The sequence below is a fragment of the Geotrypetes seraphini genome, chromosome 4 (genome assembly GCF_902459505.1).
Source record: "Geotrypetes seraphini chromosome 4, aGeoSer1.1, whole genome shotgun sequence".
Lineage (NCBI taxonomy): Eukaryota > Metazoa > Chordata > Amphibia > Gymnophiona > Dermophiidae > Geotrypetes > Geotrypetes seraphini.
In genome coordinates, this window is record NC_047087.1 from 278,886,984 (window position 1) to 279,446,131 (window position 559,148).

General features: G+C 42.9%; 5 protein-coding genes across 26 annotated transcripts; 3 read left to right on the forward strand and 2 right to left on the reverse strand.

Moving 5' to 3' along the window:
• Positions 1–5,336: 5,336 nt before the first annotated feature.
• Positions 5,337–63,708, forward strand: CPN1 (carboxypeptidase N subunit 1). Its single transcript, XM_033943411.1, has 9 exons — positions 5,337–5,751; positions 26,174–26,370; positions 29,475–29,630; positions 40,053–40,226; positions 48,937–49,048; positions 51,989–52,128; positions 56,200–56,299; positions 59,344–59,462; positions 61,571–63,708. Exons 1-9 carry the CDS (start codon positions 5,529–5,531, stop codon positions 61,700–61,702), a joined length of 1,353 nt encoding a protein of 450 aa, XP_033799302.1. The 5' UTR covers positions 5,337–5,528; the 3' UTR covers positions 61,703–63,708.
• A 27,408-nt stretch (positions 63,709–91,116) lies between these two features.
• DNMBP (dynamin binding protein) lies at positions 91,117–286,510 on the forward strand. 10 transcript variants are annotated; one of them, XM_033941301.1, is made up of 17 exons: positions 91,117–91,139; positions 151,107–151,263; positions 155,301–155,423; positions 158,140–160,197; positions 236,474–236,667; positions 240,921–241,020; positions 241,298–241,445; positions 242,884–242,901; positions 244,312–244,511; positions 244,981–245,111; positions 249,249–249,353; positions 249,703–249,831; positions 261,975–262,307; positions 263,012–263,191; positions 266,070–266,268; positions 266,849–267,402; positions 284,890–286,510. In XM_033941301.1, exons 2-17 carry the CDS (start codon positions 151,119–151,121, stop codon positions 285,073–285,075), a joined length of 4,803 nt encoding a protein of 1,600 aa, XP_033797192.1. In that variant the 5' UTR covers positions 91,117–91,139; positions 151,107–151,118; the 3' UTR covers positions 285,076–286,510. The 10 variants fall into 10 exon arrangements, with proteins under 10 accessions (XP_033797192.1, XP_033797189.1, XP_033797191.1 ...); XM_033941298.1 differs by lacking the exon at positions 91,117–91,139 and adding an exon at positions 91,165–91,362; XM_033941300.1 differs by lacking the exon at positions 91,117–91,139 and adding an exon at positions 91,419–91,505.
• Positions 286,511–289,974: 3,464 nt separating this feature from the next.
• ABCC2 (ATP binding cassette subfamily C member 2) lies at positions 289,975–423,827 on the reverse strand. Its single transcript, XM_033943489.1, has 32 exons — positions 423,632–423,827; positions 405,882–406,055; positions 399,490–399,636; positions 397,569–397,703; positions 396,458–396,580; positions 389,625–389,680; positions 386,984–387,215; positions 384,456–384,631; positions 381,385–381,562; positions 355,646–355,900; positions 352,650–352,715; positions 349,086–349,223; positions 346,009–346,155; positions 342,755–342,839; positions 338,639–338,705; positions 337,190–337,316; positions 333,256–333,432; positions 331,675–331,842; positions 324,418–324,604; positions 322,296–322,422; positions 322,000–322,135; positions 319,458–319,674; positions 314,253–314,407; positions 312,972–313,127; positions 307,500–307,699; positions 304,085–304,211; positions 302,942–303,043; positions 298,998–299,141; positions 296,830–296,988; positions 293,261–293,427; positions 292,962–293,156; positions 289,975–292,687 (listed from the first exon to the last, which is right to left on the reverse strand). The coding sequence occupies exons 1-32, from the start codon at positions 423,671–423,673 to the stop codon at positions 292,558–292,560; spliced, it is 4,695 nt and encodes a 1,564-aa protein (XP_033799380.1). The 5' UTR covers positions 423,674–423,827; the 3' UTR covers positions 289,975–292,557.
• Positions 423,828–431,386: 7,559 nt separating this feature from the next.
• CUTC (cutC copper transporter) lies at positions 431,387–472,819 on the reverse strand. Of its 6 annotated transcripts, none has more exons than XM_033943331.1 (10): positions 472,747–472,785; positions 463,557–463,631; positions 461,048–461,087; positions 448,225–448,284; positions 440,468–440,677; positions 439,463–439,498; positions 438,192–438,325; positions 437,769–437,796; positions 433,860–433,965; positions 431,387–433,000 (listed from the first exon to the last, which is right to left on the reverse strand). In XM_033943331.1, the coding sequence occupies exons 2-10, from the start codon at positions 463,569–463,571 to the stop codon at positions 432,889–432,891; spliced, it is 741 nt and encodes a 246-aa protein (XP_033799222.1). In that variant the 5' UTR covers positions 463,572–463,631; positions 472,747–472,785; the 3' UTR covers positions 431,387–432,888. The 6 variants fall into 6 exon arrangements, with proteins under 6 accessions (XP_033799222.1, XP_033799223.1, XP_033799221.1 ...); XM_033943332.1 differs by lacking the exon at positions 472,747–472,785 and adding an exon at positions 472,608–472,742; XM_033943330.1 differs by lacking the exon at positions 472,747–472,785 and adding an exon at positions 472,011–472,343.
• LOC117359891 (cytochrome c oxidase assembly protein COX15 homolog) lies at positions 472,501–545,531 on the forward strand. 8 transcript variants are annotated; one of them, XM_033943321.1, is made up of 10 exons: positions 472,501–472,626; positions 477,184–477,381; positions 477,841–478,043; positions 498,228–498,350; positions 514,567–514,753; positions 515,676–515,843; positions 519,068–519,149; positions 519,837–519,991; positions 531,347–531,460; positions 545,232–545,531. In XM_033943321.1, the coding sequence occupies exons 2-10, from the start codon at positions 477,376–477,378 to the stop codon at positions 545,361–545,363; spliced, it is 1,170 nt and encodes a 389-aa protein (XP_033799212.1). In that variant the 5' UTR covers positions 472,501–472,626; positions 477,184–477,375; the 3' UTR covers positions 545,364–545,531. The 8 variants fall into 8 exon arrangements, with proteins under 8 accessions (XP_033799212.1, XP_033799207.1, XP_033799209.1 ...); XM_033943316.1 differs by having other exon boundaries at positions 472,525–473,161; positions 477,229–477,381; XM_033943320.1 differs by lacking the exon at positions 472,501–472,626 and adding an exon at positions 473,024–473,161.
• The last annotated feature ends 13,617 nt before the right edge of the window (positions 545,532–559,148 follow it).

Consider the following 559,148-nt stretch of genomic DNA (forward strand, 5'->3'; position numbering starts at 1 on the left):
GCAAATCACTCAAAAGATTTAAGCATAGTTCCTAAGAAAACCAGAATTTTGGAACTTATTAAAAGCTGGGTTGCTTGCTTAGGGGTCCTTTTACTAAGCTGCACACTAACTGATGGAGCGTGAGCTAATCGATTGAACGTGCTCTAAATGCTAAGGCACCTATAGAATATAATGGGTGCCTTAGCGTTTAGCACGCTAATCTTTAGCATGTGCTAAATCGATTAGCGCGCCTTAGTAAAATGACCCCTTAGTGAAGTACAGCTGGTAGATTATATTTATTTGTTTAGTTAGTTAGTCTTATAGGCCATCCTCCTCAGGAGCCCAGAACGGCTTACAGCGATACATTCGCAATATTTTGGAGGCACATGATTAAGGGTACATTCACATTATACTGAAGGTTGGAGGAAGGGAAATAGAGGTAGAGCATTAAGGGTACATTCACAATACAGTGGGGAAGTGGCTGGGGGGTTTAGATATAGATCGGCACAAGTTATGGAGGTGTTTTAGATGTAATGGAGACATATAAGGGTGCATTCACAATGTACTGAAGGCATTTGGCTGGAGTATGTTTGCCATATATTCAAGTTAAGGATTTACAGTGACAGCGATACATTCACAGCTAATCTGGAGACATGAGGCTGGTGGGAGCTCGGGGTGTTGGAATTTCGGTACCCGTAGTGAACAATACCCCGCTATCAGCAATGAATCTTAGGTGATCGGTTCAGTTGCATGCTGTACTAAATACCAATGAATTTTCATCAGATATATTTCTTTTGTCATTTAAGATCTAGTTCATCCAAATCTGAGGCTTAAAACATTTGCAGCAGCATGTTAATCTTTGATTTGAATGAACAGAAATAACATCCTATGTTTAAAAGAAGGATATTAGTGATAGGTTGTATCCTGTTCATAGCACAATGGTATCCTGCTCAAGAGGAAGCAGGAAAGAAAAGGACCCTGAGCCACCAGGAAGCCTGGAGATGGATGAAATACTGGAGCTGTAGAGTCAAGGGAACCAGAATCATTCTGTTAGACAAGGTGTATTTTGTTTGGTTTAGAAGCGCCCACAGTGGCCTTTGTAAACGAATCTAAGATGGCATTGCATTAATGAGAGTTGATATAGAAATATGTGTGAAAGCAGAAATGTTGCCAAGTAATTCTGCCTATAATGTGTGCCTGGGAATTTTAGGGGGAGAGAGCAGTATCACAACATGAAGGGCATAATCAAAACTTTGAAACGTCCAAACACCAGCCTAAGTCGCACTTGGATGTCCTTATAGCAGGGACTTCCAAGTGCCAATGGATTTAGGGTGACTTTCTGGACATGCAGCAGCACTTCTAAATTGCTGTATGTCCAGAGCTCAAAGGGGTGTGTTGAGAGGTGTGTTATGGGCGGGAATAGGGCAGGCTTAAACCTAGATGTAATATAGCGATAATCGAAGCTTTCCTAAAGGGAACTTAGATAACAGTTAGACCTTTTTTTAGTCATGCCCCCAAACTGACCAAATGACCACTGGAGGGATTAAGGCATGATCCCCCTTTACTCCTCCAGTGATCACTGACCCACCACCACACCCTCTCGTTCTATTGTATATTTTGTTCATATATTTTGTTTGTACATGTCTTTGTTTTTAATTTATGTACGCCCCATTTTTTTTATTATTATATATCGCCTAGAATCCAGCATAGGCGATCAATCAAATTTTAAATAAAACTTGAAACTTGATTATGGGAGAGGAATTCCCATCAGCTGAGCCAGTTTTGGGGATTCTTGCCAACTCAGCTGATGGGGATTCCCCGTGCCAGGATCAGCTGAGCCATGGAGCCCTACAACCCTCCCCAACATTCCTGGACCCCCCATCACCCAACACCACCCAACATCATGGAACACCCCCTATCACCTGACACCATGGAACACCCCCCCCCCAACATCACCAGACACCCCTGACATCATGGAACACCCTCCCCACATCACCCAACATCATGGAACACCCCCCCAAATCACCCAACACCTACTGTACCTTCCACTGCAAAATCAGTAGGAGGAAAGCCCACTCCCTCCTGCCTACAGGGCCGTGTGCTGTGAATGACGGGCTTTCCCCTCCCAATGCATCTTGGGATCCAGTGGGAGGCGCCTAAGCCCTGATTGGCTCAAAATGGCGATTAGACAAGGTAGTTGGGTACATCTACAAAACTTGGTTCTGTGCATTTTTTATGGGTGCATTTTTATTTTTGAAAATGGTCAAAAAGATAGATGTCCTAAAGATCAAAGGTTATACCTAGGTCATTTTCAAAACTAAAAGATAGATGTCTAGCAGCTTTGAAAATGGACATTTTTTTCCTGAGTTTGTGGACGCCCTACCCAAAACCTCCAACCTCGGACTTATACGTCCTATTGAAAATTTCCCTCCAAGTATAGATAAAAAGAGGAGCCTTTGATTGCATCATTAGATTAGAGTGGGAACATCCAAGTAATAATAATAATAATTTATTCTTGTATACCGCCATACCAGGAAAGTTCAAGGCGGTTCACAAAAAGTAGAGCTAATACATACAATGCAGATAAAAATACAAGCAGATAAAAATATATCAGGTTACGCATTGGAATTGGCGTGGGGTTGTATAAGTTGTGGGAATTATATAAATTGGGAATGAATGAGTGCGGGGGTGGGGGGTGTAGCTTAGGTAAAGGAGTGGGCCGTGGGGGGGCAATAGCTGGGGCAGGGGCTCAGGCTGTTAGATGAATTTGTCAAATAAGTTGGGTTTTCGCTACATCAGTGCGGTTTACAAAAATTAAGAAAGGATAAGATCAAATTAACAGAACAGTCTATGCAAAACAAAAAAAAGTGTATGAGAAAGAGTAGACAGGTGAAAGAGGGGAAGGTGTGGTAGAAACGTATAACAGGAAAGATGGTACACATCAACTGAATTATTTATTTTAAACATTTATATTCTGCTTAAACACTAACGCGGATTGTAGTAAAAATAATGAATGTTCACATATCAAAATCAAACATATAACAAAAACCTATAAACATGCTGCAGAATCTGTCAATGCTTTAAGTATCATAAAACAAATAGGCGAGCGATCTGCAAAATCTGTAAGATCCAGTCTGAACAAAAACATAGCAGATTACCATGACAAAAATAGAAACAATATTCATTAAAATTCTCCTATTGGACCCACATGGCCATGTTTCGCCCCCCTTCGGGCTGCATCAGGGGCTGAATTACGCTGTAAAATAAATAAATACAAGCCCTATTACTATGGATAACAAACCCACAATGGATCTACCTAAAATGCCAATTATAAACCATTACATATTTTATACATTGCTGACAATTAGACTGAACAAAGGAAAAACTGCAGATACCAGTACAAGCTGCAGGCAATGTTTATTTCACTAAACAATTTGTTGCACACAATAAAACACCTCAGTTCGATAATGGGACCCATCACGGTCTGTGTTTTGATTAACACGCCTTCATCAGGGGTCCCTAAGTGATGTCAGAGGGAAAGGGGAGGCCAGTGTAAACAGCAGGTTGGAGATGCTGCTCATGCTGGTGACAAGCTAGAGCTATGGGGGAGTGGAAAGGGAAGGAGCAGGGGGTGGAGAGGATGAGAGGTTCGGTACCCCCACCCCGCTGCTCCTTACTACATCACTGGGAACTCCACTATTTACCCTTCTCCATTGAGAATATGGACCATTGAAACCAGTGGTCTCAAACTCAAACCTTTTACAGGGCCACCTTTGGGATTTGTAGGTACTTGGAGGGCCTCAGCAAAAAAGAGTTAATGTCTTATTAAAGAAATGACAATTTTGCATGAGGTAAAACTCTATAGTTTATAAATCTTTCCTTTTGGCTAAGTCTTAATAATAATATTGTAATTTATAGCTAAAGAAAGATATGATCAAGAAACTTTTTTATTTTACTTTTGTGATTATGATAAACATAACGAGGGCCTCAAAATAGTACCTGGTGGGCCGCATGTGGCCCCTGGGCCACGAGTTTGAGACTACTGATTTAAACCTACTCTCCCTTTTCTTTCAACCAGTTCTTAATCCATAATAGAACATTACTTCCTATCCCATGATTCTCTAATTTCCTCAGAAGTCTTTCATGAGGTACTTTGTCAAATGCTTTTTGAAAATTCAAATACTGTACACGACACTGGCCAGCTCACTTTTATCCACAGGTTTGGTTTGGTTTATTTATTTATGTCCCGCCCTTACCCAGGGCAGGTTACAAACTTACATAGAAAAAATGCAAAAATACATACAAGATCGACAATAAATACACCCACAAAACAGAGCAAAAGATACAATAGAATACCTAGGCGACTAGCACCTTACTGTCATCATCTCTTCCTCATTAACCACACAGTCTCATACCCTGTATTTCATCTGGCAAAAAAATGCCGTTTCAGTTGCCTTTTAAAGTTCTGTATATTCTGTCGCTGTTCCATTCCCTAGGCCCTATACCTATAATGTTCATTCACCCCCTTCAAAGAAATGCAGTAGATTGGTGAGGCAAGATTTCTCTTGACTAAATCCATGCTGGCTTTCTCTCATTAATCCATGCCTATGTACTGTATATGTTCTGTCATTTTGTTCTTTATAACAGTCTCTATCATTTTGCCTGGCACCGACATCAGACTCACCAGTCTATAATTTCCCAGGCCACCTCCGGAACCCTTTTTAAAAATCGGCATCATGTTGGCCACCCTCCAATCTTCACCCATGAGCTGTAGGTAACAGAAAGAACTTAGCTCTTTCTAAACAAATTATTGACAATATGCAACGTCATCTCAGTTCTAGTTTAAAATTGGTTAATCAAAGTCCAGGAAGCCCCAGCCTGCATATCTCCAGCCTGAGCACAACACATACACTGAGATGAACTTGGTCCTCGCTTCCCTTGTGGCTGTCCAGTATTTACTTTAAAAAAGGCAAACAGGCCCTCACTAATATTGCATTTACACTGCAAAGTCAAGAAAGAAGACAATAAAAAGAGGACAAGGCTAGTAAGAGTAAGAATCACTCCTAAACTTTCAGGTTTCTCTACAAACAAATTAGCTACACATTAAGCCGTTGTTGCTGAACTTGGAATGTACTGTCTGGCCAGAGAGTAGGCCAAATTAGTAATAGCCTTCTTACGTAAAACTTTCCTAGATTGAAGTGGTTACTGGACTGCCAGGAAGGGTCTGTTTACAGTCCAGTTAATAAATGAACTGAAGTATGTTCAAATTTGGGGGGGGGGACTGGATTCTGAAGGGGGAGGAGACAGGACTGTTTTCAGGTTATAAATCCTTTGGAGGGGGTAGACAGGGAGAAGGGGGCAGAAGAAAGCTTTCACAGCCCATTTCCAAACTCCAGCCCTTCAGGGGCTGCAGTGGGCTGGCACTCGGTTGTGAAACTGGAGCAAGCTATTCACAGTACAGGCTTCAGTTACCTTACAGGAAGGCAGACAAGGGCTCTGTGTTCCTCTGCATGTGAGCAGAAACCTTTTTTTAACTTCAGACTAGAAGGATGGTAGAGGGTCTGTGGTTTCTTATAAACTTCTTCTTTCTGTTTGAAGTGACAGCTTCTGTCAATTTTTACCACCATAACTATGAAGATTTGGTACGGGCTCTCTATAACGTGCAAAATGAATGTCCATACATCACTAGGATTTATAGTATCGGCCGAAGCACTCAAGGGAGACACCTCTATGTCTTGGAGTTCAGTGACAACCCTGGAATCCATGAACCCCGTAAGTATAAATTCTGGACCCATTGCTGGCACTGAATGTACACATCCACTAGATATGAAGTCGGCCTGCATTTCTTTCATGTTTCCCTTGAGGGGAAATGCTTTGGATATGAAAAGGTCATGAGGCATCTGAAAAGATGACATCCCAGTAATTTATTTAAAAAGCAAATATTCTAGCTGCTTTTAAGAATTCGGGTCTTTCTATGTTGTTAAAATAGGTGTACATATCAATATAGCCCAGGATAGATTACGAAGGTATGGAAAAAAAAGTCTGTGTATTGGATAAGGAGTTACTAAATCAGGGCTGCAGACGCCCAAACCAATCTCAGTGACTGGCATAAGTGCTGACATGTAGTTTATAGGCATGGATCTAAGCTGTTAGACTAATATTCTATAAACTAGTGTTAAAGCCAGTTACATTAACGGGTGCTAGAAAACAGCCCCCTTTCCCTCTCCCCCTCCAGTTCCTCCCTGACTGTCTCTCTGTGTCCCCCTTCTGTCTTCCCCCACCAAGCAAAGCTGTCTGCCTCCCAGTACACCCCTCCCCCAAAGCAGCCCCCTTTCCCTGTCCCCTCAGCCCCCTTTCCCTCTCCCCCTCCAGTTCCTCTCTGACTGTCTCTCCGTGGCTCCCCTTCTGTCTTCCCACCCCCCCAAGCAAAGTTTTCTGCCTCCCAGCACACCCCTCCCCCAAAGCAGGCCCCTTTCCCTCTCCCCTCCAGTTCCTCCCTGACTGTGTCTCCGTGGCCCCCCCTTCTGTCTTCCCTCTCCCAGCACACCCCTCCCCCAAAAGCAGTCCCTTTTCCCTCCCATCCTGCGGTGTGGCCGGTCCCTTAGTCCCTTGCCGCCCCCTTCCCGCGGTCCCGACAAACGTCCTTACTCCAGTAGGGGCCGCAGCACTCTAAACACGCTGCTTCGCGGCCTTCTACTGGCCTGATTTGCTCTGCCGTGTCGGGCAGAGCAAATCAGGGCAGTAGCAGGCCGCGAAGCAGCGTGTTTAGACTGCTGCGGCCCCTGCTGGAGTAAGGACGTTTGTCGAGACCGTGGGGCGGGAAGAGAAGAGGAGCGGCAGCAAGGGACTAAGGGAGCTGAAGGTAGGGTGGATGGGAGGCTGAACGGGAGTTCGGGTATGCCGAGGAGAGGAGCGAAGACGACGCCGACGACCTTTAGTTATGACCGAAATTAGTTTTTAAGTTGTAAGCCGCGGCAGCGGCTGCGGCTTAGAACTTAAAACTAACTTCGGTCAGAACATTACCTTGGGTTCCGCAATTGGGTCCTGTTTGGTCTGCCACTGCCTGGAGGAGCTGAAGAGCAGGGAGTACCGTGTACAGATTCTCTGCCAGCCAGAGAGAGAGATTTGCGCGCATGCGCACTCCTACCGGTGCCCTACAGCGCACGGAAAACAGAACACGCAGATGGAGTGCGCATGCGCGGCTAGCGTTTTATTATATTAGATGAAAGTAGGCTCTTACAATCCTTTATAGAATAGGCCTCTGCCAGGCTCCCAGTTGTATAATTACCAGTATCGTCCTGCTGTTTAAGATAAATTGTCCAATTGCTGTAAGAAGTCTGTGTCCATACGCTAAAGTCGTCCTGTTATTATTAGAAGTCTTTGATCATTCTATCTTATTACTGACCTATATTATGTACGAGTAAATTTGTAACCTGTTCTGGGCTCTTGTGGGAGGACAGACTAAACAACTGAATAAATAAATATAGTGACTTGTAAATGTTTTCACACCCATCTATGTTTTTTTACTTCCTGCAGTCTGAAAAATGTAATTCCAAATGATTTAAAATAGGAGTTTATTTCTACCTGAATAAATTCTTGTAAACCGTTCTGAGCTCCCCTGTGAGAACAGTATAGAAAATTGAATAAATAAATAAAATGTTCACGATTTCCATAATGAACACACATGCAGCCCTGTTACTCTGGTTAGCTGCAACCTATGTTCATGAGGCTTTTTTTCCCAGCAACAGGGGGAAGTTAGTTTTTCCAGCTCTTAGGCTTGTGAGAAATCATCTTGCCAAATCCTCAAGCAATGAAAATGCACACCACACACCAGGTTGAGGCTGTTCTGAGGGGAAAAATAGTTTACAGGGATACTTGAGGTACAGTGCTGACAAACCAGATTTTCAGAACCTGTAACCTTTAAACCCTTTCAGTTTTGTTGTTCAAGGTAGTAGCTATGAGCTCTTCCCAAATTCTCAGTTTAGAAAATGTGTGGATTGTGTGCTTAAGTATTTCCTCTCCTTTCTGGTCCACCCTCACCAAGTCCCTGGATCTCACCCCTCTGGAGCTCTTCTGGGCAGGTGGCTACTGGGCTTCCTGGCTGGCTAGGCTCACTCCTGCTGTGGTCTCCTGGAAGCTCTCCCTGGGCTCTGAGGAGTGCAATCCTCCTCCACTGCTCACTGCTAGAGAGCTTTCTTCCTTGCTGGACCCTGGTGCTGATAGTACTCCAGAGACCTTGTCCTTTGATGGATCTTCAAGAGGAACTTCCCTGTTGGGGTTCAGAATTATCAGCCCTCACCATGGTTCTGCAATCACAAGTAACAGGATTTCTCTAGAGCAGGGGTGAGCAACCATGGTCCTCATGAGCCAGATGGGTCTTCATCAAGTTTAGGATTTGATATACCGCTTATCAAGGTTATCTAAGTGGTTTTTACAATCAGGTACTCAAGCATTTTTTCCTCTCTGTCCCGGTGGGCTCACAATCTATCTAACGTACCTTCCAGGTTTCCACAATAAATATGCATGAGATCTATTTGCATACAATAGAAACAGCAATGTAAGTCAATCGCATGCATTTTCATTGAGGAAATCTTGAAAGCCTTACTGCATTGTGACCCTCAAGGACTATGATTGCCCACCTCTGCCCTAGAAGGCTACCTTTGCTCTTCTCAGTCCTAAGCAATAATAATGTCCCCCATAGGCCCTTTTCTTCTGCCCTTAGCTGCTCCCAAAGGCCTCATGCCTTCAGCAAAGTTTCCAAGGGCTGCTCTTCCTTCTTCAGGAGAGCTTCTAAAAGTACTTACCTACTAGCACTCAGATTTACCAGCTCTTTTAAGAGCTCTGTAGTCACTAGTAATAGGGTTTCCTCTCTAGGGAGCTATCTTCCATCTCAACAATAACCATCAGGGATGTCTCAGCTTAAGACATATTGTTCACCCATGGTGAGCACAGAATACAGATATAACTGTACTCTAAATTGAGCCTTACCCTGCTCTCTCTGGGAAGCCCACCTATTTCCCTCTCCCCTAAACTCATGGGGAGCAGTTTTTCACTTTCCCCATCCTGATCCAGCTCCTTTCCATTTTATAAGCCAGTTCCTACATGCTTTATTTCCTCCCATGAATTAATTCCCTCAACATGTATAAAATTGCTCCCATCTGCCTATTTGTCCCTCAGTGAATTATTTGCATAAGGTGCTGCCCCCTCCCTCTTTGCTTGCTCAGTCATATAACATCTATGAATTAGTTACATTTCTATTTCAAAACTGCTGTTTATCCAAATGACAATCAGAAACCTCTCTTATTTTCTGAATGCAATACAGACAGAGAAAACTTGTTTTTATACCCACTGCAACAAAGATTTCTTCCCTCCCCTATTTCTTGCCAGAAACCCACCCACAAAGAGGGTTTCATATGCAAATCTGTCTCATGCCCATTTACCCCTAATTCTATAAAAAGCAATGAAAATTGCACATGCAAATTTGGGTGTGTACCCAATTTGCATATGCATTTTAATTTAATTTATAACACTCAATTTATTGATACTAATTAGAATCTATTACAAGTTACACATGTAAGTTTAGAGTGGGATCTGTACCTATATTTTATGCATGAGTCAAAAAAGGGAGTGTAGAAATGGGTGGGTCATGGTTGGATCGGGGGCATTCCTTTAAGTTACACATGCAGATAGAATAAGGGCATCCACACCCTAAATTTGGGCACGGGTATTTGCACCATATTTTTCTTATATGGCCAAGCCTAAACTTAGGTGTGATTCTCAGGCATAAGTGTTATTCTGTAAACCGCATCTAACTTTAAGCATGATTGGGAGCATGGCTTGGAGACGCAACGGAATGGACGTGTAGTTGTGAAGCTCCCATCTCTAGGCATAGTTTTTGTGAATTTCTAGTTTAAAAAAGAAATAAACCTGATCATGGCTTTTACTAAGCAAACCAAGTTGGATACGGCTTTTAGTGCAGGAGGGAAGGCAAAATGACCGAAAGCCGTTCCACCTACACCATCCAAGATTCCCCTGCCTGCTGATGCTTTTGACACTGCAGAGTTAATGGAGGAATTGAGAAATATCAAGTTACTCCTGCAGGGTAACTCAGAAAAATTGGCAGTGGTGATAGAGGAAGTTTCTAACTTGGCCCAGAAGATTGAGATAGTAAATACTCATACGGAGCAGCTGGAAACACATGTGAAACCTGAAGTGGTTCAGTTACAATGCAAAAAAGATCATAAGGCTCTTCAGGACATGGAAAAATGGATGGAAGAATTTAAGAACAGATCGAGGAAGAATAATGTGAGGATACTGGGCTTATCAGAAGGGGTGGAAAGGAGTAATGTAATTACATTTCTGGTGGAATTTATATCAAAGATGCTCCCTCTTAACTTAACATTGCCGTTAGAAATCGAAAGGGCACATAGAATCCTGATGAGAAAGTCCAATGGTCAATCAGGCCCTAGGCCATTAATATTTCGTGCCCTTCGTTTCCAGCATACTATGGAAATTGTACGGCTGGTAAAGTAAAATAGAAGCTTGAAATATAAAGATTCAAAGATCTCATTCGTCCCAGACTTTGCGAGGGTAACAGCGAATCTGCGCAAACAATTCTTATCAATGAGACCACAACTGAAACTGCTTGGAGCAAAATATGGTCTTTTTCAGCCCTCGATATGAGGGTAACTTATAATAATAAATCTATTCAGTTTGACAACCATGCCAAATTAAAGGAATTTCTGTCTCAACAGGTGGAACCAATGAACTGAAGATCAATAGTAATATGGATATCAGGCAGTCAGTGTACCTGTCAGTTATAGCGGTTGTGGGGGCTAAAAAGAATCTGTATTCCTATAAGAACTACAAGTCAAGGGATTTCATTGGACAGCTGGAGGAATTCTTGGACAGGTTTTGTCAATTTGCTTTATGAGCCTTCATTAGGATTATTTTATTTTTGTTTTTGGAAGTAGCAATGGCAATCTTTGCTGTTTTGGTTTATTTTTTGACACTTTTGACATTTTTGTTTTCTAACTGTCACAGTGCTGGGACCACGAGGACATTTTGTTTTCTTCATTTGAATCTGCCTCGAGATTGGAGGAGGTTCGATCTTTGTCTTACTCCTGATGAATGAGTGGTGATATGTGTTGTTAGGTCCCTCCCCTTGGGATGTTGTGATCTTCAATCAGGAGGCACACTGGCATACTAGCTACATACATTCAGCATCAGAAGAGAGAGAAGAAGAATGTCCTCTCCGGCTATGCTTGCTTGAAATATCAATGTGTCAATTGACTTCCCTCTCACAAATGAGTTACAGGATGATTCAGTCCATCGAGACCAGCTAGGAAAAGAGACTAAACTGTTATAGGAGATGAAACAAGAGGATGGAAACATGCTCCCACACTTCCACAAGCAGAAGTATCACCGGAACATTAATGGAGAAGATTATTTGATAAGTACAGTCGGTAAAGCAAGGAGACAGTTCTTTAATTGCAATATGGAAAGTGTGGATTGGTCTGGCCTGTTATTAAACCTTGAAAATATCGGAGGAAGGGGTGCTAGGGAAGACTGAAAGAAAATGAAAAAGGAAAGCTGTATGGTCTTGAGTTGAATAGAAGTCTTTGAAGATAAATAGTTTGCTTTCTGTGAATATCATAACCACTTTAAAGTTTAAAGGTTTTTTTTCTTTTTTCTCAATTATTTAATCTATTTATCTATTTATCTTTGAAGGCCATTATTTAGCCATATTTAATATCTTTATATTTCTTAGTTGTTTGCTCTAAAGGTTCTGATATTAGATGTCATTGTTTTAATTTAATTGATATAGGATATGAGATATATAAAAAAAAGTTAATGAAGAGGAGTTACTTTGTCTCAACTTGGGGTAATACCCTGGGTGAGAAGCTTAAATATTAGTTCATTGTATTGGGTCTTTCTGAGTTATGAAGTTATGTTGGATGATTTTTAGGATCATTTTAAGTAATGCACTGGTCTGATCAATTTTCTCATACGATATTTCATTTAAAAAAAAATGAATTCAAGTTATATATTGTCTCAATTTCATGAAATTTCATAAGTATTATATTTCATAAGTATTATATTTCATAAGTATTATATTTATTCATGTATTATTATAATTCAACAGTAATTGTTCTATTTATTTATTTAGGCTTTCATTTAATTATTGAAATATATTGGGGTAGTTCAGTGTTTGGCTTTTATGAGGAAGTACCTATGTTGCCTGGAGGGAAGTTTTGACTACTAGTCTATATGTGTGCTTTCAAGCAATTGTGTTATTGGGGGGATTGAGTAGAGGGGGGAGAACGGGGGGTTTTATTAAGGGGTTTTGGATGTGTATTGATTTAATAGTTTAAATAATTTTTTTATTCTTATATACCGCCAAATACAGGAAAGTTCGAGGCGGTTCACAGTAAGAGGTGCTGGACAATCAGAATAGTTACAATGTAAAATCGTCGAGTACATGTAGGCTGAGTAAGGAGATAAAGGCTTTTAAGAGTTCTTAGGTTACAAATTGGTTAAAGAAGCTCATTTTTACTAGTTTTCTAAAACTTAGGTAGGATGAGGAGTGCATAATAATTTTACCTAGCCAATCGTTCAATTGACCTGCTTGGAAAGCAAGAGTTTTGTCCAGGTATCTTTTGTAACGGCAGGCCTTTATTGTTGGATGGGTAAACATGTGAATTCTACGTGGAGGCATAATGGAACAATCCAAGTTAAAGTGGAAGACCAAGTACAAAGGGGCTAAACCAAGAATTGATTTGAAACAAAGACAAGCAAACTTGAACAAAACTCTTGCTTCCCGGGGCAGCCAATGAAGTTTTTGGTAACAGGGAGTTATATGTTCCCATTTTTTAAAACCAAAAATCAATTGGACTGCTGAATTTTGAATAATTCGGAGTCTTTGAGTGGTTTTCTTGAAAGATTTCAAATAAATGATGTTACAATAGTCGAGCATACTTAAAATGGAAGATTGCACCAGTAAACGGAATGATGCTGCATCAAAATATTTTCTGATGGTTCTTAGTTTCTATAATGTCGAGAAGCCTTTTCTAACTAATAATTCCGTGTGTACATCTAGAATGAGGTAACGGTCCAGAGTCACGCCCAGAATTTTTATGGAATCGACAATAGGAAAGTCATGTCCATTCAAAGAAATTGATGAATCTTTGATTTTATCATTCGGACTAGCCAGAAAAAATTTGGTTTTTTCTGAGTTGTTTCAATTTTAATTCAGCCATCCATAAATCAATTTGCTTTAAAATAATTGCCAGGTGATTCTTCGTCTCAGTAGTCAGGTTTGTTAGGGGGAACACTAAAGTGATGTTAGGGATAAAGTTAGGGATACATGTATTTTGGTTTATTTTTCAGGCTCTCATTTTTAAAAAAATTTTACAATGAATTTAAAATTGTTTTCGTTAAATGTAAATGGTCTCAATAATCCCCATTAAGAGGAAAAAGACACTCAATTTTTTAAAACAGCAGGAAGCGGATATAAATTATATTCATGAAACTCACTTATCTGATATTGAATCGATGAAGTTGGAAGGGGGATGAGTTAAACATTCCCCCTCTTTTACTAAGCTGCGATAGTGTTTTTAGCACACTCAGAAAATTAGCGTATGCTAACTCCGTGCTACGTGGCTTAAACTAATGCCAGATCAATGCTGGTGTTAGCGTCTAGTATGCATGGCAATTCTGCGTGTGCTTAACACATGCTAAAACTGCTATCATAGCTTAGTAAAAGGAGTCCATTGTTTTTTCACTCCTGCGGTGGGAAAGAAGGCTGGGGTGGCTCTTTTAGTTCATAGGAAATGCCCAGCTGCATTTAATCTGATCTCTGCAGATCCTTCAGGAAGATGGATCCATGTAAACATAATCTTAGGAAAAGATAGCCTCACGCTTTTTAATATTTATGCCCCTAATTCAAATCAGTATGAATTTTTCAAAACTCTTCAGCAGTTGATTCTGCCACTGGCTACTTCTAATTTGGTAGTATCGGGGGACTTTAATGTTGTTATGGATCCGTTACTGGATAAACAATCTAGTAAACTATTAAAATCGTTGGGTTTAGACAATTTAGTACAGTGGTTCCCAAACCTGTCCTGGGGGACCCCCAGCCAGTCAGGTTTTCAAGATATCCCTAATGAATATGCATGAGAGAGATTTGCATACCTGACACTTCCATTATATGCAAATCTCTCTCATGCATATTCATTAGGGATATCTTGAAAACCTGACTGGCTGGGGGTTCCCCAGGACAGGTTTGGGAACCACTGATTTAGTACAATCCTGTGAATTGAAAGATATAAATCTTTATGGGCTTTGGGACTGTTAGCGCAGCCGCTAGTGCAGCTTTGTAAAAGAGGCCGTATGTTTTTGTATCAGATCAATTAGTTCAGCAGGTCACAAAAGCCAGCATAGACTCAATTATTTTATCAGATCATGTTGGGGTTTGGATTGAATTTAACTTTGCTGAACAAGAGGGTAGTAGACCTGTTTGGAGATTCAATAATACAATGCTTGCAGATTCAAACTTTCTTGCGGAATTTCAGTTAAAAAATGAATGAATATTTTCAACTCAATGCCTCTTTAGAAACATTGTGGGATGCTTTCAAAGCTACTATGAGAGGGCAAATTATTTCATATTCGGCACACATTAGGAAACAACTTAAAAGGGAATTTTCTACTTTGGAACAAAATATTAAGGATTTGGAGTCACAATTGGCCTTGAAATGGGAACAAAGTACTTTAAAGGCCCTCTTAAAAGCTAAATATAAATACAATGAGATTTCCTCTCAATTGGTTAGGAAAGATTTGTTTTCTCAACAGGCTTTGTATTATGGAAACTCGAATAAAGCGGGACGATTATTGGCTAATTACCTTAAAGCAAAAAAAGAAAAGTAAAGATTATGGCTATTAAAGATGAGAAGGTGAAACTCATTCTCAAATTGGAAATATTCTAAAACAATTTTTGAACTATTATAAAGCTTTATATTCTTCTGAGCTTTATTTAAATAAATAACTTGAGGGTTTAGAGCAGGGATCTCCAATCTTTGGCTTCCCTGGGCCGCATTGGCCGAAAAAAAATTTTCTGGGGCCGCACAAACACTAACACTAGCTGATGAGCCAAAAAAAGGTTAAGCAGGTCCCAAATTTGCAATCACTAATATAGAAGATGTACGTATCTAATAATAAACCTTCATTAAAGGGACACTGTGGAGAGGAACCCAAAAAAGCAGTAATACTTACCCTGACTGAGTGATCCTCCACATGCACCGCTGACAGTGGGAGCAGCCACAGGCTTCTGCATCCCCACTCTGATGAGCAGGGATGCACGCTCCTGGTTCTCTCATTCACTTCTATTACAGCTACGGTGAGCCTCTTCAGAGGTGAGCCTCATCAGAGCGGGGATGCTGAATCAGCTGTCAGCAGCGCACGTGGAAGATCGTTCAGTCAGGGTAAATATTACTGCTTTTTTGGGCCGCCCACTCTGAGCTTAGGCTACCTCAAAATGAACATCTCCTCTGCTGTAGCTAGTAGGGATCCCCAAGCCTCACCAACTGACAGCCACCTCCTCCCCCTCCAACTTCCCAAGTTCTGCAACTGGCAGCAATATTGCAGAGCTGCTGCCTTCCCTCCTCCCTGCCCCCTTTGGATTTCATGCATGCATGAAAGCAGGGGCAGCTTGAGGATATTGCCATTGGCTGCAAAGCTTGGAGATTTTGAGTTGCCAGACTGGAGGAAGATGTCTTCAGTTGGCAGGGCTTGGGAATCCCCACTAGCTCAAGTATTTATAAATTGCACTCAGGCAGGAAGAAACTTTGGTGCCCATCCACTAATTTTGGGCTTCAGTCCTTCCCCCAAATCAGCTGTATATGACTAAGCTACTGAATACAAAAATAATTGTGATTATATCCCAAAGCTAACATATCCCAAAGCTAACATATTCCAATTAATAAATTCAAAATAAAACCATTTTTTCTACCTTGTTGTCTGGATGTTTTGTTTTTCCATCATCTTGGTCCCAGTTTCTCTTTCTGTTTTTTCTCTATTTTCAACTAATTTTCTTTCCAGTGTCTGCTGTCCATTTTTTTTTCTCCTCTTCTCTCGTTCCATTTCCTTCTTATATCTGTCTCCAATGTATTGATTTTTCCCTTTCAACTTTCTTAACTTTTTCTTCTCTGCCTCTGTCTACTCAAATCTTGGCTTCTTTCTCACCCTTCTTCTTTTTAAATGTTCAGCTATCTCTCAATTCTCCATCTTCTCTGTCTCTAGCTCTCCCATTTTCCATCTCACTCCTTTCCCAGCCTCCTATTCCCTTCTATCTATTCCAACATCAAAGGGAACACTTCCAGGTCAGCCACAAGAGGTACATAGGATCCGCTGCTTGCGGCTTTAAGCAAACGCTGCAGCAAGACGGAGGAGGGAGCTTGCAGAGGAAAACACTGCATTATGAGCAGGGCCGCACAGAATGCTTCACGGGGCCGCATGCGGCCCGTGGGCTGCGGGTTGGACACCCCTGGTTTAGAGTTTTTAAAGTTAATTAAGGGGCCAAATATTCCTGAGCATATAAAGGTAAATCTTGAAGCGCCTATATCACTGGAAGAACTTAAAACAACGTTGAAGTCCCTTAGAGTTGGATCCGCTCCAGGTGGTGATGGTTTTACTGTAGTGTTTTACAAATCATTCCAAATTACATTATTACCCCATCTTTTAAATTTATATCAGGCTCAACTAATTAAAGGTTGCATTTCAGGTACTATGGCAGAATCTTTAACTATTGTTTTGCCAAAGCCAAATAAAGATCCCATGTTGGCTTCAAATTATAGGCCTATTTCTTTGATTAAAACTTCTGGCTAAATTATTGGCTTTTCGTTTAGCTAAGTCTTTCCCTTACATTATCGGTATGCACCAAATGGGTTTCGTTGCTCAAGGACATTCTTCAAATAACACTAGACTGGCTTTTCATATGTTAAATTTAACAAAAGCCCGGGAAGATCCGGCCTTCTATGTATCTTTGGATGCAAAGAAGGCTTTTGATCGCGTGGAATGGGCCTTTATGTATCAAGCAATGGATTGGTTTGGTATTGGTTCTGGATTTATACAAATGATTCAAACCTTGTATAGTTCTCCTTCTGCCAGATTATATATTAATAATACTTTTTCGGAAAGTTTTTGCCTGGAGAGGGGAGTTAGAAAAGGGTATCTATTATCTCCTTTGCTTTTTGATATTGTTCTGGAACCCTTGCTATTGGCTATTCAACAGGCAAAGGAGATTCAGGGTATTCCTTATGCAGGTCGGGAATATAAGGTCTCTGCTTATGCAGATGATATTTTGCTTCATTTGAGAAATCCTGGATCTACCATCCCGTATTTACCGGATTTGATTGACAGATTTGGTAAATTTTCTGGATACAAAATAAATTGGAGTAAATCGGAGGTTCTTCTGCTAAATGTACACTGTCCAAAAGGACTATTTGACTCATTCCCTTTTCTTTGGAAATACCGGTAAGAGGGTATAAAATATTTAGGTATTTGGATTAAAAAACGCTGGAAGATACGATGAGAATAAATGAAAAATCTCTATTGATGAAGGTCTCAGAAATGTATGAGCAATGGAACCCATTATATCTCTCTTGGTGGGGGAGAGTCCAAACGGTTAAAATGATGATTTTTGACTGTGGTTTGCTACCAAATGGGTATGTTGCCAGTTTATTTTCAGGGGTCCTTTTATAAGAAACTGAATAGTATTCTTACTAAGTTTATTTGGCTGGGTAAAACTGCTCGAATTGCTTTAGTATCTTTACAAAAACCAATTGCAGCGGAAGGGGTAAATTTTCCAAACTTTTATAGGTATCATCAGGCCTTTATATTGTGTCAGGGTATATACTGGATCCTTCCTGAGCTCATGGAAGTTCTCCCAGATTGGCTTTACTTAGAATGGCAACTCCTGTCTCCATTGAGATTATGCCACATTTTGAGTGTCAAGTTACCTAGGATTTATAAGGATAATAGAATTTTATTCGATACATGGTAGACATTGAAATTTATTAATAACTTAATACCTATTCTGATACATTTATCCACGTGTCAGTCCTTGTGGTTGAACTCCAAGATTCAAATTGGCGAGTCTAAGATCCTCTTTAAGCACTGGCTGCAGGCAGGCATACACACACTGGATGATGTGTTATCAGATGGAAGGATGCTTGACTTTTCATGACTGCAACAAACATTTGGTATTGCAAAGTTTCAAGTATATAAATGGTTGCAGTTGAAGCAGGCCATTCAGAGAGGTTCCCTGACTGGCGAAACTTAAAAACGCAGTATAGCTTGTTGGGTCTGTGCTTCCAGACAGACTTGCTGGGGCATCAGGCAGCCAAGTAGTATAAGATTAATATCTGAATTTTTGAATAAAAAAACCTAAAACTAATCTTAGAGACATTTGGAGCATTGAGACAAAGCAGCAGATTTCTGCTACTCAATGGCCACGAATTTTGACTTGGAGGATGAGATGTACAGCGTCAGCACCTATGAGACAAACTTGGTTTTTTTTTTGTTGCATAGAAGCTTTTGGACTCCTGTTAGATTACAAAAATTAGATAGTTCTAAGTCAAATAGATGCTGGCACTGTCACCTTGATATAGGGACACTGGATCATCTGCTCTTCTTTTGTCCCTTGATACTTAACTTTTGGCAATCCATTTGGGGTCAAATAAATAGCATACTGGACGTTCCATTGGTATTGACATATGATACGGTGCTGTTTGGCATGTTGTTGAGGGCCAAGAGTCAAATAACTTCATGTAATAATAGACTACTTTTCATTATGACGGGAGTTGCCATACAACTTATTATGAAAAACTGGAAAATTGGGACAGGTTAAATTATAGTTTTTGGTGGGAATCCTTATGCCAAACTTTTAAACTTGAACGTATGAATGCATTACAATTGGGACATTCTAGGAAATTCAAGGAGGTTTGGGAACCATTGACAAAATTTTGTAAAGAATGATTATTGGTTTTAGCCCTTTGTTTATACACGTCCAGGGTGGGTGGGTGGGAGGGGGAGGGGATATGCCTTTAATCTATTATTTGATCGCAATTTTGTTTGTCGTAATAATTTGTGTAACTCCAGATTGTCTTTATGTGGTATGAAAGGGGGTGGGGGGAAGGATTAAGTAATTATTATGCATATATCATGTGATGGAATTAAGTGCTGTTTATATTGGTGAACTGTTTGAACAATATGTTGCACTTGCTGCTAGTTTTAAAAATGAATAAAGATGTGGAAAAAAAAATAACTTTAAGCATGATCTATGGCAGTATTCCACAAACTATTTGCAGCCGTGGCACACTAAACTCGGGGCTGCGGCTGGAGGACTTCCAGAAATGCACAGATGTCGACGAGATGATGATGTCACCATCCGCGCATGCACGGAGACCCTCCAGACGGGATCCTGAGCCTGCAATTGCTACGCCAGTGTGATGGTGGTGGGCGTTGCAAGAGGAGAGGCGCCGGCGAGGAGAAGAGGCACTGGAGCCGGCTGACAGCCTACAGGACGTGCCTCTCACCCTGAGAGGTACATCCTGAAAGCAGTCAGCCAGCGCCCATTCTTCTCCTTCTCGCCGGTGTCCCGTGGCACACCCAGAATCTCACCACGGCACACAGTTTGCGATACACTGATCTATAGAATAGTGCTTTTTCCAGCACTGTTTTTTAGGCAATATACTGTATATATAATTTATCCCTTATTATAGAAATCCTGAGAAACAGACCGTTTTGTACTTCTCAAAGACCAGATTTAGAAACCCTTCAGTTAGGAAACAGAAGAGTAATCACTTAGTCACATCACACTTCAAAACCCCTGGTTTATCTGTGCTTTTACAATTCTGTTTCATTTTAGGTCACTGCTGAAAACCTAAAAACATTTAAAATTCCACTGCAAAGGTTTCTGTTTGATCAGTAAAAGTTCAAACAGCGGTTGCTTCATAAAAGGGGTTATTTCTGTCAATCTCAGTGACATTAAACTATGGATTTTCGCATTTAAAAGGGAGGGCATAAGATTTTATAGTTCACTGTTATGATATACTTTAACATGAGTCATCCAAATCGATCAGAAGCCAGCAGTGAGCAAGGTATTCAGGTTACAAATGGGACATTTAAAAATAAGGCTACTTCCAAATTAAGGTAAACTGTGCCTTAAGGTCAGTAAGATATGCATTGGCCCACAATAACATTTTTGAGACTGTAAGGCAAAAAACTCTTTGCTGAATCCTGTAATTACCATACTGAGGGTCAATAAATGAGATGGAGTCATCTATTTAAATGTTTGGAAAAGCCTATATTGCTGAAATATTATCTTGCTTACTCCTCAGATAATGTACTGTGTTTCAGATTTAGCTCACATCTTTCTTAGCAGTAGCTCAAGGTCACATTTAGATCCACTAGGTTTTCCTGTCCTCAGAGCGTTTATAATGTAATGGAATCTTTTACTAAAGGTTAGCACATGTTGTCTGCCACAGGACTCAGTTAATTCTTATGGGTTCTGTAGCAGATAGCATGCACTAGTCTTTAGTAAAAGACCCCCACCCTCACCCCCTAAATTTGTACCTGAAGAAATGGAGAATTTAAACTTGCCCAAGATCACAAGGAGCTGTAGTGGGATTTGAACTGTGGCTTCCCTAGTTCTCAATATGCTACTCTAATCATTAGCCTTCTCCTCGATAGGGGATGAGAATCTGGGGCAAGGAAATTCTTGTTCCAGTTTCTAAAAGTTTAAATTTGCTATAATTATAGATTTTTATTGTGCAGCAGGTCACCTGGAGAACCATCATGTGTGTGTGTGGGGGGGGGGGGGGGGAGTGGTGGAAGACAGCTCCTTACCTTTGTTTTGTGGGTCCTTGAGGGCAGAGGGAAGAGATATCCTTAACGTCTTAATTTGTGGACAGTCATTCTTCCATTGTCTTTCAGCCTTTCTCTCAAGACATCAACCACTCCAAAAATGCCTCTGTTCATTACAGCAGTGACAGGCATGATTAGCCAAATAGTGGTGATATTGAAATTGCTTGGTCCCGAGCAGTGACATCACTGGAGTAGATTCTGTGCCATTCACGGAGGAGAGTGTTTATGAGCAACTTGAAAAACTGAAGGTGGACAAAGCGATGGGACCAGACGGGATCCATCCCAGGATACTGAGGGAGCTCAGTGAGGTTCTGTCAGGTCCTATTAAAGACTTGTTCAACAAATCTCTGGAGACAGGAGTGGTTCCTGGGGATTGGAGGAGAGCGGATGTGGTTCCTATTCACAAAAGTGGTCACAGGGATGAAGCGAGAAACTACAGGCCAGTGAGCCTCACTTTGGTTGTTGTAAAAGTAATGGATGTGTTGCTGAAAGAAAGGATAGTGTACTTCCTTGAAACTAATGGGCAACATGGCTTTACAATAGGTAAATCGTGCCAAACGAACCTGATTGAATTTTTTGATTGGGTGATCAGAGAGCTGGATCAAGGACATAGGCTAGATGTAATTTACTTAGATTTCAGCAAAGCCTTTGATACGGTTCCTCATAGGAGGTTGTTGAACAAACTTGAAGGGCTGAAGTTAGGACCCAAAGTGGTGAACTGGGTTAGAAACTGGCTGTCGGACAGACGCCAGAGGGTGGTGGTTAATGGAAGTCACTCGGAGGAAGGAAAGGTGAGTAGTGGAGTCCCTCAGAGTTCAGTGCTGGGGCCGATACTGTTCTATATGTGTGTGAGTGACATTGCTGAAGAGTTAGAAGGAAAAGTGAGCTTTTTTGCAGATGAAACCAAGATTTGTAACAGAGTAGACACCGAAGAGGGAGTGGAAAGTATGAAAAAGTATCTGCAAAAGTTAGAGGAATGGTCTAATGCCTGGCAACTAAAATTCAATGCAAAGAAATGCAGAGTAATGCATTAGGGGACTAATAATAGGAAGGAAGCGTGTATGCTGGGAGGAGAGAAGCTGATATGCACGGACGGGGAGAGGGACCTTGGGATGATAGTGTCTGAAGATCTAAAGGCGAAAAAACAGTGTGACAAGGCAGTGGCTGCTGCCAGAAGGATGCTGGGCTGTATAAAAAGAGGCGTAGCCAGTAGAAGGAAGAAGGTGTTGATGCCCCTGTAGGGTCATTGGTGAGCCCCACTTGGAGTATTGTGTTCAGTTTTGGAGACCGTATCTGGCGAAGGATGTAAGAAGACTTGAAGCGGTCCAGAGGAGGGCGACGAAAATGATAGGAGGCTTGTGCCAGAAGACGTATGAGGAGAGACTGGAAGCCCTGAATATGTATACCCTAGAAGAAAGGAGGGACAGGGGAGATATGATTCAGACGTTCAAATACTTGAAGGGTATCAAAGTAGAACAAAATCTTTTCCATAGAAAAGAAAATGGTAAAACCAGAGGACATAATGTGAGGTTGAGGGGTGGTAGATTCAGGGGCAATGTTAGGAAATTCTACTTTACGGAGAGGGTAGTGGATGCCTGGAATGCGCTCCCGAGAGAGGTGGTGGAGAGTAAAACTGTGACTGAGTTCAAAGAAGCGTGGGATGAACACAGAGGATTTAGAATCAGAAAATAATATTAAATATTGAACTAAGGCCAGTACAGAGATTTCGGCAGTTGGAACCCAAGCACAGTACCGGGTAGAGCTTTGGATTCTTGCCCAGAAATAGCTAAGAAGAAAAAAATTTAAAAAATTTAAATTGAATCAGGTTGGGCAGACTGGATGGGCCATTCGGGTCTTTATCTGCCGTCATCTACTATGCTACTATGTTACTAGGGGGTCATGGTGTCCATGTTTGAACCCAGAGCTGTATGATCAAGAGCAACTGGACTTGCTTCTACTTCCGCTAGACTCCAGGAACCCTGGTAGGGCCAGAGATGAGGATCAGCAGTAAGAGGTATAGGACTGCTGGGAGGAGGGGTGGGTCAGGTGGCTGAATGCCATGCAGAGGAGGCATTTGGAGGCTGGTAGCTGACAGTGGGTATTGGGATGATCGTGTTGTAAGAAACTGGTGCTCGAGGATTATGGCAATATAGAGAGAAGGACCAGCAATTTGAAAAAATGTGCTAGCACCTTGATTTCCCCATGTGCAGTTAGACATGGGGAGCCATCAACATGCAGTCTGGACCTATTTTACAAGAAGTTCCATATTTGGCCAAGTCTCTTATAGAATACTGTGCAAATTCTCTACATTCCTTACCTGAAATGTAAATCCTTTCTAAATGTAAATATCCTTTCTAAAATAGGGTCTAACATACATAACACAGCCTTTTTAGCATTAAATGCTAGCTGCCAAATTCTAGATCATTCTTCCCAGCTTCATTAGATCTCTCCTTTTGATTTCTACAACTTCCAGGTTTATCTACCCTGTTTCAGATTTTAGTATGATCCATAAAAAGCCAAAACTTTCTCAAATGACAAAGAACGGGGCCAAGGATCAACCTTTGCTGCACACCACTGGTAGCACACCTCTTTCCTTGCTCAGAGTCAACTCATTTATCACTATCATTTGTTGCCTCCAACTTAACCAGTTTCTAATCCAGTTAGAAATTTTTGGACCTATACCAAGGGCACTCAGTTTATTTATCAGTTAATTGCTTATATGGAACTGTGTCAAAGATCTTCCTAAAATTCAGGATAGACCACTTTTAAGAGTTCTTCCCTGATCCAGCTCCCAGGTCACCCAGTCAAAGAAATTGATCAGATTCTTTATTTTTCAGAAGCATTGTATATCCCACATGTACACAGAGAGCAATATATCATATAAAAAATGTGCAAACAAAAGAAATCTTATAACCTAATATACGTATAAGTTACAGACTATGGAAATCACTATAAGTCATAGAGAGGATGAACAAAAAGAAAATATTTACTTGCCCAAGTAAGAAAAATACAAGCTAGACACAGAGGAATATATATTTATGACAGTGAATTTCCATGCAGTGAATATCCTTTATGCTGTGCCCACTCTAACACAGGAGAAGAAGGAGAAAGGGAGAACATATGTGAAGAGAGACACATTCTTATATCAGTCTTAGTGGGAGCAAGCAGAGGCATTCAGTTGAAAGATCCATATTGTCCTAAGGATGAAATGGCAAACAAAAGTTAGCAATGGATTGAGTCCCTGACACCATATAAGAACCCACACATTTCGAGGGAAATAAATCTCACCATTCATACACAGGCACACAGAGCATTCGCTTGGAAATTATTATCAGACTCCGCAGAGAGACAAAGTCCATGCAGGGGCCAACAGAAAATCCCCCTTGGGCCATTGGGTTCTCCTTTTATTCACTACTTTTCCTATTGGTCGCTATGGAGGAAGGCAATAATCTCTTCCTGTTCTTTTAGTGTCAGTCATAAAATAATAATAACAGTTTATATACCACAGGACCATGAAGTTCTATGCAGTTTACAATGATTAAAAATGCTACAAATTGAGTAGAATTAACAAAGTTAAAAACTAGTGACTAACAGCTCTAGAGATCAGTTATTGTGGGAAAGATTGTACAAATCAGCTACCTAAGTACTTCAGGAACAGATATGTTTTTAGCTGTCTCCTAAATTCCCCATAAGTATTAGTAAGCATAAGTAATTGTTCCAGATCTTTACCCCATAATGCTGCCTGATATGAGAAAAGATGTTGATGATGTCTTTTAAATTTACATCCTCTAACCGGTGGAGAAACAAAATTCAAGTGTGAGCTTCTCTTATGTCTATTGGTTGAGAACGAGGAAAGGTCAGTTATGTATTTAGGGGCTAAACCGAATAGTACCTTAAAGCAAAAACATCCAAACTTAAACTTCACACGTGCCTCCATCGGCAACCAATGCAGGAGTCGGTAGGAAGGAGTTATATGGTCGAACTTCTTCAACCCAAAAATCAGTCTGACTGCTGCATTTTACACCAGTTGTAATCGCTGCATATCCTTCTGGGAAATCGCCAGATAGGCGATATTACAGTAATCAAGTTGGCTCAAAATTCTAAATGATGAAGCATCAAAATATGCTCTAATGGACCAAAGCTTCCAGAGAGTTAGAAAAACCCTTTCTAACCAAAGAGTCCAGCTGGTCTTTCCTTTCAAGAGACAGGTGCCCTGCTAAAATCTGACAGTATTTCTGACAAGAATGAATATCCTTTCCGATTTTATTGGGGGTATAAATATGCATATAGTTTTCCAAGGCTAAGATATAATGGGTGCCCCCCCCCCCCCTGACATCCTAATCAAACCGTATTTTGCAATTCAGGACATATCTTCTAATATGCCCCTCTGAAAATTTCTAAACTGTATATTGTAATTTTTCGATGTATGTTTGTAATTCGCGTCCTTTCCCTAACAGGTCCTCTCGAAAATATCTTAGCGTACTGTACACTTTATACTTTCGCATTCTTAAAGTTGATGTACTCTGTATTTCCTCTAACTATCTGCATATTGTAACTCGCTGAATGTCCAGCTCTCTTGAATGTAAACCGCCCAGAAGTCGCAAGATTGTGGCAGTATAGAAAAATAAAGTTATTATTATTGGGGGCCATGCAGAAAATAAACCAGGTTTCTGCAGGTGTGAGGCATCAGGAAGTCCATAATTCTAAGGTCTAGGTCTCATAGCCTAATTTACTGCTATCCATGAGAAAAGATGCACATACTAGAACTGGGTTGTGGAAGAAAGCATCTCAGGTGTTATTTACTGCTTTACACCTAGGGAAAAATACACAGATACCATATGAACACAAAATAAACAGGCTGAAAGTGCAACCTTACAATTTGACACAATGGTATGATTCCCCTTCCTCCATTGGCAGATTCAGGTCTGTATAGAGGACTCAGTGGGAAGAGACTTAGTATGGCATCTCAGCAGATTGCCAGATGCATGGGGGAAAGGGGGATTTTGGGGGAGTATATGAGATCTTTGTGTTGTGAATGGTACTGTATGAAAACTGTGTATGTCTATGATGGCACATGTACAGATGTTTTTATCCATGATATTGTTTCAACCCCTGCCTTCCTCCTCTGGGATCACCTCTACAGCCTGCAGGTAAATATTCCTTAATTTCTATTGGCAAAATGTTATGTTAACCTGAGAAAATGACTAGCATCCTTAATGCGGTCTTTCATTCAGCATGTGAGTTTATCCAAGATGTTATTTTGTTTTCCCAGTTGAGCCTGAATTTAAATATGTTGGCAACATGCACGGCAATGAGGTCCTAGGTAGGGAGCTTCTTATCCAGCTCTCCGAGTTCCTGTGTGAGGAGTATCGCCTGAGAAATGATCGGATCACCAGACTAATCCACAGTACACGGATTCACATCCTACCTTCCATGAATCCAGATGGATATGAAGTAGCTGCAGAGCAGGTACCTGGGGATAACATGACACACAAAGGGCAATTTTTATAAAGGGGCCTACAGATAGGCGTCAAATTTATAGAATACATTCAATCATAAACCCATCACAAAAATATCAATCTTACTAAAGTTCCAAATAGTAAGTGACACGCATTTCAAAAAACAACATACGTTAAATAAGTTATCATCTTCCTGCATTTAGAGATCCTCTGCATTGGGCTGTATGAAAACATTTATCACATGTTGTTTTTTGAAATGATCACTTACTAATTGAAACTTTAGTAAGATTGATATTTTTGTGCTGGGTTTATGATTGAATGTTTGTTATTTGACCCTGCCCTGCAAGTGAAATTTACTCAGTTAAAATTAAAAATTTATAGAATAAGCACAGTAAATGAGGGCAGATAAAAGACCTGAATGGCCATTCAGTCTGCCCTGTAATCACAATTTCATGTACTTTATTTTCTGTCATTTTCTAGGAATACATATATTCAGCCTAGCCACTTCTGTGGATAGCAGTGTTGAACATATGCTGTAGCAGGCATTTGAATATTGACCCATTGAGTTCTAAGTTCTAAGGCCTTTTCTTCCCTGGGTAATGGGTGAAAGTGTTTTTTTCCTCTCTAGAAGTGTAAAGTACTGTATATTTTGTTTTAATTTTTATGTTTTAAGCTTGTTATGTATGTCCTCTTGTAACCCGCATAGATTTTGGGATATGTGAGATATAAATGTTATAAATAAATAACATAAGAACATAAGAAGCGCCATCTCCAGATCAAACCTTCGGTCCATCAAGTCCGGCGATCTGCACACATGGAGGCCCTGCCAGGTGTACACCTGGCATAATTTTTAGTCAAAATAACTCAAGGGGTATCACCCAAAGTGGCTCAAAAAGTATTCAACCTAATATATATAATCATACCACTTCTTAGGAACAGTGCATCCAAAATCACCTCATCTCAAGGTGTCTTATAAGAAATAAACTCAGGAAAAGGCCTCAGAATCGGAGCCTACGCACAGTCCTTATCACAGACTGAAACATCAGCGTAGTTTACTTAGCTCCTTAGCTCCAGTCATTGGCCGGAAAAATCTGAGAATATATATTTTAATATTTTAAATAATTTTTATATAAATATTTTTAAATAGTTTTTAATAAATAGTTTTAAATATTTTAAATAACTGGATCTTCTGATAATAGATGCAACTCTTCCTTAGTTTGAAAAAGCTAGCAACTAAGCGCTTATCTCAGTCTTATTTCATGTGCTTCATTACTGCCACAGCTTCGTATGCTTCATTATCTGCTGCCAGATTGTTGCCACTGCCGTTTCGTGGATATAACACTTATTCCACTGCAGTGGCACGGCAGTGGCAACAATCTGGCAGCAGATAATGAAGCATACGAAGCTGTGGCAGTAATGAAGCACATGAAATAAGACTGAGATAAGCGCTTAGTTGCTAGCTTTTTCAAACTAAGGAAGAGTTGCATCTATTATCAGAAGATCCAGTTATTTAAAATATTTAAAACTATTTATTAAAAACTATTTAAAAATATTTATATAAAAATTATTTAAAATATTAAAATATATATTCTCAGGTTTTTCCGGCCAATGACTGGAGCTAAGGAGCTAAGTAAATTACGCTGATGTTTCAGTCTGTGATAAGGACTGTGCGTAGGCTCCGATTCTGAGGCCTTTTCCTGAGTTTATTTCTTATAAGACACCTTGAGATGAGGTGATTTTGGATGCACTGTTCCTAAAAAGTGGTATGATTATATATATTAGGTTGAATAATTTTTAGTCACCCATATCCTTCTATGTCTCTCGTAAGGAGATGTGCATCTAGTTTGCTTTTGAATCCTAGGACGGTCAATTCCGCAAATACCTCCTCTGGGACAGCATTCCAGGTATCAACCACTCTCTGCATGAAGCAGAACTTCCTGATATTTGTCCTGAACTTGTCCCGCCTTAGCTTCATTCCGTGTCCTCTTGTCCGTGTCAAATTGGACAATGTAAATAATTTTTTCTGCTCTATTTTGTCGATTCCTTTCAGTATTTTGAAGATCTCGATCATATCCCCTCACAGTCTCCTTTTCTCAAGGGAGAACAATCCCAGTCTCTTAAGTTGATCCTCATATTCCAGTTTTTCCATCCCTTTTACTAGTTTCGTTGCTTGTCTCTGCACCCTCTCCAGCAGTTTGATATTCTTCTTTAGGTTGGGAGACCAATGTTGGACGCAGTATTCCAAGTGGGGTCTGACCATTGCTCTATAAAGCGGCATTATGACCCTCTCCGATCTACTCGTGATTCCCTTCTTTATTATGCCCAACATAAATACAATAAAGTCCATTAACCTTGTCCTCCTCCATCCCACGACTCCTTCCTCTGGCCTTTATCTGCCACCCGGAGGGTCTCAGGACTAAAGGATCTCCCATATGAGGAACGGCTGGATAAATTGCAGCTATACTCACTTGAGGAACACAGAGAGAGGGAAGACATGATCGAGACATTCAAATATCTCATGGGCCGTATCGAGGTGGAAGAGGATTTCTTCTTTTTCAAAGGTCCCACAGCAACAAGAGGGCATCCGTGGAAAATCAGGGGCGGGAAATTGCATGGTGACACCAGGAAATACTTCTTCATCGAAAGGGTGGTTGATCGCTGGAATAGTCTTCCACTACAGGTAATTGAGGCCAGCAGCGTGCCTGATTTTAAGACAAAATGGGATTGTCACGTGGGATCTCTTCACAGAGAAAGGTAGGGGAGGGTCATCGGTGTGGGCAGACTGGATGGGCCGTGGCCCTTATCTGCCATCAGTTTCTATGTTTCTATTAGTATATTTGACTGCTTTGGTTTCTGTGTTATAGATCTTCTTACCTCAATTTGCGTTCAAATCTCTTTATCTACCGTATCCTCTTCCTCTTGCTGTTTATAATCTTTCTCTCCTCCATTCCCCTCAATACCTCAAATTCTCATCTCTATCATGGATACCTCTACAATTGATGAAAAATATGACTGACATGAAATAAGATTCCAAAATATGAAATTGAATTACCACATAGCAATGGCAGCGTAATAGCTCCTTTGGGCTGTCACAGTCCTGTCTTCTCTTGGCAGGGTCCAGATGCAAATGGATTTCTCACTGGCAGGAACAACATTAACGAAGTTGATCTCAATCGTAATTTCCCAGATCTCAACACACAAATGTACTACTCTGAAAAGATTAATGGGCCCAATCATCATATGCCTCTGCCAGACAACTGGAAAAGCCAGGTAAGGAAGAAGAGAACATGAACGCTAGCACATCTAGAAACAAAACGATCTCTGGAGCTCCCTGCTAACTCTACACTTGAAACATCAGGATATATTAATTAAGCAAAACAATATATACAGTATGATAGTGTTATAATAGTTCCTAAACTGAATGGCGAGACAATTTGAGTAGCCATCTTGAGTACTGCAAGGGTCAAAGGTGAGAGGAGACAAGGGTTAGTTTCTGCCTGCAGAAGTGCTATTCAAAAGTGTGCTCATCCCCAAATTCTCAAATGTTGGGCACCCAATTTTATACTTAACGCACAATTTACAGTTATGCACCTAGCTTGATAGTTTATTGAGACACTAATTGGTGCAAACCGGCAGTTAGGTATGTAACTTAGTTGGAGTTCTATAAACTGGTTGCACAATTTCCAAAGTGCGCAACTTCAAGGGAGGTGTAGACCTGGGAGGGGCTTTGGCAGGTCAGGGGGCATACCTAGGAGTTATAAACGCAGGTTATAGACTATTATCAGTTGCGCACCTGTCTACTGTTAGGAATGCAAACCAAAAATCAGCTCTATCTTGATTAGTTGTTTTAAGACTCACAAACCATCCAACTCAAAAAATAACACTAGAGTCTTTATGAATCTTATAGACCTCAGTGGTACCACCTGTATGTATATAAGCTTTTAAACATACAGAATTCGGGCACCCGAAATCGTCATTGGTCTCAATACTTTAAATATTTTCATTAATTCATTATTTAGATAGTTTATAAACAGATATTCATATTTATCTATGTGATTATTTAAGGATATATTTTAAAGTATTTATTAAGATTATTTCGGGTGTTTATAACATTATTCATATATATTTGCAGGGGGAATTCCTTGATAAAGCCTTTATGGGCGAAACATAGGTCTATGTCGGAATGCCTACCCCCACTCGCATAGATAAAGATGAGTATCTATTTATAAACTATCTAAATAATGAATTAATGAAAATATTTAAAGTACTGAGACCAATGATGATTTCGGGTGCCCGAATTCTGTATGTTTAAAAGTTTATATACATACAGGTGGTACCGTTGAGGTCTATAAGATTCATAAAGATTCTAGTGTTATTTTTTGAGTTGCTGTTAGGACCATAGAGACGTGAATACCTACACCTCGGAGACCACTCCACCAGACCTCTTGCCTACCTCCACCATAAGGTAAGGAGCGAAAGATCCCCCGCTCCTCCCACTCCAAATTCTTTGAATGCACACAATTCCTACTTATAGTACAATCACTAGTACTAGGAATACTGGACTACTGTAACATTCTCTTCCTCCCATGTCCGGCATCTACGATAAGACAACTCCAAACAATCCAAAATACAGCCTTAAGACTTGTCTATTCAATGAAAAAATACGACCACATCACTGAAGCATACATCAACTCACACTGGCTCCCAATCCAAGAAAGAATCCAATTTAAATTTTACTGCATATTATTTAAAGCACTACACGGAGACAGCCCATCTTACCTGAATAATCGCCTCATCCAAGCAACCAGCACCAGACACAGAAAAACGCACTCCCCATTCATACCCCCCCCATCCAAAGAAGTGAAAAGAACAAAACTACATGACGGCCTACTAGCCACACAGGCTGCAAGACTGGATAACAAAATCTCCAACCTTCTGATGACCACCCCAGACTATAGGACGTTCAGAAAAGAAATAAAAACCACACTATTCAAGAAATTCCTAAAACAGAATTAACAACACGACCACCAAAAGCCCTCAAGATCTTCATATAACCTCTCTAGCTATCCTCTACAATTCATAGAATTCTATCTTTCTGTAACGCTATAATTCTTTATTCATTGTAACTCTGTCCTTAAACTAACCTTTTGTAATCCGCCTTGAACCGCAAGGTAATGGCGGAATAGAAATCCCTGATGTAATGTAATGTAATGTAATGTAATAAGTGCTCATGCCTAAAGTTATGCATGGAACTGATAACTTACACTAGTATTCCATAATGGCCGTTCCATTAGTGCATCATGTGCTTCATCCCAGTGCCTACATTTCAACACTATTTGGAACTTTGGATGGGCTCAGACTTTACATGGGTGGCCCCTTCCAAAATTCTTCCCTCCCCTTTGTCCTGCATCCTGTTTCTCCATCTCTGGATCTGGAAACTCCTCCATTCTCTGAATCCCCTCTTCCGAGATCTACCCCAAAACAATCTTTGATAATAACAGCAATTCATATCCACTGCCTGCACTGGCTCCTCAGGCTTCCCTCTGCTGCATCCTGCCAGAGAGAAAACAGGAAATTGCATCAGTGAGGGCTGGACGTGGCAGAGGGAACCTAGCAGGATCAGTGCTGGCAATGGATATGAATCGTTACTGCTACTGCTGATGGTTCTAAGGTAGAGAGAAGAAGAGAAGTTCAGAGAGGTCACAGGCAGGGGAGGCAGATGTTGGAAATGAAGGAGAAGGAGATAGGGGAATGAGGTCTCATTGGCCACCAGACAAAGTGGGCCTGTGTCATCCCAGGCCTACCTATAGCTACATTGTTGGTACCAAGGAGGGAAGGTATCCTCCCAATCCTGCCTTGGTGGTGTTGACCAAGACAGAGATGTGAAAAGATGACAATCCATCTGGGAAACTCACTGGTGTTGTAGAAATAGGAGCTGGTGTAGAACCAGGAGAATTGCATCAAGTTAATATCCTATTTTCTGGATCCTTAGGGAACTGAGGGTTTGCCTTCTCTATTCAGTCCTATGCAGTAGAACCTGTCAAAACGACATAGATTTGCTTGTCAAAACCAAATGTGATTTCCCTTGACTTTATTTAGTCAGACTGAGGGGCTCATTAGAGGTTTTTCCAGGCAATTACCACAACTTTTTTTCTCAGTACAATATAAGTGTTCATTACCATAGTGGACTCTTATGTTGCCAAGGAACCTATGGTTGAAAAATGGATTAATGAAGAAAATGCACTGGTTAAAGACAATGGTGCTGATATTCAGACCATGAGAGGCAGGCTGGCTAACTCCTATGGTTAGCGCTGAGCCTGGATAACCAATGCCAGGTCTTTTCCAGTGACTGGCATTACATATCTAGCTTATTTTTTGGCCATCTCAAACTTAGCCAGCTAGGTCAATTTTAAGCATTGGCCAGCTAAGATATAGCAGCAAAAGACAGACCTACTATTTGCATAGCTGGATTTTGCCGGCAGCGCTTAAAATTGGTTGCTATTGCACCAAATAGCTGGCTATGTTTTAGCCACTGACTGCTAGTATTCAGCGCCAATAGCTCCTACTGAACTTTAGCAGTTAGCCAGCCAAACACTATTTAACCAAGTTGCCGTTCCTGACCACTTAAATAGTGCTGAATGACAGCACAAATTTGAGAATTTGAAAAATGTTGTTAAAAAGAGGAATCATTGTTTTGTTAACTTTCCAAAGGTTCCTAAGCTATCACCAAAATAATTCTTATAAAAGTATTTTGTAAAAACTTTAAAGATTTCTTCTGAAATTATTTCACCTGTTTTATTAGCTTTATAGCCCCCTTGGAAAGGGCGATATACAGACTGATGAACAATAGGATGTTTCTCAAGTTTCTTCTGGCCTTTCTTGACAGTTCTTTTGAGATAGTGGAGTAAGCAACATTGCTGGTTACCCTTTTATTTGACTAGGACAGAGACATGAAGGGGCATTTTTGAAAGGACAACCAAATCAGAATAGAGACGTCCCATCGCACATGCATTTTCCAACAGGAAACGTATCAGAATTTTCTGTTCAAAAACATGTGATGGATGTCTGTGTTCTGAGGACGTCCAGCTAGAATGTGCACCATATCAATGATTTTTTTTTAAAAAAGGTTGTGTCAAGAATGTCAGTTTGGGATCATTCTTAGTGGAATGACCACATAGACATCCTTACAGAGCAGAGGGACAGTTTAGTGTTTAGTGCAGTAAACCGCTTTGAATTTTGATAAGGCGGTATATCAAATTTTTAAAAAAACCTGAAACCTGAAACTTTAAACCAAGGGACCCAGGTTCAAATCCCATTTTAACTCTTTTATTTTGTAATTGTGATCCCTCCAAGAACAGAAAAATACCTACTGTACTGAATGTACACCACTTATATAGCCTTAAAGTTTACAGTTGACATATACACTTCTCCCTCGGTATTCAAGTTTCAAGTTTATTATAAAATTTGATTAATCACTTATTCCAAATTCTAAGCGATGAACAAATCGATAAAATTATAAAGTTAGGGGAGACAAACATAACTAATAAAAAAGACTAAATCTACGAAACATAATAAAAACCAACTTTGCAAACATAATAAAACATAAGGAAAGAATAGGAAAGAAATACAATCTGATTAATAAAAAGAAAGACAATTAAGGTCAAAAACAATAGGAAGGGGAAGGACAAAAACTCTCAAAAGATATATAGATAAAATGAAACTCCTGAGCAATTCATTTAGTCATTAAATGCATCTTTAAAAAGAAAGCTTTTAAGTTTGCTCTTAAATTTTTCTATATTTTTTCCTCTCTTAAGTAAATTGGAAGGGAATTCCATGTTTGAGGAGCTGTAACGGAAAAGATGGATTGCCGTCGTGTGTTCATAATTTTAAGGGAGTGAATGATTAATAAATGTTGGTCATTCGACCTCAGTAATCTAGATGAAGTATAAGGAATCAGTACATTGTAAATAAAAGCTGGGGTTTTAGATATCAGAGATTTAAAGGTGAGCAAACTTAATTTGTACATTATACGATGTGCGACAGGAAGCCAGTGTGCTTTTTTAAGTAAAGGAGTCACATGATCAAATTTCTTGGCTTTCATAATAAGTTTAATTGAAGCATTCTGGATGATCTGCAAACGCCTGATTTCCCTTTGAGCCATTCCCTTAAATAGGGCATTACAGTAGTCGATTTTTGAGATAACCAAAGAATGAATTAATATATTCAGAGACTTTGGACATGAGAATTTTGATACTGAACGAATTTGTCGGAGTCTGTAAAAAGTTGATTTAACAACGTGACTAATATGGTCATGATAGGTTAATTTATCATCAAAGATAACCCCTAGAATCCTAATTCTATTTATCAACTTCTGGGTGATACATAAGAACATAAGAAGTTGCCTCCACTGGGTCAGACCAGCGGTCCGCTCCCGCGGCGGCCCATCAGGTCTGTGGCCTGTGAAGTGGTCTCTGACCACTTCTATAACCTACCTCAAGTTCTATTTGTACCCCTCTATCCCCTTATCCTCTAGGAACCTATCCAAACCCTCCTTGAACCCCTGTACAGAGTTCTGTCCTATCACATCCTCCGGAAGCGCGTTCCATGTGTCCACCACCCTCTGTGTAAAAAAGAACTTCCTAGTATTTGTTCTAAACCTATCCCCTTTCAATTTCTCCGAGTGACCCCTGGTGTTTGTGGCAGCCCTCAGTTTGAAGAATCTGTCCTTATTCACTTTCTCTATGCCCTTTAGGATTTTAAAGGTCTCTATCATGTCCCCTCTAAGTCTCCTCTTCTCCAGGGAGAATAGCCCCAGCATTTTTAACCTGTTAGCATATGAAAAATTTTCCATACCTTTTATCAGTTTAGTCGCCCTCCTCTGCACTCCCTCTAGTACCGCCATGTCCTTTTTGAGGTACGGCGACCAGTACTGAACACATTACTCCAGGTGCGGGCGCACCATTGCGCGATACAGTGGCATGATGACTTCCTTTGTCCTGGTTGTGATACCTTTTTTGATGATGCCCAGCATTCTGTTTGCTTTCTTTGAGGCTGTCGCACACTGCACCGATGGCTTCAGTGATGTGTCGACCATCACCCCCAGGTCCCTTTCAAGGTTACTCACCCCTAGCAGCGTTCCCCCCATTTTGTAACTGAACATCGGGTTTTTTTCCCTACATGCATGACCTTGCATTTCTGTACATTAAAACTCATTTGCCACTTTTTTGCCCAGTCTTCCAGTCTCGTTAGGTCCCTTTGCAGGTCTTCACAGTCTTCTGTGCTTCTAACCCTGCTGCAGAGTTTGGTGTCATCAGCAAATTTGATAACCTCACATTTTGTCCCCATCTCCAGATCATTAATAAATATATTGAACAGCAGAGGCCCCAGCACCGACCCCTGTGGAACTCCGCTCGTGACCCATTGCCAGTCTGAGTATTGGTCCTTTACTCCAACCCTCTGTTTCCTGCCTGCCAGCCAGTGTTTGATCCATCGGTGGATATCCCCTTGCACCCCGTGGTTCCACAGCTTTTTTAGTAACCGTTCGTGAGGTACCTTGTCGAAGGCTTTTTGGAAGTCAAGGTAAATGATGTCTATGGATTCCCCCTTATCCATCTGGCTGTTTATTCCCTCAAAGAAGTACAGCAAGTTCGTGAGGCATGACCTTCCTCGGCAGAAGCCATGCTGGCTCGCCTTTAGTTGCCCATTGTTTTCTATGTGTTCGCTGATTATGTCTTTTACCATTGCTTCCATCATCTTTCCCGGAACCGAGATCAGGCTCACAGGCCTGTAGTTTCCTGGGTCACCCCTTGATCCCTTCTTAAAGATGGGCGTGACATTTGCTATTTTCCAGTCCTCTGGGATCTCCCCAGTTTTTAGGGAGAGGTTACATATTTGGCGAAGTGTCTCTGCTATTTCGTTTCTCAGTTCTTTTAGTACCCTTGGGTGGATGCCGTCCGGGCCTGGTGATTTGTCGCTCTTCAGTCGGTCTATCTGTCTGAGGACATCCTCTTTGCTTACCTCTAGTTGTACCAACCTTTCGTCGTGTTCTCCGTTTAAGATCACCTCGGGTTCAGGGATATTGGATGTGTCCTCGCTGGTGAAGACTGACGAGAAGAATTTGTTCAACCTGTCAGCTATCTCTTTTTCTTCCTTTATCGCTCCTTTTCTGTCTCCGTCGTCCAGTGGTCCCACTTCCTCTCTGGCTGGTTGTTTCCCTTTCACATACCTGAAGAAGGGTTTGAAGTTTCTTGCTTCTCCCGCCAGCCTTTCCTCATATTCTCTCTTTGCTTTCCTGACCTCTCGATGGCATTCTTTCTGGTGTCTTTTGTGCTCTTCCTGGTTTTCCTTTGTTGGTTCCTTTTTCCATTTCTTGAAGGATGATTTCTTATCATTTATCGCCTTTTTAACTGTAGTTGTTATCCATGCTGGGTTTCTAGTTCGATTTTTTTTGCACCCTTTCCTAAACCTTGGGACGCACAGGTCTTGTGCCTCGAGCACTGTGCCTTTAAACAGTGTCCAGGCTTCCTTTACGGTCTTCACCTTCCCTGAGCTTTTGTTGAGTTTTTTTCCATTTTCCTCATATCCTTGTAGTTTCCTTTTCTGAAGTTGAGTGCTGTCGTTGTGGTTATTTTCACCTTTGATGTTCCCATGTTTAATTTGTACTGGATCATGTTGTGGTCGCTGTTTCCTAATGGTGCTTTTACTACCACTTCCTTTGCGGGTCCCTCTAGTCCGTTGAGGATTAGGTCTAGAGTGGCATCCCCCCGCGTTGGTTCCGTGACCAGCTGCTCCATGAAACAGTCCCTTATCACTTCTAGGAATTTAGTTTCTCTCGTGCAATTTGAGAGTCCAATGTCCCAGTCTATTCCCGAATAGTTGAAATCCCCCATAACCACCACCCTTCCACTTCTGCACATCTGCCTTAGTTCGGCCTCCAGGTCCAGGTCATTTGCTTCTGGCTGTCCTGGTGGGCAATAGTACAGACCCAATTTGATGTCAGCTCTTTCCCCTCCTGTCAGCTTAACCCATAGTGACTCCAGACTGTCTGCCCTTATTGTTGTTACTGTTCTGGATGAAGGAATGGAGTCTTTTATATATAGTGCTATTCCTCCCCCCTTCTTGTGTGCCCTGTCCCTCCTGTAGAGTTTGTACCCTGGCAGGGCCACATCCCATTGGTTGTTCTCTGACCACCATGTCTCTGTGATTCCTATTATGTCTAGATCCTTTTTTCTGGCTATAACTTCTAGCTCCCCCATTTTAGTTCTTAGGCTCCTAGCATTTGTATATAGGCAATTTAAGTCCCAGCTTGTTACCTTTTCTTTTGGATCTACTCTTGAATTGATGCTCCTGCTGGTCTCCTCACGGGCTGCCTCCTGTGGTGTGTCTCTGATTCTGCTATATAAAATGTAGTACAATGAGGTCATTAATATTAAAACGAGCAAGCACTCAGGGTGATGTATGAACTGAAGTGCCGGCCTTTAACACTCCGAAATTAATGGCAGGTCAGGAAGTGCCAGTAGTGTGTTAAAAACATGACTCAGGCGCTTGTGTTGAAGGTGCATCTCATGTGCATGCGTCAAAAGCTTAGGTTGCCCATTGCATGCGAGGTAGAAGTCCATCATATTTGGGGGAAGGGGGCTGCTGATGGCATGAGGGGAGCACTTGTCCCGCTGAAGCAGTGTAAAAAAAATGTTTTCATATTTGCTTATTTTGCTGATAGATCACCCCTCACCCCTCACGTGCGCTTATGATGCACTCCTATAAGGCACGCCTATTACTGACGCTCATGCGCATGTGTATATTCATGCTTCTTTTCATGGGCTAGTCTGTGCATGTGGCAGTTACTCACTCCAACAACTGATCGGATGGGATTTCTGCGGGCCTCTGCGAACCGGTTCATAGACAGTGGAGCGCAAGACGTCAGCGCGCTGACAATCCAGCGCCGACAAATTGGCAGAAGATAGAAGCGCGCGGGGGAAAAAGTAATTTTTAAAGAGCTCCGACGGGGGGTTTGGGGTGGCAACCCCCCCACACACACTTTATTGGTTAGTGTTCGCGCTGCTGTTGGAGGGGGGGTTCGGGGGGTTGGAAACCTCCATTATAGCGAAAACGGAACATTTTCTGATTTTTTTCGGGAAAAGTTCCGTTTTCTCTATAATGTGGGTGGTGAAAGCCCCCACACCCCCCCGCAACGGCAGCGCGAACACTAACCAATAAAGTGGGGGGGTTGCCACCCCAAACCCCCAGTTGGAGCTCTTTAAAAATTATTTTTTCCCCCACGCGCTTCTGTCTTCCGCCGAATTGTCGGCGCGCTGGCGTCTGGCGCGCGATTATCCCGTCACCTTGCGAACTTCATTTGCATGCAAGGTTCTTCAAGCATACACTCATCATTTTCAAAATCGGACAATGTATTTAAGGATTTCACCAGAGATTTTAGAGCATCGGGGCTTAACTCCCTAATCCCTTTTCCTGTCTGTCTTGAATAGATTGTAAGCTCTGTTAAGAAGGGACTGCCTCATGTAGGGTTAACAGATGTCCGGATTTCCCCCCCAGGGTCCGGACAGCTTTTCAAAACCCGTCACTTTGTCCGGATTTTGAAAAATCAAATTACCGCCAGGCAGGCAGCGGGAGGTGGGGCTGGGTTGGAGCTAGGGAAGGACTGGGGCAGAATAGGGCAGGGATGGGTGGAACCGGGTGGGCCTGGGGGGCGGGTCTAGGGGGGTCTGGATTTTCCAAACAGAAAATTGGGTAACCCTAGCCTCATATGTGTTTAGTGTTCATCTCTGCGTATGTCTAGTAGCACTATAGAAATAACAAGTAGTAGTAGTAGTGAATCGTGAAAAGGATTACACACACCTCTACTGCTAGCACGGATCTTGTGATCTTGAAGTTTCAAGTTTTATAAAAATTTGATTGAACGCTTATCACTATTTCTAAGCGATTTGCAAGTAAAATCAGGGATACAATCCTATAAATAATTAATGTCACATGTACAAAACAGAACAAGAATAACTAACCGAAACAAAAGGAAAGAGAGAGGAACTACAATTCATAACAGGACTGAAGACATGTAAGGTAACAACATTAGGATGGGGAGGGGGTGTGTGTGGAAAATGTGGGCTAAGTTTAAAATCATAATAACGATTTCTAATCAACTAACTTAGTCTCCAAAAATGTCTCTGAAGAGAAAACTCTTCAGTGAGCTTTTAAATCTTTCTAATGAGGATTCCTCGCATAGGTAGATAGGTAGTAAGTAGAGAATGACACGGTGACAAAATTCATCACCGTTCCCGTCCCCGCAGATAACCGCGGGAAACCATCTTCATGTCATTCTTTAAGGAAAGAGGGAAGAATCAGAGTATGAATGGCCACAACCACTGACCCTCAAGCTTTGCTTTGAAGAATGCTGATGTGTAGAAGGACTGAGGTTGAAATAGACACTAGAAAATGACATGGGATTATTTCCCGCGGTTATCCGCAGGGACGGGAACAGTGATGAATTTTGTCACCGTGTCATTCTCTAGTAGTAAGTTCCAGATTTGAGGGGCTGTAACTGAAAAGATGTCTTGAAATCATGGACCCTAGTCCAGTCATACCACCGATAGGTTGACAACTGACTTTCTGCTTTAAAACTTTTCAAAGTCAGTGCTGGCCTGCTCTGCTTTTCATGCTTGGATGATTACCTCCTCACAGGTAGAAGCTGAAACACTGGCTACAATTCAGTGGATGACCAGTTACAATTTTGTTCTCTCTGCAAACCTGCACGGGGGAGCTGTGGTAGCAAATTATCCCTATGATAAAGCTCGAACGAGAGGTGCCCGATACGCTTCCTACAGTGCCACACCGGATGACACGCTGTTCAAAAAGGTACATTTTTTTTCTCTGTTTCTATATTAAATGAAGCACAGAGGACTGCTTTCTTCTGAGGGAATACCATACATTGCACTGAATTGTATTTATGTTTAAATTTGTTTTTTATTATTGTCAACAAACCATCAACAAAAGGTACAAGTCATACATAGTGCAATACAGAAAAAAAACGTACCCGCCCCTTCCCACCCATCCCCCCACCCCCCCAAAGGGAACAGCCAATGTCGTACATGCCTGAATATATTCACTCCAACAGCCGAGCTTTCGCTACAGGAGACATAGTGGAACAAAAAGGTCTCCAACAACGGAGAAATAGCTCCCCTTTTTTGGAATGCATGTCCAGTACATCTTGTCTTTCATATCCCGCCCAATAAATCATCTGAGTCCGCCAATGTGATACAGTAGGAGTCTGAGGTGACAACCAGCATTGCAAAATGGTCTTTATGCCCACCAAGATCGCCCTTTGGACAAATGCCTTTACTCCAGGCCTAATTGGGTCCAGTGAAAATTTCAATGTGAAGAGGAAAGTCGACGTCTGTGTCCAGGAGCAATTCCATAGGGACTGTATGAGGAGCCCTATGCGCCGCCAGTAGGCTTGAATTCCAGGGCATAACCAGAACATGTGTCCAAGAGTCGCTCCGGCCGCCGCACATCTGGGGCATCTAGCTGAAGTGCTGACGCGAGCTTGGTAGGCTCTAATGGGCGCCATGTAAGCGCGAACCAGAAATTTATAGTACCGTTCCCGTTCAGTGGCTGCCACCAGGATACCTTTTCCCAATTTAAAGCTCCTCTGTAGCATGGATTCAGTGATTGTGGTTTGTAAGTCCAAGGACCAGGATTCGGCCAATGTTCTATAGTCAAGGTCCCCCGCCAACCCCTGCAGGTAGCGATGATAAACACTAAGCGGGGTGGGATCTTGCGTTGTTAAGCAGAGGGCTTCAGATAATGTGTCTTGAACAATGTCCAATAAGGCCGATCTGGGTAAGGAGTTCACATAGTACAATAGTTGTCCATATCTCAGCCAATCATTAGCCGTTAAAGTATGTGCATCTATCAATTGTTGGAACGAGTGTAGAGTTCCATCCGCGTTCAACACCTGAGACAGATAAAACACCCCTCCCTGGGCCCACCTAGAAGGGGCCCCTAGACCTATTCCAGGAGCAAAGGCAGCATTACCATGTATTGGCAAATAAGGTGTCACATCTGGTCTGATGTGCAGTTGTTTACACAGTTTTTTCCAGGTTTTCCTCAACGGGACTAGTAATAACTCCCCATAATGCTGTGTACGCACCGGTAATGTGGTAGTATGCAGTAAATAGCTGCAATGAAAGGGGGTAAATGCAAGGCATTCAATCTCTGCCGCTGAAAAGTGAGAGGTCCCACAGAGCCAATCGTTAATATGTCGGAGTTGGCATGCCATATTCATTCTCCCCAGATGTAATAGTCCAAGACCTCCCTGGGATGCAGGTAAGAAAAGTGTACGGAGGGGTATACGTGCACGTCTGCCACCCCACAAATACCCATTTAGTGATCTGTGAAGGATACAGAGGTGACGTTGTTGTAACAATAGGGGTATTGTCTGAAGCATATACAACCATTGGGGAATAATCATCATGTTGTATAAAGCTATTCGACCCACTAGGGACAAAGGGTAAGAGCGCCAGGCTCGTAGTCTTTGTCCCGTTTGCTGGAGCCGGGGGAGCACATTAAGTTTGTATAGTTGAGTTAGATCTTGCGGGATCCATATCCCCAGATAACGCAAGGACTCTGATGTCCATTCCAACTGAAAGGGCCCCTGCCAGGAGGTTCGGACTTCGTCTTGTAATGGCATGACTAGGGACTTCTGCTTGTTTAGGATTAGGCCGGAGAATATATGGAACTCGTCCAATAATTCAAGAGCTCTAGGCAGGGATTGTTGGGGGCACGCCAAGGTCAGCAAGATGTCATCAGCAAATGCTAATACACGCAATTGGGATGCTCCTTCCTTTAATCCAACTAAGATGTCGTCTCTTTGAATCGTTCTAAGGAGAGGTTCCAGGTATAGTATAAATAGTAATGGCGACAGAGGACAACCCTGGCGTGCCCCCCTGCCCACCTCAAAGGACGGTGTGAAGACTCCATTTACCAATATGGATGCCGTAGGTGTTGTGTACAGTGCTCGCAGAGCGGCTAAAAAGTGTCCGCCTATACCTACATATTCAAGAACTGAAAACAAATAGGGCCAGAGGACCTGATCGAATGCTTTGGCCGCGTCCAGGCTCACCAAAATGCCCCCAACGCGCGATTCCTGCGCCCTAGCCATTGCCAAAAGAGTACGGCGTACATTGAGGACAGAATGGCGACCCCGAACAAAGCCTACCTGTGCCGAGGATATGATGTGAGAGAGAAGCGGGGTCAGTCGGTTTGCCAATAATCGGGATAGGATTTTTATGTCCACATTGAGCAGGGATATAGGCCTATAGGAGTCAACCTCCTCCCTGGATTTATTCGGTTTAGGGATCAATGTTATGGTGGCCGAGTTAGCATAAGCCGGGAAAGTTCCAGTGTCTGACACCTCCTCGTAGTAAGACATCAGTGTCTCACAAAGCTGAGGTGACAGCATTTTATAGAATTCCGCCGAGAACCCGTCTGGGCCCGGGGCTGTGCAAGAACGCAAGGTCTTAATGGCTCTCTGGATCTCTTGGCCCTGCAGTGGTCTGTTCAGGGCTTCTCGTTGATGTTCGGTGAAGCGAGGCAGGCCGGCGTCAGTTAGGTAATCTAGAACATCGGGGCCTGAGTATGGTCCGGGAGTCGCATAAAATGTCGATAAGTGGTGATAGAACGTGTCCGCAATGTCCGTCGGTGAGGTGTGATAAGTAGTGGGACCATGTCTAATTTTTGGAATATATCTGGAGTCTTGCCAATTCTTTGTTAAAGAGGCAAGCATCCGGCCCGGTCTGTTTCCATATCTATGAAATTTATATTTACGGTAAATGATAGAGCGTTTAGTACGGTCATGTATTAATGTGTTGAGAGCTACTTGGGCTACATGGAGTTCGTCCCTCAGAGCATTGGTAGGAGAACTCAGAAACTCCGCCTTCAAGGCTGAGCATTTTCCTTCCAAGCTTATAATACTAGCTGCTATGCGTTTGTGTCTTGCCGCAATGTACGCAATGATGTGTCCCCTGAGGACCGATTTAGCGGTTTCCCAAAACAAACATGGTTCTGTACGATGTTGCGCGTTAGTCAGTAAGAAGTCTTCCCAGCGTGCTCGGAGGTAGGCCCCAAAGTCCGGGTCCTCATGAAGGTAGGATGGGAATCTCCACCGGCGGGTTCCTAGAGGTGGTTGTCCCCAACCCAAGTCTATCCAAATGGGACAGTGATCCGACACTTCCATTGGGCCTATAGTAGCTTCAGAGACTCGGACAAACCAAGACTCTGAGACCAGTACATAATCTATGCGTGAATATGAACCATGTACTCTCGATTGATGGGTATAGTCTCGCTCTGTTGGGTGAAGCAGTCTCCACGGGTCCACCAAACCTAGTGATTGGCAAAGAAAGGGAATACCCTTGTTTAAATTTGGCACCGTCGATGAATGGGAACCGGAACGATCTAAAGAAGTGTCCAGTACCTGGTTAAGGTCCCCAGCGATTATCAAGGGTAGTGAGGGGTCTTGCAAGCCCAGGGATACTAATTTATCAAAAAATATTTGAGAGTATGTATTTGGTCCATATACAATCAGCAGCCGGAAGTCTGTGCCCTGCATTGATATCTTTAAGAGTAAATATCTACCCTCAGGGTCCTCAGAAAGCTGCGTTACAGAGCAATGTAAGCCCTTACGTATCAGCAGACATATCCCGGCTCTTTTCCCCGAGGTAGAAGCCGAATAGACTGAACCCACCCAGCCCCTTTGCAATTTTTGATGTTCCTCCCGGGTCAATTTGGTCTCCTGAAGGCACGCCAGATCAGCCCTGTGGTGTTTTATCTGTCTCAAGAGCTTTGTACGCTTAATTGGTGATGAAATCCCCGACACATTCCATGACAGAATACGAAGAGAGTGATCACCCAGGGTCAAAACACCGACAGCTTGATCCATCCAGCTGCGAGTATTCGACACCCAGGCGCCCAGCCTCACCTAGGTGAACAATAGTGTCTCTGTAGCATCTGGTAAACAGGCAATAATGAGTATACCACTTCCCCAATAACATTTCAATAGGCTGTTCCCCACTCATCTGCTCCCTCCCCCCCTTACCCCCAGAATACCCAAGATCCATATCCCCGAAGGAATATGTGGAGGGTCCGAAAATGGCGCCTCGCAAGACCCCACCCCTACCCCCGCAAACAGTGAAACAGTTGTGCCCCCATCATGTCAAACTTTTATCTAGTCTGTATTAATCAACATTACGATTGCAGGAACCACCATCCGGTGCAGGAAGCATTGCCACTCCGTCCGTTCCTATGTCGGTTCTGTTGGTAGTTGCGCTGCCTTGTTTATAAAGTCTGCAGCTGCCGAGGCCTCGGTGAACACGTGCCAGGAGCCCGCATGATGAATCTTCAAGACCGCTGGGTAGATAAATTGAAAACGATGCTTGTTTTCCTCCAGCTTAGCACACAGTGGATAGAAGGCTTTTCTGCGTTCGGTGAGAGCTGCTGAGTAATCCTGGCTTATCCGGATTGCAGAGCCTCTGAACTTCACTGCGTCGCGTTTAGTGCGGTACTGTCGCAGGATCTCCAGTTTGTGTCTGTAGTTGAGGATTTTCACGATCACCACCCTGGGCCTGGAGTCCCTAGTCGGACGGGGACCGAGGCGGTGTGCTCTTTCCAGGCACAGTGGGCCCAGAGATGTTGTGTCTGGGAATTCCAGCTCCAACCAGCCCTCCAGCTCAGCAGTTAGTTGATTGTCTGGTATAGTTTCGGGCACACCCATAAAGCGCAGGTTCCCTCGGCGAGAACGGTTCTCTAGATCGTCTATTTTAGCAGCTTGTAAGTGAACCGTCTCTTGCAGGGCCGAGAGATCCATTTCATGTGAGTTCAGGGTGTCTTCCGCTGCCGACACCCGGTGCTCCAATTCAGTCGTTCTGGCCGTCGTGTCCGACATGAGCTGTTCTAGCCTGGTCATTTGTGTCGTTAGGGCTTCCATCTGGGGGCCCAGGACCTGCGCCACTGCCGCCTTCAATTCCTGCAGTGCCCCAGCCGAGAACTCCGTGACCGCCGTTCCGGATGCGGCCGCCATCTTGCCCGCCCCGGGACTCGCACGCTCTCTGTTTTTGTGCGCCGGTTTCTTGCGCGCCGCTTCCTGGGAACGGGTTAAATACCGTTCCATGCGGTCAGGCGCTTGTTGCCAGGCAGTCTTCGTTTTCGGCGATCCAAATGCCGGCGGTATGTGCGGGGGCAGAGACGGGGACTCGGAGCCGAGCGGGAACACGTCCTCACTCGCTCATGGCGTCAGCCCCTCCTGTGAATTGTATTTAATAGAATCCAATGAATTGTGGTCTAGATCAGTGTTCCACACAATAAGCTAAACAAAACCAGGAATATAACACCTGAACTCAAAAACAACGACAACATTTCTCTTGGTTCAGATATAAACAGTCGTATAACCAACCCAAAAAATATGTGCAAAAGTGTGCTCACTAGGAAAAAGGAGGTACGAGGGGATGCTGAAAAGTTCTCAGCTCAACCGAGAAGGGAATGACATGGAGCCATGAAACTTACAAGTTATGCCACATATTCACCCCTAGGTTCAACACACTTAGCACATCGTATCTGAAGTTTCTATAACCCTTCCCAAAAAAACATTCTGATATCTGGTCACTGAAATACTGCTCTGCTGCTGCAATCGCCTCCAAATCGCTTGAAAATTGTCGCCCTTTCAAACTCTTTTTAAGGTTTGGAAACAGAAAATAGTCAGATGGAGCAAGATCTAGTGAGTAGGGTTGATGGTAGTATTCTGCATTAACTGTTTGGCCCCTTGGAAGACAGTCAGTCATTGCAACACCTTCCCGATCCCAAAGCACGGTGGCCATGACCTTTCCTGCTGACTTGAATATCCTTGGCCTTGGAGAACCTGAGTGCTGCCATTGCATGGATTGTTGTTTTGTCTCAGGATCATAGTGGTGTAACCATATTTTATTAACAGTAACTAGTTCCAAAAAAATTGGCACCAGCTCACTGAAAATGCTGCAAAATCAATGTCGCTTGTCATCAGCATTCAAACATTTGGGTACCCACTTGGCTGACAGCTTCTACATACCCAGCTCCTCGTGGACACATAACATAAAATTTTATTTGTATACCGTTCAATATGGTTAACAAAAATTAACTAAAGACCATACATAACAGTGAGGATACAAATACAGTCTAGGAGCAAGACAAGATCAGCATCAGATAAATCATGGTAAATTAATAAATAGTAAGTATAACCTAAAACATTTCCTGGATATCTGTAGTGGCTCAACTCTATATGTCATGTCTATCTGTCCAAGTTAGATTGTAAGCTCTTCTGAGAAGGGACTTTCTATAAATGTCAAAATGTACAGCACTGCATACGCCTTTCAGCGCTATATAAGTGATAAGTAGTAGTAGTCTCAGCAATCGTTTTAGCCGATATTCGCCAATCTGCCAAAATCAGGTCAAGGACATGGTCAACAATATCAGGAGACACTGTTTGAGGTCTCCCAGACCTTGCTGCTTCTTCGGTCTTGAAATCTCCACGCTGAAAGTTTGCACACCACTTTTTCACTGTGGAGTATGATGGGCATTTGTCACTCAATGTTTATTTCATGGATGTCCTTTGGAGTTTTCTTCTACAGGAATAGGGACTTCATGACGGCCCAGAGTCCCACACTTGAAAATTCCACCCTTTTCGTTGACATCATTTAATCAATGATCTGGAACAATGTCAAAAGATAGCATTACAATTCTGCAAATTGGCACTTTGCAAAATAAAATAACACTCTTTTCAGCGAGAGTAGCAAAATAACACTCGGAAATTAGGATGTTGTTTGGGCTGAGAACTTTTCAGCACCCCATCGTATTGATGCCTCTTTATAAGACTCTAGTGCAGTGGTCTCAAACTCAAACCCTTTGCAGGGCCACATTTTGGATTTGTAGGTGCTTGGAGGGCCTCAGAAAAAAAAAATAGTTAATGTCTTATTAAAGAAATGACAATTTTGCATGAGGTCAAACTCTTTATAGTTTATAAATCTTTCCTTTTGGCTAAGTCTTAATAATAATATTGTAATTTATAGCTAAAGAGACATATGATCAAGAAACTGTTTTATTTTACTTTTGTGATTATGATAAACATACTGAGGGCCTCAAAATAGTACTTGGCGGGCCGCATGTGGCCCCCGGGCCGCATGTTTAAGACCACTGCTCTAGTGAGACCTCATTTGGAATATTGTGTACAATTTTGGAGACCACACCTTAAAAAAGATATAAACAGGATGGCGTCGGTCCAGAGGAAGGCTACTAAAATGGTCAGTGGTCTTTATCATAAGGCATATGAGAACAGACTTAAAGATCTCAATCTGTATACTTTGGAGGAAAGGCGAGAGAGGGGAGATGTGATAGAGATGTTTAAATACCTATGTGGCATAAATGCACATGAGTTGAGTCTCTTTCATTTGAAAGGAAGCTCTGGAATGAGAGGGCATAGGATGAAGTTAAGAGGTGAGAGGTTCAGGATAATCTAATGAAAGGGTGTAGAATAGTCGCCTGGTAGAGGTGGTGGAGACAAAACCTGAATTTGGGATCTCTTAGGGAGAGGAAGATATACTAGATGCTGTGGACAGGACATTTGGCCATGATCTGCCATCATGTTTTATGTTTCTCTCCTAGATCCATCTTTGACTTTGATCTTTTCCATTGTTTATTTTTCTGTATCTCTATCTGCTCAGACTTCACTCATTCTTACTTTTCAGTCTTCAATCTTCCTTTTTTGAAACTTCTGCAGTCCAGTGCAGCGTCCTGCCGCATCTTGTCTCCACAGCACTTCAGTGACTGCTTCCTTCTTATTTGAAGGCTCCTTTTATCAAGTTTTAAAAATACACGATACATAGAAACATAGAAAGATGACAGCAGAAAAGGGCTACAGCCCACCAAGTCTGCCCACTCTACTGACCCACCCCATCGCGTCTGAGTGCCTTACTAGGCCTCTGTAGGGATCCCATGTAGATATCCCATTTATTCTTAAAGTCAAGACGCTGGTGGCCTTGGTCACCTGCTCCGGAAGCTTGTTCCAGCGACCCACCACTCTTTCCGTGAAGAAATACTTCCTGGTGTCACCCTTAAATTTCCCTCCTCTGAGTTTGAGCGGATGCCCTCTTGTGGCCGAGGGTCCCCTGAGTAGGAAGATGTCATCTTCCATCCTCGACTGTGTCATCGACTGTGTCATCTTCCACCCTCGACTGTATATCTGGCCTGCATATTGGTCGAGGTGGAAGGCCCATCAATTGCTTTTATCGCCTTTGCTTTGAATCCTCATTGAATGAATAGAGTCTATTGTGTAGATCAGTGAAGCAAATGCATTCTGAACTATATATTTTAGGCTGCAGAACGTGAAAAAAAAAAATACAAAGGTGTGAAAATATTTGCAATACACTTTAAATTTCTAGATGTAGAAAACTTTGCTGTGTGATTTTGATATGAAGAAAGGAGAAAAACAGCTCTCACTAAAGCTGTGATGCTTAGAGCTCTAATGAGTACAACAATGTCTCTTCAGCTGGCCAGAACATATTCCTATGCCCACGGCTGGATGCACCAGGGCTGGACCTGTGGTGATTACTTTGAAGATGGAATCACTAATGGAGCGCACTGGTACTCTCTGTCCAAGGGTAAGGCTCTGAGAGCTCCACAATGCATGTTACTTTCCTATGCAACTGAATGAGTTTTCATCCTATTGGATTTTCTTGTGTCTGTTTTTGCTTTTGGCATTGTGCCCATGTCTCTTAAATATCCCCGAATCTTTTGGATAATCTGCAAGGCCCCTTTCCCTCAGATATCATGAGAAGATACTTAGAATAACTAGTGTGCTTTATGGGTTGGTTTGTTTTTTTTTAATCACAAACTTGTCAGTTGCAGAAAATATTCACAGAAACATAAGGCAGCAAAACCAGAGAATTGGCTCTCTTTTGTGTTCCAGATTATATAAGGACAAATCACAAAGCTACATATTTAAGTAAAAAGGGGGAATGTTGGACTTAATTCTTATTATGTTTTTCCTTTCTTATATTAAAGTTCCTGTAAACCGTGCCGGGCTCTATCTTTATGGAGAGGATGTGGTATATAAAGTTAAGGTTTAGTTTAGTTTAGTAATGAAAAGAAACTCCTCTTTCAAAGGGAAGAAGATATAGAATGAAGCAGCATGCAGTGAGCCAAAATGGAGACTTCTTTGCCTTGCAGAGAGGAGCAAGGAGCAGACTCACAAGGCTAGAGGGCAAAGAAAGGGACCAATAGGATCAGTGCCTGAAACTAGGGCAGAGTGCATGTCACTAAGAACACCAAAGCAAGCATCTACCAGGACTCAAGCAATTGGAGGGAGAGGGTCACATGCAGGGACTGGCCTATGAAAGCACAGATTGCAAAGGGCCCTTAAGCAGTGACAGCCAACCTAGGAAACACGCAGGAACTACAAATAAAAAAACCCAAATGGAATCATGCACACACAACTGTAGGGACAGAACACCTCCATTTGTATATCCCTAAATTTAAGGTATGTCTGCAAGACTTGTTCTCTCAGACAGGGCCGCCATCAGGGCAGTACTACCAGTCCTGCATTCAGGGGCCCGGAGCTGACAGGGGGCCCGGGCTCCCCCAAGGTCCTAGTGGCGTACCTGGGGGGGTGGGGGTCCACCCCAGGCGCACAGGAGAGAGCTGGACGGGGGACCCGCGTAGTTCAATACATCTTGAGCCGCGAGGCTCATCTTCTGTTCCTACCTGCCCTGCCGCTCACATGTAGCCGATCGGAAGTGTTCCCCGATGTCAGCGCTGATGTCGGAGGGAGAGCTTAAGCAAAGCCTGCCCTCCGACGTCAGCGATGACGTCGGAGAATACTTCCGGTCAGCTATTTGTACGTGGCAGGGCAGGCAGGAAACAGGAGACAAGCCTCTCGGCTCGAGCTCCGTTTTGCTGATAAAGTTGCAAAGATGAGCTGGGAGGTAAATGTGGAACACAAAAGGGGGAAGGGAGTGCATTTTGGACACAAGGCATAGACTTGGGAGAGAGGAAGGGAGGGAAAGAGATGCTGAGGTGGGGGATGGAATGGGTTTTTGGACACAGAAGGCATGGACTTAGGAGAGAGGAAGGGAAGGAAAGAGATGGTTGTGTACACGGGGAATAGAAGAAAGGAGAATTTTTGGTCATAGGGAGGGAGTGAGGTACAGATAGTGGCATACCAAGGTGGGGAAGGGTGGGGGGGCGGTCTGCCCCGCCCCGGGTTTACGTCCCAAGGGGGTGCACAGCTGGCCACCCTCCAGTGTTCTCCCTAGGCCGGCAAACTGCGGCTTTTTAGCCACTTGAGTGCCACCGCCGCCATCGGGAACAGGCCGGCGCCAAGTTCTCCCTGCTTTTCCCTGTGGGGCCGACCAACTCTCGCCACTCGCATCAATTCTGACATCGGAGAGGACGTTCTGGGCCAGCCAATTGCTGCCTTGCTGGCCTAGAACGTCTTCTCCGATGTTAGAATTGATGTCGGGTGGCGAGAGTTGGTCGGCCCCAAGGGGAAGAGAAGCAGGGCGAATTCGGCGCCGGCCTGTTCCCGATGGCGGCAGTGGCAGCCTATTCCCCAGTGGCGGTGGCAGCATTTTCCCAATGGTGGTGGCATAGGGGAGGGCAGGGAGAAAGAAAGAAAGGGGGGGACAGGAAACCAGAAAGAAAGAAAGGGGGCAGAGTGAAACAAAGAAAAATGGTGCACGGAGAGAGAGAAAAAGACAGACATACAGAACGAAAGAGGGTGTGGAGAGAGAAAGAAAGAAGGGGGCAGGGTGAGAGAGAGAGAGAAAAACAGACATACAGAAAGAAAGGGGGTATGGAGAGAGAGAAAAAGAAAGAAGGGGCAGGGTGAAACAAAGAAAAAGTTTGGGGAGGGAATGAGGTCTGGAGGAGAGGAAGCATACAGGAGGCTGAAAGAAGGGAAGAAATATTGGATGCACAGTCAGAAGAATAAAGTGCAACCAGAGACTGATGAAATTACCAAATGTAGGAAAAATGATTTTATTTTCAATTTAGTGATCAAAATGTGTCTGCTTTGAGAATTTATATATGCTGTCTTTATTTTGCACTATGGCCCCCTTTTACTAAACCGCAATAGCGTTTTTTAGCGCAGGGAGCCTATGAGCGTTGATTTATCCAAATGCCCACACAGACGTACTCCGCTTTTCTTAGAAGAGATCAGAATAGCAGTCTTGTGCATTTAATGGGAGTAAAATCAGCACTGGATCAATGCCTTCTTTTAAAAACATGAGGTGCATTTTTTTTAAATGTGTTTTTTAGTTGCTTGGTATTAGTTTGTGCCAGAATAAGTTATGCTTTAATTTTATCCTCTGAGCTGCATTGACTTTTATTGGAGCAGAGCCCTCTAGTTTTCTTTGTGCAAAGCTGTTTTCAGTACAAAGATCTAAAGCTTGAGATTCCTGTTTGGAACGTGACATTCATAGTCTTTAATTAGTCACAGCTTAAGAATTGCAAAGAAATTGCACATGTAAATATTGTGTTTTTAAATAGCCGCTATTTATAAAATGTCTCCTAATCAGACAATTATTCTGTTGTCATGGCAGGCATGCAAGATTTTAATTACCTTTACACCAACTGTTTTGAAATCACTCTGGAGCTGAGCTGTAACAAGTTTCCCCGCCAAGGGGACCTGGAACGAGAGTGGTATGGGAACCGCGATGCCCTCATTTCATATATAGAAGAGGTAACAAGTATAACTTTGCTTTCTTTTGCACCCATCACTCTGCACAAGTGACTCAGTGCAATCGCACTTGCATTGTCAGGACACATTTCAGTGGCTTGACATACAAAGTTTTCTAGCGTATACTTTTATGGCTCTGTAAAATTTTCAAAATTCAAGAACTTGTTTTTCAGAATGAATCTTCCATCTGATGAAGTGTCAAAATGTCCATGAAGGACCCACTGTTGAGGTCTGAAAGTTGGTGTAATAAAATATGGGCTAGCCTCAGTGATATAGCTAGGACTGAATAGCCCCCCCCCCACCTCCCCTCCCAATAACGTCATCTCTCCTAAAGTAGTGGGGACAGGGAAGGGGAGAAGAAGAGAAGGAAGAAGAATCCCTTAAAAGCTCTAGTAAACAAATTCTGCATTAAACAAACACATTTTAGACCTATATAAAGCAACCCATAAAGCACTGTGATAGAAAACCTATCACAGTAATAGAAATAGAAACTGAAGTGCAAGATATCAGTGTTGCACATTTCCCGTAGCTGACATATTTACAAGTAATAAATCCAGAAACAAAATTTTTTTTACTACATTTGTTGTCTCTCTTCCACTTTTCTCTGTTTTTTTCTTAACTCTCTTTCCATGGTCTCCTGTCCTTTTGACATTTCATCTCCATATCCACTATCCACTTTTCTTTTGTGTCCCTATCTATCCTGTCCAGTGTGTCACCTCTGTGTCCCTGTCTCTATCCTCCCCCCCATGATCAGCAACTGTCTGTTCAGTGTTCATAACCTCTCTTTATATTCAGCATCTCTCTTCTGTGTCCCTTTCCCTATAGTCCCACCATTTCCTCCTTCTGCTCTCTTCTTTTCCTCCTCCACCCTCACCTTTGGTCCAGCCTCTCTCTTGCTCTCCCTCTTTCCATTGGTCCAGCTTCCTCTTTACCCCAGTCCAGTTTCTTTCTACCCTTCTTCTCTCCACCACCTCTCAATTCCAGCATTTTTCTCCACCAGGCATCTCTATCTTTCATTCTCTCACTTTTTCCTTTTACTTCATGCCTTTCTCTTTTTCCCTTCCCTCTGATCACCCCCATAGCACTCACATTTCCCCTTCCTCTGCTTCATGTCAGTTAGTCTTTCTGTCTTCTAATTTCCCCCCTCAGTTCCAGCATCTTTCCCCCTCCCCAAACAGGTCCAGCATCTCTCTAACCCTCTCCTTCTTCCTTTCTCCCTGTGCAAGAATGTCATCTGCCTTCCTCCCTCACCACATTGGCCAAGCATCTCCCGCAGTTCTCAAAACACACACAGGTTGCTGGTAGAGGCAATGACTGAAATAGGCTGCCTCTACCCAGCCCTTCCTGGATCTTTCCTAGGGTTGCCATATATGTAAAGCCAAAAATGAGGACATGGCCTCTGATCCTGCCCATGCCCCACCCACAGTGCCCTGCCCTACCCCACACCACCCACAATTCCCTGCCCACCCCTGCATCCCACCAGTCTCACCCTTAAACCACCCCCCAGTGCAGCCTCTCTCTCTTTCTCTCCAGCCTCCCCAACTGGGCCGCCCCAGAGACAAGTATGACTCTCTGAGTCTCCCCTGTCCCCCATACCTCCTTTGGCGCTGCAATTTCAAAACTTCAAGCAGCCGGCAGCATCCGCAACATGATCCTGCTGCCATTGACCTGCCCTAGAAGCCTTCGCTATGCAGCACTTCCTGTTCCCATGTAGGAAGGATGCTGCAGAGCTCACTGGGGCGTGCTCCCCTCAGAACAGGAAGAAGTCCAGTCCTATCTGGATGGCGCAGAGAGTGAGTCTATTTCAATGCTTTCTCAGAGTGCAGCTTCCCTGATGAGTGATGCAGGATCCCAAATAAGATCTAATAGCCAGGAGGTGGTAGTAGTCCTGGATCAGGGAGATGACACCTGTTTAAGTCCACAGCATTACTGTAAATCATTACAGACTCCTTGCGAGAATTAAATCTAAAGCCCCCATCAACATTGAACACACAGTGTTCTGTCATGAGCAGTATGAAGTCTCAGCCCACATCCTTTTCCTGGCATCCTGAAAAAGGGCTGGCGGTCAGCTCCCTTAAGGTTCAAGTAGCAGGTCTCTCTTGTTTTAGGGCCTGTGTGAATAAGGTATTCCTGGCTTCTCATACAGATATAGCCCGGTTTTTGAAGGATGCACATTGGTTACACCCACCAATACAACAACAGACCTTTCCTTACTGCTTTTGAGGACAGAGTATTGCAGGCAAGCTTATTTGTCCCGCCCTAGATTCAAGGGGCTGCTTTGGTACATCCCATCCTTCCAGAATGGCACACCCATTGCACTAGAATGAAATATTAGGTTCTTACCTTGATAATCTTCTTTCATGTAAATAGGTGTGTCATTCTGGAACCCCACCCTGTCAGTCTTTCAATGAGCCTGTTTACTGTTTCAAACAAAAATGTCCGTTGTCAGAATGGGATTTTTCATGCCAGTCTGAATTTAGGAAAAGGAAGACGTGTAAGGACACAAAAAGTGCTGAGGTATGTAGAGCTCCATAAATATTTTTGCTGGTTGATATTCTGCTCTCATAATTTGTTGTTCTATGTAGTTTGTTATTAATAGTTTTCATATACTTGTTACAGAGCAGAACAGAACACATCTGTGTTTTCGGAGGTTTCCTTGTACCCTCTGTTCTTATATTTATCTTTATAGGGACAATTGCCTGCTTTGGTACAAACTGAAGGGGCCAGCACTATGCACTGGATAAAAAGGAAAAGCTGAAAACTATGATTGATACCTTCTGCACAGCTTTCAGGTTCAAACTGAATACCATCCAGAATGACACACCTATTTATAAGAAAGAAGGTTATTGAGGTAAGAACCTAATCTTTCTTTATGGGGCCCAATACTCAGTCAGCGGCAATCAGTGTTTTGCTAACCACGGCTGGCACTAAACCTGGAAATTCAGTGTCGGGCCATGTCCAGGCACCAGCATTGTATTTCCAGGTTTGCGGAGCCAGCTAATATACAGTTAAGTGCAATATTCAGTACTTATCCAGCTATGGATTACTGAATAAAGCTTAGGACTGACTTTTATGCGGTCCACTTATGTGATTAACCTGGCCAATTAAGTGCAGACTCCACTTTGGCTCACCTGGAACACCCTGTTTCTGGGGGAGCAATCTGTTTGCTCATATCTCTAATCTTCATACTATTCTACCTTAATCATAGAGGAAAAAGGAATAAAATGGTATATCGAAGCAGATGTAGGGTTACCAGACATCCGGATTTCCACGGATATGTCTTCCTTTTGAGGACATGTATGGGGATACGGATGGCTTTTCAAAACCCGGCACTTTGTCCGGGTTTTGAAAAGCTTCTGGCAGTGAGCAACGTCGGGACGGCATTCGTGCATACTCAGATGCAATGCAATGAGATCACGCACATGACATCAGTGTATGCATGGATGCTGTCCGACATCGCTCATTGCTCGTGCATGTCAAGGGGGCGGGGCATAGGGCAAGGATGGGGGCAGAATGGGGCATGGCCGGCTGGAACAGAGTGGGCTTGGGGGCAGGGCCATGGATCCGGAATTTCTATTTGGAAAATCTGTTAACCCTAAGCAGATGTAAGAAAACAAGTTTCTTTCTTCTCTCAGAGCATGAACAGTATGGCCTGCATACTACAATAACTTTATCACTGGGAAAAAATGAATGCGATGTACAATGAAATGAACACATGAAGCTATCTGTAGATTACACTGGTTTTCAGTGCTTCTGTGAACTCTGTTTGTCTGTATGCCATCCCTAGAGACTGCAATATTTTATCTATCAGAGCTTCAACTGCTCTCCTTACAGGGCCAAGTTGGAGATTTTGGTTACCAGCACCGTTTGCTGTCACCTGCCCTCCTAGCCAAAATACAGACCTAGCAGTCCATATTACAACTTGTTCTCCCCCTTTCAACAAATTCACAGTATCCACTGTAAATGGTCAGATGAATGTCTCAAGAAAATATTTAAATAAAAGTAGATAAAAGCCAAATACTGTAGGATCAGCCAGAGAAATTTGTTCCACTCTCGCACCCTCTCTCCTTCTAGGTTCACCAGGGAATCAAAGGAATGGTGCTGGATGAGAACAATAATGGAATACCAAATGCTGCCATCTCGGTCAATGGGATCAACCATGACATCACTTCTGGTGAGGTTTACTCTACTGGAATTCCTAATGAAGGATGGTTGTATCAAGCTGACAGCACACTATCTTTAGTTACTGGTACATTCTCTTGAAACAGAGAGAGATCCTAGTCACCCAATATTCAAAGCGATTAAAGCGGGCAAGAGAAGCTCCAGCCCACTTAGATTGCACCTGGTTCCAACCACTGATCTTTAGTGGCACTTAACAAGGCACTGCCACTGAATATTTGCTCTGACTGCCCATAAAAAATTGGTTAGGTCAGGGGCAGTAGAGGGGCCAGCACCCACATAATTATGTAAGGGGTTTCCTGAAGCACACCAAGCCCCTTTTCTGTCCCCTTCCTTCTCTTTCTCCTCCCCCAGATCACGACAGTGAGAACCCTCCTCTCCCCAGGAATATCTCCTGAATCCCTTAGTCTAGATCAGAGGAGTCAAAGTCCCTCCTTGAGGGCTGCAATCCAGTCGGGATTTCAGGATTTCCCCAATGAATATGCATGAGATCTATTAGCTTACAATGAAAGCAGTGCATGCAAATAGATCTCATGCATATTCATTGGGGAAATCCTGAAAACCCGACTGGATTGTGGCCCTCGAGGAGGGACTTTGACACACCTGGTCTAGATACTACAGCCCCAGCACACTGGGATTGTGGGTTCAAATCCTTATGACCCTGGGCAAGTCACTTAATCCCCCAGTGCCCCAGGTACATTAGAGTGTGAGCCCGCCAGGACAGATAGAGAAAAATGCTTGAGTACCTGAATAATTTGTAATCCGCATATAATTGTAGGATATGCGAAATATATATAATAAAATATAATTAATTAATTAATCTACTCCAGATCCACCAGAGAACTGAGGTAGGCTCATCTAGACTGGGGTGGGGGGAGAGGGGGGTGGTTGGGAGTTTAGAGAAATATTCCGGGGGTGAGGGGGGTTCTGACTGCTGTGGGCTAGAAGGAAGGGAAGGAGGGGTTTTGGGGGGAGGTGGGAGGGGGCTTGGAAGACTCCAGGAAACCTTTACACAGTTATTTTTATTTTATTAGGCTTGATATACCGCCACAGGATTGCATCAAAGTGTTTTACAAACAATAGGCACAGGAAAGGCCAATTCGATCAGAGAGAGAGGAGAAAAAAAAGGCACTGGTCTGTAAAGGTTTGTGCAAATAGCCAGATTTTCAGCATCTTTTTAAAATTTGATTATGAGGGCTCCATTTTTAATTCTATAGGGAGTGAGTCACGTATTATGCCTAATCGGATTGATAAGACTGTTAGGCAGTGTTTTGGACATTTTAGTTTTTTGATTATGCCCCCAAGTTGGCACTTGAACGTCCTAATCATCGGTATGTCCAAATACCCATAATCAAAACCCTTTTCCTGAACGTCTCTCCTGCAGTGCGTCCACAGTTCCGGGGGAGTGTTGGGAGGCGTGTTATGGGTGGGCTTTGGGCGGACTCAGACTTGGACATCTTCCAGACTTGGACATCTTTCCCAAAACATCATGGACAGAACTTTGACGCTTCTAAAACAGTTCTAGCTCTGAACGTCTAAGTGCCACAAAGTCACCCAATACTTAACGTCCAGCTCTGAACATTTTGCATCAGATTTAGATGTCCTATCGAAAATTCCCTTCTGTGGGAAGTTGAAATTGTGATTGAGAAGAACTAGTTATGTGCGTCTCAGCTGATATTTAGCTGGGGCCTGCATACTGTACACAGTATACTCAAATATAAATCCATCTGAATATATACCATGTAGGGATGGAGATCTGATAAGTTCTGATCCAGGGCATAAGAACACAGGCAGGGTCAACACACAGGCGGTTCTGAACGCAGGCCAGGTCGGCATACCGACCTAGGCCCTGTGTGCGGATCTAGGCCTGTGTGTGGATCTAGGCCTGTGTTTTGATGCCCTGGATCAGAACTTATCAGATCTCCATCCCTACAATACCAAGATATCATTCCTCCTCCCATGCCCTTTTTAGGGGAAAAATGGTAATTCGAATATAAACCCAGGGTTTATATTCCACCATTCCTCCCCTTCCATCTTTCCTTCTGTTCCCTGTGATGTCTGGTATTCTCCGCCCTCTCTTTCATCCCCATGATGTCCACATTCCTACCACCTCCCTCCTCCACTGCTGCTGTAACTGCCATCAAACCCTCTCCCCCGTCAAACCAGCAGAGTTCTACCTCTGTCAGCCTCTTCTCCACCCACAAACCAGCAGAGTTTTCCCATTGTCAGCCCCCGCCATCCACTGCTGCCGAACCAGCAGAGGTCCCCCCAGGCCAATCGTGCTGCTCAGGTGGTCTAATAGAGTGTTGGGGCTGGAGTGATTCCCACTTGCTTCTTCCCATGCTGTCTCTACGGTAAAAATGACTGCCTCGACTTCTAGCACTTTTTTCAGCATCATATATAGAATTTAGGGGCAAATTCTATAAGAAGTGGCCAAAAGTTAGGCGCGATTCAAGCACAATTGGGTGCTGTTTAGTGAATCACGCTGAGCGGCACCTATTTGGGAGGCGCCCATTAAATAGGCCAGCTCTAGGCTCAACTAAAAGTTAGGCGCCAATTCGAGCGCTTAAGCATGCTTAAGAGCAGTGATTCTGTAAGAAGGCGCCTAACATGTAGCCACACCCACACCTAACACGCATAAGCGCCTATTTTTTTGAAGGCCGCCTAAATTTTTAGAGGCGCCTTGTTACAGAATCACGCTTTCTTGATAGGCGCCTATGTTTCAATCAGTGCTGATTAAAAAGCTTAATTGAGCTTGTTCTTCAATTTAGATAGGCGCCTATCTAGTTGGAAGCCTCCGAAATAGGTGCCTATCTTTAGGCGCTGGTTACAGAATTTGGGCCTTAGTCTCCATCCCCATGAGCACCTATAGGTATATCCCATAAAACTGGATGCTATGTTTTCTGAATGCACAGGCACCATTTTATGGAATGAGTCCTAGTTACTAATAACTGAGGTTAATAAAATAAGACGTTTATAACTTTATCCCTTAGTCTATGAAAGAAGTTTAATTGTGAGATTTTCTTTTCTTTCACTTAGGTAAGATGGGGGATTATTTTCGGCTGTTGTTACCAGGTACCTACACTGTGAGTGCATCAGCGCCAGGACGCAAATCACAAACTGTGAAAGTGACGGTTGGCCCAGCAGAACCTCTGCAGGTTGGTCCTGATCAATTGTCATTTTGGCTTTAATGACATGTTGGCGTTAATGCTTGTTATTCCATATTCAAATGGACGAGAAGAGGATGAATGGAAGGCATTTCGGGGGGGGGGGGAAGCAATTTTTCAACAGCTTGCCAAGAGACGATGTCAGTGGGTGGAAATTGTACCTGATTTTTGTAGGGAAAATAAACATGCATCTTCCCTTTCAAAGTTGCCCAAGATATCTCTGCTGGAAAATAGCACAAGTAGATCTAAAAATGCAATTAATGTGTACAGTTTCCCATTCCCCATCCTAAACCCACCACTGGGGATGTTTCATCTTTGTGACTGAACATACACATGCTATGGAACCCCACAAAGCCTATTGGATTGAGTGACAAAAATTTTTCAGACCTTCAATTTACCCAGATCAATGAGTTTGAATATTTCTTCTCAATCAATTAATGTATTAATTTATTTTCTCCAGTGGTTTAATCTAAGGGAGAGATATTGGGAGCACTTTCAGAAATTTAAAAAGACACCGAAAACTACTCTGTTTAAAATAAATTGGAGAAAATATTTCTGCACTCATAAGTGTAATTAAACTATGGAATTGGTTGTCAGAAAATGTGTTAAAAGCAGTTAGTTTAGCAGGGTTAAAAAAAGAACATAAGAATAGCCTTACTGGGTCAGACCTATGGTCCATCTAGCCCAGCAGCCCGTCCTCACAGTATCCAATCCAGGTCACTAGCAGTGGTGTAGCTAGGGTGAGGGGTGCCTGGCGAGAAGCTTTTCAAAACCCGTTCAAAGTGTTGGGTTTTGAAAAGCTGTCTGAACCCAATCTGGACATCTGGTAACCCTAGCTTAGCCTATATTCTTTTTTTATTTTTTTTAATTGTCTTTATTAGCAACTGCAAAGGGACAAACAACCAGGATCAAAGTAAGCCAAACCTAAGCCATTATACTGTAGAATACTAATACAAAGTTGTATTTATTTACCACCAAGTTGTATATGTATTTACCAAAGTTTAGGTGCACCCACTTTTAACTGGCCAGTGGCTTGCGTAAGTGGGCGTGCCTGTGTGCCATGAAATTTGCACAATTGATCATGTCCTATAAGTTGTGTGCATTGCTCAGTGACACACACCCATGACATGTCTACACTCTGCCTATGTGTTCACCCCACCTTAAAGCTTCACACCAAGACCTTCTTTTACTAAGCTGCAGTAGAGGTTTTACCATGGCCCAGGGCTTTACATGCTCCCACGCTCATATGAATTCTCTGAGCATCGGAGCATGTAGCACTCCGGGCCGTGGTAGAAACCTCTATTGCGGCTTAGTAAAAGGGGGGAGGGGGTAAGAAATTTAGGTGCACAGTTCATCGAACAGTGCCTACTATTTTTATGTGAAATTGCCAATTACTGATACCACACATAAGCACCGCTATTGTACATACTAGGAACATTATTGATGCCTAATTTGGGGTGCCAGCTTTCAGAATTGCCTTTTAGGGGAGATATCAGTGAAGTGCCTACCTTTTTGGACAGGTTACTGATCCCTTATACTCCATCCAGAACTCTGCGGTCCTCTGACCAAAACCTTTTCTCAGTACCATCTCTATAAGTTATCGGCACGAGACGAGCAGAAATATTTTCAGTAGCTGCGCCTCAATTATGGAATTCTTTGCCTCGATATATTAGAGGAGAAGCCACTCTAGATAAGTTTAAATGTTTTTTGAAAATGTTTCTCTTTAAAGATGCTTTTGATAATTAAAATTCACCAATCAAACTTATTTTTGTAGGTCTTTTGCTTTTAAATATTTTTGCTTCTGCTTTTACCCCCTCCCTATTATGTGACCCTTCATTGTTATCTTTTTCTAAAAATTTGGGAGTTCCACCCCCTCTCCCATTGTTGTCTATAAGTCTGTCTATTTTTGTTAACGTATGTGTGAAATGTTCCTATTACTACTGTTTACTTTTTTATATTTGTAATTCGCGTTGAAACTATGTTATAAGCGTTTGCATCAAATTTTAATAAACATGAAATTTGAGAACACTAATGTCAACAGAAAGATGGGCTTCTGCCACCCAGGTAGTGAGATTATGCATTTTCGTTTTTCCTTCCAGGTGAATTTCCAGCTCCAGCCAGATAAAGCACTGAGCATACAGGAGGAAAAGACTCCTGTTAAGAACTTGAATAGCAAAGCCCATCTAAAGAAGATCATTCCAAGAGCAACTCGGGAGGAGCCCCAGAGATGAAAGCCTTATCGTAAAGTGGAGGATACTCACATCTTCAAATCTATGGACTGAGCAAGCCAGGGTGCAGCAGCCAGTTTCAAAATTCAAACCAATTCCACCAAATAAGAAATGAAAAGAAATTGCCTATTTGTAACTTATATCATATTTACCGTATTTTTCGCTGCATAAGACACACCTGACCATAAGACGCACCCTAGATTTAGATGAGGAAAACAAGAAAAAACATTCTGAACAAATTCTCCCTGCCAGGCTGTGCACCCAACCCCACACTCTTTGCAAGGCTCTGCACCCTGTCCCCCCTCCCTGCCCTGTACCCTCTCTGGTGGTTTAGTGGTAGGCCAGGACAGGGTACAGGGCAGGCCTAAGTGGTAGGCAGTCCCAGCCACTTGGTTTTTGTTGTTGTTGGGGGGGGTTAAAGAAATGTATATATTTTCCTAAAACTGCCCTCCGTCGGGGGGTGGGTGATGGCATAAAGCAAATCAAAGGATGCCAAAGTGAGTGTGTTTTTAGACGGCTCTTCTCAACAAGTAAACTGTACACAACGTGCGTCTCTTACACCCCCGGTACTCCCTCTGAGCCATCCTCCAGCAGGGTTCTCAGAGCACCAGACCATCCTCTAGTGAAGGAAAAAGCCATTGCACCGAACAGAAAAAGAAAAGTCCAGAGCCAAAATTCCATGCCGAACAGACAGTTCTGCGAGAGGCTCAGTGGATTCCCTGACAGGCAGCTGCCGCCTCTCGCTTGCATCCCTTTCCACTCCTATCTGGGGAGCGGGAAGAAGGGGGGGGGGGCATGGCGGTTCTTTTCAGCATGCCCGTTCGTAGCTTCACCGTGGGACTGCAATGAGGATGCATTGGACTTGCAAGGGAGTCGGGTCACCTGCAGCAGCCAACACAGTCAATCAGGAGGACAGCCCCACCTGGTGAGGCAATTAAACAGCCTTAGAGAGAGAGAGAGAGAGAGGCTGCACAGATCACTTGGACAGAGGAAAAGTAGGCAAGAAACCTATTCCTGTTCCCAGAGCTGGCCAACGGAGGACAGCCAATCAGGAGGATAGCCCTATGCTTCCCAGCGAGCGAGCACCACCCGAAAGCCACTGCGAGCCTTCCCGGATCAGCTCAGTCGCGCGGCTACAGCAGCTGACGGTACCGAGCGATTGGGCTGACCCGGGGAGGCTCACAGTGGCTCTCGGGTGGTGCACGCTCATAGGGAAGTGAGGTGGGATGGAGGGAAGGGTGAGATAGCTTGGCCTAAGTTTTTCAACTCAGTCGTGGAGGTCTGGGCAGCGGGAATAAGGGGGTGCACAGCACTTCTCAGCATGCCCGTTCACAACTTCCCCGCAGGATGCAACTTCCCTGCAGGATGCATTGGACTTGCAAGGGAGTTGAGTCACCTGAGGAGGCTTGCAGTGGCTTTCGGACAGCACGCACTCGCTGGGAAGCGTGTGTGGGGAAGTGAGGGGGGATGGAGGGAAGGGAAAGAGAAAGAGGCAGAACCGTTGTCTGGTATATATGCTCCATAAGATACACTGTTATTTCTACCCACTTTTGTGGGGAAAAAAAGTGTGTCTTATGGAGCGAAAAATACGGTAAGTATTGAAAGCAAAATATTGAGCTAATTTAGAAAGGAATGTTTATTTCAGTAATAAAATATCAGATGTCTTTTATATGTCTGTACTGTGCAGTAGCTTTGTTCTTACAGCTTCAGTAGCTGATTAGAGTCAAAGAGGAAAGACACACTTGAGAGGATGTAGAAGCAAGAGGGCCCTTTAAGTTGTGGTTTTATTGAATGCTTATAGTTTATAAATCTTTCCTTTTGGCTAAATCTTAATAATAATATTGTAATTTATAGCTCAAGAGACATATGATCAAGAAACTGTTTTATTTTACTTTTGTGATTATGATAAACATACCGATGGCCTCAAAATAGTACCAGGCGGGCCGCGAGTTTGAGACCACTGCTCTAACCTAGCCTGCTGATTCTGGATAAAAGCTAGAATGATGTAAGTCTGAAGCCAATTGTCTAAATCCCTCTGAAATATTCCTGGAATTACTCTAAAAATTCTGTATCTGTAATTACTACAGATCCTGTCAAGAACCTCATTAACCTCCCCTTACAAAACCATAGTGCGGTTTTTATTCCTGGCTGAGGGGTAACAGTTCAGGCGCTCATAGTGTCAGAGCTGTTATCACCATGGCTAGCTCTAAAAACCACGCTACAGTTTTGTAAAGGAAGGGGTTAACTGAATACTCTGAATATTTCCTAGTTTCAACTGTTGTGCCAACAGGTAGTTATTAAGGTGCATTACAGCAATAACGCACATTATTTGCCTCTTAATGCAGGTTTAAACTGAAATAACCTGTTATGTTACCATAAAGCAAGTTATTACAAGTTACCATGGAGACATAATGAGATGCTAAGCATGCAAAACACCTCATTATTATGTAAATTGAATAATGCAGCTTGACTTATAGTGCAACTACTAATAGCAAGACTTGGGGGTAATGGTGGACAGGTCAATGAAGCCGACGGCACAGTGCGCAGCGGCTGCTAAGAGAGCGAATAGAAAGCACAGTTACTTACCGTAACAGGTGTTATCCAGGGACAGCAGGCAGATATTCTTGACTGATGGGTGACGGCACCGACGGAGCCCCGGTACGGACACTTTTAGAGTGATTGCACTCTAAGAACTTGGAAAGTTCTAGAGACCGCACCGCGCATGCGCGAGTGCCTTCCCGCCCGACCCCGACGCGCGGTCCCTCAGTTAAGATAAGCCAGCTAAGAAGCCAACCCGGGGAGGTGGGTGGGACGCAAGAATATCTGCCTGCTGTCCCTGGATAACACCTGTTACGGTAAGTAACTGTGCTTTATCCCAGGACAAGCAGGCAGCATATTCTTGACTGATGGGTGACCTCCAAGCTAACAAAAAGAGGGATGGAGGGAAGGTTGGCCATTAGGAAAACAAATTTTGTAAAACAGATTGGCCGAAATGTCCATCCCGTCTGGAGAAAGCATCCAGACAGTAATGAGATGTAAAAGTATGGACTGAGGACCACGTAGCAGCTTTGCAGATTTCCTCAATGGGCGTGGAACGGAGGAAAGCTACAGATGCTGCCATAGCTCTAATTCTATGTGCCGTGACAGAACCTTCCAGTGTCAGTCCGGACTGAGCATAGCAGAATGAAATGCACGCAGCAAGCCAATTAGATAGCGTACGCTTAGAAACAGGACGTCCCAATTTATTCGGATCAAAGGACAGAAAAAGTTGGGGAGATGATCTGTGGGGCTTAGTGCGGTCTAAATAGTAAGCTAAAGCCCGCTTACAGTCCAAAGTATGAAGAGCCTGTTCCCCGGGATGGGAGTGAGGTTTAGGGAAAAAAACAGGTAGAACAATAGATTGGTTGAGATGGAACTCAGAAACAACCTTAGGGAGAAACTTTGGATGTGTACGTAGAACCACCTTGTCGTGATGAAAGACAGTGAAAGGTGGATCAGAAACTAGTGCATGGAGCTCACTGACCCTCCTGGCAGAGGTGAGAGCAATAAGAAAAAGTACCTTCCAAGTGAGAAACTTGAAAGAGGTAGTAGTCAAGGGTTCGAATGGAGGCTTCATCAAGGCGGAGAGAACCACGTTCAGATCCCAGATCACCGGAGGTGCTTTGAGAGGTGGTTTCAGATTGAAAAGACCTCGCATGAATCTGGAGACCAGGGGATGAGCTGAAAGGAGTTTCCCCTGGACCGGCTCATGAAAGGCCGTAATGGCACTGAGATGAACTCTGATGGAAGTAGACTTGAGACCAGAAGTAGACAGAGAAAGCAGATAATCCAATAGAGGTTCCACTGCAAGAGACTTGGGGTCATGATGATGTAGGAGACACCAAGAAGAAAACCTCGTCCACTTTTGATGGTAACATTGTAGAGTGGCTGGTTTCCTGGAGGCGTCCAGGATGGAGCGAACAGGCTGAGACAGCAAAAGATCAGTTGAAGTCAGCCCGAGAGATACCAAGCTGTCAGGTGTAGAGACTGCAGGTTGGGATGGAGGAGGGTTTCCTGATCCTGTGTAAGCAGAGATGGAAACAGTGGAAGTAGAAATGGATCCCTGGAACTGAGTTGAAGTAGAAGGGAGAACCAATGTTGTCTGGGCCACCGTGGAGCAATCAGGATCATGGTGGCCCGTTCCCTTTTTAGTTTGAACAAGGTCCGAAGCATGAGAGGCAGAGGAGGGAAAGCATAAAGGAACAGATTGGACCAATCCAGAAGAAATGCATCTGCTGCCAGACGGTGAGGAGAGTAAAGTCTGGAGCAGAATTGGGGCAACTGATGATTGTGAGGAGCTGCAAAAAGGTCCACCTGAGGAGTGCCCCATTGTGCAAAGATGGACTGTAGAGTCGATGGGTCGAGAGTCCATTCGTGGGGTTGGAGAACTCTGCTGAGCTTGTCCGCTAGGAAGTTCTGTTCTCCTTGAATATAAATCGCTTTCAGGAATAAGCGGCACGAGGATGCCCAAGACCAGATTCTCTGGGCTTCCTGGCATAAGAGGCGAGAGCCCGTTCCCCCTTGCTTGTTGATGTAGTACATGGCCACTTGGTTGTCTGTGCAAAGTAGAAGGACTTGAGGAAATAGAAGGTGTTGGAAGGCCTTGAGGGCATAGAACATTGCCCTGAGTTCCAGGAAATTGATGTGATGCTTCTTTTCCTGAGGAGTCCAAAGGCCCTGAGTTTGGAACTCGTTCAGATGGGCTCCCCATGCATAAGGGGAGGCGTCGGTGGTGATGACCAGATGATGAGGAGGCAGATGGAACAGAAGGCCCCTGGAGAGATTTGAGGATATCAACCACCATTGCAGAGACTGACGAAGAGACGATGTCACAGATATGTGTCGTGAGCAAGAGTCTGTCGCTTGAGACCACTGGAGAGCCAGGGTCCATTGGGGAGTGCGCAGGTGAAGCCGTGCCAGGGGTGTGACATGAACTGTGGAGGCCATGTGACCCAAGAGAATCATCATCTGCTTTGCCGAAATGGAGTGCTGGGAGAGCACCTGCTGACAGAGCGATTGGAGGTTGTGAAGACGGTTGTCCGGCAAGAAGGCTCTCATCTGGACCGTGTCCAGTACCGCTCCAATGAATTGAAGTCTCTGCGTAGGCAGAAGGTGAGACTTGGGTATATTGATTTCGAATCCCAGTAGTTGTAGAAAAAAGATGGTCTGGTTGGTGGCCAGAAGAACAGTCTGAGATGAAATGGCCTTGATTAACCAATCGTCCAGGTAGGGAAAAACCTGAAGGTGGTGGGAGCGTAGAAACGCTGCCACCACTACCAGACATTTTGTGAACACTCTTGGAGAGGAGGCAAGACCGAAGGGGAGCACTCTGTATTGGTAATGACAGTGATTTATCATGAAGCGAAGGTACTGTCTGGAGGCCGGATGAATTGGAATGTGAGTGTAGGCCTCTTTGAGATCGAGAGAGCATAGCCAGTCGTTGTGATCGAGGAGAGGATAAAGCGTAGCTAGAGATAGCATCTTGAATTTTTCTTTGACCAAACATTTGTTGAGATCTCGCAGATCTAGAATTGGTCTGAGGTCTCCTGTTTTCTTGGGGACTAGAAAATACCGGGAGTAGAATCCTTGCCCTCTTTGGTCCAGAGGAACTTCCTCTATGGCGTTCAGAAGCAGGAGGGACTGAACCTCCTGACAAAGGAGGGCAGATTGAGGAGTGTGCAAAGCAGACTCTTTTGGTAGACTTTGGCCCGGAAGGGTGTGAAAGTTGAGAGAGTAGCCGTGGCGGATGATGTTGAGGACCCACTGGTCCGAAGTGATAACTTCCCACCGGCTGAGAAAGAAAGACAGTCGTCCTCCTATCGGTTGAGGGAGGAGAGGAGATGGTTGAACGCTGGCTATGCCCTCGAGTATCAAGTCAAAAGGGCTGAGTCGATTTTTGTGGAGGAGGCTGCTTAGCTGGTTGTTGCTGCTGAGGCCTAGGTGTTTGCCGCTGCTGTTGACGCTGCCTCCTAGGTTGCTGAGTGGAAGGCTGCAAGGGGCGAGCCACAAAACGCCGCTGATAGGCCGTTTGCTGTCTGAATGGCCGAGAAGGTGGAGGTTTCTTCTTGGTCTTAAGAAGGGTATCCCAGCGGGTTTCATAAGCCGAGAGCTTCTGGGTCGTTGAGTCCATAGAATCTCCGAACAGCTCATCCCCTAAACATGGGGCATTAGCCAACCGGTCTTGATGATTAACATCAAGTTCAGAGACTCTGAGCCAAGCCAAACGGCGCATGGCTACAGATATGGCTGTTGCTCTAGAGGTAAGCTCAAAAGTGTCATATATAGACCTTACCATGAATTTCCTGAGCTGGAAAAGAGCTGAAGAGCACTGATGGAAAGCCTCACGATTCCCCACAGGAAGGTACTGCTCAAAGGAAGCCATGGTGGTAAGGAGATGCTTTAAATAAAACGAAAAATGAAAAGCATAGTTACCAGAACGATTAGCAAGCATCGCATTCTGGTAAAGTCGCTTACCGAATTTGTCCATGGCTTTACCCTCTCTGCCAGGAGGGACAGAGGCATAGACACTAGCTCCTAAGGACTTCTTGAGGGTGGATTCTACAAGAAGAGACTCATGAGAGAGCTGTGGTTTATCAAAACCAGGAATAGGGATTACTTTATAAAGGGAATCCAATTTGCGAGGGGCTCCCGGGATAGTAAGAGGAGTCTCCAGATTCTTGTAAAAGGTCTCCCTCAGGATGTCATGTAAAGGGAGTTTCAAGAATTCCTTTGGAGGCTGGTCAAAATCAAGAGCGTCCAAAAAAGCTTTGGACTTTTTAGACTCAGCCTCCAAAGGAATGGAAAGAGATTCACACATATCTCTTAAAAAAGAAGAGAAAGAGGTGGAATCAGGTTTGGAGGAAATATCCTGCAGAACAGGCTCGTCTTCCTCTGATGAACACTCCCCTTCTGACTGAAGAGGTTCTTCAGAGTCGCCCCACAGATCAGGGTCTCGAACATGGGGACCACGGTCCCGAGACTCAGGGGTGGATGGTTCTCGGTGTCGGGACTTCTGTACCGACTTACCCGACCTCACCGACGCGGTACCGGGCGATGTTATCGGTCGCACCGGAGCCGATGTCTGTACCGATTGGTGATGAGACCTAGGCTCCGGTGCGAGGACAGGCATCGATGCCGATGAGGTCAAGTGTACCGGTACCGAAGGAGTGGATGGTGACACTACGGACTGTTCCACGATCGGTACCGGTTGCTCAGTGGGGACCGATACCGGAGGGCTCGGTGTCAGGAGAGCTGGAAGGAGTTGTTTGAGCTGTTCCTTCAGCTGTACCTGCAAGATGGCCGCAATGCGATCATCAAGGGAGGGCACCGGTACCGCTTTTTTCTTCTGCGGTACCTGCGGTGCCGCTCGACGTCCCGGAGATGAGGAGCCCGATGTCGAGGGACTCACCTCAATAGGGGCGGAGCGCTTCCGCTGGCGCCTCACGGTCGGCAGGATTGGGCTCTCTGCAATGGAGACCGGAGGACGTTCCAGCGGGGAAGGCTTCTTAGCCGGCTTACCTGCATGCTGCGACGTCGACGCGGTATCGCGTGGCGTCGATGAGGTGGGTGCCGACGAAACAGGTACCGAGACCGGCGCCGAAGACGCGGGGTCGGACATGTCGGTGCCGAAAAGCAGTCTCTGCTGTATCTCTCGATTTTTGAGAGTCCGCTTTTTCAAAGTGGCACAGCGGGTGCAGGTAGAGGCCTGATGTTCCGGACCCAGACACTGAAGGCACCAGTTGTGCGGGTCTGTCAGGGAAATAGGCCGTGCACACCGCTGGCACTTCTTGAACCCGGGCTGGGGGGGCATGAACGTAAAAACGGCTTCTGCCAAATCGAAGGCCGAGGCCTCGATGATGGCAGTAGGCCCCGCCGGGTCAAATCAAGAAACTTGACAAAAACGAGAGAAAATGTTTTTTTTTTTTTTAATTAAAGAAAGAAAAAGGGAAGGGCAAAAAGAACCCGAAAAAGTTTACGCGAGCGGGAAGGCGAATGAAAAAAATATTTCAACAGCCGTTGAAAATGCGACTTCTTAGCTCCGCGGAAACTAAGAAACTAAGAAACTGAGGGACCCGCGCGTCGGGGTCGGGCGGGAAGGCACTCGCGCATGCGCGGTGCGGTCTCTAGAACTTTCCAAGTTCTTAGAGTGCAATCACTCTAAAAGTGTCCGTACCGGGGCTCCGTCGGTGCCGTCACCCATCAGTCAAGAATATCTGCCTGCTTGTCCTGGGATAATGCTAGGTATAATCAAGAAGGGTATTACAACCAGGACGAAAGAAGTTATCCTGCTGCTGTATCGGGCGATGGTGCGCCCACACCTGGAATACTGTGTCCAGTTTTGGTCACCATACCTTAAGAAGGATATGGCGTTACTCGAGAGAGTTCAGAGAAGAGCGACACGTCTGATAAAAGGGATGGAAAACCTTTCATACGCTGAGAGATTGGAGAAACTGGGTCTCTTTTCCCTGGAGAAGAGGAGACTTAGAGGGGATATGATAGAGACTTACAAGATCATGAAGGGCATAGAGAGAGTAGAGAGGGACAGATTCTTCAAACTTTCAAAAAATAAAAGAACAAGAGGGCACTCGGAAAAGTTGAAAGGGGACAGATTCAATACAAATGCCAGGAAGTTCTTCTTTACCCAACGTGTGGTGGACACTTGGAATGCGCTTCCAGAGGACGTTCTAGGGCAGAATACAGTACTGGGATTTAAGAGAGGATTGGACATTTTCCTGCTGGAAAAGGGAATAGAAGGGTATAAATAGAGGATTACTGCTCAGGTCCTGGACCTGTTGGGCCGCTGCGTGAGCGGACTGCTGGGCAAGATGGACCTCAAGTCTGACCCAGCAGAGGCATTGCTTATGTTCTTATTACTGCAAAAGGTCACTAGCACTATTTTCAATCGAGAACCAGCAGGGGCAAGAGTGACTGGGGATTGCTTTTACCCAGGAACCCCCTATCTCTTAAAACCATGCTGTCTCGGGTCCTGCTCTCCATTCAGTTCTCGAAATCTCACTATCTTCTGTTTAAGAAGCGTTTCCATTAGTTTACTCGCTACAGAGGTCAGACTAACTGGCTTGTGATTCCCAACCTCCTCCTTACTTCTCTTGTGTAAAGGGGCCACATCCAGCATTCTCCAATCCTCTGGGACCACTCCAGACTCTAAAGAAGCATTGAAAAGATGAGACAACGGAGCCACTAGAATCTCTTTGAGGGGAAGTTCTATAACTCCCCTCCCCCCCACACATTTTTATTAAGCTACACTGCTGAGCTGTTTTATTACTGTAAACCATTTAGGGCTCCTTTTACAAAGCCGTGCTAGGGCCTTAATGCACGGAATAGCGTGCGCTAAATTGCCGCACACGCTAGCTGCTACCGCCTCCATTGGAGCAGGTGGTAGATTTCTGGCTAGCGCGCGCTAATCCAATGCGTGCGTTAAAACCGCTAGCGTGGCTTTGTAAATGGAGCCCTTAGTTTATAAATTTTAAATAAATGCCAAGCTGCCCATAGGATTAGAATGAAGAGCTGGACATTTAGCTTGTACTGCTTGGCAAAACGGGAGAAGTTCCTTTATCTGACACACTTGACTTGACTCTTATCTCCCTCTTGTGGCCACCACATGTATAGAGCTTTTTCGTGATGACTATAAGTACCAGTAATATGGCTTCAAACTTAAGCAAGCATCCCAAACAGCTCAGTGTTGCAACTATTCTTGTTGCAGTCAGATTGACTAAGAGAACTCATGCTCTTACTGGTATCATTTCTCTTTCAAGGATTTGTTAGTTTGATAGAGTCTCTCTAAGATGGCAGAAATGTGTATCCACATTATATGGAGCCAAGGAGCAAGAATTAGAACAACTTTTCACTAATGGAAGCAGTTCAGATCAAGCATAGAATCCACACCAGACATGTTTTTTCCTTGTTCTCGCTGGATATCAAGTTTCAAGTTTATTTTAATTTGATGAGTCACTTAATTTAATTTTTACTAAGCGAGTTACAACATTGAAAATAAAATAACATTTATTTTAACATAACGTTTAAAAATTTTAAAACAATAGTTAAGACCAACAGACTTACAGACCAACCGAGACACTAGGTAAAAAAAGGGCAGAACTACAATTCAATATTTTTAGAGTGCAGGAGAGAACCATAAATGGAAAAACATTAGGGGGCGAGAGGTGGAAACCTGAAAGGAGGTAATGTAAAATTTTTGAATGAAATTTAAAGCTTAAAAGAATCTTTAAAAAGAAAACTTTTTAAGTTACTTTTAAAATGACTCAAATTCACAATAGCATACTCAGGAATCTACAGTATATATGAGCATGACTGCTTAAGTTGGTAGGTACACCATAAATTTTCTGCTGCCATATGAATCAAAATTATTTCAGTGAGAGGGATGATGTGCTTCTAAGTTCATATTCTGTGCATTAATTTTCTCACAATGATAGGCTTATGCCAGAATGAGCCTGTCCCAATTATTTTTTTTAATGTGAAAACATTTTAGATGCTTAAATATATATATATAGAGAGAGAGAGAGAGAGAGAGAGAGAGAGAGACTACAGACCTCAATTGCTCGCGGTTATTTGCCGTTAGAACTGGTCTTAGCAAGTAACCTATATGCGAGCTATCACTGGTCCAAGGTGTCTCTTTTTAATTTTTTATTATTATTTTAATGTTTTAAATATAAATTACTATTTATGTGAAATCTTAGGGCTCCTTTTACAAAGGTGCGTTAGTGCTTTAATGCACAGAATAGCGCGCACTGAATTGCCCCGCGCGCTAGACCTTAATGCCAGCATTGAGCTGGCATTAGTTCTAGAAGCATAGCGCGGGTTTAGCGTGCACTAAAATCCTGTGTGCGCTAAAAACGCTAGCGCGCCTTAGTAAAAGGAGCCCTTAATCTATAAATAAATCACCCCTGTGGGTACATTTAAAATTGCTTGTATAGTTTAATTCTTCATTTTTTCTCCTAATGGACCCATAATGACTTCTATGTGATACTTAGCTTGGGTTTTACTTTCTACCCAGCCGCATGAATGAAGTGCGACGGAAGATCTCCATTTCGCTCTTTGGTTATTTAAAGAGCTTCTTTAGGAAATGGGTATTATAAAGTTTCAAATGCTTTAATGCTGCCAGGGCATATTCTAGCCGTTAATGGAAGCCTTCTGAACCGCTCATTCTAGCATAAGCCTATCATTATTAGGATTGTTGGTGCATAACACTTGAATTGAATGGATTTATTAATTTTCTCACAGCCACATAATTGCAAGAAAAGTAATACAAAGGAAAAGGGGGAGGTAAGAAAGGACAATCAAAAAGACTAAGATGCCAGTCTTGCATCCCAGCTTTTATTTCCTAGCTTCTTTTAACAATTCCCAATGGCCAGTAGGAAAAAGGAGGTATTGATGCCCCTGTATAAGACTTTGGCGAGACCTCATTTAGAATAGTGTGTACAATTCTGGAGTTCGCACCTTCAAAAAGATATAAAAAGGATAGAGTCGGTCCAGAAGAAGGTTACTAAAATGGTATGTAGTCTTCATCATAAGGCATATGGGGACAGACTTAAAGATCTCAATCTGTATACTTTGGAGGAAATGCGGGAGAGGGCATAGGATGAAGTTAAGAGGTAATAGGCTCAGGAGTAATCTAAGGCAGTGCTTTTCAACCGCTGTTCCGCGGCACACTAGTGTGCCGCGAGATGTTGCCTGGTGTGCCGCAGGGCCACCATCAGGGCAGTACTACCAGTCCTGCATTCAGGGGCCCGGAGCTGACAGGGGGCCCGAGGCAGGGGCGCCAGTAGCTCGCCAAGGCAAAGTGAGTCGATCACCCAGGACTCACTTTGTCTTGGCGATCTAATCTATCGAGCCGATAAGTCTTCTTCTCCTCGACGTCAATTCTGCAGTCGGAGAGGAAGTTCGGGCCAGCCAATCGCTGCCTGGCTGGGCGGAACTTCCTCTCCGATTGCAGAATTTACGTCAGGGAGAGCATGCGTCGGCGTCGGCTTTGGGGCCTGTTATCCATTGGTGGGTCCTGTTCCCCGATGGCAGCAGCAGTGGCAGTGGCTTGGGGAACGGCAGGGAGAAAGAAAGAAAGGGGGCAGGCAGGGAAACAGAAGGAAAGAAGAGAAACAGAAAAAAAGAAAGAAAGGTCAGGGAGAGAGGAAGAAAAAGTTAGGGGAGGGAATGAGGTGTGGAGGAGAGAAAGCATACAGGCTGATAGAAGGGAAGAAAGATTGGATGCACAGTCAGAAGAAGAAAGTGCAACCAGAAATCACCAGACAAGGAAGGAAAAATGATTTTATTTTAAATTTAGCAAAGTGGAGGCAGTATTACCACAGTTTTCAAAGGAATTTGCCCAAATAACTTAATAGTTAACTGGGTAAATTCCCAGAGATGAAAACTTCCCTTCACTTACTATGCACAGTTCTGAATTTATATCTGCTGTCTATATTTTACAATATGGTCACCTTTTACTAAACCGCAATAGTGGTTTTTAGCGCAGGGAGCCTATGAGCGTCAAGAGCAGCGCTGGGCATTCAGCGCAGCTCCCTGCGCTAAAAACTGCTATTGTGGTTTAATAAAAAGGATGGAGGGTATATTTGTCTATTTTTGTATGCTATAAAAACCAAATACAGAGAGAGACTGAGAGCTGGTGACGAAGAGCTACGTGTGTGTCTTTCTTCGATTCCAGCCAGAATATCAGCTTTGTGTTCAGCCAAACAGGCCCAGGTTTCGCACTGAATAAAGTATTTTATAATTTTTCACTATTCTGTTTACTTAATATTTCATAATAAAGTAATTATAAAATACTTTCTTTGTGTTTATTTGATTCCTATTCAAGAGAATTACTTTATATATAGTCAATATAGGCACAGAGCTAAATTTTTTAACATTTTCTAATGGTGGTGTGCCTCGTGATTTTTTTCATGAAACAAGTGTGCCTTTGCCCAAAAAAGGTTGAAAAACACTGATCTAAGGAAATACTTTTTTACAGAAAGGGTGGTAGATGCATGGAACAGTCTACCAGATGAGGTGTTGGAGATAGAGACTGTGTCTGAATTCAAAAGGGCTGGGTTAGGCACGTGGGATCTCTCGGAGAGAGAACAAGAATGATTACTGTGGATGGGCAGACTAGATGGGCCATTTGGCCTTTATCTGCCATCATGTTCTATGTTTCTATAATACCTCCTGCCCAGTACAAAAAGACACCAAGATGTTGATCTCCCATTCTCATGACAGAATAAGCCTCCTCGGACCGCAACCTTCTTCCTCTCTTCCAACAAATCTCCCCTGTCCTTCATCTCCTTTAGGGTATATTTATTTAGGTTTTCCAGTCTCTTCTCATACATCTTTTGTTGCAAGCCCCATATTATTTTCGTTACCTTCCTCTTGAAGCAGTTCAGAGGAAGGTGACAAAAATGGTATGGGGTTTGAGGCAAAAGTCATATGAGGGTAGGGATTAGTGCTGCCCGATTCACGATTCGAATCGAATCGGTTCACCAATTCACTTCGGGTGAATCGATTCGAATCGATTCAAAACAAAAAAAAATTGGCTTCCCGATTCGGCTGACTCTCCCCCCTGGCCCCCTAAAGCAGGAGCGGCAGTGCTGCTCTTGCTGGCCGGCCGCTGCCACACTTGCTTTAGAGGGCGAGGGAGGAGGGTCAGTCGGGAAGTGCTGCTGTCGGCTTCCCCCCTGGTGTCCAGCTTCCCCCCCAGCCTCCCGCTTCCCCCCCCCCGGCTTCCCTGCACTGTTTACCTTCGAGGAGCAGCCTGCAGACAAGATTGTGGTGCTAGTGATCTTTGTACTGCTTCTGAGCTGTTTCCTCCGCTGCGATCCTGCCTCTGACATCAGAGGAGGGGCGGGACTGCAGCAGAGGAAACAGCTCCGAAGCAGTACAAAGATCACTAGCACCGCAATCTTGTCTGCAGGCAGCTCCTTGAAGGTAAACAGTGCGGGGAGGCCAGGGGGGAAGCCAGACACTAGTGGGAGGCCAGGGGGAACACGCAGGCCCTCCGGTGGGGGGGAGTGAGCAGTCCTTTGGGGTGGAGGGTGGTACAGGCCTTCAGGGGGGACAGGCAAGCAGGTCTTCAGGGGTGGGATGCAGGCGTTCAAGGGGGGGGAAAGGCCTTCAAGGGGGACAGGCCTTCAAGGGGGACAGGCAAGCCTTCAGGGATGGGATGCAGGCCTTTAAGGGGGAAACAAGCCTTCAAGAGGGGGGACAGGCCTTCAAGAGGGGGGACAGGCCTTCAAGGGAAAGGGACAGGCCTTCAGGGGTGGGATGCAGACCTTTAATAATAATAATAATAATAATAATTTTATTCTTATATACCGCCAAAGCCATGGAAATTCAAGGCGGTTTACAGCAAGAAGCGCTGGACAATCAGTGAAGAGGTTACAATCAAAGTCAACAATACAATCTTACATAATGAAAGAATTGGAAAACTATATAGTTCTTAGGGTTACTGGTTTGAATAAGCAGAGCAGTATAGAATCTTAGTTTACAAATCGATTGAAAAACTCGTTTTTACCAGTTTTCTAAAATTGAAGTAGGATGAGGAGAGCGTGATAACGTTACTAAGCCAATCGTTCCATTTGCCTGCCTGGAAGGCAAGAGTTCTGTCCAAGAATTTTTTGTAGTGGCAGGCTTTTATTGTCGGATAGGTGAACAGATGTATTCTTCGTGTGGGCCTAAAAGAACTTGCCAGATTAAAATGGGAAACTAGGTAAGTGGTGGCCAGACCAAATATTGATTTATAACACAGACAAGAGAACTTAAACAGGATTTGCGCCTCTAGGGGCAGTCAATGGAGTTTTTGATAGTAGGGGGGACAAGCCTTCAAGGGGGAAACAGGCCTTCAGGGATGGTAGCACAGGCCTTTAGGGGTGGGGTGCAGGCCTTCAGGGGGGGACCGACCTTCAGGGGAGGGGGGCCCCGTGTAGAAGTACACGGAGGGAGGGAGGAAAGGAGGGTTCAAAGAGACGTGTATATGCCAGAATTTGGGGGGGAAGAAATGGGTCTGAAAATAGAGGAGAGGGAGAGAGATGATGGACAATGGGATTTAGGGAGGGAAGGAACAGAAAGGGAGAGAAGTTGGACACAAGGGATGGTGTGGGGGGGGTAGAGATACTGGATAGGAGGGTAGTTGGGAAAAGAAAGGGAGAGATGGTAGACCCTGGGGCGGTGGGGAAGGAGGGAAAGATGCTGGATGAAAGGGTAGTTAAGAAAAGATGGATCTGTGGAGGGAGACAAAAAAAAGGAAAGATGCCAGACCTCCTGGGGAGGAAGGGAAACGGAAGGGGAGGACAGAGATGGCAGATGGATGGTTAGCATGGAGAAAAAAAAAGAAGGAGACCCTAGCAAGCAAGTTATAAGAAGACAATCAGAGCCTGGGACCAACAAAATTTGAATAATGTCCAGACAACAAAAGGTAGAAAAACTAATTTAATTTTCTGTTTTGTGATTACAATATGTCAGATTTGAAAAGTGTATCCTGCCAGAGCTGGTGTTAGACCGCAAACGTGAGCTAGGATTTAACAGGGAGAGGAAAAGTCTTTTTTGTTTGTTTATTTTGTTTACACCACAGCGCCAGTGTGGTTAGGAGAAGGCAAAGGGGGTGAAGAGGCTATAAAATAAACCCACCAGGGTTTTGAAAAAAAAGCACCCAATTGGGCAGGAAAATCTAATCGAAAAACCAGTTCAATAGGCTGAATCGAATCGAATCGAAATTTTTTCCCCTGAATCGGGCAGCACTAGTAGGGATACCTGGAATACCCTCCTGAGAGAGGTGGGAGAGACAAAAATGGTGACAGAATTCAAAACAGTGTGGGATGAACACAGAGGATCTCTAATTAGAAAATGGTATAAAACCAAAACTTAAATGGCCGCATGAGTTGATGTGTCGAATGGTGCTTAGATACTCCAGCTGTGAAGAACTATGGCCAGTGCAGGGCAGACACAGTCTGCTTGCCGCAAATGACAGGATGGATTTGGATAGGTGGAGTGAGGTTCAACAGTAGTTGGAACCTAAGGAGTGAGCTCAGGTAATAATAATAATTTATTTATATACTGCCAGACCAGAAATGGTTCTAGGCAGTTCACAAGTAAAGATGAACATGCAGCGAAAAATACAATTCATAGTAGAAATATATCAGATAGTAAAGCATAAAAATACAATAATTGTGTCTTGATGGGGTTGGAGGGGGCTTTAGACCTGCTTGGGGGGGGGATTCAAGAGGGAGTATATTAGTTTTGGGGGGGAGACACTGCTGTGGCTTCTGGGGTTAATGTGGACTCTGGCTTTAGAAGGTGCAGTAAATGCCCTGTGTGGTACAGTCAGGGCAAATGCTGGGTATGTTCCCTGAATGTAACACACATGCTTTGCTCTTGCCCTATGCTATCTTTTGCATTAAACACAGGGTAGGTGTGAACACTTATTGCTCATTCCTAAGAGCACCCCTTGATCGCCTGAAGTAGCAACAATATCTTCCTACATCCATCTTTTTTGGACAAGGATGTGCTTCCTCTTCTGAAATGAGGAATAAACATCTATGTTTTAAGCCTACCCAAGTCCCGTCCACAACACACCCAGACTTTCCTCCCTTATCAGATGCATGTTGTTCAGTTTTAGATGCTCATATCCTGGCTTTGTAAAGTCAGCATCTGGACAGCCATGCAAGTGTCAGTTTATAAATGCCTAAAACACGAATAGAGCTTCCAAAATAAGTATAACCTCAAAAATGTCTGTTGTAGTTTCTACTGCTGGGAGTCTCTCTTTCTGGGGCATCAGAACAAATGTAGATGGTCAGACTAGATGGGCCATTTGGCCTTTATCTTCCACCATGTGTCTGTTAATAGGGCTTGGCTGTAGACAGTGAGCCTAGTGGCTGGAAGCATGCAGATATGTGAGACAGTCTGGGTTTTCAGTATAATGGATTCTTGTGTGCCCCTCGTGTAATTGCACAGTGCTATCCAGAAAGTGAACCTATGTGTGGAGTGTTCTAGGTGCAGATTGATTATGGAGTAGAGATTGTTAAATTTGTGATGGTATTTCTAAAGGGCTTCAGGTTCTGAAGTCCAGATGATGAAAATGCAGACAATATATCTCAGGTAGCATAAAAACTTCTTGGAATAGGAGTTGAAGAAGGGTTGTTCTAGGTTAACCATGAACATATTGGCATACTATATGAGGACAAAGTGGCAGAGTTTTGTGGCTCTGTCAATTGTAGCTCAACAAATATATGTGGAACACTCAATGTTATGTATAATGTAATTAAAACAGAGGAAAAAGGACCTCAAAAAAACCCTAGATTATAGTCAATAAAGTTATAACCAATTGGGGTTAGGTTTTCATCACCGGTCCAAAACCCCTGTGTGATTATTAAAAATATTTTTTAATCTTTTTTTAAATGCAATATATAATATATAATAGTGTTTAAATATTGTGATTCAAAATTTCTCTAATCACTGAAGAGCAAGTTAAAGCCGGCAGCTTTATATTGAGGGTTTCTATGATATAAGATAAACCAAGCACTTATCTTGATGGCGCAATGGAGGCCCAACCGTTTTGCTCAACGGGCTTCTTCAGGGGTAACGATAAGACTTAACATAGTGCCGGTACAGACTTTGCTCAAAAGTTCTTAAAAAAGAGAAATAAAGAAAATAACATTATATCAATGTATTTATGACAAATAAGGTCATATTCATTTTAATAGCATGGAAATATTATGACTGCTAGTACAGCGTACTAATTTAATAGCAAAATATTCTGATGGTTATATGTTTTTTAAAAAGTGCTAAATAACTGAGGTCCTTTTTCCTCTGTTTTAATTACATTATACATAACATTGAGTGTTCCACATATATTTGTTGATCTAAGATCATTCTTGGACACTTAACTGAGTTTCCACTTATTTCTCAGTTTTCTGTGTCAATTGTAGCAACATCTGGGATAAGGTTCCTGATGTCCTGCAATCCATCTTCATGAGATATGTTGGTGTAAAAGGATTCAACATCCAGGTTAACATCATGATATTCTCTCAGAGATGAGTAATAGAATGGAGTTTCCTTAGGAAGTCAAGAGTGCCATCTAAATAGCTAGGTGTGCTTGTAGCACAGAGTCTGAAGATGAAGTCCATGTAACCAGATGATCCAACTGTGACGACGTTGATGCTGGAAACAACAGGGCATCCAGAGTTTCCTGGTTTGTGTATTTTGGGTAATAAATAGAATATACCTGGTCAAGGCGCCGCAGACCCAGAAGGTTTCAATCCCCTGAACAAAGCTGCCTACGGTGGAAATGGAGCCCTGTCTGAGTTTACTATTATCCAGACTAGATTACCCTCCAGTTGCATACCCCAAGGTCTCCTCTTCGCAGGTCTCCAAACATGTAGTCATGACCGATGTCTCCTGCTAGAAAAACTTTCAGTAGCACTTGTGGCAGCACAACTGTATACCTGTAGGTATGTCCACTCCTTGGGCTCTGCATTGATTGCACATGATGCAGCCCATGAGCACTCCATCTTTGACTGATATATCAATTGCAGCAGTCAGTTGGTGGGTCATAGCCAGATTTTCCAATATCCCTGTCAATCGGGCACAGCTCTCTCCACTTCTGCTCTCCATTTGTGATGGCTCGAACAAGGTGTGGTTCCAGTCTTGCTCGAGGTATAGTTCCGGTCCATGCTCCTTCCATTCTCACCAGAACTCTCCCCTTGCATTCCACTGATGTCATGACGCTCTTCTCCCGAACACCGAAATCTAAGGGGGCAACTCCACTGTCTCTTCTCCCTCCACTTCTCACCAGCAGGAACAGGTGCCATCTTAGTTTTGGTTTCTTCCTGCCCAAACTGTAACCCGCTGGTACTCACAGTTCCTAACGGTGGCCTTTTCCACGGCCTCTCCATGTCATTCATCTCCACTGCAGTCTTCTCCTCCTGGAATTCATCCTCCTTATGCCCCATGTTGGGTGCCATTTTTGTAGCCCTGGTCTCTTCTCGCCCGCAAACATGACATGCAGTGTGGGACTCTAGCCAGATCATCGGGTTGGGGGGGTGGTCACCTGCCCGACACCAGGACTCACAAAAAGAAGACTGCTTTTGTGTTTGCATTGATGATTACAGTCATTCATGGACTCATAGATCAATTCGAGCTTGGGCATAGGCTGGGGCCGGAAAGATCCGTAGGCTGGAGGATGGGCAACTCCAGGATTTCACTCATCCCACTCAAACTCTTCACAATCCGCTTGGATAAACGACAGCTCAGTCCGAGATATGAGTGAACCAAACTGGAACTTTATTTGAAGTTAATTCAGGAGCAGTCTTTAAACTTTACGCTCTTTCAGTGAAAGGCTCTGGTTCCATCAATAAATATCTCCATGTCACTTCCAATTCACCTTGGAGTCCAGTATTTACAGATTTTCCTCACAGGAGGCAGACACCTTGGTTCCATCAAAGATTTCACCCTGTCACTTTCAACTCCCTCGGTCTTGGGCTTTGGCAGAAGAAAAGAACAACCAAAAGCCAGGAACTTCTTCTTACACTCTCTTTTTTATAACCTTCCCCCTCCCCTCACGAAGACGACCCCTTACTCCTCCCCTTCAGTCTGTGCTACCCACAAACTGAAACCTCAGTGAACACCTGAAAAAATAATCCTTCAGCACTGCTTTTACAGCAGAGGCATTTTTCGGGGGGGGAGGGGGGGGCCCTCACATTAACAAACAGAATGCAACAGCACATTAGGTCATTTCCATGTTATTTCCATGCTTTACATATGCCGTTAATAAAAACTTTTTAATGCATCTGCTGGTTTTGACTGGTGGTTAGACTTTCATAAACCAGTGCTCATTAGCGTATGTACTGAGCCCGCACTTAAGTATAGCTCATAAATTATTACAAAAACTTCTCAGTTTGGCACAGAGTTGAGCAACAATATTAATCATATCTGCTGAGTACAAAGAAGCAGGCCTTGTTTCAGGTCAGGCCCAGGGCAATTAATGACTAACGTGACCATTTATTTTTTTCATCAAAATGGGACATCTATTAATATTCAGTCCCGCCCCCAACTCTGCCCTAGCCCCGCCCCAGCTCCACCCCCAATTTCTTCCATTCATTTTTCATGTACACATAATATCTTATTAAATCATAATGGTAACCATAAAACTTTTTAAAAACCACAAAGCATACTATACGCAGAGAAAATGTTAATTATCATTTATATTTGGGGGGTTTTCAAAAATATCAAGGCAGATGACTTTAAAATATGCAATGTCACCTCAGTAACTATAGAAAAATAGACAAATATAGTACAGATATAAATTCTCAAAACAGACACATTTTGATAACTAAATTGAAAATAAAATCATTTTTCCTACCTTTGCTGTCCGGTGATTTCATGAGTCTCTTGTTGCGTTTCCTTCTTACTGTGCATCCTTTCTTTCATTTTTTTCTTTCTGCACTCAGGCCCAACAGTTGTCCCTTTCTATTCCCTCCTTCCTTCCTTCCTATGTTCTCAGTGCCCTCAGTGCCTCCTTCCTATGTCCTTAGTGCCCCTTCCTGTGTCCTTAGTGCCCCCAGTGCCTCCTTCCTATGTCCTTAGTGCCCCTTCCTATATCCTTAGTGTCTTCGGTGCTTCCTTCCTATGTCCCCCTCACTGCCTTCCAGCCTTTGTCTCCACCCACTCCCCTATGCTCTGGCATCTCTCTTCTCCTTTCCTTCCTTCACACTCCACCCCATGGTCTGGCATCTCTATCTCCTCCACATCTTTCTCCTCTCTTTCCATCTCCCCCTCCCACTCCATTATCTGGCATCTCTTCTTCCTTTCTCTCCTTCCTTCCTCCTGGTCTAGCATCTGTCTCCTCCCCCTCCCTCCATATACCCTGACATCTTTCCCCCCTCAATGGTCTGGTAGCTCCTTTCCTTTCCCTTCCTCCCATGGTCTTGGCATCTCTTTCCTCTCTTCTCCCTTCCCTAGTCTTCTTTCTCCCCTCTCTCTCCCCAATTGGGTGCAGCAACAGCACTTCCCTTCTTCTATCCACTCCCCAATTGAGTGCAGCAGCAGCACTTCTCTTCCCCTATCCCCTCCCCAATTGGGTGCAGCAGCAGCAGCTTTTCTCTTCCCCCCTCGGGTGCAGCAGCTTTTCTCTTCCCCCCTTGGGTGCAGCAGCATTTCTCTTCCCGTCCCTCCCAACGGCAGAGTCGCAAGCTTCCCTCCATTGCTGACCTATCTTCCATAGGTCAGCGACGGAGGGAAGCTTATAACTTGCTGCTCTTCCTTGCTTCGGGCCTTCCTCGTTGCCGGGTCCTGCCTTCGCTGAAACAGAAAGTAGGCAGGAGTCGGACCCGGCAGCGAGTTGTAAGCTTTCCTCCGTGTCTCCCTTAGCTTCCCTCCGTCGCTGCCTGTAGTGAACTCCTGCTCCGAGGCTCGAATGTGTGCATGCTGGCTTCCCTTCTCTTCTCCTCCCCCCCCTGGGACGTAACTTCCGGTTTTGGAGGGAAGAGAAGGGAAGCCGGCACAGACACGTTAGAGCCCCAGAGCTGGAGTCAGCCTGGGAAGGAACAGCGACAGCAGAATTAGGGCGCAGAGAACATGGCGGCAAGCAGGCACAGAAAACACTGCGGGGGTTTGGCACTGGACCGACCGTCCCCTTGTCCCCGCGCACAGTTTCGGGACGCTGTCCCTGAAAACAGGACATTTCGGCGTCCTGAAGCGGTGGCTCGGGACAATGGGACGGTCGGTCCAATAACGGGACTGTCCCATTGAAAACGGGACGTATGGTCACCTTATTAATGACCCTGCGGTCACAATCAAAATAACTTAATACAATCATTCATTAGCTTTTGGGAGCCATCACCTTCCTCCTTGGATCTAAACAGAAAAGCAATTCAGAGCAAAAGAAGAAAGTGCAATGTAATGTTCCCTGACAATTTGTCCATAAGTATTGCCAAATATGAAAAGGAGGCAGTTTCTTCAGATGATCTTCCCTGGAAAAAGGGATGAAAAGTAGGCTACTACTAGATGTATTTAAAATGAGTCAGTGTGATCTGTGCCTTTTTACTCAGGCAGAATAAAAGCCATAAATATATTATCTGGCATAGGAGAACAGTAATGACTCATCTGCCCATGAGACAGGGGGAACCTGCCTGACTCCAGAACAGCTCACAGCTGGCTCAGAGCATAACTTCTTTCCTATTAATTGCAAACTGTAATCATATTAATCTACTGCAAGAAAGCATTGGGTTATTTGTACAATTCCGGATGCCCTATGAACCTTTTATTTATCTTGTGACAATATGTGATTACAGATACCTCTGGCCATTCTTCTGTGCTAAATTACTATACTGTCTATCAGCCCTGTAAAGAGGCTGGTCTGGGTTTAAATTCCAGCATGAGCACAGGGCGGAGCCTTCTTCCTGGCTCGCAACACTATCCTCCCTTGACAGAGATCCAGTTAAGGCTTGAAATATGGCCAGCTCAGCTGTTCATGCAGAGAAGTGGTAAAATACTCCAGCCTTTTACAGAGCTGTAAGCTAGCTCTGGACATCGCAGGCTTAAAGTACTGGGCTTTGGTCCTCAAGAGACACCCTCCTACGGGTCTGGAGACTAACCAAATACATATTCAACAGCACAGAAGCCAACTTTTCAAAATTCTTAGGGATGCTGAACACAACCGAAATTACAAAGACTAGGGGACACTCAATGAAGTTACAGGGAAATACTTTTAGTTAAGCTCTGGAACGCATTGCCAGAGGATGAGAGGATAGCGTAGAGAGGATAGCGTAGCTGGTTTTAAGAAAGGTTTGGACAAGTTCCTGGAGGAAAAGTCCATAGTCCGTTATTGAGAAAGACACTGGGGAAGCCACTGCTTGCCCTGGATCGGTACCATGGAATATTGCTACTCCTTGGGTTTTGACCAGGTACTAGTGACCTGGATTGGCCACCGTGAGAACGGGCTACTGGGCTTGATGGACCATTGGTCTGACCCAGTAAGGCTATTGTTACGTTCTTATGTACCTCTCCCTGGACACAGGGAGTTTGCTTAGTATCGGAGGTTGCTCAAGCCTCCACAGCACCAACAATTATGCCAAGCAGTTATAGTATATTTGCGTACATTTAGCCATGAACCCAGTTTATCGCACCTACTTGTGGTTTTCTGCAACTGGAGTTTTGAACCACTGAGGTAGTAGGATATTCTGTAGGGATGGGTAGCCCAAAAGTTTTAATTTTGCTTTGCTTTCTGTATCGTTCGAAGAATTGTTTGTTTTGGCTAGCCTTCATTTTCATTATGAGTACACACTCTTTTGGAACAGGGCATTCTCTTTTCTGATGGTTCCTGCATGCACTATCGGGGAAAAGAATGTGCTCTTTCTGACAGAGTGAGTCTTCTTTACAAAGAAGCAAATGAAAAAACTTGTTATATTTTGCTTGTTTTCATTTGTTAATGACATAAGGATATGCGATTGCCATTTCCAATCTCATTGTAAACAGCCCATCCCCTAATGTACTGAGGGTTGGATTCTCAAAAATCCGCATTAAAAAACGAAAAGGCACTGTCGCAGGCGTTCTTGCAGCGATTTCAAAAATGTGAGTCCTTCTCAAAAAAATCACGCGCGCAAATGAGGTCAGTGGACAGTAGCGAAGATTCGCTAACTTTAAATGCGTTGAGTCGCTGCCAATAGTGATCGGCACATGCGCAGGATACACAGGGACAGAGGCGGGAAAAACAACGTGACGCGTTAAGCACGTGCCTTGTTTGAGCATAATATATGCTTATGTCATATGCACGTGACACACGTGGCTGTAGCAGTTGGTCGCAAAAGCTGTTCGTGTCGCAAAAACATATAGGAACCCAGCGCGAGCAGTTCGTGTCGCAAAAACAGATAGAATCCCAGCGTTTCTGTGTGTAAGATATGAACCGCGAAGTGCAAAGATATGAACCACCATCCATATGGTAGCACAAAACACGAGTGGCTCACAAACATTAGCTTTTAACAAGTGCGCATAAAACATGCCTTTCTCTCCCAAAAACTACCATAATTCTGGTAAATCTTGTAATTTGGTTTTAATGTAGAATTTTATCATGAACCACAGCCAGAAACACATAAGACATGGGTATCATACACGCGCTCATGAAGCGTACTTTTACCATTCTCCTGGCCACTGTCAAAACACATGCCACAAGATGCACTTTTAACATAGCTGGCAGTGTACTGGCACCCCTGGACCAGTCACTGATTTTTGTCACCAAAAGCCGACACCACTCTTGGAGAATGGCTCGGTGATTTTTAAGCCCCCAAAAAGCCTTAACACCACGAATACCTTCCTTACCATCTCTCCGAATCTATCTGATCTACTATTTACCTTCACTGGAAATGACCAGAGATCTTCTTTTGTAACCCACCTTCTATAACTCTTTTGTAATCCGCCTTGAACCGCAAGGTAATGGCGGAATAGAAATCTCTAATGTAATGTAACGCAAGTGGTCGAGGCCACCAGTGTACTCGACTTTAAAAATAAATGGGACATCCACGTGGGATCCCTACGGGGGTCGAGCTAAGGAGCTGGGTCATTAGTACTCGGACTCGATGGGGTGGGACAGAAGAGTGGGCAGACTTGGTGGGCTGTAGCCCTTTTCTGCCGTCATCTTTCTATGTTTCTATGTTTCTATCTATGTTTCTATGTTTTCTATGTTTCTAATGTAATTATTGAAGAGCCCATTTTGCATGGCAGTGATGGAGATTGCTAGAAAACTCGCTAAAGATTGAGATAATCCGTTTTGATAATCCGCCGCTAAAATATGTGCAGGCTAAACCGTTGGAAAACAGTTTAGCGACCGCGTTAAAGTTTTGAGAATCACATGAAACATACAAAAATGCAAAGCCCTATGGTGGTCTGGACTCTAATTCTACCAAGCAATGAAACTGTAACTGAATGGGAATGGGAATGGCACTGAGATTATTATTGGATGACTGTCAAGACTGTGGCTTTGCGGCATTATCAGAGAACATGAGTTGAGCGTAGACTGTTGGGGGTCATATCCTCATTATTTATGGTCAAAGCTCCCTAGCCAGTGCCCCGGTATCTCTGATGTTAGTCTGCATTCCTTAATAAATCAAAATCATCACCAACAATAAAGCAAAGCTGACATGCTCAACAACCACACAGATTTCTGCAGGCACCACCGACAGTCCTGTTTAAGTAATTAAAGCCAGCTTTTTGTCTCCTACTGCCACAAAGTTAAATAGCTTCCATGAGACCTACACAGAAAAATAAAACAAAAACAGCAAACCAACAGCCAGGAGACACAGTGACTAAACCATAGCTACCAATTAGCAGCTGAAGAATAAAGAATACTGTCAAGCTTGTGAATGGTACTCAAAGTTGTGTTATCGCCCACTGTGAACTAGTGCTGCCCGATTCAGGAAAAAAAATTTCAATTCGATTCAGCCTATTGAATCGATTTTTCAATTCAATTTTCCTGCCCAATTGGGTGGATTTTTTCAAACATCTTGGTGGGTTTATTTTATAGCCTCTTTACCCCCTTTGCCCTCTCCTACCCACACTAGTCCTGTGGTGTGAACAAAATAAACAAACAAAAAATACTTTTCCACTCTCTGTTAAATCCTAGCTCACGTTTGTGGTCTAACACCAGCTCTGACAGGATACACATTTCAAATCTGACATATTGTAATCACAAAACAGAAAATAAAATTATTTTTACTACCTTTTGTTGCCTGGTCATTTTCTAATTATGTTGGTCCCAAGTTGGTCTGGTGGTCTTCTGATCAGGCTCTCCTTCTTTTTCCGAGCTAACCATCCATCTTCCATCTCTGTCCTCCTCTTCTGTTTCCCTTTCCTGCATCTTTCCTTTTGTTCATTTCCATCTCCCCGCAGCAGCAGCAATGGACCCCACCAACCACAGATACACCATCTCTCCTTTTCTCAACTACTCTTTCATCCAGCATCTCTCTTCTGTGTCCCTGTCCCTATTCTCCTCTCCAGTACTGTCCTCCTTGTGTCCCTGTTCCTATGCTCCCTCCATGCCCAGCATCTTATCTTTCCCCAGCTTCTTCTTTCTCTCTTCCTTACCTCCTGTATCCCCTTCCCCAGGTATAGGCTTTCTCCTACAATTTCTCCTGCACCCTGCCCACCTACTTTGGAGCAGTATCTGTCCCTCTTGTACCCTTCCCCTTGTGGTCTTGCATTTCTCTCTCCCTCTCTCCATTAGTCTAGCACCTCTCCTCTGCTTTCCTCCCCCTTTTTGGTTTGGTCTCTCTCTTCCCTTCACCCCAGGTCTGGCATCTCCCCTCCCCTCTCTTACTCCTTCCTCCTCCTCCCTCTGCACAGATTTGCCTCCCTGCCGTTAAGGCCTGCCCCCCCCCCTGCCATGAAGGCACTCTTCCTCCTCCTCCCCTGTAAGCCTGCATGTTCCCCCAGCTTCCCCGCTCTTACTTTAAGCAGCTAATACAGCAGTCTGCAGGATCGCTGGTGCTATAGTGATCCCTGCAGCTGCCCGTCGTCCTCAGCGGCATGTTCTCTCTGCCGCAAACCTGTCCCTGATGTCCACTCCCAATGTTTACTAAAGCTTCGGGGGAAGGGTTCAGGGAGTGGGTAAGGGGTCGGGGAGCATCTGATAGCAGGAGGGCGTTGGCATTCCTCCTGCCTTTTTATTTTTTTCAGAAGCGGAAAGGGTAGGGGTTGGTTGGGGGGTCGGTAGTGTGGGGGGTCCAGGACTGGATAGGGCATGTTGCAGGGGTATTTGTCCAGGCAGGAGGGAGTAGGCATCCCTCCAGACATTTTCACTGCCGTGGGGGTGGGGTTAATGGTGCCAGGGGTGGGGTTAACGGGTGGGGGGGCCTTGGGGAGGGCTGTCATCGGCAGTAGAGGGCCTTTTTTACTTTTTTTTTAATGGGACAGATATTTTGCATGTGTAACACTCGCAAAATATCTGTGCCATTGAAAAACAAAATGAAAAAAACCAGGCAGACCTGTTGGTTTTTTTCCAATAGTTAAAACCCCTGGCTTGTTTTGCATAGACAAGCGATGTTAGAGCATCAATCGCTTGGCTAGTTTGCATGGGGTTTTAGCTAATTTGCATGGCCGGATCAAAAAAATGGGCGATTGAAGGGAAAAACATGCGATGAGCCGTTTTGTGTATCGGGTTGGTACAAACGATCGGCGCTAAAGCTGCGAAAACAGGTTTAGCGACGATCTCTGACTTTAATGCACCTAACCCAAAGTTAGAACAACCTTTTCGCTGTCCTAACATCATGTGCTAACTTAGCCTGTTAATGGACCAAATATCACCACTAGCTGGCTAAGTTGTGGTTCTGCCCCTACTCCTCCCTCAGACTGCCACTAACCTAGCCAGTTAGGGTATGGCTGCTTAGCAGAGATATTCAGTGGCACTACCTGGTGACACTGAATACTGGTAATTGGAGATTTAAATAGCCATGGGCTAGATCTGGCACAATCCATATCTTCTGCCTATTATGAACTATAGATACAGAGACTTTTGACATCCTGCAGGTTTGTATAGTGAATTCCACAAAGACCTACCAGAAGCAGTGTAATTCAAACTTTGCAGTGACATCACTAGTTGCTAGGAAGGAGCACTGATCTTGTGACCTTACAGCACTTGACAAATTCTAGAAGGTAAGAGTTTCCCATGTGCCTAGTATTTTTTAATCAGGGGAGATCACTATTGGAAGGTATTGCTCAAGATGATATAACCTTGTAAAGATTTCAGATCCTTGTCTTTGATCCATCTCCCTGTTTCTGACTATTCATATGAAGGAAGAGCCCTCCAGCTTAAGGTCCTAGCCCAGTGGTTTCCAAACCTGGTCCTGGAGGCTCTTTAGCCAGCCAGGGTATCAGGATATCCACAATTAATATTTCTGAGAGATTTGCATGCAGTGAAGGCAGTGCATGCACATCTCTTTCATTAATATTCATTGTGGATTGTGTGGGGTTAGCAGATTTTCCAAATGGAAAATCCGGACCCCTAGACCCAATTCTATAAAAGATAGGTGCCTATCACATGCACTTAGATAGGGTTACCAGACATCTGGGAAAACTTGGACATGCCCTCTTTTTTAGAGGACTGTCCGGGTTCCTGGATGGACTTTCCAAAACCCAGCAGTTTGTCCGGGTTTTGGAAAGCCCTGAGCTCTGGCCACTTCTAGAGGGCCTTCAACAAGCATGCGCAGATGTGGCACACATCCGTGCATGCTGGAGGTCAGGAAAAAAAGAGATGCAATTTTGGGGGGCAGGATTGGAGGCAGAATAAGGCAGGGCTGGTGCCGGAACAGGGCAGGGCTATCCGTCCGGGTTTTTCCATCAATTATGGTAACCCTACACGTAGCAGCACCTAACGCCTCACGTTTCTATGGGCAGAGCATGACTTTGGCGCCACTAAGCACGATTCTCCAAAACCTTAGGTGCCTTAAATGTAAGCCTTTAAAATCCTCGCCTACATTTCAGGTGCCTAAGTTTTTACATAGCCACCACACGGCCAGCACCATTTTTCTAGAGATGGCCGATTTAAGCGCCATTTATAGAATCAGCTTCTAAGAGTCCAGTCTGATGTGTTCTGGAGTAGAGAATGACACAGGAACAAATTTTTCTCCTTCCCTGCGGGAACTCATTTTCCTGTCCCATCCCAGCTAGTTCTTTTCCTGTCCCTGCCCCATTCCTGCAAGCTCTGTCCTCATCTGCACTTTAAAATCATAAGTTTTGGAGGCTTGTGCAGTTAAGAAAGAGCTTACAGGAGTGGGGCAGAGGCAGGGACAGTGACAAACTTGTGTGGATGGGATGGGAAAATTGAGTTCTTGTGGGGACGGGGAAAAATTTGTCCCAGCGTCATTCTCTATTCTGGAGATCACAGTGCTAATGACCTTAAACTGACTGGGATTTTCTGGGAGAGCCAGCCACACTATCTAAAATCTATGCTGGCCCCCAGTCTGCCTCCAAATTTATGCAAGAAATTGCAGAATCAAGAGTGAACAGCAACAAAAAGAGGACCACTTATTCTTCAGCATCTGTGCCATTCTTGTAACTCCCAATACATTATTTAACACTTATGCTTTGGTGATTAAACCCCCCATCCCCACCTCACCCCCACACAGTTATGTAGCACTGTGTAGCAAGTCCTCAGAGTCTCGGCTTCAATAATTAGGCATCCCCTGATCTACCGGTACGTGGGTGTGGCAACCTCCACGTGCAGCGATCTAGCCATATGCCAAGTCGTCACATGCACGTGCCAGTAGATCAAATGGCCCTTGCACGTGTCAGTGGGAGCCTAGCTGCATCAGGGGTTCTGCTGAATTCATGAAGGGAACCTCGGACGCCCCCCCTCCCCCCCCCCCGGTACACGTAAATACCGCAGCTCCCTATTTCCCAACTGGTGAGATCTCCCTCCCGCAACAAACTCCAGGGCTTTCCTCCTCCAGCATCCCGCCTTCCTCTGATGCAAATTTCTTTCCATTCTCTCTCGTGCCTCCCTCCCTCTGACGCAACTTCCTGTTTCCAGCGAGGCGGGACGCGTCCGAGGCAGAGAGTTTGTGTCAGGGAGGGGGACGGGTCACCGAGAACAGGAAAGCTGCGGGATTGGTGGTGGGCGACCTCAGGTATTACTTTTGACGGTAGGGAGGGGGGTTTTCAGGGAGAGGCGCTGGAACGCGGACCGGGGAAGAGCAAAAAGAGGGAGAGGGCGAGGTGGCGGACCACGGGGAGGGGGAGACAAATCCTCCGGTCTCCGATTGCGCGTGAGGTGGGTTGCTTGGCGCGAGAGGGGGGGGGGCGAGGGCAGCCTTTTTTTTTTGAAAGCAGTGATACTGAAATTCTCTCGCGCTACATACAGCAGCGTTGACTGCAACGGATTCGTATATGAATTAAAGTCACGTTAATATTCTGCAGTGGACATGAATCCGAGGTTCTGCCGGTCGGTTGGACTCTGGGAATTCTTCTGGTTTACTTTCAGCCTTCAACGGTGCAACTAATCTGGTGACTTTCAAGGCAAAATTGTGTGATGCTGGGTCATCTGATCATTTGGATTTATGTTTTGTGCAAAATTTGGGAAGATGCGTGGAGGAGGGGCCCAGATTTAGTTGTCTTAATTATTGCAAAAAGTAATAATTAGCTATGCGGAAAACGAGGGTGTGAGCGTGAATAACTGAGTACTCGTGAAGGCTGATTTATGGAGCAAAACATATGATCATGTCACTCCTTTTTTACAGGAGTGGCATTAGCTACCAGTAACCACCAAAATTGCCTTTGAAGTTTTGACTTTTAATGCACATAGTTTATTATTCTGAGGTTTCTTTCGTCTTAGCTAGTTTTGCTAATTGCATATACCCCAGTGGGAACTCTTGTTCCAACAGCAGCTTTGGTGGCTCCTTCACATATAAAAGATTTCTACTTTGCACATTGGGAGCAATCCTGAAATCTGTGTGCTTGTATGGCAATGTACACTTCACCATGAAAGTTCCAACTGGGCACTTATGTACTGTTTTGTAATGGAAATCAAAAAGAACCCACTATATTCAACTCACCTAAGGTTAGCCCAGGGATGTTTCACACTTAATACCCTTGAATGGATTATACTTGTGACAGCTGAAGCCCAAGGGTTTATTCCCCTGTGCAAGCTGTGTGACTGAGGGCTTTCCTTTATCACAATCATTTATCTCTTTAGTGCATTGTTGGTTGAACTGTCTCTCTCCCTCACCCTTGATTTCGTTGGGGCAGGGGGGATCAGCTTTAGGTTTTTCTGTTTTGTAATGGTGCATGCAACTTGGAAATGCAAAAGGGAGGGAGTTACCCTGGGAAGTTATCCTAGTTCTGTGTCTATTGACTGTGTCAGTGGCTGCCTGAATGTTTAGTGTGTGAATACCAGGTTATGCTGGTATTTTATAAAGATGCCTATGGTAATTGGCTTCTACTGCATAGCCTCAGAGTATTTAATTGGAGGTGCCCATTTATAGAATTTTCTCCATTCTGTTCAATTGATCTATATAAGTAGAGAAAGATAGGATTACATAGGCTTATACAGTATAGCTTTACACTGGCTTGGTGGAGGCTCATGTCTAAACAATGTTGTCTACTGTTCAAAATATCATATGAATTGACTCAGTACATGAATAATCTAATATGTAGACTATTTGTTAGTCAACACTACAGTGTACGTGATGTATGCAATTTCCCAGTTCAAAGAGAATTGTATTCTAAAAGGTTATGTACTACTCTTTTCTCTTATAAGGCTGCTTCTGCATGGTCAACTTTGCCTATTTAATTGTGATCTATAATTAACTTGAATGGTTTTAAAAAAGCGCTTAAAACTTTTTTTTTTTTTTGCAAATTTAACCTTTATTGTTAACAACAGGATAATCTTTCTTTACCTTAGATTGATTTATTATATGTACAAGAGATCTACTAATCTAGCCTCTTTGTATGTTATCCACTATGAATTAAATTGCATTTGATTTTTAGTAAGCTAGATTAGGATCCTTTAATGAATTTTATTTTCTGATGTATTTTAAGTCTTCCGCTTTTACCCTCTCTGTTGTTTTTTCCTTATTCGTCTTATTTACTACTAGTGTTAAAGCCCGTTACATTAACGGGTGCTAGAAAGCAGCCCCCTTTCCCTCTCTCCCTCCAGTTCCTCCCTGACTATCTCTCTGTGGCCCCCTTCTGTCTCCCCTCCCCCAAGCAAAGCTGTCTGCCTCCCAACACACCCCTCCCCCCAAAGCAGCATCCTTTCCCTCTCGGCCTCCAGTTCCCCCCTGTCTCTCCGTGGCCCACCTTCTGTCTCCCCCCAAGCAAAACTGTCTGCCTCCATGGCCACCCTTCCCCCAAAGCAAGACTGTCTCTCCATGGCCACCCTTCTGTCTTCCCCCCAAGCAAAGCTGTGTGCCTCCCAGCACACCCCTCCCCCAAAGCAGCCCCCTTTCCCTCTCCCCCTCCAGTTCCTCCCTGACTGTCTCTCCGTGTCCCCCTTTCCGTCTTTCCCAACCAAGCAAAGCTGTCTTCCTCCCAGTACACCCCTCCCCAAAGCAGCCCCCTTTCCCTCTCCCCCTCCAGTTCCTCCCTGACTGTCTCCGTGGCCCTCCATCTGTCTTCCCCCCAAGCAAAGCTGTCTGTCTCCCAGCACACCACTCCCCCAAAGCAGCCCCATTTCCCTCTCCCCCTCCAGTTCCTCCCTGACTGTCTCTCCGTGGCCCCCCTTCTGTCTTCCCCCCAAGCAAAGCTGTCTGCCTTCCAGCACACCCCTCCCCCAAAGCAGCCCCCTAACCCTCTCCCTCTCCAGTTCATCCCTGACTGTGTCTCCGTGGCCCCCTTTCTTTCTTCCCCCCCAAGCAAAGCTGTCTGCCTCACAGCACACCCCTCCCCCAAAGCTGCCCCCATATCGGGTCCTGTTCTCACCATTTAAAGAAAATCAGTGGCTTGTCCCAGTAAGTGGCAGTTCATTTTCTACAGAACTACCTGTCGTCAAATGGTACCTGAAAGAAATATATTTCAACCCTCTGCTCCCTTAGTTCCTTGCCGCCCCCTTCCCACGGTCCTGACAAAAGTCCTTACTCCAGCAAGGGCCGCAGCACTCTAAATACGCTGCTTCGCGGCCTTCTACTGGCCTGATTTTCTCTGCCGTGTCGGGCAGAGCAAATCAGGGCAGTAGCAGGCCGCGAAGCAGCGTGTTTAGAGTGCTGCGGCCCCTGCTGGAGTAAGGACGTTTGTCGGGGCGGGAAGAGAAGAGGAGCGGCGGGAAGGGACTAAGGGAGCCGAAGGGAGGGTCGGATGGGAGGATGGATGGGGGTTCGGGTGTGCCGGGAAGAGGAGCGAAGAAGACGCCGACGACCAGCCAGAGAGATTCACGTGCATGCGCACTCCTACCTGAGGTGCCCTACATCTCACGGAAAACGGACGCACGCAGTGTAAGTGCGCATGCGCGGCTTACTGTTTTATTATATTAGATAAACAATTGTATTTCTTTCCCTTTTTTTTTCCCTTTTGTTTTGAATGTTTTTACTGGTTAGTCCAAATTCTTTATTCTGTCCCCCTGAAATTTGTAATTTTAATTTATGTACATCGTTTAGAATTTTGAATAAGCGATATCAGATTTTTAATAAACTTGATAAATGATTTAACTGTAACTGTAGTATTGCTGGCCCAGTGCTCTGGAATGTATTGCTCCTGAATCTTACCTTGCCAAATTTAAAATAGGTTGAAAGACTTAACTATTTGAAATTGAGTTGTCAGTGTTAATCAGTTCCAGACAGGATATTTACTGTCATGTGGTGGAACTTAACCAATCCCTCATTTTACAAAACCATGAAAGCGGTTTTTAGCACCGGCTGACGTTCTGAATGCTCTGCGCTGCTCCTGATACTCATAGGGCTCCTTTTACAAAGGTGCACTAGCATTTTTAGCGCATGCACCGGATTAGCGTGCGCTACCCGAAAAACTACGGCCTGTTCAAGAGGTGGTGGTGGCTAGCGCAGGTGTCATTTTAGCGCACGCTATTCCGCGCGTTAAGGCCCTAACGCACCTTTGTAAAAGGAGCCCATAGAGTTCCTGTGAACGTCGGGAGCAGTGCAGAGCATTCAGCATGCCGGCCTGCACTAAAAACCGCTTCTGCGGTTTTGTAAAAGGGGGGTAAGTTTGGTGGCGATTGGAGCTTTGTGACCTTTTTAAATGTCTTGGTTACTATATCATTTGATTGTTCTATGTTTGTCTTTAGTTTTATCTGTTTTTCTTTTCTTGTCTCTTGGTTTTGATTTTATTTTGTTTTGATGTTTCAAACTGTTATGTGATGGATAAACTTTAGAAACTGTTTAGATAATATATTTGATATGTGCTGTATTAAATCTGCATGAATCATGAAGTATGATTCTAATTAACAAAAGTTTTTTTGTGTATAATGATTGAAAAAGAGTAACGGTGGCTTTCCTGTAGTAAGTCTGATACTGAATCGCTCTCCAAATGGGGCAAGAGCCTGCTATATTGTTTCTAGGGCTGTATCAAATATTCATATTTGATTTGGCCCTGATATAATTTGGATGAATAATGATTTAAAATTGAACACTATACTAATTAAACAATGATACAATTTACAATTTATATGATCAACGTAATATAAATTAATAACTTTTAAAAACAGATAATATTTTCAAAGTCTTTTTTAAAAAGAAAGTTAAGTCTCTTATCTGTAGTGACAATTCATTCCATATTTTAGTTCCCTGAAAAGAGAAGGATTGCTCCAATTGCTTTTTAAATGAAACATTTTTCACAGAAAAAAATTTAGCTTTAACCTATGTATGCTTCATAATATTAACCAGCTATTGGGCAAATTCAGAATTATAGTCATTCCTTCAGAATTTAGACCATGGAATAATTTGTAAACCACGCAAAGCAAAGAGTGGATATGGCCTAATAAGATTGGTGGACACTATTTAGCAAATAAAAGTCCCTTACTCATCAAATAATTGACAATTCAAACTCAGTGACTTGACATGTACATGTTTTGGTCTTAACCGGCCTGCCTCAGAAGTCTACAAAACATAGGTGTTAAACAATTAATAAACAACAATGTAAACAATATATAAACATCCATATATCACAAAATTGACATTGTAGTACAACAAAAATGGAATAACCAAATGCACAATTGATGAACTATATGCTTCAAACATGTTATGCCCTTTTTTACGAGGGCCGTTTCTTAAATAATGCACACTATTTTTTAAATTTACATGTTTTATTTTATTTTTTTTCAAGTATTTCTTTACAATCCTTCAATATAATCTCCCTGCTTTGCAATGACCGAGTCCCAACGTCATGGGAAGCTTCATTATTCCATCCAAGACACCGTTTTTGTTCAGTTGCCGAATGACTCGGGTACCGGCAGAAAAAGCTCTTCCAGAGATGCGAAACAATGTCCATGCATAGGTTGTTTCAACTTTGGAAAAAGGTCGAAGTCTGGTGAACTCATGTCTGGACTGTAGGGAGCATGAGGTAACACCTCCCAGCTGAATTTATATAGTTTTTCAATGACGACATTTCATTGACGGGCGAGCATTGTCGTGAAGAATGAATGGCCCAGCCAAGAGCAACTGAGGTCGGGTTTTGTGCATTTTTCTGCGCATTTTTTTGCATAAAATCACAATAATACACTGCTCTGACACTTCTTCCACATGGAACTTTGTCTGTAATAATGATGCCTTCATGATCATAAGCAAAAATCATCATTTGTTTGACTTTTGATTGAGCTCGTCAAAATTTTTTGGGCCGTGGGGAAGATGGAGCTCTCCACTCGTCGTTGAAAAACTACACAAATACGGCTGGGAGGTGTTATTTCATGCTCCCTGCAGTCCAGACATGAGTCTACCAGACTTTGACCTTTTTCCAAAGTTGAAACAACCTATGCGTGGACATCATTTTGCATTTCTGGAAGAGCTTTTTTCCGCCGGTACCCGAGCCATTCGGCAACTGAACAAAAATGGTGTCTTGGATGGAATAATGAAGCTTCACGGACGTTGGGACTCAGTCATTGCAGAGCAGGGAGATTATATTGAAGGATTGTAATGAAATACTTGGAAAAAAAAATTTAAACATTTAAATTAAAAAAATAGACTTTTAAGGCATATGAGTCTTCCTTTTACCTTTTATATGATTAGTACAGTCTTATTTTGGTGTCAGTGCCATGCATTGATTTTTACCAGTTTTTGGATTGCTATTGTCAATTGCTAAATATATATTTTTGATACGTTTAGCTTGACTTTGCTGTTAGCATTTTGCATTTTTATTCATATATGTATATCTCCACGAGCCATAACTGATAGTTCACTTTGATACTATGGGCTCATTTTACAAAGCCGCGTTAGCGGTTTAATGCGCGTAATAACGCGCATTAAACAGCCAGCCGCGCTAGCCGCTACTGCCTCCTCTTGAGCAACGGTAGTTTTTTGGTTAGCACGTGATGAAAAGTCACGCGCACTGAAGTCGCTAACATGGCTTCGTTAAAGGAGCCCTATATGTTTTAGCCTACGATAGCTTTTATTTTAAGTTCATGGATTTGGTTCACTTATGTGATGCCAGGCTTGCATTTTATGTTTTGCAAAATTTGTGTCGTGGCACTATTCATTTTTAGCAGTTGCTGTTGTATATCTTGAACACCTTCTATGAATAATTATATATTTATATATATATATATTTATTTATTTTTTAATATCATTTTGCTATGAATACACAAATGTGGATTTTATTTGTGTTTGATACATTTTTAATGTTCATTTAGACATATAGTTCATCAATTGTGCATTTGGTTATTCCATTTTTGTTGTACTATAATGTTATTTTGTGATATATGAATGTTTATATATTGTTTACATTGTTGTTTATTAATTGTTTTACACCTATGTTTTGTAGACTTCTGAGGCAGGCTGGTTGAGGCCAAAACATGTACATGTCGAGTCATTGAGTTTGAATTGTCAATTATTTGATGAAAAAAGGACTTTTATATGATAGTGTTACCAGTCTTATTAGGACATATCCACTCTTTGCGACTTTGTATTTACCTCTCATAATTTGTAAACCAAACATGCAATTTTAACTGTATGCATAAGTGCAATGCATCTAAAAAAATTTTCCAAACACAAAATTGATCTTGCAGCTGTTTTCTGCATTAATTGAAGTCTTTTTTTCCCAGTCTGGCAGAGATTGTTCTGTACAGGAAATTACAATAATCAAATAATCTGAGGCTCTACTGTGCTAAAACTTACTGAAATAAACACATGGAGGGGCATAATCAAGAGAAACGTCTAAGTCCGATTTGGACGTAGAGCGCTAATCGTCCAAAGTCAGCAGCGGAAAATGTCCATTCTTGGAAAGTACGTCCAAAGTGTTTTGTTTTTAAAATCATCTATCTACGTCCAAGCGTTTGATCATCCAGACCGCCGCTACGTCTGTCTTTATACCACATTCTTGACCAAAATCTCATCAAAGTCTGAAACATCTAGAGCAGTGGTCTCAAACACACGGCCCGGGGGCCACATGCGGCCCGCCAGGTACTATTTTGAGGCCCTCAGTATGTTTATCACAATCACAAAAGTAAAATAAAACAGTTTCTTGATCACATGTCTCTTTAGTTATAAATGATAATATTATTATTGAAGACTTGGCCAAAAGGAAAGATTTATAAATTATGAAGAGTTTTACCTCATGCAAAATTGTCATTTCTTTAATAAGACATTAACTATTTTTTCTGCGGCCCTCCAAGTATCTACCAATCCAAAATTTGGCCCTGCAGAGGGTTTGAGTTTGAGACCACTGGTCTAGAGCATCTCACCAGAACTCCCTTATAGATTATGGTGAGCCCCCAAAACCTACTATACCCACCTATATGGCAGGTGGCACCTATATGGCAGTACAGTAGGGTTTGTTTGTTTTTTTTGTGGGCTCACATGTTCCACCATGAATGTAGTGGTTAGAGTGGCTCTACTAGGTTTTCTTATAGCAGGTGTTGATGTTCCGTTGGCATGTATGTACGTTTTTATTCTAAATTTGTGTGGATGTGATGGGGTCAGTGAACACAGGGTGTGTTTGTGGGGGGTCTTTACTTTGTCCCTGCAGTGGTTATCTGGTCACTTTGGTTACCTTTTGGGCAGTTATACGTGTCTTTACATCATCTAACTCACAACGTAAAAGTTCTGTCTAAGCAGTCTCGTCAAACTTTTGATTATCCCTGCAGCCAAACACGGAGCGGAGCGGGATCAGGCAGGAAGCGCAAAGGTCGTGCTTCTGCCTTATGCGCCGCTCTGCAGGGAGAAAGGCAGCCATCCAGCAGGAGACCATGCTGGACCACCACCAGTTAGAAAGAAGTCCTGGGGGGCTGCGGGCTTCCCAGCACCAGATGCATCTACGTGTAGAGGAGGAAAAACCAAGAAATAAAAATTCTGAACCAAATTTTTTTTCTTGGTTTTTTTCTCCTTTACATGTAGGTGCGTCTTAAGGTCAGGTGTGTCTTATAGACCGAAAAATACAGTAAGTACTAGATCATGATCAATCGATCTAAATCCTTACCCTATAGAGCCGCCTGATAGGACAGTAAATGTTGGTGATTTTTTTTAAGTTTACAGCCTTTTACAGGCGGAAAGATAAAGTTCAAATGCAAACGTCTCGTATGTTTATTAGTAGCAAGAGAAAAATGATCAGTTAAATATTTAGGGGCAAGTCCAAACAAAACCTTGTAACAGAAGCAGGCAAACTTAAACCACCTGCGCTTCTACCGTCAACCAGTGCAACTCATAGAAAAAAAGGTGTTATATGGTCATGCTACTACAGCCCAAAAATCAATCTGACTGCGGCATTTTGAATTATACTTAATCGCTACACATTTCTTTGAGAAACTGCCAGTAAACAATGTTTCAATAATCAAGTTGACTAAGAATCAGTGATTGCACCAAGAATCTGAACAATGAGGTATCAAAGTAAGCTCTAATAGAATGAAGCTTCCAGAGGGTAAAGAAACCCTTCCTAACCAAAGAGTCCACTTGATTCCTCATGGTCAAACTCTGGTCCAATATAACACCTAGTATCCCAATGGTGTGCAGAGTCTTATATTCCTTTTTCCTTTTGCGAAAAGTTGTATTTTCACGTTTGTTATTTCATATTGTTACTCTTGTTACTTACCGTATATACTCGAATATAAACCGGGATTTTGGTTTATATTCGGGCCAGCGCCCCCTTCCCAGAATTATTGCAGGCTGCTGTCAGGTTCTGCACCCTGTCTCCCCCTCCCTGCTCTCGTACCTCCTCTGTCGATCCCTGGTGGTCCAGAGGTGCAGTGGGCAGGAGCGAGCTATCCGCACTCCTGCCCCGCTGCTAACCCTGTCGGTAGTGGCTGCCATGAGATTGGGTTTCTTCAGCTGCTGAGTGGTACTGAGCAGGAATGCGCTTTGGCACTCCTGCTCAGCGCTGAGCAGCTTCTTGACTGCCTCTTGCGAATTCTCGTGAGATTTCGTGGAGCCAGTCAGGAAGCATGAGGAGGTATGAGGGCAGAGTAGGGAGGGGGGAACAGGGTGCAGAGCCTGGGGGGGCTGGGAGCAGAGTCTGACAGGGGTTGGGAAGGAAGGGGGTTGGGTGCAGAGCTGGGCAGGGCACTTGAATATTAAGCCGCCAGACTTATATTCGAGTCAACCAGTTTTTCTCCTTTTGGGGGGAAAATGGGGGATCTCGACTTATATTTGGATTGACTTATATTTGAGTATATATGGTAATATTTGTATGAGATTAGTTTATGTATTTCATGTGATTTATTCATGTAATGTAATTTATCCGCATTAATATGTTTTTATTTTTCAATGTTTAGACCTCTGATGCTGGTAGAGGCCAATACATGGGTCTGTATTGGATCAGTAAAGAGCTCCTTGAGTCTTCAGTGTGCTTCCTGTGGTTCATCCATTTGTTTTCTGACTGTACTCCTTGTATTTTCATGCCTCCTTAATTCTTAGCCTGCTGTTCTAACCACTAAATGATTTGTCTAGTCAGACATCTCTATTAAAACCAATGAGAGATAAAGATAAGCCTGACTGCATTCACTGTCAAAAAGAGACTAGGCCACCTGGGAGTGCCAAGATGCTTGAATATTTTAACTTAGCTTAGACTGGAGAAATGGAAATAAGAGATGCTTTGGAGAAATCCTCCTCCTTTGTGGCCCAGTTTGTTGACAGTGATGCGCTTGTTCCTGTGATACCAGCTTGCAGTCATTGCAGATATATGCTTGCGGGCCAGCTGCTGTGTACAGTTTCTTCCTGACCCATTATCCTTGCAAAGTGCTAGGTTTAAAATTCCTGTTGAACAGGTTGCTTGTTGCAGTTCCAGCTGTCATCGGGCTCTTCTACATTGCATCGTGTGTGATCTGCATTACTAGAAACATAGAAACATAGAAATTGAAGGCAGAAAAGGGCCATAGCCCATCGAGTCTGCCCATACCAATGACCCACTCCCTGATTCTTACTCCCCTATAGATCCCACATGAATATCCCATTTTCTCTTAAAATCTGACACGCTGTTGGCCTCAATCACCTGCTGAGGCAGCTCGTTCCAATGATCAACCACCCTTTCGGTGAAGAAGTACTTCCTAGCATCACCTTGAAATTTCCCTCCCCTGATTTTCAGCGAGTGTCCTCTGGTTACCGTGGGCCCTGTAAGACTGAAGATATCATCTATCACCTACTGAACAGGTTCTAATCAATCTAAATGAGCAGGGCCTATGAGGCACTTGCAGATTAATTTGGAAAGAGGAAACGGCATATCTGTTTGTTTTGGTATGATATATAAGCCTTCGCAGGCATTAGTACATAGGTTTTTTTTAATTGAAAATATTTTCATACTTACTATGAAAAGGGGAGATGCTGTTTATTCCGATGATGATGTTATGACATTGGGAATTCATTCAAAGGTGCGTGTCCCAGACTTCAAGAAAGCTAATTTTGTTAATATGGAGCAATAAAGGCAACTAATGTTTTTCTTAGGACGTGAAATAAAGATAGGTGAAGAAATAATTCAATATGAAGGTCCTTTTACTAAGGCGCACTAGCTGATTTAGCGCGTGCTAAATGCTAACGCGCACATTATATCCTATGGACGCGTTAGCATGCATTAGCATTTAGCGTGCACTAATTCGGCTAGCATGCCTTAGTAAAAGGACCCCATTGGTTTTCTAAAAAGCAGCTGAAAAGGTAACAGGAAAAAGATTTAGTGTATGGATACATTAGACTGTGAAAAGAGGAAGACAGGCAGTAGTATCTGGAAGGGCTGGTATTTTGTTTAGGGATGTGGTGATTGGAGACTGGCGTTAGGTGTGTGTGTTCTGTGTTTATATTATTGTTATTTGATGCTGAGTTGTGTGCTGTTTGTTGTAGAGCTGGAGTATGATTTTTGAGATTTTCAGTCAGGATAGTATGGGGTAAAAGGGTAGCTATAAGGGGTAGAAAATTGTTTTAGGAGTTAACAGTAGTTTATGGTGGGTATCGGAGATGTTTGATATACCTATAATCCAGTGATTTCCAAATCTGTCTTGGGGGATCCCCAGCCAGTCAAGTTTTTAGGGTATCCACAATGAATATGCATAAGATAAATTTACAAACAGTGTTTCCTTGGCATGTAAATAAATCTTGCATTTTCATTGGAGTCAGTATTCAAAGTGATTGATTAACTTCCCTTGTAGTTAACTTCTAATTTTCAGCGGCACTTCATTGGTTAGTGTGGTTGAAAATACCTGGTTAGTGCCAAATTGGAAACCGGCTATTTGGGGGGCATTCCATGGGCAAAGAAGGCACTTAGTTGGTTAAGTGCTGCTATTCAGCCATTAACCAGCCAGGTTAGCTGCCTAAATAGTATAAAAGTCAGTCCTGTCTTTATTCAGTAACTCATAGCTGGTTAAGTGCAGAATATTGCACTTAACTGGCTATGCATTGCCAGCTCCGGAAATAAAATGCCAGTGCTGGGCAAGGTCTGACATTGAATTTCCAGTTTCAACTGCAGCAGTGGTCAGCAAAATGCTTATCACTGCCAGCTGAATATTGGGCCCATTGTGGATATCCTGAAAATCTGACTGACTGGGAGTCACTGCTGTAATCATTGAATAGGGTGGGGTGAGATTGTGGGACAGGACTCATGTTCTGTCAAAGGGTCTAGTAGTACATTATCCCCCAAATTCTATTAATGGCATCCAAAGTTAGGCACACAGTTGGGTGTGTAGTTAGAGAATATGGTCAGTTATGTACTAAACTGATAAATAATTGGCTATAAGTACCGATAAGGACCTTAACAAGTGCTACCTGGCAAAAATTTGCAGCCTGGCTCTGATTCTATAAATGGCACCTAGATTGGCAGCACCTAACCGATTTTCATGTGGAACTTAACATTTTTTAAATTGGCCTAGTTGGTGTGATAATTGAAAACGCTGCTAAAAAGCCAATTAAAAAACATTTATAAAAAGATTAAAGTTCCACACAGAAATCGGCATGTGCCTACCGGTGCCTATACCAAGGCAGCTATAGGGAGGTAGACTGAGTTTGGGTATGGAAAGCATTAGGCTCCAGTATGCCAGGATTTTCTTGGCCTAGAATACTGGTACCTAACATGATTTAGACACCAGTAAATTAGAAACATAGAGTATGACGGCAGAAGAGGGCCGGCAGCCCAACAAGTCTGCCCACTCAAGAACCCTCCCTCCCTGGAATACCCATCCTTTATGCATAACTCTGTAGCGCCCCCCACCTGTTTGTCCCCCCTTTCTCTGCGCTCCTCGAGAGAATATAAGCGGAACAAACAAAAGGCGAACCTACCGGGCAGGAAGTCAAAGCACGACTCATCAATCACAGATCTCACCGTCGCCACACAAACGTCGTGACGACAGGGAGCAGGGAATGCAATTAAATAGCCGAGGCTAAATCAGAACCAGCTGGCACTACCATTCAATACGGAATCAGCCATTCTATTTCCCTATTCAGGCCGTTAGGCATAACCGTCTGCCAGGCAAAAATTAATCTCTGCTCATGATACGTGAGCAGGCGGGAGATGTCACCACCTGAAGGTAATGTAAATTGTTTAAGTACACAAACACAAAGATCGGATACTAGATCGTTGTGCTGAGCCCAATGATCTACCAATGTTCAATGTTGAGAAATGTAAAGTACTACATGTAGGAAGCAGAAACCCGAGGTACAGCTATACGATGGGAGGGATGTTATTGAAGGAGAGTACCCAAGAAAGGGACTTGGAAGTAATGGTGGACGTGACAATGAAACCAACGGCACAATGCGCAGCAGCCACTAAGAGAGAGAATTGGATGATTGGATGGATTTGCCATCTCAAGCTCACTTTCAGGGCACAGTAATTAGAGAATCTCCAGATTGGCTGCGCCATCCTTGCTGTGCAGATCTGATGAGGCTTTCAACGACTGCACTGTTGAGATTCCTGCTATCTCCGGATTTACTCACCTAGGGTCCGATCAACATGGACATTCGTCTTATTTTGGTATTATGACCTAGCTTTTGAGAAGTCATGGCTGATGTGTAAGGTTTATGCGAAGCAGGTTATTTCTTCTCTTCTCCAAGCGATACAGACGTCTTCACCTGTGGCTTATGCTTCCGTTTGGAGGCTTTTCCTTTCTTGGGTACTTCTCAACATTGACACCTTTCCAGAGTTCTATGATTTTTATTTTTTCCTTTTTGGCACAAGCGTATTGCCAAGGGCTTAGCATTCAATTCCCTTCAGCTTCAAGTGGTAATCTTAGCTTGTTACAAGGGTTAGGTATCTCACTCTTCGCTTACTTCTCAGCTTCATGTAGTTCAGTTCCTAAAAGGAATACAGTATATTCGTATATCTCTTAAGAAGCCCTGTCCAGAGTACAGTCTTAAGGTACTTCTTCGCAGTTTACAGAAGGCTTCATTTCAACCTTGTCTTTTGAGACTCTAAAAGGCTGTGATGTTGAACACGGTGTTTCTTGTCGCCATGGCTTCAGCTCGGCGGTTTTCTGAGTTGCAGGCCTTGTACGGCTGGGATTCTTATTTCTGATTTACAAATTCTGGGGTGTCACTTCGGACAGTACCACAATTTCTAAGGTGGCGTCATCCTTTCTTTTATGCCGCTCTCACTTTTCCTTCTTCCTGGGAGGAGGAATGGGGAGGCGAGTTTTTCATCACTGCATTTTTTTAAAAGTTCGTAGCATTCTCCGCAATCTGTAGGTTTCTAACGACTTTTAGTCATTTAGATCACCTCATTTTCAAGGGATGCGACAAACGTATGGCAGCGTCCAAAGCCTCCATCGCTCGAAGGGCCCAGGAGGATATTCTTTACACTTAATTGGCGGAAGAAGTTCATGACCATTCAGCCAGAGCAATGGTGGCTACTTGGACATAGTCCACAGGTTTTTTTCCTTGGAGGAGTTTTGTCATGCGGCTACTTGGTCTTCCAAGAATACTTTATCTCAGCATTACCGGTTGGATGTGGGGGCTTATGTGGAGGCAGCGTTTAGTGCTCCGGTTGTTGCGGAGGCGGCGTTTGCTTCCCACCCAGATTGAGGATTGCTTTGCTACATCCCATTGGTCTCTGGATTCATCTGCTGCTGTTGCTAAGGAAGGAAAAATTATGTTCTTACCTGTTAATTTTCTTTCCTTTAGATGCAGCAGATAAATCCAGAGCCACACCCTTTCTGGATATTAACTGTCGTTTTTTTCTTTTGCAACTTTCGAAGTCTGTTATTCTTGATAGTTGTATTCTGTATTATTACCTTTTGAAATTTGTTATGGGAAAGAAGTTTTTTTACATGCTAAGCATATTGATGGTTACGGATGCTTGGGCAAGGAGCAATACTGAAGATGCAGGAGGTGTGCCAGCCAATAGGACCATCTGTTAATCAGTTTCTCTTTCTCCACCTGCTGGTAGATGTGTGCTATCCCATTGGTCTCTGGATTCATCTGCTACATCTAAAGGAAAGAAAATTAATAGGTAAGATCATAATTTTTCCTTCTTTCTTTCTTTCTTTCTTCCTCCTGCATGCTTCCTCTCCTCCAGATCTCATTCCATTCCCCAACCAACATCTCTCTCTGTCCTTCCAGGAGTCCAACTTTTCTTCCTCTCTCATCCCCTAGATCATGTGCAGCATTTTTCACCACTGCCCACCAGCCTCATGCCCATTTCTCCTTCTATCACCCCTCTCCAATACCATGCCACATCTCTCCCTCCATCACTATGCCCAACATTCCCCCCTTGCATCCCCTTCAATCTATCCCTCTGTTCCCTCTCCACCACCATATCTAACATTTCTCCCTCTCATCCTTGTATTCTCCATGCATCTCTACCTCAAACCTTTCTATCTCTATGCCCAATTTTCCTCTTCCTTTCCCCATATGCACCATCTCTTTTCTTCTCACTCACACACTCAGGCCCAACAATTGTTTCTTTCTATTCCCTCCCTCCCTCCTATGTCCCAAGTTAGTGCCAAGTTCATACCACTTCCTTCATTCTGTGTCCTGAGTTTGTGTCACCCCCTTCCTCCCTCCTTAGCCCCCGAAGCCGACCCGCGCTGAAGCCTGCCTGACCCCCCACTGCTGCCACCCAACAGCTCCATTTAATCATCCCCCGCCGCCGCATCTCCGGGCAAGGAATGGCCAAGTGCATGCAGCAATTGCATGCTGCCACCTCACAAGCCTTCCCCCCGACATCAATTCTGATGTTGGAGAGAAGGTCTGGGCCAGCTGGAGCACTTTAGTGCACACATTGTCAAGCGATACAAGTTCCTAGTTGTCCCCTGAGGAAGGCAACACTGTTGCTGAAACTCGGATCCTACTTGGGACCAAATTTACATTGTATGTGAAGGACTTGTTTTTACATTTTGGACATTTTGTTATTAATAAAGCATATGTAACTGAAGGCTGGTTTAAGACATCTCCTGTGCCTCTTGTTGCGCTATTAGCACATGATCATAAAAACAAAAAAAAGAGCACTTGAGCCCTTATTGCTACCCATTTTGTAGGCAGTTATGGCATGTGTAGTAATCCTGCACTAATAGTTTGCACATGTTAATGGGGCTGCACTAACATTTTAGTACAGGAATGCTTACTCTCTGCCTCCTGATATGCCCCTCCCCCTAAACTTCCCCCCCCCAAATACTTTCTTTTTACTGCCTTGATTAGTGTGCATTAATGTGGCAGTTACCACAGGACGCCTGAGTGTGCCCAGCAGTTTGCCATTTTGAGCTTCATCAGGCATACATTAGCAAATAAAGGCTTAAAAGACATGCCTAAGATAACAAGAAACTACAGTGGAATTTAAACCTCTGCTTCCATACTTCCCAACCTCCTGCTCTAACCACTGGGTTCCTCCAATCTTCAAGGAAACCTGTATTGCATTGGGGGGAGGGGCGGTTGCTGGTGGTTTCATAGCTCAGTTAGAACTTGGCTATGGCATGATGTTAATCTCACTTGTGGGTGATGTCATCTACGGAACCCAGTACAGACACTGCCAAGTGCAGTATCATTTTAAATCAAAGGATGCTTCATGTAAGAAAGCTAAGAAACATAAGCATTCTTCTCCTTCTAGGTCTGGCATAACGTTTTCCAAGTCATCCACCTCCTCAACGCATAGTAAGCATCAATGTACTACGGATCACTCTCCATCATTACAGATCATGTCTCCTCTCGGGCGTGCCTTGACATCAAGGTCTCCCATGCCTAAATAACCAGCACCACAGACTTATTCCACATTGATGTCTCTTCTGGTGCAGACACAGACTCTCTCCAGGAGGAAATCTGGGCTATTCTCAGGCAAGAGTTTTCAGGCCTACCGCAGATTTGAAAGGCATCCATGTCTGCCTCAGTCCAGCCTGAGGATACATTGAGATGCAGATTGAATGAGGTCACATACCCCTGCTTGATATAGAGCATCAGGGTTGGCATACTGTAGACCCATTCAACACATGGGTTGTAATTGGCAGTTTTCTCCTGGGTCAGAGCATTGACCCTGCCTTGACGTTTCTCTTGATTAAAGTATTTTGACAAGTCTGACTCCGATATATCCAACCACTCAGATGAAAATCTGCCAAACTTGTGAGAAGAGTCATATGGCATCAGTTCTGTTCCTTTTCTATCTGAGAGGCGAAAGTCTCCACCATAGAACATATCTTTCACTGACTTTGTCAGACAGGTGGGTTATACTTTACCTATTAAAATGGAAATTGAGGAACAACCTCACTCTGAACTTTTTGAGCTTCTTGACTATAAATCTTCTTCTAATGATTGCCTAAAAGTACCTTTACATAGGGTCATGAGAGAGACCCTATTGAAGAACTTGGAAAACCCTCTGTGAGTCCAGGTAAGCTCCTGAAAAATATCCTAGTGCAATGTGTCTAGTAGTCCTGAATGCTAGGCTTTTGCATCTGAACCTGCAAGTTGCTTGCAGAGTGCTGCCAATCATTTTTGAACTCCATCTCCTTCCCAGGTAGCTGCTCCTGCCCCCTCTGTTTGTACAAAAGCAATCAAGCAGCACTGTAATGCTGGCTAAGATGGTGGGCAGTGGGGAGAAGGGTTATGGATTGAAGGCTGTATCAAAAAGGTGGGTTTTCAGTCTGCTTTTAAACAAGGTAATGGAAGAAGCATGGTGGACAAACTCAGGTAGTTTATTCCAGGTATACAGGGCAGCTAGATGAAAGGAACAAAGTCTGGAATTGGCACTGGAAGAGAAGTTGAGAGCAGCTGATCTGAGGAACGGAGTTCTCGGGGAGGGGGGGAATAAGGAGAGAGAGGAGAGATATTGGAAAGCAGCTGAATGAACACTTGTAGGTTAGTAATAGGAGTTCAAACCATATGCGAGGGCGGATAGGGAGCCAGTGAAGTGATTTAAAGAGAGAGGTAACATCAGTGTAGCGAGATAGCTAGAAGATGAGTCGTGCAGCAGAGTTTTGCACAAATTGTATGGGGGAGAGGCGGCACAGCGGGAGACCAGTTAGAAGTAGATTGCAGTAATCTAAGCATGAGGTTACTAGAGTATGCTCAGAGGAAGGGGTGAATTTTATTGGTGATGTAGAGATAGAAGCAACAGACCTTAGCAGTTAGTTGGATGTGCATAGAAAATGAGAGGTCAGAATTGAAGACAACTCCAACGATGCAAGCAGAGGAGACTGGAACAATGACAGTATTATTTACAGATACTGAGAACAGAGAGTGAGGAGTGGAAAGTTTAGGAGGAAAGATCAAAAGTTATAGTGACATAAAAAATGGCACCCAAGTATCTAAAAGAACTTGCAATGGATAGCGTCTTTCCAAATAAATAAATGGTAACTGAGGGGGGCGTTAATCCCTGATAAACCCAGCAGGCTACTACTCCACTAATACCCAGATCATTTAAAAGTTTGATTAAAACGCTTGGATCTACTGCATTAAATGCTGATTCAATATCTAATGCTGTAGTTATTCTATATTATAATTGCATTTATCATTGTGATATCTTTCTGTGAAATTTTGTTTTTTTGTGAAATGTATATTTAAATTTTTACAAAGTATCTGGTATAGCCATACTTGACCATAAGTCTTATTTTGTCGGCATCATGAATATCATATCTATTGAATATGAATGGTCTTCCATGCTGCCTTTCTATGGAATCTTTTGTATCTTGCTGTTGATTATTATATTTCTATTACTTGATTGTTTTAAAGTGATGCTAAATGTTCTGACATGGTATCATGTTAATCCTGTCTGTAGGATACAGTTTATCATTTCCAAGTTCATCTCATTGGTTGACATTATGCTTATATTTAGTCATTTTACTATTATTAAGCTGTTAACAAAGTTGTAAGCTTTATGTCAAGCTGTACCTCCTGTACATTCTTCCCTTGAGTGAATCTCTGTTCATAGAGGAATAAATAAATGATGTTCACAGGGTGAAGAGTTGTTTTTGTTTTCTCATGTGTGGGTGTATGGACAGATTGTTGTTTCTGTATTGTGCATATGCTGTAGAGCTGTTTATGCAGTCTCGGAACGAGTACTTGATTTTGTTATTTCACGTGGAACTGCTGCAAGTAGGGTGAAAGATGAAAGGGTTTGGGGTTGTATTCTGCACCTGGCAGAAACATAAGTGTGCCCTATTGCTCCAACCACATGAGCTTAGCTGCTAGAAAATCTGCTACAATACCAAGACTGTCGTGGAGGTCATGGGACCATTCACAGAGGTGTCAGGGAGAAGGACTCCATTATAGTGATTGTCTATTTTGGTTCATATAAAACGGGTGGTGTTGAACGTTAAGCTCAATAGAGTATGTTGTGAGCTGCACTTGCAAGTCTGCTTCTGCTTGTGCCGGCTTTACACATTCTTCCAGCATTCTTCCCTTCTCTGCATGTTGCAACAAGCCTGTGGTTGCCACGCAGTGTCAACTGATTGAGGATGAAGCTGGATTTTGAAATCAAGAAAACTGTGGTGGTTCATGTTTCAAAAAGAACACGTTCGCTTTCCTTGCTAGTACTGGTGAGGTGGGAGAGTTGCTGATTGATTTGTAGTGAATTCTAATCCCATAGAAGTGAGAGAAATGCAGTAAATTGAAGCTGTGTAGTCACTACACAGTTCACATTCACATTGTGTATACCAATGTATGGGGCACTTTAATCTTAACTAGGGTTATCAGATTTTCTGGAATGAAACTATGGACCCAAGGCCCCATCCCCCAGGCATGCCCAGTTTCACCTGGCCCCGTTCTGTCCAAGTCATGCCCCATTCCGCCCCGCCCCTCTGCCTATTCGCTTGTTAGGAGGGCATCTGCGCATGCGCTGCTGTGACACTTGTGACGTCACCGAGTTGCATCCACGCATGCGCAGATGCTGTCCAGATGTTGCCCCAGAGTAGCTTCTTTTGCCATTGCTATGCAGTGGCATGGGTATCGGGGGGAGGGGTCAGAGCAAAGAAGAGGTAGATGCTGGATGAGGGAACATATGAAAGAGGTGGGGACTGGAAAGAGAAAGGGCAGAGATTGGATGAAAAGATCAGAGAAGGAGGGCAGACGATGGATTGAGAGGAAAAGGAGGAGAACAGATGGAAGGAAAAGATACAAGAAAGGCAGGCGCTGGATGGAAGAGGGAGAGGAGGGCAAACGAATGGAAGGGGGAAGAGAAAAGGGGCAGACATTGGATGGAAGGGGGAAGGGAGTTCAGGTGGAAAAGAAACAAGATGTTGGTCTTGGGGAGGAGGGAATAAGGGGAGAAGCATAACATGAAGGATAGGGACATAGAGATGTGGTACTGGACATGGGGAAGGCGGATAGAGTCACAGAGGCATCTGCTGGACAGAGCAAGAATAAAGGTACAGAGATAGGAGATGCTCAAAAATGGCAGGAAGATAGAAGCAGGGTTACAGAGAGGAGTTGAATGACAAATACCAAACAGACAGTGAAGGCGCAGTAAGTAGCATAGTTTTAATTGTCAAGCACTTTTTACATTTTCTTAGGTTTTCATTTTGTCAGCTGTCTCAGGGTATCTCTTGCAGATATTTGCATCTTTGACAAAGAGGCAGACTTTCTTCTAGCCCCTTGGCAATATCAATGCTCTCTCCTAACTATTGGTTGTATGTTCATTTTGCAATTGCTAATAAAGACATATTAAAAAAACAACAAACTGGTCTGAGGAATATTCACTAAGATGCATCAGTATTAAACGTTGTCCTCTAAGTGAGTACCATTTACCACAAGTTTCTGTTTTTTTGCCACCCATCCAATTTGTAATCCAGTTCACCACCTTGGGACACCCTCCCAGGCTGCATAGTTTATTAATAAATCCTTTATGTGAGACAGTATTAAGCATATTACTCAGGGCTGGTTCAAGAGCCTTCCTCCCCTCTCCCCCATTACCCAGCATCTTCTCTTTCTTTCCCTCCACAAGGTGTTCCCTCCCTTCATCCTCCTCCTATCTATCTCTACCCATTACTGCTGCTGTTGCTACTACACCTAGCCTTGCAGCACTAAAGTAAAGTCTGGATGGCTGGTGCAGAGTCTTGAACACATGCCCATGCTTAAGGCCTGCTGTGTTACGTCTTTCCTGTTTCAGAGGAGCCTTTGACTGCTCTCTCACAGGGTGGTGTTGTCCTAACCAGATGTATAGTCCACTTAATGGTGCAGCTGGCCCTGGTCATACTGAAATCCAAATAAACCACATTCAGTATACCTCTTAATCCAGCTCTGTGGTTACTCAAATAAATCAATTTGATTGGTTTGACATAGTTTCCTTCTGATAAAATCATATAATCCTGCAGCCCCATTGATAGTTCTTTAGCAGAATTTATATTAATTTTGCAAATACCAAAGCCAGGCTAATCAGCTAAATTCCAACTTCCTTTCTGTTTTCTTGTTTTTGTGAAGATGGACCACATTTGCCTTTTCCAGTCCATCTCTAAAGATTCATTAAGCAGATCCTTCTGTAGACCTACTAGCATCTCTTTGAGGTCCCTTAATACCCTAGCCAGTCTGATTTGCAGGATAGCCACAATGAATATGCATGAGAGAGATTTGCAAGCCCTGTGTCCTTGGTGTGCAAATGTATCTCATGCATATTCATTGCAACTGGTTGGGAATGCCCCAAGGTCTGGGTTGAGAAACACCTTTTTAGGATGGCTCAGTGGTTTAATTGTTTGCTAGTTCTTCACAAAGGCTGTCCTCTATAAAGGTGGTTTCTGTGCCTCCGCTAGTTGAACTCTTGTTAACAACTGGTGGTGGTATTTTACTTCCTCCTTTATTAAACTCCCAAGCATTTAACATTTCTGCTTTTTCCTTATACTCCTGTCAATCATTTATTAGCTATTAATTGTCATTTGTATGAGAAGATGTTTCTTTATATACATCAGACTCCTTCATGTGATGATGCTGGATTAATAAATTTTGACATGCCTTAAAAATTATCTTTTTAGGGAATCCTTCGGAAGTTAGAAACTGGATGTTTATTCATTTGTATTACTAATCTTTGTGAACCGCATAGAACTTAATGGTATTTACAGTATGCAAGTGAGTTTTATATTATGTTTATGTTGCTTGACCCATGTAAGTGCAGAATTAAACATAAACATAAATTTAAAGTGAAGAAAGTCAGCACATGTGCAAGATTTGATCCAAAGGTGCTCAGCACAACGGGTGCAAGAACGTAGGTAATGGACACTTGGAGTGAGCCAAAGTTGAGGTCTGGTACGCCTGATAGAGCGAGGAACAGAGGGAGCAAGGGTGTCCAAAGCAGAGGAGAGAATAGAGTTGTATGACGAGACAGCCTCATGGACAGACTTAGATAACTTAGTGAAGGCAAGCAGAAGTGGAACAGTGGCTGAGAGCGTGAAAGGATCGAGGGCTTGAAGATTTCAAAACCTCTTGGAGGAGACTGGGTGTGGCGGAAGTGGAGGGTGAGTAATGGTGAAGGTTATCAGATGGTGATCACAGATGGGGAGCAGTGAGAGAAGTTAGAGAGAGAGCAGTTGGAGAAAAAGACAAAATCAAGGCAGTGGCCATCCCGGTAAGTGGGGGTTGTGGAGCAAAGCTGGAGGTCAAATGAGGAGGTTAAGGCAAGAAACTTAGCAGCATACTTGTCAGTGGGATCATCAGGGTGAAAGTTAAAATCCCCAAGAATGAGGGAGGGAGAAGATGAATCAAGAAAGCCCAAAAGCCAGGAGTCAAATTCAATGAGAAAGGAGGAAGGGGACTTTTGTGGGGAGGTGGGGGATGATAAATGAAGTTTAATAAAATTCTGAAAACTACATTATTTGTAGAAGCATTTCAATAAATGCTTTTTTTTCCAGAATTATGAACGTTTCTGTATTGATACGCTGTCGAGTGCTGTAAAATATGGCTGATATGAAGGACCTGTTATTTCTATAATATGTGTTGTATGTTTTTATTTTATATGATTGCCTTTTTGTAAAACTGCCTAGTTATAGGCAGTTAAGAAATCTGTTAAATAAATATATACATGTGTACATGTATGCACATTTATGCTAGCATTCTAAGTATATAACATACCCTCAAACGTTAGTACCTAATAGAGGCTGACCAAATTTTGGATTCAATTTTTGCTTCAGTGCTGAAGCTGGTCCGAACTTCAGATTTGGCCTTGTTTCGGTTTAGGCCAAAATGCTGATGCATTTTTAACTGAAACCAATACTGTGCTATGCAACCTGCAGCCCCCACTTTCTTCCATAGCCCCCAGGCTCTACTGCATTGTTGGTAGTCTAGTGTCTAGTCATGCAGGAGTGACTGTCGGGACCTCCTGCGGCAGACTCTTAAGAATGGGTCTTGGTAGCCATTTAGTCTGTGGAGTTGATATAGGCAGGAGTGACTGGAGATCAGACCTACCTGACCAACCACTAGACCACCAATGATGTGATAGGGGTGGGGATCTGGGTAGAGAGAAAAAGGCTTTTTCTATTGGGGTGAGGAGAAGGAGATGCTCCTTTTGGGATGGACGGAGGGGGGCTGCGCTTGTTTGGGGGCCTGGCCAGTTTTGGTTTAGGCCAAAACTGAGCAACAAAGTTTCAGCCAGATTTCAAATCTGACCAAAACTGAAATTTCATAGAATTGGCTTTCTCATGTTTCTGTTCACTAAAACTTTGACCGGTCAAGGTTGATGGTACAGAAAAATGATCTGGCCTTGTGGAATGAAAAAGGAGACTCGCATAGGGTTGGAAGATTATGCTATGCCTTGATCTGCAAAGAGATGCTTTTTTTTCCCCCTTGAAAACCAGGTGTAATTGACAGTGAGTTTATAATAGTGAGAGAATTAGCAGCCTGAGTATTCCTGCCAAAGAGCTGATGCAGAGCACAAGTTACGTGTTGTTCCCATGAAATGATTCTGACGTGATAAAGAAATGGACTCTGTCAGCAGAAAGAACTCTAGTGACTCTTCTGTTCTCCCCATGATGCATTTCTACGACTTGTTTACAAGGATGGAGACAGACAAATCTTTCAGCTTCTTTGGCATGTTTGAACAATTAATGTCCTGTTTCCGACCCACTGGTGCTCATGTGGGTTGACCTGTTCTACCTACAGTGCTTATTAGAGGGAGGGGAGGTTTACTCTCTGTGGTGTTGGGAATGAATTAATAATACAGTGTGGAGCAAGAAATATTATATTACATTACCATTTATATTCCACAAAAGCTCTAATGAGTTCATAGTGGATCACAATGAATTCAACTACTGGAAACAGACCCAGTTAAACATAGAACACTACCAAATTCCTTGAAATGCAATAAACACAAATTATAATCAATTTCAAGATAGAAATTTATTAAATAAAAATATTTTTTAAAGCTTCCTAAAAACCATATAATAAACCTCTGATCTAATTAAAAACAGTAGATCATTCCAGATTACTACTACTAATAACAAGATGCATTTCATTGCATAAGTGACCTAATTTGTTTTGGGAAGGGAAATTTAAGGTAAAACTGCTTCCTTAAGGCATATTCTGATCTATCTACTGATAAGGAGATTCCAGCAATACAATAGTCCTTGACCATATAAAATATTAAAAAACATCACAAAAAGCTTAAAATTTATTCTTGCGTGTATTGGCAACTAATGTAATTTAATAATATATGATGTAATTCTGTCATATTTAGAGATTGAAAAGATCACCCTAACTGTAGGTTTTGATTGCTGCTACATTATACAAAAAAAATAAAGAGCCCAATGTAAATAAATAAATAAAATAAAAGCTGGGTTCCAAAATTTATTCCCTATTTTCAGCCAAACATAGCAGCCTAAATTTTCAGCTGAAAATTCTTCTTAATTTAGGAGCTTAAAAATGAATGTGTATAAATTTAGTTTTTTGGCCTTAAATTTAGGCCTGGCATTCATAAGCTTAAATTATGAAACTTAGAGTGAAGTTCCTAACTTTTTTTCCAGGCCTTAAGTCCGCCCCTATTGCTCCCCATTTTTTAAGCTCCCATATTAAGAATTTACCCACCCTTTTACAAAGCCGTGTAAGGCATTTTTATCGCCGACCATGGCGGTATTAGCTCCAATGCTCATAAAATTCCTATGAGCCTAATGCGGTTTTATAAAGGGGGGTTTAGTGAAATTTTGAGCTTAAATGTAGCTCTCAAAATTAATTCTAGAACAATTTCAGAGAGGCAAATTTAAGAACATACCTCCTCATTTACAAAGCTGTGCTAGTGTTTTTAGTGCCAGCCAATGCGGTAACAGCTCCAACGTTCATAGAATTCCTATGAGCGCCTGAGCTTTTACCCCCATGACCGGTGCTAAAAACGCTAGAAAGGAGGGGGATAGTTCTTAAATTTAGATGCAAAATCCTTTGACTATTAGGCCCTAACTGTTCAGTAATGGAAAAATATCAAGAGGGATGGAAAGGAAAACAATTTCAAAGGAAAAAGGTAGTTTAATAAGAGAAATGAGGATGTGCCTACTAGAGTTTAACTAGGATCAGTTCCTTGGTGCTTATTTTTGTATTCCATTTTACTGTGCGAAGTTATAAAATTCGCAGATGACACAAAACTTTTCAGTAGGGTTAGGAATAAAGAGGACTGTGAAGATTTACAAAGGGACCTGAACAAACTGGGAGAGTGGGCAGATAAATGGCAGATGAAGTATAATGTAGAGAAATGTAAAGTCTTACATGTGGGAAACAGAAACCCTATGCACAGCTATACGATGGGGGGGAAGGGCAATGGGTGAAAGTATCCTAAAGAAGGATTTAGGGGTGCTGGTGGACAAAACAATGAAGCCGTCGGCACAGTGCGCAGCGGCCTCTAAGAAGGCAAATAGAATGCTAGGTATAATCAAGAAAGGTATTACAACCAGAACAGAAGACATTATCCTGTCGTTATATTGGGCAATGGTGCGCCCGCATCTGGAGTACTGCGTCCAATATTGGTCGCTGTATCTTAAGAAGGATATGGCGATACTCGAGAGGGTTCAGAGGAAAGCGACACGACTGATAAGAGTATGGAAAGCCTATCATATGCCGAAAGATTAGAGAAACTGGGCCTCTCTTCCTTGGAGAAGCGGAGGCTTAGAGGGGACATGATAGAGACTTACAAGATCATGAAGGGCATGGAGAAAGTGGAGGGGACAGATTTTTCAAACTCTCAAAACCTACAAGATTGAGAGGGCACTCGGAAAAATTGAGGGGTGACAGATTCAGAACCAATGCTAGGAAGTTCTTCTTCACTCAAAGGGTAGTGGACACCTGGAATGTGCTTCCAGAAAGTGTGATACGACAGAGTACGCTACTGGGTATCAAAAAGGGATTGGATGATTTCCTGAAGGAAAAGGGGATTGAAGGGTACAGATAGAGGATACTATGCAGGTCCTGGACCTGATGGGCCTCCGCGTGAGCGGACTGCTGGGCATGATGGACCTCGGGTCTGACCCAGTGGAGGCACTGCTTATGTTCTTATGGGCTAGAATGCACTAAAGTCTTTGATCGTCACGAATCCGGTTTGACTGGTTTAGTGACCGATCGTATTTGCCGACCTGATGCACAAAACAACTCACCGCATGGTTTTCCATGTGGTCATACATTCTCTGATTCTGGCATGCAAATGAGGTCATTAATATTAAAACCAGGCATCTTTCCCTGTATTGAACTTTAATACTGCACTGAGTTCTTTTTCAATGAGTGACATCCAGACAATGCTCTATATTTTTCTTTTTATTGCCTATGCCAAACAGTGATTTTGTTGTTTTAGTTCACTTCTTTCATTATTATTATTATTATTATTATTTTATTATTGTACTGATTATATTGTGGTGCTCTCTTCTGTACCAGATATTATGCATTAGTATTCATTGGTCTGCACCATATGTTTTGTATTGATTGTTGTGGTTTTATAAAACCTGATAAAACATTTTTGAACTGAAAAAAAAAAACAGGCAACTGATCAATGCCCTAAACTTGAATGTCAAAATTGGGTCGGAACCCAACAGGTCTAGTAATTGTGTTACCGACATTGACCCCCCCCTTCGCCATGCCACCCAACCGATCCCTCCCCTTCCTAGAAAAAATGAGCAGGAGGGATGCCCGCTGGCCCCCTAGAACCACTCCCACCTCCCCGAACCGCCCCATACCTTAAAAATAGATGACAGCAGAAGGGATGCCCAATCCCTCCTGTTCTCCAGGCCCACCATTCCAAAATGGCGGGCCTTCCCCTTCCTGGTGCATCCTGGGATGCACAGGGAGGGACCTAAAGCCCTGATAGGCTCAAATACCTAAGGACCCCCCCTCCTTAGAGCAGCTGTAGGCATCTGAGGCAATCAGGGCCTTGGGCTTCTCCCTCTGTATCAGTCAGTTCAGTTTGTCAAGCTGGGCACAGGTTGTGGCTGGTTCCCACTTGCTGGTCAAACTGTGTGACATGGCACAGTGATGTGCCTTGAAGAGATTCCAAGTGAAGGCACTAAGGTGCTGAAACAGAGGCTGTTGAGTTATTGAGTCTGATGTTTGTTTTCCCAGTTGAAACATCTCATTTGTCTCTATTTTTGTTGATTGAGTGAGAGGTTCTTTTACTAAGGCACGCTAGTGCGCCTTAGCACACGCTAAATGTTAACACATGCTAACGTGTCCATTATATCCTATGGATGCGTTAGCATTTAGTGTGCGCTAAGGCGCACTAGCACGCCTTAGTAAAAGGACCCCCGATTGTGATATTTCGTAGAGGTGTTTTTCAAATTATTTTTGTTTGTTTGCTTTGAGATTCCGGGTGTGCCATGAGAGATTCCACAATTTTACTTTATTTAAAAAATTCCCTTTATAAGTATACACTAGACTAGATGACGTGTAGATCGCATACACAAGAGTCTATCAATGAGCGTCTGTATGCATAAGGTCACAAAATATACTTCTCTCTCCAGTGAGGTTGGTTTAGTGTTGAAGTACGCACAAGACCGCAGGATTGATTTTGTACTGAAAAGGATTTTTGATTCTACGGCCTCAGGTTTGAAAGCAGCCATAGCGGCATCCTTTGTCGCTAGAGACTGTCACTCCAAGCTACACCATGATCCTGACACTATAGTGCTTCAGGATCTTTCCTTTCTGGTTTCTGGCATGGATTATATGGCTGATGCCCTGTAAGACCTCTTTAGAGTGGTGGGCAAGCTGTTAGCGTACTCTGTCTCTGCATGCCAGATGTGGATTCTGCATTAGAAACATAGAAACATAGAAATAGACGGCAGATAAGGGCCATGGCCCATCTAGTCTGCCCACCCCAATGACCCTTCCTTACCTTTCTCTGTGAATAGATCCCACGTGTCTATCCCATTTGGCCTTAAAATCAGGCACGCTGGTGGCCTCAATAACCTGAAGTGGAAGACTATTCCAGCGATCAACCACTCTTTCAGTGAAAAAGAATTTCCTGGTGTCCCCGTGCAGTTTACCGCCCCTGATTTTCCATGGATGCCCCCTTGTTGCCGCGGGACCCTTGAAAAAGAAGATATCTTCTTCCACCTCGATGCGGCCCGTGAGATACTTGAATGTCTCGATCATGTCACCCCTCTCTCTGCGTTCCTCGAGTGAGTACAGCTGCAACTTATCCAGCCGTTCCTCGTACGGGAGATCCTTGAGTCCCGAGACCATCCGGGTGGCCATTCTCTGGACCGACTCCAGTCTCAGCACATCCTTACGGTAATACGGCCTCCAGAATTGCACACAGTATTCCAGGTGGGGCCTCACCATGGATCCATACAATGGCATAATGACTTCAGGCTTACGGCTGACGAAACTCCTGCGTATGCAACCTATGATTTGCCTTGCCTTGGATGAAGCTTGCTCCACTTGTTGGCAGTCTTCATGTTCTCACTGACGATCACCCCTAAGTCTCGTTCTGCTTCAGTTCTTGTTAGGATCTCACCATTAAGGGTGTAAGTCTTGCATAGATTTTGGCTGCCCAGGTGCATGACTTTGCATTTTTTGGCATTGAAGCTGAGTTGCCAGGACCTAGACCAGCGCTCCAGTAGGAGTAGGTCATGCATCATGTTGTCGGACATTGAATTTATGTCTGTTGTGCTTTTGCCCACTACATTGCTTAGTTTGGCGTCATCGGCGAATAATGTTATTTTACCTCACAGCCCTTCTGCCAAGTCTCTTATAAAGATGTTGAATAGGATCGGGCCCAGGACCGAGCCCTGCGGCACTCCACTGATTACCTCCGTCATTTCGGAGGAGGTGCCGTTCACCACTACCCTCTGAAGCCTACCTCCAAGCCAGTTCCCAACCCATTTCATCAATGTGTCGCCCAATCCTATAGAACTCATCTTGCTCAGCAACCTGCGGTGTGATACGCTATCGAATGCTTTACTGAAGTCCAGGTAAACGATGTCCAGGGACTCCCCAACATCCAGCTTCCTCGTCACCCAGTCAAAGAAGCTGATCAGGTTGGATTGGCAGGATCTCCCCTTAGTAAATCCATGTTGACGGGGATCCCGTAGATTCTCCTCGTTCAGGATCGTATCCAATTGGCGTTTGATTAGAGTTTCCATTAGTTTGCACACTATTGATGTGAGACTCACCGGTCTGTAGTTTGCTGTCTCCATCTTGGAGCCTTTCTTGTGGAGTGGAATGACGTTAGCCGTCTTCCAGTCCAACGGGACGTTACCCGTACTAAGGGAGAGATTGAAGAGCGCGGATAGCGGTTCTGCCAAGACATCACACAACTCCCTGAGCACCCTGGGGTGTAGGTTGTCAGGCCCCATTGCTTTGTTAACCTTAAGCAAACCTTAACAGCTTGCAGTAGACACCGCTGGGTGTAAACTCGAAATTACTAAACGGGTCATCTGCGTCAACCCTTGTCTGTAGCTGAGGGCTGAGTCCTGGCGCTTCACGGGTGAAGACTGAGCAGAAGTATTCATTTAACAGTTGGGCTTTTTCCGAGTCCGCTTCTACATAGTCTCCGTCTGGTTTCCTAAGACGTACTATCCCGCCTGAGTTCTTATTTCTGTCACTGATATACCTGAAGAAGGATTTATCTCCTTTGTGGATGTTCTTCGCTAGAGACTCCTCCATGCGGAATTTGGCCTCCCTAACTGCTGTTTTGACGGCTTTTGACTTGGCCAGATAGACTTCCCTAGAGTCCTATTTCCCTGATTGTTTGTAAGAGATGAATGCTTTTTTCTTCTCCTTGATGAGGTCCGAAATCTCCGCAGAGAACCACTGTGGCTTATTGTTCCTTTGCCGTTTACTTACTGATTTAACATAGCGGTTTGTTGCTTCTTGTATGGTGGCTTTCAAAGTCGACCACATTTCTTCCATGTTATCGGTTTCTGCTTGGCTTTGTAGCGCCTGGTGAACGAAGTCTCCCATTTCTTTGAAGTTTGTGTCCTTGAATTTGAGGACCTTGGTCAGTGTGGTAGATTTAGTGAAACCTTTCCTGAGATTGAACCATACCATGTTGTGGTCACTGGAGGCCAATGTGTCGCCCACCGAGACCTCTGTGACACTTTCTCCATTGGTAAGTATCAGGTCCAGTATTTCCTGATCCCTTGTTGGTTCCAACACCAGTTGCCTGAGTCTTGCTCCCTTCATAGAGTTTAATAGCCTCCTGCTGCTGCCGGAAGCAGAGGAAAGCGTGTCCCAATCCACATCATTGGTCCAGTGATTCATCGTCCAAGGCAAACCTTAGTAAGCTGTCCTTTAAGTAGCAATTACTGTTCAGTAAGGGTCTGGACAACCTTATGACTAGTGTGCAGGACTGTAAACCTAAGTACTTGCTAGACCACAGGCCCCGGACCTCTAGGGGACAGGGGCGTTCTAATTTTCATTCATCCAGGCAATATCATCAATACTCTGGAGGTCCCTCAAGTCAGAGATCTTATCAGACAACCAAATCGCAGTTTGGTGGAGCTAGGCACCCATAATCTTCAAGAATCTACTCTATTTCCACCCCAAAGAAGCTGTTATGATGCTAGGCCCTTGTCCAACCCTTCGCAGATTGGAGGGAGGCTCTCAGCATTCCAGGAGGAGTGGATGGACATCACCACAGATCACTGGGTACTGGGCATTCTGCGAGACAGATACAAACTTGAGTTTTATCAACATCTTCCAGAATTTTTTGTAGACTCTCCAGTGGGAAGACCAGACAAAGTGGCCAAGGTCAGAGCCACTGTCCAGAGGTTGCTGGACATAGCAGCCATAGAGCCCATCCCAGAGTCTGACTTGGGCTCCAGCAAATACGCGATATGCAAATGCAAGCAGTGTCTCACTTCCGGCTCACCACACAGTTGTTTCCCACGTACTCACCTTTATAAGACCCCCAGGGACCCCTGAAGAAGACTTTTTGTCAAAACGCGGACCGTGTTGGGTCCTGTATCCCTAGTGGACTAGGTCCTTTAAGGCTCTTATGTGGATAATTTATTTTTATGTGGATGAAATTATTTTATGTGGATGATTTCAGTGTACCTTTGGAACTTTGACACTTTCAAATAAAGTCCATTTAGGAACATCATCACTCCACAGGGTTTTTTTTTGTTTTCTCTGGATTTTCTTCTTTGTGGATATTTTGGGGTCAATTCCTTTTGTTTTTTTCCCTGTTCCAGAGAGCCTTCTAATGTAGAGAGATGAAGACACCCGATTTTATTTTTTATTTAAAAAATTTCTTATCCCTTTAAATCAAAGCAGATTACAATAAAACATACAAATTCAACTATAACATACAGAACACACAGAGAAAGCATCCAAGAATTAATTAAACAGACTCTACATTATCAATTCCCTTTTTCTGTGAGATTTCATTAGATTTCTAAAAGTGTAATCTGGTTAGTAAAAAGGTGTATCTTTAACATCTTTTAAAAATTTGTTTTATCAACCACAGAATTGTAAAGTAAAACTTCAGCCAATAAATTCTCCATCCATGGACCTGTAGTTGAAATACCAGATATCCATGTTTTCATATAATGGACTTCACTCGCTCCCACTGTTTCCAGTTTCATCGCACCCTGGGATCGTAACGCACGGTCTGGTGTGTTATGATCCCAGATATCTGCAATATCTGAACCAAATAGTAGGGTGCGACCCTCGTCTTGGTCTCTCCTAACAATAGAGTTACAAAAATCAGGTCTGGTAATAATCAAACTTTGTACAATCGTTTGAAAATCCTGGCTAGGTAACATTGGTTTTATCTGCGTTAATAACTGTAGCTGAAAAAAAGTACTTTTAATCACCTGTAATATATATGTTCTTGCATCGTAAGGTGCGTATTCAGCATTATGCCTAGCAACCTCGTGTGTGTCAATATTAGCAATTTTATGACATCCATTTTTATTTCTCTGATCCGATGTTTGACCTGATGGCGTCAGCTGTTAACAAGAAAGCAGTTTGTTTCTTCAGCCACCATCACGATGCCAGAAGTGAAGGGTTGGATACCATGGTGCAGCCGTGGCCCCAGGAGGGTTTTTTCTATATCTTTCCTCCGTGGCCCATGATAGGCCATCTTCTGCAGAGAATAAAGATGCATCGGGGTCAGGTGATTCTCGTGGCGCCCGTGGTATGCTGACCTGGTTCGGCTGCAGCTGGAGCAGGGGCTCAAACTTCCCTGCCACCCTCGCATCCCTGCCTCATGCAGGGTCCCATTGCCCTCTAGGATCCGGACCACTTTGGTCTTACAGCCTGGTTCTTGTGCACACAGATTTAGTGCACAGAGGCTACTCGACAGGTGTGATAGCTACTATCTTTCACAGCAAGAAGTCAACTGTGGCAGTCTATGTGAAGGCTTGGAGGTGTTTCAGCACTTGGAGGAATGAAGATCCGAACTTAACGTCGATCCCACTTGTGCTCGCCTTTCTTCAAGGAGGCCTGGAAAAGGGACTTTCAGTCAGACTTTCCTGCTTCGATCCTTAGCCCCTGAGAGAGGCTCTCTGACCGCTCATTCGGATGTAGTTCGGTTTCTGAAGGACACATTACAGCTCCGCCCTCTGTTGCATCAGCCATTTCCAACTTGGAGTCTCAAACTAGTTTTCAGGTTGTTTGCTAGTTCTCCCTATGAACCGTTGAACTGGGCTTCTTTGATGGATTTTACTGTCAAGACGGTATTCTTGGTGGCCATTATGTCAGCCCACAGAGTTTCCGAACTTCAGGCTTTGTCCTGCAGAAATCTGTTTCTGCAGATTACAGATTCAAGTGTGATCCTGTGCACTGTCCCCTCCTTCCTTCTGAAGGTGGTCTCTAGTTTCCACATCAACTAGGAAGTGCGTTTGTCAGCCTTTGCACCCTCAGGTTCGAACAAACAAGACAAGGTATTGAAATTACTGGATGTGCGCAGACTTTTGATGAGATAGTTAGAGGTCACAAATGAGTTTTGTTTGTCCTATCATTTGTTCGTGCTGGTTGATGCAGCCTAGAAGGGCTGACCGGCTTCAAAATTCACCATTTCCAGATGGCTATTTCATCCGCCTACATCGGAGCCAGAAAGTGGCCTCCTCTTTCAGTAAAGACTCACTCTTGGGGCTTAATTGATTTAGCTAGATCCGCTACGAGGTCCCAAATTGCCTCAAGAGTTATCTCTTGGGGTTTCTTTTAATGTAAAAAGAGGTTCTTTAAGAGCAAAACTCTCACCAAGGACCTCGTAGCGGATCTAGCTAAATCAATTAAGCCCCAACTGTCTCAGCTGGAGCATAAGATTCATATCCAAGAAAATGAAATTAAGAATATTAAAGTTGACTTGCAAGATTTAAAAAACCTCAATACTGAACTCTTCCCAGGAAATGAAAGTTTCTAAACAAATTACTGAAACACTGGTGAGAGATAATATTAATTTAAGGAGAAAATTGAAGTCTCTAGAAAACTTTTCCCGTAATAGCAATCTTAGATTAATTAATTTTCCCAGGGTTGCGGCTGTAACTCCTAGAGACATGTTAAAATGTTACTTGAAGGAAGTCTTAGAAATCACTGAGGAACTACTCCCGCCATTCACTCGAGTGTATTACTTACCTATTAAAAGGGAAGAAAAATTAAAGGAATATGATCAACAACTGCTTAATATTTCTGCAGTCTTGGAGCTTTCGGATTGGGAAGTAGCAGTGCCAGCAACACTACTTCTTACAGTTGCCTTAGCATCTGATAAGAATTGGTTATTGAGACTTTTCTTTAAAAATAAACAGAAAGAGTGAGAGATTGTTGGACATAGAGGTTGATGAGAGGAAGGGAGAGAGATATATCGGAGGTTTAGGTGAGAAGGAGGGAGATGTTAGGTCTAGGAGCAGAATGAAGTGATGGAGAGATACCTGGCAATGGAAATGAGGGAAGAGAGTGGGAGTAATGCTGGAACATGGGGGAGAGTGCAGAAGGGAAGAGAGAGAGGGTCATGTCAGGCGAGAAGGGAATGAAGAGGGAGCAGATGCTGGGCTATAAGGGTGGAGGAAGGAAGATGCTGAGAATGGATGAGTAGATAGATATTACAGAGGGTAGAAATATATTAATGGGAGATACGTAGAAGATGAAAAGTAATGGAGGGCTGATTAAGGAATTAAATGGGGAATGGGAGAGAAGATGGAAATTTGATAGGTAGCTAAATGGTGAAAAAAGAAGAGAAGAAGGGCAAGAAAGAGGCAGAAAAGAGATTAAAAGGAATGATCAATATGTCAGAGGCAAATGTAGTGAGGGAATAGACAGGAGAGAGAAGAAAAGACACAAGATACAAATGTTTCCAGATCTGTCACGAGATACACAAAAACGTCGATGTGAATTTTTGTTGTTAAAGCCAGGAGTTATTGCTCTTGGAGCGACCTTTTCTCTTTGTCACCCATAAATGTGTGATATTGCATCAAATGCAAAAATATGTATTCTTTGATCCTAGCTAGAGAATGACACGGTGGCGGTTTACCCGCGGCCACCGCATTTTAGCCGTGGGTCACCCGCCGAAAACGGGGAAGAAAACTAGCAGTCGCTGCGGCAACGGGGACAAGGCCATTCATCGCCCGCGGGACGGTGAATGGTCTTGTCCCCGCAGTGAGGCATGAAGGATCGCGCGGTCCCCGCAGCTCACACCCGCCTGCCCAATCGATTCTAGTGTTTAGCCAGCTCTCTCCCTTCTCCTCACCTTAGTTTGTAGATTTTCTTTTTCGGCGACCCGCACGCTATCAGAGAGCCGCGCACCCGCTGCTGCTCAGTTTCGATCTTCTGCTCTGACGCAACCGGAAACAGGAAGTTGCAGCAGAGCAGAAGATTGAACACTGAGCAGCCGCGCGTGCAGGTCGCCGAAAAAGAAAACCTATAAACTAAGGTGAGGAGAAGGGAGAGAGCTGGCTAAACACTAGGATCGATTGGGCAGGCAGGTAGTGGCTGCGGGGACCGTGCGATCGCTAGTGTTCCCGGCTCAAATTGGAAGGAGGGAGTGAAAGGGAAAAGGATTCTGGGCCAAGGGGATGAAGTCGGAAAGAAAAACCCACAGCAGGAAAGAAAGGGAAGGACAGGCAGGTGAGCTAGATGCTAGAAGCAGGGGGGGGAAGAAAGAGGGAAAAAAGCTAGATGGGGTTGAAAAGAAGAGACACACTGGTATGGAAGAGGAAGATAGGGGAAATCTGGACACAGGAAGGTAACAGAAAGAGGGGAAATTATGTGCATGGGGCATAGGGACAGAGACATAAAGGGGACATGCCATGGGGATGGTATATGGACACAGGGGGGGCAATGACAGATACATAGGGGAGATATTAGAAATGGAGAAAATAGGAGCACAGAAGCGAGATGGTTTGTGGGGATGGGACAGGGACCGAGCTTGCTGGCTCCAGTGGCTTGCACAAATTACATTGTAACGTGCCATGAAAATAAGAGGAAGGAAGGTAGATAGGCCACGCGAGAGGAGCTGAAGGGTAGTAGAAAGGAACAGATGGTAAAGGAGGGAGGGAAGGGTGGTGGTGGAAAGGAATAGAACAGACATTGAAGGAGGGTGGAGAGGAAAAGACCCCCAAGGGAAATGTGGAAGACAGAGTGGGAAGAAGACAGATGCCAGACTATGCGGGAGCGGAGGGAAGAAGATGGGTGCTAGACCAATTGGGGGGGGGGGTTAAGGGAGAGGCACAGTAACAGTAAATGGAAGACGCAGAGAGAAGACACACAGTGGATGGAAGGAATTCAATGAGAAGATGTGGAAAGCAGAAACCAGACAACAAAGGTAGAAAAAAAAATTATATTTATTTATTTATTATTTGCTTTAGGATAAAATAGTATATTAGTTGTGTTGATAAAAATTTATAAACAAAGCCCTGCCAGCTGAACATCTCTTTCTCTAGTTCAGCAGCAGGAACTTTGATTTATAAGAAAGGAATAAGCTAAATATTACAGTACTAAGGCTTATATGGATGCAGCGGGGACGGTGACGGGGCGGTGAATGGGATGGCAGTGGCGGTGACGGGGCGGTGAAAGGGATGGCGGTGACGGTGATGGGGCGGTGAAGGGAACGGCGGTGACGGGGCGGTGCAGAGGATGGTGGGCCGGTGACGGGGCGGTGACGGGGACAGATTTTTTCCCCGTGTCATTCTCTAATCCTAGCCAACTCACAACCTTCTTGTCAATGGCTTCCCTGAAAAAAGGAGGGGAAATATGAGCACTTTTTGATTGTTTGATTTCCTTTCTCAGCCTATACAATCCTTAGTCTTTAGTTCTTTATTTTGTAATTTTATATTATACTTTCTCGCTGATTCTACATCTTGGTTTCTTTCTTTGAGGACTTGAGTTAAAGTTAAGCTATACATATACGTATTCTTTGTTAAGATAGCAAATAATAATCTGTTTTGTATTGTATTATGTATTATATTTTATTTTCTGCCTAACTATCTTTCTGTACAAGTGGATACTTGATATGTTATTGAAAAATGATAAATAAATAATAAAAAAAAAAAATAAGTAAAGACTCGCTATACACAAGGCAAATCTTTGGTGGTTTCCCCAGAAGAGATTTGTAGAGCTGCAATTTGGTCCTCCTTGCATACCTTTATGAAGTTTTACAGGATAGACGTGGCAGCCAAGCAGGATTGTGCTTTTGGTTCTTCAATTCTGGGACTAATCTGTTATGTCCCATTTGTCCAGGAATAGAGTTGGGTTGTATAAGAATGAAAGATTAGGTTCTTATCTTTGCTAATCTTCTTTCTTGAAAATCCACACTGTATTCCTGGAACCCGCCCTGGAAGTTGCTGATTCGCTTATTGTTTTCCTCAACAAGTACTGGTAAGTTGGACCTTTGGTTCTTTGACCAGCCTTTCTAAGATTAACATCTGATCGTATTGTTCACTTTGTCCTGGGGGTTTTAGCTAATGTGTCCCACTCTGTTAGTGCAAGTTGTATCTCTTTGTTGTTGTTCTGATTTTATGGTTTTTATGTTTCTGCAACCTGTTTTAATAGTTCATGATTGTTATGCAGATTTATGATATGAGCAGATTAGACTTGTTTCTCGGGGAGTATCCCCATACCCCTCCCCTTTCTGTGTCCTATACAGGCATGAATGTCTGCCTTTGTACTAAATGGAAGTTAGAGGGCAGGGGAGGATCAAAAATATGTACATGAAACCTCCTACAAGAGATCTCGTGAGATGGGATTGACTACCCACATGTCCAGGAATAGAGTGTGGATTTATAAGAAAGAAGATTAGCAAAGGTAAGAATATAATCTTTCGTTGCCATCCACATGTGGCTTTCTTGTTAGCATTTAATATAGAAATTATTTATCATAGCTGGGGGCTGTTCTTGCTCTGAGGGGTCACTAAAACGTTCTCAGCCCAAACAAGAAGAGAATGATGTGGAACCATGAAACTTATAAGTTATTTCACTTTTCTTGACACTTTTCGTTTCGTTTCATGGCTCCACATCATTCTCCTCTTGGTTGGGCTGAGAACTTTTCAGCGGCCCCTCGTACTACTATTAATCATTTCTATAGTGCCACTAGACGTACACAGCACTGTACATCAAAACACAGAAGAGACAGTCCCTGCTCAAAAGAGCTTACAAGGTAGTCAAAACTTCAAAGAGTTGTGGGCTCTACTTGGGGCTGTAGGACTCAAGCTTCACTATTGAATATAAAATATTTCCTTGTTAACCATTGGTACACATACAGCCCTTCCTTTCCCAGGACAAGTGAATAATAAGTGACTATTGTGGCGCTCATAATTAGAAACATGACAGCAGATAAAGGCCAAATGACCCATCTAGTCTGCCCATCCCCAGTAACTATGATCTTTTTCTCTCTTTGAGAGATCCCACGTGCCTATCCTAGTCCCTCTTGAATTCAGACACAGTCTCCGTTTCCACACCTCTTAACCTTAATATTTCAAGATGCTTACATGTGTTGCAGATTCAGCTGTAATAGAAACAATGTGCTCTTTTTTCAATAGATTCCTGCTTATTTCTGTTCCCTTTTTTCCCTCCACTTTTCCCATCTTGTCCTTTCTCCTGTTTGTTTCAGATCTTGACTCTGCCTTTCTCTCTGTCACTGCTCACTCAGTTATTTTTATAGCACTTTTGGTTATACACTTCACTGCGCAGTGGTAATAGGCATTCAGACACACTAGGACTCTGCGTTAAAGAATTTACAATATAAGACAATGAGAGATAACATGTTCAAGATCATAAAGAGAGGCCTTGGTAGAAGTGAGAATTAAACCCTGGCTTCGCTGGTTCTCTGCCCATCACTCTTCCCAGGCCATTTTCTCACCTCCAAGCTAACACCTTGGGTTCTGATCAGTGTAGTTATCTGGATCTTTGCCATATGGGTAACTCTCTTCATTTTCAGATAGTACGCTATTAACTTCTCCCCCCCCCCAAAAAAAAAAATCTCCTTCCACCAGTTGATATGCATTCCTTCAAACCCTGCATCTTACACTGACCATCCTCTCTGAAAGGTAACAGGATTCTTTTCCCGGGTATGCAAATGAGGTTGAGACAAAAAGTACCGTACTGCTCATGTATTTCAATTAAATGAGGCTTAACTCTGCTCCTCAGATGCTCCTTCCTATGATGAGACATACTGCGGCCAAATGTCTTGGAAAGAGCCCTTTTTTTTTAATGTTCATCATTTTTACTGCACAGACATGAACTGTGCTTGTGAAATGCTTTTGGTGCTTTGACATGTACTGAGCTGCAGAATGCTTGGATTCGTGACAAATTACACATACGGGGAAATGAAAGACTCCTTTTTCTGCTGTCCTGCTGTTGAGCTGTGAACGCCCAAAACGTCATCTTTCCCAGCTGGTGACTCGGAGGTCCAGGACGGCCAGGTCAGTTTATATAGTTGTAGCTTATTTCAAGATTATCTGCCCTAGCAGAGGACCCCTTCCTCGCCGCCATCAAGAATTTCTCTCTTAACAGTAATCTACTCAGGATGCTAGTATGAGATGTTTCCTTGTTTTTCTCAAGTTTGCCAGCAGTGATCTCCAAGTATAGATCATTCAGTGGAGTGTGATAGTTTTTGATGGCCGGAAAGCAGTAGTGATATTCCCAGTTGCCAGTCTGTAAATTGGTTTACCTTTCATTTTGTTCTTATTATAACTGTAGAGATGAACCAGTGCTGCTGGGGATATCGTCCTAATTTTCTTGATCTCTATATGGGATCTACAGCTGAAGGATTTGAAAATTACCATGTAGCTTGCCTTAGTTTGTACTGTGGTGTGACCCTTACAAGGGGATTAGCATGGGGGAAAGTTGTTGGAATTGAAGCAGAACCAATCGGAAGTGAGACAGCATGATGCTAATTGAAGAACTGAGAGTTCTTTTTAACTTCATGCAGTGTGCTTGCATTGGGAATGTTTGTAGAGGAAGAGATGGAAAAAGGAAAGACTGCAGGAGCTAATTGTAAGCAATGGGAAAACTCTCTGATCATGGGTAGAAAATATTTTATTTTGGGCTGTAAAACAAGCCAACATGACACAGACTCTTCCTATACATCATAATGGGGGATTTGAACAGCCTTAGTGACCAGACACACTTGTAAGATTACCGTAAGAAAAAGGATGCAAGTACAAAAAATAGACTTAAAGGATGGTGTGCCAGGGGAGTGAAGGCTTAAAAGCATCATTGTGATGCCCCAGACAGAAGGAGGGTTTGGAAGTATTTTAAGGGATCCCATTCTTCAAAATTCCTGAGTCCCATAACATACTAAATCTCTGGAATTGTTCAATTGGTAGCAATTTGTTTCTCATGTTAAAAAAAAAAAAAAAGTCTTCAGATTGGGGATAGTCTCTGCCCTACAGAAGTTTGCTTCTGTGACTAATTTTCACAGACTTCAGAGGGTTTTATTTTTTCAGTATTAGAGTTGTCCAGGTCAAATTGCTGTAGTCCTAGGTTTACCTGTCTGCATGCAGGAACTTGTAGAGCAGCATTTCTCAACCTCTTCAAGCCAAGTAGCCCCTAAGTCTAACAAATATCAATCGTGTACCCTGGCCCAAGCTCCACTCCAGACCCGCCCAAGATCTCTCCTCTTCTTCCTGCAGACTGGTATCTCACTCTCCCCTCCTTTCCTTCCATTCCCTGGTCTGGCATCTCTCTCTTCTTTCCTCCATGTTTCCTTGGTCTGACATCTCTCTCCTTCCTTTTCCTCCTTCCCACAGTCTGGCATCCCTTTCGCCCCCCCCCTTCCATTCCCTGGTCTGACATCTCTCTCCCCTCCAACCCCTCAAAGGTCTCTGCACCTCTCATCCCTCCTTTCCCCCCAACCCATGGCCAAGATTCTCACCTCTGTTCAGGCCCCGACTCTTTAATCTCCCTCCCAACACCATGATTCCTCCTCGGGTCTACCGAGGTACCTGGTGGACCAGCAAAGGTCTTTGTGCCAGGAGCACGACTTCCTTCTAAAATGCCTGCTGTGACCTCTTGCTGCAGCTCGCGGTACTACAGGAAATGCCATGAGCAGCTGTGAGAGGTCACGGCAGCTATTTTAGAAGGCAACTGCAAGGAGAAAGGAAGGAAAGGACTGCGCTCCTGCCACAAAGACTCCCGCTGGACCACCAGGTATCTAGGCAGGCCTGGGGTGTGGAATCATGAGGTTGGGAGGGAGATTAAAGGGTTGGGGCCTGGAGAGCAATTCCATCATGCAGCCTCGGGGCCTTTGCTAGGCCAGCTGTCTCTGAGGAAAGAGTAAGTTGCATCATCAGAGGCGAGCCGGCCTAGCAAAGGTCCCGAGGCTGCCTGATGGAATCGCTAAAGTAATACTAGCAGCAGCTGTGTGAAGTTAAAAACACAGTGAGCTGCTGTTGCTGCTAGTCCAGGAGGGAGAGAAGACTATGGTGGCAAAATATGCGATGGAAGAAGGAGGGGTGGGAGACTTACAGCGCCAAGCCGCGTACCCCTTGATGATAGTGAGACAAAGTCAAATTTTTTTAGTTTGAATATTAATCTGACTGCTATGTTTTGAATCAGCTATAATTTGTTCAGGAGAGTAGAGTTTAGACCCACATAGAGGGAGTTGCAATAATCCAGCTGGGATAGTATAAGCATTTGCATTAGTACAGCAAAGTGGCGCTTTTGAAAAAAGGACCTGATGAGTCTTAGTCTTCTCATATTGTAGAAGGTTTTCTTCCTTAGATTGGATACTTGAGATTCATATTATAGGGTGGAGTCAAGAATGACTCCTAGTACCTTGAGCTGGGCATAGTGTTAAGGGAGAAGAGGATGGATGAGAGGATTACTGGTGTTGGTTAGGGTGACTGAATAAGGGGCAGGAAGGGAAATGAGATAGGGGAGTATTAGATGAGGTAAATGAAAGGCATGGGAAAAGGAGAGTTGGGGGTTAAGGGGGAGAGAAGAGAAACTGTTGGGCATGGTATACTGGGGGTGATGCTGGATAGGGGTTAAAGAGTTGGGTCAAGGGTAGGCCACTGGGAACTTTGGCAAGGGTTATTGCAATAGAATGTAGAGAGTGAAAGCCAGATTGAAGTGGCTCAAGGATAGCTTGAGATGAAAGAAAGCCAAGACAGTGGAGGTGATTGGCATGTCCAAGCAGTAAAGTGTAAAAGAGAGGAGAGAGATAGGATAACAGTTGGAGGGGGTAGGTAGGTCCAGTGAAAGGATTTTGAGGAATGGTGTAATCACCCCATGTTTGAAGGCAACAGGAAAGTAGGAAGTGATTGAGGATATTTCAGATGAAAGTGATGACAGCAGGAGATAGAAGACCAAGTAAGTGTGTGGGAGTGGGATCAGAGGAGCAGATAGGTTACCAAGTTAGCTCCCCACCTGCATGTAGATTTCAAACTTATCTTAAATCAATATAAATGCCTTCACTCTACTTATCCTCATTATCTATTTTTTTCTGTAATCTGTTCATTTTGCAAGCCATTCTTATCTGTGTCCTTCTCCATTGCCAGCTCCTGATCCCGTGTTTTCCACATTTTTGAATCCTATGTGCTTCCTCAGGCCATGCAGTCTAAAAATCTATGCTTTGTTTTAAAAGCAGTCTCAAATCTTAAACTTTTCTCCATGGAGCAGGGACTTTCTCTAATACTAATATGCACAGTGCTGTGTTGTCTAATAGTTTAAGTACCTGCATATAATATATATACTGCTTTGGTTGTATCACAGAAAGGCAGTTTATTACATTACATTGGTGTCTTCTATCCCGCCAATACCTTTCAGTTTTAGACAGTTTACAAGAGTTGGCCTGGGCATTTCCAGGGAGAATACATGGCTAATAGATGTAGTATGGGTCGTGATCTGTGGAAGGTTGATCAGGTTTAGTTAGATCATTTGATAAATTTCTTGAATAGAAAGGTTTTAAGTTCTTTCCTGAATGTTTTCTAGTTGGGCGTTATAGTCAGCAGATTGGAGAGGTGGCGGTCTAGTTTCGCTGCTCTGGTGGCTAATAGTCCGTCGTATATTTTTTTGCTTTGTATACCTTTGATTGGGGGGTGGGTAAAGTGTGCATGAGCTCTCCTTGGTTTGGATGATTACACTTTATAGTTGTGGTAACTGCTGATTCTTCATAGACCTCAGGAAGGAAGTGTAGCTCTTAAAAGCTATTGACATATGTATTGAGTTAATCTAGTACAAAGGTGTCGCCTTCCATTTGTTTATTGACCCTTACTTTTGTATATTCAAATGGATGAACACAGTAACCATAATATTCTCTTTAGGAAAACAAAAAGCACATTTGGAGCATAAGAAAATTACCCCTGTTTGGAATAACAGTCTTGTATGTGTTTGCTACAGAGTAAATTATACACAGGACATGGCTAAGACTTTTTACTCCCTGTTAAGATCAGATAATAACATAACATAACATCATACTTACAAACTGCGTAACCGTAAGTTCAACACGATTAATAATAACATAACCTAGAAATCATTTAGCTTAATTTGACAGATACTTTGAAAAAAGATAAATTTTCAATTGAGTTCTAAAGTGTTTATAAGAACAAGCACTACGCAACAATGGTTGAAATTCCTTATCATAGAAAGCAGCCTGAAATGCTAATGTATGTTCCAAAGATTTCTTACTCTTACATCCTTGAACTGATGGAAAGTTAAACAATGCGTGTGATCCTCTTCTATGTTTCTAGGATACTATAAGAAATCTATCAGTCATATAGATTGGAGCAATACCACACACAACTTTGTAACAGAGACAATCTAACTTAAACAAAACGTGAGCCTCCAATGGAAGCCAATGCAACTTATGGTAGAAGGGAGTCACATGATCATATTTCTTTAGACCATAAATCAATTTTACTGCCGTGTTCTGAATTAGTCTAAGCCTAGCTATCTCTTTCTTGGTACATGTCAAGTAGACTATGTGCTTGTGCAGTTCTGTAAGTTTCTTGTTCATGTCCCAGGAGGACTGTCCAATCATCAGATAGGACTTGAGTAGTCACCTAAGTTAGCAGCAATCAAAGCTAAACAGTGAGGGGCATGGCTGTGGAGTCGGTAGATAAATCCTTCAACTCAGATTCCTCAGTTTCTGGTACCCACAACTCTGACTCCAGGTATCCAAAATTGTCTCCGACTCCACAGCCCTGGTAAGGGGAAGATTCTCTAATGTTTGCAGTAAAATCTGACGGGCTGCTATCATAACGATTTCAAAAAGGTGAGTTATTCTTTAAAAAAGGCACATGCAAATGAGGTTTATGGAGGTCGCTAAATTTGCATTGCTGATGATAGCAATCGGCATATGTGCAGAATACACCCACAAATTAAAAAAAGACCCCCAAATCGAAGATCGGCAGTAGGGATGCCCATTCCCTCCCGCAGCAGCCATCAAGCAACCCACTCAACACCCAGCAGTGAGACGGATGCTAACTCCTTCCCCCTGCTGCCATCTAGGAACACCCCCCCCAACAGCCCACTGTGCATCCAGAGAGGGGCCTAAGGCTTTGATTGGCCCAGACGCCTAAGGCCCCACTCATTTTAATTGTTTTCTATAATTTTTTATAATGTACACCGTCTAGACATGTATTTTTATAGACAGTATATCAAAAATAAAGAAACTTGAAACTTGATAGGAGGGACCTTAACTAACCTGGGCCAATCATAGGCTTAGGATCCTCCCTGCTGCATCCCAGGATGCATTGGGTGAGGAAGGCCCACCATTTTGAAGAAACAGGCCTGCTGGCCGGAGAGCGTAAGCATCCCTCTGGCCGGCCTTCATAAACAAAGAAGGGGAGGGTGGGGCGGGGGGTTGTCAGGGACATGATGGTGGCAGCGGAAGGGAGTGGGCAACTCTCTTGCTGCCAGGACAGAGTCGGAGTCTGTCAGGAAGTTCGGAAAACACCACAGTGAGCCCTTTTGAGAATTGACCAGTAGAATACTTCCACGCTAAAGCGGCTGGAACCAGTTTAGCGACCATCGTTAAAGATACAGTAGGTTTTGAGAATCTTCCCCTAAGTTCTGACAACCACATAGACTCAGAAAACAACAGGAGGTACTTTATACCAGCAGAAAGGGGTTTTTAAATAGCCCATTTACCAGATTATTCTAGGAAAGGTAATGTCAAATGTTCCTGATTTTGCTGAAGGCTTGATAAGGGCATCAAATGCTTTTGCACCAGACCTGAGATTTGTCAGTGTAGGACATGAGATCATAGAGGAGAAGGAGTAAAAGGGATCAAGGTCAATTTAAGTCCCAAAGCAATGTGATTGTCGTGAAAGACTGAGAAGGACTGGGACTGTTGGAAATTCATTGGTTGATTTTAATTTTTTTAAATTAGCATTTATTTATTGCCTTTTTGAAGGAATTCACTCAAGGCAGTGTACAGCAAGAATAAGTCTAACCAAAGCAATAGACAATAACAAAAGTAAAAATGTTCAAATAATACAAAGTATTACAATGTCAACACAATACACAATTAAAACATTTTAATGGCATAGGGTGTAAGCAGAAATACAGAGAGAAAATAAGGGGACTAATGCCTTTCACAAGGAGCATAGAGGCCACTAGCTACTGGTTTATACAAAACAGAGCGTTTCCACATATTTACAAGGGACTCATGACTGAAGCATTGAACATAATAATAATAATTTTATTCTTAAATACCGCCAAAGCCGTAATAGTTTGAGGCGGTTTACAATAAGAAGAGCTGGACAATCAGCGATGATAGGCACAATGAAAAGTCATCGAATACATGTAAGCAGAGTACTGAGAAGGCTTGAGAATTCTTGGTTACAAATCGGTTAGAGTATAAAGAGAAAGGGCTTTAAGAGTTCTTAGGTTACAAATTTGTTGTACAAGTTTGTTTTTACTAGTTTTCTAAAACTTAGATAGGATGAGGAGTGCATAATAATGTTACCCAGATGACCTGTTTGGAAAGCAAGTGTTCTGTCCAGGTATCTTTTATATCGGCAGGCTTTTATTGTTGGATGGATAAACATGTGAACTCTGTACAGCAATTTTAGTGTTACTGGGAAAAACTCTAGTGTTAGTGGGCCAGTTTTTTTAGGTAGAGCTAAATTACAAATCCTTTATGAACAGTCTGACTCTCATGTTTGCAAGTTTTTGATTGAGGTATTTACCTAAATAAAAGAGGGCTATAACTGGAAGCAAAATGACTGTCCAGATAACTCCTTATATATTCTTAAATGTCCAGATAACTCCTTTATGTAATCCGCCTTGAACCGCAAGGTAATGGCGGAATAGAAATCACTAATGTAATGTAATGACAAGACAGGGGAAAAGTGTTGTTTAGCCACAGGTTGCAGTTGCAGTTAGTTTAAACAGAAGTGGGTGTGTGGCGCAGAAAATAAAAATATACTGTGTTTTCTGTATCAAAACAATAAAGAACTGCTGACCTGCAAAGCCAAGGGAGCAAAATCATTTCACAATCCAGTATATTGTGCTCTGGGTCATCATTATGAGAACAGTGTAGAATAACATTCCATTGTGCTGTTTCAGGCAAGTATGGTTTCCTAGAAACTAACACTCAGGTGCCAGAGCCTGCAGGATAAAACCAGGGCATTTGATTTCACTGTTTAAATATTTCACTTTCTGGAGGTAGGCAAGACTGCAGGTAGCTTGTTATTAGACTCCCAAGAAGCACAGGTTTCATGATTTGTAATCTATCTTGGAAATGGAAGGAATCCACTTTCTGCTGCTCCTCTACTTTCTTGGAAATATTATTTACAGAAGGAAACTCCAGGCAAAATATATGATGTGGAGAAAATAGAAGGAGGGAAAAGGAGCGAAGGTAATGTGGCTATAACAGTAGGCTAAGAACAAGACAGAGAGAGGTTCAAATTCCACCTCTCCCACAGACACTTCTGACTTGGAGCAAGTCACTTGTACAAATTTTAAAACCTATATGGGTAGTGTGGGGAAGAGTGTGGCGCAGTGGTTAAAGCTACAGCCTCGACATCCTGAGGTTGTGGATTCAAACCCATACTGCGCCTTGTGACCCTGGGCAAGTTACCTAACCCCCCATTACCCCAGGTACAATAGATAGATTGTGAGCCCACCGGGACAGGCAGGAAAAAATGCTTGAGTACCTGAATAAATTCATGTAAACCGTTCTGAGCTCCCCTGGGAGAACAGTATAGAAAAAATGAATTAATAAATAAATAGCTACAAACTACTTTGCAGGGGCATAGCCATGGTGGATCTGGGAAGAACTGCACCCATCCATTTGCTTCTAGCCCACCAAAGTAGCAGCACACCATTAGTGTAGCTGGTGAGGACTCCCAAACCTGGCCAGCTGATGACATCAGCAGACTGCCAAAGTTGCAAACCCCTGTCAAAAACCTCAGCAGTCAGTGCTTTGAGCCGCTGACATTGGCACCCTGTGCATGTTCAATTCTCATGTATGTTGAGTTCTCCAAGGACAAGCAGGACATCATCACATGAGGGTGACGTCATCCATTGAACTCAGTGCAGACACTACCAAATGCACTGTCACTTTAAATCTTTAGGCAGTGCTTCATACCACACATGTGCCATTGCCTTTCCACCCACCATCAGCTCATGAGACCACCAGTTTTTCGTTTTCTGCAGAGGAGTCGTGTTTTCAGTTTTCTCTTCAGCACGTCAAATTTTTGCTGCCTTTTTTTGTGCCTCCCTCTACTTATTTTTCAGTAGTTTCCTCATAATTTCTTGTTACTATCATGTTCCAGTATTTTACCTAAGTTTGGTTCATTTTTATCAGTTTTCATTTTTGGGCCTTTGGGTCACTCTGAGCCCTTTTTTCCCAGGAGCATCAACCTTTTATGGCATCCTAGTTACTCCCCCAGGCCATTGAGCCCTTTGACTTAGTGTTGGCCATTTTCCCCTCCATGTCAAAGAGGGTACCAAGTGGCTTTAAGAAATATGTTCTTTTTTTTATTTTTTATAATTCTTTATTGATTTTTAAACAAGAACTGTGTTATATAAATAAAAGAACAGTATATTATTGCGTTCAGTCATAACACTAATATCTATATAGATAACAGAACTATCATTCAATAATTACATTATTTTGCATATAGTAATTACATAAGAACCAAGTAAATAATATAATATGAAACCAAGTTACCTAAAATATCATTATCAATATTTCCTCCCAACCCCCCAACCCCCCACCCTCCCTGGATGTGTAAAGATAAATAAACCAAGGAAAAAGTAAGACAAAATACAGTATTATATTTGTACAAATGTAGTCAATGGGCACCAAATTTTGTTGAATATTCCACTAAGTCCCCTACACTCTGCATTAATTCGTTCATATTTGTATACACACATTCACCCACCAGAAATTATAATTTATTCTATCATGATTCTTCCAATTACTTGTAATCAATTGAATGGTTATACCTGTAAGAATTAAAAATAGACGACTTTTATACTTATCTAAAGTGGGTTTAACATGTAAAATTGTTCCACAAATTATAGCCTCATATGTTAATGGAATATTTGAATCTAAAACTAGATTAATTTGTCCCCATATGGATTTCCAAAATATTAATATAAATGGACAAAAATACAACAGATGATCCAGAGTCCCTATGTCAATATGACAATGCCATCATCTATTAGACTTAGAACTATCTATTTTATGTAATCTAACTGGGGTCCAGAAAATATGTTCTTGCTGTTAATCGGATCATTTCAGGTTCTGATCTGCATAATTGGTGTGTCCCGTGTGTGGGTCCTGAACATTGGGACATTCACTGTCAGCTCCATCTCTGCATGCAAAAGAGGTCATTGAAAGCCTAAAAACTTTGGTTTGAAAAACGTTTCAGTACCACATCAACAAGGCAGGGGACTCGGAATCCAACCTCCTATAACTCAAGTATTGACATTGGCACCACTCTTCTACTTTCATATCTTCTTTTACCTCCACATCCTCCTCAGCCAGGTTCATTGAAACACTCTCCCTGTCCACTTGCTCTTCTCATACCATCTCCTCTTCCTCCTTAAGTAATTCAATATGACTCTTATCTTCCCTCGTACTTAATATCTTGTTTTCTTTGGGTCTTGGTTAAAGGAATCTTTTCTCAGAAGTGAGGAGTTTCAAAAGGGTTTTCTATCTCATTTCCAAAACCTGGGGTTGGAAATTACAGGTTGAGTGGATTTTCGGCGTTATCTTACAAATACTCTTAGGATTCTCCTTATCCTTTTCCTGCGGAGCTAGACCTTCCTCTTCACAATACAAACCAGCTCTTATCCTGCATGGAGGAGGAATTTTCAGACATTGCGTTCAGAAGACAGTAGGGGTTTATTTCTCAATGTGATTGAAAGTGAAAACTCCCACCAGTAGTTCTACAAAGGCTCCACAGCTTTGATCCTTTCTATACATGGAATTCAGAAATGGGCAGTATTTCATTAACATATGAATAGATGTATTTATGTGACATTCCTTGGTGTTTTGCTTTCTTATGGCATCTCTTGAAGGCAAGCCTGACTGACCTCATGCTTTCAGTGGGGGAAAAATGAATACTATAATTGTGTTTCTTACAGTAGAAAGTAGAGGATGTAGAATTTTCGGGGGGTTATTAGGTCACAAAATTATTTGGTATTGAGGTCAATGAACTCGATATTTCCTAATGGCTGGGATCTGGTATTATATGGTGTTGCAGGTGTTACCTAACACTAAGCAGTGCTTGCATGTGACATTTCGTGGAGCTATGAAAGGATGTTTGAATAGGTCTATTTTGATTTCTTAAGTTAAAGGCAGGGATTTGGCACCTTATGGCATGGTGTACACTCACTTCTTCCTTGTTTCAGAGACTCTAAAGACAACCTAACTTTTGTGTTATAAGACACAATGTCAGAATATTTAGCACTCTGGGTTGTGGTAGAAACCTCTACTGTGGCTTGGTAAAAGGAGGGGGGGGTGTAAGTTACTCCTGGAGGAATTTTGTACAGGAAGATTTTTTTAAAATTATTTGCGTAATATTTTGAAATTCTGCAAAAGTCTGTATACTTTGTAATTTTTTGTGTAGAATTTCTTCATTGTAAGGCCTGACTCCTTCCCCAAGCCTAAAATTCCTCTTGAAGAATCAAGTTGTTATGTTATATAAAGTGAATTTGAAGCAAAGGTCTAAATATGCTTAGCCCAGAGCTCTTTTATCAGCTCTTTATTAAAGTTATTCAAAGTTAGATTGGAGCAGGCCAAAGTAATTCAAAGTTAGATTGAAGAAGATTATAAGAAAAATTTAACATGTCCAAATATAGGTTGGAGTGCTGTCAAGATCATCATTGTAAAGTGAAAGCAGTTTGGCACCTCCAAAACTGCCTTGATGTGACTGCCCTTCCAAAGGGCTAGATTCACTAAGCCCACTGATCGTGTTTGTGATCGTGTACCGACCCGATTTTCTTCTGACCCGATTCACTAACCTCTGTGCCGATCATCCTCCGATCTGATCTACACGTGCAAATGAGGGGGAGTGGCATGCATAGTAGGAAGGACGCGATTCACAAAACAATTTCTGGAACACCAACTGGGCTGCCTGATCAAAAAACAAGTGACTGCTGAGGACCAGTTGCTTGTGCAAAAATCCTGCTCTCTGCCCCAATTCTGCTTCTCCCGTAGAGATCCCAAGGGTGGCCCAGCTCATGGAATGAGATTCAATGCCCCAACGGGTAGGACTGAAAACCTGTGTTTCTCCTGGTACACTTGCAGCTCCTTTCATTTGCAAAGCAATAAAACATAACGTTTCGGATTTGTACTGTGCCATCGCTAAGACTCGAACACGAGTCGATGGCACTTAACAACAACCCTGCTCTCTGCCCTAACTCGCCTCTTGACGCTCTTCTCTTTGCCCCGACTCGCCTCTTGCCACCCTGCTCTCTGCCCCTCCCCTCAGTGCGAGCCTGTGGTTTAAACCCGCGGGTTTAAATCGGGATAAAACCAAGGGCTCGCAAAGTAAAAAAGTTTTTTTTTTAAAAAAAGTGTTAAGCTCTGTAAGCACATGCAGACCATCTACAGGCAAAGAAGATGGTCTGCGCATGCGTCGGGATCACTCATCAGCGATCCCTGCGGTCGGTTGGGGGCGTGACTCTGATCGCCCTCATTTGCATGAGGATGCTTCGTGAATCAGCCCTCTGGCCACGGATCGGATTGGATTGGATATGTGGCCTTAGTGAATCTAGCCCAAAGTAAGTTAAGAAAACTGCTGAAGAAGGCTACTGTGAGGCCTAAGATTATTATTATAAAATAATTACAGAGGTCTCTGATGGAGACCGGAGAAAATGTTTATTGTTCTGCAGTTTTACGATTAGTCCACAAATGTAACCTGTATTGGAGAATGTTAAGATGAAAATTTGTATGAAATGCCATATCGCATTTGTAAAGAAACATGTTAAGAGGCCATATACAAATGTGGTAGACAGTTTTGTGATCTGATGAGACCAAAGTGGAACTTTCTAGTCTCGGTACTAAGCAATATATATATAGCATAAAATAAACACGTTACATCATCCAGCAAGCACAATCCATACTGTGTAAAGCATACTGGTTACTGCATAAGCATAGTGTGTGTTATTATATAGCAGTGGTCTCAAACTCAAACCCTTTGCAGGGCCATGTTTCGGATTTGTAGGTACTTGGAGGGCCTCAGAAAAAATAGTTAATGTCTTATTAAAGAAATGACAATTTTGCATGAAGTAAAAAACTCTTTATAGTTTATAAATCTTTCCTTTTGGCTAAGTCTTAATAATAATATTGTGATTTATAGCTAAAGAGACATATGATCAAGAAACTGTTTTATTTTACTTTTGTGATTATGATAAACATACCGAGGGCCTCAAAATAGGACCTGGTGGGCCACGAGTTTGAGACCACTGTTATATAGGTTGATAAAACAAACTCTTCCTTTAATGCTTTATGAACTGTAATTTTTATAAAGTAAAATGTGAAAGATGTACAAGAATATGAAGATTTTTACAGGGCATTATAGGTACAGATGCTGAATGTATAGTTTTTAGATTCTCATTACAGAGTTTGTGATACATCTTTGATGTCAGGGAAGAACCCATGAAGTTACATTTTAAGAATACAAATCCTTTTGAGTCTATAATTTAGAGTCTTCTGAAGGCTTTAAATGGAACAATTGTATATTCAAACTAGAGACTGCAGTGAAAGAAAAAACAGCTGGTAGCAAACCTGGCCAAATTTAGAAAGCATAGAAATAACAGGCTGGAAAATGTAAATCTTTTATGTCACAAAATTTCAAACAAGTTAAACTTATCTTTTCCTATATTTGGAAGCTGTAAATATTATATTACTGAATCCTAAGATTAGTTAAAAATTAAGAGCTTTATATGCCTTAAAAGGAAACCCAGTAATACTGATATAAAAAGACTATAACTTGTATCAGATTTATTAAATGGGGGAGGGGAACTGTGACTAGTAAAAGTTCCTTGATCCTAGAGTAATGGCAATTAGAAGACTGTGCACAAGCTGGAATAGCTCTAATGAAAATAAATTAACCTACTATTGCTTCAGTAGACAGAGGCAAAATTCACATTATTTCTTGGCTACTGCCAAACAGGAAAGGGTCCCTAGGAACAAACATCTCAGATGACCAGAAGCTTCCCATTACAATCGGTGTAATGATGCAAAAGAGAAAACTAATAGTATGCTTGGAACACAAAGATAGTTATCATAAGTCACTTGTAAGACCCTACTTTAAATACTTTGTTTTTCTCGGACAAGAAGATTGCAAGGCTTCTTAAGTGAGGTGTGGAGGGAGAAATATACTTTTTTAGTTTGTTGGCTGTCTTGATATACCACCTTTTATCAAAATGGAGACCCAACAAATTGTAAAAAAAAAAAAGGGGGGGGGGGGAGGAATGCAATCTTCCATAAATCATCCATCACAACTTCGTATCTCTTTCAACTAGGGTTACCATATGGCTCCAGAAAACGGAGGATGGATTGAGACATCGAGGTTTTACTTCCATTGAAAACCCATATGGTAACCCTACTTTCAACTCTGCAGAAAAGGACTTCAGTTGTGTGGACCAAAATGAGAAGGCTTTCTAGGATTTGGGAGTGATTTAATTTATATTTGATTTGATTTTATGAGTTTGCTGATAAATGTTATAAGTTAAATGACTTATGTTGTGTGTTTATGCTGTGTTATTGAGTAATTGTATTGGGGTTTGTTTTTTTTTAGTGCAATGTTGTAACCTGCAAAGAGTTCAGATATGCGGAATATAAATGTGTAAATAAATAAATAATGCAGTAGATCTGATTGTGTTTAATGAGGACATAAGAACATAAGAACATAAGAAGTTGCCTCCGCTGAGGCAGACCATAGGTCCATCCTGCCCAGCGGTCCGCTCCCGCGGCGGCCCATCAGGCCCATTGCCTGAGTAGTGGTCTATACCTATCTATACCCTTCAATCCCTTTTTCTTCTAGGAATCTATCCAAACTTTCTTTGAAACCATTTAATGTTTTCTTTTCTACAACAGCCTCTGGAAGCACGTTCCATGTATCCACCACCCTCTGAGTGAAAAAGAACTTCCTAGCGTTTGTTCTAAACCTGTCCCCTTTCAATTTCTCCGAGTGCCCCCTTGTACTTGTGGTGGTCCTTAATTTGAAAAATCTGTCCCTGTCTACTTTTTCTATGCCCTTGAGGATCTTGAAGGTTTCTATCATGTCTCCTCTAAGTCTCCGCTTTTCCAGTGAGAAAAGTCCCAACTGCTTCAACCTGTCGGTATATGGGAGATTTTCCATTCCCTTTATCAGTTTAGTTGCTCTTCTCTGTACTCCCTCAAGTACTGCCATGTCCTTCTTGAGGTACGGCGACCAGTACTGGACACAGTACTCCAGATGCGGCCGCACCATTGCACGATACAGCGGCATGATGACTTCCTTCGTCCTGGTCGTAATACCCTTCTTAATGATACCCAACATTCTGTTAGCTTTCTTTGAGGCTGTAGCACACTGCGCTGATGCCTTCAGTGTTGCGTCTACCATCACTCCCAGGTCTCTCTCCAGGTTACTGACCCCTAGCGGTGTTCCCCCCATTCTGTATGTGAACATCGGGTTCTTTTTCCCCACGTGCATGACCTTGCATTTCCCTATGTTGAAGCTCATTTGCCATTTTTCGGCCCACTTTTCCAGCTGCGTTAGATCCTTTTGGAGATTTTCGCAGTCTCCCCTGGTTTGAGCCCTGCTGTATAGTTTGGTGTCATCTGCAAATTTAATAACCTCACACTTGGTTCCCGCCTCTAGGTCGTTTATGTAGATATTGAACAGGAGCGGTCCCAGCACCGACCCCTGCGGAACTCCGCTCGTGACCCCTTTCCAGTCTGAGTACTGGCCCTTTACGCCAACCCTCTGTTCCCTGTTCGCCAGCCAGTTTTTGATCCATCGGTGGATCACCCCTTGTACCCCGTGGTTCCATATCTTCTTAAGCAGCCTTTCGTGTGGTACCTTGTCGAAGGCTTTTTGGAAGTCAAGGTAAATGATGTCTATAGATTCCCCTTTATCCACCTGGCTGTTTACCCCCTCGAAGAAGTGCAATAAGTTTGTGAGGCATGACCTACCCTTGCAGAAGCCATGCTGACTCGGTTTTAGCTGCTCATTGTTTTCGATGTGTTCACAGATGCTGTCCTTAATCAGTGCCTCCATCATCTTTCCTGGGACTGAGGTCAGGCTCACTGGCCTGTAGTTTCCTGGGTCTCCCCTTGAGCCCTTCTTGAAGATGGGCGTGACATTTGCTATTTTCCAGTCCTTCGGGATCTCTCCGGTTTTTAAGGATAGGCTGTATATTTGTCGAAGTGGCTCCGCTATTTCGTTTTTTAGTTCCTTGAGTACCCTTGGGTGAATGCCGTCCGGACCTGGAGATTTGTCACTCTTTAGTCTGTCTATCTGCTTGAGTACATCTTCTTGGCTTACCTCTAAATTGACCAGTTTTACATCTTGGTCTCCTTTTACGCTCTCTTCAGGTTCCGGGATGTTGGTTATATCTTCCCTCGTGAAAACTGACGTGAAGAACTCATTTAACCTGTCAGCTATTTCTTTCTCTTCCTTTACCACTCCCTTCCTGTCTCCATCATCCAATGGTCCCACTTCTTCTCTTGCCGGTTGCTTCCCCTTGACGTATCTGAAGAACGACTTGAAGTTTGTTGCTTCCTCTGCCAGTCTCTCTTCATATTCTCTTTTTGCTTTTCTAACCGGGGGGTGGCATGGTATGCTGATTTCCAGGTGCCTGAAATGTAGGTGAGAATTTTACAGGCCGACATTTCAGGTGTCTTTAGTTTTTGGAGAATCGCACTTAGCAGTGCCTAAACTAAACTAAAGCTTAACTTTGTATACCGAGTCATCATTCTGAGAAGGCTTGACTCGGTTTACAGCAATTAAACAGGGAATGATTTACAAATGATAAATAGAAGATAATAGCAAAATTTCAAAAGAATTAATTTTCAAAATGTTTTGCCTAAGTCATGCTCTGCCCATAGAAACACCCACTTAGGTGTTAGGCACTGATCGCCCAATTACATTTTTCCTCCAGTTAAGGATATTTTGCCAATTACACCCCCCCCTTTTTTCTTTTTCTTTTTTAACAAAGTCACATTAGACTTTTATATCGCCTTATTAGCTCTGATGTTTATAGTGAGTGTCGGCGCTAATACCTCCACGGCCAGCAATAAAAAAGCCTAACGTGGCTTCATAAAAGGGGGGGTAAGTTAGGCACTCTTTATATAATCAGCCCTTTAATCCCTCCATTGCCCCAGATAGCACAGTTAGATTGTGAACCTGCCAGGACAGATAGGGAAAGGAGTACCTGATTATTATTCAATGTACTCTAAACTGCTTTGAGTGAATTTCTCTTCATGAAAAGGCAGTTAATAAATCCAAATAGTAAGGTTGCATTAAGGACTGATGAAATTTAGATTCAGAAGTTAAAAGAGATTCAATTTTACATCCAGGAATTGTGATGGAATCGAGGAGGCTTATTGCATGTCTGTCAATATGAGGCTGAGAGGAAAGAAGTGGATGCCAGTGTAAGACTCACATCACTTGGGATGTTGAAGGATTCAGTTTCAGCCTATGTTGGGCTAACCAACAGGAGGGATCTAGGTGGTTCTAATCAATGAAAAAATAAATTAATGGACAATTTGAATACCATCTGCAAAAGATATAACTATTGAGGCCTAAGTTTTCAATGATAATGGCCATGTGCTCTGGAGGTTGTTTCTACAGCATGCCCAGCTGAATAAATATCATTCTATTACATCTGCTCAGGAGTCCATACGTATGGTGTTCAATCCATTCCTGCAAATTAGGATTTGCAGAAGTATGAATACTTACAGTTATCCTTGGACAAGCAAGCAGCATATTCTCACATATGGGTGATGTCATCCATGGAGCCCAGTACGGACAGTGGTAAAAGTGTATTGCAACTTTAAGGGCTTCTTTTACAAAGCCGCGCTTGGGCCTTAATGCGCGGAATAGCATGCGCTAAATTGCCGTGTGCGCTAGCCGCTACTGCCTCCTTTTGAGCAGGCGGTAGATTTTCGGCTAGCGTGCGCAAATCCAGTGCATGTGCTAAAACCGCTATCACAGCTTTGTAAAAGGAGCCCTAAGATTTTTAGAAAGTTCGAGACTGCTTGGATCGCGCATGCGCGAGTGCCTTTCCGCCCAACGCTGGCTCGCAAGGTTATCAGTTTTTCATTTTCTGCGGAGTGAAGAAGACGTATCTCAACTTCGTTCCCTCAAGTTTGCCTTCCTCCTTTTTTTAAAATTATTTTTATACTTCTTTGCTGTTTATTATTCTATTTTAAAAAATGGATTGATCACCAAACGTATGGACTCCTGAGAAGATTACGGCCCTGGCACCAACCCTGTGATCTAGGCTTAAAATAACATAATTTCCTCAGAAATAAAATGAAACTTTGGAGCAGAAAGGCAGATTTTTAAATTTTGATTGTTCTGTGAACTAAATAATTAGCATTTTTAATGTAGTAACAGTTTTACATTACATTAGTGATTTCTATTCCGCCAATACCTTATGGTTCAAGTTTTGTACCTGTTAAGTTAATTCTTTGAATGAAGGCATCAGTTTGATCAAGGAAAATTATTTATCTGGCGACTTCCTCATTTCCTTCCTCTCATTGAATACATTTCCTGTGCTGGTGATATTCTTTTGTGTAAAATGCTGCAGGAAGTTTGCTTTACTTTCTTAGGCCATCTCCAGTTAACAGTGTAAGGCAGAGAAAGGAATTTGGTATTAATGCCTTTCATACAAGTGCTTGCTAAAATACTTTTAGAACATATATACCGAAAGCACAGTCACTTCTGAGATGGGGGTATGGGTGGACTGTGATAATTGGTGCCCATAGCTAGGTGATGGGAAAATCTATGATAAACTAGAATTCTGAGAAGGGTACTCCCTGCAACGTACCCTTTGCAGAATATTAGCATAGCATGGATCTGACAGTTTTGGTGCAAGCATTTGCTCCTGCTGAAATCTGGTATAAACACTGATGCACAGTTAATGGTGGTTGGGTACATAAATATTCTATTTTATAACTTTGCACTTAAATTCCGGGAATAACCTGACTCGCCCATACCTCTCTCACCATGACCATGCCCCCTTTTGAGATGCATATCATAAAATTGACCAAATACACTGGGTTTTTAAAAAAATTTTATTGTTGGTAAATCATTTTGACTTGGTCATTTTAAAAGTAGCTCACAAGCCCAAAAATTGACCAAATACACTAGCCCACACTTTTTGGGCTTGTGAGCTACTTTTAAAATGACCAAGTCAAAATGATCTACCAACAATAAAAAATTTTTAAAAATCCACAAAGCACAATGAAAGGCATATAAAATGTTAATTATATCATTCATATTCTGGGGTTTTTTTTCCAAAGAGGTCAAGGCAGATAACTATGCAATGTCACCTCAGTAACAACCATACAAAAATAGACAAATATACCCCTTCCCTTTTTACTAAACCGCGATAGCAGTTTTTAGCACTGCTCTCGACACTCATAGGCTCCTGTGCTAAAAACCACTATTGTGGTTTAGTAAAAGGGAGCTATAGTGCAAAATATAGACAGCAGATATAAATTCTCAAAACGGACACATTTTGATCACTAAATTGAAAATAAAATTATTTTTCTTACCTTTGTTGTCTTGTGATTTCTTGAATCTCTGGTTGCACTTTCTTCTGACTGTGCATTCAATATTTCTTCCCTTCTTTCAGTCCCCTGTATGCTTCCTCTCCTCCAGACCTCATTCTCTCCCCCAACTTTTTCTTTCTTTCTCCCTACCCCCTTCTTTCTTTGTCTACCTGCCCTCCCCCAAGCCACTAGGTTTGCCGCCGCCATTGGGGAACAGGCCCCCAAGTCACCACCACCCCAAGCTCTCCCTGCAGAAGCGTCACGCTGACCAGCATTCCGCTCCTTGATGTCAATTCTGTCGTCAGAGAGGAAGTTCCAGACCAGCCAGGCAGCAATTGGCTGGCCCAGAACTTCCTCTCTGACGTCAGAATTGACATCAGGGAGAGGAATGCTGGTCGGTCCTGCTATAGCCCAGGCCAGTGGATGTTGGAGAGCAACCGCTCTTGCTTTTTTTTTTTTTAATGACCAATGATTAGGGTGATCCTGCTATAACAATAGCGTTGCTAAAAGTGACACAGGTCTTTTTTTTCTTCTCCACTGGTTTTTGCAGTTCGATTTATTTATATGAGTGGTGCCTTCCCCAGCGGAAGAGAACAAATCCTTTTGTATGTGAATGTGGTATAGTAAATCTACTCCGATCCTCAACTTATAGTGCATTAACGCTCACCCCATCACCGCTATAGAGTAGCTTACTTACGGACCCGGTGCAAACATGAGCATCATGTTATGTCTCAAACACAAAGACCCTTTATATTCAGTCCTTGGACTGGGGTGCCACTTGCTCAGATCTCCTCCCCGCAGCTGTGGATGCTGCAATGAGGCATTCGTTCTCCAAGGGCCCAAGTTACAGGAAGGGCGAGTCCTGCTACCGCAGCCAAGCTTCTTCTAGCACTGGAATACTATTCAAGTGACAGCCCTAAAAACCAGTTGCCATGTCCTCCTGCTTTTTCTCTAAGAGATCGGTTGGAGGGGCAGCCACTTCTTCCAGCATGCCCAGAAGCAGGAAGCTACAAGAAGTTCAAGTACTATGAGCAGCATAAGTACTTATAAAGGCTAATCATAGACCATAGAAATGCAGGGATCAGGTCCATTCCGCATAACTCATATATATAGACATGAAATCCATTACATATACTGCATGTACAGCAGAGGCACAGTCTGTTTACTAAAAGGAGAATTCTGTGAAGACATATTCATGTGTGTGGCCTATATATGTGTGTAGAATTCTTCTTGCAGAATTACACCACACATAGGAATCTGTAATGAAGCAGATTCTACCACTGAAATTTGTTCACATACATATGACATTTTGGAAATAGTTTTTTGGGAGACAGAATATGTTTGATACCAGGAATATATACAGTGGAGCTGCATCATAGCAAGATCAGGCTAGATTAAAAACAAACGGGAGGAAGATGCCTGCTCCCAACACTAGAAGTGGGACCCAAACTTGTATTTATGAGTGGCTTAAATAGCTCTGTCTTTGATCCTCTGTACCTTTAAGGTATAAGACGGGGTTGTGTGTCAAAGGATCAGGAGGTAAGAGGGAAAAAGCCAGTTTTTTGGATGGAGTATTCTCCCTATTTCCCCACTCACATCTCTTACATCATTTTCCCTTCAATTTTTAGAAGGGATGTTCCCCAAGTTTCAGATCTTGCAAGTTTCCAATGACAGCTCTGCCCAATATCATAGTAACTAAGTGGAGAAAGGTCATTGCTTGGAACATATTACTTGGCATGTGTGCGTTGTGGGTTTGGAGGGGTACATCAGTAGTAGAATAGGAAAATCAAAAGGTTCCTTACACGGAAACCTGTCTTTTTAAAGTGCAATGTGTTCAGCTGCTAGAAGTGCCATTTTTGATTATTTTTTTCCCTCTTTTATGTGTTTAGTGGTCTCAAGTGATGGAGGTTGGCTCAGTGGTACGAGCAATTTTTGATTTCTGTCCCAGTGTCTCCGAGGAGCTGCCTTTGTTTGTGGGGGATGTCATTGAGGTGCAGGCTGTAGTTGATGACTTTTGGCTCTTTGGGAACAAAGACGGTATTACAGGTAAGGAAGCCTATTAATGCCATCACTCATGGACAGAAGGCCTTGCTCATAGAATCTTGGCTTTTCTCTGCTGAATTCCCAGTATGTTTCCCTATGTGCCTGCTTCCTGCTTTATTCCTAGGTTTATTGAACTATTCCTTTAGGTCTTCCAACCCAGAAGACATTGGAAAGAATTATACAGATGGGGGTCAAGAATATCTGTGTCTGGGGCAAAATTAAGTGTCTGAAAATTTAATGAAATGGGATGAAACTTGGCATGAAGGAAGACCCAGTAAGAAACTTAGAAACATAGAAACAGATGGCAGATAAGGGCCATGGCCCATCTAGTCTACCCACCTCAATGACCCACCCTCTACCTTTCTCTGTGAATAGATCCCATGTGTCTATCCCATTTGGCCTTAAAATCAGGCACGCTGCTGGCCTCGACAATCTCTAGTGGAAGACTATTCCAGCGATCAACCACCCTTTCAGTGAAAAAGAACTTCCTAGTGTCCCCGTGCAGTTTTCTGCCCCTGATTTTCCACGGATGCCCCCTTGTTGCCGCGGGACCCTTGAAAAAGAAGATATCTTCTTCCACCTCGATGCGGCCCGTTAGATACTTGAATGTCTCAATCATGTCACCCCTCTCTCTGCGTTCCTCGAGTGAGTACAGCTGCAATTTATCCAGCCGTTCCTCGTACGGGAGTTCCTTGAGTCCCGAGACCATCCGGGTGGCCATTCTCTGGACTGACTCAAGTCTCAGCACATCCTTACGGTAATGGGGCCTCCAGAATTGCACACAGTACTCCAGGTGGGGTCTCACCATGGATCTATACAATGGCATAATGACTTCAGGCTTACGGCTGACAAAACTCCTGCGTATTCAACCTATGATTTGCCTTGCCTTGGATGAAGCTTGCTCCACTTGATTGGCAGTCTTCATGTTCTCACTGTTCTGCTTCAGTTCTTGTCAGGATCTCACTATTAAGGGTGTAAGTCTTGCATGGATTTTGGCTGCCCAGGTGCATGACTTTGCATTTTTTGGCATTGAAGCTGAGTTGCCAGGACCTAGACCAGTGTTCCAGTAGGAGTAGGTCGTGAGTCATGTTGTCGGGCATTGAATTTATGTCTGTTGTGCTTTTGCCCACTACGTTGCTTAGTTTGGCGTCATCGGCGAATAATGTTATTTTGCCTCGCAGCCCTTCAGTCAAGTCTCTTATAAAGATGTTGAATAGAATCGGGCCCAGGACTGAGCCCTGCGGCACTCCACTGATCACCTCCGTCGTTTCGGAGTGGGTGCCGTTCATCACCACCCTCTGAAGCCTACCTCCAAGCCAGTTCCCAACCCAATTCGTCAATGTGTTGCCTAATCCTATTGAACTCATCTTGCTCAGCAACCTGCGGTGTGGTACGCTATCTAATGCTTTACTGAAGTCCAGGTATACGATGTCCAGGGACTCCCCAACATCCAGCTTCCTCGTCACCCAGTCAAAGAAGCTTATCAGGTTGGATTGGCAGGATCTCCCCTTAGTAAATCCATGTTGACGGGGGTCCTGTAGATTCTCCTAGTTCAGGATCGTGTCCAATTGGCGTTTGATTTTAGAGTTTCCATTAGTTTGCACACTATTGATGTGAGACTCACCGGTCTGTAGTTTGCCGTCTCCATCTTGGAGCCTTTCTTGTGGAGTGGAATGACGTTAGCCGTCTTCCAGTCCAACAGGACGTTACCCGTACTAAGGGAGACACAATGAGGTTAAAAATGAGCCAAATTGGAGGACCACCCCCCAATAAAAAGTGTGTAAGAGTGCTTGAACACTTCACATTGAGGCAGCACAGAAGCTGCTTATATTAAGGCTGTCAGATTTCCTCTTAAAAAATAGACACCTGGCCCCACGCTGTTCTGCTTAAAGCCCAGCCCAGCCCCGTTCCACCCTCAGCCCTGCCATCTCCCCCCCCCCACACACCTTTAGTCTCCTTCCCCAAGTTTGGGACCACGTCTGGAGGGCCTCTCCGCTTGCACAGATATCAACGCGATGTCACGTGCATGATGTCATTGCATCGACATCTTCACATGTGAAGAGAGCCTCCAGATGTGGCACCGAGCTTGGGGACTACCAAAACTCAGAAAAACTGGTGGGGCAGAGCTTCCTAAGATGGCGGCTTGATGTCTGCATGGAGGCGCCATCGCAGTCTATTTGAAATTTTCATGTTTGCCTAAATAGTGAAGAGAAAATCGAAAATCCAGGTGTTCCCAGAGGAGCCTGTTGCTGTATCAACAGGACCAATGTATCTCTTTGTGGAATGGGGCTCCCGAACACAGAAACCAGAGGGTTCTACTTCGGCTAGAGATAGCGCGCAAACTGAGGTGCATGAATTCTCTTTTGAGGGTGCCACTCGGATAGAGGAGCGGAGCCCGCCGATTTGTCTTGTGGCATTGGAGGAGCTGTTGTCGGCTGGACCGGCCCGGGACGTTCTTTGTCGTCCCTGAACGGAGGCAAGAGGAGTCTTTTTTTTATCATCCTTACAATCGGCGGTGAGATCGGAACAAGCCCATGAGATTTCAGCAATCACTACTGCGGCAAAAGGTACTGTGGTTTCTATTGCGGGCCCCAAAACTGAGTTTGCCCCTTTACAGAGGCCTAAGGCCTTCAATATGGAGTCACTTTGGGAGGCAATTTCTAGTTTACAAATCTCGTTGGGAAATCAAATGGAGCAACTCCTCAAGGTGTGCTACAGTGCTCTCAGAAAATCTGGAACTTAAGACTAAAGTATTATGTTTGTAAAATAAATAGAATGACGTTGAAACCAGGATAAAGACTCTGGAAACACAAGCTTCGATTTGGGTTAAAGATAGTGAAAGTTTGCACTTTAAACAAGAAATGGTGGAAAACTCCATTAGGAGGTGTAATCTTCAGATTATTAACTTCCCAAAAATATTTTTGACAACTGCGTTAGCTATGTTTAAAAGATATTTGAATGAAATTCTGAAGGTAGCAGAGGCCTCATATCCACCTCTCTCTAAAATATATTATTTACCTAGACGAATTAAGTCTCAAAGTCCTAACCAGCAGAATTTATCTGCTGATAGTCTGGACTTATCTAATTTCCTGGAGAAGTCGGATATCGAGGCTCAGGCCTCCATAATGGCCTGACATCGAACAACTACCATCCATACAGACCTCAATACACTTTGTCCACTCTAAATTATTTTCAGTCATAAATATATTTAAGATTTGAAACAAGGCCTGAGCCTTTGCACTTGCAGTTATTTTTTTTTACAAAAAAAAAGTTCTTCCACAATGGCATTTCCATGTACAAAACATACATAATAAATCAAATGTGCATCCTTATTATCCGTGGTCTCATCCAACTGCAAGCCAAATTCCCGTTCTTTTAAGTTTTTCAATCAGTTGGTCATTAAGGTCTTCTGACATATGTTGAATTCTCCAATTGAGAGTATTATTAGATAAAGGTACATTTGAAAGTACTTTCCCCGCAGATTCGCCAATCATAATGTTCACCATATCTATAGCAGCAGGTAGAATCAGTTGTTCTTAATGCATTCAGCTTCATTTTTTTCAATCAAGTTCCTTATATTCAACTTAATGTATTTTATCTGTTCTATGTATTACTTCTTTCCCTGCCATGCCGGTATTTTCTGCATTATATTGTAAATGCTTTCTGTCTTTATCTGATTTTAAGTCCATTATTCTAATTTGTATTTTATCTGTATCCCATGTATTAGCTCACCTTGTTGTGAACCGCCTAGAACTTTTTCGATATGGCGGTATATAAGAATAAATTTTTATTTTTATTTTTAATTCTTTATTCATTTTTAAACTTTCATCAAGTGTACAAAAATTCATAATAAACACTATTAATTAGACCACTTGAACATCTTATCATTGTATCCTATAAATATAAATGCAACCCTCCCCCCACCCTTCCTCAAAGCCCATTATTCATTATAAGATCATAAACCCTGTGTTTGAGTCTGTCAGTGATGGCCCAAATGAGTTCTGTATACTGACTATCACTTCTGCTTTCTTTCTGTTCAGGGCAGTTTCCAAGCAGTTTTATAGAGCAATTGACAATTCCTAGTCTGAAGCATGGGGAAAAGCTCTTTGCTTGCATCAGTGATTTCACAACCTACGAGCCTGGAGGACTGTCCCTCCAACGAGGTAAGTGTCTGTTTTCATGTTATAAATGAGGTCTCACCAGAGTCTTATACAGGGGCATCAATACCTCCTTTTCCTACTGGTCATTCCTTTCCCTAAGCACCCAAGCATCCTTCTAGCTTTTGACATTGCTTCTTTAACCTGTTAGGCCATTTTAATATCATCATATATTATCACACCTAAGTTGCGCTCCTCTTTCATGCACAAAAGTTTTTCACTCCCTAAAACAGTGGTCTTTGCTAATTTTTAAACGAGAACCGTTTTGGGTCTAAAAGGACTGAAGGAGAGCTGGCGAATATCTTCTTACTTAGAGCCATGATATCAATAATGCTTCACGACAATCATGTCTATGATATGTACTATCTCCTTCTATCCATATATACTATCTCCTCCCTCTCTCTGCCCTTCCCCTTCATCCATGTATGCCATCTCCTCCCTCTTTCTTCTCCTCTATTCCCATATATCCATACACAACATTTCTTTCATCTCTATTCCCTTCCCCACCCCTGTACACCATCTCTTCCCTCTCTCCCCTTACCCTCCATCCCTGTGTACCATCTTCTCTCTCTCTTTCCCTCTCCCATTGTCACATCTGTCTTCCCCCCTTTTCCTTTCCTGTGGTCTGGGATCTTTCCCCACCCCTGTGCACCATCTCCTTCCTCTCTCCCCTTACCCTTCATTCCTGTGTACCATCTTCTCCCTCTATTTCCCTCTCCCATAGTCAACATCTGTCTTCCTTCCTTTTCCTTTCCTATAGTCTGGGATCTTTCTCCACCTCTGTGCACCATCTCCTCCCTCTCTCCCCTTACCCTCCATTCCTGTGTACCATCTTCTCCCTCTCCCTCTCCCATAGTCAATTTCTGTCGTCCACCCTTTTCCTTTCCTATGGTCTGGGATCTTTCTCCTCTCCTTCCCACAGTCTGCCACCCCTCCTTCCCTCCCCCGTTTGTGGTCGGGCATCTTTCGTTCCCTCTCTCTCTCCCTTCCTTCCCTGGTCTGGCATCTCTCTCTCTCTTTCCCTCCCCCTTCCCCATCCATTGGTGTGACATCGCGTTCCTTCCTTTCTCCCCTTTCTGTGGTCTGGTATCTTTCTTCCCTCCTTCCCTTTCATCCCCTTGTCTGGCATCTCTTTCTTCTTTTCTCCCTTTTTCTATGGTCTGACATCTTTATTTCCCTTTCATCCCCATCCCTGCAGTCCAGCATCTGTCTATTATACCCCACCCACACACACACTGGCAATCTGGTGCTTGCTTACCATTGTCGTTCCCAGCAGTGCTTCTCGTACTTTTTGAATCATCGACTGTGTGAGTGAAGTAAATACGCTGCCTTCGGTGGCCCGGAAGCTTTTCCTTTGCTACTGCTTCCTGCCTATGGAGGGAAGGGGCAACTTCCCCTGTCTGGGGGGAAGGGAAGTGTGGAGAGGGAGGTTGTGGGAGCTATGGGATCAAACGGGGAAAAAAGATGTAATTTTCATCCAAAATCAAGGCGGCCCAAAAATGGATTTTGGTTAGTTTTTGGTTTCGAATCCAAAACTGAAATTCAGTTAACCTCTAGAGCTGAGATTTGGACTTTTCACATGGAAGCACATAGCACTGATGCTCAAGCAACTGGTCAAGGACAGACATTTTATCAAATGTTATATGATCAACCAGGAAACATAGCTGCTGGTGAAGCTCAGTAGATTTGGAAGGCTGCATTACATTACATTAGTGATTTTTATTCCGCCATTACCTTGTGGTTCAAGGCGGATTACACAAGAGGTTATCTGGACATTTCCAGGAGAGTTACAAAGTAGAGCGGGTTACTTTGGGGGCTTTCTTGACATTGTTTCAGTGAAAGACAGAATAAACTATGTGTAAGACAGAATAAATTATGTTGCTACCCTGTTAAATATAGTAAAAATTTGAACTTGGAAAAGTGTATCTTAAAAGAGCTTTATGTGCCAGAATTATAAAGTGTTTCTAGTAATAGGGCTGTCCTAAGAAATTCTGCTGTACTGTTTTTAGATGAGCAATAAAACTTGCACACTTACTGCATTTAACCAGCAGATGTCCCTGTTTCTCCTTTTCCCGTTCAAGAAGTAGCCATAAATGTAGATTTTAGGTCCTGGAGCACACACTAAAGCAGATTGAATAAACAGACATTTATTACCGTGAGTTTGATATATGCTTCTGTATTTTTATGTTGGATTATGAAGAATCCAAAAAATGATTTTCAGCTTGCCCTCTTCAAATTCAGATTAGGAAACTTGATTAGGAAAATCCAACCAGCAGGTCCAGTGTACTAGCATATGTGTACAGATGTGGTACCTGCAGAAAGTGCATCTGAGGTTTCAAAATACCTATATAAACTTTTTCTCCCTGTCTATTTGCTTCTTTTTTGGCACAGTTAGAAGTACCAGTGCCATGAACAGGGTGGATATTTTTACTTGGCAGCGAGAGTAGGAAGGGATGGAATCTTTAGTAGGGGAAAAGATTTGAAACTTGCTCTCAAAGAGGTAAAAACAAAAGAGAAAAATAAGCAATAGCTATAATCACAGTAAAATAATATTTTAAAGTACAGAAACGGCGATAGACTTTCCCTGGTTCTGGTCAATGTTGTCTTTGGTGTCTTTCAGTATAATGTATCATAAAGTCACAGGGCTGGGAAAAGGGGTTGAGGCACCTATTAAATGATGCAATTGATGGCATTCATTAGTTTTTCCTTTCTCTTCATCTAGGAGATCTGGTGGTCCTGGAAGGGAATCTGGGATCCAGCTGGCTGCAAGGCAGAAGTTGCTGGGGATCAAAAGGGTTTTTCCCCACCTCATGTGTTCGGGAATTCTGTTTGTCATCCAGGAGTCGTCATCTTTCTCAGAACATGATCTTGGAGCTTCCCAACTATGCCCTGGGTCAGGCTAGAGCATTGATGGGACTCTCTGCGCAGCTGGAAGAAGAGTTGAACTTCAGGGAGGGGGATATTATCACTATTATTAGGGTTCCAGAACCTGGATGGTTTGAAGGAGAGTTACATGGTAAAAGGGGCATTTTTCCTGAAGGCTTTGTGGAACTTTTGACCCCTATGAGAGTGACAGATTGCACAATGGAACCTGAAAATTTTGATAATTATGGTACCAGTATGACCAATGTGCCTATTTTTCTCACTGAAGGAGAGAAAGAAGAGTTAAAAAGGGAAGAACAGGACAGAGAAGAAGATCCATCAAGAACATATGGAGTTGCTATCTACAAGTTTGAGGCCCTTGAGCCAACAGAACTTGATTTTGATGTTGGAGATAGGATACAAATTATCAGCACCTTGGAAGATGGTTGGCTGGAAGGAAAACTTCATGGTAAAAAAGGAATATTTCCTTATAGATTTGTGAAACTGGAGAGTTCTGTTCCAAGTATGGAGAAGACAACTGCAGAGCTACGGTTAAAGACAAATATCCAGAAAGACCTATCTAATTCAATGAAGGGCTCTTCTTTACAGACTAATACTCTCAAGAGTCCACAAAACTGGTCACATGATGCATTACATACTGGAGAAATAAATGGCAAACCTGTTTCCTGGGACTTGGATAACTCACAAAGACAATTGATAAGCCTAGAAACTGAACATATCATCTCTTTTTCCAAAGACACATCTTATTTCTTGAAGAATGAACATGCAGAGACAATAAATGGTATTTTACCACGACCTCAGCTACCTCCACGACCAAAGCAAAGTAAAGGATACTGTAATTCTAAAGAAATACAGCCAGACCTAAGAACAGTACAATCTGTTTCTTCTGATAGTATAGAACAGCTTGATGTTTTTCCTTCAATAGAAGGAAAAGGCAGAAATGGTGCTAATGGTGTACTGAAGCCATGGTCATTGAAGCCATCATCTTCTACAGTGAAAACTAAGGAGAATCATGACACTTTGTTGGAGGAATCTGGAGATCATCAGACCAGCAAGGGGATATTCTTCTGCCAGGACCTGGCCAATTGGGCAGAAGATCAAAAGAAATCAAAAGTGCGTTCTTCGAGCTTAAGTGGCTCACATGAAGGTCTAGGTACATGGCCTGGCAAAAGGACATCTGGATCAGATGGGTCAGCAGATAAATTGTATATGGAGATTCATGACTATTCTGTCATTGATCTTGATTCCAAGCTGTCTGAGCAGCTTGTTCAATTTGAGCAGAGTATCTCCAGTCCAAAGGTGGAACAGAGCAAGAAAATTTCAAGACATTTTTCTATCCTTGACTATAGCTCTGAAATGGATATTGTTCGAGGATCCCCTCTGTATACCATGTATCAGGAATTACCAGAAAGAAAAAAAATTTTGAGGCCGCCACCTCCTAGACCCAGTGCTAGAGCAAACACTCCTGTACGTTTGTCTGATAGTGGTAGTCAAAAATCTACATCTGTTCAGAATATGACTTTTACAGTTCGTCCTTCTAGGCCAGCTCCACTCCCTCCTCACCAAAGGAGGAGGAGCACATCTTCAAAACCTCAGCCAAAGCTGGCCTCTTCACATAGGCACTCTCCTATTCAGGGACCTTTGGATGAGGAAGCTCAGGCCACTACAGGAGAACTTGTGACCCAGCATAAAGATGAAATGCCTCAGTGGCCCTATTTATTCTTAAGAATAGAAGAGGTGGAACGAGACCTGGAGGTTTACTTCAAGACCCGAGAGGAGCTGAACTTAATGCTTGAAGAATCACAGGATGAGGTATCAAGAGCAGAGACCCTGGAGAATTTACAGTTCTGTGACTGTAGCATTGAAAGCATCAACATGGAGCTTCAGCAGCTGAGAGGTAAGAGAAAACTAACAGTAAGAGGATTTTGGTGGCAAATTTTAATTTTTAGTAACTGGTCTGTAAAATTGTTTAATTAGTTGCTTGAGAGCATAACAAGAAGCTGTTTTTATTATCATGTTTGCACGTTGATATATTTTTTTCTTTTTTCTGTTTGGTTGCTTTTAGGGTCTGGAGCTGATATTCAAATTATTAATAAATATTTTCTCATTTCCAAGGTACTTAATTCAAATCTGTGTATTTTTCAAAAGTAGGATTTGGATAACAGGTGCTGTCAATGGGAGCAGTGAAGCCCTTGAGACAACAGGCTAGCTGAGTCCAGGTTCAGAACACAAAAAGAAATCCCCTTGATATTCAAAACTATTTAACCAGCCAGGAACGGCTGGCTAGTTAAATAGTATATTGGTGCTTAACCATGCATATACAGTGGGAAATAGCCAGCTAGGCATGGATGTTCGGTACCTAACTGGACAGATTGAAAGCAATGGAAGTAAAACCTGGTTGTTTCAATCTATTATTTTTCTGGAGCCATATGGTAACCCTACTTGAGACCATTGTCCTCCTGGGACCTATTTTACTCTGGGCCTGGGATTAAACTTCTTCTCCTAGGCCCTGCTCTATAGTCTGGACTCCCCAACTATTTCCCTGTTAAAGCAGTCTGGAGCTGTTGCATCTGTTAAGAGGAATGTTAAAATAAATCTCTTGGAACTGTTTTATTCTGTCAGCAAATCCTCTGTCAAATGTACTGTATTTTTAATCATTGTTTGTATAAAGTATAAGCCTGGCAGTATCTGCAAGTGCCGGGCTCGATGGTGGCTTCCGTGGAAATGGTGTCCTGAGTGAGGGCTCATATGTGACCCTTCCAGTACTCGCTTCTGTCCAGATGTCACAGCAACATCACTCCCTGTAGATGAAACTCTCCTAGATTGCAGAGGTGAAACACAGCATGGGTTGGTGCTCCAAGTGGAGAACTTGGCGAGTGGCATGCCTCTCTGCTGTGGTCAGCTCCTCCAGGGCACGTGGTCTCCATTGGCGAGCAAATGGTCTATCAGTCAAATGGAACTGAGAACCATTAAGTTGGCCTTTTCTACAGTTGCAGTGATAAGCTGACTAAAGCCTAGAACTTGCATTGTTTCAAGAAACTGGGTCTGAGAATTGTTTAAGCCTGCGTAGCTTGCGAGGTTGAACTGCTTATCTAAACAACTTCTTTTAATTCTTGTTGAAGAGTTTTTAATGGATTCTCTGGAAGTAACCAATAAGATGAAGTGTCACTCAATTGACCTGTTTCTTGTCCGAGGTATATATTGTTGCACAGATTGAACAATCAATGTAACACCCTTGTCTGCTCGTAAAATCACTAGATTTTTATTATCCTGCAGTTCTAATAATGCCAAATGTTAAGCTCTAGAAATGTTAAATGTAGCTCTAGATGACTTAGTTTCTATATATTTTATTTATTTATTCACTTATTTAAGATCTTTAAGAAATGCATCCTGGAATGTAAAAATAACAGGATCCAAGGGTCCAGGCAGATACCAACGAGAACGAATATGCTTATTTGAAATATCCACACCACTGGGATTTCTAGCACAATAATGACATAATTGCAGTTTATGGATCAGCTGAAATATAGTGATTCTTGTCTTAAAGGCATCATAGTAGGACATCGATACAAAGTTTAAACCTAGTTACAACAAGATTACTTGAACATTTGACAAGGAGATTCCACTTAAGCTTATAACTGATGATCTCTTGTTGCTTGTGCTCTGGTTAAAGGTCCTCTGACTGTTGCTGAAAACCCAATTCTCCAGTTGGGTTGATTTCTTCCTCTGGAACGTTGATCTAATAACATTCTGTTCCGTTGAGTACTAGGAATAGTGGAATACACTATAGTCTGAGTTGTTTGAAGTGACTTCAAAAACATTTTTCTTCAATACAACTGATTTAGTTTCATTATTCGTCCATGGATATATGTGATTTGTTGAATAATCTAACTAATTTTGTTTGAAGTTTTTTAAATCTTGATTTTCCGAATCTCATCTCTAAATTGTTGAATTTTATTAGTAATTTCCATGTGATGTTTATTGTATTCGTTCAATGAATAGTTTTGTTGTAATTGATTCACTTTATCAATTTCTTGTTTAAGATCTTTCTTAACCTGTCCAGTAGTCTCAATAATCAAGAACATTAGATCTCTGCTACATCTGTCTCAACCTGTCCAGTAGTCCCAGTAATCAAGAACATTAGATCTCTGCTACATCTGTCTCAACCTGTCCAGTAGTCCCAGTAATCAAGAACATTAGATCTCTGCTACATCTATCTCAACCTGTCCAGTAGTCCCAGTAATCAAGAACATTAGATCTCTGCTACATCTATCTCAACCTGTCCAGTAGTCTCAATAATCAAGAACATTAGATCTCTGCTACATCTGTCTCAACCTGTCCAGTAGTCCCAGTAATCAAGAACATTAGATCTCTGCTACATCTATCTCAACCTGTCCAGTAGTCTCAATAATCAAGAACATTAGATCTCTGCTACATCTGTCTCAACCTGTCCAATAGTCCCAGTAATCAAGAATATTAGATCTCTGCTACATCTATCTATCTATCTATTTATTTATTTATTTATTTATTTAGCCCTTCCTCCCAAAGGAGCCCAGAATGGGTTATAAAGGTACATTCATGGTATATATGGCACAAAATTAAGTGAAAGACAAATGTGGCAGACATAGCTTAAAAGAAATTGCAGCATTCATAGAAATATTATATGACATAGCATAGTTTTAGAGCAGCATTCACTGTGCTAACAGAACATAACATAAAGGTACTAAAGCTTTAGTGTTGTAAGAGAGTACATGGTTGGTGATCGACAGTTAAGTTCCCATGAGTAGCATCACTCATTAAGGAGCTGGATTAGTGAAGAACAAGGTTTTTACGGCCTTCCTAAAATTCCATAGACTGTCTAGCGATCTAATGGATGTGGGGATGATGTGCCAAAATCTGGGTATAAACTATGAATAAGAGCGTTTGCGGGCTGTTTCAGTTATGAGTGAGCGGTCAGGTGGTAATGTGAACCGTCTCTCTGCTCGGGATCTCGGTGATCTGTTTGTGATGTAAATTTGTAGTTTTGATGTCGTGTAGTTCGGTATCAACTTGTGGAAGGTCATGAGCTTTAAAGGTGCAGCGTTTTTGGATAGGTAACCAATGCATGGATGTTAATGCTGGGGTGATGTGGTCTTGGAAGCTTAGGTTTTTCAGGAGTCAGATGGCTGCATTTTGCACACCTTGGAGGCGGAAAATGGTTTTTGCAGGTAAGCCCATTAGTAGTGCGTTGCAATAATCTAGGGGGGATAACACAAACACATGCAATAGTTGGGCAATCAGTTTCCATTTTGAGATAAAGGAAGCATTCCATTTTGAGATAAAGAGAGCATCAAACATAAACATTTTAGGCGCCTAATAAACAACGGTATCATATGGTTCTTCACATACTTCGTAAATGCATCCGTATGCAGTTCAGCTCTAGTTAACCTTTGATAAATCATTTCCAAAGATTGCCAAGAAGCCACAGATGGTATATCTGCATTTGAGTTTAACAAGGAAGTTCTCTGTAATAGTGAAGTCATCTGATCATCGGAATATCCAAACACATCAGATTCAAACTGAGCCATGCTAGCAAAGCCAGTTGACCACTTGTTCTAAATAAATCTGTTAAACACGGTCACAATTCCTTTAAACTGGCTGATCCCTATACATCTATTCACCACATTAAAACAGTAATATTCATTTCATAGAGACAATAGATTCTTTTTCACAGGCCTTCAGAAGCGGCACTCAAAACGAATGCATTCTCCGGTTGAGTATTAGCCGCTAGCTTCTTCATTGGCCAGGCAATAAGAAAGAAGTCAACCACGCCCTACTCCGGAAGAAACTGAAAACTCTACTCTTTGACAATTCTATAAGATCACCATACGCACCTGTTCTTTTGCTTAGTATGAATAGGCTCTTATCCTTTTCTCCTTTCCTTCCTCCCCTCCCCTCTGTACCCAAGCTACCCTTTTCCTTCTTCATGTCGCCTAGAGCCTGTTTAGGTTTGTGCAACACAAAAATATTAGATAATATTAGATATTTAATGTAATATAATAAAACGGTAAGCCGCGCATGCGCACTTCCTATGCGTGAGTCCGTTTTCCGTGAGCTGTATCTATGAACTGCGCATGCGCGGCTTATGGTCTGGCCTTCCCTGCTCTCCACCTGCGCAGTGGCGGCTGCCGGCCGCTAGCACCCCCTGCCCTCTCCGTCGCCTGGCTCCCTTGCTGGGGTTTTTTCGGTGTCAGCTCCTCTTACGTCCGGCCCTGTGTACTTACCCGCCAAACAATTTCTGCCGTTCCTTCCCTTCCTCCATCAGATACAGTTCAGCTCCGCCTATGTTAAAAGGAGCTGCTTTGAAATTGGAGTCCTACTGCCACCGTAACACGTTCCCTCTGCCGCGGTCCCATATGTCAGAGAAGGGGCGGGACCAAGGCAGAGGGGAAAGTGCTACGGCAGTGGCAGGCCTCCGATTTCGACGCGGCTCCTTTTAACATTGGTGGAGCTGCACTGCACCTGATGGAGGGAGGGAAGGAAAGGTGGTTGTGCGCTGTTGAGCCCCTCTTTGCCCTCAGACCCTCTCCTAACACTATGTGCGCATTGTGGATGCTCCCTCCTGTCTCACACCACTGGGGGGAGGTGCCTGTCTTCAGCTGCCGGGATGGAGGGAGGGAAGAAGAAAGAAGGGGCCCTGGCAAGCGAGTTATCAAAAGCCAACCATAGCCTGGGACCCCTACATGATATGAATAATGACCAGACAACAAAAGGTAAGAAACATAATTTTATTTTTGGTTTTGTGATTACAATATGTCAGATTTGAAATGTGTCTTGAGGGGAGGGGCTGCCGCTGAGAAGGGCTTTGGTGGGGGAGCCAGCCAGACCGCGAGTGTGGGGCCGTTGTAAGCGCGGATTGGTCAAGGAGCCGCCCGTAAACAGCTTTGCTCTGGGGGGAAGACAGAAGGGGCCATGGAGAGACAGGGAGCGGGTTAGGGGGGAGGGGTGTGCTGGGGGAGACAGAAGGGGCCATGGAGAGAAAGGGAAAGGGGGCTGCTTTGGGGGGAGGGGTGCTGGGGACAGACAACTTTGCTCTGGGGGGAAGACAGAAGAGGGCCATGGAGAGACATTTGGGGGGAGGGAGGTGGGTGCTGGGGGCAGACAGCTTTGCTCGGGGGGAGGGGGAGACAGAAGGATACAGACAGCGGCCAAGGAGAGAGAGATAAAGAAACACAGACAGACAGACACATCTATTCTAGCACCCGTTAATGTAACGGGCTATAAGACTAGTGCTTCAATATTTTGCTTTGAATAATTATTTCTTTTGATCACATTCATTTTTATAATAAAAAATATCACATGTTTCTTAAACTGCTGTTCAGACCTAAAGTCCAAAGAATCTAATCTAATATTTGTGTGTCGCGCACACCTAAACAGGCTCTAGGCAACTTGAGAAAAGGAAAGGACGAGGGTTAGGGTGGGAGGGAGGAGTGGAAGGGGGACAGGAAACATAAAACTTAGGCGAATTAAGTAAAGATCAGGTGCTTATGATGATTCTAGAAGAGTTAGTTGTCGAAGAGTGAAGTTTTCAGTTTCTTTCGGAATAGGTTGGTTTCCTTTCTTATAGTCACTGTGATGCCATTCCAGATTTTGACTCCGAGGAAGGTGAACATAGACTGGAAGATTTTTTTGTACTTGAGATTTTTTGTTGAGGGAAGGTTCAATTAGATCCTGTTGAGAATTCTGTTTGAGTTGGACCATGCATCAGTTAAGAGTTTGATGAGTGGGACTGCTGAGTTGCCATAGATAATGTGATGCATGATACTGGCTGTTTTGAATTTTATACGAGCTGTGATGGGTAGCCAGTGGAGTTGTTTGCGATAGGATGAGAACAGCATTGAATATTTGAACTACAAACTCTTGAGCTGAAAGGATTAAATGCAAAACTTGATTGGATGTCTCTTATATAATTGCTGCTATCAGTGGCTGCCAAGTTTTAGTGACATCAGCAAGTAATCATACTGAGCAGTATTTTAGAACACTGTGTAGCCATGTTTCAGAGCTTACAAACTTTGGAAGAAGCTATCAGAGAATGATTGTATAAGTGAAATTAATTATTGTTTTTGCTATTCACTATTGAGAATTTGAATTCTACATAGTAAAAGGATTTTTTATTTTTAGAAGACCAGTGCCCTCTCTCAGTTTGGTGCGAAACATGCATGTTGGTAGTAGGGTCTGGACACCAGTTTAAGATAAGATAATGTGATCAAAAGAAATAATTATTCAAAGCAAAATATTGAAGCATTAAATATCTGGCCAATACTCAATGGAAGAATGTATTTGCTTGAGTCCTGCTTCTGAGGGTCTTTGAAAACGAATTTATTGTCTCTATGAAATAAATATTACTGGCTTAATATGGTGAATAGATTTATTAGGGCTAATTTTATAACAGGGTGTTTTGCATATGATTGAGGTGTAGTAATTTTGTTTGCATATAGTTTCTATGTAGAACTCCGTAGCAGTGCCACTTATTCTGTTTTACTAGTAGTAGGTGTATTGGTGTTTTAGGGCCCTGTGTAGTGCTAACCATTCTTAGGTAGGGTTCATGATGTTTGAAGCTTAGAAATTTCTGCTATCTTTGTATTCTAGGTTTGCTTTGTGTGCTGAATTAGAGGTTTTGACTATTTTAGAGCAAGATGATGCAATCCAAGCAAAATTTAAATGGACTTCCCACTTCAAACAAGAGCATAAGAGTATAACCTTTTACATTTTACTTTTCTACATTTCTTTTATAGTAGAAAATCACAGATTGGTTAAGACCCATGATATCTTTAATTTTGCTATGATTTTAATAACAAATTGTATTATGATGTTGGGTTCTGTGTAACCCCATTTCTTTTTAATCTACATTGATCTTTAAACCGTTTTTTTTAACTTATGTATAACTAGTGTTTAAGCCCGTTACATTAACGGGTGCTAGAATATATGGCTGTCTGTCTTTCTTTCTTTATGTCTCTCTCCCTGCTCCTGTTTCTTTCTTCCTTTCTTTCTGTCTTTCTCCCTCCTGCAATTTTTTTCTCTCTCTCCCTGGCACCCTTTGCCTGTCTGACTTTATTTCTGTGTCTCTCTGGTCCCCTGTCTGTCTTTATTTCTGTCTGTCTCTCTCCCTAGCCTCCTTTGTCTGTCTGTATTTCTTTCTGTGTCTCCCCCCCTCCCCCCACTTTCCTTTGCAGAAGCAGCAGTGCTATTTCCCTTCCCCTCCAGATCCCTGTGAAGTAGTAGCAGCATTTCCCCCCACCCACCCCCCATTCCCTTCTCTCCCCCCCCCCCCACTTTCCTTTGCAGAAGCAGCAGCGGTATTTCTCTTTCCCTCCAGGTCCTTGCTGAAGCAGTAGCAGCATTTTCCCCCACCCCCCATTCCCTTCTCTCCCCCCCACTTTATTTTGCAGAAGCAGCTGTGATATTTCCCTTCCCCTCCAGATCTCTGAGAAGTAGTAGCAGCATTTCCCCCCACCCACCCCCCATTCCCTTCTCTCCCCCTCCCCACTTTCCTTTGCAGAAGCAGCAGTGCTATTTCCCTTCCCCTCCAGATCCCTGTGAAGTAGTAGCAGCATTTCCCCCCACCCACCCCCCCATTCCCATCTCTCCCCCCCCACTTTCCTTTGCAGAAGCAGCAGCGGTATTTCTCTTTCCCTCCAGGTCCTTGCTGAAGCAGTAGCAGCATTTCCCCCCACCCCCCATTCCCTTCTCTCCCCCCCCCACTTTATTTTGCAGAAGCAGCTGTGATATTTCCCTTCCCCTCCAGATCCCTGTGAAGTAGTAGCAGCATTTTCCCCCACCCACCCCCCATTCCCTTCTCTCCCCTACCACCACTTTCCTTTGCAGAAGCAGCAGCAGTTTTCCCTTCCCCTCCAGGTCCCTGCTGAGTATTAGAAACATTTTCCCCCACCCCCCATTCCCTTCTTACCTTGAGCTGCCCTGCTCCGTTCGGCCCCTCCCCCTTCCCTTCCCGTGTGCTGGCCTGCTGCGGCTGAAGGTTTTTTTCGGTGACTCCTCCTGTTAAAACTCCCCCCCCTCCCGCAACCGCTCCTGTTCAAAGCGGCCTGCTGAGGTTCGCGGCCGCTGTAACGAACCTCGCAGGCCGCTCTCCAACTCGGTAGCATGTTCCCTCTGACGCGATTGCGTCAGAGGGAACGTGCTACCATGTGGAGAGCGGCCTGCGAGGTTCGTTACAGCGGCCGCGAACCTCAGCAGGCCGCTTTGAACAGGAGCGGTAGCGGCTGTTGCAGGAGGATTGGGGGGGGGGAATTCGTGAGCGGCGGCAGGACCATGAGGCGGGATTGAGTTTTTCGGCTTCCCCTATCTGGGGAAACCGCCATGCCGAACTGAGCTGCGCGTGGGGCCGTAGTAAGCGCGGGGCATGCTGCAGTCTTGGCGGCCACGGACATACGAATCATGGAAGCACGCTGATAAGACTGCGCATGCGCCGCCTACGGTTTTATTATATAGATTTGTCAATCAAATAATAATTAAATGCCCTAAGTGGGCCCAGATAAGCTGACTGGGTGAATCAAATAACTTGTGCTTAATTTGTTAACATCTTTTGTTCTAAGAATTACTCTTTTACAAAGCTTCTCTTTGTTAGATGGGTGACTTTTTCAATCCCTGCTCCTCCCCATTTCGTGCCTCCCTGCTGATCAAGTGGGCACTCCCTACAGGACATTCCTATGGCTACCTCCTTCCTGGCAGCATTTCAAATAGTAGGAAAGGAAAGGAGACGGGATTTTATATGCTATGTTTCTGTAGTTATAAGCAAAGCAGTTTATATATTATATACAGGTACTTATTTTGTGACCAAGGAGGGTTAACGATGAAGTGACTGGCCAGAGTCACAAGGAGCTGCTGTGAGAATTGAACCCAGTTCCCTTGGTTGAGGCCACTGCACTAACCATTAGGCTGCTGAGGCATTTTTTTGTGTATGTGACTGGGCAGAGAAGGCAGGACTTAACTCAGAGCTTTACTTAATCTAGCTCCAAGGAAACGGCAGATAAGGAATCTTGGAGAGTCAGGTACAAGTGGGAGGGTTGTACAGAGCAGCCTGCTCTTACAGCAAACATTTATGCTGTTACTCATACTGGTCATCACTCTTTTTCATTCAGTACATTATCTCACTGGAAGGCAGTCAGAGGGAGTATCCGAAGAAGTTTGGTTTCAAATTGCTTAACACTTTGGGTGACTGTGTTCCAAGTTCAGACTCCTTTATCAACTTTGCTTGTCATTTCCTTTCGTTTTCTCCATATTGAGCTGCTGATAAATTTCACAATCGTTTCAGGCTATGTAAATATTTATATTTTTCTAATTGAAAATTTTTGGTTCACACAAATAAGAGGATCGCACAATGGAAATAAATAAATGACAACATATAGAACCATGAGATAAATGACTCTAAAGTGGAAATACAAAAAAGGAAAACAGTTACCCACTAAATATAAAACACTGGACAGTCAGACCAGAAGAAATATGCTATGTAATATGTGAAGGAATAACAATCCTATGATTATACTCTGCTTTCCTCATCCTACCCTCTTTCCTATGTAAACACATTGGAGCCTGTATACTGTATGTACTAAATATTTGTCCCATCTATAAAGAGGGAGTAAATTAAATAAGAAGTAGGTAAAGCAAGCAGAGTGTATGTGTTGGTTGGAAAGAATAATAAAATGAAACTAAGTATGATACTAAGTATGATACTAAATTAAGCAATCTAAATGTCAACAGATTTTAAAGAATGGATTTTACAGTTTAACCATAAGAGTGCCACTGTCTTAAGAAAGCCATGTAGCAGGGGTGCCCAAAAGGCCGATAGCAATTGACTGGTAGATCGCAAAGGCAATGCGAGTCGATCGCGTTCCTTCGCGTTCTACTTGCTTCCCAACTCAGAAGCTCTGAGCCGACCAACTTCCCCCACCCGACGTCAATTCTGACGTCGGAGAGGAAGTTCCAGGCCAGCCAATCGCTGCCTGGCGGGCCCGGAACTTCCTCTCCGACTTCAGAAATGAAGTCGGGGAGAGGAAATCAGGTCGGCCCAACGCCTCTGTGTGGGGAAGCAGGGAGAGCTTGGGACGGTGGTGGTTTGGAGGCCTGTTCCCCGATGGCGGTGGCAGTGGCTTGGGAGCAGGCAAGGAGACAGAAAGAGGGGTAGCAGGGAGACAGAAAGAAAGAAAGGGGGGACAGGAAGACAGCAAGAAAGGTGGCATGGAGAGAGAAAGACAGACAAAAAGAAAGGGGGGCAGGGAGACAGAAAGAAAGGAGAGGGAGCAGGGAGAGAGGAAGAAAAAGTTGGCGGAGGGAATGAGGTCTGGAAGCATGCAGCAGGCTGAAAGAAGGGAAGAAATATTGGATACACAGTCAGAAGAATAGAGTGCAACCAGAGACTCATGAAATCACCAGATAACAAAGGTAGTAAAAATCATTTTTTTTTCAATTTAGTGATCAAAATGTGTCCATTTTGAAAATTTATATCTGCTATCTATATTTTGCACTATGGCCCCCTTTTACTAAACAGCAATAGCGGTTTTTAGCGCAGGGAGCCTATGAGCATCGAGAGCAACGCAGGGCTTTCAGCGCAGCTCCCTGTGCTAAAAATTGCTATCGCGGTTTAGTAAAAATATATTTGTCTATTTTTGTATAGTTGTTCCTGAGGTGACATTGCATAAAGTCATCTGCCTTGACCTCTTTGAAAACCCGCGGAATATAAATGATAATTAACATTTTCACTGCGTACAGTGTGCTTTGGGTTTTTAAAAATTGCATTGTTGGTAGATCATTTTGACTTGGTCATTTTAAAAGTAGCTCGCAAGTCCAAAATGTGTGGGCACCCCTGCTATATAGTATAGTTTATTTAAAACTTGCTATACCATGCAAACTGATAGCAGAACGGAGCAGCTATAATTATAACATAAAAAATATAAAATAAAGAAAGGTACTCCAATTTTGGTAGGAAAGAAAACATAATCACATGAAGACAAGAGAAATGAAAGATAAAATGGGCACAGGGAGGAGATAGGAATAGACCACATATACACAGGAAATGGGCTGCAGGATCTTTCATCCAGAAATCTCAAAGTCAACCAGCACGACCTTTATTAACCAAGTTTTCAAGTCAGATTTAAAGCTCTTGAAGAATAAATTACTATGGATGGGGAGTGGAAGACTATTCCTGATTGGTTGTGACAGAAAATGGAAAGCAGAACCTCAGGTCAACTCAATTTGAGCATTTTTGGGGCTTGGTAGAATGAGACGTTTGTTGTTTAAGGACTGGAGAGCTTGACTAGAAGGTGAATTGATAAATTGGCAAATTAGTCAGGGACTGTGAGTTTAAATGCCTTGAATTTAAGAACCACAATTTTTTCTTTATATGTAGTCAGTGGTACTTTTTCAATAGGTGTGTAACATGGTCAAAACATTGAGGGCAGCAGAGAAGTTGGATGGTCATATGTTGAAGCGACTGCAGTTTCTTTAAGGAAGTAGGGGGAATACCAGCACACATTAGATGATATTACAATAGTCGAGTTGTGAAACAAAGAAAGATAAAATGAGGGTGTGGAAATTGTCACAATCAAAAAGTGAACGAATGGTACGCAGGTTAGGTTTGATATATTTGGAAGGAAGGAAAATGAGGAATCAAGAATAATTCTAGATAATGGAAGCTTAAACCGGAGTAATTAAGCTGTCAAAAAGTTTTATAACTGGAAGGGTAGGCTGGGGGAGGGGTTCTGTAAACCAGCAAATAATTGTTTTATCTTTATGACTAATTTATGATTTTTCAAGCAATGCTCAATAAAAGATTCAAGCAAGGTATCAGAGGTTTTAGGCAGGTGGGGGTTGCTGGGGTAAACAAGGAGAATGTCGTCTTCGTAGATATAGGTTAAAACAAATACACAACAAGAGTCTAGAGAGATGTCGGGTACAGCCAAACAGTTACATTTATTGAAACACAGAAAAATGCATAAATAAAAAAAATAAATAAATGAAAACATGAATAAAGTCCTAGGTCTTGAAAAAGACTATATATGATCCAATTTAGGAATCCTAAAGATGTCCCAACCAGGATCTGGGTTTCGGCAACTGATGTCGCCTTCCTCAGGGGACAATATGTATACAACTTGAAAACAATCAACAGAATCTGAGGCATATACGAGCCTTCACGCGGCAGATTCTGCTGATTGTTTTCAAGTTGTATACATATTGTCCTCTAAGGAAGGCGACTTCAGTTGCCGAAACCTGGATCCTGGTTGGGACTTCTTTAGGATTCTTAAATTGGATCATATATAGTCTTTTTAAAGACCTAGGACTTTATTCATGTTTATTTTTTATTTTATTTATGCATTTTTCTGTGTTTCAATAAATGTAACTGTTTGGCGGTACCCGACATCTCTCTAGCCTCTTTGTGTGGATTTGTTTGACATTTGAGGCTTGTTCTCTTCTTTTGTTGCCCTCCTAGGTATAGGTTGAGCCACCTGTGGATTGAAGTAAGTGTGGCCAAGAGACTTAAGAATAAATTAAAGAGAAGGAGAGAAAGACTTGAATCTTGGAGCACTCCACAGTGTTGTTTTTTTAATTTTTTTTTAGAAGTAGAGTTAGGGGTTACAACCTGGAAATAACACTGAGAGAAAGAAAATAAGTGAATCATTTAAGAACAGAACTTTAATAACAAGAGACGATAAGTGTGAAATAAGTAAAGTGTGGTCAACACAATCTAAAGCCACCAAAAAATCCAGAGAAACTGCATGTGCTAATACATAGACAAATGAGGAATATGAACTGATTACAAAGCTATGGTACACAGTCAAAAAGATCTAATGTGTTTTTCTGCTTGCCTCCTAGAGGGTGCCATTAGCTTAGGAAACTCAACGGGTAGCCGAGACTACAATCTCAACATGGAGGCAGCCAGGGATAAAGATGTAGGCAGAGAGAGCCAGAGATGAGAGCTTCCGACACTAATGTCCTCCTTGTGGCTGGGTCCTCAGGAACAAAGGGAGGTAGAGGGTCTAAAACACAGGAGAACTAGATAATACAGGACATCAAGCTTCAGGGACAAGACAGGACAGTGCTTTTTGGCCAGAACTTTACCTGTAAGTATGTACAAAGATGTATTGACTTGGAAATTGTATGTATGTGTGCTTCCTAGTCGTCTTAGACTTCAAACTTCTGATCTTAAGATTTTTTTATTCATTGATACTTTTTCATAGACATTTGATTTAAAATTTTTTGTAATGCAGAATATTCCAGTTGGAACACATAGACCAGCTTTTTGACTTTTTGTGTTATCCTTTTCATTTGCTTTTCTTTCATAAATTGTAGTTCTTCCCCTTTATCCATTTGTGTTGTGTGATGTTTTTATAAATTTTTATTTTTAATAATAATAATAACTTTATTTTTGTATACCGCAATACCACAAACAGTTCAGAGCGGTTTACAATGTAAGAGACTGTACATATAAAGCGAAGATACAATGTAAGGGAATGTACTATGCAGTTGAGAGCAAATTACAATGCAGGGACTTTACATATTTAGCATAGGTGTTAATACTGCGGAAAGGAAAGCAGAATTACAGTGCAGGAGTCTGTACATCTACAGCAGCGATATTTATACAGAGAGGTGCTTGAAGACACAGAGGATTGGCATATTGAACTGTTGTGGTGCTATTTGCATAAGGATGGCCCTGAAGAAGTAGCCTTTAGGCTACGAAACGATCATAGGCTGGCTTGTGACAGATAATGTTATATGCTTTTTTTTCTTTTTGTCTGGATTAAAAATGCATTTTTCCTCTGGATTTTTTTTTTTAATGAATCCTTTTGTATTACAGAGGGTGCTTGTTTATAGCAATGAAAGTTTTTTCTGCCTATGATGGATGGATGGTGGAGTGGATTTCCCCCCCCCCCCAATATAACTGAGGCTTTTTCTTTTGGTTTGCAATGATTGCAGCACCTCTCTGTTAGGATCTATGTTTGGTAGTTCTAAGTTTTTTTGAGGGAAATTGTTGATTGGTTTTGACTGAAAATATATTGCACCATATTTTTAAAAGATTCTATTTCAGGACACATTGGGCCTGATTCTCTAAAAGTGCGTCCTGATTTTAGGCAGCTGTAGGCGTCCTACAGCTGTCTAATCAGCCAATCGGGATGCACGTTTTTAAAAATAAAATGCTCCCCAGGCAGGCCTGAAGGCGCCTCCGGGAGCCTAGGGAGACCCGCAAGATGCCTAAGCTCGTCTAAGGGCCTTAGGCGGGCCTTAGGCTGAACCTAGGCGGCCCTACACGTCTCCCTAGTAGATGAGAAGCTTAAAAATGTAGGCTTTCATCTGATGTAACTGTGAAAATTAAAGAACAAAATAATAAAATTGGAGAAACAGCTGTAAAGGTTGAAAAGTTAGATCAGGCAGTAGGTAATTTACAAGCTAGTGCTGTTTCTAATATAAAGGATAGTATGATGTTACATGCTAAATTAGAAAAAATGGAAAATGCTATTAGAGTTAAGAATCTTCGCCTGTTAAATTTTCCAACCACACATTACCTTTCTTCAATGGAACTCTTGAGAATGTATTTGAGGGAGATATTACATTATAATAAAGTGGAGACCTTTGAGGTCGATAATTTATATTACATCTCAAGAGATTCCAAAGAAAAGGTAGAGGAAGGTGGAATGGATAGAATAGTATCACCTGAGAGTCTGAATGTATCACAGTTCTTGGAGTCATCTAAAGACATAATTGAGAAACGAGCAACTCTTCTCGTGACCTTTAAGACAGAGCTTGAGAAACAAGATATTTTGAAATTATATTTCCTGAAAAAGCAAGAGATGTTTTGTGGTCAACGGGTGATAATTTTTCCAGATGTCTCTAGACAAACCCAGTTTAAGAGGAAACAGTTCCTTCAGCTAAAGCCAAAGGTTTTGGCAGTCGGAGCTACTTTCTTTTTAAAATTTCCATGTAAATGCCTGATTTCATATGGAAATGATAAATATGTGTTTTTTGATCCAGCCCAGGTGGAAGATTTTATCAAAGAGAAACCTTTGTTGAAAGTTTAATTCCTAATATTTAGTTTATTTTTGGAGGATGATGTATAATATATATAATAGCCATTTGCCTGTTCCTAGATAGTAGATAGAAAGATTTGCTTTGATGTTTTATTTGTACTGGCGATCAGCTTTAATGTGGACTAGGATATGGTTGAATTAGTTTCCTTATATATTATGTTAATTCCCGTTAGGGAATTTACATTTGTACTTTTTGTGTTCATTCATGCATGTTTGTTACAAAGATATTGTAATGAATAATCTAATAAATAAAGAATTTAAAAAAAAAAAAAATGTAGGCTAGAAGCCTGGACCAATCAGGCCTTAGGCATAGCGGGTCCGCCCATCCCTACTAAGTCTAAGGTCTGATTGGCCAATGAGGCCTTAGATTAAGTGGGGATGGGTGGACCCGCTATGCCTAAGGCCTGAATGGTCCAGGCTTCTAGAGCCTGGGCCAATCAGGCCTTAGGCTTCGGCGGGATGGGCCGGGAAGGGGCGGGCCCGCCTCATTTCGACGAAGCGTGCCTGCTTGCTCGATGTGCAAGACCCATCTGTAAGAACAGGTTTGGTGGAGTGGTGGTTGTTAGCGCCGGGGGGGGGGGGGTGCGTCTTCGGGCAGGAGGGATTGGACACCCTCCTGCCAGCGACCGATATTGTCGGGGGGGGAGAGATCGATAATGTCGGGGGGGGGCGGTCGGTAGTGTCGGGAGGGTGCGTCTTCGGGCAGGAGGGATTGGGCACCCTCCTGCCAGCGACCGATATTGTCGGGGGGGAGATCGATAATGTCGGGGGGGGGGGGCGGTCGGTAGTGTCGGGAGGGTGCGTCTTAGGGCAGGAGGGATTGGGCACCCTCCTGCCAGCGACCGATATTGTCGGGGGGGGGGAGATCGGTAATGTCGGGGGGGGGGCGGTCGGTAGTGTCGGGGGTGGGGCGGTCGGTAGTGTCGGGAGGGTGTGTCTTCGGGCAGGAGGGATTGGGCACCCTTCTACCAGTGACCGATATTGGGGGGGGAGAGATCGGTAATGTCGAGGGGGGGCGGTCGGTAGTGTCGGGAGGGTGCGTCTTCGGGCAGGAGGGATTGGGCACCCTCCTGCCAGCGACCGATATTGTCGGGGGGGGGAGATCGGTAATGTCGGGGGGGGCGGCGGTCGGTAGTGTCGGGGGTGGGGCGGTCGGTAGTGTCGGGAGGGTGCGTCTTCGGGCAGGAGGGATTGGGCACCCTCCTCCCAGCGATCGGACAGGCCGCGGCCCGCTATACTTATAGCGACAGAGAGATCCCTTGCCGCGATAAGTATAGCGGTCGCGTCTACTTACAATGTAGACCAGCATTTTGCTGGCCTACATTTTTAAGCTTCTCATCTACTAGGGAGACGTGTAGGGCCGCCTAGGTTCAGCCTAAGGCCCGCCTAAGGCCCTTAGACGAGCTTAGGCATCTTGCGGGTCTCCCTAGGCTCCCGGAGGCGCCTTCAGGCCTGCCTGGGGAGCATTTTTTTTTAAAAAACGTGCATCCCGATTGGCTGATTAGACAGCTGTAGGACGCCTACAGCTGCCTAAAATCGGGACGCACTTTTAGAGAATCAGGCCCATTGTGCTAACAGGACAATTTTTTGACATGATGCGGACAGCCCAAATCCCTTTGTAATTTGCCACATATCTTAATATATCAACCAACTTACTGAACCTTATTCCAAAAGGACTTTTCCCAGTTTGTGCCTGTGGAAGTAATAGTTACTGAGTTAGTTAGGTGACATCGACTCATGTTCGAGTCCTAGTGACTTGATGTATTACAGATCTAAAAAGAGATCGGTTTTGTGCTAGTTCAGTAAGGTCCTCCAGCGTTATCCCCATGATTGTTTTCAACATGTCCAGCCATCAGATTGCAGGTCACCCTCTTCGCCTGGTTCCTTCGATCTAATCAAACATAATGTCCTCCTCCAATGATCTTTCCCTTCTGACATTGTGACCAAAATAAGACAGTCATAACTTCATCATTTGGGCTTCGAGTAACATAGTTACTGAGTAAGGGCTGAAAATCATAATTCATCAGTTGTAACCACATGAAATATATGCATTGTATATATCTAAGTTTGTTCATCTTTATCAAGTTAAAAATCAGATGTTTCTCATTAGCTTCCAGAGACAGTCTTGCTATGTAAGATAAACACAAAAAAGGTTGAATTAGCACAAGTTTGATACTTGTGAACAGTAGTGTCAGTCTGATTGTGTAAGACGGGAAATCCTTGTTTTCCAGAAGTAAGAATTCTCGATCCCAATATGGTGCCAAATATTGTATCTTCTTTTGCTTTGCTTTTCTTTGCACTGCTTTGCTTGATGTTTGTGGAATTTATTTCAAGTAGATCACTTATGTAACTGAAAATATTTTAGTTTGTGAAGCTAGGATGTTTTTCTGTTGTGCATCTCATTATTTCTGCACTGCTTTTATCCAGTTTTTCCACTGCCCCCGTCTAGGGCCAGATTAAAGGGTAGGACAAGACAGGTAGGCCCGTACCTCAGACCTGAAGAGTTCAGGGGGACCGGTGTGCTGCCGGCTCCGATGATGTCAGTGTACCTGCCTTCAAGCCCAACTCCAGACATCCAGGTACTGCCGCCTCCTGCCTTCTTCATTATTCAGTGCAGCTAAACTCCAGTGGCATACCAAGGGAGGGGCAGGGGCGGTCCGCCCCAGGCACAGTTCTTAAGAGGGTGCTCCCAGGGTTGGCATCATGGTCCGGGAACTTCACTGCTCTGCCAGTATCGGGCCTTCCTCTCTGCTGGGTCCTGCCTTCGTGGAAGCAGGAGGAAGGCCCAATGCCAGCAGAATAGCAAGTTAAGGCTGCTGACAGTGAGAGAATGAACAGGCTTCTTAGGGCCCGCTAGGACTTCCCTCTACCGCGTCACTGATAACATCACTATTGATGCGGCAGAGAGAAGCTCTAGTGGAACAGGCCGCAAAAAATCTCACAATGGGATGGGGGGGTCAGTTGGGTCTAAAGGTGCTGCACAGGGGGATAAGAGGGAGGGATGAAAAGCTACTGCACAGGAGGATAGGAGGGAAGGATAGAAAGTTGCTGCACATTTAGGGAGAGAGGAAAAAGTAAGAATTGTTGGACATGGGCTGGAGAAGAGGAAAGGAGATGCAACAAAGAGGTAGAAAGGGGTGAGAGGGAGAAATCCTGCATATGGTGGAGGGGAGAGATGTGCATGAAGAAGAGAGAAGGAGAAATACAGTATTGGACATAGGGTGGAGGGCAGGGAGAGATAGTGCATGGGAATAAAGAAAGAAATGTTACACATGATAATGGAGAATAGGAAGGGAGAGATGCTGCATGGAGGGGAATAGAGAGGTTTGACCCAGGGCACAAGGCAGGGAGAGAGAAAGAGAGAGATGGTAGACAGTGGGAAAGAAATAGAAATATTGGATATAGCAGTGGAAGGGAAGGTACAGAGATGGATGATAGATGGTGAGTATGGAGAAAGAAGAAAACATCAAATGACGGAAGACCCTGGTGAGCGAGTTAACAGAAGACAAACAGAAACCATAGCCTGAGACCAACATGATTTGAATAATAAAATGATCAGACAACAAAAGGTAGAAAAAATAATTGTATTTTCTATTTTGTGATTACAATATGTCAGATTTGAAATGTGTATCCTGTGTGTTAGACAGCAAGCATGAGCTAGGACCTAAAAGAGAGGAAAAGTCTTTTTTTGTTTATTTTGTTTACACCACAGCGCCAGGGTGGGGTTGGAGAGGTGGTAACCCTATGTAATGTTGTGAATTGTAACACTGTGAATGTTAAACTGTAACCTTTTCTGAGCCCTCTGGGGAGGACAGGATATAAAAATAAATAAAATTGCTAAAAATTTCCGCAAACATCTGAAAACCTGGCTTTTCTCAAAAAATGTAAGTCTCCCTTCAACTTAGGAATCAAGGAAACTCTTATATCTTGGCATCCCAAGTCCTCTAAATTTTCTTCACACTTCTACCTCTAACCCTCTGTTGTAGTTCCTTCCTATTTCTCCTACTGTAAACCTCGTCGAGCTCTACGAACGTGGAGATGATGCGGTATACAAACCTAAGGATTAGATTAGATTAAAAATATTTTTTTTTATAAGGGGGGCTTAAAAATTGATTGACCTTGGGTGCCACATATCCTAGGTCTGCCACTGCTGAACTCGTAGTCTTCAAAAGGCCACGGGCAGCAGTTCCTACATGCTGCCCACGGCTGACTCGGAAGCCTTTCCACTGATGTTGGGATTTTGCATCAGAGGGAAGGCTTCAGGTCAACCACGAGCAGCGTGTAAGACCTGCTGCCTGAGAGTTTTTGAAGATTGCGAGTTCGGCTGCACTGAATAATGAAGAAGGAAAGAAGAGGTGCTACTTGGATTAGAGAGTTGCGCGGGGACAGAAATCCCACCCGTCCCCACCCGTCCCCGCCAAAATCCCACCCATCCCCACCCGTCCCCGTGAGGAATCCCTCCGTCCCCACCCGTCCCCGTGAGGAATCCCTCCGTCCCCACCCGTCCCCGCGAGGAATCCCCTCCGTCCCCACCCGTCCCCGCGAGGAATCCCCTCCGTCCCCACCCGTCCCCGCGAGGAATCCCCTCCGTCACCATCCTTCCCTATAAACTTCAGAAATAGTTATTTTATTTAATTATGCTACTGAATTAAAGGCTCTGGTAGAGACCCATTTACAAATAAGCAAAGAGACTATTAATTTGGAAATATTAATTGGGAAGAATACATACTTTGTAAATGGGTTTCTACCAGAACCTCTAATGTAAATATAAAATATAAATACTCAGCTGATGAGAACCCACAAACTGTCAGCTGAGGACTTCCTTTGCAGTTGGCCTGCGGTCCCTTTTGCCAAGCTTGGCAGGCAGCAGTAGCGTCCCTGAGTCACAGATGCTGGCACCTCAGTGGCTCATGGATGCTGCCAGCGACTGCTGCGCTTGGTGGAGGGGAGTTCTGACCATCGCTAGAGGAGGTCCTCTGCTGGCGGTGCTTGGGGATCCCCACCAGTCACAGCAAGGGCCAACAAGTACTTCAACACTGTAGAAATAAAACCAGAAATGCATTTCCTTTTCTTTTGAACACAAAACAAAGATATCTGCCATATACATTTCCCAAGGCAGATGACTCTATGCAATGTCACCTCGGTAACAAAATACAAAAATAGACAAATACACCCCCTCCCTTTTTACTAAACCACAATAGTAGGTTTTAGCACAGGGAGTTAAGCTGAATGCCTCGCGCTGCTCTCAATGCTCATAGGTTCCCTGCGCTAAAAAACAATATTGCGGTTTAGTAAAAGGGAGCCATAGTGCAAAATATAGACAGCAGATATAAATTCTCAAAACAGACACATTTTGATCACTAAATTGAAAATAAAATCATTTTTCCTATCTTTGCTGTTTGGTGATTTCATGAGTCTCTGGTTGCACTTTCTTCTTCTGACTGTGCATCCAATCTTTCTTCCTTTCTTTCAGCCTCCTGTATGTTTCCTCTCCTCCAGACCTCATTCTCTCCCCCAACTTTTTCTTTCTGTCTCCCTGTTCCCCCTTCTTTCTGTCTCTCTGTCTGCCCCCTTTCTTTCTTTCTCCGTGCCCTCCCCCAAGCCACTCGGTTTGCTGCCACCGCCATCGGGGAATAGTCCCCAAGCCACCGCTGTCCCAAGCTTTCCCTGCAGAAGCGTCGCGCTGACCAGCATTCCGCTCCCTGACGTCAATTCTGACGTAGGAGAGGAAGTTCCGGGCCAACAAGGCATTTCTCCTCATTCCATCCAGCCTGAGCCCCATCTCTCCTTGATCCAGCATTTCCCTTCTGTGTCTGTCAGAATTACCATTCCACCTATTTTCCAGCATCACCCTTCTTTGTGTCCATCTCACCTATATCCGTATCTCACCACTTTTTCAGAATCTTCATTTGTCTCTGTCCTTGTCTTTACCCCATATTCACCATTTGCCCTTTCAATGTCTTTATCTCCCCCCCCCACACACACACTTTTTCAGCATTACTTCTATGTCTCTATTTCACCTCCTCTTCATGTCCCCTCTGTATCTCTATCCTTATTCAGAAGGTCCTGCTTACCCTTTCTCTTCTTTGTGTCACTATCTCCATTTTCAGCTTTCCCCCCTTTTCCTTTGTTACTGCACCCTGTAGCCAGAATCTTTCCACCCTCCCTCCACTCCGGCCCAGCCCAGTATGAAATATTTCCTTTTGTTTCCCTCCCCTCTCTCTTCTCCTCCCTCACCCACGAGTCCTGCATCTGGCCCTCTCCCTTCTACCTGCACCTGGCAACACCCCCCTGCTCCGCGGCTCTCTTCAGCAACTCGTCAGCAGCGGTGATCAAGACAAGCTGCCGACATCGAGGCCTTCCCTCTACGAGTCCCACCTTTGTGGAAAAAGGAAGTTGAAACAAGCGGGACTCGCAGAGGGTAGGCCCCGACGCCAGAAGCTGCTGCTGAGTTGCCGAAGAGAGCCGCGGAGCAGGGGATGTGGCCGGAAGCAGGTAGAAGGGAGAGGGAGATAGGAAGGCTGTAGAAGCTCCGGAGCATGACACCGAACCCGGCCAGGATGATTTCTTTTTCAGGCTGCTGCTGCCGCTGCCATCCCCCACCCGAAATGACAAAAAACAGCCTAATGCCCGCGTCGGGAAATAGCCATGCTGAGCAGTGAGCTCAGCACGTACACAGATGAAAGCCTTGCTTGCTGATTGGTCCGGCGGCACGGTGGGGCGGGGCCGCCGGACCAATCAGCAAGCAAGGCTTTCATCTGTGTACGTGCTGAGCTCACTGCTCAACATGGCTATTTCCTGACGCGACGCCAGACTTGTAAGCTTAAGCTGCATGCTTGCATCGCCAGAATTTAGGTAGGTTGTTTTCATCCCCGTGGGAGTCCCGTGGGCAAGGGGGCGTCCCCGTGGGAGTCCCGTGGGTCAGGGGGGCATCCCCGTGGGAGTCCCGTGGGCCAGGGGGCGTCCCCGTGGGAGTCCCGTGGGCCAGGGGGGGAACCCGCGGGATCCCCGCGGGACCCGCGGGATCCCCGCGATCCCCGTTCCCGTGCAGACCTCTAACTTGGATGTCTGGAGTAGAGAGCTGCACAGGAACGGGGACGACGGGAATCCCGCGGGCATCCAGCGGGTTCCCCCTTCGGGTCACGGGGATCCAGTGGGGACGCCCCCTAGGGTCGTGGGAATCCCATGGGGATGCCCCCTATGGTCGCGGGGATCCCGTGGGGACGCCTCCGAGGGTCGCGGGGTTCCTGCGGGGCTGGATGTACTCAGTCGCGCGGCTCTTCTTCTCCTTACCTGCTCTGCTTGCAGCACAGAGCCGAACGGAAGTCTTCCCGACATCAGCGCTGACATCGGGAAGACTTCCGTTCGGCTCTGTGCTGCAAGCAGAGCAGGTAAAGAGAAGGAGAGTAGCCTCGCGGCTTGAGTGGCTACCAAGGGAGGGGGGCGGTCCGCCCCAGGTGCCGCACAGCCGGCCAGGTCCCCTTACTTTTATGGCGCTTCCCCGACCGACTGACCGACCACAGCCCTGGTCCGACAAACCTCCCTACCCTGTAGCCGCGAATCTAAATTACCTTCTTACAGCAGCTGTAAGAAGGTAATTTAGATTCGCGGTTAAGGGCAGCGAGGTTTGTCGGACCGGGGCTGTTGTCGGCCGGTCGGTCAGTCGGGGAGCGCCACAAAAGTAAGGGGACCTGGCCGGCTGTGCTGCACCCGGGGCGGGGGAGTAGGACACTGAAAGCACTGGGGAAGACAGAGGGGGGAGAAGGACGCTGACAGGACATGGGGAAGACAGGGGGGGAGAAGGACGCTGAAAGCACATGGGGAAGACAAAGGGGTGGAGAAGGACGCTGAAAGGACATGGGAAAGACGGGGGGGGAGGGGAAAGGATGCTGAAAGGCCATGGGGAAGACAGAGAGGGAGAAGGACGCTGAAAGGCCATGGGGAAGACAGAGATGGAGAAGGACGCTGAAAGGACATGGGGAAGACAGAGGGGGAGAAGGACACTGAAAGCACATGTGGAAGACAAAGGGATGGAGAAGGACGCTGAAAGGCCGTGGGGAAGACGGGGGGGTGAAGGACACTGAAAGCACTTGTGGAAGACAGAGGGGGGGAGAAGGACGCTGACAGGACATGGGGAAGACAGGGGGGGAGAAGGACGCTGAAAGCACATGGGGAAGACAAAGGGGTGGAGAAGGACGCTGAAAGGACATGGGAAAGACGGGGGGTGGAGAAGGATGCTGAAAGGCCATGGGGAAGACAGAGAGGGAGAAGGACGCTGAAAGGCCATGGGGAAGACAGAGATGGAGAAGGACGCTGAAAGGACATGGGGAAGACAGAGGGGGGAGATGGACGCTGAAAGGAAATGGGGAAGAGAGAGTGGGGAGAAGACGCTGGCAGGGAAGAAGACAGATGCCAGACTATGGGGGGAGCGGAGGGAAGAAGATGGGTGCCAGACCAATTTAAATGGAAGATGCAGAAGGAAGAGAGACAGTGGATGGAAGGAATTGAATGAGAACATGAGGAAAGCAGAAACCAGGCAACAAAGGTAGGAAAATAATTCTATTTCTTTTTCTTTTTTTTTGCTTCAGGATAAAGTAGTATATTAGTTGTGTTGATAAAAATTTATAAACATTAGAGGCTTTGGTAGAAACCCATTTACAAAGTATGTATTCTTCCCAATTAATATTTCCAAATTAATAGTCTTTTTGCTTATTTGTAAATGGGTTTCTACCAGAGCCTTTAATTCAGTAGCATAATTAAATGAAATAACTATTTCTGAAGTTTATAGGGACGGGCTGGGACGGAGGGGATTCCTCACGGGGACGGGCGGGGACGGAGGGGATTCCTCGCGGGGACGGATGGGGACATGTGGGATTTCTGTCCCCGCGCAACTTTCTAGTCTGGAGTCGGGCCCAGAGGTGCCCTCTCACAGGAGGGAGGGCCATGGGATGCAGGGGTGGGGAAGGAGCAGGACTATGAAGGGGTTGGCGCCATAGAGGGACAGGGCCAGGGGGCCCGTGTGCTTGGGTGAGTAGGACCCACCGAAGAATTAATCCTGCCCCAGGAAACCCTCTCCCCCTTCCTTAGTCTGCTCCCTTTTTTTGCTCATCTCCATAGGGATTCTCCATCTTCTTTGTTTCTTTGCTGCTTGTGCTTCTGTGATCTCTCTTCTTTTACTCTCTCTTTCAAGTCTGTCTCTTGTTCCTTGTCTCTGTCTGTTTCTCTTGGTGTGTTTTGGCCCTGGAATCTCCCTACTGTGCCAAGAGGAATTTAAAAGGATCCACAGATTTCTCCAATGTAAGTCTACTATTGTGGGTTACTTCATCCATATGCTATACCTATATGGGCTAACTTTAAAATCTGAAATATCTATACGTGAAGAGTAGGGAGTAGAGAGAAGCCAGCATTTACCTGAGAACAAGGAATATTTACAGAAACCTAAACCTCCCCTGGCTAGAGAAATATGAGCTCTTGCAGGAATGTGGCACTTAGGGACTGCAGGTGCCTCTAGTGAATGGCGAGCTGGTTTTATCAGCTACAATCTGAGGAGTTGGTTTCAGCTTTATGCATTTTTCCTAAATGGTGTTCATTATATAAAACCTATTTAAATAATTCACTCTAGGCTAATTGCTTTAATACTTAACTTGCAGACTGCATTTTACCTTTCTAGATAAAACATAGTGATGTGACATGGATGATTAGAATGGCTGTGAATTTGATTTCTATTTGCACTCCTTGTGGTTTAGATACATAAATTATATGCTCTTGTCTAGTGGTGTACTTCTTAAAAACATTTACAGTAATTTGCTGATCTATGATTGCTCAATGATGAGTGCAGTGAGGAAAATGAAGTTACTTACCTGTAACGGAGGTTCTCCAGGACAGCAGGATCAGTCAGCCACCCTTGGTGACATCATCAGATTTGCTCTCCCAGAGCTCAAAGGAAGGCGTTTGTAGCTTCCTTCTGAGCATGTGCTAGCCCCCCATTCCCACCCCCTTTATAGGCCCATGCTGCAACCTCGTGGCCTCAGGCATCCCTACTGTCAGTAGTATCTAGCAGCAGCATCCTTATGGGGAGGGCGGGATAGTGTGGCTGACTGATCCTGCTGTTATGGAGAACCTCCGTTACAGGTAAGTAACTTCACTTTCTCCATGGACAAGCAGGATGAGTCAGCCACCCTTGGTGCTTCCCTAGCTGAAGAGCATGGAAGGGTGATTGGCTTCTTGCCTGGTGTGACCTTGGAGTCCCTTCCATGCACTGGCTTACTGCTGTGGCAGGATGAGGCTGCTGCAGTTCTTACTGCGTTTGTCCCGCCCCCCCCCCCCTTTTTTTAATTTAAAGAGCATCAGAAGGTTGTTGATATAAACAACTTATTGATTAATCAAACTCTTTTTTTTTTCCTGCAGTGCAGTCAAAGCAAAACCACATTGAACATTGGTGTGAACAAGGCATCTCAGCTGGATTGATTTTTGTGGGTTTTTTTGATCAAGGAAAACTTGCTAACCTACCTTCAGGGTCAGAGTAGTCTTTCTGAGGTAGTCTCTACTCAGGCAGACCCTTTGTTGAGGAGGGCCTGGCTGCTAATTTCCCATCTTTGGTGGGGGTTGGGAGGTATTTGTGCTGTCTGGAGGACCATGTCACCGCTTTGCAGATGTCCTCTACCATGGTGGAGTGGAGATTGGCCATTGTGGTTGACACGGCTCGGAGTTGGTGCACTGTGGCCCTGCCCGTTAGGCTAAGGTCCTCCTGTTTGTAGCAGAATGTGATGCAGTCTGATATTCAACTGGAGAGGGTGCATTTGCTGACTGGGGCTCTTGTGTTGTTGGGGTCCCAGGAGACAAAAAGTTGTGAGGACTTGCTCCAAGGTTGAGTGTGCTGCAGGTATATTTTCAGCACTCAGGTGCAGTCCAGGGTGTGGAGTTGCTGTTCCGATTCGTTGGCGTGTGGCTCTGGGTGGAAGGAAAGGAGCATGATTGTTTGATGTGGAAGGGGGAGACTAGGAAGAAATTTGGGATGAGTCCTGAGCAAGGCATGGTCGTGTTTGAATCACATGTAGGGAGGGTACAATACTAAAGCCTGCAGTTCGCTGATGCACATGGCTCACGTGATGGCAGAAAGGAAAAGGGTTTTCCAGATGATGAGCTTGGAGTCTGCCCTCTCCATGGGTTTGAATGGGTGCTCCATGAAGTGGCGGAGTACGATATTGAGATCCTAGGCTGGTGGTGGTGGATGCAGGTTGGGGGGGGGGGTAAAGGTTTTTAAGTCCCTTCATGAATCTGATCACCAGGGCGTGTGTCACGAGGGTCCCTATATCGATGTTTTCATGTAAGGCAGAGATGGCACTCAGATGTACTCTGATGGTGCTTGTCTTGAAGCCTTCGGTCGAGAGACATAGAAGGTACTGGAGCACAGGCGGGATTGGGCATGCAAAGGGGTTCAGCTGCACTGCTAAACACCATGTCTGGAACCATCTTCATTTGAGCGTGTACGATTTTCTGGTAGCTGGACGTCTAGCTGCTAGCAGTACATTTGTGACCTCTGTTGTCAGGTGAAGTAGAACTAGGGTCATCCTTTCAACATCCAGGCTGACAGGGTTAATGTTTGTAAGTCGGGGTGCAGCATGGTGCCCTGGTCCTTCATGATAAGGTATGGTCTGTGCAGGAGGTGCACCAGAGGCTGTACTTCCAGACGGTGGAGGAAGGGGAACCATGACTGTCTGGGCCAGTGCGGGGTGATGAGGATTATTGACGTCCCATCTTGCATGATCTTCCTTATTGTCTTGTGGATTAGAGACGTGGTGGAGTATGCATATATCATCTGGTGTCCCCAGTAGATCGTGAAAGCATTGGAGCACAGGCTGGACTAGGATGGTCATTTGGAGCAGAAGCGTGCGTACTTCATGTTGGACTCACTTGCAAACAGGTCTAAACCTGGGCTGGATTTCCTGTTTAGCATAGCAGGCCACTGCCTGGGAGGCATCTGCTCTGTGCAGAGTGCTGTTTACCCTACACCTCCTTCCTCCCATCAGCAGGAGAGAGCAACCCTTCCCATCTGTGTCTGCTGCCATTTGAAGTTGGAAGGTGCAGGTCCCCTTAGTCTAGCAGGAGTCACCGGCATCATGTGTTTAGACTTCAGATTGAGACCAACTGCAGATTGAGACCAACCATGGAGGCACAGGAAGATTAAAAGCACTGTTATCCTCCAGTCAATGGAAGAGAAGGGAGGATGGGTTTTTTTTTCCTTTGGGGTTAGGGTTGTGAGGCTGAGATTCAGGAAAGGTTAGGACAATGATCTTTCTATGATGGTGGGGGAGAAAGCATCAACAGGTACCTGAGATATCATTCTAACCTTGACTGATACTATTGAGCCAAGAAGGCGCCTATTTGAAGCTCGCTCTATAAAGGAAAATAGGCACCTAATTTCCTTTATAGAAAACTAATGTAACAGTGCAAATGTGTGCTTATATTTTAAGCATGACCACTATGCTGGCCATAGAGCTGATGTAAATGCCAGCACCTAGGTTGCTAAAAAAAAAAGTATGTAAATTATAGTGATGTTATAATTTATGTAACTGTGCATTCCTCTGTCCATGTGTACATTCACCTTCAATCTATGTGCCATTATCTTTAGGTACAGTTTATGCAATAGCATGTAGCCTGAGTATTGTCATTTATTTATTTACTAGGATTTATTTTCTGCCTTTTTGAAGGGCATTCACTCATGGTGGTGTACAGCAAGAATAATAGACAATTTACAGCAGTAAAAATATTCAAATAATACAAGGTATGTCATAGTGTGCTACATTACATTGTCAATGCAATAAGACATTTTAATAGACGGAATAGGGTGTAAGCAAAGATGGAGCATATAGATAGATAACATAAGAACATAAGAACATAAGAACATAAGCAGTGCCTCCGCCGGGTCAGACCATAGGTCCATCCTGCCCAGCAGTCCGCTCCCGCGGCGGCCCGAACAGGTCACGACCTGTCCAAATCACCAGAAGGGGCCCCCATGCCACCTTGGTTTCCTATTGAGTCCTATCTTCCCATCAAAGTCCTAGCCCTCCGGTCTTGCACATGCACGACCTGGTCGGGTTTCTATACTTATTTTCTGGTTAGCTTTCTCAGTATCCCACGATCCCTTTATCCCTCAGGAATCCGTCCAGTCTCTGTTTGAATCCTTGTACCGTACTCTGCCCAATCACGTCCTCCGGTAGCGCATTCCAAGTGTCCACGACCCTTTGGGTGAAAAAAAACTTCCTTGCATTCGTTTTGAACCTATCTCCCTTCAGTTTCTCTGAATGCCCCCTCGTACCTGTTGTCCCCTTCAGCCTGAAGAATCTGAGAATCTGAAGAATCTGAGAATAAGATAGAGTAACAGGAATAAGAAATTAAGGGTACTGATTTAAAGAAAGTTGCACATGAGGGTTAGAATAGTGCTTGAAAATTATCTTAGGGTAAGAGTGGATAAACATGTCCTGCTATAGTATGTGCAGCTGGTGTCACTTCTTGAGTGTGTGTGAGTAGCAATTTAATTACTTATTCCATTAAATGCTTGATTGAAGAGCCAAGCTTTCTCCTGCTTTCTGAAGTGTAGAGTATTGTGTTAAGCAAAACCATACAGGGAGAGCATTCCAGAATGTGAAAGCTACTCAGGAGAAAGCTGGCTGGAGGGTATCACATTGTGTGGTTAGGGCTATTCCTTAGGAGTACCTTAGTGACCTTGGAGGTGTGTAGAGAGAGATCTCTTCTTCAAGTGCTCTGGGCCATTTCTTTTGAGAGATCCTTGATGATCAGACATAGTTTTAAATTTAGCCTTGTATTGTACTGGTAGCCAGTGAAGTTTTGCATAAATGGTGTGATATGGTCACACAACTTACAACCTTTTATTAGTCTTCCTGCAGAATTCTGAATCAATTGAAGTTGAAGCCAGACCCTTTGTAGTCAGACCAGTGTAGAGTGCATTATAGTAATCCAGTTTTGATGTTGTCATGTTATGCACAACTGAGACAAGACAAGGGACAACGTAGTTGTCTCAAATGGTAGAAACAGCTTTTGAAGGATCAGAGTAAGTGTTGAATCTAGCTGTTCTTGGGTTCCTGACTTGTGATTTCCGAAAAGAGATTTTGTTATTAAGACCAACTTTACTTGGGTTCATTTATGTGTGTATATGTTGATATTCTGGCCATTTGTAAATTCTTTGAGCTTAAATTTTAGTTCACTCCTTTGATGGTATATATAAGGAAGCTGGTGCTCAGGGCAGAAGGAAAATGGTGCCCAGCACCCCCTCCTCCCTTGTACCTCTTAAACGCTCTCCACCAGCAGTAAGAAGGGTCTCCTACTTGTTGCTCACACCAGTTCAGTCCTTCCTTCTGACGTAACATCCTGATCTTGCCAACAGGAAGTTGCATCAGAGAGGGCTCAGGGCCAGCATGAGCAGTAGATAGGAGTCCCTGCTCAGTGTCAACGAAGAATAGAAGCATTTAAGGGGTACTGGAGGGGGTGTAGTGCAGTTAAGAGATTCCCATTGGCGGGAAGAGAGGAGAGATGCCAGAGTGCTGTGGCGACGCTGCCAAGATGACACCTGAGGTGCTCTGCTCCCTCCCCTTACTACAGCACTGCCCTCCATACAGGATTACCTCAAATATGGTTATAAAATCTATAAATAATGTTAGAAATAAGAGTAAAATAACATTACAAGGTACTACATTGTGGCTGTATCCTATTAAAAGCTGAGTTGGCTTGAAGCAAATTTAACTCTTCAGGTTCAAATATCGTATATTTCATGACACAGAAATTATTTAAAGATTTGATAACACACTACTCCAGTTTACACCATCACATTAGCTTGCTGCTTTCAACCACTTTTACATAGAAAAGTATATGCACATATAGGTGACTTTGAGTATGCAGAACGGTATTTTACATCCTTAAGCAGATGCTTACAAAATTACCTGGGGATATATGCACATGAAAGCAGGTGCTTAGAAAGCATACAGCCCAGTATTCAAATAGAATTATCCAGATTACTGCAGCCATTCCAGATGATTCCTTTAGCCCCTCCCTCTCCCTCAAAAAAATAGCTTAGTGGCCCAGCAGGCCCATGCCAGGCTTGGGCCAGGCCCAACTTGACTATTTAAAAAAATATATATATAAAAAAATACCCTGGTAGTTCAGTGGACCCTTTTCCTCCCCTCCTTCGAAAAGAATACCCTGGTGGCCCAGAAAAACTATCCACTCAACCTACCCTGAACCCTGGCCATGATGGGCCAGGACAAGCACGACCCTCTAGTTACCACTAGCCCTGACAGTGGAATCCCATCCTACCCCTACTCAACCACATATCTTGGATAGGAGGCAGGAGGAACACCTTCTTCCTCTTGCCTCTGGGTTTACCCACTTTGAAATGGCTGTGCCCCTCCCTTCCCAGTGCATCCTGGGATGCACTGGTTAGGCCTAAGTACTATATAACAAAAAACCCTCCATGTATGTTACCCCAGCGTGAACCAGGCAGGGATGGAGTTCTACCATTTTGAGGAGGGCAAGCCCAGAGACAGGAGGAAGAAGATATTCCTCCTGCCTCCTACCCAAGATATATAGTAGGGTGGGGGTGGGATTCCACTAGACCACCAGGACCAGTGGTAACTAGAGAGTTGGGGTCTAGCCCGTCATGGCTGGGGGTTGGGCTGGGTGGGTCCATTGGACCACCAGGATATTTTTTTGGGGTATAGGAGTCGGGATTGGGAGGGACCATTAGGGGTGGGGTTGGCATGGCATGGCACAGGAAGCCTGATCAGGGCAGAGTGGTTAAATTGGCGGGAGAGAAGGGGTACTGTTTGACACTGCCCTGGACCTGGTGTTATTTTTTATGGCACTAAACGTACCTGAGTTCAAAGAAGCATGGAATGAATACAGAGGATCTAGAATCAGAAAATAATATTAAATATTGAACTAAGGCCAGTACTGGGCAGACTTGCACGGTCTGTGTCTGTATATGGCCGTTTGGGGAGGATAGGCTGGAGAGGGCTTCAATGGCTGGGAGGGTTTAGATGGGCTGGAGTAGGTTTTAACAGATTTCGGCAGTTGGAACCCAAGCACAGTACAGGGTAAAGCTTTGGATTCTTGCCCAGAAATAGCTAAGAAGAAAAAATTAAAAAAATTTAAATTGAATCAGGTTGGGCAGACTGGATGGACCGTTCGGGTCTTTATCTGCCGTCATCTACTATGTTACCTGACAGTTTGGGTTTTTTTTAAAGCATTCTGTGGGATACTAAATGACCACATTTAAATGTGGTCTGTACTAATGGCTTCAGCACCTGCGCTGAAATCATTAGAACATTGGGAGACACACTCACACCAGCGCTAATCACCTTTAGCATCGGCTTTAGGTTTTGAGCATTGGCCCACCTGACAAGAGATCCTTGGCACTATCCAGCAAGTTACATAGAGAGTGTTTAAAATATTGTTACTTTCCAGATAACACTCAACACACTGTCCTACATATACCCTGATTTTTTATTTTTGCTGTCCTGACTTTATCCAATAAGCTATTTGTGTAACAGTCTGAATATTGTAGGTATCCAGAAAGTTTACAATGTAGTCCACTTAGCGAGAAAGCAGGCAGCGAAACTAGACCCCTCCATCAATAACCTGCTGACAGCAACAAGTGACTTCAAATCATTTTGAAAAGAAATCAAAACCCTACTTTTCAAAAAAATTTATCCAGTTATCTTAACTCTCCCCTTGTCCTTCCCCCTCCCTTCGTAAATTCCCCCTCAAATCGCTACTCTTCTTGCACTTTCTCCTCAAAGACTCAACTATGAAACCAGTCCCCTAAACTGTAATTTCCCTGTAATGTCCAATTCTCTTCTGATTTCTTCTCTTCTTGTAATTTCTCCTATGTTCGCCACCCATCTTGTAATTTTTCCTCTAAGACTCTTTTATGTAACCAGCCCCCTAGAGTGTAATTTTCCTGGAAATGTCCAGGTATCTTCTGATGTAATCCGCCTAGAACTGCAAGGTACAGGCGGAATAGAAGTCACTAATGTAATGTAATGTAATATACATTATATTCATCATGGCAGCGCTGAATATCTGTGAATTATCTAAATGCTGTGATTAAACACTGACTACAGAGTTTGACCATCAGGCTTATAATGTCCACTTTTATGCGATGTCTGTATAGGTATTCTGGAAGCAAAACACGAACATGATTGACACTTATACAGTTTATTAAAAATCTGATATACTGCCCATCATAGCCATCTGAGTGGTTTACAAAATTATTTTTAAAAATCAAGTATAGATGACAGCTTTGAAATTTTTTAAGCTGGGGAGCTTTGCTAGGAGATGGCAGAGATTTGAAATTTGGAAAAAATCTTATGTGTAACGAGGGATTACTGTTGTTGCTGTGAATGGGGGTGGGGATTTTCTTGTGGGAATGACATTCTGTCATGTTGTGTAACGGGATGAGTGCTTTGAAGGAGAACGATGCACTTATCCTTATTTTTGATGTTTCGTATGAAAGGGTATTGCTTGATGTTGCTGTTTTTAGTATCTTTAATAAAAGCTCTCACTTAAAAAAACAAAACCAAAGTATAGCTAGAAACAGCAATAGAGTAAAATGTCATAAAATAGATTGAAGAAGAAAATTAGAGATAAACAAGATTGATGTTCCCCTATCTGTCATCTCCGGGGTTAATACCACATATGCATGTGTTTTCCAGTACTGCTGCATCTTGTCTTCTCTCAACACATTTCCTGTTGGGCAGGATGTGGCAGCATGTAAAATCAGGCCTATACTGGAAGGCCCTATACTGGTACAGAGCACAGTACCTTTGGAGCAGCCCAGGGAAAGATAGGACAGTGATGATGGGGGAAGGGAAATACTGGCCCCAAGACTGAGATGGGAAAAGAAAGATGAGAGAATTCTTTCCTGCCACTTCCTGAATGCTGACACCATAGTCTAGGGCAGTCCAGTTGTAGTTGACCTCACCCTTAAGAGTTGCTGGTGCAACTGCCAGGCCAGAATGAAAAGCACAAAGCTTATACATTTTGTACTTGTAAGCCTACAATGAAAAATGTACAGAATAAGATAATTTTAGACTAATGTTGAACCACATCTACATGTGTCTGTATAAGCCTGACCCTTTGATTTGAGAGCAGAGGAGTAAATTGTCAAGAAAAGAGATGGAACTCTTCAGACAACATTGAGATTCAAAAATAAAATTCACCTCTTAAAAGTCATCTGTGTCTCAGAATTTGTTTTGGATCTTAATTTGCCACCCATCTTTTGATTTACACTTCAGCTCCAGTTACCAGCGCGCTAGCCGACGTAACACGCGTTAAATATTAGTGCAAACTAACGCATCTATAGAATATAATGGACGCATTAGCATTTGACACGCGCTAAATCGGCTAGCGCATCTTGGTAAAAGGACCCTTTAGTTATCTGATGATGGACCCTTGAAAGTGCATGGGATCTTATTTTGTAACCAATTGATGCATTACTTTGTCAACACATACAAGTGATTATGCCAGTAAAGTTTCCTGGGAGAGATGGCTTTCAGGTCCATTTGTCCTGGGCCTCACACAGAAAAGGGACTTCCATTTGGAAAAATCTTTGTTTAATATGCTTTTAACTGAATTCAAAATTAATTGCTCTATTGCACTTTTCTTTAATTTTAAACACATTGACACACTTTCTATAGTTTAAAAATCTGCCTCAAGTGCTTCTTTAGCTGTAGGTTTTGTGGGTTTTTTTTGTAAATGATGAGTTCCAGGACTTCAGGGTCTCCTAAATTGCACTGGCCTAGTGTTCTGTCATTCTCTGAAAAGTCATATAACTCAGTAAATTAAAATGGGGAAATTATAATGTTAAACCAGCACAAAACAGTGAATTTGGACTTTCTATGTATCTGGACTGAGAATTAGAATTTTTGTCTCCCATTTACCGAAAGTTATATTCTGGAAAGCAAATGATTCCAGTAGATTTCACAATTATCTATCATATTCTTAAGCAACTGTGTCTTCCGGCGAAGGGGTGTTGTTTAGTGTTTTTTTTTGCTTGTTTGCTTTGTTTCATATATTTTTTTTCTTTTATTTAGACAAAACTAAATGTCTCAGAAAGAATGAGTTTTCCTGAAACTTTAGAATTTCTCTCTTTAACAATGTATTTGAACTGGACTTCAGCTTCTGGGGCTGCCTCCTCAAAACATTTTAACATTACAAAGCTGATAAGCCTGTTTGGCCAGCAGGGAGACAGCCTTCCAATGCAAATAGAAAAGAAAGCATCCAATGGCACTTGGGCACTCCTCAAAACTCAGATCATATGACAGTAGTTACAAATTAACTCAAGAGCCAGGTAGAACCGTGGGAGAAGTAGTGCGTCTGTCTGCTGATTATCGATGAAGGTTGCAAGAGAGAGAGCAGTTGAGTTCTTGTAGAAACAATGAAAAAGGAGTGCCTGATGGTATTTAGGAAGAAACTTAAAGAGAAATCCAGCACAGGAGAGACAGAAGATTTTATAGTTCTAAGCTGTGATTTTAGCATTACACCTTTTAAGTGAAACGGGAACAAAGGAGTTGTGAATTTCCAAATGCTGGCATTTGGCTGATTTTTCTTCCTGGAAGTATGTGCACTGTGCAGTATGAGCGCTGTCAAACAGCAAAGAGCGGGTCAGCAATTCCAAAGAAGGATAACAAGGTGCTGAGTTGGGAATATGTGGACTGTGACAGTCTGGAGAAATGCTATATTCCTGAGGAAGCTGGTCAGTATAGAAACAATGGCTGGAGCCAAGATTCTAGAAATTACTCACAGACAGAAAGGCAGCCAGACAGTGACCACAGGAAACAATATCGAGGCTATAGGGACTGTCGGAAGGATAAGAGCCGATATGTGGATTACAAGAAATTTGATCGAGATTTTGAAGATTTTAGGAAAACTGAGAGACGGTTTGCTAATTGTGAAAACTTAGATGAGGAATATAGAAGTTACAAAAAGGATAAAAGTCAATATGTGGATCGCAGGAACATGAGTAAAGACTATGAAGACTTTAAAAAGACAAGTGCCCCATTTCTGGATGGAAGAAATATGGAGAATTACAGAAATGCTGAACATCGATACACTGACTGGAAAAATTTGACTGATGATATGTGGAATTGTGAGAGCACATATCAGTACATAAATGGTAGGAACTCTGCACATCTCCAGGAGGATTATCAAAAGATAAAAAGTTGGTGCAAAGATGAAATTTGGGATAAAGACTGTGAAGATAACAAAAATAATGGTTATCAGAATTATGAGGATTACAAAAAAGTCCGAAGTCGATATACAGACCATAGAGGGACATGGAAGGAAACAGAAGATCAGTGTTTTGGAGACGCTAGGAAAAAAGACAACTTTGTGAAGAACAAGAGTTTAGAAAAAGACTGTAAGGAATACAAGAAGATTGGGATTCAGGATTGTGGTTTTAGGAGCTTGGAACAAGATTATAGAAATTGTTGGAAAATTGAAGATCAGTATATTAATGGCAGGACTATAGATCAAGAGTATGGAGACTGTCCAAAAGTCAGAAGCCATGTGGATCACAGGAATGCAGATCATAACTATGGGGATTATAGGAAGTTTGATCAACTGGATGAGAATTACAAATGCAAAGACATAGAAGAGGAACGCTCTAGTTGCAAATATGTGACCAAATCTAATATGAAATGTGGTGGTTGTAGTGATCTTGAAACTAGAGATGGAGACTACAAGGAATTGGATTTTCATATTAAAGATCTGTTTACTGCTCGGGATCGAACTGGTCGCGTATTAGATTCTGAACACGCTGATGTTTATCAGCCTAGGAAATATTCAACAGCACGAAGCTTGGACTGGGAGTATGAAGACAGTGATAAGACTGACACTGATTCCTGGGAAAGAAACAGCTTCTACAGAAGTACAGCTCCCAGCACCTTAAGACATTCGGAATTTGTGCAGAACAGAAAGAAGAATCAAGGTAATTTATTTTACTTGTCTTAGAGGACTCTTTATCAGGTATTAGATCTTTCCTTGGATTAACAAGAGTTATCCAAAAATCATGGTAAACATGAACGTTGAAGACAACATGGGAAGCTTGTAATCATATGAAGAAATGGTTTAAATAGTCTGGGAAGTTTTGGGTCACTATTTTAAATTCTGTAGTCAGTGTTTCTGTTAAAGGCCAGTGATGGGGTTAAAAATAATGCCAGGTGATATCCAGATAATGAATATCTGGGTGCCACTGACCGCTAGCAATATCCAGGTAACTTGTGCAGAGAGTTATCTAGATAACTTAGGACAGCAATTTTTATATTCTAAATTATCTGGATAGTTTTATGGATAGTAACACTGTTCTCCTCTTCTTCAAAACCGCGCTAGTGGTTTTTAGCGTAGAGAGCCGTGCTGAATGGCCTGCGCTGCTCCCGACACTCATTGAGTTCCTTTGAGTGTCGAGAACAGCGCAGGCCATTCAGCGCGTCTCTCTGCGCTAAAACCCGCTAGCGCGGTTTCATAGAAGAGGGGGGGGATATATTGCCACTATCTGGATAATTTTCCACTCCATCTCAGTGCTGTTCAGATATCAGAGCAGTCTGAAATAATTTTCATCAGCATTATCTGAATGGTCCCAGTCAGTTTCACTTATCTAGGTAACAGATGCTGCTACTCAGATTAGTACTTTTGAATATCAGTTCAGGCATGAATAATGATATAATTCTTGGGAAATTCATAGAGAAAGGGAAGTTATCAATATGGGCTATTTTAGCACAGGTCCCATTTTGTGCAATGAGTCCTAGTTCTAGTAACTGAGGTTAACAGTAAAATAGCACAGCTTAATGGTAGTAGCTCCCCACCCACCCTCCCACCTCATGCTGCTTTAAATGAAGATATCAGAATCTATTAAGAAGTTAGATTTTTCTAGAACCAGTATGGCTTCTAGAATTCTGTGTTATAGTTTCTTCCCTTGGATGGACACACATCTACCCTTTTCTGTTTTTGTTGGGGTTTTTTTGTACAGTGGTGCCTCACACAACGAACTTAATTCGTTCCAGGAGCAAGTTTGTTATGCGAAAAGTTCGTTATGTGAAACGCGTTTTCCCATAACAATACATGTTAAAAAAAATAATTCGTTCTGCAGCATAAAATATGCTAAGATGACATAAAAAAAGATAAATTTGTCAAAATGGTGAAAATGGTGGTCTTGCTGAGGCCAAACTCTTTGACGAGGTCACACTGTTTTACCCCACATTCACTACTTCTAATTATTTCCCGTTTCATTTCAACAGAAATCACCTTCCTGCTTTTTTTAGAAGCCATGATATATAAAAAATATTGAGTTTATCTTAAAAGGACGACTGTATACAGTGAGAGAGGGCAGTTAAGCGCAGTGACTAACGACTGCCTGCAGTGCCTGCGCGGAAGGATGCAATACATCGGCAGCTCGGGCGACTTCGTTGTGTGAAACGAAGTTCGTTGTGTGAATCAAGACATGAAGTTCGTTGTGTGCAGCGTTCGTTGTGCGAGGCGTTCGTTATGCGAGGCACCACTGTATTTTCTTATATTCAAAAAGAACAGCAAGTACTAGAAAAATCTGTTCCCCCTCCCCTTCAAATGTTATTTTCTGTACATAAATTAAATTACTTTCCTGCTCAGGGGTAAATTATTTAGCATCTGCCATTGCTGTACAGTCCATCGGAATTAAATATGCCCTGTGGCAAATAGCATGTATTAACCATTAATGAATGATCCACCTAAGTTAGTTGTTTGTTCTTACAAGCATATAACTTAGTAAAGCTTCTGTAAACTTAGATAGTTTTCACCGTTAAGTAAAGGTGCCACTCAGTATGTCTGGAAGCATCCGCGAAGTTCTGTAGGTGCATGCTTTTAACCAGAGGTATAAACAACCAGGATCCAAAGAAATGATCTACACCAAAAGCAGGTACAAATGTTTGCATGAACTTTATACCCATGGTAGTTTTAAAATATCCAAGGCATACCCAAAGACTTTGTACCTAGATAGCCAGTTTAAAAGTCACTCACATTATACCATAGTAACGTATTGATAACTACAGAAACATTATTTGTATCCACACTGTAAAGACAAATTAGAGCTGCCAACACTGGAAGCTTGAAAACTTGTGGAAAGGGAGTGAGATCCTACATCAGTTTGTTTATTTTTCTCTCACTGAATCTCTACCATCCTGGCTAGGTGAGCTTACATGTTCCAAAACTTAATGCTGCATGCAGCTCTGAGCCACTAACACTGGTTGTCTGACCATCTAGCCTCCAAGTTCTCTATGGCCTTGCTGGTCAGTGCCCAGGTACCACAGATTTTCCTGTACTGACCACCTTGGTTTTTGGGGAGTTGTAACCTGTTGATCGCAACCTGGCTACCCGTGTTCTGCAATATTGCTTGGATGTGCATCTCCTCCCTGTGTTGTGCCCTTATCACTTCTCCCCTGCAGCTCTCAAAGGACTGATTGTATGAACTGATTTCAGTACTACAGCTTCCCAACCTTTTTCTGCCACTAGCACAGAATATGACAGATAGATAGATAGATTATTAAGCTTATCTAAAGCTGACCAGTTTCATCCTAGTGCCTAGAATCAATGGAGCCTAGTTGATCTTTGGCTACTCCTCACGTCACAATCAGAGACGTCCTCCCCCTAATTCTATAACAGGGTACCTAGAGTTAGGTGCCAATTGTGTGTGCATATTTATACAATACCAGCACATACACATTTAATATGTGAGCTATGTGCTTAGCAGTGTTCTAGAAGATAAATGCACAAAGGTGTTGGCGTATAAATGCAGGCAAGATATTCAGGTAGGCAGGGCCAGTATTTACATACTTAACTCACAGAATACTGTACATTAAGTGCTAAAGAGCCACATTTGGGCACTAACATCTACACCAACCATAGATCTGGCATAAGTAGGCACGTCTAAATGTAGATATGTTTATGCCAACTTAAGTTGGTATTCTATAATGGCAATTCTCACATTCTTGCCATCATAGAATAAGCGCACTACCTTCTTTTGGCACCTAAATTTGGTGCCTAGTTCTCGAATTGCCCCCTCTATGCTTATTCCATACCTTCTTGAATTCCATCACCACTTTGACTGGGAGACCATTCCATGTATCAAAATAGAGAATGACACAAGGATAAAATTTGTCCCCATCCTTGCAGTCTGTGTCTCCACGGGCTCTGCCTCCATCCCTGCAAGCTCTGTCCTTATCTGCTCAACCCTCGAACCCTTAGGATAAGAACATAAGAATTGCCATACTGGGATAGTAGTTACTTCTCTTATCTGTGGTGTTCCCACATCTAGGAGAATTGTTCTCTCTTGCATGTTTAATGTTATTGGTGTAAATATCCTACTGACCATTTGTAATATGTGAGCCATTTTTAGACCCCTGCTGAAGATTCAGCAGAACCGAAACACGGGCCGTGTTGGGTCCTGTCATAAACAATTGGGTCATTTTGCTCTCAAGTGGATGTAATCACCATAAACTTTTAATTTGAACTGACAATAAAACAACATCTCAAGAACATTGTTTTCCACAGCCTTCTTTTTTGTTTCAAGAACATAAGAATTGCCATACTGAGACAAACGGAAGGTCCATCAAGTCCAATATCCTGTTTTCAACAGTGGCCAATCCAGGTCCCAAGTACCTAGCTAGATTTTATATTTAAATTAGGGCTGCATATTTAACACATTTTTAATGCAATTAACTTGTTAAAATGATAATGTGCATTAATCTCCTTAAAAATACATGACTTGCTGATCAACTTGAACCCCCCTCCCCATGTCACTGCAAGTCTCGATTGATGCTTTCTCTATACCTCCCTCAACCCCCACCATGGCACTTTTAATTTTACCTTGCTGGTGCTGCCCAACAACAATTCAAAGAGGCCTGCTCTGGGGCCTTCCTTCAGCTATGTCCCGCCCTGAGTAAACAAGAAGTTGCATCATTAGTGTGGGATTTGGCTGATGGAAGGCCCCAGAATTAGCTTCTTTGAATCACTGTTGTGTAGCACTGGCAAGGTAAAATTGAAAGTGCTGTAGCGGGGGTTGAGGAAAGGAAAGGGAGAAAACCAAGGGAGGGAGGAATAACAACAAGTGATCTGTCTCGTTTGCACCGGCTCATGTCTAAGAGCGTAGGTGTTGCAGAAGGGTAGAGGCAGGTGCAAAACCAATACTGAGCAACCCCGGTGGCAGGGTGGAGTTGGACATGGCCGGGGTTGAGGGAAGGAAAGAGAGAACCGAGGGAGGAAGGAGAGGTGGCAATTGGGTTGTCTCATCTGCACCAGCTCAGGCCTAAGAGCTCAGATGCTGCAGAAGCATAGAAGCAAGATAAAGCCAATACCAAGTGGCCCCAGCGGCAGGGTGTAGTCGGATGAAGGTGGCTATGGACTTGGCGACTGTGCTGCAGGAAAAATCGCTGGTTTATGAATTCTTCAGAGAAATGACTGTGCAAATCATAGGAGCCAACTTTTGAAAATTATTGGGGGTGCTAAACCCTACAGAAATTACCTTTCTCTAGATATACTCAAGGAGTTTTTTTCAATATTGAGGGTGCTCAAGCACCCACAGAGCTGGTTCCTATGTTGTAAATTATGAACCCCCTTGGAAAATTATACCAGAAAATAATACTCTTAAACAGACCTATATTTAAACCATAAGACTCTTTGGCCTAAAACCTTTTCTTTATAAAGATGCCTTTGACTTATAAATTCAGATTTTGATATCGGCTACTATAAGCCTACCTGTACTCCCTTATGTTTTTTCCTTTCCCTACCTATTTTTTTTATTTTATGAAATGGTGTAACCCTCACTTTTCCTTTTGCCTTCTGTGAAGTTTCCTCTCTTATTTTAAAGAGTCTGTGTTAACTTTCCTTTATAAGTATATTTTTTAGCTATGATTTTATGTAAACCACTTAGGCTGTACAATAAGCGGTATATCAAGCTGTAATAAACTTGTCTAGGATGCATTTCTATGAAGACTGAAAGTTGTGTGTCCAAGATAAAACCTGCCAATGGCACCTGAAGTATGATTGTGCCCAAACAGAGAAAACTGTCTGCAGACTATGGAAATGAAAAGGAATTGTATGGAAAGCATTGTGTTCCATTTGTGAGACTGAGGTTTCCTGTTTGCATGAATTTTTTTATGGAGCATTATATAATAATTTGACCTGTTCAGTTTTTGCTATACATGTATTGATATTTTAGGGTCCCTCTGTAATATTTAGGGCACTGTATTTTCATAAGTAGGATCTTTGTTTTGGGCGTTAGTGTTGCTTTATGCTTACATATTCATCACGATTAATTGCTACCGCACAATGCAATTAAATTTTTTAATCTTTCTGCAGCCCTAATTTAAATCTTTTTATTAAAGTATTAAAAGGGACAATATTCTGTACAACTGTTGCTTGCAAATCACAAATAGAGTCTTTCATTTTGATCTGGTTTTGATACAGCCTTCCCAAAGATTTGGTTGCCTGTGTTTTTACATTATCTGGGAAGATAATTGAATTGTCTTTCAGACAGGGGCATAGAAGTGTAGTGGATGAACAGGAAAATAAGGTCTGTTAAATGTTGGAAATGCTCCTTGATGTCAGCAACAATGGATGAATGTTGCAGTAACAGTAAGATGCTTGAACAACTGAGCACGTAATAGAAGGATGTTGCAGATGGTAGGAGTCTGATCAGCAACTTCAGAAGCAGACAAGACGCAAATGATGTCATTTAACAATAGTTAATTTAAATCCAAAATCAGCATCTGCATTTTTAAAAAAATCATTGAATTCAGTTGCCAATTGTCTAAGACGTGTCAAGTTTTTAATATTGATACTAGCATTTTATAGATGCTGTTCCATCTCGTTGGAACAACCTGTTTAAGGCTAGTTTCCCCACATGCCCTCATGGGCTCTGTCCCCGTTCTGCAATAATAATAATAATAACAGTTTATATCGCAGGATCATGAAGTTCTATGTGGTTTACAATAATTAAAAGATGGTACAACTTGAGTGAAATAAACAGAGTTAAGAGCTAGTGATTAGCAGGTATAGATTAACAGTTATTTTGGAGTAAGAATTATACAGGTCAGCTGCCTAAATACTTCAGGAACAGATATGTTTTTAGGCGTTTCCTAAATTCTCCATACGTAGTAGGCGTAAGCAATTGATCTAGATCTTTACCCCATAGTGCTGCCTGATGTGAGAGAAGGTGTTGATGATGTCTTTTAAGTATACATCCTCTAACTGGAGGGGAAACAAAGTTCAAATGTGAGCTTCTCTTATATCTGTTGGCTGAGAAAGAGTAAAGGTCAGTTATATATTTAGGGGCTAGACCGAATAGTGCCTTAAAGCAAAAACTTAAACTTCACACGCGCCTCCATTGGCAGCCAATGCAGTAGTTGGTAGTAAGGTGTTACATGATTGGACTTCTTCAGTCCGAAGATCAGTTTAATCGCTGCATTTTGCACCAGTTGTAATTGTCGCATATTCTTTTGGGCAGTTGCCAAATAGGCGATATTACGGTAATCAAGTTGACTTAAAACGAGGGATTGTACCAGAATTCTAAAAGCTGACATGTCAAAATATGCTCTAATGCAGTGTTTTTCAACCTTTTTTAGGCAAAGGCACACTTGTTTCATGAAAAAAATCACGAGGCACACCACCATTAGAAAATGTTAAAAAATTTAACTCTGTGCCTATATTGACTATATATAAAGTAATTCACTTGAGTGCCACCGCCGCCATCGGGAACAGGCCGTCGCCAAGTTCTCCCTGCTTCTCTTCCCCGCGGGGCCGACCAACTCTCGCCACCCGTCGTCAATTCTAACGTCGGAGAGGACGTTCTAGGCCAGCCAGGCAGCGATTGGCAGCCCAGAACGTCCTCTCCGACGTCAGAATTGACGCGAGTGGCGAGAGTTGGCCGGCCCCACAGGGAAAAGCAGGGAGAACTTGGCGCCGGCCTGTTCCCGATGGCGGCGGTGGCACTCAAGTGGCTAAAGAGCCGCAGTTTGCCGGCCTAGGGACAACACTGGTGGGTGGCCAGCTGTGCACCCCCTTGGGACGTAAACCCGGGGTGGGGCAGACCGCCCCCCCTCCCACCCTGGTATTCCACTATCTGTACCTCACTCCCTCCCTATGACCAAAAATTCTCCTTTCTTCTATTCCCCGTGTACACAACCATCTCTTTCCCTCCCTTCCTCTCTCCAAAGTCCATGCCTTCTGTGTCCAAACACTCATTCCCTCCCCCACCTCAGCATCTCTTTCCCTCCCTTCCTCTCTCCCAAGTCCATTTCTTCTGTGTCCAAAAACGCATTCCCTCCCCCACCTCAGCATCTCTTTCCCTCCCTTCCTCTCTCCCAAGTCCATTTCTTCTGTGTCCAAAAACCCATTCCCTCCCCCACCTCAGCATCTCTTTCCCTCCCTTCCTCTCTCCCAAGTTCATGCCTTGTGTCCAAAACGCACTCCCTCCCCCCTTTTGTGTTCCGTGTTTGCCTCCCAGCCCATCTTTGCAACTTTCTCAGCAAAACGAAGCTCAAGCCGCGAGGCTTGTCTTCTGCTTCCTGCCTGCCCTGCCGCGCACAAATAGCCGAACGGAAGTATTCTCCGATGTCAGCGCTGACGTCGGAGGGCAGGCTTTGCTTAAGCCCTCCCTCCGACGTCAGCGCTGACATCGGGGAACGCTTGCGATCGGCTATATGTTAGCTGCAGGGCAGGCAGGAACAGAAGACGAGCCTCATGGCTCGAGATGTATTGAACTCCGCAGGTCCCCCGTCCAGCTCTCTCCTGTCCACGTGGGGCGGATCGCCCCTCTCCCTAGACTGTGGCCTAGGACCCTGGGGGAGCCCGGGGCCCCTGAATGCAGGACTGGTGGTACTGCCCTGATGGCGGCCCTGACCGTACGGCACAACAGCGGTTGAAAAACACTGCTCTAATGGACCGAAGCTTCCATAGAGTGAAAAAACTCTTTCTGATTAAGGAGTCAACCTGGTCTTTCATGGTTAGGCTCTGATCCAATGTTATACCCAATATCTTCATTGTAGATTGAATAGGGTAACTAAATTTATTGATGCAGAGTGATGTTTTGGTGTCAAGTGGGCGTGGGGAGGCTACGAAAAATTTTGTTTTTTCTGAGTTGAGTCTCAGTTTGAATTCAGTCATCCACTGCTCCACCAGATTTAGCAATAATGTGCCGATACCCATCTGTGTCATTTTCTATCCATCACCCTTTCTTGGGATTAATAGTTTCTTATGATGCTTCTGCATCTGCCTCCTTGAAACTTCACACCTTGTTTAGAACATTTTTAATTCTGATAAAGGCTTGCTTCTTGAGCGTATTTATACCACTCTATCATATCCACCCATCTCTTCTGCACTGTGAGTATGTGTGCTTTACAGTTTTAAATACCATCTCATATGGCTTTGGTAGCCTTTCTGTACCCTTAGACATCAGCATGTCGCTCCCTACCCCCACCATTGTGAACTGCACTTTTGGATTTCTGCATTCCACAACATTTTTAATTTATTTTTTGTAACAGATCTTAACTGCCAAGCACTTCTCCACTCTTCTAGCTTTCTTAGATCTCCTTTGTCTTTACTCCCTCAGGGGTGTGCCACTCTGTTAGAAATCTTAGTATCATCTAAAGCAGGGGTGCCCACACTTTTTGGGCTTGCGAGCTACTTTTAAAATGACCAAGTCAAAATGATCTACCGACAATAAAATTTTTAAAAAACACAATGCACACTGTACGCATAGAAAATGTGAATTATCATTCCTATTCCAGGGTTTTTCAAAGAGGTCAAAACAGATGACTCTATGCACTATCACCTCAGTAACAACCATACAAAAATAGACAAATAAAGCAACTCCAGACCATACAAAACACCGCCCTCAGACTGATCTACTCACTTAGAAAATATGATCACATAACAACCGCCTTCTTAGACTCCCACTGGCTACCCATACAAGCACGAATTCAATTCAAATTCCTCTGCCTATTATTCAAAGCAATACAAGGCTCTTCCCCATCCTACCTAAACAACCGCTTAAACCAGATCTCCACCACAAGACAAAGAAGAACCCCAAATCCTTTTGCCTTCCCTCCACTCAAAGGCACACAACGCAAGAAAATGTTTGACAACCTTCTGGCAACACAAGCAGCAAAACTCAACCACTCCATCTCCAACCTGCTGACAACATCGGACGACTTCAAAACATTCCGTAAAGAAATCAAAACCCTGCTTTTTAAAAAATTCATCCAAAAACCTTAAACCACTTCACCTACCTCCAGCTAAGTTCACCTACCTCCAGATAATTCACCTACCTCGACAGAACTCATCTACCATCAGTCATTCCTCCCCCAAGTATCACACCTAATCACCCTTCAAGTAAACAGACCATAAAAAGATTGTAATCTTGCCTACTCTAACTGTGTTCCATTTGCTAATATCACACTGCTAAGCACTGTTAGTTCTCTATCCAACCCATAAGTTCCCCAAGAAAAAAAAAAAAAAAAAAAAAAAATTTGTATCCTCACTGGAAAATGTCCAGTAAAATCCTCTGTAATGTGATCATCACTGGAAATGTCCAGTCAAATCTTTTGTAATCCGCCTTGAACTGCAAGGTATAGGCGGAATAGAAATCCGTAATGTAATGTAATGTAATGTAAATATAACCCCCTCCCTTTTTACTAAACCACGATAGCAGTTTTTAGAGCGCAGGGAGCTGTGCTGAATGCCCAGCGCTGCTCTCGATGCTCATAGGCTCCCTGCGCTAAAAAACTATATTGCGGTTTAGTAAAAGGGGACCTTAGTGTAAAATATAGACAGCAGATATAAATTCAGACACATTTTGATCACTAAATTTAAAATAAAATCATTTTTCCTACCTTGTCTGGTGATTTCATGAGTCTCTGGTTGCACTTTCTTCTTCTGACTGTGCATCCAATCTTTCTTCCCTTCTTTTAGCCTGTATGCTTCCCCTCCCCCAACTTTTCCTTCCTCTCTCCCTGTCCTTTCTTTCTCTCTGCCTCCCTTTCTTTTTTTTTCTGTTTCTCTTCTTTCCTTCTGTCTCCCTGCCTGCCCTTTTTCTTTCTTTCTCCCTGCCCTCCCCCAAGCCACTGCCATCGGGGACCAGGCCCCAAACCGCCACCAATAACAGGTCCGAAAGCCGACGCCGCCCCAAACTCCCCCTGCTTCGGCCGACCAGCATTCCTCTCCCCGACGTCAATTCTGCCGTCGGGGAGAGGAAGGTTGATCGGCCCAAGATAACGATGGACCTATTGGGGAAATGCTGCCGGGTCCTGCCTTCGCGGAAACAGAAAGTAGGCAGGACCCGGCAGCAAGAAGAGCAAATGCTTCACTAACCTGTCTCCCACCTTAGCCCATAGAGAACGCTTGCTTCAGGGCTCTCAACATGTGCGTGCCGGCTTCCCTTCCCCCCCCCCTCCTCCCCGGACATAACTTCCGGTTTCGGAGGGAAGAGAAGGGAAGCCGGCACGCACACGTTAGAGCCACGGAGCATAAGTTCGCTACGGGCTGAAATCTCCAAGCCGGTTTTTTTGGTTTTTTTTTTAATGTTCAGCAGCGGCGGCAGCAGCAGATGACAGCTGGGCAGACCGCCCAGCTAAAAGGCCCTAGAGAGAACACTGGAGAGGAAGGCTGATCGGCCCGGTAGATCAGGACGGCAACACGAGTCTATCACGGAGCCCGGGATGGGCTCCGCGATCGACTCGCGTTGCCTTCCTGAGCTACTGGTCGATCGCGATCAACGTGTTGGGCACCCCTGATCTAAAAACTTATCTCTAACACTTCTGCCACATCACTCCCAAGGAGATTAAACAGAACTAGCCCCAGAAGAAATCCCTGAGACACTCCATGACACTCCCTCCTTTCCTCTGAGCAAATCCTGTGTAGCTCTACCTTGTGTTGTCTTATTGGTCAACCAATTTCTAATTCAGCCTGACATCTTGGGATCCAGCCAAGTATACCACAAATGTGGTTTACGGTTTTAATTAACACTTTATGTTCTTTTTTTAATAAAGAGCAAAGCGATACATGCTTTTGATCTAATTGCATAGCTGGTGAAAGAGATTGTTTGATACAATCTCTCTCTGGTAAACAGTGCTGCCCTTGGTCATGGAACCAGCTGGATTTAAAATCCTTTGCTCTCTTCCATGAAGTATGTCTCTTTTCTTATAATAGGGGTAGGACTAACTTGTACTTTCCAAGCTCTTCTTGTTAACACTTTGATGGATAGAGAAAATGTCTGCTCTTCTCCAGACTCATGAGCTATTCCATTTTCTGATGAGATCTTTCAATTTACCAGCCAGAACCTCTCTGATCTCTCCTAATGTCCTAAGCTGCATCCCATCCTGCCTCAGGACTTCATCATGTTCTAGTCTGCTAGTTTCGTAAGTAATGTGGCATCTGTCTCTCTAGCATATGTACCCCTGCTAGCAATGAATGGTCCTTCTCTGATTTTTTCTTCAGTAAAGAGTGAAGAGAAGTATTTGTTTAGTATTTTCACTTTTTTTCTTTTCATTCTTCACAATCTGACTTTCCTGCTTTCACTGACATAGTAACTCTATTCGAGCTATCTTTTGGAGGGTTTGTTTTTTTGTGTGCCTTTTCATCCCGATTACTGTCCCTGCTTCTTTCAGGTCTACCAGATAGTTCTTTCTGGGTTTCTCATTTTAAGATCCTCCCTCCCCGGTCTCATGGTTTTCTGTCCAGTTTAGAGTTTTCTAATCTAATCTAATATTTGTGAGACATACAAACCTAAACAGGCTGTAGGCGTCTTGAAGAGGGAAAGGGTAGAATGGGCAAAGAGGGGAGAAGGAGAATAAAAGCCTAATTATGCTAAGCAAAAGAACAGGTGTGTAAGGTGATCTTGTAAAATTTAATTGTCAAAGAGTAGAGTTTTCAGTTTCTTCTGGAATTGTGCGTGGTTGGCTTCTGTTCTTATTGTCTCTGCAAGCTCATTCCAGATTTTGACTCCTAGGAAGGTGAACATGGATTAGAAAATTCTTCTGTACTTGAGTTTTCTGTTTCCATCTCTGTTCCAGTGAGACCAGCTCTGATAAGAACTGTTTAAAAGATTTTGGGATGTGCTGCTGTGGTTACCAAAGAGTGGGGTGGAGGGAGATTTGGTAAATAATGTTGTAATAAATATAAAAGGCCATGAAAATATGATCCTTATGGAAGTGATGATAGACAGGCTATAGCAAGGGGTGGGCAAACTTTTTGACTCATGGGCCACAATGGATTCTTCAATTTGACAGAGGGGCTGGACCGAGAGCAGATGGATGGAGTGTTTGTGTGAACTAATATAAATTAAATATAAATGTCATAACATAACATGATCATCTCTCCTTCACCCCAATTCTTCCTCTTTCCTTTCTCCCCCCCCACATGTGCAGCATCTTTTCTCCCCTTGTACCTTCCCTCTGCAGCATCTTTGTATCCCTCCATTCCTCTTATCTCCCTGTGCAGCAGAACCCTTGCCCAGCTTCTAACCTTCCCTCCCTTCCATCCCTCATGCATCAGAACCCTTGCCCAGCTTCCATCCTTCCCTCCCATCCCTTGTGCAACAGAACCCTTGAGCACCTGCCGTGCAGCCGAACCCCTGCTGACCCTCCATCCTTCCCTCCCATCTGAACCCCACCGACCGCAAGTCCTACATACATCCCTCCAGAACAGCGTTGGGCTGGCAGCATTCTAAACAGACTGCTCCGCAGCCTTCTCTCGTCAGGAACTTCCGTGTGCCGTGTTACTGATGACATCAGTGATGCAGCAGAGGGAATTCCCCGACGAGAGAAGGCCACGAAGCAGCCTGTTTAAAGTGCTGCCGGCCTGATGCTGCTCTGGAGGGAGATATGTAGGGCCCACTGTCGGCGGGGTTCAGATGGTTGGCAGGCAGGATTAAAAAACTAAATGGGCCGGATATGGTCCGCGAGCTGTAGTTTGCCCATGTCTGGGCTATAGAAATTTAGTATTTCAGAGCCACAGATTAACTTTTTCCACTACTGCTACTAGACATTTATGAGAACCACAGGGCATGCCTAGCACTATACAGACACAGAGAAGAAAGAGTCCCCGTTCCATGGAGCTTAGTCTCATACCCTGACTTGAGGAAGAAGGTTTTGCCTTTGAAAGCTTCATGAAGGTTGTTCAGGCATAAGGGGAAGGCAAATAGTTAGGATTTGGTAACAAAGGGCACAGGGAACAGCAGTGTGCTTGAGGAATGGCTTTCAGGAGGTGAAGCACAGAACAATCGGAGAGGGTAGGTAGTGGGGAGCTGCAAGGCCATAGCAATGATAAACCATGCAGCTGAGTTTTGAATACACTGAAATGCAAGGGAAGGCTCAGTGAGATTCTGTAATGCCAGGCTGGATGAGGGTTCTCATGGTGCACAAAGAAAGGTGGTGGTAGATTTTGGATGAGTATCTGGAAGAATTGTGCATTGGGAGAAAGAGTGGTGAACATTTTGTCCAGTATCAAATTGTGAGGTAGTCTGTGTGTGTGGAGAGTGAACTTTGTCGCTTACATGCCTCAGCTGGTGGAAAGGGAATGGTGGAACTGGTAGAACAGGCTCTGTGGCCCTCTGTTCTTCTGATTGGAGAAAAGGTAACTCATTCCCTGTCATCAGTCTTAGAAAAACAGAGAAACTTTTAGAAGTCTTGAATCTGCCCTCATATATGTAAGGAAACACTCAGCACAATGGCATTGATTTCTTTACATAACACCATTTATTCTTACAACATGCCATGGAACAATGAAATGATAGTATTGTGAGTAACATATATACATAGTTACTATAAGTCATCAAGAAACACCAAAATCAAAACATCATCGCTATACATAGTGCAGCTGAAGAGTAAATAGGGAAAAAATGCAGCCTAACTGGGAGCCTATATGGTACAAGTAAAGCGAAGGCCTGGTGGCCAGTCTGATACCAGTTTATGTGAAACGAAACTCCAGCTCAGTTCAACAGGCTCTCAGTGTAAACAGGATAAACATATTTCCAAAAATGTGTTGCTTTGATATATATATTTAGTTTGTTTCAGAATCTTGCCATTTTTATGTTTGTGTTAATTTAATTTCTTTCTTTGATCCTTGTAATTAATAATGCCATAACTATTTAGTTGAAGTGCGGTATATGCAATAAATATGAAACTTGAAACCACTTCCTTCCAGCGAATTGGAACCAGAGCTGAATCATTGAACCATTAACTTTTATTCACAATCACCTGGACATTTTTCTCCTATTTTAATAGGATTGTTCTCAGTGCCGGATTTAGACTTTGTGAGGCCCTAAGCTATATAAAGCTTAGAGGCCCTTGTTAATAAGTTAAACCAGTTAACCCCGTAAGTGCGCGAATGTCGCCGGGTTGATATCCGCACATGTGCAGAGGCCCTCCAGATGGGCCCTGAGTCGCCAGTAGGGGGTGCCAGCAGGGAAGAGGGCTGGAGAGAAGGAGAGGCTGGTGCTGACTGATTGCCTACAGCAGTTTTTCTCAACTACTTCAAGCTAAGTACCCCCTAAGTCTAACAAATATCAACTGAGTACCCCGACCACAAACCTCCCAAGCTCCGCCCTAGGCTCACCCTAGCTCTGCCCCAGATCCCACCCCCTTTACTAATTGTAATGCAATGTTTTCCATCCATTTTTCATATACTGTACACACAATATACACAGCAAATAAAAATTCTCAAAACTGACACATTTCAATCACTATATTGAAAATAAAATCATTTTCCCTACCTTTGTTGTCTGGTGACTTTATTTTTCTGTTCTTTTAACTATGTTTCCAATGCTGCCTTATCCATTGACTGTTTGTCTCTCCTTCTTCACTTTCTGCCTTGCATCCATCTTTGGCATTAACTTAACATTCAATTTTTCTGCTTTATTCTCAAAATCTACTTTTCCATGTCTTCCCTTCCCTTCCTATCTGTCTCTCCTTCCCGTTTCCATGGTCTGACATCTCTCTCCTCCCCCACCCCCCAGTAGTCCAACATCTCTCTCCTTTCCTCACAGTAGGCTGACATCTCTCTCCCTCCTCCAGGTGGTCCAACATCTCTCTCCTTCCTTTCCCCCCTTCCCAGTCTGGCATCTCTCTCCTCTCCTTCCCATAATGTGGCATCATTCTCTACTACTATTATTATTTCTATAGCGCTACCAGTCTCCCCCCCTTCCATTCCATGGTCTGGTATCTCTCCCTTTAGTTATCTTTCCTCCTTCCCAGTGTAACATTTCTCTCTCCCTTCCTCCTTTCTGCCCCTGCAGTCCATCTCCCTTCCCTTCCTCCTTTCTGGCCCCTCTCCCAGACCTACATTAGTCCCTCTTTTCCACCAGTTCAACATTTCTTTCTCTCTTCCTCCTGCATGCTGCTGCTCCTCCGGTCCTCCTCCTCCAACCAACTTCTCTCCATGAGTCCAACTTTTCACTCTACCCTCTCACCCTTCCCCCAAGTGGCATTTCTCCTTCCCTCCTTTTTGTCCTCCCCATCCATCTGTCCCTCTCCATGAGTCCAACACTTTCTGCCACCTGCACACTTTCTCTCTCCTTGTCTCTTCCCTCAAATGATATTCCTCCTTCCCACCCCCCGACCCATGCTCTCTCCCCATGCACCATTTATCCCTCTCCTCCACCCCATGTATCCCTCTCTCAACACTCTCACTCCTCCTGCAACAATTTTCTTTCCTTCCCTCCCCTAACCCTACTCACAACTAATATGATCTCTCCCCATGCACCATCTCACCCTCCCCTCCAGTGTACAGCACCTTTCCTTTCCCTCCCCTTCTGCCAGGTCCAACAGCAGCTCTTCTCCCTTCCCTTTACATCCCCCTTGTCCAGCAGCACCTCTCACTTCCCCCCATGTACAGCAGCACCTCTCTTCCTTTCCTTTTTCCACCTCCCCTGTCCAACAGTACGTCTCTTCTCTCTAGCAGCAGCTCACTGTGCTTTTAACTTCCCCATACAGCTTCCGCTAGCATTAGTTTAGACGCGGTTCCATCAGGCAGCCTCGGGGCCTTTGCTAGGCCAGCCTGCCTCTGATGAAAGAGGAAGTTGCATCATCAAAGCAGATCGGCCTAACAAAGGCCCTGAGGCTGCCTGACAAAACCACGTCTAAACTAATGCTAGCGGCAATTGTGTGGTGAAGTTCAACGCACACTGAGCTGCTGCTGCTGCTCCAGGGGTGGGGAGAGAAGACAAGGAAGGCAGGAGTCCCGGGAGCTACGCAATGGCAGCAGGAAGTCACTAGACATGCAGCGCTGGCCCTAAAGGATGTGCCTCTCACAGCGAGAGGCATGTCCTGTAGGCAAGTCAGCTGACCAGCACCTCTCTTCCTCCTCAGTGTGCTGCAGCACACTTGGAATCTCAGGAGGCACACTATGTGTGCCGCGGCATGCAGTTTGCAATACACGGAGTTAAAACTATTATCATATACCCTAGAAGCCATACTTGAATGGAATTTTTAAAATAATTTTAGCGTACATTGATAGATATAATACTGACAAAATTAGTAATTTGAATCACTTCTATTAATATAAGTAATAATTAACTTGTTTGCAAAATCAGAAAACTGATAAACCTGAAAACAGAAAATTTATGCTTATATTACCTAAATTCATTACATATGGAAACCATTTTAAAAGTACAGATGAAAATAATTCCACCTCTCAAACATTTAAATAAGTTTGATAAAAAAAAACCCACATAAAATGTTCAGAGCCTCCCCAAATTCTGAACTTTTGTGAGACCCCTGCAGACTGCGAGGCCCTAAGCTGTAGCTTATTTCGCTTATAGGTAAATCCCTTATACCAGAGTTCTCTTTTCATCTGTATACCTCTATTATATCCTACCTATCCACCAGGTGTTTAGATCTTTGCCTCTTCCTATATATTTATGAGGGCTGATTGAAAAATAATGAGACTGCCTCTGTTTTTCTTTCCAAGAAGTAGACGTGGCAACTCTGCTAGTTCTTGTGAAGCTTTTACATCAATGTTTCTGAGCCTGCAATTGGACTTCCGTAATCTTCAAGTTCAAGTTCAAGTTTGCCTTTATTTGATGAATCGCTTATCCAGATATCTAAGCGATGTACAGTTAAAATACCATCAGAGTGTGGTAATACATTTTAGGTTACAAGGTCACTTAAAAGACAGACATACATTTAATTTAATAAATTCACTTTTAGGACAAACAGGAGATTGACAAACAAGAAAGGGTGGGAAGGGAGGGAAGAAATTACAATCTTATTATTTGTTAGAGTTTAACATCGAAGGGTAAAAACAAATTAGGTAGTAATGGGGTTAAGTGAAAAAAGAAAGAAAAATACAGGAATCTAGAAGGACAATGTTTTATAGGTCAAAAGCGTCCTGGAATAAATATGTTTTCAAGTTTTTCTTAAATACTACATGGTCGGTTTCATTTTTAATAAAATTTGGGAGGGCATTCCATAGTGTGGGAGCTTTTACTGAAAATATGTCATTGCGTCTAGTACCTATGATTCTTAGTGATGGGACAGAAAGCAAATTAGATGAAGAAGATCTTAAGGAACGAGCAGGATTATGTGGGACAATCATTTTTGAGATAAATTGAGGTTCATTGGTGCTTAACGTTTTATAAACTAAAAATAATATTTTAAAGGTGATTCGATGGGTTATGGGCAGCCAGTGTAATTTAATTAGTAAAGGTGAAACGTGGTCAAATTTCTTTGCATTAAATATTAATTTAACTGCTGTATTCTGTATAATTTGGAGACGTCTATTTTCTTTTTGGGTTATGTTAATAAGAAGCGCGTTACAATAGTCCAGTTTGGAAATGATGAGAGAGTGAATTAAGATGTTGAGAGATTTAGTTTCCAAGAAAGTAGAAATCGAGCGTAGAAGCCGTAATCTGTAAAAACAGGTTTTAACTATTGCACTGATATGGTCATGAAAGGATAAATCAACATCGATTATAACACCGAGGATTTTCAATTTGGATCTTCATTGTTGGGTCACAGCGAAAGGAAGAACTTCGTACATTTTGACATGGCATATCAATTCTGTAAACAATTTATAAATTTGGTTTTTTTACCTGCAGGATTTGTTTGCTTCTTAACCAATACTAAACATTTATGTAGCATTACAAGGCGAGCACAATGCTCGCCAAACACTGAAGAGACAGTTCTGTTCTGTGGAGCTTACAAGAAAGAAAAACAAGCTATGATGATCTATCTTTTAACAGATTTATTTCTTGATTTTGCTGGAATTGAGTCCTAAAATAGTAAGTCCATATGTTTGTTCCTAGGCTCAGATTTAAAGCAGAAGAGCGTCCTGATAGTGGCATAGAGAAGGTTTGTTTTGGATAAGAGCAGTCAGCTTTCTCAATTAAGAAGAAGTAAGGCAGTGGTCTCAAACTCAAACCCTTTGCAGGGCCACATTTTGGATCTGTAGGTACTTGGAGGGCCTCAGATTAAATAGTTAATGTCTTATTAAAGAAGTGACAATTTTGCATGAGGTAAAACTATTTATAGTTTATAAATCTTTCCTTTTGGCTAAATCTTAATAATAATATTGCAATTTATAGCTAAAGAGAGATATGATCAAGAAACTGTTTTATTTTACTTTTGTGATTATGATAAACATACTGAGGGCCTCAAAATAGTACCTGGCGGGCCGCAGGTATCCCCCGGGCCACAAGTTTGAGACCACCGATGTAAGGGCAGGGGTGTGAAGTTTTGCTACTTCAGGAGAACACTCCTCAAATTAAAACATTCCTTTATTTAAATTAAGCCCTTATAGCCCAGAGCCAGAATTTAGGGTTCCCCCCCCCCCCCGGTTTTCTGTTCTTGTGGAGAGTGAGTTTGTTTTGTTTTTTTAAACAGAAAGTTTAACAGGTCTGCAGCGTTCTATGAGAAATCTTAGCACAATAAGGGTTATTACTTAGCTCTGTGTTTTTGAGAGCTTAAGAAATCAGACCTGTAAGAGCATGGAAGCAAAGGGGTAAGACTGGGCCCAGTTCAGTCTCCTTGTAACCTGTGGCATTAGAGTTACTTAATCCAAATGTGGGCCACTTGCATTCCCCTTGTTCCGCTCCCTTTAGCAGGTTCTAAACTGCTTTGCACTGTAGCCCCAATGCACAAAAGCTTTTTGTGGTAGTAAGATTCGTTAAAGCAGTCTGAGGGGAAGATTCTCAAAACTTAAATGTGCTTTTAACGTGCTTGCTAAACCTGTTCAGCGTGCATGTGTTTTAGTGGTGGATTATCAAAATGGCTTACCACGGTCTTTTTCAAATTTCCTAGCAGTCTCCGATTCTGCCATGCAAATGTAGTACAATGAGGTAATATTAAAATGAGCACTCCGAGCAATTCTCTATCACCAAGTGATTCTCTAACCTCGTTGTGCCAAATTTGCGGCTAAAATTTGCTGACGGGTCTGAGCTGTCGTAGCCTTACTTTCTGATCAGTGCCTGAGCGCTGATTGGCTCAGGCACTGAGAGTAAAGTAAGGTTTAACAGCTCAGACCCCTCTTTGCAAGTTTAAAAAAACAAACAAACCCCAAATTGAAGATTAGCAGGAGAGATACCCCCTCTGTCCCATTGCATTGCACAATCCCCCTACTCTACTAACCACCCCTCACCCTGCAGCGGGAGAGATGCCCATTTTCTCCCACTCTGTCGCACAATACTCCAACACCACTGCCCCCCACCCCGCAGCGGGAGAGATGATCACTCATTCCTACCACACAATCCCCTAACACTACCACCCAACCACCCCTCAGCAGGAGAGATGCCCACTCCCTCCCACTGTTGATCAACCCCCCCCTCCCCCCGACAACTCCCCCCATGCCCCGATGACCCCCATCCCTCCCTACCTTATTCATGAACTTCGGCCAGAAGGACTCCTACCTGCTATGGTTGGCAGTCCCACCACTTTTTCAAAAAAAATCTTTATTCAATTTTAATACTTTCATTAAGTGAATACAAGAAAAAAGATACATTTTACACTTTATACATCACTTAAAATCCTTAGAATATATAATAAGATCAACATGTTTCCCCATTAAAAATTATTATAGATATAGTTATTGATAAAGTATATTTAAAAATGGCTGGAAGGCTCCTTCCTGGTGTATCCTGGGGAAGGACCTAAGGCTCTGATTGGCCCAGGTACTTAAGGCTCTTCCTAGGAGGGGTTGGGCAACAGCAGGAGGGAGGAAGCATCCCTCCTGCTGCGGTGGGGGGGGGGCAGTAGTTGCGGGGGATTCTGTGATGCAGCAGGAGGGAGTGAGCGTCTCTCCCGTTGCGGAGGAGGGGTAGTAGTAATGTTGGGGGATGGTGCGACATGGCAGGAGGGAATGGACATTTCTCCCGCTACCAGGGGTGGGTCTTGGGAGGTTGTGTGAGCATGACGGGAGACAGTGGGTATTTATTTAAGTATTTATAGACCACTTATAGCCTAAGTTGTTTACATTCAGGTACTCAAGTATTTCTCCCTATCTATCCCAGTGGGCCTACAATCTGACTAATGTACCTGAGGCAATGGAGTGTAAGTGACTTGCCCAGGGTCACAAGGAGCAGGCTGAGCTTGAACCTGTAACCTCAGAGCGCTGAGGTTACAGCCCTAATCACTAGGCCACTGCTGCCGATTTTTGATTTGGTTTTTTTTATATGCGGGTGTATTCTGTGCAGCAACTCATCTCATGTAAATTTAGCAAGCCTACATGATCCTCAAGAACCTCAATTGCATGCGGAGTCTTTTGAGAATAACTCACCTTTTTTAAATCATTACAATAGTGACCTCAGTGGAAGCCTTATCGGATTTTACCATTAGGTTTTGAGAATCTTCCCCTTAGTCACGGGAAACTCTCCTGCCGATGAACAAAAGGGTTCTCCATGGTTGCTACTGTTCCTTGTAGTAGCTACCAAGAACTTTATGCAAATACATCGCAAGGAGCTCATTAGTATTTAAATGAGCTCTCCTTACAATGCACAAAAGGGCCCCCTCCCTCCCCCTTCCTTTTAGGATTGACATTTTCCAGCAGCTCTGGAGCTGCTGGTAGCTGTTGTGCTTTGGTCTGGCAGTGGAAACACCAATCAGCTGATTCGCAGCTTCCCCTGCTGGCAGGGGAAGCCTTGAATCAACTGGAAGGATTTGTTCCTAAGCCTCGCCATCGATCTCCCACCCTCGGTACCCTCCCCCCCCCCTTCCCGGTACCTTCTATTGAAGATCAACAGGAGGGATGCCTACTTTCTCCTACCTTTGAGCCCATCTTTTCAAAATGGTGGCCCTGCCTCTGCCCAGTGCATCCTGGAATGCACTGGGAGGGGCGGTCTAAGGCCTTGATCGGTTGCTTTGGTGAAACCCTTACAGTTAGCTGATTGGGGATTCCCCTGTAGCAATCAGCTGAACCAGCAGGGAGAAGCAACAGGAATTTTTTTTTTTTTTGCCTGACAGGAGGGATGGAGAGGGAGGAGCTGTGCTAGTGGTTGCTCTTCTGAGCAAGTGCCAGACACAGTTCCTCCCCCCCTTTTACCATGGCTGCTCGGCATGAATACTTTGCATATAATTTGCATGCTATTGTGTTGAGCATCACCCAGTAAAAACAAATTGCCCCCACCATGGTATCTTTACCATGGTGTTGGAGTGTTTGTGCATCGGGGCCTGAGTGTGCTGACCATGTGCCACACATTTGTGAGTAAATAGTGAGAGGGTATATGCATAGCTTGGCATCTGTAGAGCAGGTTCAAGCCAGAGCGTGGGGGAGGCAGGGATGGAAGCAATGCACACGCTTAGTGCCAAACAATTCATGATCAGTGGCTTCAGTTCATATTTGCTCTCTCTTGTGGTCAGCTCTTGAAATCTGTTTGACTTCTTTTCAGGAATGGTTAAGTTTTTTTTCCCTAAGTCATTGATGAGCACTTTTCTATGTAACAACAGCTCAGATTGTTTCAGAGGAGTTAAACTGTATCAGACACATTGATAACACAAGGTTTTTGTTTTTTTTGTGTGTGGGGGAGGGACTCCTATGATGTCAAATATTTAAGAGGTGACCGCAGTGAGACAACAAATCTGTGATCACCCGGTAAAAGTTTGCTGGGACATTGCCTTGGAGATTGAACCCTTCACCCTCACTCTGGGGCAGGGGTAGGGAACTCCGGTCCTCGAGAGCCGTATTCCAGTCGGGTTTTCAGGATTTCCCCAATGAATATGCATGAGATCTATTTGCATGCACTGCTTTCAATGCTTAGTCATTGGGGAAATCCTGAAAACCCGACTGGAATACGGCTCTCTAGGACCGGAGTTCCCTACCCCTGCTCTGGGGCCAGGAGTAGTCCACTCTGAGAACCAGCCTTTCTGCCTTGCTCTTGTGGCAGGTATTCATTCATTCAGTGCACTATTGGAGTTACCACTGGATTATGAGAAACAGGTTATCTGCTGGAGGAGAGTAATCTTAGACCAGGGGTGTCCAATGTCGGTCCTCGAGGGCCGCAATCCAGTCGGGTTTTCAGGATTTCCCCAATGAATATGCATGAGATCTATGTGCATGCACTGCTTTCAATGCATATTCATTGGGGAAATCCTGAAAACCCGACTGGATTGCGGCCCTCGAGGACCGACATTGGACACCCCTGCCTTAGACAGCTGGGGACATGGGCTTTTGTTCCTAGCTGTGGAAAATTTGTCGGGGGCTGCAAGGGAGGGGTAATGACTGGAGCTGAAGTACTCTTTGTTTTATGTGCTGGAATAATTCATAACTTTCATTTAAACAAGCTAAGGCAGGCTATGCTGTTATGAAAGATTAATTGTAATTTTTATAAATGCACAAGTTGTACTGTTATAAAATATACACTATAAACAAGTAATTGTACAAACCAGTTCAACCACTTTCCCTGTATGACTGTAGCCACTTTCCCTGTATGACTGTAGACAGGGTAGGTCAGATCTGTCTTTGTAGTCAAAATCCGTACGTCATTTTGAGAATATGTTTATAATTGGACATAGCACTGGGTATCCCGTAATGCCTTGGGAATGACCTTTCCTCTGCATACTGAAGGTCACACGTCACCAGTCTGGGATAAACGCAAAGACTGAAGTCAAAACCAGTGAGAACCTCTGCTTTTCTTCCCTTGCAACAAAAAAAAGACAATCGGCCATTCAGGACAGCTGCTTTCTGCTACAATCAAAGCTTTCTGGCGTGGCTTCATTAATCAACAACCATCTGTATTTCTCTCTAGTCCTTTTGGTGCAGCTCTTTTCATGTGATTCGAAAATGCTTTGGTTTTATATCGTTTCATAAAACTAAAATCGGTTTCCATTTCTGTTATGCGACATTTTCATTAATGAGTTTGGCTAGCTTTCAAGATGTGCTCAAGTACCAGAACTCCTAGCCACCACCTTTTTTTTCCGTAGAGATCAAAAGTCTGTAAACACAGAGCTCATGAAATTCACTCTTAAAGTTGGCTGAAGAAACTGAGCAAGCCAACCCACTTGCAAGGGTTGCCAACTTGCCACTCCTGCTGGCAAAGCTTTGAAAAAAAATCACCATCCTTGTAATAATGGCACTAAGCCAGGCCACCTAACCTAATTAGTATCCACCCACAAAACATTTGCTTTCCTTCCCAAAACTTTGGGGATGGAGTGAGATTAATTTTTTTTAATATCTACTGTTCACTCGCTTGTAAAGAAGTAAATCGTCAAATTGCCCAGCTCTCTGCAAACTCTGCCAGTAGTTTTTATTACAGGGTTTGGTACAATAAACAAAACAAAGCTATGAAGGTACGCTTGCTTTATTGCCAGAGGTAAGGTACCTGCACAGATCTGTATCTGCTTGGTGTAGTTGCTTTTTAGCAAGAAGTTTAGCACAGTTTTGATTATTCAAACCTAAACCTATCTGTGATGCTTCTGTTACGACCTAACCCTACCTTGGGAACTTCTAACATATTTAAATACAGTACTTCCAAGGTATAAATGCAGTGAAGACAGATCTATTACAAAGGATAGGAAGCTATAAAATGAAGCGTCATAGGATGAGGGCAAAAGGGACTAGACTAAGTAATTTATCTTATTGGGCAGACTGGATGGACCTTGCAGGTCTTTATCTGCAATCATTATCTATGTTACTATGTGTCACTATATTCTTCTAATTTCCATAAGACGGAATATGCATGTTTTGGAACAGTAATAATAATAACAATAATTTTATTTCTTATATACCGCCAAAACCGTAGTAGTTCGAGGTGATTTATAACAAAGAAGGGCTGGACAATCAGCGAATAAAGCTACAATCAGCGAAAGTAGATACAATTTAAATGGGTAAGCAGGGTACAGGTACAAAGTGTAGGTACAGGCAGCGAATAAAGGAACAATTTATAAAGGAAGCAGGATACAGGTACAGTATAAGGGGTCATATGTATAGGGGATCAGGAAACAGGGGTAGGGCTTAAGAGATCAACTGTGGACAGATGTGCAATAATCAAAAAGCTCATTTCCACAGGTAAAAACATTGTTTAATGCCCCTTCTATGAGTAATAATTGCTCTGAAGACAGGGGCAGACTTAGTCCCTGGACATTAAGGGCCTGATGCCCGATCGTGACCGATCCATGTCTGATCCGGGCAGGGCCGATCGATTCAGGAAGGAAGAATATTCAAATGGGGTCGATCAGAAGTACACCCCCATCCGAGGACACGGATCGTTAGGTAGCGATCCTCATGCATGCATAGACCATCTACTTTGCTTGTAGATGGTCTGCGCTAGAGAATGACACGGGGGAAAAATCTGTCCCCGTCCCCGGCCCACCATCCTCTGCACCGCTCCATCACCGCCATTCCCGTCACCGTCACCACCACTGCCATCCCATTCACCGCCCCGTCACCACCACTGCCATCCCATTCACCGCCCCGTCACCGTCCCCGCAGCATCCATATAAGCCTTAGTACTGTAATATTTAGCTTATTCCTTTCTTATAAATCAAAGTTCCTGCTGCTGAACTAGAGAAAGAGATGTTCAGCTGGCAGGGCTTTGTTTATAAATTTTTATCAACACAACTAATATACTACTTTATCCTAAAGCAAAAAATAAATAAATAAATAGAATTTTTTTTTCTACCTTTGTTGTCTGGTTTCTGCTTTCCACATCTTCTCATTCAATTCCTTCCATCCACTGTGTGTCTTCTCTCTGCGTCTTCCATTTGCTGTTACAGTGCCTCTCCCTTCACCCTCCCCCAATTGGTCTAGCACCCATCTTCTTCCCTCCGCTCCCCCATAGTCTGGCATCTGTCTTCTTCCCTTCCAGCATCTTCTCCCCACTCTGTCTTCCACATTTCCCTTCAGGGTCTGTTCCTCTCTACCCTCTTTCAATGTCTGTTCTATTCCTTTCCACCACCATCCTTCCCTCCCTCCTTTACAATCTGTTCCTTTCTACCACCCTTCAGCTCCTCTCACGTGGCCTATCTATCTACCTCCCTCCCTCTTATTTTCGTGGCACGTTACAATGTAATTTGTGCAAGCCGCTGGAGCCTGTGAGCTCTGTCCCTGTCCCATTCCCACAAACTATCTCGCTTCTGTGTTCCTATTTTCCCCATTTCTAATATCTCTCCTATGTATCTGCCATTGCCCCCCCTGTGTCCATATACCATCCCCATGGCATGTCCCCTTTATGTCTCTGTCCCTATGCCCCATGCACATAATTTCCACTCTTTCTGTTACCTTCCTCTGTCCAGATTTCCCCTATCTTCCTCTTCCATACCAGCGTGTCTCTTCTTTTCAATCCCTTTCCCTCTTTCCCCCCCCCCCCCCCCCCCCCCCCCTGCTTCCAGCATCTGGCTCACCTGCCTGTCTTCCCCTTTCTTTCCTGCTGTGGGTTTATTTCTTTCCCTCTTCATCCCCTTGGCCCAGAATATTTTTTCCTTTCACTCCCTCCTTCCTAGTATGACCCGGGAACAAACGCGATCTCATGGTCTAGCAGCCCCCACCTACCCGATCGCAGCGTTTAGCCAGCTCCCTCCCTCCACCTCACCTTACATTCTGAGTTTGCCGGCTTCCTTTTTCCCCAAGCCGCACGCGTTTAAAAAGACGCGTGGCTGCGCGAGTCCATCAAGCTTCTCTCCTGCAACTTCCTGTTTCCAGTTGCGTCAGAGGAGAAGCTTGATGGACTCGCACAGCTGCGCGTGCACGGCTTTTTGAATGCGTGCGGCTCAGGAAAATGGAAGCCGGCAAACTCAGAATTTAAGGTGAGGTAGAGGGAGGGAGCTAGCTAAACGCTACGGGCGGGCGGTGGCTGCGGGGACCGCGCGATCCTAAATGCCTCACTGCGGAGACAAGACCATTCACAGCTCCACGGGCGGTGAATGGCCTTGTCCCCGTCCCCGCAGCGACTGTTATGTTTCATTCCCCGTTCCAGCGGGTTACCCGCGGCTAAACGCGGCTAGCCGCGGGTAACCGCCACCGTGTCATTCTCTAGTCTGCGCACGCTTACCTGAACTGCCTGAGCGTGCGATGGGGTAGGGGGTGCCTGCGAGCAGAGCAGGGAGGGGCAGAATGAGTGGTAAAGAAACTACTGAAAACTGAAGTTTTAAGCCAATAACTGCAAAAATAAGTTTTGCCAGTTATTTAAAATTGTCTTCTGGTTGCTGTGCCTTCTGCTGCCCTGCTTCTGCCCTGTCAACCCCGATCTGCCTGTCCCGAACTCCTGCAGCCCGACCTCTCCTGCTGCCACGAATCTCCCACCCTTCCCTGTGTGTGCACAAAACCCCTCTCTTAAGAAGAGGGAACAGTAGTGTCCCGGCGAGTCCTATGCCCGTCGCTCGGTCTCTCTCAAGCCCCTCGTCCTGCTCCAGCACCGCCAAGATCTTAGGACTAGATTCCCCATAGTGCAAGCCTGTGGTTTTAACCCGTGGGCTTAAGCGGGTTAAAACCATGGGCTCCAAACGTCCTTTCTCTGAAACCTGCCTGTTTCACATTCCTTTTCCCTCTGCCCTAGAAAAAAAGAAAAAAAAGTTAAGTTAAAAATGGCCCAGGCAGACTTCTTGGGTCACCAAGCTGTGCAGTGGTATAAATTATTATCTGGCTATGTAAATAAGAAACCAAAAACTGGACTTAGAGATATTTGGAGCATTGAGATTAAGCATCAAATTAATGCATCTCAGTGGCCACATATTTGGTCCTGGAGGTTGAAGTGTACATTTTCTGCTTCTATGAGGCAAACATGGTTTTTCCTGTTGCATAGAGCACTCTGGACCCCTGTTCGTTTACAAAAATTTGGTTGCTCTAGGTCTAATAGATGTTGGCATTGTAACCTTGATGCTGGAACTTTAGATCACTTGTTGTCTTATTGTCCATTCATTAAAAATTTTTTGGATCTCTATTTGGGATCAAATAAATCATTTAATGGAAAATTATTTGGCATACTGATGAGAGCTAAGCCTCAAATATCTGCTAATAATAATAAGCTTTTGATGATATTGACAGGAGTTGCCATTCAACAAATAACATATAACTGGAAAGATTGTACAAGGTTGAATTATTGTTTCTGGTGGAATTCAGTATGCCATGTGTTTAAAATGGAAAGAGCGTTGGCAGTTCAAAAAGGTTACTATAATAAATTTAAGGACGTATGGGGGCCATTTTTTAAATTATTTTAATGAATAATTTACACTTTTCCCAACTTTAGTTCTTACATGTGGATCGGGGGGGGGGGGTGTGGATTTCTATTAATATAAATGAATGATAGATATTATATTCATGTGGTATATTTTTTGTTGTATATGGAAGTGGGAGGGGGTGGGGGTTATATCTTTTTGTTGTATGATATGGTAGATTTTCAAGTGATATTGTATTCTAATTGTTTGATATTTACTGTACACTTGTGAATTATAAAATGAATAAAGAATAAAAATAAAAATGGCCCCGGCTCGGACGGGCATGCGCAGACCATCTACAGATGGTCTGTGCATGCGCGAGGATACCACAACAGCGATCCGTGCAGTCAGATGGGGCATTCCTCCGATTGCCTCCATCTGCATATTTTCCCTTTCAGAATTCGTCGGACCTGCCCGGATCGGGCCCGTTGATGAATCTAGCCCTAACTAAGAACACTGCATCTTATCCAAAGTCTGTGCAGGCCATTACTATCACAGATAAAGTATTAATAGAGTGTGAACAGCTGGGGGAAGGGAAGAGGGTTTTGCAAAAAGAGAGTCTTGTCAATAAGGCAAAGAAAAGTGGAAGCTGCAGAAGGAACAAACAGGCAGGCTGAGAGGATGAAGTAGGGAGGCAGCTTAAAGAGTGTTCTGCTTTTCTGAGGAGCTCTTTAGCAATGTGCTTACTGTACTTAACAATGGGGCGCACCCAGATCTCCCCCCTCCCACCTCTAAATTCTGAGCCCTTTTCTCACATGCAAAGAAACTTCAGTGAAAGAGCTGGAGGGAAAATGCAGATGAAAATAGAGCAACCCGAACCTGGGAAAACTGAAATGAAACCTCTTTTGGCAAGGTTCATTTCCAGCTTTCATTCAGCAGCTGTTTTATATAGGATTTGTCACTTTTTGTCATTCTTTCCTCAGAAATGTAAAAATTGCCTTCCTACAGACCCAGAAGTGGGATATTATGCTACTTTTTGGATCCCTTCGTTTGTGTAGCTGGAAGATCTGAGCAGTGCCTCTAAGCAGAAGCTAGTTGAGATATTATGTTGTTCTGGGTTTCCGAGTTTAAAGGCCAGAGGATCTAGGAATCCCGATGAAATGTATCTGAAGAATGCTGAGAAAGAGAAAAGGGGGGAGGGGCAGTGGGCAGGCGGGAAGGAGGCAGGCACAATGTAAAACCTGGATTCAGTGCTATCAAACATCAAGTACAACCTGGGAGCAAACTGACCAGAGGAAAGCAAAGTGCAGCTACTGAACTTTGCATTAGACAAGACTGCAGGAGTTTACTGGTGACAGAATAAACCTCGAATGTTCCTGGTTAATGAGAAAGGGAGCCCTGGCCTGGCTGCCAGATGAGAAGAGGTGGGAGGCTTCATACCTGGAGTCTGAAGGTACACAGCTAAATAGCAATTAACTCACTTTCTCATCCAGGATCAACTTTCCAGCAGCCAAGTTCTCTGTTTTAAGATGCAGCCTTGATTTTGCTCTGGTTGCCCTATATGGCCCACTTTTCAGATTGGAATTTGAACTTTTAACCCTGTGTACTGTACTTTAAGTAGTCCTATTTGAAATTGGTGCTTCGTATATCAAAATGCAGCCAGTGAATGTTATAAAAATAAAAAAGTGGGGCTAGGGACTGGACCAGCCAATACTGTACTTATGAACAAACCCACACAATGTAGCTTCACAAATGTTGATTTCACACAGAGGACTATAATCGTATTTGTTGTGTTTAGGGCAGTGTTTTTCAACCTTTTTACACCTATGGACAGGCAGAAATAAAAGAATTATTCTGTGGACCGGCATTGATCCGTGGACCGGTGGTTGAAGAACACTGGGCTAAGATGTGGGCCAGTCCCTGCCCATCTCTACCCAATCTCCACCTCAGACCCCCGCCCCCATAATAGTACTAATTGCACCTTGCACGTCCTATGCCTCATCTGGAAGCCTTCCCTCTGACGTTGCAATGTCAGAGAGAAGGCTTCTGGTTCAGGCGCAAGATGCCCGTAGGAGCCACTGCCTGTGGCTTTGTGCACTGAATCAGTTAGGAAGAGGGAGCTGGCTTGAAGATAACGCCGCATCGATCGCACCGTGGACTGGCAGTTGAAGAACACTGTTTTGGGCCTGATGCAGGTGCTGGCCCTGTGGACCGGCAGGAAATTTCTGTGGACCGGCACTGGTCCATGGACCGGTGGTTGAAGAACACTGGTTTAGGGCACACTGTATTAGCCAGCCAATAACAGTACAGTGGTACCTCGGTTTACGAGTGTTTTGCAAGACGAGCAAAACATTTGTAAAATCGGTGCCTCGGAAACCGAGTATGGCTCTATTTACGAGCACCCCCCCCCCTGCAATCCGGCACACTCCTCCTGCGATCCGGCACCCCCCCTGCCTCGAACCGGCACCCCCCGCCACGATCCGACCCCCCTGACACGATTGGGCACCCTCCCGCCACGATCCGACCCCCCCCCCCCGACACGATTGGGCACCCCCCACCACGATCCGACCCCCCCCCCCCCGACACAATTGGGCACCCCCCCGCCGCTTCTTACCCTCATCTGGGCACTCTTGAAAATCGGCCTCCTTGTCTGCTGGGCCTTGAGCATCTGAGCATGCTCAAGGCCCAGCAGACGAGGAGGCCGATTTTCAAGAGTGCCCAGATGAGGGTAAGAAGCGGCGGGGGGGGTGCCCAATTGTGTCGGGGGGGGATGTTGGATCGTGTCGGGGGGGTCGGATCGTGGCGGGGGGGTGCCCAATCATGTCGGGGGGGGGTTGGATCTTGGCGGGGGGGGGTGCCGGTTCGAGGAAGGGGGGGTGCCTGATCGCAGGGGGGGCCTTCGAGGGGAGCAATGCCGGTTCTCGGGGGGGGGGGGGAACGCATCAAAGCGAGTTTCCATTATTTCCTATGGGGAAACTCGCTTTGATAAACGAGCATTTTGGATTACGAGCATGCTCCTGGAACGGATTATGCTCGTAATCCAAGGTACCACTGTATATCATAAAAACAAGAGTTATTGGACCGTTACCAAATAAAAGATCCTGTTTGAAACATTTGTTACCTTTTATTAAGCTTCTATCATCTGTCTCTGCCCAAGAGTGATTTCAAAGACCAGGACTGACTCTCCTGCTCCTTAGCAATATGGAGTCAGCTAGAGACAATAATAACAGGCCACAGATTAAAATCCAGGCCCCTTTATTCAGCTGATGGTGATCAGCATTGTGCTGACTGCCACTGATACTGTCCTCGGAAATTCAGTGCTGGGCCATGTCCAGCTTCTGGAACTAAAATTCCAGGTATATGGAGCCGGCAAAACCAGTTAAAATATTCAACATTTAACCAGCAGTAGTGAACTGTGTAAAGAAAAGACTGACTTTTATGCGGTCCTATTTAGGCAGTGTTACCTTAGCTGGTAAAGTGCTGACTCTGCCCCCAGAACACCCCCAAATTAGCCAGTTTCAGATTGGGCGCTAACAGGACACTTTCAGTGGCACTATCTGGTTAAGTGCCACTGAATATGCCTAGTTAACCCCATACAGCCGATTTAGATGGCCAGGAGACTCTCTTGGATTTATTTTTTTTTTAATATTGAGCCCTCTTATTCCAGGGAAAAAGCAGAAACAGAGATAACTTGGGGGTGTCGAGGGTGGAGTCAGAGAGTGTCGGGTAGAGTTGGGGAGTGTTTTGTGGGGTTCGGGGGATAATGGGGGCCAGCGGCAAGAGGGAGTGGGCATCCCTCCTGCTGGAGAATTGGGCACACCTCCTGCCATGGACATTCAGGGGGGACTTTGGGGGTTCTGGCAGTAGAGTGGGCATCCCTCCTGTTGGGGTGGCAGCAGGAGGAATTGGGCACTCCTCCTGCCACGGACATTCAAGGGGGGGGGGGGACTTCAGGGATTCTGGCAGGAGGGAATAGGCATCTCTCCTTCCGGCCGACTTCACGGGGGGGGGGGGGGGGCTCAGCAGCCATGTCTATTTGAAATGTAGACCAGCATTTTGCTGGCCTACATGTCAGGCGCCTATCACAGCCCTAGAGAGATGCTTAAGGCCACCTAAGTTCACCTAAGGCCACTTCCGGATGAACCCACGCCTAGCCTTGGGCGAGCTTAAGCAACCCTACTTATCTCCCTAAGTTTGTGAAAACGCCTACAGTGTAGGTGACCTGCCTCGGGATGTTTTTTAAAAAATCATGTGTCCCGATTGGTTGGTTAGACAGCGGTAGGATGTTTACTGCCGCCTATAGTCTGGATGCCGTTTATAGAATTTGGCCCTTAGTATACATTTCTTTATTTAATTCATTTTATAATAGTAGTATCTGTACAGAAATGAAAACAATTCAGAATATTTAAATTGTCTAAAAAATGATTAGTTTTGCTGCTGTAGGCAAAAACAAGACCAAGAAATCTGATACTTTAGGACATTGTCTCTCAAACCCTTTTAGCGCTGGCACACTACAGAGAGCAAATTTTTTTCGAGCAAATTTTTTTCGTGGCACACTAAACGGAGCAAATGTTTTACACGGCACATTATAATTGAAATTATAAAATTACAAAAAAAAAATTTAAAAAATTTAAATTTGAGAGTTATTTAAAGTTCTTTAACCTATGCATGGGTAATTGTAACAACGTTAAAACTAAAGTTTGCTAATCAATTCAGCTGATGTGTTTGTTCTTGAGTGGAGGAGTGTGTGGCGCAGTAGTTAGAACTACAGCCTTAGCAACCTGAGGTTGTGGGTTCAAATCCCTCACTTTCTCCTTGTGACCCTGGGCAAGTCACTTAATCCCCTCATTGCCCCAGGTACACTACATAGAGTTTGAGCCCACCAGGACAGATAGGGAAATATGATAAAGTACCTGAATGCAAACCACTTAGGATATAAGTGGTATATAAAATGATTAAATTAAATAAATAAATTAACTCAAGCGTGGCTTGATAGTTGACAAACAAACTTGCATTTCATCATCCACCATCTCCAGTTGTTCTCTTTTTTTTTTTAGATTTCTGTCAACTGATAATCCAAGTTCGCAAAGATAAGAAGATCCAAACAGTTACAAAGCCTTGATTGCTTTGTTACTCGAGTTAGGATAACTACTGCATTAAAAATGAAATATGCGACATACATGTCATCTATTCTACTGTATACTTATGAAGGGAATTTAAAGCAACATTCTGGAATATCTCGTGGCATATCTGAAATCTCTTTGGGGCACACCACTGTGCTGTAGCACACAGTTTGAGAGACACTGCATTAGGATATAAAGGGATCTGAGACTGAAAGAGGAAGTTAAACAGGCTGATATTTTCAGGAGCTGCTTGAAGGGGGAGCAGTTCCTAGAGAGAGAGCAAAAGATAGATCAAAGTTGAAGTAGGGACTAGCTCAGGTAGGTGTGTGCCTGGAGTGCTGAATGACACGGTGACAAAATTCATCACAGTTCCCGTCCCCGCTGATAACAGCGGGAAACCATCTTCATGTCATTCTTTAAGGAGAGAGGGAAGAATCAGAGTATGAATGGCCACAACCACTGACCTGCAAGCTTTGCTTTGAAGAATGCTGGTGTAGAAGGACTGAGGTTGAGATAGACACTAAAGAATGACAGTCTCTGTTATCCAAAGCAGATATTGTGATGTCATAATGCCTCATTCCACCAGTGCCTAAGAGCCAATCAAATCAGTGATGTCACAATGGCTTCATTATACTTGGCTCACATAAGAATCAGAGTATGAATGGCCACAACCACTGACCCTCAAGCTTTGCTTTGAAGAATGCCGGTGTAGAAGGACTGAGGCTGAAATAGACACTAAAAAATGACATGGGATTATTTCCTGCGGTTATCCGCGGGGACGGGAATGGTGATGAATTTTGTCACCGTGTCATTCTCTATGGAGGGTTGAATCTTCCCCACTTCTGGGCTTTGGGGACAGGAGAACAGAGGCGTCTCTCCACAATACTCATTGTACAGCAAAACAACAATAGCAAAAAATTGCTCAGGATGTGAAGGGGCCTTGAAGACTAGAGTATGAAGCACATAAGCATTGCCTCTGCTGAGTCAGACCATAGGTCCATCACGCCCAGCAGTCCGCTCCCGCGGTGGCCCCCCAGGTCAATGACCTGTAGTGATCTATTACTCTACTACTCTATTACTTTACAGCCTTCAGTACTGTATAGTAACCCTTTAATTGTACCCCTGGATCCCCTTTTCCTTCATGAACTCGTCCAATCCCCTTTTGAACCCCAAAGTCGTACTCTGCTCTACCACCTCCTCTGGAAGCGTATTCCAGGTGTTCACCACCCTCTGCGTGAAGAAGAACTTCCTAGCATTTGTTCTGAACCTATCTCCCTTCAATTTTTTTGAGTGCCCTCTAGTTTTTGTTGCCCCTGCTAGTCTGAAGAATCTGTCCCTCTCTACCTTCACTATACCCTTCAAGATCTTATGAGTTTCTATCATACATAAGAACATAAGAATAGCCTTACTGGGTCAGACCAATGGTTCATCAAGTCAAGTAGCCCGTTCACACAGTGGCCAATCCAGATCACTAGTACCTGGCCAAAACCCAAGGAGTAGCAACATTCCATGCTTCCCCCATGAGGTATGCACATGTGTTACTGGGGGCACAATATACAAAGATGTTCAGTGCAGAAGTTAACTTGTACAGAATATGGGTGCACTGGTATATTAAAATGGAAGGTAATAAGACGGGTAAGTGTTCTATCACAATGCACCGAAATAAGCAGGATTTTACAGCACATACAATACTTGAAATTTACCACCAAGTCTGAGGCAACACAGAAGGGTTCATTGAAAGAATTTAATGTCAGTTTTTGGGATGTAATGCCAGGTTTTTTTTAATTCTGCGACCATAACAAGTGCCTGCAATTCTAAAACACAGAGCAGGAGGTAATAGCTCTGTGCGCATATCCATCCAAAATGAAAGTGCCAGGACACCTCTGCTCTGGAACTGGAATATTCTGTATTTAGCCTCACTGGATGGGTTAGAGGAGGTTTTCTGGATAGGGAATTTACGAACCTGTTGTTTTGAAGCTATTTGTTTAAATGTCATATGTACTACTCAAAAGTGGTGTATATTCAGGTACAGTAGGTTTTTTTCTGACTCCGATGTTTGCTCAAGGACTTAAAAAAAAAAAAGAAATTCAAATTTTTATTATTAGGCAATCCCCCACCTACTTATGGTTCTCTTAGTTTGAATTGTAAATTCATAAAAGTTAATTTGAAAAAATTTTCAAGAGAAAAAAATATTATCCTCTTAAAAATGTTATGAGCACAGTACAGCTATCCGCACTGCAGAACCTCTCTGTGTGTATGTGTCTGGAAGGCTTTCCTTGCCCAGCACCAAAGCTCTGCACACTTTGAATTTACATCTCATTAGCTTACTGCATTAATGTTCTTGTTAAGGCCGTGGTAGAAGCCACAGTGTCGGCCATCAGCACGTGGCTCTACCATGTGGCTTTGTGCATTGCTCCTGTATTGTATTTATTTTTGGTAACTCTGTAACATTCCCTACTATCTATGAGGCATGCGAATACTAGTAGAATTTAAACCCCATATTCTTTCATCTTTACAGTGAAGTTTCTAACATGGACCAGAAGCTCTAAGAATAAAGGAGGCCCCAGCAGAAGGAACAGTCAGTCATATTAGGTGGGATCTTGGAGGATGGGGGCTGGGACAGTTTCCACGCAGTAACCAGGAGAGCCCTGGGTCTCTCTTACTCTGCTGGAGTGCAAAGGGATTCATGTCTCAACCCTAAAGGCTGAGATTAAACCCTGCCCTGTTTCTCTGTATAGAGTAAGGGGATTCTGACTCCAGGCTTTAGTTCCTGCTATGATTGTCAGTGTAATTCCCAGCTATTGAGATGCAAATTTGTTGGGGGCTGGAGAGTAGAAGGCTTATTCAGAAAGGGAGGGAGTAAAATAGAGATTAGTACTGGGACTAGAAAAGAGGGAGTCCGCTGGATGCATCTCCTGGAAGTGAATCGGTAAGGAAAAGCTCATTTTCGAGACTCCATGTAAGAAGCTCTTGTGTTCACCAGTCAGTGTAATGAAGAAATTCCAGGTCTGACCTAAACTATTGCTCTTTTGTTTTATGTTCAGAAACTGGAAAGGCTGGGTGGCGATATAGTCCTGCTGTATTGTGCTAGTGGAGGAGGGGCATCTGAGGGACTCTCAGCTTCAGATTTGACTGATAAGAGACTTGCAGCCCTTGGCAGAAGTATATCAGAGGGGTCTCCCTTCATCTTTCCTCTAATGTGCTTCAGACTTGTTCAGAACAGGCTATCTTTGTTTAGGCTTAAGCCCCATTAGGATTTCTTGTCCTCAGAGAGAGATTATCAGGACACACTTTTGTGTTGGTTTCTAAATGGAGATGGAAAGGGAAGCCAGAATCTGTATGTTGTAGCTCAGTCTGATCCAGAGTTGCATGAAAGTGTGGCAGGCCTCCAGAGGGGGAAGTAGTAAACGTGCCAGAGGCTGCTGGCATTTTATAGACTGACCAGTCTGAGGCTCAAGCTTTTCAGAACAGTTTATCAAATGAAAGTGTGGCTTATATGTAACCAGCTAGAAGCAGTGCTTAAAATAATATAACATTTATTTGTGTGTTATTATCAGTCGGTGCAGGTGCAGTGAGTGCCCTAAGCAAAACTTCAACCTTACCCTTCCTCCTCCATTAACTTTCAGGGCCTCCAGCCTGCAGCCGCCCCCCGCCAAAATTTTGATAATTAAACCCAACCCATGATCATCACACAAAAATCCCCTAAAAAAGCAGGTTAAAGTATGTGTTGATAATTCTTTGGGTTTGTGTGGCTTTCAGGACTAGTTTTGCTTTGATTGCAGCAGCTGTTTTGTTGCTGCCCTAGGCAACTGCTCAGTCTTGCCTGATGGCTGAGCCCGCCCTGTTTTAGTTTATTTTAGTGCATTCGGTGTACTGCCCACTGTTTTAGGACATCAAGGCAGTATTGGTAAAGAGGCTACAAGTAGAGATCAGTGAATGAGGAGGATGGAAGTTACAATCCCTTTTTAAGAAAGGGTAAGTGCAAAGAGAAGGTGAGTAATAGACATACATAGTAAATGAAAGCAGATAAAAACCTGAATGGTCCATTCCGTCTGCCCAACCATACACTCTCTATACATTAATGATTTAATTTAAATTGTCCTTTTTCTTAGATATTTCTGGGCCAGAAACCCACAGCTTTGCCTGATACAGTGCTTAGGTTCCATCTACTAGGGTCTCCTTCAAAGCTCACTTCAGTCCATCTTTAATAGGACCTGCCAGAACCTCTCTGAGCTCACTCAATATCCTGGGATGAATCCCGTCCAGTCCCATTGCTTTGTCTGCTTCCAATTTTTCAAGTTGTTCAAAAACAGTTTATTCAGTGAATGGCACAGTATCTACTCCATTCTTGTGTGTAACTTTGCCAAACAATCTCGGTCCTACTCCAGGATTTTCTTCTGTGAACACAGAACAGAAGTATTTGTTTAGCATGCTTGCTTTTTCCTCATCACTCTCCACATATCAGTTCATAGCATCTTTTAGTCTCGCAATTTCATTTTTCATCCAAAATTGGCCATAGCTATCACCAGCCATGCCCTGTACACACCACAGATCAAGGCAAGTAGCCAGGGTTTCTATCTTAAATTTGCCATTGGAATTCTTTAGACCAAGAATGATAACTGCAACATGCTGGAACTAGATAGCAGAAGACAGTATATCTAGTTAATACAGGTCTGATCTGCACGGGTGGGAATAGAATGATACTTCCCTGTGAAGATCTTGAAGGTTGTTATGGAGTGTAACCAAGCTGCGAACCAGATAAAAAGGGAGACTAATGGAGTAGATCTGAAAGGCAAATAGAAGAATTATAAATGATGTTCTTGCCATAGTTGGAAGTCAGTGTGTCTTCAGGAGTGGGCTTCATTGGTCATATTTAGGTATACCATACCTTCCTGCTGTATTCTGTATGTATTGAAGGTGCCAGGTGCACTTGACGGTCAAAATGACATATAGGAAATTGCAGTATTCTAGTCTATTTATTACTAAATATCACTTAAAACGCTTATAATTTGTCTAGAGCACAGCAGCTCATTGGTGGATAAAAGTGTTCAGTGTTATATTTTACCTATTTTAAGAGAGTTACTAGCTTACTGTTAAAACTGTCCTATTTCTATTTGAAGTTCTTACTCTGGCTATCTTATTGCTTACTTATATTTTTATATATTGTATGTCTTATCTTTATTTGAGGTCCTTATTCCAAGTATCGTATCGTTAACAAGTATGTAAACTTGTAATCCTTCCTGGGCTCTTTTGGGAGGAAGGGATAAGAAGCTGTGTTTATCATTTGTTTCACTTAGATTGAATGGTCTGTTCCATTGGACGGACCATTTAAAAGCACATGTACCATCCAGGCATCTACGCTTTGTGCAGCAGGAATTTAGAAATTCCAGAAAGTACCAGATTGAAATCAGTTGATGAAAATACATTTAGTTACCAAAAAAAAAAAAAAAAATACATTTAGTTACATAGGCCCAAAGTTGTAGAATGGGCTATTGATGATTTTAAGTAGAATTATGGGATAACTCTTTTGTAATCTGAGCAAAATGAGGTAGATTGTTTTGGGTTTTCTTTTTTTATTGTAACTCACTTCAAAACTTCTTTGAGTGAGTCAAGTAATAGTGAAGTAAAGTAAATTTGCCACAAAGTCCTGGATCAGAATATAAATGAGTTAGGAGCAAGGAAAGATCTTAGGAACAGAATCCTTCTCATGGAACAGAGAGCCTTTGGAGAAGAAATCCAGCACCAAGAGTAATGGCAGACTCCTTCACTGAAATCTTTCAGTGGTAGTCAATGATTTTTGGCTGCTATCAGCCTGAAGCTGGTTTTATCTAGTCTAAATGTAACATTTATTCTATGGTCAATTCACAGAGGCTTTCGGCCACTGCTTTACCATGCACAGAAGCAGTGACTGAAAGTCTCATGCTAATGAGCTCTTTGGTATTAAAACTAGCTCATTAGCAGATTCCATGCAATACACAGAATAATGAGCCACACAAACCTCCTGCCAAACTACTGACAGCTTATATGGTTTAGGCCCCTCCCAGTGCATTCCAGGATGCACCAGGCAAGGGAAGGGCAGTGCCATTTTGAAGAGGCAGGAGGAAGTAGGCATCCCTCCTGTAATTATTACTGCTATACAAAAGGTACATTGGGAATGGGGGAAGGAAGGAGCGTCATCCAGCTAGGAGACCCAGATATTTGTTTGGGTCATCTAGCTGGGGGAGGGCCCGGCCATACCGCTGGACCACCGTAGATATTTTGGGGGGTTTGGGTCAAGCCTGGTCAGGAAGGAGGGGGGGATTCCCTGAACATGCACATAAGAGTTATGCCTATCGCAAAGCTTTTGTGGGTATGCCCCCAGGAAGTTCCGACCCCCTTAGCCACCAATGCTCAACACTAACAACGTGCATATAATTTGCACACTGTTAGTGTTGAGCACTGATAACTAAAAGTAGACTGATGTTCCTCTACAGCACCCGAGTTTTGTGCATCTGCCCCTATGTTCAGTAAGTGGCAGTACGACCCATTCAGATCTCATGTGAATGCTCCTTTGCATTTATGTGCTATGCTATTTATATATGCTCTTAGAGAACAGTACTTAGATTCTTTGCTGAGTTGTGTGAAAATGCACACTGACCTGCAAAAGTGCAGGTAGTCTGTACATTCACGCATGACACTTAAACGTGGGCACCCAGATGTAGATGAGAACTCTTTTTCTGTCCATTTGCATTCTTTTTATGTGGATGGCATTAGTGTAGTTGCTATATTATTCCCCTTGATTGCCCAGAACAAAAAGTGATAATTTCCCTTGGACTAACGTTCAGATCACTGATTTTGTTTTGATCTGATTAAGGGCATGTGACTCCCCAAATCTAGTCAAGAAAAGTAGTAACTTGGTTCAACAAAAAGTATCACCTTGAATTGTTCAGCCTGCTGACCTTGATTTGCATGTTTTTCTTCTGGGGAAAGAATAAGTTTTGCACACTATTTCATTTCAGAGCTTAACATTTTTCAGAAATGTGGTTGTTTTTCTTTGCATTTCCAAAGATCATTTGGCTAGATTGTTGGAGATGTAGTAAGCACTGTGCCAAGGGCTGTGCAAGAAAAATGACCACTCGGTGCAAAAGTGCTCCTGGCCCACCATCTCCTCTCATTGGTAGTGGCAAATCAGGCAGGGAGAGGGGCACCCGTGTTGGAGTCGCATAGGGCACAGCTAAAGCATGTTATCATCCTGTGTGTAGCTAGCTGTCCAAGTCCTATGCATTTACTGATGATCAGATAGTATAAGGGTGGATGTAGACAAATATGCATCTCAGATCATCTCGGTGAAGTGTTAAAACAACTTGCAAGCTGTTCTGTTTCAGAAATGACCCTCCTCGCCTCGCAGCCGTCCTCACTAGAGCAGCCATCTGTGTCAGCTACCACTGAAAATCCAGAACAGAGGATGTTGGAAAAGAGATCAAAGGTCATCGAAGAGCTGCTTCAGACAGAGAGAGATTACCTTCGAGATCTGGAGATGTGTGTGGAGCAGATCATAACACCCCTTCAGTGTGCACAGGTGGGAGATCTGGGGGGCTGGCAGGGGGGTCCTGAATTCCCAAAAACCTAAAAAGATAAATATGCATACATGAAAGGAGGGAAAAGAAAGACATTTTAGTACTTAAAAGGGAGAAATAGATGCACAAGGAGCAGACATTTTTAAGTGGAGATAAGTCTGGAAAAAAAGAAGTGTACAAGGGGTAGACTGAGGCAGACCATTAGGCAATGTGTCTTCATAGAAAGGGCAGTAGAAGTGTGGAGTTGCTTCTCAGTGAAAGTAGTGACAGCAAATCATTTCATTTACAGATTTATATGCTAATACCACAGTGGATATAGAGCAAATATCAAAGTACCATAAAAATGCAATTAAAATTCCTAAATAATACTGAATATCATTAATTCTAATGATCACCAGATAGAAATATTAAAACATTTTCTATCCCCTACCCTTTCATTCATTGAGTTAACATATTAGCAATGTATTCCAGACAAATCAACACTTCCCACCCCAAAACAGAAAAATTCCCAGCCTGTGAGCCACCAAAGGGGCAACTCACTTGAATGTGCCCAGCACTGGCTGCAAGTCCTTTATGGGCATACGAGTAAGGTTCGAACATTGAGGACTTCAGAGAAACAGAATGGAGTTTACATTAGTGAACTATGAAAGGAAATTGGGCAGACGATTCACCCTATGCTTCTTATCTCTGATTCTGGGGTGAACAGGACGTGGACTGGAACAAGAAACCTCTAATAAGGGCAGCTTTATATTTCAGAATGCGGTCTGTATTTGAGTATCTGTGCCCAATGCAACTCTCCACATGTGGAATGGAATAACTTAACAGTAGAAATCAGAATAATAACAATCTTTTATACCTTTAAGATGCAGGTAAAAAGAGATTTGTTCTGACAGGCATTTGGTAAAAGATCAGCAGTTCCTGTACATAGATAATGAGATATTTGTCTGGACACGATTACTTTTGTCTTGATTGTATGAGTTGGTTTTATTGTTTTTATATATGTTTTTATTGTTCTCTGCCTAGAACTGTGGATGTTTACAGATTATGAATATGTTGAATAAATAAGATAACTCCTATGCCTCTATGTCAAGTTTCAAGTTTATGTTGAACTTTCTACTTTGTCCATTAGATGAGCTATCTAGGCGGCTTACAATCTAAAGGAGGAAAGGGCAAAGTGGTGAGAAAGCAATTTAAGAAGACATGAAGAGAGGAGGTAGGGAGAATGATATACAAATATAGAAAGGACATTACGGGAGGGGAATCGCACAAGGTATCCATGTGGTCTGGCCTTGCCACTGAGGAATGCTGGAGAAACAAAAGACTTAAGACCAGCTTTAAAAGCATATAGAGAAGGTCAGAGTCTAAATCAATGGTTATTCCTTAGTTCAGGGCCTTGTACAGCTAAAATAGTCTAGAACAGTGGTTCCCAACCCTGTCCTGGAGGAACACCAGCCAGTCGTTTTTTTTTTTAGATAGCCCTAATGAATATGCATAAGGGAAATTTGCAAATAATGTAGGTGACAGGCAAGCAAATCTGCCCCATGCATATTCATTAGGGCTATCCTGAAAATCTGACTGCTGGTAGTCCTCCAGGACAGGGTTGGGAACCCCTGGTTTAGGACACAAATAGAAGTACTGCCTCCCTACAAGTCGGTACTGCTAGGTGATTTTACTCATCCAATCTAAGTGAACTGGATGGATGATATGCTGGTTCTCCTGAAGTGTGAATTTTAAAGACTGAAGAAGGATGTTGTAAGAGTTTGATGCAAGACAGGTAGCCAGTGTGCATATTTTAGATATGGGATAATATGATCATGTTTCTTTACATTGATTAAGTCTAATAGATGTGTTTTGAATGTTGTAGGCAATGAAGGTCTTTTACCCCAAGTCTCCTATATAGGGAATTACAGTAGTCTAATTGACTGAGTATGAGTGAGTGAATCAAGATGTTGAGTGCAGGAGCGAATAGCAAAGGATAAATGGAGCATATTAAACGGAGCTTATAGAAGAAGTGCTGGATTACTTGTGATATTTGTGATTTAAAGCTAAGTTATCTATCGATAATGAGCCCCAGAATACGTGTGCTATCTACTTGGGGTATAGAAGTTTTACATAGAAGAATGGGCGAAGGCAGAGATGTTTGGTCATGAACAGTAAAGAGCAGAGCTTTAGATTTACCTGGGTTTAATATAGGCTGATTGTTTTGGAACCAGTTTGCTTCTCTAGTCGGGAGAGGTACTGGAGGTCTGGAAAAGGGCAAATGTGGTCCCTCTCAACAAAAGTGGAAGTAAGGAAGAGATAGGGAACTACAGGCTCATATATCTGACTTTTGTAGTAAGTAAATTAATGAGAATAGTGGTTTACAGGACCCGAGGCAACATGGATTTACTAGAGGCAGGTCTTGTCAGACAAATCTGATCAATTTCTTTGACTGAGTGACCAGAGAATCGTATAGAGGGAGTGCACTAGATGTGGTGAATTTAGATTTTAACAAAACCTTTGATAATGTTCCACACAAGCATCTAATAAATAAACTGAGTGCCCTCGGAATGAGCCCCAAAGTGATGACCTGGAGATTGCTCTGAGGAAAGGGATGCTACCAGTGGTGTTCCTCAAGGTTCAGTTCTTGAGCTTGTTCTTTTAAACATTTTTGTAAGCGATAATGCTGACGTGCTTTCAGGTAAGATTTGCCTCTTTGTAGATGATGATAAAATCACTAGACTAGGCATCCCTGATGGAGTGGATAACATGAGGAAGAACCTAGTGAAGCTTGAGAAATAGTCTGAAATTTAGCAACTAAGATTTAATGCTAAGAAATGCAAGGTCATGCATTTGGGCTGCAAAAACCTGAGGGAATGGTACAGTTTAGGGGAAGAAGAACTTTTGGTCATTAAGAGGAACAGGACTTGGGTGTGATAGTATGTGATCTTAAGGTGGCCAACAGGTTGAAAAGGTGACGGTGAAAGCTAGAAGGATACTTGGGTGCATAAGGAGAGAAATGGTCAATAGGAAAAAGGGGTATTGATGCCCCTGTATAAGACTCTGGTGAGACCTCATTTAGAATATTGTGTACAATTCTGGAGACCACACCTTCAAAAAGATATAAACAGGGTGGAGTCAGTTCAGAGGAAGGCTACTAAAATTAAAATGGTCATTGGTCTACATAATAAAGTGTACAGGAATAGACTCAAAGATCTCAATATGTATACTTTGGAGAAAAGGCAAGAGAGGGGAGATATGATAGAGACATTTAAATACCTTTGTGACATAAATACACATGAGATGAGTCTCTTTCAATTGAAAGGAAACTTCAGAGTAAGAAGGAATGGGATGAAATTAAGAGGTGATAGGCTCAGGAGTAATTTAAGAAAATACTTTTTTTATAGAAAGAGTGGTAGATGCATGGAATAGTCTCCTGGTAAAGGTGATGGAGTTAAAGACTGTCTGAATTCAAGAAAGCATGGGATCTCTTAGGGAAAGGAGGAGATAGTGGATGTTACAGATGGGCAGACTGGATAGGCCATTTGACCTTCATCTGCTGTACTAGTTTAGTTTTAATGTCATCCATGTGAGGGAAGTCTATCACAGTTACAGGAAAGAGGATTTGTATATCAACCTTGTAGACAAACATAGTGAAGCCTAGAGATTGCACTAGTGTTAGCAAAGGGGTAATAAAGATACTGAATAGTATGGGGGCTAGAATAAAACCTTGCTGTACACCAGAAATAGGTTGAAATGGACTGGAAAGAGAATTATTAAATTTAACAGAGTAGATATGATTGCACAAGTAAGATTTGAACCAGTTATGTGGTTGAATCTGATGTGTTAGTTAGTTGTTGCTGAAATGAATTCTTTTCATCTTTCATAGGAGTGTTCCTCCAGTTCATACAGTACCACTTAATGATAGATCACTCTTTTTGACTTCTTTCCCTAAGAGATCTCTACCTGTACTCCTTTTCTTATTCCCTACATCACAGAGCTGAAAAATTAGCACTTGGATTCCATTATCTTAACTCTCCTTTAAGCAGTGTCTTTAAGTCTCCTTGTTATCTAGGGAATTTCATAATTCATAGGATGGAGGTAGCATACTCCTCCAGCCTTCATATATCTGAAAGGAGGATGGGGAAAGGATACAGGCTAATAGGAAGTTGGTAGACCCCAAGTAACTCAATTGGTTTATACTGTATTTCAGTCACTGATGGGGGAGCTCACAAAATACTAACCAATATGATTATATTTTCGTTTTTTCTACCAGGTGCATAATGTGGATTTTGATGGTCTTTTTGGAAATATTCACGCTGTCATTAACATATCTAAGAAGCTTTTGGCTGATCTGGAAAAGTCGGACACTGTGGGTATGGATCCCTAATGCTAAAAATATGTTGGTTTTCGGTATATGATGTGACCAGGAAAGAGGTGTGGAATTTGTTTTGCTACAAAGAGAGATTGTGAAGTGTTTTCATCATGGACATGAATGAAATGGATCTGTCCAGTCTAAATATGGCTAGACTCTGACCACTCTTAACAAGGTGTTACAGCTCCTCAGTGAATGTAGTCTTTAACTGGCTTTCTTAAGATTTGTGACAGGGCCCCTAAATTGAAATCTCTTCCTGTTTCTCATTATATTTCTAGGGACAGTGTTTCTGGCTCATCGATTAGAACTGGAAGATGTATATAAGGAGTACTGCCAGAACCATGAGGAGGCCATTACACTGCTTGAGGGATATGAGAAGGATGACAAGATACAGAAGCACCTGTTAGAGTACCTAGAGACCATCAGGTATGAAATCTAAGCCTCTCTGAATCTGTCATTGATGCTTGATCTCTCTTTCAGAATCTTCACCCTCTTCAGTCTTATTTAACAGTTAGTCTTTAAGTTGCTGTTTAAATGACCTTTCCCATCGTTCTTCCTAAACATTCATTCTTCTCTTTTCTATTTGTTGCACTTTTTATGTCATCTTTACTTTCTTTTCTTTTGGATTCTACAGTTTCTGCCTGCTTCGTTAGGTTTCCATCTTGGTCAGAATCAGGGCTAGGATCTGACACCACAAGCCTTTATTTGTAGCTATCTTGGATTTTTTTTTCTTTATTCAGTATCTGCTAACTTTAATCTGTTTTAGCAGTGACAGTCCTCAGATGGGAGGCCTGCACCATGGCTGCTTCCAGGACTCTGAAATCTTGGGCCCTAAATCCAGCCAGTAGATGTCACTCTTGCAAACTGACTAAGATTTCCTCTGTTCCTTCCTCAGTAAACTTTCCCTCCTTGATGAGTGGAGGACCTGAGCTACAGGAATGAAACCCAGATCCCTCTTTGAGGACTGGCTTCATGACCTCCTTTCTAGTAGGTTATCGCTGCCCCTGTATTTTGATCCTCCTGATCTTGAACGAACATAGGCCCAGGTGCTCAAATGTTTTCCTTGCAACTCCACATTGGAACCACTGCAGGTAAATAAATCTTGATGATCTGCAGTGCAAATATCCTGAAAACTGGACCTGTTTCTGATTTCCCCAGACTGGTGTTTGTACCCGTGAGTACAGTTCAGGAAATATTTTTCTTTTGCTCTGTGGGCTGTGAATTGCTGTATGCAAAACTGTAAACAGAACTTTGGAAAGTCTCAGCCATTGCATTTGGCCCTGGCTGTGCAGAAGTTTCCTTTGCACTTATTCCCATCTCTGAAACATCAGATGGAATTGATACCATCCAGGCCTTGAGAGCCATAAAGGTTTAAAGGACAGACACTATCCCCTTATTCTAAAATGACTGGGAGGCCTTGGGCGTGTTGCCAAGCAAAGTGCACAACTTATAGAATACTGTCAGTTGTATATGTAGGAGGCCACATTTATACAGTTGCGTTTACTCTGCTGTTGACTGGTATAAGTGGGTGCACTTGTGATGGTGCATAACTGCTGTCTTAAGCTAGTATTCTTTAATAGATTTGGTGTGCAAATTTGTCATTGTAGAATACTAGCATAGTGCCCTTTATAGAAGTGCACTGTCTGTGTTAGGTTTGGCTAGCATGTTAATGAAGCAACTTTAAAACCAGATGTGTTTGCGGCCCTCAGGGACCTGTGTTGCCCACCTGAGCTTGTTATATGTGACGAGTTTTGTTTTTGCAACTGTTGCATATGAGTTTTGTTAATCTGGTATATGTATATTTTGTCATTAATGAGTTGCTTTTTTTTTGTCTCCTATATTTTGCCAATATCCTGTGCTCCAGGAGTCTGTATCGGGAGTGGTAAGTAGTCAGATGTCTCTTACACTTAAACATGTGCTTGTCCACGCATTCTTTCTCTTCGCGCATTTAAAATTACTAAGGACAATGTTCACCCGCTCCCCACACTCCCTATCCCTGCTGTTCTTAGGAAGAATATAGTGGGAGGTTTTTATGCCGATGGGGTTCTCCATCTGAATACCTTTGCCAGTGCTGTGGTGATGGGAGGGCTTTGTCTGAGGCTTTTCCTCCCCGTGGGGGCTATTTTGCTCATATTGTAGTGTTTTTTGCCTTCCACTATATCTTTTTTAAAGTGTTTATTGTCGATATATTTTGGATTTTTCACATATTCTGAGTTTGGATACTTAGGAAGAAGGCTAAAAGCCTTAGATCTAGTTTGAGGAAGGCACAGGAGTCAGCGCCCCCTTCCTCGCAACGTTGAACTGAACTGGTCCTCCTCATTGCTAGTATGACTTCCTTGTTAGTCTCGTCAAACAAGCAAGCAAGCTACAATGATGCATAGATTTAGCAACCGTAAGATTTTTCCAATGCAAAACAAGCTATAACCGTGTCTTTTTAATGTGACTAATTACGTTGAAACGATGTATAACTACCCTGACTAGCTATATATGGTGTATGATATAAACTGCATAGTTTGACAATAAGATTGCACTGGGCGTCACAAGGAATGTGAGCAAGGAAAATGTTGTGCCTTGAGAAATGTGTCCACAAGATACATTCATTTATAAACACATGCATATTTTATATTCCTCTAATTGTCATGCCATGTGTTTACAGCCAGTGAGAGAGGCATGTCCTCCAGTGAGACATTCTGATGTGTTGTGTAATATATTTTAGCGGTGCAATGCAGATCACAAAAGCACTGGATTAATGTTAGGGTAATGTAGTAATGACTTGTGAGAGAGGTTGATAGGAGAACAGTAAGGAGCTGTGCTTTAGGCTTTAAAACTGATTGACTGGGGTTCAAATATTTTTCAATTTAAGAACCAGGTTATATTGCTATGGTACAGGGATGAGGGTGAGTGGCAGTATGATGTTGGTGGCCCAGTTGTGTTTCTCACACAGTTTATGGAGCTCTCGCTGGGGGATTGGTGAGCTGGAGATATCAGTAGTATAGGGAGAAATTTTAATAAAATGTCTCCAAGGGAAGGGGCGGCCAAAGTAATATTTTCCAATACCTTACAAAGCTTTCTCTGGAACAGGTAGTAGTGAGAAGGGTGATGCTGATGAGACTCTGGAGGGTGGGTGAGGTGGCAAATGTCCCCTCTTGCCTTCCTACATTCATGGAAGATTATAATAGTATATTGTAGATGGAAGAGATGAGCATACAATTTGTAGGCACCAAACTTTAAATCTCCTACAAGGGACTATAATTTTTTAACTGATGTTGATGTTGTTTTTCTGTTACAATAGGGGCTGTACAAACTACATTAATCTAGGTTCGTTCCTTATAAAGCCAGTCCAGAGGATCATGCGTTACCCTCTGCTTCTCATGGAGCTCCTTAATGCAACTCCGGAATCTCACCCAGACAAATCTCCTCTCACTGAAGCCGTCCTGGTGGTAAAGGACATCAACGTTAACATCAATGAGTACAAACGCCGAAAGGACCTGGGTGAGCCATTCTGGGAGGGGGTTGTACATTACCAGCGATAAACACAGCACATGAACTCTATCCTTCTCTCAAGATAGGGCAGGGAGACACTACCCAGCACTTTCAGGTCAAGGTGAAAATGGCCTAGTGCAGTACTATCTGGGAGCCCAGAGCAGGACAGGATGAAGAGGGGATCTGTCTCCTACCCCCAGCTGCATGTGATCCAGCCAGCGAATACTCATTCTTTATCACTGGAAGGGTTCCTGAAAACAGCAGCATTTCCAAGCAATCCTTTACACCCAAAATAGTCAGCACCTTACTGTAGTTATTCTGCCAGGACAATAGAAAATGCAATTCTGATGATCACAGCTGGCAGAGGCTTTCCCTGCTGAATTTCTGTAAAATCTGCCATGTTTCTTTAAACTAGTTCCAGAATAATTCACCTATCTTAGCAAGATAAGAACCTAATCTATTTTTTATATTTCCTTAGTTTTAAAATATCGCAAGGGAGATGAAGACACCTTAATAGATAAAATTTCCAAACTCAATATTCACTCGATTATCAAAAAATCCAACCGTGTGAGCAGCCATCTGAAACACCTCACTGGCTTTGCGCCTCAGGTAAGAAGAACAAGAGTAAACGTGTCTATCCTAATCTTTTTTGTATCAGGCAGGCAGAAAGCAATGCAGGTATGCTCTCGGAGAGATCCATTGCAACAGGGAGTGGTTTGTGTGCGTGTCATTCCTAGTCAGCCGGGTTTTAGGACTCACCCAAGAATTGACACAATTCTATAAATTCTGGCTGTTTCTGGGGAAAAACTCAGAAGATCTCTCAAATAGTTTAGTAATAACATCATACTATTCAAATTCTAGATTTTTTGAGAAATTAAATCATGAATTTCCATGTTAAAGAACTGAAATCAAAGACTATATCGGAATGTTGCTTCCCATATATAGGAGCTAAAGTTTGGAATAAAGCAGTTCATTTGAAGTTCAGGAAGTGATTAAATACATTTTTTTTTTAAAATAAATGAGGCTGTTTCTATTCAGGATTAGGATTTCACTAATATCTATATTACTAGTTTTGCTGATACTGTATATTTAATTTCTAAAAATTAGGGTGTCACTATGAGCCTCGTCTATTAAACTGCGCTAGCAATTTTCTAGTGCGGGGAGCCACGCTGAATGGCCTGCGCTGCTCCCGATGCTCATAGAGTTCCTGTGAGCGGCAGGAGCAGTGTGGGCCATTCAGCGCGGCTCTCTGTGCTAAAAACTGCTAGCGCAGTTTAATATAAGAGGGGGCATGTGTATATCACCTTCAATACTTGGCAGCTAGGCTTCAATACTAAAAAATGCAAGATAATGCACCTGGGTAAGAGAAACTTATATACTAAATGGTGAGACCTTGGTTAGGACCACGGCAGAACGCGATCTAGGGGTGATCATTAGTGAGGACATGAAGGCTGCCAATCAAGTGGAGAAGGCTTCCTCCAGGGCAAGACAAATGATGGGTTGTATTCGCAGAGGTTTTGTCAGCAGGAGACCTGAAGTCATGATGCCATTATACAGATCCATGGTGAGGCCTCACTTGGAGTACTGTGTTCAGTTCTGGAGTCCACACTACCGTAAGGACGTGCTGAGGATCGAGTCGGTTCAGCGAATGGCCACCAGGATGGTCTTGGGGCTCAAGGATCTCACGTATGAAGAAAGACTAAAAAAATTGCGGCTGTACTCACTTGAGGAAAGAAGAGAACGGGGAGACATTATTGAAACGTATAAGTACATCACGGGACGTATCGAGTCGGAAGATGATATCTTCTGGCTCAAGGGACCCTTGACCACCAGAGGGCATCCACTGAAAATCAGGGGAGGGAAGTTTCATGGCGACTCCAGGAAGTACTTCTTCACCGAAAGAGTGGTGGATCATTGGAACAGACTCCCACTGCAGCTGATTGAGGCCAGCAGCGTGACGGATTTTAAGAGAAAATGGGATACTCACGTGGGATCTTTAAGGGAGTGAATTCAGGGGGGCGGATACTTGGAATGGGCAGACTTGGTGGGCTATAGCCCTTTTCTGCCGCCATTTTCTATGTTTCTATGTTTCTATTCTGTTGGCTTCCTCTTATTATAATTTGCTTTAAATCATTATAGAAGACAAAGAGGATAATAAATACCAGAGAATAATAGAAAAAACTGTGGAGAAATGCAAGGTAATGCATTTAGGCAATAAGAATACGGAATACGAGTATACAATGTCAGGTGCAACTCTGGGGAAGAGTGAACAAGAAAAGGACCTGGGTGTACTGATAGATAGGACCCTGAAGCCGTCGGCACAATGCGCGGCAGCGGCAAAGAAGGCAAATAGAATGTTGGGCATGATAAAGAAAGGAATCTCGAGTAGATCGGAGAAAGTTATAATGCCGCTTTATAGGGCAATGGTCAGACCACACTTGGAATACTGCGTCCAACATTGGTCTCCCTACCTAAAGAAGGATATAAAACTGCTGGAGAGGGTGCAGAGACGAGCAACAAAACTGGTGAAGGGTATGGAGAAACTGGAATACGAGGACAGACTTATAACACTAGGATTGTTCTCCCTTGAGAAAAGGAGACTGCGTGGGGATATGATCGAGACCTTCAAAATACTGAAAGGAATCGACAAAATAGAGCAGAGAAGATTATTTACATTGTCCAATTTGACACGGACTAGAGGACATGTAATGAAGCTAAGGGGGGACAGGTTCAGGACTAATGTCAGGAAGTTCTGCTTCACTCAGAGAGTGGTTGACACCTGGAATGCCCTCCCAGAGGAGATTATGGCGGAATCGACCGTCCTAGGCTTCAAGAGCAAACTAGATGCATATCTCCTTAAGAGAGGCATATAAAGATATGGTGGACTATAAATTATGCCAGGTGTACACCTGGCAGGGCCTCCGCGTGTGCGGATCGCCGGACTTGATGGACCGAAGGTCTGATCCGGAGATGGCAGTTCTTATGTTCTTATGTTCTTATGACTAGATTAGCAAATCCAAACTGTTGAGAACAGCTGATTTTTTTCATATCATGGGTCCATAAACAGTCGGCAAAAGTTATATTTGAACTCTTGTATTACAAATTGTTTAACAGAATTCATTAAAACCTTATTTTTTGTTTCTGGTAACTTTAGTCACTTTTTCTCAGAGATGGTCATAATTGATGCCTCTTTTCAGGAGCCACAAATGAGTGCGCCTAGCACCAGTTCTATGGAGCTTAAGGATGCACCTAAGTCAGGATAGACTATTAGTGCAAAGCCACGTTGGCAAGCAAAATGTTTGCCAGTGACTGGCGAAAATGGGTGCGCCATGCAATGCATGCAACTGATACTATTTTATAAGTTGCACACATCGCTTAGTGACGTGTGTGCTCTCTCTTCCCCCTGACAGTTGTGTGTTAAGCAATTTAGACACTTTGGACTCAATATTTAGCCACTGGCGGTCATCATTTTGCTGACCGCCACTGACGTTAAACCTGGAAATTCAGCACCAGACACTGGCATTGAATTTCCAGGTTTTCAGAACCAGCTAACGCATAGCCTTGCAATGTTCAGCAATATTTATGTGGTTAACCTGGTCAGTTAAGTGCTGAATATTGGAACTTAATTGATCATGTGCTAAGTGCAGTCCCCAGAACCTCCCCCCCACCCCACCCCCAAATAGCTAGTTTCTAGTTTGGCCTAAACAATTATTTTCAGTGCTGCTGAAAATTAGCAGTTATCTCTGAGCAGCTGATGTAACCAGCCAGGAGTCGTTTCTAGCTGGTTCAGTCTCTTTCAATATTGACCTCACTGTTTATAGAATAGCGTCTAACATTTATGTGCATAATTGCTAATTCGTGCCATCAGAAGATCTGAACCAAACAAAAAGGGGAAATAACCCAATTAATTGGATGTCTTGAAGGAAAAGTATTACCAAAGTAAAGTAGTAGCTCAAGTCACATACTAGTCTTTTTACTAAGATAAGGTAGCCGATTTAGTTCGCGCTAAATGCTAACGCATGCCAACGCATCCATAGGATATAATGGATGCGTTAGCGTTTAGCGTGCGCTAAAACGGCTAGCGCGCCTTAGTAAAAGGACCCCATAATCTTCAAACTTGACAAGATCTGCAAAGAATTTTTGTGCTCATAGATGGCTGTTCACAGAAACGACCGTGAAGTTACATGCTCTAATCATAGCATAATGAATTCTAAGTGAAAAGAGAGGGTGAACCCTCACTCAAACTAACATATATGTTTAAAAAGTATATCTATACACTTATCTTTTCATAAGCGGTAACTGTGCCTCGACACAGGCTGTGTTTCACAATGGCTGCTTCAGGAAGCCGGGCGAGATTTTTTTTTTTTTTTTAAGATGATTCTCGTGAATTAAACAATGGCTGAGAGTCTAGCCTTTGACTACCACAGAGCTCTGGTCCAGGGGTCCAGCTGAGAATATCTTCAGCTACCAGGCCTTGGAAGATCCATGTTTGCTATACCAGTGGTGCTTGCCACTGCTGGGTGGGTCTGGCCAAAACTGAGCTACACCTCTGATTCAATGGCAGCAGAGTTGCATTGCTTGCTGAATGTCCAATATGATAAGCAGATCCAATATCAGTTAATACATTTTTCATAGACTCACCACTGAAAACAAACAAAAAAAATACAATATAATTTTTTTTTTTTTTTGACAAAAATGACTATTCACCATAGTTATTCATTTAAAATCTCCTTTTCTGTGAAACAGCTCAAAGATGAAGCATTTGAGGAAACAGAGAAGAACTTCCGGAATCAGGAAAGGCTGATAAAATCTTTTATTCGGGATCTTTCCCTGTACCTGCAGCACATAAGGGTGAGGACTCCAATTACCTTCATGTCATGATAGACTAATTGATGTGGTGCCAGTTGGAGCATTTGTTGTAACCTATTAAGAATATGAGCAAGTTTTGAAATTACAGTTTTGGAGCTTCACTATTAAGAACATTTGGCTTTAATGGTCATGGTTTTGTGCCTCCGTACTGGTAAAGTGGGTAGATTTTCCCCTCGGCAGCTAAAATTAGCCCTCTGGTTTCACTAGGAGTGCCATCATCTGGACTTGGATCAAACTCGGCCTCTGGCACCCTCTGTGCTTTTTGGATGTTGATTATGGATGTACCACTGTGATTTCTCTTGTTTACTTACTTTTCTTTTCCTGGTCCCAGGAATCTATCAGTGTTAAAGTGTTGGCTGCCATGAGTATGTGGGAGCTGTTTGTGAATAAGGGGAGCAGTGACCTGGAGAAGTTCCAGAAAGTACATCGCATTATCAGTGAGAAGCTCTTCACCAACTTTGTAAGTTACCAGTTTGTTGGCTTTCACTGCTTTCTTTGGCACCCTGAGTTTCTTCTGTTCCTGAGCAATCTGAACATTTGCTTTTGTTGCTGAATGTGTGCAGAGATCCAGGAGGCCTGAGCTGCAGTGTAGAGACTGAAGTCCTTGTGGTATCTCTGGGTTAATCAGTATCACAGCCGTCTTGTGTGGACACTTGTCTTTGTCATTTCTGTTGCCCTTGACGTATGACTTCTCTGTCTTCAAAAGGAATACACATGCCAGACAACCATGATTTTCTGAAAAGTAGCTGCAGTTCTTATTTTTTTTAAGTGTAAAAGAAGTCTGTGCCATGTTTTTCACAGCTCTTATTTTAGATTTAGCTCACATCTTTTCATTAGTAACTCAGGCTGAGTTATATTGTAGTGAAAAAGTATGTTCCCTGTCTTTGCTAGGCTTACAATCATTTGTCACAACAAAAGCAAAAAAAAAACCTCTACTCCACTTGAGGAGGGGGAAACACAAAACGAATGTCCTGCACGAATAAGTGGAGTAGATGGACTGGATGTTATCAGGTTTATTGTAAATAAATGATAAAATCAAGCAGTAAAACAATTGCAACAGATAATATCAAATAGTCTCTGAAGGGTGCTGATCTGTAAAACAATGTCTCTTGCGCTTATCAAACCAGTTCGAGGATTCAGTACAGCAAAAGCTGGTGTATTATGTTTAGTTTATGTTTATGTTTATGTTTAGTTTATGTTTAGTTTATGTAAGTAGTTTAGAGCTGTGGGGTAATTGGGATTCAACATATAAAAATGCCTTCTTCAGGAGTCCATGGTTGGAAGGATCACAAGGTGCCAGGCCATACCCAGCACACATGGGGTGTTGAGGAATGCCAGCAGGAAAATGGCAATAAAGCAGCATAATGCGCGTAGAATCAAAACACTATAAAAATAAACTGGTAATTCGAGATAGGGGTTTTCCACAGACACCGACAAGAGACATTGTTTTACAGATCAGCACTCATAAGAGACTATTTGATGTTATTATCTGTTGCAATTGTTTTATTGCTTGATTTTATCTTTTGTTTGTAATAAACTTGATAACATCCAGTCCATCTACTCCACTTATTCCTGCAGTCGAAAGCGCAGGACATTTACAATCATTTGTACCTGAGGCAATGAAAGGTTAAAGGATTTGCACAAGATTACAAAGAATGTCAGTGGGATTTGAACTGTGACTGTTTTTGTTGCTCCAACACAGTGGTCTCAAACTCAAACCCTTTGCAGGGCCACATTTTGGATTTGTAGGTACTTAGAGGCCTCAGAAAAAATAGTTAATGTCTTATTAAAGAAATGACAATTTTGCATATTTTATAAATCTTTCCTTTTGGCTAAGTCTTAACCCTTTCAGGACCAAGGGACATATTTGTCCCATAACTTTAAAATCCTATAAATTTTGATTGGGATAGTCTACAGTTCTAAATTTGATATGTACGGATTCCATATGATACTGCCTTTATGTAAACAAACTGGTTCCGACATTCATTCATTAGCGTCGTTGCCAGATTGACGAGAAGATTCACTTGCCACACTGTCCATAAGCCAGAAGTTTGATTTAAAAAAAAAAAAAAAAATGATATTTCACAAAAAAAAATCAATTTTTTTGCATCTGCAAGCCCTTTTTACCATAAAAATGTCGTCAAAACCACAAAAATTGGCCTACGATCCTTATGGTCCTGAAAGGGTTAATAATAATATTGTAATTTATAGCTAAAGAGACATTTGATCAAGTAACGGTTTTATTTTGCTTTTGTGATTATGATAAACATACCGAGGGCCTCAAAATAGTACTTGGCGGGCCGCAAGTTTGAGACCACTGCTCTAATGCCTCTGTTCCAAAATGCAACGGACTTGATTACACTTGGTTGTGGAATGAAGCCCTCAGATACCTGTGCTAAGAATGCTGTAATTAAAGCAGCTTAATACAGGTCGGCACGTTGTCTTTCATTGGGCATTCATACCTATTTTTTAAATATTTTATCAATGCTTTAAAACTCGTGCAATTTAATGCGCAAGCAAGAAAAACACTTCAGCGACACAGATCAAAAAATGGCGTCGGCAAAGGCAGGTCTTGCTGTTTGCGCTCGAACATACTGACCCCTGAAGAAGCCGTATCTGGTGAAACGGGTCCCGTCGGGCCAAAAGTTCTAGCTCAATCCATAAGCGACTCTTCAAAAAGATAAGTGTCGCTGAAGTGTTTTTCTTGTTTGAGCATTAAATTGCACGAGTTTTAAAGCATTGTTAAAATATTTAAAAAATAGGTATGAATGCCCAATGAAAGACAACGTGCCGACCAGTATTAAACTGCTTTAATTACAGCATTCGCAGCACAGGAATCTGAGGGCTTCATTCCACAACCAAGTGTAATCAAGTCCGTTGTGTTTTGGTTGCTTTTGCTGTAGTAGGGACTTGACACCATTGCTATTGCAGTAGTGAATCTCTGTTCCAAAATGACCAGATTCCCACTGATGCCAGAATTAAGGGATCTCTTCTCAGGTCCCAGGAAGACATAGACATAAGCTTGGAGGCCAACATCCTGTTTCTTCCCCCCACACCCCCACAGCACTTGTGCCTGACCTCCCTCCACTCGGAACGGCTTTGTCGGTCTTTTCACTGGTGTACATCTGGTTCTTGCGGCTGCTCTGCTCCCACCCACTTTATCTGTAGAGGAAGTACGTGAGGGGGAGGGGGAGCCTCTGCAGGACCAAACGTGCAGACCTTGCAGGTCCAAAAGTATTGCTGCTAGTACCATGGTCTCTGGGATATAAGCATGAAAAAGGGAAAATGAGAGGAGAGGAATTGGAGATTGGGAGGGGAAGGAAAGAGAGAAAAGATACATGAGAGAAGAAGCCTAGACAGGAGAAAATTAAGGGGGTATAAGTGAATCTGGAGGGTGAAAAGGAGGAAAAAGCAGAAGATGAACTCAGTGAGGGGGAGGGGGAGAAGATGGGGAAAGGCTGGTTGCATTAATAAGCCAAACTGAACCCCCCAAAGGACCTGTAGCATTAGTATAAAAAGCTAGGACACAAAACCTTTCTTCTTCTATCCCTGTTTTGCAAAGTGTTCCATAAAGAGCCACCACCACCTCCCTCTCCTCATTGCTTTTCTTTTATTCTTGTGTAATTGAATTATCTCTTATCCACATGCTCTGTTTAGAAGAGCATAAACCTTAGAAACCAAATTACTAGAATACAGGAACCTTAGAGGCAGTGAGCATGTGGAACACTGGGGACTGCTCCCCTTCTTCCCCTTGATCCACACTCTTGCACACCCCACTCCCATAAATATTATGTGTGGAGTTTCCTCAGATGGTATATATCAGCCTTTCACCATGCCTGAGAAACTCACTAACTCCCTACTTGTCCTTTTTGTCTGATTAGATTTTAAGCTGTACTGAGCAGTAGAGAATGACCTGGAAAAAATCTGTCCCCGTCACTGCCCCATCACCGTACCACCGCCCCATCCCCGCCGTCCCCTTCACCGCCCCATCCCTGAACCCGCCGTCCCGTTCACTGCCCTGTTCCCACAGCATCCACCCTTCCCTCACCACCTCACCGCCCTTCAGCGGCCTGAGAATCTCCCTCCCTCCCCCTGACCTTCATGGCATAAAGAAACTTAAGGGAGGGAAGGTGCACGGTCGCCGATCGCACACGTGGCCCCTTCCCTACCTCCGGCTAAATCTATCTCCCTTGCTCCCTCCCTCCCCTTTACCTTTGCGCCGCTTTAGAAAAGAAACTGATGCCGGCGAAGCCTGCCTGTGCTGCCCTGCAGTCGCTTGTGTGTGGGTGGAAGCTTCTCCTCTGACAATTGTCATTTTATAAACACAAATAAAACAGAGCAAGGTTCAACAAAACCCATCTCCCCTCCCTTTCACAAATATCGCCTTTACTATTGTGAAAATTGGACAAACCAAATTACTACAGAGTGCTACATAGAAAAATCAAGCTAAGAGAATACTTTAGTCACACATGGCAAGAATAATGTTAGTGGAGTGCAATTAGGGCAACTGCCCCCTGGTCAGAGAGAGAGCCCTAAGCCAGCTGGTAGCTAAAGAAGCACAGCGTGAACTTTGCGGTCCCCAGTTATGTCTATTACCAGATCTAGCAGGATGCATATTTCAAATCTGAAATATTCTAATCACAAAATATAAAATAAATTAATTTTTTTTCTGGCAATTTTATTCTTCAAATCACATTGGTCTCAGGCTCTGGTTTCAGATTCCTGCTGTCTTCATCGTGGCATGGCTGGCTCCTGAAGGTAAAATAGGCGTAAGAGGAGCTGGGGAGAAGATGCCGAGTCTGACACAGGCGCAATTTTTTTTACCACAGGAGTAAGACTTTTCACCGCTCCCGCGGGGCGATGAAAGTTCTTGTCCCCATTCCTGTGGTAAACCAGTTGCAAATGTCTCCATTCCTGCGGATTTACTGCGGTGACCCACGGTTTATCGCAGTAAACGGTCCCCATGTCATTCTGTACTGAGCAGGAATTGTTTCTTGAATGTTTTAATGTACAGCGCTGCGTTCATCTAGCAGCACTGTAGAAATGATAAATAGTAGTAGGAAGGTTGGGTTTCTTTAATGCATTCCTCTAATATTTCAGTATACAATAGGAGAAATACTGTAGTTGAGTTGCTTATGTAATACTTGTTCAGTTCCTAGTTAAAATAGTTTGTGACACCCTCATTTCCTGATGAGTATATATCAATGGCAAGGTCTGAAGTCATTTGGCAATTAAATGGCATAAGAGGACAAAGAATGTGTAATGTCTGAGGTATGAGCTAACACTTCAAATTTCATCATTTCTGTGCAGTAACAACACGAGTAAAACACTCAGTTCATTGTTATGGCATTGCACATGTGTGGGTGACATAACATATTTACATTGCCTCCTGTGCCTTTGGTCCAGGAGATATATATAACAAATTACTTCTAGTGCAATAGGTGTGTCATTCTGGACAATAAGGTATTCTCCCCATGATTGCGAGCTGTGCAGAAGGAATCCACTCCAGGTTTTTAACTCTACCTCCTCCAAAGGGCTCTGCTTCCCCCTTCAGTTTTTCCTTCTGCTCATGAGCCAGAAGGTGTTTTTCTGATCTGCTCTGTATATTTCTTTACTATTTTTGCTATTTTTCACTTTTTTGGGTGGGAGGACGGCTTTCGATGCACTAGAGCTCCCCAGTGCAGAAGAAAGCTCTGCATGCACGGAGAAGCAGACTTGGGTCTGCACCTGGCAGGTTAATCCCTTGGGGACTTGTTTGGACAGTCTGCATCTTTGTGGAGCTCAGGATCCATATCCCTAGTAGCTTAGCTCGCATACTGATTTGCAGGGCTTGAGTGCAGGCTGTTAGGCATCTGCAGGAGGCTAAAAGGGGCTTTTCAGGGTGCTGGCTGCGATTTTGTCTTCCCCTTCGTGCAAGTGGTTGAAGATCAGTCCTGCTTCAGTCCGACTGTCAGTCTGAAGATCTCAGCATTTGAAAGACTGGCTGATTGAGGCAGGGATTATTTCCCAGATCCAGCTACTATTTCTACTACTTAATAATAATAATAATAATAACTTTATTCTTCTATACCGCCACAGTTGAATGACTTCTAGGCGGTTCACATCGAAGAAGGCTGGACAATCAGCGAATTACAGATTACAAGAAGTGGGGATACAACTTATTACATAAGAAGTAGATAAAAGGACAGCATATTACACCGAGATTAACAGAGGGAAAAATAACATTGTAAGTGGTGAGGCTTCTGTTTAGGAGATGAATTTATCAAACAGTATGTTTTGATTGATTTCCAGAATGCGCCGTAGGTCCATCTGGCTCCATTGATGCAATTGTCCAGCTGTTTGTTTGCCTGGAACATGAAGGATCTGTCCAAAAAGGATTTATATTTGCAGCCTGTGATCTTTGGATATGTAAATATGTTTCAGTTTCTGGTTGGGCGTGTGGGACTGTGTAGTATGAAATGTGGTAGTAGGTAAGAAGGTGCTAGTCCCCAGACATGCATGTAACAAATATAGGCAAACTTGAACAATATTCGCGCTTCCATTGGTAACCAGTGCAACCTTTTGTAGTAAGGGCTAATGTGGTCGTTTTTCCTCAATCCGAAGATCAAGCGAACTGCAGTGTTTTGCACTATTCTTAATTTTTGTAGTTTTCTTTGGGATGCCTAGATAAACAATATTGCAGTAGTCTAGTATTGATAGGATCAGAGACTGCATCAGTAGTCTAAAGGATGTGGTGTCAAAGTATTTTTTAATGGTCCTTAGTTTCCACAGTGTACAAAAGCATTTCTTCACCACTAAGTTCGTGTGATGAGCTGAGGCAGACTGCAGCACCTGCAAAGCACCTGAGTTAGGCTATTATAGCCTATGGGCAAAATTGGGGAGGTCTGAAAAACATCCTGTAGAGCCCCCCCCCTTCTAAAATCCTGTTTTCAGAGGTTTTTTTTACTTTTAGTTAAAGTGTTTTTGAGCCATTTTTTGGCACTAAAACGCTGATGCAATGGATTTCCCAATTTTTTTCAAATTTCTCCAGATTTTTCAAATCACCTCATTTTGCCTCAAATCTGGCAAGGATGGAGTACTCAGACTCTTTTACCCCTAATTCATGCCAGATTTGTGCTGGATGGATGCCAGAGGAGCTCCCTTGCACCACATACTGCACAGTACGTGATGGAGGGGGGTGGGAGTTTCAGGCTTAGCCTCCTCTTTGGTCTCTAGGGCTGAGAAACCTTTGAGAGCCTGTTTCCTGGAAGAAAATTCCTCCAGGAGCCGCAGACCAGCAGCGTACTTAAGCATAAGAGCATGGAAGCCACAAAGCCCAAGAGACGTAAGGTGGAGTTATCTAAAGGGGACTCAGAGCTGTCTAGTAAAGCCTTGTCTCCTGAATTTGTTAATTTGATGTGGAGAGCCTATTTGGAAAGCCAGAATCCTCTTATGAGGGCTGGCGGTGATCCAGAAGCCATGCAAGGGCGCATGGGTTCCCAGATTGCAACAGGGTCATTGACAGAAGCTGTCCAGCATTCTGGGGACCTTTCTGACAAGGACTTGGAAGGCAAGGAATCAGTCTGTATGCCCTTGCTGTCACAGAGCAAATCTTTTCTGCTGGACGATATAGAGTTGCAAGCAGGAATGTGGTGGCCCTTGACCACAGCTTCTCTGGCTTCTCATCCAGACACAACCAGATTCCTAAAGGAGGCACTAAGGCTCAGACCACCGGTAAAACAATTGTTTCCATTCTGGAATCTCAATGTGATTTTGTAAGGCCACAGGCTCCTTATGAGCCTATTCAGGAGGCATTCTTATTGTATCTTACCATTAGGATCATTTTTCTCATGGCCATTATGCCAGTGAGACATGTCTTGGAGCTGCAGACTCTGTTGTGCAGAGAGTCTTTCACAGAAGCAGGAGTTTCCTTGCGCACAGTCCCATCCTTTTTGCCGAGTCATTTCAGTGTTTCATGTCAATCAAGAGGTAAAATTACCAGCGTTCCAGACCACAGGGTCAAAGAAAAAGGACTGGATTCTGAGAAAGCTAGATGTTAGGATAGTCCTACATTATCTAGAGGTCACCAGTGTGTTCCGACTGACAAACCATCTATTTGTGCTCACCAGTCAGGCTAGACATGGTGTCTAAGGCTACTATTTTAAGATGGGTACAGCTGACCATCTCGTCTGCATATATTGCCTGTGGCAAGCAATTGCCAGTCCCCATAAAAGCACTTTCCACAAGAAATGTAGCCTCTTCGTGGACAGAAGCTTGGGTGATTTTCCCTGGAGATATTTGTAAGGCAGCAACCTGGTTCACTGTGCACACGTTCTCCAAGTTCTATAGAGTGGATGTGGTAGCACAGAAGGACACCATCTTTGGGTCATCAGTGTTATGAGCAGGTGCATTGTTACGAGTCCTGCCCTAATTTTCTAAGACTGCTTCTGTACTCCCTACAGTCCAGAATGACACACTTATTACATTAGAAAAAGAGATTAGGTTCTAACCTTGTTAATATCTTTTCTGGTAAATAGGTGTGTCATTCTGGAAATCCACCTGCCTACTGTCTCAATCAGGAAGTTCAAGTCAAAACAGATAGTTTGGTGTCAGATCTCAAGGGTATGAAGAATAATCTGTTGCTATGACACATTGGGGGAATGTTTGAGCTCCATTAATGTTTCTGATTGGTATAGTTATTTTGATTGTTCAATCAAAATGTTTACCGTGTTTGTTATACTTTCAGAGCTGAACAGATTTGTACCCCTCCTTCTATTATGTTCCTATAAAGGACTATCGCCTGCTTTGGTACAAACTGAAGGGGGCAGCTAAGTCCTCCAGAGAAAATGGTGGAGTTGAAAACCTGGAGTGGATTCCTTCTGCACAGCCTGCAAGCATAGGGAGAATACCCTACTGTCCAGAATGACACACCTATCTACTAGAAAAGATATTAGCACGTAAGAACCTAATCTCTTTTTGCAGCTTGATTCTTTGCATCCTGAATCTGATTTGTGCATGTCAATATTTGTTTGTATGTCCTTTTGACACATTCTGATTGATATCTATCCAGTCAAGATTCAGTTGGTAGCAGTCAGTGATGCATTAAACACTGATTGCTGCTGAATATTCAGCACTGGGCCCTAACAAGGCACTGACATGGAATATTTGAAGGTCACCCAGAAGTTTTGCAGGTACAGCTTAACCTTTTGTGCACAGAATATTGCTCCCAGCTCCTCCTCCAGACCTCTCTGACATTCACCTGAAAGCCAAGTAGAGATAAATGTCTGGAGAAAAAATATGTTATAGTACTTCTAGATCTTCAAGACATATGTCCAAAAATAAGAAAATCTAATCAAATTCAAAAACTAAACATACAACTAAATATGTGAAAGGTGCTCGGTCAAAAAATTACCACCATCCCAACTGGCAATGGTGTAATTAAACAATCTACCTACATACCTTAAGCAACTTAGTAACTATTAGAAAAGTTTTGTTACTTATCTTGATGTACAGTAAACCCCCCGTGAATTCGCAGACTCAGTAATTCGTGGTATCTGGCATATCAAAACAGCTCCTGATTGGTGTAACCATGACTTTAGTACCAGGAAGAGGTGGTCGGAAAATATGCCTGGCTTCGTAAGTACAATTTTAAGTACCCACCGGTGCCCCAGCTATCCTCTCCTGCCTTCGATCAGCTGAAAAACTTTATTTGCGTTTTTTCAAAATTCGTGGGTGTTCCTGGAACGGAACCCTCGTGAATTTCGGGGGAGTACTGTATGTTTATGTTTATTCAAATTTGATATACTGCCATAGCATACAACTGTTCATGGTGGTTTACAATATAATGTATTAAAGGAAAAGAATTCTATTAAAAGAGGAAAGACATATCTTAAATAGAAATATCATTTTACATTGAAAGGATCAGTACAAACAATCAATCAATATGGTCATTCTGAAGAATATCTTGCCCAAATGCTAGATTGAAAAATATATTTTCAAAAGGGTTTTAAAAGCTTTAAAATTCATCTCTAACTGAATCTCACTAGGAAGCTGATTCCAAAGACTAGGTGCTAAATAAAAGAACACCTTTGAATGGTTAAATTCCCATTTCATCCTTTTGACTGATGATAAAACCAACTATTATCTTGTAATGATTTTAATGTTTATAATGGAGTATACGATATGGTTAAAGAATTACGATAACTTGCTGTTGTAGATGAAACGATTTATGTGTCATTGTTAAAATTTTACATTGTATCCTATTTGATACTGGTAACCAATTATAGTAGAGAAATAAAGATGTCATGTGGTCAAATTTACTTTTATGTCCCAAAAGTCTTAAAGCTGTATTTTGTAATGTCTGAAGTCTTCTAATATTGAATTTAGAAAGTCCTGCATATTAATTAATTTTTGAAATTAAAAAAGCATGAATTAATGTATGAAACTTTTTATTATCAATAAAATGGCTGATGGATCATAAGGATCAAAGTTCATAAAACCCCTTTTTCATAATATCTGAAACTTCTTTATTAAAAGTTAGATGAGAATCAACCCAAATTCCTAAATACTTTAATTTCTTTACTACCGAAATAGATTCAGTCACTTTTGTGTCCAGGGCAGGGGCCAACCATTGGCAGATCCATCTACTCCTCTTAGTGTGATATTCCAAAGTTCAAAAATGTGAAAAAAACAAATTTTCCATAACGTGTTGCAAAATGCTTCAAACAAAACAACATTAGAAACAAAGCCTTGTGCAGCTGAATGCATCCGTTTTCCTCTTCCTCCACACAATTTCGTATTTCACATCGGGCTTCGTCAGGAGGAAGAACTCAATCCGGGCAGAACAAACCGTCGGGTCTAACAGCTCATGGAGAGCAAGAGATCAATTGGCAGGTGGTGGCATGATGGTTTAATTACACCATTCAAAGATACTGTCACTGACAAATCATCCTTTACAAAAAATGATGGAAAATACGGAATGGTGGGCTCCTCCTCAACGTTAGTAGTTTTATTAACTCATTTGAATTAAGGGCTCCTTTTACAAAGGCACACTAGGGCCTTAACGCGCGGAATAGCATGTGCTAAAATGCCCCGTGTGCTAGCCGCTACCGCCTCCTTTTGAGCAGGCGGTAGATTTTTGGCTAGCGCGCATTAAAACCCGTAGCATACCTTTGTAAAAGAGCCTTAAGTGTTTTGATGATGATAAAAGTACAGAACATTTTCTGGGGAAACTGCAACTGTTTGACTTTAGAACTAGTGGTGGAATTCAGTGCCATATTTATAAAATGGAAAGGGTATTTGCATTGCAACAAGGTAATTATAATAAGTTTAAAAAGATTTGGGGGCCATTGACGATTTATTCTAGTGATCAGACATCTTAAACACCAGAATATTGGATAAGGTAAGGGGGGTGGGATTATGACGAATAATAATTGACAGTTGTTATTTATTGGTATATGGGTGGGAGGGGTGGGTTTCTTATATAATTATTTATTTGGAATAATACAAATAAGAATGTCAAGTGATGAATTAAGGTATTTCTGAATGACTGTTGTACACTTGTAATTTTTGAAAATGAATAAAGATTTAAAAAAAAAAAAAAAAAAAAAAGAACTAGTCTGATCAAAACAGCTTTATGCAAGCTATCCCCAGAAAAAGTTTTGCACTCTAATCATCATCATCAAGACACTTAATTCAAATGAGTTAATAAAACTACAAAAGTTGAGGAGGAGCACACCATTCCATATTTTCCGTCATTAATTACACCATTGCCAGTTGGGATGGTGGTAATTTTTTGACTGAGCAGCTTTCACATATTTAATTGAATGTTTAGTTTTTGCATTTGATCAGATCTTCTTATTTTTTGACATTCACCTGAAAGTGCCGAAGAGGTCCGAGCCGACTATCCAGTTAAATGGATGACTGTAAGGTGCTGGTCACCAATGTATTTTATTATCTGGTGTTTTGTTTGTTTTGTAGGTGTGTTTGATGTTGATCTGGATTGTATTTTATGTGCAATTTTATGTATTTGTATGTAAGTTTGTAACCCGCCCTGGATAAGGGCGGGATATAAATAAATAAACCAAATCAAACCTAATGTCACAAAATTTTGCATCCTGGTACCTAACTTTAGCTGACCTGTGCAGAATTTACCCCTTGGTGTATCAAGTGACTGTCTGGTGTCTCTGTCCTTCTACCTTCACACACTGACATGTTGCTGCAAATAATAATAATAATAATAATAACAGCTTATGTACCGCAATACTGTGAAGTTCTAAGCCGTGTACAAAGATTAAGCAAAGGTACAAATTGATTGACTTTAAGAGGGGAGGAAGAAAGAGGGTTAATAGGACAGGAAATCCATTTTTGAGGAGAGAGTGATCAATAGAACAAGTTAATCGCTTTAGAGGGGAGAGAGAAGAGAGGATCAGTTGTCTAGATACTTTAGGAACAGGTGTGTTTTCAGACGTTTCCTAAATTCCTCATAAGTAGTGGGCGAAAGCAATTGTTCTAGGTCTTTACCCCATGATGCTGCTTGGTGTCAGTATTATAGTCAGGAGTACTTCTGCGCTAGCTGCTGGTCCAGGCAGTTGGATAATTTTAGTTTTCTGTCTTGTCCCACAGAAAGAGAGGACTGAGAGGCTGGTTATCTCCCCTCTAAACCAGCTGCTGACCATGTTTGCTGGACCTCACAAGCTGGTGCAAAAGCGTTTTGACAAGCTCTTGGATTTCCACAACTGCACCGAGCGAGCAGAGAAACTGAAGGACAGGAGGACCATGGAGGAGCTGCAGTCAGCACGGAATAACTATGAGGCCCTGAATGCCCAGCTGCTGGATGAGCTGCCCAAATTCCACCAGTGCGCCAAGGAGCTGTTTGCTAATTGTGTGCGGAGCTACGCCGAGGCTCACTGTGACTTTGTCAAGCTTGCTTTGGAGGAACTTAAACCTTTACTCTTGGTGAGTGCATCTGAAGAGCTTTCTCGTGCCCAGAAAATTCTTGATTCCTTATGTTTTATCCTAGTGCTAAGGGATAATAAAGATCAAAGCTCTTTCCAGAAGATGGGGTGAGAATAGTGAGGACACATGTTCACCGTGCTGTGGTCTAGACAGTGGTTCCCAACCCTGTCCTGGAGGACCACCAGGCCAGTCGGGTTTTCAGGATAGCCCTAATGAATATGCATGGAGCAGGTTTGCATGCTTGGCACCTCCATTATATGCAGATCTCTCTCATGCATAATCATTAGGGCTATCCTGAAAACGCAACTGTCCTGGTGAAGAAGCTAAATGTTCTGACATTTAGGAGAATATTCCATGCATTTTATTAAAGGGTTTGGTTAATTTTTGTTGTTGTTGCTTTTCATTGCAATGTCTCCCTACCAAGAATTTTCTGAGGCTCAGCTTTTCTCCCCTGTAGTTTCCTGTTCCGTTCCCTACCAGAGAAGTCTTTTTATTGCACTGTATCAAATCTGTAAGAGCGGGACTGGCTGTGCTTAGTCATGAAGCTCAAAGATTAGTTTCGATAACAAGGGGAGTGGCAAAGGCAAGGGAAATAGAGGGCTGGAGATTGGGCAGAGGCTCTGGTGACACACTAAGTAGGCTTAACTTGGCAGAAGGACTAAAAGATCCTAATCTACTGACTCTACTTTGTGGTTTTGACCTAGCTTCTGAGCGTTGCCGGCAGAGAAGGAAATCTGATTGCAGTGTTCCAGGAGGAGCACAGCCAGGTGCTGCAGCAGCTCCAGGTGTTTACCTTCTTCCCAGAGTCCCTTCCAGCTGTCAAGAAGCCCTTTGAGAGAAAGAGTGTGGAGTATCAGTCTGCTAGGAGACCTTTCTTGGGCCCAGTGAGTACCCTTTGGCAATTTAATATAATAAAACCCTAAGCCACGCATGCGCACTCATACCCGTTTTCCGTGAGCTGTAGGGCCCAGCAGGCAACAGTGCGCATGCGCGCTTAGGATTCTGTTTCCGTGTAAGAACACTCGCACACCAGAAGGTGATGTTTTCTATAAATAAATTGCTTAGGAACATCTTTTCTAAAGTTCTTTGTGCTCCCTGCTCCCTTAATGTCTTTTCGGATTGTATTTTTAAGTTCAAAGACGTGGCGGAGGCTCCTCTCACGATCCCCGCCTGCGTCTCTGCGTCACGGGGATCGTGAGAGGAGCCACCGCGGCAACTTTAAACTTACTAATAATTCTGCCAAGGTTTTCGTCTAAGCACACTCGCTGACCTAAAGTTTTATGTTTTAAGTTCTGCCTTGCTCCCTGTTTTCCGTGCTGTTGTTCGGTCTGGCCTGCTCCCTGCTCGCCTTGCCGTAGTGTATTTTTTAGTTGAAAGACACGGCGGTGACTCCTCTCACAATCCCCGCCTGCGTCAGACTTCCAACGCAAGTGGGGATCATGAGAGGAGCCGCCGCCGTGCTTTCAACTAAAAAATACACTACGGCAAGGCGAACAGGGAGCAGGCCAAACCGAAGCTTCAGGGAAATGGAGGGAGAGGGAATTCTGCTTTGGCTTCTACACAGGGAAGTGGAGGGGAGGGGAAAAATGCTGCTGCACAGGGAAATTGAGGGGGAGGGAATTCTGCTTCGGCTTCTGCACAGGGAAGTGAGGGGAGGGGAAAAATGCTGCTGCACAGGTAAATGGAGGAGGAGGGAATGCTGCGGCTGCTGCACAGGGAAGTTGGGGGGAGGGAAAAAAATGCTACTGCACAGGTAAATGGAGGAGGAGGGAATGCTGCTTCGGCTTTTGCACAGGGAAGTGGGGAGGAGGGAAAAAATGCTGCTGCACAGGGAAATGGAGGGAGAGGGAATGCTGCAGCTGCTGCACAGGGAAGTAGGGAAGGAGATAGGAAGAAAGACACAGGGGCAGGGAGAGAGACAGAAAGACAGACAGACAAAGGAGGCCAGGAAATGAGACAGACAGAAAGAAAGACAGCGGGAGGGAGAGAGACAGAAAGAAAAAGACAGGGGTAGGGAGAGAGACAGAAAGAAAGACAGACATATATTCTAGCACCCGTTAGAGGCCTGGGAAGAGAAGCGCTGACCAAAAAGACTCCTTTGCCAGCTCCCCACTCACTCCGTAAGTTTTTTTTGCGGTCTGATCCTCCCATCCCTTCCCGACGACTGACCGGTTCACTTAGTCCTTTGCTTCCCCCCTTCCCTTCCCGCGGTCCCGACTACAAACCTGCCAACTCCAGCAGCGTCTGCAGCACTCTACACACGCTGCTTTGGGGCCTTCTACTGCCCTGATTTGCTCTGCCGCATCTCTGATGATGTCATCAGGGATGTGCCAGAGTAAATCAGGGCAGTAGAAGGCCCCAAAGCAGCGTGTGTAGAGTGCTGCAGACGCTGCTGGAATCAGCAGGTTTGTCGGGACCGCGGGAAGGGAAGGGGTAAGGGACTAAGGGAGCCGGCCAGACTGTGGGACGGGAAAGGGGGGGTAGGGGAAACGCTGCTGCTGCACAGAGAAGTGGTATGGGGGAGGGAAATGGAGGGGGAGGGAATGCTGTGGCTGCTGCACAGAGAAGTGGGGGGATCGAAATGCTGCTGCTGCACAGGGAATTAGGGTGGGGGAAATGCTGCTGCACAGGGAAATGGAGTGGGAGGGAATGCTGCTGTGGCTGCTGTACAGGGAAGTGGGGGGAGAGAAATGCTGCTGCATAGGAGACAGGGAGAGAGACAGATAGAAAGAAAGACAGACAGCGGGAGGATGGGAGACAGAAAGAAAAGAAGAAAGACACAGGGGCAGGGAGAGACACAGAAAGACAGACAGACAAAGGGGGCCAAAGAGAGAGACAGACAGAAAGAAAGACAGCGGGATGGAGAGAGAGACAGAAATAAAGACAGACAGACATATATTCTAGCACCTGTTAATGTAACGGGCTAAAATACTAGTATGAGTATAATTAATAATTAGTAATTAGTTTCTGGTATCCACCTGAAAAAACTGTTCCAGGCGGACCGCAGTTTCAAGACCTGGATGTTTCCCTGCTGGAAGCATTTACTACTACTAATCATTTCTATAATGCTACTAGACATACGCAGCGCTGTACATCAAAACATAAAAGTGACAGTCCCTGCTCAAAAGAGCTTATAATCTAGTCAAGACAGACATACATACTGGACAAGTTTTTTTTTATTATTATTATTTTTCATTATTACCTTTTAATTAATACTAGTAAAGATGTATTGTGCTTAGAGATATAATGTGATTGAGACAACTGGTCATCTCCCAGAGAATTACAGCAGTGAGTGGGTGACATGTAAGTCCTTAGATTTAATAGAGATTAAAAGCAAACAGTAAGCAGACATTTTCAGCAGTCTCTGGTGCCCCCTAGTGCTAACCCAAAGGAATACAGAAAAAAGATTGCTCATAGCAGATTTTGGTTATCGAGAGCTTCTATACCGCTACTAATGACTGGAGAGTCAATTCAGAGCGGTCTGCATGAGCCTGTGCAAAGGGGCTATAATACATGAGCTTCTGTAATACATTAGCTTCATCCTCATTGTCCCATCATGGCCTCACCCAGGATCAACACCAAAACTCAACAAGTGATGGATATTCAGAAGGAAAGCCAGGCCAGGGGTAGAAAGGTGTTTTCACAAATGCCAGTAACTGCTGCAGACCTCAAGTGATTCTTCATCTTCCGTATTATTCTCAGATTTCACATCTGCAGGCTTGCTTAAGTCACATCTTACCAAGGTTCTGTGTTAATTTGCAGCCCAGCTACACATTGCAGTCAGCTGATCATCGGAGTATCCTCTTGGCCAGGTATCCACCTGAAAAACTGTTCCAGGTAGACCGCAATTTCAATGCTGCGCAAGACCTGGATGTCTCCCTGCTGGAGGGAGACCTTGTTGGTGTGATCAAACAGCAGGACCCTATGGGAAGTCAGAATCGCTGGTTGATTGACAATGGAGGTAATGAATATTGCTAGTCAGAAATAGATCCTCAAGAGCCTCTGTGCCCATGAAGTGTGTCTTCTGGCATTAGTAAAAGGCTTATTTCTTAAGATCCTTGACTTACTAAATGAACTCTGCCCTTTGTCTTTACTCCAGTAACTTAGAATATTTTTGTCTCTCTGCTCAATGAATATTATTTTGACCTAGTTTGTTACTTGATCCCCTTCCTTTGCCCCCTCCTTTCATGTCTGACCTTTTGCATGTTTTGTCACTTTGTCCCATCTGTAGGGACCCCACTTGTATAAGTAAATGTGTCATGCAACATGCACAAATGATAGTATCCTATAAGTTGTGTACGTTGCATGGTGACATGCCTATGGCCTACCTATGTGCCACTCTCACAGCTATGTGCTAAGCGAATGTGGCAGGTACCTTAAAGAACTGCACTCAGCACTTAATCATATAAATGCCAATTAATCGGTGCCTCTGTGTGTGAATATAATATTCAATAAACCATGTGTGCACTTGTGGGTGTCAAGTTATAGGATGAGTGGCTAGTTTGTTTTCTCTAAATATAATTCTTTTCTCTCTTTCACAGTCACTAAAGGCTTTGTGTACAGCTCCTTCCTAAAACCCTACAACCCTCGCTGCAGTCATTCTGATGCCTCCACCGGAAGCCACTCCTCCAACGAGTCAGGGTATGGCGGGTCCTCTCCCAATTTCTCAAGGCAAAATAGCAACAGCACTTTGACCTTTAATCCCAACAATGCATCAGTGAGCTTCACCTCCGGATCATCTCTGAAATCCAATCAAGAATTTTCATCTTTACCAGACACTAGTTGTACAGATTCATGTGCCTCTCTAAAATCGGATTCTCCCATAGTGGTTGACTCCTCCAAACAAGGAAAGGAGATGAACACTCTCTCACAAACAAGGAGCTTGACTGATTCACTAGAGAAAGCAGATATTACTGATTCAGTCCTGACAACGAATCATGCACGCTCTTATCAGAGCCAATCAGAGACCGGGAGTAATTCCACCTTGCGAAGGAATGGGGAAAAGGGGCGAAACAGGAATCACGCCAGAGCTCCTAACCGGACTGAGCTTTTTCCAGTATGTGAACAAGACAGCAGTGAATCAGCAGGAAGCCAGGTAAATTCAGGGCCTCCAACCTACACCCAACTGCTCTTCTTCCCTGCAGGAGCTTGAGTAATGACGTATCAGTAGCTTTAAGTTAAGTACACTTGGATGATGCTTATCAAGTGTTTTAAATCCAAGGAAGGCATTGATAAAAAGTTCATGCTTGGCTGTATTGTATATCTTTAAAATAGACCTCAATGGCTTGGTTGTCTGTTAAAGTAAAGAGGGAAAGGAATTGGGATTTGATATACTGCTTGGACAAAGTATATTAAACTGTTTACAAACAGGTACTCGAGCATTTTCTGTCCTGGCAGGCTTACAGTCTATCTAATGTATCCAGGGCAGTGGAAGATTAAGGGACTTGCACAGGGTTACAAGGAGCAGTGCAGGATTTGAACCCACAACCTCAGGGTGCTGAGGCTTTAGCTCTAACCACTAGGCCACACTCTCCTCCACAAAAGCTGTATGGGAAGAGGGGGGGGGTTAAATATTATAGAATTAACAATTTAATTTTTGATGACTTAAGAGTCCTTACCTTTATTTCATGCTTCAAAGCCTTTAACATGAGAGCAAGTGCTAAAATGGTTTTCCATATTTGTCTTTAATGCTTAAATAGGGGTGGACATAAGCAGAGCAAAGCTGGGTACTTTTTAACGAAGGTCTTGTCTTAAATGCAAACTCTGCAGACCGGAGCTTGTAGTCAAGAACCAGCTTCTTATGTATTACGAGTGGCCAGACCTTAAAGGAATGTATTTCCATTTCTAAGTGGGCTTTATTCATATTAAGGGAGCCTTGTTTATGCTTAATAGGGCTCTTAATTTTATCGAGGCCTGTTGATGATGTGAAGCTAATGGCCGACCATCTTTCATCAGAATGGAGAGACAGATTTAGGCCTATGATTCATTGTTTTCAAAATATTTTCAGATCCTCAATGTTGGATGGTAAAATATAAAGACGGTGCCTTTATTTAAGAATTCCTAGGTACTATATACAGTATACATGCTCACCTCTAACCAAATTCCTACATGATGGCACTCTACATACTGGCTTCCCTGTCTACACACTCAGGTGCATAGAGTGCGGGGGAGGGGCACACCACCCCAGACACCATCTTCGCAGGGGCACCAGCACCTCTCCCCCTCTCTGCCCCCTCCCATACACTTCTTGAAATGTTTGCTGGCACAAGCAGCCTCTTCCACCCGCTGCTCATGCCAGCCTCGGCTCCCTTCTGAAACAAGCACACAACTCTCTAAGCTTTTTGCTGGACATTTTCTTGTTTGAAAAGCACACACTGGACACCAGCGTTTGTTACTTTTAGTGGCAAAAGCAGTTTTTAACTTCTGGTTAGTTATGTGCCCCTGTAGAAGCTGCACAAGCGAAACGCATTGGGCGCTGCTCCTAGGTGCATTTTCAATACCCTTATTCATGCTCATTTGGTCTACCTTTTGTTTTGTGCTCCACATTGGTTTCCCCGCAGACCCTGTGCCTTGCTGTTTGTATACCCTACTCTTCAGGCATCATGTCCAGGCAGTGCTGGAACTTCTCATTGACTCCAAAGACTGAAAGTACATTTCCTCAGAGAGACAGTCACTCAGCACAGCTCTTTATGGCCAACAGCAGTACCACTGTTCCCTCTAAGCTGAGCAGGAGTCCTCCACCCACAGTCTCACCAATAGAGGGTGCTGTTTTACTGTCACATTTTTCAATTGTGAGGGACAGGCAAGTTCTGCAGGACTCCAGGGAACATACCTGTCCTTAGCGACTGAAAATATTCCACCCCCTAGTGGTAGCAATGCAGCTGGAGGACACCTGCTCAGCTTAGAGGGACATTTTACAGCTGCCTTTTCTCTCTCCCAGGATCAAACACATTGTCACTATCGCATCTTGATCCTACTCCATTATGATAGGAAACAGATTCCAGTCTTGAGTCTCCCAATTTCTCTTTCAGGCTTTGCTTGGGACAGAAGCACAGAGCCAGGATGGAGTAAAGGGAGACTGCTCCTCTTGACTACCAGAGAAATCCCTGTTCTGATGTGGGGTGGAGAGAGGGATCAGGGTATAGTCTTGGGAGGATGTTTCTGAGCTTGCTTAGGCTCCGATTTGTCTTTCATGCCTGCCTAGGGCTAGACAACTATTGGCAGACAATCTGGAGATAATATCAAACGACAGAGTTTAGGAGACTTATTGCATGTTTGGAGTAAGCTCTTCCTTTGCCTCAGCTGACTTTCATTCCTTGTGGAATCTGTTTCTGATCCCAGCTAGTTAAATGCCCCTGAAGCAGCCTTGTTTGACGAAATGCATCGGGCACTGTTGCATGGAGCACCTTGAATAAATCTGATGTTATCTCCAGATTGTTTGCCGATTGTTTTGTTCCATGTTGGATTCTTTAGTGGATCATTTGCCTTATTGCTTTCTCACCTACTTAGGGCTATAGCTCACAGCTTTTACGGTCTGGGCATTACATGCTACTTCAGGTACTGGAGAGGAGAGGTGGGAGTAGGTGCAGGCTCAGGGCTTTCTTCTGTGCTTTATTGGAGGAAGCTGAGTAGAGGAGGAGTGGCAGTGGTTTGAGCAGCTGCCTCAACCCACTGAGGTTGCGAGTTCGATTCCCTTCAGCTCCTTGTGACTCTGGGCAAATCACTTAATATTTCATTGTCCCAGGAACAAAATAGGTATCTGTCTAAAAAATATGTAAACCGCTTTGATTATAACCACACAGAAAAAGCGGTATATCAAGTCCCCATACCCTTTTCCCTTTTTGTATTCTACATGTGAATTAAAGTTCATGGGGCCAAAGAAACAAATCAAGAAACCTTTATGTTTTCTTGTTTCTCACTGCCCATTTTTGAGTTGGAGATTGTATTTCATTTCTTCCTTAACAGTCCTTTGTTTTCAATCTCCTCCTCTAGTCTCTGCATACACTACCTAGGCGATTGCTGGAGAGGTGATTCCTTCAAAGTTACCATCAGAACTACTTGCTGGTGGCAGGAATTACTGCAGAAGCAGAATTCATCCTACTCAGGCCCAAACGCATCACCTCCAAGCACCTTCAGGCCCAGCTGTTCATGTCTGGTAGAGGCCCCAGTCCATGTTTATAGTTCACTTTTATTCAAAACGGATTACAACTAATACATGCACAATTAAAACACAAATACAAGTTTAAATGTTATTCAGACAACACATACATCTAAACCAGGGCTGCCCAAGTCCGATCCCCGAGATCTACTGGCAGGCCAGGTTTTCAGGATATCCACAACGAATATGCATGAGAGAGATTTGCCTGCACTGCCTTCTTGGTATGCAAATCTCTCTCATGCATGTTCATTGTGGATTTCCTGAAAACCTGGCCTGCCAGTAGATCTCAAGGACCGGACTTGGGCAGCCCTGAATTCTAAACAAAACAAATCAAAACCCCTCTAAGTCATACAACTGCCAAAATAGGACTAAGAAAGAGTCTTTTCAAGTTAGTCTTGCACCTAAGGCACATATTTCATCTGACAAACGAGATGTCTTTACAACAATTTTTTAAACTGACGTATGTCTTTCTGTTATCAAAAAAATACTGGGAGTTTATTCCACTGTTCCTTGTTTTTTCTAAATGTAAATTTTTATGAGAAGGAACAACCAGGGCAGATTGAACTGCAGAGCACAAATTTCTTGATGAAATATAAGGAACCAGACAGTCTTGTAAATATTTGGGTGACAATTGGCTCAAGATCAAATAAACCATCAATAATAGTTTATACTTCACACAAAATTCCATAGATAGCCTGTACATTGCAATAAAATGTGAAGTTACATGTTCACATTTATTAATTCCGCACAGTAGACATGCTGTTGAATTTTGTGCCACCTGCAAGGCACACAGGCCTGAAGATGGTAATCTCAGAAATATTGTAGTACAGTAATCAAGTTCAGTTAATTCAACAGATTGAACGACTCACTTGACATCATATCTAGAGAGATGTAACTGAAGCACTTTAAGTACTTTACAACTTGAAGTACATTTTCTTGGCAACATACTTGAGAGAGATTGAAAAGATAACTGAGGATCTAGTATTACTCCTAAATAACCCACCTCACTAGAAAAATGCATTAGTGTCTTTAGAACACTAATGCATTAATGCACTAATGCCAGCAGTAGCCTCAATCTCTATATCTCTCAAAGCAAGCATAATTTTTGTCTTCAAGACATAAGAACATAAGAATTTGCCGCTGCTGGGTCAAACCAGTGGTCCATCGTGCCCAGCAGTCCGCTCTCGTGGTGGCCCCCAGATCAAAGACCAGTGCCCTGAGACCAGCCCTACCTACGCTCCGGTTCAATAGGAACTTGTCTAACTTTGTCTTAAATTCTTGGAGGGTGTTTCCCCTATAACAGCCTCCGGAATAGCATTCCAGTTTTCCACCACTCTCTGGGTGAAGAAGAACTTCCTTATGTTTGTACGGAATCTATCCCCTTTTAACTTTAGAGAGTACCCTCTCGTTCTCCCTTCCTTGGAGAGGGTGAACAACCTGTCTTTAACTACTAAGTCTATTCCCTTCAGTATCTTGAATGTTTCTATCATGTCCCTCTCAGTTTCATCTTTTCAAGGGAAAAGAGGCCCAGTTTCTCTAATCTCTCACTGTATGGCAACTCCTCCAGCCCCTTAACCATTTTAGTTGCTCTTCTCTGGATCCTTTCGAGTAGTACCGTGTCTTTCTTCATGTACGGCAACCAGTGCTGAACACAGTATTCCAGGTGAGGGCGTACCATGGCCTGGTACAGCGGCATGATAACTTTCTCCGATCTGTTCATGATCCCCTTCTTAATTATTCCCAGCATTCTGTTCGCCCTTTTCGATGCCGCTGCACATTTCGCAGATGGCTTCATCGACTTGTCGACCAGTACTCCCAAGTCTCTTTCCTAGGGGGTCTCTCCAAGTACCGCCCCGGATATTCTGTATTTGTGTATAAGATTTTTGTTACCGACATGCATCACCCTACACTTATCCACGTTGAACCTCATCTGCCATGTCAGGGCCCATTTCTCGAGTGTGTTTATGTCGCGTTGCAAATGTTCACAGTCCTCCTGCGTCTTCACTACTCTGAATAACTTTGTATCGTCCACAAATTTAATCACCTCACTTGTTGTACTAATTTCCAGATCATTTATAAATATGTTGAAGACCACGGGCCCAAGCATCGAACCCTGCGGCATTCCACTGGTGACACTTTTCCAGTACGAGTATTGTCCATTTACTCCCACTCTCTGTTTCCTATCCGCCAGCCAATTTTTAATCCACATATTTCACCCTTGATTCCATAGCTCGCAATTTTTCGAAGTAGTCATTCATGCGGAACCTTGTCGAAAACCTTCTGAAAATCCAGATATACAATGTCGACCGAGTCACCCTTGTCTATCTGTCTGTTTACTCCCTCAAAGAAGTGCAGCAAGTTCGTCAAGCAAGATGTTCCTCTGCTGAAGCCATGCTGGCTGGTCCTTATCAGATCATGTCCATCAAAGTGCTCAATGATGCCTCTACCATCTTTCCCGGTACCGAGGTCAGACTCACTGGTCTGTAGTTTCCTGGATCACCCCTCGCACCTTTCTTGAAGATCGATGTAACATTCGCCACCTTCCAGTCTTCCGGAACCTTTCCGATTTGATTGACAGATTGGCTATCAGTTTAAGCAGTTCAGCTATAGTCCCTTTCAGTTCCTTTATTACCCTCGGATGGATGCCATCTGGTCCTGGGGATTTATAATTTTAAAACCTATCAATCTGCCGTCATACATCCAAGATATCATTCAGTCTATGTACCACCTGCACTAAAGATCCTTTAGTGGAGAAGAAAAATTGTATGTCATTGGTAGATAGCCTATATGAGCCTATATGACAAACCTCGTTTTATTTATTTATTCAGTTTTCTTTACTGTTCTCCCAGGAAAGCTCAGAAAAGTTTACATGAATTTATTCAGGTACTCAAGCATTTTTCCCTGTCTGTCCCAGCTCACAGTCTAGCTAATGTACCTGGGGCAATGGGGGAAGATTAAGTGACTTGCCCAGGGTCACAAGGAGCAGTGTGGGTTTGAACCCACAACCCCAGGGTGCTGAGGCTGTAGCTTTAACCACTGCTCCACACTCTCCCCTGTTTTTACATCAGTCTACATAAGGGAAGCAGGTACAGGTTAAATAAGACTGCTGATAATGCAGAACCTTGCAGAACACCTGTTCCAATTTCCCTACATTTTGAGAAACTTCCTCCCACACATACTTCCTGTGCTCTTCCTTTCAAAAAGGACTGAACCCAATGTAGAATTGTTCCTCACAGTCTACAATCAAAAGGTCTCCTCAACAGGATATTGTGATTTAACGTATCAAATGCTGCATAAAAATCAAGGATCACCATTAAATATGTTGTGGCTTGATCAAATCCACAGTAAAGTTCATCCAATGTGACTACCAGCAATGGCTCTGTAATAAGCACTTTACGAAAGGTGTACTGATGCACATCCAATACATTACATTGCTGCAAATGCTCCTCTAACTAATGATATACAACTTTTTCAACCAAAACATAAGAACATAAGAATAGCCAATGACCCATCAGGCCCAGTAGCCCGTTCACATGGTGGACTAGTACCTGGCCCAACCCAAGGAGTAGCAATATTCCATGCTACCAATACAGGGCAAGCAGTAGCTTCCCCCATGTCTTTCTCAATAACAGACTATGGACTTTTCCTCCAGGAAATTGTCCAAACCTTTCTTAAAACCAGCTACGCTATCCACTTACCACATCCTCTGGCAACGCGTTCCAGAGCTTAACTATTCTCTGAGTGAAATAAAATTTCCTCCAATTGGTTTTAAAAGTATTTCCCTGTAACTTAATTGAGTCTCCCCTAGTCTTTGTAATTTTTTACGGATCGAAAAATTGATCCACTTGTACCCATTCTACTCCACTCAGGATTTTGTAGACTTCAATCATATCTCCCCTTAGCCATCTCTTTTCCAAGCTGAAGAGCCCTAACCTTTTTAGGCTTTCCTCATATGAGAGGAGTTCCATCCCCTTTACCATCTTGATCGCTCTTCTTTGAACCTTTTCTAGTGCCACTATATTTTTCTTGAGATAAAGAGACCAGAATTGAACGCAATACTCCAGGTGAGGTCACACCATGGAGCAATACAGGTGCATTATGACATTCTTAGTCTTCACCATCCCTTTTTTAATAATTCCCAGCATCCTGTTTGCTTTTTTGGCCGCCGCCACACATTAAGAACATAAGAACATAAGAAGTTGCCTCCACTGGGTCAGACCGAGGTCCATCTCGCCCAGCGGTCCGCTCCCGCGGCGGCCCATCAGGTCTGCGACCTGTGAAGTGGTTTCTGTCCACTTCTATAACCTACCTCAAGTTATATCTGTACCCTTCAATCCCCCTATCCTCCAGGAACCTATCTAAACCCTCCTTGAACCCCTGTACAGAGTTCTGGCCTATCACATCCTCCGGAAGCGCATTCCATGTGTCCACCACCCTCTGAGTAAAAAAGAACTTCCTAGCATTTGTTCTAAACCTGTCCCCTTTCAATTTCTCCGAGTGACCCCTAGTTCTTGTGGCTCCCCGCAGTTTGAAGAATCTATCCTTATTCACTTTCTCTATGCCCTTAAGGATTTTGAAGGTTTCTATCATGTCCCCTCTAAGTCTCCTCTTCTCCAGGGAGAACAGCCCCAGCATTTTTAACCTGTCGGCGTATGCAAAATTTTCCATACCTTTTATCAGTTTAGTCGCCCTCCTCTGTACTCCCTCGAGTATCGCCATGTCCTTCTTGAGGTACGGCGACCAGTATTGAACACAGTACTCCAGGTGCGGGCGCACCATTGCGCGATACAGCGGCATGATGACTTCCTTCGTCCTGGTTGTGATACCCATTGGGCGGAAGGTTTCATCATATTGTCTACAATGATACCCAGATCCTTTTCTTGGGCGCTAACCCCCAAGGTGGACCCTAGCATCCAGTAATTGTGATTCATGTTATTCTTCCCAATGTGCATCACTTTGCATTTGTCCACATTAAATTTCATCTGCCACTTGGATGCCCAGCTTTGGTCTTTTTTTTTTAGTTAGTGATCATGTAAGATTGATTAACTGAAGCATGGAATAGAACTGGCATAATTTATAGGCTTAAATATCCTTTGCCTTGCTTGTTCTCCCACTGTCTTCTCTCATCTGCTCTCACATGTTCCCACGAGCTGCTCCTCACCCTGTCATCGTACATTGGAATGTATAAAATGATTCTTTTCTTTCAGTTCTACACTGACTTAAATATCTGCTATTCCATTTTCTATGGGGTGTGGTATTATTTCTTTCTCATTATTTACCTGCCAAGACATCACATTTCTAAATAATATTCTAATCCAGCGTCATTAATACTATATAATTAAGTATAAACGTGATAGGGCGTATTTTGACTGGCCTCAGCCCACATGGTGTCTTGTGATGCCTGTGGCTGAGTCTTGACATATTCACCAGTTTGTGAAGTGGTACATAAAAACAAGAATTGCCTCACTGGGTCAGACCAAAGGCCCGGGATTCTGTTTCCAGTAGTGGCCTGGAACCCTTCCCCCCCAAAAAAAAGTAGCCAGATTTCACGCTACTTGCTCCAGGGATAAGCAGTAGCTGTTCTCAGGCTACCTTAATAACTGTTTATGGACTTTTCCTTCAGGAACTTGTCCAAACCTTATCTAAATATAATTACTTGTCATTTTCTCTGGCAATGAATTCCAGTGTTAGAAGTGTTAAAGTGGATTGTTTAGTTTTGACTATTTTCCTCATTTTATCATAGTCTTCCTTTTCAAAGTTAAGGGCAAATCCAAATTTTTTTTACCGTCCCCCATCCAGTTATTAAATCAAGTTAATCACATTATGAGCACTATTGCCAAGTGACCCCCAACACCATTACAACTCATATCAAATCTTGCATTCCACCAAGGAGTCTGTCTCAATTTGTTCCCTCTTTCTGCTCCTGAATCAGCTGCCCTGTGAAGCAGTCATTGATTTCATGTAAAACCTTTACCTCCCTAGTAGGTCCTGACATGACATTTACCCAGTTAGTATTAGGGTAATTGAAGTCAAAGTGTTTGGATCTGGCTCACACCTTTCTCCGTAGTAATAGCTCAAGGTGAATTACATTCAGGTACACAAGGTGTTTCCCTGTCCCTGAAGGGCTTACAATCTAATGGCCCCTTTTATCAAGCGGCACTAGAGGTTTTTAGCATGGGCCAGTGCGGTAAACGCTCCAGTGCTCAAGAATTCCACCCCGGTTCAGATGGACACAAAGGTTGAAATAATAGGAGTAATATTGGACCAAAATTTAACTTACCTCTTCCTCTTTTTATTTTATATTTTTATCTCAATATATTTTTTTATCACCCATTGTCTCTTCCCTCTTGTCCTGTTAGTCTCATTGGTTCCGCAACATCCCCTTTACTGCAAATGTTAATAAACTGTATATAAATATGTTATTTCTTAATGATTATAAACTGTCTAGATCAGTGGTCTCAAACTCAAACCCTTTGTGGGGCCACATTTTGGTACTTGGATGAAAAAAATAGTTAATATCTTATTAAAGAAACTAGTCTTTAAGCCCGTTACATTAACGGGTGCTAGAATAGATGTCTGTCTGGTTATTTTTTCTTTGTCTCTTTCTCCTTGGCCGCTGTCTTTCTATCTGGGTTGGGTTTTTTTTTTCTCTCTCTCTCCTTGGACGCTGTCTGTCTGTCTTTCTTTCTGTCTGTCTCCTTGGCCCTCTGTCTGCCTGTCATTCTTTCTTTCTCTCTCTGTCCTTGGCCGCTAGCTGTTTGTATGTTTTTCTTTGCCTCTCTCTCCTTGGCTGCTGGTTGTCTGTCTTTTTTCTGTCTGTCTCTCTGGCCCCGTCTGTCTTTTTTTTGTCTGTTTCTCTCCCTGGCCCCCTTTCTTTCTGTCTGTCTCTCTCCCTGGCCCCCTTTCTTTCTTTCTGTCTGTCTCTCTCCCTGGCCCCCCTTTCTCTCTGTCTGTATGTCTCTCTGTCTTTCTCCCTGGCTGCTGTATTTTTCTATTGTGCCATGCCTGACTGTCTCTCCATGGCCCCCTCTTTCTCCCCCCACAGAGCAAATTGGTGGTTGGGTTTTAGAATCTGGGGATCCTAGGTCACGTATTCCTTCCTCCTGCCCAAGTGTTCTTGCTTAGGTTTTGTTTTGGTTTTTTTTGGGGGGGGGTTGTTTATGTTTTTTTATACATGGTGAATCCTGCCACAGGTAAAAATACCTCGGCCCGCTCAAGAGATGTAAAAAGCACTCACCTTTAATTTGAGTTGTCATCTCTCTCCAGCATTGCACCTTCTGAAACTTTATGTTTTTGTTATTAATTGGAGCTGCGTAGGCGGAAGGCCCATTGAGCGAGGCCATATCTATTGTTGTTGTCACGGCTCAGTCTCATCTCTCCCCTCGCCGTTGCCGTTGCCGTGTTGTCTGCAACTCCGGTGAGTTTGCGAGAGCTGGGTACCGGCTCGAGCGCTGTGTTGGGGGGGGGGGGGGTAGGCAAGCACGGGGACTGGGTTGCGCGCTTTCATGCTCAGTAGAAGGATTACGTCACCCCTGCCGCGGCTTCTGTGGTGCCTGAGCTGTAGGGGCAAGGGGCCGGCTTGAGCTATGGGGTCCTGCCGAGGATGACAGCACAGCTGGGGTAGGGTGCCGAGCTGTGAGTTTGGGGCCGTTTCTGGTCTAAGTTTATTTTTAAGGTGCCACGGCGGCTCCTCTAGGGAACGATTGCGGTGGCGGCGACGAAATACATTAAGGGAGCACTCTGTGATTTTCTTTGTATGGCAAGACTGTCAGTTGTCCAATGTCAGGCTTTATCCTTCAGACGCCAAGAGCAATACATTAAGGGAGCACTGGTATGCTGTGTGATTTTCTTTGTATGGCAAGACTCTCGCGCATGCGCACTCCTACCTGCGGTGCCCTACAGCTCACAGAAAATGGGTGCACGCAGGTGGGAGTGCGCATGCGCGGCTTAAGGTTTTATTAAATTAGATGACAATTTTGCATGAGGTAAAACTCTTTATAGTTTATAAAACTTTCCTTTAACAGTTAAAAGGAAAGATATATAAACCTATAAAGAGTTTTACCTTATACAAAATTGTCATTTCTTTAATAGGACATTTACTATTTTTTCTGCAGCCCTCACATTTAAAGTTTAATATCATTTCTTTCTCAAAACTGACACATTTCAATCACTATATTGAAAATAAAATCATTTTCCCTACCTTTGTTGGCTGGTGACTTTATTTTTCTGTGCTTTTAACTATGTTTCCAGGGCCTTCCTGTCCTTTGACTGTTTTTCTCTCCATCTTCACTTTCTGCCTTGCATCCATCTTTCCTTATGAGATGGCGGGGGTGTCACTAGTGAAAACTAGAAGAAGTCAGAAATTGCTTTGATAAATAATATATGAACTGACTTCGCATTCAACACAAACCTGTCTATGAAGTGTAATCAATATGTTTTAAGTTGCTCAGAAATGTGAAACTCAACAAGGGGGGAATGCACCCCCCTAGAAAGGGAACAGAGTTTACCTCCCAGTCATTGCAACTGTTTCTGTAGAGATCACACTTCAAGCCAGGATGTTGGTTAATAAAGATTGTTACAGTCCTTGAAATGATATAAAGTATAGGATTTTCTCCTTTCTTCTTATACTTGTTTTATACTTGTCAGAACATCACTTATGCATGATTAATAGAATCATAACTTAGCTCAATGAGGGGTTTGGGGTCCCGACGCGGCCCCGTTTCGTGTCCTTCGTCAGGAGACCCACTCACGATTGCTGGAAAACTGGCTGTAGTCTTTTAAACTTCAGTTATGTTAAAGTTAGTGATATGACAACATTTCTGCAATACAAAAGTCATTTACAACATCGGGTGTGAGTAAAAATCCATAACCACACCTCAATGAAAAGTATTACTTTTTAAGGCTAAACTAGAGGAGGGAATGCACAAAATACATACCAAAACTGAAAAGCTCTCACACCACAAAGTGTATTCAAACTGCCAGAAAGGACACAGCAGTACACTCCCGATTTAAATAGAGAGAAGGGGGAGGGGTTTGATGACATCATCAAGTGGCTGATGCAATAGTCAAAACTGTAAAGAAAAGCTGTAAAGCAGGAAAACTGTAAAATGCTGTAAAAAATAAATAATAAATAATAATACAAAAATAATACAATGATCTGCAATGTTGCCACCTGGCCAAGGAACAAAATAATATTGAAAGTCATAGAAACGCAATCCACTCCATCTCGCTGTTCAGTCCATGTGGGTGCAAGGTGTTGAGAATAAAAATCTTTATTAACCAACATCCTGGCTTGAAGTGTGATCTCTACAGAAACGGTTGCAATGACTGGGAGGTAAACTCTGTTCCCTTTCTAGGGGGGTGCATTCCCCCCTTGTTGAGTTTCACATTTCTGAGCAACTTAAAACATATTGATTACACTTCATAGACAGGTTTGTGTTGAATGCGAAGTCAGTTCATATATTTTGCATCCATCTTTGGCATTAACTTAATATTCAATTTTTCTGCTTTCTTTTTAAAATCTACGTTTCCATGTCTTACCTTCCTTTCCTATCTCTCTCTTCCGTCCTATTTCCATGGTCTGACATCCTTTCTCTCCCCCCCCCTTCTTCCTTTCCTCTGGTCTGGTATCTGTCTCCTTCCCTCCCCCCATGCCCTGGCATCTTTCCCTCCCCCTCCATGGTCTGGTATCTCCTTTCCTTTCCTTCCCTCCCTCCCTTGAACTTGGCATCTCTTGTTCCTCTCCTCTCCCTTGTCTTCCTTCTCCTTCCTTCCCTCTCTTTCCCCAATTGGATGCAGCAGCAACAGAAGCAGCATTTCCCTTCCCCCTTTCCTGTGCAGCAGAAGCATTTCTCTTCCCCTTTTCCTCCCCCTCCCTTTCCCTGTGCAGCAGCAGCAGCATTTCCCTTCCCCCTTTCCTGTACAGCAGAGGCATTTATCTTCCCCCTTCCCTCCCTCTCCTTTTCCCTGTGCAGCGGCATCAGCATTTTCCTAGGGTTCCCCTTTCCTATGCAGCAGAAGCATTTCTCTTTCCCCTCCCCTTCCATTCCCTCCCCTGCCATTCCTCTGCAAGACTTCTTCACGTTGTCTGTATAATTGGCTGTACTGTAAGAAATCACTCATTCAAAGAGGCAAGAATTTGACAGTAAAGGACTTCTCTGGGCAATGTTATAAATTAATCAGAGAAGTCCTTTGAAATATTGATCCAGTAGAGGCAGCCACTGCACAAGCTTTTCCAGATGATGTCAGAGTTCAAGGCCTGAGGTTCACTAGCTAAACCGAATACCGTATCAAGCATAATGAAGGTTACCACCCAAACCCATCATGGCATATGGAATTAAATCCTTGCAAAAGGGGGATTGGAAGTAATTCAGTTTGATGATTTTGTTAAATATTTGGCAAAAAAGGCAGTAATTTGACAAGCATCATGCTTGAATTAACTCTCATGAGGGGGTAACTTACATTTATGACCTAGTTGTACACATAAATCATTAGCATAATGACATAGTGGTGCATATCTTACAGTGTACAGCAGTGTTCCCTCTAAGCGGGCGGGTGTTGTGAGCAAACTTTTTTCACTGTGAGCTAAAAATATCGGGCGCCAGCAAGTTATGAGCCAAATAAATATGTTGCTTTCTACCACAGAACTTCCTTACGTTTGTATGGAATCTATCCCCTTTCAACTTTAGAGAGTGCCCTCTCGTTCTCCCTGCCTTAGCTACTAAGTCTATTCCCTTCAGTACCTTGAATGTTTCTATCATGTCCCCTCTCAATCTCCTCTGCTCAAGGGAGAAGAGGCCCAGTTTCTCTAATCTTTCGCTGTACGGCAACTCCTCCAGCCCCTTAACCATTTTAGTTGCTCTTCTCTGGATCCTTTCGAGTAGTACCGTGTCCTTCTTAAAGTACCAGTGCTGGACGCAGTACTCCAGGTGAGGGCGTACCATGGCCCGGTACAGCAGCATGATAACCTTCTCTGTCTCTTCAGTCCAGCATCTGCCCCTTCCATTCACTGTCTGTCTTTCCCTGCCATCTCTCCTCCTGCCCCCCCCCCACCCCCCAATTTGGTCTAGCATCCATCATCTTCCTTCTGTTCCCCTCATGGTCTGGCATCTCTATCCTTCCCTCCCCCCTGTGGTTTTTAGCATATCTCTCTTCTCATTTCCTCCACTCAGATCTGATCATTCTCTGCTCTCTCTTCCCTTTTCTTCTCTGGTCTTCCTTCTCTATTTTCTGCCTCCATCTAAATTAAATTCTTTCTTACTATTTAGTCCCGTTTCCCTCTTTTCACTGTGTCTACACACAGCTTGTCACCCCTTTCCCTCACCCCTCCATTATCTTACTATTTTCTTCCCCCTTTATTTATCTCCTCCTTCCATCCAGTATGTGTTCTTTCCCCACTTCCATTCAGCATCTGCTCTCCCTTCTCAACTGACATCCATCTGCCTTCTGCTCTCTCTCCCTTCTTCTCACTTCCATCATCTGTCCCCTTCTCTCTCTCTCTCATCTCCTCCATTCCATCATCTGCCCCTTCTCTCTCTCTCTCTCTCTCCCCCCCCCCCCCAACTTCCATCATCTGCCCCCCTTCCCCTCACCTTTGTGGGTCACTTTCTTTCCCCTGAGGGTGGCTCATGTCACAGGGGAAGCTTTGGCCGAGCAGAACCGCTTGATTTACAGTGGAACTTACTTGATTGATGTCGATGCTGGGGCCCGTTGCCGTTTGAAGGAAAAAAAAAAAGGTGGAAAAAAGGAACCTGTAAAGGCGAGAGGAAGGGAAACGTCCAGGACAGCTGCTTTTTGCCCTCCTTCAGCGGCCCAAGAGTTCAGACCAGCAGCGGCAGCTCTGTATGCTTTTAACTTCGGCACAGAGCTGCCCCTAATCAATAGTTTAGCGCGGTTTCATGAGGCAGCCTCGGGGCCTTTGATAGCCGGCCCGCTTCGATGATGCAATGTGGGCCGGCCTAGCAAAGGCCCCGAGGCTGCCTTATGAAACCGCGCTAAACTATTGATTAGGGGCAGCTCTGTGCCGAAGTTAAAAGCATACACAGCTGCCGCTGCTGGTCTGGAGGTGCGGAGACAAGGCAGGAGGCAAACGCGGTGGAAGGCAGGAGTCCCGGCGAAGGCAGGAGTCCCGGCACAGCGACTGCAACAGGAAGTTGCAAGTCAGCTGACGCCGGCCTTTCGTTGCGGTGGGGACCGAATCCTTCGCGGACCGGCAAGATTTTGTTTGCGGACCGGCGGTTGAAGAACTGTGCTCTACACTGTGTGCGCTGTGACGAGAAACTTGTGCGCTGCGAGGTAATATTTTGTGCGCCAGCGCACCCCAGCACAGCTTAGCGGGAACACTGAATATCTTGTAGATGGGTCTTAAAAGCAGAGTCAGAGCGACAGCTGAGTTGGATTCACACTTATAAGCGTAACTGATAGAAAAAGGGGATGGGGGTTTGATATAATAATAATAACAGATTCAGAACCAATGCTAGGAAGTTCTTCTTCACCCAAAGGGTGGTGGACATCTGGAATGCGCTTCCGGAGGGTATAATAGGACAGAGTACGGTATTGGGGTTCAAGAAGGGATTAGATAACTTCCTGAAGGAAAAGGGGATAGAAGGGTATAGATAGAGGATCCTGAAGGGTATAGAAAAGGTAGACAGGGACAGATTTTTCAGATTATGGGGAACCACAAGTACAAGGGGACACTCGGAGAAATTAAAAGGGGACAGATTTAGAACAAATGCCAGAAAGTTCTTTTTCACCCAGAGGGTGGTGGATACATGGATCGCGCTTCCGGAGGCTATGATAGGCCGGAGCACGTTACAAGGCTTCAAAGAAGGTTTGGATAGGTTCCTAGAGGATAAAGGAATTGAGGGGTACAGATAGGAGTAGAGGTAGGTTATAGGGATAGTCTGGGACCACTGCTCAGGCAATGGGCCTGATGGGCCGCCGCGGGAGCGGACCGCTGGGCGAGATGGACCTCTGGTCTGCCTCAGCGGAGGCAACTTCTTATGTTCTTATACAGGTCCTGGACCTGATGGGCCACCGTATGAGCGGACTGCTGGGCACGATGGACCTCTGGTCTGACCCAGCAGAGGCACTTCTTATGTACCACAGGACCATGAAGTTCTATGCGGTTTACAATGATTAATAGATGCTACAAGTTGAATGGAATTAACAAAGTTAAAAGCTAGTGATTAACAGCTCTAGGGATATACCACCTTCAATGGAGGGTTACGAGTAAGTGATTTGCCCAGAGTCACAGGAAGCTGCAATGGGAATCGAATCTGGTTTCCCAGGTTCCTAGGCCACTGCACTAACCATTAGGCTGCTCCTTTGCTTTAAATTACACATGTATATTTGGTATTTAGGCACATATGTTTTTGTCATCTGTATGACTTGTGCCTAAATTATTACTTTTATTCTACTATTGTATAAAGGAAAGTAACAAAAAATTTTCCCACGTGAACAGAACTAAAGGAGGCAAATTATTTCCTTGTTGCGCTTTTAACCATGCATTACAGAGTTCATCAGCGTGACATTCAGGCCCCAGGCTAAAGGGGAAGAGGAAGTGGCAAAAGATGTCACTTCTTGAACTTGTAGATTATTGAAGATGGAGGGGGTGGAGTGAATTTCAGCAGCAGGAATGAGAGGGAGATGGTAAGAGATCAGGAAGGAGATACTTTATTTAGGAGCTGCATATGTGTGAATAAGAGGATCAAGTATGAATTGTGTAAGTAAAATGATTGAAAAGAGATAGGCTGTGAGGGAATGAAGGGTGTGTGGGGTATGAGTCTGAGAGAGGGGTTGTGAGTTGAAGGTTGGACAGACAGTAATTGAGGAGATTAAAACGGGAGAAAATCATGGAGAGGCAGGAGAATGAATGGTGGAAACGGAGAGATGCCGAGGGAGAGAATGAGGGAATTAGAGAGATTAAGGATGGGGTGTGTGGTTTATATATGTAAATGAAGAAATTGGCAGCTCCCTTCTATCATTGGGAGATTAGAAGTGAGAAAGTGGGCCCTCCTTCCCTCTCCTCAGCTTTGTCCATTTGTTTTGCTCCCATCCCCATCCTTCTCCTGTTCTGAGATTCCTCCTTCACTTCTCTTCTCCCAGATCTGTCCATCTCTCCACGAGAGACCCTTTCCCCCAATAAATTATCTAGAAATGTGAGCACATGACTTGTATTTGACTTTATCACATTTAACATTCATATTCATTTCTGTATATGCATGCCACAGAATTTGAGTGTGTAACTTTTTTGCTGTAGGATTAACCCTTGAGCTGTCACAGAGGCAGAGCAAACTGTAGAACATCTCCCCAGGAGAGTGTGTTCATAGTCACTTGACTTGCCACAGTATTGAAAATAACTAGGATTGTGAGGTATTAAGTACACTAGTAACAATTCCCCTGTTTTATGCTTCTCCTTTGCAGGTTTATTACGCAGTTTACCCATTTGAGGCCCGTTGCACAAATGAACTCAGTGTCTCAGCCAATCAGAGACTCAAGATCCTAGAATTTGAAGATGTGACTGGAAATAAAGATTGGTGGTTGGCTGAAGTAGATGGAAGGCGGGGCTATGTTCCATCCACTTACATCCGGAAGACGGAATACACGTGACCTGGTAGTGCTTGCAGATGGACAAATACATACCAGTGTCTTTAGCTAAATGTTGAACAAACTTTGGTGCCTTATTTTCATTTGGACTGAATTAAATATTTGAGGCCCTTAAAGTGTTTTTTATGCTGCTGAAATGACTTGAAAGTTTTTCTTTTTTTCATTTAGAACTCTAAGTGTTTAAAATAGCTCCATTCCCATAATCTTTTGCACCTCTGTGATCCTTTACTATGTAAAGAGTGTAAAGGGAAGGGGAGTATTTACTTCATATCCTCTGTTGGGTGTGTGTGACCAGAATCCCTCAGCCTGGTAGGAAGCAGATTACAGCAGGCATGGACTTCTTAAAGGACAAGTGTAGCAGTAGCATTACTTCACACACTCCATCCAGGTCAGTGGCTCCCCTGGCTGACAACCGCTTCAGTCTTGGTAACTGAGAGAACAGCTTGCTTGCAAGTTTCCTGAACAATCTTGAAGGAGGACCTGCATGGAACAAATTTCCCTCCAGAAACTCTTTCATGAGGGTTTCAGGGTCCTCTGATTTGCTTGAATGTTAACCCTCATTTGAGATCTGTCCTTGCCTTTTTGAAACAAATATAATATTTTTAGTAAGGGTAGAAACATAAACTTCAAGTCTGCGGATTGCAGTGATGAATTATTCTCCGAGTTATTAGCAGAGCTGTACCCAGTGCTGTGCTACAGATGGGGAATGTAGAAGGCTTTTGTTGGGAAAGGAAAAATCATCTTCATTCTAGGGGATGTCGCCTTGAGATGCAAACCCTTTGTGTGCCTCCACAAAGACCAGAACAAAGAAGAGATTTGGCTCCACAGCCCAGGACACTACAGAAAACACTTTTCTTCTCACATTAACTTTGGTCTATTTTTATTTTTCCAATGTGGACAAATTGTAAGTTAAATATATTGAATACCAGTTTGATGTTCCTCTATGCTTTTACCTGTTTTGTGTGTGTGCATTCTTTAAAAAAAACCAAAAACCCACCAACAACTTCTGTACAGTATTAAAAGCAGTAGTCCTACAGCTATAAATTCGTTTTTCCAACAGGCCAAGCAGCCAAGAAAAGCCTACATGAAACCAAAGACCCCTTGACCAGAGATTTAGAAACTGGAAAACTTGCCCACTGGAATAAAGGGTATTTCTCTTGTTCCTCCTACAAGAGAGTGCAAATCACTGCACAGCTAGTTGCTAGCAAAGATCCAGTAACACCCTATTCCATCCTGCACCAAGTTCAGTGCACTCATGGGGATTTGGGCACCACATTGAATGATTAGACATTCTTGGTCGCTCAAACAGTGATTCATCGTTAGCTTCTGTAATGAGCAACCTTGTGCCACCTCCTAATTTTTCTGGACTTTAAAGGTGCTTGTTTAAAATTAAAAAAAAAAAAAATAATAGCACCACACAACATACATCAAACAACCACAGTATAACTTTTTACTGTTAATTTAATGTGTTTATGCAGTACAGGGGGTGGGCTTTGTTAGAAAAGTGAGTGAGGTAATGATGCCAGCTACTGGTCCCTCCTCTTTGCATCTTGCCACATTCAGGAGTTAATGTGCATAATATTTCCCAGTTATGGAAACCTCATTCAAGCAATTAAAAGACTGGTCTAATACATCAGAGACATTAAGATTAGCAATTACCCGTTCAGCTTGGACCTTCCAAAGCCCAGATTTGAGTAATAGCTAGTGGTGAATTGGGATCTGTTATGAACCAAGCCAGCCAAAGGTGATGTCCTTTGTGCAGTTCTACTAACAGTCCAGAACAAAGCGAAATTCCAACAGATCTTGACTTATGTAAGGCCGCTGGAACCTGCTGGTATTGAATAAAATTTTATAACATCCTAGTAGTGTCCAAAACTGGACCATACCTAGTACACACACTTCTACAAGTAGATCAAAATTAAAACTAGGGGAGGAGGTGAAGATATCTGCAACATTTCCAAAGTCAAGCAGTGTTTCTTTCTGAACAATCCACTAATGCTGAGTCATCTTGATTGGCTTCAGACTCCTCTTTGTCAATACCTTCTTCAGAATTTCCTGTAGCTGGACCTCAAAATAGACATCCTCCCCAAATTTGTCACTGTGTTAAGCATTGTTATTTCTTGTGTTGCTTTGTACACCACTCAGAATTGTAGATAGGAAGCATAGAAGTATTTTTAAATAAATAAAGAAAATAAATATAAAATAGACTTATAATATTTTTTTATATATAGAATGTTAGTAGGAACTATGTAATCACAGAAGGTTATACCAGGGCTTGAATTTCTAAATTGGGCCATGCCAATAATATGCAATTCATTTATTTAAAAACAGCAGTAGAACCTGAATTGATTGTCTGATGGCATTACTGTGTGGTTTGTGTAACCACTAATTTAAAACCAGACAAATCCATGGTACAATCAACACAGTAAATATGTATAAAAGTGAATAACTGACCTTCAGAAATCGTCATGGGCAAAAGCAGCAGGTTAAATACTCTTACAAATCCCTTTGAGGCTCTGTATTTCAATCCTCAGCCTATCAATGTGAAATCCAGTATTGCCAACAGAATCCACAAACAACGGTGTAGTGAGCAAAGGAGGCACCTGAGGTGGTGGCACTTGGCATCACTGTACCCTGTGTCCCCCCACTGCCCCTCTGTCGCATTCCTTTCTTGCTATGCCCACTCCCAGCATACCTCTTCAAATGATCGCTGGCAGCGAGCAGCATCAGCTCTTCTTCTGATGTCATTGGGAAGGCTGAGGCTGGCGCAAGCAGCAGGTTAGACATGCTCATTACCAGCAATCATTTGAAGAGGTAGGTAGGTGAGTGGAGGAGAGGAGCTGGCACTCAGGGCATTCCACCCATCCTCGCTCTGCCACTGTCCATCAATATGTATAAAATGTCTCCTGTAAAACCAGAGGGCATAATTTGAGGCTGAGGGGTGGTAGACTCTGGAGCAATTAAGGAAATTCTTTACGGAGAGGGTGGTGGATGCCTGGTTGGCACTCCCAAGAGAGATGGTGGAGAGGAAAACAGTGACAGAGTTCAAAGAAGCGTGGGATGAACACAGAGGATCTAGAATCAGAAAAGAATACAGTGGTGCCTCGCATAAAGAACGCCTCGCACAGCGAACGCTGCACACAACAAACTTCATTTCATGATTCATACAACGAACTTCGTTTCACACAACGAAGTCGCCCGAGCTTCCACGATCGCTGCCGATGTATTGCATCCTTCCACGCAGGCACTGCAGGCAGTCGTTAGTCACTGCGCTTAACGCATTTCACATAACAAACTTTTCGCATAACAAACTTGCTCCTGGAACGAATTAAGTTCGTTGTGTGAGGCACCACTGTAGTAAATATTGAAGAACTAAGGCCAGTACTGGGCAGACTTGCATGGTCTGTGTCTGTATATGGCCATTTGAGGGAGGATGGGCTAGGAAAGGCTTCCATGGCTGGAATGGTGTAGAAGGGCTGGAGTGAGCTTTGACGGAAGTTCTTTTTTACCCAGATGGTGGTGGACACATGGAACGCGCTTCCGGAGGTTGTGATAGGCCAGAGCACAGTACAGGGGTTCAAGGAAGGTTTAGATAGATTCCTAAAGGTTAAGGGGATTGAGGGGTACAGATAGAAGTAGAGGTAGGTTATAGAAATGGTCAGGAACCACTTCACAGGTCATAGACCTGATGGGCCGCCGCGGGAGCGGACCGTTGGGCGCGATGGACCTCTGGTCTGACCCAGTGGAGGCAACTTCTTATGTTCTTAGTAGTTAGAACCTAAGAACAGTACTGGGCAGAGCTTTGGATTCTTGCCCAGAAATAGCTAAGAAGAAGAAAAAAAAATTAAATTGAATCAGGTTGGGCAAACTGGATGGACCATTCGGGTCTTTATCTGACGTCATCTACTATGTTACAATGTCACTGTGGCCTTTGTGCTAAACTGAAAAAAAGGGTAAAATTGTACTTAGCTTAATGTCGCAGCTTCATCCCAAGTCTGTCTTCCAGTCTGTTTTTTAAGATACCAGTAATGAATATGCATGAGACTGGCTGGGCCATTTGGCCTTTATCTGCTGTCATGTTCTTGTGTTTCTAGGAGATGGATTTGTATATGCCAAAGACCCTGTCTATGCAAATCTACCTCATGCATAATCAATGTAGCTGTTTTAAAAAGCAGACCAGTTAGGTGTGCCTTCAGAAATGGGGTGAAAAACACTGTTATACCACAGTAGATGTAGATGGTGACTGGCTCAGCTTTCTTTTCATTGCCTGTGACATTGTGGAGACAGAAGGGAGCTGACCCTGTGAAGCCTGCACATGTATCTTTTCTTTCTAATTACTGTTGTCACACCATAGGGAATGACACAAGGAAAAACTTTGTCCCCCATCCATGCAAGCCTCAGGATTTTATATTTAAGACTTTTTATTGAAGTATAAAAAGGAACAATATTCAGTACAACTATCATTTATAAATCACAAATAGTAAACAATAATACAGATCAAGGATCAACCAAACTGTCATCTCCCCTCCCCTGTCACAAATAACCCCTCACTCATACTCCATTCCTGCCCTACTTACAAAGCAGAAAATGACGCAGTGACAAAATTCATCACCATTCCCGTCCCCACAGATAACTGCAGAAAACCATCTCTATGCCATTCTTTAAGGAGAGAGGGAAGAATCAGAGTATGACTGGGCACAGCCACTGACCCTCAAGCCTTGCATTGAAGAATGCTGGTGTAGAAGGACTGAAGTTGAGATAGACACTAAAGAATGACAGTCTCTGGAATCCAGAGCAGATGTAATATGTCATAATGCCTCATTCCACCAATGCCTAAGAGCCAATGACATCAGTGATGTCGCAATGGCTTCATTATCCTATACTTGTTTTAAATAAGAATCAGAGTATGAATAGGCACAGCCACTGACCCTCAAGCTTTGCATTGAAGAATGCTGGTGTAGAAGGACTGAGGTTGAGATAGACACTAAAGAATGACATGGGATGGTTTCCCACAGGTATCTGCAAGGATGGAAACAGTAATGAAATGTCATTCTCTATTACAAAAACACCAGAAAGGGCCTGAGCCACGGGACTCCAAATCATCCAATTCCAATGAGCAACTGAATAAACTCCCTGCCAATTTAAAAAATGAATTTCTGTATCGTGTCATATCATATTTGAATCTCAGTTACTTCAGGCACTTTTCAACACTACTTCATTCACCCCTTCAGTCACTTCATGATGAAGCTTCTCCTGGAGATTCATGTTGTATTGTTTCAGGTGGGACAGTTCTAGTGCCTTCCAGATATCCTCATCAGAGTAATTATTAAGAGTCCAAATTAATTCTCAAGGTCCCAGAGAACAACACTGGCTCCACACAACCCCAACTCCTTCCCGCTTCCCACACCTGAAAAGGCCTACTTTGCACACCCTAGTGGTCCAGTGTTAAACTGGGGCAGGAGCGATCCTCCTACTCTCCTGCCCTGTGTAGAGCTGCTAAAGAAAATGGCTGCCGTGAGGTTGTACGGCAACCTTGTGAGACTACAGGAATTAATGGCTCTGCACAGGGCAGGAGTTTAGGAGGATCACTCCTGCCCCAGTTCACCGCTGGACCACCACGGAATGCATGGTAGACCTTTTTAGGTGCGGGAGGGAGGTAGGGTGGGGTGGAGCCAGCCAGGACAAGACACGGGAGAGATCATTCCTGTCCAGGCTCACCGCTGGATCACCAGGGCTCAAGGGAGGCCTGCAACGGGTTGGGGAGGGGTGGTGCAGAGCCAGCAGGGATTCACCACTAGACCACCAATACCTATACTTGAATATAAACCCTCAGTTTATAGTCAAGTCAAGCTTTTTTCCCTCTTTTTGGGGAATAAAGGTTACCTCTGTTTATATTCGAGTATATATAGTATGCTTGCATTTTCACTTTCAAATTCTGTATCATAGACTTTGTACACTTTGGGAAATTTTCAAACTGCCTGCCCAAGTATCTAGATCAGCCCTTGAAAAACAGCAAAGGCCACATTTCCTATTAAAGAATAATGATTGGGCCTATAAGCCATGTTCATTTTGGGACCTTTTCCTAATTTTCTGTCTTTTTTAGATCAATTATTAATAAGAATGTTTAATGCATGTTATTCAACTTTACACATATTATTTGATAGGTGCACATGTTACAGTGAACTAATGCTCTGTAACTTCTAAACTTATCCAAAAGAGAAAAAGTCGTAAGGAAAAGATGTCAATCACTCAGCGGCGGACTGTCCAAAATATTCTTTATTAAATGGCAGCACTATAGAGTTTGTATAGTGCTGCCATTTAATAAAGAATATTTTAGACAGTCCGCTGATGAGTGATTGACATCTTTTCCTCACGACTTTCTCTTCTGGATTATTCCCTTTGTCGTAGAGGCCTTCTTGGCTTCCTTCTCAGCAACTTCTAAATTTACGGCATATTAGCACATAACATGCACGGCCGGCACAGTTAGTACCTAAGTGCTTGTTGGGCACTAAGCAGTAGCCTTTGAATTTAGTCTGCAGCTCAGCACATAAATGCAAAGGGGCTTTTCACAGGAGGAAACGCAGGGTCATGTCTTTAAGTGCTGCACTAAAGTTCCACATTTAGACGGTCACATTTACACCTGCCAGTGACATGGAGTGAGTGGGCATTTAGGGGCACAGATTATGAATTATGGTAGCATTCTTTAACAGAATGTGGGTGCCCGGATGCCATTTCGGAATTAGTGCTCAGTGTACTACATCTAGGCACCCTACTTGTGGCGCCTAGTTGCCTGAGTCAGTATGTCAAGCACTGTCAAATCTAGGCTAAAAGCCCACTTTTTCTAGGCTGCTTTTAATGCCTCGTTCTGACTCACTGGGAATGTACAGATGTCTGTTGTATTATTCCGTCTGTGAGAAATTCCTTAAGCCCTATTTGTCCTTTTTGTTTCTTTTGATTAGATTGTAAGCTCTTTTGAGTAGGAATTGTCTCTTACATTAATACGTCTGGCAGTGCTATAGAAGTAGGATAGCCCTCTAAATGCCGGCTACAAAATTGACATACCTCATTAAGAAGGATGAGATAGGCTGCCCAGATCTATGGATGTTATGCTTAAAATCTAGCCAAAGCCTCATATTTATTTCATACAGAGAAATTAATGAGAGCTGTTAATTATTGTTGAAAAAGAGACATTCATAGCCCAGGTCTTCCAGTATTACAACCCGCAGATTTCTGCAAGATCAGCAAAGGGTGCCAAGCTGAGAAATGAGCCCAGCGCTCAACATGTTCCTGAGACATCAAAGTCACTGGTTGTAGATAGTTATGGATCCAGAGAAGGTGATAGCAATGTTCTCTCTTGCTCACTGGAAAGCCCTTTTCCAAGAACTGGCTTCATGGCCATATTGCACCATTGTTTTGAGCTGAAAAATCATGCAAAATGAAAGTACTATATAGTGGTCCATCTGCTCTGCCACAGTGCCATTTCCTCTACAGTTCTGTGGTTTCTGAGCTCCCAATGCCAGCATCCTTTGCCATGGTGGAGAAAGGTCCCTGCTGCTGGAGGAGTTTTTCAGGACTGTCAAATTCCACAACTCTTCCAGCATCTAGCACTATAACTCTGAAAACCGGAAAAATAAACATTTTTAGATTTCAGCAAGCTATTCTACTTTTCTACCTAAAGATAATGGCATCCTGAGGTGTAAAATGCAGAGAATTCGGCCTGGTCTCATCTTTTCTTGCAATTCATCTGCTGCTCACCCCATTTTTATCAATCCTGTTTCTCATTTAAAAAATTTCTGTAAAGTGGCTAACTGGAAACCATGTCTAAAGTTCTATGATGACCCACCTAGGTTTAACCCCTGCCCCCTTTTGAGAGATGATGGCTCTTTTACCGGCTGTAATCCATGATTGTGTGGAGTCGATGTGCAATAGTAAGAACCGTGCAATTGGAGAACTCCTTTCGGATCGTCGTTTGGATCAAATTATCTGTTTCGAGGTCCACTGCAGCTGTCGCCTCATCTAGGATCAGGATCTTGGACTTCCGGAGCAGGGCTCGGGCAAGGCACAGCAGCTGTCTCTGACCGACACTTCAAGTTAACCACAAATAGGAGTTATGGCCTTATCATAAGAACATCTAATGTAATAATTTTGGCTATCCTGACTTTATCCTTCATCTAATCTTTTCCTTTACCTGAGATTCTCACCCCCTTCATTCACTTCATGATGAAGCTTCTCCTGGAGACCCATGGTATACTGTTTCAGGTGAGCCAGTTCTAGTGCCTTCCAGATATCCTCATCAGAGTACTTATTAAAAGGATCCAAATTCATTCTCAAGGTCCCAGAGAATAACACTGGATCCTACAGAAATCAATAGAAATAGCTTTACAGATACAGGCAAAGTCAATAAAGCCCCTAAGTTTCTTGAACAAAAAGTAGAGTTGGCAAAGGATCCTGAATAAAGTATCAAGAACTTTAGGATTCTATAAAAGGATGTTAATAAGGGGAAATTTCTGGTAAGGGGTGGTTTCCCAAAGCATCATCTATCCCCAAGATTGGGGATTCTATAAAAGGTTGTTAATAAGGGGAAATTTCTGGTAAAGGGTGGTTTCCCAAAGCATTATCTATCCCCAAGATTGGGGAGAGGATATAAAAGGTGACTCTGTGAACCACAAGATGTACCTGAGAGGCTTCAATTTATTTGATGTTTCAGCCTGTCCTCCCAAAGGAGCTCAGAATAGGTTATAAATCAGGTGCTCAAGCATTTTCCCTATCTTTCCTGGCAGGCTCACCTGGGGTAGTAGAGGCATAGGCAGCGAAACGTTTTTTGGTTTGGGGGAACCAAAAGCTCTTCCCTTGGCTGTTCCCCCTTCGAGTGCAACGCCAGAGGAAGAGGGCTGCTCAGTTGGCCTTGTCTTCCCTCCACTTCTTCCTCCCAAGTGTGATGTCAGCGAAAAGAGCCCAATTGCTGGAGTCGGAGTATTTTGCTCACTGCCCCTCCAAACCAACATGGCTGCTAATCCTTCTCAGCCCAGAAGACCGGATGCTAGTGAAGAACAGCAGCCATGTTGGGCTGGGGGAGAAGCAGGCAAACAGGAGGCCTTTTTTTATTTTATTTTTATGCTTTTTTTTTTTTCCATCTCCTCTTTAATTAAAACAAAAAATAAAAAAAACAATTAGGGCCCAGTGCAGGGCTTTTTTCCTTTAAAAAATGTCTCCTCTTTAATTTAAATAAAAACTAGGGCCTTTCTTCTCTTCTGCTTGCCCGCTTCTCCGCCAACCCAACATGGCTGCTATTCCTCCCCCCAGCCCCAAAGACTGGATGTCAATTGGCTGCCCAGCCCTATACTAAAGTCTTCTGTGTTATCTTTGTGGGTACTGCCACAATATCTAGTAATAACATTTATAAAAAGTACATAAAATATATGTTTTAGCAGGTAGTTTCCATTCATACTGACAACCTCGGACAACAGATATGTCCTTGATCTATGGTTCTAAGGAAGGCTACAAGTCAGAATCTAATACAAAGGTTCTCAGCTCAGTTCTTGGGACACATCCTGCCATTCAGGTTTACAGGATAGTTAGATGCCATCACCTCGTGTTCGAGTCCTAGAGACTTGATGAATTACAGATCTAAAAAGAATTTGGTTTTGTGCTAGTCTGGTAAGGTCCTCTAGTGTCATCCCCATGGTTGTTTTCAACGTGTCCAGCCATCTGATTTCAGGTCGCACTCTTTGCCTGGTTCCTTCGATCTTCCCGAACATGATGTTCTTCTCCAATGATCTTTCTCTTCTTAACTAAACTAAACCTTAAGTTTATATACCGCATCATCTCCACAGTCATAGAGCTCGGCACCATTTACAGGAGCTTAGTATGAAGAAGGACAGCGTTACCAAAATAAGACAGACATAACTTCATCATTTGGGCTTTAAGTGACATAGCCAATATGATCTCTTTCAGAATCAATTTGTTTGTTCTTCTGGTGGTTAATGGCATACATAAAATCCTTCTCCAGCACCAACCAAAGCTCAAACGAGTCAATCTTCTTTCTGTCTTGTTTCCGTAGTGTCCAACTTTCACATCCACACCCGTAACTGACCACTGAGAAAATGAGTGCATGGAGAAGTCTGATCTTTGTTTGGAGTGTTATTTCCTTGCCTTTGAATACTTTGTCAAGAGCCTTCATTGAAGAGTGACTAAGTGCTATCCTGTGGAGTATTTCTTCCCTGCTAGTTGCTTCTTTGTTTACGAAAGAGCCCAAGAGATTGAAATCCTTTACAACTTTTATTCTATGGCCTTCAAGCTCAAAATCTTCATTATTTTTCATATTCATAATCTTCGTCTTGTTTGTGTTCAGTTCTAATCCCATGATTTTCAGCTTTGACTTTTCTCAATAATTACAGCATGTCTTCTTTGCTGCAGGTGATGAGCATTGCATCATCTGCATAGTGCAGGTTGTTTATATTTCAGCCACCAATGAATATGCATGAATAGATTTGCATGCAATAGAGGCAGTGCATGCAAAACTATCTCATGCATATTCACTGTAGGCTTTCTGAAAACCAGACAAGCTAGGTGTGTCCAAAAGATTGGGTTCAGAAGCCCTGGCTTAATGCAATTTCTAACTTAATGTAAAGTATAAAGATGCACATATATAGCTGAGTATAACTCAAAAAGTCCAATTCTATAACTGCATGTGTGCACTTACACACGTATTGAACTATGTACTATTCAATTAAATAGTATGTAAGCGCATTAGTGTGTAACTGCAATAGGGATGTACATGTGAGTGGAGCATGGGCTAGACTTATGCACCTTACACATGTATCTCATGGAACATTTAGACATAAATATTTAATACCTGCCACTAACCTGGCATTAACTATTTGTTCCTAACCTTAGGTGTGTCGATGATGACTTAGACTACTATTCTATAACAGCATCTTGGTGCATCTACATCAAGGCTCCCAGTTATAGAATTGCCTTCAAAATGATCAAATTTAACAGATGGGTTTTAACTAGGTACTAGTGACCAGGATTGGCCACCGTGAGAACGAGCTACTAGGCTTGATGGACCATTGGTCTGACCCAGTAAGGCTATTTTATGTTCTTATTGATGAAGAAAGGCATGAACAGGAGACCGAATTAAAGTCCAAATGCTAGGCCTCACTCTGTGCCCTTCTTTCTTTCCTCTCTGTGAAGCTTAAATTGGGTTTGAAACAGGTTAAGAGTTGTTCTCTTAGGCTTCTGCAGCTGGTTTCATACTTATTGCAGTTTTCCAGGTCTCGCCAGACACGGCGAGACCCAGAAAACTGGAACAAGCAGACTAAGAGTTATCTATGGAAATGAGCATGACATATCTAGGGTTACCAGCCGTCCAGATTTTCCTGGACATGTCCTCCTTTTGAGGACATGTCCGGGGGTATGGACGGCTTTTCAAACCCAGCACTTTGTCTGGGTTTTGAAAAGCATCCATGAAAATTGCCGTCGGGCAGGAGGGCAACGAGATGACGTCATGTACATGCACAGATGCCCTCCTCCTCCATGATCACAGCAGGGGGTGGGGCTGGGGCGGGGCTGGGGAATGTTGGGGGCGGGGATGGATGGAACTGGGCGGGCCTGGGGGCAGGTCTAAGGGGTCCAGATTTTCCAAAGGGAAAGTCTGGTAACCCTAGACATATCTAAGAAAGATAAAGGATGAGTACCCAAAGGAATGCTCATACTTATGTGCAAAAGAATGCAGACAGGAAGCAGAATCCTCACCTGGGGGATGATGGTCAGTCTTTGCCTCAGGTCATGGAGGCCTATGGTTGAAATGTCCACACCATCAATCACAATCTTCCCGCCCGCAGATTCAATGATCCGAAAAATGCAGTTTGTGAGGGAGGATTTTCCAGCTCCAGTTCTGCCCACGATGCCCACCTGCAGAAATAAATCACCTGAAGACTGAGCCAGGAATCAGTGCAGTAATGCTCCTTAGGGCACATTCATATAACTGCTGCATGATTCAGTAAGGCCTACAGCTATCAGTCAACCAAAACCAACCAAAGGGATTCAGTTTGAGGAAGATGGATCATGTGTTTGAATTAGAGAATGACCCGGGGACAAATTTTTCCCCAGCCCCCGGGAACTCATTTTCACGTCCCGTCCTGGCAAGTTCTTTTCCTGTCCCTGCCCCATTCATGCAAGCTCTGTCCTCATCTGCACAAGCCTCATACACTTTAAAATCATAAGTTTTCAAGGCAGGGACAGAGACAGCTACAAAACTTGCGGGGCACAAGGAAATTGAGTTTGTCCCTGTGTCATTCTCTAGTTTGAATATCTGCTAAAACTGAGTACATATATGCATATATGTACACACTGGTTACATGAAAAATAGCTATGTGTGTACAGTGAGACGTAATATACAGGTCTAGCTTTCAACCCTGATCTAAACATGCCCCTATGAATGCTTATGTATAGTACTCACATAACTTACACTGAGTCGGATGACAGGGAAGGCTGCGGGAGACCCTTGATAAAGCACGGGGGTGCAAAACATGTCGGGTCATCTCTCCCGAGTCATGTGAACTTTAAAGATAAGTGGCTTTAAGTACTAAATGGTACTAACACAGTTTTAGACATAAAAGTATATTTAAATTTAAAAAGTAAAATTAAATGAAAGAATAAAAGTAATATCCGTAGGCCTGTGATGAGAACCATGTAATTCTTCCCGTTATTAAGATACATGTAGCGGAGGAGTGATGGGTCTCAGGCCTTTAAGAATATTTAAAGTGTTCATTTGCTGTTATTCGGGATTTGAACTTGAACATTGATGATATCATTCCGAATTTAATATATTTGAAAAATTTTGCATCATTATTAATGTATAGTATGTGGCACAAAGTATCCTAGAGCAGTTTGAAATTCTACCCCATCTCTCTCATGGTTAATTTATAATTTTTTTTTCTATGTGCTTCTATTGAGAGTTCCCCTTGTTTAGTTTTTACACCTAGAATTATGAGCATGATTTATCCATTCCTATACCAACTATAGCCAGGAAGTTATGACCTTTAATTAATTATTGGCCCTTTAAATGAAAATGGAAATTAAGGCTTGAGCCACATGAAGCAGGGCTAAAATGCAGATGCACAGAAGGCCCGACACTACCCAGAAAACAGCGGGTTACAGAATGGTTTTAATATACCGGGTGATGCTCAACACAAACAGTATGCAAATTATATGCATGCTGTTTGTGTTGAGCATTGTGGTAAAAGGGGGAGGAATTGTGCCTGGCACCTGTGCACACGAATTCAGTGACAGTCGTAGCTCTTGTGTGCAGGCCAAGTAGAATGCAGGGCTGTGATCATCAGAGCTCCGAACAAGAGGCAAGCAGCAGTAAGGGCAAAAAAAAAAGCCTAGTTGCAGCTGAACCCACTTTGCTATGACAGAAGTTTGGCAGTCTTTTTTTTTTTTTTGTTCCACAGTGATTTTGGGCACAGTTGTTGTGCGTGTTTTGTGTGCATAGTGAGCAGATTTTTTTAATTCAATCAAACGGCATCCTCTTTTTTCCTGACCAAAAATCTGGCAACCCTAACAGTGATGGATATGCTGACTTGAGAAAAAAAAAAAAAAAAAGGGGGGGGGGGGGGAATAGGGATAGAGGAAAACCTGAAGGGTATGATCAAACAAGAAGGATAAAAAAAGGTGCTAAAATGTCACTAACATAAAATCATTCAGCCTCACTAAAATAAAAATGATGTACCTCCATTAAAGAAAAGGCTTTAAAACTCTACCCGTGCAAATCCCCCTAAACTGCCAAAAAGAAAAGATCACCGATTTTATAGTCAAACCAGTACTGCACCCAATTTCAACAGGTATTTCAGGGGGGGGGGAAGGAGGAGAAGGAACTGTTTTGAGAATCCCTTGATACTTGTTCACTTTCTTCTTACCTTCTCAGTACAGTCAATGTCACATGTTATCCCTTGAAGAACTAAGTCCAGTTCTGGGCGATATCGGGCTTTGTAGTCAATAAACTGCATCTCTCCTTTGTCTGGCCATGTTGATGGAACATTCTGGTTTGTCTCCCATGGAGCCTGAAATGGTGGATAAATGAATATAAATAATACAGGAGTCATCTAAACAATTTATTTTCCACAGAAAGGATGATAGATGTGTGGAATAGTCTCCCGGTAGAGGTGGTAGAATCAAGAACTGTGTCTGGATTCAAGAAAGTGTGGGACAGGCATGTGGGATCTCAGTACACTGACGAAAGTGCGCAGGATATTGGCGCGATGACATCTGTGCACAGGACAAGTGCACGACACCGGTTCCGCTTACCATTAGTGTTCTGAGGGGGGTGGGGGGTCCCCCCAGTACACTTAGAATTGGTCGCACTCCCTTTGGGGGTGTTGGGAGGGGGTACCCCCCCCCCACCCAGTACACTGAAAACTTCTGTTCTCTCGCTGTTCAGGAGTTTTCAGTGTAGTGGGGGGTTCCCCCCACCCCCCACCCCTCAGAACACTAATGGTAAGGTGTAAAAGTGGCAGAACCGGCGGTGTGCATTCATCCTGTCCAACGCGCTTTTGACATGCCAGCGGGATCTCTTAGGGAGAGGAGGATGCTGTGCATGGGCTGACTGGATGGGTCATTTGCCCATTATCACCACTCTCTTATCTTCGACTACAGACTACAAAGCCTTCAGGAGAGACATTAAAACCATACTCTTCAAAAAACACATAAAACCTATCCAGCACAACCAATCCCAACCCAATATCCAACATTCTATTTACCCTTAGATCTCTCTAATACTCTTTTATCTACCAAACGTTATCTAAAACCCATAATTTCACCCTATTCTTATCTCCTAAAGACCTCCACTTCTCTTTGGTAACTCTTTACCCAACATATATTACCTTAAAAATTCTATGTCATCGCTTATTCTATTCCTTCAAATTTTGAATGTAATTTTTGTTTTAGTTTGAAAGTAATCCGCCTTGAACCGCAAGGTAATGGCGGAATAGAACTTACTAATGTAATGTAATGTAATTATCTGCCATCATGTTTTTATGTTTCTAAAGGTTGGAAAAAAAGAAGCCAAACTTCTATATATAGTAACTATGGAAAAACAGAAGAGTAGAGGCAGAGCAAGCAGATTCCAGCATAAAGGTTATATTTTAAAAAGACCCGACACAGATTCTTCAAACTTTCAGAAAATTAAAAAAACAAACAAACAAGAGGGCATTCGGAAAAGTTGAAAGGGGACAGATTCAAAACGAATGCTAGGAAGTTCTTCTTTACCCAACGTGTGGTGGACACCTGAAATGCGCTTCCAGAGGACGTTATAGGGCAGCGTACGGTACTGGGGTTTAAGAAAGGATTGGACAATTTCCTGCTGGAAAAGGGGATAGAGGGGTATAGATAGAGGATTACTGCACAGGTCCTGGACCTGGTGGGCCGCCGCGTGAGCGGACTGCTGGGCAAGATGGACCTCAGGTCTGACCCAGCGGAGGCATTTCTTATGTTCTTATGTTATCTGCATTTTGGTGCAGATGTGTCTGCTTCAGGAATCAACATTTCACTGTAAACAGGCATAGAGGCATACAGTATTTATACAGATGAACTACAGAAACGAGTGCCTGAATAAATTCATGTAAACCGTTCTGAGCTCCCCTGGGAGAACGGTATAGAAAATTGAATGAATAAATAAATAAATAAAAGAACAAGCTGCATCCAAAATAGTGATTCATGAAAGATTATTATACACATCCAGGAGGGGAGGGGGAGGGTTAGGGTGGGGGGAGGGCTTTAATTGATGTATATTAATTGTTGAAGCAGAATGCAATATATTATATTACTTGATTGTTCAACTGTTTGCACTATGTATTTGATTTAAAAATGAATAAAAAATTTATTTAAAAAAAAAATTGTGAGGGCCGGATTCTCCAAACTCACTGGTAAAATCCGGCAGGTCAATGTAGTGGCCGCAGTGGGAGCGATTTTTCTGTTACTGGCGATGCTATTTGTGTGGAAAATCAGCGGTAAAGTGAGGGAGGAACTGGGCCTGGCACTTGCTCAGAAGAGTAATTGCTAGGCACAGCTCCTCTCTCCTGTCAAGGCTGCTCTTGCTGCCCCAATCAACTGAGGGCCAGATTCTCAAAATTTTAACGCGGTCGTTAAACTGGTTCCAGACCGTTTAGCCTGCATGCATTTTCATGGCAGATTATCAAAAACGACATCGCGGTTTTTAGTGAGCTTTCTAGCAGTCTCTAACACTGCCATGCAAATGAGCTCTTGGATACTGAAACGAGCACTCTGATGGATTCTTAAAAATCACCGAGTCATTCTCCAAGACTGGCGTCAGCTTTTGGCGACAAAAGTCGGTGACTGGCCCAGGGGTGCTGGTACAGTGACAGCACTGTTAAGAGTGCATCTTCTGGCGTTTGTTTTTGACTGTGGCTAATGAAAAAAATAAAAAATTAGATGAAGAATCATCAATTTGTAACCTGAACCAGCAATTCTCCAATGTAACGCAACCTCCTGGAAATGTCCAGCTCTCTTCCAATGTAATCCGCTTTGAACCGCAAGGTACAAGCGGAATAGAAATCACTAATGTAATGTAATAAATTGTTTTCTATTTTTTTTTTTTTTTAGTGGGAGTAGTAAAAGCTCGCTTCTTGAGCAAATGTATTATAGCCCCCCTCGGCAGCGGGAGAGATACACCAAGGAGGAGCCTAAGACTCTGGTCAGCAGGGAAATTTTGTCAGTGCTACCTTCTGATTGGCTGATTTTTGCTGTGAGTGGTTGATAATCATTCTGAAAACTAACTAGATTCACTATTTTTGATGCAGCTTTTTCTTGTTCCTGCAGTTCATCTGTATGAATACTATACATATCTATGACTGTCTACAGTGAATTGTTGACTCCTGAGACAGGTGCTTCTGTGCTGAGCCTTTTTTTTTTTTTTTAAATAAAACCCTTGTGGTAGAATTTGTCTGGTCCACCTGTAGTCTTCTGTTTTTCTGGAGATAAACGGTCACAGATCAGGGAGAAGCCTGGTATGTCTGATAATAAAAAAATAATATAGATATGTACATACACATCATAGGGAAAAATAAACGATCCAGATATATTCAAACATTTGTCATTTAATTAAAGACGACATTGCAGAGATGGATATGCCCGAAGGAAAGTTTAAAGATTTTAAATGGCCATGCTTTACAGCGTCTTAAATAGAAGCCAAGCGAGTGAGATCCTTATGCTGCAAGTAGGATCATATTTGTAACTTTCAATCATGAACATAGAAACATCCAGTCTGCCCATCCACAGTAATCATTATCTCTTCCTCTCTCTAAGATCCCACATGATTATTCCCGACTTTCTTAAAATCAGTCTCTGTCTCCACCACCTCTTCCAGACATTTTCCACCCTCTCTGTAAAAAAGTATTTCCTTAGATTACTCCTGAGCCTATCGTCTCTTAACTTCATCCAATGCCCTCTCATTCCAGAGATTCCTTTCAAATGAAAGAGATATGACTCATGCACATTTACGCCACGTGGGTATTTAAATGTCTCTATCATAGCTCCCCTCCTGCCTTTCTTCCAAAGTATACAGATTGAGATCTTTAAGTAAGTCTGTCCTGATACGCCTTATGACGAAGACCATGCACCATTTTAGTAGCATTCCTCTGGACCGACTCCATCCTTTTTATATTTTTTTGAAGGTGCGGCCTCCAGAATTGTACTCAATATTCTAAATGAGGCCTCACCAGAGTCTTATTCAAGGGCATCAATACCTCCTTTTTCCTACTGGACACTCATATCTTCCCTTTTCAATTTACAACTTGAAATTTCATAACAGCGGTGCTACTGAATTCGGGTTAATAGCACTTCCCACCTCATTCTCCACCTTGATGTATTCATCTACTCTCTCCACAGCAACAATGTTTGTCTCGAGTTCTGAAGACATTCTCACCAGCCAGTTTAAGGTCTGGGTTACCTGTCAGAACAGAAAAGAAATGAGTTTGTGTTTAGCTTTTTTTTTTTTTTTTTTTTTACAGTGCATACAAGTGGATGAAATCAGTGACACTGCACTAAGTTAAAATCCATGCTATTATATAGGCTGGACACAAAATAGAACCCAAAAATGTATAGGGAGGAAAAATATATAACTACTGCCAAACCTCCCCAACCCCAAGAAAACCAACTGACAAGGGGGAGAGACAAGAAGAAACCTCAATCTAAATTAATCAGCAAATTGCACATAGTGTGAAACAGGAGAACCCTCAGTAACACAGCCACCCACTAAGGGAAAGGCTGTCACCGGCTGACACTCAGAAAGAGTGTAAACTGTGAAACATCCCCGGGTTCTTCCTGTGAGTGAGAATAAATCAAGTGCACCCCCAAAAAGGGCTACGTGTGAAAAAAGATTCTAGAAATCAAAAAAACACACTATGAGGTTAAGAAATTCTTGTCTCTACTCCTTGCCAGGGGGGCCAAACAAGGAAGGAAAGTGTCCAAATCTGTCCAAATCAGAACCAAGCCAGTCAATAAATGGAAGTACTTAGCTTCTCTAAACAGTAGAACAGCCAGCCGATGTGAGACATCATCCGTCCAACGGGACTCCGTTTCGGGGGTGCACACCCCCTTCCTCAGGAACAACTGGACTGTAATGAGACTGGTGATTCCTCCGGCGTGGCTTGGAAAGTAAGGCAGAAAATGGCCCTTAGTGGGTGGCTGTGTTACTGAGGGTCCTCCTGTTTCACACTATGTGCAATTTGCTGATTAATTTAGATTGAGGTTTCTTCTTGTCTCTCCCCCTTGTCAGTTGGTTTTCTTGGGGTTGGGGAGGTTTGGCAGTAATTATATAGGCTGGGGCAGCAGAACCATATACTTTTATAGATAAAAGCCTGCATGAGTCAAGCAGAAGGATGAATGTGGACATCAAGTAGCAAAATGCAGGACAACTGGGAAGATTCAATGAGCCTCAAACTCTTTATCTGCCTCTTGTTTTCCATATTTTTTTCTTAACGGCACTTACGTTTAGAGCAGAGGAAATAGAGAGTCCAACAATTCCAGCATTCAGCGTCGATTTGCCTAGCACAGCAAAAAGGGCTGAGAAAAACACGGTGCAATTTCCAACTAACTCCAGGCGAATTGCAAGCCACCTGTAGAAGAAAGAATACGGTAGATTTAATTTTCAAGGCTGTGCAGCTGATGTTATGGGAGAAGGGGGTAAGTAAGTTCCAAGAGGACTTCTCTAGGTAAATGTTTAATCATGGAAAATGACCTTTGGAAATTGCCCTCTCTCCACATTCTCTATGAGAAGAAGAACAGATGCAGTTTGCAGCATGCATGCAGTTCCTCATGGGGCACAGGGGTGGCACTAGAGGAAAGGTTAAGCTAAGAAGAATGAAGCGCACGTGGGGATTTTGTTCCAAAATCCCTGTGTTTGCCGTACCCTGTGCAATCTGCCCTTGGAAATCAAGAGGGAGCTTCCCTTCGAAAGACATTACATTCACAGGACCTGCAGGGAACGTGAAATTTGGCTTCCAAGTATCAGACATAAAATGAAAGAGGAATGTATAACTTTTGAAGTTAAAATTATCAGGCACTTTGGAAGTGATAAGGGCTTAACAAAGATTTGAGCTTTTTTTATTTTTTTTTTTAAGAAGTGTTTATTGAAACTCAGGAGCAATACAACAACCAAGGAAAAGCTCATAATAATAGGAAAACAAAATGCAAACAAAAGCCAAAATAAGACTCTCAAGTTAACAAGAGCTAACGGTTATGGATAACAAACTTCCAATATTTATACAAAGATTTTGTACCATGAGGAAGAACCCCAATCCACCCGGAACTACAAAATTTCAGAAATAGAGATAACAGTACACCAACATACAAGGTACGAAGTAGAGACTGACACAGGGGAAAAATTTGTCCCTGTCCCCATGAGCTCATCCCTCTCCCCGTCCTGTCCCTGCGAGCTCAGTACCCGTCCTGTCCTCACAAACCATCTGATCCCATCCACACAAGCCTTGAATAGTTTTATACTGAACTGATTTTATTAAAGTTTAAAAGAAACAATATTCTGTACAATTGTCATTTTATAAATCAAAGTTCTGGCTGCTGAACTAGAGAAAGAGATGTTCAGCTGGTAGTGCTTTGTTTATACATTCTTATCAACACAACTAATATACTACTTTATCCTAAAGCAAAAAAAAGAAAAGAAATAGAATTTTTTTTCTACCTTTGTTGTCTGGTTTCTGCTTTCCTCATCTTCTCCTCATTCAATTCCTTCCATCGACTGTCTGCCTTCTCTCTGCCTCTTCCATTTGTTCTGTTACTATGCTTTTCCCACCCCCACCCCCACCCCCCTCATTGGTCAGGCATCTCTGTCTTCTTCCCTTCCAGCATCTTCTCCCCACTCTCTATTCCCATTTCCCTTCAGTGTCTTCTCCACACTCTCTGTTCCCCATTTCCCTTCCAGCGTCTTCTCCCCACTCTCTGTTCCCCATTTCGCTTCAGTGTCTGTTCCTTTCCACCCCCTTCAGCACCCCTCACACAGTCCATACACCTCCCGCCCTTCCCCTTACCTTCGTGGCACATTTTAATTTAATTTATTCAAACAGCCCGAAACTGAAGTCGTGTGCATCTGCGAAAGCTTCTCCTCTGACGGAACTGGAAGTTGCGTCAGAGGAGAAGCTTCCACAGACGCAAACGACTTTAGATGATGTGTTATCAAATGGGAAAATACTTGATTTTTCACAACTGCAACAATCATTTGGTATTGCAAAGTCTCAAGCATATAAGTGGTTGCAGCTGAAGCAGGCCATTCAGAAGGGGTTCTCTGACAGGCGAAATCTAAAGAATCAGTATAGCTTGCCGGGCCTATGCTTCCAGACAGGTTTGCTAGGGCATCAGGCTGTCAAGTGGTATAAATTAATATCGGAATATTTGAATAAAAAAAACCGAAAACTAGTTTAAAGTATATTTGGAGCATTGAGATAAAGCAGCAGATTTCTGCTACTCAATGGCCATGGATTTGGACTTGGAGAATGAGATGTACAGTATCAGCATCTATGAGACAAACTTGGTTTTTTCTGTTACATAGAGTTTTTTGGACCCCAGTTCGTTTGCAGAAGTTAGACAGTTCAAAGTCTAATAGATGCTGGCATTGTCATCTTGAAGTAGGGACACTGGATCATTTGTTGTTCTATTGTCCTTTGATACTCATCTTTTGGAAATTAATATGGGGATAAATCAATTTGATTTTGGAGCCTTCAATTCCGTTATCGTATGAGGTGGTTATTTGTGGTACATTGTTGTCACCTAAACCTCCTTTAGACAAGTATAAAAGTAGATTATTTTCCATCATGACTGGGATAGCCATGCAAATGGTTACCAAAAACTGGAAAAATTGGGATCGACTTAATGTCTCCTTTTGGTGGGACTCTTTATGTTTATGCTACAAATATGAGAAAATGAATTCAGAAATGTTGTGTAATAATAAGTTATTTAAATTAACATGGAGTCCATTGACAAATTTTGTTAATGATGATTAGCTGGTTTATTCTCCTGATTTCTTATTTGATTTACACATCCAGGGAGGGTGGATGGGTATTATATTTTGATGTTTTCATTGATCAATAAGTTCAATATGATTTTCATTATGTGTCTGAAATAATGCATTTAGTTTTTGTTCTTGTATTGGGGTAGAAGGGAGGGGGGGAAAGTTTTTGAAGTATTTCTATGACATGTAAATGCAATTTTGAAATTAATTATATGTAAATGTATATTTTAATGCATTGTTTTTGAATGAAAAATTAATAAAGAATTTTAAACAATATTAAATATCTCAAAAGCAAATGACATTACTACCTGCAAGGTGAACTGGCTTGCCTGACGGACAACACACCTTCTTACCACTTCTCTTGCTCCAACCATTTCCCACGAAAATATGACCATGTGGAAACTTTTTCAAAGAGCCCTCATAATTTTGTTTTATTTGAGCGTTATATATGGGATTTTCATGAGAAGTATAAAGAAATGTGTTGCCACTTCTTGTAGACTGAGAACTATTATAACAATAAAACAAAAATAATCTCTTGGCCAGTAAAACCAAAAGCTTCTCTCCAGCACCAATGGCACACCTCTGTTGTAGTGAATCTTCTTTTATTTCTTATCAAAAATACATAAACATTTCAACATCTAACTATGGTAAGACCCTAAGGGGGAAATTGTCAACATGGGCTACTGTTAAAATGAGTTATTTTACCACTAGTCATATTATATTATGTTTATACAATGAAACCCTGTGCTAAAATAACACAACTTGTGGTGAAATAACCCATATAAATGGTAGCCCGTGTTGATAACTTCCCCCTAACAGAGACCGTCTAGAAGGCATCTATTCATTTGTTACTCGGTTACTTTCCAATGACACTTAACCCTACCTGTTGGAGACAATCCAGGTGTAGACACTTTTCTGATTGATGTCAATAGTTTTCTCGTTGTACTGAAGGAATCTCTCCTGGTGACCATAGGCACGAATCACAGACAATCCAGAGACTGTCTCTCCAAAGTGTGAATAGATTGGGGATCTGGTCACAGAATCCAGACGTCTCAGTTGACGGGAAGTAGCAACATAAAAACGCTAGAAATTACAGTGGAATATTTTGTCAGAAAGGTGATCATCCTACTGAAAGCTACTACAGGTCAAAAGTTCAGTTAGTTTACTCATCAAAAAATGTTTTTCTGCTGTTATCTGATCATTTCCATGTATGATTTGTAACAATGCAAATGCCTTGCACGTCATACTCTGTGTTGTCCCTGTTTTCATATTTCTACCAATGTCTCTGGCCATGGACCGCAAGAAGAACTAACAAATTGATTTTGGAAGAGATCAGACTAGATATGTCACTCGAAACCCATATGATATAGTTACAGCTATTTTATTTTGGTCACACTGTAAGAAGAGAGAGAGACCATTGGAGAAGGACATCATGTTTGGGAATATCGAAAGAACTAGACGATGAGGGTGACCTGCAACTAGGTGGCTGGACATATTGACAATTACTATGGGAATGATGCTGGAGATACCAAATGTTCGGTTTCCCCAGACATGCCCTTTTTTTGAGGACTCTGTTGGGAGTCTGGGCAGCTATTTTATTTTACTACTTTTGTGAAGGGAAAACCGGACATAGAGTAAGTAACCCTACCTGAGCAGTGGTCTTCATTGCAAGGCCCGTGGAGACCTTCAGGGTGGCTCTCACACCTATCCAGAGTCCCTACACACACCCTAACCCCCTGCAGTGCTGCTGTAACTCTTCAGGCTGCCAACAGCATGAGTGACCCAGAAGCTTGACCCAGAAGCTTTTCCTCTGCTACTGCTTCCTGTCTCTATATAGGCAGGAAGCAGTAGCAGAGAGAAAGCTTCCAGGTCATTGAACGCAACGTATTTACTTCACTCATGTGGCTGGTGGCCCGAAGAGTTACAGCAGCACCTCAGGAAAGAACAGTGAGCAAGCACTGGATCCCACTGGGGGGGGGGGGGCAGAATAGCATGGGGAGGGTAAGAGATGCTAGACCGTGGGAATGTGGAAGAAAGGGAAGAAAAGATGCCAGACTTCTAGGGAAAGAAAGGGAAGGGACAGTTAGAGATGCCAGACCACACGAGGGGGGAAGGGAAAAAGAGAGATGTCAGACCACTGGATTGGGAATGGGGGGGGGGGGGAAAGAAGAGAGCGATGTCAGACCAGGGAAAGGAAAGAGGAGGGAGGGATTCCAGAGCCAGACTAAGGTAGGGCGAAGTAAGGGAAAGACAGAGATGCCAGACCACAAAGGGGGGGGGGGGGAGAAGGGAAGGAAGAAGGGAAGAGAAATGCCAGCCTGTGGGAAGGAGAGGAGAAAGATCCAATTAAAATTTTTTAAACAGCTGCTGTTCGGGGTGCTTTTTTTAACACTACCGGCACCTCCAGATCTGTCTGAGATTTCAGAGTGTTTCGGAGCATTAAAAACTGGCACTTCATTTTATGCATCACCTGGGCATCGATCAGAGTGCTCATTTTAATATTAATGAGCTCGTTCTAATCTATTTGTATGCCATTATCGGAGGCTGCTACAAACCATGGAAAAGACCGTGATTAGCTATTTTGGGCTGAAATACTTCGATGCTAAATAGGTTAAAACTGGTTTAGCATCGATCGTTAAAGGTTGATATTGGCACCGGTTTGAGAATCTGGGCCTGAGTGTTATTCTATAAATGGTGCTCTGAGTTGGGCCTCACTTAGTGCAGGGATCCATGCCCAATTTTGGTTGTGAGGATTTAAATCAACTGAACTCTGGTGTAAATCCTTGTACCAACATTAGATGTAGATTTCCCATATTCTCTAATACTGTGCACCCCTGATTCACCCATACCCCTCCCGTGATCTTGCCCCTTTCCTGTTGTGCACTGAAAAAAAATATACATACGCATTTTTATAGCACATCACCTACCACAATGAGCATGTAAATTCAAATTGCTCCAATTAGCGCCAATTGATTGTTGGCACCTAGTGATTGGCACAATAGGTTCATTACACAATTAAATTGCACATGCAAATTGGGCTCAAATTAGTGTGCACAGTTTTAAGTGCCATTTATAGAATTCCCTGTAAGATCCTAATATTCAAAAGATCTAGACACTTGGGAAAGATTCTGTAATGTTCAGTCACTTCCGTGGCCGTTACTGTAACGATTTCAAAAAGACGAGTCATTGAGGCGTGGCTTGGAGCGCGCAAAATATGGAAGTGTAATTGCGTTTATATATATAAAATGGAAAGAATTATTGCTTTACAGAAAGGAAATTATACTAATTTTAAAAAGATTTGGGAGCCATTGATTGCATATTCGCATGATTAGACACCTTTTTACATAAAAAATAATATTATGTGGGATTGGGGAGATATAATTTGTATGAGTTGATTGAATTCATTATTATTGTTGGGAGGGGGGTATTTTGGTACTTAAGGCACTATTAGATAAGTTTTACAAGTGATTTGTATGATTATTTGATTTATTATTCTATACTTGTTGAAAGATTTGAAAATGAATAAAGAATTGGAAAAAAAAAAAAAAGACGAGTCATTCTAAACAAAAATAAAAACACGCATGCAAATGAGGTTCACGGAGGTTCACGAAGGGTTGCTAAATTTACGTGTGATAGTGATCGGCACATGCATAGAATATGTCACGAAAAGAGGCTTAAATGTGCGTATGTACTGGGAAAAGCAATGCCGTCATCAGCATCTTTGGGTCTCATTGCATATCTTCTCATCAGGACAACATGGAGCGCGTGAAGATAAGAACCACCATCCATAATGCCATTCGCTATTGTAGCACAAAACACGCGCGGCCCACAAATGCCTATCATTTTTGTAATTTTTTAATGTCAAATTTTATCATGAGCCAGAGCCAGAAACACATGCCTGAGATGCGATTTTCACAGTACCAGCACCTCCGGAGCAGTCTGTGATTTTTGGTCGCAAAAAGCTAGCATCACGCTTGGGGAATCACACGGTGATGATAGAGAATCGCCTGGAGTGCTCCTTTGAATATTGATGAGCCCGTTTTACTACCATTTTAATATTAATGACCTTGATGTACTACATTTGCATGGCAGAGTTGGAGACTGCTAGAAAGTTCAGTAAAGACCGCAGTGAGCCGTAATCAGCTGCTAAAATACATGGATGCTAATCTAGCTGGAACAGGTTTAGTGACCTTCGTTAAGGGCATAGTAAGTTTAGAAAATCTTCCTATTAACTTTGAGACTATGGCACCTAGTCTCAAAAATTATCCTGGGCTTGACACCTAAATTCATGGCCCTTAATACACAAAAGCCCCCCTTTTACTAAGGCCATTAGTGCAGGCCAGCACGGTAACCATACTGTAGCCCTTTAAATCCCTATGGGCTTTGGTGTGGTTGCTGCATGGCACTCGTTAACGCCGCTTAGTAAAAAGTTCCTAAATTTAGGTTCTTAAAAATGGCAGTAATGGTAAATACAGAAACAGCTTAGGGAATCTCCATTCAGAGATTAAAAAAAAAAAAAGTGCTACCGCACCTTAGCTGTCTGTCAGATAGTCCATGTTGCAGTTAGCTATACATAGAGGCAACATTAATTGCTCTCTATTAACTGTTGTGTTAACAGTTAGCATGTGGGGAAAAAGCTCACCATTAACACTAAGTTGCAGTCATTGGCCATTTCTTGACTCAAACTGGTGTTTTCCATGTTAGCAGCTTAACATAGGAATTGGTGCATGATAACATTTAACTTACCGGACTAGCACAAAACCAATCTCTTTTTAGATCTGTAATTCATCATGGATTCATTCATGCTAGGATTCGAGCATGAGCCGATGGCATCTAACTAACATTTAACATACTGTGTTAACTATTGGGAGATGCTAATTCCCACATTAAACAACTAAAGATACCATACAATGTATATTTTTATTATATCAATAGAGTATTAGTGGATCATATCAACTGCCCAGTGAAAAGGGGCCAGTGGTTCTGTTCTATTCATGGCACTTTTATGCCACATTCTGCCATAGAATTAAGTCCCAAAGTGGTGTATATCTTTAACAGGAACACGTTAGCTAAATTACAAAACAGCACAATAAAAAAATAGAACTAATTCAGAACAAAGATCTGCCAAAATAAAATGACTTCAGAATACATTGAAACAGAGCATAAGAATCAATAATTCTAAGCTTAGTTGGGAGAGCGTTCCAAACAGCTTCAGCTTCATAAGAAAAATAATGTTCTAAAGTTTTCTTAAAATGAATAATAATAATAATAATAACTTTATTCTTATATACCGCCAACAATCTTGCGACTTCTAGGCGGTTTACAGTGAGGTGAAACTGTACAGTCAGCGAATTACAGAGTATAACAGTGACCATCTGATATTAACAACATTAATGATAACAACAGTTTATGTACTGCCGGACCGGGAAGTTCCGTGCTATTTACAATGAGTTAGAAAAGTTTCATTAATTGATTGGGACATTCATAGTTTAGAGATTAGAGGTTAACAGTTTGCAAGATCAGATATGGGTGGAATTACGAAGGGGGCTATTGTCCTTGTTCGTCACCTATGTAATTCAAGAACAGGTATGTTTTTAGGTGTCTCCTAAATTCGCTATAGTTGTTTGAGTGTGTGATTAGTTTTCCTAGGTCTTTGCCCCATAAGGCTGCTTGGTACGATAAAAGTTGTTGAGCTTTAAAGGAAGGAAACATTAAATCAAACTTCCAGGACAAACTCTAATGTAGTTTATCAGGAAAGAAATATAAATATAGGACAAGTTAATCAGGAATGGTCCTAGAAAAATTTTTGAAAACAATGCAAGACATCATAAAATGTATTCTCTCTTGAATCAGGAGCCAATGAAGCTCTCTAAGAAGTGGAGTCACATGTTTGAATGTAGATGTTCCAAAAATAAGATGAGTGGCTGTATTCATTACTAACTGCAATCTGTTCCACAAGTTAGCTGTAATTCCAACTTAATCAATAGTCAAGATATGATAGTATGATATATTGAATTAATACAGCAAAATGAGACCAAACAACGATTGCACAAATCTTAGTTGCTTAAGTTTAAAGAAACATTTCTTGACTATGTTGTTCACTTGTGGTTGATATGTCAACATAGAATCTAACAAAAACCCCAACACTTTGGAAATATGCTTAATTGCTAGCTTATCTGTTGTATTGAGAATAATACTGTTAGGAAAAGAGTGGTTGAGAATACCCTGAAATTTTCCAAAAGCTATTACATTTTCAACTGATTTAAAGATTAAGAGTAGGCAGAAATACACTTTACAAGACTAATGCTGTGTGAATCCAAATTCAATTACATGGTACAAGCCCAGAATAACCTACCTGGACAAAATAGTAAAGAATAGCCAGAGGAACAATGACAACAGCAAAGATGGGAGTAGCTATGCAGATCATAGCTAAGGTGCTGATGACATTCAGAATGCAGGTCACCCAACTGCGGAATGTCATGGGAATGGTCTCATCAATTGTAAAGATGTCCTGTCAAAGCAAACCAAAAAAGGGAGAGTAGAGAGTAAGATAGGCAGAGTATCTAGTGTACTGTAGAGCAATGTCATCCTACAATTTTGGTGGTTAAATTTCCAACAGACAAAGAACTAGATTCAATATATGGCACCCAAATTTGGGCGCAGAGAATTGGGGCTCACATTATTCTATAAATGGCACTCTGGGATGAGTGTAGAGTATAGCATTGAGTTCCACAACTAAAATAAGGTGCTAGGACTTATGCCTGCTAAAACTAGGTGTAATTTCTGGTGCACAAGTTGGGCGTACATCCTCCCAAATCTATAACATTGCTCATAACTTTTGAGCAGGCCCATCACCCATCCATGCCTCTTCCATGGCCATGCATCCTTTTGGGTTGTGTACAAGAGAATGTAGGCCCAGCTCTTTACAGAATTATACAAAGGCATTTGTGCCAATTAATGCCAATAACTGATTGTTAAATGAAAGTTTTTAGCCCTGCTCACCAAAATATTCTTTCAATGTTTTTCAACTATTCCAGTTTCACATAATACGTAACAACAAGCAAGACTAACAGCAAATATTGTAATACTAATAAGCAATCCTCTGTAGTGGACTAGTAGAGAAAAACGACACGTGCCACCTCTCATATCATCATTGGTCCTCTTATTTGGTACATAAAATTCTCTTTGATTTCACAAGACATAATTTTCAATTAACTCTTTTCCTTTTTCTTTTATATAATATTTCACACTCAAAAAGCCACTTAACTTCTGATTAAAATTCTCCGGATCCACTGCCAATACCCTAGTTTATAAAATAGTTGACCCTCTAATCTAATCTAATCTAATCTAATCTTCATTTTATATACCGAATCTACTCCCTAAGGAGCTCGACTTGGTCTACAGTTAGTTAAAAAATGAAACATAACAAGTAAAAACTGTGGGATAAAAACAGAAATTGGTTTGATTAGATGGATGGAAAAAGTTAGAAAAAAGTATGTTGAATTGCTTATAATTACTAAACAACAACTAAAATCATAACCCTCTGGCTGTATTTGCTGATGCAGGCATCAGAAAATACTTCCAGTCCAGTTTTACTCTGTAAGAGTTGCTGTGTTGAAATTTCACATAGGCTCACCTTGGCAAACCTGTTTATGATGCGCCCAGATGGAGTTGTATCAAAGAAATGCATAGGGACATGCAGAATGTTGCGAAGCAACTGTACATGCAGCAACCGTGAGGCTTGGATTGCACCGTCCGCACAAAGAAATGTTCCCAGGAAGACGAATATAGCTAGCAACATAGACATGTCTGTTAGTCCAGTACTATAGTATTTCCAATCTTTCCTAGTTAATACAGACAGAACTACCTACACAGACCTTAAACCAAAAGGCAAGGCCTTGACTGAATTTTAGCCATGTGTCCCCCACCTTCAATTAACTTTCAGGTCTTTAGCGTCCCCTTCATTAGCTTTTGTTAATTAAACTCAACAAAAGTGATCATTCCAACACTACCTCTCCCACAATAATCCTGTAAAATGCATATTTGGACATTTCTATACTGTATATACTCAAATATAGACCTAGGTTTTGGGCCAAAAAATGGCCCAAGAATGGGGGGGTCTTGGTTTCTATTTGCGTATTCCCCCTCTCAGACCCATCGCAAGCCTCTCCCTGGGCCTACCTTAAGCCCTGCAGGTCCAGTGGTAAGCCAGGGTAAGAGTGATCTCCTATGCGCCTACCCCATACAGTCTCACTACTGAAAATGACTGATTCGAGTTGCTATGTTTATTTACTGCCTTTTCATAAAGAGATTTTCCCTATGTGTCCCTGCAGGCTCAAAATCTAACTGTAGTACCTGGGGCAAGGGAGGGATTAAGGCCCAGATGCACAAAACTCCGACACTAGGGTTACCAGACATCCGGGAAACCTGAACATGCCCTCTTTTTAGAGGACTGTCTAGGTTCCAAAACCCAGCAGGTCCAGGTTTTGGAAATCCACAAGCTCTGGCTGCTTCTGGAGAGCCTTCAATAAGCATACACGGATGACATCATATGCATCAGCGCATGCTGGAATTACGCCAGATGTGACCAGAGGTCAGAAAAAAAAAGAATGCGGCTTTTGGGGGCAGGGCTAGAGGCAGAGTAGGGTGGGGCTAGAGGCAGAATGGGGAGGGTTGGAGGCAAAATGGGGCTTGGGCAGAATAGGGTGTGGCCATGCGTCCGGGCTTCTACTTCGTCATAGATGGTAACCCTTTCCGACCCCATGGTAAAAAACATACTGTGGTGAGAGCCATTTTTCTTTTACTAGAGATGCTCAGCACAATAGCATGCAAATTATATGCAAATTATATGGAGAATCACCGGTAAAAGGGGGGTGGAACTGTACCTGGCGCTTGCTCAGAAGAGCGATTGCTAGCACAGCTCCTCTACCTGCCGGCCCTGTCAATAAAAAGCAGTCGGTTCAGCTAATCAGGGATTTCTCTGCCCCGATCAGCTGAATCAGTTGGCAGGACAACCCAAAAATGCAGTCCGAGACAATGACAACTGTGGCAAATAGATAAAGGAATAACTCCCATTGTTTTGGCACAGTGGCTTAGTATGAGGGGGTGGAAGGGGCGGTCCACTCCAGATGCTGTCCTGGGGGGGGGCGCCGTCACCCCTCCTCCTCTCTGTTCCCCCTGCTCCTCCCTCTGCCATGCACACCTTCACTTCCCCCCCCCCACTGTACCTTTAACTCTTCACCGGCATGAGCAGCAACTCCAACCTGCTGTTCGCGCCATCGTCGGCTCTCTCGCTGACCTCACTTCCAGGTCCCATGCCTAGGAAGTGATGTCAGAGGGAAAGCCAACCTGACATGGGCAGCAAGTTGGTGATGCTACTCCTGCCAGTGAAATTAAAGGGGTAGGGGGAAGGGGCATGTGCAGTAGGGGAAGCAGGGAAGAAGAGGATGAGGAAGAGGAACCTCTCACCCTCGCTATGCCACTGCATAGGCTTGATTAAAAAGAACTTCCAAGCACCTAGAAGTTGCCGCTACATTTTACACATTTTGCACACCAAAAAGACGCTCTTTTTGGCACAATGAGCGTTAGCAGTAAATTTGAGAGACTGAGATCATAATCCACATGCCCTGGCTTAAGAGTAGGGATCATTCCTCACATGGTATGAGCAACACTAACAAAAAAAAAAAAAAAGCCAAAAAAAGAGCACAGATGACTAAAGTGGCAATAGTAATCTGACAAAAATGATATTTATTAATTTGCTGCTGATGCATTCCAAGCATCTTTGGCGTCACTTATATTGCACCTTTTTTAATGCTGTTATTTATACCATTTGACCAAATTTTATTTATATATGTAAATTCAAATGGTGTTGGACTCCTGACACAGGCAGACACGCTGAAACACATGGCCCATGTCGGGTCCTAGTTTAGAATGTAATGTACATGTTGAACTTTTAATAAATATCGTTTCTGTCATATTACTATTGCATGGTGGCTTCTGCCATTTTGGTCGGCTCTGCTCCTTTTTTATGCAGAAATCGTCCCCAAGACAAACCAGTCACCAACTAACACATCTAATATAATAAAACGCTAGGCCGCACATGCGCACTCCCTTTGCGTGCGTCCGTTTTCCGTGAGCTGTAGGCACTGCTGTATTGGTCTTGGATAAATCCTGAGATCGGACAACTGACAGTGTTAATGTATTTCACCGCCGCCGCCGCAATTGTTCCCTGTAAGAACACACTCCCCCCCCCCCCCCCCCGACGACCCTACCCGGCACAACTGAAACCCCCGTTGACCCTCCCGCCGCTACAAGGCTGACAAACCCGGCAGGAGCAGGCACACTAAACGCTCTTCTACTGGCCTAATTTCCTCTCGAGTGGCAGTCCTCCATCCAGTCCACCGAAGGCCTCTTCTATCTGCAAAAGCCTACTGAGGATCGTGGCTGGCTGTAGTGAACCTCGCTGGCCGCTCTGCACCTCAGTAGCATGTTCCTTCTGACGCACCAGATCGCGTCAGAGGGAACGTGCTACCGAGGTGCTTAGCGCCTGCGAGGTTCGTTACAGCCAGCCACGATCCTCAGTAGCCTTTTTTGATTGTAGATTGCTCTCTCTCTCTCTTTATTTGGGGAAGACCAGGAAGAGCAGGTAAAGGGTCGGGTACTCGGCACTGGGCTGTAACCCAGGGTGGGCCCGAGGGACGGGTTGAGAGCGGCTGCTCTCGCGCTATAGTTTGTGTGACCCCACTCCTCCCGTGAAGCGCTATAGGGGGAGAGCCAGGCCGGGAGGAGAAGGCCCAGGGATCTGGGTGATAGGAGGAGAGAAAGTGGAGGGTGGTGTGGGCACCCGGGTGCAGGCACTGCAAAAACCCAGGCAGAGGGTGCAGTTACTGCTGCATCGCGATAGCGGGCTCGAGTGAAGCGGCAAAGATGATCGCTGGGAGCAGTACTGCTGAAGGAACTGAGAAGAGGGAAAGGGCCACTTCCAGTTGCAGCAAGTCGACTTTCTTTTTACAGCTGATACTACTGCTGCTCTGTCACTGAACTTGAAATGTTGTAAAAGGCTGACACTGGATGTTGGAAAGGGGAAACAGAGACAAAGGGAGCCATGTTGGATGAGGGGGAAGGGATACTAGGGATTGACAAATAAATTGGTGATAGATGAGGGAAGAAATATATAGAGAAAGATGGGGTGATTCTTGATGGAGGGCAAGACAGAGACTGCAGCATGCTGGATGGGATAGCAGACAGAGAGAGAGAGAGAGAGAGAGAAGATGGAATGATGCTGGATGGGGAGAAAAAGGTGGAAATAGGGAAAGTAAAAGGGGAAATGGGAGCCTGAATATAGGTAAGTAAAAGGAAGGGAGAGGGGTTACTGCTGGACAGGGGGAGCAGGGAAGGGGTACTACTGGAGAGGGGGGAGGTAAAAAGAAGGGAGAAGGGCTACTGCTGGACAGGGGGAGCAGGGAAGGGGTACTGCTGGACATGGGACAGAAAGAAAGAAATGCCTCAGCGCCCCATTGTGCTAAAAGTCTACACATCTATTCTAGCACCCGTTAATGTAACGGGCTTAAAGACTAGTGTAACTTATAAAGTACTATAAGTTACGTGCTTTGCTTGGCGCACTTAGGTGCGCCCATTTACACCTGTGAGTTTATGCTAATATTCTATAATGGCATCTTGGTACACAGATGCCATTATAGAATTGGTGTTCTGCACGTAGCATCTAACTGGAGGTGCCAAGTTATAGAATTGCCTCTTTGTAAAATTTCAATAAAAATCTTCATCTATGACTATCATACATGATAAATTTCAAGAGATGTATTTATTGATAAATGTTTATTATATATATTTGCTATAAGATGAAAAATGAATAAAGAATTTATAAAGAATTGTCTCTTTCGAAGCCAAGATTCCAAAAATACTTAGCAGCTAAATTTACATACCTATCATTGATGTCATCAATTTAAAATGTTTGGGATTGCCAAGCATAATACATATTCCCCCCCTCCTCCATTCAGACACAATGAAGGAGCTTCCTCATTATTAGGGGTGCTCTGTACCCACTGGCACCCACATAGCTGGCTGCTATGCCTAAATTAGGCACCTACAACTGGAGACTGGCACTGAGGACCATATTCTATGTATGACACCCAAAAAATCAGCACCGTGCTTAGCGTAATTTTATAAAAGGCTACCGACCCTAGGGTTACCTGATTTTCCTAAATGCCTGTGCCTAAGCTATGCACAGATCAGGTTTATTCTAGAACAGTGAACCTCACTTTTAGAATAGTCACAACCCACCCATGCTCCTCCCCTGGCCATGCCTCTTTTTGAGATATGCCCCCTAAAAGTGATGCACACAACTTGATAGAATACGCCAACCAAGTTATGTGCGTAACTTCTAAATGATACCAATTAGCATCAATGGCCAATGGCCAATTATCAGCGCTTGTTAAACAAGTAAGTTGCATATGCAAATTAGCTGTGTGCACCAATTTGTGCATGTAACTTATGACGCCATACAAGTATATAGCATTTGGGGGTGCCTAACGTCATTCCCCCAACCTAGCCTTGGTCTTGTCCAATTTTGGGGAACCTAGTAAAAATTTGCACCTAAATTCTGACATTTCGGTAAAGAAAATGTTCACGTTGCCAGTTCAAAGTGCCTTTGCTCCTTAAGTTAAGCACCTAGATCTTTTGAATATCATCCTCAGAAATGCTACACATATTTCAGGCCTAGATTTTGGATATGAGTTTTTAAACACAGCGCTTGATTAGAACATCCCCAGATCCGGAGATCTGTGGTAATCCTATAGCTTCCAGGAAACACTTCCAGTCTTACCTTGTGCTACCCCAAGAGCTCCAAATACTCCCACCCTCATGTCCCGCTGGGATGCTGAGGTACCGTTCGGATAATCTACTGAATCTTTTGTCCATTCACTCAGCCACACATTCTGTCCCACAAAAGCTGCATTTTGGCCAACAAAGTTTGCACAAATCCAGAATGAATAGCACCATCCCACTGCACGCAGATAGTTCAGGTATAGTGAAAATTTCACCTGCAAAAGAACAAGAATGCTTCATGTATACTTCTGACCTGATGCATAGTCACATGTTTCTTTGTTTATTTATATCCCGCTCTTACCCAGGGCGGGTTATAAACTTATGTACAAAACTATAACATTACATCAAACATTACATACACCATCAACAATACAAAACCTCTCATACAAATCTCCCATAACACAAGACGTTAAAACCCTAAAATACACAGGTGACCACCACTTTATTATCTTCTCCTTTTCATTAATAACATAGTCTCAAACCTTATCTTTTGTCTGGCAAAAAAGGTGCCGCTTAAACAGTTTTTTTTACAGTTTTCTATATTCTGCTGCCGTGGAATATACTCAGGAAGCTTGTACTTACTCTCAAAACATTTGGCCTAAGACCCTTCGGTGCCTTTTTTTCTGCTCTTCAATAATGCTCTATATTTTTCTTAACCCTGTGATTTCTCTCTTTGCACACTCATATTTTTCTCTTTCCAAGAATTGCCAGCACTGGATACGCAGCCCACAAACGGGCTCAGATTTAGGCACATAAGCTGCTGTTGAGGGGGCCGGGTTTTGAAAACCGTCCGGACCCCCGGTCATGTCTGGGGAAATCCGGACGTCTAGTAACCCTGTTCTAGACAGAAGAACACCTTACCTTGGAGTACAGACCGACAAACAGATAAGACAAAGGAGGTGTCTTTTCAACCGATGCTAAAGACCTCCGTGTTTATCATCGGTTGAAAAGACACCTCCCTTGCCTTTTCTGTTTGTCGGTGTAACCCTATTCTAGAGCCATAACTGGTGTTTTAATGTCTGGGGCAGGAAAACATATTTATTTATTTATTTGTTCATTTTTATAGCCCGTCCTCTCCAGAAGCTCAGAACAAGTTACAATAAAATAAAAATTAGGTACTTGGAAGTTCCCTAACTGTCCCGAAGGCTCACAATCTAGCTAAAGTACCTGAGAAAACAATTATTAAATAGTAAAGATATAATAATTCAAATAATAAAAATAAAATCCATTAAACATATTCAGATAGGAAAGATAGAGAGAGAGACAAGATATGTACATCCCATCAAGTATTCAGTGAGTAAATAAAATTAAAATTAAAAATTAGAATTAAAAAATAAAATATAGAAAATAAAGTAAATATGTGGGCCCCTCCTTCCTCCACTTATTTCTTTTTATTTCTCAACTCCTATTCTGATTTTTAGTCCTGTTTCCCCTCTCTCCTTCCCTTTTTGGATAAGAACATAAGAACAGCCATAGTGGGTCAGACCAATGGTCCATCTAGCCCAGGATCCTGTTTTCATTAGTGGCCAATTCACAAGTACCTGGCAGCAGGTTCAGTGTTAGAGGTAGGCAAACAGGGCTATTGCCCTAGGTCTTCCTGTTACAGGGAGATCCAAACCTGCCTGAAGTTGAAAGAAGGACAGTCTGCAAGCAAGCTTTGGGGCCCCCTCCCTAGTGTTTGCTCTGGATCTCATTATGTCTAGCACTGGCCCTGCATGGCAGGGCAAATAGTAGCAGCTACCGATCCCAGGGCTAACAGTGGCTTCCCCCGTGTTTATCTCACACTAGTGACTTCCATCTTCCTTCCTTCCTGGTTCTGCATGTGTTGCCTCTGCAAACATCTCACCTCTGCTTCCCTACAGGTCCTGTTCGCCTTAACAGAGTGCAGATCGACTGGAATAAGAACCTTCTGGACTGTAACACAACGCCTGAACCAAGGCTCACGTGATATTGGGTTTTTCTTGAAAGAATTCCATTAGAAATTCCTGGTAGTATCTATAGTACTATTCCAAAAGCTACAGGCTATCATTTCATCCAAGGGCCTTCATGGTTGATTAACCTTCTCATGCCAATAATATAAATATTGAATTTATTTCAGTGATATGCAAAAAAGAAAGAAAAAGAAGTGGTTGCTACATTGTATGCAGTGTTGATAAGTAATCATTCAAATCAGCTGTTATGAACGTCTGTTATTTAGTCTCTAATCACCCCACCCGAACATGGCACTCAATCTTAGAGACTAAATAACAGAGGTTCATACACTCGGGTTTTTCCCGTGGTCTGAAAATCAGAAACCTCTGAGCACTGAATAACAGCTGATTTGAATGATTACTTATCAACATTGCATACAATGTAGCAACCACTTCTTTTTTGCATATTAGCATAATATAGAAGTGGGTTTGGGAGTGTGTTGTTTCTTCCCTGTCTTTTGGGGGGAACTTATTTCAGTGGCCATATGGCAAAGAGGGACACAAAAGGGTTAAAGTCTCCAAGTACTGGTTCTTCTTTCACTGAAGTTAGAAATGAAATGAGTTTTCTACCTTTCCTGTTTCCATGGTCTCCTTTTCAATCAGGCGCTGTCCCTTCAGCAGCTTCTGCGGATCTTCACCTTTCTCCTTTGACTCAATCTGTCCCGTTGTTAGAGCTGCCTTTAAAGATTTGGCTCTGCTGCTGAGCCTATAACAAAATCAGAACCTGTACATTAGAAAGCTTTGCAGGAAAACGTGCTGGAATGTATGACCCGAGGCAATACCAACTTTGAGTAAAGAAGCAGAATAAAGGAGAATAACTCACAACAGAAGCAAGTAAGACAGCAAAGACGAGACTGTGTTCAAACCTGGATCTGTGTTCTCTTAGGAGAAAACTATTCTCCCTTTTCAGCGATCTGGCTACCGCATCATTCGGAAGTTCTTCTATACTGTGTTCTGTTGGCTCTTCATCCTCTTCCTCATCTCCAGCTCCAACTGAAATGAGGGTGTGAGGCACAAAGGCATTACTGAGTACAAACACTGGTCACAGAGAATGAGAAAGACCCAAATGGAAGCCAAGCCACAGAAGATGCTGCTACTAATTGCAGCCCGTATTTCAAATGTGTTGTTTTAAGCAAGTCCAGTTTCACTATTCTCAGATCTCCATTTTGTTTCATTCTTGGGATAGTTTTCCATATGGTTGTGTAGTAAGTTGGGGGAGGGGGGGACCGCACGTCTTGGCGGGGGTGCTGACACCTCTCCGCCCCCTCACACCATGCTCGTGCCCTTCCTTCCCTGCTCCTTACCTCTTCAAAATCTTCACCAACGCAAGCAAATACTCTAGCCTGTTGCTCTCGCCGGTCTGGCTCCCTCTGATATCACTTCTGGGTCGTGGGATCAGGAAGTGACATCATAGGGAAAACCAGCATGAGCAGCAGGCCGGAGAAGCTGCTCATGCTGGGGAAGTTATAAAGAGGTATGGGGGTGGTGTGGTGTGGTAGGGAGTGGTGGCGAGGACACAGGGGGTGTGGCGAGGAGGCCGTGGGGGAACCCCACTACCCTGTGCACCTCCTACCCTCACTATGCTACTGTTTCCGTGTTCAAATATCTTCTGTGTAACTGTGTTCCTCTTTTTATTTTTAATCTGATACATGACAGGCTACTTAGGTTGGTAAAAAGTGATGCATGTGCATATCTTCCTGTCTGAACTTCGCCCTTTTCAAATGCAGCTTAAAAGGTACAGGTTGTTTCACATTTAGAAGAGACTTTTTCAGAGTTGTGACTAGGAAAGAAAAGCAGACAAGAATACAGCATTTCAACTTTGTCCTACTTTTGCTTTACAACCTGGGACAAAATCTGTGGGTTTAAAAGTAGCTATAGATTTCCCCCAAAACAAACAATTTAAACATTTCTCCCTTCAGTGTCAGATTATTTTACGGGGTAATATATAGCCTGTGGTGGTAAGTGGCTTGCAAGTTTCTTCTAGCTTCAGGCTAACCTAACCCTGGATATTCAATTCCAGGGCATTCATGGCTCTCAGTATTAAATATCCGGGAACCATATACAGTATACTCGAATATAAACCTATCTGAATATTAACCAAAATAATATTTCCTTCCCCTTTTTTAAGAGAAAAATGTTAACTTGAATATTCAAGTACCAGGGCAGAAGCGATCCCTCCACTCCCTAAGGTGCTAAGGTGTCCTGTCTGCTGGCTATGCAGCTATGCAGCCCCCCCCCCCCCCCGGGTCCCCGGTCCCAGTCCTTACTGCCCTCGTGGTCCAATGGTGCAGGGAGCAAAAGTAACCAACTGATCTCTCCCTCCCTCCCCCTCCTTGCAGTGACCTTCATGCCGTCTCTGCAACCACTCAAACAGCTTGCCCCGTCCCCTCCTGGTCCCCCACAGGTCTATTTTACATCCTCGGTGGGTCCAGCTGTGAGCCAGGGCAGGAGCAATCCTTCTACACTTAAGCCCATGCATTCGCCATAATAAGAAACGGCTGCCACGAGTTCTCACAGTAACCTCAAGAGACTGCTTTTTGTTTGGCCCAAAAATCTCCGTTATATTCAAGTATATGCGGGTATGTCCACTGAGCCAGAAGTTGACTAGGCACTGACTAGTGCCTGATTAACCGGCAAGTAAAGTTAGGACAATTGATTTGTTGTTCTAACTTTATATACTTAGCCAATTAGCAGACTGAATATCACCGCTAACCGGCTAAGCTAGTACTCCATCTTAACTCCACCCCCTAGCCCACCTCTAACCTAGCCAGTTAGGTGATAGCCAGTTAGCGGTGATATTCAGTGGCAAAATTCAGTTAAGCACCGCTGAATATTGGCATCCAGCTAGCCTCTCCTGCCTAGTCAAATCCTTGTGAACATCGACCCCTTAGTGTTTATAACATCATAGGTCATTACTAAGGAGATGCAAATATCTCTGGGGTCCAATTGGTGATTGCAAGGCCTTATTGCAGCATTGTAACTATCTACCTGTAGCCTCTTCTCCCTTCTTGTGCTCTTTCTGTTTTGCATACGTATTTAGAAACTCTGCAAATGCTCCCTTGCTTTCCAGCAACGTTCTATAAGATCCAGTTTCAGAGACAGCTCCGTTCACCAGTACGACGATCTCATCTGTGTGCTGGAGAAAGCTGACTCCATGCGTCACCAGGATTCGAGTCTACAGTGCAAACAGAGGGTACAATGACTCAGCAAATCTCAGTCAAATTTTATGTGCCATGAATTTATGGAATCTTTACAAGGCGCCACTCCAGTACTACAGTCGGACAGCAGAAAGTTGAGGTAGAAGGTTGATATGGACAATCAAAACTCCAGAATTATCAGTGACCAGGACATTTAGGCCAGGTGTCCTTGGGGCCATCAGATCAATTCTTTCAGAAGGCTAATGTTTTTAGTGATGGAGAGTTGGCGTAATGGTTACAGCTATAGCCTCAGCACCCTGAGGCTGTGGGTTCAAACCATGTGCTGCTCCTTGTGACCCTCGGCAAGTCACTTAGGCCCAAATTCTGTAACCGGCGCCTAATGTTAGGCACTTATTATGGAGGCGCCCAACTAGATAGGTGCCTATCTAAATTGAATAATAAGCTCAATTAAGCTTTGTAATGAGCAATAACTGAAACTTAGGCGCCTATCAAGAAAGAGCGAAGGGCATAGAGAAAGTGGATAAGGACAGATTCTTCGAACTGCGAGGGACCACGAGCACCAGGGGTCACTCGGAGAAATTGAAAGGGGACAGGTTTAGAACCAATGCTAGGAAGTTCTTTTTTACCCAGAGGGTGGTGGACGCATGGAATGCTCTTCCGGAGGTTGTAGTAGGCGAGAGCACAGTAAAGGGGTTTAAGGAAGGTTTGGATAGGTACCTAAAGGATAAAGGGATTGAGGAATACAGATAGAAGCAGAAGTAGGTTATAGAAGTAGAGGTAGATTGTAAAGGTCAAAAATTCACTTCATAGGTCAAGGACCTGGTGGGCCGCCGCGGGAGCGGGCCGCTGGGCGAGATGGACCTACGGTCTGACCCAGTGGAGGCAACTTCTTATGTTCTTATGTTCTTAACAAGAAGTCTCTAAAAATTTAGGCGGCCTTCAGAAAAAATAGGCACTATGCATGTTAGGCGTGGGTGTGGCTACGTATTAGGCGCCTTGTTATAGAATCGCTGCTCTTAAGCGTGCTTATGCGCTCGCATGGGCACCTAACTTTTAGCTGTGCCTAGAGGTGGCCTAAAATAGGTTCTGCTTAGCGCGATTCACTAAACAGCAGCCAATTGTACTTGAATGGTGCCTCTATCAGCGCCTAACTTTTCCCCTTAATTCTCCACTGCCCCAGGTACATTAGATAGATTGCGAGCCCACCAGGACAGAGAGGGAAAATGCTTGAAGTATCTGTATGTATTACAGTTATTGCTACTGATAGCTATCCGTGTTATATTTACTAACTGGAAAGATTTTACCATTGTCTCCCACAATGAATGGTGGAACACGGTATGCCTTTATGCCAAATACGAAAGAATTGCAGCCGAGAGACGCGGATTCCTTAACAGATTTGAAAAAATGTGGGCGCCAATTCCCTCTCATTTAAATTCCCGTTAATGTGCTGTGTTCTGCTGCTGCTCCAGGCGGTTTCAACCATGTCTCTGGCTCTGTTACTGTTTAGTTCTTAGCTTTCCTATTTCTGCTCTGCCATTTTGCTGTTTATGACTCATGCTCTCTGCCCTATTTGATATGTCAATCCTTGTATCACAAATATTATGACTTAATATGGATAAAATACACGTCTGACCTGTTCTATTTTTCTTTTATTCATTGATTCCTGTTTTGGTAGGACGTTTCCTACTACTCATCCTTGTGTGATAATGATGACAACATGTACCAAGCTATGTTGCTGATTTTGATTACTGGTCATTGTTACCTTATTATTGTAATGTATTCATTAAAATTCTTATAAAACGGATTGAACTTAAACTGCTTTGAGTGTGGTTGTAAAAACTACAAAAAGGTGGTATAAAAGTCCCAATCCCACCCCTGTTTTATTCATAACAGGCACCTAAGCAAATTCCACCCTTCATATCTTTATTTTTATTTTGCTTAGGCAAAGATTTTTAAAAATTAATGACTCATTCTGGTGGGCGAGTGTGTGTAATACGTATAAATATGAAAGAATAAACGCGGGATGCTTAGGTTTTAGTAATTTATTTAATAAAATAAGGAGCCCATTGACTACATTTGTTAACAAACAATAAGAATAATATAATGATTGTTTTTCTTTCGTAGATCTCCTTGCACATCCAGGGTGGGGGGAAGGGAGGGAGGGATATTTTGAGGAATTAAACTATATAAGTATAATATTGGTAATAATTAATATGAGTTAACGTTATAATAAGAGAAAGAGGGGGAAATGGTTATTTTCTTCTTTATTTGTATATTAAGGTGCATTTTATTCAAACTTTTAATGTTATATTATCTGTAATGCACTGCCAATGTTTTGGAAATTCAATAAAGATTAAAAATATATATATATATTTTTAGATGTTTTTTAGTTGTGGCAGCTGTGTTGTGCCCTATGACATCAATGAAACACATGGTATTTTTATGAGACTAGCTGTTAACATATATTTGCACTATTGCAGTATTGCCTTTGGTGAATTGAAAGATTCACTTCATTAGGGTATGTTATGTGCCTTATTCTAGTCCCCACTCTTATTTTGATGTTTGCCAATATAGTATGTATATTCAGCTACTAGGGATATAAATACAAATATTCTGTGATGATATAACTGGTCACCATCCAATATCACAGCTCTAAATACTTTAAATTGTTCAATGAACTAATAAATAAACAGAATGACACTTAATCGTTTTTAAAAATGAACACTTATCGAGCACAAGCACTTTCATTGATCCTGTCTGTGGCTGCCGAGTAATCAACAACGGGCCTCCCATCAGCAACTTCAGATAAGTTACCACTATATGACATTATATATGAATGTTTGAACGGTAACCCAGAGAGGCAAGGGACTGTAAAGACAGCGATGATGGTCCCACTAGCAACCACAGTTGGGTCTGAGCACTTTGCACAATATTATATTTAAATGTTTATTTATTAGTGTATTGAACAATTTAAAGTATTTAGGGCTGTGATATTGGATGGTGCCAATATAGTATGTCACATTGCATGTTCTTGGAGATGCACATTTTTATATAATTATTTATTCATTTATTTATATTTGCTGTAATTTTTTATTTATTTATTTATTATTTCCTAAGATCTGATACTGATCTTGGTTTTTTTATATATCTATGTTATGATTCTATTATGATTTTATATGATTCTGTGATACTTATTTATGGTTCTAAATATTTTAACAGTAATGTTTTATCCCTGAATCAGTCTTTGCCAGGCAAAACATGGCTATGTCGGGCTTGATTTTATATTTGATTCTCCAATGCAATATCTTTTATCTTCCATTAACTGTATCTGCTTCTATGACTACCATCCTTGTCGCTTAGGTCAGCTTGCATCAACTCTGCCTTGGCCACATTGTTTGAATGTATTTTGATCTCTTAAAGGAAACTGAACTGCATCTCTAACTGTGCAATGGAATAAAACCAGGACTAACTCAGTCTCTCATAGGTAACATGAAATCTTTTTATTGTGCAGCAGTGGCTTACCTAGCATATGTGACACCCAGGGCCCATCATTTTTATGATTTTTAATAACAATCCACATATCGCACAAGAGTGTACCTAGGAAAAGGCAGCATCTTAAAGGCTGCAGTGAGCACTAGAACACTAACACACACATTGTAAAACTAAACAAGCCAGATCCTGCACCGTCAATTGATCCTGTACAGTCAATGCCAACAGAAAACCATGTCCTTTTCATACACACAGAACAAAGATACACCCTCACCCAAATGGAATAATCACAAACTAAAAATAGAAATATGTAGACAAAAGTTAAACTGAACCACCAAGAAACCAGACTCTGCATACAATGCAACAAAACAACACCACAGAAACAGTGACACATGTCCCCTAATACTGTGCAAAATATAAAGACAGTAGATGTAAATTTGAAAAAAATGATATTTAACAATCACCACTTTACAAATTAACAAATAGAAATAAAACAAATAATGAGAAATAAGAAAATACCATTTTATTGGCCTAATCCATTTTTCAATTAGTTTTCAGAGGCTACATCTTTCTTCAAAACAGTACAGTATACTGCTGTTATGGTATCCTGTCCTGACCTGAAGAAAGGGGTTTAGTCTAAATAAAAGATTGATTTATTTCCATTTCCTATTTATAAACTTATCAATTCAGTTTCAATGCTACTTGATTCTAATTAAAGCAACAAAAAAATCTTTCTACTTTTTGTCGTTTCTGCTTTAATTATCTTCTCTTCACTCTCTGTCCTTTCTCCCTTCCATGCAACATCTGCCCTCTCTTTGCCCCTTCTACCAAGCTTCTGCCTTCTTTCTCTACAACTTCCATCTATTGCCCACACTCTCTCTGTCCCTTCCATCCACTGTCTACCCTCTCTGCCCTTTCCATCTACTGTCCACCCTCTCTGCTCTTTCCATCCATTGTCCACCCTCTCTCTCTTCCATATGGCATCTTCCCTCTTTCTATGTCTCTTCAATAAACTGTATATCCTGTGCCCCTTCTCTCCTTTGTACATGATTCATTTCAGATTCATCCTATCTCCATTTTCTATCTCCACCCCCCTCCCCTATTCTATGGCATCTCTATCTTCTCCTTTCCTTCCTTCCTTCCTTCCTTCCTTCCCACTCCACCCCATGGTCTGGCATCTCTATCTCTTTCCCTTCCCTCCCCCCTGCCTTGTCATCTCTTTCCCTCCATGCTCTGGCACCTCCTCTCCCTCCTTTCCCTCTGGTCTGGCATTTGTCTCCTTAATTTCCCTTCCCACCCCCATGCCCTGGCATCTCTCTCCTCTCCTTCCATCTCCCCCTCCCCCTCCATTATCTGGCATCTCCTCTCATTCCTTTCTCTCCCTCCCTCCTTCCTTTTTTTCTCTTGGTCTGGCATTTGCCTTCTTCCCTCCCCCCATGCCTAGGCATCTCTCCCTCCCCCTCCATGGTCTGGTATCTCCTTTCCTTCTTTCCTTTTCCTCCCTCCTATGGACTTGGCATCTCTCGTTCCTCTCCTCTCCCTTGTCTTCCTTCGCTCTCCTTCCCTGTCTCTCCCCAATTGGGTGCAGCAGTAGCAGCATTTCTCTTCCCCCTTCCCTGTGCAGCAGCAGCATTTCTCTTCCCCCTTCCCTCCCCCCTGTCTCACACACCCTTCAGCAGTGCAGTATTCACAACTCGCTGCTCGTGCTTGCTTTGGGCCTTCCTCGCTGCCGGGTCCCTCCTACTTTCTGTGTCCGTGGAGGAAGGCCCGAAGCAAGCAAGCAAGAGTAACGAGTTGTAGGTCTCTCTCTCTCTCTCTCTTCTGTGTCTCCCTCCAGCGAGTGTTTAGTTTCTGGCCAGCTCCCTTGCTGCAGTCATTTTTCTGTTCAAAGCTATGGGCGGTGGCTGCAGCTCCTTGTACGATCCACTCTCTCATGTTCAACTAATTCAATCTCCTTCTCACAGGTCTCCCACTGAACCATTTTCTCCAATATATTTCCTCCAGCATTGTTATAACCATGTTACCCCTCTTTTCAAGGCTTCACATACTGGCTTCCCATCTATTTCTGTATTAAGTTCAGATTGTTTCTACTCACCTACAGAAACACCTCTACAGCTCCAAACTTCAAGCACCTATATATTCTCTTATCTCACCCTACATCCCTACAGATGAGCTCCACTCATTGGGCAAGCTGCTCTTATCTGTACCTTTCTCCTCCATTGCTAATTCCAGCCTCTGTTCTTTCTATCTTGTGACACTGTATGCCTGGAACAGTCTTCCTGAGTTGGAGATTCTTGCTCCATTTCTATCCACATTTAAATCATACTGAAAGAGCCACCTTTTTGAGATTGCTTTTGATCAAAAAACATTGACTCTTCCTGATCTTGACTATCCTACATTACATGGTGTACTATACTAAAGGGGATGGGACTTGCTATACCACTTTTTCTATTTGTGGTTACAGTCAAAGCAGTTTACATATTTTAGAGAGGTATTTATTTTGTACCTGGGGCAATGAAGTGTTAAGTGACCTGCTAGTGGGAATCGAACTCAGAACCTCAGTGTGTTGAGGCAGCTGCTCTAACCAGCAGGTCACTCCCCCACTAGTTAAGTGATTACTAAAAAATTATTTCAGTATGTCTTAACTAGGGTTACCAGACATCCAGATTTCCCCGGAAAAGCCCTCCTTTTGAGGACATGTCTGGACGGCTTTTCAAAACCCGGCACTTTGTCCTGGTTTTTAAACGCTTTCCTTCGGGCTGGAGGGCATTCGCGCATGTGCGGATGTCCTGCCTGACGAGAGCAGGCAGCGGGGAGCGGGCTTGGAGGCAGGGCTGGGGCGGGGAAGGGTGGGACTGGGCAGGCCTGGGAGCAGGTCTAGGGGTCTGGATTTTCCGGATGGAAAATCTGGTAACCCTGGTCTTAACTAGATTTTGAGCTCCATGCAGCAGGGAATGTCCCTCATCTCTGTCTATCCAGCACTGCATATAAATTGGGGTCTGATATTCAACCAGCAACTACAGCATTTTGCTAACCGCCACCAGCATTAAACCCATAAATTCAATGCCAGGGCCATGTCCAGGCACCAGCTTTGAATTTCTAGGTTACCAGAGCCAGCCAAACATGGTCACTTAAGTGCGATATTCAGAACTTAACCATCTACAAGTCACCGCATACAGATAGGATTAACTTTTATGTGATCCTGTTTATGCACTTAACCTGGCTGGTTAAGTGCTGAACATTTAACCCATTAAGTGCCAACTCCTGGAATGCCCCATAATAGCTGGTTTTCAGTTGGTGCTAACTGCTTATTTTCAGCAGTAGGAGCCATTTCTGGCCAATTAAATCTTTGAATACTGACTTCTGGTGATGCCTGAAGATGTGTTTAAGGACTGTTTCCAGAAGTGGAAACGACATTGGGAAAAGTGTATACGTAGAGAAGGGAACCCAATGGAATGAGTTGAAAGATTATCTAATAAATTTTTATAAAATCAGCCCTAGAACTTTTTGAACAGACCTCGTATATGATACATATATATCAAGTTGAAGTACTAATAGCTAAGTAAATATGCTGTCCAAAATAAAAGAGCTTTCTTACTTTATTCTTTAGTATTCCCTTTGGGCCAACCACCTTCTCGAAGAGGTGCTTTCCAACATGGGCATCTACAGCAGAAAGTGGATCATCGAGAATATAAATGTCAGCATCACTGTAGACTGCCCTGGCCAAGCTGACTCGTTGTTTCTGACCCCCGCTCAAGTTTATCCCCTGAAACACACACAAACAAAAAAAGATATTAGCTGTGGCTTTGTCTAACCCAGTGGTGTCAAAGTCCCTTCTTGAGGGCCACAATCCAGTCGGGTTTTCAGGATTTCCCCAATGAATATGCATGAGATCTATTAGCATACAATGAAAGCAGTGCATGTAAATAGATCTCATGCATATTCATTGGGGAAATCCTGAAAACCCGACTGGATTGCGGCCCTCGAGGAGGGACTTTGACACCCCTAGTCTAATCACACATATTAGATAGATTGTGAGCCTACCAGGACAGATAGGGAATATGCTTGAAGTACCTGTAAATAGAGAATGACACGGCTAGCCGCGGGTAACCCGCCAAAACGGTGGGGGAGAAAAAGTGCTCACTGTGGGCACGGGGAAAAGGCCATCCCCCTAACTCAGCCTTAGGTTTCTGGCCAGAGTCTTAGGCCACTCCCAGTGCATTCCAGAATACACTGGGAAGGCGGCTTAAGACTTCGGTTGGCCCAGGTGCCTAAGACTCCTGCTTTGGGAGGGGCCTTACGTGCCTGGGCCAATCAGGGCCTTAGGCCCTTACCTGGTGCATCCCAGGATGCACTGGGAAGGGGAAGGCCTGTCATTGTGAAGAGGTAGGCCTGCTGGCCGGAGGGAGTCGGCACTACAAAAAGGTACAGGGGGGTCAGGTTGAGTTTTGGGGTGCCAAGGTGGGGGGTTGAGGTCTGGGGGGGTGTTGGGATTTTGTTTTTAGGGGTATCCATGTTTGGGGGGTGACAGGTTCGGGGGGGCCTGCTGGCAGAAGGAAGTGAGCATTCCTCTTACCTATCGCAATTGGGGGGAGGTTGTTTCAGGAGTTCTGACAGGAGGGAGTGGGCATCCCTTTTTCCGGAGAACTTTGAGGGGGGGTTCGGGGATTAGCTATTCCTCCTGCTGCAGACAATTTTGGGAGGGTTCAGGGATGGAAGCAGGAGGGAGTGGGCATCCCTTCTGCCACCCGACTTTGCAGTAGGGGAGGTTCCCTGCCACGGCTGCTCAGCTGATCGCGGCAGGGAGATTTCTTTGCCACGATCAGCTCAGCGGCTGTGTCTATATGAAATGTAGAATATAGTAATCATACCATGTGCCCAAAGTATTTTGATGAAAGCATCATGTACTCAAAAAATTGATTTCAATCTCACAAATGCTCAAAAGAATGTAATCCTGTCAGGGACAAGCCTTATAGGAGAACCCACCACCTAATCATTGCATGTGTGTTACTGATTGAAAATAAATTTCAATATCATTTGAAATGCTTGTGATTTGTGAATTAAAATGTAGGCACCACTCAGCACTGTTTATAGAATCTGGCCTTAAACGTATTAACAACCACACCAAATACCTCACAACGGCAGGGATATTTTATAGTTCATTAAAGCCTTGTCCTACCTTCTCGCCAATCTCTGTCTTATCTCCTGCTGGAAGCAATTCCAGGTCTGGAAGAAGAGCACATAATTCTAGAACCTTCTGATATCGCTTCTCATCCAGTTGTGATCCAAAAAGTATATTAGCCTGCAAAGTGTCATTCTGAATCCAAGCTTGCTGAGGAACATAAGCCACAGATCCCTGGAATGGAAAAACGGAAGAGTAAGTGCCACCTCAAACAGTAATAAAGGCTAAATAGAATAATAAGCAATTGTATGAGTGATGGAAACCAAGGTTCAGCAAAATCCAGTTCCATTCGCATCCTATAAGAAATACTTTTGCTACGTAGCATTTCAGTTAATTTGATTTCCCTTTCAGACATCATCAGAAAATTTAAATCTTAGCAAATCCAAATTTCCCAATCTTTTGACAAGGTACCCCTATAGCCAAGTCAGAAGTTGCAGTCTGAGGAGCAATGCGGTTTAGAGGTGCCTTCATTGAAGCTGGTGAGATTAGGGAGCTATCCTCACAGTTCAAGGTGTGTTGTTATGGAATGCCATACCGCTTAAAGTAAAGAAAGCTCTTAAGAACATAAGAATAACCTTACTGGGTCAGACCAATGGTCCATCAAGCCCAGTAGCCCGTTCTCAAGGTGGCCAATCCAGGTCACTAGTACCTGGCCAAAACCCAAGGAGTAGCAATATTCCATGCTACCAATACAGGGCAGACTCAATCAAACGAAAATGCGGGACAAAGAACTCAATCAATTGTAAATATTGAGTGATTAAAAGTGATTGTGTCAATTGCTGCAGAATAATCACTCTATAAATCGTTTGCAATGAACAAGTTTGGTTATATATCAACTGCTGATAGAACTCATGCTCAGAGACATGAAGGCAGTAACAGGGGAGACCCAAACACTACCGCCTCACCACCCAATCTTCGCATTGTTTAAAACAATCTTAAGTTGATTTTCAGGTAATCAAATATTTAGCTTAGTGATGCCACTTAGGCTATCTGGCCTATATATTACTCTGACAAGTTGAAAAAGCATTGAGAGAAACAAACTTAGGTTTATAACTCGCTGGTTTTGACACATTTCGGTACTGCTTCAGGGAACTGATAATAAACTTCAACAACTTTTCTGAATATGGGCAATGCAGTCTCAAAGAATTGTCAGAAATGAACCTTTCTCTCCGGTGCCTTCATGTCTCTGAGCATAAGTTCAACCAGCAGTTGATATATAACCAAACTTGTTCATTGCAAACGATTTATAGAGTGATTATTCTACAGCAATTGACCAATACAGGGCAAGCAGTGGCTTCCTCCTTGTCTGTCTCAATAACAGACTATGGACTTTTCCTCCAGGAACTTGTCCAAACCTTTCTTAAAACCAGCTACGCTATCCGCTCTTACCACAACCTCTGGCAATGCGTTCCAGAACTTAACTATTCTCTGAGTGAAAAAACTTTTCCTCCTATTGGGTTTTAAAAGTATTTCCCTGTAACTTCACTACGCTATTAAGTTTTAGGAAATTGATAAAAACAGAATTGTTTGTGCGATACTTTTCGGATCAATCTGTTATTAGAACTACAGCTCTGAAATGAAGTCGATTTTATGTTTATGTAATGTTTGTATAAGTTGTTGTCTTATAGTAGTAGATTTTGTAATTATGAATGTAGCGAGTAAGAAATTTTAAAATAATAATAATAAATAATAACCAATAATGTAAACCGTGAGCTAACAGAAGACAGGCTAGAATACATGATCTCCCTGCACTGCTGATATAGCTAAAGAGAAATAAGGATTAAGGCTGCACATTTTTTCTCCCCATTTCTTTATTTCTTACAAGCCATTCTGTTTCTATGAGAGTTCTTCAAAAAGTTTCTGCACTTTCATATTTTTGCGGGAAATGGTTGGGGCAGAAGAAGTGGTAAGAGGGCTTTAAAGGTCCCCCAAATTGTAATTTATTCAATTTTCTATACCGTTTTCCCAGGGGAGCTTAGAACAGTTTACATGAATGTATTCAGGTATTCAAGCATGTTTCCCTGTCTGTCCTGGTGGGCTCATAATCTATCTAATGTACCTGGGGCAATGGGGGGATTACGTGACTTGCCCAGGGTCACAAGGAGCAGCATGAGTTTGAACCCACAACTTCAGGGTGCTGAGGCTGTAGCTTTAACCACTGCACCACTCTAGAAATAAAAATGGAGCAGAAGTGAGCCAAGTTTAGAAGAATCAAGCCATTGTGACATCACTGATGAGTTTGGCTCTTAGGTATTGGTGGAATGAGGCATTATGATGTCACAATACCAGCTCTCGTTATCAGAGGCTGAATCTTGTCACACTTGAAGGGATACGTATCAAGTCCTTAGGCCTTGTTTTCAAGCTGTAAAAACCAGGCCCTGTTTGTCTTTCCTTCCTTGAAGAGAGTACAAGGACATGTATGTTTAAACAGAGATGTTGTGAAGTGAATTCAATTGTTTTGTTAAGCCGTATTTACAGACAGATTTAGATTAGGGGCTCTGCTGGTTAAGGCTTTTTCTGACCCTCTGTGGACTTCAGTCTCCAGATAGAAAAAATGCTGATGTGTTTAAAGTTTCATGTGACCTGTGTCCATATATGGTTTGTGTTTACGTCACATGCTGACACATGCTGACAATACTGATTCGTGTAGAATGATATAAAAAGAATGTGAAGCTGATATTAAAGCGGACATGTTTTGGAAGATGATTTCTGGTCTTTAAGATATGTCCCCAGGTACCTGTCTTCCAAATGACAGAGACAGAGAAAGTATGGGGCAGGAATTGGGACCTAAATCCTTTTCAACACTATTTATTCATTCAATTTTCTATACTGTTCTCCCAGGGGAGCTCAGAATGGTTTACATGAATTTATTCTGGCACTTGAGCATTGTTCCCTGTCTGTCCCAGTATTTAATGTACCTGAGGCAAAGGAGGGATTAAGTGACTTGCCCAGGGTCACAAGGAACAGCGTGGGTTTGAACCCACAACCACAGGGTGCTGAGGCTGTAGCTTTATGTGTGTTTTTGGTTAGTCTTTTCTGGGTGTGCAAGAGCTGCTGGCCTCAGTTCCCTCAAAGAGGTGCAGCGGGAAGTATAATTAATGATGATAACAGCCATGAGTTTGCATATAATATATTGTGTAGAAATAAGCTTAATATTACATATATGCAATGCTTAGAAGAAAGATACACCATACATTTGCTTGTTACTAATGCACTAAAAGATAATTTGTTATAGAGCTGATTTTGTGAATGAGAAAGAAAAGACAGGTTTTCATTTGTATCTCTCACTAGGTCAGGGGTAGGCAATTCCAGTTCTCGAGAGCTGGAGCTAGGTCAGGTTTTCAGGATATCCACAATAAATATGCACGATATAGATCTGCATCTCAAGGAGGCATGCAAATCCATCTCATTCATATTCATGGTGGGGATCCTGAAAACCTGACCTGGCTCCGGCTCTCGAGGACCGGAATTGCCTACCCCTGGACTAGGTGAAATGTGGCAGTGCTGCACAAGCCTCGAACACTTTAAAATCATAAGTGTTCGAGGCTTGTATGGTTAAGGTAGAGCTTGCAGGAATGGGACAGGGGAAGAAATCACGGGGACAGGAACAGAGAGATCCCATGGGGACAGGGAAAATGTGCCCCCCGTATCATTACTTCAAGCCTCCGCTGCCTTAAGTTTGTAAGCTAATTTGGACAGGGAAATATATCTCACATTCTTGAAAATATATCTCTTCTTAAGATCAGGTTTGGAAAAGACAAGTAATAAAAAAACACTAAAATCAAGCTCTTAGAGCACTAATTGCATGGTATTCCTGAGTCATCCACTGTTAAGTATGACAGAATAGTATCACACGATGATACTATAACATCACTATTACGTCTCTTCAACTCCATAGCAACTTTCAAAAAATTATACTGGTGTTTCTCACCTTTATGTTGATGTATCCTTTGACATTGTCCATTTCACCCAGCATAGCTGATATGAGGGAGGATTTTCCAGACCCCACACTTCCCACTACAGCCACCAATTTGCCCGGTTTAATATCCAGGTCAACACTAAAACAAAAATAAATCAAAGAATAGATAAAAACCATTCTGTCCATTTCACTTACCTACTATAATACCACAGACCCATTTGAATACTTGGTGTTGCCTGGTTGAAGATCTTCTGTTCCTGTCCCATGTCTTGCTCAATTTGTCACTAAGGGGAGATTGCTGCATGCCCTTACCACTCTTCTATGAATATATGTTTCCCTTTTGTTTCTTAACAGAAATGGTGTTGAATGCATAAGACATGCTAAGAGACAAAACCACTGTGGGGTGGTCTACGCCCAAATGGTGGTCCTACTGCCCACAGTAATGGACCTTTGGTACCACCAAAGCCAATGGGTGAGAAGAGAAAAGTGGAACCAGGTCCTGGACTTTCAGGAGTTTAAAATGTCAAAGTTTATTGGTGTTACAAAACAAATCAATAACACTATGGCATAAAAATCAGACAGATGCCAACAGTTAAAGAACATTAAAAAAAAAATAGTACTGTGTATGAGGTAAACAGACAATGAGTGAACAAGGGAAGGAACTGTGAGAATGGGACCCACTTGTAGCGAAACATTATAGCACGACTGCTTAATTGTGCAGTGTGTTAAGCAGAATGCAGGCCTGTGTGCCACAGCTGTCTACACACATGACCCCCTAGTAGCCTCGTGGGATAAGAGCTCACCATGCACACATTCAGAATTGCTTCTTGATTCCTTCCTGTTTCTCATTTGTGCTTCTGAAATCAGTTGGAAAGAAATCTTGGAACAAATCATAACGTACAGTTTAACAACCCAACCTTTACCTGACATTGACTGAAGAAAACTGAACATAAAAGCAGCATAATTATTTATGTGATTACAAAGCAGCAGTGATGATTGCGTTCAGGGGAGTCAGCGAATCCCTAACTCTGCAGCCCTTTTTTTTATTTATTTGTTTACTTTTTGCTTGATGTAGTTTGGATTTGTTGAATAGACAGTCTACTCAACCAGTCAAACTGCATCAAACAAAAAATACCCCCCCCCAAAAAAAAATAAAACCAAACCCCCCCAAAAAAACAGGACGGGCTGGGGATTCTCTGAACCCCCTATAGGCCCTGATAGTACTGAATTTGATTGGCTGAGCAGCATCTGCCTATTGCCTGCTCGACCAATCAAATTCAGAGCAGTGCCCTCAGGGCCTTTAGGGTGTGGGGCAAATCCCCTGAAGGCCCTGACCACATGCCACTGCAAGGCAGAATGTAATCAATGCATCATGTCAGACCAGAAAATTAATACAGTGCTTAGCAAGGAAGGGAATCAGACTGTTCAAGGACATTAATTTGCAAAAAGACTTCTACTTACTTCTTGATGGCTGGTTCTCCATCTTGTTCCCAGGAAAAGGTAGCATCAGACAAGTAGATGGCAGAATCTGAATGAAGAAGCATCCAGAACATCAGAATCATGAGACTAACAGTAGGCTATTTTTTAAAGTTCTTAAATATTTCTGTCTTTAGAATACAGCTTGTGAGGGAGTGCATCTGTCTGTCTGTCTATCCAGCAGATGGCTGCAGTACCACAGTATAAATTTACTAGTAGGGAGAAAATCACTAAGATTCTGTGATGAAAATAATAGTATTCTTTATTGAATCACAGCTCTTTATTATATTTTTAGCTCTCAAGCCAATATATTAAAATCAAACATCTATCATTCTCAACAAAATGATGATTCAGTTTCCAATAACGCTGCAACTAATCATATGATTAGATAATATATCGCAATGTCTAAAAAATCCGACCATTTTTTACCGTACCCATGGCGGAACAAGAGTAAAAGTCAATAGCAGCGTCAATGGATTGTGCAAAAGTACAAACTGTGCAAATAATTTTTTATATAATGTGCTGAAGTGCTCTTAAAGTGCTAGATAAAGTGCCAAGTGCTTTTTACTTCAATGCCTGGCCCCCCGACCCAGGTTTCGTTTTCTTCGTCAGGAGGGGTCTTCTCAGGCAAACTACATCGGGGAACGACACCGGTGTAGTTTGCCTGAGAAGACCCCTCCTGACGAAGAAAACGAAACCTGGGTCGGGGGGCCAGGCATTGAAGTAAAAAGCACTTGGCACTTTATCTAGCACTTTAAGAGCACTTCAGCACATTATATAAAAAATTCTTTGCACAGTTTGTACTTTTGCACAATCCATTGACGCTGCTATTGACTTTTACTCTTGTTCCGCCATGGGTACGATAAAAAATGGTCGGATTTTTTAGACATTGCAATATATTATCTAATCATATGATTAGTTGCAGCGTTATTGGAAACTGAATCATCATTTTGTTGAGAATGATAGATGTTTGATTTTAATATATTGGCTTGAGAGCTAAAAATATAATAAAGAGCTGTGATTCAATAAAGAATGCAGTACCACAGTAGCCACAAAGAGCCAGTATTATAAATTAATCAGAAACTTCAATACCTCACCAGCTTTTGGCGTGGATTTACCCAATAAGGACCATAGTTATTAGGCTAATTCAACTGGTTTTCAACGTATGTCCCCTGAAACATTGATATGATATTGCAACTGTTGGAAGCTGGAGCGGTATATCAAATTTTAATAAACATAAAAACAGGGTGGAGTAGAACCATAGACAAATAGAAACATGATGGCAGATAAAGGCCAAATGGCCCTTCCAATCTGCCCATCCGTGGCATCCACTCTCCCCCCCCCCCCCCCCCCGCCATAAGAGATCCCATGTGCCTGTCCCATGATTTCTTGAATTCAGACACAGTTTCTGTTTCCACCATCTCTTCAAGGAGACTGTTCCACGCATCCACCACCCTTTCTGTAAAAAAGTATTTCCTTAGATTAATCCTGAGCCTATCACCTCTTAACTTCATCCTATGCCCTCTCATTCCAGAGCTTCCTTTCAAATGAAAAAGACTCAACTCTTATATTATGTAGGTATTTAAACGTCGCTATCATATCACCCCCTCTCCCGCCTTTCCTCCAAAGTATACAGATTAAGATCTTTAAGACTATCCCTATATGCCTTACGACAAAGACCACTGACCGTTTTAGTAGCCTTCCTCTGGACCGACTCCATCCTTTTTATATCTTTTTGAAGATGCGGTCTCCAGAATTGTACATAATATTCTAAATGAGTTCTCACTAGAGTCTTATACAGGAGCATCAATACCGCCTTTTTCCTACTGGCCATACCTTTCCTTATGCACCCTAGCATCCTTCTAGCTTCCGCCGTTACCTTTTTAACCTGTCTGGCTACCTTAACTAAGCAAGTGGATCTGCTATATGTTGCTAATTAACCTCCCCTTTTGAAAGTGATTTGGCAGGACATGGAGAGGTGGAAACATCTTAATATCTCCTGGCTAGGTAGGGTACAACAATTAAGATGGTGGTGCTCCCAAGGTTGCTGTTCCTTTTTTCAGCCTTACCGATCCCTCTACCTAAACAAAATTTTTCTCCACTTGGAGCGGAAGATATTTGCCTATATTTGGCAACATAAGACTCCAAGGGTATCCTGTGTGATGATGTACAAACCTAGGAAATTGGGGGAATGGCAGTGCCACACCTTCAATATTACTATCAAGCAGCCCAATTACAATATTTAATTAATTCTTAAGCCTCTTCACACCTGCAGCAGTAGCAGTCTCCAAAGTAATCTGTTTCCTTGAAGCCATGATCCCAAGTTATAACTTATATATCAATTCACTTAAAAAAGTGTTTTTAAGTCTCTTCTAAAGCTTTAAAAGGTGCAGGAAGGGGAGAGCATGGACTATGCTTCCACTCTCATCGGCAGCCAAGCTCCATCCCCCCGCTCATGAAATTTTTTTATATTTGCAGCCATTAGCTGGTGGAAAGACAAACAAAGCATGGGTTTTTCTCAAGTGTTTCTGGGATGAAAAAACAAATAAATCTCTCAGATTTTGTGGGGCCTGAAAATAATGCGCGCTTCCACAGTGTAAGAAAATAGCTCTCTCTTTCTTAGGGGTACCATATATAACTATGGGAAAACCCAGATGCATGGCCTGCCCTGTTCTGCCCCCTGCCTGGCCCCTCCTTGATCTGCCTTCGACCTGCCCCTTTCTGCCTCCAACCCACCCCCAAAAGCCTCGTATCTTTTTTTGCTGATCTCCAGGCCACTTTTGGAGGGCCTCCAACATATGCGGATGTGTGTGATGTCATCTGCATATGCTTGCTGAAGGCTCTCCAGATGCAGCCAGAGCTCATTGCTTTCCAAGACCTGGACAAACTGCCAGGTTTTGGAAAGTCCATCCGGGAATCTGGACAGTCCTCTAAAAAGAGGACATGTCTGGATTTTCCCGGATGTCTGGTACCCTACTTTTTTTGCTTTCCTTTCTGAGAAACAGCACAGCCCCCTTGGCTGGTCAACAGCGGCATAGCTAAGACTGAGTGGGCCCTGAGCAGACAAATTGAGATGGGCCCCCTATAATACCATTATGTGTCTCCCCTCCCCCCCCAGTTCCCAAGGTAGTGGGAACTGGGGGGGGAGACACAAAGATGCATTTGATTTCCTAAAGCTGATGTATTTGACATATTATAATTAATAAATTCAGAATAAACATACTTTTTAAGTCTTTGTTGTCTGAGCATTACTTTGGTCCTGGTGTGTCTCTTCTGCTTTTCTCTATTTTTTTTCCTTAACTCTTTCCAAGTCTCCTGTCCTTTTCATGTTTCTCCTCTTTCTCTTTGTCCAGCATTCATCTTTTCTGTGTGTCACTTTCTGTCCTGTCCAAAGTCTGTGTCCCTAACCCTATCCTCCTCCACCAGTGTTCAGCATCTCTCCTTTGTGTTCCTTTCCCTCTTTTTATGTCCAGTTTTGCTCCTCTGTGTCCCGCCTCTCTGATGCAGCTTCCTGTGGGCAGGATGTGGCATAGGAAAGGCCCCACCAGCTTCTTCCATAGTCCCCACAGCAACATTTAGAGGTGCAGAGGAGGGGGGATTAGATGCATGTAGCTTCAGGTGCTCCTACACAGCTACCCAGTGGCGTACCAAGGGGGGGAGGTCCGCCCCGGGTGCACACCCCAAGGGGGTGCACAGCTGGCCACCCATCGGGGAATAGGCTGCCACCGGGGAAAGGCTACCACTGCCGCCTTTGGGAAGAAGCCGGCGCTGAGTTCTCCCTCCCTGCTTTTCTTCCCCGCGGGGCCGACCAACTCTCGCCACCCGATGTCAATTCTGACGTCAGAGAGGACGTTCTGGGCCAGCCAATTGCTGCCTGGATGGCCCGGAACGTCCTCTCCGACGTTAGAATTGACAATCTACCTCAACTATATTTATTGTGAATATCCTGAAAACCTGACTGGCTGGGTGTACCTAGAAGACTGGGTTAAGAACCTCTGTCCTAGAGATCCTCACATAAATGACAATTTTAGATCACTAAGTTCTATGCAACTTATTGAAAATACATCTCTGTAAGGTAATAAAGTAGAAGTGTACATTTACCAATAGCAGAATCATGTCGGATAGCTGATGTGTCTAGATCATCTGCTCCTAAATATTTCTCCAGTCGTTGGCAGGATACAGTAGTCTAGAGAGAAATACCCAGAAATCAAATTCCTACCCCTTTGAATGCAGGCTATGTTTGGGTTATGTACATCAATATATAGCCATAAGATATGCGGATAACATACAACAGGCTTAGAGGCTTGTTGAGGTTAAGGATAGGACCAAATGTTACCCAAAGGGTAGTATTATTATTTTTATTATTTACTGATTTGTTATACTTCCTGTACCGGACAAGGATCTAGATGGTTTATAGTTTAAAACAAATACATCACAAAAACAGGAAAAGAACTCCAAAAATTTAAAGGAAAGGAATGCACATCCAGTGATGTTCAGCTGCTAACTGCATAACTCATCTATATGTAACCCTGGTCTCAATCACACATAGTCTCGGGCACCAGCTAGCTCCTTGGGTCAAGGACCAATGACCAGGATTCATATAAAGAAAAGTTTATTGTCTCTGAGCTGGGAGTAGGCCGGGGCTGGATTTGATCCAATAGGCCAAAGGATCACTTTTCCAAGTTCAATCACCACACTCAGTCACTACCTTATCTCTTATCAACGAATCAGCAGAGACCAAGGTACAATTGATAACTGTAATTTTACTTGAAACTTGATTGTAGATTTAATCACAACTATTTATAATAATAATAATAATAATAATTTTATTCTTATATACCGCCAAAGCCATAGCAGTTTGAGGCGGTTTACAACAAGAAGAGCTCGACAATCAGCGAAAATAATTTCAATGAAGTCATTGAATACATATAGAGAGGGAGGGTACAAGTAGAGAGTGAGAAAGTCAGAGTAATAGACACAGTGTAGAGACATCGAGTACATGTAAGTAGAGTACAGAGATAAGGCATTAAGAGTTCTTGGTTACAAATCGGTTGAACAGGTTTGTTTTAACTAGTTTTCTAAAGCTAAGATAGGATGAGGAGTGCTTAATGATGTTCCCCAGCCAACTGTTCTGTTGACCTGCCTGGAAAGCAAGAGTTCTGTCCAGGTATCTCTTGAATTGGCAGGCCTTTATTGTTGGGTGGCTAAACATATGTACTCTGTGTGTAGGCCTGGTAGAACAGTCCAGGTTAAAATGGGAAACCAGGTATATGGGGGCCAAACCTTGAATGGATTTGAAACAGAGACAGGCAAATTTGAACAACACTCTTGCTTCTAGAGGCAGCCAATGAAGTTTTTGATAGTAGGAGGTTATATGTTCCTATTTTTTAATACCAAAAATAAGTCGAACTGCTGAATTTTGTATGATTCGGAGTCTTTGAATGGTTTTCTTGGTTCACTGTCATCTAAACACTGAAACTGTTTTATAAGAAGGCTATTACGAAAGAGGTATGTCAAGATTTTGGCTGATGTTTTAATGTCTTATACTTTTTGTAATGTTTATTTGATTAGTTCATATAGAAGTACTCAGTGAGAAGAAAGATTGGTCTTAATGTTAATATATTTTTTTGTCTAATTTTTGTCTTGTTTTTTAATCGTGCATTTTTATTATGTTCTTCATGTAAGAAGCAAAATTGGCTTTTTGTCTTGTAATGTACTTTTTTATTTCTATATTTCTCTTAGATCATTGTTCGTATTATTATTATGATGATTTTAATTTATGTTTTATTAGACTCTTGACAAAGGCTATTTTAGCCGAAACACTGTCAGTGCAGAGTCTACATTGGCTGTCATCAATAAAGACTGATTTGGTTGATTCAGACTTTGGCTGCGGACATCTTTGCCTTACGACTGTTTTATTTGCCATGGTCTGCCGCTAACCAGGTTCACTTTTAGGTAGGCACTTTTTTTTAATATATATATATAGGATTTTATATACCGCCTATCAAGGTTATCTAAGCGGTTTTACAATCAGGTACTCAAGCATTTTCCCTATCTGTCCCGGTGGGCTCACAATTTATCTAACGTACCTGGGGCTATGGAGGATTAAGTGACTTGCCCAGGGTCACAAGGAGCAGTGTGGGATTTGAACCCACAACCCCAGGGTGCGGAGGCTGTAGCTTCAACCACCGCGCCACACACACTTTGGACAAGGCGTCTAACTTTTAGAGAATCACACCTAGCAAGTTAGATGCCTGACTTTCAAATAATTCTAATTAACATCTTTTATGCGGCGTTAAGTACAAATTATCAGGGCCAATTAAGCCTATTAATCAATTAGGTTAGGTGCCTACATTGGCTAGACACGCTGATGTAAGCACCTAACTTCATGCAAACTTTACAGAATTTGCCCCTAAGTGGGTAACTGAAGGATCAGCAAATAAAGTAAGTTACCCAAGATCACAATTAGCAGCAGTGATAGGATTACCAGACGTCCGAATTTCCCCGGACATGTCATCCTTTCCGAGGACATGTCCGGGGCCCAGATGGCTTTTCAAAACCCGGCACTTTGTCCGGGTTTTGAAAAGCTTCCCATGAAAATCACGTTGGGAAGGGGCATCCACGCATGCGTGGACACAACGTGGTGACATCACATGCGCAAGCGTGTGACATCATTGCACTGTATCCACGCATGCACGGGTGCTATCTGGGGGTTGGGGGGGGCGGAATAGGGTGTGACACAGGCAGAATGGGGCGTGGCCAAGGGTCCGGATTTCCCTTCAGGAAAATCTGGTAACTCTAAGCAGTGGGAAACTGGGATTTGAACTTTGGTTTCCCTAATTCTAGGTCAACTGGTTTAACGGTTCATAGACAACGGCGCGAAATACAAAAGCGCGCGCCGCCACGCCGCTCTAAATTACAGTTTTTAGGGGCTCCGACGGGGGGTTTTGTTGGGGAACCCCCCCAGTTTACTTAATAGACATCGCTCTGGCGTTATGGGGGGTTTGGGGGGTTGTAACCCTCCACATTTTACTGAACTAAAAACAGGGAAGAAGTTAAGTTTTCAGTAAAATGTGGGAGGTTACAACCCCCCACACCCCCCACAACGCCCCCACAACGCGGCGCAATGTCTATTAAGTAAAGTGGGGGGTTCCCCACACACACACCCCCGTCGTAGCGCTAAAAACAGTAATTTAGAGCAGAGCGGCGGCGCACGCTGCGCTCAATTGTCTGGGCGCGCCTTTGTCCCAGCGCGCTTTTGACCTGACACCGGTTTAACTTGTAGGGCACTCCTCCCTCCCATTCAAAGTTACATTTCTGGAAGTACAGACAGGAAGAAATAATCAGTGTCTTACCTGCACTAGGGAAGAGATGAGTAGGGGAAGCATCCCCATAGGGAATCGTAGGATATTAAATAATGAGATAGCAGTGAAAGCCTTTTGTGCATCCAAGACGTTGTTCGAATCCACCATCACATATACAGCAAAACTGGCTACAGAGATCTGTACAGGGTCAAAAACCACATGTCACTGAAATTCACAAAAATATATAGGGGTCTCCTGATACATGTCCCCTACTGGAAAATTCAAAGTCTCTTTCCGAGTCTGAGTGATGGGATAACAGTGAGTGAGGGGTTAGTGGTACTCAGAGACTCTCAATGGAGAGGGCTTTTTAGATCAGTCAGTAGTTCCCAACCCTGTCCTGGAGGACCACCAGCCAGTCGGGTTTTTGGGATAGCCCTAATTTTATCCGCCTGTTTATTTTGGACTAGGTCTGGGATGTCTTTTGAGTGCTGGACAATGAGTTTTGCGCTGGATTTCTCTCTTTGGATTTCTGGACCTATACATCCTGTTTGAATTTGCTCCAAATGTATACCAGGAGCAGCCACACTGCCTGCATTAATTTTCCCTTTTGTGGCAGGTTTCAGTAAAGGTCCTATATTTAAATAGGTATGTTATGAGCTTTTCTTACACGGAAACTTTAGCTATCTTACATGACTTCCTCCCTGTTCAGGAGCATGGGGAACCCGTGTGCCTCACATATCCTAAATGTGCCCCTAAATGCTGCCAACTAAGAGAAAAGAGCCGAATGGAGTCCTTGAGGGGTGTGAGCCAGTCAAGTTTTCAAGATTTCCATAATGAATATGCACGAGATATATTTGAATGCACTGCCTCCATTGGATGCAAATACATACTCGTAAATACTCATTGTGGAAATCATGAAAACTAAAGAGGATTGTTTAGTCCTCAAGGAGCACGTTTGGGCACCCCTAGACAACATATATTAATTTGCTGATTCCCAGAATGATAAAGGCATCTTCCTGTGATGCTGAAAATCAGCTGAACCCATCTTAAAAGTTAGCTAGTAATCTGTTCTTTAGGGATCAGTTGCCACCATTTTTTTAAGAGGACACTGCTACTGCACCTTTACCATTTGGAGATGTCAGAGAGAAGAGGGTGGAAAGGGAATGGGATGTGATATACTCCCTTCCTGTGGCTACAATCTGGGTTAAGTGATTTGCCCAGGATCACAAGGAGCTGCAGGTCCCCTGGTTCTTGGGCCACTGTCCTAACCACTGGGCAGCTCCTCCACAGCTGGTGTAAGTGGGGTGGAAGAGACTTGTACATTACATTACAATTTACTTATATACTGCAAGAGAATAAAGCTCTATGCGGTTTACAAAAGAAGTTGAACAATGAGATGAATTAACTTAATTACCTACATATTTGGTAAACAAATAAGTTTTTAAATGCCTCCTAAAATCCAAGAAAGTGGTTGAAGTCGTAATTAAGGTGCTTAAATCTTTGTCCCAGGACACTGCCTGGTAGGATAGAAGGTGATGGTGGTACTTTTTAAACTTGCATCCTCTTACCAATGGGAAAATAAAATTGGCATGTGAACATCTAGTATATTTATTAGTAGCAAATGAGAATGAATCCGTAAGATAATTGGGAGAAAGTCCAAACAGAGTTTTGTAACAAAAGCATCCAAACTTTAACTTAATTCGAGCCTCCACTGGCGAAAGAAGGCAGTGATATGATCATACTTTAGGCTGAAAATCAGCCTAACTGCTGCATTCTTAACAATGCACAGCCTCTGCAAATTTTGCTGTGTTCCTGCCAAGTAAACAATATTGCAGTAATCTAATTGACTCATTACCAAAGACTGAACTATAAATCTAAATGAATTAACATCAAAATATGCTCTGATTGTACTTGCTATGAGGATGGACAGGGTCTTTAGCAGTAGGGTAGCATTGGTTTATACACTGAGCCCTGAAACTGTAGGTAGGGTTAACCAGCCGTTCGGGGAAACCCAGACATGTCCTCTTTTTCAAGGACTGTCTGGGTGCCCGGAAGGTTTTTTTTTTTAAGATGGGGGAGTTTGTCCAGGTTTAGCTGGCTATTCTGACTCCCCAACCTACCTCCTCCCTGGTCCCAGCCGCTGTGAATGAATTTTCAGTCAGCCAGCGGCAGCAACAAGGTGAGCCTGCTACCGCCGGCCTGCCCTGGAATCCACCTCGCTGCAGTGACTTCCTGTTCCTGCATAGGTGGGACTTGCAGAGAGGCAGCTTCTGGGACAGGACAGTGATAGCAGGCTCACCTCGTTGCTGCTGCTGCCTGCCCAAAGATTCAATCACAGCAGCAAGGAGAAGGTAGGTGGCGGAGTTGGGAGCTAGAGAGGTCATGAGGGGAAGCAGTGTCGAAGGAAGGAGGGAAGGGGCTGGAGAAACAGCTTGAAGGAAGGAAGGGAGGGAGGGCTGGAAAAAAACAGCAGGAACGAAAGAGGAGAGCTGGAGAAACAGCATGGAGAGAGGGAGGGATGGAGAAACAGCATGGATGGAGGCTGGAGAAACAGCATGGAGGGAGGGAGAGAGGGAGGAAGAAATAGCATGGAAGGAGGAAGGGTGGGAGGGAGAAAGGAGGACTGCAGCATGGAGGGAGGGAGGGCTGGAGAAGCATTATGGAAAGGAGAGAGTGCTAGAGAAAAGAGCATGGAGTAGAGTAGTGCTGTATGGGAAGGGGAGAGACAGAAACAGTAGGAGAAGTGGTGGAAAGGAGAGAGGAGGGCACCCACAGGAGGGGGATTGGAAAGAAAGAAAAAAGCACCCACAGGAGAGGGGGGATGGAAAGAGAGATAGATGCCCCTGTGGGGGAGGAGGGTTGGAGGAAGGGGAAGAGAGAGAGAGAGAAGCACTAAAAGGGTACAGAAGATGGGAAGGGGGCTAAAGGAAATGGGTGGCATATGGGTGGGGCTGTGGGTGGAGCGTGGGTGGGGTCATGTGTCCTCTTTGTCAGGGCCCTCAAACAGGGGACCTCAAGTGCTTTTGAACCTGAAAAGCTCTGCCTGTTCAGTTAAAGAGTGGGGAAAATGTGAAAGCTTTATAGACACGCTGTTTTCCAGAACATGCCTTTCGACAGCTAGTACTCACCAGGAATGGCGCACAGTTGAAGACAAAGAGGGTCACAGTTTGCAGATAACTGAAATGCAGCAAGTTTTTCAGCTCTTTCTCTCGGATCTCCTGCACCTGATTCTCAAAGGATGGCTCCCAGGCGTACAGCTTCAGAATCTGTAAATTACCACAGAGGAAATCCACATTAATATTCACACAGCACTTTTCAGGAGTGACTTATTTGTTAGTAGCTCACATGGATACGACAAAGACAAAATTCTTCCTGAGGTTAGTGCCTCCTTTACCATAGTAGGCCAAGAGATCCTACACATAGCAATCAGAATATTAGCAAATGTGTAGCCACTGAAGCAATTAACATTAATTTCTATTATTACTGTATTCCCTGCCTTTTTCTTTTTAACAATTTTACAGTAGTCCTGGGAAGGGGGATTTTCAAAGACATTTACCAAAGAAAACTTTGATTTGCTTGGTAAATTGGCCACTGAGTTGAGTGGAAAGCAACGGAGATCGCTTTGAGGAAAGGGATGTTATCAGTGATGTACTTCAAGGCTGAGTTCTTGGGCCTGTACTTTTTAACATTTTTGTAAGCGATATTGCTGAAGGACTGTGAATTAAAATGTGCCTTTGTGGATGATACCAAATTCCACAATAGAATAGACACCCCCTGATGGAGAGTGAACTTCAGCAAATCACTTTTCTTCACAGTTTCATGTGGAGGCAGATTTTAGAAAGGACGTCTAACTTAAAGGTCCCGATTCTATAAACGGCATCTAAAAAACAGGCGCTGAGGAACTTGGCACAAAGCGGTTGTCAATCTTCAGGCATCATTTTTAGAACTGCGCCTAGTGACGCCTAAATTAGACTTAGGTGTCAGTAGGCGTCAAAATCTTAGACATCCCCTATTTAAGCCAGGGTTTTCTTGGCCTAAATACTAGCGCCTAAGTCCAGTTTTGGCACCTACATGGAAAGCATGCCCAAGATCCATCCTTAACCACGCCCACTTTCTGGTAGGCGCCAATTAATTTTAATTTAAGCTAATTATTGAGCCAATTGAGTTTGTTATCAGCGCTGATTAAGCTAATTAAATAAATAAGTTAGATGCTTAACTTTAGGCGTCTTTTATAGAATCTGGGCCAAAATGGTGATATCCATTCTGAATGTCACATCCATTTCTCATATAGTTTAGAACAGGATATCCAAGATGCTGGTGATGTCCAGCATGAACGATCCAAACTATGAATGGGGCAAAACAAGGAATATGGATGTCTTAATGTCTATATTATAAAATGGCCACACAGACATCCACATGGAGGAATAGCCTAACGGTGAAACCAGAGGATGATGCAGCTCGTTCTAATGTTTCTTTTCTTAAAACTGTGAGGTCAGAGGTGTAACGAAGTTGAGAGGCGCCCCTCCCCCCTTGTCTCCCCCGCTCCCCCTACCGCGTGAGCACCCCCCTGCCCCCATACCTATAGTTGTTCACTGCTGCGAGTAACAATTTCAACATGCTCTTCATGACCCCGGCGGCTCTCCCTCTGATGTTACTTCCTATGTGCGGCACAAATTGTTGCTCACGGCGGTGAACAACTAGAGATGCGGGGAAGAGAAGGGGGCATGCATGTAGTGAGGGGAGGAGTGGGAAGAGGCGGAGGGGCAGAGAGGAGGAGGAGTGCCGGTGCCCCAGCCAACATGGCACCCGAGACGGACTGCCCCCCTCCCGCCTTACTACGCCACTTATCCAGGGACAGAAAATGCCTACTGTGACTTTCCTCTCTGCTGTGGAAAACCGCTTAATCAGAGCACCATTCTGTGACTTAGATATGCCAAAGACCAGATCTAAATAAGGACGTCCATCTTTTTTGGACATGGACAACATCTTCTGAAATTGGAGTTGGACGTCCAAATTTTGGCCCTAGTTAGGAGATTGTGGTGTAGTAGTTAGAGCTACAGCCTCAGCACCCTTAGGTTGTGGGTTCAAACCCTGCACTGCTCCCTGTGACCCTGGGCAAATCACTTAATCCTCCATGGCCCCAGGTAGATTGTGAGCCCACTGGAACTGATAGGGAAAATGCTTGAAGTACTTGTATGTAAACTGCTTTGAGTGTGGTTGTAAAACTACAAAAAGGCAGTATACAAATTCAATCCTTTTCCCTTTCCTGCCCCAAACACACCCAGACCATACCCCCCTTACCATACAGATGTACTACAGATTTAGATATTCATATCCTGGCTTTATAAAATTGGGATCTGGATGTCCAGGCAGTATGTATGTCTAAATACCAGTTTTCCGGCATCCAAAACACAACTAGAGCTTTTACAATAAAATAAGGGTCATGGCAGTTGCATAGCCACAGGGGAGTCTTGGTGGCCTGGATCCTCTCACCTTTTGTTAGAGACCTCTCTACTTTAGTGACTAGCAGGGATGCCAAGCCCTGCCAGCCGCAGACATCTCCTGCCTGAGTCATGCCTGCAGCCCTTAATTCAGCAGATATGCTTTGGCCACTGTCAGTCTTCTTCTTGTGCATGCTCTAACTGAGCATGTGCAGGGGAGCCAGCAGTAGTGGCCGAAGTGCACCTGAATAAATTAAGTGCCACTGCAGATGTGACATAAGGCGGGGCTTGCATTCCTGCCAGCAAAGGTAATATTTTATTGAGGACGCAGCTGTGAGGTGATGAAAGAGGAATGGAGAGACAATATCGGGACCCTGCAGTCCACTTCTGGAAACTCCCCCAAAATGAACTTCTGGCTCCAGTGGTGTAGCAAGGGCGGGGCGGGGAGTGTGGACCGCCCCGAGTGCCAGCCCTAGGGGGGTGCACAGCCGGCAGGCTGAGTCCACAACAGAGAGGCTTGTCAAAGCTTTGTATATGGTTTGGGACAAAGCTTATGGGCTCTTTTCATCTGCAGACTTTGCTCCATGTTCCAAAGCTAAATGCAGTTAATTCAAGTTTCAAGTTTATTATGGATTTGATTAATCACTTATTCAAAATTCTAAGCGATATACAAAAACAGTAAAATTACAAGTTTCTGGGGGAAACAAACCAAATAAATACGACTAACCTGACAAAACATATAATACAAAAGGAAAAAATGGGGAAAGAAATACAAGTTATTGATAGTAAATAAGACGAGTAAGGGAGTAAGGGAAAAAACAATAGGAGGGGGAGAGCAGTGGGTTTCTAAAAAAATTTGGAACTAAGATTCAATTAATTCTATACTCATAGTAGAGCAAAACTAGGGAAGGACAGTTTTCAGAAGGCTAGTTTACAGTTAAATTGCTATTTACCTAAGCTTTGAAAATTGTTTTCCCCAGTTTTGCATCTCTAAAAATTTGTAAAGATCAAAATATTAACTAAAGCCAATATAGCTAGTCACAGAACCACAATATGCAGATTTCAATAGGGGTGCCCATGTAATATTCCATTAATACTTTGTTCATTAAATATAATTATAATGGCATGAAAAATAAAGAGAAACTTTCACCGGGAAAATGTTATGAGATGTCGGAAGGTTTCATATACTGCAAAGTTCCATACTGAGTTCTGCTTTTCAAAAAGAGAAAATTTGCAAATTCTGATTGTCACCTTGATTCCATTAATGATTTCTGTCATGATTTTCATCCGATTATCTTTGTTCTTCATATTCTTCATCTGCAAAGATGGATATACAGATTTAGAGTATTTCCCTGCTCATTTTCATCGACATATTCAGACCAGAGTGATCCCAATAATTCTTTAAAGCCTTTCTAAAACCCAACTTATCTTTTTCTTCTATAATCGACTGCAGACAGTGGAAACGGAAGAACGTTCTAAAAGCCATTTCTACAAGTTGCACCAGGACAGCAGCACATAATTCCTCTACAAGGCATGGGTGCCTAACTCCCCTACCAAAGCTGTCTTGCCTTCCTCTGGTCAGCTATAGAGAGAGATAACTGTTAAGCACTTTAAGAAGACTTAATTCAATGGACATGTGGGTCAGGTAGTCATGCCCATTCAGGATACATTATACTTGATTTAGGAAAAAATAGCCCTAGGCTTACCCCAGTTCACAACCCACCTAGGCTGTTCTGGCCATTCCCTCCCTAGCCTTCCTTGCAAGCAGTCTGCTATCTGTCCCAGGTCACGGGAAAAGTATATCTGATATTATACAGGCAGTCCCCAGGTTAAGAACGAGCTACGTTTTTAAAGCTGCTCTTAAGTCAGATTTGTATGTAACTCAGAACTTGTAATTTTAAGATTCTTGCTACTTACCTCTGTTCCCAGCTGACAAAAGGGCCAACTGTCCCTACCAGTATTCCCTCTAAGGTACAGCATGCACAACCACACACTGTTCTTAATGTTGCCATGCATCATTTCTGAATTTACTACAGGTAGGGTTACCAGATTTTCCGTAACAAAAATCCAGACCCCTGGCCCTGCCCCCAGACCTGCCCAATTCTACCTGGCCCTGCCCCATTCTCCCGAGTCACACCGCATTCTGCCCCCAACCCCGCCCCCAGCCTCATCCCCCCCTCCCAACCTGTTTGCTTGTCATGAGGGCATCTGCGCATGTGCTGGTATGACCCAATGATGTCACACGCAAGCGCGCATGCATGTGATGTCACAGCGTTGCATTCACGCATGCACAGATGCCGTCCTGACGTTCTGCTAGCTGGAAGCTTTTCAAAACCCGGACAAAGTGCCAAATTGCTCAGCCGTTGGCGTCTCTAAAACCTTTAAAGAAATCTTTTTCATAGTTGAATATCTCACTAGATGTACAAAAATGTGGATTAATTAGGTCTGCAACTTGAACCATTCTGGGTTGTTTTTCTGCATTCCTTTGACCTATCCTAATCTCTTTGAATTGTCCCTCCATTGTGTTCCAGCACCTGCTGTTGTTCTTCAGTTATCATCATCGTATTTAATTCTCACTGTCAAATTGTCCTCTTGGCCACTAAGAACATAAGAACATAAGCAATGCCTCCGCTGGGTCAGACCTGAGGTCCATCGTGCCCAGCAGTCCACTCATGCGGCAGCCCAACAGGTCCAGGACCTGTGCAGTAATCCTCTATCTATACCCCTCTATCCCCTTTTCCAGCAGGAAATTGTCCAATCCTTTCTTGAACCCCAATACCGTACTCTGCCCTATTACGTTCTCTGGAAGCGCATTCCAGGTGTCCACCACAAGTTGGGTAAAGAAGAACTTCCTACCATTCGTTTTAAATCTGTCCCCTTTCAACTTTTCCGAATGCCCTCTTGTTCTTTTATTTTTTGAAAGTTTGAAGAATCTGTCCCTCTCTACTCTCTCTATGCCCTTCATGATCTTGTAAGTCTCTATCATATCCCCTCTAAGTGTCCTCTTCTTCAGGGAATAGAGTCCCAGTTTTTCCAATCTTTCAGCGTATGAAAGGTTTTCCAAACCTTTTATCAGACGTGTCGCTCTCCTCTGAACTCTCTCGAGCAACGCCATATCGTTCTTAAGGGGACCAATATTGGACACAGTACTCAAGATGCGGACGCACCATCGCCCGGTACAGCAGCAGGATAACTTCTTTCGTTCTGGCTGTAATACCCTTCTTGATTATACCTAGCATTCTATTCGCTCTCTTAGCGGCCACTGCGCACTGTGCCGTCGGTTTCATTGTAATGTCCACCATTACCATTAATAAGCACAGTGTAATGTCTAATTACATGATACATGCTTTTTCAGTGGTTGCAGTGTGATTGTTCGCCGAGTAATCAGAAGTCTTTGAAGCAGGAACTGAAATGGGGCAGCTTATTGGTGGGAACCTGGTTGGACATTTACTGAACTTTCTTCAGTCTGGATTCTTTTTGCAAGTGAAATTTAGTATTTTTTACTGGAACAGGCGGGGCACGATTTAGTAATTTGACATTGAGATAGGAGACACTGGGCTTCATTACATTTTGATATTAGCAAGAAGAGAGACTAATTATGATGTAACTTGTTGATTTACTGATCGGAGCAGAGTCTCTCTCATAATAGCAATTGTGGGAACTGCTTTCAGTTACTGAACTACTCTCTCTCTCTTGCATATGTATATGCTCTCTGATTAACGTGACTCTTTCCTCTACAGCCGTGTAAGACATGGGGAAACCACTGCTTGCCCTGGATTGGTAGCATGGAATGTTGCTACTCCTTGGGTTTTGGCCCGGTACTAGGGACCTGGATTGGACACCATGAGAACAGGCTACTGGGCTTGATGGACCTTTGGTCTGACCCAAATAGTGATTATTATGTTCTTACATGAGCCAAATATAGGGCAATCAAGCCATTGTAACATCACTGATGAGTTGGCTCTGAGGCACTGTGGAAAGAGGCATTATGACATCACAATCTCAGTTCTGGCATGTTGCTCCCATTGGGTTCCGGAATCATGCTATTCTTTCAGATGCTGGAATGTTGCTACTCCTTGGGTTTTGCCCAGGTACTAGGGACCTGGATTGTCCACCGTGAGAATGGGCTATTGGGCTTGATGGACCATTGGTCTGACCCAATAAGGCTATTCTTATGATTTATGAATAAATATACCCTCCTTAAACATCAGAGTGCTCCTACAGACAGACTACACTCAGCTTGCTACCTGAAGTCCCTTGGACTTGGTGGCCAGGACAGCATTGATGGGTATCAACAGCACTATAACTGCAACCCCTGCCAGAAGAGAAGGGCCCAGCTCTGACCACAGGAACACGATGGAAAGCACAATCTGCAAAGGAGAGGACCACAGCAGATGGATGAAGTTGGCCACATCCATAAACCTCTGGGCATCAGCAGACATCAAGTTCACTGTTTCCCCCACAGTCGACTCTTTCCGGGTAATGGTGGAGGTGATCATGGCCTAAGAAGACAAATCATAGTGATTATTATGTTGCTGAGGCACTGCAAAATCATTTTTACACTGAAACACTTTTATCCCCTCTATTAAAAATCTCCTTATGCTGCTGTGCAAAGCCTTCAATCTGCCCTCCCTCTGGGTTGCCCTTACAACCAATAAAGAGCCTTGACCTCTAATGAATATGCACGAGAGAGATTTGCCTGCCTACTTCCTCCATTATAACCCTAACCCTTCCCTTCCCCCTATCTCCTCCATTTTAATTTTAACTTCGATGTATTTCTGAACTTTCCCCCCCTCGGTACCTTTTGTATCTACTCCATTATTACCCAGTCGTTTTTGTCTAGTCTACTTCCCTCCCCTTTTTATTTATATTTTTACTTCCCCCCCCCCAATTATTTTAAAGTGTTAATTTTAGCTCTGTAAACTGACCAGATACTTGTTGATGGCCAGTCTTTCAAACTATAAATAAACTTGGAAACTTGAAAGCAATGAAGCTACTAAGTAGTAGATTTAAAACAAACCAGAGAAAATATTTCTTCACACAATGTGTAATTAAACTCTGGAATTTATTGCCGGAGAATATGGTGTAATCAGTTAGCTTAGTGAGGTTTAAAAAAGGCTTGGATAATTTCCTAAAAGAGAAGTCCATAGGCCATTATTGAGATGGCTTGGGGAAATCCACTGCCTATTCCTAGGATAAGCAGCATAAAATCTGTTTTATTGCTTGGGATCTAGCTAAGTACTTAGGCCATGGTTTGGCCACTGTTGGAAACAGGATACTGGACTTGATGGACCTTTGGTCTGTCCCAGTATGGCAATTCTTATGTTCTAAATCTCTCTCATGTATATTTATTACCTTTCTTCAAAGCGACATGCTTGGTTGATGTTCCCAGTTTGGGTGTCCTATCTCTGAAGCTGCTTGTAGTTGAAATGATATTGAATGCAAGAAGTAAAAGGGGAGCCTTTGCCAGTTATAGCTCTTGAAGATGCTTAATAGCGAAACACAGTCCTGTGTCAGGCTCGACTGATTGCGTGTTTAACATTTTGGAAGAAGTACAGTGAGCAAGGTTTTCATGAAGTAAAGAGAGGACTTCAGCACAATATATGAAGATCTAAGCAGAATGGCGCTATGAGACAGAGACCAACAAAAATAAATTTGATATTTCCGTAAACTTCTAAAAACTTTTTTTTCCATGAAAGTTTATTAATTTTTCAAAGACAATAAGAAAACATCAGCGAATAAAAAAGTTTTTAGAAAATTTTTGATTTTCTAAAAACTTTTTTATTCGCTAAACATTTTGAAAACTAACTCTTGTATTTCAGTTTACTTTCTTTTTTTTAATTTATTGTTTACCGCGTCGAGCTTCCTTTGCTTGAAGACCTGGTATATAAGGTTTAGTTTTAGTTTAGTTTAGTTTAGACACTTTTTTGTAGGCATGGTTAGGGAACGTATTTTGGGCATGTTATTTATGTAGGTGCCGATTTTGAACTTAGACGTTGATAGATGTAGTAAAGGGGGTCAGTCTGCCATGGCACTCCCCCAACCCCCGCTGTACGCATACCTTCATTTCCCCCCCCCCAACCATACCTTTATCTCTTTACTGGCATGAGCAACGACTCCAATCTGCTGCTTGCGGAAGCGTTGGCTCTCCCTCTGAAGTCATTTCTGGATCCTACGCATAGGAAGTGACGTCAGAGGGAGAGCCAACACCAATGCGGGCAGCAAGTTGGTGATGCTGCTTATGCTGGGGAAGTTAAAAGAGGTATGGGGTAGAGAAGGGGTGCGTACTTGGTGGGGGTGAGGTGGGGAAGAGGGTGGGGGAAGGGTGCCACTGCCTCAGGCGCCTCTCACCCTCACTACACTGAGCGCACTCATTTAGGCCAATAAAACTCTGGCATGAATAGGGTGTGCCTAAGGTTAGGATACCTATCGATACCTAAGCCCACTTTAGGCACCTCTAGGTGTGACTAATATAACCGGGATTCTTGATGCCAAAGTTTTAAGCGCCATTTATGAAATCTGGGTCTGTGTGCACAAAAACCACAGCAGGTAATTACAAGGAGGTGTGGACCTGGGAGTGATATGGGCAAGTCAATGTTGTGCAAGCATTGGTCATAGAATGCTAACATTTAAGCACCTAACTACCAACATTTAGACATGAGAAGTTACACCAGGCATTGAGCTAGCATAAGTGCTCACTCCTAAAGTTAGGCGTTCAACTGCAGACTTATGCAAGTACGGTGAAAGAAAATATTCAAAACTACCTTCGAATACCAAGGACCTCTCATCTTTAACAAACTGCCCATCAGCTACCTTGAATTCCAGAAGAAACTGAAGACACGCCTCTTTTCACTGTAGTTTCTTTCATAAGAACATAAAAGAATTGCCGCTGCTGGGTCAGACCAGTGGTTCATTGTGCCCAGCAGTCCGCTCCTGCGGCAGCCCCTAGGTCAAAGACCAGTGCCCTAACTGAGACTAGCCTTACTTGCGTACGTTCCGGTTCAGCAGGAACTTGTCTAACTTTGTCTTGAATCCTTGGTGGGTGTTTTCCCCTACGACAGCCTCCGGAAGAGCGTTCCAGTTTTCTACCACTCTCTGGGTGAAGAAGAGCTTCCTTACGTTTGTACGGAATCTGTCCCCTTTCAACTTTAGAGAGTGCCCTCTCGTTCTCTCTACCTTAGAGAGGGTGAACAACCTGTCTTTATCTACTAAGTCTATTCCCTTCAGTATCTTGAATGTTTCGATCATGTCCCCTCTCAGTCTCCTCTTTTCAAGGGAGAAGAGGCCCAGTTTCTCTAATCTCTCGCGGTATGGCAACTCCTCCAACCCCTTAACCATTTTAGTCGCTCTTCTCTGGACCCTTTCGAGTAGTACCATGTCCTTCTTCATGTACGGCAACCAGTGCTAGACGCAGTATTCCAGGTGAGGGCGTACCATGGCCTGGTACAGCAGCATGATAACCTTCTCCAATCTGTTTGTGATCCCCTTCTTAATTATTCCTAGCATCCTATTTGCCCTTTTCACCGCCGCCGCACTTTCTTACCCTAAGACAGCCCATCAACTACCTTCAATTCCGGAACAAACTGAAGACACACCTCTTTTCACTGTAGTCACTTTCTTACCCTAAGACAGCCCATCAGCTACCTTGAATTCCGGAAAGAACTGAAGACACGCCTCTTTTCACTTTCTTACCCTAAGACAGCCCAACAGCTACCTTGAATTCCAGAAGGAACTGAAGACACGCCTCTTTTCACTTTCTTACCCTAAGACAGCCCAACAGCTACCTTGAATTCCGGAAGGAACTGAAGACACGCCTCTTTTCACTTTCTTACCCTAAGACAGCCCATCAACTACCTTCAATTCCGGAACAAACTGAAGACACGCCTCTTTTCACTTTCTTACCCTAAGACAGCCCATCAACTACCTTCAATTCCGGAACAAACTGAAGACACACCTCTTTTCACTGTAGTCACTTTCTTACCCTAAGACAGCCCATCAACTACCTTCAATTCCGGAAGGAACTGAAGACACGCCTCTTTTCACTTTCTTACCCTAAGACAGCCCATCAGCTACCTTGAATTCCGGAAGGAACTGAAGACACGCCTCTTTTCACTTTCTTACCCTAAGACAGCCCATCAGCTACCTTGAATTCCGGAAGGAACTGAAGACACGCCTCTTTTCACTTTCTTACCCTAAGACAGCCCAACAGCTACCTTGAATTCCAGAAGGAACTGAAGACACGCCTCTTTTCACTTTCTTACCCTAAGACAGCCCATCAGCTACCTTGAATTCCAGAAGGAACTGAAGACACGCCTCTGTTCACTATAGTCACTTTCTTACCCTAAGACAGCCCATCAACTACCTTCAATTCCGGAAGGAACTGAAGACACGCCTCTTTTCACTTTCTTACCCTAAGACAGCCCATCAGCTACCTTGAATTCCGGAAGGAACTGAAGACACGCCTCTTTTCACTTTCTTACCCTAAGACAGCCCAACAGCTACCTTGAATTCCGGAAGGAACTGAAGACACGCCTCTTTTCACTGTAGTTTCTTTCATAAGAACATAAAAGAATTGCCGCTGCTGGGTCAGACCAGTGGTTCATTGTGCCCAGCAGTCCGCTCCTGCGGCAGCCCCTAGGTCAAAGACCAGTGCCCTAACTGAGACTAGCCTTACTTGCGTACGTTCCGGTTCAGCAGGAACTTGTCTAACTTTGTCTTGAATCCTTGGTGGGTGTTTTCCCCTACGACAGCCTCCGGAAGAGCGTTCCAGTTTTCTACCACTCTCTGGGTGAAGAAGAGCTTCCTTACGTTTGTACGGAATCTGTCCCCTTTCAACTTTAGAGAGTGCCCTCTCGTTCTCTCTACCTTAGAGAGGGTGAACAACCTGTCTTTATCTACTAAGTCTATTCCCTTCAGTATCTTGAATGTTTCGATCATGTCCCCTCTCAGTCTCCTCTTTTCAAGGGAGAAGAGGCCCAGTTTCTCTAATCTCTCGCGGTATGGCAACTCCTCCAACCCCTTAACCATTTTAGTCGCTCTTCTCTGGACCCTTTCGAGTAGTACCATGTCGTTCTTCATGTACGGCAACCAGTGCTAGACGCAGTATTCCAGGTGAGGGCGTACCATGGCCTGGTACAGCAGCATGATAACCTTCTCCAATCTGTTTGTGATCCCCTTCTTAATTATTCCTAGCATCCTATTTGCCCTTTTCACCGCCGCCGCACTTTCTTACCCTAAGACAGCCCATCAACTACCTTCAATTCCGGAACAAACTGAAGACACACCTCTTTTCACTGTAGTCACTTTCTTACCCTAAGACAGCCCATCAACTACCTTCAATTCCGGAAGGAACTGAAGACACGCCTCTTTTCACTTTCTTACCCTAAGACAGCCCATCAGCTACCTTGAATTCCGGAAGGAACTGAAGACACGCCTCTTTTCACTTTCTTACCCTAAGACAGCCCATCAGCTACCTTGAATTCCGGAAGGAACTGAAGACACGCCTCTTTTCACTTTCTTACCCTAAGACAGCCCAACAGCTACCTTGAATTCCAGAAGGAACTGAAGACACGCCTCTTTTCACTTTCTTACCCTAAGACAGCCCATCAGCTACCTTGAATTCCAGAAGGAACTGAAGACACGCCTCTGTTCACTATAGTCACTTTCTTACCCTAAGACAGCCCATCAACTACCTTCAATTCCGGAAGGAACTGAAGACACGCCTCTTTTCACTTTCTTACCCTAAGACAGCCCATCAGCTACCTTGAATTCCGGAAGGAACTGAAGACACGCCTCTTTTCACTTTCTTACCCTAAGACAGCCCAACAGCTACCTTGAATTCCGGAAGGAACTGAAGACACGCCTCTTTTCACTGTAGTTTCTTTCATAAGAACATAAAAGAATTGCCGCTGCTGGGTCAGACCAGTGGTTCATTGTGCCCAGCAGTCCGCTCCTGCGGCAGCCCCTAGGTCAAAGACCAGTGCCCTAACTGAGACTAGCCTTACTTGCGTACGTTCCGGTTCAGCAGGAACTTGTCTAACTTTGTCTTGAATCCTTGGTGGGTGTTTTCCCCTACGACAGCCTCCGGAAGAGCGTTCCAGTTTTCTACCACTCTCTGGGTGAAGAAGAGCTTCCTTACGTTTGTACGGAATCTGTCCCCTTTCAACTTTAGAGAGTGCCCTCTCGTTCTCTCTACCTTAGAGAGGGTGAACAACCTGTCTTTATCTACTAAGTCTATTCCCTTCAGTATCTTGAATGTTTCGATCATGTCCCCTCTCAGTCTCCTCTTTTCAAGGGAGAAGAGGCCCAGTTTCTCTAATCTCTCGCGGTATGGCAACTCCTCCAACCCCTTAACCATTTTAGTCGCTCTTCTCTGGACCCTTTCGAGTAGTACCATGTCGTTCTTCATGTACGGCAACCAGTGCTAGACGCAGTATTCCAGGTGAGGGCGTACCATGGCCTGGTACAGCAGCATGATAACCTTCTCCAATCTGTTTGTGATCCCCTTCTTAATTATTCCTAGCATCCTATTTGCCCTTTTCACCGCCGCCGCACTTTCTTACCCTAAGACAGCCCATCAACTACCTTCAATTCCGGAACAAACTGAAGACACACCTCTTTTCACTGTAGTCACTTTCTTACCCTAAGACAGCCCATCAGCTACCTTGAATTCCGGAAGGAACTGAAGACACGCCTCTTTTCACTTTCTTACCCTAAGACAGCCCAACAGCTACCTTGAATTCCAGAAGGAACTGAAGACACGCCTCTTTTCACTTTCTTACCCTAAGACAGCCCAACAGCTACCTTGAATTCCGGAAGGAACTGAAGACACGCCTCTTTTCACTTTCTTACCCTAAGACAGCCCATCAGCTACCTTGAATTCCAGAAGGAACTGAAGACACGCCTCTGTTCACTATAGTCACTTTCTTACCCTAAGACAGCCCATCAACTACCTTCAATTCCGGAAGGAACTGAAGACACGCCTCTTTTCACTTTCTTACCCTAAGACAGCCCATCAGCTACCTTGAATTCCGGAAGGAACTGAAGACACGCCTCTTTTCACTTTCTTACCCTAAGACAGCCCAACAGCTACCTTGAATTCCGGAAGGAACTGAAGACACGCCTCTTTTCACTGTAGTTTCTTTCATAAGAACATAAAAGAATTGCCGCTGCTGGGTCAGACCAGTGGTTCATTGTGCCCAGCAGTCCGCTCCTGCGGCAGCCCCTAGGTCAAAGACCAGTGCCCTAACTGAGACTAGCCTTACTTGCGTACGTTCCGGTTCAGCAGGAACTTGTCTAACTTTGTCTTGAATCCTTGGTGGGTGTTTTCCCCTACGACAGCCTCCGGAAGAGCGTTCCAGTTTTCTACCACTCTCTGGGTGAAGAAGAGCTTCCTTACGTTTGTACGGAATCTGTCCCCTTTCAACTTTAGAGAGTGCCCTCTCGTTCTCTCTACCTTAGAGAGGGTGAACAACCTGTCTTTATCTACTAAGTCTATTCCCTTCAGTATCTTGAATGTTTCGATCATGTCCCCTCTCAGTCTCCTCTTTTCAAGGGAGAAGAGGCCCAGTTTCTCTAATCTCTCGCGGTATGGCAACTCCTCCAACCCCTTAACCATTTTAGTCGCTCTTCTCTGGACCCTTTCGAGTAGTACCATGTCGTTCTTCATGTACGGCAACCAGTGCTAGACGCAGTATTCCAGGTGAGGGCGTACCATGGCCTGGTACAGCAGCATGATAACCTTCTCCAATCTGTTTGTGATCCCCTTCTTAATTATTCCTAGCATCCTATTTGCCCTTTTCACCGCCGCCGCACTTTCTTACCCTAAGACAGCCCATCAACTACCTTCAATTCCGGAACAAACTGAAGACACACCTCTTTTCACTGTAGTCACTTTCTTACCCTAAGACAGCCCATCAACTACCTTCAATTCCGGAAGGAACTGAAGACACGCCTCTTTTCACTTTCTTACCCTAAGACAGCCCATCAGCTACCTTGAATTCCGGAAGGAACTGAAGACACGCCTCTTTTCACTTTCTTACCCTAAGACAGCCCAACAGCTACCTTGAATTCCAGAAGGAACTGAAGACACGCCTCTTTTCACTTTCTTACCCTAAGACAGCCCATCAGCTACCTTGAATTCCAGAAGGAACTGAAGACACGCCTCTGTTCACTATAGTCACTTTCTTACCCTAAGACAGCCCATCAACTACCTTCAATTCCGGAAGGAACTGAAGACACGCCTCTTTTCACTTTCTTACCCTAAGACAGCCCATCAGCTACCTTGAATTCCAGAAGGAACTGAAGACACGCCTCTTTTCACTTTCTTACCCTAAGACAGCCCAACAGCTACCTTGAATTCCGGAAGGAACTGAAGACACGCCTCTTTTCACTTTCTTACCCTAAGACAGCCCAACAGCTACCTTGAATTCCAGAAGGAACTGAAGACACGCCTCTTTTCACTTTCTTACCCTAAGACAGCCCATCAGCTACCTTGAATTCCAGAAGGAACTGAAGACACGCCTCTGTTCACTATAGTCACTTTCTTACCCTAAGACAGCCCATCAACTACCTTCAATTCCGGAACAAACTGAAGACACACCTCTTTTCACTGTAGTCACTTTCTTACCCTAAGACAGCCCATCAACTACCTTCAATTCCGGAACAAACTGAAGACACACCTCTTTTCACTGTAGTCACTTTCTTACCCTAAGACAGCCCATCAACTACCTTCAATTCCGGAAGGAACTGAAGACACGCCTCTTTTCACTTTCTTACCCTAAGACAGCCCATCAGCTACCTTGAATTCCGGAAGGAACTGAAGACACGCCTCTTTTCACTTTCTTACCCTAAGACAGCCCATCAACTACCTTCAATTCCGGAAGGAACTGAAGACACGCCTCTTTTCACTTTCTTACCCTAAGACAGCCCATCAGCTACCTTGAATTCCGGAAGGAACTGAAGACACGCCTCTTTTCACTTTCTTACCCTAAGACAGCCCAACAGCTACCTTGAATTCCAGAAGGAACTGAAGACACGCCTCTTTTCACTTTCTTACCCTAAGACAGCCCATCAGCTACCTTGAATTCCAGAAGGAACTGAAGACACGCCTCTGTTCACTATAGTCACTTTCTTACCCTAAGACAGCCCATCAGCTACCTTGAATTCCGGAAGGAACTGAAGACACGCCTCTTTTCACTTTCTTACCCTAAGACAGCCCAACAGCTACCTTGAATTCCGGAAGGAACTGAAGACACGCCTCTTTTCACTGTAGTTTCTTTCATAAGAACATAAAAGAATTGCCGCTGCTGGGTCAGACCAGTGGTTCATTGTGCCCAGCAGTCCGCTCCTGCGGCAGCCCCTAGGTCAAAGACCAGTGCCCTAACTGAGACTAGCCTTACTTGCGTACGTTCCGGTTCAGCAGGAACTTGTCTAACTTTGTCTTGAATCCTTGGTGGGTGTTTTCCCCTACGACAGCCTCCGGAAGAGCGTTCCAGTTTTCTACCACTCTCTGGGTGAAGAAGAGCTTCCTTACGTTTGTACGGAATCTGTCCCCTTTCAACTTTAGAGAGTGCCCTCTCGTTCTCTCTACCTTAGAGAGGGTGAACAACCTGTCTTTATCTACTAAGTCTATTCCCTTCAGTATCTTGAATGTTTCGATCATGTCCCCTCTCAGTCTCCTCTTTTCAAGGGAGAAGAGGCCCAGTTTCTCTAATCTCTCGCGGTATGGCAACTCCTCCAACCCCTTAACCATTTTAGTCGCTCTTCTCTGGACCCTTTCGAGTAGTACCATGTCGTTCTTCATGTACGGCAACCAGTGCTAGACGCAGTATTCCAGGTGAGGGCGTACCATGGCCTGGTACAGCAGCATGATAACCTTCTCCAATCTGTTTGTGATCCCCTTCTTAATTATTCCTAGCAACCTATTTGCCCTTTTCACCGCCGCCGCACTTTCTTACCCTAAGACAGCCCATCAACTACCTTCAATTCCGGAACAAACTGAAGACACACCTCTTTTCACTGTAGTCACTTTCTTACCCTAAGACAGCCCATCAACTACCTTCAATTCCGGAAGGAACTGAAGACACGCCTCTTTTCACTTTCTTACCCTAAGACAGCCCATCAGCTACCTTGAATTCCGGAAGGAACTGAAGACACGCCTCTTTTCACTTTCTTACCCTAAGACAGCCCATCAGCTACCTTGAATTCCGGAAGGAACTGAAGACACGCCTCTTTTCACTTTCTTACCCTAAGACAGCCCAACAGCTACCTTGAATTCCAGAAGGAACTGAAGACACGCCTCTTTTCACTTTCTTACCCTAAGACAGCCCATCAACTACCTTCAATTCCGGAAGGAACTGAAGACACGCCTCTTTTCACTTTCTTACCCTAAGACAGCCCATCAGCTACCTTGAATTCCGGAAGGAACTGAAGACACGCCTCTTTTCACTTTCTTACCCTAAGACAGCCCATCAGCTACCTTGAATTCCAGAAGGAACTGAAGACACGCCTCTTTTCACTTTCTTACCCTAAGACAGCCCATCAGCTACCTTGAATTCCAGAAGGAACTGAAGACACGCCTCTGTTCACTATAGTCACTTTCTTACCCTAAGACAGCCCATCAACTACCTTCAATTCCGGAAGGAACTGAAGACACGCCTCTTTTCACTTTCTTACCCTAAGACAGCCCATCAGCTACCTTGAATTCCGGAAGGAACTGAAGACACGCCTCTTTTCACTTTCTTACCCTAAGACAGCCCAACAGCTACCTTGAATTCCGGAAGGAACTGAAGACACGCCTCTTTTCACTGTAGTTTCTTTCATAAGAACATAAAAGAATTGCCGCTGCTGGGTCAGACCAGTGGTTCATTGTGCCCAGCAGTCCGCTCCTGCGGCAGCCCCTAGGTCAAAGACCAGTGCCCTAACTGAGACTAGCCTTACTTGCGTACGTTCCGGTTCAGCAGGAACTTGTCTAACTTTGTCTTGAATCCTTGGTGGGTGTTTTCCCCTACGACAGCCTCCGGAAGAGCGTTCCAGTTTTCTACCACTCTCTGGGTGAAGAAGAGCTTCCTTACGTTTGTACGGAATCTGTCCCCTTTCAACTTTAGAGAGTGCCCTCTCGTTCTCTCTACCTTAGAGAGGGTGAACAACCTGTCTTTATCTACTAAGTCTATTCCCTTCAGTATCTTGAATGTTTCGATCATGTCCCCTCTCAGTCTCCTCTTTTCAAGGGAGAAGAGGCCCAGTTTCTCTAATCTCTCGCGGTATGGCAACTCCTCCAACCCCTTAACCATTTTAGTCGCTCTTCTCTGGACCCTTTCGAGTAGTACCATGTCGTTCTTCATGTACGGCAACCAGTGCTAGACGCAGTATTCCAGGTGAGGGCGTACCATGGCCTGGTACAGCAGCATGATAACCTTCTCCAATCTGTTTGTGATCCCCTTCTTAATTATTCCTAGCATCCTATTTGCCCTTTTCACCGCCGCCGCACTTTCTTACCCTAAGACAGCCCATCAACTACCTTCAATTCCGGAAGGAACTGAAGACACGCCTCTTTTCACTTTCTTACCCTAAGACAGCCCATCAACTACCTTCAATTCCGGAACAAACTGAAGACACACCTCTTTTCACTGTAGTCACTTTCTTACCCTAAGACAGCCCATCAACTACCTTCAATTCCGGAAGGAACTGAAGACACGCCTCTTTTCACTTTCTTACCCTAAGACAGCCCATCAGCTACCTTGAATTCCGGAAGGAACTGAAGACACGCCTCTTTTCACTTTCTTACCCTAAGACAGCCCATCAGCTACCTTGAATTCCGGAAGGAACTGAAGACACGCCTCTTTTCACTTTCTTACCCTAAGACAGCCCAACAGCTACCTTGAATTCCAGAAGGAACTGAAGACACGCCTCTTTTCACTTTCTTACCCTAAGACAGCCCATCAGCTACCTTGAATTCCAGAAGGAACTGAAGACACGCCTCTGTTCATTATAGTCACTTTCTTACCCTAAGACAGCCCATCAACTACCTTCAATTCCGGAAGGAACTGAAGACACGCCTCTTTTCACTTTCTTACCCTAAGACAGCCCAACAGCTACCTTGAATTCTGGAAGGAACTGAAGACACGCCTCTTTTCACTTTCTTACCCTAAGACAGCCCAACAGCTACCTTGAATTCCGGAAGGAACTGAAGACACGCCTCTTTTCACTTTCTTACCCTAAGACAGCCCATCAACTACCTTCAATTCCGGAACAAACTGAAGACACACCTCTTTTCACTGTAGTCACTTTCTTACCCTAAGACAGCCCATCAACTACCTTCAATTCCGGAAGGAACTGAAGACACGCCTCTTTTCACTTTCTTACCCTAAGACAGCCCAACAGCTACCTTGAATTCCAGAAGGAACTGAAGACACGCCTCTTTTCACTTTCTTACCCTAAGACAGCCCATCAGCTACCTTGAATTCCAGAAGGAACTGAAGACACGCCTCTGTTCACTATAGTCACTTTCTTACCCTAAGACAGCCCATCAGCTACCTTGAATTCCGGAAGGAACTGAAGACACGCCTCTTTTCACTTTCTTACCCTAAGACAGCCCAACAGCTACCTTGAATTCCGGAAGGAACTGAAGACACGCCTCTTTTCACTGTAGTTTCTTTCATAAGAACATAAAAGAATTGCCGCTGCTGGGTCAGACCAGTGGTTCATTGTGCCCAGCAGTCCGCTCCTGCGGCAGCCCCTAGGTCAAAGACCAGTGCCCTAACTGAGACTAGCCTTACTTGCGTACGTTCCGGTTCAGCAGGAACTTGTCTAACTTTGTCTTGAATCCTTGGTGGGTGTTTTCCCCTACGACAGCCTCCGGAAGAGCGTTCCAGTTTTCTACCACTCTCTGGGTGAAGAAGAGCTTCCTTACGTTTGTACGGAATCTGTCCCCTTTTAACTTTAGAGAGTGCCCTCTCGTTCTCTCTACCTTAGAGAGGGTGAACAACCTGTCTTTATCTACTAAGTCTATTCCCTTCAGTATCTTGAATGTTTCGATCATGTCCCCTCTCAGTCTCCTCTTTTCAAGGGAGAAGAGGCCCAGTTTCTCTAATCTCTCGCGGTATGGCAACTCCTCCAACCCCTTAACCATTTTAGTCGCTCTTCTCTGGACCCTTTCGAGTAGTACCATGTCGTTCTTCATGTACGGCAACCAGTGCTAGACGCAGTATTCCAGGTGAGGGCGTACCATGGCCTGGTACAGCAGCATGATAACCTTCTCCAATCTGTTTGTGATCCCCTTCTTAATTATTCCTAGCATCCTATTTGCCCTTTTCACCGCCGCCGCACTTTCTTACCCTATGACAGCCCATCAACTACCTTCAATTCCGGAACAAACTGAAGACACACCTCTTTTCACTGTAGTCACTTTCTTACCCTAAGACAGCCCATCAACTACCTTCAATTCCGGAAGGAACTGAAGACACGCCTCTTTTCACTTTCTTACCCTAAGACAGCCCATCAGCTACCTTGAATTCCGGAAGGAACTGAAGACACGCCTCTTTTCACTTTCTTACCCTAAGACAGCCCAACAGCTACCTTGAATTCCAGAAGGAACTGAAGACACGCCTCTTTTCACTTTCTTACCCTAAGACAGCCCATCAGCTACCTTGAATTCCAGAAGGAACTGAAGACACGCCTCTGTTCACTATAGTCACTTTCTTACCCTAAGACAGCCCATCAACTACCTTCAATTCCGGAAGGAACTGAAGACACGCCTCTTTTCACTTTCTTACCCTAAGACAGCCCATCAGCTACCTTGAATTCCAGAAGGAACTGAAGACACGCCTCTGTTCACTATAGTCACTTTCTTACCCTAAGACAGCCCATCAACTACCTTCAATTCCGGAAGGAACTGAAGACACGCCTCTTTTCACTTTCTTACCCTAAGACAGCCCATCAGCTACCTTGAATTCCGGAAGGAACTGAAGACACGCCTCTTTTCACTTTCTTACCCTAAGACAGCCCAACAGCTACCTTGAATTCCGGAAGGAACTGAAGACACGCCTCTTTTCACTGTAGTTTCTTTCATAAGAACATAAAAGAATTGCCGCTGCTGGGTCAGACCAGTGGTTCATTGTGCCCAGCAGTCCGCTCCTGCGGCAGCCCCTAGGTCAAAGACCAGTGCCCTAACTGAGACTAGCCTTACTTGCGTACGTTCCGGTTCAGCAGGAACTTGTCTAACTTTGTCTTGAATCCTTGGTGGGTGTTTTCCCCTACGACAGCCTCCGGAAGAGCGTTCCAGTTTTCTACCACTCTCTGGGTGAAGAAGAGCTTCCTTACGTTTGTACGGAATCTGTCCCCTTTCAACTTTAGAGAGTGCCCTCTCGTTCTCTCTACCTTAGAGAGGGTGAACAACCTGTCTTTATCTACTAAGTCTATTCCCTTCAGTATCTTGAATGTTTCGATCATGTCCCCTCTCAGTCTCCTCTTTTCAAGGGAGAAGAGGCCCAGTTTCTCTAATCTCTCGCGGTATGGCAACTCCTCCAACCCTTAACCATTTTAGTCGCTCTTCTCTGGACCCTTTCGAGTAGTACCATGTCGTTCTTCATGTACGGCAACCAGTGCTAGACGCAGTATTCCAGGTGAGGGCGTACCATGGCCTGGTACAGCAGCATGATAACCTTCTCCAATCTGTTTGTGATCCCCTTCTTAATTATTCCTAGCATCCTATTTGCCCTTTTCACCGCCGCCGCACTTTCTTACCCTAAGACAGCCCATCAACTACCTTCAATTCCGGAACAAACTGAAGACACACCTCTTTTCACTGTAGTCACTTTCTTACCCTAAGACAGCCCATCAACTACCTTCAATTCCGGAAGGAACTGAAGACACGCCTCTTTTCACTTTCTTACCCTAAGACAGCCCATCAGCTACCTTGAATTCCGGAAGGAACTGAAGACACGCCTCTTTTCACTTTCTTACCCTAAGACAGCCCAACAGCTACCTTGAATTCCAGAAGGAACTGAAGACACGCCTCTTTTCACTTTCTTACCCTAAGACAGCCCATCAGCTACCTTGAATTCCGGAAGGAACTGAAGACACGCCTCTTTTCACTTTCTTACCCTAAGACAGCCCAACAGCTACCTTGAATTCCAGAAGGAACTGAAGACACGCCTCTTTTCACTTTCTTACCCTAAGACAGCCCATCAGCTACCTTGAATTCCAGAAGGAACTGAAGACACGCCTCTGTTCACTATAGTCACTTTCTTACCCTAAGACAGCCCATCAGCTACCTTGAATTCCGGAAGGAACTGAAGACACGCCTCTTTTCACTTTCTTACCCTAAGACAGCCCATCAGCTACCTTGAATTCCGGAAGGAACTGAAGACACGCCTCTTTTCACTTTCTTACCCTAAGACAGCCCAACAGCTACCTTGAATTCCGGAAGGAACTGAAGACACGCCTCTTTTCACTTTCTTACCCTAAGACAGCCCATCAGCTACCTTGAATTCCGGAAGGAACTGAAGACACGCCTCTTTTCACTTTCTTACCCTAAGACAGCCCATCAGCTACCTTGAATTCCAGAAGGAACTGAAGACACGCCTCTGTTCACTATAGTCACTTTCTTACCCTAAGACAGCCCATCAACTACCTTCAATTCCGGAAGGAACTGAAGACACGCCTCTTTTCACTTTCTTACCCTAAGACAGCCCATCAGCTACCTTGAATTCCGGAAGGAACTGAAGACACGCCTCTTTTCACTTTCTTACCCTAAGACAGCCCAACAGCTACCTTGAATTCCGGAAGGAACTGAAGACACGCCTCTTTTCACTGTAGTTTCTTTCATAAGAACATAAAAGAATTGCCGCTGCTGGGTCAGACCAGTGGTTCATTGTGCCCAGCAGTCCGCTCCTGCGGCAGCCCCTAGGTCAAAGACCAGTGCCCTAACTGAGACTAGCCTTACTTGCGTACGTTCCGGTTCAGCAGGAACTTGTCTAACTTTGTCTTGAATCCTTGGTGGGTGTTTTCCCCTACGACAGCCTCCGGAAGAGCGTTCCAGTTTTCTACCACTCTCTGGGTGAAGAAGAGCTTCCTTACGTTTGTACGGAATCTGTCCCCTTTCAACTTTAGAGAGTGCCCTCTCGTTCTCTCTACCTTAGAGAGGGTGAACAACCTGTCTTTATCTACTAAGTCTATTCCCTTCAGTATCTTGAATGTTTCGATCATGTCCCCTCTCAGTCTCCTCTTTTCAAGGGAGAAGAGGCCCAGTTTCTCTAATCTCTCGCGGTATGGCAACTCCTCCAACCCCTTAACCATTTTAGTCGCTCTTCTCTGGACCCTTTCGAGTAGTACCATGTCGTTCTTCATGTACGGCAACCAGTGCTAGACGCAGTATTCCAGGTGAGGGCGTACCATGGCCTGGTACAGCAGCATGATAACCTTCTCCAATCTGTTTGTGATCCCCTTCTTAATTATTCCTAGCATCCTATTTGCCCTTTTCACCGCCGCCGCACTTTCTTACCCTAAGACAGCCCATCAACTACCTTCAATTCCGGAACAAACTGAAGACACACCTCTTTTCACTGTAGTCACTTTCTTACCCTAAGACAGCCCATCAACTACCTTCAATTCCGGAAGGAACTGAAGACACGCCTCTTTTCACTTTCTTACCCTAAGACAGCCCATCAGCTACCTTGAATTCCGGAAGGAACTGAAGACACGCCTCTTTTCACTTTCTTACCCTAAGACAGCCCAACAGCTACCTTGAATTCCAGAAGGAACTGAAGACACGCCTCTTTTCACTTTCTTACCCTAAGACAGCCCAACAGCTACCTTGATTTCCAGAAGGAACTGAAGACACGCCTCTTTTCACTTTCTTACCCTAAGACAGCCCATCAGCTACCTTGAATTCCAGAAGGAACTGAAGACACGCCTCTTTTCACTTTCTTACCCTAAGACAGCCCATCAGCTACCTTGAATTCCAGAAGGAACTGAAGACACGCCTCTGTTCACTATAGTCACTTTCTTACCCTAAGACAGCCCATCAACTACCTTCAATTCCGGAAGGAACTGAAGACACGCCTCTTTTCACTTTCTTACCCTAAGACAGCCCATCAGCTACCTTGAATTCCGGAAGGAACTGAAGACACGCCTCTTTTCACTTTCTTACCCTAAGACAGCCCATCAGCTACCTTGAATTCCGGAAGGAACTGAAGACACGCCTCTTTTCACTGTAGTTTCTTTCATAAGAACATAAAAGAATTGCCGCTGCTGGGTCAGACCAGTGGTTCATTGTGCCCAGCAGTCCGCTCCTGCGGCAGCCCCTAGGTCAAAGACCAGTGCCCTAACTGAGACTAGCCTTACTTGCGTACGTTCCGGTTCAGCAGGAACTTGTCTAACTTTGTCTTGAATCCTTGGTGGGTGTTTTCCCCTACGACAGCCTCCGGAAGAGCGTTCCAGTTTTCTACCACTCTCTGGGTGAAGAAGAGCTTCCTTACGTTTGTACGGAATCTGTCCCCTTTCAACTTTAGAGAGTGCCCTCTCGTTCTCTCTACCTTAGAGAGGGTGAACAACCTGTCTTTATCTACTAAGTCTATTCCCTTCAGTATCTTGAATGTTTCGATCATGTCCCCTCTCAGTCTCCTCTTTTCAAGGGAGAAGAGGCCCAGTTTCTCTAATCTCTCGCGGTATGGCAACTCCTCCAACCCCTTAACCATTTTAGTCGCTCTTCTCTGGACCCTTTCGAGTAGTACCATGTCGTTCTTCATGTACGGCAACCAGTGCTAGACGCAGTATTCCAGGTGAGGGCGTACCATGGCCTGGTACAGCAGCATGATAACCTTCTCCAATCTGTTTGTGATCCCCTTCTTAATTATTCCTAGCATCCTATTTGCCCTTTTCACCGCCGCCGCACTTTCTTACCCTAAGACAGCCCATCAACTACCTTCAATTCCGGAACAAACTGAAGACACACCTCTTTTCACTGTAGTCACTTTCTTACCCTAAGACAGCCCATCAACTACCTTCAATTCCGGAAGGAACTGAAGACACGCCTCTTTTCACTTTCTTACCCTAAGACAGCCCATCAGCTACCTTGAATTCCGGAAGGAACTGAAGACACGCCTCTTTTCACTTTCTTACCCTAAGACAGCCCAACAGCTACCTTGAATTCCAGAAGGAACTGAAGACACGCCTCTTTTCACTTTCTTACCCTAAGACAGCCCATCAGCTACCTTGAATTCCAGAAGGAACTGAAGACACGCCTCTGTTCACTATAGTCACTTTCTTACCCTAAGACAGCCCATCAACTACCTTCAATTCCGGAAGGAACTGAAGACACGCCTCTTTTCACTTTCTTACCCTAAGACAGCCCATCAGCTACCTTGAATTCCGGAAGGAACTGAAGACACGCCTCTTTTCACTTTCTTACCCTAAGACAGCCCAACAGCTACCTTGAATTCCGGAAGGAACTGAAGACACGCCTCTTTTCACTTTCTTACCCTAAGACAGCCCAACAGCTACCTTGAATTCCAGAAGGAACTGAAGACACGCCTCTTTTCACTTTCTTACCCTAAGACAGCCCATCAGCTACCTTGAATTCCAGAAGGAACTGAAGACACGCCTCTGTTCACTATAGTCACTTTCTTACCCTAAGACAGCCCATCAACTACCTTCAATTCCGGAACAAACTGAAGACACACCTCTTTTCACTGTAGTCACTTTCTTACCCTAAGACAGCCCATCAACTACCTTCAATTCCGGAACAAACTGAAGACACACCTCTTTTCACTGTAGTCACTTTCTTACCCTAAGACAGCCCATCAACTACCTTCAATTCCGGAAGGAACTGAAGACACGCCTCTTTTCACTTTCTTACCCTAAGACAGCCCATCAGCTACCTTGAATTCCGGAAGGAACTGAAGACACGCCTCTTTTCACTTTCTTACCCTAAGACAGCCCATCAACTACCTTCAATTCCGGAAGGAACTGAAGACACGCCTCTTTTCACTTTCTTACCCTAAGACAGCCCATCAGCTACCTTGAATTCCGGAAGGAACTGAAGACACGCCTCTTTTCACTTTCTTACCCTAAGACAGCCCAACAGCTACCTTGAATTCCAGAAGGAACTGAAGACACGCCTCTTTTCACTTTCTTACCCTAAGACAGCCCATCAGCTACCTTGAATTCCAGAAGGAACTGAAGACACGCCTCTGTTCACTATAGTCACTTTCTTACCCTAAGACAGCCCATCAGCTACCTTGAATTCCGGAAGGAACTGAAGACACGCCTCTTTTCACTTTCTTACCCTAAGACAGCCCAACAGCTACCTTGAATTCCGGAAGGAACTGAAGACACGCCTCTTTTCACTGTAGTTTCTTTCATAAGAACATAAAAGAATTGCCGCTGCTGGGTCAGACCAGTGGTTCATTGTGCCCAGCAGTCCGCTCCTGCGGCAGCCCCTAGGTCAAAGACCAGTGCCCTAACTGAGACTAGCCTTACTTGCGTACGTTCCGGTTCAGCAGGAACTTGTCTAACTTTGTCTTGAATCCTTGGTGGGTGTTTTCCCCTACGACAGCCTCCGGAAGAGCGTTCCAGTTTTCTACCACTCTCTGGGTGAAGAAGAGCTTCCTTACGTTTGTACGGAATCTGTCCCCTTTCAACTTTAGAGAGTGCCCTCTCGTTCTCTCTACCTTAGAGAGGGTGAACAACCTGTCTTTATCTACTAAGTCTATTCCCTTCAGTATCTTGAATGTTTCGATCATGTCCCCTCTCAGTCTCCTCTTTTCAAGGGAGAAGAGGCCCAGTTTCTCTAATCTCTCGCGGTATGGCAACTCCTCCAACCCCTTAACCATTTTAGTCGCTCTTCTCTGGACCCTTTCGAGTAGTACCATGTCGTTCTTCATGTACGGCAACCAGTGCTAGACGCAGTATTCCAGGTGAGGGCGTACCATGGCCTGGTACAGCAGCATGATAACCTTCTCCAATCTGTTTGTGATCCCCTTCTTAATTATTCCTAGCATCCTATTTGCCCTTTTCACCGCCGCCGCACTTTCTTACCCTAAGACAGCCCATCAACTACCTTCAATTCCGGAACAAACTGAAGACACACCTCTTTTCACTGTAGTCACTTTCTTACCCTAAGACAGCCCATCAACTACCTTCAATTCCGGAAGGAACTGAAGACACGCCTCTTTTCACTTTCTTACCCTAAGACAGCCCATCAGCTACCTTGAATTCCGGAAGGAACTGAAGACACGCCTCTTTTCACTTTCTTACCCTAAGACAGCCCATCAGCTACACTGAATTCCGGAAGGAACTGAAGACACGCCTCTTTTCACTTTCTTACCCTAAGACAGCCCAACAGCTACCTTGAATTCCAGAAGGAACTGAAGACACGCCTCTTTTCACTTTCTTACCCTAAGACAGCCCATCAACTACCTTCAATTCCGGAAGGAACTGAAGACACGCCTCTTTTCACTTTCTTACCCTAAGACAGCCCATCAGCTACCTTGAATTCCGGAAGGAACTGAAGACACGCCTCTTTTCACTTTCTTACCCTAAGACAGCCCAACAGCTACCTTGAATTCCAGAAGGAACTGAAGACACGCCTCTTTTCACTTTCTTACCCTAAGACAGCCCATCAGCTACCTTGAATTCCAGAAGGAACTGAAGACACGCCTCTGTTCACTATAGTCACTTTCTTACCCTAAGACAGCCCATCAACTACCTTCAATTCCGGAAGGAACTGAAGACACGCCTCTTTTCACTTTCTTACCCTAAGACAGCCCATCAGCTACCTTGAATTCCGGAAGGAACTGAAGACACGCCTCTTTTCACTTTCTTACCCTAAGACAGCCCAACAGCTACCTTGAATTCCGGAAGGAACTGAAGACACGCCTCTTTTCACTGTAGTTTCTTTCATAAGAACATAAAAGAATTGCCGCTGCTGGGTCAGACCAGTGGTTCATTGTGCCCAGCAGTCCGCTCCTGCGGCAGCCCCTAGGTCAAAGACCAGTGCCCTAACTGAGACTAGCCTTACTTGCGTACGTTCCGGTTCAGCAGGAACTTGTCTAACTTTGTCTTGAATCCTTGGTGGGTGTTTTCCCCTACGACAGCCTCCGGAAGAGCGTTCCAGTTTTCTACCACTCTCTGGGTGAAGAAGAGCTTCCTTACGTTTGTACGGAATCTGTCCCCTTTCAACTTTAGAGAGTGCCCTCTCGTTCTCTCTACCTTAGAGAGGGTGAACAACCTGTCTTTATCTACTAAGTCTATTCCCTTCAGTATCTTGAATGTTTCGATCATGTCCCCTCTCAGTCTCCTCTTTTCAAGGGAGAAGAGGCCCAGTTTCTCTAATCTCTCGCGGTATGGCAACTCCTCCAACCCCTTAACCATTTTAGTCGCTCTTCTCTGGACCCTTTCGAGTAGTACCATGTCGTTCTTCATGTACGGCAACCAGTGCTAGACGCAGTATTCCAGGTGAGGGCGTACCATGGCCTGGTACAGCAGCATGATAACCTTCTCCAATCTGTTTGTGATCCCCTTCTTAATTATTCCTAGCATCCTATTTGCCCTTTTCACCGCCGCCGCACTTTCTTACCCTAAGACAGCCCATCAACTACCTTCAATTCCGGAAGGAACTGAAGACACGCCTCTTTTCACTTTCTTACCCTAAGACAGCCCATCAACTACCTTCAATTCCGGAACAAACTGAAGACACACCTCTTTTCACTGTAGTCACTTTCTTACCCTAAGACAGCCCATCAACTACCTTCAATTCCGGAAGGAACTGAAGACACGCCTCTTTTCACTTTCTTACCCTAAGACAGCCCATCAGCTACCTTGAATTCCGGAAGGAACTGAAGACACGCCTCTTTTCACTTTCTTACCCTAAGACAGCCCATCAGCTACCTTGAATTCCGGAAGGAACTGAAGACACGCCTCTTTTCACTTTCTTACCCTAAGACAGCCCAACAGCTACCTTGAATTCCAGAAGGAACTGAAGACACGCCTCTTTTCACTTTCTTACCCTAAGACAGCCCATCAGCTACCTTGAATTCCAGAAGGAACTGAAGACACGCCTCTGTTCATTATAGTCACTTTCTTACCCTAAGACAGCCCATCAACTACCTTCAATTCCGGAAGGAACTGAAGACACGCCTCTTTTCACTTTCTTACCCTAAGACAGCCCAACAGCTACCTTGAATTCCGGAAGGAACTGAAGACACGCCTCTTTTCACTTTCTTACCCTAAGACAGCCCATCAACTACCTTCAATTCCGGAACAAACTGAAGACACACCTCTTTTCACTGTAGTCACTTTCTTACCCTAAGACAGCCCATCAACTACCTTCAATTCCGGAAGGAACTGAAGACACGCCTCTTTTCACTTTCTTACCCTAAGACAGCCCAACAGCTACCTTGAATTCCAGAAGGAACTGAAGACACGCCTCTTTTCACTTTCTTACCCTAAGACAGCCCATCAGCTACCTTGAATTCCAGAAGGAACTGAAGACACGCCTCTGTTCACTATAGTCACTTTCTTACCCTAAGACAGCCCATCAGCTACCTTGAATTCCGGAAGGAACTGAAGACACGCCTCTTTTCACTTTCTTACCCTAAGACAGCCCAACAGCTACCTTGAATTCCGGAAGGAACTGAAGACACGCCTCTTTTCACTGTAGTTTCTTTCATAAGAACATAAAAGAATTGCCGCTGCTGGGTCAGACCAGTGGTTCATTGTGCCCAGCAGTCCGCTCCTGCGGCAGCCCCTAGGTCAAAGACCAGTGCCCTAACTGAGACTAGCCTTACTTGCGTACGTTCCGGTTCAGCAGGAACTTGTCTAACTTTGTCTTGAATCCTTGGTGGGTGTTTTCCCCTACGACAGCCTCCGGAAGAGCGTTCCAGTTTTCTACCACTCTCTGGGTGAAGAAGAGCTTCCTTACGTTTGTACGGAATCTGTCCCCTTTTAACTTTAGAGAGTGCCCTCTCGTTCTCTCTACCTTAGAGAGGGTGAACAACCTGTCTTTATCTACTAAGTCTATTCCCTTCAGTATCTTGAATGTTTCGATCATGTCCCCTCTCAGTCTCCTCTTTTCAAGGGAGAAGAGGCCCAGTTTCTCTAATCTCTCGCGGTATGGCAACTCCTCCAACCCCTTAACCATTTTAGTCGCTCTTCTCTGGACCCTTTCGAGTAGTACCATGTCGTTCTTCATGTACGGCAACCAGTGCTAGACGCAGTATTCCAAGTGAGGGCGTACCATGGCCTGGTACAGCAGCATGATAACCTTCTCCAATCTGTTTGTGATCCCCTTCTTAATTATTCCTAGCATCCTATTTGCCCTTTTCACCGCCGCCGCACTTTCTTACCCTAAGACAGCCCATCAACTACCTTCAATTCCGGAACAAACTGAAGACACACCTCTTTTCACTGTAGTCACTTTCTTACCCTAAGACAGCCCATCAACTACCTTCAATTCCGGAAGGAACTGAAGACACGCCTCTTTTCACTTTCTTACCCTAAGACAGCCCATCAGCTACCTTGAATTCCGGAAGGAACTGAAGACACGCCTCTTTTCACTTTCTTACCCTAAGACAGCCCAACAGCTACCTTGAATTCCAGAAGGAACTGAAGACACGCCTCTTTTCACTTTCTTACCCTAAGACAGCCCAACAGCTACCTTGAATTCCGGAAGGAACTGAAGACACGCCTCTTTTCACTTTCTTACCCTAAGACAGCCCATCAGCTACCTTGAATTCCAGAAGGAACTGAAGACACGCCTCTGTTCACTATAGTCACTTTCTTACCCTAAGACAGCCCATCAACTACCTTCAATTCCGGAAGGAACTGAAGACACGCCTCTTTTCACTTTCTTACCCTAAGACAGCCCATCAGCTACCTTGAATTCCAGAAGGAACTGAAGACACGCCTCTGTTCACTATAGTCACTTTCTTACCCTAAGACAGCCCATCAACTACCTTCAATTCCGGAACAAACTGAAGACACACCTCTTTTCACTGTAGTCACTTTCTTACCCTAAGACAGCCCATCAACTACCTTCAATTCCGGAAGGAACTGAAGACACGCCTCTTTTCACTTTCTTACCCTAAGACAGCCCATCAGCTACCTTGAATTCCGGAAGGAACTGAAGACACGCCTCTTTTCACTTTCTTACCCTAAGACAGCCCATCAGCTACCTTGAATTCCGGAAGGAACTGAAGACACGCCTCTTTTCACTTTCTTACCCTAAGACAGCCCAACAGCTACCTTGAATTCCAGAAGGAACTGAAGACACGCCTCTTTTCACTTTCTTACCCTAAGACAGCCCAACAGCTACCTTGAATTCCAGAAGGAACTGAAGACACGCCTCTTTTCACTTTCTTACCCTAAGACAGCCCATCAGCTACCTTGAATTCCAGAAGGAACTGAAGACACGCCTCTGTTCACTATAGTCACTTTCTTACCCTAAGACAGCCCATCAACTACCTTCAATTCCGGAAGGAACTGAAGACACGCCTCTTTTCACTTTCTTACCCTAAGACAGCCCATCAGCTACCTTGAATTCCGGAAGGAACTGAAGACACGCCTCTTTTCACTTTCTTACCCTAAGACAGCCCAACAGCTACCTTGAATTCCGGAAGGAACTGAAGACACGCCTCTTTTCACTTTCTTACCCTAAGACAGCCCATCAGCTACCTTGAATTCCAGAAGGAACTGAAGACACGCCTCTGTTCACTATAGTCACTTTCTTACCCTAAGACAGCCCATCAACTACCTTCAATTCCGGAAGGAACTGAAGACACGCCTCTTTTCACTTTCTTACCCTAAGACAGCCCATCAGCTACCTTGAATTCCGGAAGGAACTGAAGACACGCCTCTTTTCACTTTCTTACCCTAAGACAGCCCAACAGCTACCTTGAATTCCGGAAGGAACTGAAGACACGCCTCTTTTCACTTTCTTACCCTAAGACAGCCCATCAGCTACCTTGAATTCCAGAAGGAACTGAAGACACGCCTCTGTTCACTATAGTCACTTTCTTACTCGTCACCCCTCCTTCCTAATCCAACACTCCTGTAAACAACGTAACTTAAGAACTTAATCTAAATTTTATTATAAACCCCATAGATTCCTTACAGAAAATTGCAGTATATAAGACATTGTATTGTATAATAGCAATTGCTGATATAGAATTCATGCCTAGTGCTCATCAGCCCATTCTACACAAGTTGAGTTCAGAAATCATAATAAAACTGGAAATTGCCCTCTAATTGCCACATATGCTACCGCCATCCTACCAACGCATATGTTGCCCTCACACAAAGACTGCCAGCTCCTCTGCAGATTTATTTATTTATTTAATTCATTTTCTATCCTGTTGTCCTCAAAGAGTTCAGGGTCTAATATTAATATACATAAAATACAGTTTGATGGTTAAAATTTGCCATAGTTATCCTTACGGTGCAAGGTTTTCAGTACAAGTTTTATCCTAATTTGACACAAATATCGTTACAGTGTATGATACAAGTTATTCTTATGTGACACATGCTGGTTCTGGTACCAATATACATTTCTTTGTAGTCTATCGGTCAAGGGCAGGGGTTTAGGTGAAGAAGTAGGTTTTTATTGCTCTTCTAAAACTGAGGAGTCCTTCAAGGGATCTGATCTGTTGGGGCAGTCGATTCCAGTGGCCCAGTATGAAGTGAGAGTAGGACTGTCGCTTTGCAGTTTTTCAGTTGAAGGGAGAGAGTGTTTTGAAGTGTATTTCATCCTGGGAGCGGAGGGACCAGTTCGGCATGTATGGAGGAAGCTTAGTCGTCAAGTAGCCCACCGCCATGTCGTGCAAGGATTTGAACGCTAGCATCAGACCCTTGAAGACACATTTGGCTACGGGCAATCAGTGAACCGACGCTAGAGCCTGAGAGACAGGGTCGCGGGCACGGAGGTTTTTTTAGAAGACTGATCACCGCGTTTTGAACATGCATACATAGACGAAAGCACTCCACTTACCTTCTTATAGACAGCAGCCATGATTCCCGTCCGCACCCTCATTCCTAGCACGAAGCAGCCCTGGAAATACTGTTGCAGGCACAAGGACTGAATCAAAGCAGTCGCAAACAGTAGGATGGCATAGAGGTAGCCTTTCCATAAAAATTCCGTATTGTCCTGCGTAAACTCCACCATCATTCTGTAAAATAAATACAAAACACGTAATGCTGAACAATTTCTGTTTGTAAACTAATGATATCCAATTGTATGTTCCATATTCTAATTTAAAATGATATAGTCCACAAATCTAATATAATAAAAGCCTAAACTGCGCATGCGCACTCCCACCGTGTGTTCCGTTTTCCGTGCGCTGTAGGGCACCACAGGTAGGAGTGCGCATGTGCGCTAATCTCTCTCTCTCTTTCTCTCTTCAAGGCGGATGTCGGCCTAAAGTTAAAAGGGGATAGATTCCGTATAAACGTAAGGAAGGTCTTCTTCACCCAGAGAGTGGTAGAAAACTGGAACGCTCTTCCGGAGGCTGTTATAGGGGAAAACACCCTCCAGGGATTCAAGACAAAGTTAGACAAGTTCCTGCTGAACCAGAATGTACGCAAGTAGGGCTAGACTCAATTAGGGCACTGGTCTTTGACCTAAGGGCCGCCACAGGAGCAGACTGCTGGGCACGATGGACCACTGGCCTGATCCAGCAGCGGCAATTCTTATGTTCTGTCTTCTTAGACGTTCAAAAACTCATTTCACTGCAGTTTTGAGCTGAAACACAGAAAGCTTGGTTTTCATTCTCTCACATGTTAGGATTCTTCTGTGTATATCCTACTTCTTTTTGAATTCCATCACCATTTTTGTCTTGACCACGCAGGCATCCACTATTCTTTCATGAACCATAGAAACATGGAAAACGATGGCAGATAAAAGCCATATGGCCCATTCATATCATCCGCTGTCTCTTAAATGTTGCTAAAGCCCATGAAGATCTTGGAAAAAGTGCAGGAGGACTTTGCGAGGCTGGGGATCCAAATTAAATTTAATATGGGCAAGTGCAAAGAGATGTACAGAGAGAAGAATACCTTAAGTTATAGTTGCATGATGCTAAGTTCCACACTAGGGGCTCCTTTTACTAAACTGAGATAGCGTTTGTAGCGCGCACTGAATCGCCCCGCTTGCTAAACCCACGCTACGCAGCTAGCACTAACGCCAGCTCAATGCTGGCGTTAGCGGCTAGCACACGTTATAACCACTATCGCAGTATAGTAAAAGGAGCCCTAGGTGTCACTATCCAGAAAAAAGGATCTAGGTACCAACATGGACGATACATTGAAATCTACTGCTCTGAATGTGGTGGTGGTGAAAAAAGTAAACGGAATTTTAGGAATTATTAAGAAAGGGATAGAAAGTAAAGCCATGAGTATCATAATGCCTCCATGTGTTGTGCGTTCTTTGCTGCATTTCAAAATAGCTACAGCAGAATCAGACAAGGTACATAGCAGGGCGATTAAAATGACTAAGGGGATAGAACTCTTATATGAGGAAATGCTAAAGAGATTAGAGATTGCTGAGGCCTATCAAATAATAATAATAATAATAATAATTTTATTTCTTATATACCGCCAAAGCCATAGTAGTTCGAGGCGGTTTACAACGAAGAAGGGCTGGACAAACAGCGAAAATGGTACAATGGTGCAATCAGAGAAAATAGGTGGCAGAGAAAAAAATGGTACAAACAGAGAACAGTGGTACAATCGGTGAAGAATGGTACAATCAGCGAGATAGTTACAATCATGGCAAAAAAAATGGTACAGGGAAGAAGGTCAAGACAATCTGCGTAAAGGACATGGTGAGATAGAAGGGGCCAGGGTAGGGCATAGGGGTCTTAGGGTGTGAATCGGGTGAAAAGGTTAGTTTTTAGTAGTTTCCTGAAGTTTAAGTAGGATGAAGTGCGTGAGATGATGTGGGCCAGCCAGTTATTGTGCTGACCTGCTTGGAAGGCAAGAGTTCTGTTTAGATATCTTTTGTAACGGCAGGTCTTTAGGGTAGGGTAGCTAAACAGGTGGGTTCTACATGTGAGTTTGGATGGGCGGTCTAGGATAAAATGGGATATCAAGTAAAAGGGGGCCGAGCCAAGGATGGATTTGTAACAGAAACAGGCAAACTTGAATTGCACTCTTGCTTCCAGGGGTAGCCAGTGAAGTTTGTGGTAGTAGGGAGTTAATCAAGAGTGGAGTAGAAAGAGAAAATGCAAATCAATTATTTGTGATTTTCCCTGATGCAAGGGCCTCAGGGAGAAAGAGTTGAGGGCTGCCTTGATATTAGAATTTACAATCTGACATGCCTTCTGAGACAAGCTACAGATTGAGAGGATGGCATTTCGGCATTTTGTGACTTAGAATTAGATGAACAGATAAGGAAGCGATATAGGGCTCCTTTTACTAAGGTACACTAGCATTTTTAGTGCATGCACGAAATTACCGCGTGCTACACCGCATGGTAATCTTCTAGAATAATGCCAGCTCAATGCTGGCGTTAAGGTCTAGCACACGCTATTCCTTGCGTTAAGGCCCTAACGCACCTTAGTAAAAGGAGTCCTTAGTTTGCCCTAAATTTTTTCAAGCAGCAGCTAAACAACACATTAATTAAACCAGCCCAATGAGCATGGCACGTAGCCATGAAATGTTATGGTTTGCATCCTGTTGTTCAGTCTATCCACCCGTAGCAATTTTATATGTAACTCTTTGTTTAACAGATAACCAATGATGTGATTTCAGTACGGTTGTGACATTATGATAACGGCCTGCCTTATACAAAATCTAATTGCTGTGTTTTGAAGGTTTGCAGTTGGATTGGTCACCGTTGGAAACAGGATGCTGGGGTGGATGAACCATTGATCTGACCCAGTATGGCTATTCTTAAGTTCGTGTATATAATATGTACCTGATATTATCCCAGCTGGCCACTATTCCCTTGAACTAGCAAATGGGTTCTAGACTATCCAGGTACCAGTTTAACAAATATTTACAAGTCCATTTCAAGCTAAGAGGGACCTGGAGGAAATGTCTTTTGATGTCTGTGGGACTCACTTCAGCAGCTGAGGGTTCACAAACACCAGCAAGTCATACACAAGTTTGAAAATGGCTGCTTTCAGCAGAGACATAGAAAACGTTTTCAGCAGGGTTTTCACAAGCCAGGACTTGGTGAAATCCTCTTTAGACTTGTCTGGGGTCTTTTTCTTCTTCTTTTTCTCTTGTTTTTCTTCCTACAAGCCAAATGTGAAATAGTCAGTGAATAGGATAATTTTTTCTGCCAGTTTAATTGAACAAATAAGAAATTCTACACATGGACCCTCATGTCTTAAGGTCTTCAAGGACTCTACTGAAGTGTGCTAAGTTGTTGCTCCAAACCCATATTAACAGCTTAACTTATGGCATATTAGGGTTCAAAAACTCTGCAATAACTGTTCAGGGAAGTCCCAGCATTTTGTAGAGCAAAGTTAGCTATTGAATGTTAATGGCACAGCAAATAATGTGGAGTGCAATTAATTACACACAATAATAACCCGCTGTATTAAGATCTTGCCCTTTCCATGCCAATTGATAGCAATTTACATATTGGTTGCTTGTTGCAAAGATCAGTTAACCCATGTAGGGCCGTATTCTATATAAGGCGCCCCAAAAAATCATCAGCGATAAGAATTTTTAAATTTATTTTCTTTTTTTAATTTGTCGGCCGCTTAAATCTAAGCGATTTTCCATAAAAACATACACAATATTATAACATACATCATGTATGTCGGATTATGATTGTTAGAGCAAAGCTTTAACAATTCACAGTACTAAAATAATACTATATTGCAGTACAATGTCAGGCCCTTCGCTGGTTTCTAAATCTCCCAAGAATTCAAACTATAATCAAACACAATGACTATACATTTCTCAATAAAGTAAAAAGTATCAAAATTACAATGTCAGAATCATAATTCTCTGTTCTTTACATCTTGCAGAATAGCTGTAGCATAACCAATGTCCTCCCCCCATTTGTCACATAAACGCATCCACAAATAATTGTGTTCTCAGCATTTTCTTAATGGCGCTTAGCATGATTCTATAAAAGGTACAAGCGCCTTATAGAATTGTAATAAGTGCTAGTGTCATAACTTTTAGGCGCACCCGTTTAGGCCAAGAAAAACCAGGCCTAAACACCTGCCCCTAATTTGTGCATGCATCAGGCGTATTCTGTAACAATGTGCATAAGTTTTAGAAACGTCTACGATCCACCCATTCTCTTCCCCTGGTCACTCCCCCATTTCAGATTCTCGCACTAGAACTGGTGTGTAGCACTTTATAGAATACCAAGTTGTGAGCATAACTTCTAACTGGTGCCAATTAGCATCAATTATGAGGTATTAATAACCATTTATCAGCGCCAATTAGGCTTGTTAAACAATTAAATTGTTCACGCTGATCAGCTGTGCACACTGATTTCAGTGCACCACTTAAGGCGCTAGATACAGAATTTGGGGGCCAAAGTGTATCATAAACAGGTTGCATATATTATTATCAATTTGAATCTGACACACATTTTATTTACCTCAAAAGGATGAAGACATGTTTTTGCCAATTTACTCTAGTGGTCTATTATGGGAATTTCATGTGACTTACCATTGCAGAACTGGCAATCTACCTGCTTAATTTTGGTGACCACTTATAGAATTTGCTTCAAATTTTTTTTTTTTTTCCATACAGGAAGTGCTGGTTGATGTTTTTACTTTTATGTTATTTTTTTTTTTTTTTTGTATATCATTTTTATTGAGGTCAAACAGAGGAACAAAGGGCATAGAAAAAAAAAGTATAGAATATGGAGGTCTAGGGGGGACTTCCGTGGGGGGGGTAGGGGAGTCTGTGTGTGGGTGGTATGGATGTGGTTGATTGGGGTGAGAGTGGGAGAGTGGCTGGGGATCTGGGGGTTGGGACGGGTTGGTTCAGTGGTAGAAGGGGGACTGGGGGAGCTGCAGGGACTTTGCGGTTGTTTTGCTACTATTTCACTGGAGACAGACCTAGCTGGGGGGTTTGTGCTCTGGATTGTGGTATATTCGTTACTCAATGGGTACAATGGTGGCTTTTCCTGCTTAACAGCTATGGTTAATTTGATGTTGATGGCATCCATTCCCCAATACTTTTATGTTATGGTTGTTATGTGGGTTTTGTATTTTGAATTTGTTGTTATTTGTGTTATATTTGTAAATTATTTTCAACGGTTTTTTTTTTTAAATAAATAAATTCCATCAATAAGTCAAAGCAGGGCTGTAGCCTAAGGACAGTACAGTTACATCACATCGAAGTGTGCGTGTTAGATAATAACTGCAAGCTAGAAATGTGGTTTTAAAAGGCTGTGGGCTCCTTTTCACGAAGGTGCGCTAGCGTTTTTAACGCACGCATCGGATTAGCACGCACTATAGTGCGCGCTAGCCAAAAAACTACCGCCTGCTCAAGAGGAAGCAGTAGTGGCTAGTGCGCGTGGCATTTTAGCGTGCGCTATTCCGCGTGTTAAGGCCCTAACGCGCCTTCGTAAAAGGAGCCCTGTGTGTATATCTCTGTTGGCAGATATTTACCATCACTAGAACATCCTGACTCAAAGACTTGTTCAGCCCATTGACTTCATTTCTATGTTGCCTTTGAGAGCACCGCTTCCTGCGCCTTTTCTCCAACTCCCTCCTGGCCTTTTTCACGGCTTCCTGCATGTTTTTCTCAAAGAGCCTGCATATTGTCTGAGTTTTGTTGTCTTCATTTAAATCCCAGAGATGATCTAGCTCCAGAGGTTTCTTATAACCTTGGATGACAATTCTGCGAAAGAGGGAAAGCTGCAGATTAGATCTTGAAATATTCCAACAGTGAGGTATACTTGTAAAGGCAGAAGCTGGGTTTCCATCCAGAAAGAAGCAGAATGTGTACCATATATTGTATAGTTTCATTCATTTAAGAAGCCTTCTATAAGGAGTTAATCATTTATTCAGGGTTTTCTGTTCTGCATCACCAGGCTTGTACGTAAATAGAAATACAGCTAATAACATCACAGTATAGAGGAAAATGTGGAAGGTGTCATAACATAGAGAAATGTAAAAGTTTTAGATCTTAAATGTTTTATCAACACTTTAGAACATTAAGCACTCTTTAAGTAAGCAATTAATGGTACTGCCTAAAGACAGAAATAGTGCAGATGAGTTTTCCTAAAGCTTGCATCCCCCTATGCTGCAACACAAAAAAATTCATCACCGTTCCCATCCCCATGGATAACTACGGAAAACCATCCCCATATCATTCTTTAAGGAGAGAGGGAAGAATCAGGATATGAATGAGTACAACCATTGACCCTCAAGCCTTGCATTGAAGAATGCTGGTGTAGAAGGAATGAGGTTGAGATAGACACTACAGAATGACACAGGATGGTTAGAACATAAGACCATAAGCATTGCCATATTGGAACAAACTGAAGGTCCATCAAGCCCAGTATCCAATTTCTAGCAGTGGCCAACCCAGGTCCCAGAAACAAAGAGAAGCAACATTCCAGAGCTGAGATTGTGATGTCATAATGCCTCATTCCACCAATGCCTAAAAGCCAGCCTCATCAGTGATGTCATAATGGCTTCATTATCCTATACTTGACTCACACAAGAATCAGAGTATGAATAGGCACAGCCACTGACCCTCAAGCCTTGCATTTAAAAATGCTGGTGTAGAAGGACTGAGGTTGAGATAGACACAAAAGAATGAGACCAGTTAGAACATAAGACCATAAGCATTACCATACTGGAACAGACTGAAGGTCCATCAAGCCCAGTATCCTGTTTCTAACAGTGGCCAACCCAGGTACCAAATACCTGGCAGAAACAAAGAGTAGCAACATTCCAGAGCTGAGATTGTGATGTCATAATGCCTCATTCCACCAATGCCTAAAAGCCAGCCTCATCAGTGATGTCACAATGGCTTCATTATCCTATACTTTACTCACATAAGAATCAGAGCATGAATAGGCACAGCCACTGACTCTCAAGCCTTACATTGAAGAAGAACTGAGGTTGAGACAGACACTAAAGAATGACATGGGATGGCTTCCCATGGTTATCTGCGGGGATGGGAATGGTGATGAATTTTGTCACCGTCTGGACTGCTATACTCTGATTCAGAACAAAGAGCTCTTAAATGATGCTAACACACAACAGTTTAGGTATACAGGCTCCTGCCACTGCAGCTCTAGGTGTTAGACCACTGAGACAGAGTGGAAACTAAAAAGGAGGTCCAGCCAGCATCAGACACATAACATAACACTCCATTTGTATACCGCAAACACCCATAGTTCCATGTGGCTAACTTAGAGAACTGAGCATTCACAGAGAATTACAAAACAACAGTGGAAACATACATTACATCCACATTATTCCCCCCACCCCAAATTGCATAAATGAATAAGTTTTTAACATTTTCCGATAATGATTATAAGATACGGATGCTCATATTATAGAGCCTAGTTTTCTCTCCCAACTAGCAGCCTGAAAAGCCAACATCTTTTCCACATATTTCACTTTAGAGCAGCCCCTTACAGTAGGAAACATTTAAAAAGCAAATAAACGTGAAGGACGTATTGAAAGCAAATTGATCAATGACAATAGACCATAAAGCGCCTTATAACAAAAACATCCAAATTTGAAAACTACCTGGCCTCTATCAGAAGCCAGTATAGTTTATGAAAATAAGGAGCGATCCTTCTTTTTTTTTTTTTCAAATTAAAAATCAATCGTACTGCAGAGCTCTGAATTAACCACAGTTTCCAAATGCCTCAGTGATGCTATTCTGCTTCATAAGGGGATTCCCTTTAGACATGAATAGGCCCCCCAAAGGCCTGTAATGAACAGAGACTTTCAGATGTTTATGGCAATTACTGTATCTGCGGTAAGATATCTAAAATCAATTATGAGACTATAGAGCTCAGTGTCATTCATTATTGTGTTTACAAATTGAATAAAAAAAAGGAAACTGCAAAATACCACTTGTTCACCACTACCTTTATTACCTGTCCCTCAAAATATTGCTTATAATAAAGGTCTTTTGCTATGGATTAATGCATGTTATCTGCAGCAGGGCCCATAGAATTAAAATAGGTCCTATGGCAGCTAACATGGACTAATCTTAGTGAAAGATCCAGGGATGTGAAGCAAGGGGGACACAAGCTCCTCCTCTATTCCATATGCACAATACCTGTTGAACCAGTTGAAAGTGATTCTGCTCAGGAAGGATGCCGTTGTCTCTGGGTTCTAAATAACAAAAGAAAAACAATGAACCCATGCAAGCAAATTAAAGTTTTCAGTTTCAGTTAAAAGTATAAAACATAACCCAATCAAACGAAGAAATAAACAAGTAGATATCAGGTCTTCTGATAAAAATATCAAATTTTTTTTGATACCGTGGAATAGATCTTTACATCCCATCCATACTAAGAAGGCATAGATTTGCTGTCTATGTTTGGGTACTTGGTCCTGTTGTAATTGTAGACACTGACTCTGCTTCTCTATCTCTGTGTATATCGACCATTGAAGACTATCAGAGGAACAGTTAGCTATCAAAATTAACAAAGTAAGCTAAAATACTAAAATAAAAATAAAACTTACTGCCCAACTTTTCTTTATGATTTACCCCTTAGATTAGGGTTACTATATAGCTCCAGAAAAAGGAGGCCAGATTGAGACATCCCAGTTTTACTTCCATCAATCTGTCCATCAATGGAAGTAAAATCCAGATGTCTCAATCTGTCCTTCTTTTCTGGAGTTATATGGTAACCCTACCTGAGATGTTTTGCTTTCCTCCAGATTCTTGCTGGCCTCCCTGACACTTTCTATCTCTTGGAGTTCACAGTCAGATCAGATTTAATAATACTCTTGTTGAGATTTGGATGTTCTTTATCTCTATTGGCCAAATTGACAAAGAATGATAAATCATCTGGACCAGATGGTATATATTCCAGGGTAATGAAATAACTCAGACATGAAATTGCTGATCTGCTGTTAGTGATCTGTAACCTGTCGCTAAAATCGTCTGTAGTACCTGAAGATTGAAGGGTGGCCAATATTAGACCGATTTTAAAAACTGTTCCAGGGGAGATCCAGGAAATTACAGACCGGTGGGCCTGACTTCAGTGCTGGGCAAAATAGTGGAAATATTTATAAAAAAATAAAATTGAAGAACAGGTAGACAAACATGATTTAATGGGACAGAGTCAACATGGGTTCAGCCAAGAGAGGTCTTGCCTCACCAATTTGCTTGACTTCTTTGAAGGTATGAATGAACATGTGGATAAAGGTGAACTAATTGATGGAGTGCATCTAGATTTTCAGAAAACTTTTGACAAAGTTCATCATGAAAGACTCCTAAGAAAATTAAGAGTCATGGGATAGGAAGCAATGTTCAGTTGTGAATTAGAAACTGGTTATTGGACAGAAAACAGAGGGTGAGGTTAAATAGCTATTTTTCTGAATGGAGGAAGATAAATAGTGGAGTGCCACAGGGATCTGTATGGTAGTGGGACTATTTAACTTATTTACAAATTATCTGGAAATTGGAACGATGACTGATATGATTAACCTCCCCCTTTATCAAGCTGCGCTGCTAAGCAGTGCGAGCTACATACCTAGCCGCCCATTCTAATCCTTTCAGCAGCTCAGCATTTAGTTTGTGCTGCTTGGCAGCGCAGCTTCATAAAAGGGGTGGAGGGAGTAAATTTGCAGATGACACTAAACTGTTGAAAGTTGTTAAAACAAATGCAGATTGTGAAAATTGCAGGCAGAACTTAGGAAATTGGAAGAGTTCAAATGGCAGATGAAATTTAATGTGGACAAATGCAAAGTGATGCACATTGGGAAGAATAACCCAAATCATAGTTACCAGATGCCAAGGTTCATCTAGGGCAGTAGTCTCAAACACACGGCCCGGGGGCCACATGCAGCCCGCCAGGTACTATTTTGAGGCCCTCGGTATGTTTATCATAATCACAAAAGTAAAATAAAACAGTTTCTTGATCATATGTCTCTTTAGCTATAAATTTCAATATTATTATTAAGACTTAGCCAAAAGGAAAGATTTATAAACTATAAAGAGTTTTACCCCATGCAAAATTGCCATTTCTTTAATAAGACATTAACTATTTTTTCTGAGGCCCTCCAAGTATCTACAAATCCAAAATGCGGCTCTGCAAAGGGTTTGAGTTTGAGACCACTGATCTAGGGGGTTAGCGCCCAAGAAAAGGATCTGGGTGTCATTGTAGACAATATGCTGAAATCTTTTGCCTAATATGCAACGGTGGCCAACAAAGCAAACAAGATGCTAGAAATTACATTCAAACCTCGGTTTGCGAGTAACACAGTTTGCAAGTGTTTTGCAAGACAAGCAAAACATTCTCAAAAATCTTGCCTCGCAAACCGAGCTTTGACTCGATATGCGAGACATCGCTCACGAGAACCGGCATTGTCCCCCTGCAAACTGGCATTGCCCGCCCAAATCCTTACTGAGATCGGGCACCAGCATGCAGCACCAACCCACAGGAGGTGCTGGTGCCCAAAGAGCCTACTGGTTGCCGCTGATTCTGCTGGGCCTTGAGTATCTGCTCATGCTCAAGGCCTTCTGGCTTCCGCTCCGAGATTCTAATGAGATTCTCGATGTATTAAGATTTACAAAGACTAGGGGACACTCGATGAAGTTGCAGAGTAATACTTTTAAAACCAATAGGAGGAAATATTATTTTACTCAGAGCATAGTTACGCTCTGGAATGCTTTGCTAGAGGATGTGGTAAGAGCAATTAGTAATGTAGCTGGTTTTAGTAATGTAGCTGGTTTTAAAAAAGGTTTGGACAAGATCCTGGAAGAAAAGTCCATAGTCTGCTATTGAGACAGACATAGGAGAAGCCCTGGATTAGTAGTATAGAATGTTGCTACTATTTGGGTTTTTGCCAGATACTTTTGACCTGGATTGGCCACAATGAAGATGGGATACTAGACTAGATGGACCTTTGGTCTGACCCAGTAAAGCTATTCTTATGTTCTTATAAATTCAAAAACTACAGACTCCCACTGTTAGTGCAACTGAATGTGTGGACACAATGGCCCTGATTCTACAAAGTGCGTCCCGATTTTAGGCAGCTGTAGGCATCCTACAGCTGTCTAATCAGCCAATCGGGATGCACGTTTTTTAAAAAAATGCTCCCCAGGAAGGCCGCCTATATTGAAGGCGCCTCCGGGAGCCTAGGAAGGCCTGCAAGACGCCTAAGTTCGCCTAAGGGCCTTAGGCGAACCTAGGCGGCCCTATGCATCTCCCTAGTAGAGGAAGAGACGCTTACAATGTAGGCAAGGGATCTCTCTGCCACTATAAGTATAGCGGCCGCGGCCGCCTGTCCAATTGCTGGCAGGAGGGTGCCCAACCCCTCCTGCCGGAAGATGCCCCCACTCCCCCCGACACTACCGATCGCCGGCAGGAGGGTGCCCAAACCCTCCTGCCAGAAGATGCCCCCCCCGACACTACCGATCACCGGCAGGAGGGTGCCCAATCCCTCCTGCCGGAAGACGCCCCCCCCCCTCCACACACCCCCACGCTAACAGCCCCCAAACCTCCCCCCCCACCAAACTAACCTTTAATTGTTGGCCAGACGGGTCTTGCCTGTCCAGCCGGCAGGCCCCCCTCGTCGAAATGAGGCGGGCCCGCCCCTTCCCGGCCCATCCCGCTAAGCCTAAGGCCTGATTGGCCCAAGCTCTAGAAGCCTGGACCAATCAGGCCTTAGGCATAGAGGGTCCGCCCATCCCCACTAAGCCTAAGGCCTGATTAGAGCCTGGGCCAATCAGGCCTTAGGCTTAGTGGGGATGGGCGGACCCTCTATGCCTAAGGCCTGATTGGTCCAGGCTTCTAGAGCTTGGGCCAATCAGGCCTTAGGCTTCGCGGGATGGGCCGGGAAGGGGGGAAGGTGTGTTTCTTACTAAGAAGGAAGGGTTTTATATTATTGAGGAGTTGGGAAAAGGGACACTCTCTCATCAGTGGGGTTCAGTGGAAGAAAAAATCTTCAATTAAAGGGTTAGCTAAGATGGGGTATTTCAGGCCATGTGGATATTAAATTTTTGTGTTCTTATCCACGTTAGTACTAAGGCCAAGGTCGCTAGTGCTGTTTGCACTTCTCTACATCGGGACAGGCAGTCCCACAGCTGCCCGACCCAGCCAGCTGAGAGGGTCCTTGGAGAGGATCCTTAAACACCGGAGCAAACGCGAGGGAGCCTGTCGCTAGTGCTGTCTGCACTTCACTACATCGGGACAGGCAGTCCCGCAGCTGCCCGACCCAGCCAGCTGAGAGGGTCCTTGGAGAGGATCCTTAAACACCGGAGCAGCCGCGGAACATGGCCCGCGGTCGCGAGCCCCGGGTCGTGAGCTGAAGGGGCGTGGCTAAAGGGGCTTGCCCCTTCGGAGCCTAAGAGGAGCAGGGAGCAGGGTTACCGAATCTTCAATATGGGCAAGAGGAAGGCCAAAGCAATACCATCTGCTGGAACAACTGGCCCGATGGATCGTCATCTCATGGTCCCTATTTTGCCACATGCTGAAGAACAGGTAACTCCTAACATTCAAGCTGTCTCCTTATCCTCTGTGGAACCAACACCACCTCCTCAACCATTATATTCCTCACGGTTAGAAGAATTTCCTTCCCCTTTTAAGGAAGGAATAATTTCTTCTTCCCCTCAATTGTCTATATTATCTGGACTGGAGGTTTCAGGACAATCCTTGCGGCAAGCTAAAGAACTAATCCTAGTACAGATGATTACTGGGCAAGGCTCAGACGTTCTCCCCAGGGATAAAGTGATCACTCTAAATGATGTTTGGCTTAGCATTAATAGAATAGAGTCATCACTACAAAAAACCGTTTTGAATTTATGTCAATTTTCATCCGATACAACAGTGAAAATTAAAGAACAAGATATTAAAATTGGAGAAACAGCTGTGAAGTTAGAAAAATTAGATCAGGTAGTAGGTACTTTACAAGCTAGTGCTGTTTCCAATATAAAGGATAGTGTGATGATACATGCTAGATTAGAAAGAATGGAAAATTCTATCAGGGTTAAAAATCTTCGCTTGTTAAATTTTCCAATCACACATTATCTGTCCCCAATGGAGCTCTTGAGAATGTATTTGAGGGAGATATTACATTATACTAAAGTGGAGACCTTTGAGGTTGATAACCTCTATTACATCTCAAGAGACTCCAAGGAAAGGGCAGATGAAGGTGAAATGGATAAAATAGTGGCACCTGAAAGTTTGAATGTAACACAGTTTTTGGAATCATCTAAAGACATAATAGATAAGCGAGCAACTCTTCTCGTGACCTTCAAGACAGAGCTTGATAAACAAGATATTTTAAAATTATATTTTTTGAAAAAACAAGAGATGTTTTGTGGTCAACGGGTGATAATTTTTCCGAATGTCTCTAGACAAACTCAGTTTAAAAGGAAACAGTTCCTTCAGCTAAAGTCCACGGTTTTGGCAGTTGGAGCTACTTTCTTTTTGAAATTTCCATGCAAATGCCTGATCTCGTATGGAAGTGATAAATATGTGTTTTATGATCCAGCCCAGTTGGAAGATTTTATTAAAGAGAAACCTTTGTTGAAAGTTTAATTTCTAGTAATGATTTCATTTTTGGAGGATGATGTATAATATATATAAATGCCATTTGCCTGTTCCTAGATAGTAGACAGATAGATTTAATGTTTTAGTTTAAAATACTGGCGATCAGCGATAATGTGGACTAGGACACGGTTGATAAATTTTCTTATATGTTTTGTTGTTCCTTATATGGAATTTTGTATTTCTGTGGTCATTCATGAATGTTTGTTACTAAGGTATTGTAATGAATAATCAAATAAATAAAGAAAAAAAAAAAAAGTACTGAGGCCAAAATATCAAAGGCAAACTTTACTGTGCGCTTGATAAAATATTTTGTATAGCATGTGAAGTCCCATTTCAATGTTTCCATAACATTTTTACCAAAGTGCAGAATCAAATCGTTTTACTGTGAGTATTACTGTGTGAGGAATATTGCCAATACTGCTGGGCCTGGAAGGAGGGGTCCAGCTTGAGGGAGTGAACACCCCAGTGCAAGAACAGGATGGAAGGGGTCTTCTAAAAGTTCCAAACCAGGGCTGCAGTGTCTGGAAGGAAGGAGTTTTCTAGGAGAGTTCCTAGCCTGTGGCTTCAGTAAGACGGGGCAAGGTGGAAAGGCGATAGTGCACAAGTAAGAGTATGGAAATTGGGTCTGCTAGGAGCTGGTCACTATGAATGTTATCAAGGGTAAGTTTATTGAGTCTAGGCTTTGGAGAACTTAAGAGAGTGAAGCTCTGTGTACGAGTTTCATTTCAAGTACTCCTGTGTTTGCTTACCATCTGCGACAATAACAGACCTTTGGTATCTTTTGGTTCATAAAAGACTTTTGCTTTGACTGACCCTGTCTGCTGAATGTATATGTGAAAACTCCATGCCTGGCCACCTTCCAAGCTACTACATACTGCTTAGACCTCATCATGTAGGGTTTTTCAATATGGTGAAAGCTTAGACAAGATCACTTATACAAGTATTTACATAACATAACTTTATTCTCCTCTAGTGCCACAATTAGATGATTTCAGGGCGGTTTACACTGAAGAGAGCTGGACAATCAGCGAAATACAAAATACAAATAGCGAGAATACGACAATTTCCTAAGAGTAGTCAGAGTAGAATTATTATTATTAATATAACTTCTATTTAGGAAATTAATTTATCAAACAGTACAGTCTTAATTTCTTTCCGAAATGCTCCATAAGACAGCTTGGCTCCAATGATGTAATTACCTAATCAGGACTGCTGCTTACTTACTTGCTGGTGTAACAATGAAAGGGACACTGGCTGAGAGGAGCTGCCAAAAGGAATCCGTTGCGGTCTTCTTCCTCTTTGCAGGGTGTCTGGATTTAGGCACCCTGCTTCGTGCCATTGACATAAGCATTCCATGAGTAGCTGGGGAAATAGAAAGCTTTACCTTCTTTGCTGCTTCTTTTCCTTCCGAAGATATATCAGAAAAGGCTGAGATGACCCACATAATTATCTGAAGACCATAGGAAATGAAGAAAAGGCAGAAACGAGGGAGATCAGGAATCGGACCCTATAAAGAGAGAAAAAGATGAGCAAGCATTCTTCTCCTCTAACCCTTTTGATCTCACAGACCAGTGTTTCCTAACCCTGTCCTGGAGGACCACCAGCCAGTCGAGTTTTCGGGATAGCCCTAATGAATATGGATGATAGAGATTTGCATATAATAGCGGTGACAGCATGCAGATCTGCCCATGCATATTCATCTATGGTTTTTCTTGTTACATAGATCTTTTTGGACCCCTGTTCGTTTACAGAAGTTGGATAGTTCTAAGTCTAATAGATGCTGGCACTGTCATCTCAATGTAGGGACACTGGATCATTTACTGTTCTATTGTCCCTTGATACTTAAATTTTGGAGATCCATTTGGAGTCAAGTGAACAAAGTATTGGAAAATCCAGTGGCATTGTCGTACGATACCATGCTATTTGGTACATTAATGAGGGCTAAAAGCCAAATATCTTCTCATAATAACAAACGTCTCTGTATAATGACAGGGGTTGTCATACAGTTTATTTCGAAGAAATGGAAAAACTGGGATCGGTTAAATTATACTTTCTGGTGGGAATCTCTATGCCACACTTTTAAAATGGAACGTATGATGGCCATACAACAGGGACATTATTGGAAATTTATGGATGTTTGGGAGCCATTGACAAAACTGTAAGGAATGATTATGGATTTGCCCTTTGAATTTACACATTCAGGGGGGGGAGGGGAGAGGGGGGAAATTGCATTATTATTTTAAATTGGGAAAGGTTATTAAAAGATTCTATGTATTTGTGTTTTCTTGTTTAATTATTGGGTGGGTGGGAGGGTTAAAGTGATTGCTCATGTATGTCTGTGAGATCAATGTGCTTTTCTTGGTATTATTATATGTACAGTATTTATATTTGTATTTTGCACTGTTGTTTGGAAAATCAATAAAGATTTTTTTTTAAGAAATCTAGAAATAATGTTGGACTCCTCACTAAACTGTGATTCTTGCCCAGCTACTGACCTGTAGTGCCACCCGGACCAAAGTCTGAAATGGGAAAATCCCACAGATGACTGAGAGCGTCCAGAAGAGGAAGAGAATGCCAGAGTCCTGTCTGATAGAGTATCTCTTGGAATCATGGATGCAGAGAACCAGCAGCTGGAATGATAAAGAGCACACGATTAGTATTCTGATTTTTCTTTCTAGCTTAATGTAATATTTTGTGTTGCTCACCAATTAATCTTAAACAGTAGGTTTCTGCAGGATCCTGGAAATGTTAATCTCTTGGAATTACTTAATGCATTTCACAGAAGAGAACTGCAGTGTGAGTCCCAGTTTTTAACTCTTTTGTGCCAACTAAATGTGTAGGCCCATAGTATTTCATGGCAACAAGGACATGAAATAGTTAATATTTCCCTAACATAAACGCAGGCACCTCGAGGGTGGAGAATATGGAAGGTTGTTTCTCAGATATGAAAGGCACATAAACCTCTTGCAGGATGAGAGGAAAAAGGACAGTGTGTTTATTATTATCCAAAGAGAGCAGTCCAAACCTAATCATAGGGAGAGGAAAGGATTTAACATGATATAGAAACCAATTTGCCCAGCCACAATGAAACAATACCTTCCTGCACTGATTTACTGCAGAAAATTTCCATCCAGGTACTACAGTCAAGTCAACCCCATGGGAATTTTCCTCACATGCCATCACATTTGGGATTTAAGACTAATCTTGGGAATGGTCAAAAGCAGTGGCGTAGTAAGGGTGAGGGGCGCCTGGGGTGGGGGCGCCCCTCCCCTGTTGCACTTGCACCTCCTTGCCTTCCCCCGTACCTTTTAGGCATTCTCTCTAATGTCACTTTTTGGATGTTTTTCATTTTCGAAAATGAGTCCCATAGTAAATGATGGTAGAAAAAGACCTATATGGTCCATCAAATCTGCCCAACAGTCACAATTGGTGTAGTGAAGGTGGGAGGCACTACCCACACCCTCCCTTCTACCCCTTGCGCCCTCCTCTCCACCCCTCTGCTCCTTCTGCACCCCCACACCATACTCGTTCAATCCCTTCCCACCCCCACACCTCTAAATCTTCGCCAGTGCAAGCAGCTTCTTTGCCTGCTGCTCGTGCTGGCTTTTCCTATGACATCACATCCCGGCCCCGCGACCCGGAATTGATTTCAGAGGGAACCAGGTCTGCACATTGGCAGATACTTTCCTTATGGTAGTACAGACTGGTTTGATTGCCTATGTTATATTATATAAGCTGGATCCCCAATCACACTACTGGGTCGGATTTTCACAAAAATGTCCCCAAAGGCCTGAATAAATCAGCAAACAAAAAAAAAGGGACAATAAAGAGATATAATCCTTAGGACCGAGAAGGAGCTCAGAACCAGGAAGTCAAGTAGGAAGTGAAGTAGTTATGGGCGAAGAGTGAGGAAGGAGTTTTACTCATCTGCTACAGCCAGTGTGAGGGGGTTCTCTGAGGAAGCTACTGGCGAAACATGTCAGGACCCGCTGGAGTGAGACAACTTATTTCAAGCTAAGTTTTTCAAACAATTTGCACTTTAACATATGTGAATCTTCTGTTTTATAAAGAATTGAACACTTGAAAACAACATATTTATTTAGACACAGTTTCATACATTTCTACCGATTGAAGATGGTGCAATGATAGATCATTGAAAACACTTACAGGGTTTGTCCCCGGTTTTTTGATTTTCTTACTACTCGTTGGTTCTGAGCACCTTCTCGGTCTTAAGGATTATATCCCTTTATAGTCCCTTTTTTTTGTTTGCTGATATTATATAAGCTGACAGATTGTGTTCTAGCCTGGCTACTCTACAAATGGATAGACTTTCTTAATCCAGGTCCTGCACCAATTGACATATTCTCATCACACCTTTGTTGCCACACAAAAGAACACATACAAATTTGTTCTTACCCACGTTATTGCATAAATTGATGGATTTGTATATAAAACTGCTGGTTTCAGGGGTCCAAGTGCTGGATTAGTATATTTCTCAATGTCCTCTGAAATTGTGACAGCCACCTCAGCTAGCGAGGTAAGGAAAAGAAACCCTGTGAGACACTAAGAAAGGACAAAGAGAAACAAGACTAAGCAACAAAATTATGTAAGAAATTATTTTTGGCCTATATATTGCATTAGACTGGACTATTTCTGAAACCAAGGTATTAGCTTATCAGATATAAATTATTTTGCACTAGCTTATATTTAACTGTTAGAGTCCTAGAGTAGTGAAAAAAATAAAATATTTACTTATCAAGTGTAAATTCTTTACCTTAGTTATTTCTATTTCACAACTGGGAATATTTCTGTTCTAATCTCACGGCCTCTTTTACAAAGCCGCGCTAGCAGATGCGCTGTGCTAACGACCCCGAAGCCCATAGATATTTAAAGGGCTTCTGGGCTGTTGCCCACGCGGCAGCCGCTAGCGTGGCTTTGTAAAAGAGGCCGTCAGTGTTTCACTTTGTGAGTTGGTTTTGGGGATATCCTTCTTTCCTGTCTGAAGGATCCTCGAGCCCCCTATGGGTGACCCCCTCTTTCCTGGTGAGCATTGGTATTGGACGCCAGTGCACTCATAAAGCTGCAGTTGCCAATTAAGCTGCTAGCTTTCACTCAAGGTGTGAAAAATAACAAAAACATGGAAAATGATGCATAACGCAAGATTCACCAAAATAATTTTATTGCTTTTATTTTTCCATCATGGACTTCAAAAGCTAGTTGCGTTAGCGGGAGGTCGTTATAGTTGCCAAAATGCTGGCCTTCTGATAACGATCTCAACCCGATACTTCGAAGCTCCCCAATATATACCTTCAGTCCAGTGTGACATCATTGGCCGTGGGCCTATCCAAATTAACAGAGGTGGTTTTTAAATTTAGATAAAGAAAATTCCTCTACATGTTTAAAAGTTTCAGAAATCATAATTTTTTTGTTTACATTCATTCTTGAATATACATTAACATTTTATTAAATATCCAATATTCTTTTTGTCCTTTTCAAAAAGGTATATTAAGAGAACCTGCAATTGTTAAGTGCTGAGATATTCTCAGCTCTCCCTGTCATTACAGTAAAGGAGAAAGAGGGGCTGTTTCCCCCTCTCCCTGAAACCTAACAGCTTCATGTTACACCTACACAGTCCTAAGCGTAGGCTTCCAGTGCCCCCCTTCCTATGCTTAAGGTTGGAACAGCAGTCTCTGACTAATTATTTCCAGATGCTGTGTTCAGGATTTTTCCTTAGTATTCTTTTTATAAACCATTTATATCACCACATATCACACATTCAGGGGCCCCAAACATTCATAGTTTCATTCATACCATGTATTTCATTCATAGTTTCACACATTTTATGTATCTCAGGTTGGGATACGTAATCTAATATGCTCTTCCTAACCAGCCTAAGGCACATCTGGTATCAATTAGAACCACGAGGCTAGAAGCGGGAAAACCCTGAACAAAGAGCCAAGCAGAAGATTCAGAAAGACAGAGAACAAAATGGAGTCACCACCTCAAGATGGAGGTCAGGTACATCCTGATTTCCTTCATGATCTAGCCTAATAGCAAAGTACATAAAAAGAATATTATTATGCTTTTCCTTAATATTAATCTATAGTGTGTTTTTCTGGCCTTGGCTACATCCATATTCAGATTTTTATTCAACAATTTTTCGTACACTTCTATTGGGTATGGCCTTAACTAACACATATGCTTGTATCTAACTAGAGTTACCCAGAATCATACGAAAAGCAGGCGTTTTTGTAGAAAAATTCCACAAAATACTGCACTATCATGTCCTGACGTCCATTCCATTACCATCCCATAGACATCACCCCCTACTGGCCACGAGCCACTACTGCTCACTGGTTGAGGGGCTTCCAGGTCTGTCCCTTCAGTTTTACTAGTTGTCAAGCTTGCATTATTTTGTTTCATTTCACTTATTAACCCCCATATTATGTTGTAAACGCAAATCGGTGCACACAGCTGATTTGTGCACACAATTTAATTGTTTAATAAGCCTAATCGTTGTTGATAATTGACAATTAGCACATCATAATTAATACAAATTGGATTACTTAAAAGTTATGTGCACAACTTGGTAAGCGTATTCTATAAAGTGCTGTGCACCAGTTCTAATTCATGAATCTGAAAAGGGAGCATGACTGGGGGATGAGCATGGGCATGCCTAAAAATTATAGAATCCAAGCCATACAAGTTAGGCACAGGGATTTAGGCCTTGTTTTCTTAGCATAAATGAGTAAAACTAAAAGTTGTGATGTGCAGTGGTGCTTAGCGTGATTCAATAAGGTACGTGTACCTTTTATAAAATCATGCTAAGCACAGTTCTAGTCTGCACTGATTTTTATGGGCACCAATATGGCCCTAAGTTTATAAGCAACCATCATCATTTTTTTTTCTCTTTTTTATGATGGCAGATAATGGCCAAATGGCCCGTCCAGTCTGCCCATCCGCAGCATCCACTATCTCAGCCTCTCCCACACTTTCTTGAATTCAGACACAGCCTTTGTTTCCAACACTTCTACCTGGAGACTATTCCACACCATCTACCGCCCTTTCTATAATAAGTATTTTCTTCGATTACTCCTGAGCCTATCACTTCTTAACTTCATCCCATGCCCTCTCACTCTGGAGTTTCCTTTCAATTGAGAGAGACTCGCCTCATGCATATTTATGCCACGTAGGTATCTCCCCTTTCCTACAAAATATACATATTGAGATCTTTAAGTCTGTCCCCATATGCCTTATGATGAAGACCACACACCATTTTTTATTTTTTATGTTCAAAAATTTTAATTAATAATATTTAGAGAAGTACAGTAACAAGAAAGTACACACCATTTTAGTAGCCTTCCTCTGGACCGACTCCATCCTTTTTATATCTTTTTGAAGGTGCAGCCTCCATTATTGTACACAGTGTTCTAAATGAGGTCTCACCAGAGTCTTATACAGGAGCATCAATAGCTCCTTTTTCCTATTGGCCATACCTCTCCCTATACACTCAAGCATCCTTCTAGCTTTCACCTTTTCAACCTGTTTGGCCACCTTAAGATCACATAATATCAAACCCAAGCCCCATCCTCTGCATACACACTTCTAGGTAGTTTACAAAAAGACACATAAAACAAAGAACTTCCAATAAAATAGCTACCTCAGAGGACAATATGGCACTACATGAAACTTTGGAGGCAGACTATTCCACCACTGAAGCACTGAACAAAAATATCAGTGAGAACATATAGATTCTTTTTGAATCTCATCAACAGGATGAACAGAAAACAACTCAGCCTGGGATGAATGGAGGTATTATTGGAAACAATAATTGTGAATTTAAAAATTCAAATTAGTAACAGGCACCTTACAAACTAAAACTAGGAATAAGCACTTAAATAAAGCACAAAATTTGACAGGAAGTCAATGAAGCTCTCACAAAACAAGTGAGATATCAATCCCTGTGCCAGCTCCAACTATTCAAATGGGCAGCAGTATTCTAAGTTAGCTGCAGCGGCTTTAATATAAACACAATATTATTACAATTATCAAAGTGCAGCATAACAAGCAATTGAATCACTAAATGGAATAAGCAATATGTTAAAGCTTGCTGTGTATTTATATACGAGGGGCCTCTGAAAAGTTCTCAGCCCAACTAAGAAAAGAGTGACGTGGAGCCATGAAACTTACAAGTTATGCCACACTTTTCATTTCAATGAGACACATGCATCTAGCACATGGGCAGAAATATAGGGAAACCAAGCCATCACCAATGAGGCTGGGACATCACCAATGAGGCTGGCTCTTAGGCATTGGTGGAATGAGGCATTATGACATCACAAAACAAGGGGCCGCTGAAAAGTTCTCAGCCCAACCAAGAAGAGAATGACATGGAGCCATGAAACTTACAAGTTATTCCACACATTTTATTTCATTCCATATCATTGAAATGAAAAGGGTCAAGAAAAGTGTAGAATAACTTGTAGGTTTCATGGATCCAAATCATTCTCTTCTTGGTTGGGCTGCGAACGCTTCAGTGGATCCTCATACTTACGAAATTGAGGATTATATGTTTTTAGTATTAGTGGGCAAAAATTAAAGGCGTACAAAATAAAATTATTCTGAAATACTGCAAATACAACATATACCATTTTTGTGACCAAAGCACTTCAAATGCTGTGTAACAGTCCATTTTTCACTGTCAAAATCTTCCATATCGACTAACTTCTCTTACACCATCCAATCCTATATACTAAGGGGCTGATTCTATAACAGCACCTAAATTGGCCGGCGCTTAAATAAATGGCGCTCGCCGCATGTCAATCACACTTAGACACTGTTTACAGAATCGCGGCTAGTGCTTCCAATGTAAAAATGTAGGCGTTTGAAATGTAGGCAAGAGTTTTAAAGGCCTACATTTCAGGTGCCTAAGTTTTTGGAGAATCACACTTAAGCAGCACCTAAGTCATGCTCTGCCCATAGAAACATCCACTTAGGTGTTAGGTGCTGCTAGGCACCTATCTTTTATAGAATCGAATAGGTGTCTATCGTCCAATTAAATTTTTTTAGCAATTATTGAGCCTATCTGGTATCATTGTAGACAATATGATGAAACCTTCTGCCCAATTTGTGGTGGTGGCCAAAATAGCAAACAGGATGCTGGGAATTATTTTAAAAAGGGATGGTTAACAAGACTAAGAATGTCATAATGCCCCTGTATCGCTCCATGGTGTGACCTCATTTGGAGTATTGCATTCAATTCTGGTCTTCTTATCTCAAGAAAGATATAGTGGCGCTAGAAAAGGTTCAAAGAAAAGTGACAAAGATGGTAAAGGGGATGGAACTCCTCTCGTATGAGGAAAGACTAAAACGGTTAGGGCTCTTCAGCTTGGAAAAGAGATGGTTGAGAGAAGATATGATTGAAATCTACAAAATCCTGAGTGGAGTAGAACGGGTACAAGTGGATCAATTTTTCGCTCCGTCAAAAATTACAAAGACTAGGGGACACTCGATGAAGTAACACGGAAATACTCAATGGGAGGAAATTTTTTTTCACTCAGAGGATAATTAAGCTCTGGAACGCATTGCCAAAGGATGTGGTAAGAGCAGATAGCGTAGTTGGTTTTAAGAAAGGTTTGGACAAGTTTCTGGAGGAAAAGTGCATAGTCTGTTATTGAGAAAGACATGGAAAGACAAGAGAAAGCTACACTTTGGGTTTTGGCCAGGTACTGGTGACCTGGATTGGCCACCGTGAGAGTGGGCTACTGGGCTTGATGGTCCATTGGTCTGACCCAGTAAGGCTTTTCTTATGTTCTTCTTATGTTCTTATATAAAAATGACATTGTCAGAGGAAGCTGTCCCCACCAATAGTTTCACCAACAATGGCCAGATAAGTTCTTTTTAAATAATGAGTTGAAAATTTTATTTTAAAAAAAGAAAGAAAAAAATAGATATGAGCAAATGAAAGTAAATTTTGCAGCTGTTCAATGATGACTTTAGAGCAGAGACTCTCAAATTTTTTTAGCTCTAGCACACTAAACAGAGCTAATGTTTTTCACAGCACATTATACTTGAAATCATAAAATTGCAAAACCAATAAAAAATTAAATTTGAGAGTTATTTATTTAAAATTCTTTAAGCTATGCATAGGTACCAGTAATTGTAACAATGGTGAAACTAAAGCAGATAGAATAGAATTGCTAATCAATGCAATGGGTGTGCTTGTTTTTGAGTGCAAATTAACTCAAAACATAGCTCGATAGTCAACAAGCAAACATGCATTTCATCATTCACCATCTGCAGTCATTCTCTTTTTTTTTTTATTTAATTTGTGTCAGAGCTGAAAATCCAAGTTCACAAAGATAAGAAGATCCAAGTGGTAACAAAGCCTTGATTGCTTTGTTGCTCAAGTTAGGATAATTTCTGCATAAAACTAAAATTATTTGAAATTAGTTTTGAAGGACCAATCATGTCAAAGAATGATGCTTTTTTGGGCAGTTGTGTCATTACGCACACAGATGCTCATAACATTGACAGACTCTTGCTTATGTGACATACATGTTATCTATTCTAGTGTATACGTATGAAGGGAATTTTTAAAATTAAAATTCTGGAATCTCTCATGGCACACCCGGAATCTCATTGGGATATGCCACAGTTTGAGAGACACTGCTTTAGAGCATATTTCTGAATGGTGAAAAGTAAACCAATTGGAAACACCTCTGAAGATTCAGCCCTTGTATCTACGAATAAATTTGTTTGAACTGTAAGGGGGTATACACTGTGTAACAGCCCATGACATACTTTACCTGCTTAGCAGGGTAGAGTTTTGTATAAGAAAAGTTGCGATTTCTGTGTTTCAATAAGTAGATAAGTCGCCAGGGTGCTGAGAGCCAAAGGAAAATCAAAGGAATCCACACCAGAATGGTCTGTTCAAAACATTTAGGCAGATCAGGATCAGGGCGTTCCAGATAGGAGGCATTCTGGAAGAATAAGAAATGGATTAGATTTGTTTACGTGATCTGAAACAAATATATTGATGTCTGTAAGGTATAACTGAAAAATCAATTTTTATTAAAAAGTTGAAAAACAAAAGAAAGAAAAAGCATAACATAATAACCTAATAAATGATGTAAGATAAAAACCAGCAAGGCCCATCCAGTTTGCCCAGAAAAATGACCAAGTGCAACGATTGTTCCATGTAGGTCATCCCCTCTCTGCCCTTTGTTGTTAGGGATATATTTTTATTGAAGTTTTTTTCTGCTGTGATTATACCTTTAATCTTGTCTTGTCTTTATTATAGACCCTTTTGGGCAAAACATTACTGATGTGGTGTCTGCCCTCCTACTGTAAAGCAAACACGAGTGGCATACAACTGTCTCTGGTGCACACATAAGGAGCTTATTGTGCCTCTTTGTGCATCTCCTGAGGGCACCCTTCAAATAGCAACAGTAGGAATGATCACCTCAGATGACCAGGATGAGTACGGTATAAGCAAATCCTTTATTGGGTTACTAGTTCTTGATTGAAGATTAAACCAAGGCATTCAGTTACAAGAGAAACAAGGAATAAGGTGTTGTTTCTCATGTAATTGGATGCCTTGGTTTAATCTTCAAGCAAGAACAAGTGGCCTAATAAAAGTTTTGCATATACTTATCCTGGTCATCTGAGGTGATCATTCCCACTGTTGTTAAGAACATAAGAACATAAGAATTGCCGCTGCTGGATCAGGCCAGTGGTCCATCATGCCCAGCAGTCCGCTCACGCGGCGGCCCTCTGGTCAAAGACCAAGCACCCTGACTGAGACTATCCCTATCAGCGTACGTCCTTGTTCAGCAGGAACTTGTCTAACTTTGTCTTGAATCCCTGGAGGGTGCTTTCCCCTATGACAGACTTCAGAAGAGAGTTCCATTTTTCCACCACTCTGGGTGAAGAAGAACTTGCTTATGTTTGTACGGAATCTATCCCCTTTCAACTTTAGAGTGCCCTCTTGTTCTCCCCACTTTGGAGAGGGTGAACAACCTGTTTTTATCTACTAAGTCTATCCCCTTCAGTACCTTGAATGTTTCGCTCATGTCCCCTATCAATCTCCTCTGTTCGAGGGAGAAGAGGCCCAGTTTCTCTAATCTTTCACTGTACGGCAGCAACTCCAACCTCGTAACCATCTTAGTTGCTCTTCTCTGGACCCTTTCGAGTAGTACCGTGTCCTTCTTCATGTACGGTGACCAGTGATGGACGCAGTACTCCAGGTGAGGGCGCACCATGGCCCGGTACAGCGGCATGATAACCTTCTCTGATCTGTTCGTGATCCCTTTCTTTATCATTCCTAGCATTCTGTTCGCCCTTTTCGCCGCCGCCGCACATTGTGTGGACAGCTTCATAGACTTGTTGATCAGAACCTAAGTCCCTTTCCTGGGAGGTCTCTCCAAAATAAAATGTTCACAGTTTCTGTCACAGAAAATGACAGGGACAAAGTCTGTATGTCCCTACACCCTGTTCCTGCAAGCTCAGTCTGACCCCATCCGCACAAGCTTTAAACAATTATGATTTTATATTTAAATCTTTTTATTAAAACAATGAAAAAGAACAATATTTTGTAAATTATCTTCTATAAATCACAAACAAATAAACAAAGTCCCCCTTCACAAACATACCCTCCACTATCGGGAAAACTGAACAAGCTAAATTACTATAGAATACTACATAGAAAAATTCATGCTAACAGAATACCTCAGGTCTTATACACACAGAACACAAAAGCCAAATACAAAATGGCTGACCAAAATAACAACAACATAAGTTAAACCAAAATCCCAAGAAGCCACATCTTACATGTAGTACAACACCAAAAAATAGAAACAGATGTATTTCCTCCTATACTGTGTGAAATATAAAACATAAGAATAGCTTTACTGGATCAGACCAATGGCCCATCTAGTCCAGTATCTCATCTTTATGATGGCTAATTCAGGTCATAAGTACCTGGCAAAAACCCAAATAGTAGCAGCATCCATGCCACCGATCTAGGGCCATGTTGTTCCTCACCCTTGTGAGAGTATTTGGTTTTGTTTTTCATTTTCTTTGGTACCCTTGGGATGCCATCAATGTTCTGACTAATTCTCCTTTTTAGCATCTTTAAGTTGTTAGAAAACTTCTGGTCTTGATTGCTGGTCATAGAAATGTCAAAAAGTAGAATGTGATAGCAGATAAGAACCAGAAGATCAATATAATCTGCCCAGTTGATCACTCAGTCTAATATCACAGACTTCAGCTGAGTTCTGAACTTCTCTCCCCATCTTCTCAATGAAGAATTCTTTATATATATTCCAGCCTTTCTTAAACTCTGTTACTATTTTTGTCATCACATCCCATGGAAGACTGTTCCCATGCATCCACAACCCTATTTTGACTTCTTATTCTAGAGCTTTCTTTCTAGTGTAAAATATTTTCTTGTGAATTTATATATAGGTTTGAAGTATTTGAATAATGTTAGAAACTATTTGGAAAGGACTAGAAGACAAATGTGTAAGCATATTGTTGCCTCTATGGATTTATGGTGTGTACTCAACTTGGGTAAATATTTGTTCTAGAAAACAAAGTTCAGGAAATCTCTTCTCATTTCTATTTACCATCTAATGAAGAAGTCATGAGATTGTTCAGTACATTTAATTCTGCTTTTTGCTCTTTGGACAATTGCCCAATTTATTCAATGAAAGTCATCCCTCCTTTTTTCCAGATATTATTAACAAATTGGATTAATTCTCTACTTGCTAAAGGAACAATTTCTTTGAAGGGTAGTTATATAATGTTAAACCCTAAAAATTTAAAGGCTGGCTTACATGATGTAACAAACTATAGGGAGTCCAAAGAAGGAGCCTAAAGGGGAGCAAGCACGTGGTGGAGCAGATCGGAGGATCCGCAAGGAGGAGATTGTGCTGATTTCTTTTTCAGGTTAGGTGCAGCAGACTGACATAAGCTGTGAGGGCGGGTGGAATAGCAGCAGGAGCGGAGGAAAACCGGAGGAGGAGATAAGGGGAGCGGAGAAGGCAGGAGAGGCGAGCAGAGGGGGCGGAGAAAGCCATCGGAGGAGGGGATTGAAAGAGGCAGTCGGGTCAGAGAGAAGAGAAGAGGCGGGTGGTAGCTCCGCTCACTGCCGACGTCACACCCGATCTCGATCTCTCTCCCCCCATAAAAGGGGACGTGCCAACGGAGGATAGTCAGCACTGGGCCAGCCTGAAGGGGAGCAAGCACGTGGTGGAGCAGATCGGAGGATCCGCAAGGAGGAGATTGTGCTGATTTCTTTTTCAGGTTAGGTGCAGCAGACTGACACAAGCTGTGAGGGCGGGTGGAATAGCAGCAGGAGCGGAGGAAAACCGGAGGAGGAGATAAGGGGAGCGGAGAAGGCAGGAGAGGCGAGCAGAGGGGGCGGAGAAAGCCATCGGAGGAGGGGATTGAAAGAGGCAGTCGGGTCAGAGAGAAGAGAAGAGGCGGGTGGTAGCTCCGCCCACTGCCGACGTCACACCCGATCTCGATCTCTCTCCCCCCATAAAAGGGGACGTGCCAACGGCGCGCAGCCGTTCGGTGCGCGGTGAAGGCGAGCGGCAAAGGCGCTCGCCTTAGCGAGATCGCCTTTGCGAAAAGCCTTAAGAAGAGCCAGAGGGCAGACTACAGGACACCTTAGGGCAGAAAGAGGTCCCTAAACACACTAACAAGCAGGCCAAACACACTCACAAGCAGGCCAAACACACTCACAAGCAGGCTCATTCTCAAGCAGGCAAAAACACTAACTTGCAGGCCAAACACTTTAACAAGCAGACTCACTTAAAGGTAGGCAATAACACTCTAACAAGCAGGCTCACTCTCAAGCAGGCTATAAAAAACTAACAAACAGGATCATTTAGAAGCAGGCAACACACACTCACAAGCAGGTTCACTTACAAGTAGGCAAAAATACTCCGACAAACAGGCAGACCTCTCTAACTATATAGAAGGCAGCCCGACACAGTCACTCTCACACTGACCTTAGGCAGACTTTTCTAATTTCTCTTTTTATTTATTCAACTTGGATATGGCAGGGAGAACAAGAAGCGTTAAGACTACCATCAAGAACAGCATTCCTGTCACCGAGGGGTTGAAGGGGGAGGTCACGGCCTGCGCTCAGACAGAGGAGGACCCGAGACGGTGGACAGAGGTCGCTGTGCAGACTGAGGCCTTCCCCCAGCAGTATACCACAGTCTATACGCAGACAGAGGAGGTGGAACAGCTGGACGGTGACATCTTGCAGGAACTATGGAACCTGAGGGAGGAGGTGAAACGCTTGCGGAGCATCCGAGAGGATGAGGCATTCATCGATGAGGTCGTCCAGGAGCTGTCCCACATCACCGTGCCGGCGCACGACGAGTCCATCCTCGAGACGCCCAAACCTTCAGCTTTGAGACCAATGATTGGGGTGCAGGAGGTGGCCGGAGACGCCGACTCCTGGCAGCTAGTGACCTCCTCCACAGGCAAGCGCAGAAGACCCCCCCCCCCTTATTTAGCTTCATCTTCTTCTCTTTCTCGTACACAGGGTAGCTTCACATCAACCCCACAACTCACCCTGAGGAACAGATTCCAGATCTTACAGGAAGGAACGGCCGACGAGAATCAGGAAGACGCCCATCACACGACTCCAGTTCCGGGGACATCTGATCGACATCCCCAAAGGAAGCGCAGAGTAATAGTCATCGGGGACTCCATGTTGAGGGGCACCGAGGGACCAATATGCAGACCAGATATGCAGTCGAGGGAGGTCTGCTGTCTGCCTGGGGCCAGAATACGAGATGTGACAGCCTGTCTTGATAGGCTTCTCAGGCCCAAAGACCACTTCCCAATGCTGCTCATCTACGTCGGAACGAATGACACTGCCAAGAACACTCTGGAGGGCATAGCTAGAGACTTCGGAGCTCTGGGGGAGAGGCTGAAGCAGACAGGAGCACAGGTAGTATTCTCTTCAATTCTTCCTGTTAGGGGCAAGGGAAGAGACAGGGACGAACGTATTCTGAAGACAAATGAGTGGCTACAACGATGGTGCTGGGAAATGAACTTCGGATTCCTGAATCACAGGGAGGCACTACAGGGACTCCAGGGATCAGATGGACTCCACCTGACCAACAGAGGTAAGAACGTCTTCGGACACCGAGTAGCCCGCCTGCTTCGAAGGGCTTTAAACTAGGTAAGTTGGGGGAGGGTACCCATTTATATACCGGAGCAGTAAGTAACAATCCTGATAAGGTGAACCAAAACTCCACTTCTAAGTCAGAGGTAAGTACCCTTGCTGCAAAAGATTCGCTAGGAGACACTCTAATTCAGATGGGTAACTCTCTAAAGGAGTTTAGACACAAAGAGTGGAGAGCTATGTATGTAAATGCACACAGCCTAGGGAATAAATTTCTAGAACTAGAAACAGAAATAGTAAATGCAGACCTAGACGTGGTAGCAATATCCGAAACATGGTTCACTGACTCTCATGGGTGGGATATAACTATACCAGGATATAACCTGCTTCGCCAAGATAGACAGGGTAAGTTGGGAGGTGGGGTAGCACTTTACATCAAAGAGAACATCAAGACAACTAGGATCACAGATGTCAAGTACACTGGGGAATCCATCTGGGTAAACCTGGCCAGAGGCGGAGAGAAATGCCTATACCTCGGTGTGGTATACAGACCTCCAAGACAATCGTAGGACAAAGACAAAGAATTAATTGAAGACATTGAGAATATCACCTTACGGGGGGACGTTGTCCTGTTAGGGGACTTCAACATGCCTGATGTAGACTGGAACACATTCTCAGCAACAACTTGTAGTACCCAGAGGATATTAACATCCATGAAGGGAGTACAGCTCAAACAAATGGTACTAGAGCCCACTAGGGCCCAGGCCATCCTGGACCTGATACTTACGAATGGGGAAAGCGTCACGGAAGTCTTGGTGGGAGAAACGCTGGCAACCAGTGACCATAACATGGTATGGTTCAACCTTAGAAAGGGCTTCCCTAGATCACAAACAAAAACGAAGGTACTCAATTTCCGGGGCACTGACTTCGCAAGCATGGGTGATTTCGTCCATCAGACGCTACAGGCTCAAGAAACAAAGGATGATGTGGAAGCTATGTGGTCAACACTGAAAAGGACACTACACGAAGCAACTATCCGCAACATAAAATCGGTAAATAAACAACAAAGAAAGAAGAAACCCCGTTGGTTCACTGATGAGATCTCACACCTAGTCAAGGACAAGAAAAGAGCATTTCTTTCATACAAACGCACCGGGGAGAAAGAAGCTAAAATTGAATACAAGACAAGGTCTGCAGCGGTCAAAACAGCAGTCAGGGAGGCCAAACTTCGAGTGGAAGAAACTCTAGCAAAGAACATTAAGAAAGGGGACAAATCCTTCTTCAGGTATATTAGTGACAGGCAGAAGAACACAAACGGGATAGTACGTCTTAGAACAGCAGATGGGATTTATGTGGAAACAGATTCCGAAAAAGCCAAACTACTGAACGATTACTTCTGCTCAGTCTTTACCTGCGAGGCACCTGGACACGGGCCATAGCTGGAAGCAAAGCCAAGCAAGGAAGACCCATTTCAGAATTTTGGGTTCTCACCAGCTGATGTTTACAGCGAATTGTCAAGACTCAAGGTAAGCAAAGCCATGGGACCAGACAAATTGCACCCACGAGTACTCAGGGAGCTGTGCGATGTCCTGGCGGAACCATTAACCATGCTCTTCAATCTCTCCCTAAGTACAGGGAGAGTCCCCCTGGACTGGAAAACAGCTAACGTCGTTCCTCTGCACAAAAAGGGTTGCAGAGCGGAGGCTGCAAATTACAGACCAGTGAGTCTCACATCAATAGTGTGTAAACTCATGGAAACACTACTTAAATGTAAATTAGACACGATTTTGGATGAGGGGAATCTAAGGGATCCTAGTCAACATGGATTCACTAGGGGTAGGTCATGCCAATCCAATCTTATCAGCTTCTTTGATTGGGTAACAGGAAAGCTGGACTCGGGAGAGTCTCTGGACATAGTGTACTTATATTTCAGTAAAGCTTTCGACAGCGTCCCACACCGTAGACTATTAAACAAGATGAAATCAATGGGGGTAGGTGAGACACTAATTGCATGGGTCAAAGATTGGCTGAGTGGAAGACGTCAGAGGGTGGTGGTCAACGGGTCCACTCCTTTTTAACATATTCATAAGAGACTTGACCCAAGGGCTTCAGGGTAAAGTAACTCTATTCGCTGATGACGCCAAACTATGTAATATAGTAAGTGAAAGCAATCTGCAGGATAGTATGACGCAGGATCTGCTTACGTTGGAAAACTGGTCCTCGACATGGCAGCTGGGCTTCAACGCTAAGAAATGTAAGGTTATGCATCTCGGTAGCAGAAATCCATGCAAACCTTACACCTTAAATGGAGAAACACTAGCTAGGACTTCAGAAGAAAGAGACTTGGGAATAATCATCAGTGCAGACATGAAGGCCGCCAAACAAGTAGAGAAGGCCTTATCCAAAGCAAGGCAACTTATGGGATGTATCAATAGAAGCTTCGTTAGCCGCAAATCTGAAGTCATAATGCCACTGTACAGAACCATGGTGAGACCTCATCTGGAGTACTGTGTGCAATTCTGGAGGCCACATTACCGTAAAGACGTGCTTAGAGTTGTGTCGGTTCAGCGGATGGCCACTAGGATGTTCTCGGGGCTCAAGGGTCTCTCGTACGAAGAAAGACTAAACAAATTGCAGCTCTACACTCTAGAGGAGCGCAGGGAGAGGGGGGACATGATTGAGACATTTAAATACATCACGGGACGTGTCGAGGTGGAAGAAGACATCTTCTTTCTCAGGGGACCCTCGGTCACAAGGGGGCATCCATTCAAACTCAGAGGAGGGAAATTCGATAGTGACATAAGGAAGTATTTCTTCACAGAAAGGGTTGTAGATCACTGGAACAAGCTTCCAGAGCAGGTGATCAAGGCCACCAGCATTATTGACTTTAAGAATAAATGGGATGCCCTAGTAGGATCCTTACGAGGGTCGAGTTAAGGAACTAGGTCATTAGTACTCAGACTTAATGGGGTGGGTCAGTAGAGTGGGCAGACTTGATGGGCTATAGCCCTTTTCTGCCGTCATCTTTCTATGTTTCTATGTTTCTATGAGCCAGGTCTTCAAACGAACTACACTTTAATGGCAGCGAAAATAACATCTACAGAATATCATCTAAGTATACAATGGACTCGACACGAGCTGTGTTTCGGCAAATATGCCTGCATTAGGAGTCTAAGGTTAGTCACTGTTTCTGGAGTAATCAATGCCCATAGGTATAATGTGAAACCATAAATTGTACCAATGAAGCGCTGCATACACTGCAGGTTTCTCGTTGAAAATGGCACCATTGGTACAATTTATGGTTTCACATTATACCTATGGGCCCATGTCAAGTCCACTGTATGCTTAGATGATATTCTGTAGATGTTATTTTGGTTGTCATTAAAATGTGGTTCATTTGAAGACCTGGCTCATTCTGCTCTTTCTTTGGACTCCCTGGGACTTGTGTAGAGTGTATTTTCTCTGATATGTGGCCTATTGTAACACATTATAGGTCATTGGCATCAATATAACTATTCGCTAAAATTATAGAAGCTGTTGTTAAAGATCATTTGTAAGCACACCTCAATAAATTTGAAATTTTATACCCTTCTCAATCAAGGTTTCAGCAACAACTTAGTACAGAAACAGTTGTGGGCATTTTATGGGCAGAAGAAAGAGCTTTGTTAAGTAAAGAGCACAGGGCAATTGTATTGCAATTTGATCTACCATGCGCCTTTGACTTGATGGAATATGATATCCTGTTATCAGTTCTTAGTGCTTTTGGTATTACAGGAAATGCTCTAAACTGGTTTAGAGTTTGGTTTTTTTTCATAAGTTGAACATATAGTGTGAGATTGGCACTCAATCAAATTCTTGGAAACCTGACTGCGGAGTCGTCCCTGTCTCTATCACTGTTTAACATCTTATTTTGGGGGGGATACAGATTAAATGTAACTGGTTACAAGTCATTTATTTATGCAAATGACACCATGGTTTACTTCCCAATATTATCCACAGCTAATGTGATTTCAAATCAGATTGCTGATTATATCAAACTTCTTGAAGCATGGATCTGTATGCATTGTTTAAAATTAAAGAAAAAGCATTTTTCATGTTAGGACAAACATCAGATGTTTGGAATGATAAAATTTTGAAATTTAGTAACACCAATTTTAAATTTGAATCTAATCTAAAATTATAGAAATCATTATGTCTAATATCTTATCTCCAGAGCTTCAGATTAGAAATTGGTTATCGGATAGAAAACAGAGGGTAGAGTTAAATGGTCATTTTTCTCAATGGAGGAGAGTAAACAGTGGAGTGCCGCAGGGGTCTGTACTGGGACCAGTGCTATTTAACTTATTTATAAATGATCTGGAAATTGGAATGACGAGTAAGGTGATTAAATTTACAGATGACACTAAACTGTTCAAAGTTGTTAAAATGCATGCAGATTGTGAAAAATTGCAGGCGGACCTTAGGAAATTGGAAGACTGGGCGTCCAAATGGCAGATGAAATTTAAAGTGGACCGTAGGAAATTGGAAGACTGGGCATCCAAATGGCAAATGAAATGTAATTAAATAAATACACATGGGAAGAATAATCTGAATCACAGTTACTGGATGCAAGGCTCCACCTTGGGGATTAGTGCCCAAGAAAAGGATCTGGGCGTCATCATAGACAATACAATGAAATCTTCCACCCAATGTGTGGCGGCAGCCAAAAAAGCAGATAGGATGCTAGGAATTATTAAAAAAGGGATGGTTAACAAGACTAAGAGTGTTATAATGCCCCTTTATCGCTCCATGGTGTGACCTCATTTGGAGTATTGCGTTCAATTCTGGTCTCCTTATCTCAAGAAAGATATAGTGGCACTAGAAAAGGTTCAAAGAAGAGTGACCACGATAGTAAAAGGGATGGAACTCCTCTCGTATGAGGAAAGACTAAAATGGTTAGGGCTCTTCAGTTTGGAAAAGAGACAGCTGAGGGGAGATATGATTGAAGTCTACAAAATCCTGAGTGGAGTAGAAGGGTACAAGTGGATCGATTTTTCGCTCCATCAAAAATTACAAAGACTGGGGAACACTCGATGAAGTTACAGGGAAATATTCTTAAAACCAATTGGAGGAAAAAAATTTTCACTCAAAGAATAGTTAAGCTCTGGAACGCATTGCCAGAGGATGTGGTAAGAGTGGATAGCATAGCTGGTTTTAAGAAAGGTTTGAACAAGTTCCAGGAGGAAAAGTCCATAGTCTGTTATTGAGAAAGACACGGAGGAAGCCTTGGGTTTTGGCCAGGTACTGGTGAGCTGGATTGGCCACGGTGGGAACGGGCTACTGGGCCTGATGGACCATTGGTCTGACCCAGTAAGGCTGTTCTTCTTAGAAAGGAAATCATTCCTTATATTGAATAAATTATGGGAAATCAGAGGAATTTTGGATCCTTTAGCCTTTGAGTTGGTAGAGCTTGATACTGGGACAATTAGATTACTACAATATAATATATTTAAGTTGCACAAAGTTTTTATTTTAAAAATTGCAGACAATCAAAATACTGCAGCTCGGTTGATATTTTGTTTACAAAGGTGAAACTCTTTCACCTTTGTAAACAGAAAATATCAACCGAGCTGCAGTATTTTGAGTTGTCTGCAATTTTTTAAATAAAAACTTTGTGCTGCTGAAAAGTTCTCAGTCTCCATTGAGGGCTTTGCACTTAGGGCTCCTTTTACAAAGCTGCGCTAGCAGTTTTATCACACGCACCGGATTAGCGCGCGCTAGCTGGAAATCTACTGCCTGCTCAAAAGTAGGCAGTAGCAGCTTGTGCGTGCGGCAAGTTAGTGCACGTTATTCTGCATGTTAAGGCCCTAGCGCGGCTTTGTAAAAGGAGTCCTTAGTCCAGTGATTTTCCATTTTTTTGTTCTGTTGGAAAAATACAGAACGTTAAAAGTGGAAAATCACGGTCTGCACAATCCAAGATGGCTGCAATTGACTGACTGATAGTAGAAGTTTCTGAGTTCCTCTCAGAATTTACTTTGTTCTGGGCATTTTTCTTGTTGTTAAATGCCAAAGAGATTGGGGAAAAGTGCTGGAGGAGCCTCCCGGCGCTTAAGAACCCCACTTACCACTATTGATGAGTTTCTTCAGAGACTCCAACAAGAACCTGTAATATCACCGGGGAATTGCCCACTGGAAACGCCACTTGGGAGTAATGTAGCAGCGTCTGTCCTAGGGCTGGATGTGACCTTGAGCCCCGACATGAGAGTTCCTCCTACACAGCCGACGCCGCAGGGGGCTAGCTCACCACGAGAAGTGAGCATGCCCGAAGAAGAATTGCTCTCTACTCCAGAGGCTGGTATGGTGGCGAACTCGTCGATAGACCCTAAAACCGGGACATCACAAGCTGGATTGGAGATGGCCACTCGTGAGGAAAAATTAACAGCTATTTGTTTACTGTCTATGCCGGTTTCTTCATTTAATCCTCCTAAGCTCCCGGAGGTAACATTGGAGGCTTTATGGGACCTAGGTAATTCCCTCAATCTTCGCATAGAGCATTTGAAAACTGAACTAAAACTTCATAAAGAAGAAATGCATGAACTAAAAAATGAATTTACCTTATATAAAACTGATGTGAAAAAAATAGGTAAAGAAACTTGCCTTAAAACAAAATCAAGATATGATGATTAGAGACAATATTTTTCTGCGGAGGAAAATGGAGGGTCTAGAAAATAACAGTAGAATTAATAATCTACGATTAATAAATTTTCTTAAGGGTCCAAGATGGCTGCTTCAAGCTAGACGCGCTGAGCTGTTCACGTCAGGTTTGTTCCTCAACCTAAGAAATTTTCTTCGTGTCGAGCCCTGAGTGGGCTTTTGTGAATACTTACAAGTATGCCCAAGAGAAGAGGCCGGAGTGCTGCTGCTGCCTTGCGGCGCCCTGAAGTCCCCCCTCTTGGCAACATAGAGCAACTCCTGAGGCGAATGCAGGAGGTCTGTCGGGCATCGTATGGCGGCCTGCTGAGGACACAGGGAGGCAAACCCGTAGCTGTTCCTCTAGGGCACGATGTTATGCTGAGCCCCGATGCAAGGGCGCCACCCCCACAACCTCAGATCACCAGCTCTCCCAGGGGTGGGGAAACCCCAGAGTCCGTGGTGTTCTCTCCATCAGAGGCAAGATTGGATCTGGGAGGTTTGGAGGTAGGGGCTCATAGTCAAGGAGCCCTAACGAATATGCCTGGGGATAATTCAACTTTACAAGGGGGCGATAGCCAGGAGACAGGCCCTGAAGAATACCTACAGAATGGTGAGCACTCTACTATCTTACAAACTTCAATTTCTCTGGTTAAACCTGCAGTGGTAACCTTAGACTCCTTATGGGATTTAATTGCTGGTTTTGCAAAGTCTATTACCCTTAAATTTCAATACTTGGAAGGGGAAATTACAAAACATACAAAATAACTGAATGATTTAAGAAAAGAATTGACTAACTCAAACATATCTATACAGAAAATTGAAAAGGAAATCTTCACATCTAAACAACTTCAAGAGACTCTGATTAAAGATAATACCAACTTGAGAAGGAAAGTTGAAATGCTTGAGAACAATTCTCGTAGTAATAATTTAAGGTTAATTAATTTCCCTAAACTTGAGATGGTAAATCCTAGAGAAATGCTTAAGAGATATTTAGTGGAAATTTTAGAAGTATCAGAGGAAATGTTACCACCATTTTCACGTGTTTATTATTTACCGATGAAAGCTTTTGTAGAGCAGCAAAAAAATTTGGTTCAATAAACTTTAAATGTTTCAGAATTATTAGAGACTTCTGATAAGTACTTAGCATTACCAGCAACTCTGATTATAACTGTGGTGTTTCCGCTAGATAAAACATGGTTATTAAGACTTTACTTTAAAAATAGACAAAAAGTTTTTCTTGGTTGTAAAGTACAGATGTTTCCTGATCTTATAAGGGAGACACAGAAGCGTCGCCGTGAATTTCTTCTTCTGAAATCTGGGGTTACATCTTTGGGGGCTACCTTTTATTTGAGACATCCATGTAAATGTATAGTGTGTTACCACTCTGTCAAGTATGTATTCTTTGGACCATCTCAATTGACAACTTTTGTGGCAATGTCTCGTCTGGATGGAGGAATATCTTGAACCCTATATTATAATTATGAGATCTCATTTTCAGTGCTATAGCTTTTAGCATCTTGCTATAAATTTTATTTTTTCTTGTTTTCTTTTATTTTTTCGCTATTTCTATAACTTGGATCTAGAACGAGGACTTGAGCATAAATAGCTAAATAATGTTTTCTTTATTAGATGTATAATTAATTTTAATATTAGATGTATAATTAATAATAAATATTATTATTGCTTTCTGTACAATTGTTATGATTGAATTTAAATTGAAAATCAATAAAGATTTAATAATACAAAAAAAATTTTTTCTTAAGATTCTCTCTACATCACCTAGAGACATGATTAAATGTTCTTTTTTTTGAAATTTTGAAAATTCCAGAAGACTCTGCCTCCTCTAACACATGCATACTATTTGCCATCGACTATACGAAATGAACAAGAAGAATGACCTGAACCGCCCCAAGATATTTCAACAATCTTAGAGAGTTAGCTAGACCAGCTACACTCTTAATTAAAGTAGCGCTATCACTGGATAAAGATTGTATATTAAAATTGTTTTTCAGAAACAGGATGAAGGACTTTCTTGGTAAGCACATACAAATTTTCCCGATGTTGCAAAAGAAACCCAGAAAAGATGTCAACAGTTCCTTATTTTGAAGCCTGGGGTGACACAGATTGGAGGAATTTTTTTTTCCTCCGCTACCCATCGGTACCACTCCCTCAAATACATCTTTTTTTGATCCCAGTCAACTGACTAATTTTTTTTATCTCAAAAGTGAGTGGAAAATAGAAGATCAATCATAACAACAACTACTCAAGAGTAAAATTTTGGTTTCTTGTCTAGCAGCGGACATTTGTTTTCTTTTTAATCTATGATTTTCTTTTCCGAAAAGTTACTCAATAATTCTTGGATCCTTATTGAGGACTTGAGAGTGATAATTACTAGATATAGGTTGAAGGATTATTTATATAACTCATATGATATTATTTTCCTCTATAATTTCAATTGTAAATTATTATTATTATTACCTATTAATCACATTATCCCTACATGATGTATATGCTTGGAAGTTATATTGAAAATAAGTAAATCATTATTAATAATAATAAAGAGTGGAAAATCACTGGACTGAGTGTATAACCCTCAATGTAAACTGCTCCAACTTTGATGGTTGGGCTGAGAACTTTTCCGCGGCCCCCCGTATGTTAGATCTAATTGGCTTTCTTCCTAATATGGGTAGAGGTAGAGCAGAGGAATCATGAAATTCTTTATTATTGCAATATCTGAGGCCAAGAGGTATATATTCACTTTAAAACAGTTTTTTCCTCTAATTTCACATTTTTAGTAGCTCAGATTTGGAATGCCTTACCACTCAGGTTAGACCTAGTACCAGTTATCTTTTGTTTCCGAAACTTCTGAAGGCCTTTCTTTTCAGAAAAAAAGTCTGCAATGTTGATAATTTTTTAAAATGAAGTTTTCTTTTTGCAATTCTTCAGGGATTGACTGGATTTCTTAATTCTCTGATTCACATAGAATTTGTTGGTTATTGTGAAATACAAGAACATTTTGTATTGTACAAAGAAGAGTAAGGAGGAAATTCTATAAATGGTGCCAAAAAAGCTCTGTTCTATAAAGGGAGCATGTCCTTTACAGAAGAGTGTTTAGCATGGATCCTATGCCTAAAGTTTTGGATGCCTGCCAAAAGCAAGTGTAAATGCTGGCACCCAACTTAGGTGCACTTCAACTAGGGTTATCATATGGCTCCAGAAAAAGGAGGATGGATTCAGACATCCAGGTTTTACTTCCATTGAAAGCAATGGAACCTGGACCTGGAAAGCAATGAAATGCTACTGGACCTGGAGGGAAGGAGAAGGAGAGATACTGCTGGGAGGGGAGGAAGGGAAGAGAGTTACTGCTGGACAGGAGGAGGGAAGGGAGAAGGAAAAAAAGGAAGGAAACAACTGGCAGGGAGATTAGAGGAGGGGAAGGGGAGAGACAGGCATACCATACGAAAAACGGCTTGACAAATTACAGCTATACTCGCTCGAGGAGCGCAGAGAGAGGGGGGACATGATCGTGACGTTCAAGTATCTTACGGGCCGCATCGAGGCGGAGGAAGATATCTTCTTTTTCAAGGGTCCCACGACAACAAGAGGGCATCCGTTGAAAATCAGGGGCGGGAAACTACGAGGTGACACCAGGAAATTCTTTTTCACTGAAAGAGTGGTTGATCGCTGGAATAGTCTTCCACTACAGGTGATTGAGGCCAGCAGCGTGCCTGATTTTAAGGCCAAATGGGATCGGCACATGGGATCTATTCACAGGGCAAAGGTAAGGGAAAGGACATTAAGGTGGGCAGACTAGATGGGCCGTGGGCCCTTATCTGCCTTCTATTTCTATGTTTCTATGAGAAAGTAGAGAGATTGATGATGGGAAGGGGTCAGCAGAAAAATAAGCAGAGAGGGACAACGATGGTAGATCTGGTGTAGGAGAGATAAAAATGAAGAGAGCAGTGAAGCTGGAATGAATCATGTAAAAAGGAGAGAGGGGGCGCAGGCTGGATGGAAAGGAGAGAGGGGCATAGAAAGAAGACAGATTCCATATGGAAGGGGGAGAAGACAGACAGTGGATGGAAAGGGCAGATGCTGGAATGAAGACAGAGAGGGCAGATGCTGGAAGGAAGAGAGTGAAAAGAAGATGAAAGCAGAAACCAGAGATGACAAAAGGTAGAAAAAATAATTTTATTTCTATTTTGTGATTAGAATATATCAGATTTGAAATATATATCCTTCTAGAGCTGGTGTTAGACATAACTAGGGACAGCAAAGCCCAGGCAGTGCTTCTTTAGCTTCCAGCTGGTTTAGGGTTCTCTCTGACCAGAGGGCAGTTGCCCTAGTTGCACTCCCCTAAAACTATTCCTGTCATGTGTGACTGCAGTATTCTGTTAGCATATTTCTGTGTAGCATTCTGTAATAATTTGGCTTGTTCAGTTTTCTTGATAGTAGAGGGGATATATGTGAAGGGGAGGGGAGACAGAGGTTTTGTTGATCCTTGCTCTGTATTATTTGTATTTATAAAATGACAATTGTACAGAATATTGTTTCTTTTTATACTTTAATAAAATACATTCAATATAAAATCATAACTGAGGCTTGTGGGCATGGGATCAGATGATTTGCGGGGACCGAGCTCACAGAGATGGGGCGGAAACGGGGTTTTTAAATTTTAGTCCTAGTAGTTTGCCAGTCCACAAAATAATTCTTTTATTTCTGCCGGTTCATGGATGTAAAAAGGTTGAAAAACACTGATCTAGTCCAGGCCTCATTACATCTTCCAGGTTTACAGAAATTTGATTCCATTTCTCTGACTCATCAGCTCCGAATACTATTTCTGGCACTAGCATCTCCCCTCTCCCCCACAACTTCTTCGGTGAAGACCGAAGCAAAAAATTTATTTAATCTCTCTGCTATGGCCTTGTCTTCCATGAGTGACCTTTTTACTACTCAGTCATCTAGCAGTCAACTTATTCTTTTACCAGTTTCTTGTTCTAATATACCATCGAGCCCAGAATTCCATCTCTGACAGTGCCCAATCCAGATCACTAGGAAGTACCTGGTAGATCCCAAAAAGTACATTGTTTCTTTATATTTTACTCCTAGGGATAAGAAGTAGCTTTCCTTAATTATATCTGGCTAATATTTTTTTAAGGACTTTTGTTAATTAAAAAAAAACATATCCAAACTCATTTTAAACCCAGCTGTTAGATGCTTTGATCACTTCCTCCAGCAAAAAAATCCACGGCTTGATTGTTCATTGTATGAAAACATAGGGGTCCTTTTATCAAGCTATGGTAGGGCAGGAAGTGAGGAGGAGAGGAACAGAAATAAGATTGGTTACATTGTGGTGTGATCCCCATGAGTAAGCTGAGGGCTGATTGGGAGGATTGGAATTAGGATTGATGTCCCAACAGAGTGCATGAGAAAGAGTAGAATACAAGTGAGCGTGGGAGAGGCATGGGGGCTGCCTATACATTTACATACTTATTGAGAACATATTTTCATGTATCCATATATATGTGCCCACTGTCTAACCAGTTATATGAGAGCATGCACTTTCACACTCAAGTACACCAATTTCTGAGAGAGCTTCACCGTAATCTGCAATAACATTTCTACGCAGTTGATCCTCTTGCTGTCTCTCAACTGTCAACAACTTTCTTTCATCTATCTGTCACAACCATATGATACGTTGACAGAGAACTACATATTGTATATCAAACTTACCCAAAATTCAGAGCCACAATACTTGTCCAGAGCTCCCGACATGTCTAGGCGGCTTCAGGGGTATTCTGCAAGTCCTTTCTCTGTGTAATTATTTATTATGGTGAAATCAGGTGTGTTATCTCAGAGTGATTCAGCAGGTTAAAAATCACCCTAACCCTTCTCCAATACACCATTCCCTTCAACTGTTCCAGAGTGACTGCCTAAGATGATCCTTTGAACATGAATTATGTTAATATTTAACTATTTAGAGTTCTTTCCTAACTCCATGAATTCTGTGAAAGAGCAGTCTTACTGAAAGCTTGGCTGAGGTCCTGCTAAAGTCATTTTGATACTATTTCTTGTGAATGACATTGTTTTGACCACCTCCTCGAAGATTAGCATGTTAGTTAATTGATGCAAATAATCATCAGAATGAATGCACCCAAAATCTCCTTCCCTTTCATTTAGTATGGTGTTGATTTATCTTCTATTTGCAACAACCTAGTGTTAAGAGCTCAGAAGAAACTGTAATTAATCACAATGATCAAAATGAGTTTTGTGAACTGCATATCTCTTGGAAGACAAGAGTAATGGAGAAAAGGACTGTGAATTTTCCTCACAGGGATCTAACAAAGGCTTGCTTTCCTGTCTATTCTGGTATGGATTCCTCCTCTCTGTGTCAAATGTTTTCATTAGCACATTGCACCACAGTGCTGAGCTTCCTCATCACTCCATACTGCAACCACTGCATCTCAGGCTGACTTATTAGAATTTGCTATTCAAGGATGAATATCTACTCATCCATGCCAACACATCAGCACTGATGTTGACTACTGACAACCATCAAGATTAATTCTGGGAGGCAGCCAGTGTTAGTGAGCATAATTTTACTATCGATCAACCTCAGTAGACATTTTAGGAATAAGATTGAAGGGGCATGTACCACCTCAAACCCCAGTGGCATGATGTTTCTGAAGCTGTCTCATTTTAGTGTTGAGAATTTCATCAACACAACCATTGGGTACAACAATCTTTTAAAAAAATACATCAAGAGGTATAATGAATATAAAAATGTAAAAAAAAAAAAAAAAAGATTAGCTGTGGGCTAAAATCTTGCATAGGGATTCCTTGGGCTACTTCAGTTTATTGTAGTGTTTTATATGCAGGTCCAACCCAAGGATATCTGACATCTCATGTGAACCTTCTGTTCTGCATCCCCCTCCAGGGGGCAGCTTGAGGTCTTTCACCCTCTGAAGTCTTGACTTGCATCTCCTCTTCCTTACAAGGTGTCCAGCACATAACTCCTTGTAAGCTATATGTATGCAACATAAATATAACATAACATAAAAATTTATTTCTGTATCACAAATACCTTACAGTTCAATGCAATGTACATAAAATAGAACTGAACATTAACAGTAAATTACAATTCAATTATCTTTAAATACATTAACATTATTCAAAATCTACAAAAATTTCTAAATTGTCTACAACTAAGCTTTCTAAAATGCATATAAATCATAATCATTTTAACAAGTGGCCCAAACTCAGAATCCCAATATGCAGTTTGATAAGATAATTGTTGACTTATATACTGTATCTTATATGAGTACAACCTTTAACTACAGGGAATTTGAAAAAAGATAGATTACATAATAAACGACTCTGAGAAGCAAATGAGAATTAATTCATCAAATAATCTGGCATTAAACCATACAACACTTTAAATATAAAACACCTGAACTTAAATAAAACCTTAGAGGGGCATAAGTCTAAGGGCTCCTTTTACAAAGGTGCGCTAGCGTTTTTAGCGTACGCAATGGATTAGCGTGCGCGCTAGCAGAAAAACTACCGCCTGATCAAGAGGAGGCGGTAGCGGCTAGCGCACATAGCATTTTAGCACGCGCTATTCCACGTGTTAAGGCCCTAACGCATCTTTGTAAAAGGAGCCCCAAGTCTTTTTTTGGCCTAAGTCCCTAGACGATGAAAGTAGGCAGCAGGGAAATGTCCATTCTCAAAAAAAAAGTCCAAAATGAGGTTTTTTTGAGAATGGCCTACCTCTACCTTAAGCAATTTAATTGCCCAGACTGCTACTACATCTATCCTTATAACACATTATCAACCAAAAAAATCACACAAGTCCCAAATGCCCAAAACAAGACCTTTTAGGCAAAGGAGGGGCCAGTCCTTTGCCTAAAAGCAGGATTCTGTAACTGGCATCTGTCAAAACAATGCTGGCTACAGAATCCTGGGGACCCCTCTCCATAATGATCATAGCAGGAGAGATGCCTAATCTCTCCTGCCATGATCCTTGCTAACCTCCCCGATGCCCAATCTCTCTTACCGACACCCCCCCTCCCGTGAAACATAAGAACATAAGATTTGCCGCTGCTGGATCAGGCCAGTGGTCCATTGTGCCCAGCAGTCCACTCACATGGCAGCCCTTAGGTCAATGACCAGTGCCCTACAAGAGTCTAGCCTTACCTGGGTATGTTCTGGTCCAGCAGGAACTTATCTAACCTTTTCTTGAATCCCTGAAGGGTGCTTTCCCCTATAACAGCCTCTGGAAGAGCATTCCAGAATTCTACCATCTCTCCTGCCGACACCCCTTCCCCAAAACAAACCCGAACAGGCAGGAGGGATCCCAAGCCCTCCTGCAAAAGACCAACCACCCCCCAGGCCCCCTCCCCGAACCCCCAGATGTGCCCCCGGACCCCTCCCCACTAACCTTAAGCGATGGACAGGTCCTCCCTCCATCCAGCTGGCAGGCCCGCCATTTTCCAAATGGCAGGCCTGCCTCTTCCCGGTGCATTGTGGAATGCACCAGGGAGGGACCTAGGGCCTGATTGGCCCATGCGCCTAAGGCCCTGCCCATAAGAAGGGCCTTAGGCACCTAAGCCAACCAGAATTGGGCCAGTTGCCTAAGGCCCTTCCTATGGGTGGGGCCTTAGGCACATAGGCCAACTTACAAAATCCTGAGTGGAGTAGAACAGGTACAAGTGGACTGATTTTTCACTCTCTCAAAAATTATAGACTAGGGGACACTCGGTGAAGTTTCAGGGAAATACTTTTAAAACCAATAGGAGGAAATATTTTTTAACTCGGAGAATAGTTAAGCTCTGGAACGCGATACCATAGGATGTGGTAAAAGTGGCTAGCATAGCTGGTCTTAAGAAAGGTTTGGACAATTTCCTGGAGAAAAAGTCCATAGTCTGTTATTGAGAACACCATAGGGGAAGCCACTGCTAGCCCTGGCTTGGTAGCATGGAATGTTGCTACTCTTTGGGTTTTGGCCAGGTACTAGTGACCTGGAATGGCCACCGTGAGAATGGGCTACTGGGCTTGATGGACCATTGGTCTGACCCTGTAAGGCTATTCTTATGTGGGACTTATTGGCCAAACACTGCGGTCAGTGTGGCATTTTTACTGCAGTCTTTAAAAGTGAACTCCATAACCTCTACCTCTACTGGAGGTACATTTGTAAGGGATGAGTATTGAATGAGCTTAGTTAATCATAAAGTGCAGAGACTTCAGTTTTACAAAGGTTTATGCATGAGTTAGTAACTCATCACAGAACAGAACTGAGGGCATGACTGCAATTACATCATCTTAACTGTGGCAAGAGCTGCTCATAGATAAGCTTCCCAACCCTCCAGAAACTGAAGGTCATCTTGAAGAACAGAGCAGCAAGCACAGCTGCTAGGGTAGAATTCCAGGAAGGTTTTTAAATGGCACTGCTAGGGAAGCATGCTGAAATAAACTCTCTTACTGAAATCTGTTTTTTGCCATCTTTTAAGGTTTGTTTTTTCACTTTTCACTTTATTGATTTAAAAACAATTATATTCTGCATAATCTGCAGTTCTCAGTGGAAAAAAAAACCTACATAAGGGGGAGGGTAGGGGATAGTTTGGGGGAGGGCCCTCTGTTGGCAGGAGGTAGTAGCCATTCCTCCTGCCTATTTTCTCTTGCGGGGGCGGCATGGCAGTAGGGAATGGGCATCCCTCCTGCCGATTTTTGCTAGCGTGGGTGGGTGGATTCCCAGTGCCGCGTTTGTCAGGGGTCATCAGGGAGGGCAGTCATCGGCGGAGGATGAGGCTTTTGTTTTTAATAAGGGCAGATATTATGCGTGTGTAACACGCACAGAATCTGTGCACATTAAAAAAAAGGGTTTCCTGCCCCGAACAGCTGAGTGGCAGGAGGCTGCTTTCAGGGCTGCCTCGCCGTCTCAGCTGTTCGGGCCTCCCCTGCAGGCTCTGTGCATGTGTGAGAGTTGCTCTCACAGTGATCAATTGGATGGGAGAGTTGGGAATTACGACGAACCACCACGTGAATCATTTGCATGCAAACCTTCTAGTGCAACAATAGCTCTTTTTGAATCAGCCAAACATTGGACTGGAGCAGACCAACAAGGTTTAATCGATCCTCTTTAGTGCATCTAGCTCGTCGTTCCTGTCATCTAGCTACCCTGTAAGCCTGGAATAAACCACCTGAGTTTGTCCATCAGGCCCCTTCCCTTGTTTAAAAGCAGACTGAAACCCCACCTTTTTGATTTAGCCTTCAGTTCATAACCCTACTCCCCACTGCTCACCACCCTAGCCAGCAGATTATCCATTCCCCCTAATTGTATCCCCACTCTGGCATCCTATTTGTGTCTTGTCTTCTTAGATTGTAAGTTTTTCGAGCAGGGATTGTCTCCATTGTCACTCTATACAGCGCTGCGTATGTCTGGTAGCGCTCTAGAAATAATAGTAGTAGCAGCAGCTGTTCTCTGGTCTTCTCTTCTATGCAAACTACATGGAGCAAGCTGCTCTGGGTCTATTCTAAAAAGAAGCAGCTGGGGTCAGCCCAAGGGTATCTGAAATCCTGGATGAATCTTCAGCCCTGTGCCTGTTCCCCCAGAAATTAAGCCCTGCAGCTCAGACAGTGGATGTTTCATCAGCAGCAGATGGAAATAAGGTCTGGATAAATAGCAAGGAAAAGATCTTTTCAGAAGTATGTCTTATTTATTTTCCAAATTTAGCCTCCATATTTTGTTTGTATGTTTGTATTTGGATAAGTAAGGTAAAGGTGTTAAACTGATTTGACCTTATGATATGTGCTCAGAAGCACAAAAGTGGCACCAGATCAGACCTATGATTTTCTAGATATTTATGAAACAAGAAAAGTCTTGATTAGATATAGTCTCTAATAATTAACAGAAGAAAGCTCTGGGCTCTTACAGGCTCTGGACGATATCCACAGTTTCTACAAGTCTGTTTCAGCACAGTAAGCATTTGTTGACATTTATGAGTAATATTCCTGGTGAATCATTCAATTAATTTGTCAACTGACATGCTTTTGAGTCATACCAAAGATGAGACAGCAAATTTTTCTGATCTGTCTCAATCTTGTAGCTTATGTAGTGAAATTCTATCACAAATTTCTACTGGGTTGTCCACAAATGTATGTACGAATATGTTGATTACCTTGCCTCCCTGAGGGTGGACAGCATGCTCGGAGACTGAAGTTTGCCATTTATACAGATGCTGGAGGACAGTTTGCCTCAGCCTTACTACCATCTTATGTCAATCTGTGGAGGTTGTTCTATTATTTCATCAATAAAGATGAGAAACAAACTTCTCTGTTGTCTTCTAAATCACATTCAAAAACATCAGACATTTTATATTTGAGCATCTGAAAACAAACCGGTACTTATTCTGTGAATCAAACGCACAGCGTAGGGAAAAGGCAAAACTAGACTAGAACCAGAGTGAAGAAAAAAGTCATGTTAATTTTTAGAAGAATGTGAAAAACCAGATAGGGAGCTCAAGGAGCCATGTTTCAGTGGAAGACTGACAGCCTCATGAGTTGTAATATCTACAAACACACAGAAAAATAAACACAATGTAAACTTATTCATAAAAAGCAAATATGTGAAAATGTTAATAGCACCATTTATCCATGTGTTATCATAAATATAGGCAGCAAGTTGATGTACCTCATGTACATGTTTGCAGGTAGTACTATACATAAGAACTTAAATAAACAGAATATTCTAAGAGGGCAATTTTATAAGGATGCCTAAGTTACTTGGACAAGAAAGGGCCTATTTTATTTAGCCTATTATACAATGAAATACAAAGACAGTTATGTAAAATATTATCACAAATCTTGCAGAAATTCCACCTAGATTGAAGACACAGACATTACGCCTACTTAAAAGTATGGGTAAGTGTATGCATCAGGGGCATTGCCAGAACTGCCATTTTAGGTGGGCCCAGAGTTAACCTGAGTAGACCCTTCTCATCCCCATACATATACACATACAATATCATTTTTTTAACCTTCCCCTCTGCCCCTACATCCATCTATCCCTCTCTCTTCCCTTCCAGTCCTTCTGTCCCTAGTCATTTGTCTTCATCGTTCTCCTTCTCCTCCACCTCAGTCCTATGACTCTCTAAACCTCCCTGCCTCATTCAGTCTACATTGGAGCCATCACCACAGTGATTCTTCTAGGCAACCTGAGCGGCCCTCCAGGCTTCCCTCTACTGCATCCCTGCAAGCGAGGAAACAGGAGATGACATCATCGAGGGTAGGGACGCAGTAGAGAGAAACCTGCAGGGCTAGTGCTGTTGCCTTTAGGAATTGCTGCCAGCTCTAAGGCATATCAGGTGAAGGGTTGGTGGTGGGGTTTCAGAGATAAATGGGTAGATGTCAGGCTGCGAGTGGAGAAGATGGAGAAAGAGAAATGTGGCGTTGCCACTGGGTGAGGTGTTTTGGGGGCCCAATAAACCACTAGATTGGGTGGGCCTGAGGCAACAATGGGTAAGCCTGTGCCCACCCAGGCACATCCACAGCTATGCCACTGCATGCATATAAATCACCCTGCCCAATTCCTTCTTTGAGCATGCCTACTATACAAGTACATACTGGTGTGTAATACTTTTATTTACAGGTGAATAAGGAATACCTTCTGCACATGGAGCCCAGCATTGCACAGCTGTAATTTGAGTTATACGTGCATCACTCTTCTCTTGTAATCATTAAATTTCATCTGCCCAAGTTCCCAGTCTTCCAAGGTTCTCCTGCAATTTCTCAGATTCTGCATGTGATTTAACAACACTGAATAATTTAGTGATACTTACAAATATGATCACCTTATTCATTGTTTCCATTTCCACATTATTTATAAAATATGTTAAAAAGCACTGATCTCATTATTGATCCTTGGGGGTACTTTACTGTTCAATTTTTGCCATTGAGAAAATTAACCATTTAGTCCTAGTCTCTGTTTCCTATCTTTTAATCAGTTCCCAATCCCCAACAACACATTTCCTCCTATCCCATGGCTTTTAAATTTCCTAAAGGAATCTCTAATCCTTTCTGAAAATCTATGGAGGGAATTCATCAAAGGATGCTAAGCGGATTAGTTTATAATGGACACCTTTAGTGGTTAGTGTGTACTAATGTGTTTGGGCTCACTAATGCGCTTAGCGCCTTTTGATAAATTTCCCTCCCTATATCAATTGTTTCACACCTTTAAAAAAAACTTCACTTGGCTAAATCCACTTGGCTTTGTCCCATTAAACTAAGGGCTAGATTCATTAACCTGCCCAATCAGGCCCGATCCGGGCAGGTCCGACGAATTCCGTAAGATAAAATATGCAGATGGGGACAATCAGAGGAATGCCCCCATCTGCCTGCACGGATCACTGTTGTGTGATCCGTGCACATGCGCAGACCATCTGTAGATGGTCTGCGCATGCCTGTCCGAGCTGCGACCTTTTTTTTTTTTTTTAACTTAAAAACTAGACTTCGGCTCCTTGGGCTGGCTGGAAAAGCGCATAATGCTACAATCCATTCTAAAAGCCACCTCTTTTAAACTCCCATTTTACTGGCAGACGCTCCTTGAAGATCATTCCCCTCCCCCAATTCCCTTTATTTCTGGGGCAATTTCTACCCTGGATGGCAAGCACTTCCAAGGCTGAGTGCCATGGAGTGATTGTATTTCTTGCACGTGGCTCCACTTGTCTACCTTGCTTTTCAGTCCTTGCTCACTTTGCAAACGAGGCCCCAAAGTAATAGTTTTTAGCCCTGTGAGCCCGTGGTTTTAACCCGCTTTAAACCCGTGGGTTAAAATCATGGGCTCACCGGGCGGAGAAGGGCAGGAGAGATTCAGGGAAGGGCAGGAGAACGGTGATGCAGCGAGCAGAAGAGATTCAGGGAAGGGCAGGAGAGATTCGGGGAAAATCGAGGCAGAGCAGGGCGGCATTTGTGGGGAAGATCGGGGAAGATCAGGGCAGCATTTGGGGCGAGCAGGCAGGAGAGATTGCAGGACAGGCAGCAGGGCTTCCAGTTGGAAAGACGTTTTTGACTGGTCCCTAGCAGTCGCTTCTTCAGTTGATCGGCCAGCCCAGTTGGATCAGATTGATTGTGTTGTGAATTGTGTCCCTGCCTACTTTGCATGCGTTTCTCCTAATTTGCATGCATGGATTCAAAGCGGATTGCAAGAGAGGTAAGTGAATCAGGCCAGAGGGAAATTTTGTCGTAAAGGAGTCGCAAACCGATCGCTACACGATTGGTTTGCTTTGTGAATCTAGCCCTATGTTCAGTAATCTCGCTTTATATAAAATACTGACCACTTTGTAAGCAGGTAAAGACCAGTGCGACCTTACTTATAGTTTTAGGCCCTAAAAAAATAAAACAATTTCTCAAATGAGATGCTGAATGATAGAATTCCATATGAAAATGTTTACTGTATGTGTGTACAAAGTAACAGAAACTAATTCACAATACATCTGAAAAAGGAACTGCTAAAATATTTTCAAAGTGTAAAATTTACACTTTTATTATCTCCTCCATTTTGGCTGAACCCACAGTGTGTTACATTAATAGCAGGGAGAGATTCCACAGTGAAGGCCAAAAGGTATTTTAAAAGTGTTTTCCCTGTTAATTTAATCCACTTCATTTCTTTGCTCAAAAAAGCAGAGACTGCATGGGAAGGTCCAGGATGGAATCCTCTTTGCTGCTCTCTACACTGTCCCACCTTGCATGCAAAGTCAGAAGAAGGGGAAGATGAATGAAAACATTCAGGCTGAGCAAATGCTTTCTCCGTTAGAAGGGAAGTCACTTTGGCTCTGCTGTGTGAACATTATCTTCTTCCTTGGTGGTCTGGAGCCAGTCCTTGCTGGCTCTAGCAGTTCACCCCAAATTCTTACCCCAATGGGTCTGTGTAGCACAGTGCACTCTGTGTCTGCACTATTGAGATGTTGGGACTTCCCAAGAGTCAAGCAACTATCTCACAGAATGTTCTTTGCCATGGCATTTAAGGTCCTCACTTTAGCTACATCTGTTACTTTGGTTGAATATTCTGAGGTAGAGAGATGCGTTCCCATTGAAACACAGTAGTTTCTGTTAAGGAAAGAGACAACACGTTAATATTGAATTGCAAGATGCTACAAAATGTTATCACTGCATTATGGAACACCTAAATCTCTTATCACCCTATGTGAGCTGCAGTCGTCCTACAAGTCGAAAGCAGGTTGCAAAGACAGATTAATTCAGGGTTTACCAATCTTTTTTGGGCTGTAACCCCTTGTAAATGGGCAAATAAAATTTTGTAGCTCCCCAGAGGTACAAAATAATAATGCACCTATAGAAAGCCTACCCAAGTCATGATCCAAAATATAGGTTTTGTGACCGTATTTGGGGTTCCGACCCACAGTTTGGGTTAAATTATGGATTAATTTATTATGAAAGTAAAAGACTAGTCTAGGATAAATGACAATGATGTGAGGAAGGAGTAAAAGCAAAAATCAGTTTAGTGAGTCTTAGGCATATAACCCTCATCCTACTAAAAAACACAAAGTGTGCCTTAGGCCCCTTATCAGTGTATCAGTGTCAGGATTCAAACATCCAGCTCCTAAGTACAGCAGGGACTAGAGTGCTACAGCTGTATAAATAAAGGTGTGAGGGACATAGGAGTCAACTTTTCAAACTGATTGGGGTTGCTATACTCAAAACACATTGTTCCTCACTGGATATAGTGAAGAAGTTTGCTCAGTATTGGGGTGTTCAAGTACCCACAGAGCTAGCGAAAGAGAAGAAACAATCATTAAGTCTGTCAGACACATTCTGCTTCCTTAGGAAAAGAACAGATATGTCTTGTCTCTTCTTCTGAGAGGAACCAGATTTTTTCTCCTTAGTGAAAGGCTGAAAAATAATTTCCATTTTAAGGGTTAACATGATAAGAGCTGAAAAGAATGCCTACCTGAACTTCATACCGGAGTCTCTGGGTGAGCGAGCAGAACAGTGGAACTCCTGAACACCTGAACCTTCCAGAATTCTCTGCAAATTTCTCTCAGTGATACCGCCCCCTAGGGGAAAGAGCACAGTTTGACAGCCAGCATCGACAGTGGTGAATTTCATATAACTAATCCACACCTACCAATTTATTCCATGTCTCTAGTGATTGCTATTAGTTATTCTAAGTAATTTCATGACCATTTACATTTGCTAGCTAATGTATCTTGAAGTCATCTCAGACACTGAATAGAATATTTTACAATATGTGAACAGATCTTTATTTTCCTAATGAGACAGCGCTACTGGAAAATGGGACTGCAAGACTGACATCACTAAGAACCCTAAGCAAAACAAAACCAAACTAATGACCTCTAGTAATACAAATTCTACAATGGTACAGCATGCTGTTATCTTGCTAGCTAAATTTAACTTTCTGTTATTTAGAAAACACCATCAAAGTTGGTGGAAACATACATTAAGAGGCCAAGCTATATCATATAGGAAGGAAGGAAGGAAAGGTTTAGCTTGGCTTCTGAATTTAGCTCATGACTTTTCTTTTTCAATTGTAGCTCAAGGCAAGATACATTCAGATACATTAGGTACTTTTCTGTCCCTGGAGGGCTCATTGTCTAAGTTTGTACTTGAGGCAGTGGAGAGAAGTGACTTTGTCAAGATCACAATGAACCTCAGTGGGATTTGAACCAGACTGCTCTGGTTCCCAGTCCACTGCTCTAACCATTCAGAAAGCTGTGTGAGAGTCAGAAAAAGGTCATTAAGCATTTAGACAATGCTAAAACTATGTACCAGTAATGAAACTGCATTCTTAACATATAGGGCTCCTTTTACTAAGATGTGCTAGCGGTTTTAGCGCGCGCTGCATCGCCACGCGCGCTAGACGCTAACACCAGCACTGAGCTGGTGTTAGTTCTTGGTGCGTAGCACGGGATTACCATGCGCGCGCTAAAAACGCTAGCGCAGCTTAGTAAAAGGAGCCCATAATTCAGAAAAAGCTGTTAGAAAACATTATGTAAGTGACTATGATACATTTGAGAAGGATAGTTGAAGTAAAATAGCAGAATAAGAAAACACAGACAGAAGACATTAGACAAAGTAACTTCCAGTAGATGCACTTGTTAGGAAACAGGCAGACTTAGGACATCTACAGATAATGCAACCAGTAGGGCTAGCAAGAGTTGCATTAGCATACCGATAACAAATTAGTAAGAAGGCTGAAAGCTAGTGGATACTTAGGATAGTATATATAGTTCATAGACAAAAGCGCGCAACGACAAAGGCGCGCCGACAACCCAGCGCAGACAACTGAGCGCAAGGCGGAAGTGCGCCAAAGAAAACCAATATTTTAAGGGGCTCCGACAGGGGATGTTGGTGGGGAACCCACCCCACTTTACTTAACAGAGATCGTGCCGGCGTTGTGGGGGGTTGTAATCCCCCTCATTTACTGGAAACTTAACTTTTTCCCTCTTTTTTAGGGAAAAAGTGAAGTTTTCAGTATAATGTGGGGGGTTACAACCCCCCAAACCTCCCACAATGCTGGAGCGATCTCTGTTAAGTAAAGTGTGTGTGTGGGGGGGGGTTCCCCCCACACACCCCCATCGGAACCCTTTAAAATACTATTTTTCTGCGGCGCGCTTCCACCTTGCGCTCAGTTGTCTGCGCGCCTTTGTCGTCACGTGCTTTTGACCTGTCACCAGTATATATACTGAACACCTTTATCACAGAAGATGAAAAGAATGGATCACTGCACTGTAGCCTTACTTATAACTACAGGCCACTGCTTTACATTTCTTTGCAATGAAAACATGATCTATCACTACTACTGTAACTATTTCTTGGCTGAATACCCCAAAAGTCACTGACTCTGACCCTAGGCAGCAGTGAGTCACACAGGTGATTCAGCAGCTTGTCCAGCCATAAGAAGGCAAAATAATAATAACAGTTTATATACTGCAGGACCGTGAAGTTCTATGCGGTTTACAATAATTAAAAGATGTTACAGATTGAATGGATTTAACAACGTTCTGCCAGTTAACATTGATTGAAAAATGCTACAAATTGAGTGGCAAGAAAGCAGCGTGCCATTTCTCTACAACCTCTATGACTGGTGAGCCTAAATACAAGCCTAGTAACACATCCCAATGTGCTGGGAACCAGGAAAACAGGGTTGACATCTCAGTGTCCCCCTCCATCACTCCATATGATCTTGGGCAGATCATTTATCTCCTATTACCCACTTGAACTGTAAACTCTATGGCGATGGGAATTATTGTATCTAAACTCTAGTAATGGTTTCTGTTGCCTTGGGCATCATTTGGAAAGGTGAACACAACGTCCAAAAATGAAGTAATCCCACAAGCACAAGGATTGCTGCCGAGAGTAAATGTTAGTGCTGAATCCAACAAAATCTTCAGTGATGTTTTTCCCCTGGATAAAAGATCTCAAAGAACAATTTTCATCTCAGATATTATTAAACGATATTCCCCTTCAACAAGTAAATAAAACAAAAATATTGGGAGTAACTTTGGACCAAGAATTAAGCTATCATAATCAAATTAGTACAGTTGTCAAAAATTGTTTCAACAAATTGCGACTTATCAGATCAATAGCAAAAGTTCTTAAACCAGAAGCACTTAATATTCTCATCCACTCCCTAATCATTTCTAGGTTAGATTATTGTAATTCTTTATACTGCAGCATAACTCATAAAGAAATAAGAAGACTACAAATAATACAAAATACAGCTATAAAAATTATAACAAACTCAAAAAAATATGATCATGTTACACCTCTCTTACAAGATGCATACTGGCTACCCATTATACACAGAATTACGTTTAAAATCGCATTATTAACATTTAAAATCCAACAAACACACGAGCCATTATTTCTGGACAGATTACTAATCCCTTATTCTTCACTAAGGACGCTGAGATCAACGCAACAAAACCTACTAACTATTCCTTCTTTAAAAATAATTGGGACAAGAAGAAGAACTATATTTTCTGTACAAGCACCCCAACTGTGGAACAGTTTACCTATTTACTTACGGAACAAAACATCACTAGTCAAATTCAAACGCGGTCTGAAAAGCATTCTTTATAAAGATGCATTCAATACATAGATAGTAATCGTAATAAACACAATACTTGTTCTTTAAAGGAATCAAATGAGCAGAACATCAATATAGAAACTATAAGTGTTTTTATTCTTAATTCTCTTTTTTTTCTTTTCTATCAAATTATCATTAATATTAATCTGGATCTTTTTACACTCTTTATATTAAAATTTTTCCAATATTAAACCGATTAATTATTCCTAATATTACACTTCCCCTACCCTTATGTACAAACCTTAATTGTTCTTTTTTTTTTCTTTTTTTTATTAATATTATAAATTATTTAAATTGTATTTCCACCTTTTACCTACTTGTTTCAATTTGTATTAATAGAACATAATGATTAGTCTGTATTTTGTCTTATTTGTATTTGTCATCCCTGGTTTCTATTGTACATTACAATTATGTAATACGCATTGAAATATTTGATATTGCGTAAAATCAAAATTTAATAAACTTGAAACTTAAGGAGGGGCTGTAGTAGTTCACAGTATTGATATGTCTGTACAAAGCAGCTGAAGATGTACTACCCTCTGGACAGGCTTTGGATTGCCACATTCCAGCTTTTCCAAATACAGCAGCTGTGATGGAAGCTCCTGAGTGAGAAATAGGAGGATAGCTTGAAGCATGGTCTCACAATCTGCAGGAAGATACTTTAAAGAAGAGATAAACAAAGAGAAGCATAAAAGCAATGCTGGGGTAGTTTCTAGTAAGGAAAAGGTCCCAGATATATGATATTACCTGGCATTACTATGATCCTTCCTTTTGCCTGAAAAAAATATATGTATTTATGGTTTAGTTTATCTCATAAATTTAAAATATTCCACACTCTTCCCTTCCCCCCCACCACGATGAAAGTCAGTAGATAAAAGAGATTATAAATACAGTATTTCCTTAGCTGTTCTCTTATACTGTAAACGGTAACTGACCTTCAGAAATGACCATTTTAGGTACAGCCATTCCCAGTTCCAGCTTCAAGACAGACAATCTTAAAGGCCCTTTTTTTTATCTATAATGTCATACTTTAGCTCTGTCTGTCATGACTGAATGGGTGAAAGTTTAAGGTAAATGCCGAGTAATGCTGGAGATAATGACACGTTAGAAAGCAGCCTTCACAAAGACAAACTGCTGGGTCTTACTTTTCAGCAAGGAAGTGTCATTCACCTGTTCTACAATTCTCTTGATTAGTTGAAGCCCCTCTAATGCAGAGCTGTCACATCCACTGGTAAGGACACGTTCAAACCCTAAAGAAATCAAGGTCTCAATCGCCACCAGGGGATCATGAACCATGTCAAATGCTGAAAAGGAAAATAGGACATGTCACACTTTTTCCCCTTATTTATTTATTCATTCATTCAATTTCTATACCGTTCTCCCAGGGGAGCTCAGAACAGTTTACATGAATTTATTCAAGTACTCAAGCATTTATCCCTGTCTGTCCCGGTGGGCTCACAATCTATCTAGTGTACCTGGGGCAATGGGGGGATTAAGTAACTTGCCCAGGGTCAGAAGGAGCAGTGCGAGTTTGAACCTACAACCTCAGGGTGCTGAGGCTGTAGCTTTAACCACTGCACCACATTCCCCCAGGCTGATCAATTTATGGATTACATAGAGAGGCGCCAACATCAGCGGCTTGCAGGAGATTAGGGTGTCATAATTTATTCCTCAATTAGAATACACATTTTTGTGCATATCTTTTGTTTCATGAGTAAATCAAGGAAAATATGTGTTGTTTACCTGCAATTACATCATTTTCTTTTCCAGAGATGAATTTAAAAAAAGATTTGACATCGATATGTGAACATTTCTTAAGAAAGAACTGAATATTTCATGGAGTGTCCTAATTTTTTCACATGAATGTAAATGAAAAAAATGAAACGCGCGAGTGAGAAGGCAAAGGCTAAAACGAAGAACATTGAAAACATGGCTTCTTAGCTCCACGGAAAACTAAGAACTGAGGAGCTGCGCGCCTACGTCGGATGGGAAGGTACTCACGCATGCGCAGTGCGGTCAGTCACAAACTTTCTAAAGTTCTTAAAGTGCTGGTGCACTTGTACAGCTGTCCGTACTGGGGCTCCGTGCTGACGTCACCCATATGTGAGAATATGCTGCCTGCTTGTCCTGGGATAATTGCGGATATGTTTCTGCCCTGAAGGAGGCCACTAGACCACCAGGGTTTCGAATGTAAGCCCAGGGAGGGCCTACGGGTGGGGAAAGGGTGCAAAGAGTGGTTAACGGAGTGGGGGCAGGAAGTTGTTGTTCCAGCCAAAAATGCACTGGAAATGAGTGAAAGCAGTGATATATAAATATACAGAGAAAAATATGAAGACAAATGTAAAGAAAGCCTCTTTAGCATAAAAACTCGACTGCGTGCTCTGTAGGCAGAGTTCATCACATGCCAGCTGATGATCTTAGCTCCATGTTAGGTGACTCACCACGATGGAAGGTTACTGGCAATGGACGGGATACAGCTGAAAATAAATAGACAAGAGAAGACAAAATCAGTTCTCCAGCATTGGAAGAAAAAAATGCCCAAGCCCCCCAAATCAAATCTTGCATTAACTCATAAAGGGATTTGCACTTTCCCCTCAATTTGTTAGTCTACAAACAATCTGCCCAACTGATATCTCATATCCGGGGGCTCTTATTAATGGCAGTGGTTATTAAAACTTAGAATTTTGCAGAACAAACAACACTACAAAATTCAGTCTTGTTAGTGATTAACACTAGCTGGAGCCATGATGTGAGCTGAAAGAAAACGGGACAAACCTTTAACTAAAGAAGAGTTTCCCATTACTTCTTCAGTATCCTAGCTTCAAAAATGCCAGATATAAAATGTTTTTTAAGGACTTATTTTCTTATCAAGCAACTAAATGGTGGAAAGCTCTCCCATTAGATATTAGGAAGTTAGATAACTGGCGCTCAGGAAAGCAGTGAAGACATATCTTTTTAATCTTTTTTGCCAAAGCTCTGTCAAAAGTTTTTACCTGTTTAAATTGTAACTCCTGGTGTAAAGTTCAATCTCTCTATCTGTAACCGTATTGAACTCTGCTGGGTAACTATGGGATATAAGCGCATGTCGTATTATATTGTATCGTATGGAAGACATACGTCCCATGCCTCCAAGGGTAGCACACTTTCTGTGGTCACGATAATGGGGTCAAGGCCACAGAATGTGTGATAAGCACTGTACTAAAGAGAAGGTCCAATCCCTAAGCAGGGTGAACTTGGTGATATTTGCTTCGTCTCTTTTAGACAGCAGTCCATATCACAACACATATATAAGAGCTGAAGTAGGTGGGCTCACCATAGACCTACTCATCCACATCTGTAAGAGATAATGGTTACACTACAGAAACCTAAAATGTACCAAGACTGGAGAAAAACAATTGAAATTCAAAGATATCCAACAAAGGTCATTTTCTGAACTATTTCCTTACCTAGGAGCTCCATGCATAATTCTGCATCAATTCGCCCATCTTCTGTCAAAGCCCCAAACACAAGCCCATCAGCGCCATGAATTTTAGCAAGACGAATATCAGCTTTCATTACTTCCACCTCACGATCTGAATACAGGAAGTCCCCTCCTCGTGGTCGAATCATCACAAACACAGGAATCTGAATGTATTGCTTGACCACCTGTAGAACACCTGTCCAGATCACAGAGCAAAAAACAAAGCACATAGGCAAAAGAAAAACACAGAAACAAAGAAAATGATGGCCGATAAAAACCATACAGCTTATCCAGTTTGCCTATTTAGTTCAATAATCCCTTCCTCTCACTAGAGATTGTTTGTGCTTGTCCCATGCTTTCTTGAATTCAGATACTGTCCTCATATCCACCACTTCGCTGGGAAGTTGTTCAAGACATCCACAAACCCTCTCTATAGAGAACTTTCATAGAGTACATCGGAATCTGCCTTCATATCAACCTCATCCTATGAACCTCATTCCAAAGTTTTCTTTCTTTAGGAAAAGAACCACATCTTGTGTATTTATGCTTGGGAGATACCGGTATCTGAATATTTAAATCATATCTCCTGTGTCCTCCCTTTAAATATAATACAAATAAATGTATATTTCACAAGTTACCAATTTGAATTCTAATGAGAATCATAAGAGAGATTTTGAAAGATTAGGTTCTTACTTTGCTAATCTTCTTTCTTTTAAATCCACACTCTATTCCTGGACTAATGGGCCTTTTTCCCATAGAAACAGACGGCACATAAGGGCCACGGCCCATCCAGTCTGCCCACCCCAATAACCCTCCCCTACCTTTCTCTGTGAAGAGATCCCACGTGATGATCCCATTTTGTCTTAAAATCAGGCACGCTGTTGGCCTCAATTACCTGTAGTGGAAGACTATTCCAGTGATCAACCACCCTTTCAGTGAAGAAGTATTTCCTGGTGTCACCGTGCAGTTTCCCGCCCCTGATTTTCCACAGATGCCCTCTTGTTGCCGTGGGACCTTTGAAAAAGAAGATATCCTCTTCCACCTCGATAAGGCCCGTGAGATATTTGAATGTCTCGATCATATCTCCCCTCTCTCTGCGTTCCTCGAGTGAGTATAGCTGCAGTTTATCCAGCCGTTCCTCATACGGGAGATCCTTGAGTCCCGAGACCATCCAGGTGGCCATTCGCTGGACCAACTCAAGTCTCAGCACATCTTTGCGGTAATGTGGCCTCCAGAATTGTACACAGTATTACAGATGGGGTTTCACCATGGATCTATACAATGGCATAATGACTTTGGGCTTACGGCTGACGAAACTCCTATGTATACAACCTATGATTTGTCTAACCTTAGATGAAGCTTTCTCCACTTGCTTGGCAGTCTTCATGTCCTCACTGATGATCACCCCTAAGTCTCATTCTGCTACAGTCCTCGCTAGGATCTCGCCATTAAGGGTTTAAGTCTTGCATGGATTTTGGCTGCCAAGGTGCATGACTTTACATTTTTTGGCATTGAAACTTGGTTGCCAGGTCCTGGACCAGCGCTCCAGTAGGAGTAGGTCGTGCACCATACTGTCGGGCATTGACTTATCGACAGGCACTGTGCTTTTGTCTGTTGTGTTCTTGCCTACTACATTGCATAGTTTGGCGTCATCGCAAATAGCGTTATTTTACCTCAAAACCCCTCAGCCAAGTCCCTTATGAAGATGTTGAACAGGATCGGGCCCAAGACCGAGCCCTGCGGCACTCCACTGATCACCTCCGTCGTTTCAGAGGGGGTGCCGTTCACCACCACCCTCTGAAGCCTGCCTCCAAGCCAGTCCCCAACCCATGCCGTCAATGTGTCTCCCAATCCTATAGAACTCATCTTGCTCAACAACCTGCGGTGTGCTACGCTATCGAATGCTTTGCTGAAGTCCAAGTATACGATGTCCAGGGACTCCCCAACATCCAGCTTCCCCGTTACCCAGTCAAAGAAGCTGATTAGGTTGGATTGGCAGGACCTCCCCTTTGTAAATCCATGTTGACGGGGATCTCGTAGATTCTCCTCGTTCAGGATTGTATCCAATTGGCGTTTAATTAGAGTTTCCATTAGCTTGCTCACTATTGATGTGAGACTCACCGGTCTGTAGTTTGCAGCCTCTGTCCTGCATCCCTTTTTGTGGAGTGGAATGACGTTAGCCGTTTTCCAGTCCAACGGGACTCTACCTGTACTAAGGGAGAGATTGAAGAGCGCTGATAGCGGTTCCGCCAAGACGTCACTTAACTCCCTGAATACCCTGGGGTGTAAGTTGTCTGGCCCCATCGCTTTGTTAACCTTGAGTTTAGACAGCTCACAGTAGACAGAGTCTTGAGCCCCTTCCTTCTTACCTCAGGACTGCCTCCCAGAAAATCAGTTGCTGACAATAGCAGCCAGAAACATCTGTAAAGGACAAAGGCAAGAGAGTGGGGTACGGGGACACTCCCCGACAAGTAAGTCAAATCTGCTCATAACAAGAAATGTAAAACAATCAAACAATTGAAACAGGTCATCAAACATTGGAAACCTTAACAACAAAAGTAACAGTGCTGCACAGAAAGGGAGCGCCGAACCGAGGAACCCCCCCAAAACAAAGTGCTCTTAGGAAGGCTGGTGAGGAAATCGAAATCCAGCTTAGCTGTACTTGCAAAGGCAGACAATCAGCAAATCACAAGGTGGGTTCCAGGAATAGAGTGTGGATTTACAAGAAAGAAGATTGGCAAAGGTAAGAATCTAATCTTTTGTTCTTGTACAATCCCACTCAATTCCTGGACTAGTGGGACGTAACAGAGCAGTCCCTTAGAAACAGGGCGGGACTAACGAGCCTGCTTCCAAAACAGAGGAACCAAAAGCAGAATCCTGCTTGGCTGCCACATCGATCCAATAAAACTTTGTGAAAGCAAGCACCGAGGATCAGGTAGCAGCCCTGCAAATCTCCTTCAGTGAGATCGCTGAGAACTCAGTCCAAGAGGAAGAAATGCCTCTGGTAGAGAAAAAGCCTGCACTGAAAAAGGGAGCTGCTTACCGGCCACTATGTAAGCTGAGGAGACAGCTGAATGGATCCATCTGAAGATTGTTGCCTTGGAAGCTAGCAGGACCTGCCAGCGCATAAGATGGTCGGAGATATGAAACTCGTATGTAACCTCCAGGTACCGTAACAGGATCTTGCACAAGTCCAGTGACCACAACACTCGGTCCTGCTCTCTGTAACCAGAGAAAGAAAAAGCAGAAAGTCAGACCTTTCAGTTAATGCAGAAAACTGAAACCACTTTCAGAAGAAAGGGATGAACAGTGCGCAGCACCATGCCAAAATCCCTAATATGCAGAAAGGGACCCTGGCAGGAAAGAGCCTGAAGTTCAGAAACCTTGCGTGTGGAAGTGATGGCTACAAGAAAAACAGACTTGAACGGAATGTCTATCATGTTAGACAAACCAGAGACCAAAGAACCAAGTGTAGATTCCCAGTAGGGTAGGGAAGCCGCAACGGAGGTCGAAACCTCAGAGTGCCCTGCAGAAAATGGCCAACATCCGGGTGAGTGGCCAGGAAGCCCCTCAGGAGGGTATGCCCCAGCAAAGAGACTGACAATCTGGCCTCAGAGAGAAGACACAAGCAGGCCATCCTGAAAGAACTCCAAAATCCAGGGAACTGACTGGATAGACAGATTCTCGAGTTTCTGAACACACCATGCCTGAGAACATCTCTAAGCCTTAACATAAGCAATCACTGTGGACTTCTTCCTGCTGCGGAGAAGAGTGGCAACAACGGTCAATGAATAACTACAGCTAACTAAGGCCACGTGCTCAATAGCTAGGCTACAAGACCAAAGCAGTCTGGAACCTGCAGCACAATCGGGCCCTTCATGTGAAGACAAGGGAGACAAAGACCCTGATCCCTCTGGAGCCGAATCAGCGCCACAAACTGATAATGCCACTGCAGAACGTCGAACCTCAGGTACTTCTTGTGGACTGGAAAGATGGGAACATGAAGATATGCCTCTGTCTAATCCAGAGAGGCCAGAAACTCCCCCAGAGCTACCAAGGTGATCACCGAACGAACTGGCTCTATTCTGAAGCGAGATACTCTTAGCACCACATTGACCACCTGGAGGTTCAAGATCGACCTCCAATCTTCGGAGCCTCACTTTAGAATGAAGAAATATATTGAGTATCTCTTGCTCTGGAACGGGCTCTAGGGCCACAATGTCCAGCAATCTGTGGACCATGGCTTCCACCTGAGCCTACTTTATGGCCATCCCATTGGAGAAACCAGGAAAGAATCCAACAGGGGACAATGAAAGACTAGCTTGTAGCTGTTTCTGAGAACCGTCAGGACCTGACAGTCTGAGGGGATGGCCTGTCATTCTGCCAGAAGAGCCGAGAGCTGCACCCCAATCCGCGGGAGGGTAGCCACAGGTCTGGCATTAGAATCGCTTCTTAGAGGGCATCCTGGAATGGCCCCTGTAGGAAGTTGTTGACGGGAACCTCTGTACTTGACCTAGCAGCTGGAGCAGAGCGCTGCCCAGAAAAGGCTCCAAAGTACTGACAGTTTTTTTTAAACAAAAACAAAGCTTGCAAAGGCTAAAAATAACTTTAAAAAAGATCATGAAAATCCAAGATGGCTACCATAGGTGCTATTTCTAACACAAATTAGCCCGGGAAATGCCCAGGAAACCTCACAAATCATCAATTTTTCAATTTTAGAGAGTGGGGGTAGGGCATACTCCTAAACCTACTAAAACACCCTTTATAAGACTCCCAAAATCACTCATTCAGGCTGTCAGCCTTTTATTCACTGTGCAATGTGCTGCTTGGAACTGCACAAAGAGAAACTCAACAAACAAGCAAACTGGCTGCTGATCTTCTGACTGTGGCACCGGCCTGACACCATGGCCAAGGACCTCCATCACTCTCGGACACCTCGCAAACGTGCTTGGCGGAGGAAACACAGTTGATCCCCGATCCTTGAAAAACCTCCACAGACCCACACAGCCTGTGTCCAACCCACTGGTGGATGAACCTGGGATGAGCAAGCTCCCAAGGCAAGACAGATAAGTAACATTTTGAACACAGTACACTCATCAAATTTGGTAGAACACAGCTAAGAGTTGCATTGTACAGCATGACCAGATTGGAAATTGATTTTTTGTTTGTTTGTTTTAAAGAATAATTGTGGTGATGGGAATAAAAAACAAGTTTGGCTATTTATGCCAAAATATAGCCAGCTGGCTGAAGTTAAGAACAGATAATTCTTAGGAATGCCATACAGGAAAAACTAAATACAGTTAACTGCAATTAATAACTGATTGTTGCAAAGTTTAATTGATATTCAAATTAAACAGAGAGAAAAGTAGCAAAAGCGGTATCTACTATTCAGATAGCTACTGCAATCATTAAGGTAACTGCAACAGAAATTGCAAAACAAAATCAAATTGCAGCATACAGCAAAGAACCAAAGAATCAGAGCACATGTCCTAGTAAGGGGTAAAATCCTTTTTAATTTAAACTTGAGGAGAGCTAATAAATGTCAGGATTTACCTACTGTGAGCCAAACAGCCAGGAAACAGCTGACAGAAATGAAAACAGAAGTTTGGTGGGAAAAATTGTAAGTCAGGAACACTGAGGAAAATTTAATGATTTAATGTCTCAGAAACAGGCGCAATGGTGTAGCGATGGGAGGCAGGGGGGAGGGGGTTGTGGACTGCCCCTTACATTATCTCGGTGGGGGCACTGGCACCTCTCTTCCTCTCTTTCCACCCACATTTTCAAAATCTTCGCTGGTAGCGAGCAGCATCTCCAAACTGCTGCTCACGCCAGCCTCAGCTTTCCTTCTGACGGTACTTCCTGGGCACCTCCCTCCTTCACTACGCGCTGAACATCAGCAGCTAATCCTCCACATAAGAGTCAAAAAAATATTTGCTGCTTATAGATAGTCATATAGAATTTTTCACTGCTTTTAGAAACCAGATGAAGAAAAATTCCTGTCAGTAATTCATGCTGTGAGAAAGTCAAGCCAAATAACTAATGAGAGCTTAATAAGAAACAGTCACAAACACCAGAGTGCTGAAATAAATCAGAACAGGCTCTCCCACTGCAGGCGACTTCCACAGGAGATGATGGTCTGATGGTGGTGGGAGGGGGGAAAGGGCTCTCAGAGACATACTTCATAGACCAGCTGCCTTTTGTTAAAAAAAAACCCAGCAGCCTATGCCAAAGAAGGCACCCCCTAGTGAACTGAACCCCAGCCATTAAATTGGGTCAGGAGAACAAGGCCAGAAGGGCACCCTCAACTCAACTGGAACACAGCTGAGAAGCTGGTCCAGGAGAAAAAGCCAAATAGGCACCCCGAAAAGTCTACTGAAACTCAGTACAAAACTAGCTCAGGAGCACAACCCCCCAAAAGGGCAATTAAAGTTCAAGAGCAGGGCTGTTAGCCTGTCATCCATTCACTTGGGAGAAAGATGCCCTTAAGGGGCGAGTCATGAGAATGATTTTTTCCTCTGTCTCCATCCGCTGATAGAGGGACACAACCTATTGGTCTGGGCTGGTCTGATAGGATGCTATGGAATGGAATCTGAGTGTGATCTATATGATGACTTAAGGAGGTCAAACAGGTATACAAGATGACAGCAAAAGCTAAAAGGATGCTTAGATGAAGAGAGAAGAATAACCAGTAGGAAAAAGGAGGTGATAGTGCCTCTGTTTAAGTCTCTGGTGAGACTTCATTTGTAGTATGTGTGCAGTTTTGGAAACCACACTCTCAAAAGGTTATATTCTGGATAGAGTTAGACCAGAGGGTGGCTATTTCTTTCTTTTTTATTTTTTAATAATTGTTTATTTTTCAACCAACAATAAACAAGAGTCATAGAAACAAAATGAATATACATATGCATAGAGAAAAACGACTCTTCCACTCAAGTCCCACCAAGAAAAGAAGTATTAAAACCCCTACCCTGTTCCACCCATCAGCCCCCACAACCCGAACAATAAACTCATAGTGAAATATGTTTATATTTTGTCATGTCTATATTGTCAATTATGTCATGTCTCGGCCATATTGTGAATGTACCTTTGTAACCCGTTCTGGGCTCCTTTGGGAGGACGGGTTAAATAAGTGAGCAAATAAATAAATAAAAGACTATTTACAAGTGTGTCAAAATAAAAATAATAAAAACCAGACCACAAAAAGCACTCAGATCAAAGTATTTGACACAGAGCATCCAAAACAAAGCAGTCTAAATTGGTGTTATAGCAGGGGGAGAGCCTCCAGCACTTTCCACCTCCAAGTAAATACTCCATATAGCCACAAACTGTTGCAATTTTCGAGCCAGGAGAGCTGAGAGGCGATAATGAGTACAAACCCACCCTAAACATTCCTTCATCTGTGCCTCTACCAACCTAGAAGTTACAAAAGCCAGCATAAGAAGTTTATCTTGATCATCAGTCAAGGCCTCCACCCGCTCACATACCCAGTTATAGAACTGTTCTGTTAGTAATAAGGTAAAAAAGCATAAATAATTTTGATTCATTGACTGACTGTCCTACATAATGCCTTCGGATGCGAGTCTGGTGAGGGAAGCTACAACTAGCTTGTTCACCAAACATTGTTTATTTTAGCATGGAAGATGAAAATTTTAGGCTGATATGGTACATAATGTGCAAGGACACTATTAAATTGTTCCTATTTGTAGCAGCTACTCTGGGATGTATTTAGGATAAGGCACTCACCCATGCTGGGTGTAATTCCTCCCTCCAATAAACTGGAACACAACTCAATGCGGCCAGCACCTAGGAAAAAAATATAAACAAACATTGGAGATAGTAAAGATACTTATCTAAAGCAGGTATTCTCTGAGGACAGAAAGCATATTTTTTAACATGTGGATGAATCATCCACAGAACCCCGTATGGACACGTCAAGTCACTTTAAATCTTTAGACAGTACTCATACCGCATGTGTGTCAGTGCTTGCTCGCCCAACATCAGATTGTAGGATCATCAGTTCAGTAACAAAGCAAAGATGACAACTAGTGGAGGTGGGCAGGTTGTGAAAATATATGCCTGTTGTCCTTGAAGAACACTTGCTACAGGTAAGTATCTTTGCTTTCTCCAAGGACAAGCAGGCTTAATATTCTCACATGTTGGACTCCCAAGCTGCCAGGATCATGACTCTGGAGGATAATGGATATATAAACATAAGCCTGGCAAAACACAAGAGGGTTGGAGGGAAAGTTGGTGCCCAGGTAGAAAAAAGATTTTGCAAAACTGCTTGTCCAAACAGACTATCTCTTCTGGAGTTTTGTTCCATACAATACTGAGAAATAAAGGAATGGATTGAGGACCAAATAGGTGCTTTGCAGATGTCCTCAATAGATGAAGGGCAGAAATGAGCCTATGAAGTAGCCATAGCTTGGACATTATGGGCTATCACATGGCCCTGAAGCATCATCCCAGCCTGAGTATACGTGAAGGAGATACAGTCTACTAGCCAAGTGGAGATGTTCTCTTGATAACAGGAACTCCGAGTCTGTTAGGGTCAAAATCCATTTAAAAAAAGACCAGGAGAATCCTCTATGAGATTTAGTTCGATTCAGGTAGTATGCCAGAGCATGTTTGCAGTCAAAGTGTAAAGAGCTGCTTCTCCAGGATGTGCATGTAGTTTTGGGAAGAAAACAGGCAGAACTCTTAGCTCAGACGTATGTATAATTTGATAACTTTATGTAGCATGTATAATTCTTTCCAGCATATTTAACACTGTACAAAACTCTTTGTAAAAATATGTTGCCTGTAACCCTTTTACAACTCTAATGAAGATTCAATGGGATAAGATTGCACATAACATAAGTATGGACTGGTTGAGTGGGAATTCTGAGACAACTTTAGGTAGAAGTTTTGGATGAGTTTGAAGCACTACTTTGTCATGATAGAATCTTGTGTAAAGAGGATCAGACACAAGAGTTTCAAGTTCACTGACACGGCATGAAGACGTGAGGGCAATGAGGAAAACAACTTTTCAAGTGAGAAGTTTGAGACAGCAAGATGTAAGCGGCTCAAAGGAAGACTTCATTAGAGAAGATAGTACTATGTTAAGATCCCAAGCAACAGGTAAAGGCTTGATAGGTAGTTTTGTGTAGAATAGGCCTCTTATGAAATGGGCTACCAAGGAATGAATAGATAGAGGGTTTTGGGGGGAGTGAAAAGCACCGATAGATGAACTCTAACCGAACTGGTTTTTAGACCGGAGTTAGAGAGGTGGAAAAGGTAGTCCAAAATGGATGGAAGTGGACATGTGATGGTTTCTAGAGAATGTGATGCACACCAGGACAGTGCTAAGTAGAAGGTTTTCTAGATGCTTCTATGGCAGCAGATACAGCAGCTGAGAGGCAGAAAGCCTTTACTTGTTCAGTGAAAGGAACCATGCTGTTAGTGCTAACAAGTGGGGGCTGGGGTGAAGGAGGGATCCTCATTCTGTGTTAATAGTGTTGAGAATGGTTGTAACTTCCAAGGTTTCGTGGCCGAGAGCTCTAGGAGAACAAAAACCAAACCTTGGCATGTCCAAAGCGGTGTTATGAAGATTATGGTGCCTCAATCTTAGAGAAATAGGAGTTTAAGTTCAGTTTTACCAATGAGAGGTATCAGAGGAAATGCATAGAGGAATGCCACCACCCCCAGTGAATGAGGAAGGCATCCGACGTGATGTGATTAGGAGTATAGAATCTGAAACAGAATTGTGGAAGTTTACTGTTGTGGGGGGGAACGAAGAGATCTATGTCTGGTGTCCTCCATTTAGAGAAAATTTGATGTAAGATGGATGTGCTGAGAAACCATTGGCGAGGTTGAAGGAGTCTGCTCAGTTTGTCTACCAAGATACAGTGGTGCCTCACACAACGAACTTAATTCGTTCCAGGAGCAAGTTTGTTATGCGAAAAGTTCATTATGTGAAACGCGTTTTCCCATAACAATACATGTTAAAAAAAATTATTCGTTCTGCAGCATAAAATATGCTAAGATGACATAAAAAAAGATAAATTTGTCAAAATGGTGAAAATGGTGGTCTTGCTGAGGCCAAACTCTTTGACGAGGTCACACTGTTTTACCCCACATTCACTCCTTCTAATTATTTCCCGTTTCATTTCAACAGAAATCACCTTCCTGCTTTTTTTAGAAGCCATGATATATAAAAAATATTGAGTTTATCTTAAAAGGACGACTGTATACAGTGAGAGAGGGCAGAGTCTCAGCGGCAAAAACTGGGACTTAACTTTTCTTTTTTTTTTTCTAGCATCGGGGAAGCGGCGAGAGTAGCTCCGCCCCCCCCAACGCATCAGCAGTAGGCGCCGGGCCCCTCCATAAAAGGAGGCGAGCCGACGGTCCGCCACTGCACAGGGAGCCAGGCGAAGGGCTGTGAGAGAGGGCAGTTAAGCGCAATGACTAACGACTGCCTGCAGTGCCTGCGCGGAAGGATGCAATACATCGGCAGCTCGGGCGACTTCGTTGTGTGAAACGAAGTTCGTTGTATGAATCAAGACATGAAGTTCGTTGTGTGCAGCGTTCGCTGTGCGAGGCGTTCGTTGTGTGAGGCACCACTGTATTCTGTTTCTTCACTAAGTAAACTGCTCTGAAAGGTATGCCTTGAGCAGTTGCCCAATTCCAAATCTCTATTGCTGCCATGCAAAGGGGGTGAGATCCCGTGCCACCTTGTTTGTTCAAGTAGAACATGGAAACTTGATTGTCAGTATGGATAAAGACTAACTATTGGAGGAGACAATCCTGGAATGTTTTGAGAGATTTACCTACTGCTCGCAGTTTGAGAAGATTGATATATGATATGATATCTCGTGGTGAGATTATACACCTTGTAGAGGCCATCTAGATGAGCAGCAAATCCTAACATAGAAGATTCTGTGGTTAGAAGTTTGTGATGGAAAGGAAGACTTCGAGTGAAATTGTGAGGAATCATTCATCACTGAAGAGACAGAGGTCTGAGGTGACATGGATTGGAGCAGACGGATGTCCCATCGCTTGAAGGACATCTATCTGTTCAATTGGGTCAATAGGATCAACTGCGGAACTCTGAAGTGAAGACATGCCAATGGAATGACCTGTACTGTGGACGCCATGTGGCCAAGAAGGCAAAACATCTTACGTGCAGAAGTGCATTGAAGGGAGGAGACTGTTTAACATAGGTGAACAAAATATAGAAACATGAAGGCAGATAAAAGGCCAAATGGCCCATCCAGTCTACCCATCCACTACCTCTTCCTCTCCCGAAAAGATCCCAAATGACAGTTCCAAGCTTTCTTGAATTCAGACACAGTCTTTGGTTCCACCACCTCTACCACCTTTTCTGCTCAACCCTGAGTAGTGTCCAGGAGAGCTCCTATAACTTCCAGCATCTGAGAAAGATGCAGATGTGACTTTGGGTAGTTGATGGCAAACTCAAGCAGCTCCAGGAGACAAATTGTTGAACTGATTGCATGCTGAGCTGTTTACAATAATGAAACCTTACTCAACCAGTCATCTAAATAAGGAAATACGTGAAACCCCCATGTGTCAGGGCTGCAGCCACTACCACTGGGCATTTCATGAAAACACCAGGGGCCAAAGCCAGTCTAAAGGGCAAGACATTATACTGGAAATGTCGAGATCCAATGTTAATGTAAAGATACTTTTTGTGAGCAGGCAGGATTGATATGTGAGTGTAAGTCTCTTTGAGATCCAAAGAGCAAAGCCAATTGCCTCTTTCCCGGTAGAGGTAGGTCCCAGAGAGACCATGAGAAACTTCTCCTTCAACAAGTATTTGTTGAAGCCTCTGAGGTCTAGAATTGGGCAAAGACCTCCAATCTTTTCTGGTATCAGGAAATACTTCAAGTACAAATCCCAGTCCTTCTCATGCAGAAGATCAGATTCTATTACATTTAGCCGAAGAAGGGCTGAGAGTTCTTAGCGAAGGAGGGTTTTCTGTATGGCACTGACCTGAAAACCCACTGATCTGTTATAAGAGTCCAATATTGAAGGAAGTAGATTAATCTGCCTCCAATGGGGAGATTGAAAAGAAGAAGCAGGAAATATTGGCAATGCTCTCTAGAAATGAATCAAAAAAGACTGCTGTTTGAACTGAGATTGAGGTGGTGATTTATGAGTCCTTTGTTGCCTTGCACAGGGGTCACTTAGCAATTAACCTATGAGGAAGACAGCTGACTGTAACACCATCTGATGTTATAATAATTTGAGCAGATGAGGCAGAATATCTTCCAGATGTGGAAGAAGATTGAGAGGTTTGTGGTTTAGAGAAAAGAACACACAGATACTATGACCACTTTAATCTTACCTGTTACCTCCTCAAATTTTATCCTCAAACAGGTTGTCACCTCTTGCATGAACATTGGAAAGGTGTACTTATACTGCAGTTTCCAGATCAAATACTCTGAGCCAGGTCAAGCGACAAATTACAATTGCCACTCCAGATGTTTGGAAAGAAATATCAAATGCATTGAAAGTTCCTCTAGCCATGTATTTTCTTGTAGTAAAAAAGTTCTTAGATAATTGTTGCAACTGTTTTAGTTTGTTTGGTGAGAGGAATTCCTCAAACTCTGACAATGTATAAGGATTTAAAATAAATGGACATGTAGCATTGCTGATGAGCATAGATGATTAGAAAATTTGTTTGCCAAAAGAATCCAATGTCCTGGATTCTCTGCTTGGAGAAGCAGAAACGTAAGATCATTAGATGCATGATCATTTGAGGACAGATTCCTCCACTAATGAATGATGTTGAAATTGAGTTCTGTCAATGCCTGGACACTTCTGAATTCTATACATCAGAAGGTTCATAATCGAAACGGAAATACATATAAAAATCCACCTAAATCGGCACTTGAACGATCAAAAAGACAGGTCATCCAAGTGCCAATAATCGAATGGGTTTTAGACATATCTAAAAGCAGCTTAGGTCTTTTCACTGCCACTATATGCCCACTGACATAGAAACAGTCTGTTGTACTTGATGTCGTGGGAGATCTCAATGTCAAGCATGCCTACAAGCAAATATCAGCTGTATGGAAGGAAAGCAATCTTCAGTGAATCAATACCTACTATGCGTCGAGAAGTCAATGCTTGGGAGGACGCAGTACCATGCCTAAAAGGGGAAGAATGTTTGTGCTTCTTAGCTTTCTTGCATGCCATGTCTCTCGATGCACGAGGCATAATTGATGAGCAAGTAGAGTCCAATCTCTGTAATGAGCCCTACACTCTGGAGTCGGTGTTTATGCCTGAGTCATAGGGGTTGGGTATTGGGTTCTGAGTCCCTCACCATGCTTGATGATGTTGATGTGGTAGGAAAAAGTTTCTCAAACTGAAGTTTTCGAGCTCTCAGTGACTTCTTTTGCAAGTGAAGACAGAGGACACAGCTAATTTCTTGATGTTCAGGACCCAAACACTGGACACCCCAATTATGTGGGTCAGAGCCTGAAATGGTCCAAATCATCATTTTTCTTATAAGGGAAGTTTGCCAATTACACTGAGAACATTTCTTAAAGGAGAAGGAGGAGGAGGAGAAAACAGTTGACGCTAAGTTAAAGGGCTTAATGGCCTGAGGAGGCCAAAAACGGGTGACACTCCTAGGAGGAAAAATGGGCTCAGAGTGGCCCAAAGGTCAAAAAATGAAAAATAGACAAAAATGAGCTAAAGTTGGATAAAATACTGGAACATGATAAAAGTAAGAAAATATGAGGAAAATAGAGAAACATAAATATGGGAAGGCACAGAAAAGGAATGTAAAAGTTTGACACACTGAAGAGAAAACTAAACACAGTTTCTCAGCTCTGTAGAAAACAAAGAACTGGTTGTCCCACAAACTGATATTGGGCAGAAATACACCAGCGCACGAGCGGTAAGGGCACTGCTTAAAGATTTACAATAACAGTGCACTTGGTAATGTCCATACCAGGTTCCATGCATGATGTCACTCACATGTGAGAATATTATGCCTGCTTGTCCTCGAACACTTAATTCAATTCCAAGCCTTCAGTTATATCCAGTCAACAAAATATCATTCAGAAGGCATCACAAGTATTTTAGTAGATATAAACGCAGACCTTGGTTTCCTGTGGCAGCACAGGGTAGATTCTGCATTACGCTCTACATCAGTTATGTTGTATATTTCTATAAATTTGAAACATTTTGCATATTAATGTAAATATATTTTGCATAATAAATGTAAAATTGTTTTGCAACCTTGACTGTGTGGACAAAAGTTGGTGTTTAAAAAATAAATCAGATTTTTAAAAAATATATAAAACAATGTTTAACATTTTTTTAAAATATTTAACAAAATGAACCTAGTTCAAAGATAAATATTAATCAAAATTTCTATTTTATTCCTATGGACCCTATGGCAGATAACATGTACTAATTGTTAGCAAAATGACAACCTCTAATATTCTATAAACATGCTTGTTAATAGCAGTAAATGAAATCAGAAATGAGAAAAATGAGAGAGAATGTTCTGATCTGCATTTGCAGGTGGTCAGACCCTTACCCAGCGATGCCTCTAGACAAAAATATTTGGGGTAGCAATCGTTGGTGGAAGGGAAGCTATGTATTGAAGGGGGCAAGTAAAAGTAACATTTCTACACATGGACCCATCACCATAAGTCAAGTTATTGCAGGATGGATCTTTAATTGGTAGGTGAGTCCCAACTAAAGTAGCTTTGGCAATACTGTCCAAAGTTTGTCTCATCCAGTGCCGTCAATTCTTATCAGCTGCAATAAAATCATGTAGAAGTGGAGCTATTTTGCTTCAATCTTGATTCATCTGTGCTAAGTCTTTCTTGGAGTACTTTTTACAACCAGTGCAGTACTTGAAGAGGCCCCCCAGAAAAGAGACTTGAGAGTACTGGTCGACAAGTCAATGAAGCCGTCTGCGCAATGTGCGGTGGTGGCGAAAAGGGTGAACAGAATGCTAGGAATGATTCAGAAGGGGATCATGAACAGATCGGAGAAGGTTATCATGCTGCTGTACCGGGTCATGGTACGCCCTCCTGGAATACTGCGTCCAGCACTAATCGCCATACATGAAGAAGGACACAGTACTAAAAAGGCTCCAGAGAAGAGCAAATAAAATGGTTAAGGGGCTGAAGGAGTTGCCGTACAGTGAGAGATTAGAGAAACTGGGCCTCTTCTCCCTTGAAAAGAAGAGACAGAGAGGGGACATGATCGAAACATTAAAGATAATGAAGGGAATAGACTTAGTAGATAAAGACAGGTTGTTCACCCTCTTCAAGGTAGGTTGTTCACCCTCTCCAAGGTAGGGAGAATGAGAGGGCACTCGCTAAAGTTAAAAGGGGATAGATTCCGTGCAAACGTAAGGAAGTTCTTCTTCACCCAGAGAGTGGTAGAAAACTGGAACGCTCTTCTGGAGGCCGTTATAGGGGAAAACACCCTCCAGGGATTCAAGACAAAGTTAGACAAGTTCCTGCTGAACCAAAACGTACACAGTTTATTATTTATTATTATTATTAGGTTTTTTTTATATACCGCCTATCAAGGTTATCTAAGCGGTTTAACAATCAGGTACTCAAGCATTTTCCCTATCTGTCCCGGTGGGCTCACAATCTATCTAACGTACCTGGTAAGGCTAGACTCAAATAGGGCACTGATCTTTGACCTAAGGGCCGCCGCGGGAGCAGACTGCTGGGCACGATGGACCACTAGTCTGACCCAGCAGCGGCAATTCTTATGTTCTTATAACCATCTTAGTAGTTGTGATGCCTCCATTCTTCAAACATGACTAAACCAGTGGAAATGCAATTTTTATCTTTTCTTCCACTGCATGTTGTTTGTTGCAAATTTCTCAGTTTCATAGTACCTGTGGGAGAGCAGTTAGATGCCAAAAATCACATGCAAGCATTTCATTGGAACACTTTTAGCTTATGCAAGTCCTCAGCCCGTGGATGTCATTCACCGCAGCATCACATCCCTTTAAATTAGATACTGAAGATACAAAAGAAAGTCCCAAGCTCCTAGACAGCATCAGCCATTCAATACAAGATGTTGCTCTAGAACACTGCAAACAGCCTTTTGGAACCCTCATGTACCTCACCTGGCCATGCCGCTTTTGGCATGCCTAATGCGTCAGAGGATACAGGCACAAGGTGTTATAGAATAGCATGCGTGTATATTCACATGCACATTTCAATTAGTGGCAATTAAGTGCAATTACTGATTGTTAAGGATCTTTAATTCATGTGGACAAGTCCACATCCACTTTTTGAATTTACTACCTCATCATCCCTTCTATCACCTACCTTCTTCACAGCTCTAAGGCTTCTTCCCCCACATTCATTCCTGCCCATCCTTTCTGACTACACCTCGCCTACATCACCGTCATCACATTACTCTTCTGCTCCTCCTCTTGCTCACTGCTAGGGACATCAACCCCAATCCTGGCCCTCCTAGTCAAGTCTCACCCTACTCATGCAGATCATACCACAGTCTTATTTCTGTTCTTCTCCTCTCCCCTTCTCATGTGCCCTGTGGAAAACCCACTCTATCTCCAACAAACTTGCTTATATCCATGACCTGTTTATCTCTCATTCTTTCCACTTGCTTACACTAACTGAAACATGGCTCTGCCCTGAAGATTCTGTTTTAGCTGGTGCCCTATGTCATTGAGGTCACCACTTCTCCCATATATTTCAGCCAGTTGGTCGTGGAGGAGAGGTTGGGCTGTTACTCTCAACCTCTTGTAGATATCAACCTCTTCTCCTACCTCAATTTTACTGCTTCTCCTCCTTCAAAGTCCACTCCATCCGTCTCATATTCACTACCCTTCCTCTCTAAATAGCAGTAATTTATCAACCCCCCTGAAAACTCCCTTCCTTTCTCTATGACCCTGACTTCTAGCTATCCATCTTTCTTGAACTTTCATTTCTCTCCCTCATCCTTGGTGATTTTAACATTCTTACTGAGGATACCTAATATTCACAATTCAATCTTCAGCTGTGCTCTGGTACCTCCATACACCAGAATGGCCATTGCCTTGATCTTTTCCTCTCCACTAACTGCTCAATCGCCAACTTCTCCACCTCAATTCTTCTCCTCTCTGACCATCATCTCAAAACCTTCACGACTCATTACCCTCTGCCCCAGAAACGACCGAACCTCACCAATACTTTCAGGAATTTTCAGACCATTGACCTGTGCAATCTCTCTGCTACTATCTCCCCCTCCTCTCTAACACTATGCTATGTACATCTGTCAATGAAGCAGTCTCTTCCTACAATTCTATTCTCTCCTCTTCTCTTGATACTCTCACTCCTCCTGTGTCACGTTCTGCAAGGCGCGCCAAACCCAAGCCTTGGCTGACCTCTAAGATTCTCTACTTACATTCCTGATCTGTGGAACGCCACTGACTGAAATCCCGCTTTCATGCTGACTTTGTGCACTTCAAATTCCTGCCGACCACATTTTAAATCACCGTTTTGCTTGCAGGACTACTACGCCCAGCTGACTGATTCTCTTGGATCTAACTCTCACCATCTCTTTGCCACGCTTAACTCTCTACTCAAAGTACTCTCACTTTAGACTCCTCCTTCACTTTCTCCCCAAACTATGGCCAAGTATTTCCATGATGAGGCTCACAAGAATAACCTTGAGTTCTTGACTGCCTATCCCTCCTCCCCACCACCCTGTCAACACTCCTTTGATCTCTTCCACCTTTTTTTCCTTCTCCAAAATCACTGAGGAAACTGCACATCTTCTCTCCTCCTCCAAACTCACTACCTGCTCCTCTGATCTTATTCTCACCCATCTACTCATCACCATCTCTCCTACTGTCATCCCTTCTATCTGCCATATCCTCAACCTATTGTTCACCACTGCAACTGTTCCCAATGCCTTCAAACATGCCGTAGTTACATCGCTACTCAAAAAACCATAACTGGACCCTACTGGCCCCTTCAATTTTTGTCCCATTTCCCTCCTCCCCTTCCTATCCAAGCTACTTGAACGTACTGTTCACCACCATTGTTTTGACTAAAATGTTGTGGCAATAACAGCCCAAAAAACTACCCAAGGGTCATAAAATTCTGGGGAGGGGAATTTGGAGAGAGGGAACCCTAAATACAGCCCCAGAAAACAACCAAATTCAGACTCCCCTGATTTTCCCATAGACTTGTATAGGCAGTACTCATAGTCTGTGTATGTGCTGGGAAGCCTGCTACAGCTGACACAGAAGCTGGGAATTTGAAAGGACACTGCCTCATTCAGCCATGCAGGTCCATATGCTGAAATCTTTGGGCTGCCAGTCAGATCCAATATCCGACTGAGAGCTCAACCCTGTGGTTCCACTCATGAGCAGGGGGAGGGAATTACACAGCCAACACCAGCTAAGCATTGCTGGACCGAATCTGGGGCCTAACAGCCTGCAACCAAGCACCTGATAAATCAGAATGTGAGTTACCTTCAAGGGAATGGACCCTGTGCTTCAAAAAAGTAAAGCAGTCCAGCTGGACAGGAACCTGAAGGTTACCATGTCAGCTGCAGATTTCTGACACAGAGTCTGCGTCCTCTCCAGGCAGAGATGCCCTCAGGGTCACTGGGGGTCCTCTCCAGCAGCAAAGCCTCAGATTCGAAAGAGACAAACCCCTCCCAAAAATAATAAATGATCAGAGCAGATCAGAAACACCCTTCTCAACTCGAATGCAGAAGTGAAAAACTGGAGGGGGCTCCACATTAATGGAGGAGGCAGAGCTGAAAAATCTATATTTCACTTTCATGTAGCCAACTTGCAAGTATGGGATATTCACCTAATGTCAGGACTCATATGCTTTGTATAAAATAATTAACCTTTCCATAGTCAATCTGGAACATCAGCATCGAATGGCCAGAAGCGAAGGGGGATCGCTCCTGCCTGGCAACCACTAAACCATCAGATAAGGGCACAAAGACATTGTTTGAGGGCAGGAGGCCTTGAGAATAGAATGATGCCATTGGGGAGGGGGAGCTATTGGGAAAAAAGGATGCTGCTGCATGGGGAGATCTACTAGGAGGAAAAGAAGTTGCATGAGTAGGTAGAAACACGATAAAATGTTTCATGGGGAGATTGGGATTTGGTCAGTGCCTGGAGGGGTAGCTAACTGGGGAGGGGGCCTTACATGTGACCCCAGAGCTCCATGCACATCGGGCCACCATAGCTTTGTAGCCTGATGCTCCCGTGCCCATAAAACAACACTGTTTGCAAGGTGATTTGCAACCTGTGAAGACTCAAGGTGCAGTAAAAGGCGATCTTTTACCAAACCTTGATGAAGTTCCCCTAAATTTTAATAAATGTCAAAAACAAAACATATTTTCAAAATTCAGCACTTAGCTTCATAAACTTCTTCAAACAACTGTTGCTGTCCAACCAATGGTGGCCAGCATTTTGCAATTTGATGTTTGTATTTCTATATGGTTTAAATAGATGATGTCAGAGAGTTAAAAAAAACTGGGCAAGACTTAAAATGATGGACCATCTCTATTGATGTATGACTATGATCTTTACCTTGCAAACCATTGAATGCAAAACAACAAGTGAAGAGATTCTGGTTTATACCAGGGTCATTATATACACACAGCATCTCTGGAGATCCTCCCATAAGGAATCACAGCTCTGTATCCTTTTCCATAAGAAATATAAAGGTAACTCTTTGAACCAGACAAAAACTAGATCTAATGCTCCCTCTAAGCCAGGAAGGCAGATGTGCAATTCATGATGTTTTCTGAGTAGCAGTTGATTTGGGCTGGGCTGATGCATGGTGGTGGTGGTGAGGGTGCAAAAACAAGCAATTTTTAAAAATTATGAAAAATTATGTAAAAAAAATTGAGAAGTTACATTATTTCTATTGAAATGGAAAGAAAATGTAAAGCTAAGCTGTACATAAAATATATTTATACTTATATACATATTAAAACAATGTTAAAAAGTAACTTAAATAGGAATACAGTGATGTGAAAAAGTTTTAACATCCTCCCCCCTCCATTCTGATTTCTCCTATCATTGCAATATGTCACACTGCACTACAACCATCAAATAATGCTTTTGTATGTTTGGTAATTTGGTAGGTTGCCAAAAGGGCCACCAGGCTTCAACTCCACTAGCTTTTACCCCTCCCCCCCTTTTTACAAAACCATACAAGAGGTTTATAGCACTGGCTGATGCTTAAAAACCTCTTGCGTGGTTTTGCAAAAGATGGGGTTTAGCTTGCTGATTACCAAACATGGTTAGAACAGCCAGCTGAGAACCAGGGAAGCCAGGGCTCAAATCCCACTGATGTTGCTTGAAACTTTGGACAAGTCACTTAATGCTCCATTGCCTCAGATACAAAACTTAAAAATTATAAGCCCTCCAGGGACAAGATAAATACCTACTGTACTTAATGTAATTGCCTTGATCCATTACTGAGAAAGATATTATCTAAATCCAATCCAAAATCCAATAGCAGGTGCAGTGTGAACGTAAACAATACAAACACTACAAATATATTTCAGGACCTACATAATTCCAACATACCATAATGGCAGTAACTTCCACAAGTCAAACGAGCACCTGCCTAGGAAAAGAGAGTACCAAAAACACTGTAGTAACCACTAAAACAGCAATAAACCTATTGGAAAACTAAGCAAACTAGATTAAAACAGATCAATAATGCAATCAGTGCTAACAGAAAACTGTCTCTTTCAAACATGCAGAACACGCAGATCTTCACCCCATATAGAATAAGTAACCACAATATAAAAATACTGAACCCCAAAGAAGCTAGACAGTGCAACATCAGAGACAGAGAAAGCAATGTATGTCCCCCTGAACTGTACAAAATATAATGATAGCAGACTGACATGTTCCAACTACTACATTACAAATTAACAAATGCAAATAAAACAAAAAATGGAAGATGATACCATTTTATTGGACTAAATGTATTTTTTAATTAGCTTTCAGAGGCCAAAGCCTCCTTCCTCATGTCAGAACAGTATACTGCTATTATGGTATCCTGCCCTGACCTGAGGAAGAATGTTTTGGTCTCTTAAGTTAGTCAAAATGTAATAAAATTAATCTAATAGAAAGATAATACCTTATTTCCATTTTCTATTTTTACTTATTAATGTTTATTAACATAGCTACCACACTTCTTTATCGTAAACTAAATATAAAATAATTTTTCTACCTTTGTCATCTGGTTTTTACTTTTTTCAGTTGTGTTGGTACCAGTTTCTGGTTTTCAGCATCTCCCCTTTCGCTCCCCCCCCTTCCAACATCAACCTCCTCTCTGTCCACCCCCCCCCCCGACATCTACCCTCTCTCGCCCCTGTTCTATCCAGAATCTGTGTTCCCCACTTCTATACAGCATTTGCCCCCTTCTATCCTTATCTTCCTCCTGTCCGTCTACCATCCAGTGTTGGCAAACTCTCTTATCTCTCCCCCACTTCCATATAGCATCTGCTGTACTCTCTCTCTCCTTTCCATCCATCATCTCCCACCATTTGTCTCTTCCCAACACCACCTTTCTCTCCCCTCTTTCATGCAGTATCTGCCCTCTGTCTCCCCCCTTCTATAAAGCATCTGCCCCTCTCCTTTTCCATCAGTATCTCCCAGTTTCTCCCCCTTCGATACAGCATCAGCCCCCTCTCTCTTTCCATCCAGTGTCTTCCTCTCTCACCTCCTCCCCTTTCATCAGTGGCATGTCAATGGCGCGCCGACACCTGCGCACAGGACAATTGCGCACTGCCGATTCCAGCACTTTTATGGCTTACCGGGAGCGTTTTGAGGAGGTACCCCCATTATATTGGGGGGAGGGGGTGTGGGGTAAACCTCCAATACACTGAAAACTCCCGAACAGCGAGAGAATGGAAGTTATCAGTGAATTAGGAGGGGGTCCCACTCTCAAAACCCCCCCAACGGGAGCGCGGCAATTTACAAGTGTACTGGGAGGATTTCACCCCCCCAACCCCTCTCAAAACGCTCCTGGTAAGCCATAAAACTGCTGGAAACGATGGCATGCAATTGTCCTGCACGCAGGTGACCTGCATGCTTTAGTTACGGAACCCTTTCATCACATCTCCCTTCTGTCTCTCCCACTTTCATCCAGGCCTCTGTCTTCCTCCTTCTATACAGCTTCTTCTCCCTCTCTCCTTTGCCATCAATATTTCCCTCCCTCTCTCCTTTGTCATCAATATTTCCCTCCTCTCTTTCCTTCCATACATCTGCCCCCGTCTCCCCCTCATCTTTCCATCCAGCATCTCCCCTTTTGCTTCTCCCTTCCATCATATCCCTCCTATCCCCTACATCTGCCCTCTCTCCCCTGTTCTATCCAGAATCTGTCTTCCCTACTTCTATACAGCATCTGTCCCCTCCCTCTCTCTCCCCTTCCATCTAGCGTCGGCCACCTCTTTCTCATCCCCTTCTATACAGTGTCTCCTTTTCACCCAGCATTTCCCCTTTCACTTCTCCTTCCATCACATTCCACCTGTCTCTTCCTCATATTAATTGCCCTTTTTCTCTCCCTTCATCTATAAAGCATCTGCCCCTCTCTCCCTTCCCTTCCAGTCTTCCTCTCTCTCGACTCCTCCCCTTTTCATCACCTCTGCCTCCTGTCTCTTCTTTACCACAGCTACTGCTTCTTGTGCCTTACCCTCTTCCCTCCCATGGCCACCCCAACTGCTGCTTCTCTAAATGAGCATCAGCAGTGACAAAACAGCCCACCTCATTCTCCTGGGTCCGCACTTGCAGCTCAGTCTGCACGGCTGCTGGTCAAGACCCTCTGATGTCCTCTTCTGGTTCCAGGGCAGAGCCAGCCGCTGATCAGACTAAGGCTGCGAGTGCGGCCTCATAGGGAAGTAAAAAAAGATTTTAGCTGTGGCCAGAATGATGGTGGGTGGGAAGTGGGAAAATGTTTATCCTGGTACACGACATTCCTAAATTGCTGCGTACCTTAGAGGGAACATTGACTAGATCCATTTAGGCAATCCTCGGAAAGTTTACTACTATTTATATAGCTATGGAGAACTTTCCTCTCCCTCACCTCCTCTCTCTGCATTCACAGCAGACTCCACGGAATCAACACAGACTTCCATGAGAAAGCCATCATCAGCCATTCCTACAAAAAAATTAAGTGAAAAATTATTATTAAAACAATAGTCTGCAGCCAAAAATGTAAACAGCCCCATGTGAGTTTACATTAGTGGCACTTAGATCTCAGTATAAAACTGACTCCTTGTTTTCACTTTCCCTCCTGGCTTAGAAGAAGCACAAAGAAGCTACATAACTAATAAGTCAAGAAGCATCTAAAATTCAAAATACTGTCTTCAAGAACACCTATCACACCTAAATCATCTGGCACCTTACACAATTCTTGCTACATCTCATCACTCATCATTAATAGGTTATGGATTAATGAATGGAGGGCTAATGTTCTATTGTGCAAGATGCTTGTTCAGTTATACTCAAGGAACAAGGGGAACAACTCCATTTTAACACTATATTTTATCTGAAATTTTGAAAAGTACAAGAAGTGGGAAAAGCATGTCAAGCATGGCTCATGGAATTCTTTACAACCCCTGGAAGACAGAAGAAAGGGCAATCTGAATAGTCAGTTTCAAAGTATCTAACAATTTAACCACAGGGTGCCACTGTAGCAAGGCCACAGATATTCACCATGATGAGGCTGTACACATACCAATCAGTAGCAAACTACACAGTTTAGTCACTGTGGGGGTAATTCATCAAAGAGGGTGCCAACATTTGGGTATCAAGACTCTATAATGACCAGAATACTGGCATATACACAAGTATGTGTGTACTGAAAGATTAGGCTCTTACCTGGATAATCTTCTTTCTGTTAATCTACTACGGATTCCGTTCATGTGGTGTTCAATCTAGTCCTGTGAACTGGACTTGCAGAAGTGAGAATACTTACAGCTTTGAGCACTTTCCATATGGAGGCAGCGCCCATGCACATTCAGTTAAGTCCCAAAGCAATTGATCTCCACTGGAACAGATGACAAAGAAAGAGGGGAATGGGGAATCTCCCAGCAAACAAGAAACAATTCTGTTCTACTCTGTAACTCAGAAAACAAGAATTAGAACAAATCAGCATAATTGGAAAACAACCATACAGAAACAATGGGCATGAACATTAAGGGAGCCAGAGGTAGAGGAATACACTTACTCATACCAGATTTCTTAGCGTTTAGCTGTCTGACTAACAGGAAAAGAACTCCAGGCCTGGAACACAGAAATATCCGAAATAGAAAAACAGGTGATATAGAATAGACAGAGGGCGAGCCGTAAGGAATCCGTAGTAGATGAAGGAGTGGCCTACTGCGCTGCTCCTTGTGACCCTAGGCAAATCACTCAATCCTCCACTGCCCCAGGTACATTAGATAGATTGTGAGCCTACTGGGACAGATAGGGAAAATGCTTGAGTACCTGATTGTAAACCGCTTAGATAACCTTGATAGATGGTATATAAATACCTAACAAAAAAATAAATAGACTAACAGAGATTATCCAGGTAAGAACCTAATCTTTCATTCTGTTACATCTACTCCAGATCTGTACCAAAGTAGTAACTGACAACTAAGGTGGGATAGAAGAGCCTGCCCACAAGATGGAGGACCCAAAAGCGGCGTCCTCCTGAGCCACTACATCCACTCTAAAATTTTGAAAAAGTATGCAGAGTAGACCAAGCAGCTGCCCGAAAAATCTCAGCGGGAGAAACTGCCCAAGACTCCGCCCAGAAAGAGGCAACACTCCTTGTTGAGTGTGCCTTGAGAGAGATTGGTGGCTGCTTCCCGAAAGCAATGTATGCCGAAGAGATGGCCATGCGAATCCATCTAGCAATAGAGGCTTTAGATGCTGGCTTGCCAAGCTGGGAATGGCTGGTAAGCATGAACAGATTGTCAGAAACATGAAAGTCATTTGTCCTTTCCAAGTACTGGAGCAAGACCCTGAGGATGTAGAGTCTTCAAAACTCTGTCCTGTTTGGTAGACCCTGTGAATTGAAAGCAGGCAGATGAACCTCCTGGCTGATGCAGAAATCTGACACCACTTTTGGAAGAAAGGAGGGAACAGCACAGAGAGTGATGCATTCATCCGTGATTCTGAGGAAAAGCTCCCTACAGGCAAGCGCCTGCAGCTCTGAGATTCACAGTGCTGAAACAATCGCCTTCAAAAACAATCTTAACTGTGAGGTCCAAAAGGGAAGTATCATTGGAGAGGCTTATATGGAGCTTTAGTGAGGCCTTTCGGAGCAACATTAAGGTTCCAGATTGGAAAGGGATGCCAGTGGTGGCCTCAAAAGGAGAGCTCCAAGGAAGAATCTAGTCACATCAAGATGAGCCGTCAGCGAAGACTTACAATTCTGTGTCAGGAAGAGAAACTGGCCACCTGCACCTTAAGGGAAGCCACAGCCAGGCCTTTTTCCAACCCTGCCTGAAAGAAAGCCAGGATGACTTAGCACACCACTGCTGAAAAGCCCACCAGGCCTTTGCGTAGGCTGCTAGAGGACTTCTTGGCTTGAAGCAGCTTAGCGGGTCAAGCCCCTTCCCTTCCCTTGTTCAAAAGCAGACTGAAAACCCAACTTTTTGATATAGCTTTCAATTCTTAACACTACTCCTCTGCCCTCCAACCCAACCCAATCCGCTGATTAACTGTTCCCCTTAACTCTATCCATGACATCCTATTTGTCTGTCTTGGATGTTTAGATTGTAAGCTCTTTTGAGAAGGGACTGTTTTCTTATTCTTTGTGACTCTGGTAGCACTATAGAAATAATTAATAGTAGTACTGTGAAGAGTTTCAGTCTTTGGGAAACAGAGCTGAGATTGTGATGTCATAATGCCTCATTCCACCAATGCCTAAGAGCCAACCTCATCAGTGATGTCACAATGGCTTGATTGTCCTGTACTCCCCACTGCCCACCACCTAGCCAGCAGATTAACTGTTCCCCTTAACTCAGGGATCTCAAAGTCCCTCCTCGAGGGCCGCAATCCAGTCGGGTTTTTAGGATTTCCCCAATGAATATGCATGAGATCTATGTGCATGCACTGTTTTCAGTGCATATTCATTGGGGAAATCCTGAAAACCCAACTGGATTGCATCCCTCAAGGAGGGACTTTGAGATCCCTGCCTTAACTGTATCCATGACATCCTGTTTGTCTGTCTTGCCTGTTTATATTGTAAGCTCTTTCGAGCAGGGACTGTTTTCTTATTCTTTGTGACTTTGTGCAGTGCTGCGTGCGTCTGGTAGCACAGTAGATATTCTAGATAGATGCGTCTGGTAGCACAGCAGATATGCTAGACAGATGGGTAATATCCCTATAGCTGCATGCATCTGCAGAAGGAATCCACTCCGGGTTTTTCCTCTTGCCTTTGCTGTACTTCACTGGGCTCCTTAGCTCCATCTACAGTTAGTACCCAAGCACTGAGAGCTATCCAATCCAAGTGAAGTAGAGGCATCTGTAGCAACAGGCCTAAAAACAAACTGTTCTGCTCAAGAATTAAATCAAACAGCAATAGAATGTCTCACCTATCTACTGGAAAAGAGCTGTCAGCTACAAATCAAAGTCTGTGAATTCTCAAGCAGGCAGAGCTTTAAAATCGCTCCAAGCACTGAATTGCCCCAAAAAGGGACAAAATTGCATCAAATTAAAACAATAACATGGGGAGAGCAGAACACATACAACTGTATCCATGCATGCAGAAGGAAAAAACTGTAGAGGGTGCTAAACTGCACAGTGAAGTACTATAGAGGCAAGAGTGAAACATCCGGAGTGGATTCCTTCTGCAGCTATGCGACTAAAGGGAAATAACCCTACTTTAGAATGTCTCGCCTCTTGCACTGGAAATTGCAAATAGATATAACAAACATTGTTTGAAATGTCTGTATGCAAATGCCAGAAGACTAAGGAACAAGATGGGAGAATCAGCATATATTGCACTAAACAAAAAGCTTTATCTAATAGGCATCTTTGATACCTGGAGGAAGGAAGATAACCAATGGGACACTGTCATACCGTGGTACAAACTATATTCCAGTGATAGGGTGGATCGAATTGGTAGAGGCATAGCATTATATGTTGAACAGCACAAGTGATGCTGCAGAATTATGAAGAGAGCCTGCAGCAGAGGCAGGTACATGCCCGTGGGAGTCTCGCAGGAACTACTTCCATCCTGCAACCCTGGAGGGGATTCCTGTAGACTCTGCAGGATTTCTGACAACCCTGTTCCCATGCAACTCTCTAATAGACATCCCAGCAGAGAAGTGGGACACCCTAGGGGGCACTGCAGTGAACTTCACACATTTCATCATAAACCCTTACCTTACCACAACTCACAACAAGGTTTCTAGCAGTCTCCGACACTCCGTGTTCAGGTAAGGGGGAGGGGGTCACTACTAGTCACGGCACATAGTTTAGTGCAGGTTGCGGCAGGATTTTTTTATTTAATGCAGCAGGAGAGAGTGGACATCTCTCCTGCAGCCGGAGGGGTGGGGAGGCATTCAGGTCAGGTCGAGCAGGATTTTTTTTAGTGAAGCAGGAGAGAGTGGGCATCTCTCCTGCTGCAAGTGGGGGAGATCGCAGCCAGGATTTTAGAGAAGGGGGTGTTGTGATGCAGGGGGAGAATGGGCATCTCTCCTGCTGCATCACAACACAGGGGCAGTGGGAGAGTATGTTTTTGTGATGGGCACATGTAAGTATAGGAAATCTTCACTGCTGTCCGCCAATCTTATTTGCATGCACAATTTTTTAAGAATGTCTTGGGTTTTTAGATTCATTTTTTAACATGGGTTTTTGAAAATCCTGGCCTAAAAGTATGTTCTTCAGACAGTTGTTTTGCCTGGTTTGGATTATTGTAATCTTGTCCTGCTGGGAATATCGGCAAAACAAGTAACTCAAAATTCAGTTATTTGAGTCTTGTTTGGGATTGCAAAATATGACCATGTATCAGAATACTATATTAAATTGTACTGGCTAAAAGTAGAATATAGAATACAGTACGAATTGCTGTTTAACATATCTGTGTGTACATCAGCAGGCACCGAAATATGTGGTCAAAAGTGTTTTGCCGTTTATGCCATCTTGAAAATTACACTTGGCTGACTGTGGATACCTGTACATACCAACCAGGAAGCAAATGAGATTGCAAACTAGAGTAGGTGCTTTTTCCTGTATAGGTCCTAATAACTGGAATAATATTCCGTTATATATAAGACAACAGAGAGATTTGAACACTTTTAAAAGATTGTTAAAATGATATTTATTCTGTAAAATGAAATATGAGTGTTGAACGCTTTCATTTTGTGGTTTGATGCTGGATGTTGTGACTAAGGGGAGGGTTTTTATAATTGTTTGTATTTACAGGCAGTCTTTGGGTTTAGAACGAGTTACATTTTTAAAGCTGTTCTTAAATCGGATTTGTATGTAACTCAGAGCTTGTAGATTTTAAGATTCCCAGCTGACAAAATGGCCAACTGTCCCTACAGTATTCCCTCTAAGGTACATAAGAACATAAGAATTGCCACTGTTGGGTCAGACCCGTAGTCCATCGTGCCCAGCAGTCTGCTCACGTGGCAGCCCCTTGGTCAAAGACCAGTGCCCTAACTGAGACTAGCCCTACCCGCATACGTTCTGATTCAGGAGGAACTTGTCTAACTTTGTCTTGAATCCCTGGAGGGTGTTTTCCCCTATGACAGACTCCGGAACAGCGTTCCAGTTTTCTACCACTCTCTGAGTGAAGAAGAACTTCCTTACATTCGTACGGAATCTATCCCCTTTCAATTTTAGAGAGTGCCCTCTCATTCTCCCTACCTTGGAGAGGGTGAACAACCTGTCCTTATCTGCTAAGCCTATTCCCTTCGGTTCACGGAAGTTTCGCCCCCCACATTTCGCCCCCAGCAATTCGCCCCTCACATTTCGCCCCCGCACATTTCGCCCCCCGGATGTTTCGCCCCCACACATTTCGCCCCCACACATTTCGCCCCCCGGATGTTTCGCCCCCACACATTTCGCCCCCACACATTTTGCCCCCACATTTCGCCCCCACATTTCGCCCCCACACATTTCGCCCCCGTCTCGGAGCGCAAATCCTTACCTCGGAGCGCAAATCAGTCCAGCTACTGTTGTGAGCGCGAGAGAAGCCAAGGGGGATCGAGGCTTCTGGAGAGATGCAATCAACTGCAGCATTAGACAGCTGTATTAGAGAAGGGTGGGATGTGTGTGCTGAACACGGCTACTTTCCCCTCCCCCCATACACGCCAGTGATTATCCAAGCAGGAGCACCTGGCCAAAGCGAGACAGCGTTCCGCGAGAGCTGTGCGCGAGCGAAGCCTAGGGGGGGTAGGTCAGTCCAGCTACTGTTGTGAGCGCGAGAGAAGCCAAGGGGGGGTAGGGAGTCGAAGTCTGGGGATGAAGGGGGATCGCGCACTTGGGCCAGAGCGAGACAGCGGAAAGGGAACATGAGCTGTGCGCGAGCGAAGCCAAGGGGGGGTAGGTCAGTCCAGCTACTGTTGTGAGCGCGAGAGAAGCCAAGGGGGGGTAGGGAGTCGAAGTCTGGGGATGAAGGGGGATCGGGGCTTGGGCCGAAAGGGAACATGAGCTGTGCGCGAGCGAAGCCAAGGGGGGGTAGGTCAGTCCAGCTACTGTTGTGAGCGCGAGAGAAGCCAAGGGGGGGTAGGGAGTCGAAGTTTGGGGATGAAGGGGGATCGGGGCTTGGGCCAGAGCTCCGTGCTATGTGTGTCATGCACACATGGAACGTTAAACATTAGGCTTCGACTCCCTACCCCCCCTTGGCTTCGCTCGCGTACAGCTCATGTTCCCTTTCGGCCCAAGCCCCGATCCCCCTTCATCCCTTTCCGCTGTCTCGCTCTGGCCTTGGGCCCGATCCCCCTTCATCCCCAGGCTTCGACTCCCTACCCCCCCTTGGCTTCGCTCGCGCACAGCTCATGTTCCCTTTCGGCCCAAGCCCCGATCCCCCTTCATCCCCAGGCTTCGACTCCCTACCCCCCTTGGCTTCGCTCGCGCACAGCTCATGTTCCCTTTCCGCTGTCTCGCTCTGGCCCAAGCCCCGATCCCCCTTCATCCCTTTCCGCTGTCTCGCTCTGGCCTTCGACTCCCTCCCCCCCTTGGCTTCGCTCGCGCACAGCTCTCGCGGGACGCTGTCTCGCTTTGGCCAAGCCTCGATCCCCCTTGGCTTCTCTCGCGCTCACAACTCCCTCCCCCCCTTGGCTTCGCTCGCACACAGCTCTCGCGGGACGCTGTCTCGCTTTGGCCAAGCCTCGATCCCCCTTGGCTTCTCTCGCGCTCACAACAGTAGCTGGACTGATTTGCGCTCCGAGGTAAGGATTTGCGCTCCGAGACGGGGGCGAAATGTGTGGGGGCGAAATGTGGGGGCGAAATGTGTGGGGGCGAAATGTGTGGGGGCGAAACATCCAGGGGGCGAAATGTGTGGGGGCGAAATGTGTGGGGGCGAAATGTGTCTGGGGGCGAAATGTGGGGGGCGAAATGTGAGGGGCGAATTGCTGGGGGCGAAATGTGGGGGGCGAACCTTCCGGATCCCATTCCCTTCAGTACCTTGAATGTTTCGATCATGTCCCCTCTCAATCTTCTCTGTTCGAGGGAGAAAAGACCCAGTTTCTCTAATCTTTCACAACCACACACTATTCTTAATGTGGCCATGTGGCATTCCTGAATCTGCTACAGAAGTGTAGGAGTCTTTGCCACTAGAAATACTGCTCAGCGAAATCAAATGAAGCTGCAATCACATTCTTAAGTATGAGTTGTACTTAAGTTGGGCATCTGTAACTCGGGGATGTTTGTTACTTATATTATGTGTGCAACTTTGTAACCCACTTTGTTAAAGGTGGGCTATAAATGAATAAACTATAACCATTACCACGCTGGCATGGCAGTTAGTGCATGTTAATTTACTAACTGCCTAGCATGCTTTGAGGTGGGAAATGGAAAGGGGAATAGGCATGGACTGCCCAATTGAGTTAGGGCACAGTATTTGTCAGTTGTGTCACTTGCTGCCTTCCTGTTACAAGACCACCTTCTTGTAATAACTACAATGTGCAGTCCACACTCTTTGCCCATTTCCTGCCCTGTAACACACTAAACAGTAGGTACATTTGCATGCATTGTCATGCCAGCACAATGATGGGTATTCTATGCACTAACTTGTTTAGTTCATTTTAATAACAGGCTCCATTGTTGAACAAAGATATGCCATTGGGATCAGAATTATCAGAGAAAATAATTTTAAAACATGCTGCCTAACTGTAGCATATATGCATATAAATTATACACATTTCCTTTTGAAAATTACCCCACAAAAATAAATACACGTTTAAAACTGATCTTTCACCCACACATACACAAGCTTGCAGGTTTATTTTAAATCCAAACCCCTGCCCCAAGAACACCTCTGCCAGGTCAAATAAATGTACCCAATAAATAAATAAAGCAATTATAGAAATACCTATTTCTACACGTACAACGCTGCTTTTGAACATGAAAATGCGTTTCAAATTACCCCCTTTGTTATCATTAAAATATTACTAAAAGGTTCCACAAAAGTCTTCAGCTCTGGTATTCTCATGTTGAGTTTTGAAGTTTCTAGAGACCTCCGAGAAGCCCACTACACGCCAGGAAATTAAAGAATTCTTGGCAGCAACCACGCCCTAAAACGACTGAAAGAAAATAATTTTAAGCCAGGAAGGACTTGAGGGGGCACTTTGATTACAGACATTAGAGCTGTAAGCATCAGTACTGGCTTGCTTTCCTATCACTTTAAACTGGACTTTTTCTTCACTATCACGAGCAGAGAACTCCCGCCTCCTGTCAATATTTTAGAGCTATCCGCAGTTCTAATCTCGCCCTCCCTGATTGGACGCGCAGCATCCGTCCCTCTCCAATGATTGGTCAACTTTCGTAAAAGGGTCGGTTTTTTGTTTTGTAGGTAGCCGCGACACCACCCTTTCGGTCACATGACTGGGGCTTTATTATGTGTCATGCTCTGCAGTCGATCTCGTAACACTGCCGCGCGAAAAAAACAACAACAACTAGAAGCTGTCACCTTCACCCGCTGCAAATAGGTGAAATAATGGAACCACAGTCCTTTCCTTACTATTTCTTCTAAACTTCTCCTTTTAAGTTATTTAGAAAACGGGAAACAGAACAGTTAAAAATAAACCTGCGACCACTCGATACGCAACCTGCTGTAAGCGAACACCATCACCAACTCCTATATCACGTGACAGAGAAGATGGCTGCGCCCGGGATGGACTCAGCCCGCTTTTACTAAGTAAACCGGAAGTGTTTGTTTCAGTCTCGCCTATAAAGTGCGGTTTATTTACTAAACTGGAACTATCGAGTTGTAACAGTTTTGTTAATTAAACAATGGGTCGTGGGACTCTGCTTTATTTCAGGTTTCTGATTTTTAAAAAATAATAATATTCGCTCTGGACAGCGTTGGGTCGTAGGTGAAAGGCCAAAGTATATTTCCGTCAAATCAGGAACAAGAGAATATTGTTGCCGGGAGCTTAAATGTTGCTGTTTTCAACTCTTCGTTCGGCGCTGACGCAAAGCTGGGTTCCTTTACTGCGTTCCGTAAACAATGGGATACCTGAGGTAGGAACTGAGGAGAAACTGTCCCGTGACATACACTCTCTCTTTCCCCCATTATATGTCGTATTTCTGGCGGTAGTGTATTGGTTGATTTTTTCCCCCTTGCTCTTATCACTTGTTAATCTTTTCTACCAGCTGTGTATGATATTTTTAGTGTTGGTATTCTCCCGAGAAAATCGGCATAATTCCTAGGCGGAGAGTGGTGGTGGTTCAGGAACTTTCGGAACTTAACGCTTGTATTTTTCTTTTTTTTTTTCTTTTTTTAACGAAATATTTGCATATCCTAATTGCCACTGTTCATGATGCTATCTTTTTGCTTGACGGTGGGAGAGGGCAGATTGACTGTTTTATCTTGACGACATAAATCCTGGAGAACTAAGGCTTTTGAAGGGCCTTCAAGAACTCAGATGGGATAAAGAAGTGGTAGTTAATCTACCACTTAAGTGCAGTGTAGTTGGGAATTAAAGCCAGTAAACAGAATTGGGTTGGCTGTGAGGATATTGAAGCAGAAATTTCTGCCACTTTCAGCCTTTTCAGGATCAAGGACAGTGGTGTGCTGGTAAATGTTTAACAATGAAAAAACAGAAACATGAAGGCAGATAAAGGTCAAATGGCCCTCTCCCTAAGAAATTCCGTGTGCCAGCCACTACTTTCTTGAACTGAATCAGTCTTTGTCTCCACCTCCTCTGCTGGGAAACAATTCCAGACATCTACCACCCTTTCTATAAAAAAAAAAGTATTACCTTAGATTACTCCTGAATCTATCATCTCTTAACTTCATGATATGCTTTCTCATTTCGGAGCTTCCTTTCAAATGAAAGATTTGCCTCAAGAGCATTTATGCCACATAGGTATTTAAATGCCAAAGGTTAGCCATAGGTATTTAAATGTCTTTCATATCTCCCGCCTGTCAAAATTTCCCTAAGTTGCATAGAAACATGATGGCAAATAAAGGCCAAATGGCCCATCCAGTCTTCCCATTTGCAGCATCCACTTTCTTCTACTCTCCCTGAGATCCTATGTGCCTATCCCATGCTTTCTTCAGTACTCTCGGATGTACACCATCCAGCCCCATTGCTTTGTCCACCTTTAGTTTAGCTAGCTCCTCATGAACACAATCCTCTGAAAATCAATCAGTCTACCTCACCTCCATCCCTACTTGCGCTTTGTCTTTTGTAGGCCTGTTCCCAACACTTTAGCTGTGAACAAGAACAGAAATATTTAAGTAGTTCATCCTTATCTTTATCAGCTTCTGCATATTTCTCCCCTTCACCTTTGAATCTCACAATGCCACGTTTGCACCTCTTCCTATCCCTAATATACCTAAAAAAAAGTCTTGTTCCTACATTTTACTGTGTTGGCTAATTTTTCTTCCATTTGCATCTTTGCTTTCCTGACTTCAAGAATAGCCAGCCTGCAATCTGGAGTGGAGTGGGATGGGGTGGGGGGTACTGGATACATTCCTGTCCCCCACCCCCTTTCTTGAGTGGGTGCGCTAGGCATATTTCATACTTTTGCTGACAGGGATGCTGAGCTTACCAACCAAATAAATGGACTGCTGCTGCTGCCGCTCCCCACTACTTTTTTCTGGCTTTGAGCAACATGCTGGAAACAAGCAGCAGTCTATCTCTGTGGCTGGCAGGACTAAACATCTGTGCTAGGAGAGATAAAAGGGGTTTCAGGAGAACCCCCCCAAAGCCCCCTGTGGCTACTTTAACAGCCAATCCCCTGAAATTGTTGAAAACTTAACAAATGGCTCTCACAAGGTGGTATGAATCAGCTCAAGCACACAACTGATCAAGGATCACTAGTAAATTCCAGTGTTTGTAGTTTTGGGGGTCCAGGTAATAAGTTATTTGATCTTTAAGGTAATCCATTAAAAATACCATAGCTCTTGTTTTCAGATGTCCAATTTGAGCCATTACTCCTATTCTTCATTTGATTTTTCTTAGGGAATAGGGAAGGGATGTGAACTGATAAGGAAAGGAATTTGGTCATAGCTCTTTTGAAGTAGTAACGCGGCAGAGTGAAATTCCTGACAGACAAGGCCAAGCAGCCTGTTTAGAGTGCTGCTGGCCTGACGCTGCTTTGGTTGAAGGTAGGGCTTGCTCGCGGTCAGCGGGGAGGGAAGGATGGAGGGTCAGAAGGGATTCGGCTGCGCAGTGTGTATGGGGGGGCAGGGGATGGCTGGGTTGAAGAGTTGCTGGTGAATTCCAGGATTAGGGCTTAATTTTGGGATAGGGCTTATATTTAATACCTACCCGAAAATGATGTTAGGTCTTATTCTTGGGGAAACACGGTATTTAGAAATGTAGCCTATAGTATGTAACTTTAAATAAATATGAGATCGCTACAGAAAACAAACAAAGAGGCATATTCCTAGAATAAAAGTGAAATGCAAGAATGTGTGCAAAATCTGAGAATTTCAGAGTAGCCTAAAAATTGGGAATGTACAACCTTGTTGCTTTCATGTTTCCTGTCCCACTAATGGACAAATAATAGGATAAAATTTACTAAGAAACATAAATCCTTTGGAATTGGAAATAGATGCATAGCTGTAATCTTGGAAATTGTTTGGAAAGACTGGTGTATAATCAAAACACAAGTAGATGAATCTCCAAATGTTTTTAGAAATGGAAACAAAGTTTTTTATTCTTCATTGTATAGACTGACTAGTGTTTAAGCCCTTTACATTAACGGGTGCTAGTAAAGCCTCCTTCCCTCACATGTCCTCTATTTTCAGCCCCAACTCCAAACCCATTTCCCCCCTCAGCCCCCTTCTCCCATCTTTTCCCTTTCATCCACAGCCCCCCACGAAGCAGGCGTCGTCCCCGTAGCACATGCCGTCCGCGGAAGAGGAGCAGAGCGCGGGGAAGAGGGAGGATGAGCCTGTTAGCGCCGGTTCCTGCGTATCTGCCGTGAAGTGAGCCAACTCACCGCCATCTTCCACTTTCGACGACGTGTTCCGGACACAGTAGCCCCCTATGCCCATGCTCCGTTACTATTCAGATGCGATCATCTCTCTGTCTCACAGCGGGCTTGCCAGCTCCGGCCAGACAAAGTTCATTTTTTAGTTCAAAGCCGACACTGCGTCTCCTCTCTCGATCCCCGCCAGAGTCGGAAATCTTCTCCAACTCTGGTGAGGTTCAATAGAGGAGCCGCGGTGGGGGCTTTGAACAAAAAAAATGAACTTTGTGTGGCCGGAGCCAGCAAGCCTGCTGCGAGACACAGAGATGCATGGTAAGCGCGCATGCGCACTCTGGCGGCCACGGAGCTACAGATCAGGGCAACACGGCATTAAGAGTGCGCATGCGCACTTAGCGTTTTATTATAGATGATCTCCACTCTTTTACATGTAAGGGGCTGTAGTGTGACTACAAGAAAGCTCTGAGGGCCACCAAAATATTTCAAGCTTACACATACTACACATTTTGTAAAACACCTTGACCTGCTTGTTCAGACTGGATATTAAACAAAAATTAATTCTAATATTGATTCTGTAACACTTCAAGGATATATTTTGCAAACTCCATTTATTTTGAATTGTCGACAGTAGCAAAGTATCAATGAAAAGTAACACACTTAAGAGAGTGTGTACAGTTACTATGTCAAGTGATTATTAAACATGAAATAATGATTCTATAGCAGAAATAGGATATATTTTAACTTAACTATGACTTGTTATCCTTCAGGGCTTCTTTTACAAAGCCGTATGACAAACACTCCGTCCATTAATTCCCTGTGGACATTGGAGAGATTACTGCAGCAGCAGCTGTTAGGGTGGCTTTGTAAAAGGGGGGTTAATGTACTATCTGAATGGGCAAGATTGAAATTAACACATTTGCAGGATTTGAAGACCATGTTTGAGGGCCACAGCGAAGGACTTTGGGGGTCGCGCATTGGAGACAACTATTGTAGACACACTGCTTCTTGGCATATTCTCTGGTTTTTCTTATATCTGCTGCCTTTTACTTAAATTCCTTCATGTGAACTTTATATCCTCTTGGTTTTTTCCCTTATGTTAGATTCCACATTGCAATTATGTTAGATTCCACATTCCCTTATGTTAGATTCCACATTGCAATTATTTTGATAACAACTTTCTGAAAAAGTTGCTACATAAAGGAGAAGAAGGCAAGGCGGAGTTGCTTGATTGCAAGACATCTGCAAGACCAAGTGGAATTTCAAATTTAAGTGAAGAGTGGTCTGGAAGTGAAATGCAGGTGAGGAGGAGAATGAGAAAATCTCGCAGCACAATGTTCTTAATTGGACCTTTTTTTACAGAACGAACTGCCCAACAATGTGGTTTTTTTACATCAATACATGAATTTTAAGAAAAGATTGAAAACACACTAGTTTGTATAAGCTTATGCTTGATGTGTAAACAGGATGAAGAATTAGGATTCAAAATTATATGTTGTAATGCTTTTTATTGTTACCCTCTTAAGTTATAAGCGGATTATAATGCAGTAAATAAAATAGTAGTATTTGGAGAGTAATGTGTCTACACTAAAATTTGTTCTCCTTAAACTCCTACATTGTAGTCTAGTCACTATAATTTATTGGTAATGAAGGGATAATTTTATGAACTACTGTTAACTGAGTGCTAATATATATATATTTTTTAGTTTACCCAAACTGAGATTTGTTTGTGGGGTTTTTTGGGGGGTGTTTCCCTATAGAGCAGGCTGCCATGGAGTCAATTGCGATGGAGGCATTTTGTTCGGAAGTATATTATTCAGAAGCGAGGTCAAAGCAATGCAGTTGAAGAGTCATATTTTTCATCTAGGGCTACCTTGCGTGCCACAGACCGGATCGTGGGGCGCTGGTTATTGGTTTGCAGTGGCATGGTGGCAGGAGCTGTTATCCTTGGAGGGGTGACAAGGTGAGAGGAATTTCTTTTGTACTTCAAACTGACCAACTTTCAAGAACTGAGGTTGAAGAAAGAAACCATGGAAAATATGCAGATAGTTTCTAGTTTGATGAAATAATTTATTATGTGCACATTTTGACTTTTGGGTTTAGCACCACAATGGTTCTATCAAAGTGAATCTTAGCATGATTTTGCAGCTTGCAGGTATTTTTAGAAAAATTTAAGTTGTTTCTGTAAACTTGTGTTACCCATGGCATGATAGTACTTGAATAACAATGTAGAAAACACAAAGCATAGGATTTATGGCATCAACAAGACTATAGTCTATTCAGTGATATAAGAATTGCTGAATTGGCTCAACCAAAGCTCATTTAACCCAGCATTCTTTGTCTGACATTTGATAAACAGCAGGTGTTTATTATATTCTTGATGCATTGCCTTTCTATGGTACAACCAAACCACTAACAAATTGTACCTAAACGCTTATACCTCTCCTTAAACTAAACTACTGTTTCCCCCTTCTCTCTTTCTGCTTACTCTCCCGGTATTTTATTCTCTCCAAAAACTATAAATCCAATCCCTAAACCTGTTGTACTACTTATATGTCTAGTATGTTCATTTGTAAACCGTTCTGAGCTATTGGGAGGACGGGATAAAAATCTAACTAAATAAATAAATACTTTCTCTGTCCTTAGTGAGTTGATAAAGATCTCATTCTGTTTACTTTGGAGGAAAGGCTGGAGGGGGAGATATGATAGAGATGTTTAAATACCTATGTAATGTAAATGTGCACGAGTCAAGTCTTTCATTTGAAAGGAAACTCTGCAAAGAGAGGGCAATGGATGAAGTTAAAAGGTGATAGGCTCCGGAGTAATCTAAGGAAATACTTTTTTTTTAACAGAAAGGCTGGTAGATTAATGGAACAGTCTCCCAGAAGAGGTGCTGGAGACAGATTGTGTCTGAATTCAAAAGGGCCTGGGATAGGCAGGTACATGGGATCTCTCAGAGAGAGAAAGAGATAATGGTTACTGCAGATGGGCAGACTAGATGGGCCATTTGGCCTTTATCTGCTATCATGTTTCTATGTTCTGTTACATATACACAGGAGTCCATACTTTAGCTGTTGATTCCCACTAACTGCAAATCTGCAGAAGGGTGTTCCTTTAAGATCTTGGGCTTCTCCCCTTATGCAGTGGAGGACGGCTCCCTCTTCAGTTTTTCCTTTTGCAAGTGAAATCAGAAGGTGTATTGATCTGCTCTGCTTCTTTTTGTTATTTTGGGGCGTTATTGACATAATATAAAAATATGTTTATGTACCACAAAACCATGAAGTTCTGTGAGGTTAACAAACCAAGGAAAAAACAGAACTATTTTTTTTTTTTTACAAATGTTTAAGAATAAATAAATGGATAAAAAAACTTTATCCCATATTGCTGCTTGATATGATGGTAGCCAATATTCAAATTTGGAAAAAGAAATTAAATTGCTGGAGTTCAAATTAATTGAAAAATGGAATCAAGATACTTTGCAAGCTTTGTTAAAAGCTAAGGATAAATATAATGAGATTTCTTCAAGAATGGCAAGGAAAGATTTGTTTTCTTTGCAAACCTTGTATTATGGAAAATCTAATAAGGCAGGAAGTTTACTTGCAAATTATCTTAAAGCAAAGAAGAGAAGAATAAAAATAATAGCAATAAAAGATGAGAGAGGGAATAAGCATAATCAAATTAGTAATATTTTAAATCAATTTTTGATTTTTTATAAAGAGTTGTATTCTTCCGAGTCTTCTGTTGATAAAGTTCAAAAAGGTTTAGAATTTTTAAATCTTCTTGAGGGTCCAAAACTTCCTGATCATATAAAAAGAAGTTTAGAAGAACCTATATCATTAAAAGAATTAGAAACAGCGTTGAAGTCTCTTAGAGTTGGATCCGCTGCAGGTTTTACTGTGGAATTCTATAAAACATTTCAAAATTCTTTATTACCCTATTTACTAAATTTATATCAGTTTCAACTTACTAAAGGTTGTATTAAAGAGTACTATGGCAGAATCTTTGGTGATTGTTCTACCAAAGCCAAATAAAGATTCTACTTTGGTTTCAAATTACAGGCCAATATCATTAATTAATGTGGATGGAAAATTATTGGCTAAAACTCTGGCATTAAGATTGGCTAAGGCTCTCCCTTATATAATTGATGTACATCAAACGGGCTTCATTGCGAACAGACATTCTTCTAATAATACGAGATTGGCGTTTCATACTTTAAATTTAACTAAAATGATGAAGGAACCAGCTTTTGCTCTATCTTTAGATGCAGAAAAAGCTTTTGATAGGGTAGAATGGTCATTCATGTATCAGGCTTTGGATTGGTTTGGTATAGGCCCTGGTTTTGTTCAAATGATTAAAACTTTGTATAGCTCCCCTATGGCAAGATTATATATTAATAATAATTTATCAGATTGTTTTAAATTGCATAGGGGAGTTAGACAGGAATGTCCATTGTCTCCTTTGCTTTTTGATATTGTTTTAGAACCCTTATTGATAGCTATTCATCAGGCAAAGGGGATACAGGGTATTCCCCTAAAGGAGTGGGAATATAAAATCTCTGCTTATGCAGATGATATTTTGCTATATTTACGCAATCCAGGTTCAACCATTCCATGTTTGTTAGAATTGATTAAAAGGTTTGGAAAGTTCTCAGGATACAAAATTAATTGGGGTAAATCTGAAATTCTTTCTCTTAATGTACATTGCATAAAAACTATGTTAGATTCATTTTCTTTCCTTTGGAAGGAAGATGGATTAAAATATTTAGGAATTTGGATCAAAAATACAGTGGATGATACAGTAAAAGAAAATGAAAAACTTTTATTAAAAAAGGTTTCAGAATTATGTGAACAATGGAATCCATTACATGTATCTTGGTGGGGGAGAGTTCAATTTGTGAAAATGATGGTGTTGCCTGTGGTTTGTTATCAAATGGGTATGATTCCAGTGTTTTTTCAAAAATCTTTTTATAAAAAATTGAATTCAATAATTATTAAGTTTATTTGGCTTGGTAAAACTCCTAGAATTGCTTTAGTATCTCTACAAAAGTCAATTAAGGAGGGAGGGGTAAATTTTCCAAATTTTTATAGGTACCATTGGGCCTATATTTTACGTCAAGGTATGTATTGGGTCCTCCCGGAGCTCATTGAGTACACTCTGATTAGTTATATTTGGAATGGCGACTCCTGTGTCCTTTACATCCTTGTCACATTCTCAGTATCAAGATGCCCAGATTGTATAAAGAAAATAGAATTTCATTAGACACTTGGAAACTGTGAGTTATCCCAGGACAAGCAGGCATGATATTCTCACATGTGGGTGACGTCATCTACGGAGCCCCGATGCGGACAGCTTTTTCAAGCAAACTTGATTGAAGATTTTAAGTTTGCTCTGCTGCTCCATGCATGCGTGCCTTTCTGCTCCACTAGAGGGCGCATCTCCCCCTCGTGGTCTCCAGTTCAAATTTTTCCGCTGAGCCTAGAAGTCGTGTATTTTTAGGCTCTGCCCCAACTGCCTTCTAGCACCGCGATTTTTCTTGTTTTATTGATTTAGTCGCTGTGTGCGTTTTTTCTGATTTTTTATTTATCTGTTCCTGCTTCATTTTGACCGACCCGGAGGCTTCCGGGTCGCCGTGGCTACTTGGGCCGCGGCCAGTTTCGTTTTCTATGTCCCGGCCTTTGACCGGCTTTAAAAAGTGCACCCGGTGCGAGCGGCTTCTTTCCATCGCAGACCCGCATCGCCGGTGCATCCTCTGCCTGGGGGCCGCCCATCCAACCGACTCCTGCCCCCAGTGCGCTACTTTTCAGAACCGGGCCCTCCGTCGAAGAAAAGCCCACATGGCGGACCTTTTCACCGCCGACCAACCCACTACCTCGGCCTCGAGGTCGGCCCCGGCCTTGACCTCAGCCCCGAATACCTCGGCACCACCTCGAGATTCGACCCCGAAGATCTCGGGACAGCAAAAAGCCTCGGCTCCGGGTAAGTCTCCTCTTCCTTCTTCAGGTTCTACACCAGCGAAGGAGCCAGCCTCGGGGACACCAGCGACGCATGGTGGAAGCCCCATGCTTTCAGCCCTGGCGAAGCCTTCCAAGCCTTCGGGCCGTGCCTCCACCACACGGGAATACTCTGATACGAGGTCACCCCCGGTGGAGTGCACCGAGGCATTGGACATGCCCTCGATGCTGTCCGTGCCCGTTTTCCAGGACCTGCTCCGGGCGATGATCTCGTCGGAGCTGTCCGCTGCGCTGGCCCATCTACAACCGGCCCCGACCTCGACCTCGCATGCGCCGGACCAGCCTGAGCCTCGCGTCGAGCCCCCTCGGGGAAAAGTGCGCCAGCTTCGCCACATTCCGTCCTCCTCGGATTCCTCGCCGAGGCGCACGAGACGCTCTCCCTCCACGGACCGCCGCGTGGCAAAGCGTTGCGCTAAAACGACCGAAACCTCAAACCGCTGTACCTCTAAGAAGGCCCGGAGTTCGCCCACACTACGAGGCCGTTCACCAACGCCCCGTACAGGACCGCTGAAGGTGACTGAGTTATCACTCTCCAACCCTCGCATCCTCCTAACTCCCCCTCGGACCGGGGCTCCGAGCTGAGGTCCCAGGCTTTCACCGAGGGAGTCCGGGTCGAGGTCACCAATTAGACATCGATCGGTACCCCGTACCCCGGCATCGTCTCCGAGGAGCTCCTCGAGACGACATAGGTCCTCGACCCCGGAACACTGCCACAGTGTTTCCCCGGTCTCGGAGCGCGGGTCGGAGCATGAACCTCGATACTCGAGGGAAGCCTCCCCGTCCTTCTCCGCCCGACGGAGGTCTCGTTCACCATCCCCACACGGGGCCCCGGGAACGTCCCGCCCCTCCTTCACTCGCTTTGTCCAGGACATGGGCCACGCTCTGGACTTATCCAGTCCGACTCAAGATACTCTAAAGAGTACCTGGCGGAGCTGGATTTGCCATCACCGCCCAGAGAGTCCCTTCGCTTACCACCCAATCCGGTACTCCAACAGGCTTTCTTCAGGAATCTGGAGACCCCCTATATGGTAACAGCTGTCCCCTCCAAAATGGAGTCCAAGTGCCGCACAGTACCCTACCCCGGGTTTGAGCAACCACAGCTCTCCCACCAGTCGCTGTTGGTAGAATCTTCCCTGAAAAAGGCTCACCCCTCCCGGGTCTCAGCGGCGGTCCCCCCAGGTCGAGAAGGTCGGACCCTTGACAAGTTCGGCAGAATTCTGTACCACCAGAACTCTATGATGGCCTCTAGGGTACAAAGTTACACTTTCACCTTCACGTCCTACTTAAAACATCTCATTGGACTGTTGGGAGCCTTTGCGACCGACCTGCCGGCCTCACGCCAAGGAGCCTTTAACCTGCTCCTGGAGGAACATGCTACCATATGGAGAGCGGCCTGCGAGGTTCACTACAGCCGTTCGTGAACCTAAGCAGGCCACTTTGATCAGGAGCGGCAGCGGCGGAAACAACCATGGGTGGATGGAGGGAGGGGAAGAACGGGAGGGGAAGCGAAAAAGAAGGGCTATGGAGCAGACAGGAAAGAGGGCTGCTTTGGGGGGAGGGGTGTGCTGGGGCCAGACAGCAATCGGGGGGGAGGAACAGATGGGGGGCCATGAAGCAGGCAGCCATTGCACAACAGGGGGAAAAGGGGCTGCTTTGGGGGGAGAGTTTTGCTGGGGGCAGACCTCAATCGGGGGGAGGGAGGAACAGAAGAGGGGCCACGAAGCAGGCAGGCATTGCACAACAGGGGGGAGAGGTGAAAGGGGGCTGCTTTGGCAAGCAGGGGGGGCCAGGGAGACAGACAGAAAGACGCACAGACAGGGGACCTGGGAGAGACACAGACACAAAGAATGACAGACAGACAGCGTCCAGGGAGAGAGACAAATAAAAAAAACAACAACACACCATACATACAGACATCTACTCTAGCACCTGTTAATGTAACGGGCTTAAAGACTAGTTAAATATAAAATGGTCTGCTAAATAACAAGGTGCTAGACCAATATTTCTCAACACACGGTATGCGTATTCTAGGGGGTATACAGGCCGCTTGTTGGGGGTACGCAACTTGGCTGCCAATTCCCACCTGTCCACCTGACCTCGCCCAACTCCTCTACGCATATGTCCTCTCCAGAATGGATTACTGTAACTCCCTATTTAATGGACTAACCAAAAATAATCTCGAAACGCCTCCAACGTGTCCAAAATGCAACTATCCGCCTCCTACACAACCTCAACTACCATGATCCCGTCTCCCCAGCACTCCGCGCTGAACACTGGCTCCCAATTAGCCAGTGCTGTGCTTTCAAGGCCCTAGCAATAGCCCACAAGAGAATTTATGCCACCACCCCCTCCTACATAAAATCCAAGCTTCCCATCTACACCCCCACTCGCACCCTCCGCTCAAAATCGGAAATACGCCTATGCATTCCCCCTGGAAGGTCCCTCCTCTCAGAAACTGCCCGCAAACGATCCTACAGCCACTTCATTCCACATCTCTGGAATCAATTCCCCCCTCAACTCAGGCAGCAGAACTCTTTATTGACATTCCGTAAAATGGTAAAGAACCTCCTCTTCAACTAAAGGTCTCCCTCAGTCTACACCCCCCCTTAAACCCCACCTCTCTCTTCTCTCCCCTGTTTAACTCCTCCCTAAATTTCAGTATAGTCCTCTCTTAGTCTGTACTCTGATAAATTATATCAAAACTCAAATAACTTGTACTAAACTAATCTACTTATACTAAACTAAACGACTTATCTAAACTAAACTGCTTATACTTAAACTCTACTCCTAATTTGCCGTATATCCCCTGTATCTAAATACTGCACAGTCTTGTATGTCCAAACATTTAAACCTATTGTACATCTTATTTGTCTAATTACTTCCATTGTGTATGTTTACTTGTAGACCGTTCTGAGCTACTGGGAGGACGGGATATAAATCTAAATAAATAAATAAAATAAATATGTCTGTGTTCCTGCTGTATTCCCGTGAAGGAAGCTGCTAGTTTAATCGGACTCTGGGGTTAGCACTCAAGGGGATTACCAGACAGACTCTGACCTGTGCTAGGTCACCCAGTCTCGGTGTGTCTCTGGACTGAGCCGATATACGGCAACTCACAGCGCAGTAAGATAGTGCCCTGTATTTCACACGAGTATCTCATTGTCTCTCTTGGGGTCCCTGCAGATTGAGCCTTTGTCTGTTGGTAACTGTCCTTCTTATTTGGGCCTCTGTGCTGCGCTGCATGTGTCTAGTAGTGGCATAGGATATATATGCCTAAAGGTAGTACTAACAGTTTCCAAGTTCGGGCTGTCTCTATGGGCATAATGACACTTCGCATTTTCCTGCGGCCAGGACTCGCTTTCTCTATTTCTGAAAGGGCCTGCACTTCAGATTTCCATGCTTATCACGCTGGTTTCTCCTGTTGCCATCTTTTCATGGCACATGCTAGATGGACCCCCCCCCCCCGACCAGACAGGAAGGGCTGTGCAGCTCCTTCTAACCAGGAGCCAGTTACCTAGTCTGTCAAACCTGCGGAGGAGCGCGCGCTATGTGGCAGTTAGCCTCATCCCTGAAGCTCTCATTAACGATGTGAGCTTTGTCTGATACCTGTTAGAATGCTGTTTTCCACGGGGCGGTAGATGCAGCATCTTGATTGCGTCTAGTATGTATTCACTTTAAAGGACATACGTATTTTGCTCACTTGCATGGAGTTAGTACTGTTTTCATGGTTCCAGTATACTCCTCTTTACATTGCGAAACTTGATTTTTCCTAGGAGAATTTATTTCTTCTTACAGATCCTACAGTTCTCATTCTGCCGTTCCCTGACCTTCTGCACTTCATTCTGAGGGGATCTTGACTTTTTCCAGTGACTCTTCAGGCTTTCTCATGAGGAAGAAGACGCTATAATGTTAGGTCAGGGGGCTGTGAACATTTTTCAGGATGCTTGCAACTTTGCATCCTCCTCAGGTTTCCGTTTCGCTCTTGGAGTCTCTATGTTGTGTTTCCCTTTTAAGTGTTCCTGGTCCTCAGGGCAGTTCTTGTAGTTCTTCAGGAACTAAGGGACGTTGTTCTACTTACTGCATGGTGCCCAAGACGGGGGGCATTGGGCAGGCTGGATCCCATTCTGCTGAATTAGTTTCTTAGGGTTACACATTTCTGCAGAAAAACTGGGAGAATATTTACATTTTCACTCTGGACTCCAAATCTGCACTAGGTTTGCTTGCATCTCTTGGAGCAGCGCTTTCGGTTTTGGCACATGCCATTTCGCCTACCCAAGGCTTCACAAACATTTTAGAAAATGTGGGCAGTGGTACCGTTTTGGTGCTACCAGGCGATTCACCTAATTTCTTCTTGACTGACTGCTTGATTCGGACGTCTTCCAGTCGGGCCATTTGACTGACACGAAAAGGGTGGTTTCTTTTCCTCAGTTCTTTGGATGTGAATCTTCGAATTTGCACAGCGCTCTTTTCTCCTGTACTGTTTATAGGTATATCGGGGAGATGTTTTTATTCATATAGGAGAGAAATGTGTTTCTTCCCAGAGACTAGGGCGATGGGTCACAGTCTCAGTTTTGCATTCTTCGGTCACCATGACCAAGAGTATGGGATTCTGTACAGGTTCTAGGATCCATATTGCTGACTCCACTGGGAACTTCGGCTTGCTTTCCCATTATAACGCTACAGCAGTCGCTTTTGTTCTGGTGGTTCCCGGTATCTCAGGGCTCCAATTATTTGGTAGGCTCCTCAAGCATCGCTCTGTATGATTTGGTGGTTCGGCGAGATTTTTCTTTTCAAAGGCATGCCTCGGTCTTTGCTGGACTAGCTCATGGCCACCAATAATCCCAGGCTGTCGGGTTGGGGGGCTCGGTGCCTTCCATCCTCAGCTCCAGGAGTCTGGTCTTAAGAGGCGACTCGGTATTTGTTCATTCTTCTACTCTGGAGCCTGGTCAGGCTACCTTTCTGGAGCTTCAGACCATTCTTCCAGAATGACGCTGAAGGTCTTTTCAGTCAGTATTATGATGGGGGTATTTCTCTACGGCCTGGGCAGTAGGTGATGTACTCAGTTGGCGGTTAAAGTTCTATTTCAATGGGTGGACCCTCATATTCCTCTTCTGTTGGCAGATCATTTTATGGCGCAGGAAAAGTGTTTGGATAGACTTTCTCTCCGCGAAATCTCTGCATGGCCCATTTCTTGTATGTTACAGTGTACAGCGCTGTGTACGCTCTAGAAAGTGTAAATGTTAATACTAGTGAAATCTACATCCTGGATATTGAGAATTTTGGCTCAGGCGTTCCAGCTCTTTTTAAGGAAGTGAGATCTCCTGGAACTAGACCTGATGCCCTCATCTCAAAATTCTAAGCTTCCTAGCTTCTTCGGCGGGCACAGAGAGTGGGAGTCAGAGGGGGTAGCAGCATGGCTTCTTTCTCGCCTCTGGTTTCTCTTTTTTCAGTGTTTTCCCCTGGCTGATGATGGCTTGGATTTGCCATCTCAAGCTCGCTTTCAGGGCACAGTATTTGTAGAATCTCTGGATTGGCTGCGCCATCCTTGCTATGCGGATCTGATGAGTCTTTCGACAGCCGGACTGTTGAGTTTCCTGGTATCTCTGGATTTGCTCACCTAGGGTCCGATCAACATGGATATTCGTACTACTTTGGTATTGCGACCTAGCTTTTGAAAAGTCATGGCTGACGTGTAAGGGTTATGCGAAGCAGGTTGTTTCTTCTCTTATCCAGGCGATACAGACGTCTTCACCTGTGGCTTCTGCTTCCTTTTGGAGGTTTTTCCTTTCTTGGGTACTTCTCAACATTTGCACCCTTCCAGAGTTCTTTTTTGGCACAAGTGTATTGCCAAGGGCTTAGCGTTCAATTCCCTTCAGCTTCAAGTGCCATTCTTAGCTTGTTACAAGGGCTAGGTATATTGCTCTTCGATTACTTCTCAGTTTCATATAGTTCAGTTCCTAAATGTACACCTCTTAGGAAGCCCTATCTGGAGTACAGTCTTAAGGTACTTCTTCGCAGTTTACCGAAGGCTTCATTTCATCCTTGTCTTTTTAGACTCTAAAGGGCTGTGCTGTTGAACACGGGGTTTCTTGTGGCCATGGTTTCAGCTCGGTGGTTTTCTGAGTTGCAGGCCTTGTTTGGCGGGGATTCCTATTTCTGATTTACAAAATCTGGGGTGTCAGTTCGGACGGTACCACAATTTCTTTCTAAGGAGGTGTCATCCTTTTTTTTATGACGCTCACTTTTCCTTCCTTCTTCCTGGGAGGAGAAATGGGGAGACGTGCTTTTACTCACTGCATTTTTTGAAAGTGCGTAGCGTTCTCCACGAGCTAGGTTTCTAATGACTTGGTTGTTTAGATCACCTTTTTGTATTCTTCATGGGATGCCTCAAACATATGGCGGCTTCCAAAAGCCTCCATCGCTCGATGGGTCTAGGAGGACATTCTTTACGCTTGATTGCATGGAAGCGGTTGGCGAAAGAACTTCATGACCATTCCGCCTGAGCGATGGCTACTTCTTGGACTCGGTCCAGAGGTTTTTTCCTTGGAGGAGTTTTGTCTCGTGGCTACTTGGTCTTCCGAGAGTGCTTTCTCTCAGCATTACTGCTTGGATGTGGGGGCGCATGCGGTAGATGCGTTTAGTGCTTCGGTTGTTGCGGAGGCGGTGTTTGCTTCCCACTCAGATTGAGGATTGCTTTGCTACATCCCATTGGTCTCTGGATTCATCTGCTGCTGTTGCTAAGGAAGGAAAAATTATGTTCTTACCTGTTAATTTTCTTTCCTTTAGACGCAGCAGATGAATCCAGAGCCCCACCCTTTCTGGATATTGTCTGTTGGTTTTTTCTTTTCCAACTTTCAAAATTTGTTATTATTGATGGTTGTATTCTGTATTATTGCCTTTTGAAATTTGTTATGGGAAAGAAGTTTTTTACATGCTATGCCTATTGATGGTTATGGATGCTTGGGCAAGGAGCTATACTGAAAATATAGGAGGAGTGCCAGCCAATAGGACTACCTGTTAATCAGTTTCTCTATCTCCGCCTGCTGGTAGATGTGTGCTATCCCATTGGTCTCTGGATTCATCTGCTGCGTCTAAAGGAAAGAAAATTAACAGGTAAGAACATAATTTTTTCTTCATTTTTGAGATCTTTCAGTACCCTGGGATGTATACCATCTGGTCCAGGTGATTTATCACACTTTAACTTGTTGATTTGGCTTAGAATATCTTCCAGGTTCCTCGAGATGTCTTTCAATTCTGCTGCTTCATCACCCTTGAAAAACGATTTCCACTTCGAGAAGATTTCTTACATCTTCCGTAAAAACCAAATCAAAGAATTTATTCATTCTCTCTGCTATGACTTTACCCTCCCTGTATGCACCTTTTACTCCTTGATCATCCAATGGCCTCGTAGATTCCCTCGCAGGTTTTCTGCTTTTGATGTACCTAAAAACATTGTTACTATGAGTTTTTGCCTTATTGGCAAGTTCTTCATATTTTTGTTTAGCTTTCTTTATCATTGCTTTGCATCTAACTTGCCAGTGCTCATTTTCTTATTTTCTTCATTAGGATCCTTTTTCATTCCTTAAAGGATGTTTTGTTGGCTGTAATAGCCTCTTTCACTTTTCCTTTTAATCATGCCGGCTCTCGTTTTCACTTCGTTTCACCTTTTTTAATATGTGGAATACATATGATCTGGGCTTCCACGATGGTATTTGTTAAACACCCACCTGGTTTACATTTCTGACCTTTGCCACAGACTCTTTTAACCATTTTCCTCATTTTATTGTAGTCATCCTTGCAAAAATTAAATTCTGCTACAGTAGATTTTTTTAGCAATGTCACTCCAGTTATCAGCTCAAATTTGATCATGTTATGATCACTGTTTCCCAATGGACCCAAGAAAGTTACCTCCCATACTATGTACTGTATTCTATTAAGGACCAAATCTAAAATAGCTCCCCCTCTGATCGGTTCCTGGACCAATTGATCAAAGAAGCAGCCATTTATGATGTCTAGGAATTTTACCTCCCTAGGGCTCCCTGATATAACATTTATCCAGTCGGACCCTTGGTCTGACCCAGCGGAGGCAAATTCTTATGTTCTTATGTTCTTAATGTTGGGGTAATTCAAATCAATTCACTGAACAGAGTTGGAAGAATCACTATATCAATAATTAAAGGCAACTCTCTTCTACTGCAAAAGAAACCAGCGGGACCCAATCAACTGGTAAAGCAATGGAGAAAAAAGACCTCAGTTTTACAGGGGAATTAACAAACAGCACACAGCCGTATCGGAGTGAGCTCACTGTCATCATAGGTCTTAAACTCCATTGAAGATAGATAATTAATATACTAAGTCCCCGAGTTAATTTGAAAGTAGAGATATTGTTCATGCTGTGTTTTACACACCTAGGAAGTCAGCAAGAAAAACATTTACACACCTATAGGAGCCGTCATGAAACTTCACTTCTTAATTGACAAAAAACTCACAGCTCTTACAAAAATAACATTTTATCTGAACTAGCTGACTTGCTGATGAAAATCCACATTTGAAATCCCAACGGGAGACCCCCCCCCCCCCCCCCCGTTTCGCCGTGGCATCATCAGGGGAGCAACCTTCTCACAGCGTCCTGGTCAACTACAAACTGGCCAGATACTGAGCTCTCCCTAAAAGGGAACGGATCTAACGTACCCAGCGTGATGACTTTGCAGAAAACTCCGTCTTACATCATGACATCATCCAATCCATTGAATGGAGAGCTTTTATGAATGATTTAAACTCTCCGGGGTTACTGAATCTAATTTAAATTTCCATCATTGTTCTTTCTGTCTTGGATATCTTCAAATGTTGCCCTGGCGCTTCCCCACCTGCAGTTGCTCCAAAACCAGGCATTTAAAAGAAGTAAATGTATATTTAAACTCCAAGCAATACTTGACTAGAGGATCTGAGAGTTTTTTATGGTATTAATGCAGTGACTGTGTTCTGTCATAATGGATTTTTAGTTGAGAGGTTTGTCCAATGTAAATAAGGGTACAGGGACATGCAAGTACGTAGATCACATTCTGGGGGGTACACAATGTATGAGCATGTAATGTAAAACTTTTCTTACTCACAGGATGAATGAATTCTGCAGCCTCCACCATTCCATCACATAGTTGAAATCACCCATTGTACTGTTGCCCAATTTGCCAGCTTTCCTAATCTCTGAAAACATTTCTTTATTTGTCTGCTCATTTTGTCTCGGGGAGTACCTTCCAGTTTGTGGTGATGCCTTTCAGGTTGGCTATGGCTCCCCACACCTTTACTAAGGTGATGGTGGTTGTAACGGCCCACCTATGCAGGATGGGTTTCCAGGTACATGTAAACTAAAACTTAGCTTTGTATACTGGGACTTCAGCCAGAAAGGAGCTTGATTCGGTTAACAGTAACTAAAAAATACTGAAACCAGTAACAATCAGAAACTATGAATATGACTGGATTCCAAAGTATTTGGCAAATAAAATAGTTTTAAAGATTTACAAAAAAGTTGAAAACGACCAGGACACCTTAAAATAGATGATTAACTTATCAGGGTCCCCTCTCTCTAGAGGACGGTGAGCATATGGTTCAGCAGGTGGTGAGCCTCATGCAGAACCTGGCTTGGATAGTCACCTTACAAAAGAGACACCTTCGTCTGACTCAGTGCTTGAAATATCTGGGAGCTCAGCTTGATACGGCATAGTACTGTGTTTTTCTTCCCAAGCCACACAAACAGAAGCTCAGGAAGCAGATCATGGAGATCTTGTCTCTTCGAAGCCCCACAGACTGGCATCACCTGCAGGTACTAGGCTCGATAGCAGCCTTCCTGGAGGTTGTTTTTGGGTGAGAGCTTGCAAAACTCCTGTCCAAGTGGTCTCCACAGTGCTACATCCTGCAGATACAGCTCCCCTGGACTGCAGAGGCAAAGCACAGCTTGTGTTGGCTTTATGGGGAGGTCTTGTTGAGGGGTATGCCTCTCAGAATCAATGTGTGGGTGACCCTCATGACTGACATCAGCTGGGGGGGGGCTCTCTGCTATAGTCATCTCCAGGGTAGGTGGTCCCCATCGGAAAGCAAGTGATCCATAAATCTTCTGGAACTGAGAGCCATTCGGTTGGCCTTGCTGGAGTTGCAATCTTTCCAGTCAGGGAAGGTAGTCGGGGTATTTTCAGACAATGCCACTGAAGTGGCTTATATGAACAGAGGAGGAGGCATCAGAACATCAGAATTGCCTTACTGGATCAGACCAACAGTCTTAAACCCAGTAGCCCACTTTCGCGGTGGCCAATCCAGGTCCCTAATACCTGGCCAAAACCCAAGGAATATCAGCGTTCCATGCTACCGATCCAGGACAAGCAGTGGCTTTCCCCCATGTCTTTCTCAATAATAGACTATCAACTTTTCCTCCAGGAATTTGTCCAAACCTTTCTTAAAACCAGCTACGATATCTACTCTTACCACAACCTCTGGCAATGTGTTCTAGAGCTTAACTATTCCCTGAGTGACAAAATATTTCCTCCTATTGGTTTTAAAAGTATTTCGCTGTAACTTCAAGTGTCCCTTCGCCTGGAGACATGGATGATGTTCCAATGGGTGGAACTTCACTTGCAAGCTCTCTCAGTTGCCCAAATGGAGGTAGAGAACACCAAGGCTGACTTTCTCAGCAGGCAGACTTTGGACCTAGGGGAGTGGTCTCTGTCCCAGAGGGCGTTTTCCCTCATTGTTCAGAATTGGGCAACCTGTACATGGATCTAATGGCTACAGCCAAGAATGCAAAGGCAGTTCGCTTCTACAGTCTTAAGAGTCGAATGTGAAAGCGCAGGGCTAAATGCCATAGTTCAGTCATGGCCCACAAAGCAGCTTCTCTGTTTTTATGCCATGGGCCATGGTGGGTCTGATTATCCGCAGGTTAGCGAGCCATCAGGGGCTTGTGATTCTGGTTGCTCTAGACTGGCCCCGCAGGCTTTGGTATTGTGAAACTAGTGCATCTGCAGAGAGGCAGATACCTGAAACGGCCAGTTTATCCAGGGCTCCTTGGTCAAGGCCCGGTTCCCATGGAAAATCCAGAATGCTTTGGTTTTACAGCATGACTCTTGAACTCATGGCCCTGATTTGGAAGGGTTACTTAGAGGTCATGGTTATGATTCTCCTTGGAGCAAAGAAACCTGACAGTTGCTGCTTACACTAAGACCTGGAATATGTTCCAGTTATGGTGGCTCCCATTTCAGTAATCCTAGCATTCCTGCAAACCGGTCTTGAAAAGGGCCAGGCGGTTTCTTAAAGGGCAGGTAGCTGGTATCTTGTGCTTTCGGACTCAGATAGGCTTTCATTCTCTAGTGCAGTGATTCCCAACCCTGTCCTGGAGGAACACCAGGCCAATCGGGTTTTCAGGCTAGCCCTAATGAATATGCATGAGAGAGATTTGCATATGATGGAAGTGATAGGCATGCAAATTTGCTTCATGCATATTCATTAGCCTGAAAACCCAATTGGCCTGGTGTTCCTCCAGGACAGGGTTGGGAACCACTGCTCTAGTGTCTCACTCAGAAGTCACTTGTTTTTTGAGGGGGACTCTCAGATTGAGACCCTTGTTATACAGACTGTTCCCATCTTGTGACCTCAATGTGGACCTGAAGGGCCTGTTTGTGCTCCTTATGAGCCTCTGACAGAAGCTTCCCTGTTGGACCTTACGGTTAAGACAGTGTTTTGCTTGCCTTAATCTTGGCAGAAGAATCTCAGAATTACAGACCCTCTTTTGTAAGGAGCCCTGTCTCCATTTCATAGAATTGGGTGTTTCTCTGTGCACAGTTCCTTACTTTCTTCCAAAGGTAGTTTGCTTTCAATGTCAATCAGGAGCTTTGTTTGCCGCCTTTCATCCTATGGGCTTGGTGAAACAGGACAGACTCTTGCAGAAGCTGTGTGTGCGCAAAGCCATGCTTATCTATCTGGAGAAGACTAATAATTCCAGACTTTCTGAACATAAGCAATGCCTCCGCTAGGTCAGACCTGAGGTCCATCGTGCCCAGCAGTCCGCTCACGTGGCAGCCCAACAAGACCCTGTGCAGTACTCCTCGATCTATACCCCTCTGTCCCCTTTTCTAGCAGGAAATTGTCCAATTCTTTCTTGAACCCCAGTACTGTACTCTGTCCTATTACGTCCTCTGGAAGCGCATTCCAGGTGTCCACCACACGTTGGGTAAAGAAGAACTTCCTAGCATTTATTTTGAATCTGTCCCCTTTCAACTTTTCCAATTGCCCTCTTGTTCTTATTTTTTGAAACTTTGAAGAATCTGTCCCTCTCTACTCTCTCTATGCCCTTCATGATCTTGTAAGTCTTATCATATCCCCTCTAAGTCTCCTCTTCTCCAGGGAAAAGAGTCCCAGTTTCTCCAATCTCTCAGCATATGAAAGGTTTTCCATACCTTTTATCAGACGTGTCGCTCTCCTCTGAACCTTCTCGAGTAACGCCATATCCTTCTTAAGGTACGGCGACCAATATTTGATGCAGTACTCCATATGCGGACGCACCATCACCCTACAACGGCAAGATAACTTCTTTTGTTCTGGTAGTAATACTCTTCTTGATTATACCTAGCATTCTATTCGCTCTCTTAGCGGCCGCTGCGCACTATGCCGTTGGCTTCATTGTCATAGAAACATAGAAGATGACGGCAGAAAAGGGCCACAGCCCATCAAGTCTGCCCACTCCAACAACCCTACCCCCTTGAATTTACCCCCCTAGAGATCCCACATGTGTATCCCATTTCCTTTTAAAATCCTTCACGCTGCTGGCCTGAATCACCTGAGGTGGAAGTTCATTCCAACGATCGACCACCCTTTCGGTGAAGAAGAACTTCCTGGTGTCGCCATGAAATTTCCCACCCCTGATTTTCAGCGGATGGCCTCTTGTGGCAGAGGGGCCTTTAAAAAAGAAGATATCATCTTCCACCTCAATACGGCCGGTGATATATTTAAACGTCTCTATCATGTCTCCTCTCTCTCTACGTTCTTCAAGTGAATATAGCTGCAATTTATTCAGCCTTTCTTCATACGGGAGGTCTTTGAGTCCCGAGACCATTTTGGTGGCCATTCTTTGTCATGTCCACCATTACCCCCAAGTCCCTTTCTTGGGTACTCTCATTCAATAACATCCCTCCCATCATATAGTTGTACCTCGGGTTTCTGCTTCACATGTGTAATACTTTACATTTCTCAACGTTGAACTTCATCTGCCATCTCGTCGCCCATTCCCCTAGTTTGTTCAAGTCCCTTTGCAATTCTTCGCAGTCCTCTTTAGTCCGAGCTCCACTAAATAGTTTGGTGTTGTCCGCAAATTTTATTATCTCACACTTCGTCCCTGTTTCTAGATCATTTATGAATATATTAAATAGCAGAGGCCCGAGCACCGAGCCCTGCAGAACACCACTCGTGACCCTCCTCCAGTCCGAGTAGTGGCCCTTTACTCCTACCTTCTGTTTCCTACCGCCAACCAGTTTCTGATCCATCTATGTACGTCTCCTTCCACCCCATGGTTCTTCAGTTTATCCCAGGACAAGCAGGCAGCATATTCTTAACGCATGGGTGACGTCACCGACGGAGCCCCGGTACGGACCTTTTTAACTAGAACTTAGGCGTTCATGGGGTACCTTGTCAAAGGCTTTTTGGAAATCTAGATATATAATGTCTATAGGGTCTCCTCTGTCCATCCGTTTGTTAATTCCTTCGAAGAAGTGCAATAAGTTCGTTAGGTACGATCTCCCCTTGTAGAAACCATGTTGGCTGGTTATCAGAAGTTCGTTTCTTTCAAAATGTTCATCGATGTTTTCTTTTATTAGTGCTTCTGCCATTTTCCCCAGAACCGAGATCAGACTCACCAGTCTGTAGTTTCCCGGGTCATCTCTTGATCCTTTTCAAAGATGGGTGTAACGTTAGCTATCTTCCAATCGTCCGGGATCACGCCTGTTTTCAGGGATAGATTGCAAATTTGCTGCAGTAGTTCCACTATTTCCTCCTTTAGTTCCTTCAGAACCCTTGGATGGATTCCATCCGGACCCGGGGATTTGTCAGTTTTTAATTTTTCTATCTGCCTGTGTAAGTCTTCAAGGCTCACTTCCATGGATGTTAATTTTTCTGCTTGATCTCCATTGAAGATTTTCTCAGGTTCCGGTATGTTAGTTGTGTCTTCATTTGTAAATACAAATGAAAAGAACATGTTAAGTCTTTCTTCCACTTCTTTCTCTTCCTTCACCACTCCCTTCCTATCTGTCGTCCAGCGGCCCCATCTCCTCCCTAGCCGGCTGCTTCCCTTTAACATATCTAAAGAACGGTTTGAAATTTCGTGCTTCCCTGGCTAGGTTCTCTTCATACCCTCTTTGGTTTTTCGAACCACACGGTGACATTCTTTTTGATACTTCCTGTGCTCTTTCCAGTTCCCCTCAATTTTGTCCTTTTTCCATTTCCTGAATGAATTTTTTTTTATTGCCTATCGCTTCCTTCACTATTTTAGTTATCCACGCCGGGTCTTTTGTTTGACTCTTTTTGCACCCCTTTCTGAATCTGGGGATATACAGATTTTGCGCCTCGCTCACCTTGTCCTTGAAAAAAGACCAGTCATGTTCTACCGTTTGCCATTTTTTTGGAAGTGTTCCTAAGTTTTTTACTTACCATTTCCCTCATTGCTTCGTAGTTTACTTTCCTGAAGTTAAAAGTTGTCGCTATGGTTCTCTTTCGGTATTCCTACCTCAACCTTGAACTTGATCATATTATGATCGCTGTTTTCCAGCCACTCGACTTGTGGCAAGCCAGCCACCAAGGCTTCCATTGCCAGGTGGATTTGCATGGCAATGTCTTCTTCCTACATTGCCTGCAGGGAAATGGCCTATCTCTATTGTAGCACATTCGATGAGGTGTAGTGGCTTCCTGTGCAGAGTACTGGGCTGTCTCGCCTGCTGAAATCTGTAGAGCAGCTACTTGGGCTACTCTTCATACTTTTATGAGAGGATGTTGCTTTCAGGTCCTTGGTTCTGAGGGCAGGCTCATCTGTCCCTCCCTAGATGTTTGGCACTGCTTTGATATGTCAGCTAAAGAATGGGCTCCTGTGTATATGTAACAGAATGAAAGATTGGCTTCTTACCTCGATAATCTTGTTTCTGCATGAACTTTTGATTTGCCTGATTTCTGCCTCTAACGTTGCCAGTGTCCATCTTGGGACATCTTCTACTGTATTTGAGATTCAGCTGAGACATCACTTACAGGATCAGAGGGCTCACTTTTCCTTTTGGGGAATCTCTAGCCCCTACTAATTGCACTTAGCAGGTTGGTTCCTAGCTATTCAAGTGTGTGATTTGTTGTTCAGTGTTGCATTATTAACTGTTTATTGATCTTTGTTCTTTTCTTTCTTTCTTTTTATTTATCAATTTTAATAGTTAACAATGTCAAATGATACCAAGGAAAAAAAGGTTTCTAACAACAAATTAAAAGTAATATACAAACACAAAAAAATCCTTTTCAAGTCCACAACAATGGGGAGCAATGCTACTTGCAAGCTAACAAAATATAAGGAAAATTAAGAGATCGTTCTTGATTCATATGAATCTAGACATTCCCAACAAATTTGGGACTTTGACATCCTACCATATCCTCAGTGGTGAATCATACGTTTCAGAGCAAAACAGAATGTTTGTTGCTGGAGAAGCTCCCCCGTTTTCTCTTTCTCTTTTCTTCTGTTTCAGTGAAGTTCAATTGTTTTGGTACCAACTAAAGAGGGAGCTGTTCTCCACTGCAGAAGGGGAACAGTTCAAGATCTTAATGACACCCTTCAGATTTGTGGTCAGTAGAAATTGAGAGCTGAAGTATGGACTCCTGTGTATATTTTGTACTGATTCATAGTGTACTGTATAGTACTAAAAGTATATGTGGGTCATGGGAACTAGAAAGCTAGGGTGAACCTAGGGTGTCTATTGAATAGCTGAAGACTGATATCGTGGTCAATTCTTAAATTTTGTCAGTGAACCTAGGGTGTCTATTGAATAGCTGAAGACTGATATCGTGGTCAATTCTTAAATTTTGTAGCTGTCAGCAGTGATCTGATATTGGGATTTTCTCTGGTCTTACTGCAGGCTGACTGAATCTGGGCTTTCCATGGTAGACTGGCACTTAGTGAAAGAGATGAAGCCTCCTACAACCGAAAATGAATGGGAGGAAGAATTCAAAAAGTATCAACAGTTCCCAGAATTTAAAATGTAAGTATTTAAAATTAGACAAAAGAAAAGCTATCTTCCATGTTCAAGCACTATTGATTTATAAATGTAACCGTGTATATGCAGATATTGGCCCTTTCAGAGCAGGGGCTGGGCAAAGTTTTGGGATCTTGGTCGGGTAGGAGGGGACCAATGAATCTTATCTGGGGAAGGAAAGTCTCCTAGAACTTTGGACTGAAGGGGTGTGTGGGGTGTGAAGGAATGAGCGGAAGTCTGTACATTTTGAACAGAGGCCTGAGGCATAACAATTACTTTGCTTTAGCTTATGGATGTCAGGTCTAGGTTAAAGTGATATATGTTGCACAACTCGGACCAGATGAAAATCTATGGGCTAGTTTGCCCAAGTAGCAAAACAGAGGTGTTTACATAAAATTTGATTTCTTGTTTTGCTCTGGGACTGTTTGATTTTCTGTAATCATGTTTTTAAACTGGACAATTTATTCAATTAAGATTTCGTTCTTCAAGGACAAGTAGGCATTATATTCTCATATGTGGGTGACATATTTCACCGAACCCAGTACAGACGCTACAAGTGCACTGTCACTTTAAATTTTTTGGCAGTTCTCATACCGCATGCATGCTGGTGCCTTCCTGCCAGACGATTTGTGGGACCATCAGTTCTTGGTTTTTCATGGAGCTGAGAAGCTGTCTTTGGTTCTGTGGGAGAAGTATCTTCAGTGCGTCAAACATTTGCCCTTATTTTGCGTCTTCCTGTACTTAATGTTTTTTAACTTTTTATTGTCAACTTGTATACTACTTATCACAAGCTTGCTTTACAACAGTAGTCATCCCCAGTTTACATATAATGCCCCTCCCCTCCCCCCTCCACCTACAGAATCATCATCTAATTAGCGTACCACTCCCTAAAAATCATCCACTTACTGTATTCTTTCCCTTTTATATATAACATGCCTCCCTACAATCTTTGAAAAAACAAAAACTAGAAGTGGCCCATGCTGAAAGATGATTATAACTTAATTACCAAATTTTTTTGTTGTGCTCAGAGATCATTAAATGTCAAGACCTCTGGACGAACCCGAACAGATTGATGTCTGTCTATTGCCTCTAATCATCACACTATTTTTAATACTTTAGGAAAATCAATAATAAGAAGTTTAAGAACTGCATGATCACAAGAAATTAGCAGAATACCTAGAGCAATGTGAACAACCAATGACTTCTTAAATAAAACGCTGAGTAAGTTTATCAAGACTGAACTTATATCAAATGATTGTGTTTATTTCATTTTATTTTAAATCGTTACCGCAAATATACTCTTGGAAAAAAAAAACAGTTTGAATTAACTGCTTCGAATATATGGAATTTTTCAACTTATTTTTAAAAATGGGGAAGATCGTTGTCACGAGCATGGAACTTGACTCAGTATAGACGTAGATGAATGAGTGACGCGTGGAGAGAGCGGAGTGTTGGCTTCCAGTCGGTGACATTGCACGACTCTGGGAATTGATTGATTGCGTCGGATTTCTGGTAGACTGAGAGGAATATAGAATAGCTATTTTCCTGCCAAATGTTCCCTCAGCGACACGGATATGCCCGAAGTATGGTGATCGCTTTGTCACTGCTAAAAAACACGCGAAGAAATATACACTGGGAGGAAACCTTTATTTAACCAATGAACTGCACCGGAAGTGAAGAGGATTGGTTATTCTCACATCATCACGTCTACGGAGGAAGAAGAGGGATCTTGAAGAGGAAGTTTAAAAAAAAAAAAAGGCGTTCATACCAGCGGGACTAAACGAACTGGAGAACTATTAAACATAAGATATATTATATAGAATGAAATAAATTGTCTTGTATAGGAAGGAATAATATCTTTATAGGATAATTAGGTTTTATGATTCAGATATATGCTGATATCCATTCTTTTTAAGATACAGTTCTCCACAGGATATAGAGGAAAGTTTATGCATAGAACTCACTAAAGATTTCAATTGAATGATTAAAATATGAAAAAGAATGAGAAAGAGAATGGGTTATGATAGATTTTAATTTTATTATAATTTTTACCTTCTAATTTTGGATGAATGGATTTTATGGAATAGAAAAAGTAATGAATGTGAAGAATGAGTATAGATATGGAAGATAGAGTGTTTGCTTAATGATTTTTAGTAAACTTATCCTGGATAAGAATTTTATAAATTCAAAATATTTCAATATACATTTAATTCAACTTAACATAACAAACTTGGAATAGATGAAAGTATCCATATAAATAAGAAAGTAAAGATATATAAATTGTTAAATTTTAATAGTAATATTATTATTATGGAGCTTGGGATAATTTAAATATTTTCTTTTTAGCTTGTAAGGAGTGATGTCAAACCTGATCTAATTTTGCGTTTCCAAGTATTCGTATATGTATGGGGTGGGGAGGGAGGAAGTGGGGGGGTATTAAATTTTAAGGGTTTGTATAAAATAGGTAATTCTTTGGTTTATCTTATATGTGGGGAAAAAGAGTTTATAAAGAATACTGAAGATTGGGGTGATATGTTACAAATTATATTAATGCATAATGGGTCTTAAGATAATATCTTTAAACGTTAATGGTCTCAATCATCCGATTAAAAGAAAAAAGGCATTATTATTTTTAAAAAGACAAAACGCTGATATATGCTGCATACAAGAGACCCATCTGTCAAATACTGAATCTATAAAGCTAAAAGATGATTGGGTCAAACAATGTTATTTTTCTTCGGCAATAGGGAAAAAAGCTGGTGTTGCTATACTAATAAATAAAAAATGTTCTGCTTCATTTAAGTTTAAGGCAGCTGATCCTCTTGGAAGGTGGGTATATGTGGAAATGGACATGGGAAATACCACCATGACGCTCTTCAATATATATGCCCCTAATTCGAATCAAAATGAATTTTTTAAAACTGCAACAATTGATTCTTCCACTTGCTACTTCAAATCTAGTAGTAGCAGGGGATTTCAATGCTGTGATGGATCCACTGATGGATAAAAGTCCGAGAAGATTTATAAAATCATTAGGCCTTGATAATTTGATACAATCTTGTGATTTAAAAGATATTTGGCGTATTCTTCATTTTGATGGTCGGGAATTTTCATTTTGTTCACAGGTTCATAATTCTTTTTCTAGAATAGATTACATTTTTGTTTCTAATCAATTAGTACATCAAGTCACACAGGCTGTCATTGATCCAATTATACTATCTGATCATGCTGGAGTGTGGATTGAAATTAAAATAATAGATCAGAATGGAAATAGACCTATATGGAGATTAAATAATACATTGCTTACAGATACTGACTTTTGTGAAAATCTTTTGGAAAAAATGAAAGATTATTTTCAAATTAATGATACAGAAGAAATTTCAATAGAGACTTTGTGGGATGCTTTTAAAGCATACATTAGAGGACAAATTATTTCTCATTCAGCTTTGCAAATAAAAAAGGAAAAAAAGCAATTTACAGAATTGGAAAAAGTGGTGAAGTCTCTAGAATCAAAATTAATTGAAAAATGGGATTATTTGACACAAGAACTTTTAAAAGCTAAAGATAAATATAATGAGATTTCTTCAAAAATTATTAGAAAAGATTTATTTGTACAGCAAGCTTTGTATTATGGAAATTCGAATAAGGCGGGAAGAATGCTAGCAAATTATCTTAAAGCAAAAAAAAAAAACAAAACAAAAATAATTGCTATTCAAAATGAGAATGGTGAAATGTTATCTCAAATTGATCCCATTATAAAACAGTTTTTAAAATTTTATAAAGATTTGTATTTGATCCAAGATGGCTATTTGTACCGGTGTCTGATGAGACGCTGAGGGTATATCCGCTTTTCATTACAGTAGCGACTAGATTTTCGTCGGTCGCGATGCCGAAGAGACGGGGGAAGAGCGCCGCTGCTGCCTCGCGGTGTCTTGAACACCCCCCTCTTGCTTCGATTGAGCATTTTCTTCAGCGTATCCAGAGGGAGTCAGTGGTGTCGGGGAATCGCCCGCTGGACTCTGCGGCATGGAGTGACGCCGGACCGGAAGTCCTGGGGCTGGATACCACGCTGAGCCCCGACCAAAGGAATCCACCTCCCCCACCGCTGAGTGCGAGTTCCCCATGGGAAAGGAGTGGGCTAGAAGCTGCAGCACTCTCTGACCCTGAGGCTGTAACACCGGGGAGCCAGCAAGGTGAAGTCTCTATGGCTTTGTTAAGCCCAGAGATACCTCCAGCGGATAGAGTAGAAGGAGTAGAAAATCCAGACCAACAGACAGAAGGCAGTCAAGGTGAGCCTTCTCAAACTTTACATGAGACTTTCTTTAAATATGAAAAACCAGCTGACGTGACTCTTGATTCAATTTGGGACTTAGTTTCCAAACTGGGAGACTCACTAACTAAACAAATTAAGGAAGGTGAAAAGAATACAAAAATTCTAAAACAGACAATAGAAGAAAATAAACAGGAAATTTCTAATGTTAAAGAAAAAGTGGTAGAAATTGAAAACGAAGTGAAAACGATCAAACAAGTTCAATCCACAATAATAAAAGATAATCAAATTATTAGAAGAAAATTGGAAACTATGGAAAATAACTATCGGACTAGTAACCTACGACTGTTGAATTTTCCTAAAATCATATCTATAAACCCGAGAGAGATGATAAAAAGGTACTTTATGGAGATATTCAATATTCCTGAGGAATCATTGCCTCCTCTCACTCGAGTATATTATTTGCCTATTAAAGAAGGGGATCAACACTCGGAGGATAAGAAACAGGAAATACAAGACCTTCAACAAGATTTGACAGTAATACTGGAAACCTCAGATAAAGATTTGGTTAAACCAGCAACTCTCTTACTATCTGTGGCACTGTTGCCGGACAAGGATTGGATTTTGAAAATGTTCTTTAGAAACAAGAATAAAGAATTTTTGGGTTTGAAAATTCAAATGTTTCCAGATGTTAGTAGAGAAACTCAGAATCGTAGGCGGCAGTTTCTTTTGATGAAAGCAGGAGTTACATAGGGGTCACATTATAATCACCCCAATTCCAAAAAATCATAAACAATCCCTATCATCAGTAACTAACTATAGACCGGTAGCATCCATTCTATTCTTCATAAAAATAATGGAAGGTTTAGTACACACCCAATTGATGGACTACCTTGATCAGTTCTCGCTATTACATGAAACCCAGTCTGGCTTCAGACCTCTGTTTAGCACAGAGACGGTGATCGCAGCAACCCTAGAATACTCACGCAACTTACTCAGCAAGGGACATAATGCCTTAATCATGCAATTTGACATGAGCTCGGCCTTTGACCTGGTGGATCACAAAAAATTGCTACAATGTCTAGACGCAATCGGCATCGGAGGTGAAGTACTTGACTGGTTCCGAGGATTCCTCACATCCCGCACCTATCAAGTACGCTTCAACTGCAGCCTCTCTAAAACATGGAGAAACCCATCAGGCGTTCCACAGGGGTCCCCTCTATCCCCACTACTCTTCAACGTCTATATATCTTCACTAGGCATGCAGCTGGCCCAACAGGGTATAAAAGTATTCAGCTACACGGATGACTTCACAATCATTATCCCATTCAATACGTCTCCCTCCGAAATCACCCCCACAGCAACACAAGCACTAAACCTGATGGAACAATGGACCTCAGAATTTAAACTGAAACTCAATTCAGATAAATTCTTTATAGCCTCGCCACTCTCAAATATCACGACAAAATCACTACGCATAAACAATCTTAACTACCCCATTCAACCAACAATGAAGGTTCTGGGGGTAATACTAGACCAAGGTCTAACTATGAAAAACCATGTGGACTCCCTAGTCAAAAAAGGGTTCTTCACTCTCTGGAAACTTAGGTCCATAAGAGCATACTTCGACGCTTCAGCATTCAGAATACTGGTACAATCCCTAATATTAAGCCACCTTGATTATTGTAACATCACCCACCTGGCAATTTTCCAGAAGCAAAATGCAGAGACTACAACTGATACAAAATGCAGCAGTCAGGCTGATTTTCGGGCTGAAGAAGTCCGATCATATAACCCCTTCCTACCGACTCCTGCACTGGCTACCAATGGAGGCACGTACGAAGTTCAAGCTGGGATGTCTATGCTTCAAAGTACTATCAGGTCTAGCCCCTAAATACATAACAGACCTCTTCTCATACCCAACCAACACACATGAGAGAAGAATACACCTGAAATTTGTCTCCCCACCAGCCAGAGGATGCAAATATAAGAGATACCATCAACAACTTCTATCCTATCAAGCAGCCTTATGGGGCAAAGACTTAGATAAACTAATTACACACACAAACAACTATGGAGAATTCAGGAAACACCTGAAAACATACCTGTTCACAAAATACCTAGGCAACGAACAAGGACAATAACCCCCTTCGTAATCACTCCCCAAATCTGTTCTTGTAAACTGTTAACCCCAATCACTAACTTCCAACCCTGTGCAAACCGCAAGGTACTTCACGACCCTACAGTACATAAACTGTTGTTATTATCATTAATGCTGTTACTATCAAATGTACACTGCAATATTCTGTTAAGTCGCCGTCTGTACAATTTCTCTTTACTGTAAACCGCCTAGAAGTCACAAGATTGTTGGCGGTATATAAGAATAAAGTTATTATTATTATTATTACACAGCTGGGTGGTATTTTCTTTTTACGTTTCCCATGTAAATGTATAATAAGGTATCGAGATAATAAGTATGTCTTTTTTGAACCATCTCAACTTACAGCCTTTCTGACACTGAAACGTCTGGAAAAAGAAGGAACAACAACTACTACAGTAATAACAACGCAATAGTAAACTAATTGGATTTGATATTAGAATAATTCCTCAAGCCAGGCACAAGATACTGTTTCCTTTGTATAGAATTATAAATTGATTTCCTAAAGTTCACCCATAAACAATCTTGGATCATATTATAGAGGACTTGAGATTGTCCGACTAGAACTTTTTCTATCTACATCATGTAAATGATTTTCTTATAATTTTGTGTTTGATCTAACAATCTTTCTGTACAAAATGTTGATTTTGTTAAGAATTTTAAAACGATAAATAAAGAATTAAAAAAAAAAAAAAAAAAATTTGTATTCTTCTGAGCCTTATTCGAAAAAGGAAAAGGATGGTTTAGATTTCTTAAAGTTAATAGAGGGACCAAAGATTCCTGAACATATAAAACGAAGTTTAGAAGAGCCAATATCCTTAAAAGAGTTAGATACAGCTTTGAAATCCCTTAGGGTTGGATCCGCTCCAGGTGGAGATGGATATACAGTGGAGTTTTATAAATCATTTCAAAACACTATAATGCCCTATTTATTAAAATTGTATCAGACACAACTAAATAAAGGTTGTATTACAGGTACTATGGCTGAATCAATAACTATAGTTTTACCTAAGCCAAATAAAGATCCCACTTTGGTTTCAAATTATAGACCTATTTCTTTAATAAATGTGGATGGAAAAATTTTAACTAAGGCATTAGCATTAAGATTGGCTAAAGCTCTCCCTTTCATTATAGATATGCATCAGACTGGTTTCGTTGCTCAAAGACATTCATCTCATAATACTAGATTGGCACATCACATGTTGTATTTGACAAAATCCATTAATGACCCAGCATTCTCTATTTCATTAGAATGGAGACTAATGTTTCCCTTACGTCTGAGTCATGTTATCAGTATTCAAATGCCAAGGTTATATAAGGATCACAAAATATAAGATATATAAGTAATCTAACTCCTATTCCAATAATTAAATCAACAACTCAAATAATATGGCTTAATCCAAAGATCAAAGTTGGCGGTTTTAAAATTATCTGGAAACATTGGATGATCGCTGGAATTCGTATTTTAGAGGATGTAATGAATAAAGGTAAACTGCTTGAGTTTTCACAATTGCAAAATAAATTCGGTTTGAATAAATCACAATATTTCAGCTGGATGCAATTGAAGCAGGCCATTCAGGTAGGGTTCCCTGAATGGAAAAATCTTAATAACTATCATAGTATGGAATTCTTATGTTTTCAGATAGATTCCATGGGTCACCAGGCCGCAATGTGGTATAAATTAATATCTGGATTTGTACATAAAAAGAAAAAAAATGGTCTTAGAGATATTTGGAGCATTGAGATTAAGCATCAGATTAATGCATCTCAATGGCCACGACTTTGGTCTTGGAGGTTAAGATGTACATTGTCAGCTTCTATGAGACAAACTTGGTTTTTTATTTTACATAGAGCTTTATGGACCCCTACACGTTTACATAGAATAGATAGCTCTAAGTCTAATAGATGCTGGCATTGTCATCTTGAAGCAGGGACATTAGATCATCTTTTATTCTATTGTCCATTCATATTAATATTTTGGAAATCAATTTGGCCCCAAATTAATAGGATGTTAGAAAATCCGGTAGCCTTGACATATGATACGATTTTGTTTGGTACTGCAATGAGAGCTCGAAGTCAAATTTCATCAAATAACAATAAACTTTTATTTATATTAACTGGAGTAGCAGTACAGCAAATTACACATAATTGGAAAAATTGTGACAGATTGAACTATAATTTTTGGTGGAACTCAGTTTGCCATATATATAAGATGGAGCGTACATTTGCAACACAAAAAGGATATATGGACAAGTTCAAGAGGATTTGGGGACCATTAACAGATTTTTGCAATGACTGAGTTTAATTTTTTTTCCCATAATAAGATAATGGTTAAAGAAGGGAGGGAGGGAAGGGGTAAGGAATTTATTCTCTTTATCATACATTATAAATAATTTATCATAATGAGTGATAGTCTTATGTGAAATTAACGTAATAAAGGGAGGGAAAAGGGTTCATAATTAAATAATAATTGATAAAATCATTACAATATATATGCTATGTAAATTCATAAGAAGAATAATATAAAATATGGTTTATATAAAGTACATTATAGAAATATCAAGTGTATTGTTAAGATAATTGTATGGAAAATTTATAACACTTGTTGATATATGAAAAAATCAATAAAAACCTTAAAAAAAAAGAACTGCATGAACTTATCTGAAAAAGTCTGCAAATGATATACAGCAGGTTCTGGGTTTAGACCAGTCCAAAGCAATTGCTGAGATCCCTGCTTCCAGAAGCCTGGTTAGCAGGAGATTATGATCAACAAGTATCAAAGGCGGCTGTCAAGTGATGATATTAAGAGAACAGGTCTCCTGTTATCCAAATATTTAGAGATTGGATGGTTTGGAAGATCTCAGAGAGTGAGGTTTTTTGTATTCTGATAAGGTACTAAATGGAATGCAAAAAGGTTTCAGTGGTGAAAGGGGAGATTGAGAAGAGGTAGGGGGCATAAGATTATTCCTTGTGATGTTTATTTTGGTTTCAAAATAATTGACTAGTTCTTGAGATGAGGGGCTTGAAATAGTGATTAGTGACTTTATCTTGAACTGTAAGTGATCTTACTATTGAATAAAGGACAGCAGAATTGGTTCCTTTTGCGATACGATTAGAGTAATATTTCTTATTTTCTTTTAAGATTAGGTTTTTGTAGCTGGAAGATGTTTCTTTGAAGTGGGTCAGAGCCAAAAGGGAACGGTGGTACCTCCACCGTTTCTCAGAGGAGCATAATTGTTGTCAAAGTAAGTGGAGTTCTGGCATGTACCAGGTCATTTTCTTAAATGAAGATGAGGAATTATGAAGTTCCACAGGAGCGATTTTTATCTGAGAGAACGCATTGTCTCTATCCAGAGAATTGATTGTTCTTCGATCGTGAGTGTTTGGAAATTATCTAGCAATAGTTCAAAGGAATCTTGGATAGAAGAGATGTTGAGTTTACTGAGATCATCTGAAAGAGTAGACCTGGTTAGATGAGGCAGAGCTGATTGAGGGTATCTTGAGTGAGAGAATATGGTCTGTTCATGGAAGAGAAAATTTAGGGTTAATTTGGAACAAATGGATGAGTGACGAAGGGATAAATAGCATGTCTAAAGTGTGACCTGCTGAATGTGTAGGGCTTCTAATCAAAGAAGAGAGAGATCAGCAGTAAAAGAGAGAACATCAGCTGTAAGGATGTTTTGGAGATTGCCAAAATGGATATTGAAGTCACCTAGTAAAATTGGGTTATCAAAGATAGACTGTTGCAGAAGTAAGATGGAGTCTTTAGTGATAGGAGGGGGTAGATAAAGGAGGAAGAAGTGGAATGTAGGAGAGGTAGCCAGTTGGAATTGAAGATACTCAAAATGATGATGGTCTGTTAATGGTTCGAATTTGAGAGGTGGTAGAGAAAAGCAGATTATTGTAACACCGCCCCCTTTGCTACCTAGATGGTTATGGTAATGGAAGGAGTATCCTGGGGAGGGGGGCAGACTTGTGAAAGGTAGTGATGTAGGCCGCTGTCCAGGCCTACCTCGGTAATGAGACCTCGAACGCTATATACTGGTTTCAATAAGTATATATTTATTTAGCCAATCAATAACAGCTTACAGGAATAAATCATTTAGCATATAGCGTAACAGAAGGTGATCTCCAGGCCTGTAAATCCTCTGATGTCTGTTCTGCCCTCTCCCTTCTAAAGGCCTGGTTTTTATACATTTCTTAGTGGCCAACACCACGTTGGCCTAGATCACATGATACCTCCTTATTGGCTATTTTCCTATGCACTACTGCCTAACTACATTAATTTATTGGCTGGTTCACCTACGTCATGTTATATGTTCACTCTGTTTCCCGTAAGACCTAACCTATTCCCCGAAATGTCTGTTTCCGAACCATATTAGGTTACTGCAGATGGGCAGACTAAATGGGCCATTTGGCCTTTATCTGCTATCATGTTTCTATGTTCTATGTTCTATATTAGTATTTCCGAGCACAAGACCCCCTCCCAACTGCAAATATCTCCGACACTTGCTATTAGATGATATTTCTTGTGAATTCTATCTTCTGACCATGGTCTGTTTATCTCTTCATGGTATCTGGCTGGGCGGGCCTTGGTGTAAAACCACAGCATACCCACAGCCTCAGGACCAGTGTTCCCGCTAAGCTGCGCTGGCGTGCGCTGGCGCACAAAATATTACATCGCAGCGCACAAGTTTCTCGTCACAGCGCACACACGTGCTTGCAGGCAGGCGAGCTGGCAGTCCATGTAACGCGTCGCAAAGGTAAGGGGAGGCTGGGGGAGGAATCGGACGTCGGGGTGGGGGTGCGAGCAGGGAGGGGGGCGATCGGAAGAGGCGTACGGCAGATGGCAGGGCGGCGAGAGGAGAATCGGGCGAGTTGGCTCATAACTTGCTGGCGCCCGATATTTTTAGCTCACAGTGAAAAAAGTTTGCTCACAACACCCGCCCGCTTAGAGGGAGCACTGCTCAGGACCTGTTGCTTTTTCTCTAGTTTTACTGCTACAGTAGCTAATTGAACTTTAAACAGCGCATTTCCCCATCTTTGCATGCTCTTTAGTCAATGGGAAATATCTTTCCACAGTTAATCTACTGTTTCTATCAGCTGCAGAGATAGATAAGGTAGATGTCAGTTGCAGGGGGTGAGGGCAGTTTTTCTGTAAAGAGAAAAGTGATCTTTGTCTTTTTCCCCTTCTCTCAGTAGGCTTGTTCTCTGTCAGAAAGCCATGTTTTAGTGAGGCAGAGAATGTGGAGTTGGTTTATATGGATCTCGTGTTAAGAAGACCTAGTGAAATCTCATTGTTGGATGGAGCAAGAGAGTGTTTACAGACAAAACAAAGCAAGGAGAACTGCAGTAACTTGTACAATGATACAGGCAAAGTTTATTAAAATTGCGGTTAAAAACAACACCTTTAAAATTAAACCACGGGACCCAACACAGTCCATGTTTCGGTACACGCCTTCTTCAGGGGTCCTAGGTTGGAAAGGAGTCAAATTGAACCGCGAGTCCCATGAGAACTGACCCCAGCCATTCAGAAAGCGGTGCGGTCCCAAGCAGGAGCGCAGAAAGCTTGCTCCTGACATCCACACTCCTGACCTGTGCACCGCTAGCGAGGGAGGGATACATGCTGGACCACTGGGAGGGAAGATCTAAAAGTACTGGGGGGGATGATCTACTGGGGAGGATGATTTAAAAGTACAGGGGGATGATTTAAAAAGGTATGGGGGGAGGCTGGGGAGGCCGGCTGGCTTCCACTACGCGTGTCTACCATTAGACGTGCCCACCTCTAGATGTACCCTGTCCCGGCCTACCGCTAGACCACCAGAGGGGGGACAGAGTACAGGGCACACCATTGGTTCAGAATTTGTTTTTCTTGGTTTTTCCTCCTTTACAGGTGGGTGCGTCTTATAGAGCGGAAAAATATGGTAATTTTCAGTGGACATCCTAGGTAAGCAATAATCAAATGACTCAAGATTTATATTGTGCCAAAATTTTGAACCAAGTCAAGAAATATTTGTAAATATTTAAGCTTTGTTAACTGATGTTTCAGCAAAAGTATACTATCTTAATAGCTACTCTTTTGATGATCTTGTTAGTGAATATGGTATCCCATCAAAGAATCTTTCAATACAATCAGCTCTGAGACTTTATTAGGCATAAAGGATAAGAATTGGAATTATAAGAACAGTAATAGAAGGAGCCTTATGCTCTGGTACTGGAAGAGGTGGTATAAACAGACTTTACAAGGCATTATTGCTACAAAGGAATCCTGTGTTGCAATATACTAGATGGGAAATAACTCTGTCAAACTTTTTTTTTTTTTTTTTTTGTGGGGGGGGGGGGTTTGTTTGTTTGGGGGTTTTTTTTTGCAATGGACCCAGGTGTTTAACGTTTCCATACTAATAGCTGCTGCTTTGATAGAAAATGATTATAAAAATATTATACCAATGGTACTACACACCAGCTTGATTATCTAGGATATTTCCACACTGTACTCTTTACTGGAGAAATTGTGGAGAACGAGGGACTTTTCTACATATATGGTGGACTAGTCCAAAAAGATTATTATCAGACATCATTGTTAAACCATTTGAGTGACATTTTTGAAGTTACCATACCCTTACAAGTGGGGATTCACAAAGCAGCATATACAGAAATGGTATTTACTAATCGGAAAAACTTCATATCCAATACACATTAAGTAGACATTTCTTGGACCTTGAGGTGAAAATCTCGAAGCATTATCAACGAGATCGCTCCTTCACCAGTACTCTTAATTAGTCAAATTGCAATATTTTCTATATTAACTCCCTCTTTTACGAAACTGCAATAGCAGTTTCTAGCACTGGGAGCCGCACTGAATGATCTGCGCTACTCCTGATGCTCACAGGAACTCATTGAGCGTTGGGAGCAGCGTGGGCCATTCAGCGCGGCTTTCCACACTAGAAACTGCTATCACAGTTTCATGAAAGGAGGAGTTAGTGTTTCTAATTGCTAAGATGATAAAGCATTTATCTTAAATAGTAACAGGGGAATAGATGGTCCGCTGGTTCGAACTCATGTTTTACCTAAGAAGGCTATTTTGAGGCAATAATCCCCTTGAAATAACAAAAACACAAACATCAGGAAAATTCTTTTATAAATACAGACATTATAAAAGACTGAAATGTTTGAAAGTACTAAACAAACTCCTCCAAGGACACCTCGTAGCAGTATATCTCAACAATATATACCGGTACATCCATTTTTTTAGTTCTTAGCACGTCTTCCCAAAAAGCATTCACAGTATAATATCAGCAAGACAATAAAATCTTAAAATCTTTTAATATTAAAGATAAACTTACACAGCCTTCTGAAAAACTAGGATTTCATCTAAAGACCTATAGAGAGAATTTCATTACACAGTTTGATCATGTGGTAAGAATAAGCTCACATGAATAATTTCTAATTGAAGAGTTTGTCCAGAAGGTGAACATAAACGTCTCTCACTCTGAGATCATAGAGAGTGTCTAGGAAGAGAAAATGAAAATTTCTCAGTCATGTATCTAGGAATCGTGTTATAGAAAAAGTTAAAAGCCAAAACTAGAACTTTAAAAACATGTTGTTTACTAGTTGGGAGCCAATGCACAACGATCAGAGACAGGATCACGAATACTAAGATTTTTTAGCAATCAAATTGCAGCATTTTGCACATGTTGCAGACATAACAAAACTCTAGCAGGTAGCCCTACAAATAATACTAGTCCATACACTAATAATACCTGATAGTCCATACAAGACATATATAAGACGAGAAGGAGCTATTTTAGATTTGGTCCTTAGTGGAATGCAGGGCATAGTACAAGAGTGTTGGGTTTGCTGGGAAACAATCATAACATGGTTAAATTTGAGCTGATAACTGGAGTGATGTAGCTAAAGAAATTAACTGGGCTCCCTTGGGAGGACGGGCTAAATAAATGATTAAATAAAAAGTGTAGAGGCATTTAATTTTCAAAAGGGCAACTGTAATAAAATGAGGAAAATGGTTAAAAACAAGCTAAAAGGATCAGTTGCAAAGGTTAGGACTGTAAACCAGGCATGAATATTACTTAAAAATACCATCATGGAAGCCCAGACCAGATGTATTCCACGTATTAGCAAAGATGGAAATAAGAGGAAACGAGAGCCAGCATAGCTAAAAGATAAAATGAAAGAGGCTGTTAGAGCCTTAAAAAAACCACATTCTTTAAAGAATGGAAAAAATATCTGAAGAAAATAAGAAGAAACACAAGCACTGGCAAGTTAGATGCAAATCATTGATAAAGAAAGCCAAGAGAGAATATGAAGACACAAAAGCTCATAACATTTTTAGATACATCAGAAGCAGAAAACCTGCGAGGGAATCGATGGGACTGTTAGATGATCAAGGAGCAAAAGAAGCCCTCAGGGATGATAAGGCTATAGCGGAGAGACTGAATGAATTATTTGCTTCGGTCTTTACGGAAGAAGATATAAGAGATCTACCTGAACTGGAAATGTCTTTCAAGGGTGAGGCGGAGGAACTGAAAAATCTCGGTGAATCTGGAAGATGTACTAAGCCAAATCAACAAGTTTAAAAAGTGATAATTCACTTGGCCCGGGTGGTATACATCCCAGGGTACTAAAAGAAATCAAACATGAAATTGATGACCTGTTGTTGGTGATCTGTAACCTGTTGCTAAAATCGTCTGTAGTACCTAAAGATTGGAGATTAGCAAATTTTACGCTTTTTTTTTTTTTTATAAAAAGGGTTCCAAGGAAGATTCAGGAAATTACAGACCTGTAAGCCTGACTTCAATGCCAGGCAAAATGGTGGGAAACAATTATAAAAAAAATAAAATTGTGGAACATGTAGAAAAACATGATTTAATGAAACAAGAGTCAGCATGGGTTCAGCCTCACCAATTTGCTTGACTTCTTTGAAGGTGTGAATAAACATGTGGATAAATGTGAGCTGGTTGATGTAGTGTATCGAGATTTTCAGAAAGCTTTTGATTACGAGGGTGCTTAGGACAATGGCCTGCTTGAATGGGACAAAGAAGCCAGAGACTAATCTCATCACCATGCTTGCAAGTATCACACCCTCCTTAGCAATTAAATTAACCATTGTTTCAAACAGTTTACAAATTCTAAACAGAAAGATACTGGGAGATACAATAATTTCTTTATTCAGAATAAGATTCCAAGGTATAAAAGCCTGCTCTCTGCTCTATCAATCTATCTCTTTTTCTATCGAGCTATCAATCTATCTATCTATCTCTGGGCTCTCTGGTTCTTTCTTTCTTTCTCTGGCTCTCCCTAGAACTGCAAGCTTCTTTCTGGACTCTGTAGGGCAGAGAAACTGCTTTGCTCTCTGCTTAAGTGTAATGCTCTCTACTTACCTAATTGTAATGCTTCAGAATATTGCTTTTCTGTAAGACTATTTCTATAATATATTCTTTTGCAATCACCTCTGGCTGTGCTCATTTATTCTACTTCCTGGTGAGTCATCTGTGAGGGAACTGAACCTGGGACCTGGCGTTGGTCAGTGCGCATTTCACTTAACCCCTACCACTATACATTGGGGGGGGCCACGAACAAAACTGACATTTTTCGTGGGGATGGGACGGGGTGGGGATGGACGGTGGTCGCAGGGATGGGGCGGGGCCAAATTTTTTCCCTGTGTCATTCTCTAATAGCAGCTCGCCTTTGCTTTATTGCAGTCTCCTTTGAAGAGTGCTTACAGTAATAAGTGGTATGCATAACTGACTGACTGTCCTCTCTGGATTCCTCAACAGTCTGAACCATGATATGACACTGACAGAATTCAAGTTTATCTGGTACATGGAATACTCGCATCGTATGTGGGGCCGAGCCGTTGGGCTGGCATACATTCTCCCAGCCATCTACTTCTGGAGGAAGGGCTGGTTAAATCGTAGCATGAAGGGTGGTGTTCTCTTTCTCTGCAGTTTTGTCTGCTTCCAGGTAAAAGTAAAATGCAAACACAGAAAATTGGAAGAAATACAGAGGGCATACCATTTGTTGTTAGAAATGGAAAGCATTCTGGACAGTAGTCTTTTGTGAAGCTAGTACAGTATTCATTATGGGAGTTGGGGTTACCAAGCTCAGGTTTGAAAGATTTTATTTACTGCAGGCTTCCAAAAGGTGTCTCACATGGTGCATACAAATACAGAAGAGCCATGATTTGCCTGTACGTATCGGAAGAGCTCAGACTTCTAACTGCAGTTCTTCTTTCTTTTTATTTATTTCTTTTTTTCAGCTTTTCATGCTACCTTCTGTTTCCTTTGAAGTGAAAGTCAGAAAGGTGGTGCATCCTGGTGGTGGTGGGTTAAAAAAAAAACATGTGGTGGGGTGGGCATTTTTGTCATATTTTCATTTCGTTTTACATGCATGTTCAGTTGTGCTTTACAGAAGTTTGTGCATCTTATCTCTGTCTCGTATGGAATCTTTTGGAAAGAGAATGTGAGCCTCAAAGGACTAATTTGTGTAACTAATCCCCTACCCCTTTATCAAGCTGTGCAAGAGGTTTTTAGCACAGTCCGGTGAAGTAAGTGCTCCAACACTCGTAGGAATGCTATGCTATGCATTGGAGCATTTATCACACTAAAAACCTCTAGCACAGCTTGATAAAAGGGGCCCTAAGTTTGAATGTGAATAGATCTCAGGGAGTAAGGTGCAGTGTAATGTAATGTAATTACCCAACTGTTGCTTAGTGAACTGAGATGCAGTGAGGAATATTCAAAGTAAAACAATCAGCTTGAGGCAGGATACTACCTCACTTTCTAAGTTAACAATTTTTCATAAAGTTTGAGATTTAAGGCTATAACGCTTCCTATAGCTTGACCATATTCCTGCATAATGATCTTGATTAGTTGTTTCCTGACAGGGGCTTCTGGGATGGTATATGGTGAAGAGTGGATTAGAAGAAAAAGCAGATTCTTATGACATTCCTCGTGTGAGTCAGTATCGACTGGCTGCACATTTGGGCTCTGCACTAGTTCTATACTGTGCCAGCCTGTGGAGTGGGATGTCCCTGCTACTTCCACATCACAAGGTAAGGGAAGGGAAGGGAAAGACTTTGTGCTATTTCTGGGTTGTATGTCCTTGTCCTTCTTGAAACAGACCAGAACTTCACCAACCTCCACGATAACATAACATCCTGCATAATGAGACTCCACTCCTGGTCCCTCTCGGTACAGATGAATCTAAATGAATCAAAAACAAAATTACTCTGGCTCGGCCCAAAGTTAGAACACCTGCCCACCCTCTTCGCACTGCCCTCAGGCACTGCCTTACACCTTGAGTTCTCAAGCAAGGTCCTTGGCATCATTATCGATTCCTCTCTCTCAACGACCACCTCAACTTCTTGACAAAATCATGCTTTTTCAGCCTCCACATGCTAAGGAAAGCAAGACCCTTCTTCCGCCAAAAACATTTCGCCGTCCTTGTCCAATCCATCATCCTCTCCAAACTTGACTATTGTAATGCCATTTACCTATGCTTAACAAAAAAAAGCCTCCAAAGACTCCAGCTTATTCAGAACACGGCAGCCAAGCTGATTTTTGCAAAACGTAAATCTGACCACATCTCCCCACTCCTGGCCAATCTTCATTGGCTCCCAGTGATTTCCAGAGTCCAATTCAAATGCTCTTGCCTGGCTTTTAAGATTATTCACGGCATCCTTCCTTCCCTAATCCCACTTTCTTTCAACTCCTCGTGCCCTGACTCCACCAGGACCGCCCATAAATTAAAACTATCCTTCCCCTCTCTACATGGTATTCTCCACGCAGGTAAACTGGGAAAATCACTTCTTTTCAAAATCACAGGTCTCTGGAATGACCTTACTATCCCGCTGCGGAACCTGAGCTCCCTCCATTTATTCCGCAAGCAACTAAAAACCTGGCTATTCTCTAACATGTAATTTCTTTTCCCTTACTTTTCCACTCGATTTATAAACTTATGTAAACCTTTTCCTACCCTTTCTCATTTTTAAGTTCTTGTAAACCGTGCCGAGCTCTACTTCCGTGGAGATGATGCGGTATATAAACTTAAGGTTTAGTTTAGTTTAGTATGATCTAGTGCAAGACTGGATGTGATCTATGCAAGTTAGTGTAAGGGGTAATTTGTCTCTTGATCCTCTAGAATCAAGATTAATGATTTATACTGTGAATACACCTTCCCATGTCACAGCATATAGTATACAGCAGTGCAGTAATCCATGTCGTTGCTTCCTATACCCTGCCTCTGAGCATGAAACACAGGAAACATTTTGTTTCCTTCTTCAGAGGAAAGAATGCTCTAACAAAATTGGTTCTATACTGTGGATGCCAGGAGCAGCCTCTTGATGGAGGTGGTAGACTAAACCATAGTACAGTTGAAGAAAGGCTGTGATAAGCACCAGAAAATCCATGACTTTGAAGAAGTGAGAAGAAAAACAAGAACTAGTTTAACACTGCAACCAGAAATAAAATTGGGTAAACAAAGATAGCTTATAACCTTATGCTTGACTATTCTGTTTTAAATATAATCATCTTAAACAGCAACTAGCATGGGATATTCTGTGTATATGAAAGAGATTTCTCTCTGTTTATTGGCCAAGCAAGCCTTCTTTCAGCTCAATTGGAACCGGTGCTGGAATCCTGGTAATATGAGCCTTTAGTCACAGTGACCTGAGGATGTTTTATTTTGACAGAGCCTCCTGTTGAGGCCAGGAGCCATACATTGGTGCGCCTATATCGTCAGACAGTGACCCTAGCCACTGTTATCACCCTGAGTAATAACCGCATCTCCCTTCTTTTGAGGGACTATGAGCACACTGCCTTTGCAGCATTCTCGAAAGAATCTGAGTACAGAAGAGACAGCTCAAGTATCAAGCTCAGGCAGCTTTCATATGGCAACACATTGCATTTGCTTTGGGCTAACCAATGAAATCAATATCACTAAAACTTTTCATGCATATGTGGTTGTCACTACTGTGTCATGAGATGGTAAGTTGGGGTTTGTAGGGGGGGTGTTTTTCTATTTAACTTTCTGTACTTGGCAGTGCACAGAGAATGAAGAAACTCAAGACAGCTGAGAATATCCAAGGAGCCATGCTGCCTGGTGCCTAAAATCCAGAAAAGCATAAAATAACTGGAAAGTCATAAAAAACAATAGAGCCTGGCTTCCAGAATGCACATGTCTGTGTGGATCCAATTTAAAAAAAATACTTTGGTTCTATTCCTCTCTGCTCACATCAAGAAAATTTTGATATGGATTGGCTGACAGACATTGGAATTTTTTTTCTAATGTTGATTCTATTAAAGTGTATATTTTACTAAATACATTTTTGTCATCTCATTGCTCACTAAATTCTATATTTTCCTGAAACTAAAGAAGTTATATATACTAGAATGTGGCCACTAACATTTAGAATGGTTTTTGTCATCTTCTTTAAGATATCAATCAATCGGTGTCTCTTGGTTAATCTTTAAAAACTTGAGTATTTGAAAGGTTTCTGAAATAATTTGATATTGACAATTGTTTTACTTAACTTTAGTAAATTGATTATAGCTTTATTTTGTATTAAGGGCTCCTTTTATCAAGCAGCAGTAGAGGGGTTTTTCTGTGGACCGGTGAGGTAAATGCTACAATGTTTATTCAATTCCTGTGAGCATCATAACATTTATCTCGCCTGCCCACAGTAAAAGGCTGTACCACTGCTTCATAAAAGGACCCCTAAGCCTGTTACATCCTATAAATGTCTAGTTTTAATCTTTGTGACCCACATTGAACTTTCAGGTTAACAGTGAAATAAAAATTTGTAATTTAGAGGTGGATATTTAGCCAGCACCGGTCAGCATTTTGCTGACCACCGCTGGCTTTATTCCTGGATATTCAGTGCCAGCCGGATAAAACATAGCTGGTTAAATGCAATATTCAACACTTAACCCACTCTGATGAACAACATAAGGATAGGACTGTGTTTATGTGGTTATCCTAGCCAGTTAAGTGCTCACTCTGCCCCCAGTGCATCCACAAATAGCTGGTTTTGGCTTGTGGGCTAACCACACGTTTTCAGTGGCACTGTCTGGTTAAGTGCCACTGAATATGCCCAGTTAGACCCGAACAAGCAATTTAAACGGCCAGGAGCCATTTCTTGCCATTTAAGTCTCTTTGAATATCGACCCCCCCCCCGACCCCCACCCCCCTTTAGTTTATAGCCCCTGTTTAAACTACCAGTGTAGATTTCTGAAATACTGTCTGCCCTATAATACTACTCCTGGCTTTGTTTTCTAGTTACCTGAAACGCACCAGGTTCTGAAATTGAGAAGATTTGCTCGTGGGACAGCAGGCCTTGTGTTCTTCACTGCACTTTCGGGTACAGAATAGTGCACCTCAGATGCTTCACATCTATACAAGGTCTTCACTTTCCTTATCACTGTGGCCCAAATGATACATTCTACCTGTGGCAGATTTTGTATGTTACCATTTTTTGTAAGAGAATAGATTTTGTTCTGCCCTGGATTTGCTAGCATCGGTTCTTCTAGGAAGAATGGTATGATCTGATCCAGATTATGGGAATAAAGCACTTGTAACTGGTACTGCAGAACAGGTTCCTACTGTTCTCTGGCATTTCTTAGCTGCTTAAATTTAGGCCTAGGAGTGACCACCCGCCTGTCGTTCCTTCCAGTTTACTTGGTTTTGACTACAATTGACTGATCAGCAGTGTGAGCAGTTTATGCCACCTGTAGTGTTCCTCAGCTTTTGGTTTATCCTCAGTAGGAATTTATTTTATTTTTAGTACTAATAGACTACTTGGGTTATAAGTGGCTTACATTCACATACTCAAGTATTTCATCCTATCTGTCCTGATGGGCTCACAAATCTGACTAACGTACCTGGGCAATGGAGTGTTAAGTGACTTGCCCAGGGTTACAAGGAACCGTGCTGGGTTTGAACCTGCAACATTAAGGGTGCTTAAGCTGTAGCCCTAACCATTAGGATACTCCTCCAGGTGGATTCATTGGTAGGTTAACTCTTTGAACTCTCTGCTTCCCAAATGCAGGTGCATTTGTAGCAGGCTTGGATGCTGGCCTCGTTTACAACTCCTTCCCTAAGATGGGGAATCATTGGATCCCTGAAGATCTTCTTACCTTCTCACCAGTATTGAAAAATGTCTTTGAGAATCCCACAACAGTACAGTTTGACCACAGGTTACTGGTATGATTTCCTAATACAGCCATAAATCCTTATTTAGTTTGTAATCTTACACAATGTTATAATGGAGTGAACGGGCTCACCACCATGAAGAACTGGTGCCGCTGTTTTGAAAGTTACATCTGGTCTATTGAAGTCCACAAGTGTTGAGGGTGGGTTTGAGAAATGAACTAGGATTTTCTGCTTGAAAAATAAGTTCTAATGTTATAAATGTAGGTCTGTCAGTGCTGCACTGTAGGCATGGTAATAGTATTGCTGGCTACTAGTAGGGGGGCAATACATACACCAAGCTCAGCATGAAACAAACTAAGATCTAAAGAATGGTCATCTCCGTTTAAGCACCCTGAGGATGCACAATAGAAACCTATTCTATAACAGTACCTGGGCACTCAGCTTCTGTTATAGAATATTAGAATAACTGTATCGGTGTTTAACATTTTATGTGCCTGCAATTCCAGCAGCCATAGATCTGGTGTAACTGTGGGGGTATGTAAATGTGTCAGGGATACACGTAACTTAACAGTAACTGAGGACCCAATTTTGGTGATAAATGCCACCATTGCCACTACTGTGGAGAGAGAAGACCCTCCTATATTCGATCAGGCACAACTGTAGCAAGTAAGAGGGACTCTGAACCTTGTTCCACATTAGGAGCATACTATGTACATATTAACCCCTAAATTAGTGCCATTTAGCATAAAGCCTTTTGTATGAAGAAATATGAAAAACAATAAGAACATAAGCAGTGCCTCTGCTGGGTCAGACCAGAGGTCCATCCCGTCCAGTAGTCCGCTCACGCGGCGGCCCATCAGGTCCAGGACCTGCATAGCAATCCTCTATCAGTACCCTTCAATCCCCTTTTCCTTCAGGAAATCATCCAATCCTCTATCTATACCCTTCAATCCCCTTATCCTTCAGGAAATCATCCAATCCCTTCTTAAAACCCAGTAGCGTACTCTTTCATATCACATCCTCTGGAAGCGCATTCCAGGTGTCCACCACCCTTTGGGTGAAGAAGAACTTCCTAGCATTGGTTCTGAATCTGTCCCCTCTTAACTTATCCGAATGCCCTCTCGTTCTTGTAGTTTTCAAAAGTTTGAAAAATCTGTCCCTCTCCACTTTCTCCATGCCCTTCATGATCTTGTAAGTCTCTATCATGTCCCCTTTAAGCCTCCGCTTCTCCAGGGAAAAGAGGCCCAGTTTCTCCAATCTTTCGGCATACGATAGGTTTTCCATACCCTTTATCAGTTGCGTCGCTCTCCTCTGAACTCTCTCGAGTAATCGCCATATCCTTCTTAAGGTACAGCTACCAAAATTGGACGCAGTACTCCAGATGCGGGCGCACCATTGCTCAATATAACGGCAGGATAACTTCTGACGTTCTGGTTGTGATAACCTTTCTTGATTATACCTAGCATTCTGTTCGCCTTCTTTGAGGCTGCTGCGCACTGTGCCGACGGCTTCATTGTTTTGTCCACCAGTACCCCTAGGTCTTTTTCAAGGCTACTTTCACCCATTACCAGCTTCCCCATCTTGTACATTGGGTTTCTGTGTCCTACATGCAAGACTTTACATTTCTCTACATTAAACTTCATCTGCCATTTATTCGCCCACTCTCCCAGTTTGTTCAGGTCCCTTTGTAAATCTTCACAGTCCTCTTTATTCCTAACCCCACTAAAAAGTTTTGTGTCGTCTGCGAATTTTATAACTTCGCACTTCAGCCCTGTTTTTATGTCGTACATTGAACAGCAGCGGTCCAAGTACCGACCCCTGCAGGACACCACTCGTGACCCCTCTCCAGTCCGAGTACTGGCCCTTCACTCCTACCCTTTGCTTCCTACCCGCCAACCAATTTTTGATCCATCTATGTACATCCCCTTTCACCCCATGGTTCTTTAGTTTCCTAAGCAGGCGTTCATGGGCTTGTAGAAGGCTTTTTGGAAATTCAAGTATACGATGTCTATGGGGACCCTTTCGTCCATTTGCTTGTTTACTCCTTCAAAGAAGTGCAATAAGTTCGTTAGGCACGATCTTCCCTTGCAGAAGCCATGTTGGCTTGTTTTCATCAGTTTATTCCTTTCTAGATGCTCATCGATGCTGTCCTTTATAAGCGCTTCCACCATCTTCCCTGGAACTGATATCAGAGTTACCAGTCTGTAGTTCCTTGGGTCGCCTCTTGAACCTTTTTTAAAGATGGGTGTAACATTTTCTATCTTCCAATCCTCCGGGATCACCCCTGTTTTCAGGGATAGATTACAAACCCGCTGTAGTAACTCCGTTATTTCCACTTTTAGCTCTTTCAATACCCTAGGGTGGATTCCGTCCGGGCCCAGAGATTTGTCAGCTTTTAATCTATCTATCTGCTTGAGCACATCTTCGAGACTTACCTCCATGGATGTTAATATTTCTGCCTGATCACCTTTAAAGATCTTTTCAGGTTCCAGCATGCTGGATGTGTCCTCTCTTGTAAAAACTGATGAGAAGAACATGTTTAGTCTATCCGCCACTTTTTTTACCTCCTTTACTACTCCTTTCCTGTCTCCGTCAAAGAGTCCTGTGGAGCCAAGAAGCTGTTTTCTGTTTTTGGTAGAGGACCTGTTGAACTAGGAATCATTAACATTAGTAGAATCATTTGGCTTGGGTCACTGGAGGAATGAGTGCAGAATGAGGCTACTATGGAGTGGCACACTGAGGTAAAAACCATATATGAAAGATTAGCACCAAAGATATCAAATACTATCCTTACAAATACTACTCCCCTTGTTTTACTGACAACTTTTTTTTTTTTTTTTAATATTTTTTATTCTTTTTTTAAATTCTTACATCAAGTGAAATACATGTAATACATTCAATTATGAAAAAACACTTGAAATTATTATTAAATGTTCTTACAATGTGAATTATTACCGACAACTTAAGAATTAAGAAAAGCAGAACTAAGGAAAGCGGAAGTTACAGGGAAATACTTTTAAAACCAATAGGAGGAAATTTTTTTCATTCAGAGAATAGTTAAGCTCTGGAACGCATTGGCAGAGGATGTGGTAAGAGCGGATAACATAGCTGGTTTTAAGAAAGGTTTGGACAAGTTCCTGAAGTCCATACTGTTATTGAGAAAGACATGGGGGAAGCAACTGCTTGCCCTGTAGCAGTAGCATAGAATATTGCTACTCCTTGGGTTTTGGCCAGGTACTAATGACCTGGATTGGCCACTATGATAACGAGCTACTGGGCTTGATGGAGCATTGGTCTGATCCAATAAAGCTATTCTTATGTTCTTATACAAATCAAGGCTTAACAGTGATAGGTCCAAATGGAAGGATGAAGAGTATAAAAAAGCCACCCTAGAGACTAAAAAGATGTACTACTCACAGTGACTATTAAAGACCCCTAATAGATCAAGGGTCCTTCCCAAGGAGGATGCTACAGTTGTTAGGATTTTTCATAGGGATGAGTTACCCATTCCCATCCAGATGCTCTCTGGCTTGAAGCCAGCAGAGATTGTGAATCAGAGTACCTGCTGCTGGTGGGCTTTAAAAATCTTGTCCTAGGTCTTCCCGTGCATAGAGCAATTTAGAGATGATCATGGTACAATAGGTCTCACTACAGTTGACCCCATATCCAGGAAGACCAGTGTTGACTCATCCCATACCAGTGGTGAAAAGGGAGCTCATGCAGCTTCCCAAGGTGAATGCCCTTATTTTAGCAGTTGTGAGGAAGACTACCATCACAAAACTAATAGCTTCCCCTCATAGGAGGCTCTTGAACAAACTTGAAGGGCTGAAATTAGGACCCAAAGTGGTGAACTGGATTAAAAACTGGTTTCGGACAGACGCCAGAGGGTGGTGGTTAATGGAAGTCGCTCGGCAGAAGGAAAGGTGAGTAGTGGAGTCTCTCGGGACTCAGTGCTGAGGCCGATCCTGTTCAATATGTTTGAGTGACATTGCTGAAGGGTTAGAAGGAAAGGTTTACATTTTTGCGGATGATACCAAGATTTGTAACAGAGTAGACACTAAGGAGGGAGTGGAAAACATGAAAAAGGATCTACAAAAGTTAGGACTGGTCTAATATCTGGCAACTAAAATTCAATGCAAAGAAATGCAGAGTAATGCATTTGGGGATTAATAATCAGAAGGAACCGTATATGATGGCTTGGTCGCGCATGGAGAAGGTCGGATAGTAAGTAGGCTCCGTATTGATAGACCTTGATAGTGATAATAAGTCATGCAAAAGTTTTTTTTCAATTTGTTTTTCAAGGAAAGGGTAAGAACTTATAATGGCTTCGGGTAAGCAGAATAAAACTGATTCAGCGTTTGTAACTTCTGCGAGTGTGAAACGAGCAAAGCCGGAGTCAGAAATGCCATTGAAATCAACATCATCAAAAAATGGCAACAGCGATATTATGAAGGAGTTGAAAGAAATAAGAGATCGTTTTGGGCATTGCCAATAAAATGAATGATCTCACGGATGAAGTGTCTATTCTTACCAGGAGAATGGAGCAGGCTGAAATTAAAACAAATAATATTGAGAAAAGATTGGAGGCAGCTGAAGCGGAGATAGTCAAAAGCAAAATGGATCGGAAAAAAATTGAATTTCTTACCCGAGAGCTGGAGGATGTTTCAAATCGTGAGAGGAGGAGCAATTTGCGTATCTTAGGTCTCCCGGAAGGGGTGGAGAAAGGGAATGCTATTTCCTTTTTAGAGAATTTTTTGCCTAAGATACTGTCTATAAAATCAGTTTTCTCTTGAAATCGAAAGGGCTCATCGAATCCCTGTAAAGAGAGATGATAAGCAAAAGGGTCCTTGTCCTCTAATATTTAAGCTGCTGAGGTATCAGCAGGTTTTAGAAATATTCCAGTTGGCAAAACAAACCAGGAACTTGAAGTGCCAGGATGCACGTATTCACATTGTTCCTGACTTTGCTAGAAATACAGCAATTAAAAGAAAAGGTTTTTTAGCGCCGAAGACCACAATTGAGAGCTATGGGGGCTAAATACGGTTTATTATACCCAGCACTAATGAGAATTACTTTTGAGAACAAAATAATTATTTTTGATGATCCAGAAAAGTTGCATGACTTCATAAATCAACAGGAGCAGCCCATGTTGGCATAGATTTGGTAAGATATATTGAAGAAAGATTGATTGTGTGGATGGTATGATTTTTGACTTTCCTTTTGAAGTATTTATTTTTCTTTTCATCTTCTTGATGAACATGGGATTTTACTTAATGTTATAGGTAATATGTTAAACATATTCTCCGTGAAAGTTGATGAGGAAAGCGTTAAAGAATGTTTTTGATTCAGTTTGAACTACAAGACTCAACGGCAGAAACAATGAGAAATGGAATTCTTTCCTGGATTCTATGTTGGGTCGTAGTCTCAGGAGTGATTGAACGATTGCTTTTGAGGAAATTGCATCTGCTCTAGAGGTTATTGAAAACACAAAGTTGGGATACATGATCCTAAAGGAATCTCTTCATGAAGAGCTTCCCGATCATACACTGTTTTTGGAGCCAATCTCGGAGGGGCGGGACTCACGAACATTGTATCGCATGGATCTGTTGCGTTGCCTGCGAGAGCAAGCCTTACGCCGCCCATTGTTGCTGGAAAGATTAAACCTTTACCCACTGACACCCGACCTACCAGAGTGGTGGGTGTGCCCACGGCTTGGTGAAGAGCGGCTGAAGGGCGCAGTCAAACATGGCTTGAGCTTCCTAGACTGTAATGTAATGCAGGTCCCAGCGCTGACATTCATGAGTGCGCGGGCAACACATGAACTCTCCCATGGACCCATCTTACCATTGCCTCACCAATATACTGCACTGCAGACTACACCCAATGAGGTCTTAGGTCAGAACTGGGGGCCACAGGTTAATCCCATCACTTCTGTAAGGAAAGCATCCGCTCCAGGTTGTTGAGAGGAATCGGATTCTGAGCTAGAACTGGGGAAGCTATCTCCTTCATCCTCCTCATCCTCATCCTCATCAGCTGGCTCCTCAGATGGACCGGAGTGAAAGGATGAAATTTTAATATGTGAAAAAGTCGTGATTAATATAAATGGAAAAGATCTGGTATATTCCTGGAATCATGTGGATAAGTACTAGTGTTTATTTGATACTTTCTCTTTGAATGTGAACATTGAAGAGATAGAGGAGTTTCATGAGGAGCGTATACTTGGAAGGAGAAGCGGATGATTAGATGTTTGGAGCTGGTTTGAAATTCAGTAATGGAATTCAGTAATGGATTCGTCAAGGATGTTGGAGATAAGATGAAAGAATGTACAGGAATAGTATAATTTTCTCTGTCAAAGCAAGAGGGATGTGGATCATCAGTTAAAGCATCTGATGCAGAAACTTCGAAAGTATGGAACAATGTCACGTGGAGAAGTTTTGTTTGTTGGTTTGAGAGGAAATATATAAGCTTTATTTTTGGGAGTTAATGCCTCGGTAAATAAGACTGCTTAAGTAGATTCCTATAGATTCATGGCTCATAGGGGGATTTGTAAATGCAACAAAATAAGATATTAATTTTGTGTTTTTGCCATACTTCAGATAAATACAAGTAATTCAATTATAGAATGTAAAAGGGGAAAGGTGCTAATAGTTCCATAAAGGTGAATCTTCAAAGGAAGGTATTATATTGGTAGAAGTTAATCTACGTTTATTTATGTCTCGTATATTAATTGTAACATAAGAAATAGACTCTGAATGGTTCTACTTATGGGTTTTCATTGGATTCTTATTAAAATAAATTGATTTAAATTAAAAGATTTAGTTAAAAGGTAATATAATACATTCCCCAAAAGATGGATGTTATGTTTAAGTCTTATGCAGATTCAATAAATTAAATTTGTTCTGAATATTAATTTATATAAGCTGGGGAAAAATAAGATTGATGAAATTTTATGAAAGTTTTAATTAAACATAAGTAAGAAGAGGACAAATTATAGCTATTTATTAATGAATTTCTATATCTTAAGTTATATAATAAGTTGATAAATGGAACTAAGAGGAATTTGAATCTAATATTGATTTCTAATCTTAGATGTAAAAGTCTTTATTGTAAGGTATTAAATGGTATTACGATGGATTAATCATATTATTAAAATATATTAATTATAGGATGAAATAATTGGAATATAATTGGTTGTTTAGGTATACTAATATATGATATTAGTTTAAAGGTTTCTAAAATGCATATGAAGTCATTAAACATAATTCTTCATAGAACTTATTCTAATTCATAAATTATACAATATTATCAATCTAATAAGTATTTCCTATGCGACTTATTTTTGAATATTGATTTAAAGAGGGTCTATAGGGAGTTTATCATTGCCTGATCTAATATGTGTCACCAAGCTAACACTTAATAAAGATTTGGGGAGGGAGGGTGGGAGGAAGGGTAGAGAAGAAAATATTAGGAATAGGAGAATTTTATGTGCAAAATTTTTTTTTTTTTTTTTTTTAAATATTGGAAATGGTGTCTGTTCATTTTAAATTAATTACATCTGATTACTTAGAAAACAAAATATATAATGGAGGTTAAACTTTTTTCATTGAATGTTAATGGCCTTAACCATCAAATAAAGAAGAAAAAAATGCTTGCCTTTCTGAAACAGAATGCGGATCTATATTTTATACAGGAGATGCACCTACAATGGCGGAGTCAAAAAAGTTGGAAGGGGATTGAGTAAAACAGAGGGGTTTTTTTGCCCCTGCTCTTGGCAAAAAAGCTGGGGTTGCCATATTAATAAATAAAGAGTACAGTTAATTTTCAATTGAGTAATTCTGATCCCTTGGATAGGTGGGTACATGTAAGAATGAACATGGGAAATAATACCCTGGAACTGTTTAATGTGTATGCCCCAAAAAGAAGGAACCGTATATACTGGTAGGTGAGAGATTGATATGCACGGATTGGGAGAGGGACCTTGGGGTGATAGTGTCCGAAGATCTAAAGGCAAAAAACAGTGTGACAAGGCTGTAGCTGCTGCCAGAAGGATGCTGGGCTGCATAAAGAGAGATGTAACCAGTAGAAGAAAGGTGTTGATGCCCCTGTACAGGTTGTTGGTGAGGCCCCACTTGGAATATTGTGTTTAGTTTTGGAGACCGTATCTGGCGAAGGACATAAGAAGACTTGAAGCAGTCCAGAGGAGGGCGACGAACATGATAGGAGGTTTATGCCAAAAGACATGTGAGGAGAGACTGGAAGCCCTGAATATGTATACCCTAGGAAAGGAGGGACAGAGAGATATGATTCAGACGTTCAAGTACTTGAAAGGTATTAACAAAGAACAAAATCTTTTCCAGAGAAAGGAAAATGGTAAAACCAGAGGACATAATTTGAGGTTGAGAGGTGGTAGACTCGAGAGCAATGTAAGGAAATTCTACTTTACGGAGAGAGTGGTGGATGCCTGGAATGCGCTCCCGAGAGAGGTGGTGGAGAGGAAAACGGTGACAAGAGTCCAAAAAAAGCGTGGGATGAACAGAGTTATCTAGAATCAGAAAATAATAATAAATATTGAAGACATAAGGCCAGTACTGGGCAGAATTGCATGGCTCCGTCTGTATATGGTGTTTGGTTGAGTATGGGCTGGGGAGGGATTCAGGTTGGGCAGACTGGATGGACCATTCGGGTCTTTATTGGTCGCCATCTACTATGTTACTATGAAGCAGAATCGTAAGCCTTCAGGTTGGCAATTTGCTGACTAACATCCATCCTAGTCTCTTATTCTTTCACCATCCTAGTCTCTTCTTCAGACTTTGGGCATTCTATGTCTTGAATGCCCAAAGTCCGAAGTTCATGAACCATATTCAGCACACTATCCAATGTTTAGACAGACAACACCAAACCCCACCTGCAGTGCCCCAGAAGGAGCCAAGAGTAATAGCTGGGATTTGTATAAAACTTATTCATGGATTTGTTAGACCACTTTTTCATCAGTTGAATCAAGGTGTGTACCCAAAAGAATTTATACATTTCCTGATTTGCACAGACTCTTTCAGGGAATAGAAACGCCATTCCAAAAATCTTCCCCCATCTGTTTTGTCACTTGGACTTTCCCCAGGTGAGCTTTTCTCTTTGACATCGCAGAAAGATACAGCTTCTGTCTTTGACAGCCACTGTTCTCTGGGAGCCACTTACTGTGCTGGCTGTGGAAATGATCTGTGCACATCCAAGTTCAAAGAGACTTTGATCTCCTTCAGGGAAACAGACCATCAATTCCATAACATAGTAAATGATTGCAGATAAAGACCTGAATGGTCCATCCAGTCTGCCCATTAGTTATACCTATTTAAAAATACATGATTAAATTAACTTATGTCTGATATTTCTGGGTCCTAGACTGTAAACTCCACCTGGTATTGTCCTAGGTTCCAAATGCTAAAGTTGCTTTCCATGATTGCTCCAGCCTATCCAACATCCTATTTGCAGAATATCTACCATAAAGTCTGGCCAGTAACGTCCTCATGTTCCAAGGTAGTGGCGTTCCTATTGATGCCTTCCCCAACCCATCCTACATTAAATCACCACATATGGGACATAAGACTGTGCAAGCCTTAGTTCATTAATTTACATCTTGTTTCTAATTAGAGATCCTCTGTTTATCCCACGCTTTTTTGAATTCCATCACCACTTTCCTCGGGAGGGCATTCCAGGCATCTACCACCCTCTCTATGAAAAAGAATTTCCTAGCATTGCTCCTGAGTCTTCCTCCCTGCAACCTCAAATTATGCCCTCTAGTTTTACCATTTTCTCTTCTCTGGAAAAGATTTGGTTCTATATTAATACCTTTCAAGTTTTTAAATGTCTATCATATCTCCCCTGTCCCTCCTCTCCTCCAGAGTATACATATTTAGGTCTTCCAGTCTCTTCTCATACTACTTTTGGTTCAAACCCCTTAACCATTTTCGTCACCTTCCTCTGAATCGCTTCAAGTCTTTTTATATCCTTCACCAGATATGGCCTCCAAAACTGAATACAATACTCCCAAGTGTACGGCCTCACCAATGACCTTTTGCTGGCTATTTTTCTTTCTATACAGCCTAGCATTCTTTTGGCTACAGCCATCATCTTATCACACTGTTTAGATGCCTTTAGATCCTCCGACACAATCATCCCAAAGTCCCCCTCTCAGTGTTTATCGGTCTATCACCTTCCAGCACATATGGTTCCCTCTGATTTCTACCTCACCAAATGCACCACTCTGCACTTCACATTAAATTTTAATTGCCAAGATGTTAGACCATTCTTCTAACTTTTTTGCAGATCCTTTTTCATGTTTTCCATTCCCTCCAGGGTGTCCACTTGTTACAAATCTTGGTATTATCCACAAACAAGCTAACCTTACCTTATAACCCTTCAGCAATGTCGCTTACAAACATATTGAACAGAATCGGTCCCGGCACCGATCCCTGAGGAACTCCACTACTCACTTTTCCTTCCTCTGAGTGAATTCCATTACAAGCACCCTCTGTCAACCAGCTAGTAGATGATGAACCCTGGGTTACAATACTGAACCCAAAAAACTATTGGATCATTGATTGCATTAAAGACCTCTGAGAGGGAACTGTGGGGCATGATCTTACATGGTTCATATGCTTTCCCATTATTGGGAGGTGCTCCATACTCTCTCAGTGGAGCGTCACAACTTGATGTTTTCACAAGCTGCTACTTGCCATTTTGGTCTTCCACTTCCTCCTTGGGGTTTTGATATTCAGTTCATTAACATGAACTTTGCATTTTGTAATGAGGTCCCATCCATTTAACAAAGCTCTTCTGACCCATTTAAAAGGACAAAAGAAAAGGTTTTCAGGATATTCCTAATGGATATGCATGAGGGAGATCTGCATGCATACAACCTCTATTGCATGTGATTGTCTCATGCATAGTCATTAGTAGTATAATGAAATTTTGACCTTTTTGCAGCCCTTGAGAACTGAACTGTGCACCCCTACTTATAATCAACATAGCAGCATTTTACCAGTTGACTTAGATCAATATAGGAGTGCTTTTAGAAAACCTTTTATAAAGAAGAGAAAGTAATATATACATAGCTGCAAAATGTCACTTGTCTTCTCTTGAGTGCTCCTGATTTTGTGGTGTTTAAGGTTGCATATCATTCTCAACATCTACAAATTGATTCTAAGTTACAATATCTAATTATATAAATAGGTATCTTCTCTGGGCACCATTGATAGACACAGAGAACTGTGGAAAGGCTGTGACAACTAGGGTTATTGTCTTTGCATAAAAGTATACTTGTAATCATATATGTGCTCTTATCTCCTTTTGGTGCTGAAAGCTCTTTGTTAAAAAATGTAAGTGATCAGACTCCTTTACTGTATTTGCTTTCAGGGGATCAGTTCAGTGGTAGCCATCACCGTAATGTACCTCTTCTCACGAAAGATCGCTCTCCCTCGCAGAACAAAGAAGGCATTGAAATATCTCCTAGCTGTGGCTTATTTACAGGTAGAGTAGTGTGCTTTTTTTTAAAATCTTTATTCATTTTCTTATGTTACAACAAGTGTATCATTAAATTCATTAGAAACTTGAATATACACACTTGATTAATTCTTATATTAACATCAAATTTAACATTTCTTTAAAAATTAATATAAAGTTATATTATTATGTCAGAAATCTAAATTTATATAATTCTTATTGAATATAATAGTCCCCCACCCCTCCCTCCCAATCGATAATACATAAAATCAACTTTATTGCAATTTCATTCAAATATTGATATAATGTGTAATAATCAAAAAATACAGTCCCACCCCATTCCCCTCTAATCAATATCTTATCATGGGAAAAGTTAATCATTCATTACAGAAATCTGTTAATGGTCCCCAGACTTTTTGAAATTTACTTACATATCCTTTTTGTGTTGCAATGGTGAGTTCCATTTTGTATGTATGACATACAGAATTCCACCAAAAATTGTAATTCAACCTGTCATGCTTTTTCCAATTATATGTTATTTGTTGTATTGCTATTCCAGTTAAAATAAACAGAAGTTTGTTGTTACTTGATGAAATTTGACTTCTTGCTCTCATAGTTGTTCCAAATAGAATAGTATCATATGTCAAGGCTACCGGATTTTCTAACATCCTATTGATTTGAGGCTAAATTGATTTCCAGAATGATAATATAAATGGACAATAGAATAAAAGGTGGTCTAACGTCCCTACTTCAACATGACAGTGCCAGCATCTATTAGACTTAGAACTGTCTATCTTTTGTAAATGAACAGGGGTCCAAAAAGCTCTATGCAGAAGAAAAAACCAAGTTTGTCTCATAGATGCTGACACCGTACATTTTAACCTCCAAGACCAAAGTCGTGGCCATTGAGATGCATTAATTTGATGCTTTATCTCAATGCTCCAAATGTCTCTAAGACCTTTTTAAATTTAGAGGGGCGTGGCTTAGCGTGCACACAAAATGGTCGTGTGATCGCAGCGCTCCTCTTACCTGGGCAACCGTTGAATAAATAAAGATTTCCTTTTAAACTGTTTTCGGCTGAAAACATCGGAGAGGACAGCGGGAGTATGGCGAGCACCCGACAGAGTAAGAGTGAAACCGGAGGGGCTGTGAAAAGGCAAAAGCAGGATCAAATTACCCCGAGTAAGGTTCCGCTTCCTGCTGATGTATCAGAGGAGTTAAGCAAAGCTGAAGTTATGGGGGAACTGAGGCAAATCAAACAAATGCTGACAGAGACTGTGAGTAATATGGCAGAACTGAAGGAAGAAATCCTGAATATACACAGACAAATGGAAGTAGCTAATAAAAGAACAACAGAGTTAGAAGTTAAAATGGAGAGCTTAGAATGTGAAGGAAAAAGATGCAAAAATGACAGTTTGGAAATAATTCAATTGAAAAGTCAGCTGGAAGATTACGAAAACCGTGGAAGAAGAAAGAATATAAAACTTTTTGGAATACAGGAAAATTTGGAAGGGAAAAATGCAATACAGTTTTTAGAAAATTTAATTCCTAGATTATTGCAGTTGGATTTCAAACAGCCTTTGGAAATAGAACGGGCACACAGGATTCCAATAAAGAGTCTGGAAAATCAAGGGAGACCAAGACCATTAATATTCAAGATGTTAAGATACCAGCAAGCAATAGAAATTTTAAATGCTGCCAAAAAAGATAAAAACTTAAACTATAAAGGATCCAAAATATGGTTTTTACCAGACTTTGCTAAAAATACAGCAAATATTAGGAAGAAATTCCTTGATCTGAGATCTCAATTAAAGGAAAAAGGATATAAGTATGGGTTATATTACCCAGCAAAAATGAGGGTATCTTATGGGGATAAATCTTTGTATTTTGTTGATCCGGAAAAACTAAAGACCTTTCTTTCAAAATCAAAACCTATGTCATTTTAGCACAATGGGTGTTGAAATGAAGGGATAAATACTAAGACTGGATTGGTGGATATTGAACAAAAAATTAAATATAAAGAACTATGGGACTTTTGTTTGTTGGAAAAAGAAGAATATGCAACAAAGAACAGGAAATAAAAATGAACAAGTGAAAAAGAAAATAAAAGAATGGAAAGAAGAAAGAAGGATAGACTGGAAAGACATTAAAGTGAAGTTATTAGACTGAACTTTTAGGAGACTGAAAGATGGATGGTTGGAGTAAAGAATGAACAAGAAGGATTAAAGGACTGGACAAATTAACACAAAAGGAAAAGTGAAGACTGAATAGGAAAATAAATAGATGTGAAGAAGAAGAAAGCAGGACTGATAGACTAAAAGGATATTATTAAAAAAAAAAAAAAATGACAATTGGCAGTCAAAAGTCTTTAAGAGTGGATGGATGGAGATAAGAAATAAATATGAAAGTTCAGTTTATTTAATAAGTCAGAAAAGGAGAAAGTAAAGAATGAAAAGACAATAAGGAAAAGATTGCAGAATGGACTAATGATAGAAAGGACAAGTTATATGATATTTAAATGCAAGTAAAGGAAAGGAAAATGAATAATATAAAAGAAAGATACATAAGAATTTATTGGTAGCTGAAGGAATGTAAAGATTGATGTTGTGATAATATAGTTTTAAAAAGATTGGATTTAATTTGGAGAAAAGGAAATATAAAAAGGGGGGGGAAATTATTTTGAAAATGAAATACAAATGTTTACAAATAGGGGATAAAAACTTATAAAATTGAAGTTGTTTTTTTTTAACAGAAATATATTTGTTGTTGGATATTTAAAGGAGGATAGGAGAAGATGGATTAGATAATATAAGATATAGGAAAATGATACTTTTTATTAAATATATGACTATGATAGAATTTTCTTGAATGAAATAAAATGTTGGGGGAATGAATTAGAGATTGGTGAAATGATAAAAATGCATTAATGGAATGTTAGGAAATAAATATGGTTATGTGACTAAAGGTTAAATAATAAATAGAGAAATTAATTACTTTAAAATGGAAAAAAAAAAAGAAAAAAGGTTTTATGATTAGAAGAGAGATATAATTAGATATATTGTGGAGAGGTAGTGAGTTTGTCTCAATAAAGGATAAAGGGGTTATTAATAAATATTGGTTGCCTGGGGGGGAGGGGTGAAGTTGGGATTACTGTCCAATGTGTGTCCTTAAGCAGTCATTATATTGGGGGGGAGGGGGGGAAGAAGGTGGGTATTAAAGATATTACTAGGATGATTAAGGAAAAGATTAATAAGGGATTGGGTAATTTGGAGGTAAAAATATGTGCCATGGGGAGAAGTTTTTTAGATTTTAGTTATGGAAGAAGGGAAGAGGAAGATTATGATAAGGAGTATAAAATATATTATGTCTTAAGATATTTTCTATTAATGTCAATGGCCTGAATCATGTAATCAAAAGGAAAAAGGTATTATCATTTTTAAAGAAGCAAAACGCGGATGTTTATTGTCTGCAGGAGACCCATATTAATATAAAGGAATCACAGAAACTAACGGGTGGGTGGGTGAAAGAATGTTTTTTTGCTCCAGCAGAGGGTAAAAAAGCAGGAGTAGTAGTTCTTATAAATAAAAAGTGTATGGCCAATTTTAAGATAATAAATGCGGACCCACATGGAAGATGGCTACATGTTGATATAAGTATGGGAAATAATGCCCTGACGTTGTTCAATATATATGCCCCTAATTCGAATCAATCAGAATTCTTTAAAAAATTGCAAAGTATGTTGTTACCACTGGCTGCTTCTAATTTAGTGGTGGCTGGAGATTTTAATGCTGTAATGGATCCATTAATGGATAAAAAACCAGGTAAAAGTATAAAATCTTTAGGTTTAGATAATTTAGTTCAATCATGTGATTTGAAGGATATATGGCGTATTCTTCATTTTAATGATCAGGAATTTTCATTTTGTTCACAGGTTCATAAATCATTTTCAAGAATAGATTATATTTTTATTTCATCACATAAGGTGCAGCAAGTGATTAAGGCTTCCATTGATCCCATTATCATTTTGGATCATGCGGGAGTATGGATAGATTTACAATTAGATCAATTAGAAAATAGAAGACCTCTTTGGAGATTTGATAATGCATTGCTTGTGGATGAAAAATTTTTGGAAAATTTTAAAACACAAATTAGTGATTTCTTTCAAATTAATTTAGTGGAAGATACATCTATTGAAAATGTATGGGACGCTTTTAAAGTGACTATGAGAGGTCATATTATATCATATTCGGCTTTTGTTAGGAAACAGATTAAAAAACAGTATATAGAGTTAGAAAAAGAAATTAAAATACTAGAAACTAAATTGGTAAGCAAATGGGAACATGATGTATTACAAGCTCTTTTGAAAGCAAAAGGTAAATATAACGAATTAGCTTCAAAAATGATAAGAAGAGACTTGTTTTCCAAACAGACAATGCATTATGGAAATTCTAATAAGGCGGGAAGATTATTGGCAAATTATCTTAAAGCAAAAAAAAGAAGAACTAACATTAATGGGATAAAAGATGATAATGGTATAATAACCAATTAAATGGATATAATTTTAAAGCAATTTCTAAAATTTTATAAGGACCTGTATTCTTCCGAGCCTTATTTGGAGAGGCAAAAAGATGGTAAAAATTTTTTAGATTTAATTATTGGACCTAAGGTTCCTGATCATATAAAACGGAGTTTAGATGAACCTATATCATTAAAAGAATTAGAAACAGCGTTGAGATCTCTTAGAGTTGGATCCGCTCCAGGTGGTGATGGTTATACAGTAGAATTTTATAAAACATTTCAAAATGTCCTTTCCCCATATTTACTAAATTTATATCAGACACAACTTTTAAAAGGTGATATTAAAGGTACTATGGCTGAATCAATAGTAATTGTTTTGCCTAAGCCAAATAAAGATCCTACTTTGGTTTCAAACTACAGGCCTATATCTTTAATAAATGTGGATAATAAACTTTTGGCGAAAATTTTGGCTTTGAGATTAGCCAAAGCTCTCCCACATATTATAGACACGCATCAGACGGGTTTCGTTGCTAAAAGACATTCCTCTAATAACTCTGGATTATTGTTTCATATGTTAAATTTATCAAAAAAAATGGATGAACCGGCTTTTACAGTTTCCTTGGATGCAGAAAAAGCGTTTGATAGGGTAGAATGGAATTTTATGTATCAGGCTTTAGAATGGTTTGGTATAGGTTCTGGATTTATACAAATGGTAAAAACATTGTATAGCTTCCCGATTGCAAGATTAAATATTAATAATATGATATCTGATGGTTTACAATTGCAGAGGGGAGTTAGACAAGGTTGTCCTTTATCTCCTTTGTTATTTGATGTTGTGTTAGAACCCTTATTGTTAGCAATACAGCAAGCAAGGGGGATACAGGGTATTCCATATTCTGATATGGAATATAAAATTTCGGCTTATGCGGATGATATTTTACTTTATTTGAGGAATCCAGAGTCTACCTTATCTTGTCTATTGGAATTAATTGATATGTTTGGCAAATTTTCAGGTTATAAAATTAATTGGAGTAAGTCTGAACTTATACCTTTAAATGTTCATTGTGTAAAAGGATTATTTGACGCTTTTCCGTTCGTATGGAAAGAAGAAGGATTTAAATATCTTGGCATTCAAGTTAAAAATACAATTGAAGATACAGTAAAAGAAAATGAAAAATTTGTATTGAAAAGAGTTACAGAGTTATGTGAGCAATGGAATCCGTTACATCTTTCTTGGTGGGGGAGAGTTCAAACTATTAAAATGATGATCTTGCCTGTAGTTTGCTACCAAATGAGTATGATACCTATTTATTTTCAGGGGTCCTTTTATAAAAAGCTTAATAGCATTTTAACGAAATTTCTTTGGCTTGGTAAAACGCATAGAATAGCTTTGGTATCTTTGCAAAAATCAATTAAGGAGGGAGGGGTAAATTTTCCAAATTTTTATAGGTACCATCAAGCCTATATTTTACGTCAGGTTATGTATTGGATCCTCCCAGAACTGATAGATAATGCACCGGATTGGTTATATTTGGAATGGCGCCTTATGTTTCCCCTAAATTTAGTTCATCTTCCAAGTATCAACATGCCTAGAAGATACAGAGAAAATAAGATATTAATGGATACTTGGAAAACGTTGAGGTTTATTAGTAAATTAACACCTGTCCCAATAAACAAGTCAACTAATCAGTCTTTATGGATAAACTCCAAGATTAAAATTGGCGGAGCTCAAATCCTTTGGAAGGAATGGATTATTGCAGGCATTAGATCTCTGAATGATGTTATTTCGGAAGGTAAACTGCTGGAATTTTCACAATTGCAACATAGATTTGGTCTTAGTAAAAAACAAAGTTTTAAATGGTTGCAATTGAAGCAGGCCATTCAGGTTGGGTTCCCTGAATGGAAAACATTGAATAATCAATAGAGTTTAGAGTTCTTATGCTTCCAAGCAGACTTCCTAGGGCATCAAGCCGCATTGTGGTATAAATTAATATCTGGATATTTGAATAAAAAACCAAAAAATGGTCTAAGAGACATTTGGAGCATTGAGATTAAGCATCAAATTACTGCATCTCAATGGCCACTAATTTGGTCTTGGAGAATGAGATGTACAGTGTCAGCATCTATGAGACAAACTTGGTTCTTTTTATTACATAGAGCTTTTTGGACCCCTACACTTTTGCAAAAATTAGATAGTTCTAAGTCCAATAAATGCTGGCACTGTAATCTGGGACGTTGGATCATTTACTGTATCATTGTCCCTACATTAAAAGTTTTTGGAATGCAATTTGGCCACAAATTAATAAATTGATGGAAAATCATGTAGCAATATCATATGATACAGTGTTATTTGGAATGATGATGAGAAAAAAAAGTCAAATTTCACCAAAAAATAACAAGCTTTTACTAGTCATGACAGGGGTTGCCATTCAGCATATAACCAATAACTGGAAGAATCATAGTAACCTTAATTATACATTTTGGTGGAATACAATTTGTCATATATTCAAAATGGAAAGAGTAATAGCAATACAAAGAGGGACATATCCTAAATTTATAAAAATATGGGGGCCATTGACAAAGTATTGTACTGAATGAATAGTAGGATTTATCTTCTTCTTTTCTTCTTTTTCTTGTCTTCTTTATGGCACACATGGAGGGGGGTAGTGAAAATAATTTTACATAACATGTTATAATATGGTATACAATAAGTATAAGGTGATTGGAAAGTACTTGAAGGGTGGGGGGTGTGAGAGGGGATTAAAAAAATTTGTTCAGAATATTATGTAATAGATATAAAAGTGATATTGTGTATTCATTAGTTGTAACTCAATATTTTGTACACTTCATGTAAAATATGAAAATGAATAAAGAATTATAAAAAAAAAAAAAAAAGATCAAATTTATGTTGCAATTGTGAAAACTCCAGCAACTTACCATTTTTTATTACATCATCTAAAATACGAATACCTGTTATCATCCAATGTTTCCAGATGATTTTAAAACCGCCAATTTTGACCTTGGGGTTTAACCAAATCGTTTGAGTTGTTGATTTACTTATTGGAATAGGAGTTAGATTACTTAGATATCTTAGAGTTTTCCAGGTATCCATAAATATTTTATGCTCTTTATATAACCTTGGCATTTTAATACTAACTACATGACTAAGGCGCAAGGGAAACATAAGTCTCCATTCTAACCAGAACCAGTCTGGAATATTATCAGTGGGCTCTGGGAGGATTCAATACATACCTTGACGTAAAATATAGGCTTGATGATACCTATAAAAATTGGGAAAATTTACCCCGCCCTCCACAGTTGGCCTTTGCAATGACACTAAAGCAATTCTGGGATTTTTACCAAGCCAAATAAATTTTGTCAAAATCCTATTTAATTTTTTATAAAAAGATTCTTGAAAGAAAACTGGTATCATCCCCATTTGGTAACAAACTACAGGCAAAATCATCATTTTAACAGTTTGAACTCTTCCCCACCAAGATAAAAGCAAAGGATTCCATTGCTCACACATTTCTGTCACCTTTTGTAATAGACATTTTTCATTTATTTTCATTGTTTCATCCATTGTTTTTGTAATCCAAATTCCTAGGTATTTACCGTATTTTCACGCATATAACGCGCGCGTTATACGCGTTTTTACCTACCGCGCATACCCCTCGCGCGTTATATGCGTGAGCGCGGTATACGAAAGTTTTAAAACATAGTTCCCACCCCGCCTGACGCCCGATTCACCCCCCCAGCAGGACCACTCGCACCCCCACCCCGAACGACCACTCGCACGCGCTCCCACCCGCACCCGCATCCACGATCGGAGCAAGAGGGAGCCCAAGCCCTCTTGCCCGGCCGACTCCCCGACGTCCGATACATCCCCCCCCCCGGCAGGACCACTCGCACCCCCACCCCGAAGGACCGCCGACTTCCCGACAATATCGGGCCAGAAGGGAGCCCAAACCCTCCTGGCCACGGCGACCCCCTAACCCCACCCCGCACTCCATTACGGGCAGGAGGGATCCCAGGCCCTCCTGCCCTCGACGCAAACCCCCCTCCCCCCCAACGACCGTCCCCCCCCCAAGAACCTCCGACCGCCCCCCCAGCCGACCCGCGACCCCCCTGGCCGTCCCCCACGACCCCCCCACCCCCCTTCCCCGTACCTTTGGAAGTTGGCCGGACAGACGGGAGCCAAACCCGCCTGTCCGGCAGGCAGCCAACGAAGGAATGAGGCCGGATTGGCCCATCCGTCCTAAAGCTCCGCCTACTGGTGGGGCCTAAGGCGCGTGGGCCAATCAGAATAGGCCCTGGAGCCTTAGGTCCCACCTGGGGGCGCGGCCTGAGGCACATGGTCGGGTTGGGCCCATGTGCCTCAGGCCGCGCCCCCAGGTGGGACCTAAGGCTCCAGGGCCTATTCTGATTGGCCCACGCGCCTTAGGCCCCACCAGTAGGCGGAGCTTTAGGACGGATGGGCCAATCCGGCCTCATTCCTTCGTTGGCTGCCTGCCGGACAGGCGGGTTTGGCTCCCGTCTGTCCGGCCAACTACCAAAGGTACGGGGAAGGGGGGTGGGGGGGTGAGTGGGGGTCGCCAGGGGGGTCGCGGGTCGGCTGGGGGGGCGGTCGGAGGTTCTTGGGGGGGCGGTCGTTGGGGGGGAGGGGGGTTTGCGTCGAGGGCAGGAGGGCCTGGGATCCCTCCTGCCCGTAATGTAGTGCGGGGTGGGGTTAGGGGGTCGCCGTGGCCAGGAGGGTTTGGGCTCCCTTCTGGCCCAACTACCAAAGGTACGGGGAAGGGGGGTGGGGGGGGGGTCGCCAGGGGGGTCGCGGGTCGGCTGGGGGGGCGGTCGGAGGTTCTTGGGGGGGGCGGTCGTTGGGGGGGAGGGGGGTTTGCGTCGAGGGCAGGAGGGCCTGGGATCCCTCCTGCCCGTAATGTAGTGCGGGGTGGGGGTAGGGGGTCGCCGTGGCCAGGAGGGTTTGGGCTCCCTCCTGGCCCGATATTGTCGGGGAGTCGGCGGTCCTTCGGGGTGGGGGTGCGAATGGTCCTGCCGGGGGGGGGGGGATGAATCGGACGTCGGGGGGGGGTGAACGGAGAGTCGGGACAGCGCACGGAGAGGCGGGGCAGTGCACGGAAGTCAGGGGGGTGAACGGAGAGTCGGGACAGCGCACGGAAAGTCAGGGCAGTGCACGGAAGTCAGGGGGGGGTGAACGGAGAGTCGGGACAGCGCACGGAGAGGCGGGGCAGTGCACGGAAGTCAGGGGGGGTGAACGGAGAGTCGGGACAGCGCACGGAGAGGCGGGGCAGTGCACGGAAGTCAGGGGGGGGTGAACGGAGAGTCGGGACAGCGCACGGAGAGGCGGGGCAGTGCACGGAAGTCAGGGGGGTGAACGGAGAGTCGGGCAGCACGCGCGGTATAATCGTGAGCGCGTTATACCAAAGTTTTTGTGCTTATCATCGTGATTTCTGCGCGCTATACACGTGTGCGCGTTTTATACGGGTGCGTGTTATTTGCGTGAAAATACGGTAATAGCATCTTCCTTCCAAACAAAAGAGAATGCATCAAATAAACCTTTTGTACAATGTATATTTAATGGAAGAACTTCTGATTTATTCCAATTTATCTTATATCCTGAAAATTTTCCAAATTTTTCAATCAACTCAAGTAAACATGGAATGGTAGATTCTGGATTCCTTAAATACAATAATATATCATCTGCATAAGCAGATACCTTATATTCTCTATCTGAATGTGGTATACCCTGTATGTCCTTTACTTGTTGGATAGCCAATAATAAGGGTTCTAAAACTATATCAAACAGCAAAGGAGATAAGGGACAACCTTGTCTAACTCCCCTCTGCAAATTAAAACTTTCTGAAAAAGTATTATTAATATATAATCTAGCAGAAGGGGAACTATACAATGTTTGTATTATTTGTATGAATCCAGGACCTATACCAAACCATTCCAATGCCTGATACATAAATGTCCATTCCACTCTATCGAAAGCCTTCTCTGCATCCAGGGAAACAGAAAAAGTAGGCTCTCTCATTTTCTTTGTTAAGTATAATATATGAAATCTCAATCTGGTATTATGAGATGAATGTCTTTGAGCAACGAATCCTGTTTGATGCATGCCTATAATATGAGGGAGAGCTTTAGCCAATCTTAACGCCAATATTTTTGCTAGTAATTTACCATCTACATTTATTAAAGATATTGGCCTATAGTTTGAAACCAAAGTAAGATCTTTATTTGGCTTTGGCAAAACAATAGTTAAAGATTCTGCCATAGTGCCAATAATAGAACCTTTATTAAGTTGATACTGATAAAGATTTAATAAATAAGGTAGTAGGAAATTTTGAAATGTTTTATAAAACTCTACCGTATATCCATCACCACCTGGAGCGGATCCAACTCTAAGGGATTTCAAAGCTGTTCCTAATTCTTTTAGTGATATTGGCTCTTCTAAGCTTCGTTTTACATGTTCAGGAATTTTTGGACCCTCTAACATTTTCAAAAATTCTAAACCATCTTTTTCTTTGTCTAAATAAGTCTCGGAAGAATAAAGAGATCTATAAAACTTTAGTAGTGTGCTTATGAAAGAGCCAGCCTTGGCTATTCTCACTTCCAAGGAGGTTCATATAATTCCTTCTTCCAGTGCAAAATGAACAGGAAGTTTTGACTACTTGGTTATTCTACTTGTGAATTTTTGCAGAAGGAATCTACAGCAGTGGTTCCCCACCCTGTCCTGGAGGACCACCAGCCAGTCGGATTTTGGGGATAGCCCTAATGAATATGCATGAGAGAGATTTGCATATAATTAAGGTGACGGGCATGCAAATCTTCTCCATGCATATTCATGAGAGCTATCCTGAAAACCTGACTTGCTGGTGGTCCTCCAGGACAGCGTTGCAAACCGCTCATCTACAGCTTTTCAGCTCTGCCTCCTTGTGTCAGTGGGCAGTCCCCATCTCAGTTTTTCCGTATGCAAGTGAGTTGAGAAGGTGTCTTTTTTTTCTGCTTTGCAATTGATTTATCATTTTTGGATTTTAATCCAAAGTGTGAGGCTTTATGGTGGGGGAGGGGGCAGAGAGCCATCTTGGATTTTCCGGTTTAAATTTAAAAACCTCTATCTGCCTCCAAAACACCTCTTAATAGATTTATATAATCTCTCCAGATCTTTCTACCCCTGTATCATGCCAGTTTTGTAATGGATGGCTGGCTGAGGAGCAACTATGTGTCATGGGGCATGAGAGGGGGGCAGGAGCACTGGGCTTAGCCCCTTCTAGTCCCTCCAGGGTCTTGGAGTCGCAGGAAACTTTAATGTTGGGTCAAAAATCCCTCCTAGAGCTCTCAATTTGTGGCTTGGTGTTGTTGGCAAAACGTAAGTATGCAGACACCGCGGAGTCCATGAGGAGACAGGAAATGTCCCTGCAGAGGTCCTTAGGAGTTCTAGTTCATGGATTTGACTCTGATTTTATGAGTGTAATGTTTGAAGCTTATATGATGAAATATGCAGGATTGTCTGCATAGCCTGGAAATACATTAGTGATTCTTCAGGGGAGTTTCCCTTACAGAACACTGGTGTATCATGGAAAGGTATTCCATAGGAACCAGAGATCCAGTTGGAAAAGATCTGGAATGAGTGGGGGGTCAGGTTTGATTCCTTTGTTCCCGCAAAGTGAATCTTCAGGTTTAGTGGATTCCAGCTTGCAAGTGGGTGGTACCAGCCAAGAGTTTGTGGCAGCCCTGGACCAGGCAGAGAACACGACGGTATACAGACTCTTTAAAGCGGTGGACTTAATGGAAGTCATTACAGTGTCTCTGAGGGAGTTAAGTTTGGAACTGCCTCAGGCTTCCATGCCTCAAGTTTCTCTTGTGAGCAGTTCTAAGACTCAGTCCACATTTTTTTTTACTTTGCATATAGAGATCACCATGATGCTGAGGGCCCAGTTAAAGCCACCAGAGGGCCCTTGAGATTTGCCAGAGCCATAACAAAATAGTACCGATGGTTCCTGAGTTCAGCAAGTTCTGAAGCATATGTCACTTCTTAATGAAGGTGGAGTAATTCTAAAGGATGCACAGGATCGCAAGGTGAACTTAATCCTCAAATGACAGTTTGAAGCTTTAGCTTTGTGTTTGAGAGCAGCGGCAGTGGCTTTTTTTGTGGTGTGTGTCTGCCATAAAAAGCAATGCCAGGCTCTGGAGGGGGACGCATATCCCTAGGTGATACTTTCGGGGAGTTGATTATGTAGCAGACGTTCTACAGTATATGATGTGTTTAGGGTCATGAGCAAAGTATCTGCTTATTCAATCTCCGCCCATGAAATGCTCTTGATCAAATAATGGGAGGGAGATTCTGCCTCTAAAGCTACTTTGAGCAGGCTTCCTTTCAAAAGATAAATACTCTTTGGCAAAGGGTTGGATAGCCTTTGGTCAGTATGGCTCAAATGCTAGGGGAGAGCACCAACACACAAGATTAGAAACATAGAAAATGACGGCAGAAAAGGGTCACGGCCCATCTAGTCTGCCCACACTAATGGCCCACCCCCTAACTACCTCCATGAAGAGATCCCACATGCCAATCCCATCTTTTCTTAAAATCTGGCACGCTGCTGGCTTCAATTACCTGTTGTGGAAGATTATTCCAGCGGTCAATCACCCTTTCGGTGAAGAAATATTTTCTGGTGTCGCCATGAAATTTCCCACCCCTGATTTTCAACGGATGCCCTCTTGTTGCCATGGGTCCTTTAAGGAAAAAGAGATCCTCTTCCACCTCGATACGGCCCATGACATATTTGAATGTCTCGATCATGTCTCCCCTCTCTCTGTGTTCCTCGAGTGAGTACAGCTGCAACTTACCCAGTCGTTCCTCATATGGGAGATCCTTGAGTCCTGAGACCATCCTGGTGGCCATTCGCTGAACCGACTCAACTCTCCGCATATCTTTTTGATAATGTGGCCTCCAGAATTGTATACAGTATTCCAGATGGGGGTCTCACCATGGATCTGTACAACGGCATTATGACCTCGGGCTTACGGTCATCAAGTGTGGCTGCATTCCCCTTCTGTCTACTGAGAGCCCCCGTTACAGGTAAGCAACTTTGTTTTATCACTCTTATACAAGTTGCCATAGTGATAGAACGCTACCAAGGCAAAATATGAGGTGGGTTTCTTTGACTCAATCTGTCTTTTCTCTCTTTCACTGGTCATTGTAGGTGGTTGCAATACTGAGAGCATATTCAAGATTTACAGTCTTTCTCTCCTGTCTTTCCAGGTAACTTTGGGTATCAGCACTCTACTTCTGTATGTTCCAACACCTCTGGCTGCCACCCACCAGTCTGGCTCCCTTGCTCTACTCAGCATGGCATTATGGCTGATGCATGAAATCCGACGTCTTCCAAAGTAAAAGAGTGGTCCTTCTGCTTCTCAGGACTGCCTTGTTCATCTGAAATAATTTTTAGATGAACATTAGTAGAATTTTCAAAGTTGTAAATATATATTGTAGATGAATCTCAACACCTGATAAATCCTTGTATCTACCTCTTTGTTTTATTATTAAAAATGTCACAAAATATACCAGTTTTGGGTAAGTGTAAATATCACCAGGTGGTAAGAGAATTTTGTATAGAAAAGGTTTTAAAATATGAACTTATATAGCTTTGATTTTATTTTTTTAAAAAAAGTCTACAAGAGAACACATTTGTTTTCAAAGTGAGTGGGGCAGCTGAGAATTTGTGCTCAAAATTTCCTGAGCTTGGTTGGTTGTTTCAAACAGCTCTTGGTTCTTTCTTCTTAATATGTGCTACATCCTGCTTCTTTCTTTGTGAAAATAATGTAAGACTTCTAGATGAGGCTGTGATTACCTGCTGCCAGGTCTTGGAGAACTTTAGCTTCTGAGTACCAACTCTGTTTTATAAATTATTACTGGCAGCATAAGAATGCATAGTTAAGTTAACTGGCCTTCAGAAAAGCGTGGCCTAGGTTGAAAAAAGTAATTGTAAATGTGGCACTGCTTATGAATTGAGGCTTACTAGTCTGGCTTCAAAGGGACATAAATGGTGTGCAGTATAATCTGTTTTACACTGTGCGCATACCAGCACGATTTGACTACGGCTAAGCAATAGAAACAGACTGATATGCCCAGTATAGACAGATTTCAAAAATAAATTGGGAAACACTAGTTTCTGGTCTGTTTTGATATCTAATATATTCCACCAAATCTTTTGTAGCAAGCCAAAGTGGGTTAGAAATTGTCCTGGAGATATTATTTCTAAAAACACATCTTGCTAAATTAAGCTTTTAAAGAAGATTTTCAGGTTGGTGAAGATTTAGAAAAATTGGGTAATCTTTTTGAATCCAAGGTTCCTAGGCTTGGGGAAGATCACCTCCAAACCTTCTGAGGATTTTCATCTACATGATCCTTTAAGGGCATCCAAGAGATACAGACCATGAAAAGTGACTTGAGATTCACAGCCTCTTTTACAAAGCCGCGCTAGCAGCCCTGAAGCCCATAGAGATTTAAAGGACTTCGGAGCTGTTGCTGCGCATCTTTGTAAAAGAGGCCATCATTGTAATGGATTTCCTTTTAGAGCCCAGTCATTTCAAGGTAGTTTAGAGGCGCATGAGAATTCTCTGTAGGAATGTCAGGTACTAACAAGAATTCACAATGAACATGCTGGTGCTTTTCATTGGAGGTCAATTAAAGTCCAGTTTCCTAGACACATTGAATTGCAGGACAAGTCCAAAAAGCATGGTCAAAGCTATTAGGTTCTGTCGAGAGAACGAGAGCCAGAAGGCCTTGAGCATGCGCAGATGCTCAAGGCCCGGCCCAGGCAAGAGGCGGGAATTTGCTTTCACTCTCACAATCAGCAGGAGGGGTAAGGAGCGTGTTTGAGAGGAAGGGCGGGCGAATGCCGCTTTCAGCACGGGGGTGCGATGCGGTTCTCGCAGGGGGGTGTTTACCGGGGGGGGGGGTTGCGATGCCGGTTCGGGGGGTGCAATGCTGGTTAGAGTGGGGGGAGGGGGGTGATGGAACAGCGCCGGTAGCCTCAGGTGTGGGGGGGGGGTTTGGTGGAACGAATCAAAGCAAGTTTCCATTCATTCCTATGGGGAAACTCGCTTTGATATGAGTAACTTGATTTACAAGCATGCTTCTGGAACGAATTATGCTCGTAAACCAAGGTTCCACTGTATCTATATATAATAAATGAACCACTTTGATTGTAACTACAGAAGGAGATATATCAAATCCAATACCCTATCTATATATTCATTGAGGGTATCCTGAGATCTTGACTGGCTAGGTGTGTCACAAGGAGTAGGTTGAGAACCCTTACTCTAAACTGGCATCTGCAAAGCTCTGCACTATATACTACTGTTTACTACTGACATTGCATATCGCTGCCAAATCTGCCTCCCAGTGGGTGTCTAAAAGTGAATTATTTTTTTTTTGACCACCCTGAGATTACAAAGCTTTGTGTTCCAAGTTTTATTGAAGATTTGATACCCCACTCGGGGTGAAAACCATCAATGTGGTTTACCAAAAATAGCATCCCACAGTGGGTACATTATGAATTAAGAAAAAAAAAAAAAAGAGATGGGGTCATAGAAAGAAAGGAAAACTAAGTAAGTAGGTAAAGGAATTCCATTGTTTTATAGGAAAGAGTAGCTAAAATGAGAAGTCTTTTATAGAACAGGCACCAGTGTCAGTGTGCTGAGATACAGGTCTGTCAACTGCTATTAAAGAAGAAAATAATTTTTAAAAATCGTAGTTATAGAAAGCATCACAAAACAGACTTTGAGAGAGCTGTGCAAATCTGAAAATAGAGTTAGGGTTCTAAGTTTTGGAGGTAGGGCATTCCATAATGTGGGACAGATTACAATGAAGGTTTTCATCATAATGGAATCGTGGCAGATCTGGCAAAGAGAAGGTATATGTAATAAATTGGATTGAGAAGATCTTAAGGTTCAAAATGGAATATAAAACAATGTTACTTACCGTAACAGTTGTTATCCAGGGACAGAAGGCAGCTATTCTCACTAGTGGGTGATGTCATCCGATGGAGCCCCAATGCGGACGTCTCACAAGCATACTTACTTGTAGAAACTTTAGAAGTTTCGAGTCGCCCGCACTGCGCATGCGCGAGTGCCTTCCCGCCCAGTGCACCGGGTGTGTCTCCTCAGTTCAGATAGCTAGCAGAGAAGCTAACCCAGGGGAGGAAGGTGGGACATGAGAATAGCTGCCTGCTGTCCCTGGATAACAACTGTTACGATAAGTAACATTGCTTTATCCCAAGACAAGCTGGCAGGTATTCTCACTAGTGGGTGACCTCCAAGCTAACCACAATGGGATGGAGGGAGAGTTGGCAACTTAGGAGAATAAATTCTGTAAAATAGTTTGGCCAAACTGTCCATCCCATCTGGAAAAAGTATCCGGACAATAATGAGATGTGAAGGTATGAACCGAGGACCAAGTGGCAGCTTTACAAATTTCCTCAATCGGTGTCGATCTGAGGAAAGCTACAGATGCTGCCATAGCTTTGATCTTATGGGCTGTGACTTTACTGGGAAGGGATAATCCAGCCTGGGCATAGCAGAAAGAGATACAAGCCGCCATCCAGTTGGAGATGGTATGCTTAGAGGTAGGACGTCCCAACTTGTTCGGATCAGAGGAGATGAAAAGTTGAGGAGCAGTTCTGTGAGGCTTGGTGCGTTCCAGGTAGAAAGCCAAAGCACGTTTACAGTCCAGAGTATGAAGAGCCGACTCTCCAGGATGAGAATGAGGCTTTGGAAAAAACACTGGAAGAACAATGGATTGATTGAGATGAAACTCCGAGACAACTTTAGGCAGGAATTTCGGATGAGTGTGAAGAACCACCTTGTCATGATGGAACATGTAAATGGTGGATCCGCAACCAATGCTTGAAGCTCACTAACTCGACGAACTGACGTGAGACCAATGAGAAACACCACTTTCCAAGTGAGAAACTTCAGATGAGCCTTGTTAAGAGGTTCAAATGGAGGTTTCATAAGCTGAGAAAGAACAACATTGAGGTCCCAAACCACTGGAGGCGGTTTGAGGGGAGGATTGACATGGTAAAGTCCTTTCATGAATCTGGAAACCACAGGATGAGCAGAAAGGTTTCCCTTGAAGCGGCTGATGGAAAGCAGCAATTGCATTCAGATGGACCCGTATCGATGTAGACTTGAGGCCGGAATGAGAGAGGTGCAAAAGATAGTCCAAAACAGAGGACAAGGAGGCATGTTGAGGCTCTTTATGATGGGAAAAACACCAAGTAGAAAATCTAGTCCATTTTTGGGAATAGCATTGCCTAGTAGCAGGCTTCCTTGAAGCTTCCAAAACATCCCGCACAGCTTGAGAAAACTGAAGGGGCGTTATGTTGAGAGGAACCAAGCTGTCAGGTGTAGAGACTGCAGGTTTGGATGAAGCAGAGATCCCTGATGCTGTGTAAGCAGAGATGGAAACATTGGTAGAAGGAAGAGCTCCCTGCTGCAGAGTTGAAGCAGAAGGGAGTACCACGGTTGTCTGGGCCACCGAGGAGCAATCAGAATCATGGTGGCCCAGTCGGACTTGAGCTTGACTAGAGTCTTTTGAATGAGAGGAAACGGAGGAAATGCATACAGAAAGAGATTCCTCCAGTCCAGAAGAAAAGCATCTGAGGAGTGTAGATCCTGGAGCAGAACTGAGGCAGTTTGAAGTTGTGGGGGGCTGCAAAGTGGTCTATCTGAGGCGTTCCCCACAGAGAGAAGATGTGATGAAGGGGCGTGGAATGGAGAGTCCATTTGTGAGGCTGTAGAAGACGACTCAAGTTGTCCTCCAAGGCATTGTCCGCCCCTTGAATGTAGACAGCTTTGAGGAAGGTGTTGTGGCGAATTGCCCAATCCCAAACTTTCAGAGCTTCCTGACAGAGGGAGGCAGATCCCGTGCCCCCTTGTTTGTTGACATAATACATCGGGACTTGATTGTCTGTGCAAATGAGAACTACTATGTCGTTAAGCAGATGCTGAAAAGCATTGAAAATCGCCCTGAGTTCTAGGAGATTGATGTGGCACAGGCGCTTCGCACATGTCCAATAGCCCTGAGTGCGAAGACCATCCAGATGAGCCCCCCAAGCATAGGTCGAGGAGTCGGTCGTGAGAACCTTGATGGTGAAGTGTATGAAACAGCAAACCTCTGGAGAGATTGGAAGAGAGCATCCACCATCGAAGAGACTGTCAGAGCAGGAGTGACTTGAATGTGTCGAGTCAGAGGGTCGGAGACCTGTGACCATTGAGACGCCAGGGTCCACTGAGGAATCCGCAGGTGAAGTCTGACAAAAGGAGTCACGTGTACTGTGGAGGCCATGTGACCCAGAAGAACCATCATGTGTCTCGCCGAGATGGACGGGCGAGAGGACACTGAATGACAAAGACGAAAAAGAGTATCCAGGCGTTGTGGAGGCAGGAACGTTCTGAGTTGAATGGTATCCAGAACAGCTCCTATGAAGGGAAGAGTCTGGGAAGGTTGCAGATGGGATTTTGGAAAGTTGATCTCAAACCCCAGACTCTGCAGGAACCATATCATCCTCCAGGTCGCCTGGACGACTCCCTGAGACGTGGGAATCCTTGATGAGCCAGTCGTCGAGGTAGGGAAACACCTGAAGACCATGGGTCCTGAGTGCTGCGGCCACTACCACTAGGCACTTGGTGAAGACTCTGGGTGACGAGGCCAGGCCGAAAGGGAGCACTCCGTATTGAAGATGAAGATGTCCCACCCGAAATCTGAGGTATTGTCGAGAGGCTGGATGGATGGGAATATGAGTGTAGGCCTCCTTGAGATCCAGAGAGCATAACCAGTCGTTCTGCTCGAGGAGGGGGTAGAGAAAAGCCAGGGTCAACATGCGAAACTTTTCCTTGATCAGAAATTTGTTGAGCACCCTGAGATCCAAAATAGGACGCAGATCTCCCGTCTTCTTTGGAACAAGGAAGTACCGGGAGTAAAAACCCTTGTTCCATTGATCCAAAGGGACTGGCTCGACAGCCCGGAGCCGGTGCAAAGCCTGAGCTTCCTGAAGAAGAAGGGCAGTCTGGGTCAAGTTGGAAGGATACTCTCTTGGAGGATGTTCTGGAGGAACTCGATGGAATTGAAGAGAGTATCCCTCCCTTACGATGGAAAGGACCCAGAGGTCGGTGGTAATAGCCATCCATCGATGGTAAAAATGATGGAAGCGACCTCCGATGGGGGGAAAAACAGGGAAGTGCAGAACAACGGAAATTATGTTCTCCACGAGACAGTCAAAAAGGCTGAGGAGCCTTGGGGACAGCAGATGTCGGAGGCTTTTGCTGCTGCTTCTGCGGATGCTGCCTCTTAACAGGCTGACGGATAGGAGGAGCCTGCTTCAGTGGGTAACGCCACTGGTAGATCAAAGGCGGGCGTGAAGGACGAGTAGGAGCAGGCTTGGGCTTCGGACGGAGAATTGACTGGAAAGATTTCTCGTGGTCCGACAGCTTTTTGGTTGCCGCCTCGATAGATTCATCGAAGAGGTCGGCTCCAGCACATGGGACGTTGGCCAGCCTGTCCTGAAGATTGGGGTCCATATCGATGGTTCGAAGCCACGCCAGGTATCTCATGGCCACTGAACAAGCAGCAGCTCTGGCAGAGAGTTCAAAGGTGTCGTAGGAGGACTGCCATCATCTGCAACCGGAGTTGGGACAACGAAGCCAGAACCTCCTGGTACTCAAACCGCGCTTGAGAGTCCAAATAGGGCAGGAACTTTTGCAGGATCAAGAGGAAAAACTCAAAATATGTTGTAAAATGAAAATTATAATTAAGGACTCGAGAGGCCATCATCGAGTTCTGGTAGATGCGCCTGCCAAACCTGTCCATGGTCTTGTCCTCCCGGCCAGGTGGAACGGTGGCATAGACCTGGGAGGGATGAGACCGCTTCAACGAGGACTCCACCAAGAGGGACTGATGGGAGAGCTGGGCACCATTGAATCCTTTATGGTGCACCGTGCGTTACCTGGCATCCAATTTCCCGGGAACAGCGGGGATGGAGTAAGGTGTCTCAACAGCGCATGAAAGTCTGGTCCAGCAGCTTATGCAGAAGAAGCCGGAGGGACTCAGCAAGCGGCTGAGGGAGATGCATTGACTCCAGATACTCCTTAGAAAATTTGGATCCCGAGTCCAGACTAATGTCCAAATCCACAGCCATCTGCCGAAGAAAAGAGGAGAAAGACAGCTGGTCAGCCAGAGCCGGGCCTCGAGAAGAACTCGATGACGTCAAGGCCTCTGGATCAAACGAGGCCGGGGATCGGCAGGGAGAAAAAGATCCCATGGTGTCCTCGAGCTCTGGCATAGGAGGCGAAGTGGCCGGTGGCGAATACTCGAGGAAAGGCTGCTTCCGACGAGGCGAGGCATGCCTGGATGAATGCCTCGAGCGATGACCAGAACTGTACCTGGAAGGAGGTCTCAAACATCGAGGCGAGCGAGACGCCGTCGAGGCTTCCAGCGAGTGGATGGGGCTGGAAGCGGTGGATCGCAGCAGAGGTGGTTGGGTAGAAGCACATCGAGGGCATCGGGTCCGATCTTTGCATCGAGGGAATCGGTTCCAACGGAGGCACTCGCAAAGACCCTACTCTTTGCATCGAGTGAATCGTCCAATGGAGGCATGGGCAAAGACTCTACTCCTTGCGATGCATGTGCAGAGACTCGGCTCCCTCCAGAGAGTGTGTGCGTCGCTGAGGCACTGGAGGCAGCTTGACCTCGCGGGAGGCTTCTGCATGCCCAGGCTGGATTTGGGAGAGAAGCTTCGGCCCCATAGTGGTAAAGAGCTCGATAAATTGCTTCTCCAGCAAGGTCTGGAACGAAGCCAGCAAGGAGGGATCCGCATCCGCAATGGGACCTCCTGCACGGGCCTCGTGCTCCCTGGAGCCCAGGTGCTTGGACTTAGAAGCCTTGGGCACCTTTAGCACCACGGGAGGAATGGGCTGCTGTGCTACCTGACCTGAGGAGACAGAGGAAGGCACTGCAGCAGGCGTCGGAGTCGGAGCCAGCACAAACAAAGCAGGCTTGAGCAGACTCGAGGTGGAAGGCGGAAGAGTTGAGGAAGTCGAAGGTGTAACGCTCTTCGATGAGGACAGCTCCGTCGAAGCCTCCATGCTGAATATTGACTCCCATAAGCAGCGACGCTTGAACGCACGTGCTGTAAGCGTGGAGCAAAGCCGGAACAATTTCAGAAGGTGTTGAGGCCCGAGACACTGAAGATAGTGTCAATGATGGTCCATCAGCGAAATCGCGCGCTGGCACGTGACACACTTTTTAAAACCGATTATAGGCCGGGGCATAGGCCGAAAAAGCTCTGTCGCAAGATCAAAGCCGCAGGGCCGTGGCCACGTGGCCTGCCCGGTCGAACGGATGGAAGAAATTTATTTATTTTATTTTTTTTTGAAAAACGAGAAAACACAACGAAAACCGACGATAATGAGTAAAAAGAACCCAAAACCGCAGACTTAGAAGGCACAAGTGAAGTTACTTCGCACAGAGAGTCGAAGACGGACTTCTCGGTAAGAACTGAGGAGACGCGCCCGGTGCACTCGCGCATGCGTGGTGCGGGCGACTCGAAACTTCTAAAAGTTTCTACAAGCAAGTATGCTTGTGATACGTCCGCATCGGGGCTCCATCGGATGACGTCACCCCACTAGTGAGAATACCTGCCTGCTTGTCCTGGGATAAGGGATGATATGGCAAGAAAGATAAAGGAGTGTGCCTGAGAAGTGGATCAGTGAGAGGATCTTGAAAATAATTCTGTGAGAGATGGTGAGCCAGTGTTCTGCTTTAAGAGGGGTAACATGGTCAAATTTATTGGTGCTAGTTAGTACCGTATTTGTCGATGTATAGGACACAGCAGCGTATAAGATGCACCCCCCTTTTTTAAAAACAGTTTTTTAAGAAAAAAATACTTGTGCGCTACTAACCTGGTCGGTCAGTGGCTGCCACGAGATCAGGTTTTTTCAGTTGCTCAGCACCAAGCTGGAGCATAAAGCACACTCCTGCTCAGTGGCTGAAGAAACTCGATCTTGCAGCAACCACCAACTGACCAGGTTAGCAGCGGGGCAGGAGCATGGAAATCTCACTCCTGCCTGCTGCACCTCCCCACTTTCCTCTTGTTTTTTTACATTTCTCAAGTTTTGTCCTATTTTTAATTAGTCTGATAAATGTTTCCCCCTTTTTTTGATTGTAAAACGCTTAGAATTTATGATTAGTGTTTTATCAAAATTTAAATAAACTTGGAAACATGGAACTTGGCATTTCAATCACTAAATTGAAAATAAAATAATTTTCCCTACCTTTGTTGTCTGGTGATTTTTCTTTCTTTCTGCCTCCTGCACGCTTCCTCTCCTCTGGACCTCATTCCCTTTCCCAACCAACATCTCTCTCTGTCCCTCCATGAATCCAACTTTTCTTCCTCTCTCCTCCACCCACATATTTCCCTCTCTCTCTCTCTCACTGTCCATCTATATTTCTCTCATTCCCTCCCTTGTTGCAAAGGGAGTAGGGAAAGAAAGAGATCCATGGTGCATTTCTCCCACCCCTTCTACTGTCACATCCAACATTTTCTCCCTCTCAAATCCCCTGGCCCATGTACAGTATCTTTCACCACTGCCAACCATTTCTCCTATCATCCCGCTTCAGCACATGCTACATCTCTACCTCCATTCCCTCCACCACTATCCAGCATTCCTCTCCCTTGCATCCCTTTTAATCTGTCCCACATATCCAGCATTTCTGTCTCACGTGGAAAAGAAAGATGAATCTCTATGCCCAACAGTTTTCCTTTCTTTCCCCATGTACACCCTCTCTTTCCCTCACACACTCATGCCAAACAATTCTCTTTCCATTCCCTCCTGTGTCCCAAATTCATACCTCTCCCTTCATCCACATGCATTTTTTCCCTTTCAGCCATGTGCATCTCTAATTCCTTCCATTCCACTTTAGCCATGTGTATCTTCTTCCTCTCTCTTTTCATTTCCTCTTCATCCATGTGCATATCTTCCCTTTCTCTTTAATTCCTCTGCTTTCTTCCCTTCCTCTCCATCCCATAAGAAGCATATACCTTCTCTACAGCCAGTCTTACCAACTCTCCATTTCCCTACATCCCTCAGTCCAACATCGCTCTCTCTCCTTATCCCCCCCCCCTCCACCAGCAAGTTAAACATTTCTTCTCTAACCTGCCTTCTGCCACCGAACCACTGCCTGACCCAGAATCTGGAATCCATACAGGGCCCAGCACCAGCACTAACTTCAATGAAGAGCCTTCATGTCCATGTGCTCGAGAAGGCCCTGTTCGCTCCACCCACTTTGACATGTTTGTATCAGAGGGACAGTACCACCAGGTCCTCATGAGTTGATAGACTCAAAGGCTCTGTCAGTTAAGCTAGTGCCAGGCCTTGTATAGACTCCGGACTCCCTGACAACAGCAGGAAGGCTCTCATCGCTGGTGTTAGCTTAGTGTTGCCTGGATGGTGGGGGCCACTAGCTGACCCAGAAGGTGGAGGTAAGCATCTTAATCTGGGCAACACTAAAATAACTCCAACAATAAAGAGCCCTCCATCTTCTGCCACCCTCCCGTTGCCTGTCAGGGAGGCCAGAGTCTATATAAGGCCCAGCACTGGCACTATCAACTGACAAGCAGAGCTTTTGAACTGTTGAAAGGTAGGGGTGGGACCAGGACCAAGACTGACAGGAGCCAGGGCAGGTCTACTCAAATATGGTAATACTAGTTCTATCTTTTGTGAGATGCAGTAACCAGAACTGCACATAGTATTTGAGGTGCTGGCCCTACCATAGAGTGGTACAAGTATCTTATAATGTTCTCCTTTGTTTTTGTTTTCTGATAATTCCTAATATTCTGTTTGCTTTCTTTGCGGCCACTGAGCTGAGAGTTTCCATGTCTTAAATAATGATACCTAGATCTTTTTTTCTGGGTGGTGACTGTTAATATGGAATGCACATAACCCAAATGAAAACTATGGCATGAGGAGGTATAGGATGAAGATGAAAGGAATTAATGCAGCAGTAACCACAGCCAATACTTTTTCAGAGAAAGAATGGTGACCAGGTGGAGACAAAAACTATTAGAATTCAAGAAAGCTTGGGCTAGTACATTGGATCTAAGGATGAGGAAGAAATGTTTATTCAGTTTCTATACTGTTCTCCTAGGGGCGCTCGGAATGGTTTACATTAATTTGTTCAGGTACTCCCTGTCCTAGTGGGCTCGCTATCTAAATATTAGATACCGTTTCATGAATAGATATAGTCTTTCTCTGCCTTCATTTCTTCCTTAATTTCTATAGAAAAGGAAGAAGACCTGAATAGTCTAGTATATGATCTAGTAAATGGGATTTTTACAACTTAAGATGTGATTAAAACCTTGACTGTGAAATGTTTATTCACTGGTTGCTTTCGTTTGGTACTGCAAACATTTCTTTGTCCCTGGGACCTGTTTATTTTTGGGTGTAAGGCTTGGTAAACTTAGTAAGAGTTTATAAAATATATATATATATGGATGAAAGAGAAGGGGTAAATGGTGTCCTTTTATTCCCCCATACAAAAGTGTGGGGAGGGAGCTAAAGAGCCAAGAGCTGGAGCAACTTCTTCATCAAGTCTAGCTATAACATGCAATCTTAACCCTCCCCCACCACCACCACCACTACCAATAAAAGACGTTGCCTTGAGCACTGGGCCAGAGAATGTAGACAAGACTTCCACACTAGAGGTCTGCACGGGAACGGGAATCCGTAGGGGATCCCCCTAGGTCAACAGGACTCCACGGGGACCCCTCCCAGGCTGCTGGGACTCCCACAGGGATGGATCTGGGGTTCCTAATTTCTGTTCCAGCACCGAGCTGAGCTCCAAAGTCCTGATGAATCAGCAGCAACAGTCTGTCACGTAGGCAGTGATCTCAGCATGTAGGCTTACAGACTTTGTACCTACATGCTGAGCTCCATGCCTACATGACAGAGACTATTGCTGATTCGTGGGGAGGTGTCGAGTGCAGGCTAGAGCAGGCGGACAGAGTCCTCCCCCCGGGACAAACCCAAAATGAGCTAACCGCCGGTCACATGCAGTGTGCAGTTCCTGGTTCTGCTGCATGAGCTGCGATCTGTGGCTCGGAGCTGAGCAGGGATCGGTGGATGCCAAGGGCTGCTGAGCCGAAGCTGCAAAAACCCATCGAGGAGCTATGACCCAGGATCTTGGACTGCAGCAAGCAAGGATGAAAACTTCTGCTGCTACCAGATTGATCCAGCTTTCTGAAGCTCCGTGAACTTGGATGGTCTGCTCTATCTACCAAAACTTGCCATTTCTTTCCCTCTGGCTTATTCCACTTCTTATTTCCTAGTCTGTCACTAATTCTATCATCTTTCTCTCCCATCATTCAGCATTTCCCCCTCTCTCTCTGCGTCCCTTCTATCCAGCATTTGTCCTTTCTCTTTTCTCTCCAGCATCTTCCCTCTCCTCCAATTCCATCCAGCATCTGCCCTCTCTCTCACTCTTTCTCCTTTCCATCCAGCATCTGCCCCTTTCCTGCTTCTGCCCAGCATCTGCTGTCTCCCCTCTTCCTCCTTTCTGCCCCCTCTATCATCCCATCCATCATCCACTCTTCTCTCTCCTCCTTCCATCCAACATCTTTCCATCTTTCCCCCTCTCAGCCCAGCATCGGCTTCATTTCTCTTTCTCTCCCTTCTATTCAGTGTCTGTCCCATCTTTCTCTTTCCTCCTATCTGCATCCTCCCCCTCTCCTCCCTTCCATTCAATGTCTTCCTCCCCTCTCCTTTTCTTTACATCCATCATCTGTCTTTTTCTCTCTCCTCAGGCATTCCAGCTTGTCTGTTATCTTTCCCCTCTCATCCAGTGTGTCTGATCCCTCCCCCTTTCTAACTAAAGTCTGTCTCTTCTCATTTCCTACATCCAGTATCTACCCCTTCACACCTGACATCTCAGCTGCCGCCAGACTGACACAAAGCCTTCCCTCCAACGTCAGCTCCGACTTTGGGGGAAGACTTCCAGGTTGGCTACATATGTCATGCTGCAGGCTGCCTCCAACCCCTGCTGTTATCTGGACTTGAATGAAGAGGTGGGAGGGAATGTGTTTTTGGACACAAGGCATGAACTGGGGAGAAAGGGAGGGAATAGAAAGGGAGAATTGGGTGTGTCAGTGAGCGGGAAAGAGAGATGGTTGTGTACACATGGGGAATGGAAGAAAGAGGATAATTTTTGGTCAGGGAGGGAGTGAGGTACAGATGATAGGAAGAGAAAGATGAGTGTGAGAAATGTGGTGTAAAAGGAACAGTGGGATAGATTGAAAGGGATGCAAGAGGAAGGAAAGTTGGACATAGTGGTGAAGGGAATGGAGGGATAGATGTGGTATGGTGCTGGAGAGAGGTGATAGAACAGAAGGAGAAATGTTGAGAAAGGGATAAATGCTGGACCATGGTAGGAGGAACCAATGGACAGCAACAGAAGAATTTACAGAAGATGGGAAAGCGGAAAAAAAACTGGGACCAACTTGATGGAAAAATAAGTTTCCAGACAACAAAGGTAAAAAACGGAATTTATTGACTAAAATATGTTAGCATTGGGAAATGTATTTAGCAGATGTCTTTGTATTGTGTTCAAAAGAAAAGGAAATGCATTTCTACAGTGTTGAAGTACTTTCTGACCCTTGCTGTGGCTGGTGGGGATCTCCAAGCACTGCCAGCAGAGGACCTCCTCTAGAGACGGCCAGAATTCCCCTCCTTCAAGCGTGCAGTCGCTGGCAGCATCCATGAGCCACTGAGGTGCCAGCATCTGTGACTCAGGGATGCTACTACTGTCTGCCAAGCTTGACAAAAGGGACCCGGGACAACTGTAGAGGAAATCCTCAGCTGAAAACTGAGGGGGGAGAGGGGGTTCTCATCAGCTGAGTTTTCTATTTTATATTTACATTAGAGGCTCTGGTAGAAATCTGTTTACAAAGTATGTATTCTTCCCAATTAATATTTCCAAATTAATAAAATGTCTTTGCTAATTTGTAAATGGGTCTCTACCAGAGCCTTTAATTCAGTAGTATAATTAAATGAAATAACTATTTCATGAGGGATTCCTCACGGGGACGGGTGGGATTTCTGTCCCCGCACAACTCTCTACTCC

Coding starts and splice junctions, on each gene's coding strand:
- DNMBP (XM_033941301.1), top strand. CDS start 151,119: ATGGAGGTTGGCTCAGTGGTACGAGCAATTTTTGATTTCTGTCCCAGT. Junction 236,668..240,920: donor CACCCCTTCAGTGTGCACAG/GTGGGAGATCTG, acceptor TTTTTCTACCAG/GTGCATAATGTGGATTTTGA. Junction 262,308..263,011: donor AACTTAAACCTTTACTCTTG/GTGAGTGCATCT, acceptor GTTTTGACCTAG/CTTCTGAGCGTTGCCGGCAG.
- CUTC (XM_033943325.1), bottom strand. CDS start 472,044: ATGTTCAAAAGCAGCGTTGTACGTGTAGAAATAG. Junction 448,285..463,556: donor TGTGAATGCAGAGAGAGGAG/GTGAGGGAGAGG, acceptor TTTTTTTCCTAG/GTGCTGGCCGCATTGAGTTG. Junction 437,797..438,191: donor TCAAGAGAATTGTAGAACAG/GTGAATGACACT, acceptor TATTTTTTTCAG/GCAAAAGGAAGGATCATAGT.
- ABCC2 (XM_033943489.1), bottom strand. CDS start 423,673: ATGTCGGGAGCTCTGGACAAGTATTGTGGCTCTGAATTTTGG. Junction 399,637..405,881: donor AACTCTACCCTGCTAAGCAG/GTAAAGTATGTC, acceptor GTCCTTTCTTAG/TGTCTCACAGGGTTTCTTTT. Junction 389,681..396,457: donor GAAAAGAAGCAGCAAAGAAG/GTAAAGCTTTCT, acceptor TTTGTTATTTAG/AACCCAGAGACAACGGCATC.
- CPN1 (XM_033943411.1), top strand. CDS start 5,529: ATGGTAGAGGGTCTGTGGTTTCTTATAAACTTCTTCTTTCTGTTTGAA. Junction 26,371..29,474: donor ATGAAGTAGCTGCAGAGCAG/GTACCTGGGGAT, acceptor TTCTCTTGGCAG/GGTCCAGATGCAAATGGATT. Junction 56,300..59,343: donor CAACCATGACATCACTTCTG/GTGAGGTTTACT, acceptor TCTTTCACTTAG/GTAAGATGGGGGATTATTTT.
- LOC117359891 (XM_033943316.1), top strand. CDS start 473,078: ATGTTGCTGTTTTCAACTCTTCGTTCGGCGCTGACGCAAAGCTGGGTT. Junction 498,351..514,566: donor CAGTTCCCAGAATTTAAAAT/GTAAGTATTTAA, acceptor ATTCCTCAACAG/TCTGAACCATGATATGACAC. Junction 519,992..531,346: donor AGTTTGACCACAGGTTACTG/GTATGATTTCCT, acceptor ATTTGCTTTCAG/GGGATCAGTTCAGTGGTAGC.